We start from the raw sequence: 576,716 nt of genomic DNA on the forward strand, positions 1-576,716 counted from the left end.
GTAATACGCGCCGCGGTCTTTTGACCGCGGCGCGGTATTTCGGAGGGGGGAATTCTGGCGGGCGGCCTCCGCCGCCCGCCAACATTGGAATGACCCCCTATGTTTCTTTGGGAAACGGATATGCAGATCAAGTCGCAAGATTCTGCGCATTGAACTGTATATTGATCAGAGATGAATGGAACATGATAAATGAGACAGAACTTGAACAAAGTGAAGCCTTTGCTTTAAAAGTTGTAGATACAATTGAAGAATTGAAATTCCTACAAAATAATGTCAATAAGGATGAGAAACTCCCATGGAGCAAACTACAATGCATAAAGAAACCAGATGATTTGTGGGTTTCAAGTGAAGGGAGATTGGTTCTACCAGACAGTCTTTTAACGCAATTGGCTAGGTTGTATCATGGACAAGCCCACCTTGGAAGGGATGCCATGATTAGACTATTCAAAATTGATTGGTTCAATCCCAAATTCCGCCAAGTTGCTGAAGCAGTTTGCCATTGTTGCGTCATTTGCCAACAAATGAACGCAGGGAAGGGGACAGTAGTAAATTTGAGCCACATTGGAAGAGCAGGTGGGCCATTCAGCAGGATGCAAATGGATTTCATTGAGAAGCCTATGCATGCAGGCTTGAAGTATGTGTTGGTGATTGTGTGTATTTTTAGTCATTGGATCGAAGCATACCCTACACGCAGAAATGACAGTCTCACAGTTGCAAAACTACTCTTGAGAGAACTAATACCACGTTTCGGATTCCCGATCTCTTTAGAATCAGATAGGGGAAGTCACTTCAATAACGAAGTAATCAAATTATTGTGTGCAGCACTGAACATTGAACAAAAGTTGCATTGTAGCTACCGCCCTGAAGCATCAGGACTGGTGGAACAAATGAATGGCACATTGAAATCGAGAATTGCGAAAATATGTGCATCCACAAACTTGAAATGGCCTGACGCATTGCCTTTGGTGTTAATGTCAATGAGAAACACACCTGATAGAAAGACTGGACTATCACCGCATGAGATCCTCATGGGCAGAGCCATGAGACTTCCAGCAGTCCCTTCAAATGCACTTGTAAATATTACCGATGATATGGTATTGGACTACTGCAAAGGTCTGGATGATAAGGTCTGCTCTTTTTCTCACCAGGTGGAGGCAACCACCTTGCCACCGATCCAAGGTCCAGGACACGCCCTGAAAGCAGGTGACTGGGTCGTGATAAAGAAGCACGTGAGGAAATCGTGTCTGGAACCCCGTTGGAAAGGACCTTTCCAAGTGATTCTGACAACTACCACCGCTGTGAAGTGTGCGGGAGTTCCCAACTGGATTCACGCCAGTCACACGAAAAGGGTGACGTGCCCCACAGAAGAGGAAGTCGAAGGGCTGAAATTACCGGCAACTGACAGGAAAGTACCAAGCACTGAGAAAGGACAAAGAGAACCTGGAGGCGAACAAGCAGAAATAGAGGAAGGAGAAATACTTTCTGAGGAAGAAACAGTTGATCCATTTGAGGATAACCAAGGAGAAGCCTCAGGAAGTGACGAAGATCCTGAAGGTGACAAAGAGCCTGCGGCAGGTGAAGAAGCAGGAGAGCCTGATCAAAGGAGGGCTTTCCCAGAAGCAGACGATACAGGAAAAGAAAAAGAAAACCTGATTGACCTCCTAGGGGGAGAAGACAAGACAGGACAGAGTGAAATCGTTCAACTTCTTCCAGAACCGGTTGTAGGTCCATCAGGTGAAAACAGTGCAAAAAGGAGACAAAGCATATCGCCAGTGAAATCAAAGACTAAAGAAATATTAAAGGAAGGTGAAGGGCCAAAATTAAAGGAGAAAAGAAAAGAAGTGTCTGTCGTAATAACATCACCGAGTGAAGGAAAGGACACAGCCAAAGAACAAGACATCAGCGAGAGAGAATCAAAAGGTGATGCAAAATTAAAGAGGAAAAGAATACCGAGCAGAAGATATTCTGGTCCAGAGTGGGCATACACAGCCACTAACGATTGGTCAGACGAATTTCTATCTCTCAGTCTTGAAAACGAAGAAGCAGAACGACACTTTGGTACTTGAAAAGTGAAATTCTATGAACATTACCGAATAAGACATTGATAACATGATTGACTTTTGAACCGGATAAGACATTGGTAACTTGATTGACTTTGAAACCGATTTTGAGACAAAGCTGCTAAACCGATAAGAGACTAAGCTGCTAAAGAGAACCGTGTGAACATTGAACTCGTTCAGCTTTATATATATCTGCAAATTTGATTTGATAAAGTGTCTTCAACCTTCTGAATCTATATAGATCATGCCAGGCAGTACTACAAAGGGACACAAAATGAAATGTTGTAAATACATGTGTATAGGTCTAATAACTGCATGTGTACTAATAATTATAGCAATAGTTCTTGGAATGCATGGAAGGGATGAAAGAGACGCGATTGATGCCTCTATTTCTAAACCTACTACTGAATTAACTCCTTTGCAGAAACTCGAACACGACGAGAAATATTTACACGACAAGAAAGAGCTCTCCTCAAACGTCTTCTATCGCTTGCTGAATGAGTATGTTGAAACCATGGATGGGAAAGATTGTTATGTATGCACACAAATACCTACCTCAGTAAAAGAAGGAGTGACATATCATAGCATGCCTCTCACGTATGGAATTTCATGTAGTTTGTTACTAACCAGATTTGATGGCCAGGAGTCTATTCAATACTTCTATTCCAATCATGATGTCATGTTTTCATATGTCGCCATAATAGAGTACTTAAGTAAAGTAGCGAGAGATTATTATATAAAAATAGTTAGGGGTTTCTTTGAACCATTATCACCTTTTTCCACAGCTCAAGCTCATAGAGAAAACCTTACATGCTTGCTTGCACCTGCAGAGAAAAGCTTTTTAGATCACACTGAAGATAGAAGGAAAGTGATGAAGGAGAAATTAGAAAGGGAATTACACAAGAGGACATCTGTAGATAACTATGCTTTTGCCGCGATAAAGACACAAGGGAAATTAGCTTTAGATGCAATGCACGTAGGAAAGCTTTCCATATATAGACCTAAATCATATTATGACACAATCTTTGTGGGAACGAGTGAATGTAAACACGTGTTTTTGTTTCAGGCTAAATGGACGTTCATGCTGAATGGCCTAGATCCGGCTACTCCAGGAGTATACTATATTTGTGGACTCAATGCCTATTATCGCCTTCCAAAAGGATGGTATGGGAGATGTTATTTGGGAATAGTATTTCCAAAGATTTTTCAACTAGACGACTTAAAGAAATTTCCAAAGCTGTCTGAATTACATCGTATTCAGAGGAGGGAGACAGCTTCTGGTGTGGTAGGAGATATATTTGGAGCATTGATTCCTTCAGTAGGAGTCATATTGAATTCAATTAAAATACGAAAGTTGTCTACTATTGTGGATAACATGCTGACAAAATACTCAGGAGCCATGATCCTGATTGATGCTGAACTTGCTGCAGAAAGAGCTATGACTCTTCAAAATCGGCTTGCTTTAGACATTCTTTTAGCAAAGAATGGAGGTGTTTGCAAAATGCTTAGTGCACGTCACTGTTGTTCTTATATCCCAGACAACAGTGGCAAATTAGAAAATTGCTTACAAATTTAACTAACGAGAGTGCAGATTTGAAAGAATTGAAAGAACCAGGAGTATGGGAAAAGGTTGGAAAAGGATTTGCTTCCATGGGAAATTGGCTCAACAACATTTGGAACGGAATATTACTGAAAATAGTAAAAGGAATATTAATAATATTAATTTGCTTATTGGGTATTTGGGGAATATGGAAAGCTATTAAAATATTGAAAACAAGAAACAAAAGGAGAAGAGAAGAGAAAGAACAAAATAAAATGGTAGAAATATACAGAGAAAAATCAAAGGGAACAAAAAGGAAGAGGGAATTGACTAAAGTGCCAAATTACTAAAACAGAATTTTAATGGAATAAAATTGTGGTGGAAGATTTGATGTGATTACATAATTAGTCATCAGAGGAGGGATTGATGATGCAGAAAAAGAAGGACTAACATATATTCATATATCATGTAACCAAAATCGTATAAGGTAGTGTGATTTTAGCAAAGAAAAATAATGTACGTGGGAAATTGTGCCCACGGGGTAGTTCGCCATTATTATAAACGAGCTTAATTAATCATGAAGAATTGAAAATGTAGTAATCCGTCATAATTGCAAATGTATTCTATGATTTTCTGGTCGAAACTGTTTTATGCTTAGCTTAAATTTAGCAGAGGCTTTGGCCTAGTTGCCTGGTCTCAAATTTAACTGCGTGGTTTTCACTTATATTAACAAAGACATTATTTTACTTTAAGGCTGTATTTTTCCAGTAGAGATGACTAATACACTTATCTCAAGGTTTCGTGCTAGGCTAGTTTCATCCCTTTTGAAGCAAGGTCGGTTTCTGCAGGTGCGGACAATAAAAGCACTGATACCGAAATAATTGGCAAACTTTGTTACAACTTGTGTTCCAAGGCTCCAAGGACGCCTTATGCATAAATGAGTACTAAGAGAAAGACACTATTCATTGGTCAAAAGGAAGCCACCCTATGAACCCTCCAATGGAAGACCCTGAAGAATTTGAAATGTTTCTTACTTAAACCCACCGGACAAAGAGAAGTCAGCCATTTTCTTTGATGTCATTTTGAAGCCTGATTCAAGAAGCCATTTTGAACGACCCTCTGATGTCTTTTCTCTGTCTCACCCTAGAGACTTTAACTTTAATTTTGCCCCATCTTGCCCATGCAGTAACCTTTGCCCCATTCTCCTTGCTGCCGCAAGGAAACTTGCCCTTAACTTTGTCCCTCTGAAATCTGCCCCATGCTGATCGAACCGATACCTGAAGGACGAAGACTTTTCTTGAATGCTGATTGCATTTGGGAAATATGAAAGGATAATTGTATTATGCATTGTGTTTTCCTTCCTAGGTACCAACTGCTGATTTTGATAGGGCCCAAGCTAGGAGTTTTCTAAACTTGTGTTAACTAAATTCATTTTGCATGAAGCCCCACATGCCAATGCTAATTAGAGGTTAGTTGAGGTATTCACTTGATGCACCATGCTAAATTGAAATCTTGTTATGCTGACCGATGTATGCAATTAGTCAAATTCAGTTGCTTATATTAGTGATTTGTATTGCTATAACCGAGTGCATTATAATCCAGATTTTGCGTAGATTGCGTTTTTTCCGCCGCTATGGACAGATAGTAATGTTCGTATATGTATACCATTTGATTTTGAGACTCACTTATATCATGCTAGCTTTGTTAATATAGGGAAATAAATTAATTAACTTCAAATAAACTGGTGTGGTTATTCATGACTGAAAGGTCATGGTGCGTCAAAATACCGATTGTCATTGATTCCTAATGTGTTGTTTGATCTATTAATTAAATATTGGGTATTGATTATAATGGTTATTGATTATTAATTTGAGAGATCCGACTATATTTGGATGAGGAGAACCCAACTCGGCTAAAAGGTTCACCGACCTCCGGCGTGTCCAAGTATAAGTAATTTATAAAGACTGGACGCGCTATCAATACCTAATACATATTTGAAACATAGTACATGAAGTTAGCCAATGGTTAAAGTGGGCTGTCCCACGACCCCATAGTGAGTGTGATCACGGGTAGAACAAAAATGTGAATGAAAGAATGACATAATAAGATGTCTGAAAGCCCCTCGCGGAACTATATTATACATATAATTTTAGCAAAATCGAAGGGTTTTAGTAAACACCAGACCTAAAAAGAAAACAAAGAAACAACATTTCAAAAAACAAAACCTAACAGGAAACCTACATTCTCATCTTCACAGTTTGCGAGTCCAGTTCAAAAGCACTTACCTATTGCTTGATAAAAGGTCAAATAGTTTATGAACCACTTGCATCATTTTCTGTATGTGTTAACTCAAATGAAGAGAAGAGAAAGCTGCAGGGAGCGCCACTGCGTGGGCTGTACATACAGCAAGATGGAACACTTGTCTGCATTCCTAATCTAATGAAAGGCTTGATGTCAAAAACGCTGCTGCCTCCCCTCCGTCCTAAAATACAATAAACACGTCTTCATTTATATAGTTTTAAGTAATAGGACTTACGGCTAAAATTGTGCTAATTTAGTCTTTTCCAGGCCCGCCTCCCCTAATAGAGACAATTAACCATCATGCATAATGTTAAATATTATTGTGTAAATTCGTGTTTGTACATCAAGTTAGCATCGTTACATCGTCTGTGTCTGGAATATAACATTTATTAGACATTACTGCCATCTAACGCCCACATTTGGAAACTTCAGCTAACTGTGCTGGGATTATTCAAGACGACTGGTCCTCGTTCTATTTCTTGGACGATTATTTGACCTAGCATTTAGTGTGGAGCGAGGCTCTATTTTCACCGCTTTATACTTAATATTAACATACAAGGGGACAAATACCCCGAGAGAGTTTCCAATGTGTTTGAAAAGTGTTCAAACAATAAACGAAAATGTGTACAATTAGCGCTGCATACGACTCTAGCCTTGAAAATGAGATCGTGAAAAGGTCAGCATACTACTTATTAAACGAGCATTTGCAATGCAATGGGTCTCGTGTTTGCTCGCGTTACAGCTATTAGCTTTGTAAATTCCTAACGGGACTTTTCTTGCCACACAAACTGAAAACAAAACAGTTGACACAAGCGAGCCGATTCAAAGCGCTGCCTGGAGCGCGAAGAGAGAGACAAAATGGGAAAGAAGCTCGCCCGCTGTCAAAATTAGCACAAAAGTGCAATTTTCCATGTAACAGGGTGGATGGCCAAGGCGGTAACAAAACCACCCTAACTCGGGACACCCATAAAGCAGTTGCCAACAAAAACAAGGACCTTTGAAAGGTGAACGAGTGATCGTGAAGGAGGGGGGGGGGGGGGGGGGGGGTTTAAAAGCCCAGATACAGGCCAACACGTCGGACACCTCGGAAAAGCAGGGCTGTTGCTCTCCCATGCTCGACCTAAAAAGTGTATTAAAAATGTACTGTGTTCTTATTTGGTAGAAACGTCACAACGTGGCAGCAGTTAAGAACAGGTACTAATAAACCCTTTCAGACATACATGGAAACATACGTTCTTCTAAGCGTCTATCATGTACATACATTAAAGGAAACTGAAAAGCTGAGGCGAGTTATATAAAATATTTATTTGAAGAGGAAGGAGCTGAAGAAAGTGGTCCAACAACTTCTTTCTTTATATGTGTTTATAGTTTGCACTTTTAAATAGCGTGAATTTGGCCAAAGGATATTAGAGGCCTTTATACGATCACCGGGTTACACTGAATATCTTTCAGGCACGAAGAGGTTAAGTGATGTGCTCAGTGCGATAGGACGTGCGTCAAGGTTAGGACTCGAACCGGGTTACCTGGTTCCACGGTCGTCGACTCCGGCTGGCTGGGCCACTCGTCCTCCCAAACATTTAACCATTACTTTTTAAATCGCAGCTCTGCTATAGTTCCTGGAGAGGTAAGATTACAGAGTGAAGCCGTATTTATACTTTTTTAGCGCTGCATTTGCGTCTTTTTTGACGCAAAAGCGGCGCAAACTTACAAAATACAATTGTAGTTTGTAAGTTTGCGCCGCTTTTGCGTCAAAAAGCGGCGCAAATGCAGCGCTAAAAAAGTATAAATATGGGTTAATATTCCTATTCCAATCTAGGCCAATTCAGGAAACTTTCGGACACTACAGAGGTACAATTTACTATTCCCTCTCCAATCTAAACCATTTTATGCAAGATGCTACACATTTCTTATAAATAATCATTACTCCGTACTCGCACAAAATTTAAAATATGCAAGTCCAGTAAAATTAACTTTAAAAAACACACTAACCAAAACTACAAACCTAGATATTCATATTTAGACATTAAAATATTAAATAATTTCAAAACTATTAATAGTTAATGTATTTCTCAAGTTATTAACTGCCATTCCTAAACTTTGAAACATAAAATAAAAAATAAAATGATAATCCAAAATTGACAATCATAATATATGTATATTGGATTTAATTATATATATATATATATATATATATATATATATATATATATATATATATACACACCAAATTTTAAAATATAAATCTAAAACAAAAATTGACAATGGCATTATACTTTTAAACATCAATTCTTTAAAATATATTCATTATAAGATTGTTTTAAACTAAATATTTTATATAAACATTTTTAAAAATAATTCATTGTATTAAATATAATGGTATATATTTCCTATAATAAACTTTGTTAAGAATTAATTTGATTTCCAATAAAATATTTAAATACTTAAAACAATATTTTTACCTTCAATATTCCTGTCAACAAAATATTTGACATCCTGATATATTTGTGACACAATATTTCTTTATCACTATGGGCCTCATTACGATCTTGGCGGTCTTTAGGCAAGACCGCTGCAGTAGCGGCTGCAAAAAGACCGCCATGTTGGCGGTCATCTGACCGCCGTATTACGACCCACACCGTGAAGCCCGACAAAAAACAGCCACATTTACAAAACTGCCTGGACACTGGCAGATGGAAAAGCCGGGCCGACACAAATCCGCCCATCAGATTATGATCCACAAATCAGCACAGTGGTAGTTCTGTGGTGGAAAAACATTGGCGGTGCGAGCCACCGCAGCAGGAAACCACCACTGACAGAACACAAGTCCACATTGGACAGTTTGAATACTACACACATCAACACACCTACACATTGCACTATATAACCCCCCCACCCACACACAGCCCACAATCCTTTGCAACCAAAATGCCATATAGAGACACTGAGAGCTGGCACATACACAGAGAGAGCACCCTGACACTATAGGCACACACACGACATTCATCACACATCTAATAAACAAACACAACACACACATAACCACCACACACATTCCGCTACAACCGTCTATCGCTTACAGAACACCACTCACACCCCATCATTCAGCCAACACTGTACCCTTTCATAAACAATACCCACCGCACTGTAAACACAATCTCAAACATGTCCCAACAAAAGCACCCAAGATTCACCGACGATGAGTTGAGGGTAATGGTGGATGAAATTGTCAGGGTAGAGTCACAACTGTTTGGAGCACAGGTCCAGCTAACATCAATCGCCAGGAAAATTGAGTTATGACAAAGAATAGTCAACAGGGTAAACTCAGTGGGCAGCCATCCACGCACAAGGGAGGACATCAGGAAGAGATGGAACAACATATGGGGGAAAGGTTTGTTCCATGGCATCGAGACACTAAATAGCCATGCACAAAACTGGTGGTGGACCCCTCACCTCCTCCCCCACACTTTACATCTTGGGAGGAGAATGTCTTATAGATACTGCATCCTGAGGGCCTGACTGGAATACCTGGGGGACTGGAGTCTAGTAAGTACCCACAACATCAATGTAACACAATTGTCATGTCCTGCATGCTTCCTCACCATCCAAATACCCCATAATTCACTGATTTACCCACGGCACATACCTGCCAATCACCCAATGCCCCTCACCTGCATGCCACTACCCCACACAGCCCTTCTTCCCACACAGCCCTCGGCAAGGGCAGGGATACCACAGTCAAATCCCATCATTACAGCTCCCACAATGCACCAGACCATTAATGCTAAAACCTGCATCAGGTCATGTTTCATGCATGTGTGACTATTGTACAATCTACACCATCTAGAATGTACGACTAAGGACCAGTATATGGCAATAACAGCAATGCAATGGCACACAACAATGGCAATTACACAGCAACAGCCCAGTAACTATTTAAAATGGACACTGATTCATATCCTCAAGCCTGTAATGGACTGACCATGGGTTTGAAAGTAAGATGCCAGACTCCATGCACACAAACAAGATATAGAAACAGGAGTATGAGCCTTGCATACCCACATACTCTGCTCCCTTTGGAACATTGTGGGGCTATGTTCAGCCATTAAGTGACACTACTACCAAGTCTGACTACACACCAAGCACCAGAGTCTATTTGCCATGTCAAGTATCAGTTAGTTACCAAAATCCATCTGCTGTGCCATATGTACCAAACATTGATGACAGCACACAACATGGAGTATGGCACTCTTGACACAGACTCCTATGAACCACCAAGCTATGCTGTTCAGCAACTGTCATTGTCATTGCTGGGAATCATGCTAAGCCATTGTCTGCATCACAAAAAAAGAGTACCAAACATACTTTCTTAACTGTACTCTGTGTCACATTCCATCCTCAGGTAACCCTGCCATTGCCACCATGGAGAGGATACCAGACACTGCCAGCCCTCCTCAGGATGAAGGCCTCAGTGAGGGCAACATGCCTGGATCTCTTGACAGCGACAACCTACTTGACCCATCCGGAACATCTGGTCAGTCGATGATTCCCAGCCTCACCCTGGCCACATTAGTTCCCCCCACCACAGTTGCTCAGACATCACAGCCAAGCAAGCGTACCAAAACCTGTGTCACAAGGACTGTTCAAACTATTGTGTGCCACACAGTACAGGGCCCCGTATCTGACCTTGTCACCCCAGACAATGATGGCCCTGCTAACACTGGGAGTGGGCACACCGTGCCAAAGGCACAGGCATCTCGGGGCAGGGGGCATGGGAGGGATACTGTGGGACAGAGGATGAGACTCCACTGACCAGGATACCATCTTCGAAGACCTGGGAGCATACCAATCTTCCCAGGACAGGATGGGCCAGATCATCACCATGTTAGGGGAAAATCAGAGGCTGCAGAGGGAATACCACCAGGCGGCCTATGCAGCCGTGGCAAGCACACAATGCCACCATGGTCTCCATAGCAGAGGTGCTGAGGGACATTGACACCACCCTGCATGATATAGCTACCCACCACCAGGCCCCTTCCACTAGCAACATTAATATGCCCCTTCTACATCAGCAGCAGCTAGTGGAATGGAGGCCCTGCCAGGGGAGCCCCAAACCTCAGACACCCCTCCCTCTGTAGCAGAAGTACTGCCCCGCAAATGTGGACGGCCATCCAGACATCCTGTTGCAGCAGATGCCAAGACCAATCCCACTGCCAGGAAGTGTCATCCTTGTGTGCCTCTGTGACACCGTGTTGACTGTCCTGAATCCTAACTCAATTTTCCCATGGGACAAGGATACAGGACCTGTGTGACCAAATGTCAACTACTCTGATCAATCCATCTCCCACGACTTCACTCACCACCTATTTATTATGTTGTACAATTTGATTTGACTACTCACAAAACTGCTATGTACAATAAATCACTTATGAACACAGCTACTGTACATGTGTGTTTAATAGTACAACAACATATGTCCTTCAATACAAATGGGGTCTGTTTATGGTTTCCTGATTCCAACTGGCAATGTAATGGCAATCAGACAAGGCCCCCTCAGCAGGACACACATGACAACAGTAATGTCACTGGACAGATGTCACAGTATGATTTTGAAATCAACAGTAACCCCAGGGTATAGACCATTGGGGCGTCTGCAATGAGATGATATCCACTTCTGTGGGTGGAAGGAGATGGCAATAGGAGAATACATGACATTCAGCTCAAAACTGGTCAGTCCACGAGAGAAGTGAATGTTTTAATCAGTTGCTACAACACATGTTAGGGCAGAACCACTAATACTGTTTTACCAACATTCCTGCTGTCTGCTACAACAACCCATGCATGGGCACTGGACATCATGACACCATCACATTTCCCAGTGTTCAGGAGGTGTAATGGAAGCTTTTCACTTCTGATTGTTCACTGACAAGACATGAAAGGGTCCACCTCACATACCCGTCAGTCACTGGAAGTACTGATTGATGAGCTCAGTCCTAGAGTCAGCAGCTCCTTCGTCCTCTGGCTCTTCATCACTTCTTTTCATATCAACATTTGCAAGCAAAGCTACCTCTACCTCACCCTCATCAGCTAGCAATGGTAGCCAACGCCTCGGGGCTAGAATGTGAAGCATGCCACAGACAATGATGATTTGGCAAACCTTGTGGGGCGAGTAGAGGAGGACACCTCCAGATAGGTCCAGGTACCTGAATCTTGCCTTCAGGAAGCCGAAAGTATACCCTATTACACGCCTGGCCCTCCTGTGGGCCTCATTGAAACAGAGTTCCCCTGGTGTGGCTGGGTACCTCACAGGTGTCAACAGCCAAGGAAAATTTGGATAGCCAGAGTTACCTGTGAACACAATGGTAGAACAAAACCAACTGAGGTACTGCGATTGTGCAGATTGTGATTACAGGTCACATAACATTTAGAAACACCACCTGCACGTTGATTGAGTGGGAGTTCTTCCTGTTCCTATACACCTGTTTATTGACAGTGGGGGGCACCAGGTATTCATGGGTGCCATCAATGGCCCCTCCCACATGAGGAATCAGTCCCATCTGATAAAAGTCACTCTTCACATTGGCCATATCTGCTTTTCGGGGAAATCTGATGTAGCTGTCGAGGTGTTGCAAGAAAGCACACAGGACATCCCTCAAAACCTGAGTGAACATGGGCTGAGATATCCCTACTGTTAAGGCGATAGTATGCTGGAATGAGCCAGTGGCCAGGAAGTGTAGCACTGACCATACTTGTCGTATGGGTGGTATGGAATTAGGATTGCAATTGCCTGGCATCAGATCTGGCTCCAACTGTTTACATAGATCCATGATGGTCTGGCGTTTCAGACGGTAGGTCTGGATGACATGCCTGTCCTGCATGGGTGCCAGGTTACCAGTGGACGGTACACTGGTGGTTGTTTCATTTCCCTTATGGCAGGATATCTAATTTGAGAGGAGAAAATGTACAATAAGTCATGTAGTTGGCACACGACAGTAGCACATTGTATACTTGCAGACACCTACATATGTGTAGGGGATGTGGAGCAGTGTTGACATAAACATCACAAACCATAGGGCTGCACATCAGACACCGTCATTGCAGCACATTGGCTGGAATTTCAGTCGGATAGTAGATGTGATATATATGTATGCAAACGTGTGGTGACTGTGCAATCCTGTACTGATGACACATTTGTTACTAAATTAACATATTTCTATCGGACGCCTATGTACCTCAGAGTAGTTACACAGACCTATCCACATATATGCAGGCTCAACACAAAATATTTTCATGTTTGTCCCATTGTGTAGCGCTATCATGACCTCACTACATTGAGTGACATAGATTTCTGGTGGATCAGGTGTATGACGCACTTATTTAAGAGCATACATCGAGTACAGGTGCCCAAAATGGCAGGCATCTGACCTACTGTTCTGGACAGTTGGAAGTGCCTTAAGTCCACCGGCAAAAGTCATCACGGTGGTAGACGGTAAGTTGTTATAGGTTAACATTGCTGCCTATGGCAGACTTGGGCCAATGGCGGTGCCGGTGGTAATGGTCTTGTACGTGGTGGCCGTGACTGCCATTTTCTGCAGTCTTGTTCACTTGACTCCTGGCACTGTTGCTAGCAAGACCTCCACTACATGAGCTACTGTGTACTGCCTCTGGGAGCCATCATGCCACATCCTGCAGGTGATAGGGCTCCTGCGTTCACACAGGAAGATCTTGAAAAGCTGGTGGAGGAGGTCCTACCCCTGCATGAACAGCTATACGGGGCACCAGAGAAACAGGTGAGTCCAATACTTCAGCCATGTGTGATTGGTGTTGTGTGTGACAGTGAGTTGGCCATGTGAACTGTTGTTGGTGTAGAAGCATGTATGTGGCATACTGTGCAGGCGTGTGGGCAGGGAGGATGTGTATGTGTGCCTACTTGCTGTTATAGTTGTGTTGTGTCAACTACTGTTGGTATGGTGCATGCGTACATTACTTTCTCCTTTTATATGTGTCATTGTCATCCATTCAGGTGAACACCCATCAAAAGAAAGGGATCTGGTGTGCCATCGTCAAGCAAGTGCGGACCCTGGGGGTCCACAGCTGGCGGAGCACTCATTGTCGCAAGCGGTGGGAGGACCTGAGACTCTGGGCCTGGAAGACTGCGGAGGCCCAGTTGTCTTCCCAACAAAGGAGGGGGGTACCCATCGGACCCTGACCCCCCCCCCCCCCCCCCCCCCCCCAATGTCCCGCATTTTGGCAGTGGCCTACCCTGAGGTGGATGGGTGTTTGAGGGCAGCACAGCAGCCAATAGGGGGTAAGTACTGACTGTTACCTGGTACTTGTCTCTGGTTGAATGCTGTTTGCTGTCTCACTGTACTTTCAGTGACGATGTAGTAGCTGACAAATGTTTCTAGACTAGTTCTAATCAGTGGTACCACCTTGCCGGTGTATGAGATGTGGAGCAGCCATCATGGTTTGCTATGTGTTAGTTTTGGAATCCTGTATCATGACATCATTCTGCTTGCATGTGGAAATGCCCAATGTCAATAGCACATGTGTTACACTGCCTGCCCTTTCTATGCATGTGAGCTGGTGTTTCACCATATCCTTTTAGCCTATCCCGGCCATCCCACTGCATATGTTCGTGAGTGGCTCTTAAGTGTCTGACCACTCCCATCTGTGCTGATCACCTTTTGTAGCAACAGTTTTGTCACTTATTTGGTACAGGCTCCAAACCTTACCTTTTTACTGCTAAAGGTCTGGACTCCATGTGAAGCTGCCATCTTATGTACAACACATATATGGTTTGTCTAGGCCAGTACATATGTGTGTTTCTAGTAGTTACTCCACTGTCCGTTTATCTCCATTCAATGGGGTATGTGACTTTAGCAACTAAGGGATGCTTTGGGTATCTGTAATACATTTGCTTTTCCATGTGATTGACATGTGGGCATTTCATCTCTGAACCAAATGGGTGGGTAAAAGAGAATGTTAGTGGCCAGAGCTAGCCTTATCCAATTTGTGATGTCAATGGTGTGTGTGGAACTGGCCTACCAATTCCTTTGTAACCTTGGTAATATGCTACCTACATCATGTCTCAATGGCTAATTGGGGGCACACTTTGTGTAGTAGGACAATCTATATTACCCTTGGGCTAGCTGATGTGTCCAGTCAGGTGAGGAAAATGGACTGCATCACTTATGTGATCATGAAGTGGTGGTCTGGTTGTACCACTATGTAGAAAGCAGGCATGTGTTGTATTGGAAGATGCATTCAATGCACTGGCAGTTGTGTTGGGCCAAGTGTAAATCATGTGTACATTTCATTTTCATGTGACATTTCTGTAGTCTGGAGTTAGGTACATGTAATCACATGTCAGGTATGGTGTGAGTGATGTACGTGTACTCATGTTGCCAAGTCATGGAACTTTCACTGCATATCAGGTGGAATGGTAGGTGGTCTATGATGTCTATAGTGGCTGCTTGTTGTGTAGTTGTTGTGTGACACTACACTCTGTGATTGGCTATGAAGGTGTAATGGGTGATATGTAGGCCATTGTAGCTGTACATGTAATGATGAAGTGATGTGGTGTATCTGTGTTTGGTGTGTGCTGATTTTCCTTTGTGATTGTGTTAATGTCATGGCATGGCTGTTCTCCAGACATGTTTTCTACACTTGAGTTGTCACCTTAATGGGAGTTCCACTTGTTGTGTCTTGATCAGTTCAGGTACATCTGTTGGTATATATGTATTGGGGTCAGCCAGCAATGTGATATGTATGGCATGTGCTGTGCTGTGCATGTGGGATGTGAATTGGGTACTCTACACTTTCAAGGGACATTAGTATTTGAGATGGACTAGTCAGGGGTAGTTTCAGGACATGCATGATGTGTTGGGATTACTCACCTGCTCTTCCAATTGGTGATAGGAGCATGGAGAGATAGGATCTAGAATATGCACGATATAACTACTTATTCAAGGGCATGAGTAGCATGTACAAATGGGTTTACAGGTATACAGATGGATTAATCCATGTGTGCTGACTTACTCTAAATTTGAGGTCGGTGAGAGGGATGACCTGAAGGGATGGATAATATTAACATGATGTGACATGATGTAGGAAATGTGCAATGCCAACAGAGATAGCCTAGCCTGGAGATGTTTACCTACAACTGTGCATGTTTTCATGTGTGTATGTAATGAATATGATAACCCTTTCTCTTCCTCTCTGTCTCTCCCTCCCTCTCTCTCTATTTGTGTGCATCAGTATTGGCAGGCCATGGAGATGGGGCACATGCGAGGGGGGATGCTGCTGGCCATGGGACCTGGAGTGCTGCAACATGCAACAGTGAGGGACCCAGTGGCCAAAGGTTGAGGGGAGTGCCACAGGGGAGACCAGAACGTCATCATCATCAAAATCTTCCTTCAGTGGACACTCCCTGGTGGTGGCGGACTCACCAGGGACCACCCCAGCACCCTCTTTGTCCACCACCCCCTCACTACCTCCGCCCTCCCTGTAGCTCCCCACCTAGTTGTCCATGCCCACTCGCCCAGGAAGGTGGGCGTCTCCTTTGCCACAGGCACCTATGTCCCTGCCCCAAGTCAGCCCTGCTGCCCTCAGTGAGGAGGCTATTGACCTCCTGAGGCCGATCTCTTTGGGTCAGTCGACCATCGTGAGTGTCATCCAGGTACCGGCAGCTCAAGTCCAACAGAGCAATGTGTTCCTGGAGGGAATTCACGGTACACTGTCTGGCCTACAAAGATCCTTTCAGCTCTGGCCTCCACACTGATGGCAGCCAGTCACCCTTGGTCTTCCGTCCCGCTCCATCTTTCTCTACCCGATCCCACACCCCTCTTCCCCGTCCCAGCCAGAGCACACAGACAGACAAGCATGCATCCACCTCAACAGACAAGGTTACCGCAGTCAAACACAAGCACCCCAAGACCCACCACCGGCATGCATCCAGACAACATCCACCTGCAGACCCACAAACATCTACTACCTGCACAGACTCCCCCATCACCCCCACCTTCACAGACACTACACCTGATACACTAGCAGACACCACACCAACATACACATATCCAGCCGCAACCCCAATCCTACCCACAGTCAGCACAATAGCAGACCCGCAGGCATTCACCCCAGTCACCACATCCGCAGCCACCAGAACCACAGACACACCCACATACAGCACATCCACCATACCTGCAGTCACCACTACAACAGACTGTTACCCAACCAGCACGGCATCTCCCAGCCTCTCCACCCCCCTCCTCTCAAGACATATAAACGCCCACACTCTCCCACCAGCACAAACAAGCATTCCTCACACACACCTGCACCCAAAATAGCCACCAAAATACCTCCTACAAGCACACCCCTTCCCTCTACTTCCAAACCCTCTTGCCATGACCATCCCTGTGGGTCTCTACGAAATGTTTCCTCTTGGAGTTGAACCTTTTCCCTACTCCTCTCTGACCCGTTGTGACCCCCCAAATGATCAGTTTCCCTCCCCAAGTCCAACCATACCACTTCCAAGGTGTCCCTTCCTGTGCCAAGAAGTCGACCCCTTCTAAGTGTTTCTAGCCCTCCCCTAAGACACATCCAAAGCCCCCACCTCGAAGCCCAAGCCCAAAGACCCCCTCCCAAACCTAGGCCCAAACCCCACCACCGTCCCCCCCAATCCTTGAGGTGCCTGCCCCCTTCATGCCCCTACTTGAGGAGGTAATTTAGCAGTCAGGAGTCAAGTTGGGGCAGTCTGACATGCCAGCTGTGCATGTTGCATTTTGGACTGGCCGATGGCCTTTTATATTTGTAAATAATGCAATCTAAAATAATTGTAACTTTATTTATACATAAATCTGGGCCAGCCAGTTGTTGGTTCCAACGTTATCATCTTTGTCCTGCCTTTCGTTCCTCATGGTTGTTATGGTCTTGCCGGCTTCATATTATGTGTGAGTGTGTTATGTGTGTTTGGTGGTTGTGCTTCCTGTTGCGTCTGTGCTGCTTGTGTGGGTGTGTGCTTTGTATTTCTCCCGCAGTGATGGCTGGGTATGGTGTGTTGTGCATGTATGTGTGAGGGACATACAATTAGGTGGCTTTGTGTGGATTGATTGTGTTGGCTGTTGTGATTTGGAGTGTGGTGTGCCCTTGTGTGGTTGTACTGTGTATGTGCGTGTATGTGGTGATTAGTATGTCCGAAGGTGGGTGTCTCCATTTGTACTGTTGGTTTCTGCTAGGGTTTCTGTGGTGGTGCGACCGTGGCGGAAACCTTCGCAGTGTGAACCTTCATAATCTGTCAGGCAGAAACACGGTCTATGCCGGCCTGAAGGTGCTCCCCGATGTCCGTGGCGGTCTGACCGCACTGGCGGTGCCGGCGGTGGATTGAATGTATTCTGTTGGGAATACTGCCATGGTCATAATTTGGCAGTCTTCTCCGCCAGCCTGTTGGCGGTATGACTGCCACCGCCAACATGGCGGTCATGGAACCGCCAACATCGTAATGACCCCTATAACTTTTTTCCAATATAAAGCCACTGAGGAACAACGGGTGTTGGGGAAAGCGCCACAGCAGGTAGCTGGCATTTATTGACCTGAGCACTAAGCTGGTGGATGAAATAATTTGTTTGCTAAAGGTTTCAACACTTTTGAATATCAGGTGGAGTAGTTGGGAACTTGTTGGGGATTGTTTTGCTTCTGGTCTCTTGCACCACCAACCTTTCAGGGGAGAGGTGCTGAAATATAAATGTGGGCTCACAGGGGCAGAGCAATGGCATTGTGCAATTTGGCACTTGATTGGTGGACCAGAGGAAGGTTGGGCCTATGCTACCAATAAGGCGTCCGTTGGGGCCTCATTGAATGGCAAAAGAGGCACAGCAGATGGTGCTCTGGCTGGAAACCTTCTGTCAATATATAAGTCTGTACTCCCAAGATGAGGGACTGGAGTTCGAGAACTTTAGCCACCCTATGCATTCTCATGGTGTAGGAAGCATACTCCTCTGCGGCTGGTCCAGGGGGTGGGAGAAGGCCCATTTCAGGGGAGGTAGTGAGGTCAGATAAATCAGGCCTTCCTTCACTCCCCCTGATAACTGGTATGATGAATGGTCTAATGCAAGTCACCATACCAATTATCATCTTGGTAGGGCTCAGAGAACTCATCACTCAATATGTCATATTCATTGTCCGAGTCCGTGCCCAAATGTGAATGTCGTGTATGCAGAGGAAGTGGCATTTCAACTGCTGTTCGACACAAGGTTGGACCAGAGTTGTCTCAGAGTCAGACAGTACTACGGTAGCTCTTTATCCGGGTTAGATCGTATCTGTACCAGCGTCAAAGTCGTAGGTAGGGTTCATACTGGACTCAGAGGGTCGAAGTGGTGCAGAGAGTGAACCCACCAGCAGTTCTCCAGGTGGAGTGCCTCCTGGCTTCTTGGAGCCCTAAAGCAAGCCACTGTCGTAGGACTCTCACCATAGAGGTAAGTGCGGGTTTTGGGTGGCAGCACCATTGGGTGTAGGTAACTGAGTCAACCCTACACCATCTGGCAGCTGTTGGCCTAACCCTTTCGGCTAGCTAGCAGCACCTCACCCAAAACTAGAAAGTAAAGGTGATTTGTGGCAGCCTGACGCATGACACTCCGGGTCTTTGGGACATCGTGGTGGAACAGATCTAACTTGTTTCTCCCAGTTACATAGTCTCATGCATGCAAAGACAGACAAAGAAATGCAGGAGTTTTCAATATATTTTATTGATGTAACTGCATTCTATGTAAAAAAGCATGAGCTGCCATTATTAGGAAAATGAAACAGAATATGATTACTATTGTGACCATGAGCAGGAAAAAAATATAAAGTCTCTGCATCCTGTCGCACTAGTGAATCTAAAACCCTACCCACACTTCTAGCTTCTTAATGAGTGCATAGCAGTGATAGCTCTTTCTCTGCCCATACTTATGGGGGTATTACGACTTTGCAGTCCCACCGGGGGACCGCCAAAGCAGCGGGTAGGACACTGCTGTCATGCTAGTGGCGTCCTCCACCATCATATTAAAATGTTCTCGCCGGGCTGACTGGTGGTAACACTGTATTACGACGTTCCCGCCAGGCTGACCATTGGGAACAGTTCTACGGTATTGGTCTCAGCTCCCTTAAGGGAGCCAATACCAATACAGTTACACACAAGCACCCTCAGAATGTGCACTGTCTGCATGGTGTTCCCGTCAACCTTTCCATGGCTGGGTCCCCGCCATGGAAAGGCTGGTAAAAACAGGAGTCGTGATCAGCTGACCACGAGTCCAACTGCTGTCAACCCATTGGGACACTTGTTTCCGGCGGTGGCGGCGGTCTGATCGCCAGGGTCGTAATGTGGTGGTCGGACCACCTGGAGTGCGACGGTCGGACTGTCACCCCAAGGCTGGCGGTCTCAAAAATTCCAGACTCGTAATGAGTGTATTGGTCTCTGAAAAGAAGCCCCTGTCCCATTCCTGTGTAATAAGCAGGGGTGTGTTATGATCTGCTTCCAGTCCTCCCAGATGACTGGAGCAATGAGGCCTAATTCAGCAGAGCTGTGAGGACATGCTACAGCGCAAGATGACTGGAATGTCCCCTCTAACCTTATTTTGCCAGTGTGGTGTCTTTATAATACGTTTTCTAAGAACTGTCCTGATATGATAATGGGTCTTTTTGGGTTAGGATGAGTCTGTACTCTTGGACGGGCAATGCTCTGTAGGTTATTATGTACATTCTTGAGCAGATGCACCAGATGAAATGTTGTGTAAAGGGACTAATAACAAATGTCTGAGTGGATGAAAATAATAAAACATCCTCGCTAAAATGAAGCCATGCTAAAATAATAAAGTGGAATAGATTAAATAAAGTAGGTAAAAGAGAAAAGGGCACAGGGCTGAGGCTAAAATAAGTGTGCCCATGCAAACTGCTAAAATGAACCTGTTGGACCTGGCCCTTTTACAGGGTCATTCCCCAGACTTTTTGCTTTTGCCTCCTTATTTTTCTGACCTTTGTTGGCTGACGTTTGCTAAAGTGCATGTGCTCTCTCTAACAAATTTGGTATGATTGGATTATACCTAATTGGCATATTTAATTTACCTATAAGTCCCTTGTAAAGTGGTATCCCTATACCCAGGGCCTGTAAATTAAATGCTACTAGTGGGCCTGCAGCGCTGCTTGCGCCACCCACTGAAGTAGCCTGTCAAACCTATCTAAGGCCTGCTGGGGCAGAGTCTGTGTGCGCAGTTTTCTGCCACAGGGACCTGGCATCTAAATTTACTTGCCAGGCCCAGAACTCCCCTTTTACTACATGTAAGTCACCCCTAAGGTACGCCCTAGCTAGCCCTTTGGGCAGGGTGCCATGTATGTAGAAGGCAGGACATGTGCCATGTTACGTGGCCTGTCCTGGTAGTGACAAACAGCCTAACTTGGTGTGAGTGCTGCCCTCTCATAGGATTGCATTGGAAATGCCCTGCCTTAGGTGTAAGGGGTATTGTCTGATTTAGGAGGGGTAGCGTAGGAATGTTTGGTATGGTTGTGACAGTGGTAAGAAATGCCGCTTACTAGTGTAGGTGTATTTTTTATTACTATTACAGAAATGCTACTTCTAGAAAGTGCGCATTTATCTGTGCTTATGACTTTGGTGTTTTTCAGCTTGTCTCCAATCACCGTCTGGGCAGACTGACAGATGGGGCTTTGTTCATACTTCTCAGACAGCCTGAACACAGGGAGGGTGGAGGTGACACAGAGGTGCATCTACATATTGTAAAGCCTTCCTGGGCTGAGAGAAGGGAGAGGCGGGGCACACCTGCATTTGTAAAGACTGTGCCCTGGCCTCACACAATAGGATCGTTAACCCCCCACTGATGTTTGGAGCCTGTGCTGAAAGGAGAGAGAGGGCACTCCCAGAACCAGTTGTAACTGGCTGGAACCTCCTCTCCCTACCATTGAAAAACACCGTAAGAACTGACTATAAGTACAGGGGAATTTTCCCCACAATTTGAACATTTTTGGAACTTGAAACTACACAGAACGCTGATGAATGGACTCACCAGGAAACCACCTTGGACTGCTGCTGTTGTGCTGACCTGTGACCTGCCTGGTCACTAGGAGGAACTGCCACCATCTGCACCCCTTGTGCTGGCCTGTAGCTGGGCCCACCAGCCCTGTGCACCTTCTTGTTTTGGTTTGCTCCCAGGGGCATGGTGCTGTGGCCCCTCACCCCTGCAAACCATCTCTACAACTTTGCCCACAGCGTTTTTTCTAAAGTTGCTCTTTTTATTTCTAAAGAAAATTCACCGCCGCAGCCCAGGCTGCTGATTTAAGATAGCGCTGTGTGAAGCGCTTTATTTGGAGCCCCTAGCGCTCCCCTCGGCGCCTCTGCCTGTGAAAATCACTGCCGCAGCCTGGGCGCCACATTTGGGACTGAGGCGCGAGGATCGCGCTGCCTCCAGTGCCCCCGGGGCACTTCCTGAATCCAAAGAAAGGAGCTGGGCCGCTCCTATTGTGCCCCCCGGTGATGCACGCTTTACAGAGCACCCCCGGGGCACATGACAGCCCCAACTCTCAGAGCTGCCTCCCTCGAGGACGAGGGACGACAGCAGTGAGGCTCGCGCACCAGATCGGGTGCGGCCGCAGAAGGGAGCAGACCAGGAGCCTCAACGGAGGCCCCTGCTCCCTCTACCCCCTTTGGGCAGCCGCACCACGGACAAGGGCAGCTGCCCCCCTTTTCACGCAGGACACGGGGAGAAACGGGAGTTCCCTTCTTCCCGGTTACTGCCAGAGGGGCACGATCGCCCCCCCCCCCTTTGTGGATCTTTTTGGTGCTTTGGGCCCCCCCCCCCCCTGTCGGAGAGGGCCACTAGAGGCCAGGGGGGCCCCACAAAGAGCGCGGGTCCCCGGAGGGGCCCGTTCCTTTTCCCAGTAGGGAGGGGGCAGATCGCCCTCTCTCCCAGGAGACCGGCGAGGCCCCCGTTTTCCGCGCATAGGAGCGCCGGGGGCCCCCATACTCCTCCTTAGGCACTGGAAGTGCCTCTTCCACCAGGAACCAGGTACCCTTTAGGAAAACTAGGCTCTAGGAGACTAATACAGACTTACAACTGTTTACTATTTCCTACCTGTTTACTAGTTATGCATATATGTGCTAATGTCCTTTTTCTAGGCATGTCTAGCTGATATGTATCTATATGACTTATGGTATATTCTCTTATGTTCCTTTTATGGGTATTTAGGAATTGTTCATGACAAGTGCATATATCTTTGACTCTAATTCCTGACTACTGCTTATGTTGCAGAATCCTGAGTACTTACGTGTTCTAATGTGACAACTGCATATTCGTGCAGAGTATTAGTAACTTGTGTAACCCTCTGACAACTGCTAAGGTAGCAGGGTATTACTTACGTGTAATGTTGGTCTAATTATGTTTTATGCCATACAGATTATTTTTACATAGCTCAGTGTTGTGTTTACTTTGTGGTGTGTATTTTGCGTCACGTGTGTTGTGTGTTGTGCAAACGCTTTACACATTGCCTCCAGGTTAAGCCTGACTGCTCGTGCCAAGCTACCAAGGGGGGGAGCAGGGGTTATCTTGGACGTGTAACTCCCAAGCCCTGACTAGAGTGGGTAGGTTCTGCCTGGCTGAGGTGCATGCCCTAGCCAACCAGAAACCCAATTTCTAACATAACCCATGACCACAGGGAACAGAAAGGAACTGAAGATGCAGTGCATGGCTGTGCATAACTCTTCAGCCTGTTGTGTGGTTTGGAAGATGCCCAAAAAAACAGAGTTGTGCCAGAACAAGTTGCAGAATCGGCTTTGAAGTCAGCCAACTCCAGGAGTGAAATCGAGATCCATGGCGCCACCCCTCACTTGTTAAAGTGAATATCAGAGGAGGTCTATTTCTAACATTTCTTTTTAGACGTACTGGACAATTTGGATAATGAGAAAAATGGGCCTCACAAGCAACTCCTGCAGCAAGAAAAGGACAGGGACTGAACTTTTGATCTGGATAGATAGTTCTCAGCAAGGAGACGTCCTATGTTTGGCGATGTAAAGTTTTGCCTCACAGTCATAGAGGGCCTTTGCATTTAATGATGTGAAGTCGCTGCAGGCCTTGGAGTGATGAACTGACTCCAGACACACCTGATGGGTATCTGTCACAGACATCTGCTTGTGACATTCCTTACTGTGGTTAAAACCTCTTGGTGTAGGGGTGCCATCCATTGCACACTGTAGGACATTTGGAGAAATGTAAGTTGAGAGATGAGAGGCAGCTCCAGATCTGTGTCTGGTGGTGCAGAAAGGAAGGACTGAAGTGCAAGAGTGACACCTACATAGGCTTTGCTCTTCCAGCTTTGGATCTGCATCTGGTGGCACAGAAAGGAAGGACTGACATGCAGCACTGGCACCTATACAGGCTCCGCACTTCATTTCCGGAGGGAAACAGCATCGGCCTGGAGTCACACTGTGCCACCTACGATCGTGCAAAGGTAAAACTGAAAAGTTTCCGGATATGGATATCTGCAGCCATAAGTCTCTACCAGAAATAACAGTCAGCTGCACTTCAGTTAAGCATTCATCATCCACAACTGAAGATCACAGGCAGACTATTCCAATATATAAATGTTGTCCGTGAGGCACACCTAGTGTTGGGCCCACTGGAAGCAAAGATTCTACCAGAGGACACATGTGTCAGTTCCCTGGGGCACCAGCACTCTACATGAGTCCTGGAGACAAAGGTTCCTCTCGTCTGGAGCCAAGAACAAGCTGGAAACAACAAGATCATAGCCTCAATGTCCCAGTCTCACTAAGGAGGAGAAGTGCCTGTCAGACCCAATGCAGGCTCCACAGGGACCACCGGGCTCCACATGTGTTGGTTGAAGTTGTTTACCACTGGTGTTGATCTTATTATGGCTCAGTAAATTTGGCAAAGAACATAAATTTCATGCTTCACTTTCCAGGTACCAAGTTTAAGTACTTGAAGTCTTCTCAGGGGGTTGGTGTGTGAGGCAATAGGCTTAGAACTCACCAATAAATGAAGAGACCCAATATAGCACAGTCCAACGTAGTACTGGTCTTTTTAAAAAATAAAGTAATTTTAATATCACACAAGAAAGAAATGCTATAAAGTAGTCATCAAATTAAAATGTTTGCAGTCAAGAACCCAAAAACAGATATCATGTGGGTCAATGGCACATCTGTTTGCTACAAAGTAGTGTTGAACCCTGTGGTTTTAGGGAAAGACATACTTCCACTTTAAAAAAAATATATTTTGGAAAAATTCTAAAGACGGCCAAAAAAATGTGACAGCAGAACTCCGTTTCCGCATAGAAGAGTGTGGAAATAGGGGTACTGGTGTCAAAGAAGAGAAGTGACCCATAAACAAATCTTTGTTTAATTACTTCCAGCACAGTCCGCACAGAGTCTGAAATCATACAATTTACTGCATAAAACTTTCTGGATCTAGTCTTGCACCTTGGAGGATTCGAAAGGTGAGGAATCTGTGGGCAGACATAGGCCCTCATTCCAACCCTGGCGGTCTCTGACCACCAGGGCGGAGGGCAGCGGAAGCACCGCCAACAAGCTGGCGGTGCTTCCAGGGCTATTCTGACCGCGGCGGTAAAGCCGCGGTCAGAAAAGGGGAACCGGCGGTTTCCCCCCGGTTTTCCCATGGCCCAGGGAATCCTCCATGGCGGCGCTGCTTGCAGCGCCGTCATGGGGATTCCGACCCCCTTCCCGCCAGCCTTTTCTGGTGGTTTTCACCGCCAGAACCAGGATGGCGGGAACGGGTGTCGTGGGGCCCCTGGGGGCCCCTGCAATGCCCATGCCACTGGCATGGGCAGTGCAGGGGCCCCCTAACAGGGCCCCATGAAGATTTTCACTGTCTGCTTTGCAGACAGTGAAAATCGCGACGGGTGCCACTGCACCCGTCGCACCCCTGCAACTCCGCCGGCTCCATTCGGAGCCGGCTTCCTCGTTGCAGGGTCTTTCCCGCTGGGCCGGCGGGCGGCCTTTTGGCGGTCGCCAGCCGGCCCAGCGGGAAAGCCAGAATGGCATCCGCGGTCTCCTGACCGCGGAGCGGGCATTTGGCGGTGACCGCATGGCGGGCGGCGACCGCAGCCTGCCTCGGTCAGAATGACCGCCATAGTCTTCATCAACGAAAACACTTTGGGCCATATTCAGACCCGGGGTGTCCGACCACGGTGCAGGTTGCAATTAGCCAGGGCGGTGCTGCACACAGTGCCGACCTGCTTATTACAACCTGGTTCTCTGCCTGTGGCATGGGCAGTGCATTGCTCCCCGCTGCCCATCGCCCTCGTAATGTGCACTGTCTGCTGTGCAAACAGTGTGCATTACGAGGGTGCTCCCTGCGGGCCGCAGCATTGCTGTCAGCTTGATTACGAGCCGGCAATAATGGTGCCGCCGCTTTCCCGCTGGGCTGATGGCCGGAAACCTTGGTTTCTATCTGTCAGCCCAGCAGGAAAGTCATAATGGGTCCGGCAGGGAGGTCGCCACTACAGTGGAGGCCACCCTGTTGGGAGTTTGAGGGACGGGTTTTCCCGTTCATCAAACTCATAATCAGGGCCTTTATGTTCTGGGCTACAGTGAAGGAGTCCATACATGGGCAGCCCAGCCTGGAGAAGAACATGTATGTCACTTTGGGATGTAGTTTCCCCTCATGGCCCTCCAAGTGGCAATGGTGTCCATCCTCAAGTTGAGGAAACCTGTCAGATGTGCTGCTACCTGGAAAAACCCTCTATGCAGCGAATGTCTCATTCCACTGGCAAATCACCATCCAACCTGGGTCCACAATCTAATACCGCCATGCCTGTTGGTGCTATGAACTTTAGTGGTGACAAGACCTGAATGTCCCATGAGATGGAAGAAAACAATGGCATAGTTTACAAGCTGCGGCTCCTATACCTTTATGTTCAAACATTGCTCATAATCATACTAAAGGCCAAGTACCATCATGTCGGTTGGGGGGGGGTGGGGGGGACAAATGGGGGGATACAGTCCACCAAGATGACCTCCAGGACCACGATAGCCTGCGCTTAAAGAGATGTGAATGGAAGACCTACCTCCAGATTGTAGAGGTTCATCCAATAAAACAGGTCTGAGAGACTGACTGGAACATCTACACCAGAACTAAGAGGCTGTCTTGGTGTTGATGCAACTGCCATTGCAGGCACGACTGGAAAACCCTCATATGGCATCGGGCATGCAGAACCAACTGAAATCATAAGGCCATGCAGACATAAGACCTTTAGTACCAGGAATCTAGTTTCAGAAAAATAATTTCAGAATCAACTCCCAAATTTGAAGTAACCTGTGAGAAGGAAGAAAGCCCTTCATATGGGTTGCATCCAACATTGTACTGAGGAAAGTAAAACTCTCTTGGAGTCGTGTGGGACTTCTGGGCATTGATGGGAAAGCCCAAGCCATGAAAAGTCACTGTGCACCAGAATGATTCCATGACCTGTGCCGGCAACTATTCCTTCACCAATCAGTTGACCAAGTATGAAAATATATGGCTGCCCAATTGTCTTAGTGAAGCTACCACCATCACTACCACTCTTGTGAAAAAACGGTAGGCAGCATGACAGCAAACATCAGGTAACATCTGTGAGCAGGGAGAATTGGCAGATGGAAGAATGTGCCCTGAAGATTCAGTAAGGCCAGTCAATACCCCATACTCACCGATACGTCTTGGCTCAGGGACAGCATTTTGAACTTGTTCTGCAGAATGAACACATTCAGAAGGCAGAGATTCTGGACAGGTATCAGATCTCAGTCTTTGGGACCAACATTTAAGGGAATTGAATGAAGTGCTCAGTTTACCTAGAGGAGCCTCCTCTATGACATTTTTGTTAGGCAGGGGCAAGATCTCTGCCAAATAAATTGAGTTGTGTGCTGGAGAGCACATCCTGGAGGCAGTGAGCAGAATAAAAGGAAAACTTCAGATCAACTGTGTGACCCAGTGGTCCATTATGATTGTTTGCCAAGTGACTGAAAAAGAGGAGACTCTTTCCTTTCATCAGATGTTGGTTTTAAGGGGCTATTGGAATACCAGAGGGTTTCAGGCATGAGAGGTGAAAGAGGGAGAAGGGGACTGGATCTACTTCTGCTAGTGAAGGTGGCCAATAGATCTACCTCAACCACTAAAGAAGTATTACATTTGTTGAAGTGCCTTGACGGGTTGAAAAGGCTGCCTCTGTCGAGACTGCTAAGCTTTACAAAGCCTTAGAGTATTCTTTATTGATGTTTTAACTGCCTCACTCGTGAGTCCAGGTCAAGCAAGGTAGCCGGGTTCCTGCTGTTCTTAAAACCTTTCAGGGAGAAAGCCGTGCTAACCAATAAGTATCTCACCATCAAACAGATGTCCATGAGAGTGGTCTGAATATCCCTTGAGAAGCCAGGAGAATGCATCTACGTACAGCAGTGAATTGTGATGGCTCTACTAATTGACCTGGCAAAAATATTTGCAGAATCCAAGCCATACTTCAGGATCTGCTTTGAAGTGTTCAAGCAATCACTAACCGAACTATAAAATTGCTTCTTTATCTGTTCTAATAGGTTTATAACTGCCAGTCTAACCAATGCTCACAAGACATAGACATTGGTCTAGTAGGCTTGTGGAGTTTGCAATACAGAGAGTGAGACTGTTTGATACAAAAACATTCAAGCCCATGGCATTCAATCTCTTAGACCCCTCGTCCCGAGGCACTGAAGCAAAGTCCCTGGGGTTCAGCTTGGAAATCAAAGCCTGGAAAACAAACTATGGTAGTGTATGAGGACAAGAATTTGTGGTCACCCAGATCATGCCTATGGTGTCTTCCACTTTGTCTGTGAACTGCTAGGGCTGAGAACTGTTTTTCTCAGGCAGCCAAAATTAGTTCCAGAAATGCCTCGTCAAATGGGAACAAGGGCTCTGTAGCTGAAGAATCTGGTTGCAGGATTTTGCTTATAATGTTAGATTGTGGCTCCTCTGAGAAAACAATGCACTCCAGAGTTTTCTGCAGTCTTATACACCCATGTTGTAAAGGAGGATACTACTTCTGTTGTGATTGCAGCAGGGATTGTCCTCTTCTGAAGAGTTACTTATACACTGGCATTGTGTAGGTCAAGATGAAAGCCAGCAATATAGTAAGGTGGAAGCAGACTATCACTGTATAATCTTGATCAAGCACTTCCATGGCATTGGAGCTGAATAACTCCTTCATTTGGGAAAAAGTCTCTGCCCTTGAAAGGTGCTAATCATCAATGCAAGTTCTGATCTCTTTTGCTGCCTCAATTGTTTTAACTGACTTGAAAGTCAGAACTGATAGTGACTCTGAGTGTGGTGCTCTGAGTAGGCAGCATGGATGACCTTGATCTTTCTCTAGTCGCTGTGGCTGGAGCTTGGGTAAGCAATGGACTCCGAGCTGCTGGAGTTGCCAAGCCCAGAAGTATCAGTTCCACCCATAATGAATGGCTCAAAGGGCCACTTAGCCAAACATGGCCATATAGACAACTTTGACCTGTGTAGGCTTGGAAGATGGAGCAGGGAATTCTGCTTTGGACTTTTGCAGCTTTACATTTAGCTCAGAGGAAGTTCTTGAAGCCGGGGAACTGCATAGTGACTCCCAATGGTCCTAACAGTGGAATTGTTTCCTTGAGGAAAAAGGTCATTTCTTATTCCTATGGTGCTTTTTGTGGGGTTTTTCATTGGAAGTCCTCTTAGGAGATTGCTCCCTATCATCAGTCATACTTGCACAGGAAGCAGTACTTTGGGATCTAACTGTGGGCTGTGAGCAAATACAACAGCCTTTGGGTGCAGGGAACAGGTCTCACATACTGTGGTCAGTCACAAGACCTTAGATTCAGAATGCATATAGATCCAATAGAAATATCAATAGGTCACATACATAAACACTAGAATCCTTAAATATGTGAGGAGAAATGCAACCTATTTCCTGTTAAAACAGAGGACAATGCTCTGTGAAGAATCAAGAGGGTAAACTCTGGTCCGAGAACGTAAGTTGCTCAAAAATAGGAACTGATGTTAGTTGCAGGCTACCACTTACTATATGCCAGTGTAGTCATGCCCATTAGGCACAGTCATGTCTTAAGCCACGCAGCTCCAATCTTGGAGTGCTGGAAAGCTACTGCTGCACAAGAAGGGTTTTCAGATCAAGTCAATGCCTGGGAGGATATTCTTAAGGTGAGGAATCTGCAGGAAGTTTTATCCATCTGAAACAATACTACAGTAGACTACGGAACCGTAAATTGAAGGTAGGACAAACATTGTTCCTCACTAGGACTGATGAGATAATATCAATCACTATCCCCAAGTATCTGAACGGTAACTCATGATCCTCTGTAACTGAAAAAGCCTCCTCGCTAAAGTAGCCACTTATAGCTATAAAAATAGCCACTTATAGCTGTACCCCGATGTCTGGCAACCTGAAGTATGGCTAGAAGGGCAGAAGTAAAGCTGTTTTTCAAACTGGCCCTGAAAAGGTGGGGGGGGGTTAATCCCTATAAAGACAAAAAAAGTAGCCTTTTCCTAAAGAGGCCTATAAAGAAAAGGAAGGGAGGATGAAGAAGAGAGTTGCATTCTTTGAAGGCACCAAGCCTCATAGTGGCAGAAAATTTGTTCCTATGGGGCATGCTCACAGTAGTCTGTAGGTCCCAACATCGAGCACTGGTGTGCCTCAAGGTACATCTACATTCAGGACATTCATGTGAACACTCCCAGGAAGTTCCAAGGAATGCAATAGAGCATGCCTATTAATGGCAACATAGATCTTTCCACTGAATCTATAGTATTAGCTCCAGACCTAAGGCAGTATCAAGCAGCTCAAAGCCATGCAGAACTACCATCTTTCATATGATCTGGCAAAAGTGGATAGATTGTGCCAAAAGTCATATGGTGTTGCTGGAATGAAATGCCGGTCTCCCTGATGAAAATAACCACATAACCTTGGTAACACTCTTTTTGGTTTTAACACTTTTTTGGTGGATAATCTAACTTCAAATTCTTCAACTTTAGAATATCCTCAGGCACTGGATGTATCCAGAACTTTTTGCATCCATACTCTTGCAGGCCAATTGCTGGCAGAGTGTGGCTCCAAAGTGAGACCACCCCAGAAGTAACAGTGTCAACACCCCTGTGCACTGATGTTAATTTCCTAATCTTTCTCATTCTATGCCATCAGACATGCAGCACTTCTAAGAAATTAGAGGTGACGGTGTGCCAAAATGTGAATGGGAATCTTTTTTATGATGTTCAAGAGTTCACTCCACAGAACAGGGGGATTGGAGAGTAACAAGGAATCTGTGGTTACACAGAGTATCTACAGGAAAGAGTGTTATTCTTCTGACTGATACTTCTATCCATAATGTCTTCACATAGAAAAAATAACTCACAGCAGTACCTGCAGTTGTGTTTCATGAACAAGAGTACCAACACTCATGTGGCACCCTCCTTGCCAGTGGAGGAATAAACCAGGAGGCACTCAGACTATTGCTTCTTGACCTCGGTGCAGCTGATACTGATGTAGAGGACTATCCATTTTGACAGTGTAGGAGGCTTGCTCTTTATATAGTTTACAAATATTATGTGCACTGTGCAGAGAGTCGAAGAAACCCCACATTGGTATCCAATAGGTATTAAGTAGACTAACTAATGCTCTATTTTCCATGGTAGCCTGGTCGAGCAGTTAGGCTAATGTTGGAATTGTGCTAAGAATTTGTTGCACTCACAGTATCAACAAATGTGGATACACACTCAAAAGAATAACTTGAAACCAATTTACAAAAATACTTCAGATTTTTATAAAATTGTTAGGACCAAGATCATCAAAATCGGCTAAGAAGTTTGGGTGGTTCCCACTTCAAGCGGGAGCAGCGGCTGAATGTCTTCGAGCTGGTGCAGAACGGAGAAGGAGACCACTTGGAAACACACTGCCAAGGAGGACTTAAAGGTAAGTCCAGTGGGTGCCCTTGGACTGTAGAGGTCGCAAGAGATTAATGACCCCTACAGCACAGCTGGTTTTCCAATGCAGGGGTCAAGGGGGCTGGGCGCTGTGCAGATAGGTCACCGAAGGGTAGTAAGTCTTAGGGTCCTTGAAGCCAGGTGCAGGTCACTGTGAGGGTGGATTGGAGGTCAGCAGGGCCACTCTGGGGGGGGGGGGGGGGGGGGGGGGTTATTCTTAGGTGTCCTGAAGTCCCTAAACTGGAGCTTGCTTCTGGTCCTTGGATGGTCCTGAAGTGGACTTTTCTTATGGGTGTCCAACGTTGGTGGTCCAGTACCCTGGGCTGTGGCACCTCTCAGTCACTAGAGGTCACAGTACCACCAAACGTGGCACACTGGCAGAGTTTGTCCTCTGGGTCCATTGAGTGAAATTCGGTCCGGCTGCTTTAACCGGTTCTTTAGTCAGTGGCCAGTCAGTGAACTGTACTCCACTGGTTCTTGCCTTGTTGGTGCAGGGAGCGATGCCTTCACTCTGGAAGGAGGTTCTCTGCAATTTTTAGAAGGTTGTGGGTCCTCTGTTTTTTTTTTTTTGAGTCTATCCAATGTCCAGTCGACCCCCTCAGCGGCGTTGTGAAGATCTGGGTCCAGAATGCAGGATTTGGTGACTTTTTCTTCTTGCAGCGGGACTTCTGTTCTTGAGCCCTGGGTCTTCTTTGTTGCTGGTCTTCCTTTTTAAAACAAAATCTTTAATTTTTAGCTTTTATACCAACAAATACAGCAGAATTTACCATAGTAAACAGTACAGAGGCTGTAAGTCAAGTTATGCTAGCAATAATAGGTGCCATTGGTCCACGCATTAATGACAGTAAACATGATGTCCCAACTGTTGCAACACAGTAGTTGGGGCAATAGCATGTAAATAAATAGGAAGGTTCTTGATGTCGCTGGTCTTCTTGTGTCCATTGAATCTGATCATCAGATCTGGGGATGCCCACTAAATATTGCATTTAGTGGGCGTTAAGGGGAGCACCTGGTAGTGGCCCATGGGCCACTTACTGTAGAGTTGCTACAACCAGTATGTGACCACTTCCTTGCCCTGATAGGCTATTTTCCTGTCATCCAAGATAGAGGAAAATGAATTGGTGTGCTCACCTTGCCTACTACACATGGGGTGGTGGTGCAGGCTGGGGGTGGTCCCTCCTACTCTGGCTGAGTTTTCCCTCTGGTTTTCCCATGCAAAGTGGGGGAAAACCCATTAGGTGGCCATCTGCTGCTAGCAGCAGAGTCAGAGGTCAGATTTCAAAGGCAGTAAAGCCTTTGAAGCTGACTGCTGGGCCTTGATGCCTGCATGGGACAGGATGTCTAACATCTCCACATCGGAAAGGCTTTGTGTTATGGGGTGAGAGCCTCTGCTCTCAGAAACCAGAAGTCCAGATCTGTGGCAGACTGGTAAAAACCAGTCAGCAACCATGCTAGGGTTGGTAGATTTTGCTGGGGGGACGTTATAATAAATCCAACATCAGCATCACTGTGGGTTCATTATTCTGAGTTGTTTGATGCCAAACCAACCAGTATTCAAAGAGGCCATCATGTAGCTGGGGCACTTGTAATTATCAGTGTCCAGTATGTATTTGCTATGGCTTCCCTGTACACTTGCTATGTCTTAAAGGTTTGTAAAGACACAGTAGGGGCTTATTTGCTCATGCAAACACATGCATTATCGAGCACCCTGCCTTAGGGTGGTAAGGCCTGCCAGAAGGGTGACTTACCTACAGTGCATGTAGTGTTAGTGGACAGGGCACTCTTGGTGAGTGCCATGTCGAGTTTGCAACTTTTAAACACACCTGGTCATGCAGTTGCAAAAGCAGTCTGCATGAGGCTGGTGTGGGGCCTCTCAGAGTGGCACAATTGGTGCTACAGCTCAGGGGGTCCCTCTTTCGTAACCATGCCCTAAGTACTAGGGGTACTATTTACTAGGGACTTGCAAAGTTGGCTAAAGTGCCAAACATAGTACAGTTTTACTGTGTGTGTGTGTGTGTGTGTGTGTGTGTGTGTGTGTGTGTGTGTGTGTGTGTGTGTGTGTGTGTGTGTGTGTGTGTGTGTGTGTGTGTGTGTGTGTGTGTGTGTGTGTGTGTGTGTGTGTGTGTGTGTGTGTGTGTGTGTGTGTGTGTGTGTGTGTGTGTGTGTGTGTGTGTGTGTGTGTGTGTGTGTGTGTGTGTGTGTGTGTGTGTGTGTGTGTGTGTGTGTGTGTAAGTGAGGGGTGGGGGGGCTGCTACAACCAAATCCCAGCTTCCACAAACAGGATGGAATAGTTTCATACCTGTAATTCCAGTTCTCTCATAGGGGTATTTCCATGATAGTCATAAGCGTTAAATAGTTCCGCCTGCCTGCGGGGATCCCGGAGCACTTTTTCCAATATAACTTCATAAGTGTTCATGTTCGCCTTACTTCAGAAAGGCCTGCAAAGTCACTTAAGAAAGTCCATGTGCAGCCTAAAGGAAAGGCTACAGTTTCCAAAATTCTTTATCCAGTTAGCTTTAAAAAGGACAAAGTTAAGGCACATGAATTCAAATGCATGAATGATTTGAAAATGTTGCAGATTAAAATCCTTCACAAACCTTTTTTTAATGGAAAACAATGACGAAAGAGTACAGGGCAGTGTAGCTCATAGGCTGCCATTAAAATTGAAGAAAAAGGAGACTGTGACTTTAAGAACAGCCAGTCCTCCAGTATCCCATCATGCCTAGAGAGCGTCCGTTACCTCAGTTCTTTTTGTAGGGAGTCCTAGCTGAGAGTAATGATATACCTGAGATATTATTTTGTCTACTCCACCGGGGAGGCTAATGGCTATCATGGAAATACACCTATGAGAGAACTGGAGTTACAGGTAAGAAACTATTACTTCTCTCGTAGGGAATTTCCATGTATAGTTATAAGCGTTGAACAGAATAGCAAGAACAATAATGAAATACGCTATCAAGCAAAGAGGTTCCTGAGAGAAGCCTGTCCTACCGAAGCATCTGTCCTGGCATCAGAGTCAAGATAATAATGTTTAGTGAATGTGTGGACAGACAGGTCGCAGCTCTACAGATGTCTGCAACATGCCTCATCAAGGCAGTTGTGGCAGACTTGCCTCTGATAGAATGTGCTCTTGGTCTGCCAGCTAAGATTTTGATAGCTAGTTGGTAGCAAAATAGAATACAGGAGACAATCCATCTAGATATTGATTGTTTGGAGGTGGCCAGGCCAGTGCAAACCGGACCATAATTAACAAACAATTATGGAGATTTTTGAATAGATCTGGTTTTATCTAAGTAGAATTTTAAAACCCTCTTTACATCTAGAGTGGAGAGCCCTCTCTGCTGGAGTAGATGGGTTTTGAAAGAAAGTTGGCAAGGAAATCGACTGGTTGACATGAAAGTCAGAGATAACCTTGGGCAAGAATTTAGGATGTGGTCACATCACTACCTTGGAGAGTGGAATACAGTGTAAGGCTCGTGAGCACAGAGAGCCTGAATCTCGCTAACCCTGCGTGTTGAAGTAATTGCCACAAGGAAAGCAGTTTTCCAAGTTAGGTGTTGGAGAGATGCCTTGTGTATGGACTCAAATGGATTTTGCATGAGGCGCGAAAGGACCACATTAAGCTCCCATGGTGAAGAAGGGCGCCTAGCTGAAGGAAAGACCTTCTTTAACCCTTCTAGGAAATCTTTGATGACTGGTATCCTGAATAAAGAGGTTTGCGAAGGACCTTTTCTGTATGCAGTCAGCGCTGCCAGATAGACCCTAATTGAAGAGTGCTGCAGACCAGATTTAGCCAGGTGTAACAAGTATGGAAGAATTACATCTTCCTAGCAAGATGTAGGGTATATCATTTTGGAGGAACACCAGATGCAGAATCTCTTCCATTGGAAGGAATATGCTGTAAGGGGGGATGGCCATTTCGCCTCTTTTAGGATTTCCATACAATCCTGTGGAAAATGTAGGTGCCCATACTGTACTAACCCAGGACCCATGCTGCCAAACTCAAGGAGGAGAGATTGGGGTGCCTCATCTGCCCTCCGAATTTCGTTAGGAGGTCTGGCCTGCATGGCAGTCAGAGATGTGGTTGGAGCGACCGGTGAAGGAGGTCCGGGAACCACCACTGCCTCGGCCACTCTGGTGTAATGGGGATCATTCTGGCTGAAGTCATTGGCAGTTTGAGAAGGACTGCTGGGATCAGGGGAATTGGTGGAAAGGCATTGTTAGACTTGGCATGCTTGCCATGGTCTCCCCTAACTTTTTGCCTCTGTTTCCCAGGTTGTTGATGTGTGCTGGACTCTGTTCTTGCTGCTTTTGATACTCTAGGCACTTTACCACTGCTATCCAGTGCTTACGTGCAATTGCTCCTATGCAAAATGTATGTGCAATTGGCTTTCCAGGATTGCCATATCTGATTTACTAGTAAGTCCCTAATACAGTGTACTAGAGGTGCCCAGGGCCTGTAAATCAAATGCTACTAGTGGGTCTGTGTAGGAGGCTGGCCTGGCTTATAGTGGGTACCTGATGCCAGGTCCAGTTATCGCTTATTAGTAGATTAGTAGTGTTCCAACAGCTTAGGCTGTTAGAGGTAGCTATAGCAGAGCAGCTTAGGCAGAACTAGGAGACATGCAAAGCTCCTACTATACCACTTTTATCATATAGCACTATAGCATAGGAATCACAATACTCAGATTTATTAAAAATAAAGGTGCTTTATTTTAATGACAATGTGCCAAAAATATCTCAGAGGATATACTCCCTTAGGAGGTAAGTAAAATACACAAAACATACACAGAAACCAAAATCAGGTAAAGTAAATAGTTAGAAAAGTAGTGCAAACAATGTAGAATACAATAGGATGCAATAGGCCTAGGGGCAACACAAACCATATACTAAGAAAGTGGAATGCAAACCACTTTGGAATCCCAGGCCTAGTGTAGTGTGTAGAGGGTTGCTGGGAGTGTAAGAAACCGCTAAGGGTGTCCAAGATGCCCCACCCCAAGAACCTACTTCCCCAGAAACGCACTAAAGTCGTGATAGGAGATTCTGCAAAGACAACAACTGACTGCATAGTACTGAAGATGGATTCCTGGACCTGAGGACCTGCAAAGGAAGGGGACCAAACGCAAGAGTCACGAAAGTGTCCAGGGGGGCAGGAGCCCACTAAACCCCGGATGAAGGTGCAAAATGGCTGCCTCCGGGTGGAAGAAGCTGAAGATTCTGCAACAACGGAAGATGCCAGAAACTTTTCTTTTGCACAGAAGATGTTGCACGGCGTGCTGGAGGATGCAGAGTTGTTTCAACGCAGAAAGACCACAAACAAGCCTTGCTAGCTGCAAGGGTCGCGGTTGAAGAAAATGGGTGCTGCCCGGGCCCAGGAAGGACCAGGAGGTTGCCCCTTGGAGGAGGAGACAGAGGGGGCACTCAGCAGCACAGAGAGCCCACGCAGAAGCGGGCCGCACCTGCAGAAGTACTTGAACAGGGGTTCAAGAAAACTGAGCATGGCAGTTGTCTCAACACTACAAAGGAGGGTCCCACGAATCCGGTGGTCAACTCAGCGAGTTGAGCAATGCAGGACGGAGTGATGGGGACCTGGGCTGTGCTGCACAGAAGCCCTAGGAGCTGCAGTTCACGCAGTACACAGGATTACTGTTTGGCGTGGTGGCGTGGGGAGGCAAGGATTTACCTCCACCAAATTTGGACAGATGGACCACTGGACTGTCGGGGTCACTAGGATCCAGCTCCTGTGTTCCAGGGACCACGCTCGTCAAGATGAGAGGGGACCCAGAGGACCGTTGTAGCAGAAGTTTGGTGCCTGCGTTAGCAGGGGGAAGATTCCGTTGACCCACTGGAGATTTCTTCCTGGCTTCCAGTGCAGGGTGAAGGCAGACAGCCCCCAAAGCATGCACCACCAGGAAACAGTGGAGAAAGCCAGCAGGATTAGGTGCTACAATGCTGCTGGTAGTCTTCTTGCTACTTTGTTGCAGTTTTGCAGGTGTCCTGGAGCAGTCAGTGATCGATCCTTGGCAGAAGTCGAAGAGGGAGATGCAGAGGAACTCAGGTGAGCTCTTGCATTTGTTATCTGAAGAAAAGCCCACAGGAGAGACCCTAAATAGCCCTCAGAGGAGGATTGGCCACCTAATCAGGTAAGCACCTATCAGGAGGGGTCTCTGACATCACTTGCTGGCACTGGCCACTCAGAGGCCTCCATTGTGCCCTCACACCTCTGCATTCAAGAAGGCAGATGTCTGGGACACACTGGAGGAGCTCTGGGCACCACCCCTGGGGTGGTGATGGACAGGGGAGTGGTCACTCACCTTTCCTTTGTCCAGTTTCGCGCCAGAGCAGGCCTCGGGAATCCCTGAACTGGAGTAGACTGGCTTATGCAAGGAGGGCACCATCTGTGCCCTTCAAAGCATTTCCAGAGGCTGGGGAGACTACTCCACCCCAGTCCTTAACACCTATTTCCAAAGGGACAGGGTGTAACACCCTCTCTCAGAGGAAATTCTTTGTTCTGCCTTCCTCGGATTGGGCTGCCCAGACCCCAGGAGGGCAGAAGCCTGTCTGTGGGTTGGCAGCAGCGGTAGCCACAGTGAAAACCCCAGAGAGCTAGTTTGGCAGTACCTGGGGTCCATGCTGGAGCCCTGGGGATGCATGGGATTGTCCCCCCAATACCAGATTTGGCATGGGAGGACAATTCCATGATCTTAGACATATTACATGGCCATATTCAGAGTCACCATTGTGTAGCTACATATAGGTATTGACTTATATGTAGTGCACGCGTGTAATGGTGTCCCCGCACTCACAAAGTCCGGGGAAATTGCCCTGAACTATGTGAGGGCACCTTGGCTAGTTTCAGGGTGCCCTCACACTTAGTAACTTTGCACCTAACCTTCACTAGGTGAGGGTTAGACATATAGGTGACTTATAAGTTACTTAAGTGCAGTGTAAAATGGCTGTGAACGTGGATGTTATTTCACTCAGGCTGCAGTGGTAGTCTTGTGTAAGAATTTTCTGAGCTCCCTATGGGTGCCAAAAGAAATGCTGTAGCCCATAGGGATCTCCTGGAACCCCAATACCCTGGGTACCTAGGCACCATATACTAGGGAATTATAAGGGTGTTCCAGTGTGCCAATCAGAATTGGTAAAAATGGTTACTAGCCTGCAGTGACAATTGTAAAGGCAGAGAGAGCATAAGCACTGAGGTTCTGATTAGCAGAGCCTCAGTGACACAGTTAGGCACCACACAGGGAACACATTCAGGCCATAAACTATGAGCACTGGGGTCCGGGCTAGCAGGGTCCCAGTAAGACAGTAAAAACACCCTGACATATACTCACAAACAGGCCAAAAGTGGGGGTAACAAGGCTAGAAAGAGGCTTCCTTACTACAGTCTGCAGCACTGATTGTGCCACCCACATAAGAAGCCCTGTAAACATGGCTCAGACCTGCCACTGCAGTGTCTGTGTGTGCAGTTTTAAACTGCCAATTTAACTTGGAAATTGTACTCACTTGCCAGGCCGAAACCTTCCCTTTCTATACAAGTAAGGCACACCTAAGGTAGGCCCTAGGTACCCCTATGGGCAGGGGGCAGGGTGCAGTGTATGTTAAAGGTGGAACATGTACTGATGTGTTTTACGTGTTCTAACAGTGAAATACTGCCAAATTTAGTTTTCACCATTGCAATGCCTATCTCTCTCATAGGTTAATATGGGGGCTGCCTTTAAATATTATTAAAGCGCAGATTCCCTTAGGGAGCAGATGGAAATGTGGAGTTTAGGGTCTCTGAACTCACAGTTTAAAAATACATCTTTTAGTGACGTTGGTTTTTAGATTCCTTAAACCATTCTGTGACTCTGCCTGTTTGTGGATTCCCTGTCTGGGTCAATTTGACAGTTGGGCTGTTTGCACCGCTCTCTAGACAGTGACACAAAGGGAGCTGGGGTGTAGCCTGCATATCCAGATGAGCCACCTGTGCTGGGAGGGTGGGGAGGAGTAGTCACTTACACCTGAAAGGGCTGTGCCTGCCCTCACACAATACAGTTCCAACCCCCTTGTGTGTGTCTGGGGCCTGGCCTGGGCAAGGCAGGATATTAAAAACAACAGAGACTTCTCTTTTAAGTAGGCCTTCTTCAAAGGCAGAAAGGAGTATAAGAGGACCCAAACCCCCTGAAAATTAGATCACTTCTGGAATCAAGAGGAACCTCTGCCAAGGAGAAGAGCTAAAGGGAAGTGCCGCCTCTGCCTGTGACTGTGCTTTGTTGGGCTAGCCTGCAGGTGCTGCTTCTGCCTGTGAAAGGGGACACAGACTGGACTTTGTTGTGCATTCCTGCTTGATAAGAATCTCCAAGGGCTTGAACTGAGCTTGCCTCCTGTTGTTGAAGTCTCAGGACCGTCAAAGACTTCCCATGCCAGCACCTGGACTCTCTGCTGAGACTCCTGCCCTGCCAAGTGGTGCCCTATCCAGTTCCTGGGCCCTTGAAAGGTGAAGTTGGCAGACAAGAACTTAAAATCCATGCACACACCGCCGTATAGAGACATTTTGATGCACTTTCCGTGAAGAGGCTGATAAACGACATGCCGCTGCCTTCGTGGCTGTAATCAGTGCTCCACCTGCATCGCAGCTGGAATACCGACCCAACGCGCCTGGAGAAACGACTGGATTTTCAACGCAAGATCGCTGGGCGCGGAAAATCAATGCAAAGCCTGCCAGGACCTGAGGTGCCCGTCCGGATCGACGCAGCACTCTCTTGCAGGAGAGAAGGAACGATGCACACTGGCCCGACTGTAGGAGGAACAAAGCCCATTCTTGATTGCGAGTGGGAAATATACACATCGCTGTCCTTTTTCAACGCATGCTTGCCTGTGCGGCTTTATTTTGATGCTACACAGGTACTTTCGAGCACTAACAGCGTTCTCACGGTTTTTTAAGGATTAAGACTTAGGCCCTCGTTACAACCCTGGCGGTCAGTGTTAAATTGGCAGTAATACCGCCAACAGGCCGGCAGTAAAAAAAAATGGGATCACGACCACAGCAGAAACCGCCAAAACATACAGCCACTTTAACACTTCAACCGCCACAGCGGTAGCAACAAACACCACGGCGGTCACCGCCAAAAGACAGGTGCAAGACAATGTACCGCCCACCCTATCACAACCCGTCAATCTGCCAGCTTTTCCGGGGCAGTACCAACGACATCAAACCGGCTTCGTTCGCACTTAAAGTGAAGTACAAGGTGCCTGTATAAGCGCGACCTCGGTGTGCTGGAGTCAGTTCATTTTTGCAACTTTCCATGGTGGGAGTACTGAGCCATGAAGAATACTGCCAACTGGTGTGCATTTCTAGGCCCTTTTCAAGTGGAAACCCTCATCCTTTAATCAGGTCCCAGAGCAGGGAGAATGTGAGGGTTGGTATGCAATCTGCGGATGGGTAGAATCTCTACCAGGGAAGGTGTTACCGAAGGTAAGTGTTGGAAATTTCCCTTTTTGCAGGGTTATCCCTAAACATTTTGCCTCTGACCAGTGCTAAAGTACAAGTGCTCCCTGTGTAAATTGTATTGGTGATTGGTTTTTTCCATGAATGGCATAGCTGATTTACTAGTAAGTCCCTAGTACAGTGCACTGGGTGTACCCAGGGCTTGTAAATGAAATGCTACTAGGTGGCATGCAGCACTGATTGTGCCACCCACATGAGTAGCCCTGCAAACATGTCTCAGACCTGCCACTGCAGTGTGTGTGTGTGCATTTTTGAACTACCCTTTCGGCCTGGCAAAAGCACACACTTAATGAAGATCATTCACCGATGACTCACCTTTATGGAGAAACCCCGGGTAGATCGAGACCAGTGCAGGCAGGGACACGAAGAGCTCTGGGGGTAGCAGCCCACCTGGAGAATCTAATCACTAGTATGGGGTTAAGACAAGTCAATGGGAATACAAGATCAGACGCTTTGGCTGTGCCCACGTTCAAGAAAGGATCTTACTTAAGCCTTCTTGACTACATTTTTTTGGATCATAGGCTTTGGCCAGCTCTTATTGATATGATTGTGGTCCCAAGAGCTGATAGTGACCACCAAGCTCTTTGTGCAACGTTTTCAGCATCCCCTTTCAAAGACAGTAACTTGCCTTCATGATTAGAGGGTAGCAATACTAAGGCAACTAATATTAGGAGGAATCTAAGGTGGGCAGCGCTGGCAAATGATGTGAAGGTTCAGACAACAATTTATCATAGGGTCATAACCAGCCTGTCCCCCCTGGTGTCTACTCATCCTCCAGTGGTCAATTTTGTCCAACTGCACTGTAGGTTGATGGACCAATTGAGACCTCTTTTCTCAGTGGTCAGACGTAGAGGGGTGGTCACTCCTAAAGAACTAAGGTGGTTTTCTAAGACCTGTTGCTTGGCAAAATCCCAGCTTTTGAGAGTGTTGGACAAGGGGAACAAAGTGGAGATAAAGAGTGCTTGGGGCGTCTATAAAAAAAACCCTAAGAGATGCCAAACAGAGGTGGAAAAGCACACAATGGGATAGTTTAACTGCTGCCCTCCGAGATGGGGACACCAAGGTTTTTTGGAAACTATTGACAGATAGGAAAGATCCCCCTAATTCTGTGAGTGAACCATCAATCCAGCCTGAGAGATGGGTGAACCATTTTAAAGGGCTTTATAGCGAAAGGTAGTATAATGACAAGCCAATTCCAATAGCACCTACGGGTGTCGTTGGCAACCCATCATACAACTGATATGGCCTGACCTGGCTGGATTTACCCTGGAGGAAACTACCCAGGCTCTGAAGTCCCTAAACAAGGGAAAATCACCGGGCCTTGATGGTATACCGGGTATCTGTCAGGACCTGATATCTGGACACCATATTTAAATATTTTAAGTAACGCCATCCTAGAGCGGGAAGGTATCCCCCCCCCCCAACTTAGAGGGGAGCAACAATTGTGCCAATCTATAAAAAAAAAAAAAAGGGGGACAGAGACTACCCAGGAAGTTATAGACCAAGAAGTCAAATTGACATCAGCCAAAAGATTTTCAGTAAGCAAGTTCTGGCAAGGCTGCACTCATGGATCAATGGCTATCACATCCTAGCTGATTGGCAGGCTGGATTAAAAAAAGGGGTCAGTACAGTGGACCAAGTGTTTAGGTTCAAATCACTTTGTTGGAAGTATCTGACCCTAAAACAAGACCATCTCTATGTTTCCTTCATAGATTTGAGGGTGGCCTTTGACTTAGTTTCATGGGAGTTCCTTTTGAGAGTCCTAAATGACTATGGTATGGACAGTGTTCTCCTGGGGATATCTGCATGATGGTACTTATGCCAGAGTCAGGTGGACCCAGGGAGGCGATCTTACCATCCCAATCCCTATAGCAAGAGGGGTTTGACATGGGTGTGTCCTAGCCCCAACTTTGTTTAGTCTTTACATCAATGGTGCAGTGGACAAGTTGGCCCGGTGCAACCAAGACGCTCCTCAATTACAGGGATTATCTGTACCTGTCCTCAAGTTCGCTGACAACACCTTGCTCATATCAAGAACCCCGATGGGATTGCAAAATGAACTAGATTCTTTTGTGGTATTTTGTGTAGAAAGAGGGTTAGAGATTAACCCAGATAAGTCAAAATTCATGGCCCTAAACCCACACAAATCTTTTAGGTGGAAAATGGGGGTGTTTCCATCAAACAGGTAAGGCAATTTGATTACCTGGGTATAAGATGGACAGATAATCTTTCTTGGACGTCACAAATAGAAAAAAGCTCTGTTATGTTAAACCAGCGGTCAGTGGTTGTTGGCAGAAGGATAAAGAACTCATCGGGAGGGTCCCTTTCTCTGACACTTATGGTGTATAAGGCCACAGCAGTGGCCGTCACAGCTTACGATGCCTAGCTCTGGGGTCATTGTAATTTACAAAGGTTAACTCTGATTGAAAACAAGTTCTTACATTCCCTGTTACATCTTCCTACTAGCACACCACTCATTCCACTTAGATTTGACTTGGCCTTAAATCAAATACATTGAGTAATTGCATTGAAACCCCTCTTATACTGGGTGCGTCTGTTTTCCTCCGAGCACATGGGGCCATATAGGACAGTCATGCTAGAGTTATTATCCTTAGACAAAGTGGCATCTATTCAATGGCTCAATTTTGTCAAGGAATTGTGCTATTGGATTAAAATGGAGGATCTATGGCGATGCATGCAGAGTTCAAGAGGTATGGCATTCCATGTCAAATTGCTTAATTGAGAGATGGTATTATAACAAACCTGGCAAGCACAGTCATTGGGCAGTAGAACAGAGCGATTCTTCCAACATAAATGCCTGCAAAAGTTTGAAAATTAATGGACAATATACACCCAGCTCAGGCAAAAAATTGTTCATTAAATTTAGATTAGGAATCCTTTCACTGAACTCTGTTACCTCTAGATGGAAAAAAGGTAGCTGTGCGAATAGTTCCTGTTCCTACTGTCCAATGGAAGTTGAGTCTTTGGCCAATTTCCTCTTCTTCTGTCCAAGGTATTTAAAGCCTTGGAGGAAATGGATTATCCCCCAATGTCAGCTACTCGGGATCAGAAACTATAGGGAGTTACTTCGCATATTAGCAAGCGACACTAGTGAAAAGGTAGTATTTGCAGTTGCCAGGTATCTGCGATGTGCTTGCATTATGAGATCTAAAGAGCCCTCCCAACTTACATTACAACCTCTGTACTGTGGTTACTGGCTGAAATCCGGTTGCAACAGCAGCAAAGTTCTATCTATTTCATAAATAAGGTAGCCCTTGGATTTATAGTATGAGTAGGTTCTTCTTGGATGAATCCTGCCTGTGGTTGAATGGTCATTGTCGCCAAGAACTAAAAAAAAAATGTGAAATGGTTTGTTAGTAACCATTCCTAAGAAGCATTTCTGCCTCCTTCCCTTGGTGACTTTTATGATTGTAGTTTTTTAATTTGTGATTTTATGTGTTGTAAATATATTCTTAAACAGAACATGTATTTATTAGCTACGTTTGTATGGATGCTGCATTTATGGCTTCCAGCCGAAATAAAGCTTATTACTATTATTATTATTAAAAGCACCCACTTGCCAGGCCCAAACCTTCCCTTTTGCTATATGTAAGTCACCCCTAAAGTTGACCCAAAGCAGGGTGCAGTGTATTTAAAGAGTAGGATATGTACTGGTGTGTGTTACATGTCCCGATAGTGAAATACTATTAAACTCGGTTTTCAATATTGCAAGGCCTATCTCTTCCATGGGGTAACATGGGGATTTCCCTGAAATATCTTTTAAGTGTAATTTCCTATTGGGAGCAGATGAAGATTTGGAGTTAGGGGTCTCTGAACACACAATTTAAAAATAAATCTTTTGGTGAAGTTGGTTTTTGAATTGTAAGTTCGAAAATGACACTTTTAGAAAGTGGACATTTTCTTGACAAACCATTCTGTGCCCCTTGTCTGTCTACTGAACATACACCTGGGTCAGGATGACAGATGGGCTGTTTGTGCATTCACTCTAAACAGTCACACAAAGGGAGCCGAGGTGTGCCCTGCATACCCTGATGGCCCATCACCAGGCTGATGGGTCTTCCTGAGCTAGAGTGGTAGGAGGAGCTAACACTTGCACCTGAATAGGGCTGTGCCTATCCTCATACAAAGCAGTCTCCTACCACCTGGAGTGTGTTTGGGGCCAGTGCAAGGGAAAGGCAAGGTCTTGTGCACCAAAAATACTTCTCTTTGAAGTTTGACTACTTCAAAGACAGAAATGGGTACACATACTGGTCCTCTGAGACCACCTGAAAAGTTAGAATCCTTCTGGACTGAGGAAATTCCGTGAGGAAAAGCTGGATGCTGTAGGAGGGACTGGCACTCTGCCTGTTGCTTTGTTGTGCTGGCTGCTGTTTGCTGCTTCTGTCCTGGGAGTGAAAGGACTGAACTTGGCTTTCTACATCCTGCTTCCAAAGGTTTTGTAAGGGCTTAGTCTGAGCTTGCCTCCTGTTAAGAAGTCTCAGGTATATCAAAGACTTCACCTATCAGTGCCTGACCTCTTTGGCTGAGAGCCCTGACTTGCCAGGTGATGCCAAATCCAGTTCCTGGGCCCTTGGGAGTGAGTGAGTTCTGGGGAAACAAGGAAGAAACTTGTGCACTGACTTCTAGAACAACTTTGGAACAAGTGCCGCTCTCTGACCCCACTAAGTGCAATGACTGCGATCTACAATGCAGACCCAACGCACTGCAGCACCTCCAAAGTCCTGCCACAGTGCGAGTCCAGAGTGCCGTGCCACCAACGTCCATGGCACCCAACTTCTACTCCGACGCAGCACCTGTGGCCCGAGGGTGTGATCGCAACACTGCAATGTCGACACCTCGTGTCTTGACATGCTGGATTCATCCACACCACCTTGTCGTACGGAAACAACACCTTGCCGCCATGCTGCATCATCTCCTCTGCAACCGCAAGGAACAAATGCCTCACCTCCCCGGCCTAGCAGTAATGAACTAACGCCTCACCTCCTCAATGGCAGTATGAAACCAACCCCACACCAGCTTCCCAACGCCTCACCTTCCTGACTCTATGCAACAGCTTTGTTTCCTCAACAATTTCCAAGGTACTGTAACCGGGTTCTACACGACATAGGCCAACCACGCTGCCTCATGGGTGGCGATGGACTGTTGAAAAAGACTCTGTCAAGCTGCAGTGATAGCCCCTGTTGGAGCTATTGTGTTTCTAAGCGCCATACTACATTTAATCTTTGAAAGTTCATATCTTTACTTGTGAATGTTGGTTTTGTGTCATTTGGTCTTGTTTTACTCAGATACATATTGGCTGTTATTCTCAACTGGTGTGCGTTACTTTTGTGGTGTATTCACTGTGCTACTGTGTGTGTACAAATGCTTTACACATTGCCTAAGAGATAAGCTTAATTACTGGAGCCAAGCTACCAAGGGGTTATCTTAGCTGTGTGACTCCCTTACCCTGACTTTAGTGAGGGTCCCTGCTTGGACAGGGTGCAAACCACTGACAAATTAATACCCCATTTCTAATATAAGTAACTTGATCACCTGATAGAGGCTTCTAGCAGCAGATTCCTTACCCTAGAATAGATACCAAAGCAATGCCTCCCCGCAGGTGGGTCTGCAAACCCAATTTTGAGCACTCAGTCCTGCAGGACAAACAGGCAAAATGCCCGTCCTGATGGACCTGACTGTCCAGGCAGCAGTGCTAAGTAAACGTGTGCATGGAACCCCACATTGTAGCCTGACAGATATCCAGGACCCAAACTCCATGAGCTAAAACAGTGGCCACAACATTAGCCCTGGTAGAATCAGACACAAGCCCTCGGGTGGTTACTTCTTGACCGATGCGTACCAACTCTTAATGCAGAGCACTATACTTCAGGAGATGGTTAGTTTCAGCACAGCCTTCCCTTTCTTGGCCCAGATGTACCCTACGAACAGTTGATCAGTCACCCTGAATTCTTTGGTATGGTTAAGGTAGAAAGACAAAGGTGTTTTTGGGGTCTAAACAGTGGAGTCTCTCCTTTTCTTTATACAGTTCAAGCAGGGCAAGAAAAGGTAGGCAGGGTGATAGCCTGGACTCTGTAAAAAGGAGTAACTAGGAAGGAGACACGTGTCCGGAGAACCAGCTTGTCATGGTAGCAGGTAGCATACAAAGGATGCACGGAGAGTGAAACTCCAGTGTGCAGAACTGCTTCAGTTGTGCGTCTCGGTGGTGTTGGTGAACAGATCTAACCAAGGCTCTCCACACTCTCGAAAGAGTCATTAAACACCTCCAGATGGAGACTCCATTCGGGATCAGCTAGGCATTGACGGCTGCCAGATGTGAACCACCAGGGAGATGCCCTGGTGTTACAGCCATGTCCAGAGATGCAGTCTCCTGACAAAGGGTAGATAAACCTACCACGCCATGCAGCCTTTCATGCAAAGTGAAACAGCAGAAGCTCCGGCAAGTGAATGTGGAGCCCAGACTCTGCAGCAGACCAGAGTCTTCTGATCTCCACCTCTTCCAGATGGGCGACCCAGACGAGAAGTGATGCTTCTGTCACTACTTTCAGTTTTGGCTGGGAAAGAGAGAGGGGACTGCTGATGACCCAATAACAGTTCTTCAGCCACCACTAAGAAGCTGTTGCACTTTTCTCCAAGATCTAGATCTTGTCAGAGAGATTGCCCTGATGCTGTACAGATTCGAACTGCAAGTCCACTGCAGAGCCCAAGTATGCCAAAGTGCATGCATCACTAGCTGGAAGCTATGAGGCCCAACAGCCTCAGAGTCTGTCTCACCAAAACCCAGGACCGAGGTTGAAAAATTGGTATCACAGGCTTAATATCCTGGCCCATTTGGGAGGATAAGTCCAAAACTGCACTGTGTCCAGAACAAGTTCAAGAAAGAGAGTGCCTGAGAGGGAATCAGGGTAACTTCAGCACTCTGATAGTGAACTCCAGTGAATGCAGGTGGTTCGCTTAAGTCTGGAGTTGCAAGACAACTGCCTGGAGTGGACTACTTTTTACGACCGCGTCCATGTTGTTGAGGTAGGGGATGACTGGAACCCCAGAACTCCACTGGTGTGCTGTAACCTCCACCATCAACTTGGTGAACACCCTAGGGGTGCTGGTGAGGCTAAAGGGGAGCATGACTAACTGAAAGTGCTCCTAGTCCACAGTGAAGCGCAGGGAAAATCTGTGGGTGGGCAGGGTGGGGATATGAAAATATGTGTCCTGCAAGTCCAACGCCACCATCCAGTCTCCCGGAAGGGCCTTGGAGGCTGCGGCTGCCAGGGGAATGGTGGAATGGCCCAACCTCTGGCCACCTGACCCACATGGTCTGTGGGATCAGCGTTCTCAGCCACAACAAGACATGGAAGCTTGGTGGCTGTGAGGGTATTGGTGCAGATGGAAACACCTTCCGTGGCTACAAATCGGGCGAAAGGCGGCCTGGAGGTGACGAGGGGTCATGGAGAGATCCAAGGACCTGGCCGCAGCCCTGGAGTCCTTAAGGCACTCCAGTGTTGAGTGTGCCTTCTCTCCAAAAGACGGGAGTAAGGTGTGGTGCTGAAGGGCCACAGGGAAAGAAATTGCTCTCCCAACAAGCTGGGTGTATCCAGACCACAACAGATAGGGCACTTTACTGCATCCCTCCCGCCAGCAACCGTCTCAGAGAGTATGGTTCTGGGCTCTTCTGAGACCATAGGCATTACTTGCACAACAGAGTGCGTCTGGAGCTCGTCTCTGACTGACTGTGGAGAGTGTGCTTTAACAGGCAATTGTCAAGATAATGGAAACTGGTAACCTTTGGTAAGCAGACATCACTTTTGTTAACACCCGGTGGGCACTCGTGCAGAGGAGCACAGTAAACTGAAGATGCCGCTGGGCTACTCTGAACTGAAAGAAACATCTGTGGGACCACAGGATGGGTGTATGGAAATGCCTTTGTTTGGTCAATCGCAAATTTTGTGACTGATGATGCTGTTTTTTGACTGAGTGCACTGAGACCCGCTAACCAGACCACAGTGCCAGTGCCTTAAAGTATATGTTGAATTGGCGGTACCCCATAAGAAATGGCTAACTTACATGTAGGTCTCTAGTATAAGGCACCTAGGGATCCAGGGCATGCAAGTTAGAGGGCGACCTTAGTGATTGCAGCATTAGTTGTGTCACCCTCAAGGTTCCCCAAGTAAAACAAGTCTCACAGTCCGCCAATGGGGACTGGTAGAGCAGTCGAATACTGCTGTCCTGACTTTGCCACTGAAAGCAGTGGGACAGCCTCCCACTTTCCCTATGTGTCTGTGTAAGTTACCCCTCAGGCCATCCTACGGAGGCCTAAGACAGGGTGCACTGTGGGAGTTTGGCGCCTAAAAAAACACACAAATTGTAACACTAGGAATTGTATTTACATGATTACATGCCCTTGTGATTTACGCTATATTGGGATGACAACTAGAGCCGTAAAGACACGTATCAACGAACACAGAAGCAACATTAGATGCAATAGAATAACGACCAAGCTCAGTGCTCATTTTTTAGAATTTCCACACTCTCCGGATGACCTATGGTGGGTGATAATAGAAGCACCTGCCATGCGGTCTGATGTGCCTGGGACTTTGTTCAGGATCGAACAAAAATGGGTGTACAAATTGGGTACTCATTTACGGGGACTTAATGATGATATCCCCTGGCAGTCCCTTTCCTTACAATGATGAATGATTTATACAGATCATGTCCTTTTAAAGATGATTACTTCCTTCTTAAGTTCCAGTGACTTTGATGTTCACTATACATTACAGCCTTTCAATGGAGATTGTGTATTCCATGTGTTGGCTATTGTTATTCTTACTCCTATGCCCAGATGGTGTGAGTAGATTTCTCCTCCTTTATAACAATACATACATCAGGTTTCCCCTTCTGCCGGGTGCCCCCACTCAGGACTCCCCCTTTTTCCCTTTCCTTTCCCTGTTTGATGTTTCTACAGGGTTTTCTCTTGTTTTTCGTTTTGCTCTAATGATAGAGCCGTTCTGTTAGATGTCGCACAAAGCCGACTTGGACTTCGTACACCCGTGACGAGAGTCCGTTTTCTATTTCTAGTTTTATTGTTAAGACTGCAATTGGGTAGTCCTCTGTTTATTTCCACCACTCTGATACGCGCGTACCGGAAGACGTTGTTCTTCCGGGTACGCGTTTCCTTCACTTATTACTCTGACGGCACCCGATCGAGTTTGTGATTCGGGACACCGTTCCAGAGGGTAGGTCCGTAGTTATGGACCAGCGACATAACTGTAAGTACAATACGCGGAGGGGAGATTCCGGTTTATACACTATATATTTCTATTTTTCAGTATTTACCAACTTAATACCGTTAACTCTCAATTGAGGCACTATTAGACAGTGGCAGCAGTATGTTCCATTGTTTTAAAAAATACCTACTCACCTATGGGCTATGTATATACCACTTGATCTTTTTCTTCTTTTTAAAAAAATCTTGCTAAGTGAATTGAGAATATATATGATTTATAATTTACATTTTTATTTACTACATTCAGTGTCTATCTGAGTCCTAGGAACGTGTTTCCCAGGGGGCCCTTCTCAAATTTGGGGATGGTAAGCCCATTTACATTTATTCAGTTTGAACCCATCATTTGTTCATTTGTCTGAGCACCACTAACCACTTTCGGGGTTCTTTTGGTGTATTGTTTGTTTATATGTTTATATTCTAGGGTGACCTGATGTAACCAAGTGTACTTAAATGTAAGTTACTGGTTTTACTACCTTATTAGAGGTGGCTTTTCTTTTTTTATTATGTCAAGAGGTTATTTTTGGTCCTGATGAAGCGTCAATGGATCCGGATGGACCGATAGACGCGAAACATGTTGACCTGTTCTTAAAGGCCCTTAGAATTCTTGGAGCCCTTTGTATCATGTGAAAGCATTACGAGCATTATACTCGATATATGACTTTCAATTTTCGTTTTTAACCTTGGTCTTCATCTTCACTACACTGATTAAAATTATGATGTTGTTTGGGAGATGTATAACCAATTTTACTTAATTTTTCTCTGACCTCTTTTTTTGCACTGTTGCTTGAAAAAAGCACTTTTTCGATTATATCAACAAATTTTTATGAATATGGTCTAGAGCCCCCGCTTGGGGTGCCCACCAGGCATTGCAGCGCCAGCTTGGTGTGGAGCATTTCCCGATGATGATACTATTCATCCATTGTGATGCTTGAGGGCTCTTGCTCCTGAGACCAGTGGTCCCCTAGGATGATACTTATAATTTTTGGAACAGTGTACTTTGTATATTTTGACTAAGGGTGCAACATAAGACACCAGCAGCGTATGTAGCTTACTTGTTCTGATGGACAAGTTACTTATCTTCGGTAATGCCTTATCTGGTTGAGACATTCAAGTTGCAGATTACTTACCTGAGAATTTCCCCCCAGGTGTCAGCCTGAATCTAGACATTTTCCTTGAGCAGTACCCCTGCATGCTGTTAGGTGGCATCGATCAGCTCCAGGTCCTTCATTGGCACCAAATACGACATTGCAGCTGCTATATAAGTACCACCCTGGCATGCTGATGTCAGTTTCTTTTCACGACTTTCCACACCAGAAGTGCAGAGCCATGAACAACATGTACCACTGGTGCATCAAAACAAGGGTCCCGGAAGGGAAGTCCTTGTCCCTTGCAAAGCATTCTGCAGAAAGAGGAGCTCGTGGAGGTCAGTAAGAAATCTGCAACTAGAATTTGTCTGTACCAGATAAGGCATTGTTCATCTTATAGATACTTCTAGTTGCAGATTCCTTACCTTTGAATAGATACTCAAGAAATACCTTCCATGGAGGTGGGTCTGCAAACCAATATTACACCAGAATGTCCGTTCTTAGAGACCTAACAGTCCAGGCAGTAGTGTCTGGTAAACGTGTGCAAAGGTGCCCACGTTGCTGCCTGACAGATGTCCTGGACTGAAAATCCTTATGCTAACACGGTGTGTCCTTATAAGCTACCCACACCAAATTTGCATCCTTTTTTCCATTATCCTAGGGTCTCTAGAGGTACCCAGACTTCGTGGGTTCACCTGAAGGAGACCAAGACATTAGCCAAATACAACAAAAATTTTGTTTAAAAAAAAAAAAAAAAAAGAAAAAGACGGGTAAAAAGGGCTGCAGAAGGCTTGTGGTTTTTCCCCTGAAAATGGCATCAACAAAGGGTTTGCGGTGCTAAAATCACCCACTTCCCAGCTTTCAGGAACAGGCAGACTTGAATCAGAAAACCCAATTTTTCAACACAATTTTGGCATTTTACTGGGTCATACCCTATTTTTACTTTTTTTGTGTGCTTTTAGCCGCCTTCTAGTAAGTGACAGAAATGGGTGTGAAACCAATGCTGGATCCCAGAAAGCTAAACATTTCTGAAAAGTAGACAAAATTCTGATTCAGCAAGGGGTAATCCTGCAAGTGTTTCCTACAGAAAATAACAGCTGAATTAAAAAGAAAATATTGAAATTGAGGTAAAAAACAAAAACTAGCCGTTTTACTCTGTAACTTTTCCTTGCGATGTCATATTTTTGAAAGCAATATACTGTTACATCTGCTGGACTCTTCTGGTTGAGGGGATGTATAGGGCTTATAAGTTGATCAAGAACCCTAGGTACCCAGCACCAATAAATGAGCTGCACCTTGCAATGGATTTTCATTCTATACCAGGTATACAGCAATTCATTTGCTGAAATATATATAAAGTGAAAAATAGGTATCAAGAAAACCTTTGTATTTCCAAAATGGGCATAAAATAAGGTGATGAGAAGCAGTGGTTATTTGCACATCTCTGAATTCCGGTGTGCCCATACTAGCATGCGAATTACAGGGCATTTCTCAAATAGACATCTTTTTTACACAATATCTTACATTTGGAAGGAGAAAATGTTGAGAAAGACAAGGGGCAATAACACTTGTTTTGCTATTCTGTGTTCCCCCAAGTCTCCCAATAAAAATGGTACCTCACTTGTGTGGGTAGGCCTAGCGCCCACGAAAGGAAATGGCTCAAAACACAACCTGGACACATCACATTTTCCCAAAAACAGAGCTGTGGATTTTGGCCTCTAGCTCAGCGGGCACCTAGGGAAACCTAGCAAACCTGCGCATTTTTTTTTAAAACTAGCCACCTAGGGGAATCCAAAATGAGGTGACTGGTGGGGCGCTGACCAGGTTGTGTTACCCAGAATCCTTTGCACACCTCCAAATTTGGCCAAAAACACTTTTGCCTCACATTTCGGTGACTGAAAGTTCTGGAATCTGAGAGGAGCCACAAATTTTCCTCCAGCAAGCATTCCCCAAATTCTCCCGATAAAAATGGTACCTCACATGTGTGTTTAGGCCTAGTGCTCGCTAAAGGAAATGCCCCAAGACATGGATGGATTTTTTTTTTACATGGCAGCATCCCAAAGCCAAAAAAGTGCAGCCCTCACCATTCCAAGTGGGACAAATTTGAGAATTACCAAGCTCTCATGGGCCAAATGTAAAACCAAAACCCAAAATCATCAAACATCCTCTTGCTTGCCGTGGGATAAGATGTTTTAGTGTGCAGGGGCAGAGCTGAAAGACTGTTATCCCCTTCAGTGGGGTGGGGACATAACCAGGCCCATACTGGTTGTTAGCCACCACCCCACTGTTTTTTTGTTTTTTTATTCCGTGGCATCTAGTAGACTTTCTGCCCCCCCCCCCCGGGGTGTGGATCGGGGGTAATTGCCCCACCTGCCCACCGGTGGGCAGAACAACTTTTGCCCCATTTATTTGGGGTGGGGGTATGGCTATACCCCTACCCTATTGTTTTGAATAAAAAAAAATCTTCCCTGGTCTCTGGTGGGCTTTCTGCCCCCCTTGGGGCCTTCCAAAAATAGGCCGATCAGCTGCCAAGTGGGGCAGATATGGCCAACAGTAATGTGCCCCCATGAGGAGCGACCCTTGCCCAAGGGGATACCCCCCCAAACACACACCAGAAATGGCTTAAATACAATTTGCCCCCCCCCCCCCCCCCCAGAGGAGCGACCCTTGCCTAAGGGGTTGCTCCCCATACATAAAAACAAAGTTAATAAAAAAATATATATATATATATATATATATATATATATATATACATACATATCTCCCTGGTGTCTACAGGTTTCTGCCCCCCGGAGGCTGAAAAGAAAAAAAAATTGGCCCTCGTGTCTAGGGGTTTCTGCCCCCTGGGAGGGGTGTTTGGGGCAGAAATGGGCTAAAAATATTTTGCTCCCCTTATGCGCAAGTATAAAAAAATAATAAAATTCCCTGGTGTCTAGTGGGTTCGATCTGCCATCGGGGGGGGTGGGGGGGCTGTTGTGAGGCCAGAAATGGGATGCCTAAGGGGTCGCGTCCCAAATATTTAAAATAAATAAAAAATGTATCCCTGGTGTCTAGGGGTTTTCTGCCCACTCCCACCTCAAAAGAGGTATTGGCAGTAAGATGTACAGGAGGCCTGAGCTCCACTTAAGACGAAAAGTGTTGCCGAGCGAGTGCCGCCTTGGAAACTCCAACATGCAATACTGCTGACATTGCGCATTCTCTGCCGAGGCGAACAGATCCAACTAAGGCTCTCCCCACTGCTGAAAAAGACCTTGCACCACCTCCAGATGGAGATGCCATTCGTGATCGACCAAGCATTGTTGGCTAGGTTTGTCTGCACTGACGTTCAGAGAGCTGCCAGATGTTGAACCACCAGGGATATGCCCTGCTATTCCAGCCATGAACAGAGGCGCAGACCCTCTTGACAAAGGGTCCATCACCCCACCCTGCCTTGCTTGCTGCAGTACCACATGGCAGTGGTAATGTCCATGAACACCTGCAGTACCTTCCCTTTGAAAGAGGGATGAAATGCTTTAAATGCTAGTCTGAACACCTAGAGCTCCAACAGGTTGAGGTGGCATCCGGACTCCACAAGAGACCAGATGCCTCTAAACTACACCTGTCCCAGGTGGCCGTTGCATCCCAGGACTGACACGTTTGTCACTACTGTCATATCAGTTTGGGGAAGTAAAGAGGGATCTACTTCAGACTCAATCACAGTTCATTGACCAACACTGCAGATACCTCTGAGATTTGGACTTTGAGAGATTCCCCTGATGCTGCACCCAGTGGCGCATCAGATCCCACTGCAGAGCACGTAAATGCCATCTGGCATGTCACCTGCAGGAGGCCATGAGGCTCAGCAGTTTTCAGTTATTCTTACCTAAATTCAGAATACCGGCTGAAACATCATCATAGCTTGAGTATCCTGGACTTGCTGTCAGGGAGGCTAAGCCCAAAACTACAGTGTCCAGAACAGCTCCAATGAAAGGGAGAGTGGGAGAGAGAGTCAGGTGTGACTTCAGCACATTTAAAGTGAACCCCTGGCAATGCAGGAGGTCCGCTGTAATCTGGAGATGGGAGACATCTGCCTGGGGTGAGCCGGCATTTAACAGCCAGTTGCCAAGATAGGGGAAGACTGAAACCCCCGATCTGCACAGATGAGCTGTGATCACTACCATACCTTGGTGTACACTCAAAGGGCACTGGTAAGGCCAAAGCGGAGCAAAAGGTGAACTGAAAGTGCTTGCGGCCCACCGTGAACAGCAAGTAACGTCTGTGGGCAGGCAGGATGGGAATGTGGAAGTAAGCGTCCTGTAAGTCCAAGGCTACCATCTAGTCTCCTGTGTCTAGGGATGATAGAACCTGAGCCAGAGTGAGTATTTTCAACTTTTCCTTCTTGAGGAAGAGATCGAGGGTTCCAAGGTTTAGTACACAAGAAAGTAGTGGAAATAACCATGACATACTTCTGACACACCCTCTCTATGTTCACTATCCAAAAGAGACGTAACCGCATCAGGGAGAAGTGCCTAGTGATCCTCTGTCACCCGATCATAGTATGGTGGCATGAACGGAGGAGCAGTCTTAAAGAGGAGGGAGTCGCCCCTTTGGACTATCTGCAAAACCTGTCTGTTGTGATGGACTGCCAGTAGAGCAGGTGAGGGCAAATCCTTCACCTGACTAGTCCCTGGTGGGGAATCGTCGGACTAGGAACGTTTGGATGCAGCTGGGATGGGGGTGAGCACAGGGCAGTTGACTGCCTGGACTGATGACTCCCTGATCCACGAGGTCGATGAATCCCACATCCCCAGCTATGCAGAGATTGAGCTGGTCAGGAGCAGAAGCGATTGGGTGCACCATCTGCAGCCACGATAGAGGTGAAAAGCAGACAGAGAGGTGCGAGGGGCACAAGGACCTGGCCACAAAACAAGAATCCTTGAGGCAATTGAGTGCCAAGCCGGCTTTCTCTCTAGAGGGATGGGTGCCCTCAAAGGGCATGTACATAAGATTGGCTTGGACATCCCCCTAAAAAGCCAGACATCCTCAACCAGGCATGGAGCCCCAGGGCCACCGCTGATATAATCTCTCTGCCCAGTGAGTCGGTTGTGTCCAGTCCATATTGGATCGTGAACTTTGCTGCATCTCTCTTATCAGCAATTACTTTGGAACGTACAGCCCTGGTCTCCTCCAGGACCTGTGGCAGCACTTGTGCAACCATATTTCAGAGTGTGTAGGAATAACAGCCCAAAAGGCATGCGGTGTTCACAGACCGCAATGCAAGGATGGGGAAGGAAACATCTTCTTCCTAAGTGTGTCCAGTCTTTTGGATTACCTATCTGGGGTGCGGAAGGGAACGTGCCAAGGGGTGGAGGATGGATAACCAAGCTCCCAGGGGAGGGGTGTCGAGTCAGACAACTTGGTCACCCAGAGCAGGGAAATGGTGGAGGGCAATTGTCCTGTTCACAGGAGCACCTGTGCAGGGTTTGGACCAGGTACACAGTAGGACATCTATAAGGGCTTTGTTGAATAGGACGCACCTTCGTCAGATTAGTTCTGGCTGCCACTGAAGTCAACTCAAGGTCCAGGACCTCAGCTGCTCTTCGCACCACCATTGAATATGAAGCTCCCTCCTCCATAGCCAGAGTAGGTGGAGAAACCATGGCATTATCTGGAGAGGTATCCAGTTTTCTGGCTTCACCCAAGTTTGAAGGCCAAAGCGGCCAGCTTGGAATTTGAAGTGGCTCTATCTGATTCTGCTGGGCCTGAAGGTGCACCAGCGATGTCAGACTGCTTAAAAATGAGGCACATGGCCTCACAGAACTCATAATTGGGCAGTGGGTCAATCTGGCTCCTGGAAACTCAGAGAGGTACAGAGTTGGCCGAGAATGACAATGCTCCCTCCTCTTGTCGGTTGAGGAGAAGTCAAGGTAGGAAAGCTCTTTTTTTTATTTTTAACAAGGTCACCCTCACTTTTTGCCCGATACATGTTGCAATTACGACTGAAAGTGCACTTGGTTCATGCTAACCAGGACCCTGGTGCCAGATCTCTTTCCCTTAAACTGTACAATTGCTCCCCAATTGGCAATATCTTTGCCCCCCCCTGCAAGTCCCTAGTAAATGGTACACCTGGTACTCAAGGGCATGGGCACCAAAGAGGGTCCCCCAAGGGATGCAGCATGTATTGTGCCATCCTCAGGGACCCCTCACCTAGCACATGGACTGTGCGTCAGCTTAAAGTGAGAACACAACATAGCACACGGTCTGAGTGTCATGCCCCTAACACTGTGTGCAATATATATAAGTCACCTCTACAGCAGGCCTTCAGGTCCTAAGGCAGGGTGCATTATATTGCAAGTGAGGGTATACCTGCATAAGCAGACATGCCCCTGCTATGTCTGTTGATTCATAGACATAGTGAGGGAACAGGCAAGCCATTTTAAGTACATGTGCCGGACACTGATCATTATGAGTTCCCCAGCTACATGATGGCTTTACTGAGAGTAGGAATGTTTGGTATCAAACATCTCGTATTAATAAGCCCTCACTGATGCCAGTCACAGATTAATACATGCCCTTAGAGAACACCTCAGAGGTGCCTTCCTGAAATCCTACCAACTAACCATGTGCGGAGTGACCAGTTTTAGCCAGCCTGCCACCACCAGACAAGAGTATGATGACACCCTCCCTTCCTCAAGGGTGACAGCCTTAGCTCTCGGGCAGCCATAAACCCAAACCTGCCGCAGGAGAGGTGCCTACACACTCCACCCAACAGAATGACCTGCGACTCTACATTTTAAGGCTGGGGGCTTCAAAGAAACCCACTGAACTTGGTATGCAGGTCTAGCTTCCCTAAGAAGGGAGATACCAACCCCCCACCCACCATCCCAGGGTGCATTTGAAACCTGGACAGGTGGGAAATGACCCACCCCTAAGGTGCACTGCCTTAAGTGGACAGAACTTTCAAAAATCTTCCATCTTGTTGTTGGAAATTAAGCAACTCTGGGAGAAGGTTATTCCCTCTTCCCACAGGAAGGGTTAATATAGAGGGGTGTAGTGACCCCAGGGGTAAGTAGCCCATTGGCTACCACCACATACTCCATGAAAAAACCCTAAATGCAGTATTTAGGGGAGCCCCTTGGTGACAGGAAATCAGATTCTTACTGACCTATGAAGAACACTGAAAAGCCGCAAAAGAAAAAACACCTGACCTGGACCCAGCCCTGCCCGCCTGCTCCTGCTGAATGCGCCAAAGTTGTCTTGTCCTATAGCTGCTGTGTCCCAAGCCTGGAAGGACTGCCTGCCTGCTAAAAAGAGAGACCCAGGAACTCCTATGAAGCAGTGGAGCCTTTTCCCTGCATCTGCAGGCCTCCCAAGACAATCTTTGAGGACTAAGAACCACGAAAAACTTGACGCCCGGAAGCACCACTGCACAGGTGCTGCACAGCTAATGTTAACATGGACCAACAGTGCCAACATGGTTTTCCAGCCCTCCAGAGACTAAGTCTCCACTACGGACTTGACCACTGATGTACCTCCGACGATGCCTCCAGGCCTCCTCAACCACGACAGCCCCAAGGAGAACATCTGGCACCTCTAAACACTTCAAGCACCAGTCACCCCTGACCTATGGAGAAGCAGAATGAATATGTCCACACGACCACAGGCATCCCAAGAATGGAACACCTTTATTGGTTGGCCACTGGATCCCCAATCTACACCTGCAGAATCTTTTCAACCTGACCAACCCCCAAAGAGTAACACTGGGCAACAGATGCCGTACTATACCTCTACACCTGGTGTGACCTATTGGTGGGGTCCTGACTCCTGCCCAGTACTTACCCAAAGTCCAGGAGATTGGCCTCATAGGTCGCTGTACTGTACCCGATTTGCCATCTTTGATTTCCTGCATAGGATAGCACTGCAGCTTCCAGAAATTGCACTGTCGATTTTTCATACCTGTAAAGATTTTTTGTTGCAAACCGTTCTTACCTGAACAAACTGATTCTGGTGCTAAAACATAAAGATACTGGTTATTTTTAGGGTTGAGTCTGTGAGTGCACGGGCTAGTGCATACATCTTGCTTGCAAAACTTTGTGTACACTCTTTAACCTCTACGGTGCCTTGGACGAGGTGATCGCATCCACATCACCTCGTCCTGCACCCGGGAACTGAGGTGAGTGCTAGCGCTCCTCCCATGAGCCCCCCACCCACACCCCCCGGTCATGTATGGAAGGAGAAGCCCTTCCCCATCCACCCCGACCCCCCCCCCCTCGGCAATCTGATGACGTCATTTGCTTCCAGCGCGTCGAGAAGAAAGGAGGGAAACGGTGAGTCCTTTCTTTTTTGGGGGTGGGGGGAAAACTGACACGGGGGAAAGGGTTTTGCCTTTCCCCCGGTGCCTGTTTTCTGTGGATTCCTGCTCCAGGATCGCAGGTGGGGCCCGCGATCCTGGAGCAGGAATCCCCACTACACACCAGGGATTACCTTTTGTTGGTAGTTTTTGGGGGCGACCCCTTGGGCAAGGGTCGGTCCCATTGGGTGAGCACTTTTTTCCTTTTTCGCCCCCCGGGGGCCAGATCGGCTGATTTTTCGGGTCGAAAAACCACTAGACACCAGGGCTGTTTTTTTTTTTTTTCTGCATATTGTTTGGGAGCGACCCCTTGGGCAAGGGTCACTCCCATTGGGTGGCATTTCTTTCCTTTTTGCCCCCCCCCGGCCGATCTGCCTCGGGGGGAGGGGGGGGGTTGAAAAACCAGTAGACACCAGGGATGTTTTCTTATCTGCATAATGTTTGGGAGCGATTTTTCTTATTTCGCCCCACCCCGGGGGGGGGGGGGGGGGTTTGGGTTGGGGGGGGTGGTGGTGAAAACCACTAGACACCAGGGAAATGATTTTCTTTGTTGTAGGGCAGCGACCCCTTAGGCATATTTTTGTAGGCCCATCTGCCCCCAAGGAGGGCAGAAACCACCAATACGGCAGGGATTTTTATATTTGGTTTCCCTTTTTTTGTTTAGTGCTGGGGGTGCCCCCTTTGGCAAGGGTCGCCCGCTAAAGTGGGCACAGAGCTGTTGCCCATTTCTGCCCTCCTTGGGGGCAGATCGGCCAATTTATTTATGCCTATATGCCCCCAAGGGGGGCAGAATCCACTTAGGCACCAGGGACAATTTCTAAGTTCTTGGTGGTGGGGTGTTTGTCAACTGGCGAAGTATTTGTATTTGTGATTATAACAGTTTATTTCTTCTTTTTGTTCTAGTTCAAAGTTTTTGCTTCCTTTGCTGTGGATCCTTGGGGGTTTTGGCAGTAGTTGTCTTGTGGTTTGCATAGTTGCATGTTTTAGGTAAGTGAAAGCAATTTACTCCAAAGGAGTATTGTTGACATGCATGAATGACATGTTTGTAGGTGGTGTACTAAATGCAGTATTGTGTGTGAAATTGTCCTTACATTTGAGCACAATTTTATTTGTGTTGTCATATGTCTAATTAGCTTTTTTCTTTTTAGTGGATATCATTGGTGATTGCTGTGTCTGTGCTGAGTAGTTGCTGGTGAGTAGCTTTTTCAGGAGAGAGAGTGGTATCGTTTTTTAGTACAGAACTCTTTGTGATAAAGCTACACTTTGTTTATTACTTATTTTAGTGCTAGTTGTTGTTGACAATCCATTTGTTGTTAGTGAGGATCATGGCTAGCCGCAGAGTGACCGCTCAACAGGTTGTTGGCATGCTCTTTGAGTCGTCTTCAGACCATGATTACGAGATTGACTCTGCATCTGAGGCAGAGGAGGAAGTGAGAGATTCTGGCAGTGAGTTTTCTGTCCGAGAGTATTCTTCTGATGAGGAAGCTACTCTCAGTGCAGATGAAGGGCCTGTTGTAGAGGAGGACATTGATGTGCCAAGAGTGCAGCAGCCTGGGGCTGAAGGGTTTCCCATTAGAAGACCTGCCACCTGGATTGCCCCAAACATGGAGCAGCCAGAGTTACCTGCATTTACTGGTCTCCCAGGGTGCAGAGTCAATACGGAAAACTTTTTGCCTGTCCATTTCATTCACTTGTTTATGGCCGAAGTATTTTTGGAAGAGATTGTGGAGCAGACTAATTCGTATGCAGAGCAATATTTGTGGACATCGCTGCCAGACTTAAGCCTCAGTCTAGAGCTACTCAGTGGGTTCCCACATATCTGGAAGAGATGAAAAAGTTTTTAGGTTTGACTTTTTTGATGGGGTTAATCAGGAAGCCGTCACTGGCTTCTTATTGGTCTACTAGTCCCTTGATGGCAACGGGTATATTTCCTGCAACTATGACACGTAATCGGTATTTGTTTCTTCTTCGTATGCTGCATTTTGTAGACAATGCTTTAGCCTTGCCACGTGATCACCCTGGTTGTGACCGTCTGTTTAAGATTAGGCCTGTCCTTGATCATTTTGTAGATCGGTTTTCAGAGGTCTATGTTCCAGGCAAAGAGATAAGTGTGGACGAGTCTTTGGTCCTTTTCAAGAGGCATTTTGTTTTTAAGCAGTACATTCCTTCTAAGAGGGCAGGGTATGGGATTAAATTGTATATGCTGTCAGAAAGCAGTACAGGATATGTGTATAATTTCTGGGTTTAAACTGGTAGGGATTCCAGTATTGACCCTCCTGGTTGTTCGGCCACTTTTGGAGTTAGCGAAAAAATTGTGTGGGAACTTGGTAGACGACTGTTCAATAAAGGTCACCATTTGTAAATAGATAATTTCTACACTGGAATGCAATTGTTTAGAGTGGACACTGTTGCTTGTGGCACAATCTGTTCTAACCGGAATGGCTATCCAAGGGAGCTTGTCTGTAAAAAAAAAACTTGAGGGGACAGTACAGTGCCTTGCGGAATAATGAGCTGCTAGCTCTGAAATTTTCAGACAGGAGGGATGTGTACATGCTATCTACCATCCATGATGAGAGTACTTCCCCTGTGACTGTTTGGGGTCAGGTTGCAGAAGTGCACAAACGTGCGTGCATTTTGGAATACAATAGGCACATGGGTGGTGTTAATAGAGTAGATCAGAGGTTGTAACCTTACACTGCTCTTCGTAAGTCTTACGTGTGGTATAAAAAGTTGGCCCTACATTTATTTCATTTGGCAACTTTTAATGCTTTTATCGTGTTCAAGGATTGTTCACCTGAGTCAAGGATGACATTTGTTAAATTTCAGGAGTCAGTGATAGAGAGCCTTATTGTGGTGGAACGGGCAACAGTTCCTAGAGTATAAGTGGTGGAGGATGTGGCTAGATTGAAAGATCACCACTTTCCAGATCACATTCCTCCCACTCCCAAAAAAGACTTGCCCACAAAGAAATGTAGAGTATGTGCCCGGAGATCAATCCGGAGGGAGAGCCGGATGTACTGCCCCGAATGCCCTTCAAAGCCTGGGCTGTGTGTTCCTGTGTTTTAGAAGTTACCACACAAGGAAAAAGCTTTGGGAAATATCGTGAGTGTAAACTGCCTATTTTATATTTTCATATGTTCGGTTTCACGGTTGGCATTACTGTCATGTATTTAGTTATAGCTTTTGTGTTTGTAGTTTTGTACTTATTTTATAAGTAGTTAGTGGTTTCTTTGTTGTTTATAAACCAAAAAAAAGTGATGGCAGTGTGCGTGGGGTGGCGCTTGGCTGGCGGTATGGGTGGGTTGGCGCTTGGCTGGCGGTGTGCTTGGGGTGGCGCTTGGCTGGCGGTATGGGTGGGGTGGCGCTTGGCTGGCGGTATGGGTGGGGTGGCGCTTGGCTGGCAGTGTGCTTGGGGTGGGGTGGCGCTTGGCTAGCGGTGCCAGCCAAACGCCAGTCCACACACCCATCAGCTGGTGTGATTGCTGTATCAGGTATGTGGGTATATGAAAGTGATGGGCCCTTGACTGGCGCTGTCTGTCAATGCGAGTGTTGTAATGTGCTGGGCCCGTGGCTGGCGGCGTGAATGGTCTGGTGCATGTCATGTATGAAAGGTGGGTGAATGGACTGTAAAGCGGTTGGTGCCTTGCCATGGCTTTACAGCTCACCAGCTGCGAGTCATTGGTTCAGTTTTTTGGCCTTTCAGTTATTACCAGTGCATTTCACTTTTCTGAAATCTCTTGTTAATAAAATTTGATCTCCTGAACCATCACTCAACCTCGTGCCAATACTATTGACAAAACCTGCTCCGCTGTAATCAGGCGTCGCATCACACTTGAGACACGCTAGGTGTCTCAGGTGGGACCCCGATGATGAAGCATGCCACCAACTTGGTTAGTGGGTGAGGGGTCTTATTCAAATAACCTAAGTGCGTTTCTTTTCACAATTTTAGTGTTTGGCACATCAGACGTATATGGACACAAAATGATATATTACAAAACTACCTGTGTTTGGGGGGGGAGGGGGCACCTATGTTTTTGGTCCTGGGTGTGGCCTTCATCTAGGGAAACCTACCAAACCCAGACATTTTTTTAAACTAGACACCCCAAGGAGTCCAGGTAGGTGTGGCTTGCGTGGATCCCCCAACATTTTCTTACCCAGACTCCTCTGCAAACATCAAAATTTGCTTAAAAAAGCATATTTTCCTGACATTTGTTTGTACGATCACCACTCCAGCACAAAATTCCTACTCCCCAGCATTCCCCTCAGTCTCCCAAGTAAAATGACACCTCACTTGTGTGGGTCCCCAAAGCAGTCAGCCTAAAGATGTATAAAAGAAGAATATGTCCTTATCAACTCGTTGTGCTATCCCATCTATCGCTACAAGTTTTTGGCCTTATTCTGTTGCAGGCACCTGGCCCACCCACACAAGTGAGGTGTCATTTTTATCGGGAGACTTGGGGGAATGCTGGGTGGGAGGAAATTTGTGGCTCCTCTCAGATTCCAGAACTTTGTCACCGAACTGTGAGGAAAATGTGTTTTTTTTAGACAAATTTTGAGGTTTGGAAAGGATTCTGGGTAACAGAACCTGGTCAGAGCCCCACAAGTAACCCATCTTGGATTCCCCTAGGTCTCTAGTTTTAACAAATGCACAAGTTTGGTATGTTTCCCTAGGTGCCACCTGAGCTATAGGCCAAAATCTACAGGCAGGCACTTTGCAAAAAAACACCTCTGTTTTCTGTCTAAAAATGGAAATGTCCACGTGTTTTGGGGCATTTCCTGTCGCGGGCGCTAGGCCTTCCTCACACAAGAGAGGTATCATTTTTATCGGGAGACTTGGGGGGGAAACCTAGAATAGAAAAACAAGTGTTGTTGCCCCTTGTTTTTCTCTACATTTTTTTCTTCCAAATATAAGAGTGTGTAAAAAAAAGACGTCTATTTCAGAAATGTCGTGTAATTCACATGCTAGTATGGGCACCCCGGAATTCAGAGATGTGCAAATAACCACTGCACCTCAACACCTTATCTTGTGCCCAATTTTGGAAATACAAAGGTTTTCTTGATAGCTATTTTTCACTCTTTATATTTCAGCAAATAAATTGCTGTATACCCAGTATAGAAGGAAAACCCACTGCAGGGTGCAGCTCATTTATTGGCTCTGGGTACCTAGGGTTCTTGACGAACCTACAAGCCCTATATATTCCCGCAACCAGAAGATTCCAGCAGACGTAATGGTAAATTGGTTTCAAAAACCTGACATTGCAGGAAAAAGTTACAGAGTAAAACGTAGAGAAAAATTGCGTTTTTTTTCACCTCAATTTCAATATTATTTTCTTTCAGTTATTTTCTGTAGGAAACCCTTGTAGGATCTACACAAATTACCCCTTGCTGAATTCAGAATTTTGACTACTTTTCAGAAATGTTTAGGTTTCTAGGGTCCAGCATTGGTTTCACACCCATTTCTGTCACTGACTAGAAGGAGACTGAAAGCACACAAAAAAAAAAAAATCATAAAAATGGGGTATTGTCCAGTAAAATGGCAAAATAATGTGTTGAAAAATTGTGTTTTCTGATTCAAGTCTGCCTGTTCCTGAAAGCTGGTGATTTTAGCACCGCAAACCCTTTGTTGATGCCATTTTCAGGGGGAACAAAAAAAAACAAGCCTTCTTCTGCAGCCCCTTTTTCCAATTTGTTTTTGAAAAAATAAATACATTTTCACTGTATTTTGGCTAATTTCTTGGCCTCCTTCGGGGGAACCCACAAAGTCTGGGTACCTCTACAATCCCTAGCATGTTGGGAAAAAAAAAAAGGACGCAAATTCGGCTTGGCTAGCTTATGTGGATAAAAAGATATGAGGGCCTAAGCATGAACTGCCCCAAATAGCCAAAAAAAGGCCTGCCACAGGAGGGGGGAAAGGCCTGGCAGCGAAGGGTTAAAGCCTTGTTATTAATCCACTTCAGGCCCAGCCTCATTTCCATTCATCTCTGTGGCGCAAAGACCAAACACTGATTGGCTTAACTTCATTAATGCCCGTCTGCTGTGATCGAGGTACTATTTTGTTCTTTTTAAATTCTAGTAACCTGCAAACAGAAGTCTTGTGACTGGCAAAAATGCTCCCAGCAGGACAAACAAAATTGCAAAGTTTTTGTTTTTTTACAGCTAACTTTGTTTTATTTTACTTGTGGGCGCTCTTCTGAAAAGATAACCTTGCTTAAAGTACTGCAATTCAAGGATGTTTATTATGTGTAATTTATGAAATGAAGCTTTAATATATAATCGTGCAGTGCACTCCAATCCACCTCACTCCAAACAAACCACTCCTATCCTCCCAACCCATTCCAATCTTATCTGCCACACTCCAACTCACCTCCACTCTAATCCAAAACAATTTGCAGCACTCCAAAACAATCTGTCCCAATTCAATCCACAACAATCTACCCATTTCCAGTCCACCTCGCTTTAATCTGCCCCACTCAAACTGTCCCACTCCAATCCAAAACAATCCGCCCCACTTCAATCCCAAACAATCCACCCCACTCCAACCCAATCCACCCCACTCCAATCCAATCTGGTACAATCTGCCCCACTCCAATCCAAAACAATCTGCCCAACACCAGTCTGCCCACTTGTAGGAAAGCACCTGTTATTTGGTTTTTTTTTTTGCAAACCAGGACTCCAGTGCCAGATCTCTTTCCCTAAAACTGCACAATTGGCAAACTCTTTAGCTACCACCGTAAATCCCAAGGAAATGGTACCTAGGGTACTATGGAAGGTCTCTCAATGCTGCAGCACCAATTGTGCCACCCTCGGGGACCACTAAACAAACCCACACAGTGCTGCCATTGCAGATTTGTGTTGGTGCAGGCAAATTGAAAACACGATCTGTCACACACACCTGTGCACCAGGTCACTGATCACTGTGCCAGGTGCCATAAGACACGGTGCATTCAGGCACGTGAGGGCATACAGGGAGTGCAGAATTATTAGGCAAATGAGTATTTTGACCACATCATCCTCTTTATGCATGTTGTCTTACTCCAAGCTGTATAGGCTCGAAAGCCTACTACCAATTAAGCATATTAGGTGATGTGCATCTCTGTAATGAGAAGGGGTGTGGTCTAATGACATCAACACCCTATATCAGGTGTGCATAATTATTAGGCAACTTCCTTTCCTTTGGCAAAATGGGTCAAAAGAAGGACTTGACAGGCTCAGAAAAGTCAAAAATAGTGAGATATCTTGCAGAGGGATGCAGCACTCTTAAAATTGCAAAGCTTCTGAAGCGTGATCATCGAACAATCAAGCGTTTCATTCAAAATAGTCAACAGGGTCGCAAGAAGCGTGTGGAAAAACCAAGGCGCAAAATAACTGCCCATGAACTGAGAAAAGTCAAGCGTGCAGCTGCCACGATGCCACTTGCCACCAGTTTGGCCATATTTCAGAGCTGCAACATCACTGGAGTGCCCAAAAGCACAAGGTGTGCAATACTCAGAGACAAGGCCAAGGTAAGAAAGGCTGAAAGACGACCACCACTGAACAAGACACACAAGCTGAAACGTCAAGACTGGGCCAAGAAATATCTCAAGACTGATTTTTCTAAGGTTTTATGGACTGATGAAATGAGAGTGAGTCTTGATGGGCCAGATGGATGGGCCTGTGGCTGGATTGGTAAAGGGCAGAGAGCTCCAGTCTAACTCAGACGCCAGCAAGGTGGAGGTGGAGTACTGCTTTGGGCTGGTATCATCAAAGATGAGCTTGTGGGGCCTTTTCGGGTTGAGGATGGAGTCAAGCTCAACTCCCAGTCCTACTGCCAGTTCCTGGAAGACACCTTCTTCAAGCAGTGGTACAGGAAGAAGTCTGCACCCTTCAAGAAAAACATGGTTTTCATGCAGGACAATGCTCCATCACACGCGTCCAAGTACTCCACAGCGTGGCTGGCAAGAAAGGGTATAAAAGAAGGAAATCTAATGACATGGCCTCCTTGTTCACCTGATCTGAAACCCATTGAGAACCTGTGGTCCATCATCAAATGTGAGATTTACAAGGAGGGAAAACAGTACACCTCTCTGAACAGTGTCTGGGAGGCTGTGGTTGCTGCTGCACGCAATGTTGATGGTGAACAGATCAAAACACCGACAGAATCCATGGATGGCAGGCTTTTGAGTGTCCTTGCAAAGAAAGGTGGCTATATTGGTCACTGATTTGTTTTTGTTTTGTTTTAGAATGTCAGAAATGTATATTTGTGAATGTTGAGATGTTATATTGGTTTCACTGGTAATAATAAATAATTGAAATGGGTATATTTTTTTTTTTGTTAAGTTGCCTAATAATTATGCACAGTAATAGTCACCTGCACACACAGATATCCCCCTAACATAGCTAAAACTAAAAACAAACTAAAAACTACTTCCAAAAATATTCAGCTTTGATATGAATGAGTTTTTTGGGTTCATTGAGAACATGGTTGTTGTTCAATAATAATATTAATCCTCAAAAATACAACTTGCCTAATAATTCTGCACTCCCTGTATATGCATCAATTGAGACATAGTAAGTTCACATGGAACCCTGGGATGTTTGGTATCAAACATCTCAGAATACTAAATCTGCACTGACCCCAGAGATGGAATTATTAATAAATGCAGAGGGGGCACCTTAGAAGTGCCCCCTGAAAACCTACCACCTACCGGTGTGTTGACTGACTGGTCCTGACCAGTTCAGCCAGCGCAGATGTGCTTCTGGCCCACCCCACACCTGGTGAGAGCCAGCGCTCTCGAGGGCTTGAGATGAAAGCCTGCACTGGGTGGAGGATTGACCACCTCTCCCACGCAGGATACACATTCCAGGGAGGGAAGCTTCAAAGGCCTTGCTGCCTTTGTAATGTGACCCAAGTCTCTCTAACTCACAGAGATAACCAACACCCCTGTCCTGACTCCACTTTTGGCAGCAGCACAGGTGGGAAAATTAGCTACATTAGGAGAGCCCGCTTTATGCCAGTCCCACCCCTATGGTGCATGAGCTGCAGTGGACACTACTTTTGAAATTCCTCCATCTTGCTTGGAAGGAGTTAGGCCAAAATTGTTAGTTATGCCCACTTCCTATTGGAAGTGGTCATAAGAAGGATATAGTCACCCTAAAGGTGGTCAGCCCATTGGCTACCGCCTGGCACTCATGTGAAGCCCTCTCTCCCCCTAAATTATTAAGGTGGCACCCCTGAATCCTAGAACTCGGATTTCGACAACAGAAGAAGACCCGGACAAAGAAGAGTTGCACCCACAGATGAGGAAAAGATGAAGCAGCTTACCACACTGAGCTGCCTGCTGAATTCAAAGGCCCCTGCACAAGAAGCCAACTCAATAAAGACCTACCCCTGCATGAAGAAACTCCAAGAAAAAGACTCTACAGCTGCTGGAACCATAGAAACCTGACACCTGAAGGGACCACTACACCTGACGTCCACAGCCCAAGGTGAAGCCAACCAACGATGCCAACGTGATTCCACAGCTGTCCAGAGACAGAGTTCAGTGTGGTCCCACCCATCTCGAACTTACAAGACACTGCACACAGGCCCTCTCTCCCACAGCCTGGTACTGAGAGAAAATCTGACCATTCTAGCAACCAGAGTACCCGTCGCCCCCTGAACATATCTGAGGTGGGTACAATGGTGCCAACAACATCCCCTGGCTCCCCTGAGCTTGAGCCCTACTTGACTCCACCCCTGCTGGACTCCCCAACAATGCCTGTTGCCTCAACCCACGGGACCCCCTGACTGCGAGTGCTCCAGGATGAGAAAAATCCAACTCCTAACTACACCCCTGCATCCGTCACCCATGGGCACAAGAAAAGAGGACCAAAGGTGCACCTACAAACCCAAGCAGCCAAAGTCTACTACCTATGTTCAATCCACTGTGGGTCCACTCTGTGCCTCCGACCTGCTCTTCTTCATTGCTGGAAAGGCCCAGGTCCTTCAGGGACGCCTGCGGTTTCTGGCTGTGCACTGCTGCATAATGTTCCTCTCTGCTTTCAGCGCACCCTGATTGTTTTCAGGACACATGCAGCGCAGACCTCGCAGTCCTTGTGCCAGAAAGAAGAGGTTGCAAACTTCGTGCAAGTTGAGTTGTGCAAATTTATAGTGGCAGTTCAAGCAGAATTTAAAGGGGGTGTATTCCATGACCCCTGCCTTGCACCTTGCTTCATTCTCCTACCACGTGTGAATGCCAGCAGAGTCAACCGTCAGGGTGTCTGATCAAAGGATCCCTTCTCCAATACCATCTCTCATTCGGCGATTACTTCCAAAATACTTTTTTTTTTTTTTTTTTTCCAGGATTCATCGACACTGCCCCAAAATACTTTGGAGCTCCTCCACTGCTTCCATACCCCACAGCGGAAAAAAGAATCTGATGATGGCTACCATGTACATGATCTTCCGGAGCACTGTCTGATATCACACACAGGACGGACCAAGCACCAAATGGTGGTTGATGATGCACAAAGGGGGGGGGGGGGGGGGGGGGGTGGAATGACTCAACCACTAGATGGTGGAATAATGCACAGCATGTGAATCCAGAAAAGGATTCATGCTGCAAAACATCCTTGACACACCAGGAGTAGAAAACTAAAAAAAAAACCTTGACAAAAAGCTGAAAAAATAACAGTCAAAAAGTGACTGTGTGGTATCTCTCTTCGCACCTATATAGGATCGGCGATGTCAACAATGCTGATGAGGGACACAGAGCCAATTGCCCGCCATCCAACGGGGGTACTGCTCATGAAAATTCTCCTGATCAAGGTGATGCCTCTGGGAAATTCAAAGGTAAAGAATCTGCAACTAGAATTCTCTATCAGATAATCATCTTTTCTCGGATGCAACTTACTCCCCCCATCTTCATTAAATGTTCTGGGAGATGCTGTACCAGAATCTGCCATCACCTACCTATGGGCCCCATCGCTTCTCGATAGTAGGTCTGTGGAGTCGGCGATCCTCCAGTGTGTGTCAGCTCCCACTGAGACGCTTTACCCCACAGCTATAATTCTTTTTCTCTCCTTATCTGGTGGAGGAGCATCCCCAGTTGCTTTGTCAAAGGCCAGTTTATGGGCCATATGCACCACTTAGTAGTCCGGAGGGACGAGCTCCCTAATAAAGATGGGGGTCTGAGGAAGAAGGCTTGTATGTTTTTCTAACCTGGGAGTAGCAACCGGCATACTGACCAGTTCTTTCAAAATGCCTGGGGTGTGTTTGAGCATTGGAGGAAAATGCGTGGAGCGCAAAGACAGTCACTTTCACAGGATAAAGTCCTCCTCCTTGGACATGGTGTGCATGTCCACTTTATGATAAGAGTACAGCTTTTGAATGACCTTGTGGTGAAAGGAAAGGCTTTAAGTGGAACAGGCTACAGGCCTACACCCCAAGGGTTGTCTATGTTGTGATCCTACAACAGATTATCTGATGGGTGAGGATAAATGGGTATCTCATAGTCAGGATGGGTGCTAGTGGTTGGGCTGCCTAATACTGGGAAGAACCTGGTGCGGAGTATGACTGTGGCATCACTTACTATACAGGTGGTGACAGGGATGCATGGGTGAGGGTGGCTAATGATCGTATCCCTTACGTGGGTTGTGGTGGCACACCTGATGGAGCGTCTGGCATGGGCTCCTTGTCGAACATCAGCCTTCTCCTCTTAGGTATTGGTTCAGAGGCCTTAGGGTCCTTGGACTAGTTTTTTAACGCGTAGGTGAATGGCAATCCACACGACACCTGCTATTCTTCAAGGCTTCCACGCTCCGTGTAGTGTTGCTGCTCGGTGTCCTTCTCATTACTTTCTAGCTGTTTCTCCCATCCCTTCTGGCTGATTTAGGACCAGCCCCTGGTGGGCTTTGTTATTGTAAAAAAAAAAAAAAAAAAAATCTAAATGGTAACTCAGTCTGCATTGGGACTTTGTTTCTCGTTTTATACCAGCACTCTAACATTTGATTTCCTTTAGGAATTCTGGGCCCTACTCCTGCTGGGGAGTTTTTTGTGTTCTGCACATTTAATTTTTGCTTACTATTTTGTAGCGCTCTTGATTACGTACAGTAGCCGAAAGGAGAGATTAGCAGCAGATTCTGTCTAAGGATAAACATGTATATTAAATTCTTTTCATGAGACTTCAGCTTAATTCAGGGAGATCATGAAAGGTCTAATAATTGGGATTATTGTACTATGTGAAAGAGGCTGCTTTGTGATTGACTATTCCTTGCAGACTTAAACCTTTTGGAACAAGTCTAATCTCATCAGCCTGCCAAAAGAGGCACAACCCGATTAAGGTTTCAGGTATTGGAACGTATTCTGTACCACATAAGAAATTACCCTTATGAACATTAGCTTCTGACTTCGTTTTATTAACTGTAAATAGAAGATAAACTTTAGGACTGATTTTGAGCTGAGTGCTGACATAGTGGGGGTACCTCCATATAGTCTCGCAACCTGGTCAATGTAGATTTGCACAATAGACATCTATAGCTGTTGTGAGGAGAGCTTGTTGCTGATTACTATTCATCATAATATTATGCTGATGCACCCAGCAAAAACGTGTATTATCACTGCTTTCTTTTTCAGATCTCCTTCCCTGCTGAACATTCCCTAATTACCGTTCCCCACTTTTGGCTACTCTGTTCTTTTGCAACATCTATACAAAACCAGGGACAGAATTGCTGAAAGTGGGATTCAGGGAGGTTCCCGTTACTGAGGATCCAGCACCAGTCGTGACACCTTGATTGGTCCAACTGGAAAGTATTTACAACCTCAAATGCTACAAACATATTTCCATTGTAACTAAACTGAAAAAGTATGATAGGAGGTACTACAAGTCAGTTTATTAGAAGCTGTGCTTGTGCAAAACGCCTGAGACTGTAAGGCTTTTGTAAAACAAAACATTCTGAGCAGTAACCACTTTAGTTGACTATCTCAGCCACTTATTTCTCCATGGACCAAATTCAACTAAGTTATGCTTCAGATTTGCCAGCAGCAAATAAATCGTCTACGTATTTTATGTTAAGAAAAATGATCCGAAAAAGTTTTAAATCCTGGTTAGTCACAGAATACAGAGTTGTGAAATTATTTTATACATAGTTAAAAAAAAAATAAAAAAAAAAAATAGATCCAAACAGTTGACAGTTCTTACACTTCCCGATTCAATCACAGCAAACCCAACAGGATTTGGAATTGATTCAAGGTGAAATAACTTTTTGACATACTAAACCATTTGGCACTGTGAAAGGCTGATGTTAACAGCATGCAGGATTCCTCCTTTGCTTTGAGTCATTATTCTGTGCAAGTAAAGAATAACACCTTCAACTCTTGCTTTTAGCATTGTCCTACCTACACACTTTCACATTCCAAAATGTAGTTACATCAACAAAATGTAAATTAATCAGTGGTTAAACATATAAATAGGAGAAAATTGAAAAAATCTTTGCTCAGGGTTGAAAATGCATCTTCCATGAAACATTTCCCATAAGAACTACATTGCATAAAATAAGGAAATCAAACGGTGGGGCAAGTGCAATAGTACAACGAGTATAGAAACCTTAACACTGCTTAGTGACAGTTACTGGAAAACTATAGAAATATTTTTACAGGAAACAAAACCATACTTTAAGGTATGGAAAGAAAGCGCTTCGCATTACTGCCAGTCCTGCTACAGAAACACTATGTCTTCCATATAGACTACAGATACAATTTTGAATAAATGCTGTACCTCTTATTTTACAATGGAATATTAAAACTGGTAAAAGTAATGGAAAATAATGAAATGTACTGTACAAAAAAACATGTAACAAACCTTTCCCCAAAGCTCGTAATACAATTAAAACGTAAACATTCTGCACAAAAGATAGATATAAAAAAGCTTTATAAAATTCATAACATAATATCAAAATATATTTTATTCTGGACCTCTTTCAGATCGGATTCAAATTACAGTTGTCAGAGCAATACAATGCAAAGGGAAACTGTAAAAAGAAATGTGCCTAAAGGCCTAAAAATGGACACTGGAGGGTGGGATAAAATCACTGATGTGTAACCAAAATACATCAAAGTGTAATTAACATGGTCCAGGACAATACAGAACAGAACATCTAGATCAGTCTTTAGACAATTATGAAAAATGAACATTAAAAGTCCTTTCAACAAGTACAAAAACTGGCATGGGCTGATTTACAATTTACAGCATGTTATTAAACTAAAAAAACTGAAGAGGGATGCAGACATTTAATCCAGTGCTACGAATGCTCACAGAATTAGACCCAAAGGATTTACAACTTCAAAATCAAGACAACTTGAATGAATCGGTCAAGCGCAGTTGGTATAGCATTTGCTTTACAGGAGTCTCTAGTTGTATTTGTAAGTCAGGCCCATGACCACTTACTATATTGTGACTCATATTGATATTTGGGTAAAATTACCGACTTGCTCATTTATAATCTTAAATCAATGAAATGCTTGCAAATTACTTGCAGCCAGATCCAGCAGTCTTATCAGGATCATAACTTTGCTTTATTTAGTAAAAACCTTTTGAAATAAAACATTAACATTAATACTGAAGGCAAACGTTTAAACAAGTTACAGCTACACTGCATATTTGTTACCCAAAACAAACAAATTTGAATTTCCAATTTGGGAATTCAGTTTGATTTTAGCAAACTTATCAGTTTGATGTCGGACTATTCTGAATGAGCTGCAAGTTATTAAAACAAGAAAGTTCAGGCGAAAAGTGTTCTCAAATAAACACACTCTGAAAAGCCTGCACACACTTCTTCCTAATGTGTTAAAACACTATAAAAGACTCAATGTATGTTAAAGTTTAAGAAAAATCCTGAATTTTCAAATAGCTGTATTCCTAAATAAAGATCCTGCCTCAGAAGTGGTCAGTTGTTGCTTTGCACATGTAGACAATAACTGTTTCACTTTTCATTAACCAAAAAAGATAACACCAAATGGAATGGAACCGTTTTGATGCAACCTGCATGCAAGTTGACAATATACTGTTTTTAAAATACAAAGGTACAGTCAATTGCAAACTAGGAAGTCAAATTTAAACTTGTTGCAACTGAAAATAGATAGCTACAGGAAATTCTCAAACATATTCATTTGTGTCTATTCCTGGGAGCACTTTTAAAAAAATTATTATTGCACAGACTTTCTCTCTAGCACGAATAACATCCGACAAGGGCATGGTCCTCTAGCAATAAAAAAATTTAATCATTCAATTGCCAGAAAGTCTACAACTTTTCCATGCGTCTCGCAGGAAATTATTCTAAACATATGTAAATATATATATATATATATATGCTGTGTGTATATATAAAGATGAAAAATATCCAACAGAGAGCATAGATCCATAAAAAGATGGCTGCCTTTTGGATATATATATTTAAATTTAAAGATCCCTCTCACCCTACCCATGTTTCAACTGAAAACGACTGTTCAGGGGGTACTAGTATCCTTTGGAAATGAAATTTATTGAAACCGTTCGTAAATGCTAAATCACCTCATTATAACTCAGACTTGCTTCAAGTTGAAATAACATTGTGAAACATGCATAGGATTCAATGCCACAGAAGCTGTATCCAAGTTAAGCTGCACCATTTGACTTCATTTAAATTATGCATGGTTAGGAAAATAAATTAGACTTGTAAGTAATGGAATTAAAAGTCACAATTGTATGTGTAGTAGAAACAAATGCTGTAGCACTGATAACACCGATGAATTAAGTGATGTTTGGTACGTCTCAGGAATATGCTTAAAATAAGAAGCAACTGTTCGAGTTGCACTCCTTCTTCCAAGCCAAATGCTATTATTTACAAACAAACTACTGTCCATTTTGTAATCACATTAGCAGATGTGTCTTCTGTTCATACTTTAGGAGACACCTGCTGGGGCTAACAGAATAGAAAAAAATAAGAGTGCTCAATACAAAAAGGTAGCAGCTCAGCTATTTTAAGTTTATACAAATGTGGTCACAGAATACCAACATCTGCATAAAGGGAGTTTATTGGTGATAATCTGCATGTGAATTACACTGAACCAATGCTTTGAAAGCAAACTTGAAGCAAGCCCTTCCAGGTTCCAAAACTCCTGTAAAAATGTAAGGTGGTTAAAATGATGTCTACCTTACCAGGCAGTGATCTTCATAGCACATAGAAGCGGTTTTCAACCAAGAATTATGAGAAGAGGTACTTTTAACACTGGAATTTGGTTAAAGTATACAAATTATGGTTATGGATTGGTTATTTTTGGATTTTTCACCGGAATCTTTGTTCAGAACAATTTTAATCTCATATAAAAATGAAATGGCAAAAAACAAACAGTAATAACCTCTTATGTTGCTTCTTTCACAATAGTGCACAATTTTACCATAATTTTACTATGGTCTCAAAGCAATAAGACGACAAATTGCTCACCTCCTGCATGATCTTCATTTTGCACACGCCTACTCTTGGTTTGGCAAAATTATGTCTCAAATATGATGATACTGCATTTCAGCCACATCACCATAAAACCATAGCATCAAATATATTATGGATGTTTGCATTTGTTTTTTTAAACATGACATTAAACTGCACGTTTTATCGTATTCAGCTGCCCGTCCTTTGAAACTTGTGTCAGAAAATGTACCAATCGATCTTGCTTTGCCTTTTAAGAACGCATTAATTATTTAAAAAAATAAACTTTTTATGGTTAGGTAGAAAGGTATGAATAAGTAACGGATCCATTTCCTTTCTTCATGCATCCATAAACGTTCAGAAAAAGAGGCATGTTTAAAAACTAGGAATTAACAATTGCTGCAGGATTCTGTATATGCCCATTTTCTCTGTACAAGCAAGCTGCTCAACTACGGAGGAAATTAATGTACGCATCTCCTTTTCAACCAAGGATTTCAATCGCAGAAAGAAGGAAGGACATTTCTGAGTGTCTTCGAATCTTGGTATAAATATGGTTTGTGGTTTGCGCTTCTTTTCCAAGTCTCTTCTGTCTTCGCGTTCAAGAAACATCCACGTGTCATTAGGGCCACAGCAGAATCCAGAACTATGAAAACTGAACTCAAAAGCTGTTAAATAACGCAGTCTTCCTCTTCAGGTTGTAAAGTCTTATAATTATGGAGAAGTATATATTTATTTGAGTTTGGCTGCAGTGGACTGGCCATGGTTCAAGGGTGAATATAGCAGTACAGGGTCAGGGACAGTCATTTTGGCTATGTACACATTCATAGTCGGTCCATGGCTTCCAACTAGCTGCGCTATTTCCGAAGGTCTAATACACAAACCTGCAGGAAAAACAACAAAAATATTTTAGGTATAAAAAATGAATAAAAAAAGGACATTAATGTGTGGAGTTATTTTTAAAACTATAGCTTACAAGTAAACTAAAAGCAAAAAAAAGTCAATGATATGTCCAGGTCGCTGAGCAGCTTTCTAAAGGTATTTACAGTGTTTACATGTAGGGTGTCCATTTGCGCGCTGTAACACCTTTACTGTGCAGTAAGACCTGCTGTGTGGTTATACAGGTAGAAATTAATTTACTCTTAGCAAGGATCTTCAATTTGCTACAAAATAGTTATTGTCCATGGGCTCTTGAATATTGAAGCTGTAGCCCTCTAATTACAACTGCCCAGAAGCCACAGTGAATAAAGAAAATGTTAGTTATCCTGTAAGCATCTGTTTGCAATGTTTTGTGCTGTAGAGTCACATACTGTGCTGCAATCTAGTGTGGGGCTCAGACTTTTGCAAGTTGTTTTTCTTTAAAGAAAGGCTTCGAGTAACAGAATGCACCTTGACTCCACCCTCAGTAGGCAGGTGCACAGGCACAGACTCCATGTTAGATTGTTTTCTGCATAAGTGGTGACAGCAAGTATGTGTTTTGAATGAGAGCAGTTTTGTGCACGTGTTACGAAATGAAGTTAATTAATAAGGAAGGGGTCTGCAAGTAGAGGCACGAATTTCTACGGTGGAGGATCGGAGCATGTGAATCTATAGTACTAGAAGCTACAAACAGATCCTTAAAGGGTTAGCAATATTTTCAGTTTGCAGCTTGTGTTGCTGTAGAGACTGCGCAGACTGTAAACTAGTACTCCCCTATAGCAGTGAGGAGTGTGTGGCTGATGCAGATATCAGAAACCAAGTCTTTAGGGTGGTTTGCCTAACCACTGCCTGTTGGTAGGTTAAAATGTCCACACAATAATACTTTGTGAAAGTATGTGGGTTTGACCAAGTGGCTGCTGAGTTTCGATACACTTGATCCACCTGGAAACACTGGCCTTGGAAACAAGCTGGTCTTTATAGGATTTAGCAAAGGCTATGAACAACTGGTCAGCTTAGTGGGCTTGATAGTGCTGATGCAAAACATGGGGGGGCCTGTTTGACATCTAGGATGTGGGGTGCTCTCTCTGTCACACAGTCTGGTTGAAAGGTGGAAAGTGGAAACAATTGTTGGGCGGACCTCTGGGTTGGTTCTAAGAATGACTGTCGTTGTGGACCTGAATGAAAGGTTCTTGTAGCATGAGAACGTGTGACTCACTGATGCATCCGAAAGATGTTATGGCTATGCCGAAAGATACTTTCCAGGAGAGAAACTGGAGAAATAAAGATTGCAGCGGCATAAACAAACAAAAAAGCGGGATTGGGGGGGGGGCTAAAAAAAACATATTGAAATTTCACACAAGGGCACTGATGTCTTTGTGACAGAAGGAGGGGGCGATTCTTTTGGGGCCCTTCATGAAAGCCTGAACTCTGGGATGCAAAAGGGGGAGGAGTGTTCCGTGTTTTGCATGTAAGTGGCTATTGCTACTAAAGGAGACAGCAGTGCATGCAAGGTTTGACTTCCTGGACATTTGGCCTAACGAGGTCCAGGAGTTCGGAGATGCAGTATTGGACAAATCTATTCCACTTTGTTGTATAGCAGGCTCATGTGGTAGTCTGTAGTCCACAACAGAGAATGATTCAGATTAGTTGCCTCTTGAAGAATCCTCACTATTACAGTGCCACCCTCAAAATATCTGTTACATAACAGACTTGAAAATATACAATGCAGACTGGCTATTGTTTGTTTGGGGCCATCAACATTAAATCTTAGTAATCTCAACACCTGCTTAAATTATGCATTAGCTGAGGTTTTATCTGGCAGGTTTTTAACAGTGTTTTTTCTTCTCTGTCTCTTGTAGTTCGGTTTCTTGTTTTTAGAAGTAGGCTTGACTTGAGGCCTAACATTCAACTCCTGTGGGTCAGTTTTATATTACACAAGCATTGTCACATCTGCACAACGTGTTTCTTGCATAAATCATATACTCATGACCACATCCCACACTAAAGACACACCAGCACACCAGAGTGCTGTATATATGTAATAATCTCTGTATTGTTTTAAACCTTTAGGAAAACACAACAGTGAACTCCAACCGCAACTACTGTGTGTCACTAACGTTTTCACTACTTTCACATCACTTCAGCTCTAGTATTTGGCAGTGACACTATTTTTATAACGGTCCTGAAGAATGCCTAGAACTTCCTTGTAAGGTCACAAGCCAGGCAGAAACATGATGACCCCCTCTCCAATTGGGTTGAAGTTCACTCCACTCTCAGTTTTAACCTACTCCAGAACAAACCGTTTGTAGTTGTATCCTCTCCTACACTCACCATGCACTCTGCATACCTCACCATTAACTCTTATAGGCCCTCTCTCACTAAAAACACTCCAAAGAGCTCCTCCTTTACTCAAGGGAGTTGCAGTCTGCCCCAGAAACCACTGTTCCTGATGCGTGGAGGAACCTGATGATGAAGCATGTCACCTAAGGATGGATAAGGATTACCATCCTATATCATGGGATTTGCCAACAGTACAGCAAAATCCTTCCTTAGAGAGTGATCTCAGGTGATTTTCTTTGAGACCATCTGTACTTTTCTGGACTATAGAACAGTACGCTGTTCCATCTGCAAATCCTTGTTCACTTGTATGTCCACTGAATAGGGTGAGGTGAATGTACTGGATCATTTGCTAGAAAGGCTAGAGTGGCGCTCTTTTTCATTATGGAATATGCTCTAGGTCTTGTCTTTAGTAGCACACTGGATTTTTGGTGGCATATCTGCAGTGTGGGCTAACCATCTTGAGATGTCCCGTTTGTTAAAAGGGACTTGGTTTGAATTTCCTAAGGATATGTTGGACAGGATTCATTTCCTGGTTTCCCTCTGTCCTTTCAAGGCAGTCCCTTATTTCTCTGCGCACATCCCACGCGTGCAGAGCTTTTCCAGCTCGCATTATAGGTTGCTATATGAAATCAGGTAGCTTGTTTGATTTACGTGAAACTGCGGTATGACCGTTAGTTGGAAATGTAGACTGATTCACATGACTACTTGTGTATTATTTACTAGTATGTTTCCTGGTTAGTTAGCACTTGCAGTTCTTTCACGCTGTGTAGCGATGCAATACTCATTAGGAAGGTGGTCTTTAAGTTTAAGAACCCGAGTTCTACCTTACGGGGTGGCTAAGTGGGCTGTCATTAGATGTGCAGCACCAGGTTTAGGTTCCACATGGATGGTGGTGCCAATCTGGGTGGAGCTACTTTCTGCTACTTCGAGTAACCTTTTGATCTTGTTACATGTCCTCTTGTGGAGGCTACTAATATTGTGAATTTTTACTTAGGTGCAAGTTAAGCTTTTGTCTAGTAGCATGCTAGGTACCCAACAATGTATCGTGTGTTCAGTTGTGGAACAGTTCTCTCTCTACACCAACATTTCTTTCACTTATTCGTGTGGCATTTTCTTGTGCTTGTCCTTGGAGTTTCCTTAAGGATGTCCCTTGATTGTTCTGGGACATCTAGGTGTCCAGACTCCATGCCCTCAGGAGCCAGGCCGCTAGACTCAGGCTATTGGGCTCTGGGTGGTAGACTCTGCCTCCCTTCATGGAGAAAAGGTAGTTTTTTTTTGCGCCATTTCCACTTAGTCAGAGAATCACGTTTTACTTGACCAAAGTGAGGCAATTAAGATCAGTGTTATTTGTGACTGTGCACCTGTTTATTATAGAGGTATGAGGGAAACTGATGAAAAAGGTACACACATTTTCTTGACTAGTCTATCAACAGGGCATTTCCCACGGATCAGTGGTGTGGGTGCCTGGATTCGAAGTATTGGCTTGTGACATTTTCTGTTGTTGCCAACAAGTCTTTAAACTCTTTAAACACCCTTTGAAGTACTTGTTTAGTTCCCATTTGTGAGACACAGACAATTGCCTGCTCGGCCTGCCTAAATGCTATGAAGGTAATTCTTCCCTGATTGGCCCATCTTCAAATCTCATGAGCTTGATTTGATAGCGCATATGATATAGGCCCTCCAGGTCTGTTGAGGTAAAAACACTGTGGTGGTGGTATCTGTTTGGATTTAAAGCGTCACTCTGCACACCAGCACTTGGAGGGTCTTTAAGGCCAGGAAGACCGTCTTGAGTTCCAGGATATTTAGGTTCTGGAATGCTGGCTCTGCTTTCCGTAGTCCCCTGATGTTGAGCTGTTAAGTGTGCTTCCGAGCTGTTGTATAATGTGTCAGTAGTGGATCTGCTAGCCTGAAAAGTCTGATCTTAGTTACACTGTTCATGTTCCAGCATGCCATCTTTCCTTGTACCTTTTGTGTTACAACTAGTAGATCTTCCCAACTTCCAGTTATTTGGGAACACTGATTATGTATCCATACCTGAAGGACAAGTTTCTTATCCTTTAAGTTCTCCCCAGGTGTCCTACTGGATCTGGAAGATGTGTGAGCCATACCCCTGCACACCAGTAGGTGCGCAGAATGGCTAAGCGTTCATCATTTACATCATCGGCGCTGGAAATGGCACTGCAGTTCCTATATAGGCATCACCTTGGTGCACAGATGCCAGTTTCTTTTCAGGGCTTCCACGCCAGCAGCGTGGAGCCATGAAGATCACCGACCACTGGTGTGTCAAAAACCAAGGCCATGAAAGAAGTCCTTGCTCCTAGAAAAACATTGGCACGGGGGGGGGGGGGGGGGGGGGGGGGGAGGATGGATGGGTGGGTCAGTAAGAAAACTGCAGGAATCTGCAGCTAAATATAATCTCTACTAGATAAGACATTACCAAAGGTAAGTAACTTGTCCATCTGAGAGTTCTAGCTACAGATTCCTTACCTCTGAATAGATACCTGTGAAAGCATCAGCGGAAGGATAAACGTAGTCTTTAAACCATTAAAGGGTGTATACATTGGTGAAGGTTTATTTAGAAGTTCGTCAAGTGAAAGGTCCTACTCCAACCACGTCCTCATTCTTCCACGTCCACTCCCAGTCTCAACCGTCGCTCTCCCCCAACTCACGACCGTTCTAGATCTCCCCAACATTCTTCCCTTCTCCGTCATTCTCGCACTCGTGCTCATAGCACGCACAGAACGCGCTTCCACAACATGAGAATACCACAATACCCAAGCAATACCACCCCCGGAGGTGGAGCTGCAAACCAATACCAAACAAGAAAGTCCTGAGAGACCGAACGAGGAAATGGCCCATCCCTACAGACCTGACTGTCCAAGCAGCAGCATTTTGGTAAACGTGCAGAGATGCCTGTACTGCTGCCGGACATATATTAAGGACCAGAACTCTGTGTGCTAATGCAGTGGCTGCAGCTTTAGCTCTGGTAGAAGGAGTGTGCAAACCCTTGGAGGGCTGCTTTTTGGCCAGGGCGTAGATCTTAATGCAGAGTACAACCCACTTGGAGATGGTCTCCTGCACTACCTGACCTATCTTTGCACCCACATAACCTAAAAACAGTTGGTCATCCATCTGTAACTCTTCTACGATTAAGGTAGAATGCCAACTCTCTTTCAGTGGAGTCTCACCACTTCCTTAGAAGGATGTGGGGATGCCCATAAAGTAGGCCAGGTGATGGACTGGCCCACATGAAAAGGTGTGATTACTTTTCGCAGAAAAGAGGCCCTAGTGCGAAGCACCACTTTCTCAGGATAAACAGGTAGAGCAGCTCAGAAGATAAGGCCAGCAGCTCACTTACTCTGCAGGCAGATATAATTGCCACAAGGAATGCTGTTTTCAATGCGAGAACCCTGAGGGGACAGTTGCGGAGGGGCTCAAAAGAAGCACACATAGAAAAAAGGTTAGAACCAAATTCAGATGTTTTTGGGGAATAATAAATGGGGAAGGTGGGAACAGATGAGTAAGACCTTTGAGGAACGTATGAACAATGACAAACAAGGAGGATTGACCAGGGAAACTGAAAAAAAGCAGAAATAACAGACAAAGACCCCTTAAGAGTGCCCAAAGCAGAGTCTTGCTGGGCAAAGCATAGAATGAATAGAACATCCGTGAGAGGGGAAGAAAGTGGTGGGGGTGTCAACAGAATGGTTTGTGCATCATGCAACAAATTTCTTCCAACAGGCATATACTGTTGTGGTGGAAGGACGCCTGCCAGGCAAGATTGTGCTACAGACTTCAGGAGGAAGATCAAAAGCTGACATCTGCCGCTGCTCAATCTCCACGCAAGAAGTAGGAGAATAGACAGGTTTGGGTGCAGAACCCTCCCCCTGCTGCTGTGGCAGAAGATGTTCGCGAAGGGGCAGTCTGATCTGAGGTTCGACTGAAATGCTCAGCAGCTCGAGATACCAAATTCTCTGTGCCTCAGTGCAGAGCCACGAGGATTACTGGGGCCTGGACATTTCTGATCTGCGAGAACTCTGGGCAGGAGTGGTAATGGTGAAAAGGCACACATGAGGCCTGAATTCCACTAGACGAAAAACGTCCCTGAGTCACTACCACCTTGGAAATTCCCGCGTGCAAAACTGCTGACTGCATTTTCAACAGAGACAAACAGATCTAATCAAGGCTCTCCCACTGACAAGGCCTTGTGCCACATATGGATGGAGGCCCCATTTGAGATCCTCTAGGCATTTTCATCGGAGTTGTTCGCTGTGACGTTCAGAGAGCCCGCCAGATGTTGAACTACCAGGGATGTGCCTTGCTGTTCCAGCCATATCTAGGGGGGCAGAGCCTCAAGAGAAAGGGTCCACAAGCCCACCCTGCCCTTCTTGTTGCAGTACCACATGGCAGTGGTGTTGTCTGTGAACACCTGCACCATCCTTCCCTTGATAGAGGGAATAAGGGCTTTCAATGCCAGTCTGATTGCACAGAACTCAACATGGTGATGTTGAGTCCTGCTTTCGCCAGAGACCAAATTCCTCTGATGTCCATCCCTCCCAGATGGCCGCTTCATCCCAGGAGAGAGATCTGTCACTACTGTCAGACCTGGTTGGGAAGGGATAGGGACCTGCCTCTGGCTCAATCGCAGTTCATTAACCACTGCAGATCTTTCGCAGTTCCCTCCAAGATCTGGACGATGTCAGAAAGATTCCCCTGATGCGACCACTGGAACATCAGGTCCCACTGCAAAGCTTGCATATGCCATCTGGCATGTGTCTTCAGCAGGATGCAGGAGGCCTTGAGGCTCAGCAGCCTCAATCATTCTCACCGTAATCCAGGAAAGAGGCTGAAACATTGGTATCAGTCTGAATATCCTTGACTCGCGTTCAGAAGGATGAGCCCGAAGCTGCACTGTATCCAGAACAGCTCCAATGAAAGGGAGCATCTGGGAGGGAGTCAGGTGAGACTTCTGCATGTTTATAGTGAACTAGACCACTGGCCACCTCACCCAGGAGTTCAGTGAGTCTCGCACCCTCTGCCATGTAGAGAGAGGGCCCCATGTGCGGCACAGTGGCTGGATATATATAGCAAAAGAGGGTGTTGGGGAGGGGGGGCAAATCTGAGGGCAAGGGGCCGCCAAGTGGACCAAGGACCTGATCGCAGCACGAGGATCTTTGAAGTGCACAAGTGCCAAATCTGCCTTGTGTCTGAAGAGACTGGTACCATCAAAGGACATGTCCATCAGGGAAGCTTAGACATGCCCCGAAAAGCCGAACGTAGCACCTCAGGGCCACTGTTGTTCAAACCTCTCTGCCTAGAAAGCCAGTCGTATCAAGTCTGCAACAGATCATGAACTTTGCTGCGTCTCTCATTGGCAACAGCCTGAGAGAGTACAGCCTGGGCCTCCAAATGGACTTGTGGCAGCACTTGAGCAACAGAGTCCCACAGCATGTGGAATTAACGGCCCAAACAATATAAAGTGTTCACAGACCGAAATGCAAGACTGGCGGAAGAAAACTTCTTCTCAAATTAATTCAGCCTCTTGGATTCCCTATCCGGGGGCGTGGTAGGGAACGCTCAATAGGAAGTATTTAGCTTGGATCACCAAGCTCTCAGGTGTTGCATCAGGAAACTTAGGTCCCCAGCCGCAGGGCGATGTCAACAGGCAATCGTCCTATTCACAGGAGCCCATGTGCTGGCTTAGGACCAGGTACCCAGAAGGACATCAGTGAGGGCATCACTGAATGGGAGCAGGGTTTCTGAGCTGGAACCTCTTGTATCCCGCACCTCTGTCAAGAGATTAATCTTTACCGCCAGGCCACCAAGGGTAGCTGAAGGATCAGGACCTCAGCCGCAATCCTCACCACAATTGCATAACAAGCTCCATCCTCTGTAGCGATGGTAGGGGGAGAAAGCATTCCTGTATCTGGAGATGTGGCCAGTCCGCTGGCTTACCCAAGTACTCATACCAGTGCATTTCTCCTGGGTATGGCTGATATTCTTAAGGATTGTACTATGTATTCCAAAACCATGAGGGAGAGAGGGCCCCACTCAACCTATCACCCCAAGGGGACAGGGCACCATAACAGTGATTAGAGGAATTAACCCCTAGGGGGAACAAAAGACTATACACTACTCAATACACTACTCAAGCACTCATTCACTCCAATAATCAGTCTCAATAAAGGAATATAATAGAAAATTATTTAATAAATATTCCCATAAAAGTACAAAAATAAAAATGATTTAAAAAAAGACTAGTCAACCCAGCGGAGAGCCGCTACAATAAGATTAATTAAAAACAGAAAATCTGAGCGACAATACACAAGACATTCACCCAAGTCTATCATTTTATGCTGTCCCAAATTTAGAATATACTGGCTAATTGATCTGTGCACCCAATCTCTATTATATTTTGGGCCAGTTCCAGTAGGTCCAGCAATCCAACTTGTTGACCCATTGGAACTGACTGAAAATAAAATAGAGATTGAGTATGTTAGTAGCTTCTTCCAAAAAATCTTTGCTTTCACAATTGAACATGTACTTCTTCCTTACCAGATGTGAACTCCTATTTGTTTAGCTGTGGTGACAGTTTATACTAGCATATACAGCCATTTCTTTCAGTGTCAAACAGCAAGACTACAGGGTTTAACACAAGTCCATAACAGGGTGAAAGGCAGATCAGTTTCAGACACCACTTTGCAGCCTAATCGTTCTCCATGTTTTGTGATTTAAGAGTCCAGAAAGGCCACTGTGGAAACCAGATTTTTTTGGGAAAAATGGAGCAACAAAGGCTAGGTGACACTTTTTGGCCTAAAAGCAAATCTTACCTTTGTAAAGGGTTAGTCTGCAGGACAAAAATTGGTATTTCAAATTGACCATAATCTACTCAGCATGCGGTCTCCAGAATAGGGGCAGATTTCATAAAGTGACCTGTCTGAGGCACTACATGAAATACCTGCCTAGCTTCCTTTTGCCTCTATGGGTCTGTTTGCTCCCTCCCCTTGACAGTCTTGTCTTTCACTGCTGCCAGACTGCTCCATCGAAAAACTGCCCACCCGCAATGGGGATGCCTCTAAGCTGATCAAGAACTGCATGTCATGGTGTGAGTGAGGTGTGGCCTGCCAGGGAGGGTGAGGTGGGTTATTGCCGGATTGTTAGGGGTCTCAGGGTCTGGTCCAAGCAGGATGAGGGCTTCTATTAGGAACTAGTTTACAGGGAAGATATTGGTTCCTGCTTTCTTAATTTATCCATGGTAGGCAGAAGTGGATGTGTGGACTTTAAGAGGAGGCCAGTTTCTACTTAGCCGGGGAAAAAATACTGCCAAGCCCTTGGAACAATATACGGTAAAAGGGTACTACTAACAAAACTCCTGCACATCAATTTCTATGTTTAATTTCTAGTTTTGTGAGAGCATGAGCAGCTTACTCGATATTTAAGAACAATTCAAAAGCATTTAAACTATTAACTATGTTGTTCGACTTCCAAGATATTTTGATGATTAACAAACCATTATACTTACTGAACCATCTGATGCGCTGGCTCCAACTTTGTCCCCTGCTGCATTCCAACACACTTCAAAAATTCCTCCTGTTCCCCTATAACTGTGAACTAAAGCACCTGTCTGCAAATAAAATTTAAATCCAAAATAGTCAAAAGGAAAATATGTCTACCAAACAGAAAAAAAACATTGAAGTACAGAATATATTTTTTAAATGAAGAGATTTTAGCAATGAAAACAGTTGTTGTTACAGAGAACATGATACAAAGAAAAACAGAATTTAAGGTATGACAAAATAAATAACAAGACAAAAACTGATTTTTTTGTTGTTCTTGGTCGTATATTAACTTGAGTTTATGTAATTTCTATTCTTTTCAGATGATTACTTTGATATTTTACCACAGTGCAGGCGGTTTTCATTTTAAGGGGTGGACCTTAATTTATAGTATGTGTTCAAATTTACTTCCAGTGGTTGTTGCTCCAGTCCACAGGTTCATGTTACATTTTTCAGAGCTCTGCCAGTCTACACAGGATCTATGCATTTATTTCTGCTGCCTGGACAGTAAAGCTCAGATACAAAAAGCAATAACTAGCCTTTGTATCCAAGCTTTGTCAGCAAAACATATATTAAGTGGAGATTATACGAGTTAATACATGCGCAGAAGATGCCAAAAAGAACAGCAAGAGGAGCAAAAAAAATGTTGTATCATATTTGGCCCCTAAAGCGTGTTAACAATGGCTGTAGGATCGGAGGTTGGTTGACTGTGACTGGAAAGAGCCATTTTGTCTGTTTGTGTTGACCATGGTGGGTGACTGGTGTCATCAAGGGAGACTGATGGTAAGAATGTCTGTTCAGTCCAGCCAATCAAGGGAACAGAGGAGGGGGCAGCCCTCTGTGCAGACAGGATCATGTTTTTGATTTTCAAATTTTTGAGGAGATCAAAAAAGGGTTTTCAGTTTCTTGGCAGATGTGTTAGCATGACGGAAGAACCCAAAACAGATGACAAGTAGATGATCCTATGTGCTAATATTGTTACTCCACTTCAAAAAGCTTTTGTAGGCCAGCCTTTTGATAAGACGAAAAGTTAGCTGACTGCAGGTGTAAAGGGCAGATGAGAAACTCAAAGACGGCAAGGGCTCTTGTAGAATGCAAAGCCAGGACCATTGGTGTAACAATACAAGGCACTCAAATGCTTATGTGAGTGGGTGATGGGTGAGATGCTATAGCCTATGGAAATGCATACATTTATAAATTGGGAGAGCCAGGTTTATTAAATAAAGAAAGCATAAATGCTTTGTATGATTATGGTATTCTCTGCAACATAATGTACTAGGATGGATTATAACAGGGATACTAGATTTACTTTCTGTTCTGTTAGTGGTTTTGATTGGAAGCTAGTTGGATATGTAAAAGTATGTTAGAGCTGGGGATGTGACTATGAGCTGAGTTAGTGTTATGGTGAGCTTAGGGGGACCTAGCACATAATTGCTTAAGTGAGGTGATATTCTTCAATGACATATGCTCATCTGAGCACTAAACAGGACATCTACTTCTGTGCCCCTATTGTATGAATCAGAATTTTAAGCTAACACCACACATCCTGTGCAGAATGCATTTACAGTGGTGGACACTAAGGATGAATGATGGTTGGTTGAAAAGTATGCCCTTTGTCATGTTGTGTGAAATCCAGTGTATCTCCCCGTGCAATTTTGCTGTGTGCATTCTCCCACAGACTGACCACTGACGTAACACCTCTTCTTGGAGGAGTCTCATATGAAGTCAAGCAAAGGATAATAAGGGAATGCATCAAGCCATTATGCCCAGTAGTTTCATTACTGTTCTGTCAGACACGGTCTCCTCTGGTAAAGAACAATATCTGTATCAGTGAACCTAACTTTGACCCAAAGAAGATCCTTTTCTTCAGATATTTTGGGATGAGGATTTCGCTCTGTTTGCTGAAATCCCAATTTCTGCACTGCCTCAATTACTTGATGTATGCTGCACTGTTTCTGCAAGCTCGCCTTTACCAGCGAGCCAACTAGATGTGGGTACACAAGTAAGCCATCACTGCAAGACAATTTGAGAACACTGTTGCTGCTGACATCATTCTAAAATAGTAGAACTTTGACCTGATAATGAGTTGCCTCCCACAAACCTGAGGTATTTCTTATGGTTGCTGTTCTTTAGGATGTGGAAGGAGGTATCCTTGAGCCTTATGGTTGCCATGTAATTGTTCTTCCTCAATAACAAGATGACTGTCTTAAAGATGGCTGTCTTTATTTTGTGGGTCCTGGTGAGCTTGTTGAAGGATCCGGTATTAAAGTCACGTTGTTTGAGAGTGAGAAACTAAAGAGCACTTTCTGGTTCTGTTGCTCTCTAAGCACATCCTACTGCCTCCTTTTGCAAGGGGTCCTTTATTTCCTGTTGTAACAGTCTCATTCATTCTCCTTCACAGTCCCTCCACTTGTTGTCTGCAGCTATTTGATGTAGTTCTATACACTATCCACGAGTTATAATGCTCACCACCCACTTGTGGGATATGATCTACAGTCTGACCACTACAAGTGTGGTGGCTTCCCCCTAAAGAGTAATCTCTTTGCTGTTTCAGACTCTTTTGTGGCCTGGCTCTTTCCTCTCGCTCTACTTTGAGAGGGTTGTTTTCCTTGTATTGGTTATTGCTTCTGCAAACTTGCTCCTTGTGCACCCAACACGACACGGCATACCCACTGTGTGCCATGCCGCACTCACTGCATCTAAATATATGTCACCCCATACAGCAGGCATTGGAGCCCTAAGGCAGAGTGTATTATATCTGATGTGAGGGACATATCTGCATGAGCAGATGAGCCACTGTGAGGTCTAGTTTGATTACTGGATATTGCAAGCGAACAGGGAAGCTATCTAAAGGTATTTACTGGACACTCAACATTACAAGTACCCCAGCTACATAATGGCTTCACTGAACCCTATGGTGTTTGATATCAAACACCTCGTCTTAATAAAACCAGGCTGATACTAACCCTGGATTTAGTAAGACATTTATCTTAGAGGTGCCCCCATGAAACCTACTAGTCCCTTAATGTTTAGCTGACTGACAGTGACCAGCCTGCCACCACATACATGTTCCTGACCCCCTGGAGGTGAGAGACCAGAAAATGAGCGCAGAAGCAATGTCTGCTCTGGAGGAAGGTGTTATCACCTCCTCCCACAGGATAGCTAGTCAATCTGCATACCAAGTCTAGGGACTTCATAGAACCTGCTGCCTTTGGTATGCAACTCCAGCTTCCTCCAGACCTAAAAGTTGCCACCCCCTGCCCTGAGGCCCACTTGGCACTAGGACAGGTGGGAAAATTAGTTGTGCAGTAGCCATGTTTTACTTTGGGTTAGCCACACCCCTATGGTAGACTACCTGACGTGGACACTCAAAGGGTTCCTCCATCTTGATTTTGGTGGAACTAGGAGTTCTGGGACAGGGTTATTCCCACTCCACAGAGGGAGTGGTCATGTAAGGGGTGTAGTTACCTCAAGGGTGGGTAGTCCATTGGCTATTACTCTACACTCCCCTAAATTCCTCTAAATTGAGTATTTAGGTGGACCCCTGAACAGATTTGTCTGACCCAAGAAGAAGAGGTCAAAGAACAGACGAAGAAGCAAGAACTGTGGACAACTAGTGGGCTTTTGGTGTGAAACCCTGCCGGCTTCTGTGTCGACAATCGCAACATTGACCTGTCCTGCAGCTGTGGGAACTCCAAAAGCCTCGGCAGTTCTCCAGCACTTCACCATCCCGTCAGCATCTCCCCTGGAGTAAAGGAACCACTTTCCCTGCTTCCTGCAGGAACCAGCTGTAACGTCTAGCTCACGGTTCTGCTGAAGCAGCAGCCACCCAGGAGGAGGTTACCATGCTCCAAGGGGCCAGTCCAGTCTCCCAAACAAGTGAAGACACACCAGGACCAACCGGAGCCGTCCTGCACCAATAACCTGGAATACCAGAACCCTTGCAGCAGACAAGGCTTAATGAAGTCTGATTCGGATTCCAACATTGCATCTGAAGACTAGCCATTGAAGGACATAAGTATTGTGAAGGATATCATCCAGAGGAGTCCAGCTGTCTTGTTTGGACCCTCTTCTTGCCGGCCCACCAAAGAACAATGGGCACCTTGATGCATGGGCACCAACGACAAACACCTGCTGCACCCAAACTCCACGGCCAGAGTTCACAACATTCAAAGGTGTTCACTTGCACACAGGGCCCCCACCAACCAAGCCCCATAATTGGGAGCTCTCATACTTGTCCCCCCTTTGCAGTCTCTTTCTAGGAACCTTTACCGCATACAATTGTATTTGAGTAAAAGTGTTACTTGCTAAATCATTAAATACAACCGCAACAGTACTTACACCTGATTGGAGGGGGTGCATCTCCAGAGGACTGCGAGTTCGTTCTTTTCCTCACCACGCTGACCACTACCGAATCTGGGGGCAGCTGTTGCGTGATAAATACTAGGTCAGAAGGTGGTGGTTTATACTTCTTTTCAACCGTAGGGATTATGGCCTTTCCTTTAACAGGCTCCTGGAAAATCTGTTGAGCATGTTTGAGCATACCCGGGAGCATGGGTAGGCTTTGGTATGTTGTGTGTGTTGAGGATAACGTATTAAAAAGAAAGTCGTCCTCTAGTGGTTCAGTATGCATGCTCACATTGTGGAAAGCTGCAGCCCTAGACAAAACCTGTGTGTAGGAGGTGCTATCTTCTGGTGGAGAGGGTTTAGACGGATAGTACTCTGGGCTGTTGTCTGACACAGGGTCATCATAAAGATCCCACGGATCAGTGTCCTGATGTGACTGCATAGTGTGTGTGGGTGACTGTGCAGTAGGTGTAGCAGGTGGAGATACAGGTCTTTGAGGAGAATGAGGAGACTGTTCTGGAGAAAACTGGCATGGCAGAGATCGCTCTCTTGGTCCTTAAGCCTTTGGTTGATTAGTGTCCATACGTCCATGGAATGGCAGCTTCTTTTTAAATATGAGGGGAGGTGCTGTTAGGACCTTTCCAGTATCCTTGTGGATCTGTATCCTGGCTTGTCTTTCATCAAATTCCTCCATTTGTTGAAGTTCTTCCTCAAATCTATGGCTTTCTTTAAGCTGTTTAGAAAGTCCATGTTCCTCAGTATATGATGCTCTTTTAGGCTCCGAAGCAGTTTTTATTCAGTACCAAAATGCTCATGGTGATAGTAGGCCTCGGTTCCGAAAGAGTCTTTCGGGGTCTCGACTCGACGATTCTGTGTTGAATTTTTTCGGAGACTGTGTCTCGACTCGAGTCCGAAGACTTCGATGCGGGTGTGGCCTTTTTCGGTGTCGAAGGTGTTACTTGGTCACCGCTTGATTTTTTCCGGGTACAGCCATGGCCTTCCGGCAGTGGCGTCCCCGAGGCCTTTTGTTTGGTCTTGGTCTCGGTTTGGGTCGGGGCAGGCATACTCACACGCTGGCCTGCTGTTGGTGGTCGGTCGACCTCGAATTCGTCCGAATCAGATCCTTGAACGGAGATGGCAGTGTGGATCATCTCCTCTTCTTCCGCGTCGAGGTATTCGGTGCTCTTGGACGCCATTTTTAGCCTTCTCGCCCCTCGGTCCCTCAAGGTCTTCTTGGAACGGAAGGATCTGCAGGCCTCACAAGTATCCTCTCTGTGATCTGGTGACACAAACAGATTACAGACTCAATGTTGATCTGTGCAGGAATACTTTGCGTGGCACCGAGGGCAGAATGGTAACGGACTCCGGTCCATGAGGCTTCAACGCTTTTTGCGGTCGGGCCGACTGGGCCCAGGTTGGGCATGGGTGCCCCGAAGGGCAACCAAAGGTGTGTCTCTGCCGGTACCGAGGTTTCGATGCAAGATGGGGCGCGATCGTGAACAATACCGACGAATTTCGGTGATTTGTCTAAGTTTTCCGACTCGAACAACTGGAGTGAAGAGGAACACGTCTGAACCCAATGGCGGAAAGAAAACAATCTAAGATGGAGTCGATGCCCATGCGCAATGGAGCCGAAAAGGAGGAATCACTTGGTCCCGTGACTCGAAAAGACTTCTTTGGAGAAAAACAACTTGTAACACTCCGAGCCCAAAACTAGATGGCAGGATAATGCATAGCATGTTTATCTGCAGCTACACATGACCTCGAACATATATATCATAGTAACTGATTGCATGTGTGTAGATACACATGCTCTGCATACTCCTGCCATCTAGTTTTGGGTGTGGATGTGTGCAAGTTTTTTTTTCATCAAAGAAGTCTCTCGAGTCACCAGATAAAGTGATTCCTATCTGTGACAAGGAGCATAGGCATCGACTCCATTGTTAGATTTTCTTTCTACCATCTGGATTGGACAAGCTCTGTTTCGTGACCATTTTCTGGCTCCCGTCGATGACCTGTATACCAGTTGGTATTTTCCTTCGCATTCCACCATCATCCTTCGAAAACACAAGAACATCATCACCCGCCGATTCAACACTTTTCAGTCGCAGCCTTCGAGCCTTGTCCATTCTAGCCTTTTCTCATCAAAATCAGTGATACACTGCTAATGGAACGACTACATTTTGATGCTATCCCTGCTGGCACACGAAATACCTACACATCAACCTACATCAAGTTTGTAACCTGTGTATGTTTCCTGACCACAACGAAGAACACTGAGGCCTGTGATCTGTTTGATAGAAGAAAACATTTTGGGAGTGCCGGGTGCGTCGGAAAGAATGCAGCGAAAAGACCTTGAAGAGACACCCCAAATCCTTGGCCAACATGATGACGAACAGAGGAAGAACTGCACCCGGCCTCGGCTGCTGAGGAAGAGGCCCCTTCCATCCAGGACTCCGGCTCAGACTATCAAGTTTGGCCTACAGATGCAGGACCCTCCTTCGAGACAGTATGCAGTGAGTACCCATTTGTTGGAAGCTGGCTCTGTACATACTATACCAAAGTAAGGTATGGTGTGCACAGAGTCCAGTGGATTACCCAGAGGCTTTACAGAGGCTAACGTAGATAATGCTAATGCTCTCTTTTGGGGTAGTGTGGTCGAGCAGTTAGGCTTATCAGAGGGTAGTGAAAAGCATTTGTTGTACACACACACAGTCAAGAAATGAGGTACAAACTCAATGACTAACTCCAGGCCAACTGTTTTGTATACTTTGTTACTTTATTTCTAGAACCAAAAGGATCTTTGTTGATGGTAAGTACACTTGTAAGTTTCTATCAAGCTTATATATCAAATGTACTTTATTTAGGTTTTGCAGGTAAAACAGTTTTCAAGTAACACTTTTAAATTTCAAAAGTACACACAATGAAATTTCTCATGGGAAGCAAAGCAATGCTAGGGGAGGAAAAGTTTTTATGCAATTTACAGGTAAATACTCAGTTACGATCCCAGGCTTCGAGGGGTCAGGATGTCCACAGGTCAAAGTTCAAGTTGACCTCAAAAGCGCACCACCAGCAACACAGGGCCAGAAAGAAAGAGGTTGCAAGTAAGTACCCATGATTTCAGGGCACGGGGGAGGAAGGCTTAGATGTGCACCAGAGTACCAGGGAGCCACAGGTCAGCACCAAACACACACCTTCAGCTGCACAGGGGCAACCGGGTGCAGGATGCAAACACATCAGGGGTACAAAGCTTTTTCAATGGGGGAACCCAGGGGTTTACAAGTAAGCTACAGGCTGGTATCAGGGAGTCAGCTGCAGAAAACCAAAGGCTAGACAAGCAGGAGAGGAGCTTACTGGACAGTCGGTTGGATTCCCCAAGGTCAGGGGGCTGCGGATACAGGGGTACTTTTGGGTGTCTGGAATCAACGTGGGATCCCGTCGCGGTCAGGGGATCCTCTGGATTTAGGCTGCAGGCATCGTCATGTTGGCAAGGAGGGGTAAACCCAGGTTGGACTCAAGGTGGGAAGCGCCTGGTGACATTCTCTTTACCAATGGGACACCTGGACTCTGGCTGTGGGCTTCTGATGCAGAGTCGGCAGGACTCGCTGATCCAGGGAAGCTCTGGAGTCCTTCTGGAAGATTTCTTGCGGACAGGGCCACTGTCCTGATGAGTTCTTGGTCCTCTGGTGGGCAGGCAGTGCTCTGGGGGGTTGTAGAGGTCACTGATCCTGCAGTATGCATAGCCTTTTTGTAGCAGGAGTCTTGAAGCTGCAGAGGGGCCGGTAGGGCAGGGGCCAATTTGTCTGGAGTCTTCATTTCTAGGGTCAGCTCGTCAACCCTTTTTCTTCTTGAGGTCACCAGGAAACTAAACACGGGTGCCCCTAAATACTAGATCTAGGGGCGCTACAGGGGTCACAGGGCAGTAGCCAAAAGCTAATGTACCTGAGGGTGGCTACACCCTTCCTGTGCCCACTCCCTTTGGGAAGGGGGGCACATTCCTATCCTTATTGGCTACTATCCTACAAAGCAAGATGGAGGGCTCTGCAAGGAGGGGGTTACTTCAACTCCGGACACCCTAGAAGTGGTTCAAGCTGAAGTGGTCACTCCTCCTTGTTTTTCCTAATTTTCCGCCGGAGCTGCCGCCAAAAGTGGGGCTTAGGGGCATCTCCACTAATTTGAGTGCCCTGAGACAGTATAACAGGAGGCCTGAGTCTTTGAGGCTCACCGCCAAGTGTTGCGGTTCCTGCGGGGGAGGTGTGAAGCACCTCCACCTACAGCAAGCTTTGTTCTTGACTCCAGAGAGCACAACATCGCTCATCCCACGGGGTCAGAAACTTGTTGGGTAGTGGCAGGCTGGAACAGACTGGTCAGCCTTACACTAAAGGGTTGGGTAAATTAAAGGGGGCATCGCTAAGATCCCCTCTGTGTGCATTTTTCAATAAATCCAACAATGGCATTATCGTGGGTTTATTGATCTGAGAAGTCTAATATCAAACTTCCCACTCTTCAGTGAAGGAACCATGAAGCTGTGGAGTTCATAATGACTAACTCCCAGCCAATGAACTCAATATGGCCAATAGTACGTGGCTGTGTGCCACAGTTGTGCCAATGGTGAAAGAAATGATAGAGTTTAGGGAAAGAACACCGATGCTGGGGCCTGGTTAGCAGGATCCCAGCACACACTCAGTCAAGTTAGCAACAACATCAGGCAAAAAGTGGGGGGGACCATGCAAAAAGGGGCAATTTCCTTCACCCACGCCCCTGTCCAGCCCATTAGGAGACACTGTTTTAACCGAAACAACAACTCAAGTGCCACCAAGGCCAACAGACCATAGTAGGCCATGAACATCTGCTAAGGATGCCCTGCCCCAAGGCTCGGCACCGAAAAAGAAAGTGAAGCTGAAACCTCCTGCTGCGACACCGAGCCGACCAGCCTCATCGCCAAGCCAACCATCTGCCTCATTGGCTCAGAGAACCCCGGCCTCCCTTGCTTTGGATCTGACCACCTCAGCGCGACACCAATATCAAGTTCGGCAACCAAACCTTCCATTTCGGCATCAGATCTGGAACCCATCCTCGAAACCATTAAGGAGAGTCTTGATCAGAAACAGAAAAAAACTACACATACAGCTTCTTACTGTAGGAAAGTACCCTCTTTCTTGGCATGGTTACCCCCATTTCCTGCTTGTTGTCAGAGTGTTCGACTGTATCCACTGGGATCCCGCTAACCAGGACCCCAGTGGTTACGATCTCTCCTTTAAAACTTTTTAACTGTACCTTTTCCTCCCCCCCACATTTGACATACTGGTGCCCCCATGTAAGTCCCTAGTATATGGTACACAGGGCACTGCAGTACCAGGTGATCACCATGGGCTGCAGCATGTAATATGCCACCCATGGGGAGCCCGTGCAAAGTGTTCTGCAGGCCTGCCATTGCATCCTGCGTGAAAGGTTGCATGCACCTTTTTTCCACCATAGGTCGCTGCACCGGGTCACTAAGTCACCCCTATGACAGGCCCTCCTAGCCCAGAGAGCAGGGTACAAGTACCTGTGTGTGAGGACACCCCTGCACTAGTAGAGGGGCCCCCACGAACTCCAGTGTCATTTTCATCGACTTCATGAGTGTAGGGATGCCATTTTACGTGTGTACTGGAAATAGGTCACTACCTATGTTCCGCTATATAATGGTAACTCTGAACCTAGGCACGTTTGGTATCAAACATGTCAGAATCACACCCCAATACTGTTTCCAGTATTGGAAGTATGATTCAATGCACTCTAGAGGACCCCCACCATTGCTACCACCAGTCTTCTAGGGTTTTCCAGGCAGCCCAAGCTGCAGTCACCCCTAAGACATGTTTCTGCCCTCCTGATGCTTGATCTGATCAAGCTCAGGAAGGCAGAACAAAGGATTTCCTTTGGGAGAGGGAGGTAACACCCTCTCCCTTTGGAAATAGGTTTGACTGGCTTAGGAGGAGTAGACTCCCTAAGCCACTTGTATGCTGTGAAGGGCACATTTGGTGCCCTTTGTGCATAAACCAGTCCACACCGGTTCAGGGACCCCCAGTCCCTGCTCTGGTGTGAAACTGGACAATGGAAAGGGGAGTGATCACTACCCTGTCCATCACCACCCCAGGGGTTGTGCCCAGAGGTCCTCCAGAGGGTACTTGGTTTCTGCCATCTTGAATCCAAGGTTGGCAGGAACCTCTGGGAGCACTTGAGTGGCCATACAGGGGACATCAGAGCCTCCACCTGGTAGGTGGTCACCTGGCTAGGTGACCAATCCCCATTCCAGGGCTATTTAGGGTCTCTCTCTTGGGTGGGTCCTCAGATTCGGCTTGCAAGAAGCCTTTACTTCTAGCCACAGGAACTGCGACTGGACCCTCCAAGAACTGACAATCTGCATCCACAAAGAAGACTTTTCTTGCAACATTGCTTTCACAGCTCCTTCCAGATTCTGCAACATTTCCCCGCTTGATGGCGGCAAGTCTCCAGTCTGCACGAGAAGGAAGAAGGAATCTCCCTTGGAGTGAAGGAGTCACTCCCCTGCATTCGCAGACACCTACTGCAACGACTGGCTGCATGGATCTCATCTTTAGCTGCGTGGAACCTGCATCACAGGTAGTGGTCCGGAGTAGTCCTCTGTCCTCTCTGCAAGCTCTCCAACTTTGGTGGAGGTACGCCCTTACCTTTCCATGCATGACAGCACCCCCTGACACTGCGTCTCTTTTTCAGCTGCCAAGGCTTGCTAGCATCTCCTCCAAGTGAACATCAGGCTACATGCAGCTCCAGCCCTCAGCACTGCTTCCTGCGACGCACATCCCTCTGTGTGATGCTCCTGCGGTGTGGGACCCTTCTGTGTGCTGCGTGGGCTCCTTCTGCAACTTGTGTCCCCATCCTGTGGGATCTGCCTTTGCTCCCGTGTTTTTTTTTGTGTCGCTGAGGGTTCCCCTCTGAGTACCCCCCCCCCCCCTCCTGGGATGAGTCTACCTGGGCCTTGCTGGTCCCTGGAAGTACCACTTTCCGCCAACCGCAATATTTGCCTTTGCCAAGGCTTGTTTGTGGAATTCCTGCACCAACATCTGTCTGCAATATTCCTTCCAGTGTGGGACATCTTCTGCATCCCTCAGGAACTCTTCTCCAGCTCCAGGGCAGTAGTGCAGACCTTCTCTTCATCACCAATGACAAACTCCTGAAAGTACAGCTGGTTGGGTAGTAGCTCCTACTCCACTGTGACTCCACTGTGACTCTTGGACATGGTCCCCTCTCTCTACAGGGCTTCCTTTCCAGGAATCCACTCTGCTGGTTTCTTGCAGTCTTGCCTGGGTGTCTCCTTTTCTTCTCCTTCCTTTTGGGTGATTTGGGGAAATTCCATTGATTTACTCCTGCTTTTCTGGTTGCTGGGGGGTACTGTGTTATTTACCTCTGTGGTTTTCTTGTACTTCCAGCCCCCGTCTACACATTACACTTATCTGGGATGGGGGGGGCCTGTGTTTGCATTCCATTTTTTTAGTATATGGTTTGGGCTCCCCCAGGGGTCACTATTGTTTATCTGCATTTGCACTGTTTTCTAACCTTTTTTATGCCTATTGCTGTTTACTAGTGTATATAATTAGTGTATTACTTACCTCATACTGGAGGGTTGCCCTTCTAGTACCTTGTGGTATTGTGTGACCAAAAATAAATTACCTTTGCTTTTGGACAAGAAAATTAGTTACTTACCTGTAACTGTGGTCCTCCAGTATTGGTATCTTTCATAGATTCACAAGCTTGGATCATCCCCGTCGTCGAGGTGGGAGCCTCACTGTAACTTCAAATACATATAGCAATAAGTGTTACACACTAGGCCCTAATGGCCCAAATACGCACTTTTATAGTCTATCCATGTTCTTTTATAAAAAGGAACAAAACTTGAGCCACAGCCAATCAGGCGTCAACACCCTCCAGAATACTCCCAAAAGAGGGTGTTTCCCTCAGATTTTCTAGTACAAGTGTGAAGTAGAATGTTCATCTATAAGGGGCGCCTCTGAGGGGAGGAGGGTGGGTCGGATGTGAATCTATGAAAGATACCAATACTGGAGAACCACAGTTACAGGTAAGTAACTAATTTTCTTCTCCAGTATTGGATTAGAGTAGTGAGCAGTGATATTGTCTAACTAGGTACTAGCTGTATTATCATAACAATAATAATAATAACAATAATAGGAGTAGCCCTACTCCGAGTCACTATTCGATAGCAATATACCAATGTTCACAGGAAGATAACAATAGGCACAATAACCATAACCATCAGCATCACAATAAGTATCAATCTAGCTACAACAATAATAACCACAATAATCATTAAAAGTAGAAAAGTTAACCTTGACCCGATTAAGGAAACGTAATTCACATACCTTTTTCATGGAAGGTGGGAGGGCCAGAGAGGCTCTCCTTAACGGAATAAATGCCTCATCACTGCTTGCCCCACCGCTGCCTCCATGTTGATTCGTCTCTCAGACAGTAGTGCCTTGTGAAAGTATGTTGGCAGGACCATATGCTGCTCTCCAAAATGTGCTGCAAGGGCACTCCCGCGAAGAGTGCTGCCGACGTGGCTACCTCCCTTGTAGAGTGGGCTCTCATCTTGTTGTAGAGCGATTTACCGTCTTGAGCATGACAGAATTGGATTGCCAGGCCGATCCACCTGGCAATAGTCTATTTGGACACTGGGAAGCTCCTCCTCGCATCCCCAAAGGCCACAAATAACTGGTCTGATTTGCGGATGTTCCGTGTTTTTTGAAGGTGAAATTTCAAACATCTCTTAATATCCAACGAGTGCAACGCTTTTTCTGGTACCGTCTGCGGGTTAGAAAAAAGGTTTTCAAAATGACTGGTACATTCAAATGGAAACTTGAGGGCACTTTCGGGATATATTTAGGATTTGTCCTAAGAATTACGCCAGTGGTGGTGAATTGAAGAAAAGGCTCTTTGATGGTGAAGGCCTGTATGTCACTCTCTTAGCCGAAGTAAGAGCCAGCAAGAACGCCGTTTTCCATGAGGGGAATTTCAGTCCCGCCCTGTGGTTTGGCTCAAAAGGGGGTTTCATGAGTTGCCCCAACACCACATTTAGGGACTATAACGGTGGAGGTTTACGCACCGGTGGAAAAGCTCAAAACAGACCTCTAAGAAATTGTTTCACAATCCCGGTAGAATATAACGAGGCAGTGTTTTGAGATCGGTGTTTCCTTGAAATTGCTGCCATGTGCACTTGGATGGAGGAATACGAGAGACCAGAATTTGCCAAGTGCAACAAATACGGAAGTACTTGTTCCGGAAGTGAAGAGATAGGATGGATTTCTTCCACGGCACACCACACAAAAAAACGCTTCCATTTCAGCCTGTAAGTCTTATTGGTGGGTCCACCCTGGCCTTGGCTAGGATTGCCCTACATTCTGATGAGATGTCTAAAGTGGAGTATTCATTGAATTCAGGAGCCAGGCCGCCAAGTGTAGAGATGATTGATCCGGATGCCTGACCTGGCCCTGGTGCATTGTCAACAGGGTTGGCGTCCGTCTGATTAGCACATGTGGCTGTTCCGAGAACACGAGGATTTCCGTTAACCACACCTGCCTGGGCCACCTGGGTGCTATTAGTAGACGGCAACATCCTTCTGTCTTCATCTTGCTGATGACCCTCGTTATCAGTGGGATCAGAGGAAAAGCATAGGCATAGACCCCTGACCATCTAATCAAAAACGCATTCCCCCACGACCCTTTTCGGGGAAGCCAGCTTGCATAATGAGGGCATTTCTTGTTCTCGTATGTGGCAAACAGACTGAGATTTGGTCTGCCCCATATCCGTAAGAGTTGGTCGAGAACCTCGTCGTCTAGTTCCCATTCATGGTACGGGATAATCGTCCTGCTCAGGGTGTCCTCTAGAATGTTGGTCTGTCCTGGCACGTGCTCCGCCCTCGGAGAAATGTTGTTTGCTATGTCCCATTTCAGAGACCTTGTGCCACCCTGCTTGCTTAGATAAAACATGCTCGTAGTATTGTCCGTCCTGATCAAAACATCCAAGTTTTGCAGCCTTGGTAAAAAGGCCTTTAGAGCCAAATCTATTGCCTTGAGCTCCAGCTGGTTTATGTGGAGTTGTTTGTCCTTTCGAGTCCAGGACCCACTTATTTGCAGATCTTGAAGGTGGGCACCCCAACCCTCGAGGGATGCATCCGTTGTCATTATGTAGCGGGGTACCTGAGGAAGAAACGTGAGACTGCTGGGCATGTTGGCCGGTGTCGCCCACCAAGACATGGCGGCCCGCATTGCCGATGTGATGAGAATTTTGTCCTCGAAAGAGCCCTGTACCTGAAGCCACTGAGCATCCAATTGCTCCTGTAGGGGTCGCAGACGTAGTCTGCAATTTGGGATCAGGGGAATGCATGACGAGATCATTCCCAATAATGACTTGTAAGTTCGAACTTAAACCTTTTGTCGAGAGTTTGTTGGCCAAGCTGGACAGCTTTTGTTTTCTTTCATGAGACGGGTATGCCTTGCTTCGTAGTGTCTAGTACTGCTCTCAAGAAATTCAGTTTCTGTGTGGGGCGAATGTGTGACTTGTGGTAATTGATGGTAAGCCCGAAATCCTCGAACAACTGGAGGCAGGCAGTTGTGTGGCGTACCACCTGAGGTCTTGAGGATGCCTTGATGAGCCAGTCATCGAGATAGGGAAAAACCTGCATGCCCATCTGCCAACATCTTTGTAAAAATTCTGGGGGCTGATTTCAAACTGAAGGGAAGGACACAAAACTGCAGATGCATACCAGCTACCCTGAACCTGAGGAATTTGCAATGGTTTTGATGTAATGGGATGTGAAGATGCGCATCCTGGAGGTCTAGGGATGTCATGTGATCTCCTGGATTTAAGAGGCGCAAGATGCCCTGCAGTGTTACTATCCTGAACGACTGCTTCTTCAGGAACTTGTTTACTTATCTTAAGTCCTGAAGGTTTCTTTACCAGAAAGAAGCGTGAATAGAATCCCCTGTTCCTGTGAAGAGTTGGGACCAGTTCTATTGCCCCTTTGCGTAGCATCACATACACTTCCTTGAGGAGTTGTTTTAATCGAAGAGTCAGCGGGCCTGACGTAGGGATATTTGGTGATCTCTGAACAAACTCCAGAGTATGCCCCTTGGCCACTATATTCAGCACCACCTGTCAGATGTTATGCTTGACCATCGAAGGAAGTGAGAAGTGATGCGACCCCCAATTCTCAAGCCCCGGGTAGTGTTGGAAGCTGGTATGACCGTCCGGTCATTGTTTTCTGACGGTATATCTTCCACGGGCAGAAGATCTTCCCTTTGCGGGTGTCTATAAGCAGCAGTAGGTCGCAACCGATAATGCTGCTGTTGCTGACTGTATTGATGTCAGGGTCCTGCTGGAGAGGACTGGTACTGCGGTCTATACTGCTGGAAACCACCCTGAAAGGAGTAACTTCCTCTACCCCTCGCACCTTGAAAAGGGATTTCGATGTGTCCGTATCGGTCATGATGGCTTGCAGCATGTCATCCACATGCTTCCCAAAGAGGCTTTCCCCATCAAACGCCATGTCCAGAATTCTGCTCTGAACCTTGGGGCGGAAGGAAGTAGACCAGCCACCCCTGTCTACGCAAGACCGCTGCACCTGCCAGCTGCCGGAAACCTGTCAATGAAATGTCGGTTGCGCAATCGATGATCTCAGCTGCAATCCACTCACCCTCCTGTAACACCTTCTTTGCCTCCAACTTGGCATCCTCAGGCAAGAGGTCGCAATAAGCAGACATGTCTGCCCACATCTGGCGATCATACCTGCCCAAGATGGCTAACGAGTTAGCCGCTTTCACTGTGATCGCCGCCACTGAGGAAAATTTCTTCCCAATATTGTCCAAATGCCATCCATCCCTGTCTGGAGGCGATGTAATTGGTGCAGAAGGGTTCTTTGAGCGACATTGCGCCATCTGAAATATTACAGAATCAGGTTTCGGTGGGGACACTAAGCAGGCCGGAGTGTTATCAGGGGCTTTATACTTCTTTCCCAGCAGTGAAATCTGGGAAGGCACTGTTGCCAGATTTTTCATCTTCTTCAACCCCCCTGTCAAAGAAAATACACTATAGGAATAGCCCGAACCGATCTCCTTGAAGGCTCTTTAAAGTCAGATAAGAAACAATCAGTTTCCTGGGAGATAATGGGTAGGTCAAATCTTTTGGCCACCCTTTCCATCAAATTATGGAAGCTCCCTCTGTCCTCAGGGGGTGAATCAACTGGCCCTGCTGGTGGTGGTGACGGTGTAGGGATGAGGTATTCATCCCACTCGCTAGGAGCTGCCTCCATTATCTCACCTTCTTCCCTCTCATCATCAATAGAGATATGATCATCCTGGAGTTGGTGACCATATGCTTCTATGTGGCGTTCCCAGGTGACTGGTCACAGGGGTTTGCTGAGGCATCTGCGGGTTGTAGGGCCTGGATGGAGTCGCCGGCATCGATGGTGGAAACCTTCGATAATAATCTTTCAACATACCCGGGAGGTCTGACACTTCGGATCTAGGTATGGAAAAGGAAGCCTCATCTCCACTGCAGGGTATGATGGATCTTGTTGGAGTGCAGCCGAGGAATAGGTGGGCTGTTCCTGCCCTTCATCCTCCTCATCCAGGTCCTGGCATTTTACATGTAGTTGCAACAGACTACTGGCTGAACCAAACATTCCCCCCTCCTGAGAATAAATGTCGTCATCATCTGGGAGATGCTGAGGAAAGTACGGCAACACCTTGCTTGGGGCGGTATGCCTCGGAAGAATTGGCAAAGTTTTTTCCCCTTAGGGTGATAAAAGAAAGAGGGAGGAATCTTGCAGAGTCCTGTTGCACCATAAAATCTCCTGAAGCTGGTGCCGTCGTCGACGGTTGCGCCGACGAAACCTCTAATACCCTCGTCGACAGTTCTGCCGATGACGATGTCCTCATCGATGGAGTTTTCGCCTATGGTTGTTCCCCTGTCGACAGTCTCCTCGTTGACGGTTCTCTTGTTGACGGTGCAGTTGTCGCTGGTGTGCTCGTCGACGGTGGCACTCCCGTCGACTAAACACCTGACGAGGACGACGAAGAAGGCTTGCGCCGACAAAACCTCTAATATCCTCTTCAACAGTTCTGCTGATGACGATGTACTCGTTGGTGGATTTTTCGCCTACGGTTGTTCCCCTGACGACGGTTCTCTTGTCGAACGTGCCATCGTTGCTGGTATGCCTTTTTAGAGATCCTGGTGGTGATGGTCGTCGTTGATGAAAGCGGCGACGACGTAACGATCATAGGGGACACCGCTGTAGTAAACGTCAATATTACCGCCGTTGCAGTGACGGTCGACGGGCCTTTTTTGGCAGCATCTTAGGAGAATGTTACCGGGTCCTTTTGTGGCGACAGCACTTCTTGGAGGTGCCTTTTTTGCCCCCCACAGGTGTAGTAGGCTCTGAGCGAATCTTTTTTAAGAGTCTTAAGTGGATCTGATCCAGAGGTAGCACTCTCCTGGCACTTATGCTTCTCCACAGAGGAATATTTTGTCTTTTTAGCCACCTTTCTTGGAGGCACCGTAGGCAGTTTTCCCTTCTCTCCAGGTCTCTTTAAGGAGTGAGAAGTGTGAGATGAGGCTTCACACTCCTCTGAAGATGGATTTTCCATGGCTTTCTGCTTTTGTAGCCACAAAAAAAGCCTAGCCTCACTGTCTTTGAGGGTTTTGTGACTGAAGGTGCAACAGATCTTACAGTCTCTCACCTTGTGATCTGGATACAGGCAGTAGATGCATTTCTTGTGCGGATCATCAATATGCAGTCTTTTCTTCCCACAACTGCCACAATCACTGAAAATACCTTTCTTAGTCTATTGGGACATATTGTCCACTGCAAAGCTGGGTTGTCTGAGAGAAAATAATCCTTTCAGAAGAATAAACTGAGCAGAGCTCAGGGAGACTCACACGGCGTGCGGTAGAAAATCTGAGAGAAACAGCCTCTGTTAGGAGTATTCTAGAGGGTGTTGACGCCTGACTGGCTGTGGCTCAAGTTTGGTTCCTTTTGTTTTTAGAAAAGAACATGGATAGGCTATGAAAGGGCCTATTTGGGCCATTAGGGCCTAGTGTGTAACACTTACTGCTATATGTATTTGAAGTTACAGCAAGGCTCCAACCTCGACGACAGGGATGATTCAAGCATGTGAATCTATTAAAGATCCAATACTGGAGATCTGAGTGTTTTCTTTCATGTGTGTAAGTGATGTGTGACTACAGTGGTTTTGCATGAGCTTTGCAGGTCTCCTAGATAAGCCTTGGCTGCTCATCCACAGCTACCTCTAGAGAGCTTGGCTTCTAGACACTGCCTACACGTCACTAAGAGGGGATAACTGCACCTGGTATAAGGTGTAAGTACCTTAGGTACCCACCACACACCAGGCCAGCTTCCTAAACTTACTGGTCAGATTTTGGCTAAAGCAGTGCAGCCGATGCCCACTCCATCAAATCGCCAGATTTCCTTTGAGAAGGCTATTGACTTACCTTTGCCCTCTAAGAGAAAGGAGGACAATGCAACCAGTCCTCTACTGCATCCTCTTGACTCAGCCGATAGGTGCCAGGCGTATCAATACAAGCATACTGCTACGAAGGCATCCTTGGCTAAACATCTGGCTTTAAGCCAGAGGTACAGCAGCTGCTTCTGAATGTTCCTTTTGACCAGAAACACCTGTTTGGTCCCCAGGTGGACCAAACATACGAAAAGATGAAGGACACAGAGGTTGCTAAATCGATGGCAGCGCTTCAAATCCCCACTCGTCGTGGTTCCTTTCAGCATCCACATAAAACAGGGCACCACAACTACACCATCAGAAACCTCTACCTCGTCATATATGCAACAGCATCAGACCTCCCCTTCAAGGGGATATTAGAGGCACATCCAGAGGAAATAATTCCAAAGGTCGTGGAAAGGGTGCCTCCCCTTGCACCACTCCCTCCACCTCCAAACAGTGACTTTCCTCATTCCCATTTCACACCTGTTGGGGGACGATTACAACATTTTTCACACCTAGAAAATCATAAAAGATCACTCAGTGTTGGATTTTATCTAATATGGTTATTGTCTGGAGCTCATCAAAACACCTCCAAACATGCCATCTTGCAAACACAAACACTCCTTAGAGCATCAACCCTTGCTCACACACAAAGCACAGCCTCTCTTGCTTAAAGGAGCTATAGAACCTGTCCCTCTTCAACAGCAAGGCTCAGGAGTGTACTCCCTATACATTCTAATCCCCAAAAAAGACGAATCACTTCTGCCTTTTTTTTAGAACTCAGTCTGTTAAATTGTTAATACCCTATCAGAGCATTTCCATATGGTAACTCTACAGGATGTGACCGTATGTTACAATAGGGCAACTTTATGTCTACTCATCCAAACCCATTCAGCTCACTACAAATATCTCAGATTCATAATAGCAGGAACACATTACCAGTTCAAGCGCTCTCATTTGGAATCACAACTGCATCCCGTATGTTCACTAAATGTCTAATGGTAGTCTCAGCACATCTGCGCAGACAAATTATCCATTTCCTCACATATCTATATGACTGGGCCATCAAAGTCAGTAAGCTTCTGTTATATCTACAACACACTGAGTCCACTCTACACCTTCTCCATCAACTGGGGTTTATTATCGACATACAAAGGTCGCACCTTCATCCTTCACAGATTCAACCATATTCAGTGGCTGTTTTCAACAAACAACTGGGATTAGCCTACCCAAATGCAGCCAGGATTCAGAACATCACAGCACTGCTAAAATAGTTTCACCCCAATCAGCACAACAGTCAAAACCGTTCAACAACTCTTAGGCATGATGGCATCTTGTATTGCAATAGTACCCATGCAAGACTAGATATGCACCTGCTGCAGGAATGTCTGGCGAGCCAATGGTCTCCGTCTCACAGGGTCAACTACAAGTTATAGTGTTGGTAGACAGCCACTCATATCACTCTCTGCAGTGGTGGAACTCACAAAATCTGTCAAAGGGGCAGCAGTTTCTTGATCCTGTTCATTCTCACAGGGGACGGGTTATTCATGGGATGGGGTGCTCACCTACAGGATCCCACAGTTCAAGTTCTCTGGGACATCAAACTCCAGAGTCTCCACCATCAACTACCTTGAGCTTCAAACTGTTCACCTAGCATTGAAAGCCTTCATAACTCACCTCATGGGCAAGGTTGTCCTGGACCCAGGGGACAACATGAAAGCTTTGTTTTATCTGCAGGGGGGGGGGATCGTCACAACATTCACCTGCTAGCGGAACACCTCCCAGGTACAGACAAGAACTTAGTTGACCTTAGCAGCATGCGGCAACAAGTCCGTAATTGGGAACTCGTACCCTGATTGGCAATTGTGGCATGACTTCCTGCAAGGTTATCATTTTGAAATGTAGTGTTTTGATAAATCTGTTTATAAACCTCAGGTCTGGAATCAGCTGGAGTGATCCATCTACCTTTGGAAAATAAGTTGAGTAGTATCCGTTAATGATTGCAAATTTTGGAAGTAGTTCTAGTGCATTCTTTTCCAATAACTCTTCTACCTATTTGAGTAGTCTGGATGTCTCCTCTTTTGAAAGAACCTTTCTCTTGGGTCGCATGGATAGAAGAGTTTTGATGGGTTGATGCAATATCTGTATTGTGTTATGTTTAGAATCCATTTGTCTGATGTGATCTTCCTCCACTCCTGAAGAAAGTTTTGTATTCTTCCTCCTACTGGTGTTGTGGCGGGTAGGGGAAGTTTCTTTTTTTTTTTTTTTACACTAGCCCTGGCTGTGTTTGTGAGCCTTTTCGGACTGTTGGTAAGTCACGTATTTGAAGGTATTGAACCTCCCCCTTTTGTGGTAGTCCTCTTCTGCGTGTTCAGCTCCAAACAAACTGTGTTCCCTGTTGGTACTGCTAACTCTGCTGAGGATGGGTTGTTTGACTGCTTCCATGGTATATTTGGTAGAAAGTGTCTGATTGTAAGCTACTCCTTGCTGCGGGTCTTTGTAAAGTATTGTCCCCCTTTGCATACTCCACTCTGAACTGGAGTGCTCCCATTGACTTGGCAGTCTCATTATCCTTTTTCAGCTGATTTAAGAGTTTTGTCGACTGCACTCCCAAACAGCTGCTCGCCAGTAAATGGGGCATCAAGAAGTTCTACTTGTACTGCTGGTTTGGAACAGGAAATTCAGAAGCTAGGGGTGGCTGCGTAGTGTGATGGCTCATTTGCCTGCTGGCAGGCTATTTTCTTGCCCTCTTCCACCAGGTGTGATGCTTGTTTACGGTATTGTTCCGGTAGATGTTTCAACAAATCTGCAATCTCCTTTCAGTTTTGGTAGGCACAACAATTTAGGAGGATGTAAGAATTTGCAATGTGGGACAAATTTGCTATGCTTCACTCAAATTTTTGACCAATGAGGATCCTTCTCTTGCTCTCTCGGTCTGCAAGTGGACCAGAAGTTGATATGATGTTGGCTTTTTTGCTGGCAGTAGCTGTAATAATCGATTCAGCTGGCACAGAACATATTATGTAGGCTGGATCTTTTCAAGCAAACTTATATTTCTTCTCTGCCCTTGAAGTGACCGCTCGGCATGTGGCTGGTCCTTCAAAGGCCTCCCTTCCCTGGTCTAACACAGTAGTGAGCTTGGGCGGGGGGACACATTCTCCACAATTATCACACCTATCCCAGGTGATTTTGTGTTGTGCAATACGTCACAACATTCACCTGCTATGGTGAATACCTCCCAGGAACAGACAACAACTTTGCCGACCTTATCAGCAGGATGTGGCAACAAGTCCACAAGTGGGAACTCCACCCCGATTTGTTATTGTGGCATGATGTAGGAAGTTGGCTCTGTATGCACTATTTCAAAGTAAGGAATAGTATGCACAGAGTCCAAGGGTTGCCCTTAGAGGTAAGATAGTGGCAAAAAGAGATAATACTAATGCTCTATTTTGTGGTAGTGTGGTCGAGCCAGTGCAGGCTTTGTTACTGGCCTCAGAGTGACAAAGGCACTCTTCCCCATGGGGCCAGCAACATGTCTCGGTTGTGGCGGGCTGCTGGAACCAGTCAGCCTACACAGATAGTCGGTTAAGGTTTCAGGGGGCACCTCTAAGGTGCCCTCTGGGGTGTATTTTACAATAAAATGTACACTGGTATCAGTGTGCATTTATTGTGCTGAGAAGTTTGATACCAAACTTCCCAGTTTTCAGTGTAGCCATTATGGTGCTGTGGAGTTCGTGTAAAACAGACTCCCAGACCATATACTCTTATGGCTACCCTGCACTTACAATGTCTAAGGTTTTGCTTAGACACTGTAGGGGCACAGTGCTCATGCACTGGTGCCCTCACCTATGGTATAGTGCACCCTGCCTTAGGGCTGTAAGGCCTGCTAGAGGGGTGACTTATCTATACCTGCATAGGCAGTGAGAGGCTGGCATGGCACCCTGAGGGGAGTGCCATGTCGACTTACTCGTTTTGTTCTCACCAGCACACACAAGCTGGCAAGCAGTGTGTCTGTGCTGAGTGAGGGGTCTCCAGGGTGGCATAAGTTATGCTACAGCCCTTAGAGACCTTCCTTGGCATCAGGGCCCTTGGTACCAGGGGTACCATTTACAAGGGACTTATCTGGATGCCAGGGTGTGCCAATTGTGGATACAAAAGTACAGGTTAGGGAAAGAACACTGGTGCTGGGGCCCTGGTTAGCAGGCCTCAGCACACTTTCAATTCAAAACATAGCATCAGCAAAGGCAAAAAGTCAGGGGGTAACCATGCCAAGGAGGCATTTCCTTACACAACCCCCCCCCCCCCCCCCAAACGAAAGAGGATGAGACTAACCTTTCCCAAGAGAGTCTTCATTTTCTAAGTGGAAGAACCTGAAAAGGCCATCTGCATTGGCATGGGCAGTCCCAGGTCTGTGTTCCACTATAAAGTCCATTCCCTGAAGGGAGATGGACCACCTCAACAGTTTTGGATTTTCACCTTTCATTTGCATCAGCCATCTGAGAGGTCTGTGGTCGGTTTGAACTACAAAGTGAGTACCAAAGAGGTATGGTCTCAGCTTCTTCAGGAACCAAACCACAGCAAAGGCCTCCCTCTCAATGGCACTCCAACGCTGCTCCCTGGGGAGTAACCTCCTGCTAATGAAAGCAACAGGCTGGTCAAGGCCATCATCATTTGTTTGGGACAAAACTGCCCCTATCCCATGTTCAGAGGCATCTGTTTGCACAATGAATTGCTTGGAGTAATCTGGAGCTTTTAGAACTGGTGCTGTGCACATAGCTTGTTTCAGGGTGTCAAAGGCCTGTTGGCATTCTACAGTCCAGTTTACTTTCTTGGGCATTTTCTTGGAGGTGAGTTCTGTGAGGGCTGTCACAATGGATCCATATCCCTTCACAAACCTCCTATAGCACCCAGTCAAGCCAAGGAATGCCCTGACTTGAGTCTGGGTTTTTGGAGCTGCCCAGTCCAGAATAGTCTGGATCTTAGGCTGGAGTGGCTGAACTTGGCCTCCACCTACAAGGTGTCCCAAGTAAACCACAGTTCCCTGCCCTATCTGGCATTTGGATGCCTTGATAGAGGCCTGCTGATTGCAGAGCCTTCAAAACCTTCTTCAGGTGGACCAAGTGATCCTGCCAGTTGGAGCTAAAGACAGCAATATCATCAAGATAAGCTGCACTAAAGGACTCCAACCCAGCAAGGACTTGATTCACCAACCTTTGGAAGGTGGCAGGGGCATTCTTTAAACCAAAGGGCATAACAGTAAACTGATAATGCCCATCAGGTGTGGAGAATGCTGTTTTCTCTTTTGCTCCAGGTGCCATTTTTATTTGCCAGTACCCTGCTGTTAAGTCAAAGGTACTTAAGAATTTGGCAGCACCTAATTTGTCAATCAGCTCGTCAGCTCTAGGAATGGGATGGGCATCTGTCTTGGTGACAGAATTAAGACCTCTGTAGTCCACACAAAACCTCATCTCTCTCTTTCCATCTTTGGTGTGAGGTTTGGGGGACTAAGACCACTGGGCTAGCCCAGGGGCTGTCAGAGTGCTCAATTACTCCCAATTCCAGTATCTTGTGGACTTCCACCTTGATGCTTTCCTTAACTTGATCAGACTGTTTGAAGATTTTGTTTTTGACAGGCATGCTGTCTCCTGTGTCCACATCATGGGTACACAGCTGTGTCTGACCAGGGGTTAAGGAAGAGAGCTCAGCAAACTGTTGCAGGACCTTCCTACAATCAGATTGCTGTTGGCCAGAGAGGGTGTCTGAATAGATCACTCCATCCACTGAGCCATCTTTAGGGTCTGATGAGAGGAGATCAGGGAGAGGCTCACTCTCAGCTTCCTGGTCCTCATCTGTTACCATCAACAGATTCACATCAGCCCTATCATGGAAGAGTTTTAGGCGGTTTACATGGATCACCCTCTTGGGGCTCCTGCTTGTGCCTAGGTCCACCAGGTAGGTGACCGGACTCTTCTTTTCCAGGATTGGGTAAGGGCCACTCCATCTGTCCTGAAGTGCCCTGGGAGCCACAGGCTCCAAAACCCAGACTTTCTGCCCTGGTTGAAATTCAACCATTGCAGCCTTTTGGTCACACCAAAACTTCTGGAGCTGTTGGCTGGCCTCAAGGTTTTTACTTGCCTTTTCCATGTACTCTGCCATTCTTGAGCGAAGGCCAAGTACATAGTCCACTATGTCTTGTTTAGGCTCATGAAGAGGTCTCTCCCAGCCTTCTTTAACAAGAGCAAGTGGTCCCCTTACAGGGTGGCCAAACAGAAGTTCACAGGGTGAGAACCCTACTCCCTTCTGAGGCACCTCTCTGTAAGCGAAAAGCAGACATGGCAGGAGGACATCCCATCTCCTTTTGAGTTTTTCTGGGAGCCCCATGATCATGCCCTTTAATGTCTTGTTGAATCTCTCAACAAGGCCATTAGTTTGTGGATGATATGGTGTAGTGAATTTATAAGTCACTCCACACTCATTCCACATGTGTTTCAGGTATGCTGACATGAAGTTGGTACCTCGGTCAGACACCACCTCCTTAGGGAAGCCCACTCTGGTAAAGACACCAATGAGGGCCTTGGCTACTGCAGGGGCAGTAGTCGACCTAAGGGGAATAGCTTCAGGATACCTAGTAGCATGATCCACTACTACTAGGATGTACATATTTCCTGAGGCTGTGGGAGGTTCAAGTGGACCCACTATGTCCACACCCACTCTTTCAAAGGGGACCCCCACCACTGGAAGTGGAATGAGGGGGGCCTTTGGATGTCCACCTGTCTTACCACTGGCTTGACAGGTGGTACAGGAGATGCAAAACTCCTTAACCTTCTGGGACATGTTGGGCCAGTAGAAGTGGTTGACTAACCTCTCCCACGTCTTGGTTTGTCCCAAATGCCCAGCAAGGGGAATATCATGGGCTAAGGTCAGAATAAACTCTCTGAACGCCTGAGGCACTACCACTCTCCTAGTGGCACCAGGTTTGGGATCTCTTGCCTCAGTGTACAGGAGTCCATCTTCCCAATAGACCCTATGTGTTCCAGTTTTCTTGCCTTTGGACTCTTCAGCAGCTTGCTGCCTAAGGCCTTCAAGAGAGGGGCAGGTTTCTTGCCCCTTACACAACTCTTCCCTTGAGGGTCCCCCTGGGCCCAAGAGCTCAACCTGGTAAGGTTCCAGCTCCATAGGCTCAGTTCCCTCAGAGGGCAGAACTTCTTCCTGAGAAGAGAGGCTCTCTTTTTCTTGTTGTGTTGCAGCTGGTTTCCCAGCTGACTTTCCTTTTCTCTTGGTAGGCTGGGCCTTTCTTCCAGACTCCAGCTCTACTTTTTCACCCTGTGCCTTGCACTGTGCCCTTGTCTTGACACACACCAGTTCCGGGATACCCAGCATGGCTGCATGGGTTTTTAGTTCTACCTCAGCCCATGCTGAGGACTCCAGGTCATTTCCAAGCAAACAGTCTACTGGGATATTTGAGGAGACCACCACCTGTTTCAGGCCATTGACCCCTCCCCATTCTAAAGTTACCATTGGCATGGGATGTACTTTAGTTTGATTGTCAGCATTAGTGACTGGATAGGTTTGTCCAGTCAGGTATTGGCCAGGGGAAACCAGTTTCTCTGTCACCATAGTGACACTGGCACCTGTATCCCTCGGGCCCTCTACACTTGTCCCATTAATTAAGAGCTGCTGCCTGTATTTTTGCATGTTAGGGGGCCAGGCAGCCAGTGTGGCTAAATCCACCCCACCCTCAGAGACTAATGTAGCTTCAGTGTGACACCTGATTTGCTCTGGGCACACTGTTGATCCCACTTGGAGACTTGCCATTCCAGTGTTAGCTGGAGTGGAGTTTGAAGTGGTATTTTTCTTGGGACAGGCCTTGTCTCCAGTTTGGTGTCCAGACTGACTACAGCTACGACACCAGGCCTTTTTGGGATCAAAGTTTTTACCCTTGTACCCAGAATTGTTTTGTGAAGAGGCTCTGGGCCCACCCTCCTGTGCAGGTTTTTGGGGGCCTGTAGAAGACTCTTTACTATTTTTGTTTTTGGCTGTCTCACCACCCTTCCCCTGGGGAGGTTTTGTGACCCCTTTCTTTTGGTCACCCCCTGTGGAAGTTTTGGACACCCTAGTCTTGACCCAATGGTCCGCCTTCTTTCCCAATTCTTGGGGAGAAATTGGTCCTAGGTCTACCAGATGCTGATGCAGTTTGTCATTGAAACAATTACTTAATAGGTGTTCTTTCACAAATAAATTGTACAGCCCATCATAATTACTTACACCACTGCCTTGAATCCAACCATCTAGTGTTTTTACTGAGTAGTCTACAAAGTCAACCCAGGTCTGGCCCGAGGATTTTTGAGCCCCCCAGAATCTAATCCTATACTCCTCAGTGGAGAATCCAAAGCCCTCAATCAGGGTACCCTTCATGAGGTCATAAGATTCTGCATCTTTTCCAGAGAGTGTGAGGAGTCTATCCCTACACTTTTCTGTGAACATTTCCCAAAGGAGAGCACCCCAGTGAGATTTGTTCACTTTTCTGGTTACACAAGCCCTCTCAAAAGCTGTGAACCATTTGGTGATGTCATCACCATCTTCATATTTAGTTACAATCCCTTTAGGGATTTTCAACATGTCAGGAGAATCTCTGACCCTATTTATGTTGCTGCCACCATTGATGGATCCTAGGCCCATATCTTGTCTTTCCCTTTCTATGGCTAGGATCTGTCTTTCCAAAGCCAATCTTTTGGCCATCCTGGCTAACTGGATGTCCTCTTCACTGGGGTTATCCTCAGTGATTTCAGAGAGGTTGGTCCCTCCTGTGAGGGAGCCAGCATCTCTATTATGCTTGGAGTCAGGGCTTGAGAGGCCCTGTCCTCCCTAGATAGGACTGGTAGGGGGGAATCATCCTCCAATTCACTATCCTCATCCTCTGTGTTGCCATCCTCAGAGGGGTTGGCCTTTTCAAACTCTGCCAACAGCTCCTGGAGCTGTAGTTTGGAAGGTCTGGGGCCCATTACTATTTTCTTTAGTTTACAGAGTGACCTTAGCTCCCTCATCTTAAGATGGAGGTAAGGTGTGGTGTCGAGTTCCACCACATTCACATCTGTACTGGACATTATGCTTCTAAAAGTTGGAATACTTTTTAAGAATCTAAAACTAGTTCTAGAATCTAATTCAAACTTTTACCAAACTTTTAAACTCTAAAAGGAAATGCTAAACAGGGACTAACACAAGGCCCTAGCAGGACTTTTAAGAATTTAGAAAAATAGTTCAAATTGCAAAAATCAAGTTCTAATGACAATTTTTGGAATTTGTCGTGTGATCAGGTATTGGCTGAGTAGTCCAGCAAATGCAAAGTTTTGTACCCCACCGCTGATCCACCAATGTAGGAAGTTGGCTCTGTATGCACTATTTCAAAGTAAGGAATAGTATGCACAGAGTCCAAGAGTTCCCCTTAGAGGTAAGATAGTGGCAAAAAGAGATAATACTAATGCTCTATTTTGTGGTAGTGTGGTCGAGCAGTAGGCTTATCAGAGGGTAGTGTTAAGCATTTGTTGTACACACACAGGCAATAAATGAGGAACACACATTCAAAGACTTAACTCCAGGCCAATAGTTTTTATATAGAAAATGAAAATGTCACTTACCCAGTGTACATCTGTTCGTGGCATCAGTCGCAGTAGATTCGCATGTTTTGCAATAGCTCGCCATCTGGTGTTGGGCCGGAGTGTTACAAGTTGTTTTTCTTCGAAGAAGTCTTTCGAGTCACGGGACCGAGTGACTCCTCCTTTTGTCTCCATTGCGCATGGGCGTCGACTCCATCTTCGATTGGTTTTTCCCCGCAGAGGGTGAGGTAGGAGTTGAATTGTAGTAATAGTGCCCATGCAATGGAGTGACTAAGTATGCACCTATTTAAGGTTGAGATGATACATATATAAATAATTGAAGGTAACTTCCAAACTGCTACAGGTTCCCGGGGAGGTGGGTGGGCACATGCAAATCTACTGCGACTGATGCCACGAACAGATGTACACTGGGTAAGTGACATTTTCAGTTCGATGGCATCTGTCGCTGTAGATACGCATGTTTTGCATAGACTAGTAAGCAGTTATCTCCCCAAAAGCGGTGGATCAGCCTGTAGGAGTGGAAGTAGTCTGAAATAATGTTCTTAGTACGGCTTGACCTACTGTGGCTTGTTGTGCGGATAACACGTCTACACAGTAGTGCTTGGTGAATGTGTGAGGCGTAGACCATGTGGCTGCCTTACATATTTCTTGCATTGGGATGTTTCCTAGAAAGGCCATGGTAGCACCTTTCTTTCTGGTTGAGTGTGCCCTTGGTGTAATGGGCAGCTGTCGTTTAGCTTTAAGGTAGCAGATTTGGATGCATTTAACTATCCATCTGGCTATACCTTGTTTTGATATTGGGTTTCCTGCATGAGGTTTTTGAAATGCAATAAATAGTTGTTTAGTCTTTCTGATGTTTTTTGTTCTGTCAATGTAATACATCAATGCTCTTTTGACATCTAATGTATGTAGTGCCCTTTCAGCTACGGTATCTGGCTGTGGAAAGAACACTGGAAGTTCCACTGTTTGATTTAGATGGAACAGTGAAATAACCTTTGGCAAAAATTTAGGATTGGTCCTTAGGACGACCTTATTCTTGTGTAGTTGTATAAAAGGTTCCTGTATTGTAAACGCTTGAATCTCGCTTACTCTTCTTAGGGAAGTAATGGCGATGAGAAATGCCACCTTCCAGGTTAGGAACTGTATGTCGCAGGAGTGCATGGGTTCAAAAGGTGGACCCATAAGTCTAGTTAGGACAACATTTAGGTTCCATGAAGGAACAGGAGGTGTTCTTGGTGGTATAATTCTCCTAAGGCCCTCCATGAATGCTTTAATGACTGGTATCTTATATAGGGAAGTTGAATAGGTAGTCTGCAGGTATGCAGATATTGCTGCAAGGTGTATTTTAATGGAAGAGAAAGCCAGGTTAGATTTTTGTAAGTGAAGCAAGTAACCCACTACATGTTCTGGAGTTGTGTGTAATGGTTGTATTTGATTAATATGGCAGTAGCAAACAAACCTCTTCCATTTACTTGCATAGCAGTGCCTGGTGGATGGCCTTCTGGCTTGTTTTATGACTTCCATACATTCTTGGGTAAGTTGTAAGTGCCCGAATTCTAGGATTTCAGGAGCCAGATTGCTAGATTCAGCGATGCTGGATCTGGGTGTCTGATCTTTTGGTTGTGCTGTGTCAACAGATCTGGCCTGTTGGGCAATTTGATGCAGGGTACTACTGATAGGTCTAGCAGCGTTGTGTACCAGGGTTGCCTTGCCCAAGTTGGTGCTATCAATATGAGTTTGATTTGACTGAGTTTGTTTACCAGGTAAGGAAGGAGAGGGAGAGGAGGAAAAGCGTAAGCAAATATCCCTGACCAGTTCATCCATAGGGCATTGCCTTGGGACTGTTTGTGTGGGTATCTGGATGCGAAGTGTTGACATTTTGCGTTCTCCCTTGTCGCAAACAAGTCTATCTGAGGTGTTCCCCAGAGTTTGAAATAAGTGTTCAGGATTTGGGGGTGAATTTCCCATTCGTGGACCTGTTGGTGATCTCGATAGAGATTGTCTGCGAGTTGATTTTGGATCCCTGGTATAAATTGTGCTATTAGGCGAATTTGGTTGTGAATTGCCCAACGCCAAATCTTTTGTGCTAGCAGGCTTAACTGCGTGGAGTGCGTCCCCCCTTGCTTGTTTAGATAATACATTGTTGTCATGTTGTGTGTTTTGACGAGAATGTATTTGTGAACTATGATTGGTTGGAAAGCTTTTAGTGCTTGAAAAACTGCTAGAAGTTCTAGGTGATTTATATGCAGTTTTGTTTGATGTACGTTCCATTGTCCTTGTATGCTGTGTTGATCGAGGTGTGCTCCCCACCCTGTCATGGAAGCATCTGTTGTTATTACGTATTGTGGCACTGGGTCTTGGAAAGGCCGCCCTTTGTTTAAATTTATGTTGTTCCACCACAGAAGCGAGAGGTAAGTTTGGCGGTCTATTAACACCAGATCTAGAAGGTGACCCTGTGCTTGTGACCATTGTGATGCTAGGCACTGTTGTAAGGGCCTCATGTGCAGTCTTGCGTTTGGGACAATGGCTATGCATGAAGACATCATGCCTAGGAGTTGTAGTACCATCTTTGCGTGTATTCTTTGTGTTGGATACATGCGTTGTATGATGGTGTTGAAATTTCGAATTCTTTGTGGACTTGGAGTGACTACTCCTTTTGATGTGTCTATTATGGCTCCTAGGTATTGTTGTACCTTGCGCGGCAGAATTTTGGATTTTGTTAAATTGACGGTGAACCCTAGTTTGAAGAGGGTTTGTATGATATGATTTGTGTGATTTGAGCACTGTATTAACGAATGGGGCTTGATTAGCCAGTCGTCTAGATATGGGAACACATGTATTTGCTGCCTTCTTATGTGTGCAGCGACTACCGCTAGACACTTGGTAAAGACTCTTGGTGCGGTAGTTAATCCGAAAGGCAGTACCTTGAATTGGTAATGTATTCCCTTGAATACAAACCTTAGGTATTTCCTGTGCGATGGGTGTATTGGTATATGGAAATAAGCATCCTTGAGGTCTAAAGTTGCCATGTAGTCGTGTAGTTTTAGCAATGGCAATACTTCTTGTAGTGTGACCATGTGAAAGTGGTCTGATTTGATGAAAGTGTTCACTACTCTGAGGTCTAGGATTGGTCTCAGCGTTTTGTCCTTCTTTGGTATCAGAAAGTACAGTGAGTAAACTCCTGTGTTTATTTGTGTGTTTGGCACTAATTCGATTGCATTCTTTTGCAATAGTGCCTGCACTTCTATCTCCAGGAGATTGGAATGGTGTGTTGTCAAATTTTGTGCTTTTGGTGGTATGTTTGGAGGGAATTGTAGAAATTCTATGCAATAACCATGTTGGATAATTGCTAGAACCCAAGTGTCTGTAGTGATTTCCTCCCATGCTTTGTAATAATGACTCATTCTTCCCCCCACTGGTGATGTGTGGAGGGGGTGAGTGACATGTGAGTCACTGTTTAGTAGTAGGGGTTTTGGGGCTCTGAAATCTTCCTCTATTTCTAGGGAATTGCCCTCCTCTATATTGTCCCCGAAAACCTCCTCTATACTGTCCCTGGTAACTGGACGGTGTTGCTTGTGAGGTGCTGGCTTGTGTGCTCTGACCCGAAACCCCCCTCGAAAGGGTGTTTTACGGAATGTGCTGTAATTCCCTCTGCTCTGCGGGGAGTAGAGTGCGCCCATGGCTTTGGCAGTGTCCGTATCTGTTTTGAGTTTCTCAATCGCTGTGTCCACTTCTGGACCGAACAGTTCTTTTTCATTAAAAGGCATATTGAGAACTGCTTGTTGAATCTCTGGTTTAAATCCAGACGTTCGGAGCCATGCATGCCTTCTGATAGTTACAGATGTATTAATTGTCCGTGCAGCTGTATCTGCAGCGTCCATGGAGGAGCGGATCTGGTTGTTGGAAATGGTCTGTCCCTCCTCAACCACTTGTTTTGCCCTATTTTGTAAGTCCTTGGGCAGATGTTCAATGAGATGTTGCATCTCGTCCCAGTGGGCTCTGTCATAGCGCGCAAGTAGTGCCTGGGAGTTCGCGATGCGCCACTGGTTTGCAGCTTGTGCTGCGACTCTTTTACCAGCTGCATCGAACTTGCGGCTTTCTTTATCTGGGGGTGGTGCATCTCCAGATGTGTGAGAGTTGGCCCTTTTCCTAGCTGCTCCTACAACGACAGAGTCTGGTGGCAGCTGAGTAGTGATGAAAACCGGGTCTGTAGGAGGCGCCTTATACTTTTTTTCCACCCTTGGTGTGATTGCCCTACTTTTGACCGGCTCCATAAAGATTTCTTTCGCGTGCCGGAGCATACCAGGGAGCATAGGCAGGCTTTGGTATGAGCTGTGGGTGGAGGAGAGTGTGTTGAATAAAAAATCATCCTCGACCTGTTCTGAGTGGAGGCTTACGTTGTGAAATTGTGCTGCTCTAGCCACCACTTGAGAATACGCAGTGCTGTCTTCTGGTGGAGAAGGCTTCGTAGGGTATGCCTCCGGACTGTTATCTGACACTGGGGCGTCGTATAGGTCCCATGCGTCTTGATCTTGGTCACCCTGGCTTATGGTGGTGTGAGCTGGGGAGTGTGATGGAGTTCGTGCTGGTGAGACGTTAAGCACGGGCGGAGGAGAGGGTGGTGGGGTAACTCTTTTCACCACTTTTGGTTGTGGTGTCTGTTCAGTTTGGAACTCCAACCTTCTCTTTCTTCTAATGGGGGGAAGGGTGCTTATTTTTCCTGTCCCCTGCTGTATGAAGATACGCTTTTGCGTATGGTCCACATCAGTTGATTGTAGCTCTTCCTCAAACCTATGCTTTTGCATTTGGGAGGTTAGCGAGTGCTCTTCTGTATAAGAGCCTGAAGCTGGGTCGCTTGCAGTTTGTTTCGGCACCGAAACCTTGTCTGCGTGTTTTTTCGGCTCCGAGGTGACTTTTTTCTTTTTCGGGGCCGAAACCTCTCTGCGTCGATCTTCTTCGGTGCCGCTGTCTCGGCGTCGAGCCGTGTCCACACCGGCATCTCGGTGTCGAGGCTTGTCTCCAGCACTTTCTCGGTCCCGAGAAGGCTGCGTGCCAGTGTCTCGACCGGAGTCGGACGATCTCGGCACTGTTTGGGCCTTTTTCGGTGCCGACGGTCGGTCACCGAATTTATGGGTGGAGCCATGGCCTGATGGCAGTGGCGTCCCCTGGGCCTTGTAAATTTTCCTCTGTGTGGTTTTCGACGTCTTACTCACGGTTTGTGTATCGTCGAATCCTTCGGAGTCCGATTCTTGGATCGAGAAGGTACCTTCCTCTTCCTGCTCCTCGAACTCTCGGTGGGCTGTCGGCGCGGACGCCATCTGAAGTCTTCTGGCTCGACGGTCTCGGAGTGTCTTTCGGGACCGGAACGCACGACAGGCCTCACAGGTGTCTTCACTGTGCTCAGGTGACAGGCACAGGTTACAGACCAAGTGTTGGTCTGTATAGGGGTATTTATTGTGGCATTTGGGGCAGAAACGGAACGGGGTCCGTTCCATCGGCGTTCTTCAGCACGCGGTCGGGCCGACCAGGCCCCGACGGGGGATCGAAAAACTACCCCGAAGGGCACCGGAGCTCTTCGATCTTCGATGCGGTGTTGAATCTAAGTACGCCGATCCCGAACGCAACAATACCGACGAAAATCTTCCGAAATTAGCTAATTTTCCGTTCCGAAACTCGGAGCGACAGGAACACGTCCGAACCCGATGGCGGAAAAAAAACAATCGAAGATGGAGTCGACGCCCATGCGCAATGGAGACAAAAGGAGGAGTCACTCGGTCCCGTGACTCGAAAGACTTCTTCGAAGAAAAACAACTTGTAACACTCCGGCCCAACACCAGATGGCGAGCTATTGCAAAACATGCGTATCTACAGCGACAGATGCCATCGAACATATATTTTCTTAATTTATTTTTAGAACCACAACTTCAAGATTTGAAGTAATACATAAAATGCAAGGTACTCCACACAGGTAAGTTAGGAACTTTGAATTAGAGCAATAACATATACAGTTTTTGTTAAAATGGCAATAAGCTATTTTAAAAGTAGACAGTGCAAAAATCAACAGTTCCTGGGGGAGTTAAGTATTGGTTAGACTGTGAGGTAAGTAAGGCACTTACAAGTCTCAGTTCCTGGGCAAAGGCAGCCCACCGTTGGGGATTCAAGGCAACCCCAAAGTTACCACACCAGCAGCTCAGGGCTGGTCAGGTACAGAGGTCGAAGAAGTGGCCAAAACACATAGGCGCCTAAGGAGAACAGGGGTGCTCCGGTTCCAGTCTGCCAGCAGGTAAGTACCCGCATCCTCGGGGGGCAGACCAGGGGGGGTTTGTAGAGCACTGGGGGGTACACAAGTAGGCACACAAAACACCCTCAGCGGCACAGGGGCGGCCGGGTGCAGTGCGCAAAGCAGGCGTCGGATTTTGTACTGGATTCAATGGAGGGACCTGGGGTCACTAGAGCAGTGCAGACAGGGCACAGGGGGCTTCTCGGGCCAGCCACCGACTGGGCTAGGCAGAGGGTCGCCTGGGGGGAGGAGGGGTCACTCCTGCACTGAGGTTCAGTTATTTCTTGTCCTGGGGGCTGCAGGTGCAGTGCTTGTTACAGGTAGTCACGGTCAGGGGGAGCCTCTGGATTCTCTCCTGATGCTTCCCTGTAGGGGTCCAGGTGCGTCATTTCGGGCTACTCACGAGGTCGCAGTCGCCTAGGAGTTCTCCCTGTGGTGTTGGTTCCGGCGGGAAGAGTGAGGTCCTTAAAAGCTGCAAGAAAGTTGCAAAGTTGTTGCTGTTGTTGAGCAGAGCCGCTGCTGCTCACTGGAGTTTCTTGGTCCTTTGGTTCAGGGCAGTCCTCAGACTTCAGAGGTCGCTGGTCCCTGTCGGATGCGTCGCTGTTGCAGTTTTCTTCGAGTCAGGAGACAGGCCGGTAGGGCTGGGGCCAAAGCAGTTGTCGTCTCCGTTGTCTCTGCAGGGCTTTCAGGTCAGCAGTCGTCCTTGTTTCAGGTTGCAGGAATCTGATTTCCTGGGTTCTGGGGTGCCCCTAAATATTAAATTTAGGGGTGTGTTTAGGTCTGGGGGCAGTAGCCAATGGCTACTGTCCTGGAGGGTGGCTACACCCTCTTTGTGCCTCCTCCCTGAGGGGAGGGGGGCACATTCCTAATCCTATTGGGGGAATCCTCCCAAACTAAGATGGAGGATTTCTAAAGGCAGGGGTCACCTCAGCTCAGGGCACCTTAGGGGCTGTCCCGACTGGTAGGTGACTCCTCCTTGTTTTTCTAATTATATCCTCCAGCCTTGCCGCCAAAAGTGGGGGCAGTGGCTGGAGGGGCGGGCATCTCCACTAGCTGGGATGCCCTGTGGCGCTGTAACAAAAAGGGGTGAGCTTTTGAGGCTCACCGCCAGGTGTTACAGTTACTGCAGGGGGAGGTGAGAAGCACCTCCACCCAGTACAGGCTTTGCTAGCCACAGAGTGACAAAAGCACTCTCTCCCCATGTGGCCAGAAACTCGTCTGGTTGTGCCGGGCTGGCAGAAACTGGTCAGCCTAACACTAGGAGTTGGGCTGGTATTCAGGGGGCAACTCTAAGATGCCCTCTGGGTGCATTTTACAATAAATCCCACACTGGCATCAGTGTGCATTTAATGTGCTGAGCAGTTTGATACCAAACTTCCCAGATTTCAGTGTAGCCATTATGGAACTGTGGAGTCCGTGTTTGACAAACTCCCAGACCATATACTCTTATGGCTACCCTGCACTTACAATGTCTAAGGTTTTGCTTAGACACTGTAGGGGCATAGTGCTCATGCACATATACCCTCACCTGTGGTATAGTGCACCCTGCCTTAGGGCTTTGAGGCCTGCTAGAAGGGTGACTTACCTATGCCACAGGTAGTGTGAGGTTGGCATGGCACTCTGAGGGTAGTGCCATGTCGACTTAGTCATTTTCTCCCCACCAGCACACACAAGCTGTGAGGCAGTGTGCATGTGCTGAGTGAGGGGTCCCCAGGGTGGCATAATATATGCCTCAGCCCTTAGAGACCTTCCCTGGCATCAGGGCCCTTGGTACCAGGGGTACCATTTACAATGGACTTATCTGTTTGCCAGGGCTGTGCCAATTGTGGAAGCAAAAAAGTACAGTTTAGGGAAAGAACACTGGTGGTGGGGGCCTGGTTAGCAGGGTCCCAGCACACTTTGAATCATAACTTGGCATCAGCAAATGGCAAAATGTCAGAGGGTAATCATGCCAAGGAGGCATTTCCTTACATACAGGGAGTCAGGATGCCTGAAATCCATGGAAGATACAAACTCAACATTTCTCAAAGGAAGGAGGAAACTACTCCAGTGTCACACCGGCAAGGCTTGACTGAGGGTACATCTTGACTGGGCAAAAAGGGGATTGGAAGAATCACCAGGCAATAGTCCAATGGGCCTACTAGAACAAAGCGCCCATGGTCTTCATGATGTCGAATATGGTGACCACTACTCAGATACACAAGATGATTAAGATTATGATGATTAAGATGATTACCCTCTATGAGCCTGCCACCAATGGTTTTCCTACACAGCCGATTCACACAACTTACAAAGATTATAGTCTTAGGTTAATTAATTAATTCCAGGGGGAGGTACATTGTGACTGTTGTTAACCACATTGGCCTGATGATACATGATACACATGATATAAAGCTATGTAAGCTGAATACTAATGACTATGCCAGGTGAAGATGGCGCTTGTGCTATACATAAGGTTGTAAACTCAGGACCCCTCCTAGATAGGCCATCAGCTTGGTGGGCCCTCAGGAAGTCCCCAACCCATATCTTGCCTGCCCACCACCCTTTCACCTTAGACTGCACCCATTTCCAGCCTTAACTCTACTATACAGAGGCCACTTATACCAATGGCAGCTGTTCTGTGTCCAGTATTTTTTGTTACTTAAATACAAGCTGTCAGCCTTGGAGAGAGGTGAAAGCCACTCGGGTGATAGGCACAAGCCAGGCCACAGATCCAATCCCGGAGGGCACCCCCAAGACAGGACAGATTTGTTATTTACCTTCTCATATCAACAGGTGATTGTTCAGTGCCTTTCTCCCCTACAAACTACTTCAGATACAAATACCACCCCTCCTGATCGACTCTCTAGGAGGGCTCAAAGGTCTTGTGTGTTGGCATCTTTCATTACACACTGACACAGACTTGCCATACATTAGACTTTCACTCCATTTGTATATTGACCAACCCTTCAGGTGGCCACTTTCAACAGCTATACATCACTGTTCTACTGCACTCCTAGCAGACACAACCATCTTGACAAGATCTCACTATAGTCTATCTGAATAGTTTGAGTCATTTTATTAAGTGCAAAAAAGTTAATGAAGTACTACCTCCAATCCCTATATGCCACTTATTTAGGAGACCCATCTCTCTACAGTGGAAAGACAAACTGAGCAGGGACAGGGTGGGCAAGGAATATCACACAAGTAAAAGGAACAGAAAGGGGTGAATTTCACCTCTTAGCCGTACCGCAAAGGAGGTGTAGCAATACGCATGAGGAACAGTCTCTCTTTCCATATACATAGGATGTGGCACAACTTGGAGGGGCACTATATGCTCAATGGCACAATTCAAGACCAAACTACTAATAGGCTCGAAATATTGCCCATTGACAAATGAGAAACCTTTATGGATACAACTAGAATAATATTACAACATCTGTGAGAAAAGATACTCCTGAGAGGAGACTGGAACACAACACTAAACCTATACCAACACAAGTTCAATCACCCAGATGCACAATGTATCAAATGGGGGCTATTACAAGATCTGCAATCAAACTTCTCTCAGTGATTTCCGGAGATGAAACATCCCCCAGACAGGGAAGGAATGGTTTCTTACCTGTAACTCCAGTTCTCTTGTAGGGGTATTTCCATGATAGTCATAAGCACTGAATAGTTCTGCGCGCCTGCGGGGACCCCGGAGCACTGTTCTGTAATGTATTCTTAAGTGTAGATGTTAGCCTTTCTTGAAAAAAAGGCCTGTTAAACCACTTAAGAATATCAATGTGCAGCCTAGGTGAAAAGCTACACAGGCCAAATTGTTTATTCTTGAGGTTGGAAAGAAAGACAGCTGTAGTACAGATACACCTTTAAACATATATTTATTCTAGAAATATAATAAAAAATATATTCTCAAGCTTTATTTACACCTCCAAATGAGAATAAAACAATGCAGGGCAGTGTAGGCCATAGGCTGCCATTATACAGGATGTAAATAGAGCTGTGCCTTTAAGAAAGGAAAGTCTTCCTGTATCCCATCATGCACAGCAAAAGGCAGTTGCCTCAGTTATTTTCAGTTCCTTGCTCTGCTGTTACTTTGGAAAAAAAAAAAAGCACAGCAGTCCATGCCGGCAATCCGAGATTCAAAGGGCTCCCATCTTATGCATACCCTAAAATATTTAAGCACTTCTACCAGACAATGAAGACAGTTAAGTGCCATAGTTCCATCCACTAAGAGGATTCCTTTCTAGCCCCCCCCTTGACACTCCCTAAAATTACCGCTAAGCAAACCCAACTTCTGGAACATGACATATCGGAGGCAGAGATAGAACCAGCGACAGCCTCCTACATAATAATGCCCCGGGTACAGATCTGTTCTCGTCAGTGTACTACAGAACAAGTGACTCTTGGTTCCACCACTCTGTAAACTATTTTGGAAAACTGGAGGACCAGCACCCTTGAAGGAGACAAATATACCAAGACAACCCTTAATTTTAAGCCTTTTAATGATTTACTGGATTGCACCATCCTTGGTGCATTAGGGACCAAGCTGGGTTTGTTCCACACCCCTACTCTGAGTCTCTCTTGAGAACACTGGCACAAGCCAACTGGCAGGTACAAGAGACAGACGAAAAGGTGGTTCTCTCCCTTGGCGCTAAGTAAGCCTCTGATAAGGCGGAATGGTCCTACCTGTTCCCTCTGCTGGCAAAGCTTGTTCTCAGCAATAAACTCATTACTAGCTCACCTTCATTGCCAGTTATTGAGGTATGGGAAGATTGGTACGCCTGACGCCAAAGATGCCTGTCATCACTTTTGTGAGCACCGAGGGGTCCTGGTGAGACCAAAGGGAAGCACAGTGATCAGAAAATGCTCCTGTCCCACCACAAACTGAAGGTAGCACTGATTGGCTTCCAGGACGACGACAGAGGGCAGACATGTCTTGGGCCAGAGTGAGCATCTTGAATTTCTCCTTCTGCTGGAAGGCACTGAGATGGCACGAGCCTAAAATAGGACGAACGCCATACTTCTTGGACAACAAAAAGTAGAGGGGTCAACAACCACGTCGTACTTCTAGCACTCCTTCTATATCCCCCTTGGCCAAAAGGGCATGCACTTCCTGATGCAAAATTTAGGAATGATCCTCAGTCAGTTGTTGGGAGGGATGGTGTAAGGTGCAGCGGAGAAGGAAGGAAGGAAGGACGGACAAAGCAAACGATCTGCTGGACCCACCTGTCTGAAGTTATGGCTTGTCAACCTGGGAAGAATTGTTGGATTCTGCCTGATCTGGTGGCTGTACTATATTAAGGCACAATGAAGGAGTTTTGCTGTTGGCACTGAAGTGAGGTGGTGGGGTAGTCAGTGAACTGAGCGGCTCACTGACCTGAAACGCAGGAGAGTTGGACATCACGGCACGACCGCAAAATTGCTGGGTTTCTTACAGAGGGTGGATAGGCCGGCGGTATGGAAGTGCTCTGCCAAAGTCATAAAATAAGCAGTATGGTTGGTGCAGCTGGTGAGGTGGGCAGGTAAGCCCAGAGAGCATGCCATAGCCCTGCTCTCTCTGAATTGCTCTAAAGCAGAATTAGCCTTGTCCCTAACATGCAAACCCTGTGAAGGGGCATGTCTACAAGGGCGGAGTGGACACAACTGTAGAACCATGATGATCACTGACACACATGGTGGCGATTGGCAACACTGGTCCCAACGGCTCACTCAAAGGAATTGGTGGTGTACAAACCACAAGGAATGGTGAACTTGGGTATATCAGAACTATACTGAGTAGCCAAGGCAAGAAGAAATTGAGACCTTCAGGGACATCAGGGAATACTTGAGCCACTCAGTCCGAAAGCACGTGGGAATACTGGTTCATGGGAAATCTGGCATTTACTGAACAGAAAGCCAGGTTGGTGGAAGAGAGAGCTCGCAGTTGTAAAATACAGTAGTCTGGCAAAGTGTCGGTGTTAGATCTGCTTGTGGACACTTGCACCACTAAACTTACTGGGGAAGGGTGCTGAGACAGGGCTGCCCAAGGTAGGGCAACTGCACCTCGCTATTTTTTTATTTTATTTTTTGGGGGGGGGGGGGAATGGGGAAGTTTGGGGATGTTGCAGCAAAGTTTGGCCCAATCAGTCAATAAGTATCAGCTAGTGCCTCACTGAATGGCCAAAACCTTCCGCGGCCCTAGGTGCTACCATGACGTAGAAGGAAGATTTTTCAGTGGCAAGGGAATTCACAGGTGGTCTTGAAGCTGCTGACCTCCTGATAGCCGTCATATTCCCCTCATGACAGGGCTGAGCTAACATCACAACTGTCAGAGTTTATGCCAAAAAGGTATTATAAGCTGTGTTCTTTATCATGTGGAAATGGTAGATCAAGCAGGGAAAGTAGCATCTTAACAGTGTTCGAGGGCATCTTTGGTCAAAGTTGGACCTGTGCGGACATATAGTAGAACAGCTATCTACTCGCGCAGGGTTGATGGATTTAGCACTAGCATCGAAGCTCCAGGAATATTAGGCCAAATCTGTCCATCATGCATGCCGACAATAACCAATGTGTTGGCCTTTTACAGCCATGGCATTCAATCTCTTTCCAAATGTGTCGGTCTAGTAACACTTTTTCAGTGGTGCTTTGTGGTCCCTTAAGTAAGTTGTGTCTTAGGCCAAAGTATTGCCAGTTGTAATATACTTCATTTTAACCAAGGGAGAACTACTGGTACAGTGGTCAGAGTGCTCAAATGTGGACCTAAATGGCAGACTTTGATGGACTTTCTTGGTTGTTCTCTGAAATTATGTAAGATAGAGTGATTTTCTAGGGTTTCCAAACAGAGATCGTACATGATGAAGCCCTGTTCACCTACAGAGCGAAAACAGGACTTGTGAGCACATGGAAAATTAGACAGATGCTATACAGCCCTCCCCATCCATCAGGCAAGGACAGCTTAAGCCTTCATGTTCATCATCCTGGTACTCCTACTGGATATTTGCATCTCTGGGAACATCCTTGTTTCCAGTGAGAGACGATTTTGAAGTTGACCTGGAGAGTAAGCATCCTTGGGATCTGTAGCACCAAATAATTCACCATCGTCTCCCTCAGTTTCCAGAATTTGGGGAGGCAAGTGGAAATTCAGAGTCAGCAGTTGGAAGTTCAATGTCAGTACTGCCCTACTCCTGTACTAGTGACCAAAGTGTTGGTAGCCATGTGCTTTTTTGGACAACTGAAAATACACCTCAATTTGTGTTCCACCGAGTTACCCCTCACAACGTCTTCCCATCTAAATTTAGACAGAGAAGGCTTCACAGTAAATAATCACTCCTCCTATGATCAGTAAGAGGAACTGCATTCAAATATCTGGAATTCATTTTCACCATCACTTTGATCTGATCCAGATCCAGATCCATTCATAAGACTATTTAAACCATGTGCTTACAGCTATACATGAACTGAACGTGCACTATAATCCTTTTACTATTATTCTTGCAACCTTAGTTCGGTTTACTTCCTTAATATTGTTTTTCCCCCCTCATTCTTTACGATGTTAATGTTGCTCCCTAAATTGTATTACTTTTATAACAGCTCCATAGAAAGTTGGGAAAACAAACAGCAAGGTCATGGGTCTCCGTTTTTAAGTCACCTTAGAAGCGTTTGCTGCAGCTTCTGATCCTTAACGCAGTTTAATCACTGTGAAAAAAGGAGAAATGTAAACAATAAAACAGAAAAATTCAAACTTGTGTTAATATCAGTGACAATAGATGAGAACGTTGAAATCTGCCACCTGAACAAGGAAGGGATAAGGCAAATTGGGTGCATTGTTTATGTGTTTGGTGTACTCTATGCGGGAGGTAATCAAAGTGCAACCTTTTTTTCTATAAATAATACACCCCGGTGTAGTAATGGTGTATAAGACGTTTTTGAAGCCTCAGCCTATGGAAGAGATACTTCGATGGTAATTAATATTGAGGGAATATAATTCAGAAATAGGATTCAATTGGCTACTAAATAGATGTACTAGTAAGTGAGTTTTAACTTGCTCAAACGCTGGTAAGGATGCGTATCAATACTGCATAGAATAAGCTTTATAGTTCAACAAGGTATGAGGCAAAGGACTTTTGTTTCCAGATCTCGGAATTTGGTACTAGCCTAGACCTCTTCATTTCTCAAAAATTCACATAAAACACATATGAACAGACGCACATCTGCTGCAAAAGCAGTCCTTTCAGTACAAGGTTCTGATGGGACAATGTGCCCTTTAAAGAGTGCCCTTTAAAGAAAAAAACTCCTTTGTAAACGATTTTCTTTTGCATGTTCCCAGCAGACAGTGCTGCTGCTTGCAATGGGTCCCAACTCGCACAGACGGCCTCAATCTTTAAAATGTCCTTTCAAATTGATTTCAAGATTCACCAACCACTGGCCATCTTTGATTTGTTTTTTTTTTGTTTTTATAAAACCTACAAAATCACTCCAAGTTGGCCATAACTGTACTCGTGTGTGGATACATATCCCACCATCTTTGAATGGTTATTGAAAAACTTTATAACAAAATGAATTCCACGATTGATGCTCCTGCATGTCCATGCATGGGTGGCCATTGCTGAATGTTTTAGCCTGAAGCACAATAAAAATGCACTCCATGACTGTGTCATACATTGAGACACACACATACACACACACAGAGGCAGGTCCCTTGGAATGCTTTTGCCACACTTTATCATTCTTATATCATTCTTTACCATTCCAAAATACAATGTTCTGCTTTCAAACAAGTTGGACACTGTGGAAAAGTAAAGTCGTAAAAGATAACAAATAAAACAAACCCTGGCAAAGCAAATAGCTCTGCAGCCAACTCCAGAAGTATTGGTGTTACCAATGCTGCTTGTCTTTGAACACAAGTAAGTGATGCAAGTATTCATACAAAGGTTACCAGCTGTTGTGTTAAAGACCTTATTCTCTGTAATTAAACAGTTTACGGTTATTTTAAAACAGTTTATTACTTTTCAAATAAGTTGCTTTATCTAGTAAAGTGCATCATATGTGACGTTATGAAACAGTGTTATGCAAGCATCAAACAGCAGCATTTACTTATTCATAAACATCTGATCCATACCTGCGTATTCCAGATGTGAACACATTTGTCGAACGAACCACTGGCTAGGTACCTTCCATCAGGACTAAAGGCTACACTGTATACAGGTTCTTGATGTTTTGTTAATGTGTGGATACATATCCCTCTATCTACATCCCATAGCCTAACAGTGGAATCAAAGGATGCACTGCAAAACAGAATGGAATTTGTTATAGTAATCTTATTAACCATTTAAAAAAACAAAAACAAATGTCATCCTAAAAAAAAGGTAATTTATTGGGTGAAAAAAATGAACCAATTTACCTAGCTAGCATTAGATTGGCATTTGGATTGTTCGTCCCGGGCCCTGTAGGACTCCACTTGATTGTATAAATTTCTTTGTTGTGTGCTTGCAAATCATGTACGCAGTTATCTTGTTTCATACTCCAGATCTGTTTCAAAAATAAAATTTACATTTTAAAGCTGTATGATATTATTTCTGCACAGGTACGAGATACTCAAGCATTTTTACTAGGATTTTAAATATAGAACGTATAAAGATCATATAACAACCACAATTGTGGTTTGCCAAGTATACTTTGAGAGTTCAGACGTTTTCATTACACCACTACTTAGCAACCTTCATTTGATGATCCACTCAGAGAAGCAAAATAAAGAATTAGGTAGATGTTATATTTCAAAACTAAGAGCTCCTGTGTAGCATTATAACATAGTAGTATGGATAGACAGAACATATGTGCATCAAGTATAAAATAATTAAAATTATACCTACACTTTAGGTAAAGCCTTCTAAATGACACACAAAAAACACAAAGATTAAAAGGATCCCGATACACAAGACAACTAAAAAATTTAAAGAGAAGTTACTCTAATTGGTGACTCGCGTAATCAAAGTCCTCAATAGCCGCACTCCCTTCTACAGGCATCTGGAATGCCTAGTGAACTGTGATAGAAAACCACAGCAAAATTTTACTCAGCACATGAATTGCTACTCTGACGCATAGTTGGGGAGCAGACTGTCTATCCAACTAGCTCCTCCTTTGGATCCCTATAAGTTTGATGTTTTAGTACCTCTTAGATGATAAACTCACTAAACTTCAGGAGTTATCGCAGGTATGTTCTTTTAAGAGTGGTAAAAGGACATCACTATGAAAAACTTCCACTTCTTTGTCTAGTGTCCATTCGTCCAAACTAATAGAAATATACCATCCAAAATACAGGTAAGGAGGTTACAGCATAAATAGAACCCAGTGATCCACATGAATGATTTTAACATGGCCAGCTCAAAATGGGTAACAGGCCTCACCCTAACATTCACTTCTTAACGATATTAAGAGTTTATAAAGCAAATTAATATCTAGAGCTACAGAATAGTAAAGGGGCAGACTTAATCAGTACCAAAAGTGCACTGTTGCACAACAGAAGCACCTGTATACAGTTTAAAAACGTTCGATATAAAAGTAACAAGATAAAAACTCTAACAGCATGAGGCTTTTGAAAACAAACACCGACACCTAAAGAAGCCCAAAAAATGTTAACAGAAATTGCCAACAAAAATGTCCACATTTCTAGATTTATCAATAGCAGCTAGATAGGTCTTTTGAGGCACCAGAACTGTGTCATTCACGGTAGTGTGAGAAACAAATATCAAATCATCTTCCAAGTAAAGCAACATTACAAGCAGTAAAATGACAGTGCCAGAGCCATTTAACTTTTATACTGCCATCTGGTAATCTGTGTGTAATTTTAAGGTTCTCTCGAAACAGCTGCATAAACATTGAGCAGCTAAACTAAAAATTAGATGAGGGGGCCTATGCTGCAAAAAAACAAATGTTAGGGGAGGTAAGTCAGGATGGTTTACAATTTTCAAGATTAAATCAGCTGTGACAGAATGGAGTTCTCAGAAATATACTACCCGTAGGATGTTCCAAATGTCTGGATTGGAAATTAGAGACATAGGAAGTAAGGGAAAATGACAAGTCTCATTTTATCAGAGTTGTGAGCATCCACTTATGACCCAGCCCTCATTCAGGCCGAGAAGGAAAACCTTCAATAAATACTGTTGTTATCCATCCCAGGGACAATGACAGGTCTCCATTCAATCAGAGTTTTGAGCATCCAGTAGTGACCCTGCCCTCATTCCCGTCCATCCAGAAGGAAACAAACTTCAATATTTTTGTGGTCCGTCCCAAGGAAAATAGCCATGAAATATCCATAGCCAGGAAAATAGCCAGAGCCATGAAGAACACTGACTTTTGGTGTGTCAAATCTAAGGCCCTGCAAGAGGAGTCCCTGTCCCTAGAAATCAGTTCGCAGAGCAGGGAGGATGGGTGGGTAGGTCGGTAAGAAATTTGCGGCCAGACGGACTATCAGATAAGGCAATACTGAAGGTAAGTAACTTGACAATCTGCTAGAGACTTCTAGTTGCAGGATCCTTACCTTTGAGTAAATACAAAAGCAATACCGTCCCAGGAGGTAGGTCTGCAAACCAAGTCTAAACTAGGAAATCAAGCAGGACCCAACGGGCAATATGCCCTTCTCTACAGACCTGACTGTCCAGGCAGTAGTGTTTGGTAAACATGTGCAGAGATGCCCACTTTGCTGCTTGGCAGATATCCAGGACTGGAACTCTGCATACTAACACAGTGGTCACAGCTTTAGCTCAAGTAAAATGAGGGGGGGGGGAGTCTGTGGTGCTTTTTGGCCAGTGCATAGCAGATCTTAATGCACATGCACAGTATGACCTAACTAGAGATGGTCCACTTCTGCACTGTCCGACCTTCCTTTGACCCATATACTCTACAAAGAGTTGGTCATCCACCCAGAACTTATATGCTCAATGTAGAACTCCAATGCCCATTTTGGATCCCACTGAGGCATAATGAATGGAGATAGGGTGAAAAGATTTGTAAAACCATGTACAATAGGAGACTGAAACAAAGAAGGTTGAACAGGCAACTGCAAAACAGGAGAAAAATATCCCTTAAGAGTGCCCAAAGCAGAGTCCTGCTGGGCAAGGGGCAAAATGAACAAAAGGACCTCAGCGAGAGCGGTAGAAAGGGCGTCAATAGAACTGCTTGTGTACCATGCCACAAATTTCTTTCGACGACCAGCGTTGAAAATGTCACTTACCCAGTGTACATCTGTTCGTGGCATCGGTTGCAGTAGATTCGCATGTTCTGCAATAGCTCGCCATCTGGTGTTGGGCCGGAGTGTTACAAGTTGTTTTTCTTCGAAGAAGTCTTTCGAGTCACGGGACCGAGTGACTCCTCCTTTTGTCTCCATTGCGCATGGGCGTCGACTCCATCTTCGATTGTTTTTCCCCGCAGAGGGTGAGGTAGGAGTTGAATTGTAGTAATAGTGCCCATGCAATGGAGTGACTAAGTATGCACTTATTTAAGGTTGAGATGATACATATATAAATAATTGAAGGTAACTTCCAAACTGCTACAGGCTCCCGGGGAGGCGGGTGGGCACATGCGAATCTACTGCGACCGATGCCACGAACAGATGTACACTGGGTAAGTGACATTTTCAGTTCGATGGCATCTGTCGCTGTAGATACGCATGTTCTGCAATAGACTAGTAAGCAGTTATTTCCCCAAAAGCGGTGGATCAGCCTGTAGGAGTGGAAGTAGTCTGAAATAATGTCCTTAATACAGCTTGACCTACTGTGGCTTGTTGTGCGGATAACACGTCTACACAGTAGTGCTTGGTGAATGTGTGAGGCGTAGACCATGTGGCTGCCTTACATATTTCTTGCATTGGGATGTTTCCTAGAAAGGCCATGGTAGCACCTTTCTTTCTGGTTGAGTGTGCCCTTGGTGTAATGGGCAGCTGTCGTTTAGCTTTAAGGTAGCAGATTTGGATGCATTTAACTATCCATCTGGCTATACCTTGTTTTGAAATTGGGTTTCCTGCATGAGGTTTTTGAAATGCAATAAAGAGTTGTTTAGTCTTTCTGATGTTCTTTGTTCTGTCAATGTAATACATTAATGCTCTTTTGACATCTAATGTATGTAGTGCCCTTTCAGCTACGGTATCTGGCTGTGGAAAGAACACTGGAAGTTCCACTGTTTGATTTAGATGGAACGGTGAAATAACCTTTGGCAAAAATTTAGGATTGGTCCTTAGGACGACTTTATTTTTGTGTAGTTGTATAAAAGGTTCCTGTATAGTAAACGCCTGAATCTCGCTTACTCTTCTCAGGGAAGTAATGGCGATGAGAAATGCCACCTTCCAGGTTAGGAACTGTATGTCGCAGGAGTGCATGGGTTCAAAAGGTGGACCCATAAGTCTAGTTAGGACAACATTTAGGTTCCATGAAGGAACAGGTAGTGTTCTTGGTGGTATAATTCTCCTAAGGCCCTCCATGAATGCTTTAATGACTGGTATTTTATATAGGGAAGTTGAATAGGTAGTCTGCAGGTATGCAGATATGGCTGCAAGGTGAATCTTAATGGAAGAGAAAGCTAGGTTAGATTTTTGTAAGTGAAGCAAGTAACCCACTACATGTTCTGGAGTTGTGTGTAATGGTTGTATTTGATTAATATGGCAGTAGCAAACAAACCTCTTCCATTTACTTGCATAGCAGTGCCTGGTGGATGGCCTTCTTGCTTGTTTAATGACTTCCATACATTCTTGGGTAAGTTGTAAGTGCCCGAATTCTAGGATTTCAGGAGCCAGATTGCTAGATTCAGCGATGCTGGATCTGGGTGTCTGATCTTTTGGTTGTGCTGTGTCAACAGATCTGGCCTGTTGGGCAATTTGATGCAGGGTACCACTGATAGGTCTAGCAGCGTTGTGTACCAGGGTTGCCTTGCCCAAGTTGGTGCTATCAATATGAGTTTGAGTTTGCTTTGACTGAGTTTGTTTACCAGGTAAGGAAGGAGAGGGAGAGGAGGAAAAGCGTAAGCAAATATCCCTGACCAGTTCATCCATAGGGCATTGCCTTGGGATTGTTTGTGTGGGTATCTGGATGCGAAGTTTTGGCATTTTGCGTTCTCCCTTGTCGCAAACAAGTCTATCTGAGGTGTTCCCCAGAGTTTGAAATAAGTGTTCAGTATTTGGGGGTGAATTTCCCATTCGTGGACCTGTTGGTGATCTCGAGAGAGATTGTCTGCGAGTTGATTTTGTATCCCTGGTATAAACTGTGCAATTAGGCGAATTTGGTTGTGAATTGCCCAATGCCAAATTTTTTGTGCTAGCAGGCTTAACTGCGTGGAGTGCGTCCCTCCCTGCTTGTTTAGATAATACATTGTTGTCATGTTGTCTGTTTTGACGAGAATGTATTTGTGAACTATTATTGGTTGGAAAGCTTTTAGTGCTTGAAAAACTGCTAGAAGTTCTAGGTGATTGATATGCAGTTTTGTTTGATGTACGTTCCATTGTCCTTGTATGCTGTGTTGATTGAGGTGTGCTCCCCACCCTGTCATGGAAGCATCTGTCGTTATTACGTATTGTGGCACTGGGTCTTGGAAAGGCCGCCCCTTGTTTAAATTTATGTTGTTCCACCACAGAAGCGAGAGGTAAGTTTGGCGGTCTATTAACACCAGATCTAGAAGGTGACCCTGTGCTTGAGACCACTGTGATGCTAGGCATTGTTGTAAGGGCCTCATGTGCAGTCTTGCGTTTGGGACAATGGCTATGCATGATGACATCATGCCTAGGAGTTGTAATACCATCTTTGCCTGTATCTTTTGTGTTGGATACATGCGTTGTATGATGGTGTTGAAATTTTGAATTCTTTGTGGACTTGGAGTGACTACTCCTTTTGATGTGTCTATTATGGCTCCCAGGTATTGTTGTACCTTGCGTGGCAGAATTTTGGATTTTGTGAAATTGACGGTGAACCCTAGTTTGAAGAGGGTTTGTATGATATGATTTGTGTGATTTGAGCACTCTATTAACGAATGGGCCTTGATTAGCCAGTCGTCTAGATATGGGAACACATGTATTTGCTGCCTTCTTATGTGTGCTGCGACTACTGCTAGACATTTGGTAAAGACTCTTGGTGCGGTTGTTAATCCGAAAGGCAGTACCTTGAATTGGTAATGTATTCCTTTGAATACAAACCTTAGGTATTTCCTGTGCGATGGGTGTATTGGTATATGGAAATAAGCATCCTTGAGGTCTAAAGTTGCCATGTAGTCGTGCAGTTTTAGCAATGGCAATACTTCTTGTAGTGTGACCATGTGGAAGTGGTCTGATTTGATGAAAGTGTTCACTACTCTGAGGTCTAGGATTGGTCTCAGCGTTTTGTCCTTCTTTGGTATCAGAAAGTACAGTGAGTAAACTCCTGTGTTTATTTGTGTGTTTGGCACTAATTCGATTGCATTCTTTTGCAATAGTGCCTGCACTTCTATCTCCAGGAGATTGGAATGGTGTGTTGTTAAATTTTGTGCTTTTGGTGGTATGTTTGGAGGGAATTGTAGAAATTCTATGCAATAACCATGTTGGATAATTGCTAGAACCCAAGTGTCTGTAGTGATTTCCTCCCATGCTTTGTAATAATGACCTATTCTTCCCCCCACTGGTGTTGTGTGGAGGGGGTGAGTGACATGTGAGTCATTGTTTAGTAGTAGGGGTTTTGGGGCTTTGAAATCTCCCTCTATTTCTAGGGAATTGCCCTCCTCTATATTGTCCCCGAAAACCTCCTCTATACTGTCCCTGGTAAGTGGACGGTGTTGCTTGTGAGGTGCTGGCTTGTGTGCTTTGACCCCGAAACCCCCCTCGAAAGGGCGTTTTACGGAATGTGCTGTAATTCCCTCTGCTCTGCGGGGAGTAGAGTGCGCCCATGGCTTTGGCAGTGTCCGTATCTTTTTTGAGTTTCTCAATCGCTGTGTCCACTTCTGGACCGAACAGTTCTTTTTCATTAAAAGGCATATTGAGAACTGCTTGTTGAATCTCTGGTTTAAATCCAGAGGTTCGGAGCCATGCATGCCTTCTGATAGTTACAGATGTATTAATTGTCCGTGCAGCTGTATCTGCAGCGTCCATGGAGGAACGTATCTGGTTGTTGGAGATGGTCTGTCCCTCCTCAACCACTTGTTTTGCCCTATTTTGGAAGTCTTTGGGCAGATGTTCAATGAGATGTTGCATCTCGTCCCAGTGGGCTCTGTCATAGCGCGCAAGTAGTGCCTGGGAGTTCGCGATGCGCCACTGGTTTGCAGCTTGTGCTGCGACTCTCTTACCAGCTGCATCGAACTTGCGGCTTTCTTTATCTGGGGGTGGTGCATCTCCAGATGTGTGAGAGTTGGCCCTTTTCCTAGCTGCTCCTACAACAACAGAGTCTGGTGGCAGCTGTGTTGTGATGAAAACCGGGTCCGTAGGAGGCGGCTTATACTTTTTTTCCACCCTTGGTGTGATAGCCCTACTTTTGACCGGGTCCTTAAATATGTCTTTTGCGTGCCGGAGCATACCAGGGAGCATAGGCAGGCTTTGGTAGGAGCTGTGGGTGGAGGAGAGTGTGTTGAACAAGAAATCATCCTCGACCTGTTCTGAGTGGAGGCTTACGTTGTGAAATTGTGCTGCTCTAGCCACCACCTGAGAGTACGCGGTGCTGTCTTCTGGTGGAGATGGTTTTGTAGGGTATGCCTCCGGGCTGTTATCTGACACTGGGGCGTCGTATAGGTCCCATGCGTCCTGATCTTGGTCACCCTGGCTCATGGTGGTGTGAGCTGGGGAGTGTGATGGCGTTTGTGCTGGTGAAACGTTAATCACGGGCGGAGGAGAGGGTGGTGGTGTAACTCTTTTCACCACTTTTGGTTGTGGTGCTTGTTCCGTCTGGAACTCCAACCTTCTCTTTCTCCTAATGGGGGGAAGGGTGCTTATTTTTCCTGTCCCCTGCTGAATGAAGATACGCTTTTGCGTATGGTCCACATCAGTTGCTTGTAGCTCTTCCTCAAACCTATGCTTTTGCATTTGGGAGGTTAGCGAGTGCTCTTCTGTATAAGAGCCTGAAGCTGGGTCGCTTGCAGTTTGTTTCGGCATCGAAACTTTGTCTGCGTGTTTTTTCGGCTCCGAGGTGACTTTTCCTTTTCGGGGCCGAAACCTCTCGGCGTCGATCTGTTTCGGTGCCGCTGTCTCGGCGTCGAGCCGTGTCCACACCGGCATCTCGGTGTCGAGGCTTGTCTCCAGCACTTTCTCGGTCCCGAGAAGGCTGCATGCCGGTGTCTCGACCGGAGTCGGACGATCTCGGCACTGTTTGGGCCTTTTGCGGTGCCGACGGTCGGTCACCGAATTTATGGGTCGAGCCATGGCCTGGTGGCAGTGGCGTCCCCTGGGCCTTGTAAATGTTTCTTTGTGTGGTTTTCGACGTCTTACTCACGGTTTGTGTATCGTCGAATCCTTCGGAGTCTGAGTCTTGGATCGAGAAGGTACCTTCCTCTTCTTGTTCCTCGAACTCCCGTTGGGCTGTCGGTGCGGACGCCATTTGAAGTCTTCTGGCTCGACGTCTCGGAGTGTTTTTCGGGACCGGAACGCACGACAGGCCTCGCAGGTGTCTTCGCTGTGCTCAGGTGACAGGCACAGGTTGCAGACCAAGTGTTGGTCTGTGTAGGGGTATTTATTGTGGCATTTGGGGCAGAAACGGAACGGGGTCTGTTCCATCGGCGTTCTTCAGCACGCGGTCGGGCCGACCAGGCCCCGACGGAGGATCGAAAAACTACCCCGAAGGGCACCGGAGCTCTTCGATCTTCGATGCGGTGTTGAATCTAAGTACGCCGATCCCGAACGCAACAATACCGACGAAAATCTTCCGAAATTAACTATTTTTTCCGTTCCGAAACTCGGAGCGACAGGAACACGTCCGAACCCGATGGCGGAAAAAAAACAATCGAAGATGGAGTCGACGCCCATGCGCAATGGAGACAAAAGGAGGAGTCACTCGGTCCCGTGACTCGAAAGACTTCTTCGAAGAAAAACAACTTGTAACACTCCGGCCCAACACCAGATGGCGAGCTATTGCAGAACATGCGTATCTACAGCGACAGATGCCATCGAACATACTATTTTGGTGAAGGGAGGCCTGGCTGCCATTATTAGATTATAGATTGCGGGCGGGGGTTCGGGGTGGTGGTGTGTCAAAGCTGTCATCTTCCGCTGCTCAATTCTTCACGCAACAAGGTGGAGAATTGACAGGTTCGGTGCAGAACCATCCCCCTGCTGTGACAAAATAATAACCTCCCGAAGGAGCAGTCTGATCGGAGGATCGATGGACATTTTCAGCAGCTCGGGATGCCACACTGCATGACCAGACCGGAGCCACAAGGACTACTTGGGCCTGGTAATTTTTGATCTTCTTGAGAACTTTGGGCAAGAGTGGTATGGGTGGAAAGGCATACAAGAGAGGCCTGGATCCTACTCGTGACGAAAAGTCACACCACACAAAAAGTGATTGATGCCATGGAAACTCAACGCACAAAACTTCTGACATTGCACGTTCTCCGCGGATGCAAACTGATTTAACCAAGGCTCTCCCCATTGCTGAAAGGGATCTTGTTCCACCTCCGGATGGAGTCGTCCTTCGTGATGCACTAGGCATTTTCAGCTGAGTTTGCCTGCTCTCCCCATTCAGAGAGCCCAGCAGATGTTGAACTACCAAGATATGCCCTGTTGTACAATTCACGCATATAGGCATAGATCCTCTTCACAAAGGGTGCACGACAATCCGCCCCGTTTGCTGCAGTACCACATGAGGGTGGTGATGCCCATTAACACCTAAATCATCTTTCCCTTGATAGGGTGATGAAAGGCTTTCAGTGCCAGCCAGATTGTACAGAGCTCCGGCATGTTGATGTGGGTGTCTAGTTTCCCCCAAAAACCAAATGCCTCTGATGTCATGGCCATCCCATCTCAGGAGTGACTCATCTGTCACTAATGTCAGATCTGGTTAAGGAAGGGAAAGGGATCTTATTGTAGCCCAATCGTGGTTCGTTAACCATCACTGCAGATCTTTCACAGTTAACTTTGAGACCTGGTCCCTGCCGGAGAGATTCCCCTGATTGTCCACCCACTGGAAATTCAGGTCCCACTGCAGAGCCCGCATACACCTTCTGGCAATGTCACCAGCTGGATGAAGGAGGCCATGAGGCCAAGCATCCTTAGAGTCATTCTCACTGAAATCCAGGATAGAAGCTGAAACATTGGTATCATAACCTGAATATCCTGGACTCGCTGCTCAGGCGGATAAACCCAAAACTGCACTGTGTCCAGAACTGCTCTGATGAAAGGGAGAGTCTGAGAGGGAGTCAGGTGTGACTTTGGCACATTTATAGTGAACCCCAGTGAATGCAGGAGGTCCACCGTAGTCTGGAGGTGGAAGATGACAGCCTGGGGAGAAATCATCTTCAACAAGCAGTCGACGAGATAGAGGATGTCAAACACCTGATCTCCGCAGATGAGCTGCAACCACCACCATCACCTTGGTGAATACCCGAGGGGTGCTGGTAAGGCCCAAATGAAGCATGAACAAAGTACTTTTATCCTACTGGGAACCTCAAGTAACGTCTGTGGGTAGGCAGGACAGATGTATGAAAATAAGTGTCCTTCAAGTCTAATGGTACCATCCAGTTGGTACCATCCAGTTTCCTGGGTCGGGGGCAGACAGGCCAGAGCTAACGTGATCCTTAACCCGGGCAGGGGTGCGGGGGCTTGAAGAGGCATACTTGGGAAGCCTGTGTTTTGGCTGGGCCATCTTCGCTTTGGCACTGACCCCAGAAGCAGTGTCCTTTCTCTACCCCTCCTATGCCAGCCCACAAGCCATGCCAAGCGGAAGGGAACACGACATGGGAGGTAGAGGCTTGGACCATCACTCTATTGGGAGTGGGGTGTTGCATCAAAAAAATTGGGTCCCCAGGTTCAGGCCAATGGCAGTGCGCAAATGTCCTGTTCACAAGAACCCCGTACTGGACTTGGCTAGGTAGCCAATAGGACGTCAGTGGGGCAGGGATTCTGCAACAGAAGATCTTCCTGAAAAGGCAGCTTGATTGGAGGACAAATGCTCATGCCAAGGAGTTTTGGATATCACACACTTCTGGCCCATTCCAGTGCCCCTAGAACATGGGTACTCACAAACTTTAGTTTAGAGGCTTAGAGGGGGCGGGGCTTAGAGGGGGAACAATCCGTTTCATTGAACAATTCAATTTTTATATATTAATCATTGATCGGCATAGACCTATATCTTCCTTATCCTCTTGAGGTAGTGTATGCGGACACAACCTTGCCTCTTTTATTCATATTTGCCCGGTACCTGAATATCGCACTAATTGAGGCAACGGAACAGCATAGATTAGGCTTATTTTCAGAACAGAATTAATTAACTTAAAGGAATTTCAAACTTTAAAAACTGTCTTGAGTTAGTGCTTTGGATGCAACTTGTGAGAGGACTTCACCTCAACAATAGAATTATTCGGCATACTGGAAGGGAAGGCACTCCAACGCCATATCATAATGGCCGCCGTATGTAAACATAGAGGAGGGCCGCGGGAGCATGCGCAAGGAAGCCACTGTTGCGCGTGCTCCCGCGGCCCTCTTCTATGTTTACATACTACGGCCATTATGATATGGCGTTTGTTGTGCGTCTCGCGGGCCACCAAGCTAGGTCCATGGGGCCGCTGGCAGCCCGCGGGCCATACTTGGAGTACCGTTGCCCTAGAATGACTTGGGCCTTGTTGTTCCTAATCTTCTTCAGAACTCGGGCAGAAGAGGCAGTGGTGGCGACAGCACGCAGGAGCCACAAGCTTACATTAGACATCATAACTCAGGGACAGCTGCTTTGTTAACTCCAACATGCAAAAAGGCCGACACCTCAGGTTCTCAGCGGTGGTGAATACATTGAGGCAGGGTTCTTTCCATTGCTTGAAGAAGCCCTGCCCTACCTACAGGTACAACTGTCATTCGTTATTTGCTAGTCGCCTGCAGCTGAGTTTGTCCAGCCTAGCATTTAAAAATCCACCTAGATATTCCCTTGGTGGCCCAGCCACTTCCATTTGGTGTTGACTGTGAGCACCCCAGCTATCCTTTGATGGTGGGCAGAAAGGCTTGAACATCAAGTGAATCGCCCCCAACTCCAACCCAAATGATGTTGAGTCGACTCTCCGCCAGAGACTAAAGTCCTCTGATCTCCACCTCCCCCAGATGGCCTTCCCAAGCAACAGTGATACACCTGTGACCACTGTCAGACATGGGTAGGGTTTAGGGCAGGCTTGCAACTGACGAATTTCAGCTCAGCAGCCCTCACTGCAGTTCATTTACAGTCTCCTCCTAAACCTGGATATAATACAAAAGATTACCTTGATGTTGTGCCCTCTGGGATTTGAGGTTCCACTGCCATGCCTGCAAGGGCCAACTAGTTTATTTGGCTAACAGGATGTAAGAGGATAACATGCCCAGGAGCTTCCAAGTCATCCAAAGGAAGATCCAGGACAGAGATTGAAACATAAGGATAATAGCCTAAATGTCCCAGTCTCTCAGAGCGAGAGGGCACGGGGTTGGTAAGGTATGAAACAGTACTGTATCCAGAACAGCTCAGTTTAACTGGAGTACTAGGGGAATCAGATGCGACATCAGGACGTTGAGAGTAAACCCCAACAATGTTAAGATGTTCGCTATTTTATAGTTGTGATCTATGACTGTCTGAGGAAAACCCATCTTCAGCAGCCATTCAACAGGGTGGGGGAAAAGACTGTTACCCCTGACTCCCGAAGGTGTGCTGTGACTCCCACTATCACTTTCATGAACATTCAAGGGGCATTGGGGAGCTCCAAAGGGAGCACTGCAAACTGAAAGAACTCCTGAACCACCAATACCTCCTGTTGGCCTGTAGGACAGGGATATGAAAATGAGGAACTTTCATGAACAAAATTCAGTCTCTGGTGTACAGAGCAGACAGGACCTGGGCTAGCCTGAGCATCCTGAATTTGTCCGTCCACAGGAAGAAGAATCTAAAAGAGGACAAATACCTCTGTTCTCCTTCTGCACAAGAAAGTAGTAACACCCACTTCCTACTTACTCCCTCCCTTTATGGCCCCTGCAAAACAGACAAGTGATCCCACGCCAGCCTGATGACGGTTGAAAGTGTGGCAGGGAAGAGAAAAGTTGGAGGGCAAAGCCTCAGTGAACAATTTGGAGGACCCAGTTGTCTAAAATGATGGCCTTCTAGCCTTGGAGGAAATACTGGACACAACCTCTGACAGGATGGCTATGTGCCAGCAAGGACATACTAAATTGGTTTTGCGACAGTGGCTGGAGCGGCGCGGCGCAGCACTGCACATTGTCCCTGCTGTCATGAGAGTTGTCTTGGAGAATCACAGCCTTGACCACGAAAGACTTGATGGATTGGAGGAGGATGCTGGAGTTTGGGAAAAACATCTACCACAGCCACGGAGAGGGTGAAATAGTTGGTGGAATTGTCCTGTGGGATCCAGAAGGCCAAAAGAATGTACTGTGGCTGCTCTTCTTGAAGGGTTCCAACACTGAGTCTGCTTCCTAACCAAAGGGATGAGAGCCGTCAAACAGATGTCCATTAAGCACGCCTAGGCATCACAGGAGAAGCTTGGGGCCCTCAAACAGGCATGAAGCAGAAGAGGCACACTAGTGCCAGTTGCTCAATCTAAGCAGTCATGTTCAAACCAGAACAAATATAACTTTGCAGCATCACAACAGTCGTAAATAGACTGGGTGAAGTATGCTTGAAGGTCATCCAGAAAAGCTGGTAAAACTTGTGTCACTGTATACTGAAGAACATTTGAGTAGCAACCTGGAAGGCAGCTCGAAAGGCTTTTTGGGGAGAACGTTTGTACTCCAAATGTCTATATTGGTTTAGATTCCTAGTCAGGTGGAGTGAAGGGAAAAGCATTGATTTATTTTGTGTGTGGACACCAGGACCAACAGCTTCTCTGGTGTCAGGTATTGAGAAAGAAAACCAGTGACCCATGACCTGCCGATTACCAGACATACCTGAACGTGGCTTTGACCAAGTGCTTAAAAGGTATTTGTAAGGGCTTTATTAAATAGTAACAAAGGCTCATACAGGAGGCTGACCTAGCTGAAGTCCCTCAGTTAATACATTAGACTTCACTTTCATAGTAGGGATCTTGAAATCTGGAACTTCCATCACCATTTGCATAACCACTGCAAATGAGGTGCTTTCCTCTGCGGCAGGACCACTGGAGACTGGCACAGGGTTAAAACACAGCCAGTATCCAGGCCTCTAGCATATTTCGGTTCTTCATACCAATTTTCCTCATTATATTACAGCACAGAGTGCCTCCCCTCATCCTAGCTGTCATTGTCCGAGTAGGTGCCAAAAACATTGTGTAAAGTGTGGGCCTTAACATGTGGTAAGAGTAAGGTATAGGAATCTGAAGGATTGTCTACTTGCTGCACGGCAGTTAGACCCAGGCACAATCTTTGTGAACGTGGATTCTGCAGGGGTCGGATAGCACAATGGGATTTACATCATCTTCAGGCGTCAGTGCGAAGGCAACTGACACCTAAGTCAACATCAGAGTCTGTGTAGGACCTGATAATGGGTCAAGCGACGCAGCTGGCAGAAATCTGGCTTGAGGCCCCTATGGAACTTTGGGACCCGCAGCAAGGCAGGGGAAGACAGAAAAGTGCTATACATGTGCAGTATGCCACCTCTGAAGCCCTCCACTTGCTGCAACACTGCAGACAGACCTGGAAATTCAGGAAACCCTGGGACCAGACACTGAATCGGCTCTGATGACGATCAGGAGCAAACCGGGTGGAACGCTGATACCTTTGCGCCCTCTCTATAATCTGTAAGATGGGACTCATTCCCACTTCTTATGATTTTTCTTGTAATTACTCAATACTTCAGCCGAGATGACGATCTGCTGTGAGAACGAGACCTACCTTTCGATCTGGTCACAGCATTAAGTCTTTTTGTGTTTGGTGTTGTAAAGTATGGCATACCTGTTCATATGGGTGCAGTTGTCAGAGTCATGGTCCGATCTCAGGAACCACAAGCAGACTTTGTGTCTGTTAAAAACATATGTTTGCAACAGTTACTACATGGTTTACACCACGTCATCCTAGGGGGTGACATGCAGGTTAACTTCCACAATCTATGATCTTATCAAAGACTTTCAGAACACAGCTCTTCAAAATAACTGGCACCTTAATTGCAAGCTGCTCAAGGTGCAGAAATCTATATAGATTGCAGACATTAAAATCTTAAAGAATTGAACTGCTGGCGCTTCACTCAAAGTATTAGGGGCCCATGAGAAAAATAATTATCCTCACTAATGAAACCTAGCTCCCGTTTCGTACAAGACAGAGTCGGAACTTTGAATGGCTGATGCTACAAGTTGTAGCATGCCCTCATCTGGAGGGTGAGGGGACAGAACAAAGTGTGATGTTTAGAGGTGGGCAATGAACTGCAGAACAATGATATAGCAAGCCAAAAGATGGTTCTGGAGTAGTGTTTGTAATACAGCTCCCCAAAAGAGAGGCCAACAGAACTCTGCAGCAGGATTGAGGTGGCAGGTGCAAGGAGGTAGAGGGGGCAGGACAATAAAAAGAAATCTTCTCCAAAGGCTATCTAAACGTCGGACTCCAATACAAGAGGTCCACACCGTTCTTCAACTGTAGCTCAGCCTAACAGGAGGGAAAGAAGACTGACCACTGCACAACAGGAGGCAACAGAGGTGGCCAGCAGAAAGGAAGGATGTCACAAATGGGTAGAATGTTGTTCAAAAAGCGAGCAGAGAGCTGTCCAACAGCTGAAAGGTGACAACTACCAAACGGTGGGCAGAGAGCTGTCCAAGAGCAAAGAAGGAAAAGAGCTAACAAAAGGTGGAAAAGATGAAGGACATTCATGTACAGTTAGTGGTACAGAGTGCTACCCAATCTGGAGGTAAAGAGCTGGCCATAATAAGAGTGAAGCAGAGAAATCTTTAATAGCTTGGGGTCAGAGTTCCACAAGAGGACTGGGAAGCAGGAGTGCACCCCAACTGGGCTGTGTATGGAAAGCTATTGTTAGAATGTCTCAAAAACGTAAAAGGGGGGTGACCAAGAGTTGTACAGTAGCGCTGAGGAAGCCAGTGTGCGGGCCAGAGCTCCATAGTGGTCAAGCAAGACAGATGGCAACTAGCAAGCCTGGTGGCCAACAGCTGGCTTGATAAGTGGGGGACAGCCCAGGCCACCAGTGGGCAATGATGAGCTAGTCAAAGACCTAGGAAGAACAGCAAAAGGCTCTGGGCAACAATGGGTTGAAAATGAGCTGGCCAGGTATCTCATGATCAGAGTAATGAGACAAGGGCTGGTCAAAAAAAGCAGCGAACCGGACGAGCTAGCCAACAGCAGACAAGTAAAATATGCTGGCAATCATTAAAAAAAAAAGTGCAAATATTGTTACAAAAAAAGCATATACTGCAGTGGCTCACACTCCAATGCTTCCAGTATTACGCTAAATGTTTGAGTCCACAATTTTTTTAAAGTAGGTAATGATGCAGAACAATATGAACTGCATGGTCTTTTCTTGAAACCTACTCTTTTCAATTAGTAAGAGTAACCAAGATGTGGAGAGCTAATCTTCGACTTGGAATATTCCTGCATATCCTTGCAGTTAGATCTAGTTCTTCCCAATTTTCAAACCTCTGGCTGCCAGAGCAAGACAAAGGCTTGGAGATGTCAATTCCAAATGCTGACATCTAATAAATCCCCAGTTGTACCTCTCAAAAATAAGTTGTCTTTATTTGCTGCCAATCTATCACTACATGCAACTCTCAGGTAATATTATACATCAGTTATCAAGACTTCTGTCCCTAATTTATTTCAATCTCTCGATTCATTTCATACTAGTAATCTTTATCTGAACTTCCTTGCTGTTTTTTTGTATTATTAAACTCCAGAAAGAGTGTGTACAGAAATCCAGGTCGGCCTACTATAAGGTATAAAGAGGAATGCAACTTCACAATATTTCAACTGCACATTACCTGCTTCAGTGAGATGACAGGCCAGTGTATTAGAAGGACTTGGCCTAGCAGGTCTGGTAAGTAATTCTAAAAGAGAATCTGAATACTCATAGGTGTGCATAAGAGATGGACACTACAAAAGTATTTAAAAGATGCCTTCAAGCAGTGATTCTCTTTGGGGACAACAATGAAAAATATTAGAGGTACACCTTCATAAATTATTTACCCTGCATATTGCTATTAATAAGAAATAAAAGTCTCCGTAACCTGCAGCTGTGCTTAACACATTATTCTAAACTTTGCATGTTTGAGGAGTGCAGTGAAAGTCTGAATGTTCTGGTTACCATACAATTTAAGTGACAATAACTTGAAGCTTTTAAAAATAAACAATACTGGTGCTAAAGCATATCGCTTCCCAGCCTAATATCAATTTACTTTAGCTTGGGAAGTGTGCAAACGAGGGGATGTAATATTGGGAATTTCATGTGAAAAAGTAAACTAAGTCCAGTAAACTACATAATTTACTTAAACCGTACTTCTACTTCAACATTGCCCACGCCTTAGGACTGCAACATAATTTAGAGTATACAAATGAAACACTGGAGATGATTCATGTTGTTTGTTTTTCAGCAGGATCACTGAATGCCAGTCCGTCTGAAGGGAAGGCTAAGCGATTCACTGCTCTACAGACTCACAATGGTTCTCTCACTAGCAAGTACGTTTGCCAGACTCTTTAATTTCCAAGTCATATTTGATTAACTACTAAAAGTCCATACGTAGCATGTGGTCTCTACTGCCTTGCCTGTGTATTTCCATACAAGACTTTACGACTTATCCTGTAATTGCTATATTTTCTGTAGCAATACACAGATTCTCACTCAAATGAAAGTTTCTAAACCTTGAGATGCTTCTTCTGCTTTACCACACGTATATAGCATGTCTTTGTTGCACACCATTTCAAATATGTTTGGTCTCCTGTTTGATTAAGTCATTTTGGCCAAGAATTTGATATATGTGTTATGTCAAAATCATTAACTGGATAATTATTTCATTGTGCAGTATGTTTAAAAACTAGTCCTCCTATTTCTACAAAAAAGGTTTCTATAAGTTTGGATTTAATCACATTCTCCACATCCCAGCGATACATTTGCCCATTCCTCTTCCATTCAAAAATACATATATGGTCTTAGGGTTTATGACACAGTTTTGGACAGGTGCCTTCTCCCCTCTATCTGGATGTTTTTTTCCTGGAAATAATATATTGTACAGCTGATTCTACATAAACCTAAACATCATGATATGCATGGCAGGACCTATTTAAGCTTTGTTTTATGTACTATGTTGCCATTATAGGTCCTTGTGACCCATAAGAATCTGCAACTGCAAAAGCTGTTGCAAATACTATGTTATTTAGACACTTGTGTGCGACTGTTGCAGAAATGCTTATTAAGGCGAGATTTGTGTTAGCAAATGCTTGCCTCTAACCTAAGACTAAGAATGCTAGGGCACTTAACTTCCCTCTCCCTTCAACCATGCCAGCTCTGAACCACAACTATGCACCAAATCTCCGAATGGACAGCCCAGCACAGTAGCCTGCTAACCAAATTATATCATATGGAATATCATTAAAAGGACCTGCAGAGGTGTACAAAGCTACCAAAATAATGAAAACCACAAAACTGAGTCTCCTCACTTCATCAACTACACTGCTATGCACTGCGTCCCATAACATAACACCTTGTGGTCATCACACGACATGGAAGCCCTTTCCATACACCATCAAAACAAATACAACATCTTTCTAACAACACACACTACACAGAGTCTCTACCATACCTTTAAAGTCATATCATCAGAACAGGAAGCAAGAAGATTGCCCGTTGGATCCCATTTGATTGCATTTACTTCATTCTGAAGGGATTAATAAAAAAAAAATGTGGTCAATCTGGGTTTATTGTTTAAAATAACCTGATAATCAGAACAACAGTATTCTGTATAACTCCTGACAACTTACTATTTGTACAATAATAATCTTTATATTTAAGACTTATTTACTTAAAATCTTGAAAGTAATTTGTTAGAATGTAAAGGAATAAAAAGGAACTTACTGTGTGTCCCTGGAATGTTTTGATGGGCCTATCTTGCCCCAATTTACACACATGAATACACATGTCTGTACTACAGGATGCAAACGTATTGTTACTTTGCCAGTCCACATCTAATGCTGGTGCTAGAAAAAGAAAAATCAGTTTAGACAAACATTTAAATGTATCCGCTATTATATGGACAAAACCAAAGCACACAGAAACCAACTCTAAACGTTATACCGTTTCTATAATTTTTATCACATACACTTCTTTACAGAAGCCAATACAAGGGTTTTCCATGCCTTGTTATGTATATGAAATGGTGGATGTGAGAGATAAGAACATGAGATCGGTCATTAAGGAGGTGACAGCAGCAGCAGCTAGTTTATAAGCAGTACCCCGTTGGGAAATTGGTAACAATGGAAGAAGGGCTAAGAACTTTGCCCTTAGTGAGTAAAATGACTTGTACCATCTAATACATCCACAATAAAACAAATACAATAGTTTGTATTACACAATATAATTTTTTTTAAATGAAAGTTTAAAACATCGCATAGACTTAAACTACAGAAATGTGAAAAAGTCCACCTTCTTAAGATTCTATGCTTTTACCTACCAAGACGTATCGGGCCATTATTTAGCCCTCGCTATGTTCTAAACAGTAAATAAATCTAGTCCTATGTGTCAGGCACACTCAAATTTCACTTTGTCATATTTACTAAACAAACCACCAACATTTATTAACCTTGTGTGAGAAAGTATGTGCATCCTTCTACATCATTAAGGGAAACCAGTCAAAAACAGGTGTTGCTACACTGGTGCACAAGGTATCAGATGCTTTTACCAAAGGAAGCCTTGTGAATTGTGACCGAGGTGTAAGCTGCGCAATCAAACAACAAAGCAGTTCCAAAACAACAAAAGACATAGGACCCAAGCTTAGCTTATTTTCTTTGCATTGTTTATTTGTGGGTTTTCAATAGCAATGCAAATATGGTAAGTCATCAGAATCTATACATACACTCTCAATATTCAGCAGAGTTCAAAATTACTGAACTATTCAAAATGTATATCGTGTCAGCAGCTTCGTTTTAGGCAAAGAGCTTAGATGAAGTGACCAGTCCTTCAGTCAACTGCCTACAATCGTCCTCAGTATAAGTGCCCTTCACAGCTTCTCAGTTCAATGTATAACATGTGATAATATTGGTAAGACAGTTATAATGAATGAATGAATTGTCTTTGGCAGAGTATACAACCATGTCTCAAAAATCCGGGAAGAAGCAGTCTTCTAGTTCTGGGAAAGTAACACGGGGGGGCGGCGGGGTGAAACAGTGCGGTGGGTGGAGGGAGGGGGAGCTAGGTTACAGGGTAGCATGGAAGGGCGGGGAGGGCTTCTACTGTACAACAGCGTTCATCTGATAAGTTGCATCACTATAGGTCTTTTATGAGGTGCAGAAATAGACCTGAAGGTCTCCAAAGACTCCTGTAACTTGTATACGAGTCTCTCATGGGAGGCTGCCTTACGCGTTTCAGTGAGCCATTCACCATGTACAGGCACCTGTGCTGATCAACAGTATCACAAAATACAGATGTCGACAGCAGTCATGGCAGTTATTACTGTATGTCATGTATTATACATTAGTGGAGAAGAATCAGCTGTGTTATGAACGAGGGCCATTTCTTTTTATCATCTGAAGGGCCGATTCTAGTGTATCACCTAGGCTGGCACCGATTAAGGACCAAAATGACATGTCTGGATAATCAAAGAAAATATATGATGTCTCACAGCTTGGCAGGCCACATTGGCAGTAATTTTAATGGAGTAGCAGGTCTATTGTCAACCCTTTTTAGAGTTTCCAGTACCTGTCCTGACGTGATTTAAGAAGATATAACTTCAGTCTGGACTCCTGTACCCCTGAGTCTAAGATTCCCTATCACCTCCTCCCGTTCTTCCTAGTTGTAGTGTATTAATCTATGTCTGCCATTTTCTACGTAGGTGCAAATGAAGAGGTTTACAGTGCAAACGATTAATTAGAAAAATACAAAACCCAACTTTACTCCTTTACATAGTCCCCAAAGCATACAATATTGTTGAATGGGAGAGGCTGAGATTTCACAGTAGGGGTCTTAGTATTCTGTTCTGGGGTAAGTAGTATTCCTCTCTGTGTTTTAAAGGCCTTCAAATCCCCCGCCAACAATTGATCAACAGTATGAATACCTGCTTTCTGCCTTATTTCCCAGGGAATGGGTCGACCCCCTACACAAATGATAACATACTCTCAGAGAGGAGCTCTAATATGCTGCCCGTCTTTAATCTGTAGTGACTTGTGTGAGGGCATCCAGTACTTTACACTAGTTTGTACTATGGGCTTTAACACCAATAAGGCATACTTTCTATATTTGTAAAACAGTTGGAGGCTTGGGTGCTATGTATGAGGTTAGGTTCTATTAGGAGCCATAGGAAGGCATTGATTGGCCACAGCCACATGTAAACCAATTGTAAAATATGTAGTGCCGTGTAATAGTGACGACACAAGGGAGGCTGAATGAAAATGTCACTTACCCAGTGTACATCTGTTCGTGGCATCAGTCGCTGAGATTCACATGGTATGCATGAGCTCGCCATCTGGTGTTGGGTCGGAGTGTTACAAGTTGTTTTTCTTCGAAGAAGTGTTTTCGAGTCACGGGACCGAGTGACTCCACCTTCTGTGCTCATTGCGCATGGGCGTCGACTCCATCTTCGATTGTTTTCCCCGCAGAGGGTGAGGTAGGAGTTGTACTATAGTAATAGTGCCCGCGCAATGAAAAATGTAAGTATGTACCTATTAAAGGATTAAGTAATATATATACAAATGTACAAAATTGAAGGTAACTTCTGAACTGCTACAGGCTTCCGGGGAGGTGGGTGGGTCCATGTGAATCTCAGCGACTGATGCCACGAACAGATGTACACTGGGTAAGTGACATTTTCAGTTCGATGGCATCTGTTGCTGTAGATACACATGGTATGCATAGACTAGTAAGCAGTTAGTTCCCCATAAGCGGTGGTTTAGCCTGTAGGAGTAGAAGTTGTCTGAAATAGAGTTCTTAATACAGCTTGACCTACTGTAGCTTGTTGTGCGGATAGCACATCTATACAGTAGTGTTTGGTGAATGTGTGAGGCGTAGACCAAGTGGCTGCCTTACATATTTCTTGTATTGGGATGTTTCCTAAAAAGGCCATTGAAGCACCTTTTTTCCTTGTTGAATGTGCCCTGGGAGTAATGGGCAGTTGTCTTTTTGCTTTAAGGTAGCAGATTTGGATGCATTTAACTATCCATCTGGCTATACCTTGTTTTGATATTGGGTTACCTGCATGAGGTTTTTGGAATGCAATAAATAGCTGTTTAGTTTTTCTGATGTTCTTCGTTCTGTCAATGTAGTACATTAATGCTCTTTTGACATCTAATGTATGTAGTGCTCTTTCAGCCACAGAATCTGGCTGTGGGAAGAATACTGGTAATTCTACCGTTTGATTTAGATGGAATGGAGAAATAACTTTTGGTAAAAATTTTGGATTAGGTCGTAGGACGACCTTATTTTTATGTATTTGTATAAAAGGCTCTTGTGTTGTGAACGCTTGAATTTCACTTACTCTTCTTAGAGATGTAATGGCGATGAGAAAGGCAACTTTCCAGGTGAGGAATTGTATTCCGCAAGAGTGCATGGGTTCGAAGGGTGGGCCCATGAGTCTTGTTAGAACCACGTTTAGGTTCCATGAAGGAACAGGTGGTGTTCTTGGTGGTATAATTCTTTTAAGCCCTTCTATGAATGCTTTGATAACTGGTATCCTATACAAGGAAGTCGAATATGTAGTTTGCAGGTATGCAGATATTGCTGCAAGGTGTATTTTAATAGAAGAGAAGGCTAGCTTTGCTTTTTGTAAATGGAGCAAGTAATTTACTATATGTTTTGGAGTTGCCTCTAGTGGTTGTATCTGATTATGATGGCAGTACCAAACAAATCTTTTCCACTTACTTGCGTAGCAGTGTCTAGTGGATGGCCTTCTGGCCTGCTTTATGACTTCCATACACTCTTGGCTAAGTTGTAAGTGTCCGAATTCTAGGATTTCAGGAGCCAGATTGCTAGATTCAGCGATGCTGGGTCCGGGTGTCTGATCTGTTGGTTGTGTTGCGTTAACAGATCTGGTTTGTTGGGCAGTTTGATGTGTGGTACTACAGACAGATCTAGCAGTGTTGTGTACCAGGGTTGTCTTGCCCACGTTGGTGCTATTAAAATGAGTTTGAGTTTGTTTTGACTCAATTTGTTTACTAGGTAAGGAAGGAGAGGGAGAGGAGGAAAAGCGTAAGCAAATATTCCTGACCAGTTCATCCATAGGGCATTGCCTTGGGATTGCTTGTGTGGGTATCTGGACGCGAAGTTTTGGCATTTTGCGTTCTCTTTTGTTGCAAATAAGTCTATTTGTGGTGTTCCCCAGAGTGTGAAGTAGGTGTTCAGAATTTGTGGGTGGATTTCCCATTCGTGAACTTGCTGGTGATCTCGAGAGAGATTGTCTGCCAGCTGATTCTGGATCCCCGGAATAAACTGTGCTATTAGACCAATTTGATGGTGGATAGCCCACTTCCATATTTTTTGAGCTAACAAGCTTAACTGCGTTGAATGTGTTCCTCCTTGTTTGTTTAGATAATACATCGTTGTCATGTTGTCTGTTTTGACAAGGATGTATTTGTGGGTTATGATTGGTTGGAAAGCTTTTAGTGCTTGAAAAACTGCTAATAATTCTAGATGATTTATATGCAGTTTTGTTTGATGTATGTTCCATTGTCCTCTTATGTTGTGTTGATTGAGATGTGCTCCCCACCCTGTCATGGAAGCATCTGTTGTTATTACGTACTGTGGCACTGGGTCTTGGAAAGGCCGCCCTATGTTTAAATTTATACTGTTCCACCATAGAAGCGATAGGTAAGTTTGGCGGTCTAGCAACACCAGATCTAGAAGGTGACCCTGTGCTTGAGACCACTGTGAGGCTAGGCACTGTTGTAAGGGCCTCATGTGCAGTCTTGCGTTTGGGACAATGGCTATGCATGAGGACATCATGCCTAGGAGCTGTAGTATTGTTCTTGCTTGTATTGTTTGGTTTGGAGACATGTGTTGAATGACCCTGTTGAAATTGTGGATCCTTTGTGGAGTTGGCGTTGCTACTCCTTTTGTTGTGTCTATTATGGCTCCTAGATATTGCTGTACTTTGCTTGGCAGAATGTTTGATTTTGCAAAGTTGACGGTGAACCCTAAATTGTAGAGGGTTTGTATGACTTGATTTGTGTGGTTTGAGCATTGTGTGAGCGAACTGGTTTTGATTAGCCAGTCGTCTAGATACGGGAACACATGTATTTGCTGCCTTCTGATGTGTGCGGCGACTACTGCTAGGCACTTTGTGAATACTCTTGGAGCGGTTGTTAAACCAAAAGGCAATACTTTGAATTGGTAATGTATTCCTTTGAATACAAACCTTAGATATTTCCTGTGTGATTGATGGATTGGTATATGGAAATATGCGTCCTTGAGGTCTAGGGTTGTCATGTAGTCGTGTTTTCTGAGCAATGGTAACACTTCTTGTAGTGTGACCATGTGAAAGTGGTCTGATTTGATGAATGTGTTTACTACCCTGAGGTCTAGAATTGGTCTCAGTGTTTCGTCCTTTTTTGGTATCAAGAAGTACAGTGAATAAACTCCTGTGTTTATTTGTGTGCTTGGTACTAATTCTATTGCATTTTTTTGCAGTAGTGCTTGAACTTCTATCTCTAGAAGTTGTGAATGGTATTTTGATAAATTTTGTGATTTTGGTGGTATGTCTGGAGGGAATTGCATGAATTCTATGCAATAACCATGTTGGATAATTGCTAGGACCCATGTATCTGTAGTTATTTTGTCCCATGCTTCGTAATATTGATGTATCCTCCCCCCCACTGGTGTTGTGTGGGAGGGGTGAGTGACGTGTGAGTCACTGCTTGTTGGTAGTGTTTTTGGGGCTTTGAAATCTTCCTCTATTCCTAGGAAATTGCCCCCCTCTATACTGGCCCCGAAAACCTCCCCTGTACTGTCCCTGGTAGGTGGGCGGTGCGGACTGTGAGGTGCTAGCTTGTGTGGCCTGACCCCGAAACCCTCCTCTAAAAGGTGTTTTGCGGAAGGTGTTATAAGATCCTCTGCTCTGCGGGGAGTAGAGTGCGCCCATGGCCTTGGCAGTGTCAGTGTCCTTCTTGAGCTTTTCTATAGCTGTGTCGACCTCCGGACCGAACAGAAGTTTCTCGTTTACTGGCATGTTAAGCACTGCCTGCTGAATTTCTGGCTTGAATCCAGACGTTCTGAGCCATGCGTGCCTACGGATGGTAACCGACGTATTAATGGTTCTTGCGGCCGTGTCTGCTGCATCCATGGAGGAGCGTATTTGATTGTTGGAAATGTTTTGACCCTCCTCAACAACCTGTTTTGCTCTTTTTTGCAGATCTTTTGGGAGATGTTCAATGAGATGCTGCATCTCATCCCAGTGGGCTCTGTCGTATCGCGCTAGCAGCGCTTGTGAATTTGCGATGCGCCACTGGTTTGCTGCTTGGACAGCAACCCTCTTCCCGGCTGCATCGAACTTCCTACTTTCTTTATCTGGGGGAGGTGCATCCCCAGAAGTGTGTGAGTTTGCCCGTTTTCTGGCAGCCCCTACCACCACAGAGTCTGGTGGCAGCTGAGAGGTGATGAAGACAGGGTCCGTAGGAGGCGCCTTATACTTTTTGTCCACCCTAGGCGTCACTGCCCTACTTTTAACTGGCTCCTTGAAAATGTCTTTTGCATGGCGTAGCATGCCTGGGAGCATCGGCAGGCTTTGGTAGGAGCTGTGGGTTGAGGAGAGGGTGTTAAATAAAAAATCATCCTCTACTTGTTCCGAGTGTAGTTCCACATTATGGAATAGAGCTGCTCTAGCCACCACTTGTGAGTAGGCTGTGCTGTCTTCCGGTGGTGATGGCCTAGTTGGGTATGTGTCTGGGCTGTTATCAGACACTGGTGCGTCGTACAAGTCCCACGCATCCTGATCTTGGTCGTCGTGGCTCATGGCGGTGTGAGCTGGCGAATGTGACGGGGTGTAAGTTGGCGAAGCCGGAGTTACAGGTGGAGGCGAGGGAGGAGGTGTTACCTTTTGTGTTGTGTCTTGCTGAGGAGTAAACTGAAGCGTTCTCTTTCGTTTGACAGGTGGAAGGGTACTGATCTTCCCAGTCCCCTGCTGAATAAAGATACGCTTTTGCGTGTGATCCACGTCAGTGGATTGCAGTTCTTGTTCAAATCTATGTTTCTTCAGTTGAGAAGACATAGAATGCTCTTCGGTATAGGAGCCAGAAACAGGGTCTGATGTCGCTTTTTTCGGCTCCGAAAGCCCTGTCGATTGTTTTTTCGGCTCCGAGGTAACCTTCCTCTTTTTCTGTGCCGAAAATTCTTGGCCTCTATGGTCTTCGGCGCCACTGTCTCGGCGTCGATCGGTGTCGACACCGAACTCTCGGTGTCGATGCTTCTGTTTAGCACTCTCTCGGTCCCGAGGAGGCTGCGTGCCGGTGTCTCGACCGAAGTCGGACGATCTCGACACTGAATGGGCCTTTTTCGGTGCCGATTGTTGGTCACCGAGAATTTGGGTGGAGCCATGGCCGGTTGGCAGTGGCGTCCCCTGGGCCTTCTTTCCTTTTTTAAGGTTTGATCTCGACGTCTTACTCACAGTTCTTGTAGAGTGTAGCTCGTCGGAGTCTGAATCCTGGATGGAAAAGGATTCCTCCTGTTCTTCTTCTGTCTCGAACTGTCGACGCTCTTTCGGCGTGGACGCCATCTGCAGTCTTCTCGCTCGACGGTCGCGCAGAGTTTTTCGGGACCGGAACGCCCGACAGGCCTCGCAGGATTCTTCACTGTGCTCGGGTGACAGGCACAGATTACAGACCGAGTGCAGGTCCGTATAAGGATATTTGTTGTGGCATTCGGGGCAGAATCGAAACGGGGTCCGATCCATCGGCGTTGTCCTCCACGCGGTCGGGCCGACTAGGCCCCGACGGGGTGCCGAAATCTACCCCGAAGGGCACCGAAGCGCTTCGATGTTCAACGCGTCGTCGTATGTGTCTATCTCTAACCGGATCGCAACGATACCGTCGAAAATCTTCCGTCTTCAGCTATCTTTCCGTTCCGAAACTCGGAGCGACATGAACACGTCCGAACCCGATGGCGGAAAGAAAACAATCGAAGATGGAGTCGACGCCCATGCGCAATGAGCACAGAAGGTGGAGTCACTCGGTCCCGTGACTCGAAAACACTTCTTCGAAGAAAAACAACTTGTAACACTCCGACCCAACACCAGATGGCGAGCTCATGCATACCATGTGTATCTACAGCGACAGATGCCATCGAACACTCATTTCTTATGAATCACCAATCCAGAAATGCGCAGTCTCCGTTTGATTTTGCCCCATTTAAAGTTCTTAATGCCGTTATCACTCAGTCTAAGTAAGGGAGTTCTGACTTGTAAGAGGAGCATTCTCAGAACATTCATAAATCTAGGGCCCACTATCATTATTACAGCTTGTGTTCTCTCCTAAGGCGAGAGGTGCAACTGTGATCAATTAGCGTAATCAGAATGTGTTCCAAAGACAAACGGGTCTAGGTAGTAAGATCTTTCTCTTTTCAGACCTCTAACAATATAGAGTCCTAGGTGTTTAGGTCTATCTGGTTTCCATTTAAACTTTTACCCCTCAATGACAGCCTTCGTGTACCATATATGACATCATCATTAGTTCACTTTTATCCCAATTAACTCCATAGCCAGAGATTACAGAGAATTCAATGTTTGGCATGAGGGGCAGGTGGGAGTAGTTCAGGCCAGAGACTGTAAAGCAAGATCATGTCTGCATAATATAATACCTTGGAATGACCTGCTAGGGTGGCAATCCCAGTGATCTCAGCTGACTAACAAACAGTGGCCACTACAGGTTCCAACGCTAGCAGGAGCAGCAAGGGAGAAAGGGGTATCCCTGAAATAAGGAACGGACCAGGTGAAAACTCTCCACAGTTGACCTGTGCAGTGCAGGAGTTTTTACAGCATTTGATTTTGGCAATTAAGTCATCACACAGGGCTAGCCTCCTGAGGAGGACTAAATGTCTTTTTCCATCTGATGCAGTCAAGTGCCTTTTTGGCACCCAGGAATACGTCTAAGGATTCATCATAAGAGTCTTCAAAAAACCAAAGCAAATGTGCCAGGGTTCCTATGTGATTACATGTTGTCCAGCCTGGTACAAAATCCATTTGGGTACGATGGACCAATTATGTGATAACTTTTGTAAGCTGAGAAGCTAAGATCCCTCCCAGTATTTTGAAATCAACATTAAGGTGAAATATCAGGTGATAGTTACCACATTCTAATAAATCGTTCCCTGGTTTCAGGAGAACTGCAATCAATGCTCTGCTGGAAAGAGAAGCTAAGCTTCCAGATCGCTCTGCCTTCTTGAAGGCATTACGTGGTGGTACTATTAATTTATCCTTGGTCTATTTATGGAATTACACAGTGAACCCAGCTTCACAAGGGCTTTATTGTAAGAGATAATAGATTGTCTGTGCTATTCTCTTTTTAGACCTCTCTCCTTCCAGGAATGCTCTGCCACAAGCACTAAAACATGGTAGGCTTAGCTTTGCAAATACAGTGCTTTGTAGTAGGAAGAAAATGTTGCGAGATCCAGTTGTCCTCGGACCAAGTGGCCTTTGCCATCCTGTATTACATGAATGGCTACCGCTGAGACTCTGCCTAAGCTACACTGCCAGCAAAAGGCCTACCTTTTAATCCTGCTTGTAGTAGCACATTTTCAATTTATAGAGCATATATTCCACTTTAGTAGTGTACAGGTTAATGCGATCCATTTGTGCCCTCTCCATCAGTATTCGGTCTGTTGCCATCGTATTTGCAGTGTATTCTCTTGTTAAAGATTTACTATCATGTGCAATGCTGTTTACTGTTCCACCTGCTTTCTGTTATTGTGTATTTTCGCAACCTTGGCCCATAATGGTAGCTTCAGCTGCCACCTATAGGGCTTGCACTGAGGTCACCGACCCTTTGTTCTCCTTGAGGTATGTAGCCAACTGCAACTTTAGCTGGGCTTTTCCAAGGGGCATCTTGTAATGAGAAATTTTAAGGCGTCATGGTTTTCTAATGGGCCTGATAAGTTGCCAGTCTATACAGAGAAGAACTGGTGCACAGTACGTAACAGATCCCTCCAAAATGTCAGCCTAGTACTAGAGGTGTAGTCAGATGAGATTTAAAAAAGTTCAGCCTTGATTGGATACATGCACGGTTAAGAATTATGAATATTCCTTGTCTACTACTGAAACTATTGGTGTCAATGTTCGCTAAAGATGTTGCAACATGGCTCAAAGTAAATAAAAAGATGGCCACCACGGACTACGCCATATTGCTTTTTTTTGTTTAATTGAAGCCTTTTTAAACAGCAGCCCATGCTGCTGTGCAACATCTAAGATATTGACAAAGCCAATAGGTCTTTCAGGTAAACCTAATGTCTTTGCCTATGTTTGTTATGATTTTTATTCTCTAAAGTGATTTTTAGTTGCTGCCACTTCAAGGCTCAGCTTAGGTTACACAAACTACAGCCTGTCTGGAGCGTGCAAACAAATCGGCTAAGTAATAGTGAAGGAATGCGGTGGCAGACACCAATTTCTTCATGCAGAGTGAAGAGGCAGATGCAAAGGTACACAAGTTTATACCTTAAACACAAAGCTTATTGTTAGACCTGGGCAGCCTTATTGTGGTCTTCCCCCAAACTTTTTACCTTCCACCTCACATTTAGCCGATATCCTTTTGGTTGGGCTTGTGTCTCTGGGCACTTTACTATTATTGACCAGTGCTAAAGTGCATGTGCCTCTCCCCTAAACTTGGTAACATTGGTGTATACACAATTGGCAAATTTGATTTACTTGTAAGTCCCTAGTAAAGTTGTATACCATATATCTAGGGCCTGTAAATTAAATGCTACTAGTGGGCCTACAGCACTAATTGAGCCACCCACTTCAGTAGCGCTGTAAACGTCTCAGGCATGCCACTGCAGAGCGTGTGTGTGCAGTTTCATTGCAACTTCATCTTGGCGTTTGAAACCTCTTACCAGGCCTTAAACTCCCCTTTTATTATATAGAGGTCATCCATGAATTGGGTAGGCCCTAGGTAGCCCATAGGGCAGCGTGCTATGTAAGTAAAAGGCAGGACATGTACTCTTAATTTTTACATGTCCTGTTATGAAAGACTCCCAAAGTCGTTTTTCACTTCTGTGGGGCCTACACCTCTCATAGGCCAGCATTGGGTATTTCTTAGTACACTTTTAAGCTGTAATTCCTAGTCAGGAAGGAGTAGCAGAGTTATATTTCATATCTTTGGAATGGTAATGATAAATTCTCTAATGGTAAAGTCGGATTTAACATTACTATTTTAGAAAAGCCACTTTTAAAAAGTGACATTTCTCTGCTCTTACAGTTCTGTGTGCTACACTTTGTGCGTTCCCTTAGACTGCCACAAATACAAGAATGTTGGGTGCGTTGGAGCACTCATCTGCATTCTGATGGGCCCTCCTGGGAAGGAAGGGCGGAGGGGAGTTAGCACTTAAGACATGAATAGTGAAGGTCCCCACACAAAGGGCTAAATTACCTTCTACTGGCTGCCTGGAGGTAGGACTAGGACGAAAGGATCTCTGTGCACTTCAACCATCCTACTTTGAAGTCATTCCCACAACAACGGCACTTTTTGGTATAAGTACAGGGTTTCTGATCTCCTTAACGAAGACACTTTTGTACTTGTAACCAAGGTCTGCCAGAGGAACTGCTGTGCTACTTAAAGGACTCAACTGGACTGCTTCTCTGAAATACTGCTTTTCTGCTTCATTGCCCTGCTGTCTGCAGCTTCCTTGCTCTGTTGAAGGAGAACTGTCCTCTGCCTTCTTTCAAAGTGATCCCTAAGGGCTTGCCCCCTCTTCACATAGTTTCAGGGCCATCAAAGAGTTCACTACTCTACTGTTGCTGTGGGACTCTGCCATCCATCTGCCTGATCGCCAGCTTTGGCTGCTTTGTGTGAAGAAGCAAACTATCGCTTTTGTTCCACCAGGATCGAGCTTTCTGCAGAAGCTTCTTCTGTGTCAATGCATCAGCACAGTCCAACCTCAGGAGCGGATCACCGCTACCCCCAACATCGACAACTCCATAGTAAAAAGCCTGCTCTGGGGATTGCCGAACTTGCGCTCCCTTCGGGAAGCAGACTGCCAAGCCTACATTGAACTCTGTCCGCATGGCCAATCCCAGCTTCAGCTTCCCGCTGGAGCGATCCCATGACACGAGGCCAGCTGCTAAGGAAATGGGTAATGCAGAACATCAGAGACCCATGAGGTCTCTTCCGCTGAATGGTGCAACATCAAACACATCAATTTCTGACTTGTAGGAGCCCTGCCTTCTGCGCTCCCACGTTGAGAGAATTCACTTATCTTTCAATAACATTACAGAAAGGAAGCTAAGAGAAATAAATGCATCTCCGAGCATGTTTACTGAATGTCGTATCTTGAAAGTATACATTTTTTTTTTTGTTTTGGTCTTTATTTACTCAGATAAATATTCTCTACTTTTCAAAACATGCGTGGAGTCTCTTTGTGGTGCCTTTACTATGTTGCTGTACGAGTGTGTTTCACAAATACTTTACACATTGCCTCTTAAGTTAAGCCTGCCTGGTCTGTGCCAAACGACCAGATGTTGATCACAGGTTAATTTAAATTGTGTATATGACTCACCCTGACTCGAAAGGCGGTTCCTGCTTTGTCAGGGTGCATACTCTAACTCCTGAACTCAAATGTACATTGTCAAAAAGCTCTTCACACGATATGGACATGTTGCAGAGGCCAATGGCTGCTTCCACTCTGTAGCCTTGCAAGCTGCACACCAAAGTAAGAAGCTACATGGCCAAACCTTCCTCTGTGGAAAACTGAGTAAATGAAATGGCATTGTCCATGTTACTGATGCGCAAACTTGTTGTGATTGAAGTAAACATAGGTGCACATGGCTGCCAAAAACAATGTGGAATTGCTGAGCAATTTTGTAGCTGCAGCCATTGGCAAATTAGATTAAATGGATTTTTTTACACCACCACAGCCTCTTATAGAGCAGCAAAACGTTTCTTATTTGTTAAGCAGATGACTTAATTGTAAACCTCTGTGAGCTAGAGAGTGGTAGAAGGGAAGTGGATTAAAAAAAAATAGATAGGGAGGAAGGAGGGAGAGGATTAAAAACAGAACTGGAGTGCCAGGGCCAGATTAAAAATAACAGAAAATGGTAGTGGGTTTTAAAAAAACAACCAAAAGCTGGAGGAGGGGGAGAAAGGGGGGGAATTTCACAACAAGGGCAAGCGGAGGGGATGAAAATAAAGATCAGAGGAATTTAGAGATTAATTTACAAGCAACTGAGAGGGGAGGCAGGAGCTAAAAAGAAAAGAAAACGCAGGAGGAAGGAAGTGTAAAGGAGAGGGCCAAGGGGAAAAAAAAAAGTACATGCAAGAACCCTCAGTGAAAGGCCGCTGGGAGCAGTACTTGGTCCATGTTTTATGCAGGACAGAAGACTGGAAGCCCAGGAGGAAGACGAAGGAGAAGTGGAATATCTCTGACCATTTAGAAGCAAGGTAATGAGAGACGTGAGAGCTAGGCAATAGTAAGTCAAGGTAAGTAATGGGCGTGCTCTAAGTGCCTTTCATGGTTTTCTTTTATCTTTAGAAAAGGTTTCGTAAGCACAGTGCATGCGCTGTGCAGGTGAACCCTAAACAACCCTCACCACCCAATTTCTTGAGTTTTTCAGTCTCAGCTCTAAAGAGGTGTATCCTCTAGGAGGGAACTGACTATCTACTTAGAGGCAAATTAAGATAATACTTTCTTTTATTGCAATCAAATCAAATCATTAACATTTATAAAGCGCGCTACTCACCCGTGCGGGTCTCAAGGCGCTAGGGGAAAAAAGGGGGGGGGGGGGGTTACTGCTGCTCGAATAGCCAGGTCTTCAGTAGTCTCCGGAAAGTGGAGTGGTCCTGAGGCTGGTGGGGAGGGAGTTCCAGGTCTTGGCCGCCAGGAAGGAAAAAGATCTCCCACCCGCGGTGGAGCGGCGGATGCGAGGGACGGCAGCAAGTGCGAGACCAGCGGTACGGAGGAGGCGGGTGGGGACGTAGAAGCTGAGGCGTCGGTTGAGGTATTCCGGTCCCTTGTTGTGGAGGGCTTTGTGTGCGTGGGTGAGAAGTCGAAAGGTGATCCTTTTGCTGACTGGGAGCCAATGCAGGTGTCTCAGGTGAGCGGAGATGTGGCTGTTGCGGGGGACGTCGAGGATGAGGCGTGCCGATGCGTTTTGAATGCGTTGCAGGCGATTTTGGAGTTTGGCTGTGGTCCCGGCGTACAGGGTGTTGCGGTAGTCCAGGCGGCTCGTGACGAGGGCGTGGGTCACGGTTTTTCTAGTGTCGGCGGGGATCCAGCAGAAGATCTTGCGGAGCATGCGGATGGTGAGGAAGCACGCGGAGGACACGGCGTTGACTTGCTTGGTCATGGTGAGATGGGTTAAAACTTTTAAATTCAGGGAAATATTAAGAGGGCAGGTCGTCATACTTGAGTAAGTCGACGGTGGTACACCAATATACCGGGAAGTAGGCATCTGTGGTAGTATATTGGTGGAAGTGGCGTTTCTCTTCAGTAAAAGGTATACTACTGTGTGCAGCTACAAGACTAGTAAAGAAGAAATGGAAAGGGTGAGAAGGTGAAGAAAATTTTAAAGAAGAAGGGTCTCAGTAACGCCTACTCCGGGTAAGCAGTCATGGGATCGTCCGTAAAAGAGCAGCATGGATTCACAAGTGTAGGGTGTCTGGATTATAGTCTGTGCAATGATGAATAAACTAGTGTGTACTCAATCATGTAACCTCCAATGGAGGATCTTTCTTCTCTAGTCTTCCCCAGTTGCCCTCAGGATGTGTTTTAGCTCATGTGAACGAGACCTGCGGCAATGTGTGGCAGAGGATGGGAAGGAGAGGAGACTGATTTTGTAGGAACTGACCTTTTTTGGTATTATTTGTCCCCCAAGTTTTTAACTGAAGTGGTTTTTCCAGCTCGGAAGTGCACTGGGGCCTGTTGCCCAGGCCTCAGTGCACAGACATGCTCTTCAGGCAACAGTGCACTTACTTGGACCCTCAAAGTACTGTACAATTGGCTAATACCCATTAGGCGTATTTAACTTACCTATAAGTCCATAGTAAGTGGTACCAGAGTTAACCATGGTGATTAAGTTAAATGTCACTAGTGGACTGCAGTCGTTAATTGTACTACCACAACAGCGATAGAGTGAACACGTGACTCTAGGCCATCCAACTGCAGCCTAGGTGGGTGGTTTTAACACTGCCAACTCAACATCACAATAAACCCCTTTGCCTGGTCAGTTTCTTCCTTTTAAAAACAGTATGCCACCCTAGGGAAGACCTTGGCAAACGCAAGGCAGGGTGCTTAATATAAAATGAAGTGCATGCTCCTTTTGCGGTTACTTTGTCCTGAAAGTGAAAACACCAGATTGCTGTTTTCACTGTAGCCAGGCCAGTGGCCCACAGAGTAATAGAATTTCACTAGCCTCTGCATTAAATGGTAGCTTCCATTCGGGACCACAAGCAAAGTACTTCAAGGTATCAAATGAATTGCTACATTAAGTAACGTTTAATAGAAAGCTGACAGGAAAGTCACTGCTTTGATACCCAAATCTCTGGCAGCCTTTCCTGTCCATCTGCAGCATTGGTCATCTGAGACAACATGCTGTCCCCCTGATAGGAAAGATGAAGTGCGTGCAGGACCAGGGAACAAAAATTGCTGGGATAGAGGTGACCTCCTTCAGCAGGGTGACGACTGAGTGGAGAACACAAATGGCCCAGCTTCAAAGAGATACCACTTCAGTGAAGCAAATAGCAAGCACAGTTTCTCCTGGCTGCAACTTTGTGTAGGCAGGCAAGGTGGCATCACTTACGGAAAGACCAAAACTTATCGCAGAACCAGTTTTCCAGGAGCAGTGGTTCATTTAGCTGGGTGCCCAAGGCTCCTCACATGGGACGGCGGATTGCACCATTTTAGTTTATGGTAGAGTTGGGTAACCTGGCTTTGTTTGATGGCCAAACCCGCAAGAAGTGGATGTAAAGTGGTAGTATCGCCCCTTTGGCTAGCGGGTCTCCCTCTCCCACAAAGAAGAAAATGGTATAAAAGTGGCACCCTAAATCTTCCGATTGGACTGGACTGGGCAGGGAAGAAGACAAAAGGAGTACGGCCCTACTGCTCCTTGGACCCAGCATAAAAATACTTCACTGCTCCTGTTGCACAAGAAGGGCATGGAAAGAAGATTGTGCCTGCTACACCCACTCGTGGAACAGAGTTCCACTTGTACCAGATCAAAAGAAGTGACTCCAAAGCCTCTGTGACTAACCTTCAGTTGAGCTTCAGGGCCAGCAAAAACTAAAAGGAACCTGCAGCTGTCGAAAACACAGCTGCCAGAAATGCTTGCCTGCCACTGGATGATGAATCGCGTGACGGGAGACAGAGTTCGGAGCTTAATTGGACGCTATTCCCCTAAAGAAATGGATATTATTACCTGCAAGCAACTGCTGAACCTGCTGTAAACAGAAGACCAGTTGTACAATGTCAACTGGACCTGCACTGAACTTCACTATCTCCCTCCATTGTGGGATAGAGTCCTGAAGCTGGAGACTACCCATGAAGCCTGTGGACCCCAGGGTGGCTCCTGGAAACCCCCCTGCATCTTTTCAGCATCCTTTATCCCCAACATCAGGAGCACTCCTTGACTGGACCCTGTTAAAGGAGTACATTTCTGATTATGACAGGTAAACTGGCACCCTGGATGGACCAGAGTGTCCCCTGTGACTGGCCGCAACCTGTTGTCGCTTTGAATGGGCCTCAGAGTCGATGCGCATTGCCAGCAATATTCTTTAGCAGAGACAGATTTTATTAATTCAGCTTGGCTCTGTTCCACCGTTCAGAGATTTTGCCAAGAGGTGTTTGATGCTGTGGCTGTTTTTGTGTGCTCATTGGTGCCCCTCACACCCCACTAACTGCTCAACTGAGTTATGTGAAAGATGTTCAAAATGGGGAGAGAAAACTGGGAGGCATGCTCTTGTTGTTAACGAAGCGCAGACTTGCGCTGCGGACATCGTAGAGTACCTTGTAAAGCAGATTTCAAGATCAGATACAAATCTATTGGGACTGTATGCCTCCAGGATCATGTCCTCAAGATATCAGGGCTCCCTTGTGTCCTATCTGGGGGTGCATGCTGCTGACCCACTGGATCCAGCCCCGGACTCCGAAAGGGGTCTTTATGCTTGCAAGGTTGCGTTTACTGGAGTTGCCTATTTGCGTTGCCTATTTCCAGACATAGTACCGCTGATTTAACTGATGTTTAGAGGGCATATCTTCCCCCAACATTTTTCCATACCCATTTGTCTCCTTTTCTGCTCTTCCCTCCCTCTTTCAATCTCTGTAGCCCCTTCTCTAGGAACTTCCCTTCATTCCCCAATGGAACTTGCTACCCTGGATACCATCACGTAGGTCTCAGCTGTTCCATGTTAAGCAATGATTAGTGTTTTGCATTTTACAGAATGTACGCTTATTTAAGCTGAGAAAGGGCTTTTGCCCACCTTTCCTACCCTGGTACTATGTTGCTTGAAAAATGCATAAAACTTTAAAAAAATAATTTAAAAAATGACAATGTGGCTAGTCCAGGAGGATTTGAAGGCAAACTTCACGACCAAAGTTTATGTATCTTAGTACCTTGGAAAAATCATACTTCTTGTTTCCTTTGATAGATATTGGAGGTTTTAGTGTTTATTTAAAGCTAATAATAATACTGTCTTTATTAAATTGGAGTTGGATTGTTTCTTACCTGTGGCTCTGAAACTTCTAAATGCTTTACACTTGTTCCTTTGAGTAAGCCTGATTGCTGTAGGCCACAGCTTTCCAGGTATGAGCGAAGGTTTTTCATAATGGAACTTAACTGACCCTAATAGAAAGTGCGATATTACCTGGTGAGGTCCATCTCCACACCACACCACATATTCCACTTTCCTATGGGGTGGACCATCCTCTTCAATTCCAGTTAGAAAATAGAATTCTGAGCACCAATCAATATATAGAAAGAAGTAGGGCAATGGAACACACTGGTTAATTGTGACAGAAAAAAGGTAAGAGGAGCAAAATAAGGACATGGGAGAAAAGATCACATTGTTAACGTCTTGCTGGCCTGGCAGTACTCATCTGACTGTCCATATCAACATCCAGAAGCGAGTTGCAGGTGTTCTTGTTCGCCAACAATGACACAGGTTTTAGAGGGGACCTAGATTTGTCCCTGTGTGTACCTTGTGTAAGCTCAACTGCTCTGATCAGTTTCTCTCTCCATGTTTTGGAAAAGGTCTATCTTTTGGTGCCACACGACGTTGCGAGGATAGCTACATTTTTATGAGAGTTTATTGTCCTTTAAGGATGGGGGTGTGACATCCATATAGGGCTCTAGAAATAATGCCAGTTCATTGGGTTCCATATGGTCTCTGCATTTGCCATCTATGTCACCCATATTCTTGCAGAGTCAATATTTAATGTTCCATAACTTGATCATATTTGATAAGAATAGTACGTTCTTCGTTTAGGCATTAGTGTGTATTGAAAAATCTGCTTTAATATGGGTTTTGTGATGTTCCAGTTCATATGGTCCCTGTTAAGGTGCTAACAGCAATATCTGTCACATCTTTTCATGCTGAAGGAAGCAAGCTATATTCAGGCCTCTCTACAGCTGTTGCATGGCATCTTGCTCAGGACAGGGTATGCCCTTTGCAGTTCCAGGCAAGAATATCAGACCCATAAGGTGGGGGAAAAGGTCAAACAGGAACCCTTCTACATCTTCCTTTTACAAATCTTTGGAATCCCATATATTCTGGTATTACTCTGTGGTTCTCAATGTTTGAGGTCTGACATTTTGTCTAAGATACCAGATATCTGAACCCCAGGCGTCTGTTGATCAAGCTGATTTTCAATCACAGTTTACAGATCCTGATCTTCATCCCTTTGACTCTCCTAATGAGTCCATCTCTGTTCTTTATTTTGTTTGCAAGATCTGCCACTGTTATATTTATGGAGCAGAGTCTGGCCCCAACTGCAGTGATTTCTTTAAGGACGGCCTCAAAGGAGGCCTCCTGTGACAACTGGGTTCTTACTGCATTGGTTCCTCCCACGATTTCAATGAAGAATAACTGACGACAGGCCTTTAAAAAAGCAGCCGTTATTTTGGGTTTAAGTAATGGTCAGAGCCAGTACTCCCAGCAGATGTCAAAGTGGGGGAGATTAAATAACCTGAGAAATGCTCAAGAGCTGTTCTCGCTCCATAGAATAAATTCCTCTAAAACTACAGGATGGCATGCTTCCCCCCCTCAAACCAAGATAGACAAATCAAAGTTTCTGCCTTTGCTCTTAGAAATGTAATTCTGCAAATGTCCCCAAATAATGAGCTTAATTTCCTCTTTACCCTCTCCCCCAGACAGGCTACTCTGTCACAGTGCCTTGCAACACAGCAGTCCACCGGTAATCATTCCCTCAAAGGCCTCGCTTCCAGCAGCTTGCACCCACCAGGTGGTTAGAGCAGGAGTGTTGGGGTGGATGGGGTCACGTGGGAGAATTGGAGGGGGTTAATTATTAAGGAAAGGGTAAGTTTGTGGGGGTATAGCATGCTGGTTTGTTTTCCCTCGATAAAAATTGGGGTAAGAGGCATGCTATGCTGAAAAAGAAACAGAAGGGTTGGGGGAAGGAAGCAAGGTTAATAGGCACCAGTCAGTAGTCCTTATGAAGCCTTCACCCCCTTTCTGGATACAGTGGAGCTTTGTGGTCAAGGTGACGTGTTGAGGTAGTAAGCCACCCAGGACAGTTGAGCCCTCCTCAACGTGGATGCAGCAGAAACATGTCCATTACTGCAAAATGCTAGTGTTCCACATGCACTGGGACCCATGGGGAAGGAGACGAGAGGTCCAGGTGTAGTCCCTCTTACTAACCACTAAGGTCACTGGCTGACTCACTGTAGTGCGGCAACCACAGGTGCTGTGCCACCAAAAATGAGAAAGGAGGTGAGGAATGGACAGTACTCCCAATCAGACAGCGATCTTCTGCAAACTAGGAATTTTCCAGGGTTCAGGGATGCATCAGCATAATCTCCCCAACGGTAAAAATGGGCATGATGAACAAGGTACTTGCCTTTGGTAACACCTTATCTAGTGGAGACTATAGCTAGCTACAGATTCCTCAACTTAGAATTATCACCAGCATCAAACTGGATCCAGAAGATCTTTCATGAGCAGTACCCCGGCACACCAGTACACTCTTCTTGAAAGCTCTTGGGAGAAGTGGTATGGGCAGAAAGGTGTACAGGAGGCCTGAGCTCCACTCAAGCAGAACAGCATTTCCGTGCGAGAGCCACCTTGGAAACTGCAGCATGCAACACTGACATTTTGGGTTCTCGGCTGCAAACATATCTGAGGCTCTCGCCACTGCTGAAAGTTACCTTGCACCACCTCTGGAAGGAGACTCCATTCATGATTTGCTAGGCGTCTTTGACAGAGTTTGTCGGCCCTGGCGTACAAAGAACTTTCCAGGTGTTGAACCACCAGGGATATGCCATGATGTCCCAGCCATGTCCAGAGACACAGAGCCTCTTAACAAAGACTTCGCAACCCCATCCTACCCTGTTTGTTGCAGTACCACATGGCAGTGGTGTTGTCCGTGAACACCTGAACAAGCCTTAGCCTGATGGAGGGTAGAAAGGCTTTCAATGCCAGTCGGACCGTTTGATGTGGAGTCCTGATTCTGCCAAAGACCAGAGTCCTCAGATCTCCTGCTCTCCCAGATGGCTGCCCCATCTCTCAGGAGAGACTCATCTGTCACTGCTGTCAGATCTGGTTGGAGAAAGGAGAGGGATGTGCCTCTGACCCTGCTGTGGTTTGCTACCCACCACTCTCAGTTCCCTCCGAGATTTGGAACATGTCAGAAAGATTCCCTTGATGTTGCGCCCATTGAAATGTCAGGTACCACTGTAGAGTTTGCATATTCCAAAGTTCATTTATCACCATCAGGACACAGGAGGCTATGAGTTCCCACAAGCCTCAGAGTCTGTCCCACCGAAACCCAGAATAGAGGTTGAAACACTGGTATCATAGCTGAAATATCCTGGACTGTGGCTCAAGAGGATAAGCCCAAAACTGCACTGTGTCCAGAACAGCTCAGATGAAAGGGAGCATCTGAGGAAGTTACTTGTGACTTTGGCATGTTTTTAGTGAACCCCAGTGCATGCAGGTGGGAGACAACAGTCTGGGGCAAATCCATCTTCAACAGCCAGTCATCAAGCGAGGGGAAGACTGACATCCCTGATATTCACAGAAGAGCTGCTGTCGTAGGACACATCATGGGGACAAGGCTGCTGAATTCGGGCAGCAGCACCCCCAGGTGTGGGAGACTGAGTCAAACCCACAACACCTGGCAGCCTCTTTCAGCTAGTTAGCAGCACCACACCAAAACCCAAAGGTAAGGTTATTTGTGACAGCCTGCCGTATGACCCTTAGACTTCTCAGTAAGGTTGTGATGGAACAGATCTAACATACTTCTTTAAGTTACACAAGTCTCGAACATGCAGAAGCAGATAAAAAGTCCCAACATTCAGCCACACTTGTGAATCTAAAATCCCTACCTGCACTACTAAAAATCTACATGAGAGCAATAGCACTGTTGGCCCTAATCGTCCCCATACCGGTCCCTGGAAGGAAACAACACCCAATACCGAAGTAATAAGTAGGGGTGCCTGTTGGTCAGAGAGTCTTCCCGAGTGGATGAAGAGAAGACGCAGAGTTCAGCAGAGCGGCAACAACATGGTACAGAATGAGATGCTTGGCTGGAATGTCCCCTGTAAACTTAGTTTCTGGCAGCGTGTTTTACAATAAAATATGTTGTTCCGAGAACTCTCCTGACATGGCAATGCGTCTTTTCTGTGTAAGGTAGCCATGGTATTCTTTGGACAGGCAATACTTTGTAAATAATCATGTACAGGCTTGTACATTAATATATGTTTTGATAGTGCACCACTGAAAGTAAATCAATAAAGTCCAATTAGTCCATGTTGTGACATGATCATCTTTTTATTTTGTTTTCCTTGCAAATAAAAAACACATCAGTCAATGCGTTTCGTCCTTAACAAAGGACTTCTTCAGGGCTTAAGCATAAGTGGTATACGATGATATCTCTAATGCGGATTATGGGGTCGTCAATGCCCAAAAGAGGTGATGCAAGAGTGGCAAACTAAGTCTACGTTGCGAGGCAAAATAACCTCGTATTGGCGAGATTATGCCGGTTCTGTTGTGAAAAGATCTGAACATTGCTGGGCTTAGCACAAGATGAAATGTTGCGCAAAAGAACTAATAACAAATTCCGTACAGGAGGGAAGCTGATAAAAATAATAAAACATCTCCACTAAAACGAAACCTTGCTAAAATAATACATGGGAATAAATGAAATGCAACTAGGTAAAAGGGCACAGGCCCAGAGCTCAAATAAATATGCCCATGGAAAGTGCTAAAATAACCCCACGACACTGCAGCCAGCGCCATCATCTTGGTGAACACATGTTGTGGCCAAATGAAGCACGACGATGTGGACTGACCCGACCTCTGGCTGCCTGACCTACAAGGCTTGTGGACACTACACCCTTGTTTGCCTAGGGGTTGGGGAGCATGCATGGCACGGTGGAGCATTTGGAATCCCCTTCAATAGCCATAAAAGGGGCGAAAAGTGGATTGAGGAAGGTGTTGAGCAGAAGATAAGCCCAATGATAGGGCGAGACCAGACTGTCCTTAAACCTCCGAAGTGCCAAGTCAATTTTTTGTCCAAAGAGATGGAGGCCATCCAAGGGCATGTCCAATGAATACGCAACATCTCCTGACACGCAAGTGATTCATAGCCAGGCATGGCGCTGAAGAGCAACAATCAACAAAACTGCTCTGCCTTGCGAGTTGCTTGTGTGTAGTCCATATCGAAGTGTTAACTTTGCCTCATCTCTCCGGACTGCTACTACTTGGGAGCGCACAGCCTGGGCCTCCTCCTCCCCAGGACTGTAGGCAGCGCTTGCGCAACAACATCCCACTGTGCTTGGGAGTAGTGCCCTAAAAGGCACTCCGTAGTCATAGACTGCAAGGCTGTGCTGGCAGAAGAAAACATCTTCTTTCCAAGCGTGTCCAACCTCTTGGATTCCCTATTCAGAGGAATACTAGGGAACTCACCAGGGCTGACATGTGAAGTGGAAGCCTGGACCACCAAACTTTCAGGCGGGGCGGGGGGTGGGATACACAAAAGGACATCTGTGAGGGCCTCCTTAAATGGGAGGAGCCATCCAGATCGGGTGACTTCAGGCTGAAGCACCTCTGTCAAGACATTAACCCTGGCTGCCACTAAGGGGAGCTGAAGGTCTTGGACATCTGCAGCCCTCCGCACCAACATTGCAAAAGCCGCTTCCTTCTATGCAGCCATGGTAGGGGGAAAAAGCACGTTAGAATCTGGGGAAGTATCCATATCACGTTTGACCCAGTTCCTCACACCAGTCCATCACTTTCTCATAAGGCTGGACTTCTTCAGGGTCCAGTGACCCCCTCCCATTCCTCCTCAAGTTCTAGCCCATAGGAATAGAGCTCTTAATCTGTTCTGGGAGGCAAGGCTCCAGATGGTGCTGGATCTGTATCTGAGCTGGGAATCAAAATGAGAATGGTGCAGCCCAGCTGGGAGGTCTGGCATCAGAAATGGCGCTGGTGGTCAGGGTGTCACGACCAGTGTGGGCCTGGATCCAGAAGTGATCCTTTAGGGCCCACTGGTGCCAGGGCCATAGCTGCCAGCAAAGAACCAGCAGAGGCCCCTGCTGATACCATGGGCCCAAAGGCGAACCAAAGGGGTTGGCCTGCTCAAATATGGCACTGATGGGAACATAGAATTCTTTTGAAAGGGGGGGTGGGGGGGGCTGTCACTCTGGCTCACGAAAACTCTGGGAAGCAAAAGTCGACACAGGCACTGGTTAAATCGTGAAGCAAGGGCTATAATACTAACACTCCTGCTACTCGGCCAATGGACACGGAAAAGTCAAAGCACGCTTAGACTTATTTTTCTTCTTGTGTTTGCACTTACCCGAGTGCCCACAGGATTTTAAATGGGATGACTACCTAAGACTACGCAGTAGATCTCTAGGTCTTCCTCTCAACCAGGACCTCAACGGATGCAGAGTTGCATGACGGGCCGCCATCAGCTCGAGGGATGGCTCCCTCAAAGCCCTTGGGTCGTCGTGTGGCAGTAAGAGCAGGACTTTGGGTTGCAGTTGCCCTCAAGGCACCACAGGCACTGTGTGGGTTTGTTACTAAAGTCAGCCAGTGACAGGTGACAGGGCGAGAAGCCAGCCTTCCTACCACACCAGGAGGTAAACCTCAAAAAGGCTTAAATAAATGTCAAAAAACACTCAGTCAAAAATAGACTGAAGAGCTCGCTCTCCTTGGATCTGCGCAGGCTGGCAGGGAAAGAACTGATATCAGCGTGCCAGGGTGGTGCCTATTTAAGTGCTGTAGACATCACTTCCAGGGTTGACAACGCTAGCAGAGCAGATCAACGCCACCTGCTGGCAGGTATGGGTATTGCTCGAGCCAAACTCAACAGAGCTCGACTTGGAGGCGTCAATCTTGCTCAGTGGCCAGCCTACCACCCCAAATTAAAACTACATTGTGTTGTCTGAACAATGAGATAACCCAATATTTATGAATTAGGAGTAAATCCTGCAACAAAGAATGTTCTTTTATAATTAAAGTCCACCGCTTGGGAGAGAGGGTAGCAACAACTGAATTTTTGGTTAGTGAATGGGAAGTCTCAAGCCCCTGGGATACTTGAAACACACTAGAAGGTCTAGGGCATAGTCAAATACCTTAATTCAAGGGACCCTGCTCTTCTGCTGGGGTACCTATAGGACAGTTTTAGGGAGTTTGAAAAGTTAGCACTATTAATATACTTCAGAGCTCTCCTTATTACTCTGGTCTTCTAGTACAATGGTGGGCAGGGGGACAGGTACACAGGACTACACTGTCCTTCCAGAACCTCACTGCTGGCTAAGAAATCCAATATAAATAACTGAACATATCCGAATTCGCAGGTCGTCAGGACTGTCTTTTCAGGACAAAGATTCACAAGTTCATGGTTAGCTCTGGTCACCATATATCAAAGTCCACACGTTTCAGCTTCTCAGCACAAAAAACTTTGAAAAACCCTCCCAAAAGGCAATGATATCTAAATTGGGAAACTGGAGTATTTGACTTTGGATTATAAGCACAGAGGTTTAAGGCAAGGAGAGGTTTCCAGTTTTTAAGAATGCTACAGAAGATAATTTCAATACTGAGTTCCTGTTCAGAAATGGCACAAGCAAAATCATATATAGCATCTACATTTGACCACAGTAACACAGTTTATTAAAGCCTGTCCAAAAACTGAAATTACAAAGCTCCACAGGTTAGAAAATAGTGGTGAAAACATGCTGGAACCTGAAAGGCGAATGCCATTAACACATACTTGAAAAGGGTCCACTGCCTCTCAGCTAAACAAAGGCACAATTCAAGGCTCATACATGCCACACAAACCTATCCAGGCCAGGAAACCTGGATACTTGTGGCACAACACTTACCTAACCCAAACCTGCATTTCACCCAACCCTACCTGAATCAGCTGAAGAGATTCTACATGTATAAACATGTAGAAAACCATGCTGATGAACACGTTTGTAGTATCCATCAAGTCACAACAAAATTATAAATTATTCAAATATTAAATCTCAACTCCTTCAATTCAAACCTCCCTTATGCAAAAAACTATATATATCTTCAAAAAAGATTCACACACTTCAGCCATTCGACTAGCTAAATACGATATCTCAAGCACACTAAAGTCTGATGTACAACTTTTGCAAACTGTCCCTAAATACTCAGTTCACTATGGTGCCTACTAAGCGAAAGGGGCTGCAGTTTTCAACATTTTGTACCATCGAAGTTGGGTGGTCCCAGGACACAAGACTTTAGGAATTAGTTTACAAAATGCTGAAACAGTTTAATAAAAATGTAACAGGTTGTAGGCAACTGCGCTCTAACCCCAATGTTTAACAGGAGATAAAACATTTCCCTGGAAAGTGTCCGGTATCTCAGAACCAATCAGGTAATTGTCATTGTTCAGATTAAGTTTACTTCAGTGAAGAGAGTGAGTCTCACACTTAACATAAGGAACTTTGCAGACTATATAGATTTTACAGTCGACACAGGAATAGAATGCTGAGGAGGCCTGAACCTTTCTGAACTGGCAGTCATTACTGGGAGTTAGTTACAGACAATAAAAAAGGGTCTTCTAAAATGATAGTATTTTTAACACACCAGGCCACATAGCCAAAAGTTATGAAGTGATTAAGTGTAACAACCCCTGCACATAACTATTCATCAATGTCTGCAACAAAGGTAGAAAAGAAAGACAGGCTTACCAGAATGGAAAGGAAACTGCTGTTTGGCTTCTCCAGTGTGTGCGTCCCAAATGATTGTGGTCTTGAAAAAAACAACAAGATTTAAATGTATTTCATAAAATAGCTTTTTTGAGAAATCCATTCTAAAATTAGTGATGGAATACTTTATACAATTGCATAAAGGCCTTGACACTGATTTGTTTGCTTTTGTAAGGTACATGAAAATAATTTAACAGATCTATTTAGAGCAGTAAGCAGTGCAAAATCAAACCATATTAATCTGCAAATTAGCTGCTCACTAGTCAAAAACCAACTAATGCGGACTTGTTTTATGTACTTTTGCTAAATGGCAGATTTACTTAGATACAATTTAATAATTAGGTTATTGACTGGTTACACAACAGAAATGGCTGATAAATCGTAAACAAAATGCATTTATTGTTTTCATGTCAGAATGTTTGTAGAACAAAACTAGACATCTATCTACCCAACCACACCCCCTGGAATATGTTGATGGTAAGACCAATGTGACAGATGAATTTAGACATAAAGAACAATCCAATGTCTGCTTAAACAGCCAGGCTCTTCACCTTAACCATAATAAAATGGAGGAAAAAGTTAACCTTTCCCCAAGGACTATTATGAGATTCCCTTTTGGAGCTGATGAGGGGATAAAGAAAAATGTTCCAGAAAGATTCCAGACAAATGGCCCATTATTAATTAGGTAGACTTGGAGATAAAGTGCACAACATATGTACCTGTGCTCACAATAATCACCAATACCATAGTCCTAGAAGGCACAGTTCCTTAGTCAGTGTTTCCAATTTTTGACAGAGGAATTGAAGAATTATAATCCTGATAATGGGCAAATCTCCTGAACATCAGATTATCAATACATTACTCATCCTCTAACTCCCACCACATAGTTGTTCCAGTACAACTACAGGCAATGAGGTCCAGACTGTATAGGTTTGTATCTGGCCCATTGACCCATGGATGAGTCTTTAGTAAGGGGTGCAGGTCCACTCTTAGGGGAGTCCTGTGTGTGACTGCAAATAATCTGTCCAAGCACAATGGCAAAAAATGAACAGGTTGGCTGACAACAGGTGAAGAGCCTAAGAATTGTGGTACTCATCTTAAGGTGCTGAGGGTGCAGATAACTGCCAACTAGAGACCCCATTTTTTAACAGTAGGTCTCAGGTAAAATAGCAGTCCTCTGGGGAATAAGGCAGGCTTCAAGCTGCAGGGAGCCCTCTGGGGAACAAGGCGGGCATCAAGCAGCTGGGCAGCCCTCTGGGGAACAAGGCGGGCATCAAGCAGCAGGGCAGCCCTCTGGGGAACAAGGCCTTCCTTCCTCATGTAATATCCGCAGAAGTGTAATAGAGAGTGGCTCAGGAGGTCCAACATTTATACGTGGTGCCAGCATCTGAAGTGGGGGATTCCCAATACCACCCTGACATCTGGCTCTAAAAGGTCCTTCTCTTCCCCGGTCAAGGATCCGTGAAGTCTGAGGTGACAGATGACTGGTGTCAGGTTCCTTTGTGTGTACTGAAGGTAAACCCATTGAAATCTAAGAGGGTGGGGTACAGCTCCACCTAAAAGCATGCAGGCAGTGTGGTCCAGCCTGCCTACACCCAAGCCCCATGTGTCTCAAAGGCTGGCAGGAATACACTAACCAAAAGCAGAGCCATTCATCGTCATTTGAACCAGGATACTGGCAGAAGGCACAATGGTTAAGATGAGAAGTTGCCAACTTTCTAAGTGGAAATTTTCCAAAATGTGACTTTAAATCCAACTTTACAATTCAAGAATTACAATTCATTTGAGTCTAAAAATCATATCTCTCCCTACTCTCAAACGTTATCAGTTATTAAATGCAATAAGGTATACTTAAGTTAGTGTATAGCAGGGATAAGCCTTGCAATAGTGAAAAACAACTTTAGCAGTTTTTCACTACCGGGACATGTAAAACAAGCCCACACGTCCACCTTTTTAAATACAAGGATCCCAGCCATATGAGCCCTTTAGGGCCTACCTTAGAGGTGGTTATATGTATTAAAAAGGAAGGTTTAAGCCTGGAAAAAGGCTTATTTTGGAAGGTCGAAAATGCAGTTCAAAGGTGCCTTACAGGCTGCAGCGGCAGGCCTGAGACATCTGAAACGGCTACTTTAGTGGTTGACACAATGAGTGCTGCAGGCCTACTTGTAGCATTTAATTTACAGCCCCTAGGTACATGTAGTACCATTTACTAGGGACTTACAAGTAAATTAAATGTGGTAGGTAGTAGACAATTTAACCATCTTTCGGGGACAGAGCAGAAGGACTTGAACACTAGTCATTTGGTATATTCCACCTTGGGAACTATGTGGGTAACACAAGCATAGTTGTTGCATGTGAGGCTTGAGAACTGACAAGTTCAAGAGTGGCATGATGAAGACATTGAAAAAAATCAGTAGGATAACTGATTCTTGCGAATCTACTCCTCTGCTGTATGTTTGCAGGAGAACAGGATGATAGAGTTGCCTGAACTTTCTAAGGTAGGAGTTGATTAAGTTAAGGATATTTCCTTTGATACACTTGTTTAGTTTGCTCAGTAATGATACTGATTGATAAAAACAATGAGTGCTGCACCACTCACTTGATCCACGCTAGTTTTAGATTAGTCTTTAAACAGAGAGCAGAGCACACTGAGTGTCTCTTCCTAGTCAGAACCTTGTTGGTTGGTCAGATAGTAAGGGGTTTTCATCCATGTGTCTTGAGATCTGGAGAAGGAAAGCCTTTCTATCAATTTTCCATGGAAACAGGTCTGTAGTGCTGTGGTCTGTTGCGTCCAAGTTAGTCTCCTTAACCCCATAGCTGCTAAGGCTATTCTAGCCCAAATGCTGAGCCTTTTTAAAAAATATTTGGGGTACTTTGAGCTTATGCTTTCTTAACTTTTTCCCCCCACAAAAGGTGGTGACAAATTTGGCCCTTTCTTCTACCCCAAAATCCTGAGGACTCTAAAGGCATATAGGGTTTGTAGATTCCTCCAGAGGAAACTTAGAACATAGTCCAAAGACCACGTAGCTTGCAGAATCTAAGCTGCACTTCAGGATTTCCTTGGAAGGAACTAAACCACCAACTGCCAGATGTTAATTTATTTATTTTTTTAATGTGACTTTGGAATCTGATGACCGCCCGTTATGCCCATTTCCAAAGCACCTCATCTGGGTGTCATGTGTTTTTGGCAATGTTTTTTTTTTTGGGGGGGGGGGGGGGGGGGGGTGGATGGTGGCAAACAAAGTATTGCTTTCTCTGGAGGTGCAAAATATGGAGTGTATGGAGGGGTAGAGTCTGGAGGCAATGGAGGGCTCCAACACGATCTGGGTCAGAAGCAAGAGTTTGAAAACACGACTTCATGGATGAATGAGAGGGATTATTTTTGCTTTTTTTTTTTTTTTTTTTTTTTTTTAAAGAGAGAACAGCTTCTCCAAGGTGTGTCCCGGCAGTGAAGGCTCAGACAGTAAGGAAGATCAGACGACCAAGCTACTTTAAAGAGAAAAGGTGAGTTTTAAAGATTTACGGACGGATGGTTCACTGGATATTGAGAAGAGAAAAGGGGAGTTTATGCTGTTCAGCACCACCATAAAGATCTCAGACAGGAAAACCTCAGAAATTTACCAGCAAGGCAAATGCTGAGCGCAGGGGTGGCAGGAGAGGGGGGCAGATATTGTTTAGTTGTAATCAGATCCTGGGGACTCCTGCTGGTAGAAAGTCTGAGGTACGTTGGTGAGTACTTTCAAAAGAATAATCTTTTTGAAAGTTAACCAGTGTAGCTCAAGCAGATGGTGAGAAATATGCATGCTCCCGCGAGGTGTCTAAACATTAGCTGGCAGCCTCCTTTTGGTCCACTTGCAGAATGTTTTTGTCACTGTGTCTAGGACAGCAAAATGATGGCTGTTTGCACTGACCAATCTCAAGGTAATCAGTATGTGGACTACTATCTTCCTTGTCTTCAAGCGCAGGAGATGCAAGAATTTATGACAGGATCACAGGGAGGGAGGGAGGGACAGGTGGCGGGAGCAGAGGTGATTTGATGAGAAAATGTCAACGTCTCATCTATTTTTACCCCTAAATGCCTAGCTAATTGTGTGGGAACGGAGGGGGAAGGTAATCCCTCAGCCATGAGCTGTACAGCCATTCTTCTTTTAAATGACTCAACAGGAGAATCGGTTTTATCCGCATTGCATTACAAATGGTTCTCTCTCAGCCAATGCAGACTGGCAGAGAGGCTGGTTTTAAATGTCTCAACCGTAGAGGAGGGGGTTGGTTGTCAAGGGAAGCTGGGTATCCTCGACATTAAGACATTCTTGATCCCAAAAGGATTTATTACCTTGGCCAGGGTCGCCAAATAAATGTTAAATATTGTATGGCACAACATGGAGCCCCAAGGCATCCCAAGGCAAGTTTTCTTGCAGATAAACAAGGAGCCAGCCACACTTCATGTTCTCTGTCTTTCCTTAAAGAAGGATTTAAGTGATTCCCAGGCCAACCCACCAGATTCAAAATCCGAGAGGCACTGTGATAAAAATAGAGTGAGAATTTGTACCAAACTGTGTGGAAAAAATCAAGCAATGAGAGCAGCACTTTCGCCTTTACCCAGCGTGATTTATATGGTCTCTCCAAAAGGATTGTTTCCCTGCTGTGACCTTGGCAAAAGCCTGAGACAGTGTAACGCAAAAGGGCATATTCTTCCAGATGTAAGGTCAGCATTCTGTTGACTAATTTTTCCAAAGTTTTAGATGAGACCAGCAGGAGAGATATGGGCTGAAAATTATCCAGCATCTCTGGAATAGTTAAAGATTTATTTTTTTAAGCAAAGGTCTCTTTTCCAGCCAAGAGCAGTTAAAAAGCTGATGAAACCCTGGAGGAATGATTTTGCTAACAATGAATAACAGATGGAGGACATGCATCTCCAGGAGGCACCAATTAACAGAGTAAGAGTGCATGACAAATTTGCTCCAAGGAAAAAGGTCCAAATTCAGTCAGAATACAGGCAGGAAACTTGAGTGGCTGAGTCAGACTGCCAATGGCCAAAGAGGCTGCAACTGACAAAACGTGTCTCTGACAAAGGCACAGAGATGGTAGAGTGGATTTTTGAACCTTATCCTCCAAAAAACTGAAATCCTATTGCAAAGGTCGAGCGAGACAGCAGGACTGCAAACTTTAGTATTAAAAGAATTAGCAATTTAAAAACGTTATTTCTAATTGTTAGTTGAGTCAAATTGTGCTGCAAAAAAGAAACCGTACACTGGGCAGTTTTAACTGCCTTGTGGTGTATTTTTAGGATTCGTTTTTCTCGGTCTGTCCCCTGCCCACCAGAAACACTCAATTTTTTTTTACTGCCCCTTTTCAGTGCCAAATGTTCCAGAGAGAACCATCATGCAGAAGACCTTTTGTTTCGGTCGGAAAGACCGTGATGGGTGCCAAACCATCAGCAGCCCCTGATCCAAGACTCTACAGTATGTAAATCCGAGTCTGATGTCTATCAGGTGAGGCCGCTAGGGCTTCCAAAACCTCCAAGGGCTTGATTTTGTTGGCCGCTCAATATATAGACCTGTGCCTGCCACCAGCGACAAGGATGACACCACCAAAGCAAGATAAAAAAAGGATCAGACCAACTTAATTCCAACGATTATTAACATAAGAAGGCTATTGAGAGTAATATCTAAGGTATGCCCGGCTTTTTGTGTAGCCTTTGAGATCACGGGATTCATCTTAAAAGCCTTGCATGAATACATTAGTGACGGACCATCTCTGTACAGCCACATGAAGCTGAAATCCCCCATAACTGTAGAGTTCAAGAATCTCAGAGTCACCTCCGAGGCAACCGCCATCCAGGAGTACAGAAAATCTGATTTTTACCAGTATTACGGCATACTAATATAAAGAAAACATTTGATGAAAGGGTAATCGGGAATCCAAGGAACTCCGCCACTCAGACTTTCAGTCAGTGTGAAACATTAAAATAATTGTGGAATGTAACAAATTATGCTAGAAAGCTCTGAAACTGGTCATCCATACAGGCTTCTGTCGTAACCAGTCTAATCATTGTCTTTGCCAACACCACTGAAGCAGAGATTGTGCAAAACTAGTGTGTGCAGTTTGACATCGCTGGATTAGTCAGCTGTCCCAAACCAGAAAGCCTCAGAGCTTTAGGTTCCATCACCTAGGGCCTCGATGAAGAGACAATGTATTTGTGACTGAGTATGGTCAGTTCTTACTACTAGTGCTTCGGCTGCCATGAGTATGAAGTACAGGCACCAAATTAAAAAGAAGTTTGCTCACAGTCAAACATATCGGCATACATGCAATTGTTCATGTAACAGGGTCAATGGCCAAGACGGTAACAAAACTGCCCCAGGGAGGAACAAACGTAAAGCATTTACCAATGATAACAAAGGATTTTTGAAGGGCAAGCCTGTGACAGTGATGGGCTTGCGGTGGACTTGGTTAAAAGCCCACAGATAAAGGACATGATGTCAGAGCTCTTGCGTGCTCGACCTAAAAAGGGTGTGGCTGATTCATTTCAACATTATGTTTCAGAGTCTTAATCCGATCCTTCTCGTCACTGCTCCTCCTGAGAACAGACAAACCCAGCTAGAAAGGCTTCCCACCACAGACAGAAAAAGGGGGAGAGAGACCAAGCAGGATTAATTAGGGAAGGAGGGCGACTGACTTTAAAAGAGATAGCTGGGGCCGGTTGTGGTGCAAACTGATGTATGCTAAATGAAGTTCTTTTTCCACAGTCAGGACAGGTAAAAGATTTTGGGGTGATAGCAGCTTTATTTCATTACCGAAGAATTACAATAAGAAGAAAATATACTACTTCGGAGTCACGCTTAAAAGTCCAAACTGGACCCGATATGAATATGAAATAGTAAACTTTAAAAAGCACATGTAAATGGACGACATACGAATCAAGAGGACTATCTGAAAGAGCTCGCCCAGCCGAAAGAAGCCGAAGAGAGCAGAACTAAGAAACTAACGCAATATTTCCATTGTCTTTAACTCCACAACACAAAGTTGGGATTAGAGACCATAGGGTATTTCTGTTAAGTAACTAGCTTAATTTCTTCATGAAAGACTTGCCCAAGCTTTAAATAAGAAGAGGACTGTCTGGCTTCATGGTGCTTTAATGAAGGGTGAGGTAGGTGAGTAGAGGAGCTTCCAATATTTTGTCCTTCACTGGATCGTCGTTCTAGAGCTACAGAAATCTACCTCACCAGTGAATGCCACCAAAAAGATGCTACAAATCCTGAGTCTTTGTGCCGTTTGAGAGTGAAAACATGACATTTTGCTGTACAGTGTTTTACAGCGTTGAGTGGAGAACAGTGTGGATGTGGTGTGGAAAAGAACAGCCCCTTGACATTGTCTAATTACAGAAATTTGGCTACCTACGCAGTGCATCAATGTAGGTGTACAATATGCAGATAGTACAAGCAACACTTATTGGCTGACAGAGGTTAATGAAACAACCCTAAATGCTCCCTTTTGTGGTAGTGTGGGCGAGCAGTTTAGGCTTATCAAAGGGTAGTGCTAAGCATTGGTGAACACAATCAATAATTGAGAGAGACAATCAAGAAGAAACTCAAGACCAATTTTATATTATTTTTAGACTACAAAACTCTTCAGCGTACAATAAGTACTGTTCGAGATATTACTTTGCACAGTGAGATAAGTATTAAAAACAAATGAACAAGTATTAAAAAAATGCACTTTTAATCTTTAATACTTTTCAATGAAGAAACATGTACTGCATACAGGTCTTTGCAATTGTATTTCGGGCTTAGCCTTTAGGTTGTAGGGTGCCATGGAGGTCAAGATCACAAGAACCATCAGCAATTCAGTTTTACCTAACCTGGGGAAATGTACAACACAACCATGCATGCCTTAACGTGGTCGGAACCACAACCGTATCTTTTCCACACATGCCTTTACAGCGAATTTCACTGTAAAAGAATGCGTAGTAAAGACCTATGTGGAAATGGCATGCATGGTTGTGTCATACAATTCCCCTCTTGACCTAAAAAATAAACTACCGACCACCCTCACCCCAAACCCTAAAACACCCCCCCCCCCAAAAAAAAACCCTGGCCCTTGTTTACATAAAAAACTACCCTGACTACCCCACCCGCCCTGACCCCTAAACCCCCCCCCCACTAAAAACTACAGTACCCGGACACCCCAACCACAACCCTAAGAAATAAACTACCCAGCCCCCAACCCTAAGAAATAAACTACCCCAATACCCCCCCCACCTGAGCTCTAAAACCCCCTCCACCCCTAAAAAACATATTACCCCATCACCCCCACCCGCCCTAAGTTCTAAAAACCTTCCCCCCACCCTTAACCAAACTGCCCCCAACCCCCCCCCACCCACAGCCCTAAGAAATAAACTACCTGACCCCCTCCACCCCTAAAACATAAACTACCCCAACACCCCCCACCTGAGCCCTAAAACCTTCCCCCACCCCTAATAACGAAACTACACCAAAAGCCCAAAAAAGTAAGCTACCCGGACACCCCCCATCTAAAACCATAAATCCAACCCTGCCGCTAAAGACTACCCCTCTAAACCATGCCCCACTTACCTGACCACATCCTCTCCCGATCCTTCCTCCTCTTAGCCCTTCTCCCATCCTTTCTTAAACCTTCTCCTGCCCCTACAAAATAAACTACCGTGCCCCCCCTAAAAAACTACCCCGAAACCCCCACCCATCCTAAGCCCTAAATCCACCCCCACCCCTAAAAACTACCCCCACAAACCCTGCCCCAGCCTCGCTTAACTCGCATCATCTCCCGAGCCTTCCTCCTCTTCTCCCTCCCGCAAACCTTCCCCGCCCCAAAAAATAAACTACCCCATCCTGCCGCACAAAAAAAAAACTAGCCGCCCCTCACCCACCCTAAGCTCTAAAACAAAGAGCTACCCAACCCCCCAACCAACCTAAGCCCTAAATCCACCCCACCCCTAAAAACTACCCTCCAAACGGTGCCATCAGCACCACTGATCTCACAGAGTCCTCACCTGATCCACCAGAAAGTTCTCTGCCTTAAACATGCTTATGCGTGGTATAGGCACATGCGTTAAGGCAGAGAAAAAGGCTGTCGTTTAGGCAAGCAGTGTTCCGTTTGCGTGGGAAACATCCACGTTGTTTAGGACGTTTCCCGACCTGGGGTGTCCGGGTGCAAAGGTGCTGGATGTGTCAGATGCCTTGCGCACTGCACGGCTGGAGAAGAAGGGGGAAAACCTATAAACAACTCCAGAGTGAGGCGTTTGGGACAAATCGGGGAGCTTCCAAACAGGGGGCTCAGTTCAGAGGGTTTTGGTTGACTGGTCCTGTGCGTCAGCAGCCCGGGGTGTGGGAGGAAAGACAATAGGGCTACTCTCTTGGGCAGCCTCGTTGATTCAGTTGTCCCTGGGGACAGGTCGTCTTTTTGCAGTAGTGGTGACTGGTCCAGACACAAACAAGCCTTAGTGCTTGCAACTGCTCCGGTACTGCGGGTACTCGTGCAGGGCGACTCCTGGTAGACTTGGCATCTACAAACTTGGTGGGGAGCCGGGTCCGTCCTTCTGGAGCATTATGAACTCCTGTGTGACTGCTGCGTCGGTGGACCCAGAGGTCAGCAGATCAGTGGACCAGAGGTCAGCAGATCAGTGGACCAGAGGTCAGCAGATCAGTGGACCAGAGGTCAGCAGATCAGTGGACCAGAGGTCAGCAGATCAGTGGACCAGAGGTCAGCAGATCAGTGGACCAGAGGTCAGCAGATCAGTGGACCAGAGGTCAGCAGATCAGTGGACCAGAGGTCAGCAGATCAGTGGACCAGAGGTCAGCAGATCAGTGGACCAGAGGTCGCAGTCTGTGCCTGCAGGTTGCAGGGAACCGGCTCTCCCACTCCAAAGGAGATGCTGGGTGGTTTGAGAAGTGGTGGCATCTCCCTGAGGTTTTTGGGAGATGCACGGTTACAGAACGAGTCAGGTCTAGGCGATTGTCAGGACAGCAGCTGATAGGAAGGGTTTGCCATCATAAGTCCCTGCCGGTCTACAGTTCTCACACTGGTTGGCTCTTGTCGTCCTCCTTCAGTCTGATGAATCCAAGTTCCTGGTGTCAGGGGGGCACCTAAATACTGAATTTATGGGTGTTAAGGGGAGTGTAGGAAAGTAGCTAATGGCTACTTGCCCCTGGGTTGACTACTCCACTTATATGACCATTTCCTGTGGAGAGTTCAGCATAACCCTGTCACAGAATTCCTAAATCCACCAAAACAAAGATAGAAAAATACTTTCTTTGTGGAGCACATCAGGCTGCCCACCTTAGGGTTGTGACTAGTCTGGTAGTGCAACACAACTCCTTGCATAGCTCATTTCTCGACTGTATTGGTGCCAAAAGAGCCTCAAACAGGGGATGTGTCTCCCGGGTCTAGGAGAAGCTGGGATTGCATATCAAACGCAGTGGTACTTTGAAATACCTGGCCTTGGTATGCAGATTCACTAGTCATTCGTTACCAGCACAACACACTAGAGGACTAGTAGGTTTCCGGGCTCACCTCTAAGCTGCTCTCTGGGTGCACCTCATAAATCCAATGCTGACATCTGTGTGTGTTCATTAAGATGAGGTGTCTTATACCAAACACCATAGGTTTCAGTCAAGCTGTTATGTAGGTGGGAAACTCCAAATAACCAGTGGCCAGTACATACCTTAAGATGGCTTACCTGTTCATTTGTAACATCTAGAGATTGGACTAGACATCACAGGGTCACATCTGCTTATGCAGATATGCCCTCACATAAAATATAATGCATCCTGCCTTACGGTTCTAGGGACTGCTGTAGGGGTGACTTACATATGTTTGTTGCAATGAGATGGGGACACGGCACACGATATGTGTGCCATGCGTTTTCATTCATGGCTTGCACCATGACATGCAGTCTGAAATGGCAGTCTGTGTGCAATTTGCACTGGAGTCCCTTGAGATTGCACAATACACACTGCAGTCTTCGGGTCCCTCTTTAGTACCCAGGCCCTAAGTACCTTTTACTAGGAACTTACAGAGGTATTAAAGGGTGTGCCAACTGAACACAATTTATACCTTTTAGGTTGTTTTAGGGCAAAAGCACTGGCAAACCAGTGCACCTTCACTCAAGAAACCACAGTAACGGTAGAAAAAGGTGGGGTGATCATGTAAAAAGGGGCATTTTCCTACACTAAGCATGTCCTTTCAAAAGAAAGTTAATGGCACTACTGCGAAATACGATCTTGACCGAACATGCAACACCAACACATATGCACTAACATTCTGGAATGACTGCTATGAGGTGCAGTCTTCTCAGGGTCAATGAAAAGGGTATAACTGTCCTTCCCACGTTTAGCCCCAAAATTAATTTTCTTCAGCCATGAAACAGCATTTATTTCACCTAAAGATGATCTAATAACCTCTAGATTCACCAAACAGTTCACAAAAAGTCAGTCCAGCTGTGATTTAAGATGGAGAAACATTATCAGTGCCTGGTAAGCAGGAATTGTGAGAAAAGTGTAAAACGCATATAGCGGGGACAACATTGTCGGTGAATAATTCTATACCAAATCTAATAAGCAAAATAGTAAATGAATGAATACAAATCGTGTGATATCTTCTGGTATTCAATACAAGTCATGCAAAACTAAAAACAATCCATTTCTTGTGATTCCATTATATCATAAGATCATTTCATAATAATCTCACCTTGTCTACACCAGCACTGAGAATGAAGTTTCCTTTTTTATTCCATTTCAATGCAAATATAGGGCCTTTATGTTGTCCTAAAGTGCTAGCAAGGTTTCCTAAGATGTTGAAGGAACATGTTAAGAAATCAATAAGACTGAGATCACAGTGTTATCATTGCAAGCATTTGAAGGATTTATATAAAGTCTTTATTAAAGGATCATCAAATAAATGTAAGCAATCAGAGGGAAGCTACAATGCCAAGACGTACTAAACTTCGACCAAACAAAAAGACACAATTGAGCACACTGGAAGAACCTAAGCAAACAATATTGGAGAATGCCAAGTCGAAAAACAATGTTTCAAAACAATTAAAGCAAGATTCCCCAAAGACCATCTGAATCAACAAAATGTAAATAAACCCTCCCAGTGAGAACTCATTTTAAAATGGCTATAAGGTGAACTGGAACTGATTACAGCCTTCCTTCCATAAACCACCCATGATGTTGTATATAAGGTACTGGCTGTAATACTCTTTCCACATTGTATGACAGAATAATCACTCAGTATTCAGGTTAAGATGTTGCTCTTCTTTCACATGATTATTTCAAATATAAGCAGAAGGTTAGGAACAACTACTGTAGAAGGGGTGTCCATTTGTATGTATGTGTTTGTATTTGTAGAGCACAAACACAATGGAGCACTGAAAAGTGAGATAGCACTGAGGGGCACATGCAGTTCTTTACACTTAAGCAGGAAGAAATAGAAGCATGCCTAACCCTAAAGGAAGGGAAATATATGGAAATTTGTAGACAAACCCTAAAAGTCAAGAATTCAAAACAGGAATGCAAGTCTAATAAAGGCAAACCAATTAGCAAGCCTACATCTACATGATGGTAGTTTCATGACAGCAAAACACATTTGGTATATACTCACATGTGCAGAATTCCAAGAATTCTTTTATTAACATGAAGCACAGTCTCCTTCCAAAATATATGTATTATTTTAAATAAATAATAAGAACTAGACCCATCCGAAAAAGCAATTTACTGTTGAATCCCACTACCTTTCCTTAAAAAAAAAGGAAGAAACCAAAAACAGAAGAACAGCAGTTTTTTCAAAGAGATGAATTGGACAATGTTGCTTTAAGGAAGGCAGGGTGCTCTGGAACCTCATGATGCACAGCAGTGCCAGTTACCCATGATTTTGACAGCTGGGACAGAGAAAAGATCTCAATTACCATTTCAAATTCAGTGGGAATAAATGTGGATTGTTTAATCATTTAACAAAGACTATCCATTTGGCTACAGACAGCACAGACTTTCTAAACTTTGATGGTATTTTCAAAGCTGTGGCAAAGTTTGCTTGGTTTTCTTAGTCTCTTTCCTTCTGTTAAAATAATGTCAGACATAAGTGATCTCTGCTGGAGGGCGATGATTAGAAAAATACATGGACAAATAATGGGTTGGTTTAAATGAAAATCCAACACACAGGTGAGTTCTCAAGAGTTACATTATTATGGAATAATGTGAAGTTTATGAAACAGAACCTGCAATTTCACGAAGACTTCCAACAGATGTTATGCCACTAAAATCGACAACTGCAAAAAACAATGCAGATTGTCAGATTTATGAAATATATTAACTTGCAAGTAAACAAATGATTTGTCATGGGGCTATGTGACAACATGTTAATACAATGGTGAAAAAGACTGCAAAACATGTCATATAACCAATAACAGGTGAACCTTTATGAAAGAAAAGCATCAGTTACACACGGACAGTTGTTATAGGAGGTATTTAAGCGGCATGTCTTTGGATGAATCTTGACCAGAAACCATTTGCAAAACCTCTTCACTTGACATCATAAGAATAACTACTCCAGCGTTCTTTTGACGCTTTATAATTTATTTTTATCAGTCTTTATGACCATTCAAATGCAGTTTACTCATTTTATGAATGGAAGCACACAGAGACTCCTGTCCTGGTAGGGAGATCGGGATTCAATTTCTTTTGTGGCCATCAGAATAACTGCATCTTTGTTTTATTTGACTTTGAGGAAGAATTTAAACCGTCTCCCGTAATAAACAAGGCCTTTCTGATCCATTTTCCCAGTTGTGGATCACAGATGTACCCCAATGAAGAGCCAAGAAGCCCACCTAGACATCTGGGAGGTGTGGTAGAGGTCCGCCCTTGTGACATTGGCCAGCCCCCACCACGGGGGAAGTATTTTTGAATATTTTGGTGGGTTTATTTACCCTGGGGGGCAATCACACCCTCAGGAGAATTTAAATGAGTTAAAAAAAAAAACCAATAAATAAATAAAATAAAACTGTCTGGGGCTCGGCCCTTTTGGGCATGGGCCAACCCCCTTGTGGGACTGATTGTTTAAAAAATGTGTGGTTTCCCTGGGGGCCGATCACGTCCGCCAGGGGAATCACACATTTATAATAAAAAAAAAGTTATATAGAAGTGGGCCATTATATGCAGATATGGAAAATGTCACTTACCCAGTGTACATCTGTTCGTGGCATGAGTCGCTGCAGATTCACATGCTTTGCACATCCCGCCATCTAGTGTTGGGCTCGGAGTGTTACAAGTTGTTTTTCTTCGAAGAAGTCTTTTCGAGTCACAAGATCGAGGGACTCCTTCCATTTCGGCTCCATTGCGCATGGGAGTCGACTCCATCTTAGATTGTTTTCCCCGCAGAGGGTGAGGTAGGAGTTGTGTATTATAGTAATAGTGCCCATGCAATGGAGTGAATATGTATGTACATAATGTAGTTTAAAGTGATATATTTACAAATTTACAAATGTTCAAGATCAACTTTGAAACGGCTACAGGCTCCCGGGGAGGCGGGTGGGCGCATGTGAATCTGCAGCGACTCATGCCACAAACAGATGTACACTGGGTAAGTGACATTTTCCGTCCGATGGCATGTGTAGCTGCAGATACACATGCTTTGCATAGACTAGTAAGCAGTTATCTCCCCAAAAGCGGTGGTTCAGCCTGTAGGAGTTGAAGTTGTTTGAAACAATGTTCGTAGTACTGCTTGGCCTGCTGTGGCTTGTTGTGCCGTTAACACATCCACGCAGTAGTGTTTGGTAAATGTATGAGGCATAGACCATGTGGCTGCCTTACATATTTCAGTCATTGGAATATTTCCTAGAAAGGCCATGGTAGCACCTTTCTTTCTAGTTGAGTGTGCCTTTGGTGTAATAGGCAGTTCTCTTTTTGCTTTGAGATAACAAGTTTGGATGCACTTAACTATCCATCTAGCAATGCCTTGTTTTGAAATTGGATTTCCTGTATGAGGTTTTTGGAAAGCAATAAATAATTGTTTTGTTTTACGAATTTGTTTTGTTCTGTCAATGTAGTACATTAACGCTCTTTTGATGTCTAATGTATGTAGTGCTCTTTCAGCTACGGAATCTGGCTCTGGGAAGAGCACTGGTAGTTCTACTGTTTGATTCAAGTGGAACGGTGATATGACTTTTGGTAAGAATTTAGGATTTGTTCGTAAGACTACTTTATGTTTGTGTATCTGAATAAATGGTTCTTGTATGGTAAATGCTTGTATCTCACTTACTCTTCTTAGAGATGTGATAGCAATTAGAAATGCAACTTTCCATGTTAAGTATTGCATTTCACATGAGTGCATAGGTTCGAAAGGTGGACCCATGAGTCGAGTTAAGACAATGTTGAGGTTCCATGAAGGAACTGGTGGTGTTCTTGGTGGTATAATTCTCTTTAAGCCTTCCATAAACGCTTTTATGACTGGTATCCTAAATAATGAAGTTGAGTGCGTAATTTGCAGATAAGCTGAAATTGCGGTAAGATGTATTTTAATGGATGAAAAAGCTAGCTTTGACTTTTGCAAATGTAGTAAGTAGCTTACAATGTCTTTAGCAGATGCGTGTAATGGCTGGATTTGATTATTATGGCAATAATAAACAAATATTTTCCACTTATTTGCATAGCAATGTCTAGTGGTTGGTTTCCTAGCTTGTTTTATGACCTCCATACATTCCTGTGTAAGGTCTAAGTGTCCGAATTCTAAGATTTCAGGAGCCAAATTGCTAGATTCAGCGATGCTGGATTTGGGTGTCTGATCTGTTGTTTGTGCTTGAGTTAACAGATCTTGTTTGTTTGGTAGTTTGACATGAGGCACTACTGAGAGGTCTAGTAGTGTTGTGTACCAAGGTTGTCTTGTCCAAGTTGGTGCTATTAGTATGAGTTTGAGTTTCTTTTGACTCAATTTGTTTACCAGATATGGAAGGAGTGGAAGAGGGGGAAAAGCGTATGCAAATATCCCTGACCAACTCATCCATATCGCATTGCCCGGAGACTGATCCTGTAGGTATCTGGATGCGAAGTTTTGGCATTTTGCGTTTTCTTTTGTTGCAAATAGGTCTATTTGTGGTGTTCCCCATCTTTGGAAGTAAGTGTTTAATATTTGGGGGTGAATCTCCCATTCGTAGATCTGTTGGTGATCCAGAGAGAGATTGTCTGCTAACTGATTCTGAATCCCTGGAATAAACTGTGCAATTAGGCGAATGTGGTTGTGAATCGCCCAATGCCATATTCTCTGTGCCAGGAGACACAACAGTGTTGAGTGTGTTCCTCCCTGTTTGTTGAGATAATACATCGTTGTCATGTTGTCTGTTTTGACAAGGATGTGTTTGTGGCTTATTATGGGTTCAAATGCTTTCAACGCTAGAAATACTGCCAGTAGTTCTAAGTGATTTATGTGAAACTGTCTTTGCTGAGTGTCCCATTGTCCCTGGATGCTGTGTTGAATGAGGTGTGCTCCCCACACTATCATGGAGGCATCTGTAGTTATTACGTATTGAGGCACTGTGTCTTGGAAAGGCCGCCCTTGGTTTAAATTTATTTTGTTCCACCATAGAAGCGAGGTGTATGTTTGGCGGTCTATCAACACTAGATCTAGAAGTTGACCCTGTGCTTGTGACCATTGTGACGCTAGGCACTGTTGTAAGGGCCGCATGTGCAATCTTGCGTTTGGGACAATGGCTATGCATGAGGACATCATGCCTAGTAGTTTCATCACCATTTTGATCTGTATTTTTTGTTTTGGATACATGGCCTGTATTACATTGTGAAATGCTTGTACCCTTTGTGGACTTGGAGTGGCAATCACTTTTGTTGTGTTGATTGTCGCCCCTAAGTATTGCTGTGTTTGACACGGCTGAAGGTGTTACTTTGTGTAGTTGAGTGAGAAACCTAGTTTGTGGAGGGTTTCGATTACATACTTTGTGTGTTGTGAACACCGTTCTTGCGTGTTGGTTTTGATTAACCAATCGTCTAGGTACGGGAACACGTGTATTTGCTGTCTTCTGATATGCGCAGCTACTACTGACAGGCATTTTGTAAAAACTCTTGGCGCAGTTGTTATCCCGAATGGCAACACTTTGAATTGGTAATGTACCCCTTGGAATACAAACCTTAGGTACTTTCTGTGCGAAGGATGTATCGGTATATGGAAGTATGCATCCTTTAGGTCTAGTGTTGTCATGTAGTCTTGTTGTTTGAGCAATGGGATTACGTCCTGTAATGTCACCATGTGAAAGTGATCTGATTTGATGTAGGTATTTAACGTTCTGAGATCTAATATAGGTCTTAGAGTTTTGTCCTTTTCGGGTATGAGAAAGTACAGAGAGTAAACTCCTGTTCCTTTCTGATGAATTGGTACTAATTATATTGCTTCTTTTTGTAACAACGCTTGGACCTCCAGTTGTAGAAGATCCATGTGTTTTGACATATTGTGTGTTTTCGGTGGGACATTTGGAGGGAATTTGAGAAATTCTATGCAATAACCATGCTGGATAATTGCTAGGACCCAAGTATCTGTTGTTATTTCCTCCCATTGTTAGTAGAACTTGGTTAGCCTCCCCCCCACAGGTGTTGTGTTGGGGATTTGTGACGTCTAAGTCACTGCTTGTTTTGTGGAGTTTTGGGACTTTGGAACTTCCCTCTACTTTTTGGAATTGTCCCCCTCTATATTGTCCCCGAAAACTTCCCCGCCGACATTGGCTCTGATGAGTGGGCCTTGTTTATGAGGTTGTGGGTTCAGTGCTTTGTCCTCAAAACCCCACTAAACCGGTACCGAACAAGAATACCGTTGAATTTGATACTTTAGCTAATTTCCCGATTCGAAATACAGAGCGAGGAGGAACACGTCCGAACACGATGGCAGAAAGAAAACAATCTAAAATGGAGTCGACGCCCATGCGCAATGGAGCCGAAAGGGAGTAGTCACTCGGTCCTGGGACTCGAAAAGACTTCTTCGGAGAAAAACAACTTGTAACACTCCGAGCCCAACACTAGATGGCAGGAACAGTGCACAGCATGTGTATCTGCAGCTACACATGCCATCGAACACACATATATATATATATATATATATATATATATATATATATATATATATATATATATATATATATATATATATTTTTTTTTTTAATTAGCCTGTGGCGTAATGGCTCCTGCTTTGACTTAGGTATTTAAAAAGGTCTGGTGTATGTCGTAACATGCTTCTGAGCACTAGCAGGTACAGTGTAGAGCACAGGATGGTTGAAAGTGTCTCAAACAAAAAATCACTTCTAGTGGTTCTGTGTGGAGCTGAACCTTATGATAACTGGCCGCCCTACCTAAGATATTATGATATGCAGTGGCACTGTCTGGAGGGGAAGACTTTCGCCAGATAAAGATCCAGGTCTGCATGTGGGTCAGTGTTTTAGGTGTCTCACTAGTCGTCTTGAGAAGGATTAAAGAATTGGTCCCCATCAACCCCATGGTCCCCAAACTAATGATGGAACCGCGTGGGAAATACTGTGCATCTACAGGAGATGAGGGTGGTTGGGAGTGTGCCCTTGTTGCCACAGGTGGTGGTGAACATATGGGAGGTGAGCTGGTGGCCTAATCCACTCCCTTTTCTTGCTTTGGTGGGCAGGGGACCTCTAAAGCATCTACAAAAGCTAATTGTCTCTTGGCTGGCTTGTCAATTGTATAAGGAGTTGCAGCTAGGATATGCCAGTGTCAGTGCGCATAACCAGCTTTCCCGTCTCAAGACGAGATGTTCCTGTAACTGTTCAAGCACGGGTTCCACAGGTTTTGAGCTGGCCTTTTGTTTGGAGACGTGTAAGACTTCAGTTCCAAAGTAGCTTTCAACACTAAAGGTTTCAATGCAGTGTATCCCTGTTCCGATCTTATTGTTTTCGGTGCAGAGGCTGATCAAGATTGTCACCGGGGCTCTCGACTCAGTTGAGAGCACTGCTGAGAATGGGTTTTGAACTGCTGATCTGGCACTGGGGCCAGACATGTCTGATGCAGCTCTTCGGTGCAGATTATGGCATAAAATCGGTGGTAGCTGGTGCAAAAAACTTAGGTTGGTCCGAACTGGAAGGCTGACCATTTGGGATAGTTTGCGGAGGCTGTGGCCAGGGTTGAAGTTGCTCACTCCTGTGGAAGGTCCTGGATCTCAAGCTCAAATCCCGAACTATTGTCATGCGAGAAGGATCCCTCCTCTGCTGCTAGCACACTTGTGTTTGGGCCTCGTGGTGGTATTCTTCTGACCCAAAGATGTCAGGAGTGTCTTCACCGGTGCGCCTGGGCACTGAGGCATTGTGTTATCAATCAAGGAGGGTTTTCATCGACCGGATGGATTTGCAAGTTTCACAATAGGATTCCTGATGATCCAAAGAACTGCACAAGTTAGACACCAGAAGTTGGTCGTTGTGTGGAAACGATGTGGCAGGATGGGCAAAATCAAAAGCGTGGGCATCCTAACACAAGATGGACATGGCGTGGATGAGAAATGAAGATTTACCCCAAAGGGAGATGGCTCTCTGTGCCTCGGTCGGCTGGAAACACGTCAATCAGTGACCGATGTAGAGCTATAAATAACCGTGATCGAGGAAAATACAGACTGTAAGGTCTACATGCTCGGAAACGAGGATGCTGAACACAGCAGAGGAGCACACATCTTAACCAGACAGCTTATAAAAATTAGTCGAGGACCATGTGCATTACAAGCAAGATAAGGAATCACTATACCTCGTGACTCGAAAGCCTTATTCGAAGGGAAGATAGGAACTGAACCATCATAAGCATTCAGAATTCCTCATTTTTCAGGGAGTAGTTGAGGGGGCGCAGATCTAATACAAGACAAAGGCCTCTGTCCTGTAACACTAGGAAGTCACAGGATTTGCAACCATGACCTACTTCTGATGTCAGCTCCCTCTCAATGGGTCCACTTCTGATGCAGCAGGGAGCAATGATCCTCCATTAGCCAATCGGAGAACAATGGCCCAGCCAGGCATGGCTTCTGTGAACGGTGAGCATAATCCTACTGAACAAGCCAACTCTCATGTCCAAAGGGAAAGAGCTCAAGAGGCGGATCAGCCTTGCTGCTGAAGAGGTGAGTGCCGATGAAGGGTATGTCTATAAGGGATGCCTAGACGCCCCCCTAGAAGACAGCCGATCTCAACCAGGCATAGCGACTAAGCACTATCAATGAAGTAATGGATACACACAGCCAGTGTTGTATCCAGTCTGCATTGCATTGTCAACTTTACTGAATTCCTGTCATCAGCAGTAGCCTGAGTCAGGGAGGCTCGGGCCTCCTCCCAATTCATAGGCAGTACTTGTGCAGCAGAGTCCCCACTGTTTGGCTATACCAGCCCAGAGGCATGGGGTGTTCACTGTCCACAGTTGTAGGAAGTTGGTTCTGTATGTGCTATTTCAAAGTAAGGAATAGCATGCGCAGAGTCCAAGGGTTCCCCTTAGAGGTAAGATAGTGGCAAAAAGAGATAATACTAATGCTCTATTTTTGTGGTAGTGTGGTCGAGCAGTAGGCTTATCAAAGGAGTAGTGTTAAGCATTTGTTGTACATACACATAGACAATAAATGAGGTACACACACTCAGAGACAAATCCAGGCAATAGGTTTTGTTATAGAAAAATATCTTTTCTTAGTTTATTTTAAGAACCACAGGTTCAAATTTTACATGTAATAGCTCTTTTGAAAGGTATTGCAGGTAAGTACTCTAGGAACCTTGAATCATTACTTTAGCATGTATACTTTTTGCATAAAACATAATAAGCTGTTTTAAAAGTGGACACTTAGTGCAATTTTCACAGTTCCTGGGGGAGGTAAGTTATTGTTAGTTTTCACAGGTAAGTAAGTCACTTACAGGTTTGAGTTTTTGGTCCAAGGTAGCCCACCGTTGGGGGTTCAGAGCAACCCCAAAGTTATCACACCAGCAGCTTAGGGCCGGTCAGGTGCAAAGGTCAAAGAGGTGCCCAAAACACATAGGCTATAATGGAGAGAAGGGGGTGCCCCGGTTCCAGTCTGCCAGCAGGTAAGTACCCGCGTCTTCGGAGGGCAGACCAGGGGGGTTTTGTAGGGCACCGGGGGGGACACAAGTCCACACAGAAAGTACACCCTCAGCAGCGGGGGGCGGCCGGGTGCAGTGTGCAAACACGTGTCGGGTTTTCAATGGTTTTCAATGAGAGACCAAGGGATCTCTTCAGCGGTGCAGGCAGGCAAGGGGGGGGCTCCTCGGGGTAGCCACCACCTGGGCAAGGGAGAGGGCCTCCTGGGGGTCACTCCTGCACAGGAGTTCCGTTCCTTTAGGTGCTGGGGGCTGCGGGTGCAGGGTCTTTTCCAGCCGTCGGGAAATGGAGTTCAGGCAGTCGCGGTCAGGGGGAGCCTCGGGATTCCCTCTGCAGGCGTCGCTGTGGGAGCTCAGGGGGGACAACTTTGGTTACTCACGGTCTCGGAGTCGCCGGAGGGTCCTCCCTGAGGTGTTGGTTCTCCACCAGTCGAGTCGGGGTCGCCGGGTGCAGTGTTGCAAGTCTCGCGCTTCTTGCGGGGAGTTGCAGGGGTCTTTAAATCTGCTCCTTGTAACAAAGTTGCAGTTCTTTTGGAGCAGTGCCGCTGTCCTCGGGAGTTTGTCTTTTTCGAAGCAGGGCAGTCCTCAGAGGATTCAGAGGTCGCTGGTCCCTTGGAAAGCGTCACTGGAGCAGGTTTCTTTGGAAGGCAGGAGACAGGCCGGTAAGTCTGGGGCCAAGGCAGTTGGTGTCTTCTGTTCTTCCTCTGCAGGGGTTTGTCAGCTCGGCAGTCCTTCTTCTTGTAGTTGCAGGAATCTAAAATCTTAGGTTCAGGGAAGCCCTTAAATACTAAATTTAAGGGCGTGTTTAGGTCTGGGGGGTTAGTAGCCAATGGCTACTAGCCCTGAGGGTGGGTACACCCTCTTTGTGCCTCCTCCCAAGGGGAGGGGGTCACATCCCTAATCCTATTGGGGGAATCCTCCATCTGCAAGATGGAGGATTTCTAAAAGTTAGAGTCACCTCAGCTCAGGACACCTTAGGGGCTGTCCTGACTGGCCAGTGGTGACTCCTTGTTATTCTCATTATTTTCTCCGGCCTTGCCGCCAAAAGTAGGGGCCGGGGCCGGAGGGGGCGGGCAACTCCACTAGCTGGAGTGTCCTGCGGTGCTGTGACAAAGGGGTGAGCCTTTGAGGCTCACCGCCAGGTGTTACAGCTCCTGCCTGGGGGAGGTGTTAGCATCTCCACCCAGTGCAGGCTTTGTTACTGGCCTCAGAGTGACAAGGGCACTCTCCCCATGGGGCCAGCAACATGTCTCTAGTGTGGCAGGCTGCTGGAACCAGTCAGCCTACACAGATAGTCGGTTAAGTTTCAGGGGGCACCTCTAAGGTGCCCTCTGGGGTGTATTTTACAATAAAATGTACACTGGCATCAGTGTGCATTTATTGTGCTGAGAAGTTTGATACCAAACTTCCCAGTTTTCAGTGTAGCCATTATGGTGCTGTGGAGTTCGTGTAAAACAGACTCCCAGACCATATACTCTTATGGCTACCCTGCACTTACAATGTCTAAGGTTTTGCTTAGACACTGTAGGGGCACAGTGCTCATGCACTGGTACCCTCACCTATGGTATAGTGCACCCTGCCTTAGGGCTGTAAGGCCTGCTAGAGGGGTGTCTTACCTATACTGCATAGGCAGTGAGAGGCTGGCATGGCACCCTGAGGGGAGTGCCATGTCGACTTACTCATTTTGTTCTCACTAGCACACACAAGCTGGTAAGCAGTGTGTCTGTGCTGAGTGAGGGGTCTCCAGGGTGGCATAATACATGCTGCATCCCTTAGAGACCTTCCCTGGCATCAGGGCCCTTGGTACCAGAGGTACCAGTTACAAGGGACTTATCTGGATGCCAGGTGTGCCAATTGTGGAATCAAAAGTACAGGTTAGGGAAAGAACACTGGTGCTGGGGCCTGGTTAGCAGGCCTCAGCACACTTTCAATTCAAAACATAGCATCAGCAAAGGCAAAAAGTCAGGGGGTAACCATGCCAAGGAGGCATTTCCTTACAACAGTGCAAAGACTATGGAAGAAAAAAATCCCCTTAACAAAATATCCAACCTCCTGGGCTCATCTGATGGAATGGTAGGGAGCATGCAACAATGAACTTTGCATGTTGAGGCCTGCACCACATCTCAGGTGGGACGCGGGATGAGCAAAGATGGATAGCCCTTGGAGGGGGCAGTAGTGATATTCGATCGTCCGGTGCACAAAGGCTTGACCTGTGCCCCAAGCAGGACATCGGTGAGGGTTTCCTTGAAGGTGAGAAGGAGTTCTGTGCGAGGTGCACCAAGTTGAAGCACTGCAGTCAAGACACTGATCTTGACCTCCACTGAGAGCAGCATGAAGCAGTTTGATGTGAAAGCTGTTTGGCAGCTGCAGTATGAGTCCAACCCGAGTATAACCTGCTGTTAAGATCGATTTTGCAAATAGTGTACACTCAGTGAGAGCAGTTACTTACCATCTTTTAACTTTCATAATAAAGAAACCAGGTTTGCTTAGCACAGTGTCGCCATTGCTCAACAGTAGATAATGTTTGGTAATATTGGCATATAATTGAATAATTAAGTACATTTACAGTTTGGTTTTCCTTTTGGAATCATATTTCATTAATGGAAGAGTAAACCCATTACCCCTTGTCTGTCAGTGGTATGCCTAAAGAGGTCCACACTTGTTTCTAATGCACACTTTGTCACATTTTTAACAAAGATTTCTGAAGGCCAGGGACAATACAATTGAGGGCAGGGCACTTCGGATCCTGATGCAAAATAGAATTGACATAACTTAATTCCTTAATGCCTTTCTCCCGGCCCGCTCCTAAAGAGTAATCCCATCACAAAATGACAACAGGCTCTGAAGCCTCCTCAAACAGCAACTACAACAACCTGATTTGTGAAAATATGGCGAGGGGAAGGATAGACAACAGGTAGGTAATTACAAAGCACTTTTAGCGTGAAAGAAGCATTAAACAAGGAAAAGAAGCATTAAACAAGGAAAAGAAGCGCTATGGCAGGTGCAGCAGGCAGGGAGGGAAAGAAATAGTACTTCAATCAGGTTGGGAGCAGCGGACAGGCACTGATTAACTTGAATTAATCTGTGGTTGATCCATGCTCCACAAAAAGGATTGCAAATATCATCTGGCATGCAATAGCTAATTAAGAAGGCTGTAAGGAAGAGGCACACTGAAGCCATCAAAAATAAGCAATGGGCGGATTCCAAGCATTTTTTGTAAACTATAGTGTCTCACAAGCGAGAGGCTTGACCTTAAAAATATACAGGTGATGCAACATACAAAACATCAGAGTCATCTGTTTTAAATGGTACACCATGGTGCAAGAATAATCTGTATATTAGGAAAAAACTGAAAACAGGGAGATAACCCATAGGAAGTCAAATTCAACTGGCAGATCTCAAACAGGAAAGAAAGAAGTTGAAGAGCAAGAAGTGAAAATATTAAAAAGCAGTGGAGCAGAGCCCGGACTTAAAGGTCAGAGGAAGGTAGGTACTGGATGGCTGCAAGAGTGAATTGTTTTCACAGAAGTAAACAAAAAAAAAGGGGGTGAAGTGAAAATTATATCTAAGTTTCTCTGTGGCAAAAACAATGGCGCAGACACGGGGTGTTCAAAGAAGATCATCTAAGTAGGGTGCCAACAGGATATATTGTATCTAAGTTAGCTTGACAGAGGAAGATACAAAGAGAAAATATGAATTGAAATTTACAATTTGTAAAGTGTTTTACTCACCATCTTTTGTCCATATCCTGGCAAATCCATCATATGACCCGGTTGCGAGAAGTGTTCCTTCACTCTGTCAGTAAAAGATAAACACACTATTTACCGATTCAAAAATCAGTTGCGGACTGAAAAGAAAGTTTGGGCTAGTAAAATTGATTAAAATATTTTAACATTTCCATAAACTAATTTCATACACACACATTACAGAAGAGAACAAAGCAGGAGAAGTTAGATTATGCTTTAAAGTCTTGGTTTCACATGTACAAAATGAAGCTGTGCCAAAAGGAATGCCTGACCCCACTGTGCTGCACATAAGACACTGAGCTTAGTATAACATCGCCCTGCTCATACGCAATTGCCACGAAGCTCATTAACTGCACCGAATTCCTTAATAGCTGTAGGAAGTTGGCTCTGTATGCACTATTTCAATGTAAGGAATAGTATGCACAGAGTCCAAGGGTTCCCCTTAGAGGTAAGATAGTGGCAAAAAGAGATAATACTAATGCTCTATTTTGTGGTAGTGTGGTCGAGCAGTAGGCTTATCAAAGGAGTAGTGTTAAGCATTTGTTGTACATGGTGCCCAAAACGCATAGGCTTCAATGGAGAAGAGGGTGCCCCGGTTCCAGTCTGCCAGCAGGTAAGTACCCGTGTCTTCAGAGGGCAGACCAGGGGGGTTTTGTAGGGAACATTGAGGGGGGGGGGGTGACACAAGTTAGCACAGAAAGTACACCCTCAGCAGCACGGGGCGGCCGGGTGCAGTGTGCAAACACACATCGGGTTTTCAATTGGAATCAATGGGAGACCAAGAGGTCTCTTCAGCAATGCAGGCAGGCAAGGGGGGGGCGCCTCGGGGTAGCACCACCTGGGCAAGAGAGAGGGCCTCCTGGGGGTCACTCCTGCACTGGAGTTCCGATCTTTCAGGTCCTGGGGGCTACAGGTGCAGAGTCTTTTCCAGGCGTCGAGATCTGGGAGTCAGGCAGTCGCGGTCAGGGGGAGCCTCGGGATTCCAACTGCAGGCGTCGCTGTGGGAGCTCAGGGGGGGGCTACTCACGGTCTCGCAGTCGCCAGGGAGTCCTCCCTGAAGTGTTTGTTCTCCACAAGTCGAGCCGGGGGCGTCGGGTGCAGAGTTGCAAGTCTCACGCTTCTGGCGGGAAATGCAGTGGTCTTTAAGTTGCTTCTTTGGAAACAAAGTTGCAGTCTTGGGTGAACAGGGCCGCTGTTCTCAGGAGTTTCTTGGTCCTTTTAGAGCAGGTCAGTCCTCTGAGGATTCAGAGGTCGCTGGTCCTGGGGAAAGCGTCGCTGGAGCAGTTTCTTCAGAAGGGGGGAGACAGGCCGGTAGAGCTGGGGCCAAAGCAGTTGGTGTCTCCGTCTTCTCTGCAGGGTTTTTCAGCTCAGCAATCCTCTTCTTCTTAGGTTGCAGGAATCTGAGTTCCTAGGTTCAGGGGAGCCCCTAAATACAGAATTTAGGGGGGTGTTTAGGTCAGGGAGGGCAGTAGCCAATGGCTACTAGCCCTGAGGGTGGCTACACCCTCTTTGTGCCTCCTCCCAAGGGGAGGGGGTCACATTCCTATCCCTATTGGGGGAATCCTCCATCTGCAAGACGGAGGATTCCTAAAAGTCAGAGTCACTTCAGCTCAGGTTGCCTCAGGGGCTGTCCTGACTGGTCAGTGACTCCTCCATGTTTTTCTCATTATCTCCTCCGGCCTTGCCGCCAAAAGTGGGGCTGTGGCTGGAGGGGGCGGGCAACTCCACTAGCTGGAATGCCCTGTGGCGCTGTAACAAAGGGGGTGAGCCTTTGAGACTCACCGCCAGGTGTTACAGCTCCTGCAAGGGGGAGATGATAAGCATCTCCACCCAGTGCAGGCTTTGTTACTAGCCACAGAGTGACAAAGGCACTCTCCCCATGTGGCCAGCAACATGTCTCGAGTGTGGCAGGCTGCTAAAACCAGTCAGCCTACACAGGTAGTTGGTTAAGGTTTCAGGGGGCACCTCTAAGGTGCCCTCTGGGGTGTATTTTACAATAAAATGTACACTGGCATCAGTGTGCATTTATTGTGCTGAGAAGTTTGATACCAAACTTCCCAGTTTTCAGTGTAGCCATTATGGTGCTGTGGAGTTCGTGTTTGACAGACTCCCAGACCATATACTCTTATGGCTACCCTGCACTTACAATGTCTAAGGTTTGGCTTAGACACTGTAGGGGCACAGTGCTCATGCACTGGTGCCCTCGTCTATGGTATAGTGCACCCTGCCTTAGGGCTGTAAGGCCTGCTAGAGGGGTGACTTATCTATACTGCATAGGCAGTGTGAGGTTGGCATGGCACCCTGAGGGGAGTGCCATGTCGACTTACTCGTTTTGTCCTCACCAGCACACACAAGCTGGCAAGCAGTGTGTCTGTGCTGAGTGAGGGGTCCCCAGGGTGGCATAAGATATGCTGCAGCCCTTAGAGACCTTCCCTGGCATCAGGGCCCTTGGTACCAGGGGTACCAGTTACAAGGGACTTACCTGGATGCCAGGGTGTGCCAATTGTGTAAACAAAAGTACAGGTTAGGGAAAGAACACTGGTGCTGGGGCCTGGTTAGCAGGCCTCAGCACACTTTCAAATCAAAACATAGCATCAGCAAAGGCAAAATGTCAGGGGGTAACCATGCCAAGGAGGCATTTCCTTACAATAGCACACAACCAATTCCTTAATAGCACACACGGTTCTAATGTGTTTGTATAAGTGGCATTCAGCAGTGTAAACTGTAAATGTATCATTTTGTATCATTAGAGGGTTAAAATTTTAAACTGAAATGCACACAATGCTAGATAGTTTGACTCACATTCCAATCCAAAGACGTTACATCTTTGTTGCTTGGTACATCTTGCCCTCCTTCTCGAATACAGTGCCGAAGTACCAGTTGTGTAGAACCGCTGGTGCTGTTTTCACTAAGATTCCATATTCTTGCAGTTGAATCACCAGAACTATTAGTGAAAAAAGTGGGGATAACAAGTTAGAGTCAATGCTATTTTCAACCGAAAAAGATCACCATTTTGGTTTCTCTGGAAAAACACATAGGACAAGAGAAATTCGAAACAATCTTACTTAGTAAACTGCGTACAGACCACAGGAAATATAATCTTGGGGATGGCATAAATAAAACACCCCTATGTTAACCTCCTTTGTCATGCCACACTTATTACATCTCCTATTACATCAGATGTGGTGACCCTCATGTTTTCAGTACAGCAAAAATAGGTTTAATTTTCTGAACTCTTCTTAATTATGAATTTGAACTTGAATCAAATGTTTTCTGCTCTCCTAAAATACATCTGCAGATAAAGCACCTGCTAAAAATGTTGCCCTAGTTGGCGCTCTTTATGCGGGTGCAGCTGGTTCCAGTGGCTAAGTGAGCAAGGGACTGATGACTGGCCACAGTGGGTAATAAATGATAGTCCGTAATGCAGCCCAGAGTGATTACCAGTGTCCAAGATTAATTCAAACATTCCTTCTATTATCATGATTTTTGCAGTAGGCGTCTAAAGTGCAATGGAAAGTCCAGGAATGGGTTCAGTGATCACTGTTCCGTAGGGCTCAAGCTATACCTTGCTGATATCAAAATAGGTCTGATCCGGTATGGGATTGCTTGTGGTCCTATCTGGAGTGGACCTAGGCTGGACTGCTTCTTCTGAAGTAGGATCAAAACTGATTTTCATAAGGAAGGTCTTTGCCTAGAAATGGCACAGTGAGCGAAAAAAAGATGGTATGGAATGTGTACCAGAGCGATCACCAGTAGCTGAGATTAATTCAAGCATTCCTCCCATCAACCTGTTTTTTTTCTGTCCATGTGATCAGGTTATAGAACAAATTCTTTTCTACTTTTTTGAATATTAAAGTTTTATTATAAAGATTTTCTTAGTCCCAAGCCTCAACAGTGTAAACCTTTACTTTTATATTTTAAGTAGTCTAGTGAACTGGTATGTTCTGTGGTGGTTGTTTTGTTACTTCCTAATGTGCTACAAACACAGAAATACGCTCATAAATTACTGGATGCCTCATACCAATTTTTTGTCCTTTGTATTTGGAGTTAACTGTATATATTTTATGGTTTTATATATATCCATGGTTCTATGGTTTTAAATAACCAAATAAAGACTGTTTGGCTGACTGACTCCTGCAGGAAACCCATCTTAAAGAACAAGTTACTTACCTTCAGAAATGCCGTATCTGGTAAAGATTATCTACATACAGATTCCTCATCTTAGATTTATCCCCAGGCATCAGACTATCCCTGGAAGTGATGTGCACTGTTGCCTATATACACGCCACCCCAGCGTGCAGACATCAGTTTCTTTTCGCAGCAATCTATACCAGGACCTCGGATCCACTGACTACTCTGGCCATTGGTGTGGAAAACTAGTGTCCTGAAAGGGGAAAGCCATATTCCATAGAAATCCGCTCACAACGCGGGAAGAATGGATCCACCTTTAAGGATTCTGCAGTTAGATAGAATCTCTACTACATAAGCGTTACCAAAGGTAAAAATCTTGTTCATGTGATAGGGTCTGCAAAACCATTTCACACAAAAGAATCCACCAGGACCGAACAGGCAAAATGCCCTTCCCGATTGACCGGACTGTCCAGGCAGTAGTGCTTTGTGAACAAGCTAATGCTTTGGTCGCAGCCTTAGCTCTGGCGGAATGAGCACGCAAACCTTCTAGGGGTTGCTTTTTTTGGCAAATGCAGAGAAGACTTAAATGCAGAGCACAATCCATCGCGAGATGGTCTGTTTCTGCACGGTCCTTCCCTTCTTTGCTTTGATCATACAAAGAATTTGTCATCTATCCAGAAATCGTTGTGCGGTCAAGGTAAGCAACAAAGCTCTTTTGGGGTTCAATCAGTGGAGCCCCTCCTCTTACTTAGAGGTATGCAGCAGAGCGTAAAAGGTAGTCAGAGTGATGGACTGGCTAACATGAAAAGGAGTAACCGCCTTTGGAAGGAAGGACACTCTGGTGTGTAGGACCAGCTTGTCAAGGAAGATGTTGAGGTAGGGAAGGATTAGATAAAGCCTGGAACTCTCAGACCCTCCAGGCAGACCTTATGGCCGCTAGGAAGGCTGTCTTCATTGCATAGAGCCTGAGAGAACAGTTGTACTGTGGCTCGAAAGGAGCGACTTCAAAAGAGCTAGTACTAAATTGAGGTCCCACTGAGGTATGGTGATGGATGAAAGCAGGAACATGTATTGGAGGCCTATTCACAACGGGATGGTTGATTTGTTAACCATGGAAAGGCTGAGATAGCAGAAAGATCGCACCTTTTTGAAAGGTTTCTTCTGGCCAGGGCCACTGTTCACGGAAGTTCTTAGTTCTCTACTGGGCAGGCAGTCCTTTGAAGATTTGTAGAGGTTGCTGGTTGGTCCTGCAGGATGTTTTGCCTTTTTGTAAGAGGAACTGCAAATAGGCCAGTAGGGCTGGGGCCAAGTCAGTTGTTGTCTGGAGTCTTGACTGCTGGGATCAGCTCTGCCATCCTTTTATCAGGTCACCAGAATTCTGGTGAGCAAGGTTCAGGGGTGCCCCTAACTACTAGATTTAGGAGTGTCTACAGGGGGTTAGAGGGCATTAAGCCAATGGCTACTGTCCCGGAGGGTGGCCACACCCTTCCTGTGCCCACTGCCTTTGAGGAGTGGGACACATTCCTGTCCCTATTGGTCCCTCTCCCCCAAAACAAAATAAAGGATTCTGCAATGAGGGGGTCACTTCAGCTCTCGACACCTTAGGGGTAGAGCTAGCTGCAGTGGTCGCTCCTTGTTTTACCTAATATTCCTGCATGACCTGCCGCCAAAAGTGTGGCTTGGTCCAGGGGGGAGGTGGCGGACATCTCCACTAGGTGGAGTGGCCTGGGGCACTGTAACAAAAGGCCTGAGCCTTTAAGGCTCACCAAGTGTTGCAGTTCCTAAAGGGGGAGAGGTGTGAAGCACCTCCAACCAGAGCAGGCTTTATTCCTGACCCCAGAGAGCACAAAGGCTCTCACCCCATGAGGTCAGAACTTTGTTAGTAACCATGCCAAAAGGGACACTTACCTATAGTAAGCATGGCTGACATCAAGCAATACACCTCAGGCTCCGTGTTGAATTCGGGGCTGAGAATGGGGACAGCAGCACCAATTTTGGGACTAGCATTTGGGAAGGTCGAGGTGGTACAATCGTCAACGGTCCAGATCCATCCATGGATGCAAAGGGCCCGACTCGCGCTTCAAGTGCACCCGCCGGCGGGGAACCTGGGGACAGGGCGCCTTAATATGAGGTGCATGGCCTAAAAAAAAAAAAATTCTTAGAGCTGGCCTTCCAGAAGTTCAGGGAGTTGAGTAGACGGCCCAGGCGCAAGCTCAATCACAGAGACAGGCCTCGAGGTACAACGTTCCATGATCTCTTCCAATTACGAAGGCTCTGCGACCAACCCAGGGACCTTCCCGTAGACAGGGAGAGAGACTGTTGCTGTTGTATGCCGAGCAGCAGGGTGCTTGAGGGATCACTCCCTCAAGGCCTTAGGGTACATGTTGTGACAATCAAACACATCTTGGTGTCACAGTTGCGCTCAAGACACCAGAGGAAGACAAGGTGCTTGTTTGTTACCGACAGTTGCTGGTGACAGGCGTCCAAGGGTATGAATCCAGCCTTCATCAGACATCCCAGAGACACCGGGAAACAGTTTTAAAAAATAAATTCAACAAAATGTCAAGGAAGAGCAGTAAAAAATTACTTGAGGTAGCTCTCTCTGGATCGGCGCAAACTGGTGCAGAAATAAGAGAACCACTGTGGGGTGGTGCCTATAACAGCACCATGCATGTCACTTTTGGTGCAGGTAATGAATGCCACATGGAGCAAACAACGCCACCTACCAGCGCGCAGAGGTACTGCTCACAAAAAGGTTTCCGAATCCAGTCTGACGCCTGGAGATAATTCAAAGGTAAGGAATCTGCAGCTAGAAGTGTCTCTCAGATATAAATTATTTTAAGGGGCTTCTCAGAATAAAAGGATTCCAGGAGAGACTGTTCTGCAGAATCCTGCTCACTCTACAGTCATTATGAATGCTGGTATAGAAATTTTACATCATAAGATCGATGATTCCAGCAGACTGATTTTGCCAAAGTAAGATTCATTAAATTATACCTGCGTGTGTCTTTTTATTGAACAAATATTGCTGACAAGTCCCTCATGTTCTAACCAACATTCATCTATAACGGAAGGTGGTTTTAGATAATGACCTGAACTTTGACTAGAGTACTAATACCAAAAAGGTTTGCATGACAGACTGGTATGATGCACTGGAATATGGAGAGAGTGGACTTGGTACCGAAGCTTATACATTCCACAAAAAAAAAAAAAAAATACTGCCTAGATTATACACTTTTAAATAGAAAGCTCAAATTTCAGACCCTTTAGTTGCAGATCTAACACGGTGCACCATGTATACAAAATATTTAGAAAGCATTGCACGGGAAGCTAGTATTAGATTATGAAGTAGTACATGAAAATAGGAGAGGAGAAATACAAAAAAAAAAAAAAACACCCACTGAGCCTCATAGGGCAACTGTTTTCATTGGGGCTGCAAGGGATTCATAGAGGTTTTTTTTTTCTAATGGGAATTTTGATACAGATAGCTAAACTCTAATCTTACGATGAGAAACAAAAAAACTTGCAAAGCCGGATTCTTATGTACAACAAATAGATTAGAAAATGGTGTAATGAATCCAGGAGAATGGAAGCAACTTCTTCCTAGGAGCACGCCCAGAGAACATACAAGCGTAGGGTTCATTATAAATGTACCTTGCAGTCAGAAGTGAGTAAACTACAACATTAAAATACCCACTCTTTCAAAATCATAAGAATCAATTTTCATGCCAAAGTAGCCGTCAAAATATTCCTGAAATCAACACAGAAATATCTTATTAAACAAACAAAACAAACAAACAATCTTGGGGTGAGGACTTTGCAAGGCGTTCAACACAGAAGACATCGTCCTGTTGAACATCTGCTGCAACAATTAGTTAAAGAAACTGGCAAACATCTGATTCGGAGAACCCAATGGATGAATGGATAAAGTTATCAAGACAACTTTTTTGGGTGATGGTTGCTCCTCAGACAACTGATTGTGGGAAAAATCGAGAAAGCAACCAAAAAAACTATGGTTAAGAACACCAAACCCTTCAATCCTTTAAAAGAACCCTGCACATGATAGACCTCTTTATAAGTATCAACACGCCGGAGCCAGTTGATGGCTATGCACAAGCCTTTTTTATAGTGTCAATGCCACTTTGAGATATACTTTATTAGTGAGCCACTTTGTTTTGCTTGGTTCAAAAAAAAAAAAATCTTTTGGCCCAAACAACTGATATCTCTCTGGTCTGCATCATAATGTGTTCATTTCAGAACAAATGCTCCCGAGCTGGTCAATGGCCAGGCACTAGCCATTCAAGAAGCACTTTATTTGGCCAGATTTGGTGAGTTTTTTTTTTTTTTATCAACTATACGGCTCAATAATTCTGGTCACTTTTATCATCCCCAGTGAATGCATTTTTATAAGTATTACACTTTAGAGCCGGCTGCTTGCTATGTATTAGAACACTTTATTGTAAATGTTATGTAGTATGTTTTTATACATTAAAAGTGTATATTTTGAATTACCTGTCTAAGGTAGGCTGACTCAATAAAAATAAACAGATCTCTCCAATGCATACGCTACATGGATTTGTGGCCCCCCCCTCCCCCTCAACCTCAACCTTATGCCCTCCCACCTCCACCCCCCTTATCAAACCACTAGATTTCTCGCAGCAGTTTGGATCCAACTCTGGGTCAAAGCCATCTTAGCTCTTAGGGAAATAACTGCCTTGAATACAACTTCATTGGAGTTAGAGAAGAATATATTTTAAGACCCTTGACTCTACAGATATGGTGCGATTATGCTAAATGTTGTGAAGCTTCAGGGACAGAGATTTAATACATAACTGTCTGTGAGAAGAGAGGCAGGGTGGGGTGGGGATAGAGACTTCCCCTGCCAGGAGACTGCAGTGCTTTCTGCATAAAGGAGGTGAGAGTTGGTAGTTGGACCAGTTACAATAAAGACAGGTTAAGGAGAAGATTACAGGAGAGGTGGCAATGGAGGTCAGAAAGCATTTTTCAGGAAGCATTATGTGGATTCTCTAATGCAGCACAAAATCAAATACTTTTCACTAACCCAGAAGACCGAACAGTTTTTTGGTTTTAGGAAATTACAAGAAGACGGGCGAGACAAGGAGGTGGTGGATTCAGAGGAGAATAATGCCCTGGGGAAAAGGAATCAATAAAGGCAAACGTATCGTCAATCTAGCCTGAGGAAATGCCAGTCCTCTCAGTCTGTCCATCTTTATTATAGTTTTTAAAAAAGCCACTTGTTGCGCTATTTATTTGCCAAGGCTGCTCAAAATTGGTCCATTGTCACAATCAAGTAATGACATGACTGCTTTGTGTCAAATTGTCTTCAGACCCTTAAGGGCAGACAGGCCTATTTTTATTAGGCCGGGGGGGCAGAAACCACTAGACACCAGGGATTTTTTTTTTAGGTCAATTTCATGCAAGGAGATGGACCCCTTATGCAAGGGTCGCTCCCCTGGGCAGGGCAAATTTATTTTAGGCCACTTCTGCCCCCGTTGGGGGCAGACTGACCTATTTTTCTTAGGCCAATCTGTCCCCAACGGGGGCAGAAGCCACTAGACACCAGGGATTTCTTGTATTGTGCGACAATTTCACACAAGGGGAGCGACCCCTTAGGCAAGGGTCACTACCCTGGGGGGTGAATTTATTTTAGGCCATTTCTGCCCCCCTTGGAGACAGATCGGCCTATTTCTATTAGGCTCAGAAACCACTTAGGCACCAGGGATAGGTGTGTGTGTTTTCTTTGCAGGCGCAGCCCCTTGGACAAGAGTTGTTACCCATGGGGGCACATTATTGTTGCCCATTTCCTGCACCCCTTGGGGGCAGATTGGCCTATTTTTTTTTTTAAAGAAAGAGGGTGGGGTATGGCCATACTCCCCACCACAAATAAATGGGGACAAAGATGTGCTTCACCAATCCACTCCTTGGTTGGGGGCGGGGGGGGGGGTGCAGAAAGCCTACTAGATGCCAGGGAATTAATAAAAATAGTGGGGTGGGGGCTACTAACCAGTATGCGCATGGTAATGCATCCACCCCAACTGAAGGGGGTAACAGTCTTTCAGCTCTCCCCCGCACACTAAAACATCTTATTACATGGCCAGCAAGAGGACATTTGATCATTTTGGGTTTTCATTTTACATTTGTCTAACTCTCAAAATCGTCCCACTTGGAATGGTGAGGGATGCACTTTTTGGACTTTGGGGCGCTGCCCTGTAGAAACATCTATGAGACCTAGACAAATCTGAAAACTAAACATCTGAGTGAATCCAGGGTGGTATGCTTCACATGCACACTGCACCATTTTCTTACCCACAATGCCCTGCAAACCTCCAACTTTGCTTGAAATCACACATTTGTCCCACATTTTTGTGATGGAACCTTCCGGAATCTGCAGGAATCCACAAACTTCTTACCACCCAGCATTGTCGCATCTATACCAATAAGAATTCCACCCCACTTTTCAGCCTAAAAACCTTGTTTTTTTTTCTTTTTAAACTGCCGTTTTGGACCCATTTTGGTTCCCCCTTATTTTTTTACTTGTTTTTGGCTCTTCCCTGTCACAGGCACTGGCTTACCTACGTAAGTGAGGTATAATATGTTACCAGGAGACTGAGGGGAATGGTGTTGGGTGGTAGGAAATTTGTGCCGGTGCGATGATCAAACACAGAAATGTAGGAAAATGTTTCTTTTTTTTATTTTTAGTAAATTTGAGGTTTGCTGAGGAGCCTGGGAAGGAAAACACTGGGGGATCCCCGCAAGTCATACCTCCCTGGACCCCAGCAAGTGTCTAGTTTTCAGAAATGTTTGGTAGGTTTCCCCACATGGCTGCTGAGCCCAGGACCAAAACCGCAGGTGCACCACCCTCCTACCCCAGAACAAGTGTTATTGCCCCTTGTCTTTCTCTACATTTTTTTCTTTCCAAATGTAGGATAATGTGTAAAAAATACATTAATTTCGAAATGCCCAGTAATTCACATGCTAGTATGGAGACCTCGGAATTCAGAGATGTCCAAATGACCACTGCTTCTCAACACCTTATCTTGTGACCAGTCGGGAAATACAAAGGTTTTCTTGATACCTATATTTCACTCTCTATATTTCACCAAATGAATTGCCGGTATGCAATGAAAACCCATTGCAAGGTGCAGCTCCTTTTGGCTCTGGGTATCAAGGGTTCTTGGTGAACCTACAAGTCCTATACATCCCCCGCAACCGGAAGAGTCCAGCAGATGGAACAGTATATTGCTTTTGAAAATCTGACACCACAGGAAAACATTACAGAGTAAAACATGGAGAAAAATGGCTCAATTTCAATTTTTTTTTTATTCCAGCTGGTATTTTCTGTAGGAAAACCTTGTGTGATTTACACAAATGACCCCTTGCTGAATTCAGAATGTTGTCTAATTTTTTTAGAAATGTTTAGCTGACCGGGATCCAGCATTGGTTTCACACACATTTCTGTCACTAACTAGGAGGCTAAAAGCACACAAAATAGTCAAAATGGGGTATGTCCCAGTAAAATGCCAAAACTGTGTTGAAAAATGTTTTCTGATTCAAATCTGCCTGTTCCTTCTGGGAAGATGGTTATTTTAGCACTGCAAACCCTTTGTTGATGCCATTTTCAGGGGGAAAACCACAAGCCTTTCTTCCCCCCCCCATTTTCTTTTTTACAACAAAATTTTGGCTATTTTCTTGGTGTCCTCCAGGGAAACCCACAAACTCTGGTTACCACTAGAATCCCTAGGATGTTGGAAAAAAGGACGCAAATTTGGCGTGGGCAACTTATGTGGACAAAAATTATTAGGGCTGCTATGTTTACATCATAGGTTGATACAAATCGCACTTCATGCACTGGCAGCACAAATTGCAAATGGATAGATGAAGTTATTTTTTTACTGCCTGTTGAGGCACTTGTTCCATTGTAAACGAACATGACATTAGCACAAATGCTTTAGTCTTACCACATTAGCCTTTAGGGGATTATGACCAAGTTTGTTTTTATTCTACTCGCTACAGGTTTCATGATTTTAATGCCCATAAAAAATAAATCCACAATAAACTCCACGAGTCACAAAAGAGATTTCACAGAAAGATAGTTTTCATTAAAATGCAAAAGCTTTGTGCAGTCTGTTCTGAGCAACATTTTAGGATGACTTACCCTGATGCCAGGAGATCACTGACCGGATTCCAGGCACAAATGAATACTTCTGATTCATGGCCACGTAGCACCACTGCTTTGTTGGGAGGAATTTCAACATCCCCATCTACTTCCATCATATCTGTATGATTATCTGCATCATTAGAAACAGCACAATTACCAAAAACTCATCATATAGGCAGACATCAAAGCCGTATTGCACACATGATATAAATATGGCTGTGTATTTATTATATGGCACACAATCGCCCCTTGGGAGCTTCAGCACTTTGTCCAGCTTCAGCAACTTATTTGAAGCGAGTGTTACCTACAGCTTAAAGAGCAAACCTGCTTTAAGGGGTTAACAAAAGTTAGTGTTAAAGTTTGCGTTTCATGTAACTCAAAGCTATAGGCACCTCTCACATATGCTATCAGTTTTAGAGAAGATGTTACACATGTAAAAGTAAGGAAGGTAGTTTGAGAGCATGTAAACACTTATAGAGAAGAGCTTGTGGGCTATCCTATGCCTGTTGTAAGTACTGGAATGTATTTGTAACTCAAGGAAATCTATTACCATGCGATAATCACAGGGCAGAGGGGACAGCTCGGAGCAGGAAGCAAGTCAATAGACTGCCTTACTAAATTCCGTCCGACTCCTTAGCTCGAAATAAGGGAATAATCTAGAAAGAATGGAGGTACAGTGATCCACACGCCTTCTCTAAGCAGATTATTAAAGGTAGCATTCTTTAAAGCTATAGACGCTAAGGTGCCTGAGCAGAAGGCTTAACAACCCTCATGGTTTAAAATCCGTAAATCCATATAGGGATAAGAGTAACAATGCATTCTGGGTGGGTGTGTGCCCTGAAGCGGAGAGTGGCATTAAGTAACATTGTTTCCCCCGACTCTAAAGCAAAATATTTAAGGCGTACACTTAGGCTAGTGTGAGTAAAAGCATATCTGTGTGTGTCCAGAGCAAACGAAAAAGCAGGAAAGGTAGCAGAAAGTAGTGGAAGCTTGTAAAAGTTTAAAAATGGTATGGTATATTCCTTGGTGACTGCCAAAAGGAGGACAGAGGGTTTTTCTTCTCCCTGGAGAAAATGTTGTTTCATTCTACAACACAAACTTCCAATTAAACATTTAACAAGAAGTTCCAAAGCACTCTTGAAATACTTCAGTAATTTGTTGTCTTGCAGAGAAAGCATAACCCCCAGGTCATCCCCTACCTCCAAAAAACGTGTCCATACTTCAATATACCCTGCCTACAACCCAAAGACCATCAAGGAGGGCAAGGTAAAGCGTTCAACTAGTCAGCATAGTATGGTTCAATTAAACAAGATTTTTTTTTTTTTTTAATTGAACTCTATTAAAAAAGTATATTTCTCAGTCAACTCACCCTTTTTAGATTAGAGTTGTTTACTTTACAGTTGAACAAAAAATACAAATAAATCCTGCTGTGGTATTATTACTAAGGCAGGGATGCAGATTATACTTAAGATTGTCTGCATGAAAGAATGTTTGCGAGTCACTAAACAGATCAATCCAAATCTTTAGTAATTGATTTAAAAACAGTTGGTACTGACATCAGTGAAGGCAAAATATTTAGTGATGACCTCCTAGGAGGAATGTTGTAAAAGGGTGACGGTTGATATATGTTCAGATTCTCTGGGGAAAAAAAATTAAATAAATCAAAGGTTACAGGGACGTTATAGTTAGGTTCTGAATTTACTCGGACAAAACCATAGAAATTCAAAGAGTTCTTTCAAGTAACAATAACTCGCGCCCTTGCTATGCACAGTTTTCTTACCGATATTTTTATTGCAAATGTTGCAGTGATAATATCAAAGATGCCAAACAAGATCTCACCAATGATATATGTGGAGTAATTCGCTGTGCTCTGGGAAGGTGCAAGTTATACCTTAGGGTGAGATATGATTACTTGAAATAACTCTAAACTATAACCGCTGAACTTCTATGGTTTTGTGCGAGTAAATTCAGAACACGACTAGCATCCCTGCAACCTTTGATTTTTTTTTTTTCAGTGAATTTCTTTTTTTTTTTTTAACAAAGTATTTGTAATAATTGTAATTACTATACTTTATTCCAACCCCCACAGGCCGTGCACGGCATGGGGTGGTCGCAAAGCCTGGCCTGCAGTCAGGCCTTGCAGACAACCCATTATAACCACCCAACTCCGTGCCATGCACGTCCTTTGGCCGTGCATAGCACAGGTTGGCTACAGGGCCTGTGTCAGTGGGTGCATGAATGTTTGAGTGGGTCTGAAAATGGGTGTGTGAGAGAGTAGGTCTGAAATGGGTGTGTAATTGAGAGGGTGCATGAGTGAGTGCCTGTGTAAATGAATGAATTAGTGTATGAATGAGTCTTTTCTTTCTATTTTTTTTCATATTCACAAATTTGTGAATATTTGTGCATTTTCACGAATATCACGCATGGTGATACAAAATTATTTCAAACCCATAATCTGCCCCTAAAAACACACCTATTTTACACCCCTATGGTCAGGGTACCCTCAACCCTGACTCCTTATGCCACTTTCAATTAGGATTTTTACCCCAGGGAACTGTATCCTATGAAATAAAACGGCAGCTGCAACTTTTTAGTCAGGTTGCGGTCAGCAATATCCAATGCTTCTTTTCACACGTGTATCCTTGAAAATGTGTGAATTTTCATGAACATATCACGAAGGCGCCGCAGCCTGAGATTGGAAATTTACAGGGACACAAATTTAGTAAACTACTGAACGGATTTACACCAAATAAGCGAAAGCACAATCTGTGTACCGAAAGCTAACCTTCTGTCAAATTTGGTGTCATTGCATCCAGCAGTTAGGGCTGCAGTCATGTCGAAAGGTCCTATGGGAATTAACATGTGAAACAACTTTTTTGACAACCCCCCCTTTTCTCAGCCTCTGCTTGACGGATCACCCCGAAACTTTCCATGTTCAACAAGAATCACTAGGACACTTTTTTTTTATGGTAAATTTCGTGAGACAGTGCCAAACATATAGGCAAGTCAAAAAAACACTTCTTATATGGAAACATTGCCCTAACTATGACTACCCAGTGGCGACCGCCACTAGTTAATGGATTTAAACATAACACTGCATTTTTTTATATTGCACTCAACTAATTTTTGTAATGTATGTTTTAGCTGAAAACCCTTTATTTGTGCATGAATGATCTGATTACCCAGAGCAAGCGTATAAAATAAGTAATCAGTTAAGAAGTTTGGGAGACTGAAAATATGTATGTTACATGAGCTGCAGGGTAAAAAGAAAAATGAACCAGCAAACTAATAAGAAAAAGCAGAGTTGAAATACAGAGTATTGTACAGCTGCTGCATGTATACAGTGCAACATTTTTGGGTTGAGATGGTCAACGCAAAGCTGGTTTCACATTTTTTTTTCCTTCATGAGTTCGATCCACTTTGAACGTTGTCCTTTTCTCTTTCTCTCACTGCTCAGTGTGAAAAAGAATTTTCGATAAAGGTGGAATGGAATCGCTTGATAAATATAAAACACAGGTCTCAGGGTTAAACAGAGAAGCACGTACAATATATCTATGCCTCATATTTCCATATGTTATCACACTGTCATGAATAAGGCATACATGATTAAATTATATACATGAAAAGTGAATGCGCAGGCAGCCCAGTTCTAAAGGGCACACGAGAAGTGCCATTTCAGCGGTTCCACAAGCTGTTCCTGCTATATATGTCCCTCCATCACAAAATTCAAGGCCTGCGCTGCGTAAGAACAGATGGCTTTTTATTGTGCCTCAGTTCAAGACCATTCTGTTACAAATTTCACAAAAAGACATCTATTTAAATAATGTTTTGCTAGCAAAAAAAAATTCAGTACAAAGGCTATGGCACGTTTACTATGTAAGCAGACACTTTCAGTGGCCGCAGAGAGTGCATTTTTAAGTGTTATGGGATATACTCTTTTATTGATCATTTGTTATCACTGTGGAAAGAGAAGCAAGATGTGGAGAAACCTGCACATCTGTGGTAACTCATATGCTTCCGATGGGATAAATGCAATTGCTGTTCTGATTTTCGGCCAGCAGAGGCTGCTGATATCATGTGCTATTTAGAGAGCATTTGTTTCTGCAAAGATTAAGATTACATACAGATAAAGCAATTTCTTTTTCAGCAACCATGTGAGGAACCGCGGAGGCATAGTCAGTTGGGGGAAAGGTAGCACGAGCAACATGAAGAGCCTTCAAAAATGCCTGTCGCGTTACTTGATGGCATCCGATATCAACATATATCCATATACATTGCACATTGCCGTTAACCAGTGTGTAGATATTGTTAGGTCTGGGATTCCATTGTAAAGCATTTTTTCCAATCCTTCCTAACTTTAGTGTTTGACGCACCTGCGCTAAAAACTTTCAGGAAAATATATTTTCTTTCGAAACGGATGGGGCGTGGCAGGTTTGTACAAATGAGTCCGGAAGAGAGGACAATTGAAAAAAATTGACATTTCCCGTATTATCAGGATTTTTATGTTTGTTGTCCATCGTAGAACAAGCACTGAGGCAAAGTAATAGGTCTCACCTATACAAGAGCTAGTGGCTTTGCCAATGTGTTTTAGCCAAGTTGTTCACCAGCGCGGCTGCTGCTCAGCATGGCTAAAAGCTAGCGACAGAGGAGTGTGCTTGGAGCAGATAGTGTTGTGTACCGGAGTGGGGTCGTGTAGAGTGGCATACGTTGCAGCAGCAGAGAGTAGAGTGGACTGGTGTAGAGTCACTGGCGTAGAGTGCAGTGCAAGAGTGCAATGGCACTGAATTCAGAAAGTGAGCAATGCAGCATTGTAGAATGCAGTTGCTTAGATTAAAGTGGTGCAGGGTCAAAGGGCAGAGTGGTGCAGAGTAGAGTTGAGTGATGTAGAGGGAAGTGGCGTAGAGTGGAGTAGCATAGAGTGCATTGGCGTAGAGTAGCATAGAGATTGCAGAGTATAGTACTATAGAGTACAGTGACGAGTTCAGTAGCACAGAGTGCAGTGTTGCTGAGTAGAGTGTCTGTGCAGTGGTGTCGGGTAGAGTGCCGCAGAGAGCAGTGGCATATAGTGCAGTTGCGTAGAGCGCAGTGATTAAGAGTAGAGTGGCTTAGAGAAAATTAGATGGTAGAGTTTAGCGGCATAGAAAAGAACGGGGCAGGCAGAGTGAAGATGCGTAGAGTGGCAGAGTGTAAAAGCACAGCATAGAGTGCCGGGGAGTTGAGTGTTACAAAGTAAAGTGTACTGGCGTAGAGCACATTGGGGCAGAGTGCAGTGGTGTAGAGTGAAGTTGTGTAGAGTAGATTGGTTTGGCCTAGAATAGTGGTTGACAGTGCAGTAGAAAAGAGTGTATTGGCATAGAGTAGAGTGGTACAGAGTAGCATGAAGTGGCGTAGAGTGCAGTGGCGTGGAGCAGCGCAGAGTGCAGTCGCGTGGTTTAAAGTGGAGTGGTGCGGAGTAGTGCAAACTGGAGTGATTAGAGTAAAGTGCAGTGTAGAGCAAGTTGAGTATTCATGGTGTGGTAGCACACTGCCACTACATAACACATTTTCAATTGAAATGATCCACACCAAATGCAGTTTTACAAATAAAACGATACAGTGAACAGACAAATATGTGGAAATTACATTGCCTAGTTTAATGATTTATTTTGATCATATTAAATATTTATTTCTAACATTACAGAAAAAAAAAGTGCATCATTGTATGTTCATAATTATGATGTATTCTGAAATATTTACACAGTTGATTTGAATATTGTCATGTGCTAGGAAAAAACCTCTTTCCTACTCAGTAACCAGCAAAATTGTCACATAAATCCTCTCGCTTTTAAGTCAGGAAAAGAATAGTAAACAAGAGCGCTTGAAAGACAGCATCTGACATTTGACCTATCTTTGAATGCACAGCAAATATGACAAGATAAGAACAGGATTTAAAAGTCTGCTAACAGAGATTGTAGAAGAATACATAAAATACACTTTACGCAAAGGGAGGGAAAAAAACAACCTGGAGACACTAAAGCAAATATAGACTGCAAATGGAAAGCCAGAAAGAGTGAGTTACAAAGCCAACTGTAATTAAGAAGCAGAAAGCATTTCTAGGTTGACTGAAAGTCCCCCAAGATGTCTTTAGCAAACCTAACTGCCGCTCTGCCTAGTAGGGTTCGGCCTAAAATGAATGGATTTAACCAAAACTGGGCTTGAAAGCAGAGTGTGATAGAAAAAAAAGTGGTTTTGAGAAACTCCGTTCAGTAGTTTGGCCCCAATGCGCGGATTTGTCAGTCCCATTTAAAAATAAAGGCAATCCTTTGTATTAGGGAGTTTTTTCTCCTGTCTACTGCAGTTTCATAAACCCGCATTGCTGAATGGCTGACGTAGAAAACTTTCTGTTGCAGACACAATTACCCAACAGTACACTGAGCAACGTGATGGGACAAATACAAATAAATAAAAAAAAAAGAGCATAATGAGGACGCATGGTGGGCACACCTTGATCCCCAGGCCCATGTAGTGGAGCCACAGAGAGGATGAATTCATAAATTCTAGAACACCTTGGGCCACAAGGAGCTTTCTGGGGTCTCGTGATTTGCAAATATGACAACATAATTTGAAAATCAGAAAACAAATAAAGAATTTGGTTCACTACAGGCCAGCTTTGCGAGCTTGGTTATAACAGTTTTAAAAACACACTTCAAAATTAACTTAAAAAACCAGTTGAAGTGCAGTTCAAGGCATAAGCAGTCAACTTAAATGGAACATATTTACATAGTTTTACAGTTGGTCCCATCCTTCATAATATAAAAGAGACACGAAAGCCCTAAAAGCTTCTAATAAAATTGATAAGTGGTGTGCCAGAACATAACTGAGGTTTTAATAGTGACTAACTTCGTTACAAGAGCTGCTGGAAATGCCACCCCATTTAGGAGATTTTGTTTCCTTAACAAGATAGGTGTCTTTGCTCAGCTGTTTAATTTAAATTCTGTTCCTATGACTCAACACGGAGTCGACCCATCTGAGTGTAAATTAAATAGGTTATCCACTAAAAATCTGTAATTACCAGTTGTATGTCCATGGGTTTGTGCGATTTCTATATTGTGATGCTTGAGGGTAATAGCTACAGATGAACACTGTAGACAGCCAGTACATTTTCACATGCATATATAGTTGCGGTGCACATCATAGCAGCATTATTATTTAAATTAATTCCAATATTGCGTCTGATAAATGCCAGATGACTTTTTAGAAAGCACGTGGAGTGAAAGTTAACATTTTTAGTAAATGACATTAATATACATTTAACAATTAAGGGAGAGGAACTTTTGTAGCTATACACATATACAGTAAAAAACATATTTATGGTTTAATTTACATAAAGTATTGCTTTTCAAGACACAGAATGTCAGAAAAATATCTGTAAACAGGGTGCTGAATGCTCACAACATACAGTACTGATTGGATTTCTGCAATGTGAATGAATGAGAGTTGTTTTGACAGCGTTGGAGTGAGTGTGTGAAATGGAATTGTGGCCCATTCTCCAGGCGTTAATCTGCATTGTAGGGTAACAGGCATTAACTATAAATGCCTATATGGAGTAACTACTTATAGGCACATTTATTGATTTATTTGAAGGTGGAAGTCTTTGCACTGTAGTGTGAGGGGTTATTAGTAGTTATAATAATTATAAGTAATTAGGAGTTATAAGAGTGGTTAGTAGATATTGCTTCTTTACCCTTGCAAACAAATGGGTGGCAGAGAAGGTGTCCAACAAAACCTTCTCAAGTAACAAGGACGCTACATAAAGTAAACAAGCATTGGCAAAGCCATACAGTGGGGTGTTGGTCAGAAGCCTTTTGGCTCTGCAAATGATTCTTTTATTTCATCATAGCTTTTGCAAAGTGTATTGTTGCGAATCTGGCAGGCCCCCAAAATATATATTGAAAGAATACAAACATTTTTTTTGTCTCAGAAAATGCACACTACCTTTGCACCTGCTGTGTAGCCATTTTAGTCGTAGCTCCATGCACGTTATTTTAACCTACTAGGCCGCTGTGCACTTTAACCTAGATATATTTTATTCAGCTTCATTTTATTATTGTTACAATAACCATTTTTACAGTCTTGTTTTATTTTCCATTTATTTAACTGTTTTTGCATAGGCCAGCACTCTGTGCTCAAACAAGACAAGATTACTCTGTGCTTCTTCCAAGGCTACAGCACGCTACATTGCCGGTGAACGTGGTACAAGTTTAGTCTCCAACATTCGTAGAAAACACACATCCTTTCGTAGGAACATTTTCTCAGAACATCAGCTGTGTTATAAAAACACTTCCTTGTCCCTTACACGTTAGAGGGAGATTCCTGCCAGAGAACAACAACTGTATGCTGATTGCTGAATGCTGCGCTACAGATGCTAACGCAGAATGCAGGCCTTTGCTCAGGTATGGGGATGATGTCTTCCCAGGGGAACCTGAAAGGCCGAATTCGAGCTTAACATGCTGTGCTCTATCATAGCCTAGGTAGGAGTTAGTCTACTGATTATAGTGACAATATGATAACGTTGTTTTTATGCTTCACTCTTCTCGTCACAATTTTAATACTGTTATGTTGTGTCATCCTAGTTATTGCAGCTCACGCTTTGCCATCTAAGATGCAGTTGTTTTATTAAACTCATTATTGAAACATATACTGCTTCTGTTTGTCAATTATATGTGAGACTGAATTGTAAATGAGAGAAACGGATGAAACCTGAGTGACCACAACTTCCCTGAGAAGCCAAGTATGTCATGCGCTCTGCTGCCCAGTCATCCCTATCCTTGGGTAGAGATGAGGCACTGCTAGTTAGCCGGAGCAAAACCCGGATTGGAGCGACAGGTGTCACCCACAGTGGGTTAGACTTAGTCCCCCTACACTGTGGGCGATTCTGCCGCTCAAAATCCAGTAGTCTCATTAGAATAATGAGAGCCTACGCGACACACCCAATAGCATAAAGCAAACTAGTATGTGTGTGGGTGTGCGCATTGTGAAAGGGTAGAAGGCAGTCACTCAGTGAAGTTAACCAAAGGCTGAATTGACCGATTTTCATATGCTTTATAATTTAGTGGGTGAAAGGAAAATGTGCATGACAGAGCAAAATAAAAATGGATGAAGGCGGCAGGCTGAAAGCCCCTGTAGGAGTATTTATATAATTTTGTTAAATTAAAAGGTCTTGGCTAACAAGACTAGACAATCAAATCCGAAACAGAGGGTGAGAAACAAGTCAAACTTTTTAAAGCAATGTCACCATTAGGACTGTAGTTTTAAACATCCACAAGCTTGCAGTATACCAAACATCTCACATAGTAAATAGCATTTTTTTAAAACATTTAAAATATATTTTGCTCTTGCCAGCTCTCAATCAAGAATATAATTAAAAATTATATTTTTTTTAGCCACTACTGCTTGAGGCAGTATATTATCAGAATATTGTGATAATAAAATATGTATGGATTGCTCTCAATGGGCATAGCGGCATGGCTGAAGGCGGTGCCTATTAGGGGATGCCCACCCGTGGTGCTCTGAGTGCAGGTCCTGTGGCCAGAGGCAGGACCCCGAAGGCCACAAGCAGCAATTGCTGGTTGCCAGTGAATGATTGTGGAAGGGGGCTCTAGGATGTAATATATGATTTTATAAAATCACTGAAGAATCAAAAGGTTAAAGTAAAGTTATGGTTGGCTTTGTTATGAAATCTTAACATTTTAAAAAGCCCTTAAATTTTCACTAAAAACCACAGTTAAAGTACAGTTACAGAAAAGAATTAAAACAGAAAAAGAACACTGCAATTCAAGTTCTCATTTGGGACCATAAGTCATAACTCACAACAAAAGCCATGAAAACCATAACTTGCACACCAAATTCAATGCTGATCACTGCACAATGTTTATACCTATATAGAACACCTTAAAATAAACAGTGAATTAAATACCACACTCAAACCAATAATAACGAAATTCAGTCTTTTCTATCAAACTGGTTAGGACAGGGTGAAAAATTATAATATTTGTAATTATTTATACCATTTGTAAGTAACTGCTTTTGTCCCATTCAAATTGCCTATTTAGGTCTTATTTTCATTAAGCACTCCATGAGAGTGCATGTGTGTTCTTCCACTGTCCCTTGTGCTGTATCCCCTTTCCTCAAAAATATGCCCTCTCCCCTATTCATCTCCCCAAAACCAGCTCCGCCAGTTTCCCAGGCCCTCGCGGTTGTTAAAGAAAATGCTTTTATTTGAAGAAAGTTGCTTCCAGACCACTTTGTGTTGAAACATTGTTTTCGTTTAGATTTACATATCCAAGTACCGTTCACCATCTTGTATCAGTTTAAAAAAAAAAAAAAAAAAAAAGTCATTCCATCGCCATGTGCGATGACACAAACGTGCAAATAGAATAATGCAACCATCAGATGGGTCCACAATGGCGGTTATTCTTGCATTAGTTTTCTTCTCACGTTGGAATAATGAACTCTGACATACCAGCGTCCTTGCTTTCTTCGTCTGCCAGACTGAGACCTTATTTTCAATTTAGGAGCAACTAGTCTAGTGATGCTTTTTATGGTCTTTTGTTTCTCACAAAATGGTCCAATTTCCTCCTGCTGCCAAGAAAATTACATTTACACCTCTAGAGCAAAGTTACCTGAGCTTTCAGGCAATCATCAACTACAAATGGTCTTTACAACGTAAAGAAGGCCCACACGACTCACATGAAGTCCAATCCTTATTGCGTCCTCAGGAGATGGGGCAGACAGCCTACACAATTAATGCAATTAGACTTCACTATGAAAGACCCCTTAAATTTCTGATGCCCAGGAAGAAATTTTTATGTAGGAAAAACTATGTAATTGTAACTGCATCCTGATGCGTCAGACGTCTGTGGAATAGGTTTTAAGGGTGAGGAATCAAGAAATCAACACAACACACTCAAAGGTGATGCTAGTAGTCAGTGGCATTAGTTTTCAGGCTGTGGACTACCAGCACTATTTTGGATGTGTTGAGTATTTCCAAAGGAACAAAATCCCAAAGACAGTTATGAGTGTGTATATCCTTTTTCTTTACCTTTGTTAAGTTACACAGAAAACATAACAATGCCTGTCAAGTGTATGGCTTTGCCACAATCTAGTGAAAATGATGACTTTTTCAAAGATTTCTATTGTATGTAATTTCCTGTGTAACACTAAAAAAACAGTTTTACCTAAGATCTGCTTCTTTGCAGTTACTGTCCTTATGTACAATACCACCATGCCTAGAATAGCACCACTACAATCAGAAACCTGCAATTCTATTATGATATATAACATACAACCACATTGCACAAGCAAAAGTAACCTAAGAAAGCTCCTAAACTTTGCAGACGCAGTCTGTGGGTACACCGAACATATTCTCCACCAATGTGCAACTAACATACACCCAAATCAATTACCTCCACTGTGCTAATCTTACACCACACATATATAACTTATGTACCAAGGCTCTGGCGACCCCTCCCCCACTGCTCCTCCACAGAGCAGAATTTCATACACATGGTGTGGTCCTGTCCTCTTATCGAGATAGGGTGTTAAGATGTGTGGTCTAGTGTTGGGCTCAGAGTGTTACAATTTATTTTTCTTCGAAGAAGTCTTTTCGGAGTCATGGGATCGAGTGACTCCTCCTCTTGGTCATACTACGCATGGGCATTGACTCCATTGTTAGATTGTTTTCTTTCCGCTGTCGGGTTCCGACGTGTTTCCTCTCGCTCCGAGATTTTGAATCAGAAACTTTAGATAGCTTTCTTTGACCGTTTGTATTGATTCGATCGAATTTCCACCCAGAGTCGAAACAAAAGTACAGTCGAAAACCATATTTCGACCTTCTGGGCACATGCGCCCGACTTGGGCCTGTTCGGGCCCACCACGTCAAAGCCTGATGGATCGGACTCCATTTCGATTTTTTCCCCGAAGCCACGCAAAATTTCCATACACAGATCAACACCTCGTATGTAATCTGTGTCAGCAGGCAGCCCATTTCGCAGGCTTCTCACAACATGTTCAACATTGGCTTGGATAATCTCTGGCCGCTTTGGGAGAGGCAGCTCCCAGAAGAAACAACAAAAAGGGCATTGGTCAAAACAGTGACGAGACCTGCTCAGGAGGCTGAAGCACCGTGACAAGGCAGAACAACCAAAGCCTGCCTAAAGGTGAGAAACCGCAAACTACCCTGGGGCCCACTCTAAGAAGTAGGAAGAACCATGCCGCTGTAGAGGGAGGGACAGGGGTGTATGCAGCTGGGATAAGAGCCCCAGGCTATGTGGGGGTGGCCTGACCTCGCCACCTGTGGAGAAAGAACGACTCCCAGAAAAATAACCTGAGATCAGGGACAGCCAAGTGGCTGTAATCAGCCCAGAAAAAAGGTGAAAGGGAGAGGGCCACGGCTGTAACATAGCGGGCTCTACAGCGAAGCAGACCAGACTTCTTCATAACTTGGATTGGAGGCACTGGGGAGCAGTATACCCTGAGATCAACCAGATTTGTCCAGGGAATTAACACAGAGCACTGAGTGTCTGTGGCCTTGAGGACCTATAGCGGAAGGGGACCATAGGACCTCCACACCGGTGTCATGGTCAGTGAGAGCGCACAGAAAGTGGTACAAACCAATAATATTGATAAATATACCATGAGGATGTTGACGCAAGAGAGGTCGCAGAGTGAATTCTAACCAGGAGGTGCAGGGGAGGAACATACATGTGGGAGCGAACCATCATTGCGCTCAATCATGGCTGCAATCCAGGACCTACGAGGCTCTACTAAACCAATTGAACCCAAATCAGATGCTGTCACAAAGTTAATTTGCTCAGGGCGAACTTCGGAAAATCTCTAAGGCAGTAGCGAAAACAAGTATTGAAGGGTTACAATCCACCACAAAGTGCCTGGAGGACTAGGCGAGGGTGCTGACGAGCCAGGGATCAGCAATGGCCACACGACTGGAAGACCAGGAAGGAACAACATTAGAGTGGTAGGGGTGCTGGAAGGGATGGGATGGAGGAGCCCCAGCATGGATCTATTTCTGGAGGATCTGGTACTCAACAAACTCAAACCGAAGAGACAGCCCCATGTCTAATGTTGCCACCAGTGGTCGGAGCCGTCAGTCAGGGGCAAGAGATGGGACTTGGGCAAGGGATTCAGACATTACTGAACAGCTAGCATGGTACAATATTCCATATGTTGACAATAGGGTGTCAGCCATGCACAAATATGTATTAATCCTACCATACAGGTGGCAATGGCATACCCTAATCATTGAGATGTTACATCAGGCACGACAGGCGCTCTGCAAGTTGGGGAGGTGGGTAGTTTGACACTCACAATGCAAGATTGCAGGGAGGGTGGCACTAGTGGGGAATGTTTTACTAGTTTCCCATGCATTGCCATTATTCATACACAAGGTTTACTTACAAACTGTGGAGGCACTGGTCACAGACACAGGAGGTGAAGGCAGATGTAGGTGACAGCTGCGAAGTGGGTGTTGGGACTGCCGCATGAGAAACAGATTTCTCAGTCACTTATGACGCACACCAACACGCGAACCTGAACATATGGTCTTGGAACGTAAATGGCTTAGGAGGTAAGATTAAGTGTATTTGGTCTTGCAACACCTGAAACGTCATGCACCTGACACTGTATTGTTATAGAAGATACACCTCAAAGGGAGCTTCTATAGGGCATTGGACCATTTTGGGTATGCACTGAAAGCACATGCCAGTTATACCACAGATTCAAAAGGAGTTGGGGATCCTGGTCAAGAAATCGGTAGCCCTTACTCCCCACCAGGAGTGGTACGACCTGAATTGAAGTTATGTTGAGTTAATGGCCACATGGGAAGGCACCACGTTAAACCTTTGCTCACAGTATATGCCACAGCACTTGCACAAAAATACCTTTTCAGAGGTGGGATATCTGTTATTGAGGCTTCCCTGTGGGACTTTGATTGTGGGGGGAAACAGGAGCACAACCATGAACACAGACAGATCTGGGGGACAGGAAGCTAGTGGTGGTGAGGGGCCGCTTGCCAGTTTTGAGGCTGCACTTGGACTTGACGACATATGGAAAGCTCAACATCCAATTACTCTGCAGCTCATCAGAGCTTTTCCCCAATAGACTACATATTTACACTCCATACACAAGCGCACCGGTTTGGAGTAGCTATGCATCAGCAGAGAGGGATTTCTGACCACTCGCCAGCAGAGGTCATTTTAAGAAGACCTAGGTTCATGGAGCCTGCAGGAGAGAGAAATACAAGCCAAACTGAAGGGAGCAGATCTTTACTTCAAAGAGAATGTGGGATCAGTGGTTTCAGCATGTACCACCTGGGAGGCATACAAGGCCGTGATTCGGGGATAAGCCCATGCCCTAAGCCAAGGCCAAGCCAAGAAAAAAAGAGACAAAATTGACATGCGCGAATATAGAAAAAGATATTACGACATTATCAGAGATAGTTCAAACCAGGAACTCCCCAGAGGACAAGCAAAATTGCAACTCCGCCACCAGCCTAGAGACTATGCCATCACAACACAATGTAGGTGTATGAATTGGAAAAGAAAGCCAGCAGGCTACTGGCCTGGCTGGAAAAGAGATGCAGAGTGCTCTTGGGTGCTTCTGATAGACGATGAGACAGGTGTTCTACACACAACAGGGAAAGCAATAGTGGAGGCCTTTACCACATACAATGAGAGTCTCAACGAATCTTCAACGACACGAGGATTGTGTCAACTTCATGGCTGACATTCCACTACAAGGGCTCAACTCAGACAAATGGGAAATATTAGATGCACATCTGTCAGAAGAGGAGTTGACACGAGCTCGAAGAGAGCTCCAGTCAGATAAGGCTTCAGGTCTCAATGGCCTGCCGGTGGAGACGCACAAAAGCACAGCAAGCATAGTATCCTAGCCAATGTTGAACATGTTGTGAGAAGCCTGCAAAATGGGCTGCCTGCTGACAGATCAAAGAATGGCGACAATCGTGGTCCTCCATAAAACAGGTAAGCCCCCGACAGTCTGCAGCTCCTATAGACCTAACCCCTTACTAAATGTGGAGGCAAAAGTGCTAGCAAAATCCTGGCAAGTAGGTTCCGAAAGGTGATAACCTTACTCATTCATAAGGACCAATTAGGCTTCATGCCCAACCTCCGACATCTGTATGGGGTGCTCCACATGAGAGGAGGCCCCAGGTAGAGCAGACAGCAATGGTGGCCTTGGACACATAGATGGCGTTTGACTCTATAGAATGGCACTATATATTCACTACCCTAGAAAGGATGGGGGAGTTGGACCTTGGCTTCATGCTTTGGTCAGCCTGCTCTACGATTCCCCCAGGGCAAGGGTGAAGGGAAATGGGGGAGTCTCCTGAGAGTTTGACCTTTGGAGAGGGACCCGGCAGGAGTGCCCATTCCCCCCATGCTATTTACCTTAGCATTGGAGCCAATGGCGGCCTGGATTCGTATGGATCCATTGGTGAAAGGGATACGAGCTCCAAGGGGGATGGGAGGAGAAGATCTCCCTGCATGCAGATGATATACTACTCTATGTTACGCTAGTCTCCCATTCAAAAGCAATATTGAAGTTGTTATTTTGAGTACTTAAGGAATATTCATGAAACTCGATTAACTGGTCCAAATCACTGGTATATCCTCTCTCAGGGGTGCATCTGGGGTTACCCAGAGCTGTGAGGCTCCTTGGGTCACAGACGGTTTTAGATATCTGGGCATCTACAGAACACGTGATCCCCATGAGTTCCTAGGTAGAAATGCGACCACCCAAACCCGAGGGGACTTTTTAATTGACAAGGCCTCCCACTGACCATGATGGGTAAAGCAGCGCTCTAAGATGAGTGTCTTGATTTATATATGTAATGTAGAATACACCATACAGGATTCCGCCATAAATATTTAGCAACATTGAGAGGGAGGTTTGCTTACTCCTGTGGAACGCGGAGGCTCCCCGAATAGCCTTAGCCAAATTACAAAAAGGTGTCTACAATGGGGGCTTAGCGGTTTCAGATCTACAGAAATATTATTGGGCGTCACACCTCCAAATAATTAATGAAAGGTTTTTGCTGAGACCGGACCCAGCATACAGAGTGGATAGGGACGCAATGGTCAGAGGCGGCCATGAGGCCTTGACAGATAATATAAACAGGACAGGGGACCTCCCACTACATACTCGGACGGTAGGCAAGGCCTGGAAAGATGCAAACACCTCCATGGGCTGAAACTCACAGGCATGACCCTGATCTGGCATGGAGAGCTATTAACGGGGGTGGAAGGGCTGCAAGGATTTCACAGATGGGAACTGATAAAAATAGAGCACACCTGAGTGATGTTTGGAGGAGGAAACCTTTATAAGTTTTTATCATTTACAGCTGGAATACGACTTAGCCAAAACTTAACACTACCAATACATAGAATTGGGCCACGCACTCCGCGAAACATGAGAGGGTGAGGAGATACCTGAAGCTTCCCCTCTAGAAGACACGATCCGAACAGACCCCATACCAGAAAAAGGGATCTCATTGATATATATGAAACTGGTGAATAATTCACCCGATCTGCTGGGCCACCTTAGGGAGGAAGACATGGGCACCCCGGAGGACAAGGAATGGGACGAAGCACTCAGGACCCCTCGAGAGATAGCCATCAGGGCTCAGTTCGTATTAGTGCTACTTAAAATATTACACAGAACGTACTATACGCCGTCAACGTTACACAAAATAGGCAAATCACCCACACCTCTGTACCTGAGAGGCTGCACAGAAGAAGGCACATTCTTCCACACACTTTGCAGATGCGTGAAGATCCAAGAATACCGGTCTGGGATCGCTTGGGCATGCCCGGGTCTTGGCCATAGAGGTCCCAATGGATGCCAAATGGTTCCAGCTGGGGGTATCGGGGGAATCCACATGGTCTACACACAAAAAGATTCAGCTACCACTGGCTGCCAAAGTGGCAAAACACAACACAGCTAGGGAGTGGGGCCAAACACTTGCTCCCACTGCAACAGATTGGGAATCTGATCTAGACTGGTGCCAGAGGGCAGAACAAGTGATTTACGAGGGTAGGGGCTGTCCAAAAAAAAATGTGAAGATATGGGGAGAGTGGGAGAAATAGGGGTTAGGAATCAAGACAAATGTACATCACAGATCACATTTCAGTAAACCCTTCTTAGACTGCCTCACAATGTAGCAATGTAGTGCATTAAGTCTATAACTGACATGACAATGTCTACTTTCTATGTGAACCTTGTTCGCTTGTTTCAATAAAAAGAACTGATTAAAAAAAAACAAAAAAAAGCACAATACATCAACATTACTGTACAGTTGTTCTAATGGCATTGCAGGAGCCCAGATCCCTAAGGTTTGTGCTGTGGGTTGACTGTACTTAAAATTATTCAATCACTGAATAAACCTTCTTCTAAACAATCTGGAGCAATCAAAGGGCATGTCTAGCAAAGATATTTTAAAGTCTACACTGGTGCAAACAGCTTTGGTAAGACAGTCATGGGGTCCAAGCCAGCATGCAAGACATACTTTTCACCCTAATAGCCATAATTGCATGGAGAAAGAGTGTACCTGTCCAAAAGAGAAAAATAAATTAATGCTAGTAAGGCTAAACTAGAGTATTCAAAGGTTGTTGACTATCTAGAGCAGGGGTCTTCAAATGGGGGGGGGTTCCCCGGGGAGGGGGCCCTCAAGTGATCCCAGGGGGACAGGCTCTAACCAAACAGAAGGATTATGTAGATAATAGTGCTTTGTTTTCAGCAGAAACACGTTTAGTGAATTTTTAAAAAGGTAACAGAACTTTGCTACAATGTTTAAGTAAGTCTAGACATAGTTAAACATTGGCAACTTAATAGAACAATTATGAAAAATTCTGAGGAAGTGGCCCAATTTATTTTTTCCTGGAAAGGGGGGGGGGGGATGAGCAGCTTTAAAAAGTTTGAAAACTACTGATCTTGAGGGTTGATCGGAGAGGCATTAGGAGCAGCACTACTCATCAAAACCCTGTACCATCAGGATTTCAAACGTAGGATGCTTCGTTAAAAATTAAATAACAAAAATAAGTTCACTGGGAGGGCCAGTCTATGTCCCCTGGTCAGAAGTGGACAAACCAGAGAGCCCAGGCAAAATGTAGCCCGAGTGACCAAGAGAGTGTCTGCGAGAAGCTTGCTCAATGGCAGTAGTGGCTCTAACAAGGCTGGGCCAGCTTGAAGTTTGCCAACTAATAGACCTGCCTTCGTTTCAACAGTAGGCAACTAAGTCTAGCACTTATGCTGCCTTTCGTACTGCAACTGGGAAGGCAGCACTTGCTTTAGTAGGCGGCAAACCCTGTTTAGTCTCCGGAGATGCATGAAGCCTACTGGCATTCAGAATATTTATAAGTAGGTTGTCTACCTGTTCCTCCTCATGAATGTCCAGGAACATTTTATATATCTTGAACTGCATTTGAATCGGATCTGAGACCTCTAGCCTCCTATAGTACTGACGCAGAGACAGAATGGTAAAGTCTTGTTGCATAATGACTAGCTCTACACTTTTGTAATCTCATGGTGCAACATAGGCCTGGCTGCAACACGATTTTGGTTTGGTTTCGGAGACCAGTATTTAGTTGGGGTTGGTGGAGTTTGTGCCGGCAGAAAAAGAGAATGGCATGGACCCACTGAACTGGGAGGGAGGTCATAACCGGCATTAGGCTCACAAAGGAGCCCCAATGGTTCTGCTGGTACCAGAGGGACCACCAGCTACAGACTGCTGCTGCAGGCTACTGCAGGTCCACTGTGACTCAGTGAAGCCTGAAGGAGCGCCTGTGGGAGTGAGAAGCACCTGAAAGGGTCTGAGGGAGCCAGGACTAGTTGTGGGGCAATCTTTCAATTCATGCCCCTATACCTTAATGTCGGATTTCAAGTGCCAGAACAGGGATGAGGATCAAATAGCTTTTCTGCGTTTTCAATTTTGGCTTATTAAATAGCTCTGGTTGGGGATGGGACATTGTACACATGGCAACCCCCTTGAACAAGATTGCAAGTGACCCTCCTAACGCTGAGCAAGTCTTATGTTTTGAGGAGCTGGAGTTTCTCCCCTAGGATCACAAGGGCACATTTATCGAATGTCAGTAGTGATGGGAGCCCAAGCACCTGTAATGTGCCAGGAGGATCGATGACTGACACTGGTTTCCTGCTGTCTCTACAATGCCTGAATCCTGTTTTCTTCAGATGATACCTCGTCCGATAGCATAATGCAGAAGAAATTTGGAAGCTGTGGAAGACAGAATGGGATCAGAAGGAAAAGAACTAACGTCAGAAAGCAGGGGTGACGCTTATCTGCTGCCCCACTCTGTCACTTATGGGATGGTAGGGAGTCTCAGCAGAGTCACATGGAACCGCCTTTAGCTATATGGGTACACTGATGAACACATCTCTACCAGTCCGGTGCCTGGGGATGTTCTAAAGGTGAGGAAAATGTGATGAATCTGTGGTTAAAAGTATACATCAGAATTGTGTGAAGCTGGCTCTCTATATAGTGCACTAGAATGAAGTTCACTGTGCAGCGAATCAAGTGGATCCCCATTGGTATTGCGGAGGCAAAAGTAGATACGACTAATACTCTGTTTTGTGGTAGCATCGGCAAGCAGTTATCCAAGGGTAGTGTTAAGCGCTACCTGTACTCAGAGAGGCAATAAATGACACTCTGTGAATAAATCTGAGAGCAATTTAGAAAAAGAATTGTTTTTACATGTATTAAACCCAGGAACGTTTTAATCAAGTAAGCAGACTAAGCATAAATACTTTGCAGTTTCAAAAATAGTGCTATTTTCAGCGTTCTCTTAATGTTATCCTATGGAGTAAAAACAATTTTCAGAAAACACAGTTAACGGCGACTTACGAAGCCAATCTCGAGGAGTTTAGGTAAGTACTGGGCACTGATCAGAACCATACCAACAGGTCACACTGGAAGGCACTGAGGGGGCCGGGTGCAGTAAGGCATCAGGTGCTCAATGGTTTTCTATAAGACTTTGGTCCTCGTCAGGCTGCAGGGTCTGGCTAGGAAGCCAGTCGGGGGACAGCAAACAGGTAGGATAGTAGCCTTGAGGTGCTCGGGGACATGGGTGTACCTTTGGTCCTCTTCACCTGTGCCCAGGGGCAACAGATGTAGGGGTGTCTTTAGGCATCGCTTTTCACATAAGGGGGCAGGGGTGGACTAGAGTATTTAGGAGCAGGGGGACAATGTTGGCAGGGATGACCCACCTCATCTGGGATCAGGGGTCACCGGTGCAGTGGTTGCTGTAAGCTGTCGGATTTTCTCTCTCCACAAGCCTGTGGGAGGGGGCCTGTGTGCAGAGGCTTCAGGAGTCTTGGGGGAGTCCAAGATGGGTGAGACCACACTGGACTCGGTCTCTGGGGAGATGGGGATACATGTTGGCATTGGCACCATCGGTTGGGCTTCACCTCAGGTCGTGGACGTCGGGTGCACTGGTCACTTCTGGTGCTGGGGTTTTTTATTTTTATTTAATTTTTTTAAGGTTCCAGCAGCAGAAGAGCCTTTTCCTTGGAGTTTCTTGTTGCAGGGCAACTCCGTGGCCGACAGGAGACAAGTCTATTGAAAGTTGGGCGAGTTGGCTTCTTGAGCAGGATCTTTCAAGGTCACAGGAAGGCCGGAGGGACTGGTTCCAGGCCAGCTGCTGCTGCTTCTTTTTTCCTGCGGGTTCAACTCTTCTTTGTCCGTTTGTTTTTAGGTTGTCTAAAGCTACTTTCTAGGGACGTTACAGGGAGTGTCAGGCGGTTGCCAACTGGGCTGACCACCTTGAGGGCGATTACACCCTAATGACCACTTCGCTGGGTGTGGGATAACCTTAACCCTACTTGCCTAATTCCTTCCAAACCAGATGGAGACATTTAAAAAGTAGTGCCCACTCAGCTCATCCACCTTATGGGTGGGACTGGCATGAAGTAGGCACTCCTAATTTAACTAATGTTCCTGCTTGTGCTGCCGCCAAAGGTGGGGTCAGGACATATAGGGGTGGTTCAGAGAAGCCATCATGTAACTAAGGAACATGCAGTGGTCAGAGTCGAGCACATGCATTTAAAATGGCTCCCGTGGACACGTACTGCATCTGACAATCAACAAATAATGCCCATGCAGATATGTATTCACATATAATATAATGCAACCTGCCTTATAATGTAAGGCCTGCTAGAGGGGCGGCTTACAAATAATGCTTACAGTGTTTAGAAGACATAGCACACAGGCTGTGTGCCATGTTGTGTTTTCAATTTTGGAAGCACGTTGCCACTCAGCCTGTAATGGCAGTCTGCATAAGGTTGGTGCTGAGTTTCCCACCCCCCACCCACTGCAACTAGAACCCAGCTCCCTACAAGAAGATCGAAACAGAAATGTACCAGTCATTCATGCCCCATCAATTACTTCAGATTTAAAACTTACTTGCTAACGTGTGACCTCCGTTTTCCTCTCCATTTGCAGTATTCTCTCCAATTTTTGTGGATCCCTGTTGGTTATTTGCTGCTGCTGCTGCTGCAGCAGCAGCAGCTGCTTGTTGTTGTGCAAGTTTGTCTCTGTAGGCTTGCTGTCTTGTTTGCACTACATCAGGCATTACAGCATCTATCAATGATAGAGACTCTATTGGCCGGCCATCAAACAAGGTGCCATCCTGATTGAAGAAGAGAAAAAACAGCACTGAAAAGGAAGTACATTGAAATACAGCTTGTTAAAAAGTACAGTATATCGATTTAATCAAGAATGGTAAAAAGGTACCTAAAGAAGCAACACATTTCATGATTTTGGGGTGAATTTCAATGACAGAAGGTTATATTGAACTAAAATAAGTTCTCTCTTGACTAGAACTTTGTCTTCAGCCATGCAGCAACATCCCTCTCTAGGTGTTTTATGACTTGATCCGTAGACCAGGACAAGATTGGACAAAGAAAACAGTTGGTTTAGAATGTGTATACAGTATCATAACGCAAAGTATCACTTCTGTAGTACCTAGCTCTCTCATCTTTTTGGGGTTTTCATTTGGCGTCATGCATCTTCTTGCTAAATGTGGGATGGACATTTTTTGAGACTTCATAGAGCAGATCAGATGAGAACATTTAGGTAGGAGTGTCTTTGCATCTTGAGAAACAGTTGCAAGCTCAGTAAACTGACTGGACTACTGTAATACCTTCTAAGTAGATCTTCTTCAGTCTCTCTTGTCACAAGTGCACAGAATTCACAACTCTGCAGTCTCCCGGGCTTCAGCAAACATTCTTGTTTTTCTACTCATAGGCTTTAAACTGCCCCCCCCGCCCACACTGCCCTCCCCCGCCCCTCTAAAGGAATTAATATTTGTTCAAAGTACATTGCTTCTGTCATTGGTAATGGGAGAAAGGAGAGTTGTGTTTATCTAATGGAGATATGGGCAGGGTGGTAGGACAAGGGTTATAAGCGTGCTTCACAGAGCACTACAAATTATAACAGGGAAGGTGATTAATGATTCTCCTCAAAGATTTTGGAGGATCCCACAGCAGCTCCACTGCTTAGCTGATAGAATGGTTGTTCCAGTTAGGAGCATACAGGGCAGGATGATTCTGTCTTGGAAGGGATGGAAAGCACCCAGAACAGGAAGGGATGAAAATAGGGATGAGTGCATTTATTCATTTTTAATAAAAACAAAATCAGTCTAAAGAAGGCATGATCAAAGGCATAAGGTATACAAAAATAAAACCGAATAATAGGATTTAAAAGGCTTTCAATAAAAGAAATGTGAACGTCAAAGCAGTAGATACAGCATATGTGCATGTCAATTTCAGTTTTTACTTTGTTTTAACTTACTTGGTATTGCTCACTTGACTAAATCAACATAAATTACGCAACTTTAAAATATTTTTAAACTAATGGATGGGACTTGTTTTGGCCCTTATTTGGCACAATCAGTGGTCCGTCTGGGCTTTCATTAGCATGATTTGGATAGTTTAATATTTCGTTTACAGGACTGTAATACGGCAGATGTGTGACTACCAAAAGGGACGAAAGCTTCAGTTTGAAATTGGGGTATTGTAGGCTGGATGCATCAGAATTTGTCTATGTAAGAACAATCGTGAGCCCATTCCAACATGGCTGAATGTAAACAGTCTTATTCTGCTTGTTTCTGGGAGCTGGGAAGAGAGATTTTAGCAAAGGAAGCCTTTTGTTGATGCAGTTTTTAGAGAAAAAAAGCACCTCCTTGCACAGCACTTTTTCCATTTTTTTTTTTTGCAGTACTTCAAAGTTATCGTACATTTTTGTTAATCAAGAGGGAGAAACCAACAGGTCAAGGACACTTTTACAAACGCAAACATTTGAAAAAGGCTCAAATCTTATCTGCTTACCTACTGTGTAGAAAGCTATAAAGGCATAAAGGCATAAGAAGAAATTTCCCAAACACCAAAATAAAGCTTAGAACTGGGTGAGGAAGGGGGAAGTCACAGCACTTAAGGTGGTAGTAACTGTATAATATGTTATGATTAGGGCTCCAAGTTTGTGATATATATTTTTACCATTTCCACCTGTATTTATCCTTTATTTTGAGTTTAGTGAAAAACGGAAGCTAAAACTAGTGTATTTGTACATTATTTTAATCAATAAATGCACACTTACTTGAATGTCTGACAGGCTTCAATGAAACGAACACCCACAGATGATAAATCAATACATTTATATGAAAATATGTACATTTTAGTATCAAACTTCTGCATATGTACTGTCAAGTCTCACCAGAATTTGTTTTTTTAAAACTATTTTACCTGTCAATCCACACAGCTACTCGCCTGGCAGTTACAATAGATAGCATTTAGAATTACTAAAAAAACCGGCCCAATTTCCGTTTTTATTCATATTTAAAAACAAACAGACAGGAAAATAAATGTTTAAAAAACGGAGAGCCTTCATTATGATGTATTACCTAGGTTATTTATTATAACAGCACTGCATCTAGTTGCACTGTATTGAAAAAAACTCCGGATTAGTAAATCTATTATACTGTATTACACATATTTTTATAATGAAGAATACTATGCTAATAGTAAGATCTTATTACACTTATTCAAGGAATGCAGTCAAAATATCTACTTGTCTAGCTCCAGAATTATAATAAGGAAATATTGGCTCTATTTCTAACCTGAACTTTTTCAACATTAGTTGACCAAAGTTGTAAGCAACCATATATATTCAAGAGCTGTGTGAAATACTTGCATTCATAGCTATTTATATGGTACATTAAGATTATGGTGAAGGATTATGTTACTTACCCTGTAAGCATCTGTTCGTGGCATGTAGTGCTGTAGATTCACATGCTCTGCATACTTCTGCCATCTAGTGTTGGGTCCAGACGAATACAAGTTGCTTTTCTTCGAAGAAGTCATTAGAGTCACAAGGTAAAGTGACCCCTCCTTTTGGTGATACTGCACATGGTCATCGACTCCATTGTTAGATTGTTTTCCGGCAGTCGGGTGACAATGGAGTGTACGTATAGTGTTAGTAAGAGATGTCCATGCATGTGAAGAGTAATGAAAAAATACTGCAACATCCACTGGTGTCCAGGGAGGTGGGCGGGAGCACGTGAATCTACATGACTACATGCCACAAACAGATGCTTACAGGGTAAGTAACAATCTATTCAATGACGTGTGGCTGTAGATACACATGCTCTGCATAGACTGTAAAGCAGTGCCGTCCCAAAAGCAGTGGGTAACCCGTGGGTGCTGCAGTTGTCTGAAAAAGACTACGTCGCACAGCTTGTCCAAAATGTGCTTGTTGCCGTGCAAAGACATCCACACAATGTTTGTTAAATGTGTGCTGGTCTGACCATGTTGCTGCTTTGGAGATGTCACTAATTGATACGTTTCCCAAGAAAGCTATGGATGCACCTATTTTAGAAGTTGAGTGTGCTCTAGGACAGGGTTCTGCAAAGTCGGTCCTGAAGAGCCGGGTCCATGCCAGGTTTTTAGCATATCCACATTTAGAAAAGAGATGTTTCAGAAATCTACATTTTTCTAAATGTGGATATACTAAAAATCTGGCATGGACCTAGCTCTCCAGGACCGACTTTGAAGAAGCCTGCTCTAAGAGGTATGGATAAAGTTATTTTAGCTTTAATACATCATGTCTGAATACACTTGATTATCCATCTTGATATACCTGCTTTAGGTATAGCGTTATCTTTATGTGGAGGTGAAAAAAACAAACTGTTTAGTGTTACAAAAGTCTTTAGATTTATCAATATAGTAATTAATGCTCTTTTAACATCTAAGGTATGTAGAACTCTTTCAGTGACTGAATCAGGTTGAGGAAAGAAGAGTGGTAACTCAAAGATTTGATTTAAGTGAAAAGCAGAAACCACTTTTGGAAGATATTTTGGGTTAGTGTGAAATACTATCCTATTCTTATATACCTGGAAAAAGGTCACGTTCACTCAAATGTCTTAGTGAAGTGACTGCAGCCAAAAAAAAGATACTTCCCAAGAAAGAAACTGAATTGGACATTTATGTAAAGGTTCAAATCTATGTCCCACATGTCTGGTAAGTACAACATTTAGATTCCACGTTGGTGCTGGAGGCACTGTGGGTGTAATCAGTCTTTTAAGACCTTCTCTAAATGCTTTAATGACTGAAATTTTGAATTGTTAAATGTTGCATGTTTTCTAAATAAGCTGCTAATGCTGCCAAATGTAGCCATAGTGAAGAATATGCTAGACCACAAGCTTGCAAGTATAACAAACAGCAAACAATATAGTGAATAGATTAAACAGATCATTTTTTTTGGTTTAGATGATAAATAACAATCCTTTTCCATTTAGCAGCGAGCACGCTCTAGTTATGTGAATGCGTGCTTCCTTAACCCCTTGGGTGCCCGAGACTTAACGGTTAGGTCCTGGGCAGCACCGCACTTGTATGGGCCCTCGGGTGAAGCGCTAGCGTGTCATCGTCCCCCCCCCCCGATGGCCTGGCACTCCCCCTTCCATGGGCAGGGAGCGAAGGGCACTCGCTTCTCCCATTCCCGCCCTCCCCCCACTGTTAACATCTGGGCACCATTAATTTTTGATGAGGGGAGGCACGGGTTGCTCCCTTGGGGGCAAATTCTTTTTAGGCCATTTCAGCCCGCATTGGGGGCAGATAGGCATATTTGTACTAGGCCAATCTGCTCCCAAGGAGGGCAGAAACCACTAGACACAAGGGATTTTTTTTTTTTGCCAGTTTCACGCAAAGGGAGCAACCCCTTAGGTAAGGGTCGCTCCCCTCGGGGGGCAAATTTACTTTAGGCCATTTCTGTCCCCCTTGGGGGAAGACCGGCCTATTTCTATTAGGCCGATCTGCCACTTAGGCACCAAGTTTGGGGGGTCAGCCCCTTAGGCAAGGGTCGTTCCACTTGGAGGTACATTACTGTTGGCCATTTCTGGGGGGCAGAAAGCCCACCAGAGGCCAGGGAAGATTTTTTTTCTAAAAAAGAGGGTGGGGGTATGGCCCCAAATAAATGGGGACAAAGTTGTACTGCCCACCGGTGGGCAGATGGGGTAATTATCCTTGATCCCCTTCACGGGGGCAGAAAGCCTACTAGATGCCAGGGAATAAACAAAAAAAAATATTTTTAAAAAATAGTGGGGTGGTGGCTACCAACCAGAATGGACATGGTTATGCCCCTAACCAAACTAAAGGAGGTACCAGTCCTTCTACTCTCCCCCCTGCACACTAAAAGATCTTATCCCAACGGCAAGCAAGAGGACATTTGATTATTTTGGGTTTTGGTTTTACATTTGGGCCATGACAGCTTGTCTAACTCTCCAAATTGTCCCATTTGGAATGGTGAGGGCCGCACTTTTTTGGACTTTGGGACGCTGCCATGTTGAAAAATCTAAACCTAGACATCTGAAAACTAAACATCTGGGTGAGTCCAGGGTGGTGTAATTCACATGCACCCTGCACCATTTTCTTAGCCACAACGCCCTGCAAACCTCCAACTTTGCTTGAAGTCACATTTTTCCCACATTTTTGTGATGGAACCTTCCGGAATCTGCAGGAATCCACAAAATTCCTACAACCTTCCATTGTTGTATCTATTCAGATAAAAATTCTGCCCCACTTGTCAGCCTAAAAATTATTTTTTTCAAACTGCCCTTCTGGACCCGCTTTTGTTACCCCCTCGACATGTTTTTGGCTCTTCCCTGTCACAGGCACTCGGCCTACCTACACAAGTGAGATCACTTTTATTGGGAGACTGAGGGGAACGTAGGGTAGTAGGAAATTTGTACCAGTGTGGTGATCCCACACAGAAATGTGGGGAAAATGTGATTTATTTAGCTACATTTGAGGTTTGCTGAGGATTCTGGGTAAGAAAACACTGGGGGAAATCGACGCAAGTCACACCTCCTTGGACTCTCTCAGATGTCTAGTTTTCAGTGTCCACGTAGTGTTTTGGGGCATTTCCTGTCGAAGGCACTAGGCCTACCTACACAAGTGAGGTACCATTTTTTAATCAGGAGATGTGGGGGAATGCTGTGTAGAAGGATATTTGTGGTTCCCCTCAGATTCCAGAACTTTCTATTATTGAAATGTGAGGAAAAAGTGTTATTTGGGCCACATTTTGAGGTTTGCAAAGGATTCTGGGTAACATAACTTGTGAGAGCCCGACAAGTCACCCCATCTTGGATTCCCCTAGGTGTGTAGTTTTCAAAAACTTGGTTTCCCTGGGTGCCGACTGAGCTAGAGGCCAAAATCCACAGCTAGGCACTTTGCAAAAAACAGGTCTGTTTTCTTTGGGAAATGTGATGTCTCCATGTTGTGTTTTGGGGCATTTCCTGATGCGGGCACTAGTCCTACCCACACAATTGAGGTAACATTTTTATTGGGAGACTTGGGGGAGTGCTGGGTGGAAGGAAATTTGTGGCTCCTCTCAGATTCCAGAACTTTCTGTCACCGAAATGTGAGGAAAAGTGTTTTCTTGCCAAATTTAGAGGTTTGCACAGGATTCTGGGTAACAGAACCTGGCAAGAGCCCCACAAGTCACCCCGTTCTGAATTCCCCTAGGTGTCTAGTTTTAAAAAAATGCACAGGTTTGCTAGGTTTCCCTAAGTGCTGGCTGAGCTAAAGGCCAAAATCCACAGTTAAGCACTTTCCAAAAAAAGACGTCAGATTTCAATGTAAAAATGTAATGTGTCCATGTTCCTGTAGTGGGCATTAGGCCTACCCATGCAAGTGAGGTACAATTTTAATCGGGCCACTTAGGGGAACACAAAATAGAAGAACAAGTGTTATTGTCCCTGGACTTTCTCTAAATTTTTTCCTTCGAAATATGACAGTGTGTAAAAAAGACAACTATTTGAGAAATGCACTGTAATTCACATGCTAGTATGGGGACCCTGGAATTCAGAGATGTCCAAATAACCACTGCTTCTCAACACGTTATCTTGTCCCCAGTTTGTAAATACAAAGGTTTTCTTGATACCTATATTTCACCAAATGAATTGATGTATACCCGGTATACAATGAAAACCCACTGCAAGGTGTGCTCCTTTATTGGTTCTGGGTACGTAGAGTTCTTGATGAACCTACAAGCCCTATGTATTCCTGCAACCAGAAGAGTTCAGCAGACGTAACAGTATATTGCTTTTGAAAATCTGACATCGCAGAAAGAAGTGGAGAGACATGGCTGTTTTTTTTCTTTCTAACCTCAATTTCAATATTTGTTTATTTCACCTGTTATTTTCTGTAGGAATACCTTGAAGGATCTACACAAATGACCCCTTGCTGAATTCAGAATTGTGTCTACTTTTCGGAAATGTTCAGCTGTCTGGGATCCAGCATTTTCATTCACACACATTTCTGTCACTAACTGGAAGGAGGCTGAAAGCACAAAAAAAATAGTAAAAATGGGGTATTGTCCCAGTAAAATGCCAAAATTATGTCGAAAAATTTGGTTTTCTGAATCAAGTCTGCCTGTTCCTAAAAGCTGGGAAGATGGTGAATTTAGCACCACAAACCCTTTGTTTCTGCCATTTTCAGGGAAAAACCTCAAGCCTTGTTCTGCAGCCCTCCCCCCCCCCCCTTTATTTTTTAAACAACATTTTAGCTGTATTTTGGCTAATTTCTTGGTCTCCTCCAGGGGAGCCCACAACCTCTGGGTACCTCTAGAATCCTTAATTGTTAGCTGATGTGGACAAAAAGTTATGAGGGCCTAAGCACAAACTGCCCCAAATAGCCAATAAAGGCCTGGCACCTGAGGGGTTGGGGGAGGCCTTGCAGCAAAGGGATTAAAATGGTCATGCATTCAGGAGGTAAACGTAAATATCTAAACTCTAGGACCTCAGAAGCCAAATCGCAAGATCCTTGGGATTTGGGTGTCTGATTTCGCCATGGTTCGGACTGAAAAATTACAGATGTAGGGGTAGCTTCTGGTGTAAAACTACTGAGACTTTTAAGTAGTGTTGTGAACCATGGTTGACATACCCACGTGGGAGCCACTAGAACGAGGACGAGAGAGGATTGTTTGAGTTTCCTCACCACAAAGGGAAGGAGGGGGAGAGATGAAAGCATAAGCAAATATCACTGACCAACTGAACCACAGGGCATTGCCCTTGGAGAGAGGTTGAGGGAGCCTGGAGGCGAAGCTTGCGCATTTTGTGTTGCTTGCTGTTGCAAACAGTTCTATGTGTGGAAATCCCCACTGACAGACGTACTTTTGTAGTACTTGAGGGTGGAGTTCCCATTCGTGGACCTGTTGCCTTGTCCTGCTGATAGGTTGGTAAGATCGTTGTACATCCCTAGGAGGTGTTTTGCTAACAGATTAATCCGGTCTCGAATTGCCCTATGCCAGATTGTCTGCGCTAGTCGAGAGAGCTGTAAAGAGTGTCGTCGCCCCCGGGCTGTTGTTCTGTCTTGTCCGGACAAGAACAGTATTGCCCTAGAGGTGAATCAGGAAAGCTCTGAGTGACAGGTTAATTGCCTGAAGCTCTAAGTAATTTATATGTGAGGCTTGATGTTTGTTGTTCCACGTTTCTTGCATTGAGAGGTTGAGGAGATGGGCTCCCCAACCTGTAAGGGAATCGTCTGCTGTGAGAGTGAGCTGGGGAACACGGTCTAGAAACAGTTGCCCTTTTGTTAGACTTTGTGTGCTCCACCATTGCAGAGAAGAGTGGGTGCAGCTGTCTACCAATACTAGAATATTTAACTGACTCCTGCAGCGGGGGCACATGTGTAGTCGTGCAAATGGCAATATTGCAATATAAGATGCCATCATCCCTAGAATTCTTTGGACTGTTCAAACTGAAATACGTTTATTGGGGAGTATCTGACTTAAGAGTTGTTATATTCTGAATCCTGATTGAATTGGGGTAGGCTAACCCTAAATAGGTTTTTAGATAGGGCTGTATTTGAGATGGTTGAAGATTTAACTTTTGTATGTTGATGGTGAACCTTAACTGGTGTAGAAGACAGATAGTTTTCTGTGTGTGCTGCTGACATTGCTGAAGGGATCTGGATTTGATAAGCCAATTGTCCAGATATGGGAAGACATGAATGCTTTGTCTGCGGTGACCCTAATGGAGTGTAATGCATTAAATCCTCTGTCTCGGAGTGTGAATACTGTGGCAGTGGAGGAGATGGTGGTAAAGGTGGAGGTATTGGACTGGTGGCAACGTCCTTTTTTTATTTTATTCTGTGGCAGTGGTTGTACATCAATTGCCTCCTCAAATGAAGTCTGTGGCTTAGGATGAGAAGATTTTGCAACACTCCGACCAGTATGTGGCTGAATATGAATAGACTTTTTTGTTTCGAAACAAGCTTCTCTGGCATAGTCTGTAAAAGGTACAAATGGGTTTGATCCGAATGTGACACTTTCAATACCCAAGAATGTTTTGGCTTCGATATCGAAAAGCTTGATGCAGATATTGTCAGAACTGAAGATAGCCTATGTTGGGTTGGTGCTGAAACCAATTTTATGTGAGGAATCTTTGGGCTTGGCCTTCGGTGCTGAGCCGGAAGGCAGGGCATCCTTGGCAGTTATTCGGTGACTATCATGGCCTGCTGGCAGTGGTGGCCCAATAGCGTTGGTCTCTGTTGAAGGAGAATCCTTCTGTAGTGGATGGTGCATTGAACGCACTGCGTGCTGAGCCGATGGTACCTGCTGTGACTGCACACCATCTTCAGCCTCCGACTCAGATTCCGAAATTGATAAAAGCTTCCCCCCCCCCCCCCCCTTTCCGCCGCAGTAGCCTGCGGCTCATTGTCTTGCATACCAAAGACATCCAGTGTGACTTTGATGTCTTTTCTCTGCATTTCTTTTCGACGTGCCAGACAAACTCATAGCATCTTCAACTGAAACGATCGAAAGGCCTCATAGTCCTCTTCGTTGTGGTCCGGTGATAAGCAAAGATTACACACCAAGTGAAGGTCTGTGTGGGGGCACTTGGTGTGACACCTAGGGCAAAACGAAAAGGTGTCCATTCCGTCAGCAGAACATTACAATTAGATACAGAATTATAAAAAAAACTTTAATAAACTAAAAAAAAAATAAAAAAAAATAGAGTGGCCCGAAATCCGTGAGCGAACTACATCGATCCGACGAACTGTGTTTTGAGTCTCAAGTTGTCAGTAAACAAATGAAGCATGATCAAAAACAACACAATGAATATAAAAGTCAGAACTATCCCCGAGGCGATCTTCCCCCGGAGCACCAAAGGACACGTTCGAACCCAATGGCGGAAAAAAAACAATCGAACAATGGAAACGATGACCAGGTGCAGATTCACTGAAAGGAGGGGGGCACTTTACCTTGTGACTCTAATGACTCTTCAAAGAAAAACAACTTGTATATGTCCGGACCCAACACTAGATGGCAGAAGTATGCAGAACATGTGCATCTACAGCCACATATGCCATTTAATACACATTAACTCACCATATTTTGATATTAAAAGCCCCCACAACTGATGGTGCTGAATGATCTAGGAGGATGGGTATAGGCCCAAGTTCCTTCTCCGATATCTGATTTAGACAGATGAAAAACCAAAGAATACAAACTAACCCTATGTTCAGTAGTTTTGACTAATTTATATGTAAATTACACACTATTTCCATGCAATATTCAATTCAATATTTTATTTGAAAACACAAAAACAAAATAGGGGCCAAAGGCTGTCCTAACAGACAGCAGGCCTTTTACTGAAAGTTCATGCTAAAAGGAAAGAATGCACATAAATAATTCCTTCTGTTTGCACCAATGTATGTGTGCTGACTAGTCAAGGGGAGATATACCTGTTTATCCAACTGATTAGTATTTTTAAGTTGTGGGTACCTTGGAGACAACTGACTTACCTCATTAATACTGACTTCTGCTTCCACATACTGCAGTCCTTTTTGGATAATGGAAATCAAAGCAGCAGGTGGCACCAGGGCACCATTAATATTGGACTGGCTGATATGGCTCTCTATGCCAAAAGTGAATGCTGAATGAGAAAACCCTATGGAAAAGGGAAAAGCCATAAGAATTATGTTTGTAGAAGCGCAGTGGTAACTGTTAAAATCGGTCTTACGTGCAACAGTTCTGCATAGACTTATGTAATTCTACACTGGGTTAGATGATGTCTCTGGTAGTTTAGGTCTCATACGTTTAGTGGAAGAAGGATGAGAATGGCCTAAACTGCATTTTTATTCAACAATTATGTAAGAATAACCAGGAGAATACATTTTTTTATAGTACAGACGCTGCATGCTTCTGCAAAAAAGTACTTGCCATCCAAAGAGTTGTGAACATTTTCATTACTTATCAAGCTGCCTGAGATAAAAAACTTTCAGGGACACACATGACATTTTAATACGTGAAAGTGTCTTAGATAACTAGTTTTTTTTTTTTTTTTTTAATGGCGTTATTCTCTGGCAGCAGAACAGATGGAGGATGGCAGTCATTAACTTACACAGGTGTATAAGTCTGGTTTGTCAACTGACCTTTTAACCCACACCAATACTATTTGGCAGTCTGTAGCTTGCAGACTAATACATATCAAGTTCCATGCTAGTTACTAATAATATTTCACATTATACAACTTTTCTTTAAAGCCAAACCTATTGGCAATGCCAATGCTTGTCTTCAAGTGCAAAACAATGAATAGTGCGTAAACACAACACACAACTATTTGTTTTTTCTGCTATGTTAACCCCATAGGTGCGTGTGTCGGCCAATGGCTGACACACGCACACCCTCCCTGTTGTGGGCCACGATCAGTCCGCTTTGGCATTTGGAGTTTTCTTTTGTGGCAAATACATCGATGTCTGGAGTTCCCCATATTTGAAAGTATTTCTGAATTACTTGCGGGCGAATTCCCCATTAGTGGACTTGTTGCTGCGTCCTGGTTAAGATGTCTGCCAGCTGATCGTCCGTACCTAGGAGATACTCTGCCATTCTTTGAATGTGATTGTGAATTGCCCATCTCCAAATTGACTGGGCTAAAAGGGATAATTGGGATGAGTGCACCCTGCCCCCCCATTTTTGCAGATAATACATTGTTGTCATATAGTCTGTGCTTATTAACAGTCCCTGGTGTGCAATGTGTGTCAGAAAAGCTTTGAGTGCTAGGAATACTGCAAGGAATTCCAAGTAATTTATGTGGAAAGTCTGTTGGTTGGAGTCCCATTTCCCCTATATGGTGAGATTTTTGAGATGAGCTCCCCAACCTGTCTGTGATGCATCTGTTGTGATGGTGGTCTGAGGCACAGGATCCTGAAAGGGCCGCCCTTTTGATAGATTGGTGTGAATCCACCATTGCAGAGAGCGGTAGGTCTGGGTGATCCAACAACACTAGATCCTGAAGTTGACCCTGTAACTGAGACCACTTTGTGAGAAGCACTGCTGCAGTGGCCACATGTGCAGTCTTGCATTTGTAACTATGGCTACACATGAAGCCATCATTCCTAATAACTTCATCACTAACTTCACTGTATAAATGTGGTTGTGCTGTAGTTGAGATTCTAAGTCTTGAGGTGCCTGAATCTGGATGAGTGTTGAGAATTGCTCCCAAATATAGCTGTATTTGTAATGGTTGTAGGTGGGATTTGAGGTAATTGATCATGAATCCCAAACTTTGTAGGAGATCTTTTATATACTGTGTGGTGTGCACAGACGTGGCTTGTACTGGCCTTTATTAGCCAGTCATCTAGATATGGGAAGACATGTATGTGTTGTCTTCTGAGGAATGCTGCAACTACCGCTAAACATTTGGTAAACATCCTTGGTGCTGTTATTCCAAATAGTAGTACCTTGAATTGGTAGTGCTTTCCCGTGATGACAGATCTTAGATATTTATGATGTGCTTGATGTATGGGAATATGGCAATATGCATTCTTGAGATCTAATGCGGTCATGTAATATCCTTTTTGTATTAAGGGAATTATATCCTGTAGAATGACCATATGAATTTGTGAGAGAATTTATAGATTGAGAGGCCGGAGATCTAGAATTGGCCTCACTGTGCCATTTTGTTTGGTATTAGGAAGTAGAATTAGTATACGTCCGATCTCTGTGGGTATATGGGTACTAACTCTATGGCTCCTTTGAGTAGTAGTGATTGTACTTCCTCTTTCAGTAGATTTACATGGTCCTGAGTAAGTCTGTGTGAACGAGGGGGGAATGTTTGGTGGAACAGTAATGAGTTCCAGACAATAACCATGTTGGATAATTGATAGAATCCTTTGGTCGGTACTGATGTCTTGACATTGTGGATAGGAATTTAACAGTCTTCCTCCCACAGATGTGTGGGCTGTGGGGATGGTGAGTGTAGGAAGTTGGCTCTGTATGTGCTATTTCAAAGTAAGGAATAGCATGCACAGAGTCCAAGGGTTCCCCTTAGAGGTAAAATAGTGGTAAAAAGAGATAATACTAATGCTCTATTTTGTGGTAGTGTGGTCGAGCAGTAGGCTTATCCAAGGAGTAGTGTTAAGCATTTGTTGTACATACACATAGACAAAAAATGAGGTACACACACTCAGAGACAAATCCAGCCAATAGGTTTTGTTATAGAAAAATATATTTTCTTAGTTTATTTTAAGAACCACAGGTTCAAATTTAACATGTAATATCTTGTTTGAAAGGTATTGCAGGTAAGTACATTAGGAACTTTGAATCATTTCAATTGCAAGTATACTTTTCAAGTTATTGACAAATAGCTACTTTAAAAGTGGACACAGTGCAATTTTTACAGTTCCTGGGGGAGGTAAGTTTTTGTTAGTTTTACCAGGTAAGTAAGACACTTACAGGGTTCAGTTCTTGGTCCAAGGTAGCCCACCGTTGGGGGTTCAGAGCAACCCCAAAGTCACCACACCAGCAGCTCAGGGCCGGTCAGGTGCAGAGTTCAAAGTGGTGCCCAAAACGCATAGGCTAGAATGGAGAGAAGGGGGTGCCCCGGTTCCGGTCTGCTTGCAGGTAAGTACCCGCGTCTTCGGAGGGCAGACCAGAGGGGTTTTGTAGGGCACCGGGGGGGGACACAAGCCCACACAGAAATTTCACCCTCAGCAGCGCGGGGGCGGCCGGGTGCAGTGTAGAAACAAGCGTCGGGTTCGCAATGTTAGTCTATGAGAGATCAACGGATCTCTTCAGCGCTGCAGGCAGGCAAGGGGGGGCTTCCTCGGGGAAACCTCCACTTGGGCAAGGGAGAGGGACTCCTGGGGGTCACTTCTCCAGTGAAAGTCCGGTCCTTCAGGTCCTGGGGGCTGCGGGTGCAGGGTCTTTTCCAGGCGTCGGGACTTAGGTTTCAGAGAGTCGCGGTCAGGGGAAGCCTCGGGATTCCCTCTGCAGGCGGCGCTATGGGGGCTCAGGGGGGACAGGTTTTGGTACTCACAGTCGTAGAGTAGTCCGGGGGTCCTCCCTGAGGTGTTGGTTCTCCACCAGCCGAGTCGGGGTCGCCGGGTGCAGTGTTGCAAGTCTCACGCTTCTTGCGGGGAGTTGCAGGGTTCTTTAAAGCTGCTTCGGGAAACAAAGTTGCAGTCTTTTTGGAGCAGGTCCGCTGTCCTCGGGAGTTTCTTGTCTTTTTCGAAGCAGGGCAGTCCTTAGAGGATTCAGAGGTCGCTGGTCACTTGGAAGGCGTCGCTGGAGCAGAGTTCTTTGGAAGGCAGGAGACAGGCCGGTGAGTTTCTGGAGCCAAGGCAGTTGTCGTCTTCTGGTCTTCCTCTGCAGGGGTTTTCAGCTAGGCAGTCCTTCTTCTTGTAGTTTGCAGGAATCTAATTTTCTAGGGTTCAGGGTAGCCCTTAAATACTAAATTTAAGGGCGTGTTTAGGTCTGGGGGGTTAGTAGCCAATGGCTACTAGCCCTGAGGGTGGGTACACCCTCTTTGTGTCTCCTCCCAAGGGGAGGGGGTCACAATCCTAACCCTATTGGGGGAATCCTCCATCTGCAAGATGGAGGATTTCTAAAAGTTAGAGTCACCTCAGCTCAGGACACCTTAGGGGCTGTCCTGACTGGCCAGTGACTCCTCCTTGTTATTCTCATTATTTTCTCCGGCCTTGCCGCCAAAAGTGGGGGCCGGGCCGGAGGGGGCGGGCAACTCCACTAGCTGGAGTGTCCTGCGGTGCTGTGACAAAGGGGTGAGCCTTTGAGGCTCACCGCCAGGTGTTACAGCTCCTGCCTGGGGGAGGTGTTAGCATCTCCACCCAGTGCAGGCTTTGTTACTGGCCTCAGAGTGACAAAGGCACTCTCCCCATGGGGCCAGCAACATGTCTCTAGTGTGGCAGGCTGCTGGAACTAGTCAGCCTACACAGATAGTCGGTTAAGTTTCAGGGGGCACCTCTAAGGTGCCCTCTGGGGTGTATTTTGCAATAAAATGTACACTGGCATCAGTGTGCATTTATTGTGCTGAGAAGTTTGATACCAAACTTCCCAGTTTTCAGTGTAGCTATTATGGTGCTGTGGAGTTCGTGTTTGACAGACTCCCAGACCATATACTCTTATGGCTACCCTGCACTTACAATGTCTAAGGTTTTGTTTAGACACTGTAGGGGTACCATGCTCATGCACTGGTACCCTCACCTATGGTATAGTGCACCCTGCCTTAGGGCTGTAAGGCCTGCTAGAGGGGTGTCTTACCTATACTGCATAGGCAGTGAGAGGCTGGCATGGCACCCTGAGGGGAGTGCCATGTCGACTTACTCGTTTTGTCCTCACTAGCACACACAAGCTGGCAAGCAGTGTGTCTGTGCTGAGTGAGAGGTCTCCAGGGTGGCATAAGACATGCTGCAGCCCTTAGAGACCTTCCTTGGCATCAGGGCCCTTGGTACTAGAAGTACCAGTTACAAGGGACTTATCTGGATGCCAGGGTCTGCCAATTGTGGATACAAAAGTACAGGTTAGGGAAAGAACACTGGTGCTGGGGCCTGGTTAGCAGGCCTCAGCACACTTTCAATTGTAAACCTAGCATCAGCAAAGGCAAAAAGTCAGGGGGCAACCATGCCAAGGAGGCATTTCCTTACAGTGAGTGAGTCACTGTTTAGTTGCTGTAGAGGAACCTCTGGAAGTCGATGATTCGCCTCTTCCTCTATTGTTGGATGCTCTGAAGGAACCTCTAAATGAACCTCGTGTGTAAAATTGTGAGGTCTGTTTTTGCTGTGAAGTGGATGTTTCTGTGGCTACTAGCTTGAAGCCACCTCTAAATTGTGGCTTACAAAAGCTCCCTCTAGCAGGTGTAATGTATAATGCACCCATCGCATTAGCCGTCTCAGAATCTTTCTTTAGCTTTTCTATAATGTGTCCACTGCTGGACCAAACAAATGTTCCTTGTCAAAGGGCATGTATAAGACAGCTTGTTGTATCTCAGGTTTGGAGCCTGAACATCTTAACCAAGAATGTCTTCTGATGACTACAGTGGTGTTTTTTGCCTTCAGGTGCGGTGTCAGACATCTGTCGCGCATCTAAGCACTAATGGAAATTGCGAGGCTACCTTTTTTCCTGCCACGTTTAGCTTTTTGCTCTCCTTATCTGGAGGAGGAGCATCCCCTGTTGACTGGCTGTTAGCCCTCTTCCTTGCTACATTAACCACTACTGAATCAGACAGTAACTGAGTTCTTATGAAAACTAGGTCTGAGGGAGCCAGTTTTTTTATTCTGCTCTAGCAGTGATAATTCTGGCCTTCACAGGTTCCCTAAAAATAACGGATGAATGCATAGGCATCCCAGGTAGCACTGGGAGGCACTGAATCCTTGCGTGGATGTTAATGTATTAAAAAGGAAATCCTCCTCTATCAGGTCTGTGTGCATCTGCAAATTATGGTATGCAGCTGCTCTTGCTATGACCCGATTGTATGCTGTAGTGTCTTCTGGTGGAGAAGGTCTAGCAGGGTAAAAGGCTGGATCGTTTGAGGTATAGGATCAGGGTCAAGTAGATCCCATGGATCCGTATTCTCCTGAATATCACTAAGATCATGCCTGTGTGGTGATGCTGAGGATGTCTGCTGAGAATTGTGACAGTGCGAAAGGAAGAAGAGGAGAATTTGTTGGCGAAGGCGGTTTCTACTGTAAAGTCTTTTCTCTCGTGGTTCTTTGAGACCTTTTTTGGTGAAGGTCCAGCACCTAAGGTCTCCTGGAAGGTTAACTTCCTTTTAATAGTCACTGAAGAAGCAATTATTCTTCCTGTGCCCTTTTGAATTTGTAATTTGCGCCTTCTAGTTTCCATGGCCTCTAAAATTGGTTGGATGTCTGAGGTTTCTTGTGTGGACGTAGTAGGTTTACTACTTGTAACTTTCAGCTCTGAACGTTTAGTCACCAAGTGTTTTACTCAAACTAAAAGTGTTGGTTCTGAAATGGATAAAAGTTTTTTTACCTCCAAAATGGATGTCTCGGTACCGAGACAGCTGGAACAGTTTGTTTTGTTGGTGGCGAATGCACTTTGGTCTTTATTCTCAGTGCTGAACTCAAAGGTTGGTCATCGGGACTTGTTTTACAGATCAAATCATGGCCCTAAGGCAGTGGAGGACCGGTGCTGGAGACACTTTTGATGAGTTTGGGTAGTGTGATGGGGCAGGTGTACTCACGTAGTGCACCTGAGGTATGAGTGGATGACCGCATTGGAGACTTGTTAGGTATCTGAATCTCTCTGATGGAAAGCGCTGTACTCTGTTCTTCCTCTTCCTGCGCGTGTTCCTCACCAAACATATTTGGTGTATCTTCTGTGGACTTAGACTCCATTTCCAGTCGACAAGCTTTTCAGTCCCAGAGAATCTTCTTAGATCTAAATGATCTGCAGGCTTCGCAAGTCTCAACTCGGGAGATAAACAGAGATTACACACCAAAAGCTGGCTGGTGTATGGGAACTTGAAGTGACACAGAGGACAAAATCGAAACGGAGCTCGTTCCATCAGCCCTACGTTGAAGTAGGCCCTAAAAGAGCGAGGCCCATTGTAAGGGCAGAAAAATCGACCCAGACGGTTTAATCGAATCGACTACAGATAGACAATGTGATTGAGACAATACCAACAGTATTATAGAAAGGTAGAATAAGTTCAGAAGGCCTGAACCGAGATCCACCAGAGCGAGAGGAAATACATTCGAACCCGACGGCGGAAAGAAAAACAAAGGACTTGATGCCCATGCGTAGTATCACCGAAAGGAGGAGTCACTCAATCTTGTGACTCAAAAACCCTTTTTAACGAAAACCAACTTGTAACACTACGAGCCCAACACTAATGGCAGACTTATGCAAAGCATGTGTATCTACAGCTACACATGCCATTGAATATATACACACACACACAGAAAATGTCACATACCCAGTGTACATCTGTTCGTTGCATGTTGCGCTGCAGATTCACATGCTGTGCACTGTTCCTGCCATCTAGTGTTGGGCTCGGAGTGTTACAAGTTGTTTTTCTTTGAAGAAGTCTTTTCGAGTCACGGGACCGAGTGACTCCTCCCTTTCGGCTCCAGTGCGCATGGGCATCGACTCCATCTTAGATTGTTTTCCCGGCATAGGGTGAGGTAGGAGAGGTAGAATGAGGATACTAAAGATGTCCACTCAATGGAATAGATATGTATGTACATAATTTGTGGTAAAGGAATATTTATTTACATATATAGAATTTAAATGCAACTTAAACGGCTACAGGCTCCCGAGGAGGTGGGAGGGCGCATGTGAATCTGCAGCGCAACATGCCACGAACAGATGTACACTGGATAAGTGACATTTTCCATTCGATGACATGTGTAGCTGCAGATACATATGCTGTACATAGACTACAAAGCAGTAATCCTCCCGAAAGCAGTGGTCAGCCTGTAGGAGTTGAAGTTGTTTGAAATAATGTTCTTAATACAGCCTGTCCTACTGTGGCTTGTTGTGTTGCTAACACATCTACACAGTAATGTTTAGTAAAGGTATGAGGTGTAGACCAAGTGGCTGCTTTACAAATCTCTGTCATTGGTATATTACCTAAAAAGGCCATTGTTGCTCCTTTCTTTCTAGTGGAGTGGGCCCTTGGTGTAATGGGTAAGTCCCTTTTAGCTTTGAGGTAACAGATCTGAATGCATTTGACTATCCATCTGGCTATGCCCTGTTTGGATGGAGGGTTACTCAGCATGGGGTTTTTGGAGAGCAACAAACAATTGCTTAGTTTTAGGAAATGATTTTGTTCTGTCTATGTAATACATTAGCACTCTTTTAATGTATGCAGTGCTCTTTCTGCTACCGAGTCTGTTTGAGGGAAGAAGACTGGGAGCTCTACTGTTTGGTTTAGATGGAACAGTGAAATGACTTTTGGTAAAAATTTGGGATTTGTGCGGAGAACCACCTTATGTTTGTGTATTTGTATAAAGGGTTCTTCTATAGTAAATGCCTGTATTTCGCTAACTCTTCGTAGTGAAGTGATGGCTATTAGAAAAGCTACCTTCCAAGTTAAGAACTGGATTTGGCAAGAATGCATGGGTTCAAAAGGTGGGCCCATGAGTCGTGCAAGTAAAACATTAAGATTCCACGAGGGTACTGGTGGGGTTCTTGGAGGCATGATCTTTTTTTTCCCTTCCATAAAGGCTTTAATAACTGGGATTCTAAAAAGTGACTTTGTATGTTTAATCTGCAGGTAAGCAGAAATTGCGGTGAGATGAATTTTTAATGGAAGAAAAAGCTAGATTTGCTTTTGGTAGGTGTAGTAAGTAACTCACAATGTTTTGTATGGAGGCCTCTAACTGTGATTTGGTTTGCTTGGCAGTAGAAAACAAACCTTTTCCATTTATTAGCGTAACAATGCCTTGTTGTCGGTTTTCTTGCCTGTTTAATGACTTCCATACACTCATTTGAAAGGTTTAGAAAGCCAAATTCTAAGACTTCAGGAGCCAGATTGCTAGGTTGAGCGATGCTGGATTGGGGTGTCTGATCTGTTGCTTGTGTTGTGTTAACAAGATCTGGTCTGTTTGGGAGTTTGATGTGAGGCACTACTGAGAAGTCCAACAGTGTGGTGTACCACGGTTGGCGAGCCCACGTTGGTGCTAGGAGTATTAGTTTGAGTTTGTTTTGACTTAGTTTGTTGACTAGGAAAGGAATGAGTGGGAGAGGGGGAAAAGCGTAAGCAAATATCCCTGATCAACTGATCCATAGAGCATTGCCCTTGGACTGAGGGTGTGGGTACCTGGATGCGAAGTTTTGGCATTTTGCGTTTTGTTGCAAACAGATCTAGGTCTGGTGTCCCCCAGCGGTAGAAGTAATCATGTAGAATCTGGGTATGTATTTCCCACTCATGAGTTTGCTGGTGATCTCGACTGAGATTGTCTGCTAACTGATTGTGAATGCCTGGTATATATTGTGCTATCAGGCGAATGTTGTTGTGAATTGCCCAATGCCAAATTTTTTGTGCTAGGAGGCACAGTTGTGACGAGTGCCCCCCCCCGTTTGTTTAGATAGTTCATTGTTGTCATATTGTCTGTTTTGACAAGAATGTGTTTATGGACTAGAAGGGGTTGAAAAGCTTTTAGTGCTAGAAAGACTACTAGTAGTTCTAAGAGATTTATGTGAAGTTGTTTTTGTTGATTGTCCCATTGACCTTGTATTTTGTGATTGTTGAGGAGTGCTCCCCACCCAATCATGGAAGCGTCTGTTGTCAAAATGGCACGAGGCAGTGGGTCTTGAAATGGCCGCCCTTTGTTTAAATTTACAGGGTTCCACCATTGAAGCGAAGAGTGTGTTTGGCGGTCTATCAACACTAGATCTTGAAGTTGACCCTGTGCCTGCGTCCATTGTTTTGCTAGGCACTGTTGTAAGGGCCGCATGTGTAGCCGTGCGTTTGGGACATCAGCGATGCATGAGGACATCATGCCTAGTAGTTTCATTACAAACCTGACTGTGTACTGTTGGTTTGGTTGTATGCTTGACACTATTTTGAAAAGATTTAACTCTTTGTGGACTTGGAGTGGCAATTGCTTTTTGCGTGTTGAGTGTGGCTCCCAAGTATTGTTGTATTTGGGATGGTTGCAAGTGAGATTTTTGGTAATTTATAGAAAACCCTAGTTTGTGTAGAGTATCTATTACATACAGCGTGTGACTGACACCGGTGTTGAGTGTTGGCTTTTATTAGCCAATCGTCTAGATATGGGAAATACGTGCATGTGATGTCTCCTTCTATGAGCTGCTACTACAGCTAGGCATTTTGTGAATACTCTGGGTGCTGTTGTTATCCCGAAGGGCAATACTTTGAATTGGTAATGGCTGCCCTGTATTACAAATCTGAGGCATTTCCTGTGAGATGGATGAACGGGTATGTGGAAATACGCATGCTTTAGATCCAGTGTTGCCATGTATTCTCCTTGTTTTAGCAAGGGAACTACGTCTTGTAGTGTGACCATGTGGAAATGATCTGATGAAGAGGTTTGACGTCCTGAGATCTAGAATTGGTGTTAGTGTTTTGTCTTTTTTGGGAATAAGGAAATATAGGGAGTAAAACCCCTGTTCCTTTTTGATGGTGTGGCACTAGTTCTATGGCTTGTTTTGTTAATAGTGCTTGCACCTCTATTTGTAGTAGGTCTAGATGTTGTGCTGAGAGTTTGTGCGTCCTTGGGGGAACATCTGGAGGGAAGTGTGTGAACTTTATGCAGTAACCATGTTGGATAATTGATAGAACCCATGTGTCCGTGGTAAGGTCTGACCAGTTTTTGTGGTATTTTGTTAATCTTCCCCTACTAGTGATGTGTGTTGGGGAAGTGTGACATTGAAGTCACTGCTTGTTACTTGGGGTCTGCTTGGCAGGCTGAAATTTTCCCCTTGCTCTTGGGTACTGCCCCATGTATGAACCACGAAACCCCCCCTCTGGTACTGAGACTGGTAAGTGGGTTTTGTTTGGGAGGTGGATGGCTGAGGGTTGCCGTCTAAACCCTCCCCTGAACTGTGGCTTCCTAAATGGTCCCCTACACTGGGAAGAGTAGAGCGCGCCCATGGCCTTGGCCGTGTCTGTGTCCTTTTTCATTTTTTCTATCGCAGTGTCCACCTCCGGCCCAAATAGTTGCTGTTGGTTGAACGGCATATTTAATACCGCCTGCTGTATTTCCGGCTTAAAACCAGAACTGCGTAGCCATGCATGCCTCCTGATGTTAACTGCTGTATTGACAGTTCGTGCTGCTGTATCGGCAGAGTCCAGTGCAGAACGGATTTGGTTGTTGGAGATGGCCTGTTGAGCCCGTTTTTGATGCTCTTTTGGCAAATGCTGAATAATATCCTGCATTTCGTCCCAATGAGCTCTGTCGAAACAGGCGAGGAGGGCCTGTGAATTGGCGATACGACACTGGTTGGCCGCTTGCGACGCCATTCTTTTTCCTGCTGCGTCAAATTTACGGCTTTCTTTATCAGGGGGTGGCACATCCCCTGATGATTGAGAATTTGTCCGCTTTCTCGCGGCTCCCACTACAACAGAGTCCGGAGGGAGCTGCTGTGTAATAAACACAGGGTCTGACGGAGGAGGTTTATATTTTTTTTTCTACCCTCGGTGTAATGGCCCTTCCCTTGACTGGTTCCTGAAAAGTTCCTGAAAGACCTGTTGTGCATGCTTAAGCATGCCTGGTAACATTGGCAGGCTTTGATATGAAGCATGCGTGGATGCCAGTGTATTAAAAAGAAATTCATCCTCCACTGGTTCTGAGTGCATAGTGACATTATGGAATGTCGCTGCTCTAGCCAGTACTTGTGTGTAGGATGTGCTATCCTCTGGAGGAGAAGGCTTTGAAGGATAACACTCAGGACTGTTGTCTGAAACTGGTGGGTCGTATAGGTCCCAAAGGTCTGCATCGTCCTGCGTCTGCACAGTATGTGTGGGTGACTGTGCCGTTGGTGTGCCAACTGGTGACCTTGTCTGTTGTGGCGAGTGAGGTGGCGACATTTGTGGCGAGAAATGTGGGATTGGTGACCTTTCTCTAACCACCTTTGCTCTTGGCTGCTCAGTTTCAGTTTCTGCATGAAAAGCCAATTTTCTTTTAAACTTGAGCGGAGGGATGGTTTGAATTTTTCATGTTTCCCTTTGGATTTGTAACCTTGGTTGAGTTTGGTCAAGCTCTTCCAAATCCAGCTCCCGCTCAAACCTGTGCCTCTCTGTAAGTTGTTGGGAGAGCCCATGTTCTTCTGTGTAATAAGTCTTTTTCGGCTCCGAAGCCGGTTTTTTAGGTACCAAAACACCCTTGGATGCGGTCGGTCTCAGCTCCGAGAGGCTCTTTTGAGGCTTACTCGATTCGACCAATCAATGTCGACTCTTTTCGATGCCGGTTTCTTGACCAGAGTCGGAAGACTTCTGCACTATCTTGCCCTTTTTCGGTGCCGAAGATGTTATTTGGTCACCGCTTTTCTTGTGGGTCGAGCCATGGCCTTCCGGCAGTGGCGTCCCCAAGGCCTTCTGTTTTTTCACCTGACTTTGGGGCTGGGTTGGGGCAGGTGTACTCACTTTTTGTCCTGCCGTCGGTGGCCGGTCTCCGTCGGAGTCATCCGATTCTGAACCCTGGATCGAGATAGCCATCTCTTCCTCCTCGACGTCGAGATGTTGTGTCGACTTCGATGCCATTTGCAAACGCCTTGCTCGTTGAACTCTTAAGGTCTTCTTGGACCGAAAAGCCTTGCAGGCCTCACAGGTATCCTCTCTGTGTTCTGGCAACAAACTCAGATTACAGACCCGATGCTGGTCTGTATAAGGATACTTGGCGTGACACGTCGGACAGAAATGGAAGGGGGTCCGGTCCATGAGTCTTCGACAACGGGTGTGGTCGGGCCGACCAGGCCTCGGTTCAGTGTGGAAGCCCCTAAGGGCCGCCGAAGCGGTTGTCTCGTCGGTGCCGATGTATATATATTAAACCGGTCATGAATGCAACAATACCGACGGATTTCGATGTTTTTCTAAATTTTCCCGATTTGAATTACGGAGCGAAGAGGAACACGTCCGAACCCGATGGCGGAAAGAAAACAATCTAATATGAAGTCGATGCCCATGTGCAATGGAGCCAAAAGGGAGTCACCACTCGGTCTCGTGACTCGAAAAGACTTCTTCGAAGAAAAACAGCTTGTAACACTCTGAGCCCAACACTAGATGGCAGGAACAGTGCACAGCATGTGTATCTGCAGCTACACATGCCATCGAACATATATATATATATATATATGTATATATATACACACACACACACACACACACACACACACCACTTTTTTACATGTGTTTTCCAGGAGCTACGATTGGCCCCCAGGGTAACAACACAGATATATAAAAGAGATATATTTGTCTAGGGACAGATTTACTCCAAATAGATATGAGTTTCGTCTAGTGTTAGTTTTGACGCCATAAAGTAGCGCAGGCGGTATATATGGCTGCTGCAAATGATAAATATATATTTAGCTCAGTGGAATAGCAAAGCCTGGTATTACCTGCGTTTTAAAACAAATGATATGCATGTGTGAGGGGGGCTATGGAGAGACATGGGACACCTTTGCTGGGTGGTAGTGAGGGAATTAGAGGAGGTGGACATGGGAGGGGGAGAGCACCAAAAATAGTTGTTGCACTGGGTGCCACCAGCACTAAAGCCTGTGGTAAGGTGAAGTAAAAGTGCGTCTTTTTTGTTTTTTTCAATGTCTTGGGAGAATCTGCTGATTTAGAGAAGAAAGTAAGGTGACTTGACATTTACTGTTGCACACGTCACACCCACGAGCAATTTTGTGACCCTATCTGGCAAGTGCTTTAGAGGGAAAGTTTAGCCAGTGGCAGAGATGGCTGCTGCTGAAGCCGTAACTCAGGTTATGGCGGACAGCTCTGAGGCAGGATCAGAGACTGAGACAGCATCTGAGGGAGAGGACAATGGGGCAGAATCTGAGAGCGATTTTTTCAGTCAGCGGAGTTCCATCCGACAACACCTCTTCCACTGATGCTGAGGGAGACGAAGACCGTTGTGCTGTACCTTCGCAAATAGTCTGTGCAACAGCGGGTTACCCCAACCCGGAGAGCTGGTGCATGCAGTGGCAAGCATAGAGTAATCTCTTGGCAGCCCCCAAATTTAGTTCAGCCCTAAATTCCATCTTTTATGGGTGACGCTGGATATAAAGTCGTTACGGCCAAATTTGCCCAGTCGACTACGTCAATCTCTTTTTAGATGCCTACACCCTTCAGCAAATTGGGCAGCAAACAAATGTGCATGCAGAACAATTTTTAGGAGACCATGGAGGCATTCTAGGGAACGCCAGTGGACTCCCAGTTTTTGCTAGCAGAGTTGAAGATATTTTGGGGCATTATGCTCAAAATGGGGTTAGTGCAGAAACCCACCTTGCAGTCCTACTGGACGACTCGCACAGTGTGGGTAGCCCCCATCTTTGCACAGTACATAAGCAGGGATAATTTTTTACTATTGCAGAGCATGCTGCATTTCAATGACAAATCTGCTGTACTGCCCAGGGATCATCCAGACCATGACACGTTAAAAAAAATCAGCCTTTCGTGGAAACTGTGTCTGCCAGGTTTCCAGAGATCTAAACTCCTGGAAAGAATATAGCAGTCGATGAGTCCTTGATCCTGTACAAAGGGTGGTTACTGGTCAGACAGTACATTGCAAGCAAGAGAGCTTGCTATGTCATCAAACTGTCCATGCTGTGTGAGAGCTCTTCTGGCTATGTGTACAGCTTGAGAGTATAGACCAAGAAGGACTCCACTCTACATCCTGTAGCTTGCCCTCCTGTGTTAGGGGTCACGGGTAGGATTGTAAGGGAACTTGTCCAGACACTCCTTCACAAAAGGTTATAACCTATATGAAGACACTTTCTATACAGGAATAGAGCTGTTCAGTGAGCTCTACAAAGCTGGCACTGTGGCCTGTGGAACAGTGCGTTGTAATTGCAAAGGATTACTGCAGAAGAAGATCCAGAAAACCCAGAGAACTGTGTTGCATTTCAACGAACTGCTCGAGGTCAAGTTCTCGGATAGGTGTGCTGTATAGATGCTCAGTACAATTCATAATGAAAGCACTTCCCCATCACAGTTTGGGGTCAGAATGCCGAAGTCCTCAAGCCCAGCTCTAAACTCAATTACAATAAGTATATGGGCAGAGAGGACAAGAACAACCAGGTTCTTCAACCATACAATGCGTGCCGTAAAACTTGCACTTGGTAAAAGAAACTGTTTACCCACCTGATCCAGATGGCAACATACAATGCGCATGTTGTTTATCGTCATACAACCACAGGAATACTCATGAATTTACTTGACTTCCAGTTGCCTGCAACTGAAATCCTCACTGCTGTTATAGAAGCAGCAGCCTCCACCTCATTTGATCTGAAGGATGTGGCAAGGCTGCAGGAGCGACACTATGCTGAACGCATTCCTAAACACCCAAAAAGGATTGCCCATGTTGTCGCTGTAACATGTGCTTGAAGCATGGAAAGCGCCTGGAGAGTCGGTATTACTGTCCCCAGTGCCCATCTCAGCCAGGCCTCTGTGTCCTTACTTGCTTTACATTGTATCATACTGAAGCAAAGTTCTGGGAAATCGACTGAGGTGGAGCTGCCGTTGGGGAAACCTTTCAGTGACTGTGCATGGATACAGAATGCCCATGGGCCATTGCTTCATTAGGCAAGCAGCCACTGAATTTTACTTCATCTACTTCAGGAAGTCATCGACTTCCTTATGGCCTGCTCGACACCTATATCTACAGCCAGAAAGTGGTAATTGTTCTGTTAACATGCATTACTGTCCTCACACTGCACATACTAGTGGATAGAACATATGCCACACAGTACCCTGGGTAGCAAAAAGTTAAAGGCATGACTGAATTTTGAAGTGCTTGGTAGTGAACATATGTATGTTACATAAGGACCACAGTCATTGCCAACATGAACCAGAGTAAGTGTAATAAGCAAAACAAATGTCCTGTCGGACATATTCAACATTTCTACTTGCTCAAAAGTGTGCAAACTCAATTCGTAGCTTCATTTTCAAAGCTCAAGTGTTGGCCAATAAGTCCCACAGGATATTTGTTTGACTTTTTAAATTTAGAGACCTTAGTATGTATTCACCATCATGTCTGCCTTAGTTTCAACAGTAGATATGCTTGCTCAGTTCGAGGAATAGGCCTCCAAGGCATACGAGGACACTACCAACTTTCATCCACAAACTGGAAGGCGTTGGATTTTGCACAGAAAGTGTGCTGATAATGCATGAAAGACATGTTTTCTTGAGCTTCAAGTAGCTAATCGCGGAAGGCACTAGTATAGGTTCACTTGGCTATTATACAGGATTAGTTTGGACTCTGATGAGGACAGAGACATGAAGAGGTAAGGGAAGCTTAAGGTAAGTGTGCTTTCACAGGGATATTACACAGGAAGAAGGCTGATAGTAGAGGTAGTACAGATGCACATCATCTACACCTATGGATTCAAACCCATTGGTGCCACCCAGGCACTGAAGCACAATGACATGTATGGCTCAGTGTTTGATCTGCTTGCCATGTATTTGAACTCATGAAGTTAGATGTTCAATTTGCTGTATGAAGAATGCATTACAGTTATAGCACTGCACATAATGGTGGCTGGGACATATGCTACATTCTCTTGACTACCCTGTGTGCCAAACACTACCCATTTTCATAGTTTATGACCTTCTCATTTGGGAACTTTGTGAAAATTCCCCAGCATATTTGCTTTAGTTTCAAAGGTAGATATGCTCACTCAGTTCGAGGAATAGGCCTCCCAAAGCATACGAGGACACCCCCAACTTGCATCCACAAACTGGAAGTTGGATTTAGCACAGTGAGTGGGCTAAAGGTGCGTGAAAAACATGTCTTCCTGAGCCTCAGATGGCTATCATAGGAGTCATTAGTAAAGGTTACTTACGCATGCCTTCGGTAATGTTCAGGAAGGAGGCAGTTATCTGACAGGTGGTAAAACAGTCAAACTTATTACGTCCTGTGGCATATGATGTGATGAGCCCTTGTCTGGCAGCCATAAGTTGATGTGGGTGCAGTGATTGGTTGGACCGAGCCTGTGGCCGGCAGTATAAAAGTGTTTGTTCTGCATGAATGGACTATAAAGCAGCTGGTGCCCTGAAGTGGCTTTATGGCTCCCATTCAGAATGCTTGGTTTCAATATTCAGATACTTTGATAAGTATTCGTGCTTTGAAACCTTTATTTCTGGAGGTGCTAAAACAAACCAGTGTGAGGGGTGGATTAACTAACATACTAGCACCAGTAGAGTCCAAGGGTGCAGGACTTGTGTGGCTCTCACCAGTTTTTCTTCGTCCAGAATCCCCTTGAAATCACACACTTTGCTTTAAAAACACATATGCCTTGCATTTCAGTGAGGAGAAGACCTGGAATCTTGCAGGCAGCCACTTTTTTTTTTTTTAACCACCCAGTGTTCCCTTAAGTCTTTAGAGAAAAACGCTGCCCCACTTGTGTGGGTGGGCAAGTGACTGTGACAGGGAAGTGCCCAAAACAGATTGTGGAGACATCAAAATTACCTACCACAAAACGTCCTGGTTTTGTAAGAGCCTCACCGGTTTATTTGGCCCTGGGCTTGGAGTGACATACAGGGAAACTTAGCAAACCCAGACATTTCTGAAAACCAGATACCTGGGGCAGTCCACAGAAGTTTGGATTCCACAAATTTTTCTTACCCAGAATACCCTGCAAAGGTGAAACATTGATTAAAAACACTTTTTTACTTGCTTTTTCACCACAAACTACAGAAATGTGCAGGGACCCACAAAGTTCCCACCACCCAGTGTCTCCCCACTTGTCCTGCTAAAAACACAACCCCACTTGTGGGCCTCTGCCTAGTGCCTGCGTCAGGAATAAATCACTTCATGGTCAACAGTAGCCATCATGCAAGGACTACCACTGACCCTTGTGTGATTCATTCCTGTCATGGGCACTAGGCCCAGGCACAAGAGTAGTGTAGCGTTTTTATCAAGACAAGTTGGGGAATGCTAGGTGGTAAGATGTTTGTGAACCCATACATATTCCTGTAGTTTGCTTCAAGTAAATGCAAAAAAAACCTGTCTCAATTCAACGTTTCACATTTGCAGGGTATTCTGGATATGGGGAATGCACACAAGCCACACCTCCATGAAATCCCTTGGGTGTCCTTTTTTATTTTTTTATAGAAATGTCAGGGTTTGATAGGTTTCCCTAAACTGTTCCAGATCCCAGGACTAATTAGTACACTCACCTCAGTTATTATCGCCACAGTACGTTTTGGGCATTTCCTGTAATGGGCACTAGGCCTACCCACACAAGTGAGGTACCATTTTTATCAGGAGACTTGGGGAAATGCTGGGTGGAAGGAAGTTTGCGGCTCCCCTTAGATTCCAGAACTCTGCAGCACCGAAATGTGAGGAAAAAGTGTTTTTGTAGCCAAATTGAGGTTTCCAAAGGATTCTGGGTAGTGGAACCCAGTGAGAGCCCCCACAAGTCAACCCATCCTAGATTCCCCTAGATATCTAATTTTGAAAAATTTACAGGCTTGGTAGGTTTCCCTAGGTGCCGGCTGAGCAACAGCCGCAAATCCACAGCTAGACACCTTGCAAAAAATATGTGTTTTCAATGGAAAAATTTGATCTGTCCATTTTGGGGTGTTTCCTTTTGCAGGCACTAGGCCTATCCACAGAAGTGAGATACCATTTTCATTGGGAGACTTGCCGGAAACACAGTTTAGAAGAAAAATGTCACTGCCAAGTGTCTTTCTCTACATTTTTACCTTCCAAATGTAAGACAGTGTTTAAGACATGAAGTCTTTTTCAGAAATGCCCTGTAATTCACATGTTAGTATGGGGACCCCTGAATTCAGAGATGTGCAAATAACCACCGCTTCAAAACTCCTTATTTGTGGACCTCGCGTTCTTGATGAACCTACAAAACCTATATATTCCCGCAACGAGACGGGTCCAGATGACGTAACGGTATATTGCTTTTAAAAATCTACTGTAGTTGGCAAAAGTTACGGAAGAAAATGTAGAGACTGTCTCTAAAGAACGCTATACCACGGGTCTTCTCATCTTTCCCTCCAAAAAAATGAGGATGTTGTAGGTCTGTGATTTAGCAACCATCCCTTACATGTGGATCTTCAACATAACTTTCTATGGACACCACATGGCTCCTTGAATAAGGAGAGGACTCTGGGACCAACCGCCATTGTCTTTTGTTTATTGTGTGGTTGTTTAGATTTGAAGTGACGTTTGGAAGTGATACATCAACCAGAAGATTTAGAAAAGTTTATTTTTGACAATGTATATAAAAATGACGGCTGTAGTTTGAACAGTTGCTCCAGTTGGTGAGATGGGTTGAGATGCTGTGATTAAATAGCAATTAAATTGCATGCTCAATGATTGATTTTGCATCATTGTTGGAATTCTTATGTGTATCCATTCCCACAATTTGACCAACCTTTTTATGATACAATTACTAATGTTACAGCAAGGTTGCAAAAAACATGGATGTGACATTACGACTCAACAAGAAGGTGCCAAAAGTGATCTTGATAGCGGAAAATAAATGTAACGTAGCCAAATGTTGCCACATTTTAGTCATGTCAATCACTTTGATAACATTTCAGCTATTTTGTGTGTCAGAGTCTCGTCACAGGAAGAAGTACTTTTTTTTTATTTTATTTTTTATTTTATTTTTTTAAGAAGCTGTGCAGGGATTTGGAAAGATCTACTATAAATAATTGAAAAAAACTTAACATACTGCATCTGTTCAGAAGCAGGTCCACAGCAATAAAAAATAAAAAAAATACTCACTTTAATGGTAAAAATTGGTGTGCAAGCTTACAACGTTGAAACACTTCAAGGAAAAAAAAAAACACGTTCAGACTAAATGATTAAGAACCCTGCTCATACAAGGCTCTACAATGCAATAATGAACACCTTGTATTCAATCTCTGGCGTCCAACCATGTAAGTGGCACAGTCAACTAATGAGTAAAATCTCTGCACCAAAATGAATTCTGGTCAAGTACACTAGAGACTATTTCCAGGGTTGGGCCAAAATGACATTCTGTGAATGTTAATGTGGTACCAGTGTGCCCGAAGACAGTTTGCCAGTATATTAGTATCTGAGTCTCTATATATATATATATATATATATATATATATATATATATATATATATATATATATATATATATATATATATTAGATCACATTGCCCATATCTGCTTGTGCTGAATATAAAAGTTTACAGGTCGATGTCCGCGTGTAAAAACCTCCCCATGTGGATCTTTCAGAAGGAATGAACGTAGGTGTTAAATTGGTGGGTCATGTGAGAGGCATATGGAAGTAGAAGTTAACCCTCTAGATGATTTTTTTTAGGCGGGTGGTGGTAGTTGGGCATGTTCCTTTAAATTGACACTCAACACAAAACTTTATGGCCCGGTTGAGGGCTCCAGCTGAAATGCTTAGGCCATTTTTTCTTGCACCGCTGCACTTTTATGGAATTTAAAATGGACTTAACTAAAGATAGCTTTTTACATACCCAGTTGTGGAGCTTGCTCCTTCAGCCAGAAGTTTGGAAGTTTGAACTGGGGTGAGAAGCTGGCTTGGATACAAGGACCTGGAACCTGGATAAAGTGTAGTTGTCTGGCCACATACAGGGTGCACCCGAATGCGAGGTGAGAACTACTTCTGGCGTCCTGATTTCACTGTTTGTTCGAGGAACTCTACTCCGCACAGTATGAGTGGGAGAAAATAATTGAGGACTCAGTAACGCCACTAGAGACGTCTGACATGATATGGAGGAGACAGGGTGAGTTGGTAGTTTGTCACTATGAACAGATGGGAGGAAGCGTGGCAGGAGATTGATCTCCCGCTCTTTTTCTGCAAAAATCCAAACCGATGTGAGAGAGACGTGGCTACCTCATCAGCCAATAGACACTCCAAAGCATTTTCCAGCGATTTAAACAGCAGCTTCTTTTGCAACTCAAAGGAGATCTGATTCATTGGAACATTGATACATGAACATATAGTAGCTCCATTGTTGTTGTTTGTGTACTAAGAAGTGGATCGCTGTTCCAGGAGAGGAAAATCATAAGATATAGAGTGCATTTGCAGTACTTTTACAGATTAGCGCCTAGACCGTGAACACATGGCGGTAAAACAGATTGACAGACAGTGAATAAACTGTTAGAGGTTTGGAGACCAGGGTAATAAGACTTTAAGATCCCAGGAGTCATGAATTAATCTAAATAGTACCACCAGCAAGCTATTGAAAGAGCTAAAGCAAGCGTGCAAGATGGAATTAACAAGTGGAGGGAAAGCACCACTCTTAAGAAATATATAGAGTGTTTTCGGATTCACAGGGGGCTTAGAATCTTTGTACTCCCCACATTGAATGACAAGGACCAAGACCTGCTTAGGCAACGGCAAAGAGATACTGTTGAATGCGCCATGAAATTAATCATCACATTGATCTTGCACGCTGAACGTAGGCTAGCAACAACATCAGAGAATGTCACGGAACATGAAAAAGAACAAGAGAAGGTAAAATAACGGAGGAACTGACAAAGGCATGGAAAAAGACTTGGAAAAACAGGAAGCAAATCAAATGAAGAAATTAGAGAAATTTAACGGACAAACTTGATTATGCAACATTGTGTACACTTTCGCAAAGCGATTTAATTCACTCTATAGTAGACAAACTATGGATCACGTTATGGACAGAACAGAGCCACCGTCCAGTATTGACAGCTCAGAAGCTATCTCAGGTGAGAAGCCCCTCTACCTGCCTACCAGAATTGAATTTTTCAGGGGAGTTGTTCCACTACCAAATGACCCTGCTTGTTTCTGGGAGCAGGGACGAGCAATTTAAGCAAATTAAACCTTTTGTTGATGCAGATTTTTTTTTTTTTTTTTTAACCAAAAATCCCTTTCTTGCACAGCACTTTTCTTATTTATTTTTTTTTTTTTGCAGAACTTCTAAGTTATAGCACACTTTAGTTGGCCCAAAAGGAGAAGCCCACAAGTCAAAAACAGTTTTTGCAATCCCAAACATGAGGAAAAAAAAACTCACATTTGGACTGCTTACCTATTGTGTAGAAGGAGGAAGGGCAGGGGAAACCCCCAATATGGGCATCCAAGAGAACAAAGAGGCAGGAAGAGGAAAACAAAGCTGAGGAGGGGAAAAAAAGAATAGCATGAGTCCCACTGGAGGATGAGGTGGTCATTAACCTCATCAAAGCAACTGGAAGATAAAGGTCTAACGATCTACCTGGATATGGGGATGAATCCTGCAATAGCCAAGAATGATATTTTTAACTTTCACTGAAAATATCGATACTAACTAATAAGGATATGCCTCATCTCAGATCTTTACTCAGTCTTGAAAACTAATCAGGAGGATTTGGGAAGACAACAAATTACAGCAAGCTCTCCAACTTGGAGTGGTGTGTCTTGGTAGGCAGACAAAAGAATTACAAAGTTAATGTAAGCCCAAGTCTATGTTCTGTCCACAACCGCCAGCTGGCAATAAAACAGATTTCTGACATTGTTTTCTGAAAGAGCTCTCAGCAATGTATCGTCTGGAGACTCAAAAAGTAACCAACATAAAACCAGGACCAATGTGACTAAACAGGATTGGTGAGCCCTAAAAAACCTCCAGGAGGATGGTGACAATGATTCAAGCTTCCGATAAGAGAGGAAATATGGTTATCATGGACGGGAAGAAAGATATACAAGAAGCCAGAAGACAACTGGATAATGAAGAACATTATGGGAAATTGTCAAGGGATCCAACAAAAGAAATCATGTTAATCTTTCATCAGAAACTCAAGGACCAGCATGAATGTGGCTTACTGGATGGTGAAGAATATGATTACTTAAGGAAAACTCATCCAACAATGGCAACAATATATTTTTTCCCCAAAGTCAATAAGGGTAAGGTCAATCCCCATGGACGACCTATAATAAGCTCCTTTGACTCGCTCTTGGAGAACACCTCCAAGTTTGTGGATATTTTTCTTTTCCATTATGTCTCTGGCCTTTCATCATACCTGGGGGAGTCAATTGACTTCTTACAAAGAATCAATGGGAAACCGTGGAACTGGGACTATATAATGGTAATTTTAATTGTGGATATTGTGTCTTAGTACACCACCATATAACATGAAGATGGTTTGAATGAGAGTAGATCTTTTTTAAGATCTAGGTCTATTAGTTTACTGGAACATTCAGAAATGTTGCTGGAGATGATGGCTGTCTGCTTAAGAAATAATGTCTTATTTGATGGACAATATTATATACAGAGGCAAGGCACCTCAATGGGCACATCCTACGTCCCCCAACTTAGGCCAATCTAACAATGAGGTGGTGGGAGGAGGAGAGTTTGGGAGCAGGATAATGCTGAAGATCATTTGCTTTAATTTGGGCAAGGAAAAAAAAAAAAAAAAAAAAAGTGTTGAGGCCTTCATGAAATCTTTGCACAATAACCCACAGAAACTTCAATTCACGTATAAAAACACCTTGTCCTTGTGTATCTGTAAGTGAGGTTCCTGTACGGTTAGTGCTTGCAGTTCGCTGACTCTGCGTATCAATGTGATTGCTAGTATGAGAGTTGTCGTTAGGGAGAGTCACTTTAGGTCTGATTTGTGCATAGGTTCGAACGGTTCTGCCATCAATTGTGTTAACACTGTGTTCAGGTTCCACAACGGGCTTGGTGCTGATCTTGGTGGTGCCACTCTTTGATCCCTCTAGGAATCTCTTTACTACCGTAGAAGTTGAGGCTGGATCCTGATGTGCCCCTAGTGTATGCCAGTATTGCTGCCAGATATACCATTTTTGAAGCTTAGGTGAGGCCACCATCTAGCAGGTTTGTTCGGTATATTAGTACTGTATTCGGATGTGTCCTTGAGTCCACCTTAGTGTTGTCTGTGCACCAATGGATGAACCTTTTCAATTTAAGTGTGTAGCATTTCCCTGTGTTTGGTTTCCTTGCTCCCCTGAGGAGTTCCATCATCCTTGGAGGGAGTTGTAGGTGTCCAAATTCTAAATATTCAGGACCCAGGTTGCTAGGTTGAGTGCGGTTGGTTCTGAGTGATAAACTTCCTTGTGTAGTATTGTCAGTAAGTCCTTCACAGGTTTCAATGAGATCAGCAGTCCCCTGAACAGCTCAAGTAGATCTGAGTACCAGGCCTGTCTTGCCCACTGTGGGGCTATGAGGATACTTTTGCTCCTTAAGTCTCTGGCCTTCTCCAGCACCCTGTGAATTAGGGGAATTGGAGAAAAGGTGTATGAAAATTTCCCTGACCAATTTATTGACAGGACATTCCCCTTTGACTGGGGGTGTGGAAACCTGGAGACAATGTGATGGCGTTATGCGTTTGTTGCTGTGGTGAACAAGTCTATGCTTGGTGTGCCCCAAGTGTTGAAAATCCTGTGGATGGCCTCTTGCTTTAGTACCTCACTCATGTGAGCTGTTATCTTTTCTGCTTAGTTTTTAAGAGTTAATTGGTGCTGTATTGCCCAGTGTCACATGTCTTGGGCTAACTTTGACAGGGCGAATGATTTTGTTCCCCCTCGTTTGTTCAGGTAGAACATGGTGGTTGCACTGCCCATCTGTATCAGAACTGTTCTGCCTGTCAAGTGTGCTTGGAAGGCTTTTGGGACTAGGAAGACTGATTTCAGTTCTAAGTATCTGATGTGCTTCATTGCATCTGAGCCATTCCCTAGGCCTCATACCTTCAGAGGGCCGGTGTGAGCTCCCCAGTCCTTGTGTGATGCGTCCATAGTTCTGGTCAATTGGAGCTGGTGTCTTGAAAGCTCTCCCTATGCTCATGTTTGTTCCACCACTGTATCTCCCTTGCGCTTTTGTTGTGACAACCAATAAATCCTCCGGGCTCCCTGTGGCTTGTGACCATTTGCTGCAGATCCATTCCTGGATGGGTTGCATGTGTAATCTTGCATGAGGGATCAGTGGTATGCATGATGCCATCATGCCCATGAGCTTCATGACAATCCTCACTGTCAGAGACTAACACCTCTGGTACAGGCAAGTTTATTTCTCAATGGCTTTTACCCTCTTCTGGACTGGGAAAACCCTTGCCCTTCCGGAGTCAAGTGTGGCACCTAAGAACATCTTTACCTGTTCTGGCTGAGGTGATCACTTCTTCTGGTTTATTGTAAACCCCAGGAGCTGTAGCGCATGCATGACCATTTGTACGTTTCTCTTGCATTGCTCCTTGATTTTCCCTTTATTAGCCAGTCATCCAAGTACAGGAAAAATGGGTCCCTTACCTCCTTAAGTGCGCTGCTACTGCAGAGAACCTTGTCTGACATGTTCATGATATTTCTTGTGGCCTTTGTTCACAGGGATATGTAGGTACACATCCTTTTGATTTAGGGTACCCATGTAATCTCCCTCCTGCAATAGTAGGATTACTTCTTATAAGCTTGTCATCTTGAAGTTGTGCTCGTATTAATTTATTTATGAACCTGAGGTCTAGGATTGGCCTTAAGGATTTTGGGACTAGGAAATATGGTGAATAGTTCCCTGTACCCATCTCTTCTGCTGGCATGAGTTTTATGGCTCTTTTTAAGAGTAGTTCTTTCACCTCTGTTCTGAGTTACTTTAGTTCTTTCCCTTTGAAAGAACTCACCTTTGGAGGTCTTTGTGGGGTTTGCTGGTTTAATCCATGCATTATCTGTAGCAGATGATATTTAGGCTCCATTTGACTGTGGTGATGTTTCTCCATTCCCGGAGGAACCTCTTGATTCTGCCCCCTACTGGTGGTTATGTTTTGGGCGTCCTTGACCTGACAGACACTTGTTTGAAGATCCCCTGTGGGGTTGTCCTCTTGTCCTTCCTCGTCAGGGCTGTCTAGCTGGATGCGGCCATTGTTGGTAAGGTTGCGGTTCTGTGGCTTGAAAGGAAGACCCCTGTTGCTGGCTTTGTTGCAGCCATGTATTAAAAGGTGTTTGCCTGTGGCTCTTCTACTGAGGGTGCCCCTTTTATGTGTACCCCTGAACTATAGAGCGCCCCATTGCTCTTGCTGTTTTAATGTCCTTTTTTATTTGTTGCACGGTGTCAATCCACTGCCTGTCCGAATAGGGCGTCCCCTCTCCTGTGAAGGGCATGTTTATTATTGATGCCTGTTCCTTAGGCTTGAATCCCGAGATCCTGAGCCAGGCGCGTCTCCTTAGGGTGGTGCCTGTGCACATCTATCTGCTGGCCATATCCGCCGCATGTAGAGTTGCCTTTAGGCATGCATTTGCAATGCCCTTTCCTTCCTGAATGATCACCTTGGCTCTCTTTTTGTACTCCTCAGGAATGTGTTGCACGAGTTCTTAAATTTACTGCCATTGCTGGTGTCCATAGCAGTCCATGTTTTAATTGAAAAAGCATTTTTGACTTGCCTATATCTTTGAGACCGTTTGCCAAATCTTCAATTTTTTTTCCAAATAACAGTGCCCTGGTGATTCTTGCTGTGCATGGAAAGTTTCCAGGTGATCTGTCAATCAGAGGCAGGGAAAAAAAAAAAAGGGGGGGGGGGGGGGGGTCAAAAAGTTGTGTTTTTCATGTTAATTCCCATAGGACCTTTAGATACGAATATGCCCCGAATCGCTGGACGGAATTGCACCAAATTTGGGAAAACATATAGCTGTTGCAACGCAGACTGCGCTTTTGGTTATTTAGTGTAAACCAGTTCAGTAGCTTACGAGTAATTAAGGAAAAGCCAAATTTATGTATCTCTGGCTGCGAATAAATCACGACCATACATGAATTTTTATGAATGTGCACGCAAATAGAAGCGCTGTTATTAGCTGGCCTCAACCGGAGTGGAAAGTCACGGCTGTCATTTTATGTTATGGGAGAAGGTCCCCGGGGCTGAAAATAGAAATAAGTGGTATAAAGGGTCCGGGGGGAGGTACCTTGACCCCACGGGTGTAATATAGGGGCATTTTAGGGACTAATTATGGGGTTGAAAAGATTTTGCTTCACCAAGCACAATATTCACGAATATCCTCAGATATTCAAGATTATGCAAAAAAAAAAAAAAAAAATGCATATATATATATATATTAGGACTCATTCATACACTAATTCATTCACTCATACATGCACTCAGATTCATGTGCTCACTCACACACTCATGCACCCACTCACAGATCCACTGAGACACAGGCCCTGTGGCCAACCCCTGCTGCGTACGGCCAGAGGCCTTGCGCGGGGTTGGGTGGTTGTAAGGACTTTGCTGCAGGCCGTGGCCCCAGGCCAGGCCTTCTGGCAACCCCTGCATAACACAGGCATCTGGCCGGGCGCCACAGGGGTTCGATTAACGTATAGTAATTAAAATTACTTTTAAAAAAACATAGAAATTCACTGAATAAAAAAAAAGGTTACAGGGACGTACTCCATATATAACATTGATAACATATTCTATGGCATCTTTGATATTATAACTGCAAGATTTGCAATAAAATTATTGGTAAGAAGACTGTGCATGTGAAGGGCGCATACCTTAAGGGGCGGGATATAGTAACTTGAAATAACTAACTATAACTGCTGAATTTCTATGGTTTTCTACAAGTAAATTCAGAACTTAACTATAACGTCCTTGTATCCTTTTTTTTTTTTTTTTTGTGACTATGTATATTGTTTTCTTAAGTGTTTAACGTCTTTGTAGTTTTGTGCCAACAGCAGTGATGAGACCCGAGTACATAAGCAAATATGCACACAATCAATTAACAACTGAGAGACAGTGTAACATACTATCAAACTAGTGATTGAAACACATTAGTACTTCAAACATATTTTCTGACTACTCACCTGACTCCTGTAAGTATCGGTACACCAGAAAGTTGACCTCATCACTGCTTATACTCATCTTTATTTGCAATTAAACCATGAGGTCAAACCAAAGGATAGGTCCCTGAAAAAAGTATAAAAAGGAATAAAAAGGTAAACGTTTTTGCTTTTTAGCAGATATAAGAGAGGTAACCTTACCACTAACCAATAAAAGGACACTGGATACAATTGACAATGCCCTCAGAGGCACAGTTAACAAAATCGTCCCACTATGCACATTTTAAGCATATTATCTACAAGGTCAATTATAAACTTTTTTTTATTTTTTTTATCAAAACTGTGGCTGTTTTTCATACAGCATGGACAGTGACTAATGGAAAGTATATACCCAATACTATTCCATTTGCTTTAGAATTTGAGGATAGAGTATATTACAACCCCCAGCACTGGAGTAACTATTAATATATTGGTAACCTTCAATCTAGAGAGACTGAACAGGGATCAAATCTAAAAAAAAAATGGTGATACATATCTTAGCACATCAAATCTTTATTAATTTGAGGTTATACGAGCTCAGACAGGTTAGACTCTGGGTGATAGCATCATACTCCAACACCGAAAAGACGTTCTGTAAACTGTTTTATGATCAGAACCGGGTGGACCTGCAAACTTGTTAGGTCAGAGTGAGAAAGTTCCCAAAGTCTATGGAAGACTTTGAAAATCTTAAGTTGTGGGTTACTGGGATACAGACTGTTCTCTTGGAAATGTGCTGATCACATTGTTCATCGTACTTTATTCCACTCAACTTATATCTATGGTTTACATAGCTTTAATTATCATGAATGATTTGTAATCTCTGAATGACTAGTTTTTAGTAGGTATTTTCACCACGTTTTTGGAATATGTACTGATCTCGTACAAGCTTTTGCACTTTTGTAGGAATGTTGCTCCGTTTGGATGCCTCATCCCACACGTTAATATGATGTGGTCCACAGACGCTGACACACTCACACAAGAGGGAGGTAGAGGGATAATTAAAGTTTTGATGTGTGCTAGCCACCATACTTAGTAAAGAGTAACAAGTTACTTACCTTGGGCAACACTATCTGGTGGGGACTCTATATATCCTAAGATTCCTCACCTTTTCATTAAATATTCCACAGGCACCAGACTGAATCCGGAAACTTCCCAATAGTACCTTCACACTGACATTGTTCCACTCCAGAAATGACATGCATGTTCTTATACCTGCACTACTTCTGCCTGCTGACATCAGCTGCTTTCGAGACTGACTGCGAAAACTGACACAAAGCCCCAAAAGCAAACTGGTAACAGTGTGCAGATTCCTAAACTTGGGAACTTACTAAAGAGTAGGGTCTAATCACAGAACAGGTTGGATGGGAGGGGGTTGGTGAGGAAGCTGGTACTAGATAGTCTCTCTACCAGGTAAAGCGTTACCAACTTAACTTGTTCTTCTGACAGACATTTAGTCCCAATTCCTCACCTTTTGAACAGATAGCAAAGAAGTACCCATCTAGAGGTGGGTTAGTAATTGGAGTAAAACCAGAAAGTCCTGCAAGACTAAGCAGACAAAATGCCCCTCTCGTCAAATCTTACTGCTCAGACAATAATGCTTCAGGAATGTATGGAGACGCCCATGTAGCTTCCTGGCAGAAGTCTAGGGCAGGGACTCTGCACGCTAGCATGTGGCAACAGCTTTGCACTGATAGAATGAGTCTGCAGTCCTTCTGGATGTTGTTTCTTCACCAGTGTAAGCAGTTCATAATGCACAGCACTATCCATTGTGAGATGGTACGCTTCTGCGCACACTTCACTTTTTTTTGCTCTAGTGAACCCCACAAGAGCCAACGATCCATCTGGTATGTATAAGCTCAGAGCCCTCTTGGGATCCAAACGGTCACGTTTCTCCTCCTTTGAAGGGTGAAACAGAGTATAGAATGTCAGCAGGGTGATAGTTTGATTGACATGCAACAGCATCACAACCTTCGATAGAAAGAAGGTCCTAGTTCACAGAACTAGCTTGCCTGGGAAAAATTTGGTCTATGATGGATTAACCGAGCCTGAAGCTCACTCGCACGCCATGCTGAAATAATGGTGATAATTAAAAACAGTCTTGATGTTAAGGAGCCATATGGAACAGCTGTGCCTTAACAAGACCATGCCAGGCAAGAGATAAAACGAACAAGACGTCAGACAGTTTGACCTGTAAGGGATCAATCTGGTGTATGTTCAACCAAATCACAAACTTGACCCAATAACAGATGCATACAGTCTTTGCAGAGAGATGTCTGGCTACCAAGATGTAATCAACCACCTCCAGAAGAATGGCAAAGGTGTTCAGTTGTCACCGCTCAATCTCCATGCATGAAGGTCAAGAGTGAAAAGGTCCGTGGAAAACCCAGCCCTGCTTTTGCAACAGCAGATCCTCCCTGAAGGGCAGCCTGTTCTGAGGACAGATGCTTAAGCCCCTGGAGTTCTGGATAGCACAATATTCATGCCCAATCCAGAGCCTGTGGGATGGCTTGAGCCTGGTTGGTCCAAATCCTCTTGAGAACTTGGGGCAGGAATGGAATCAGTGAAAAGTCACAAAGTAGTCCCGAGTTCCATTCGAAGAAGAAAGTCTCAAAGTGAAACAACACTTTCGAAACTCCAACATGCAGAGGTGCTTTCTCAGTGGTGGCGAACAGACTGAGCCAAAGTTCTACCCATTCGTAGAAGAGACCATAAGCCAACGCTGGGTATAACTTCCATTCAAGATCCACTAGGTGCAGACAGACAAGTAGGTCTGCCCTAGCGTTCAATAAGCCTGTTAAATGGTTCACCACCAGAAAGATTCCTTGGCCATTTCTAGCAGCGTAAGGCCTCCTGGTACAGGGTCTGTAACCCCACCCAACTCTGTGTTGCTGTACCACATGGCAGTGGTGTTGTCTGTGAATAACTGTACAAGCCTCCGCTTAATTGACAGCAGGAAGGCTTTAAAGCACCAAGCAGATAGCCATCAGCTCCAGAAGGCTAATATGAACTCAGGACTCCACCGCAGACCAAAGTCAGGGATTGCTACCTCTTCCAGGAGGCTGCAACAGCCCAGAAGAAGTGACTCATCAGTCGCCACCGTCAGTTTTGGGTGGAGAAGGGAGAAGGGTCTGTTGTAGACCCAATCACAGTTCAGTAACCACCACTGCATATCATTTCCAGTCTCTTCTGAAATCTGGACCAAGTCGGAGAGGGTCCCTTGATGTTGGACGTACTGGGACATCAGTTCCCATGAAGAAGCCTATACAAACCACATGGTGTGCTCAACCAGCAGGGTGCAGGAGGCCATCAGTCCCAGCAAGCTCAGAGTTGAACTCACTGAAGTAAAGGGGACCACAGCGATCTGAAAATTCTCCACTCCCACCACAAACTGCAGGTAGCGCAAATGGGTGGGCAGGCAGGACAGGTATACTGAAATAGCCATCATGCAAGTCCAACGCATTAATCTAGATTCCAGAGTAGAGGGGGGACAAGACCTGGTCCAGGGCGTGCACTTCCTGTTGCATAATGGGGAGACAGTCCTAGGTCGGTTGCTGGGTGGATTGTGAAGCGGGGAAGACCGGAAGGGTAAGCAATGAGACAGCAAAGCCACACAAAAAAAACAAATAAACAATGGAATTGCTGTGGCTGGTCGAGAGAGCGAGCGGAAACCATTCTCTCTTTGGAACGGTTGAAGTAAAAATCAGCCTTGTCCTCGAAAAAGCAAGTCCCATCAAAGGGCATGTCCATTAAGGAGGACTGGACCCAGTTGACTGTAGCCACACGGTGGGGCGAATGGAAAAGCTGGTGCCTATGCCCCACCAGATAGTCGGCGGTGTCCAAGCCACATCAAATCGCAAACTTGACTGCATGACGAGTATCTTTAATCACCTGAGACAGTACAGGGCCAAAATTCTCTGGAACACAAGGGCGGATGTGTGCCACCGAATCCCAAAGAGTGCGAGTGTAACAGCCTAACAAACAGGACGTGTTAACAGAATGTAGTGCTAGACTGTTTTTTCCAAAGGTTTCCATATGCTTCGACTTTTAGCAGAAGGAGTAATAGGAACAGTGCTCAGTTAGGAATGGCTGGTGTTGGCTTGCACCATAAGACTTTCTGGTGAAGGGTGATGTGACAGGAGTAGACTGAAGCAAGGCTATAGGGACAATCTTTCTATGACTGGTGAACCAGAGCAAAGCTGTGCCGAAGTTCCCAAAAGGGTGTCCATCAGATCCTCATTAAAAGGAAAGAGGGGTTTAGAAGTCTGGCCCAGGTGCCGGACCTCAGTTACAACATTAGTTTTCACCTTCAGGGTGGAAATTTGGAGGTCAAGGTCTTCAGGAGCCATATGCACAACCATAGCATTGGAGGCAGATTCTTTTGTGGCTTGTCCAGGAGAAGTGAATAAAGCATTCCCGGGGAAGGTATCTAGCCTAATGGCCTTCTTCAAGTCAGCATACAAGTTATCACCCTGATGGAGCAGAGCAAACTCATCACCCGGCTCATAATCATTACTGAGTCAGTCCCAAAAAGGGAGTGTACATAATGTTGTCTGCCTTGTTGTAATGTGAGTGAGGAATGGGCACCTTGTCCGATTCGGGCACATTGTCGGTCAAAGTAGGACTGATGGCAGAGAAGACAATAAAGCCACTTCTTTGGGCAGCAAAGTCAGCATCTGAGTTAATGTACCAGGACTGAAGGTGGCTTAGAACAGGAGTTGGAGAACTGATGGCTTAGAGGGACCAGCTGATGCTGAGGGGTGTTGTGGGGTCCCTTTGTAGCTCCCTGCCTGGGCACAATTATGGCTTAGCTTAGGCTTGCAGCCCATGCCCTTTTACCCAGATAACGTGCTATGCATTTATTCATTTTTATATATTTTAGTTCAGCTCCTTTAAGTGGCATTTTTTTAATGTTCATAACCAGTGGCTATTCTGTGAGAGCGTGACTATCAGTGTACATACTTTGCATCACATTCTTTTTCCTTGGATTCACAAAAACAGAACACAAGACACACAGGATAATATTTTTTATTGCTGTCTAAAGACTACATAAACAGTCCAGCGCTTAGGTACATACTTGCGTCAGGCTTCTGTGCAAGAACATAAACATGTCCCCTATAAAAACATCTTGTAGGACAAAGGGCATTAGAGGGGGTTCCAGCCAGGATTTTTGCATCTATGCTATATGCCTGTTTGGGGCTGACAGCCTTTGTCTCTCTGTGGAGCCAGACCTGGAGAATGAAGTCCTGAGCCTGTACCAAGGTAACCGGGTGGGGTGTGCTTCCCATGGACACTGCATGAACAGATTTGGCTTGCATCACCATGCTCTCACTTAGGGGCTAGAGATTAGGCTTTTAGGTAGGAACTGTGTATTAATGTCATTACAATTTGTTGGGGTTGTCCATATTTAGATCTTTGATTCTCACAATCTCGATTTTGTTATTTCACGTTATCCTAATCATTGCAGCTCATTTGTTTTTATCACAGATTGTAGTCTTGTCAATAAATGTATTGCAAACCTTTCTGCACATCTTTCGTTACCTATGTGTTTCTAAGAGACGTGTATGTGTAGATAAAAGGTTAAGGCTTGTTTACCATGATTTCCCTGAGGGGTTTTCGGAGTTCCACGCTCTAGGCTGCCATAAAGCACCTTTACCGTTTGGGTGAGATGCTGCTAGAAAGTCGGGAGGGTTGGGCCGACTTCAGTCAACTGGTGTGGGAGTAACTATGTCGCCTACAAGCAGAGGTGTTGCCGCCCCAAATCCAAACATCTTGCTGTTATACAAGAGTTCTTATGACCAGGAGAACCAGCCGGAAGTACCCCAGGAGGAGGGCCTCTCGGTGCGTGGAATTCTTCAAACTGGTGCAGCATGGCTGAAGGCCCTGGAGACTCAAGCTGTGCTGGAACCAGCTGCAGCATCAGCTCTATAGTCAGGTGGTGCAGCCCAAGGGCTTGCTCAGGGGAGTGTTGCGAAAAAGTGAAACTCTGCTTCAATTTTTGCGTATCTTTTCCTTATGTGGGGGCCTCGAAGCATGGCAAAGAGCGGCTGTGTCAACTCGGGAAAAGGGTAGCAGAATCGGGATCGAGTCCTGGACAAGGAGCAGGATTTGGAGCAATCCCAACGCTAGGTTTTCTTATGCTTGGCGGCAAAGTTTTGCCTCGTATTCAGAGTTGGCTTTAGGGTTCATCAATGTACAGTCCACGCGGGTCTGAGTCATCGCTTGACTCCATACACACAGGAACCTGGTGGGGTGCTCTCACAGGCATCTATTTGTGTAAGTCCCCACAGGATTTTAAAGCCTGTTTTTTTTTTGGGGGGGGGGGGGAACACCCCATGCACAGTGAGGAAATTAGTGAGAAAAATCAAGGTTAAGTGTCTCTGTGAGATGAGAGGAAGCTCAGATTCACGCTTAGTGGCACTGAAAGAAAGAAACTGAAGTGAGTGCACGGGAGTGCTGCCAATATAGGCCTCACATATCATTTCTGGAGTGGCACAACAGTGGAGAGCCACAAGGTGCCACCTTCAGACTCGCATTAATGTTAGTGAAAAATTTCTGGGTCTAATTTTACGCCTGGGGAATAATCAAAAGGTGAGTATTCTGCAGCTAGAAGTCTAGATCAGAAAATTGAAATAATGCTTATACGTGCCTTCTCTGTTTATTATTCATTAACTTGTTTCAATAAAGAAACCTCGAAAAGGGAAGCAGACAGTTAACCAATATTCAAAGCTGCCCTCTACTGCCTTATGCCCCCAAGGTTGTTCTGATCTTTCTTTCTGTATGCTCCTATTCTCTTCTATGCCACCCCTAACTGCCACTAAGCTGCAGGATTCCATCTTTACACTATTCTTTCATACTGTGAACCTACTGGTTTGCCTTCCCCATCTCCTGGAACCCTTAATCAGTGCTTGCTTTTAAATGCTTCACACTAAATACCATGATAAATATGCAATTCCAGCATGCAGATACACACAGCATCAAGAGGATATGAATCATACCCTGCTCTGATGATTTAAAACAGTCACTGACGCAATGGTTTGACCATAAAGGAATAAATACACTTCCCTGGTCAGAAAAAAACTCATACAATTTATGATTGGAGATATAAGTGCTTCACCAGAATAATGGGCTGTTATTTGCCACACGATAGCTACAACACCAAGCAGGACGGCAAAATAGTGACAAGCCTATCTTTGATATAACAGAAACATGTGTCAACACTGTCCGAGAAGTTTTCTGTGTCTCTAGAATTGCCATATTCTTCAGCAGTATGATAGACACAATTCTTGGCAATACGATGGGTATTTCTTTGTCTAACAATGGGCTTCTTCCTTGTCACAGGAATGGGCCCTGTACCCCAGAATTGGGCATTTTCTGTGGTAAACACAGGTGCCGAGAGACCTTACTTTCATGACACTAACTTCTAATCCTAAAAGGCAATCTTGAAAGAACTCTGGCCCCGATTATGACCTTAGCGGATGGGATACGTGAAGGATACCCCGATGGAACTTGTAAAACAAGGAGCGGGATATCTGACACATTTATGATGAAGTATACCATCCACCACAATCATAATGAGGCCCTCTATGGCTTGAAAACTTATGGCATCTCAAGGTTAAAGTTGCATCTTGCGGTAATGATTCTGGCATAAACATTAAAACCTTAGTTTTCAACACAGTCAACAATCCAGCTTCAGTTGAGTTGTGTGAGATTTCAAATTTCCCCAGCTGAATCCTTCCAAGATCAATCATTGCAATTTGTAAACAGTGCAAAACTAAGCCTGCAGGTAAAAAAAACTCAATTCACAAAATGTTTGCCACAGAATTTCCCCCCCAGAATTGAGAAAATTAACCACCTAAATCTGTGGTTTTACCTGATTTGCCCCCCACACGTTTAGTTTTTGAAACCATATTTTTCTAAGCTTGCTTTTAAAAATAAATTGACAAAGTTTACAAAAGAAATCTTTAACATACATATGCTAAACACATGCCACCATCAAACAAGGCGAATCTATATCTAATAAGTCTTCAAATATGTTCAGTGTCAAAGTGCATTTTTTTGTGTCCAGTATTACATGTGAGTTTGTCTCAGGTTTCATTTCTCAATGTGTACAAAACATGGTTTTAAGATTTTTGAAACTCAAAGGAATAAAAGATTAAAAGCAATAAAATTAACTACTCACCAACATTGGCAGTGCATTGATGTTAAAGACCTGCAGTGTACTGATAATCGCAGGAAGTTTACACTAGAAGAAAAATAATAAAATAACTAATCATGTTGCTGTTATAATTATTCCGGAAAAGAAAACAATTGTGCCAGTAATGAAATTAAGTTCATAAAAGTCATACAAGAGTCATAAACATAACGATCTGCTACAATGTCAGAGTGCAATTCTCCTCCAGATCTACCACACTCGATGCTTTCAAGGTAAGGCACTTAGCTACCACTGTATACAAATATCGAGCTGGCCTGGTGTGTGGTGGGTACCTGAGGTAATTACCATCTTATACCAGGTCCAAGTATCCCCTATTAGTGTTGGCAGTGTCGAGCAGCCAAAGCTTATCTGGGAGAAATGCAAAGCTCACGCAATACATTAGTCACACAACACTTACAACCATAAAAGTAAACATTCAGTGTTACAAAAAAAAAAAAAAAAAGGTACTTTATTTTCATGACACAACTACCAAAAAGTACTAGAGAGGCAACCCTTCAACAGGAGGAAACACACTAGATATGTACACTAGTAATCAATAACAGATGTAAAAAGAGAAAACAGTGCCAAAGCGAATAGACAATAGTGACCCTAGGGGATCCCAAACCATATACTAAAAAAATGGAACACAAATGCAGGGCCCCCACCTAGGTAAGTGGAATGTGTAGAGGGGAGCTAGGGGTACTAGGAAACTGCCAACGGTTAAGTACCACAGTGCCCCCTAGCGACCAGGAGGAAAGGAGTAAGTTACTGGATTTTCCCCAAACCACCCAAACGGAAGGAAAAGAAGAAAATGCAACACCCATACAAGACTGCAAGAAACCAGCGGTGGATTCCTGAAGAGGAAGACCTGTGGAAGAAGCGGACCAAGTCCAGAAAGTCACAGAAGATTCCAAGGGGGAGCAGGGGCTACTACCCACCCAGCTGTGGCTGCAGGAGTTGGCAGACGGTAGGACAAAGACGGTCAGAAATGCCGCACTGTAGCAGGTGAAGAGTTCCTGGGGTATGCATTCGACGTCCCACTCCGGATGGATGATTGCAGTCGGTCAGTGGAGTGGAAAAGCCACCAAGAAGCCTTGGTAAAGTCAGAAGTCACAGTGAAGCACAAAGTGGACCTGCCAGGGACCAGCAAGGTCCTGGAGGACTCAATCCATGGGGGAGACCTAGGGTGACCCTCAGCAAGGCAGAGACTCCACAGAAGAAGAGGCAGGCCCCACAGAAGACCCACAGGACGAAGAACCAGGAGTCACAGAGGAGCCCACGCAGCACAATTGGAGAAGGGTCCCACGCCACAGGAGCACGCAGTGGGCTGTGCATCGCAGGAAAGAGGGATGAGGCTACACTCAGCCTGATGATCACTTGGAGGAGATGCTAACAAGTCTTGGTAGCTGCAAGACACACAGTGCACAGGGGTACTGTCCTGCGTGGGAAGGTAAAGGCTTCCCTCCACCAAAGTTGAACAGCTGGCAGAGAGGACCAAGAGGACTACTCCAGACCACCACCCGTGATGCAGGATCCATGCAGCACAGGATGAGAGGAGATCCACGCAGCCGGTCGTTGTTGCAGTTGGTGCCTGTTGATGCAGGGGAGTGACTCCTTCACTCCAAGAGAGATTTCTTCTTCCTTCTTGTGCAGACATAAGAATTGCCACCCTCAGAGGATGCACAGCCAGGGAAATGTTGCAGAAGCTAGAAGGAGCCGTGGAAACAATGTTGCAAGCAGATACTTAGTTGTGGATGCAGATTGTCCATTCTTGGAGGGTCCAGTTGCAGTTCCAGTGGCTAGAAGTCAAAGTAGAGGTTGCAGAGGAGGCCTGCTGGAATCTTGCAAGCCGAATCTGAGGACCCACCGAAGAGAGAGACCATAAATAGCCTTGAAAGGGGGGATTGGTCACCTAGCCAGGTGACCACCTATCAGGAGGGGGCTCGGACGTCACCTGCCTGACCTGGCCACTCAGATGCTCCCAGAGGTCCCTGTCAACCTTGGAATCAAGATGGCAGAACCCATTGCCCTCTGGAGGAGCTCTGGGCACCAACACTGGGTGGTGATGGACAGGGGAGTGGTCCTTCCCCTTTCCATTGTCCGGTTTCATGCCAGAGCAGGGACTGGAGGTCCCTGAACCAGTGTAGACTGGTTTATGCATTGGTGGGGGGGAGGGTGGCACCAAATGTGCCCTTTCAAAGCATACCAGTGGCTTGGGAAGGCTAACCCTTCCAAGCCATATATCACCTATTTCAAAAGGGAGAGGGTGTTACGCCCCCCTCCCCCACCACCAAAGGAAATCCTTTGTTCTGCCTTCCTGGGCTTGAGCTGTTCAAGCAGCAGGAGGGCAAAAACCTGTCTGAGGGGTAGCAGCAGCTTGGGCTATCCGGAAAACCCTAGAAGACTGGTAGGAGCAATGCTGTTGGTCCGCTAAGGATCCCCCAGAGTGCATGGAATCATACTACCAATACCGGCAACAGTATTGGGGTATGATTCCAACATGTTCGGAGTTACCATTATGCAGCTGGAAACAGATAGTGACCTATGTCCAGTGCACGCATAAAATGGTGTCCCCGCACTCACAAAGTCCAGAAAAATTGAACTGGAGTTTGTGGGGGGCACCTCTGCTAGTGCAGGGGTGCCCTCACAAACAGGTACGCGCATCCTACCCTCTGGGCTAGGAGGGCCTACCATAGGGTTGACTTACAGGGACCTGGTGCAGTGATCTATAGTGAAAAGGGTTCATGCACAGTTTCACGCAGGCTGCAATGGCAGGCCTGCAGATACACTTTTCATGGGCTCCCCATGGGTGGCATTATACATGCTGCAGCCCATGGGGATCCCCTGGTACCCCAATGCCCTGTGTACCGTATACTAGGGACTAACATAGGGGCACCAGTATGCCACATGTGGGGTGAAAATGGTACAAGTAACCAAGTTGGAAGGGAGAGAGCATAATCACTGGGGTCCTGGTTAGAAGGATCCCAGTGAACAAAGTCAAACACACTGCCAGACAGAAAATGGGGGTAACTGTGCCAAGCAAGAGCTTGCTTTCCTACAATACACAATTACAGGTGACTAAAACCATTGTACAAATCTTCTTGAACCATAATGTCAAATAATATCAAATGAGAATGTCTTCCTGACTCTCACACAGAATTACAAAATAATTCTTCATCCCTCACAGGTAGGATCATTCGTTTTCAATATAAGGACAAAATTCCAAAGTATCACAGCAATTAATGGCTTCTTCTTAGTTTCCTCCTTGAAGGCCTACCAAAGAGTCGTCAATTCTCTCCTTTAATTGCAAAATTAACAGTGCTATCATGCTTCAAAGATAATATAGAGTGGAGTTAGGCCAATGACAGGCAAAAAATATAGAGCATCCACATTTAACATATCACCTATGGCAGGGCTTTCTGACCCTTTCAATAATCAAATCATATATTATTAAAGTTTAAGGTGACCAGTAATAAATATAAAAAATATGCTTGCATAAAGGGACTACTGATGCAAAAGATGGTAATATACATTCCCACTGGCCTAACTAGTTTCTAAAACACAATGCACATAAAGGATTGGCGGAAGGGAGTAAAGAACCCAGTATCAAACTTAGCAACCAACTGTTATATTATTTAACAATTATGCACCAAGCAGTGTTAAATGGCAAAAGAAAATCTCTGAACTCCCAATGATGCAGTATATGAGGATGGCACACATACAAATTAACTGCAGATCTGTAAAAGCTCTACGTGGGAGGGCTCTGCACGCTGGATTGCTCTCATTTGCCCTTTTAGTGTTGAAAGGTTCCATGAAATGCTGAGCTGAATCAGGCTGGATTACGACAGAGCACACCAGTACCACTCTTAGTTTTGTTGGGGACCAAAATAAAGTTTCCTTGCCAATAGCATAAACTCTATTTCTGAGGATCCATTTAAATCCTCTTCTAAGCAACATCTTTTTGCAAAAATCAATATGCTGGTACATAAAACTAAAGAGACAAAAGAAATCCTGGAAAGTTGGTATTTTTATTATTCGAGCTCATTTTGTACACAGAAACAGACATATCAGCCGAACACTGGATGCAGTGTACAGAAAACAAGACATTAGAAACTACCTGCAAAGAAACAAGATGGCTTTAGCATTTCACCCTGCACCAGTAACATAAACCTCTTGAATTCAACCAGACTATCTGCAAGAGACACACATAAATTGCCAGGACACCTACATAAATGACAGCGGCACTGCTTTAAATACAAATTGTACACAGGAAGATATTGTTGGGGTGGCACATATACCCTATGGGTAAAAGGAAAAGTTGCATTTTGGAAGGTGGTGTCGGATTCTCTGGCCCGAGTCAGGATCCTTTCAGAGAGAACTCAGACATCTATCTCCAATGGTACATAAAATCATGTTCTTTGTGTGTCTAGTTTCAAATAAATGGATTGCCTAAATCAAACAATATTTTTGACCTGCCTGCTTAGACTGTAGAGATCGATCTAACCGGGAGCTGGAATCCGAGTAGCTCCAGCTCTGACAATAAGACTGCTACATTAACAGAACTGGCTACTTGGCTATTAATGTCCCATGTTGATAGAAGAATGTACTATTACATATGAATTGGCCACTTCAAAAATGTTTTGGAGATGCATCTAAATACTCTGTATGAGCTATGGCAGAAACTTATTTCTACCTCTCTGCCCGATTCTGCAGTTATTGCTTTAACTGACGAACTAAAGCTCAAAGACAGCAGCTAACCACTTCAGATCTATTTTATATTTTACACTGCATTGTAATCTAATACTTCATTTAGCAGACTGTTCATAATCGTTTCAAAGTCTTAGCAACCATAACCAACTAACCTTGGTCTTGCTTCATGTTAATGAGCATTGCAGCAAAATACAAGGTTCTGCATTACATTCAAGAAGTTCTTCTACGACATATTCAATACTTAACTACTCTTAGCTCCTGAATGCAGTTGTTTTGACCTTTGCGCAACCGACAGTTTACGAATCCATATACACAAATGGTATTGAGTCAACCCTCTTCATCTACTGGTGTGTTAAAGTGCCATTCACATTTTTCTTCCCACAGTACAACATACAGCATGGATCAATGAGTCAGCCACCTTCAGCCATTAGATGACTTGTGCTGTGAGTGAAAACATGCTGCCTGATCACATGTCCAGACGTGGGTCCCGGGCTCACTGTGGCACTGTAACCAAGCTATACCCAGCTGAAGAACCCATAACAAGGGCAAAACCAGTCCTGGGTTGCTTGTGTTCTGGTTGAGGGACGATCTGGCCTGGCAGTTCGGGCTAGACTACTATGAGGGACAGGATCAAGGCTGATTTGTAAATGGTTGGATCCAAACTGAGGTGGGATGGGTAGCAAAAAACAATGGGTTGGGATGCAGCCATAGAGATTGCCAGTGGCTGATATTAATTCAAGCATTCCATCCCATTACCTTGTTGTTTGTACATTTGTCACCCTAAGTGCGCCGGGTATGCCCAGACGTGAATCCAGGGCTCACTGTGACATTGGAACCAAGCTATATCTGGCTGAAGAGCCCAGATCAAGGATGAAACTGGTCCTGGGTTGTGTTCCGGTTCAGGGAGGACCTGATCTGGCAGTTCGACTGGAATGTTCCCATGATGGACAGGAACAAAACAGATTTACATATGACTGGGTCATATTGGATTTTGTCTCTTTCAGAGATCCTCAGCCAATCCCTGTGTTAAGAGACTTTGGAAGCAGGTCTCATGCGTGAGTGGCACCAATACCCCTATAATTCCCCCCGCAAAAGGAAGAAAAACAACTTTGAGGTCTCTATTTATTGTAATTGTTAGAGGGGTCTCTCAGCTGCCAGCTATGCTACTTGGGCAGAGATTACCTTATTGCTATATTCCTAAACCAGGGGTCTACAGCACCAAAAACAGAACTATGGGATGACTAGAACACATCATAAAAGTACTCAGCAAAAACGGCTTAGTGTGTAAACCTTTCCATGTACTACCATCTGAGAATGGAGATTGGTAGCACAGGATTAATCAACTAATTTTGATTCCTAGGTAAAGAAGTAAAGCAACCAGAGGAAGGAACTTACAATCTTCTATTTTTAACATGAGTGACATTAGGGATTCTTATAACCCTGAGGAATGCCCCTGACCAGTATCTGACACCCGGAGTGGGCAAAAACAAGACCCTTCCACCATTCATTTTGCTGACATTGTACCAAAACACAATTAGTGATCTGTTAATCCAATTGTAATCATACTTAAGACACCATGAAATACAGGATATTCTTGTGGTGTACCTTAAGGTATTTTTTTTTTTTTTTTTTTAATTAGGCACTGAATGTCTGCTTTATCCAGAAAAATATCTCGTCTTAGTAAGTGCCTCATAGTCTGAGGTCGATTCCCCTCCTAAAAATATAACCTTACCAGGGTGGGCTGAGGGGGCCAACTATGAAGCATGCCACCTAATGTCGGGGAGACCACTTCATCCAAATATACTTAAACCCAAAAGGTGCCTCGCACATAGGATTAATTGTTAGGTTTAGGGGGAAGTTACCTCCTACAAAGTAGATCCATACCACACCTGTTGTGTTTAGTAGTACATGCACCTGTGCTCTTCCCTCCGAGTCTCTCAATTGAACTCTTTTTCAACAACCACGTCACATTCAGAGTAACTGTTCTTTTTTCTACTTCTTTTCCCTGTAGACTTATCAGGCAGTTCTGTCCATTCTTCGCAAACTTTTGTCATATCTCCCCAACTGATAATTGTCTCTATTAATTCAAAGAGAGCACCTTACAATAGTTTGGAATTTTGATTCATTAATTTGTTTACAGACATCACTATTTTATATGACTCTCAAATTCTCTTTTGTCTCAAAGCCACTTTAGGATCTGTAGCCACTTCCTGTATTTTCTCAACTGTTTGAGGAGCAAGTCTCCTGCAGCCAAATATGACAGCTTGTCTTCAATATATTTGAGTTTGACTTTATTAATTCTTGTTTGCCATCATTTCCAAATCTTCTTGGAAATGGGAAATATTAATTTTCATCTCTTGTCTCACTGTGTGAGGAAGAACTAGGCTTCCTCTCCTCTGACCATCTGTTCTCCTGCCCCTATTTCCTTTGAATGTGCTCTCTCATGAGACTCATACAGTGGTGGTATCACTTCCAACAACAATCTGTCAATAAACTAATCCTCTCTCTCTCTCCCAGAGTCCCTAATTCTTTTACTTCCCTTTTTTTACCTCATTTACTCGCGTTTCATTTTCATTGTCTGTTTCTCCAGCAATTATGATCAAAGCTTCTATAGTATCTAACATTTCCAGGTTCCATACTTCCTTGCGTAAACACAAACTCACATCCATCCATTGATTAATAGCATTACCAATTTACCCTTTTAAAATGTTATGTGCTCTCTTTCTCCACGTTGTCCAACTCATTCAAGGCTGCTGCTTCATCTCTAATATGGCATGCCTCAAATTCTCAATTTGTTTCACTTCAAACATATCTTATACAGGAAACGAACTTTTTATTCTCAGCAGTAATTATACTCCATTCTTGAAGCCATACACATGCATGCTACCCCTGGTCCATAAGTGTCTCATAAATGTGAGTACCAATTGGGAGTGAAGAACCTCTTCCATTAGCATGACTTGCTGGCTTATTCAAATGTGCAATATTTGTAATTTCAGCTTAACTCACAACATACAATACTAATATTCACAAAATAATTTCAAAGCAAGACTTGAACCGCAAAATGTAAACCAAAACAAAAATACCTTTTCAGCTTCCCAGGATACAAGATGGAAAAAAAAAATCAAACTCACCACAAGAAGGATAGTATCTTAGACAGTACTACTATTCATACTAATATAGGTTCTCGGCCAATGGTAACCCATCTTTAGAACCGTGTGTCTACTCCCATGTACAATTACTTCAACAACTCTACCCAAACTAGTTTATACACAGCTAGACTATTATGGATTTCACATGACTTTAAGCTATGACCTTTATGTGACCATACTCCTTTTCAGCAGACAACTGAAATATTTATCTCAAGATCGTTGATTTCCATATACCCGCAAACCTTATTCATAAATCTAAACACCTTAGCACGTAAAATCATGTTTCTTCCTCAAAAGCAAAATTCAAACAACAGCAGTAATTTGTGCAAAACATTATGATACAATGCAGTCTGATGCAGGAGTAACGTGAATCAGAAAATGCTATTAATATAACACTGCTGCGATCTGCACAGTGCAGAATTAACTCACTACAGATAACACGTCACAAGACAATAAAATATGTAATCGCAATGCACATAACTTGACAAGCATAACTCACATCACAAACTTTATTTATACTTGCGTAATGCAAATCCAGACAGTCTCAAAAGGTCAAGTACATCAGCATAATCAACATGATTCAATTATTTTTGAGGCGCATTTCTCTAACAAATTTCGATCAACACGTAGCATCAATACAATGCTAAAGGGCCAATAAGCAAGTACCACAACTCCTAAAGGACAATGGCTCAAAACAAAGCAAATCAACAGTGGACAAAAATTAAGGTCAAGACCAAGAATGTTTATTAATAATTTAAAAGTAATTACAGAAAGCAAAATGTTAGTTTAAATCAGCATTAGTATATAACGGAGCAAGAGAAATGATTTATGTATAGAATCATCCAAATCTGATGTATGGAGTGCCCAGTATAAAAACAAGGAAAACTTTTCTGAAACATCTGAGAACAAACTCAGCAACAGGTTCAACATGAAGTCTGTCTCTGGGGAATAAGCACTCTATGGCAATCAAAAATTCTTTAAGTGTAAAATCAAACTACAGAGTATCAATGTATGCCTCCTGAGAAGAGAGAAAAAAAGTATGGCACACATTCCCTGAAAGAACTGTTTTTATAGGTTTGCAAAAAGTGAAAGTCACACTTACGATATGGTATAAAATGAAATAATAATGACAACAGTCAATAGATTTTCATAAACACAAGATACACTAACGGCAACACTACTAGAAACACCGTACGAATTCATAATTAATGCTAAAACTTAACCTTAAAAACAAAAGAATGATATTACTGCTTCTCACAAATTCCAGGCAAAGGACCCTTCAGAATCATTTGCAGGGATGTGAAAAGTCACTGGCCACTTACAAAAGTGAGTACAGTCAGACAAAACTTCCCGCAAGGCTGTGCGGAAATTACATTGTTTCAGTACAGCACCACAGACTAGGTCATGGATACTCAAAGTACGGCCCCTCTGACCTTTACATGCGGCCCATCTGGCAACAGGAGCACTGGCAGCTGTTTGCTCGATTCTGCACTAACAACAAAAATATTAAATACACACACATTTATTTCAAACTTAATTGGTGTTAAAGAAAGGAAGTAACTAGGGACTCCTGCACTTAACTTTAGAAACGTCTTCATTTTTAAAGACATCTTGCAGCACAAGTGTAAAATTAAGACAGTCTCTTCAAAATTAAAAAGTGTTTTTAGTTAACATGCAGAACCTTTTTGCCTTAGTACAATTTATTTTGAAACATTAATGATTTCCCTTATCCTGAGAACACAACCAATAGTAAATTGAAGAGGTCAGTCACTTGGGTATGTGCACTTTATGGGTGGCCCGGGTTCCTATCATACATTAACAACATTATAGTTTATTAAATCAAACATAGAAGCAGGTTTTGTGCAGCGCACACCATGAATCATGTATTTCGAGGTCATCTTAAATGTGATAATGCAGAAAAAGTAGTGAAGTGAGACTAATCAATTGCCTAGGATCACACAGTTTGGAAAAGTGGGTAAGCCGGAATTCATTCCATGTTTTCTGGTTTTCCATTGTTTATTTCAGCCACTAGATGTATATCATTTGCTTCTCCTACACCTACTTTGCCCCCAATTCCCCCAGCCACCCTACTTGACCGCCACAGCCTTGGCATCAATGCGGCCCCCAGGCGCGTCACAGACCAAACTTTTTGGCCCCTGGGAAAATGTTTGCAAGTACCCATGGACTAGATCCTATTTCTCCATTTTCCATCAAGGGAAAAGAACAGCAACAGGCCTCTTAAACGTAAATAATATAATGACATTTATTTTTCTCAATTTTGAAAAGTGCATGGCAGTACAGGCAGGCTTAGGCCCTGTTATTTCAACAAGACCTTGTTAACCTAACAAACATTTGCAAATTACATTCATTTTAATTAATAAATCTGCTCTAACATTGGCTCAGAGAATGCATAAAAATATTGGACATAAACCTATGTATGGTATTTAGTTGCATTAAGGCGATCACATTCTTTCAGCAACGAGGGATGGCAGTCATCACCAAAGCCATCAGCTTTTCCGACTCTCCAATGCAAAACTCTAGACTATAATCAGGAGCAACAAATGTTGAACTCAAGCGGGCAATACCTGTGGGAATGTGACATGCAACTAGGGATGGGCAGATTTCACGGTGTTTAATTCTGCAGAACAACACAGAATTACCTTAAAATTTCTGTCCGATTCTGCGACAGAGCTTAGTGGGTATTTGGCGACATCTTCTCAGAGCAAAATGTACCCTCTCTTCCAAAAATGAATGAGAAGATGGATTTTGTACTAAGAAAATCGTGCAGCAAAATACCTCTCTGCACCCTGGCATACCCTACAGTGATTAAAAATTGTAATCACTGCAAAGTACGCAGGGGTGCCAAGTGGTAGGCAGTGATTTCCAACGTTAGAAACCCTTGCATAATTTTTATTTCTGCCGGTGGAGCATCAGAATTTTAGTTTATCAGTAATTCAGCATTATAAGAGTACTGCGGAATTACCAAAATTTCACACAGGCGCACATGCAGCATGGATGAACAAGTTAACTATCTTCAGTAAAGCTCTTTCTGGTGGATACTCTAACTGTAGATTCTTCACCTCATGAATACCCTACAGAGCCAGCCTGACCATATTTGTTTTGGAGCATTCCTCCCGCACTCCAGCAGGTGCGGTCACGCAGCTCCACTTCGGCTTCGCCCTGCCCCAAAAGTTACTTTGGAGCCACATGTATGCGCCACTGCACATGTATCGACCTCCGTTCCTTTCGATTCACTCCATGTCCTCAAACGCAAAGCTCAATAACTGATCAGATGTGACAGTGCGCGGATCTCTAGATTGGGACCTTTTTACTTGTGGAAAAAGAAAATCCACAAAACGGTGAGGTGGGGTGGGCTGTGAGAAATCTGCGACTGGACTATTCACCAAAAATTATGAAGAGTAAGTAACTTGCTCTTCTATGGATACATTAAGCCACAGATTCTTCAACTTGTGAATAGATACCAAAGCAGTACAGCCCAAGGTGGTCAGTCTGTGGAAAGGATCAGACCAAACGGTCTTGCAGGACTGAATGGATGAAATGCCCATCCAGACAGATCTGACTGTCAAGGCAATAGTGCTTTGTGAACGTGTCCACTGAGAGCCACACAGCAGCCTTACATTCAGGACTGTTACTTTACATGCCAATGCAGTGGAGGTAATCTGGACTCCAGTGGAATGCACCTTCAGACCTTCTGGAGGCTGCTTCTTAGCCAATACTTAGCAAATCACAATGCAGAGAACTATCCATTCTGATACGGTCTACGTATTAACTGCACTGATTTGTTTGCGCCAGAGAACCTGAGGTGATCACCCACTCAAAGGTCCATGGTATGATTGATGTAAAAGCTCAAAACTTTTGGGGTCCACACACAGGAGGCGCTCGTCCTCTTTCAACAGATCCTGTGGAGCAAAGAATGTTGGAAGAACAATGGATTTTATGACATGAAAGGGAGACACAACTTTTGACAGAACACAGTTCTGGTTCGTAAAACCAGTTTTCATGGAAAAAGGTGGGGTAGGGTGGTTGGACCCAAAGAGCCCCAGGCTCACTCATGCAGCAAGCAAAGTTTTCGAAAGGAGAAAGGCTGTTTTAAGCATCCGGAGACGCAAACAACAGCTGTGCACTGGCTCATCTGGAGTACACATAAGGAAAGTGAGAACCAAGTTGGGTTTCTGCGGATTTCTCACAAAGGGAAACTTAAGTACTAAACCTTTAAGAAAACACATCACAACAGAGGGTCTGGTAAAGGCCGAAATGGCTGACAAATTACCAGTTTCGACAGCAAGTCCTTGCTGGGCATAAGATACCACAAAAAGTAAGACATCAAGTAGCTTTGCACAGATGAGTCAATAATGAAGGAACCGCACTAGGCCACAAGCCTATCCCGGCACCTGGTTATGCAGATTTTGTAAATGGATGGATGGCTGCCAGAAGTAACACCCACAACTTCAAGACGATTAAATAGTCAACTGTCAATGTCCAAACTGCACACATGAAAGAGTAGATTGAGCAGGCCCAGATGAAAGACGGTGCCCTGCTGCTGTGACAGAAAATTCTCTCAAAGCTGAAGCCTGATCTGTGGACAGGTGCCCATGCCCAGAGGTTCCAGGTCAACACTCTTTTGGCCCAATTTGGAGCAATTAGGATAACTTGGGCCTGATTGTTCCTGGTCGTCTTCAGAACGCTGGACCAGAGAGGCAAATACAGGAAGACATACAGGATCCCCAAGCTTCGTTCCAGCCAAAATGCATCTCTGAGAGAGAGCATTCTTGGGGACTTCATCGCAAAAGTGTTGACACAGAGTGCTAGCTGTGGTGAAGAGATTGAACCAAGTTTCTCTCCAAACATAGAAGACACCCTGTGCCACCTCAGGGTGTAACTGCCATTCATGATCAGTTAGGCAATGTCGGCTGAGTTTGTCAACTCTGGCATTCTAAGATCCTGCTATGATTCCAGGCAAGGAAATGTGTTGACAGCTCAACAAGTTCCAGGGGAGAAGCACCTCCTGGCACAGGACGCAGGACCCCGTCCAGTCATGTTTGCTGCAATGCCACAGGCGGTGATTGTGTCCATGAGGACCTGAACTAGCCTTCCTCTCATAGTGGGAATGAAGTGTTTCAATGCCAATGACTGGTCTGCAACTCCAACAAGTTGGAGTGGAGCTGGGTCTCCACAAGAGAACAGAGTCCTCTGATCTCCCACTTTCCCACCTCCCCAACTAAGCAGTGATGAGTAAGTCAACTCCGTCAGCTCTGGGTAGGGTAGGGAGAAGGACAAGTCATCATTCCAACTGCAATCAAGCATGTGATGGTGACTGTTAACTTTGTAATCAGCATTACTAGCAAACAGTAATCAGTCTGTTTTTCAGAATAAAATTAAAAGGTCAAACCCAGCTTGCCTTCACTTATTTTTCTTTTTGGGGCTCCTCATCACTGCCAAGCTGATGTCCTTATTGAATTAAGTATACACTTCGCTGTCTTGCGTGTCCTACTAGACCCTTCAGTCTACAAATGTTAACTGCAATACAAAGAACATAAAAACTTGCACTGGTTTCTAATGACAACAAATTTGTGTTTTGGAGTGCTCATACCCTTTTCAATGCTCCTCACAGCAAACTCCCTCTCCCCTCCTCCCTCCCCCCCTCTCCCCCCGATGTTAACCATTTTGGTACTGCCCAAAAATTCTCTACTGGAGCTTTGGTGGTGGTTATTCATTTTATCTAGCACCTACAGTGGTGGAAATTAAGATTAGGATTCTTTAGTTTTAAATATAAAGACACTATCTTTTCTTGATCATTCACTACTCAAGTTTCAGTGCAAGAGTCAAGTACAAACAACACATTTTGGATGTCATTTTATATGTAACGCTTGAATTGTTGCATTGGGGCTCGTCTCTGGAAATCCAAACCTTGACCAACCAAGCCAGCTTTAAATTAAGGGATGTATCAGATTTCTTAGGAAAGCATATCGGTCACACTACAAAAAGGCACTGGCGTAAGTTGCAGTGGCTCATTTTTCCATAACCCAGCTAACATTGCGGCAGGTTTGTTAAAAGTGTATTTGATTTTTGATCTTCGTTGGAGGTATGCAATTTCCCATTATTTCCAATTTCAAATAGCACACTTTAGTCTAAATCATGGGTACTCGCAAACATTTCCCCGGGTACGCAAAGTACTCTGTGGCATGCCTGAGGGCCACACCAATGCCAGTAGTGAGAGAGTCAGGTGACAAATGGTGAGCAGGGAAACACAAAGCAGATTCACGGTATGGACAACAAACAGAGAATTCATTTGACTTCTGTCTGCCATCAAAGCTCTATTCTCATGCACCAAGAATTAAAGTCACAGCATTAACTTCTAATGTAAACCGTGAGAGGTAAAGAGATATTTATCTGGAGGCTGGATTGAAAAATGTGAAACCAGAAAACCAGGTATCAGTCCTGGCTTCCCCACTTGACCAAATGGTATGATCCTGGGCCATTGGCTAATTTCACTTTGACTCCTTTTTAGCGCGAGCGCTCGGTCCTGTTGTAATCCATCTGTGGGCTTTTAACCACAGCTACCATCACTCATTAATTCATTCATTCATTCATTCATGAGCTTGCCGTTCAATAATATTATCATTGGTAAATGCTTTACGTTTGGGCCCCCCCTTGGTGAGGTTTTGTTACCTCTTTGGCCATCAACCATGTTACATGGATAATTGCAGGTTTGCCAATACATTTAACTGCGAAATAACTTCTTTTTCCTTTTGTGTCTCATTCATGCTCATGGCGGCCGTGGCGCTTTGAATCGGCTTGCTTAAGTTAACTGTTTTACTTTTCGGTTTCAATTTATCTGGCAAGAAAAATCCAGTAGGAATTTACAAGGCTATTAGCTCTAACTTAAGCAAACGCAAGACCCATTGCATTGCAAATGCTTGTCCTTCATTATCACATAAGAAACCCTTCAAATACATGAGTTCTGAGTGTTTGTTGGACAAAACCTTCTTGTGAGTTTTATTTAATGAACTAATGTTGTCCTAATTATATCACAACCAAGACTGCACACAAGATGCGCCTGACAAATGACTTGCCTCTTGGTCCAATAATGCCGTTGTTTTCCGAATTGGGGGGCATGAATGTTTCAAGATCATGTTTGAATACTATCACTGCTAATAAATGCCACTCAACATCTGCTCTACTAAGTTAAAATCCTCATGTGTGTTAATTAAATATATATATATTTTTTTTAAGTTTGCAAAGAGTTTATCTTGTTTCAACATGTTTAGTGCAAGATGTCTTTAAAACTAAAGATGTTACTAAAGAGAAGTTGTTTAGGGCACCTTCTTTTCTTATTACCATTACTTTAGTTAACATGCAAGCCATATTATTTCAAGGCTTTCTGATTCTTCCTGCTCTGTCAAGAGAACAGCAGCCCAGTGCTGCTGTTCACGAGGGGGAAGCAAATAAAGGTCAGGAGGGCCACATGCGACCCCGGGGCGTACTTTTATAAGTATCCATGGTATAATTAATAGTGGCAGGTATCCTATCATGCAGAGTGAATAAGTAGTTTTAAGGTGCAAGTGATGTATTTTTTCCCTCTGCACACGAACCATTGTAGGCATATGAGAAGGGGGAGCTAATTGACTTGAAGATGGCCGCACATTAGAGTAGCTCTATCGGCTGCACAGAGAATGTGCTAATATTTGCTGTGCGATGGCCCACTGCACATTAACGGGAACAATACTCACCTTCTCCCATGGTCAGGGAGCCCCATGTTGCCAGGTTAAGTTTAATTTAACGGCCCTGCTTAAGGATACAGTGGTCACTGCACAAGACCAACATGGAAGACCCGGGGAACAGTTCCACAGCAAGCAATGAAAGCTCTGAAAAAAATTAAACCAACCTCCTAGAATTCATAGGGTGGTGCTGGTGGGGCGGGAATTAGTGCATCAACTCTAAAGGAAAACAATTGCCGAACCTCTTGACTTGTGATGATTTTGTCTATAACATTCCTGCCGTTTACACTTACTAGCTAAGACCATAAATTATATTTGACACCTGTATGCCTCAAGTGCTCATTTCAGAGGTTTTGACAATAGGAGTAGGCCTGTAAGATCGCCTGCAGTACAAAATGCTTATTTTCTTATCCGGCTCTTGGCGGTTCTGCCGACCCTGCCGCTGCGTCCCCGCCCCCTGTGTCCCCATTGGACTTTCCCCTCCCGCCTCCCAGCTGCTCCTCCCTCCCACCACCCCTTCTTGATGGCGGCCGCTGCGCAGCTGACGTGCCGCTGGCGCGCCAGAGGCATGCCCGTCTGCACCTGGAATTGCCCAGCGCCCGTCCCCCTGGTCGACGCTTCTCCGACCCCCACCGAAGCTGCACTACTCCTCCACAGAACTCCATGCCCTCAACCCAGGCCAGCACTCCGCCTGCACCCAGGCCAACCCCAAACACACACATGGACCATTCACATGCCACTCATGCCATTTTTCCTGCACTCACACTAGCAACACCAACAAGCACCGGAATAACACCAAACCCCGCAACCACCTTAACTGCATCCTCCTTAACACCCGCTCCGTCCACAAGCACGCCATCAAGCTTGGGGACCTGCTCACAACATACTCTCCTGACATCGCCTTCCTCGCTGAAACATGGATGAACCCCTCATCAGAACCCAACATCGCCACAGCCATCCCAGAAGGTTACAAAATCACCCGTAGAGACCGCATAAACAAACCAGGAGGAGGTATCACCATAATACACAAAAACACCATCAAAATCTCCACCAACAATACCCTAGACACCGCAGAACACCTACACTTTCAAATACACATCAACGCAAACACCACCCTTAGAGGAACCCTCATTTACAGACCACCAGGACCCCCCCCCATTCTGCGACGCCATTGCAGATATCATCAGCTCCCACGCCCTCACCTCCACAGACTACATACTCCTTGGTGACCACAACTTTCACCTGGAAAGTACACACGACTGAAACTCCACAGCCCTGCTGGACAACCTCACGAACCTCGGCCTCAAGCTACTGGTCACCTCACCCACTCACTCAGCAGGACACACGCTTGACGCCATCTTCACCTCCAGCAGCCACATCACCTTCACTCACACCACCAAACTCCACTGGACTGACCACCACTGTGTCCACTTCTTCATGAAACCCCCCCACCCACCACCAACACACTACACCCTACTGCAAGTGGAACAAGATCTCCAAAGAACACCTGATCGCCAACCTCACACAAGCTCCACCTCCCATCACCAACGACCCCAACACCACTGCCCACAACCTCACACAATGGCTAACAACCTGCGCAGACTCCCTCGCCCCATTGAAAACGAACAACACTGGCACCGTCAAGACTGCCCCCTGGCTCACCACAGAACACCAGGCTTCCAAACGAGAATGGCGTAAAAATTGAGAAAGCCTGGCGCCAAGAACCTTCAATGAGCAACTTCTCCACCCTCAAAACAGCCATGCGCAAACACCACCAACTCATCCGGACCACCAAGCGGTCCTTCTACAAAGAACGCATAGACAACAACACACACAACAGCAAGGAACTCTTTGCCATCGTCAAAGAACTCACCAAACCTAAATCCAGCACCATGGACCCTCCACACTCCCAAAACCTCTGCAACTCCCTCTCCAACTACTTTCACCGCAAAATCGCAGACATACACAACAGCTTCACAGCATCAGCACCCACCATCACCACCACCGACACAACCAACACAACACCCTCCCGCACCAACCAACTACACACCCGGACCCCCACCAACGATGAAGAAATCGGCAAAACCATGAACTCCATCCACTCAGGCTCCCCAACAGACCCTTTTCCCCACCACATTTTCAACAAGGTCAGCCAAATCATCACTCCCCAGCTTCGCGCCATCAACAGTTCCTTCAACACCGCAACCTTCCCAGACGTCTGGAAGCACGCCCAAGTCAACGATCTTGTGAAAAAAACCAAAGCAGACCCGGAAGACCTCACAAACTACCATCCCATTTCTCTTCTCCCCTTCTCCGCAAAGGTCGCTGAGAAGACCGTTAACGCTCAACTGTCTCACTTCTTAGAGGAAAACATACTCAATGCCTCCCAGTCTCAATTCTGCAAGAACCACAGCACTGAGACCGCCCTCATCGCCTGCACAGACGACATCAAGACCAGAGCGGACAAGGGCGAGACCACCACTCTCATCCTCCTAGACCTCTCTGCAGCATTCAACACTGTATGCCACCAAAAACTCCGTGCACACCTTTTTGACGCCAGAATTCAACACAAGGCCCTGGACTGGCTCACCTCCTTCCTCGAATAAAGAACCCAGAGTTTGCTTCCCTCCTTTCTGGTCTCTAGCCACCAAAATCATCTGCGGGGTCCCCCAAGGATCCTCCCTCAGCCCCACCCTCTTCAACATCTACATGGCCCCTCTCGCCAACATCCTCCGCCCCCACGGAATCACCATCATCTCATACGCAGACGACACCCAGCTCACCATCTCCCTCACCCGGAACCTAGCCACCGTCAAAATGAACCTGCATGCTGGACTCCTCAACATTGCCAAATGGATGACAGCAAGCCACCTCAAACTAAACTCAAACAAAACAGAAATCATCATCATCGGCCCCAACAATACGGCATGGAACGACTCCTGGTGGCCCACCACTCTCGGACCACCCCTACACCCATGCAGGCAACCTTGGCATCGTTCTAGACACATCTCTCTCCATGACCCAGCAAATCAACGCCATATCATCCTCCTGTTTCAACACCCTTCGCATGCTACGCAAGACTTTCAAATGGATTCCTTTAGAAACAATAACAGTCATGCACGCCCTCATCAGCAGCAGACTGGACTACAGCAACGCACCCTACGCAGGGACCACAGCCAAGCTTCAAAGAAAACTCCAGCGAATTCAGAACGCCGCCGCACGTCTCAACCTCCCTCGCCACAAACACACATCCACCCACCTCAGATCCCTACATTGGCTGCCCATCAACAAAAGGATCATTTTCAAAGTCCTCGTCCACGCTCACAAAGCCCTCCACGGCACTGGACCGGCCTACCTCAACGAACGAGTAAACTTCCACATACCAACTCGACAACTCTGCTCCGCCAACCTCACCCTCGCTACAGTCCCCCACATCCAACGCACCACCTCCGGCAGCAGTTCCTTCTATCACCTCGCCACTAAGACCTGGAACTCCCTCCCCACCAACCTACGCAAGACCCAGGACCTGCTAACCTTCAGAAAGCACCTTAAAACATGGCTTTTAGAGCAGTAACTGCCCCCCCCCCAAAGCTACCCCCTCGCCACCACCCCACCCCCCACAGCACCTTGAGACCCTAACAGGTGAGTAGTGCGCTTAAGAAATTATTTGATTGATTGAAAATAAACAAGCATTGGCAAAGACAATAGGTCTGACATTGGTAAGCAGTTTTTTGGTTTTGACATGATTTTTGTAAAACATTATTGTTGTGGGAGCTACCGGGCCCTCACCATCATAAACACTGGGGAAAAAAAATGTTTTGGTATCAAAAAGCAGACATTGTCACAGTAGTTCCTGGCACTAAACAAAACTACTTTATGTGGCCACTATGCTCCTTGTGAAAGTGGAGAATGTTGTCACTCAGTGAAGTCAGCTGATGAATAGAGATAGAGAGATACATTTTTATTAACAACAAAAAGGTTTGAATAATCATTTAGGTGCCTAATTCTTAATGAATTTACAAGAATTTACAGACCTAGACTAGGAAATCATACTCGTAGAAAATATTTGTGAACTACATTTTATCATAACCAAACACTTGTGTATATTTGCTCATACAAAATTCTTTTGAGCGATTACAGGTTCACTTTCCCTCCTACCACGTTTTCCCACACCCTGGAAGAAGTTTTACTTCTGCCTGTATCAGGAATAAATTAACAACCTTTCTAAGTATGGGAGAAGATTAGAGAAGAGCTAGTTAAAACCCAGGAAACATGCACGTCAGTAGGTTTGTACAGATTCATAAGGGAATTCCAACCCTGGAACATTTGCTTACCCCTATCTCCAGCCCCAGTATGTAGATCTGCTGAAAGGTGCAAAATAAGGGAATTGCTAGTATTCAAACATACAGTAGTATGAGTCCTAGTATAATTATGGAGGCTATTATCAGAGCTCTTATACAGTGAGACTGCTGCCATAATTTGTCACTGCACTACATGGCACCAACGGGACAAGTGGATTTTTTTTTTTTAACAGGAAAAAAAAAAAATTGAAGCAACCTGTCCCATTGACAAGTAGATATTTTATAAAATTCCACACCCCGCCATATGCCACAGCCTCACCTTGCGTGAGCATGAGTTAGTAAATCAAGAAATTGTCCCATGCGCAGAAACAAAAAAAAAGTCTGCATACCTTCAGCTTAATTCATTTGAAGCTGAACAACTTCTATGATGAGACCGACCGAGGCAACAAACATTCAGACAAATATGTTACCGCCAGTGCATATGGTGAGTGGGAATGCCCGGGAAGCACTCTTGCTCACCTTCTGCGCTCTAGAAGGTTTGATGGGACTGCTACTTGCATTGCAGAACAATTCAGAAAATTTGATGAAGGCTTGAACCCCTCCCAAATAGACATGTCACCTATAGACAATAATGATTATTTGGGAGAATACACCATGGCCTGGCTAGAGAATAGGCCTAAGGAGAGACCGCTTCATCCACTGCCCTTAGCTGAAATTAAAGATGTCATTAATAGTATGTGCAGTAGCAATGCCCATGGCACTGATGGCCTTACTACCAACTTCAACAAGGAACATTATGGGATACTTGCTCCTTGTGTTGACATTATTTGAGACTGTAGGCGAAAATAGTTGCCTACACCATTTTTTGGTAGCGCCATTAGTAGTTACTATTCTCAAACTGGCTAAATCAGCCGAGTTATGTTCCATGTACCGACCACTTTGCCTATTAAATCGATACAAAATTACAGGCCAAGATCATTGCCAAATGCATCTCTGTACTTTCATGCCGAGGCTAATACGACCTGAATAGTCGTGCTTTATTCCATGTAAATCTACTGCTCACAACCTTAGAACTGTTTTAGTGTGAAATCAAAATTGAACCGTGACACCCATGGAACAGTGATTTTTTTTTTTTTATTATTTTGTAGGTGTTGAGAAGGCGTTTGAGTTGGCTGAATCGAAGTTTAAGAAACTAAAACAAAAAAACTCATAGCAGTCATTCGCAGAGAACTGCACTCATGGGGAAAAGAAATAGACACATAATGAAAAGTTTCCTTTCCTGCTAAGTTACACTCCACAAAAATAAAAAATAATAACCAGTTTCACAGTGTAACAAAGTAGTTACGCCTTAATTATCTAAACACCAAAAGTGTATTTTTATGTCAGCAGTCTGCATTTCTGGCGGACGTTTTTCAACTGCAGATACAGCAGCAGTTCCCAGTGTTAAGCATATTTATCTTAAAGAATGCACCATATATTCAGAAGTCACGATTATGGGGACAATTACACTACAAAATAACATTTGTATTACCTTGGACATCAGCGCGGCATGCATGCCCATCAACTAAACTTCTTAAATGAAAGTGTTATTTCATTCTCAGCTGCAGCATATAGGTCTTACTCAATTAAAACATTTAGTAGCCATGGGCAGTCTTCACAAAATGCGGGATTTTCTGGCATTTTATACGCGATTTTCTGAAATTTCAAAAACGCATGAGCTTTGACGTACATCAGACCCTCCAACAAACTCTTCTGCAAAATACGCAAAAACAAAACCGGCTGACTTTTCGGACGAACATTATCAAAATTCATTCGGCTTAAGAAAACCACTTGATTGAAAGTGTGATCTGTTCATACAAAGGAGTGCTACATGTTGCTCTTAATAATAAGTCCACATCACATTTTCCATCATTCCAAGTTCTTTAGATGGATTAATTTACTGTGGATTTGCGCCTAGAAGCCTAAATTCCACACGTGCCAAATTAGAGGTGAATGTTCTGCCAAGATTATAGAAAGTAGAATCTATATTTTCTAAAATCATGTAGATGTCCAGAGTTCAACTAACCACCAAATTTCTAGGAAACATTTCACTCAAACCACAATATTAACGTATTGATATAGATTTTGACTCAGTATATTCTAAGGGTTCTTAACTTTCTCTCTAAATTAAAACAAGGTTTGAAAGGACAGAATATTTTTCTCAATCGTGCAGATATGCCCTTAAATATATTGTTTGAAAAACCGTTATCCAAAACTGAGATTTCTGTATAAAAATGTGTGCTTGTGCTGCCCAGAACGAAACCCATCACAAAAACTACAAGAAAAATTAAGAAAAACAAAGATTATTGCAATCCTTCTCTGGGTTTAAACAGATTGCTTCAAATGCTATTTTCTTGAGAGATTTCCGGTGGTGAGCTTTCAACCTGGTCAGTAAAGAAGGGAAACAGTCATCAATGGAGGTTTAGTGGAAATAGATTCATCTAATTACCACCAAGAAGAGCAATGTTAACCCTGCATATGTATACCAAGACATCACAATTTATAGCATTCACACGGCTATAAGTGACTGAAGTTGTGAATGACCCACGCTTAAATAGAATCGGAGGGTGGGAAGAAAATCTATAAGCCTGCACCCAACAGGAAACATCTGGAAGCTACATCAAGTAGGTGGGTGTCACCGAGCTCACCGTAAAGAACCCTAGCAATAAAACACTCACAACTAGACACTACCTGCATACCCACCATTCAATACAGATCAAACATTCCAACAGCGCACACAAAACAACAACACACAAATGTGCACAGTTACTAAAGTTGCACTCAGGAGTTTAGAGCCATGCAGATGCAACTGGTTCTTTGACAGCCATGGAAGATTCTTTATTTAAAAATAAGCATCCAGCAAAACGGAGTCGGAGCAATGCACAACACAGCTCAGAGGCACCTGATAATGGGACCTTAGATCTCACAACACCACATTGTGCTTCATGAAACAATATATCTCTCCTAAGAGGATACACTAACCACCAACCTCAACTTTTTAGACCCTGTTACCTTACACACATACCTTAAGCGGCGCACTATATAAATTAATTCTTATGAGTGCATGTACCCAAATTGATAATGAGTCACACGTAACTGCCAAGCATGTAAGCACATACATAGAATATTAACAGAACCCACACTACTGACTATTCTACTCAAACAGAAAACATACTTCTCTCTGCGATGCAATCATCAAGACTTGAGTGTGAAATGCTCCTGAATCAGGAAACACAGAGAACATGCTAATGGCCATACAGCAAACCTCTGAAAACATAACATTAAGAACAGACTATGCATGTTCCAAGGACATGGACTCAGACTAAAGCGCAGAACACATTCTGGTATAAAGAAACAAATTAATGAACCATTTAAGTATTTTAACAACTTCGGAGATCACCACAGAAAGATACTGAAAGGTACGAAAACAGACTAAAGCAGCGAATGGGCTAAGAAAAGAACCTTACGTACATACGAAAAGAGTAAAAATCATTGAAGTTGTTTAGGAGCAGTGAAACCATTGTATTCTGAGCAATAGAGAGAGTAAGTTTGGTTCTTTTCGAAACTGGCTTCCACAGAATGGGGAATAGTACAGTATAATGAATGGCACCATATATTATACATACTTCTGATTTAATAGTTACAGGTCAGAGGTGAATGTTCATAGTGAAAAGGTACATAATGCCAACTACAGCCCACAGTGGAACAGGGATTCCAGAAACTATTCACAATTCAAACAAATGAGGATGTTGGATGATCAGCGAGGTCGGGAAATGGGACCCGGGTATATGAGGAGGCTCTAAAAGCAGGGTTTATTACCAAAAATCCCCCCAAAATGGTTGTGTAAGTGCACTATAAAAACTACTGAAGAAAATGATACCACAATAAAAAGAAAGGGAGAGCCCAGACCAAATGAAAAAAAGGCTTATAGGTTTTGTGCAAAGGGGGGCAATATTTTTGGAAAGGTAACAATTTAGAACAATGTGTAAATATCTGTGGGAAGACCAGAAGTAGAGACATACAGAGACCATAATTTTGGGAACCTCTTGAATGCCATGAACTGTCTGATAAGAGAAGTGTGCCTTGTTGTGGGAGCCATTACCCTTTTTGAGAACTATATATGTTTGTTCTGGAAACAAAAGTGTTGGTGCATTTTGGGTGCAATAATCCTAGACCACTAGGCCAGCAAAGTGAAAAGTGCAGGCCAAAACGTCGTAGAAACACAGTAAGTCTAAAAAAACAGGTCCCATGATCGGAGGAGGGGTTGCACTACTCAAGAACCACTGTACAAATTCTTAGGACTGAAATTACACTTACAGTACCAAATAGACTATCATGAAAATCCACTAAACAATCACCAGGAAAAACATCCTTACTTTAAAGGACGATATGATAGAGTTACAGAAACAAAAAAGTCTGCCCGATATGGCCACCTCTGGGTCCATAATACGCTTTCATTCAAATTCAAATATAGGAGGTACATGCATTTAGACAGGGAAGAAGCAATGTGGTGGAAATGGTAATATATGGACCATTTCAGAATTCATCAATTTAATAAATCCCCAGTGAGGGGAGGAGGGGCAATTCTCCCTCCCACAAAACCTGCCCTGTTCTTTTTAAGATGGCAACACATTTTGAATTAAAACTGTTGCAGTACCAAATGTATAGAATGGGTTCTCATCACTATGTAAATCCATTAACCTGTAAACTAAGTTCAGTATTCTTCCTGGGGCCCTGGCACACGCTAAGATGAAGAGAGGGATGGAGACAGGACAACAACTCCTTCATAAGATAGAATTACTAGATGCCTTTGGAAAGGCCAATGAGCAAATTCTACCAGTAGAAAGGCAGGCTGGATTATCGAGATCAAACATTAGAACAGTAGCTAGGTTTTGCATGCCATAGTGCTGCATTTGCAACAGGTGTTTAGACTAAATGTAATTTTAGGCTATTAAGGTTTATAGATGTAAGCAGACCGAAAGGCTCACAACAGGACAAAAACAGCACACATACCAAGCTCAAAATGTCTGGGGGTTGAATAAAAAAACAACAGCTCATGTTTTTCTAAACTACTGGCTTTGCGATAATTTGTGGTGATAAACATTCTTGAAAAGAAAACCGCTTTTAGCCGAAGTGGTGCAGCGCCGACAAAAAAAAGAATTCTGATGATACTAGCACCCATGTTAATCAGCAAGCACCCGCCAAGATTGCGTACACCCCTTTGATCAGTGTATAAAAAAATGTACTTTAAAACAAGTGTTTTTGCTAAAGCAGAACAGCCTGACAGCAAATGCTAGCTTTTTTTTTTTTATGCAACAGAGAGTAGGTGGGACAGGAGAATCAACACAGAGTTTATAAAAATCTAAAGAATGTCAAGGAGGAGGAAGAAATGGACACACAGGAAGGTAAGGAGGGAGCACAACGGAGCATGTGTAATGGAGAAGATTGGAATAAAAAGCAGAATACAAGAAAAAGACAGCAGGTGGGGGTGGGCATTTGGTGCTCGGCAAGGGGAGTGTGGGTATTTAATGGAGAGGAAACTACAGACGAAGAAGATCCTCAACACATGCACCATTGTGGAGTGCTTAAAGAAAACAAAAAGTAGTTTCCTAAATGCGAGAAGTCTAAAGACAGTCAGTCAACAGGGCGGTAAAAAGGGTGTGCAACACGGAATGTAGAAGCAAGGAAGTGATAATAAAACAAACCAAAGGAAGCAACCAATGGCCTTTAAGCAAACTAAGTTTTTGGGATAGTCCACAAGAAAGTTAAGGATGGTTATTAAAGTAAACCATCAAGGTGTGTGGATCTCGTCAGAATAGACATTTTACTACAGAAAAAATAGCTGTTAGATTTCATCAACTTAAAAAAAAAAAAATCCTGTATTCTATAGCCTACTACATCGATTCAAAGATTTGCAGTAAAATGTTTCCTCTTTCCACATTTTTTTCTTTCGTGGCCACTCGTGCCTATTTGCAAGGACTGTCAAAAGCGCAAGGCAGATTTTTTTCATGGAATACAATGTAGACCTCATCACTGCAGTAACTACTAGGTACTACATAGATCCGTGGTTCGGGGACCCCTCGGGGTCCGCGACTGCTTAAAAAATTAAATACTAACAGATTAGGCCCCCAGCTTTCAGTAATGACTCAGTGGGGGATCCCCGGATTTCAATAATGATTCAGTGGGGGTCCCCAGGTTCCAGTAATAATGAATTGGTGGTCCACATAAGTCAAAAGGTTGGGAACCACTTAAATAGATAATTACAAAGTTAACAGCCGGCTTAAAGACTCATTACTTGTTCATTTCGAAGCGTGCATACATGCAATCACTAAAGAATATTCTAATTCGGAGGCAAAACAGAAGCACTGACTGGTCTACTTATAAAGGTAAGTAAAAAACTGCTTTTCTATTAAAGATAAATAATTGCATTTGATATCGTCAAATTAAAATTAAATCACATTTCATTAAACAAAAATGAATGAGGGTGTATTTAAAACTGCTAAACACTGTAGAACAACCAACAGAATAAGCATAAACAGAATTTCCAAGGAAAATGAATAAGAACAAAAAAAAAAAAAGTACTTGCTTTGAAACTCAAAGCTGCTTGATAAAAAAGGGGGCTATCAAAACAAGGAACAGTCAGAAAGATATTCAGATCTCTTAACATAGGTCTCATAAATTGTGGAAGCATGGGAGGCGATTGGAGAATGAAAACAATATATAAAAGAATAATTTCAATGGCAACAAGAAACCCCAGCACTAGGCTTAGTATCACTAATACCTCTCCTGGGGCACTGAATTATAATTCTGAGTAATGCAATTCAAATGTTTATTAACATGAATATGAAATAAAACAATGTAAGCTCCTACTTACTTGTTTCCACTCAGTTAACCATCCCAGTTGGTGCCACGTTATTTTTAATCAATTAATCTCTATATGTAATGCACCTCATTAGTAACATGTTACCTGTTAGCAGTTCCAAAAAATCCGTCTTAGGTGTGAATAAGTCTTCTCCAAATATGCCTATTATGTTACGCTTAAGGGGTTTGCTGCAACTACCATGAAGTCACTACACTGCGGTTGGTACATGGCCATCATTACATCACAGATACATTTTGCCATGGTTTAATTGCAGCTCTTTACAACGTAGCAAGTTGTTTTTTAAGTGTCCTAAACTTTTAAACATACATGTGTGTAAATGTGAGTGGGGATGTGTGAATATTACCTAGTGCGGTAACCCATGAGTAGTTATAGTTAGTATTATGTTTCTATAGGTAATTGATTTTTTTGAATTGCTAATAATTGTCGCATTTGACAAATCTTCATGAAACTTTCCAGTGATACCACAAAAACGGTTGCACAGAATTATACCAAATTAGGCAGAAAGGTAAATCTTGATCAAGAAAGCTCTCTGGTGGAAATATGTTCAGCCGTTTTGGAAAAAATAAGGTTTATACATATTTCATGCTGTAATGGATCATCAACCTAAGGGACATGTTGTGACTGGCTGGCTGCAACCTAAAGGAAATTCCTAGCCCCCATACTAGGTCACAGGGATACTGTCCCAGAGTCCTACAAATTAAAATACAACAAGTTATTAGGTGGGCCTGTGCCCAATCCAACGCCAAGAGCGGTGGGATTTGAGCGCCTGCAGGGATTGGGCACAGACCCAGCCATAGGATAGGCTCTTAGCCTAACCAATGCCGCAAATGGCAATTAATATTTTACTTTATGTTTTTAAAAAAAAAACATAGAAATTCACTGAAAAACCAAAAGTTAGTCATTGGGGGGAAAAGAGGGAGAAAAAAAAAAACACTTAGCAGATTCCCCACTGCTGCTGCACCGCTCTTCAGCCTCCATTGCAGACAGGCTCCCAGCCTGTTCTGCGGCAACTCCAAACGATGCTCCCATGCTGCTGGCAGCATGAAAGCAGTGTTCGGATTGGCTCGAGCTCCCTGTCTTGGCGCTCCGAGGCAGACTAGAAGACTCTGCCTCCTTTCTCCATCCTGGCAACACAGTGCTGGGTTGGAGATAGCCCAGTCCCTGTGTGTGTTTGGTCGGCCCAATACAAATGTGCACTACGTCCCGGTCATGCCCCATGTTCCCACCCCTTTAACAATAAAACGACAACATAGTTTAATGTTTTATTGTTAAAAGGTTTGAAGCTGCTGCCATAGCGGAGGAGCCGCACCTGCATACAATGCATAACTGGTCTGTTTCGGCACAAATTAGACTAATGGCTGCATCAACAGGATGGTGAGAAGGCTTTCAGAATAAAAACTAACAGTCTAAGGATGTCACAAGTTATGCATCAAAGCACTAAATCATTAAGTGGTGTAGGGAAGATAACACTTCAAATATAATGTTCCTTCCTAGAGATGCTCCACTATTTAAACATACATTACTGAAATGTATCCATCCATTTTGGAAGACCTCAGTATTCACCTATCTCATATTTGAAATAAAGTAGAGAAAGATTTCAAATCTTGAAAACACCTATCTAAGAGCAGATTGACATTGGTTGCATTCCAAAACACATTATACGTGTATTCTCTGAATGGCAAGTACATTAAAAACTGTTTTAAAAATCTATGCACTGTTTTCCTCTATTGAGGCAGGCAAATGCAGATAAGCACAATGACCATAGCAACAGATGATCCAACTTCTCTTTGTAGATGTTGCCAGTATCTACATTATTACTAGATATGCATAGTGTCAATAGTAACAAATTTAACTAAAAAATATACTTTAAAACATGGTCAATCGGTTTATTTGCAGAAAATATTATGCATGACAGGTTAAATGGCAAAATCATAAATCACAATTTAAGTTTAACAGAACATAAAGCTACAGTCTGGCTACACCAAATCATGTACTTCTGCAAAGACACTTTAAAAGAAATGAGAGAAGAAATTAATTCAGTGTTTGTAATTGAATCCAACAGGTCCAAATAAAATTGTTTTATTTAAGAGAAGAGTAAATACTTTTCAATTCCATATTATGTGTCATACCATGATTCAAAACTAATTATTTCTACTTACTTAAAATGTGGTAAATTCTTATGCAGCTCCAAACTGGCTATCATGAGGCAGCCGATTTAGACACCAGACACTTAAGGATCTTCAGTGCGATAGAGCCAACAGATGGGTAACTCACAGAAATAAAAGATACCTAAATGTAACAAATAAGATTTTTGATTAGTAGAAGCAGGAAACAGAGCACCTGAAATAACAGATTACAGAGGAGTGTTTTTAGCACTTAGCCAAGACACTGCGGAGACACAGGAGATTACATCATGGGGTAGGAGAAAAAACACCTAAATTTACACAATTTAAATCCCTTGTTGGAAATCAAAAAATGAAATTGCCGACATCAGCATCACAGGAGGTACAACTATATAATTACATGTTACGTCACCAACAGAAATTGCAATCATCAGAACAATATATAGATTACAGATGCACTACAGCTCGTCTGTAGTTAGGTTTAAGCACCTCAGTTGATTCAGAATCCCAATAATGTTAGCTCCATTGGAGAAATCTGTACACAAACACTTTCCAAAAACCACCACTGCAAGCCAATCACATCTGGTGCAGACTTGGGTTGAATTTTATCTTTGACTCAGAGCAAGAACTGAGATACTATGCATCCTAAACTGTAAGAGAAAGGCTTGGCATAACTTGAAACCATAACGTTTCGTGGAAATGTGTTCAGTGGTTTCTAAGAAATTCAAAGTGTAATCGCCGCTAACCGGTTTGAAAGGGCAAACTCTAGCTTAATCTACAGCACCAGGTTGACACCCTTCATCTAGATCAAACCCTTTATATTCAACATGAACCATTAGAAAACTATGCTTTCTACAACTAATGATCGATAACCACACAATTAAAAGACAATACACGACTGACTGATGGAAACCAAGAACAGGGCCATACTATTGGTACACGGTTCTTCGTAAATGCGGATAGTTTTGAGAACTGATTTTAGTTTTGGCAATATGTGACCAAAATTGTAAGACAAATTTCTTTTACGAATTTATGTATGTACACAAATATGCACAAAAGCTGTAGCATCTATGAACTAAATGTATTCAAACCACAACTCAATGTACTGAAATTGTGAGGTCTCAAGTAATTAGTTCCAAAACCCAGTTCCTCGCTTGAAGTGGGTAAGAATGTTTACGGATTTGAAGGGGCAACACACAAAACATATGATGTTAGCTTACCATGCTAGATTAGTACTGCAGTTAACAAATTGGTATCACTTTCCACTAAGTCCATCCACATTTGTTCAGAAAATGGTGTATTCAGAACATCCGATCTATGTCAAGTTTTAAGCAACACACCATGTTCTTCTGAAACCTGAGTTAAGTGTAACTGACAGAGGCACCTGAAGACGTTTTTGATTACTCACACGCTGGAATGTAGTAGTCACCATCAGGACAGCAAAGTAAGTTATGATCAAGTTCAGGAAATTGGCATTCCTATAGCCGACGCCCAGGACATATTGTTTGAGGCCAAGGACAAGAAGATTTCATGTTTAATTTGTCCTTGGGACAATAGGCCAAAGCCCCTGCAGCACAAACCCTTGGCTGCCAGTTTACAGTACCACATTATGGAGCAGAAAAAACAATTCTTTGCAGTTGAGGTAATATTTGTGTCCATATGTTAATGCTGTTAAAGTTTGTATTTATGGTTCTATAATGCAAAGCCTTTATTATTGGGGAGAGCACTCTAAATGAATGTTGTAAGCTCAGACTGCACTACTGACAGTGGATCCAGTAAAAAAACAACAGGGGGGGGGGGGGGGGATGGTGTGTGTGTGTGTGTGTAATGCTCCCAGAAGGGTCTCTGCAGAAATGCAAATATGTGCAGAAGCTTGAATGTAAGATTAATGATTCTTTGTTTTAAAAAATAAAATGTTCACAAAAAAATTGCAACTAGGAAAAAATGTTTTGCTAAACTACTGTGAAATGTTATGTACCATTTCTTTAAAGCATCATTTAGTAAAATGTATTCATGTATGCCACTGTTTCCAAAAAATATTCATAATGGAAAATCAGTTTAACCAGTTTCAACAAGATTATGGGAAACATGAAAATAAACAAGCATTGGCAAACCCAATAGGTCCAATATTGGGTGTCAGTCTTTTGGTTTTGTGAATGTGTGTCTTTTTTTTTTTTTACAAGGCTTTCGTAAAACTTTATAAACTGCTGAACCCTCGCCATTATAAAACATTAACAAAATGCAAAATTATTATTTGGTCTCAAAAAGCACACAATAACACAGGAGTTCCTGGCACTGAACAATATTACTTTGTGTGACATATGCTCTTTGTGAATGAGCTCACTGATATCACTCACAATGAAGCCAGCCGATAGATTGATAGAGACAGATAGATATAATTGTAATAAATACAAAACGTTTAGGTTAACATCAGACATAATTAGGGGCCCAGTTCTTAAATAATGTCACAAAGATGCACCCATGGTATGTTCTTTGCATTAGTTCACATTAACATATTTCATGAACTCACAAGAATTTACAGAAGTAGACCAGAAATTGTACTCCTAGAAAGTATTTGTGAACTGTATTTTAGCATGAACAAAAATGCATGTGCTGATTGATTAACTCATGTGAGCATTAACAGGTTCACTTTCCCTCCAACCACCTTTTTTCCCCAACCACAGAATCTTCACCTCTGTCCTTTTCTGTTGTAAATTTCCAAACATGCAAGTTAATCGGTTTGCACAGACTAGAAAGGGTGTCTGTGACTTCTGCTTGGAAATATTGCTTGACGCTACCTTAAGCCCCAATTAGTAGATCTGAGGAAAAGTGGCAAAATGAGTCTATGTCTTTGCCATGGTGCCCGTTTAATATCTCTTTAAACTCCAGTCATCACTCCAAATGTGCTATGCTCTATAACATATTGTTCTACAGCATACACATTTTTTATAGAAAAGCCTGTTTTTGTAGTATTGGAAAAGTATTGCTAAACATGAAGCACTGCTGTCTAGAGACCACACAGAGCACGAGTAAAAAAACAAAAACAAAAAAACAAACCAGGCTTTTTAACCAACACTGCTAAACAAGGAGTGGCTTCTAGTTCTGATAATTTGATAACAAATATGAGCCTACAATCAGGGACACTGCAATTATGCGATTCTATGGCTGGGGTTTTTTTGCGCAATTTTGGATTTGCGCATTTACTACATAATCCGCCACCTGCTGCATAATTTTCAAATTTAAACAAAAAATTGTTTGACTCAGCCAGATCAACAATTACTAAAAATGTTACAACATCTGCTTGAACGCAGAGTAAGGCCCTTTGAAAATGCTAACTGTTCATCTTTTGGTGCTTATTTCTATATTTGTTTGTTAAGCTGGTACAAATGAGGTGAATGTTTGCCCAGACAGCATTATCGTGTGTAAAAATTACAAACTATGACGTAATACTATTAACAAATTTTACAAAGTGGCACATTATTATCCTTTTCTTGCAGCATAATATGGGTGTCCCCTGCTGCATAATTCCAGCAGCCTGGAAGTTAAGTCACAAAATCGATGTCATGCAAAAATACAGAATGTACTGAAGGTGTCATTTGACATGCGTAAGGGTTCTTCGTTGAAGCTGTTCCATGTCCGCCATAACCAAAAGATGAAAGCATAAATACGCAAAATATCTAATTAAAGTCCAACATATTATTACATGGCAGCCCTCCAGAAGCTAGATAAGTGTTTTGTGGAATAAATACAAATGTTAATAAAATGAAAAAAAAATAAGATTAGCCGAATATTCTGCATTCACTATTCACAAAAAAAAAAAAAAAAAAAACACTGCCAGAATCTGGCTTCCTCCTCAGGGCTTAATCAAGCCATATTTCGTATCTCACTTTAAGTTAAAGTTCGGAAATCTGGATTTTCTTCAAACATTTCCATAACGTCGCTGTTTTTCAAAGGGCAGAAGTTGAATGGTGTGGTACAATAGAAATAGTAGCTAACGTTGACTTTAAAATGATGGAAACTAGATGGATCGTGCGATTGGACTGCTGCACGAACAGGGCAATTTTACCTACAATAAAAGTGGGCGGAAACTGTAAACATTTCAGCGCTGAAACTGCCACACTGCGCTTTCAAAGGGAAGTCAGTAGAGTGAACAATTAACCTAAGTTAACAGTATTTAATGTGGAAGCAAGTGGCGTTTCATACAAGTTTATCCTGAGTGATAAGCGAAGGGGCGGCGATAAGAAACAAAACAAGACTGTGAAGGACAAAGGAAAAATTAGAGTGGAATTATACGAAGACCGGACATAAGAAAATGTAGAATTGTGTAAACTGGCTGTTATGACAATGAGGTACGCTTAAATTGAAGAAGACTGCTGTGCTTTGGGCGTTAGATGCTGCATGCTTCAGAGAGGTCGGCGAGGAACCACTGACTGGCAAAAATAAGTAGCTAAGCCTAAACTGCATGACGAGAGGCTGAGGTAAACGTTGTGAGAATCTCAAGAGGGTATTTAGGAACATTGTGAGCGAGTTTGGTAACCTTGCACGTGGTGCTTTTTAATAGTATTTAGTCAACTTCAGTACTTCAGCTGCAGCAACACATACTTGGCAGCTCGTCGCTGCGAAGACTGAGGCACAGAGCACATGTGCGGTTACTCCCTCGGCTCCACTTCCTCTGGCGCCGCTCTCAAGAGCGCATCACTGGTGGCGAAGCTGAAAGCTTCCTGGCCGCGGGGCCTTCTGTCACGGCTGGCCAAGCCCCCACTCACAGCTTCCGAACAACAGACACGGAACGGCCGCGGATCACACAGCACCAAGCACCGGTCGCGCTTCCGGGTGCGTGGCGTCGCTCCGTATGGTACGCAGGGGCACTTCCGGTCCAAAGCGTCCCCGCGCGAAATGTGAAACCAATCAAGACCTAAAGGGGTAGCCTGGCTGCCGACATAGAAAGGGGACGAGAAAGAAAAGCAGATGCTCGTTCAACAGAGTCATGAGGGTCAAGGTTGGCAGATTAGTATTTTTTCTACATCTATGACGGCACCACTCCAGGGCTTTGTCTGACCTCGGAGCTTGGATAAACGCCCTTAGACGGGGAGGCGCTCAGACAACGCCTATCTGTCTTCAGTCGGCTCCTGTGAAGCACAGTACGCGCTCTAGCTTCGCGGTCAGTGCGTGGTGCTGTTGCTGCGCTCGCGCTATCGAAGAATAATGCGTGTCGCTCTTATCCTCTCCGTGAACTTGGCGACGCAGGAGCCCAGGTCGAGGCTGTCAACAAGATTATGGGCCATCACTGAAACAATAACCCGCCCTCTCTGTAGTGTTCTGCCGCAAACATCGAGTCTACAAAAACAAGCCACCAGGAGATGAGCATACTCCAAGTGCTAAAACAAATGAGCTTTTGAAGCAAATGGCTCTATCACAGATTCAAGGGTTTTTAATCGGATGACCTATGATGACACGTCAAACCAGCTGGCGTGTAATGCACAGGAGAAATTTGTTAATCGCCACATCGAACACGATTCCAAAACTGAAAATATAAATAAGGAAAATCTTACAATAGCAACAATTAAGGAGAAATTAGTAAAGAAAACGTCATCTAGTGTGCAGTGCATGGGACTCTTACTTTTAAAAAATGCATGACAATTACCTTTTTCAAATCATGTTACACTTTTATGGAATATAGAACTCCTCTGTGAACGCATACCATTCACGATTGTTGTAAGAAACAGCAGTGTTTGTACGAGGTAGTGCAACATCGTTAACCAAAACAAATCATAGTTACGTTAAACAAATGGTAGTCTCCCGATGAAGGTGAGCCTTGGCCTGTCTGGCGCTAAGCCTATTTTTCAAATAGTAAACGAACCATTTAAAATTAGCACTACGCATTAGGTTGATGCGTTATTTGTAGAGGACAACAAACAAACCAAACCAGCAGGGAAGTGGACATTTTAAGGTGGAGGGTTCAAGGTCGTGCTCTGCTATTTAGTGGTTAGCTTTTGTCCCTTACTCCTAAAATGTTTAATTTGGTTAGTCAGCAAATCATGTCCTATAAATCAACGAAGGACGGAAAAGGGGCGCAACGGTCAGGAGTCTTGGATGATTTCATACTGTTTTTCGTTTTTCATGGTTCCACAGTTCGACCTTCCGAAGGCACCATTTATCACTCCCACAAACACTAACCTCGCAGCTACAACACCCTTGCAGCTTCATCTAGAAACTGCAGTACCTGCCTTCTCGTGCTCGAGGGCTGCTTTCTGCTTATTCCCCTTCTATTGCAGGATCTGGGGCTTCTTCGGATCACTGCTACCTTTCATCTAGGCTCCTTCAGACACCTGCGCCTCTCCATGCCCAGCTGCTGCACATCTCATACTCTTAAGGCGACACAGCTACTTGCTGTACTGCAGACATTACACGAAGAGCTACAACAGAGTTCGCACTGTATAATCCATTATTACAATTCCTAGGGACAAAGAGAAAGTAAACCCACTGCTATCATGTGGAGTGCAAATAACTTTTTTCTGGAACGTCGCCCAAGCACTAGGAGGATAGCAGAAATGCTCAATGCAGCATGCCTTTAAGACTTAAAGGGGCTACAAAAACAGGAGCAAGAAGTTGCAGTCTTGCACAGCATTAACAAACTTTCCCCTACTAAGGCTTTTCTTCTCCCACTTCCTAAGAAAAGTCCGGGATCTGAAAGATTCTTATGCTGGATGTAGTGACTGATGCCCTGTCTGGCCCTGCTGCTGTACTGACAGAGGAAAAAAGGATGGCATGGCGGGTAACTATACATTCTCAGCCTTCTTTTGGGTGGCATGAGAACTCTGGCCTCAAGCTGAATGTGTGAGTCTATAACAAAAAACTGCCATCTAATGCGGGAATCTTGTGTAAGAACTATGCCCTGAGCACAACTAAAATCACTGCTAGTAAAATGAGATGGCAGGTTTGGAACTGAAGCAAACCCATGCCTGACATAAGACAATTGCATAATGCCATCTTGGAAGTTTTAAACTGTCAACATGGAACAAATATATAAGGCGGGTAAAAAGGCAAGCTTGTGGGCGAGCAGGTGGAAGATGGGAATGGAGACACCTGCCAAATAAAGGGTGGTTCAGTGATATGATTTCTCCAATCGAGTGCTGCAGCAGGCGTCCTATGAAGGCACGCTGGTCTCAGAGAACAAACTGCAAGTGCAAACTCTGCTTTGCTCCCTTGTTCCTCATGCGCAGTAACAGTAGGGATGAGTGGCATGAGGGGGCTGCAATACAGTGCCCCTTGGGCCCGGAGATAAACATGCATCCCTGGAACCACTTACTAGCGTTCTTCTATGACAGCATGTCCCCTTTCACAGTGCTTGTACAAACAGGACACCCATGCACATATATAACCTTAATGCACTAATTAAACTGAAGTATGCCAGTGAAAAGGCAATACACCACACATTATGAATCACAGGGTGCAGGAGGCTGACCTATAGCCTTCTGTATATTGATGGTGTACGCTCTGTCACACAATTAAAGCAGTCTCTAGCTAGTTCAAAAGAACGGTCGATTTGAAGATCTTAGTTGAGGTATTTGTATTCATAATAATTAGAGTCCATTCTTGCGTCACATTAACAAACAAGCATTGACGAAACCAATAGGTTTCGCCTATGTGATATCTATTGGCTTTGTCAATGTCATGGGTGGACAGTAAGAGACAGAGGGGCATGGCAGAGGGTTCAGGAAAGAAAGATGCATGGGAGCAGGGCCAGGGAAGAAGGTGCAAGCGAGTGGAAGGCAGCAGGATATAGACAGGAGTAGAGAAGGAAGCAAGAGACAGGGATCACAAGCAAGAGACAGAAAGGCAGGGAATGGGATAGATGGTAGGTGCCAAGAGGTTGGCAGGGAACAAAAGAGCAGGCAAGGGAGCAAGGGGCAGAGGGGCAAGGTAGATTGCAAGAGACAGTGGTATGGAGCAGGAGAGGGAGGGACATGAATCAAGAGAGGGCAGTGTATGGAGTAAGCATGAGGTAGGGAGCAAGAGACTGGGGTACAAGGGAGGAGACCGGGATACAGAGATAAGAGAGAGTGTTTGGGTTAAGGAAGAGGTAGAGCTTGTGAGAGCACAGATTTTCTTGATAAAATGTTGAGCCTTTACGTGATTATATTTACAGATTAATGTGTGAATTAATTAGATAATATTATGTTTACAAAAACTGTGACTAACTGAATGGCCACCATCTTCGGTAAGGCCTATATTTTGTCTATGCTAACTTAAGTTGTTAGAATTATTCTGTCTTTACAAGAGAGTGTGTTTCTTAACTAAAACAAATGGTAGAAATAAGTGTGTATTTAGTGGCCTCTGCTGGACTGAAGTAGAAGCAGATGCAAGGTCATTATACAAAGCAAGCTGTATAAAATGTTTCTAGTGTGTTCCGTAGTTTTGACTGATTTCTTTGTTGAGGATATGTTTCTAACTTGTATCGTCTTTCCTCGAGGGTAAAGAAATGGTGAAGTGACAGATTTTGTAATCGTTCTTCCTGTGACTTAGTATTTCAGTGGAATGAAAACAGAGGATCCACAGATGAGGCAGAAGAAGAGGTAGTCTTGGATACAAATGTATTAATTTAGATTTCGTTAATGGAATAATAGCAAATAAAAGAGCTTGGAGTAAACTAATTGTATAATTTTGATATCAGTTAATTTTCTGATTGGATAAAGTATGAGGTAAGAAAGTTATGACCAATCATTTTCATATAACAAGTTTAATTTAATGTTTAGTAACCATTGTTTGTGGGTCATTTCTTCTTTGGGTTTTTCGTGTATCCTGAGACCTAGAGATTCTCTTGCTATATGAAGAACCTATACTTTAATGGTTTAGTGTCTCTTATAGTCCAAAGTCTAAACCATTACCCACCCAGTCCTTATTTTTGTTCCTATCCTGATGTTGGTGCCTGGTGTTGCTGTCCCACTGACAAAGTAGACGTTGTTGCTGATTACTCTAGTGATCTGGTAAAGTATTAGTCGTGACTTGTTATTTGTCTTTTTTTTTTTCAGGTACCAACTGCACTTGCTTATTTACTGCTGCTTTTTTGATATCACCATAGCTAGATGTTTTCTAAATTTGTGTTACCAAAACTTTCACATGAAGTCCAACATGTCAGTGCTAATTAGTGGTTAGTTAGGCAAACTTACACGCACGCTCATGCATTGTTTTTGATATTTCTTTGTCTTATCGTTATTCAGATGTATTCAATTTTTCTTGCTCAGATTCTATTGTTATAGTTTTGTGTTATAACCATTGAGATAATCTTTTTTTGGGGGCTGATTAAACTCCAATATATACGGTGTTCAAATCAACCTTTATTGTTTCTCTGTATGTATCATTTGTGTCTGAAAATATTTTTTGTGACCTTAGCATTGTTAATTTAAGGAAATAAATTAACGTCTCAGTAAACTGCTGTGGTTATTGAGGTTGAATTGATCATATGCTATATGTGAGGTTCATAACGTATTCTGAATGACATTTTCTTTAAAAAAAAAAAAATCGGTTTGGTTCATCGACCTAGTGTGTGAAATCCACTATTCAGTCCAAGGAGACAAAAAAATATAGCTAGGGTTTCTCCGCGTTAACAAGCTCAGGAGTCAGAGTAGAGAGCAAAAGATAGGGGTAGAGTGAAAAAGATAGCGGGGTAAAGACGGATGGATGGAGGATTGTTGAGCATTCAGTTTGTTGGGGGAACAGCAGAGACTCCGAGGCAAGGGCTGATGTCTGGAACGCAAGTGTGAGGTCTAGAGGACATGTCTGTTTAAGGAGCGAGCTTCCAGAAGGAAGCACAAGGGGGGGATCAGTGGATTTATGAAAACAATGCCATGCTGCCTGCTGCCCCGTCACCAGATCCTCCTACTCCTAAAAGCCATGCTGGGAGCGGTCTAGGGGTGGCTCTTTGGGGACGAGACCCGAAAACGGGGAAAGGCAAGGGTAACACCCATTTGTGGGGTGGGGTTAAGTTATGCGCCGCTCTGAACCTGCCCTCAAATGGCCCCTTTGCCATATCACCTGCAGCTATATGGCGATTGTGAATGCTTTCCTCCCCTGACTCACAAAATGACCAAAATCTTGCCCCGGACTGGATGACAGTGCCTGTGAACTCAAGGATTTATAATTCCCTAAGCACCAGATACGCTACGCTGCAAACCCTGGCAGATGCCTGGCTGTTATTGTTCTAGCAAAAGTGGACACCTAAACTTCATTGTGTTGACGATCCTCCAGAGTCCTTCCTGTAACATTTATTGATGGATCAACTTTACAACATTAATGTTGTTCTTCAGCAAACCGACATAATATGAACAGTGAAAAATAACCTTCACAAATATCTCCTTAAACTTTCCTTCCCCGCATTTAGTGACACTGCTGACTCAGACATGGGCGCCAATGTTGTAAGGTGTCGAATGGTAAGGTTAGCAGAAGGGACCCGCTCTTTGACCATGATGTCATGAGTGACCATGGGACTTGTGACCTAATGCTATCACAGGAGGTTATGGAATGTGTTATTGTGGAAGCCATTATTACTGTAAACAATTTGTGCAAGATTACGAAAATGAAAGCATGCCTTACTGCCTCTGTATCAATTAGGAAGCCACCAGTTCGTGCCAGACCGTTAGCTGTGGCCAGTCATGCAACTGTGATATTATTGCAGAGTTCATGGAACTGTATACGCCGGTGCAATCAGAATATAAAGAACAACCTCATGTGAGCAAAAGAAGCCTCATATCCAAAAGCACAACATCCAAACCCAGGTGTTGCTTTGAATGTGTAGGTATAGTGTCGAATGGCAGATGCCTCTTCAAATGGCCATTGTCAGATGTCCAATTAAAGCATGATATCTATGGTCCTATGGCTAAAAGTGTTCCACATTATCGTCCTGGTATTGTGGTTCAATGTAAGGAAACAATAAGTACCTGCCTAGTGAAGTAGCCAGTGGAAGGATACTGGCCATCAGCCAATAAGAGTGACTGGAAGCTGTACTTCGTCCAGACTACCCTCCATGGCAAAAGCAGAGCAGGAACTGAAAGCAGACAACGTGCTGGCCAATGAAAAGCAAGTAAAGGAGACTGTCGTTGGAATGGACAAATGGAAACTTCAAGTAAGTACGGGGTGGGTTCTAAACCTTTTTGAAAAAAGAAAAAAGAAAAATCACAAAAGATTTCTCAAACACAGCACACAACCATGTGCGGGCAGGCGAAACCTAAAAACGTGGGTTGTATTCCACAGCATTTTGTTTAGACACACCATAGGGACTTACTGGATAAATGAAATAAACAGCGGGAGCCCCAAAGGCGGCAGTATATGATGGCTGCCTAGCTACCAACTGTAAACGTAATTTAGCACAAAAAGTAAAAAAACAAATAAAGTAATCTTTAACAGATGTAAATAAGAAAGCCAGTATGGCTCGCTATAAACGCCTAAAAAGGACAGGAGGCATATGAGGTCCATTATTTTACAATTTAGTTTTCACTTGTGAGCACTGCTTTTAGGCTAAAACGAGTCTGAGTTTGCACTGGCAATCACCAAGGATAGGCTATAACGATAAAAAAGTAATGAAGAAAAGCTTTGCAAGGCATCTGTGGTGAACAGGATATGATGTCAACCAATAAACTCTACGCTGACTCTCTAGGCTCTGTAAAACAAGAAAACATTTTCCTTAAACAGTTTCTTGTAGAACGATGCCTTGAAGCACCTGCTGTAACCTGTGTCTCATGGCAAGCTAGACATATCAATCAGTTTCCTCTTGGTGGCAGGAACAATGCGATAAAACAGTTCAGTCTGACAAAGGGGAGATCGTATCTCCGTTCTCTATTAGCACACACAGCGTAAACTTTGATTATTAGTTAGCAAAGCACACTGGTAAGAGGTAGTCATTAAAAGCTGCGGATTTCTAAGATTCACTTCAACTCCATGAAAACAAAGGCTTGTCATCGGTGATGGGCATTTATTTTTACAAGTCTTAAGTAGATTTTTTTTTCGTTTATTAGTATTTTGTAGATGTTGGCTAACAACAAGTGTCCTCATTGTGTTTTACAGTAATGCACACAAAGAGGTAAATTTAGAAAAGAATACAACGTATAAAGCAACAGTGTGAGAAAGCAAAAGAGTTACGGGTTATTGACCTAGGAGAGTTACACTGGCTGTATTACTGGCTGCTTATTTCCGGAGTACAACTAGGCATAATTAAGTTATCAGTTGTCCCTGCTAAAAAGTGGCGAGACCCTGTTAAGTTTTTTTTATGTGATTTTTACCGTATTTGTTATTTTTACACAGTGCTCTCTCAGTGGAAAGACTGAAGCTAGTGGAACATGCCCAAGTGAACAAGGATAGATGGGAGTTTTTTTTTATTTATTTTTTACAAGGATTGGATACAATGTCTTTCCTGTTACAAATGTGGCTGGCTATGTCCTTCAAGTTAGAGCGAACTGAGCCTTGAGGTGTAGAGTTGCTGGTAAGAAAGATCACTGCAGATTAAAGCCGAACTGTGTTTAGGGTTTCCAGCATTGCTGCTGTGCTGGTTCTAGTGAACAGAGTCAATCCGAGAGCTGAACATTTGTGAGCTATCAAAGAAGCACTGGCAGTACCAATAAATATGGCTCATACCCGAGTGCCCTTCCCTCACTGGTGTGCTTGAGGACTCAGTAAGACATCATGGATGCACTCTGCCACTTATCCCATTCACACAAATGTTAATTCTTGGATTCATCCACTAACCAATCCAAAATAAAACCTACACAAACTCAACACAAATACATAAGATATGGAAGGTAAATCTAAAGAATAAAAGTAGAAAGAAAAAATCCCGATGACTAAACAAGGTAGTATATTCTTTTCAACAAAAATATATTAAAACATAGCAGAGAGCAAACGCCTTGGATTGGCATTGTACACTTTGTATAACTGCGTTAAAGTTCTAACATGGCTGCCACGTTTAGGAGCAATGCGTTGGCCATGTTGGATCAGTAAAACAATAAAACTCTATTTTCAATACCATTCCAAGTCGCTTGCTCAGCAGATATTGCGCTGGATAGTCAGAACTGAACTATTTGTAATGTTTCATAGTTGTACAGATCTTCGATGTTCACCTTAATGCTTAAAATGTAGCAATGTGAAGGACTGGACACAGAAAAAATATCAATGAAGCCGCACATCACAGAATAATACATGCAAAGTTGCCGAGTGCCTCCTTCAGAGGGTCCCAGTTAAGAGGAAGAAACACCAAAGGGTAAAACAGCTCCTTAGGCAATCTTATAACCAGTTCTTAACTTGTAGAAAAAAAGAGTGCTGGCGCCCAGGCCTCTGCTTAAAGCCCGCAGCCGGTGCAATTGAATGTTGGCAGGAAAAACACGAGAGCTGCATATCCCCAAATCCACATCGTGCCTCTTTAGTTGACCAGACACCCCCCTGCCTGTTTATCCAACATTTGCAGGTTCCTGCATTCTCCTGTTGACAGTTTTCATGCCTTTCTCCACGCAGGATGAAAAATCAAAAAACAAGCACAGGCACAGTAAATAAGTTTGGCACTGGCTGCAACTTTCATCTTTGTCAAGGCTTGTTTTGTTTTGTCATCATTTTGTAAATTGTTGCTGTTGGTGGAGCAGCCGGGCAGCGCCCATTTAAAATAAAAATGGTTAAAAGCAAAATAAAAATTAAAAAAATTATTGTTTTGGTTCTCAAAAAGCACTCACTGTAATGATAGTGCCCAGTACCAAAGGGAATTAAATGGTTACTTACCAGTAGGAGTAGTTTTACAGCTAGATCCAGCTGTTTTCTGGATTTACATGCTGTGCATTTTTCCACCATGTAGTGGTTGGGTCTGGAATTGTCTTTTTTTTTTTCTCCTGTGGGTGTCATCGACCACCATTTGGTGGCATGCCAGTCCCATGTGTGATGTAAGACGGCACCCCAGATGCTCTTGTGAGTAGCCGTCATCTTCGAATCCTGTTTTGTGAATTTATTGGTCTTTTCCTCCTTGGTAATTTGTCTCTATTCTTCCTGCCTGATTGCGCTGTCTCACTTCTCTGGGGAGGTGGGTGGATCCATGTTAATCCATAAAACTCTTCAGGCTTCAAAACTGCTCCTACTGGTAGGTAACCGTTTCATTGTGCAGCATGAATCCTCTTCTGGATTCAGATGCTGTGCATTAGATTGTGTAGCAGTATCCCTTCCCTTGAGTTGATTGGGATGAAATGAGGAAGAGTTTGCCAACAGGTCCTGTAGTACTTTTTGTCCCACTTGTGCTTTCTTGTTCATTTGCATGTCCACACACTAATGTTTTGCAAATGTGTGTGGAGATGCCATGTTGCTGCTGCGCAGACTGTGTCAATGGGTACATTTGATAGGAATGCTCATGTTAAGCCCTTCTTTCTTGTTGAACGTGCTTTGGGCGTGTGGGTAGAATTATTCCAGCCCCCTGAGCATCAGGTTTGTATTGTTTCTACAATCCATCCAGAGATTGTTCCCTTTGTTACTGACGACCATTTGGAGGCTTTTGCAAAGGATACAAACAACTGATTCCCCCTGTGAAACTCTTGTTTCTTGCTGATAGTATATTAAGGCTCTCCTTACATCCAAGGTGTGTAGGGTTCTTTCCATATGTGTTTGTGGTGCCTTGAAGAACATTGGTAGTTGTATGCTTTGATTGACATGAAAACTGCTACTACCTTAGGTAGGAAATGTGGGATAGTTCTGACAACTACCTTCTCCTTGTGTATTTGCAGACATGGCTCCTGTATTGTTAATGCCTACAGCCCATTCACTCTCTGCCGTGAAGTGATAGCAATTAGGAATGCAGTTTTTAGGGTGAGTGATTTGAGATCTGCTTTGTGATTCAGTTCAAAATTCTCGAAAGGATTATTTTGGGTTCATAGTAGTAGAATGAGGTTTGGGATGAGTCAGAGTGGAGGTACAGGATATACTGAGAGGTATAGGGTGAGAGAGTAGTGCACTGGAAAGAGTCAAAGGTTTTCTCTTCTACAGGAGTAAACTAATAAACATATTGATACATACCTACATATAAAGGGAAAACATGTATAAGGGATATAATATATTGAGATTTAAAGCTGTTTTTAATCAACGCAGACCTTCAAGTGCTGCTGTACTTTAAGATAATTTATTTGTGTATTTTTATAGCTATTTTTGTATTTCATTTTATGTTAATTTTATATTTCCCTCAATATTCCAATAGTGAAGCACTTGTAGATAAAAATAGTTATACTATTTAAATATTGTGATAACACAGAGACCCATAAGCATTTAATCACATAACGTTTGCGAAAACTTTACAGTGACCTATATACATGCTAAGCAAAAAACAACAGTTGTGTCCTTTGTTTGATTGTCTATGAGCCCCTCCCTCCTGCACCAGTAGCTTCTGTGCAAGTCCTACTCCGCGTGCCTCAGCAACGAGCCACTGAGACCACTTGTAACAACGCAGTGCTTTATCCATTTCACTTTTCCTTTGGAGACTGAGCAGTAGGAGACTGCTGGAGCTTCACAATGCATGTGCTCCACACTTAAAACATGATGTATTATTGATAAACATAGATTGTTTTCTTTCTCTTGTAGGTAAATTCAGAGTAAATTAATCTGAAATATGTGCCAGCAGCAGAAAAGTCAAATGGTAGGTGTGGGGGTTTGTGTGGCTTTATACTACACGCATGGGTTAAAAAAAATCAAGATATGGCCTAAAAGGCAGCTAAGTCACACTATCTTTGAGCTTACGTACGTCAACTGTACAAATGTCTTCTTCGGGCAAAGCCCAGTTGTCTAACATGCAGAGTTAAAACATGTTAGTCACGCTTACACTATGCCAAAGTAGGAACTTTAAATTTGTGTGAACTGACATGCTGATGCTAACATGTACAAGCCGCAATTTGTGAAGGTTGTATTTGAAAATAACGAGGAACACACCTAGATGAAATTTCATTATTGTAGGCTTTTACAAAAGTAACTTATTAGTGAACTGAAAGCTGTAGTATAAATGTCCCAAATATGATTTGGGTAAAGTGGAGCATTTCCTCTACATGAGCTATAGCTCATTTGACCACTTCAAGCACCTGGGGACCTTTTTGCAGGTGTGGTATGGGGGTCTTACTTTAACCCGGGAGCTTTAGCTTCTAGCAGACTGAACTGCAACTATCTGGAAAGGAAGGGCAAAAATGTACTGAGTCATTCATCTCTTAAAGAAAAGCAGGATTATTTTGCACCTCACTGTCACATTCCAAAGACCTAGCGTGAAGAGAGGGATTCCATAGTGTAGATCTCAGGTGGGCTCACCGCTTCCAGGGTTGGGAGGTGGGGTGAGTGAGTATCCAGAGGGTACAGTGTGAGGGAAGTAATACGACAGGCTCTAGAAGCATCAACACCCACTACTGTGGAGCCCTGTACCATGTAGCTCCCACCTCCAGGGAAATAAAATGACTACTTGGAATTTGGGGAAGGAGACAGAATATGAGCAAAGAATCTTTCCAAGCAAGAATATGGACCAGTCTGACTGTTCAGCCATGCTTGTCGACATCAAGGTGCCCTAAGATTTAACAAGCACTGACAAGGCAAATAGGTCTTGCATAGGTGAGAGCTATTGGTGACGTGTTTTAGCCATGTGGCTGATGTTCAGCATGGCTAAAAGAGAGTGCGGTAGATTGGGGGTGGGATAGATGGGAGTGTGGTAGATTTGGGGTGGGGGAACTGGAGGAGGGCTGGTGGGGTACATTGGGGCAGATTAGGGCAGGGTACATTGGGTTGGGTAGACTGGATTGATGGTAGAATGGGGCAGGCTGGGTGGGTAGATTGGGGTAGGGTACACTGGAATGGGAAGACTGGAGTGAGGGTGGATAGAGGTAGGTTGGGTGGGTAGATTGGAGTGGGGCAGAATGGAGTGGGGTAGACTGGAGTGGAGTAGAATTGAGTGGGTAGGCTGAGGTACATTGGAAAGGGGGTATGCTGGAGTAGTTGCAGTGGGGTAGGTGGGAGTAAAGTGAAGCAGATTGGGGTTGAGTATTTTGTTATAGAGTGTCATGGAGTAGATTGGAGTGGGGCAGAATGTGGTAGATTGGGGTGTGGTAGGTTGGGGTAAATTGTAGTGGGGTAGATTGGGGTAGAGTGGAGTGGGTTAGATAGGAGTACACTGGAGAGGAGTGCAATAGAGTGTTAGATTGGAGTGGGGTAGATTGTAGTGGGTAGGTTGGGCTAGAATGGAATGGGGTAGACTGGAGTTGGGTAGAATGAGTTAGGGTCGATGTGGTAGATTGGGGTGAGGTAGAATACAGTAGATTGAGGCATAGTAGGCTGGGGTAGTCTGAGGTTGGGTTGAATGGTAGATTGGCGTGGGGGTGGGATACGGTAGGCTGGTGTAGGGTAGATTGGAGTGTGGTAGATTGGGTGGGGTAGAATGGGTATGCTAGATTGGAATAGTAGATTGGGGTAGATGGAGGTGGGAGAGAATTGGTGTATTTTGGGATGAGATACATTGGGGTGGGTAGGCCTGTTGGTAGACTGGGGTGGGGTTGATTTGGTAGTGTATACTGGGCAAATTGGAGTGGGGTAGATAGGGGGTAGTCTGGATTGAGGTAGACCGGAGTGAGGAAGTTTGGAGAGTAGTGGATTTGGATGAACTGGAGTGGGGTAGGTTGGGGAAAATTGGAATGGGGTAGATAGGGTGCAGTGTAGAGTGGGGTAGATTTAGGTGAAGTTGATGGATAGACTGGAGTAGGGGAGACTGGAGACGGATAGACAGATTGGGGTTGGATAGACTGGAGTGTGGTAGACTAGGTGTGATAGATTGAGGTGGGATAGGTTGGGGTGGGCAGATTGGAGTAGGAAGGGTGGGTAGCTTGGGGTGGGGTAGATTAGATTGGTGTAGAGCCGACTAGGTTAGTTTGAGGTAGACTGGAGTGGAGTAGATTGGGGTACACTAGATTGGGGCAGATTGGAGTGGGATAGAAAGGGGTAGATTGGAGTGGGGGTAGGTAGGGCTGTGGTGGGCTGGAGTGGGGTAGACTGGAGTTGGGTGCATTGGAATGTGGTAGATTGGAGTGGGCTACATAGGAATATGGTAGATTGGGGTCGACTTGAGTGAGGTCTAACGGGGTCGGGTAGGTTGAGGCAGATTGGAGCGGGGTAGATTGGATTTAAGTGGAGTGGTGTATTTTGGTGTAGACTGAAGTGGTGTAGATTTTAGTGAGGTAGATTGGAGTGGGGTAGATTGGTGTACACTGGAGTGGGGTATATTGGCGGAGGAGTGATGGGGTAGACCGGAGTAGGGTAGATTGTGGTCTACTGGAGCATACTGAAGTGGGATGAAGCAGGGTTGAATGGGGTGGAGTGTGATGCAATGAAGAAGGGCAGCTATAGAGCATGGAAGAAAGGGGAGACGCAGTGCCATTAAATAGAGGAGCTATAATGCAGTGAAGAGGGAGGTGCAGCAGTGCAATGAGAAAGTGGGATCATTATTATGATGAAGTGCACATTCCTCACTGTTGTCAATAGCTGTGCAGGCCGTTTGTTTTGAAAAGTGGAAAATAGACTTTTCCATCCCAAGGAACTTTTATCCCAGTGGAGGTACACCACAAATTTCAAGTTTCAAATGCTTGGCAGCGATTTTAAATGTAGGTAGTTTGTTAATAAAACAAATTCATTTTGTGTAACTTTTTGTCTTCACGTTAAAAATTGTGTTGGTTCAGGCGAACAACTGCAATATTGACAAATTCTGTTTCACTACACATCAGCTTCATCTTATTAGGCCGTAACTCCAATGGGGAGAAAGCAGTTCCAGGGCTCAATTGCATGCCCAAAATGCCATGGGCTCTAACTGCCGATTTAAGCGGATTCCTTCTTTTAAATTGTCTTTAAGCCACATCAGCAATATGTTTGAAAGTTTTCAGTAGACAGTGCAGAGTGCATGAGCAGAGCAGAGGGCCTTAGTTTTCAAAATCACTCCAACTCTAAAATCTTTTCAAAGTACTTTCTATACTGTTCGGTACGGTTTTGCTGTAGTTCATGTTCTGCCTGCAAAAAAGTGCAGTTTCTTATCTCCCAAACGTGAAAGAGAAACAAACACAGCGACTGGGAAGGAGTGTGTGAGGGGTTGGGAGAAGCAATATGAAATACATATTTAAAGGAATTTGCTTGTTTGTTATTGTAAAAGAAATAGTAACGGACAAGCACTTGCATGGAGTGCGTAAACACAATTTAAAAAGTAGCTCCAGAAAATTTGAGAAGTGGATGGACACAAGTACTTGATGGCAAACTGCAACAAAGGATTCAAGAGGGATGTTACTGCTAAAAATGGTAAGCCTGTGGGCGGGCTGCAGCCCACTAACTATAAACATCATGTCTTGAAGAGACAGTACATTCACTGCCTAGCCAAGACCTAAAAATACTCCACACAAAGGAACGTGAGTGGACAGTACAATACCAGAAACTTGGATGACATAAATTTCACAACTAAGAAATGGGTGCTAGAACTAACTTTAAACAATCACATTTCTGTTGTTGCATTCAAGCTCTAATCTGTAAGGCTAGTTGCTTCATAAAAAGTGATTTGACTCAAACTCTCCATAAACCATGAGGTCTTCTTTCAATACTGAGAAAAAGCAAGAGTGAGTTTGACAAAACCTTGTTCAAAGTATTCAAAATCTACGAACAATCCCTTCTCCTGGTTTGTTTGAGGCTTGCTGCAGTTCCCAGCCTGATTAGTAAAGGCTTAAACATTGGGACTAAAGACATTAAGCCAGCAAGGACTAATTTCATGCCATTGTGAGACATCCTCAAAAGGAAAATGGAATCACAGAGAGTCATGGTCATGCAATGCAACTCAAATCAAAGTGAAAATATACGTCCAACACTTCTTGTTGCTGTTCCTTCTCTATGGGCACAATGTGCAACAGCATTAAAATATTATTCTTTTTTTTTTTTTTTTTTTTAAGGACACGCAGCAGGTTACATGTTTGCAATAATAAAGAGGAAAAAAAAGCACAAAAAAAAGAAGCATAAATACATCAATATTGTCGTACAGGTGAAGCAAACATTCTGAACAAGAGTCAATGATAATAGTTTCTACTCTTAGGAATCTCATAAATTTACTTATATAGTCGGCACATTCTCGGGGCCCAAGAGCCATACGGAGAGAGGTGCCCAAGCTCTAGTGAATCTTTTACAGGCCGCTGCTCCTTTTAGTTCATACAGGCTATTCTCCAGGTGATACATAGATAAGAGTTGTGAAAACCATTGATTGAACCGTGGGGGATCAACATCACGCCACAGAGATGCTATGCAGTTACGAAATACTGACATTGCTATGAACAGAAAGTATCTATCTCGACTATTGCAGACTGAATGATCAACTCCCAGTAAAACCATTTGAGGTGTCAGATAGATAGACTGTTTCAAGATTTTCTTCAATATATCGGATATCCCAGTAATCAAACTTCCCAGTTTTACACACTGAAAGAACATATGACAGAGATCTGCTTTCGGGCAACTGCATCGTGGACACATAATTCCCGCCGTTTTGCCCCAGCTCGCAATCTTAGCAGGTGTATAATATAAATTATACAATACCATAAAGTGTTGAGCTTGCGGGCCAGCAGACACTAAAACCGTCCGTGCGATTTCCATAGACTCACAAACCTCTGTCTCTTTAGCTCCAACCCGTGCTTCCCATTTTTTAACCACTGTCGCCAGGTCATCTTGTATAGAATTTAAAAGCAGTGGATACAGATTTTTAATACCGCAGCTAGTGGGGTGTCGTGAGACTTCCATTAGCTTAATCTTATCCGTGTGCCAACCTTGGGTCATACTAGTTAGTAAAAAGGCTCTAATCTGTAAAAATTTTAAAAAGTCTATTTTTTCCAGCGCAAATTCCGCACTCAGTTCCTCAAAAGATTTGAGGTGGCTGCCAGAGTGAAACAAGTCCCCGACTTTGTGAATACCCCGATTACTCCACCTCAAGCAATAGTGGTCTTTAAATATTGCTGGAAGCGTGGGGGTAATCCACAAGGGAGTGTAGTGGCAGATTCGTCCTATACCTATCTTGCGCTTAACCTGGGTCCATGCCTTAAATGCAGCATAAATTACCTTAAATTTAACCTTTTTATAGTAGCTGGGTTCCAGCATCCGCAGGAAGACTGCGTCTGCTTCTTTGCCCAGAATCAGGGTATATATCGAAGGGAGAGCATCTTGCCCGGGTCTATCCGTAACAAAGTATCTGTGCATACTGAAGCACTGCTGCCAAATAATAAAGTTTAAAATTGGGAAGTGCCCACCCCCCTTGCTCTCTTGGGAGAGTCATATAATGGAAAGCCCGGCGCGGCTTTGTATAGGACCAAATGAAGCTATTAACCAATCCCTCTATTAATTTAAACCAATCTTGCCCAATCTCTAGGGGGATTGTTCTAAAGAGGTAGAGTATTTTGGGTAGAAACACCATTTTTATCACATTACAGCGTCCCATGAGTGACCAGTGTAGATTGTTAATGCGAGCGAGATCTTTCCTAGTCTTTGTTAAAATTGGGCCCATGTTTATTTTCACCACTTCGTCAAGGTTTGCTGTAAGTTTAACACCTAAATATTGTACCTGTGTCAGCACCCGCTCGTCCTTAAAATCTACTGATTCATTCACCAATATTTGGCATTTACTCTTGTTCAGCAAATAACCAGATCTTTTCCCAAACTGCAGGGCTTCCTGCTCTATTTCCCATATAGCAGTCCTGGGGTCCGTGGTCACCACCGCAATATCGTCTGCATATGCTAAAATCTTAGTACACCCCCCTTTCAATGAGACTGGCATGAGCCGAACATTCCGGATCATTTTCCTGATCAAGGGATCAATATATAGCGCAAAAAGCAGTGGTGAACACGGGCACCCTTGTTGCGTGCCTCTCTGAATACAGGGAGTGCAGAATTATTAGGCAAGTTGTATTTTTGAGGATTAATTTTATTATTGAACAACAACCATGTTCTCAATGAACCCAAAAAACTCATTAATATCAAAGCTGAATATTTTTGGAAGTAGTTTTTAGTTTGTTTTTAGTTTTAGCTATGTTAGGGGGATATCTGTGTGTGCAGGTGACTATTACTGTGCATAATTATTAGGCAACTTAACAAAAAAAAATATATACCCATTTCAATTATTTATTATTACCAGTGAAACCAATATAACATCTCAACATTCACAAATATACATTTCTGACATTCAAAAACAAAACAAAAACAAATCAGTGACCAATATAGCCACCTTTCTTTGCAAGGACACTCAAAAGCCTGCCATCCATGGATTCTGTCAGTGTTTTGATCTGTTCACCATCAACATTGCGTGCAGCAGCAACCACAGCCTCCCAGACACTGTTCAGAGAGGTGTACTGTTTTCCCTCCTTGTAAATCTCACATTTGATGATGGACCACAGGTTCTCAATGGGGTTCAGATCAGGTGAACAAGGAGGCCATGTCATTAGATTTCCTTCTTTTATACCCTTTCTTGCCAGCCACGCTGTGGAGTACTTGGACGCGTGTGATGGAGCATTGTCCTGCATGAAAACCATGTTTTTCTTGAAGGATGCAGACTTCTTCCTGTACCACTGCTTGAAGAAGGTGTCTTCCAGGAACTGGCAGTAGGACTGGGAGTTGAGCTTGACTCCATCCTCAAACCGAAAAGGCCCCACAAGCTCATCTTTGATGATACCAGTACTCCACCTCCACCTTGCTGGCGTCTGAGTCGGACTGGAGCTCTCTGCCCTTTACCAATCCAGCCACGGGCCCATCCATCTGGCCCATCAAGACTCACTCTCATTTCATCAGTCCATAAAACCTTAGAAAAATCAGTCTTGAGATATTTCTTGGCCCAGTCTTGACGTTTCAGCTTGTGTGTCTTGTTCAGTGGTGGTCGTCTTTCAGCCTTTCTTACCTTGGCCATGTCTCTGAGTATTGCACACCTTGTGCTTTTGGGCACTCCAGTGATGTTGCAGCTCTGAAATATGGCCAAACTGGTGGCAAGTGGCATCGTGGCAGCTGCACGCTTAACTTTTCTCAGTTCATGGGCAGTTATTTTGCGCCTTGGTTTTTCCACACGCTTCTTGCGACCCTGTTGACTATTTTGAATGAAACGCTTGATTGTTCGATGATCACGCTTCAGAAGCTTTGCAATTTTAAGAGTGCTGCATCCCTCTGCAAGATATCTCACTATTTTGGACTTTTCTGAGCCTGTCAAGTCCTTCTTTTGACCCATTTTGCCAAAGGAAAGGAAGTTGCCTAATAATTATGCACACCTGATATAGGGTGTTGATGTCATTAGACCACACCCCTTCTCATTACAGAGATGCACATCACCTAATATGCTTAATTGGTAGTAGGCTTTCGAGCCTATACAGCTTGGAGTAAGACAACATGCATAAAGAGGATGATGTGGTCAAAATACTCATTTGCCTAATAATTCTGCACTCCCTGTATTGATTGAGGACGACTTTAGCCCGGCAACTTGTATCGTAGCCGTTGGGTTTTGGTAAAGCTGTTGAATTGCCTTGACAAACCCGGGACCGATGTTATTTTTACGCAGGACAGACCATAAAAAGGGCCAATGGACCCGATCGAAGGCTTTTTCCGCGTCTAACAAGATTACTGCCATGGGAAGCCTGGCTATTGCACTAACATCAAGTAACGTAATAACTCGTCTTATATGATCTGCCGTGCTTTTCCCCGGGATGAAGCCATGCTGCCATGGAGATACTAAGCCTGAGATTACCAAACTCAAGCGGCTAGCAAGTATTTTAGCGTAGATTTTGGCATCGCTGTTAATTAAAGAAATTGGGCGATATGAACCAGGCTGAGTGGGTTCCTTGTCCTTTTTAAAAAAAACTACTATCTTAGCCTCCCCCCAGGAGGCCGGTTGAGGAGCCCCTGCTTGTACTTCAATAAATAAGTTAAGTAGCTGTTTACATATCTCCACAAAAAAAACTTTATAGAATTCTAGTGGAATTAGATCCCCCCCTGCCGCCTTCCCACTTGCCAAGGCACGAGTTGCTACATCCAATTCCTCCAGTGTCATAGGTGCTTCTAAAGCTGCCTTATCTTCCTCTCTTAACTGACCTGATATCTCATTGCCCGCGGCATCGATCCCTTCCTCTTCTTGGGGCTGTTCTTCCTGGGTATATAATTTTTGATAGAATTGTCTAAAGACTTCCATAATCTCAGGACCGTTGTGTACCATCCGCCTTCTTCATTCACTAAGCTTTTAATACTCCCAAATACCTGCTTTTGTCTTATTCTTAAGGCCAGCTGTTGGCCCACTTTCCCGCTATACTCATAGCATTTCTGACGGTATACTAAAAAGTTTGCAGCAGCCTTATCCATGAAAATCTTGGCGGCTTCTGCCTTAATGATATTCACATCGCACAGAATGTCTGAAATATCTACTCCACTGCGGATCACTTCCCCTAGTCGCTGCTCAGCTTTAACCAGCTTTGTCTGAACTAATTTTAGCTGATCCGTGCGTATTTTCTCCTTTCTTAACCCATAGCTCAGGGTTTCTCCTCTGACAGCAGCTTTAAAAGTATCCCAAACTATCTGACAAGAAGCAAAACCCTGATTTATCTTAAAAAATTCAGGGATCCATTCCTTCATTTTATGGATATACACTGGATCAGCTAATAGTGTCCTATCAAATGTCCAAGATCTCGGCTGCGGGCCCTTTCTCCCTGTCTCCAAAGCCAAAACCAATGGGTTGTGGTCTGATATAATTCTAGGAAGTCTATTGACCCCTATTTGGTTTTGTAGAGAGGCTGTCACAAAAAAGTAGTCTAACCTGACTAATTTCTTATGCGGAGCAGAGAAAAAGGTGGACCCTGAATCCTGCGGGCAACACAACTGCCAGACGTCGATCAAGCCATGATTAATGGCCAATGACTGAAGTGCCCTAAAAACTTTGTTTTTTCTACCCAGATAGAGTGTTTGTTCCTGAATGGGTTCTTTACTATCTAAATGTATATTGAAATCTCCACACATTATGATAGGTGTTGCCCAATTCGTAAGTTCTAAATTAAGCCAATCCAGTATCTCTGGATCATCTGTGTTAGATCCATAAATAGAACATAGAGTGAACCTTAGTCCCTTAGCCGAGCATTCCAACAGAGCAAGCCTGCCAAGATTATCAGCAAATTGTTTATGTATAACCAGAGTACTGATCCGAGTTAATATCGCTACCCCTCTAGTGGTTGTGTGTTGTTGTGTAAAAACCGCTAGCTTCCACCCATAAAACTCCATTAGCTGCTTTTGTGTACCTGGAATATGTGTTTCCTGCATACAAATAATATCGACATTCCATGACTTGAAAACCTCTCCTACAAACTGCCGCTTCTTGTTATTATTGAGCCCACAAACATTCACTGTGGCGATACGTATTTCACTTTGCTGTCCCATTTTTATGGATGCTGATCCTTCTAGTTCCCCTGTATGCCTTGTTTGACTTTGCTGCTTTCACACCCTGACACCTTTTCCACTGATAAGAGCCATCCCCGCACCCCCTGCTGCGTGTCCCATTATCCTTTTTGTCCCTGTGACCCCCCCACCCTCCTCTAACCCACCCCCCAACCCTTACCCCTACAAATGGAATCGCCAGGCTTCTGAGCCTGTAAGATGGTAATTGCCAGTCCCGTTAGCCCACCCATACGTAAAACACCTTCACACACTTATGGCTTGCCAATCAATACACGCGGCCCCTCATCTTCACCCTCCCGATCAAAACCCTTAACCGATAGATGTCAAAAAAAAAAAAAAAACACCCCAATCAGTATCACATACATTTACATATAAACAACTATTCACGGCAGTCCCTCCCCCCCTTCTCCCGTACCCCCTGCACTTGACCAGTTTTCAACTGCTGTACATATTCCCCCGCCTTAATTTCTGAAAGAAAAAATCTTGTAGTTGTTTTGTAGACAACTTTTAGACGCGCAGGGCTTAGCAAGTAGGCTTCCGCCCCCAACTCTTGAAACTGAGCAATCATCTGCCTAAGTCGCCACCATCTTTCTACAGTGGCATGTGCGAAGTCTGGCCTACTAAAGAATAATACACCTTCCACCGTCACCTTTGAGTTGGGGCGGGCTTTTTCAAACACAGCCTGTCTCAGTAAAAAATTACCAAAATACACTATAATGGCCCGTGGGTAACTCTGGTCTCTATTAGTAGCAGTCAAAGCTTGTTTTTTCTTCATTAACGGAAAACGGTGTGCTCTCTGAATCTCCTTTTCCCAATCCCAACCATTCAAGTCTGGGAATGCTTGCTTAAAAAGTGAAGCTATATAAGCCCTAGTATCCTGCCCCTCGAGGTCCTCTGCTATACCCAAGATCCTCAAGTTATTCCGCCGCTGACGATTTTCAGCATCTTCCAGTTTCCATTGAATATCCGAGATCTGCTGCCCCTGTGTCGTCGTGTGTGCTGTTGCTGCTTTAACTTCGATTTCCAGCTCCTCCGTTCGAGTCTCCATGGTGGCAATGCGTACACCAATATCCTGGCAGGATTTGACCACTTTTTTAATAGATAGTTGTAGCTGTCTGCTAGCTGCTTTCATTTTCCTGCTCTCCCTCTGAGTCTGTTCATGATTCTGAACCATTGTCCTGTAGATAAGATCCAAAGAAGGAGGTTCTGCAAGGTCGCCCGTGGGGGGGGGGGGGGGCACCAGAGTACTACAGGCCGAATCCCTTTTCGAAAAGGCCTGTTGGGTGGCCGTATAATCCCACTGCATTTCACCATCCTCCTCTTGAGGCTTGATCGGGTCTCTCCTAAGCTTGGCCCCTGAGCTGCTCCTGGCTTCAGTTTGCTCAGCTGATTTTCTTCTGCATGTTAAGTAGTTCGATACCCAGATACTTGCAGCAGAGCTACTCTCGATATCTGAATCTATTAGAGGAATTTCTTCGTCCAAATCTGAGTCTTTAGACTGATCAGAGAGAGAAAAAAAACTCTCTGCTGTATCAAATGGCCCCTGATCGGTGTTTGTTGGTTTCGCCTCTTTTCCCCTCTGGGCAGGAGCTGGGGGGGTAGTCTCATATATCGTTGAGGACTTGGCCATATCATCAATTTGTTGCAAATTTAACTTGCAGCTTGATGGACTAGATTGTACTACACATTTCTCTGGAATGGATTCCTGAGACCTCTGATTTGACTCCTTAAGTTCCTGCTCGGATAGCTTCGCACACCCCATTGGGGGGAGGGCCACCCCCTCCCCGCTATTTCCTGGGCTTGTACTGGCGGTCTCCTGACAGGGTGGCTCCCTCCCCCCTGCATCGAACATAGGAGTGAATGCTTCAGGAGATGTAAATGCAACAGGTACATGCTCATCATTGACTCCTAACACGTTTGGTTGCGCATCACAAGCTGCCTTTTCCGTGGACCTTTGCTTAGGCCGCATCACGCTAGAAAACATTGTTGGAACAGAGTACCTTGCGTTTTTTTCCTTGTCGGTTGTTTTGTGCGGGCCCCCTTTCACTTGAAGATTGCTGTGCTCCTTTGATCCGGGGACCAGTAGCTTTTTATCCTTTCTGGTTCCTCCTGGGTCTTGTTTCTGCCGTGCCCGTAAGGAGCGAGGGGTCCTGTTTATCTTCGGCGCCATCCGAGCGTCCCACACGCCCCAAACACCAACTAATATTGCCAGGAAGCGGCGGGAATCGCGCTTAGCCGAGAGGGGTAAGAGCGCGGGTCTGGAGCGAGCGTCACGCTCGCATATTCTTGCGGGGCCCACCGGTGCCTGCCGTTGCGGCCCCGATCCTGGCAGGGACCACCAGAAAGCCGAAAAGCGCCCGCAGCGGTCCGTGCTGCCGGCGCACAGCGTCCGCGGCATCCGCGGCCGCAGGTGAGCGAGAGCCGCGTGTGGTCTGGGGATGGGCTAGAGCGGTAGTGGCGATCAGCCGGGAAATCCGGCCGCCATCTTGGATTTAGCATTAAAATATTTCTACTGTATTTCCATTCTGACAACTCTACAAAAATACCTATCTTGGTGTGGAAAAGGCCTCTGACAGAGTGCACTGGCCCTGCCTGATGACAACATTGATCTATTTTGGCTTTGGCCCCCGGTTTTTAGCGTGGATCCATAGCACTTCTAGCAAACCAGGGGCAACGGTGTGGGTTAATAGCCACTCCCCACAACCATTTCCCATACGCAGGGGCACCAGACAGGGTGCCATTTGCACAAAGAGTACCATTGAACCCAAACATAACGGGAGTGACCTTTGGAGCCTGGGTTTATACACTGATGACATCTTGGTGTCCTTAGATAACCCCAGGAGGACCCTTCCGGCTCTTCTGCAGGAGATCGAGGATTTCTGCAAGATCTCCAGCCTTTGCATACATTTTCAGAAATCCCAAGCCCATTACATTTCAGTCCCTCTTTCGGACCAGCAACACCTAGAAAGGCAGTTTCCAATAAGCTGGCAAAGTCAGAATATCCCTTACTTGGGGCTACAGCTCGCCCCGTCCATCTCGGACATGACCTTTATTCAGTACCGCTTAATGTTGCAGCGAGTAAGGAGTGACCTGGCCCAATGGCAATTATACCTGATCTTGTGGCTGGGCCAATCAATCACCAGCCCATGGAGGTCTGGGTATCCCTAACCTCATCCACTAATTTCAAGCCGCCCAACTCCACTTTTTAGTAGAGTGGCAAGAGAGGAGTCCGAGAAGAGGTGGTTGTTTATGGATCGGGCACTCGCAGGCACATCTCTGTGGAAGATTCCCTTTCTATCCCATCTACAGCGTCCCTGGGGCTTACATTCCTCATCAATCACACACTCAATTATGAGTACGTGGGATCGGGTGGCGACACCGAAAAACCTTACTACATTTTCCTCACCCTTGACCCAGATTGCCAGCAACCCGTCCTTCACGCCTGGCATGAACGCCTCGGCCTACAGTCGGTGGTTGCAACCAGATTGTCGCTCTGTGAGGATCTAGTAGTTTCTGACACACTGAAATCCGAACATGCACTCCCAGAGACGTGCTATGTACAAATCTGTCACTGGGTCATGCATCCAGAGGTCCGAGACTGGGCACGAAGACCCCACATAGATTTTGAAAAATAGCTCCTGAGTAAGGCCTCAGACAAACGATTAATCTCCGAATTGTATAAATTACTGCAACAGGCCCCCGATACACAGAAATCCCCAGAGCAACTACACTGGGAAGCTGAAATTGGTAGACCTCTTACACACAGGGAATGGGACAACACACTCCCACAGGGAATGTCACACCGCTGGAAACATGGCAAGCGTGGAAACTGACAAAAATTGTCACATACTGGTATCTTACATCTGCAAGTATCCACAAAGGGGACCCTACACGCAGCCCAAGGTATTGGAGGGGTTGTGGTTCCTTGGGTACCCTGACACATATTCTATGGGAGAGCCCGAAGCTTACACATTACTGGAAGGCAGTGCTGAAAGATACCGACTCACATCTGGATGCACAATTCCCTCGCTTCCCGGTATAGATAGATAGATAGAAAAAAATATATTTATAAAATTGGGCCTCTCCAAAGTTGTTACTTACCTCCTGAAATCTCATAGGGGGCGCATAATAGGTTTGACCTTAGGCACAGCCACCAAAAATATACTTACTCATTGGGGCACAGATACTCTTCCCACACACCTGGAATGAATACATCAACTGTGGCACATCCTAAGGATGGAGAAAATCCTCGGATACTAACGGGTCAAGCCGACTCTTTCCACAGGCTATCGGGCCCCTTTCCGACGCTCTTCTCTACAGAGTTTAGGGAACTGACATGCCCCAAATATCTCCAGCTCCTGAGGCTTCTCGGCCCACCAGCATCGATACAGTGAACAGGGTCTTGAGAGGGACTAAGCACTAGGTTTTTCTCTCATTGTCGCGGTTTTATTGCTGAATGTGCTCCCAGGGGGAGGGGAGCAGTTGTTTTGTTTACTCTTCATTATGTTCTATGCCTTCACTGTTATTACAACTATACAGTCATTACCATGCGGCCCCACTGAGTGTGGGTCATACAATGTGATTGCTGTATATTATTATACAACAAAAACAATTTGAACCTAAAAATAGCTAACTTTTTCCTATCCCATTGCAGAAATAACATCAGATTCCATCTATTGACTGTAAAGAGAAAGAAACTTTCATGACCACTTTCTAAAAGAGCACTGGAAACTGCAGTGGAAAAATCCAACTGAACAAGTTCTGCCAATGCCAGAGAAGACAGAAAAAAGTACTTTTAGAACATAAATCTTTTGTCGAGTAATTGACATTTGTCTGCACAAAGAAACTGCATTTACTGCCAACAAATGACAGAGACATCCCTTAAAACTATGCTGTCCACCATGGTCATTTGCTTCATGAATTATGCCATACTCTCTGCCTTGTCATTTGACAGGATCAACTGCTATATCAAGACCGATGGTCAGCAGTGGACAACATACAAAGAGAGGCTAAATCCATGTGCCAAATCATCTCCCCCTTGGTCAAACGTGAGGGGACCGGTATATACATTTGAGCATATTTTTACCTTTATGCTTTTCCAAAAAAGCTTTCTAAAATCTACTGCCGAAGTTACCCTGCTGGTTGTTCCATTCTTACTTTTTTTCATCATCTACACCTTTGAGAATGGTACTCAGTTTCTCACCTTCCTTCTCCCTTTTTAATGAGTAAAGGATGGATGTAATCACAGACAGGTTGTTTTTCATCAAATTCCCATTATTAACTCGTTCCTTTGGATTCACATAATTAAGTTTGGTAAGGAAACTAGCCCAGGCTTTCAACGTTGTCCTTGTCTATTTTCCATCAGTTAAATTTTCTGTTCCTTTTGTTCCTAAAAACTTAGGCTCTGGTCACATTTTCCTGCAATCTCAATTCATCTCCAATTTTCTCATTAAAAAATCATTTTCTGTGACTCAAGTTATTATTTTTTTTTTTTTTAAATATGTACATGACATTTTGTACCCTCATTTGCCTATGCACTTACAGTGGCGAAAGGTTTTAACTTGACAAGTCACTGGAGTAACACTTAACTACATCAGATTCATGAAAAATGGGCAGACCAAAGTCTTCAGGAAAACGCTATCAAGATTTCTGATTGGCGACCCTTCCGCCAAATACAATATAAGAGACTGGGCCACCAGGCAAACCAACATAACATCTTAATGCCCTCTCGCATTACTCATCTGCTTTTCCCCCCGCCCACGATCACTACCACAGGACCTTCAACATCAGGCCACAAAGACCATACCTTGTACACTCCATACCTAAAATAACCATGTTGGAATTCACACAACACTCCATGGATCTACAGACTCAGACATGCTCAACAAGATAAACGAGTTATGGCAGTTCTAAATTAAGAAAAACAATTTATAATACGGTACAGATACAATTATAGGACATGTAATGGATGCACAAATTGGTGTCATCCACACATCAAGTTCACATGGGACCATCCACATGAGGCCACCCAGTAAATGAATGCTGCTTAGGTAAACATGAGCCTAGCTTAGGAGAATAACATCATTTAATTCTACACAAAGAGTGTTAAAGGTAGTGCCAGCCTGTGCAGGGGAGATATTTAATCTGGTGCTCAAAATAGTTGAAAATGTAACGAGAATTTATGATGCGTTTACAACTCCTGGAAGTAATACCACACAGCATAGTGTGACTTAATCCAAGGTCGATGCCATGGATATTCAATGCATAGAAAGCAGTTCTGGATCTAAAGAAATATATATTTTCAAGGTTGTGAAAATACATCTAAAAGACACTTCAGGGAAGAGTATTTGAAAAGAGAAGCAGTAAGTCATCTTTGAAATAATGAAACATGCTTCAGTGTAGTACTTAATGGAAATATCAACCTTGGAAACAATGACAAATGTTTTTAAAAGCATGTGAAATCCAACAGAAGCACTGGAAAGTGTATTTGCAAAAGCAAAGTGGTGCAGGGCAGGCAGGCTGTGCAGATCTGGACATAACAAAAGAAAAAATAGCACAAACTGTCAAACAAGGAAATAGCACAGTCTGTCAAACCAATAGACTGTTAGTATTAGGAGGAAGAGCAATGGTGGACTTTAAAAAAATGACAGATCAAATAGAAATTAAAGTGGCGGTTTAGGAGATTCTGAAAGGGCACCTATCCCGAAAATGCTTTTAAAAACCTTTCACTAGGTACACGTACCACCGGATGAGTTAAGTCAATAAAACTGGAACTAGCCTAACGAAAAGTAGAGAAGTACAAAAATAAAAAGAGAAAGACAGACATTTGGTTACGATTCATAGAAAAGTCTGAAAACTCTAGATCAGATTTTTCTTTATCCCAGGTGTGAAGATTTCCATTTTTAAGTGATGCACGAAAATCACTGATTACGTATGAACATTACGCAAATGTTAGATTTCCATGCACACAATGCATTACCCTGGGGCTGTCTCTCTAATTTCCTTATTGCAGATGAGTTCTGATCTCTCTAGTCAGCTGTAACAAGAAAATGACATAACTGTAATAGGCTATTACATTCGAGCAGCTAAGATGTGACATCATAATGCCTTGCAACACAGTCAGCATCCAGAATGGACCGCAAGTCCGAGAGCATCATTATAGCTGACGTTTAAGAACTGATAATGAGAAGTGGCTTTTCGGGTTATGATCTATTTCTGAAAATGATCAGTGATCAGCAAAAGGAGAGATCTAGGGCAATATATTTATTTTTTCCACATAAATTATTAAAGGAAAGAATGAATTTCTCTGCGTGCTACAACTCTGAGATACTACCCTTTCTATAATCGGTTTTAAATTAAACTGATTTTAATATGTCTTGGCAACAATTCATTAACAACATTTTGGTGTGTTTAACTTTGCACTATAGATTCTACCTTTATTCTTCGTGTCTGTAACCATGCTCTCTCTTTCATATGAAAGAGCAAGACCCCAATGATTTTAGCATTTTTTGGGAAGGGAGATGGTGTGCCTATACATTACAAGGAATAACATACTATCTGTTGTATGTTAAATCGATATTTCAAGGCACCTCTGAGTTCCATGACCTCATAGAGAAACTTGGCCTACAGCCCTGTTTCTTTATATGGTCATGAAATCACAATGTCCTAATAATGTACAGCAGTGTGCACTTTATCCAATATCTAATCCTGAATATTTTCCTGTTATTGAAATCATAACTTTTCACGTATGGGATAGGTTGTTTGATATTACATTGTGCATTTAACAGACGTACTGCATATGCTTTTGTTTACTAAAAATGCTTCAGTAAAACAGTTAACAAAAAATGATCAGCCTACTGAAAAGCCCACCATTCTAAAAGATATTTCACATCTGTATAATCCGCATTCAAGTGAAAACGTCCATAGACACTGGTATTGTGAATCAAATGCTGCAATTTGTTCCAAGGTGGCACATTTGCTCCACATAGAAGTGTGGAAGTTTTGTGAATTTGGTTGATAAGGGATAAGCATAGCTTGATTTCACAAAAGCAAAACTGGAGGCGTTGGGGGAGAGGCCTCTGCTCATCCTTAGAGAGAGGAATACTGTTTACCTGAAGATATGTGGTTCTAGCCTTTCCACAATAGGACAATGTCACACAAAATAGATTCAATAGCGCGTTTTGACTGTGAAAAGGAAATAGATTGTAGGAGATTGGTAAGTTTGGTCTTCCAAAGCTGTTGGCACTGTTCCCAATGATCCGAGCTGTGTCAGGAAACTGCTGGGATAAGAGAGAAAAGGCAGTGGTCAATGGATCAGTACGAAGGCCTGTGCCCCCAGTGTTTGCTTTAGACTTCCTGCTGGCATTAGTTACACCAGTTCAAAGAGTACAGTAAGGGATGGCTACATAATTAAATGAGACTGGTAGAGGTGTCACAAATTTACTGGGATTTAATAACACCTACGCGACAAAAGAAAAGGCAGGAATGAACCAAGTAGTCAATTTTTTGTTAACAAACCCATCTCAGCTTGTGCTAATCCAACGTTTCCATGTCAAGCTAGTGGGGAGGACAAGGGAGCGTGCTTTGGAAGAGATCAAACTTACTGCGAGAATAGGACCCTGGTTTACAGCTCGAGTAATTCCTCAAGCTTTAGCCGGAGCATGTGGTGCAAGATGTGCACAAACACACAAGGACTTCAATAACTACAGGCAGACACCCAGGAACAAGTGAGAAACAAAAAATATTTAAATAGCCCAGAGCTATAAAACAGCAGAGTAGGAGGTGCGCATAGTTCATCCAAGGTATAAGTTTACAAGAAAAACGTTAAGCGTAAGTTCATCTTGTTTTCTATCACTCTTAAGGTAAATAATCTGGTAGGAAGGCAATAAGAAAGCATTTTCCCACTTTCAAATTCACACCATCTTTGTTTCCTGTGAGTCTGGGTCCTTTTTAGGTCCAGCATTCGAGACCTCTTGTATATACTTTAGTATAGACTTCTATACTTCTTTGTGGGGTCTCTGCTTTTTCACTGGTTTGTTTTAATGTGCTTAAAAAAATCCTTCCTTGCTAGTGGTCAATCCTTGCTCTTTGTCCCACCTTTTTCACAGTTGAACACTCCCCGTGGGCATGGCCCTAGTACATGTACCCTTCCACTTCTGCCTAAGTAGCATGTGCTTAGGGATTACTTTTTTCTTAGGCTAATAGCATTTGACCAGAGTGCTGGATGTTTCAGTGGCTCCAGTCTGTTTCTGTTAACTGGGCTCTAATCTATTACTTATTTTCATCTGCAGTCATGTGTGACTTTGTTTACTCCATTCCGTACTGTCCATCGCACATTTTCAGTTCTTGCATTGCAAATGCTTGTTCCTTTTGTCTGCCTCTGAGAGATCACAGCGGTGCTTTGAACGGGCAGCTTATGTCAACTGTTTTACTTTTTATTTTCAGTTTGTGTGGCATGAAAACACTGAGAGCTTTAACGCAAGCATACGCGAGACCCATTGCAGTTCAAATGCTTGTTTTAAGGTTGAAGCCTATCACACAACACATCTCTCTGGTTTGCTTACTGCTTAGGCACATTCTGAGAGCTGACTTAAGCCTGCCTTCTGCCCACTGGGTTACCATTTGCTTGTTTTCTATTTGCTGGCTTTAATTTCTGTATTAGGCTGTTCAGCATGTCTTGGCCCCTCTGTGGAGCAATGTCTATTAACTATATTTTTCAACAAGTGCTCACTTTCTGAAAACAGGCCCTTGCATTTTTTTCTGATCTTGTCACATATGTTGTGCATTTAAAGACAAGAAGTAAAATATTGGGCTCTGTCTTCAGAAGGAGCTTGGTGTTTACTTTTCTTTCTCTGACTTCAAAGTGAGAGGATTTATTTGACAATCTTGGGGGTGTGAAAGGAAAGGCTTTTTTCTAGCAAACAACAAAATGTAAATGTCTTTAAAGTTAACTGTACAAATATTTCAGAATATATCACAATCCGGACAGCACAAATGAAGCACCTTTTTGTAATTCTAAAGTGTGCTGGAAAAATATATTTGAATACAATCAAAACCAATCAATACATTTAGGTGATGCAATTTCCAAACATTATCGTTTGAGCTGTATAGTTTTATCAGTAAAACTGTCTATGGAAATGTAATGGTAATTTCTATAGAAAATGTGTTATCTGTAATGGTAGCGGACTACCACACTCTTCCCTTCCACTTTACGCCACCCCATCCTTCTCTGTGACACTGTACAACACTTCACTGTACTCAACCCTATGCCACTCGATTCTACGCCACTCTGCGCCATTCTGCAACACTCTACGACACTCTATTCTACACCACTTCACTTCAGGCCTCTCCATGCCACTCCACTATACGGCACTCTTTACCTCTATGACACTCCACAATACTTTCCACTAATCAACTCTACTGCACTATACAACACTTTAAGCCACTGCAGCTACTCCACTCAACTACAATATACAACACTCTATGCCACACCACCCTATGACACTGTGCCACTCTACACAACTTTACTCCACAATATACCTCTCCACTCCACAACAATTTACTATACACTACACTACTTCACTCTACGCCAAATCACTCTAAGACATCCCACTCTAAGCCCCGCCACTCTGCGTCACTCCAGTCTAGGACACTGTGCTCTATGCCATTACACAACACACTACTCCACAACACTCTAAGCCAATCTACGCCACTCCACTCTATACCACTTAAATCCACTCTACGATACTCCACTCTACGATACTCCACTCTACGACATTCCACTCTGATATGCTACACTCCTCTGCTCTATGACACTCTATTTGACTTGACACCTTCACTCTATGGACCTCTACTCCACAAAACATTATGCCATTCCACTGTATGCCACTCAACTCCACTCTGACATTTCACAATACCCCACTCCTCAACACTTTACTCCACTATACTCTACACCCCTCCACTCTATGCTACATTTAGCCATGCTGAACAGCGGCAGCGGTGGTGCACTGCTTGGCTAAAACACTTGGGTGTAAGGGAAAATCTTGTAGCCCATTCTTTCTTGGTGACTCGGTAGCTGAATGGATCTCCAAAGTTTGGGGGGAGGATGTGTATAATTGAAACGTAGGGCCCTGTCCCAGCCCCGGACGGCATATATTTAACCATGTTAACTGAGAACGCTGCTGTAAATGTATAAAACATACTGAACCCCAAGCTACTTTCTGGCAGTCACCGCCATTCTGTCTTTATATCCAAGCCTCATCAGCAACGTCCTGCAAAGGAAAAAAAGAGAGCAACTCCTCCAACCTGCTGGTATTTCTTGACACTGGCATCGAAAAGTTTATTGTATAATGTATGACTGCTCCGAAGCCTTTTAATGAGCTTGGCACCAATCAAATACACACCAAGGCCTCTCCAACAGTCATTACGTATAGAGCTGGGATAATCAAAAAACATTTTGTGCTGAATGTTGTTAAATGCCCAGCATTAGAAACAGCCGCAGTGCAGGCCCTTCATGAATATGAAGGGCACCAACAAAAACGCTGGACCCTGGGAGAGCAGTGAATGCCTTATGGGTAATCTGAAAACTTGTACCAAGCTGGCAAGGTACTGAAAGACACACAAGGATCGAAGAGGGCCCACCCCAATGTGAAATTTTCAGGTGAACGGTGACTATGTAGTTGAATTCCAATAGTGCCTAATTTGAGTTGGGGCCACCGCACTCAATTTTGAGGATCGGCACTCATTTTTCTGCATCAGACTCTGACACAGATCAAGAGGGAGAAAAACACACAAATCGGAAAGACGGAAGATGAGAAAGGAGACAACATAGCCACAAAGACAGAAAGCAGGAACCTGCAAGAGAGAGATTAAGGGGCTGGAGTGTCTGGTAGTGGATCCAATTGGCCTGAGGCGAATTGACCGCTACACAGCTTTGGTATACGGCCCGCCAACGTTTAACTGCGCTGGCCACATGTGTTGGAGCAGAGCTTCAGGTACCGGCGCTCATTATTTTACAGATTAAGCACTGAGTTATCTTTGGGTTAACTGCTAGTTTATGTCAGGTGAAAACCTGAAAATATGGTGAGGGACGGGCCCAGCTCTCCTATGCCTGCAGTCTACACACCACTAGAAAAGGCATAAGCTGTTTCTGTAGTTTAGAGTTGTAACTAATGTAAATATCACAAGACCACAAAGGTGGCATCTCTTGGATCTTCTTGAAAGCACGGTTTACACAATCTTTGAGCATCTCATTCCATTTGTGCTGTACTCTGCATTCACTTTACCTTCAAAACACTCTTCACACAACCGACAAAAGGGAAGGAAAATGTCTGGGCAGGGTTGAGGGGTAATGTAGTTGAAGTTTGTTGGCTGTTTCAAAAGTGCAACTGTTCAATATTTGTGCTTTTTAGGACCACAACTGACAGAGGCCCCAACTATTCATACCCAGGGCCACTGGAATTATGCTGCAACGGAGAACTAAATTATACGGCAAGAAAAGCCAAATTATGAGGCACAATGCGGCACACTTAATAGCAGCATTACTTCACTATTTCTTCTCCTTACACATGTTAACACTGTGGACACGGGTTTTACTTCATTAAAAACAGCAATCAGCAACTGAAAAGTGATCTGCCACTGCATGGCAAAGACCCTTCTCTGGCACACCAAAGGCGTGGAAGTGTTCTAGGTAAACATTAATGCATTTTAGCTAAAACCTAAATGTTTTAATTAAAATCTGGAAAAGAATGCCAAAAATGATTAATTATGTGGCAAGTGCAGCAAATTATTTTGTGGAAAGTAATGCAGCCGCAGAATCATATAATTCCAGGTGCCCTCATCATAAGTAGTCTTTAAACAGTGATTAATTCAATATGTTTTAGTTTTTTATACACTGTAAATAGAAGATGGTTATATAACATAATTCAATGGCTCCCACTTTATCAACATTGCAATGATGCAAGGACAGGTTAGATTCCTAGGATTTCAAGTGAATGACCTGGGAGTCAGAAGAGATATCATCAGCGAGTTTTTAACAGAGGTAAGTCCAAGAAGGCCAGATTCATACCAGGGTGTCAGGATAGCCACCAAGGTCTACTTTAGCGTGGAATGAATCTAAATGGGAAACAATGCACCTAATCAGTGGTTACCCATAGAGCCTCGGTGGAGCATCTTATCTACTGGTGCCACTCACAGAAACCGAGATTCTGACACAAGTGGTTGTTTAGAGCCCACTTGGGGGGGGGAGAGAGAGTCTCAGTCTGAGTGTCTCTCTCTTGCTGCATCCAAATCCCAACAGACCTCCTCCCACTAAAGAACAAATCTCTTAAAGGAGCCATCCATTATAGGGAAAAACTGTTCTCTTTATCCGGTTTTGCGTCTCTAACAATCATCAACAACCGGCAATACTCAGTGTTGCGTTGTTTGAGGACACCTGCTGGGGTTTCAAGATCCGTTGTAACATCTATCAGACGATGGCTCTTTCAATGGGCAACATTCCAGGGTTAGTCCACTTCAGTGTGTGTTCCTGAATACAGGGTCAGCAATTAAGCAGGTAACAGATTCAAGATCTAGTTTGGTCCCAAAAGTACGATTTGTTGGAACTCGCCAAAACAAGCAGAGCACATAGGCCCCGATTACGACCTTGGCGGAGGGGATTACTCCGTCCCAAATGTGACAGATATCCCTTCTGCCGTATTACAAGTTCCATAGGATATAATGGAACTTGTAATACAGCAGACGGGTTATCTGTCACATTTGGGACGGAATAATCCCCTCCGGCAAGGTCGTAATTAGGCCCATAATCACAATGTCATAATCCCCTCTTTAGTCCCTCCAAATTTCAATGTAGACCAAGAGTTACAAAACTAATATAGTGGGAGTTGGGGTAGCTCTTATCCATATGAATACACTAAATATGGCTATGCATCACTGTCCTGCCTCAGAGTTGAATCTTTACATATATATCCAGCTATGTCCCCAAAGGAAACCTCTGTCTGACTGATAAGGTATACGCTCTCTCGTCCTAACCAACAAATACTACAATACATCTTGGACCACATCACTTCAACTGGTTTTGAATTATCTTGCTGCACTATATTTGGTAACTCAAATACATGTGTGGGCGACAAACGGGACAATCTGGGCCAATAATGATACTAGCATTAACAAAGGTGTCCTTTAATTTGTCAAGGTATGAGTAAGTAGTAAGACTCTTACTACTTACTCATACCTTGACACATTAAAGGGCACACAATGGATGCTTTTTTATTCCAATATCACTTGGTCAATAATACATGTAGCGTAACACCATTCATCTTGTCTGATAATTATTCGGTCAACTTTGGAGTACAAATTAAGTTGGTCTCCAACTTAAAAATCAAAACCTCCTATCACCAGAGTCTCTACCTTCAACTTACTGATCTATTGTGTTTCCACCAATCAGGGAAATGACATCCCATGTAGATTAATGGATCTGTGGGAAAGCATTTAGTAATTATAAATCGTCCTTTCGAGATCTTCTAGACATATCACTCTCGCCTTGCTTTTAAATCCAGAATTCAGTCCCACAATGTTTTACAGTTTACCCTTAAGTTAGACCAAGGGTGCATGTTAACCAAAAGAAACGGCATGCATACGACCTACTAGAACTTACAAATCCATATAACTAACTACTAAGGTATTACAAAGATGTCAAAATGTCTGACAGTAAGACTACTGGGACTCTAATCAAACAAGGTACTTGCACAAATATATCTATACTTCAGCTTGTGTCAGATGCCTTCCAATCCTCCTAGTAATTTCAACCAGAAATACTAATATGACAAACTAAGTTTGATATTTAAGTACTTACTTAGTTAATACATTTTACATCATAAGGTAAGGTTTACCTGCAGTTCTTCGATGGATATCCCTAATAAATGTGGCGTGCCAATCTAAATCTATTTTTTTCTTGTCCCTCAACACATGGATACTCCGCCCTATCTTTCACAATTTCCTGATGAGATTCTGTTAAGCTCCAGACATGTAATTTGGTAAGACGAGCTTTATTAAATACCACCAACCCACAGCAGATGCAAACACTTCCAACCCTCACCAACTGTCAAGACTCTCCCCTACCCAGTGACCTCACCTGGAACCTGGATGACATGTAAGTTCCAGGCTATGCCCAACATTCCTAGATAACCACAACACATCCCCTTTACATACATTAAAAATATTTCACAGAAACAGAGAAGGAAGAACATTTAAAGAATAAACAGGATAAATAAATAATAACATAATATAACTGTGTGGTGACGACCAACAGTACCCGCAATGCACAAAGGCATATAATATCGTAAGTTACAGATTATCAAGGAACATAATCACTCAACCACAATGGTCTTGAGCGAAGTCTGGAAGGAGCCTTGATGCATGGTGTTGCCTTAGACCCGCTCAAGGAAAGATCTTCTCTTAAGTCAGGGCTTAAGTCAGGGGAATCTACCACCCGGTTTTTCCATTTCACTATTCTAGACATGCTCCACACGTCTCCATTATTAAGTACAACCACATTCTTCCTAACTCCCTTAATGCAGAAAGGACCTTTGAAGCTTGACTTGCCTTTGGTTCTAAACCCAGGATCCTTCAGCAACACCATGTCACCAACCTTCCATTTGACACTGGAAACACCATATTTGTAATCATACCGCAATTTGTACTTACATTGGTAACCCCTTCTACGATCAGAGGCTCTACTAAGTTTCTCTTGATCAAGATCCCCTAGATCAAACTTATTCCTAAACCAAGCAGGAGACATTTTGGTACATCCCGATCTACCTCTCATATATTCAAAAGGGGCGATACCAGTGATACTATTGGGAGTATTACAATATGCCCACCACTGGTCTCCCAGAAGATCCGCCAGGGGAGCTCTGGTTTCAATTGGTTCTTGGACACAGGATTTTACCATTCTGTTCATACGTTCAGCAAGACCATTGGCCTGAGGTAAATACAAGGCGGTTTTCAGGTGCACAACGGCTAAGGAATCCAAAAAGAACTTAATTTCCTGAGAAGTTAACTGTACACTGTTATCAGTGATTAAATGACTAGGTACACCCTCCCGAGTCAATTCTTCCTTTAAAAACTCAATCACAGTTCTAGTGTCCACAGAATTCACACATTTAGTTACCACCCACTTCGAGGTGTAATCCACTATGAGCATGACATAACGCTCATTTGCAGGTAGGAGATGGAAAGGACCCATAAAGTCAAGTCCTAATTTCACCCATGGTTTCTCTGGAACTGCAACTGGGGAAAGTGGAGATTTCACTACAACTTTGTTTTTATCATTGCGTGCACAGGTCAAACAATCCTTCACCACTGCTTCTACATCCCGATCTAAACCTGGCCACCAGTATACTGTTCTTAACCTTGATTTAGTCATATTCCTGCCTAAATGACCCTCATGAGCCAAATTGATAATTTTACTCCTCAGACTAGTAGGAGGTATGGATTTAGTACCACGGAATAATTCACCACCACTTAGAGACAGTTCATCTCTTACATTCCAGTACCCCTTTAAAGAATCGGAAACGTCCTTATATTCTGGCCAACCTTTCACTACAAGCTCTGCAAGATCATGTCTGTCAGAATCCTGAATAGAAGCAGTCTTCCAATCATCTTCACTTACGGCCAACTCCCTCACCCAGTTAACTTCTATCTCATTTTCAGACTCATCATCACCACCAACCGATGTTCGGGACAGGAAATCTGCCACGATATTCTTTGGCCCAGGCACATATTCAACAGTGAAATTATATTCCATTAATCCTTCAGCCCACCTTTTTATCCTGGGCGTCAATTCTTCCCCTTTCTTAGAAGAAAATATTTGAACAAGGGGCCTGTGGTCTGTTCTCACTATAAAAGGTAAACCCCACAAATAAAATCTGAAGTGCTTAACTGCCCACATGCACGCGAGTGCTTCTCTTTCTATAACGGAATACTGTTGTTCAGCTCCTTTGAGGGATCGGGACGCAAAGGCAATTACTTTCTCCTCCTGGTTAACCCTTTGGATCAATACCGCTCCCAGTCCCTTAATACTGGCATCCGTGTACAAGAAGGTTTTGGCATGTATATCGAAATGTCCTAAAGTGGGCATCTTCCCAATACAATCTTTCACAAACGTGAAGGCAGCTGTACACTCATCTGTCCAAACAAATTCACACCCTTTTTTTAGGAGAGATCTCAGGGGTTGGGTCACACTCGAAAAATTGGCAATAAACTTAGAATAATACTCTGCTAGACCTAGAAAGGATCTTACCCCATCTCTATCACCGGGTTGAGGTGCCCTGACAATGGAATCAACCAATTCTAACTTGGGCTTGATTCCCTCATTAGATATAGTATGGCCCAAGTAAATTACCGAAAAGACTCTAAACTTGCACTTCTCCCTCTTCACAGTCAGACCAGAACGGGCCAGCTTACTCAACACCTCTCTAAGAACTTTGTTGTGTTCTTCCACAGTACTGCCATGAACTAAGATATCATCTTGGAAAAATAAGACTCCAGAGACTTCCCCTAAAATCTTCTTCATGATTCGTTGGAAACATGCAGCCGCAGAGGCCAACCCAAAGGGCATCCTTAAAAATTGGTAAGCTCCCACTGGCGTCACAAATGATGTGAGATGTCGAGAATCAGGATGCAAAAGAATTTGGTGATAGGCTGAGGATAGCTCTAACACACTAAACACCTTCGAACCACCCAAACCCGACAATTCTTCAGAAATGTTGGGTAAGGGTTGGCGATCTACCCATATATGCCTGTTGAGGTCTCTAAGGTCCACACACATACGGATCTGCCTCCCCTCGTCTTTAGGTGCCAGAACAACGGGAGCCAACCACTCAGACGATTCTATCTCTTCAATTACACCAGCGCACAGAAGCTTATTCAACTCTGCTCTGAGTGGTTCTAACATCAACTTAGGGACTCTTCTCACCTTGTGCACAGAAGGAACAGCACCTTTCTTCAGGATAATTTTGTGTTCGAAATTAGTTAAACATCCTAATTTGTCACTAAATACTTGAGGGAACTCCTTAAGGATCTCAAGATTATCATTTCCGTCATTCACCACCATAACCTGACACTTAGAGTTGGGGTCTAACTTAATTCCCATGTCACGCTGATGACGCCAACCTAGCAGGTTATTTCCACGCTTCGCTACATAGACTTTCCCCACAGTGGTTTTGTTCTGAAATTGAATCTTCATGACCTTATACCCAATTACTTCAATCTTAGTGCCACCATAACTAACAGGATTGATATCCGGCTTAATTAAGGAATGAAAGTCCTCCCCAAATATCGCTCGCCAATTTTTGTCCCCCACCATGGTGTAAGGAGATCCTGAGTCTGCTAAAACTGTAATTATTCTGCCATCAAGCTTAATAGCACACTCAGGCATGACAACTGGCCCAGTATCGACAACTTCACCATTGTTCTCAATATGGTTGATATCAGGTTCAATATACAAAATCATCTTGCTAATATTATCAGTTACAGAATCTATGCCACATTTGTCACTATTGCAGACCCTAGCATAGTGGCCTTTTTTTCCACATTTTCTACATAGAGAGTTTTGTGCAAAACAATTTGAGCTGTTCGCTGTGTGTCCAGAGTTGCCATAGCGATAACAACGCTGATGTTTGGCTTTTCTCCTCTTCTCCAGAGTGGGTACAGGTGCTTTGCTGTCGTTGCTGACCTTCGAAACCTCTTCACGAATCTGAGGTGCCTGTACCATGCATAACTTGTCTTCTTCATGGTCATTCATCTCCTTGATCCAATTGCTGGTACTTTCCATTCCTTCCACAATTGCAATAGCTTCTTTCAAATCTGGGTTCTTCGTTAACAACTTTTCTTGAACCCTCTTATTGTTTGTACAGCGGACTAATTGATCACGAATGAGAGAATCCATGATATCACCAAAGTCACATGTACGTGCTAATGTGCGTAAAGCAGCTACAAAGTTTCCTACACTTTCTGATTTGCCTTGGAATCTTGCAAAAAATTTGTGTCTTTCCAAAACCACATTGAGCTTTGATTCAAAATGTGCAGCTAAAATTGCTACTGACATTTCATAAATATCCCTGGGTTCCCCTCCCGCCCCTCCTACTGGAAGAGTTTCAAGACCATCATAAATGTTCCTGCCCTCAATTCCCAAATTATGCAATAGAACAGCCTGTTTCCTAGCTGGAGAGAATTTCTCCCCCCCAATTGCTACAAGGTAGGAGTCAAAAAGGTTCTTCCAACGTTTCCAAGGAAGAATAGAGTCCCCTTTGTCTGATAAAAAGGGGGGCGGTTGAGACATCGTGGGAGTAGCCATAATGAGCACACCAAATAATTGGTAAAAAAAAATAATGAGTTTGGAATTTAAGCCTTTGAACAGGTGAAGGTACAGGCAATACAAGTAAATGGACACCAGTAGAGGTAAAGGTGCGCTTTCTAGAGCATTTAAATGTATTCACTGCAATCTGAAAAGCTTAAGATAAACGGCAACCCTGTACTCCAAAGTAGTAACGGCCACAAGGCAAAATGAAAACAAACGTCTTACAGTTTGAAGCACTTAGACTTCACATTGAACATTCCGTAATTGAACCATAACGGGTAAAGAACAAAAATACAGTGTGCAGTCTAGTGTTCAGCAGAAATGGACTTGAGCGAAACAAGCGAAACTTCACACCGAAATCCCGTAATTGACCATAACCGGCATGGAAACACCATGCAAACTGCGGTCTAGTGTTCTGTACTCACACGCGCGTCGTATTTCAAGAGCAAGGAGACGCGTTGCTATGGTTGCACGTGCAGCTCCTCGTGAACAGGAAGAATTGTTGAAAGACGCACTTTCGCGCACAGTGAAAACTCTCCGCGTACGGAAAGAAACCGTTGAAAGGCTCGCGCTGAGAGGTAACAGGGAGCCAAAAATAGGTGGAAAAAGGAAAAAAAATAAAATAAATACCAACGATGACTTTGGAGATAGCGCTGCGCTGGAGGTTCCGATTTCCAACACCTCACCGCATAAGGCTTCAACGCGTGAATCACCACCAGGAAGCCGCCATCCAATTACATCTGCTGCAAGTGTAAGAGGAGCAGGGTCAGTGCTGTCAGGAATTTTACTGTCTTCAGGATCAGGATCTCCAAGCCGGGCACCCTCGATCAGCCGATCTCGAACAGAGCAGAAAAGCAGATGCCAACAGGAAGAAGATGCGTGGGTTCCGAGTTGGTGGTGACTCCTCGTCGCCAGTGTTAAGCTCCAGACATGTAATTTGGTAAGACGAGCTTTATTAAATACCACCAACCCACAGCAGATGCAAACACTTCCAACCCTCACCAACTGTCAAGACTCTCCCCTACCCAGTGACCTCACCTGGAACCTGGATGACATGTAAATTCCAGGCTATGCCCAACATTCCTAGATAACCACAACAGATTCCTTAGCCCCTATTTTTTTTTATAGGTACTGTACCACGTGACCTCCCCTCACATGGCTGCCTTCATTTCAGTCAAGTGAGCAAGTCATCTGATTTTCCCGTCAGGTAATAATTGGTGTTATTCTCTCTGTGCTCCCCTCTCATCTATCTTTCAGCATGGCATCCACCATGATATAAAACCATGTCTTATGTTGCCTTCCTTTTGGAAGGGCCATCCATGAAAGTACTTCTGCTTTCCAGAGTTTAGCTGCCTTCCCAGTGGCCTCTGTCAGGCAAACTAAAAAACACAGGCACAAGCCCGATACACAATGCATATCTCAGGGTTTTTGTTTGAACAGTTTTTGCCATGGGAACTCAGTCGAATATTGTCCATGTAAACACTTCATATGCTGTTTGCAGAGCAATCAATGGGAAATTATGAAGCCACATTCCCAGTATTCCCCATTCCAGCCAGTGTAAAGCAAATTGAGATGTAAATTGTGCTCCCAATAAATATTAATCGCCGCGCAAGATATATGTAACAGGCGCACAATTTGTACCTGGAAGGTTGCACAATTTGTGGACATCTACAGATGGGCGACCTAGTCTACATTGATTACTAAAATACATTTGTTTCAGGTTGCAACAAGTGTTTGTTCATATTTTTAATATGTGATCGATACTTTCGGACAACAGATGTGCTATGTCAGCATACCAGCAACTTTACTTTTCAGTTTTCTTAACGGCCTTTATTTAGAATAATAATATATTATACATAAAATACTCCAGCAGCACATTTACTTTTTATGTATTTCATTCATTACACGCACATTGTAATTGCTGATATGCGTTCTACACAAACAATATGCTGAAGACTTGCTTGCAGATGTATGAAATGAAGGCAAGGGCTGAACATAAGACATCTGAGAATGTAGGACTAAACAAGGAGAACAATGAAAAAAAAAACATGCGGTGTAAAAAGAGAAGGTGTTCATATAGTATTAAAGAGAAAATAGTTGAGAACAATCGAATGCAATGTCTTGGATGAATCACGCATCTTCGGTTTCCTGGAGGTCAGAGGCAACCGGAGACCAGTCCAGGACAACCTATCCATTACACGAGCCAGAACCTACAATAAATCAGTCTGAAACACAAAGCACAGCCTCCAGCGTCCTGTCAGTCAGGGGGAAAAGTAGGTCGCCTAAAACTGTAATGCAAACTTGACCTAGTGATGTCACCCCTGCGTCATATTGTCAATTTCTACATGCTCCACGCCGCGTGCGACTTAACCCTAGCAATGCCTGTGTAAAAGAGACATCTTACATCGTTTTCTAGGGCTCCTGATAAGAACAATAAAGAGTTATGTCCACTAGACAGGTATGAGACAGCCAGGGCCAGGTAGGTCATTTATTCCGAGAGCGACAGAACGGATGGAATTAAAGCGAGACAGAGCGAGGGGAAGCGAGGGGAGGAGAGGGGAGGCTGGGTTGAAAAATTTTCTTTGGCTGCTTTTGGTTCCCTGTCCAGCCATCCAGAGAACCAGGTCATGTTCAAGAAGATCTTTTTGTTTCTCTTCGAACCCCAGGATGGAACGTTGAGAGATAGCCAATCACAATGGTCCTCTTGCAGGCCATAACTCAAACAAAAGCTTAAAAGTCATGGCACTTCCAGTGTCAGTAAGTAGCTGAGACTTTCTCCTGGTAAATCCATTTCTGTGTGTCCTTTTCAGAAATATTTTCCTAAGATGGCGTGTACTGTCTGAGATTTACATCCCAAGCTATAAGTAAGGCAGCTATAAGTAATGATCAAGAGTAGAGGGCATATATAAGAGAAAAAAATATTGTGTTCTCGCTAGAGGGGAGAGAGGGATGATGCTTTTTCTTTAGACGTCTTGGATTCTCCAACACTGACATGTTGGGAACCCCTAGATTTATCAGAAAGCCTAAAGATAGCTGCACCTTTTTTTCCCTCCAGGTAAGATTCTGTGGATAACTACACCACCTCAAATTCAGGAAATTTCTGAAGAACTTTGTTTTCAAATATATAGTTCTTACTCTGCTACTATGCAAGATACAGTTGCTGCAACTCTCCTCTCTACACCAAAGTCCACCCCTTCTGCTGCACACTCGAGTGGCCGATCCGAACAAGTTGTATAAATACACAAATATTTTACTGATAATACTCCTTCTCCAGATCAGGTCTGCTTCCTGAGCAGCTACTCAATGCTTCCTAAGTCCAGCAGGAAGCTATGGCCTTCACCTAAAGTCATATTTAGCCCTAAATAGAACAAGGTATGAGAACTTGATTCAGATCTTCACTAAGGTCGTAGGGGTTCCACAATAGAAGGCTTTTTCTCTTGCCAATGGAATGTTATTGTTCTGAATAGAGTGACTACTAGCCTTGGTTTGGAAACTTTGGAGCATGGGGATTTGTATACTAAAGTAGGGACTTTATTGCCATTTTATGTTGCGTTGAGAGAAAAAAAGAAGTGTTAGCCCATTTTGAATGTTGCAAGAAAACGGTTTCAAAGTCAGCTCACGAATATTCATTGTTGAGGCCAACTGAGAATGAAATATTGGAAGTCATAAGGCAATATTTTCAGTTTGTAGGGTAAAAACCCAAAAATTTGTAGACATACGAAAAAAATAGGAAAATCAGATTTGCACCAACAAATTTGCACATGCAAAGGCTCTTGATGGCCTCCTGAAAGTTTACCAGGTGGAAAAACACAACTGTAGTAAATTATTTGTGGGAGAAGAATTCAAGTGGTCAGGTTACAGAAGAGATGTACATGCAACATGGTTTGGATGACTAGACTCAGAACCCATAAAAAAAACTGTACAGTGATCAGAAATGAGTAATCAACCTAATACATGCACAGAGAAAACCCACATCAGTGCTGGGAAGTGAATCCTGTCAACTAAGCAATATAAAAGAAGATTCTTCTAGCATATTCATACATCCATTTAATATTTGTAGAGCATACATAGAGCAAAAAGGCTTCAAGTTGCTACGATAGGCGTGAGAGAAGCCTAACAAGAGCAACAGAGCCAACCAACAGTAACAAAACAGATGTAGTGAATGTCTAAAACCATGGTGGTTCATAATCTTTCTCAGTTCCAAAGTCAGACTGTCCAATAGTTTTGGTGCCAGATAATTAAAAAAAAAACACTCACCTGTCAAAACCCTTTCGATTTTGGGGACCTGCAGCACAGCAAATCGCCTAAGCCAAAAACACATGGCATATGTTGTCAGTGGACAATGCCACATAAAGTTGTCTTTTTTTTTTAATTATTTGTTTTTTTTTTACTCAAGATCATTTAGCACATCCATTTAATACTACTCTAAAAGACCAAATACGGCTGTCAACTAAAACAGTAAGTGTTGGGGAAAAGAGATAAACTAATGAATGGCAGCGAGGATGAGACATCTCTCCATTGTGGTGTGTGGACAATAACCCAGGAGAGTTTGCCTTCTGATCCCCCAGTTTATGATCATCTGCCCTAGTGTAGAATGAGTTATTATTTATATTGCTGACTCACAGAAAAATACATCCATAAAAGGATTCCACCATGAATCTTTAGTTGATTAGTGGGATAAGCATTACTCTTGCCTGCATTAGACAGCACTAGCTTGCCACATAAATGATTCATACTACCCCTTGGATCACATAAGATTAACTATGAATAGTGCTTAATGATTAAAAATTTGCAAGTTCACGAATTAAGAAACTTCATGCTATAAGGGGACTTTTCATTTCCACAAACAAATAAAAAATTATAAATAACACTTGTTCGACTTAGCATTAAAAGAAATTGTGCATGACAGGACAACCATTTTGTGTCATAGAGAGCATTATCGGCTCTTGCTGAAAGACTTTCCAGCCATGAAATGCCTCAGGCATGCTGGGGCTGGCAGTGCCCAACAAAGTGGTCAAGGAGTCTGATAAAGGCTGGGTGGGAATTTACAGTGGTGGAACTGTTGTTCCATTGCAGCAGGCTGGAAAGTTTGTAGCTGGGAGTGTAGTAGCATGGCCTTGTGTCTCGACCCTTATCTGTCTTTTATCCAGCACCATTATATGTTGCTGCCAGTCAAAGTACTCGCTACTGACAATGCAGAGTTCCCACTCACACTAGTACCTTACACTGAGGTGGCATGACCAAAGCTGATCTTTCAAAGATCTGAGGACTCAACAGATCCAAAAGGTGGATGTCAGAAAGCAGGTGCATGTGCTGAGAGGGTGATGAAGGTGTCAGGCTTTCAGAAAGAAGAAAATATGAAACAAGCATTTGCAATGCAACAGGTCTCGCGTTTTCTCATGTTAGAGCTGATAGCGTTGTAAACTCCTAACCCGACTTTTCACCTATCGGGAAAAGTGCATTTATGTACGTAACCCAAAAAAGTGCAATTAACTGTGTAATGCGCTCGACTTCTGCCAAGCGAAATCGCGCTAGGAAAATAGAGAAAAAGTAGTCCACGAGCCGGACAGAAAACAGTGAGCCTCGCATGTTTTCTGTACTTGGTCGATGTGCTCAAGGAGGGCTAGCCACCGGAAAAGGCATGACGTATGCATGCCTTCAACTAATGAAAGCAAGCAGATTTTAATAGGCAAGCCCACGAACCAATGAAAAACCCCGACGTGACGTCTACAGGGCTCCGAGCCCTTTTCTAATACCTAAAGCGTCTCGCTGCGATACGCATGCGTGAGCGCATGCGACGCAGGCTCGACCCTAAAAAGGATAAACCAAATCTTAGTAATCTCTGTACCACAGTATTTACCTAGTGGTATTCAGTCTACATTTGACGTTTACATTTTTCCTGTACCACTGTGGGCAACATTTCTATCAAGTCTAACACCTTAAACAGAATTATCTTAAAGAAAAAACTGACAACCATGAACAGTCTCTGCTTGGACACATCAGATTTTGTGGATTTATTTAATTTTAGTCAATAAAAGCTTCCATTTATTCCAGTTATGAAACGGCATGTACAGTTCTAACCCCCTGACAGGAAGGAGCACTACATATTAACCCTTATGATTTCGTTAATATTTCGCATGGTATTGTGAAGTAAACATTTAGACAGTAATGCTCCTACAGGGAGTGTATTTCATTTGTAAGTCTTGCTCAGCTCTAATTAAATAAAAAATTGCACCATACCCAAAAATTTAAGAAAACATTTCAAAAGGGTTTATGGTTATTATAAACAGTTCTTTTTAAGGAAGATGGGCAAATGCACATTTGCTAAACTCCAAGGACTGATTCACAAAAGGACCTAAATTTCCACCTATTACTCACAAATCAACCCCAGATTCACATCGAAAGCACATTCAGTCCCTGCTTTTCATGCATAACCTGGATACGCTTGTTGGTGTATTTTCAGCAGCATAACTGTAAATGGTGTATAATTACCCTTGCTACAACCCAAGCAACCTGTGCAATAGCACATTTCCCTTTCCTTCAAGGGGAAGTTCCAGTCCCATATCCACACTAGAAAGGGATTTACTCCTACCCTTCATACAACTAAAACGTCAACCACTTTCAGCGTGAAAAAGAGTCAGAGAATAATTTGTAAATACCCACTAACCCACTGGTAAATCATGCCCTAAACAACCTTTCCACGCCCCCAAATCCTTACTCACGTGTTAACACTGCACATTTATGGAATGATAGGTAGATAAGTGAATGTGTTTATGAGTGCAAGGTCACCTTTAGTTAATTCTTTGTAGTCATAAAATAACCATTTGCTCATGTTAATGACTTTGTCATTTGGACCCAATGTGTGGAAACTCATTCTAAGCATTTGCTTGCACAGTAAGAGTTCGTCAATAAATGGGCTTTTCTTTGACTTGATATAATTTAATGTTTAAGCGTGCCCTCATGTAAATGCAATGCTCACTTGTGTGCATTTACATCAGATCCTTGAGGTAGCCCAATACTGTCCCATCCAAAATCCTAGAATCTGAAGCTCCATCTCACCTTCCACCACACCCTCCTGTAAAAAACACCCTGAAAGCAGTAGCCAAATAAAGTGGCCATCCAGAAAACAAAATGGAGTACGTGGCCGCTGCATAGTTCAAGCACATCTCAATCTGGGAACGGCGCATTTTTTTCTCCAAAAATTCATGGGCAGCAACCTCCCTACATGTTTTGGGGACTTAAGCTGAAGGATTCAATCCACCCAGAAGAATTCATGCAATTCAACAATTTAGGCCTCAAGATCCCTAGTGTTCTTATAAAAAAAAATATCAAGAGGCTCCTGTTAGAGGTACTGGGAAAAGGAGGAAGATGTACATGAAAGACCATTTATGTTTTTCAGACCTCTTACTTGATATGTAGCAAAGGAGGAAAGAGCTACATCCATTAAGAAACCTGGGTTGATTTTCAAGTTCAAGATTGTAAGTGGTATCTTGTAAGATTATGTGTGTGGTTGGGGATTACGTTTTTCTGTTTTATGTCAGTGATGGCATCTTTCTTATTCTTGAACAATGTTGAGAGAAAAAAACAATTCAGAAGACTGAATATGAATTTTATGTCTTCATTAGAACCGTCGATAACCTATAGATGCCCGCTTAGAGATGCTGCATGCAAAGCAAAACCTTTTCACCCTATGTTGCCACTATCTTCCAAGAATAAGATACTGGTGTTCACGCAGAGTGTTACTCAAGAGATAGTGGATAAAGGTATACTTATGAGAAAAGAGGTTAGCGTATATAACTGTATTCACTTTTGTAGTAAAATGGCTTAAATACTCCCATAAATAGATGTCAAAGATAAATAATAAGAAAAATAAGTTAACAGACTTAGGAAATTTAATCACCCTGGATGCGTTCATACAATTTTTAAAGATCATCAAAGTTAGGAGGGACCCTACACTCTGGTAGAGGCTGCATCCAAACAATTCACTGCTCAAATTTCTACCGTGAACAATAAATGAGCACCCTCCCAATATATCTATATCCACTGGATAATGATACAACAGAAAGTACTCCACTAAAATGGCAGGATTTCTGTGTTTTCAAACATCTTGTAAGAAATGGAAGAAATAAGGATGCCTTCTGACAGCCTGGCTTAATGGATCAAGCAAAGAGGTGTAAGAAAAGCCAGAAAAACTTTAAAAAACAACTAAAAACACCATAAACCCAACTGCCAATTAATCAAAGGCTTACAATATCTGCCCAAACGTTGGTGCCTTAGTCTGAGCTAGCTATACCCAAAGTGAGTGCAACTTCGTCATTTCTATAGAAATTGAATACATTTGTGACAAATAAAAGTTCTTCAGATATCAATATTTCATTTCCTTGCTTAATAAGGCTCCACAAATCACCTCAGGTCTTTGGCAATCAGCACATCGTAAGGGAAACAGATGGGAATGTCTGGCAGACTTGATCTTGCTAGATTCCCCTGCCTTGCATGGCATGATCGAAATTTAGGTGCTAGCATGCGGATATTTTTTTTTCTAAAAACAGATCACAAACCTCACCTCAGTTAAAATGGACTACAACATGCCCTAGGGATCAGTAAAATCCCCTTTATTTGATACCTGCAGGCGACCCCAGGACATACCTATTACACATTTCAATCTTGCCTTTCAGATACACAGTTGTTGATTTTCAAGTAGTGCATTCAAGCAGTAAGAAGTTGGAAATCCTGTTTACATACAACTTTATAGCCGTTGTAATCAAACAATTGTACAAAGTCTTGTTTTACCCCGCTAATCCCATGGCCAGCTACCTAGGAGTTCAATTTGATCTGAAGTATGAATGCTTCCTCGGTTGTGACACCTGCAAACACCACCAGCGACTGATAAAAACTTCTATTCCTATGCAGCAACAATACAGTGTACCAGAACCAAGAAGCCACATCCTGTCTTTACTACAGTCTCGCACTCTACTTTGGTGTACCATGGGCCAGCCTTGTGCAAACAGCACTTGATTCAAAACACCACAACTGCCAGTCAAACTCCTGCAATCCGACTCTTCAAAGCCTTGAAATGAGCACTGAAGATCCTTGACCGGTGGCCCACTTTATTAAGGATCCACTTTAAATCCCTATACACACACTACATGAAGCTGTTATGATACCTGCCCTACCTGGCAAGAAGTTTAGGGAACAACAACACAAAGATCTCATGAGCTACGATTCAAGAGTCAAAGACAGCTGACAACTCTGGGAGTGTTTACTTGGGGCCTTTCACTAAGAAGGCAGACATCCAAGGTACTGGAAAACAGCAAACTATATTGGTTCAGCAAGTTATTTCCCACAGAACGATAAATGCTTCACCAGTTGTAGAATTTACACCCAAGCTACTCCGTTTGCCTTAAACGTATCTCCACATTGCCACAATTGGTGAATGCTCCAAATCAACACCAGTGGAATGAGCACTGTAAAAATACAACAGATATTATTACACATAAAGGCTAAAAATAATGGGGAAAAGTACACCTTGCCATACAGTGTAAGTCACAGAGTATCGGTGACCATACACCAACCATACTTCAAGCCGTAGGGTATCAGTGTCTAAATGAAGGAACAAGAGGCCTGATTACTACCTTGACGGTTGGAATACTCTGTCACAAACGTTACGGATATTACGTCCACCGTATTATAATTTCCAAAGGATACAATAAAATAGTAATACAGCGGACGTGATATCTGTCACATTTGTTACAGAGTAACCCCATCCGCCAAGATCGTTTTCAGACCCAAAGCAAAAAAATCAGGCTGTTTCTTAGCTCTGAAGACTCCAAGATGACCTTCAATATCTATTTCTTATGACACATGGTCAAGCTGCTTTTCCCGCTGCCGCCTTGGCTCCGGCCCCTGGCTTTCCAACACCCACTTTAACTCTTTGCTTCTCCTGAAGGAAAATATTTTCTAGTTACAGATTTATGAGGAGTACACAAGAAGTTTGCACTGCAAAACTAAGTATACCAACATGTAACTTGTAATATACTGCAAGCACACACTATAGCATTTTGATGTAAACCAATATTAAAGTTAGACTTGTAGGACAATACATTTGAGCTTCCATGTAGTAATGGCAGCAGTGAATTAGTACCACAAAGGCCTCCTAATCAAATCATTACTGTATTCTCTATAACAGGAAAAGGAAAGGGCTAGTTATACATTTAATCTTTAAATGGAAAGGAGCGTCCTGTATGGAGAACCGCTCTACACACTGTCTGTTGGCTCTGCAAAGTAAGGCCACAACAGTTAACTATTACTCTTTTGCAGTAATAATGTTTTCTTGCTAAAGTAATACTGTCTCAACCAGACTATACCTACAAAACGAGATACTTTTCTTATACTGAGAGGCTGCATACTTCCAAGTATAACAACAACAATGATAAACATAAAAATAAAATAATATGAATTGTAGTATGCTTTGCCATGGCTCCTCTGGTCCAAAAAAAAAACTATTATTACTTTATTTTTTTAATCTATTTTGAATAAAATGTTGCTTCCTCCTTTAAAGTTGTACTTCCAGTTACTGGTACCACAAGACACAAATACAGTAATGCATGTCCGATCTCTTTCATATGTGCCAAAGCTTCCAGCGAATTAACACACATGCATATTAATGACTGGGTGGAGGGATACAGCACAACCAAGCAGGAAACAGTAGAAAATAGGTCATCTCCACATGCCCCATGACTGCAAATTTGACATTATTATTGCGTCACAAATCTGAATCATTCTTTAGAAACATGCTCCAGATACAGTGCAAACACATAGAACTTGCCTTTATTAACCGCCCACTAGAAAAAAAACATAATTTCAAGAGAAGAATATACATGCAATGAAACTACCTTTCAAGAAATACAATTTCTGAAAGTCAAAATGCATAAAAGCAGGGTGTTTCATGTTGAAACTGCCTATTGTCCAGTGATTTTCCAACTCTGACTACAAAGATGTGCTGCATTTGTGTGCAATGATGACTGTATTTTTTTTCCACTTTGCTTTCTGAAACTATGACAACGATACACAAAAATACTTTAACCATAAACATTAAAAGACTGGAGTCAGAATAGTAAAATATCCCGTACTTTACTATTGGGGCATATTTTTTAATTTCAGCCACCTGATTTTCAGGGTAAGTGTAGAAATACTTCTGGGAGGCACAGACATAGTGGGGATCTTCACTGGGTAGAAAGGCAGCAGACTTGCGTAACACCAACACTAGAAACCTATGGTTCCTTACAGATGAGCGTAGACTCCCAATTTCCTGTTTATAGAAAGGAAACCACACATTTGCAACACAGACCCTGACCAAGCGTAATCCTCTGGCTCTGCCAGTCCATTCACTATGTTTCCATGCAACACACTGATATTCAGTAACACTGTGTGCCAATAGTCACTCAACAAGCACTGGCAAAGCCAACAGGTCTCACATTTGGTATCTATAGGCTCCCCAATGGTTTTAGCAATATGTAACTGTAAATACAATGCATATTTTACCTAAGGAAAGACTTCGAATTTTTAACATTTGTAAATTTTGCTTTAGTGCAATTTTTTGTATTGTAACTGGAATTGAATTTACTCAGGACCTGAACTAGATATTAGCGGAGGGATTACTTCGTCACAACGGGGACGGATATCCCGCCCACCAAAATTTAAATCCCATTGGATTTGCTGGGATTTAGATTTCAGCGGACGGGATAGCTGTCATCGTTGTGACATAGTAACCCCTCCGTCAATATCTAAAAGGGCCATAAACTTTTGTAAACTTGAGAGGTTTCAGCTGTAAAAAGCTGAGCTATTGGGTTTTCCAATGGTTGTATGTCTCATGTGAGCTGAGACACGTTTAGGTGTCCAGTTAAGTTTTGGTTTTGGGACGGTGTGTATAATGGGGCACAATTGAGAGCTCTGGATCGGAGAATGGATGCAGACAGTCAGTGGTGTCTAACAGACTGTACATTACATGCTCATCCAGCCCTGGCTTCCGTCCATTGCGCAGATAATGTAGGTCAAATATGTACCATTTGTAACTGTCAATTCTAATTATTTATAACAAAAACATTGTTGTTACTCTTTTATATCAACCTTTTAAAAGGTACTAACAAAGCCAATAGGTTTGGCTTGCTTTACGCATATGCTTGTTGTCTTATGTTGTCTGGATACAATAGCAGAAAACTGACAGACATCTAAATACAAGTCAAGCAGCCTGCTGTGTAACGCACATATTGTAGTTCACATGTTTTAAGGCACATCCTTAATAACTTCAGTCATTCCCCTTTTAATAGACCACAACCTTTTTCATCCCACTTAAATCAATGTTCTTCACAATAGGCTTTTGCCTTCAAACACTAATAAGCTGTCTCATAGCCGTGAACTAATAAGTGTGATGCAGTAAAAAAAATGGAGTCCTTGGAGTCAAATCTAAAACATGTTGAGCAGAAACAAGGAGAAATAGCTCTCCTCCCCTCCCCCTACACTTAAGTGAAAGAAAGCTGAGGGCGTGACCTCCTCAACTGCAACACCGTGGGTGGGTGTGTTTGTATATCCTGGCTCTTGACGCCACTTTGTTCCTTTAGAAGTGGAGCTGCAGTATTTGTTCCTCTGTGAAGTTGACCCAATTGTCGTGTAGGTCATTTGCTCCCTAATAACGCAAATCTAAATATTCTTCGCTTTTCTAGGAGTCAATCCCAAAGGGAGGGCCGTAGATGAGAAACATCCAGGTGGAGCGCGGGGACAGGAGGGTTGGGGAGAGCTGAGTCACAGAAGATGGGGTGGGTGGGTGAAGCAAAACGAGGGCAAGAGAAAGTAAGAGAGGTTTCAGGGAGGAAAGAAAAAAAATAGGGAAGGCGCAATGTTGAGCTGGTGCTAGAAAAGTACATGGGTGAGACCGATGGGAGAGCGCATGGAAGAAGCATATGGGCACGAGAGAATGTGCACCACAGAGCACGAAGGGGGAATGAGAAGCAAACTAAGGAGACAACTGGAAAGAAGTCACTCTTGTGGAGTACTAAAACAAAAAGGAAAAGGAGCAACTAAAACACAAGCTGTTGAAGGACACAAGTAATGCATCCATGCTCCAAGGGTGGGACAAACACAAGAAGAGGAAGGAAAACCCACATAAGCTGACAAATAAGATGCAAGGAAATGAGAGTGACAAGCCAACCAATAGTAGGCAGACTCTAAGCCCCCTATAAGTTAACAATAGGACTAACAAACAGACAGCACATGCACTATCTAGTAGGCATGACCCAAAGGGGGGAAGAAAGTGATGCATTTGCCAAGATGCAAATACTTTCAAGACTATAAGGACATTACAATAAATGTTGTGATGACAACCTCATCATTTAAGAATATATAACTCAGTATCAGACCATATTTACTCGACGGTTCCACTTGCGAGGCTTTATTTACAAAAAAAAAGGTTGATGGTTGAAGATTGGTTGAATAAAAGATCCATCTCACTCTTATAAAGAAACAATTCTTTGCTTTTTATTCAAGGAAATCTCCTGATGTTAGATGCTAGGGAACTGAAGGGACAATTTTGAAAATATTTGTAGAAAATCCTTTTGGATCATATCACAAAGTCAGACTGCAAGCACTAATTTAAGACAAGTTTCTGCCTCAATTGTGGCCTGACTGGTATCTTGTATAGTTGAAGTGTTAAAGCAGTGCCATTTTAACACCTCTGAAAGTGGTATGAAGGTGTGTGTTACACAAACTTTAATGGCATGTGCAACTTTTGGGCAGAGCTGTAGCAGCATTTGTTGACAATTTAAAGTAAACTACATGACATAACAGAACAACAGACAAAGCAACGTAACACAACCAAAACATAACGGCACAACAAAAAAAGTCAATATAGAACAGTACACAATAACCACAAAACAACTCAACAATGATAATTGCAATAATGCAGCACAAAACTACGGGAGCAAAAACAAAAAAAACAAACAAAAAAAAAGAAACTAAAACATCACCACCACATATAAAACGCCACACACAAATATGCATAAACATTTTTGGGCACCTTTACCACTTCCAGAAGCCTGCATTCATAATCTGGTAGTAACGGGTGTATGCACCAAGACCGTCTTAACTTACAATGAAAGCCATTAAGCAGGGCTAGTTACTAAATTTGTTTGATCCCGCCGTCTGTATATAAATTCCATACTACTGAAATTCTTACTGAGAGACTGCTCAGAAACATTCACTACCGCACCCAAAGTTAAAGGCCAAATAGATGGCAAGACCACTCTTCCGCCACAAAGGCGTGGAAACCGGTGTGCTGTATTTCCATGGAAAAGTCAGCGGAAGTGTGATACAATAACTACTTATGGCGTAATGTTTCCAAGTTACTTCATACAAACACAATATTTACTCTGTTATTTCAACCTGAACATGTGTACAGATTTTTCAACTAATGAGCCTGTAAATTTGGACATTTGTAGAGTGCAAACTATTCATTAGCGGCCTCTTGTACTTGTTAAATAGAAAAAAGCGGCAGAGCCGTAGAAAATACAACAGCTCACCGGAGGTATCGCACTACAGAAACTGCAGAAGCCCATAGAGACCAAAGCTGTGAAACAAAACTGTTCAGTAGAACATCACAACCCTTATTTTTGAAGGCAGAGGCCACACTGAGCAGAATGAGAGTGGAGAGAGATCTTTGGCTGGCCATGGTCAAGAGATGTTCTCAGAGGACTTCCAAAACAATCTATGTCCCACATGTCACTATTCCATGAGGTAGTTTTCAATGAAATGTTGTAAATCTATGAGCCCCATACTGACAAATCCTAAAAGGCAAAGGCCTATAGCAGTGGTTTCCACAATTCTCAGTCACCACACGGAGAATAATCTGTCACGAAAGCTTGAAAAACACCTTCTGCGGCTTGTAAAGGTGCTCCCTACCTACTGTTCTGACAGTTTGCAAGCGCACACCAAATCAGGTTTTCAGTATATAACCAATAAACATACCTGTAGCCTAACTTGGATGTAATAGATGGACGTCTGCCTGAACAATCATCAAGTGCCTACGCCATTGTTAGCGGCCTTTAAGACTTGCGAGAATGTAATGCTCTTAGTCAGGTTTTCAGAAAGTGTTATGTTGGTGGCACACGTTGTGATCCCCAATATCCGAGTGATGTTAAGCGGAATCACCCAAACTTTTACATGAAAACTACACAGTCACATTTGTCACTGTTAGTAAAGTCTTAAAAAAAATTCAAAAGCATGGATGAATACAAATAAGGATTTTATATGAACGAAAAACTAGTGTCAGCATTCAGAGACATAATAAGTTAGCGCACATGGGCCATTACCTCCATATACACGGTTCAGAGAATGGCAGGATATCCTGAATGTAGAATATTATTTCTAAAGCAGAGGTTTGGTACTTAGGGGGTCATAACGACCCTGGCGGACATCGTTAATTTGGGGAAAGGTAGTGCCAACAGGCCGGCGGTACCTTTCCCCTAATTATGACACTGGACGTCAAAGGGTATCATATTAAATGAAATTATTATATAATCAATGCTCTAATTAATACGGAAGAAAGTATTTTTGATAAGAATTTGTAATAAAAATTACAGACTTGGTTTAATGAGAAAGGAATTTTACCAGTCATGAAAATTAGGTTTTAGACAACATATTAACAACTTCTTTACCGGCCCACAAATAAACCAATTTGAAAAAGGTGGGGCATATAATACACCTGTTTTATTGATTGTGCCTCAGTGTTTGATATGGTTAACATAACTTTATTGTGGGAGAAGCTTGATAAGTATAGAACTGGCAGTTCATTACTTTATTTTTTCACTCAAACTGCCCACCTACTTATATGTGGGTTCAAGTATAAGTGACACCAAAAATTAATTTTTCAAAAACAGTCAAGACCTGCGGCCTACAACAAGGATGTATTATAGCTCTGCATGGTGTTTAGCATACACACAAAGGATCTATCCGAAAAGTTAGTTGACACCTGTGGGTTTCCACTAATATTGGGTTGATAACCAATTTGCTGTTTAATTTATGCAGAGGATGAGTATTGCCGCAGATTGTGTGAGAAGGTTGCGAGGAATTTTTTTCTTTTTAGAAGATAGCGGAGGTGCGACTCAGAGTGTAGAAGTAGAGAAGTCGTCGAACTTCATAGAAATAACGGAGGTGCGGCTCCGAGTGTGAGAGTAGGGAAGTCGTCGAACTTCATGTGCGTGTGGCGCTTTGTGCATAAAAAGGTCCACGTGGTTGTTGTTGTTGAGACGGGCCCTGCGAGGTCAAGAGACTCCGGAGTATGTTGATCCATGTTGTGGTCTGGGCGGTTTAGTAGGTTGATCGGGCGTGGTCAACGAGTCGGTACGTGTGTTAGGGAGTGAAAGAAACTTCGACTTCGGGCTTTGACAAGATTCTAAGTGCACTAGAACAGATCATTGACAAGTTGAGAGTAGGTCTGCGGGTCAGATTTGCTTGCGAACGTGGGGACCGAGAAAGACGGAATAGCGGCCGAGGCTAGTGAAAAGTCCCTAAGGTCCTGAAGCGATTGTGTTACCCTTCCTGTAGTAAACCGACAGATCTGTTTCAATTTTTGGTAGCTCGCAATACATGCAAGAAGTTGTTACGAGAGGAGGTGAGTGAAGGAAGACTAGCCGCGAGGCTTTGTCAGCCGCAGTGTTTGTGAGTGTGACGTCACTAGGAGACCCGCTGGGATAGGTTGGTTGCAGAGAAGGGTGGCGCACGGATTGGACGCAGTCCGTGGGACTCGATTGGAAGGGGAAAGGCAGGTGAAGAGTATTCCGGGAATTAAAGTCACCTATTGATTACAAACTTTGTGAAATAAAAGACGAGAAAATAAAATTCTTTAAAGCATTCAGGAGCGCGATGAAGGGGGAGTCTTACATTAAAGCGAGCGTAGGAGAAGAGACGCCGCCCGAGGGTACACCAGCTTATATTGTAATGGAAGAGAAGGGGGTAGCTCCGTGCCTTTGGTTAAAGCAATGGCACAAACTGACAGAGAAACATGGTTGCGTAGCGTTCCCGATACATGGGACATTCAATATAAGGATTCTAGAGAATTTGAGATTCACGATGTACGACATGAAGGTGCCTCCGAGGCCAGCACAGTTTGAGGCTCTAGCGATTTGGGAACTAATGGCCAGACAGCAACAGCAAAAGAAGTTCGAGACCAGAATGAGGAAGGTAGAAAAGACCCTAGCGGATGCTAGGTGGGATAATGCACAGAAGGTGTGGAGGTCAGATGTATTGCAGGGGATAAAATTGTTTCCCGCAATTACTGAGGAAGAAGAGGAGACAGGTAAGAAAGCTACCTGTAAGACAGACAGGAAGTGTTCCAGGGATAGAGAGGACGAGGAAAAGTTGAGAAGAGAAGAGGAGTTAGAGGATGAGGAGCTAATAATGCAATTGCTGAACGACCGTCCACCGCCTTATGCAGAGAATGGACAAGGTCCAAGTACCAGTTCTGCCCCTCCGGCACCGGTACAGAACAATGAAACCCAGAGTTCAGGAGCGTCATCGGGATCTAAGGACCCGAGTCTACTGTTCACCCCGCAGATACCGCAGGTTAGGAGAATATATCCAGATGTGCCCGTGTTGAAACCAGCAGAAAATTATCAGCCGCAGATGCCAGGGTACTACAGTAGTGACAACAGTGGAGGAACAATTCTAGAACCGACCATAAGGGGAGGACAGAATGGTTACAACCAAACAATGGGACAAGCTGAATCAACTCAGTTTATGCTGCCTCAGAAGCAGATGCAGGGAGGAAACGCACATGCTCAGATGACGGGGAGTCAGATGGGCATGCCGGCAATGATGACCCATGGTGTGGGCATGAATATGCCACAGAACATGGGAAATGGACAGAACCCAGACGCGATATCACTACCCATTACTGTAGGTCCACCGGTACCTCTGTATAGTCAGCCTAACTTGGGTCTGAGCGGTCAGGGATCAATGCTGCAGAATGGGACCGAAAGGAGGTGCATAGAAAACACTCCAGGGATAACTCCGATAGCGGCTCAACCCAATGGACCCGGATCCTTGATGGAGTTTAGTCCTATATGTGCTCAGTCAACACTGGTGAGGTCGAGCCCCCCACTGATAATACCCCTAACATCGAATACTGAAAAGTTGCCGCAACCATCGATGGCAGTCGATGTGAACGCCACGCTGATGGGGGTGAATGCGCAACAGTTGACACAATGGTTCAACAGTCTAAACTCCACACAAAATTCAGCCAGTGGGAAAGGAGAAGACTATATGAATAGGGTCAGGTTGAACATGGAAGCACAAGAATTGGTGGAAGGGACCATGGGTGTGAACAGGTTAGAGTCCTACACGGAAGAAGAGCTGAGGTATCTATGTCCCAGGATTACGAAGGAAGTGAACAAGGTACATAAGAGTCTGCAAGAAGCAGCTGACAGAAACAGGGTTGACACAGACAAGATGAAACACTTGAGCAGGAGCTACAGGTTAGATTTTGGGACCACAGATTTTGAACACATGAGGTCAGCAGGCATGAAGACACACCTTAGAGAATTGCTGCAGAGTGCACAAGTGTGGAGGTGCTTAGACAAATGGGAAAGCAGGTGGGTAAAGAGGAAGGAAAAGAGGAGGGACAGTGCTACAGAGCACAATGAGAAAAGACCGCAGAGTAGTGATACAGTAACAATGTTACCAATGAGGGAGACAGCAGGGGGAAAATTAGTACATGTACCATGGCACAGAAGTGACATTCAGTCTTTTACGGATGATTTTCCCAAACTGAGGGAGAAACCGATTGAATGGTATCAGCAGACTGACAGGTTTGTGAAGCTTGCAAAATGTCTCTGGGAAGACCTGAACACTCTCTTTGAGATTGTGGTTCCGGCAGATTTGTGGGAGGATTGCAAAAGAGCTGTAGGTTGGCTGACAAGTGAACCAGAGAGAGACAGGGAGACGGGCGCACCATCACCTATGGTGATGAGCTTGTACTATAAGGTGATTGAGCATTTGAAAACGAAGGTACCCGCGAAAAACGTGGATTGGCAGAAGATTGATCGAACTGCCCAAGAGACTAAAGAATCGATTCATAGTTACTATGAGAGGTTGTTGAAGGCGTTCAAGAATTACAGTGGCACGGAAACAATCGAGGCGAAGGACATGCTCCATTTTGTCTTCAGATTTGTGGAAGGGCTGAGGCCAGAGATAAGTCAGATGATAAAGTCGCATTTGATTTGTTGGCAATCGAAACCGATTGATGAGGTGTTGAATTATGCGAAATACTGTAGCGACGAAATCGAAGTGAAACAGAAAAAGTTGAAAGAGAAGGTGATGATGATGCAGCTTAAGGCAGCTCAAACAGGTTTGCAAGGTTTGCAGGGTTTGCAAGGGATGCAAGGGTTCCAACAGCAGGTACCGCAACCGCAGCTGCAGTTGCAGGGAAACATGGCGTTTCAGCCAGAGGCAGAGGCAGAGGAGGTTTTGTGAATAATGGTCCGGATTTGAACACTGTTGTGACGGGTGTGCAGGCAATGAAGAAGGTGATGCCGTGTCACGTGTGCGGAATCGTAGGCCATTGGAAACGCGAGTGCCCGATGGTGGTGCACGAAGGTGCAGGTGCAGGTGTTAGTCAGCAAAACAATGATGTCAATGCATTTCAGACAATGAGGGGACCGAAAATGAGAGGTCCAAGCCCAAATTTTCAGACTGTAAATCAGTTGCAGGGATTGCAACCTATGCAGCCGCAGCAGATGCAGATGCCTCGTATGCAGATGACGCAAATGCAGCCAATGCAACAGCAGTTACATATTCAGCAAATGCAAATACCCTTGGCACCAATGAGTCAGCAGCAAGTGATGGTTCCTCCACAGGTCTCGGGTCAGGTAATGAGTACAAATGGCACCGTACAACAGTTCCCATTACACAGTGAGAGTGGAATAAACAACGTATGGGAGAGTGAAAGTTCAGGAGAAGAAGGAGATTGTGTGCTTGCGGCATCCTTGGAAGTTGATCAAAGGGGTCCGTACGTAGAGGGAAGAGTAATGGGTCATCGTGTCTCGTTCTTGGTTGATACGGGAGCCACACGTTCAACTGTTAAGAGCAGTGAAGTACCAAATTTGCCACTCTCAGGGAGAACAGTTCAAGTGGTGGGAGTAGCAAACAGACATCAGACGAACCCAATTACCGATCCGGTACCAGTCAGCATCGGTAACTATCAAGGGGTACATCAGTTTGTGGTATGTGACTCAAGCCCAATAGCACTGTTAGGGAGAGACCTATTGTGCAAATTGGGTTGTTCGATCATGTGTTCGAACGAAGGAATAACAATACAGACGAGCAGTGATGGGGAAGAAGAGGACAGTGTAGAGGGGGATGAGATGGAAACGGTAGATGAAGAGTATCCTCTGATTTGTCTTTTCCCGATGATAACTGAAGAAGATATTCCAGCTGAATTACGGGAAACAGTCGGAAAGGAAGTGTGGGACATGACAGGGAAAGAGGTGGGATTGATGAAAGGAGTGGAACCAGTGAAAGTGGCTGTAAAGCCCAATGCAATCTTTCCCCAGACCCCACAATACCATATGCCACAAGATACCCTCATGAAAGTTGCTCAACTCATTCACGAATTTGTAAAACAGGGGGTACTGAAAGAAGTGTTAAGCAGTCCATGTAATTCACCAATAATGGGACTAATAAAGCCGAGTGGAAAGGTCCGACTCGTGCAGGACTTGAGGAAAATAAATGACATCATAGTCAAGTGCTGCCCAGTAGTACCGAATCCAGCTGTGATAATGTTTAAAATTCCTTGCGATGCCGAATGGTTCTCAGTCATCGATTTGTCACAAGCATTCTTTTCTGTGCCTCTTCATGAGGACAGCCAATTCCTCTTTTGTTTCAAATTCCTAGACAGAGTATACAGTTGGTGTCGAATTCCTCAAGGGTTTTCAGAGTCACCGTCAATCTTCAATCAGATTCTAAAGAAAGATTTGGAAGCATTAGAATTGCCGTTCGAGTCAACCCTAGTACAGTACATCGATGACTTACTGGTTGCATCAAAGACAGAAAGTGGCTGCACAGCCGATACCATTGCTCTGTTGAATCATTTGGGAAGGAATGGACATAAGGTGTCTCCTTCCAAATTACAGTTCTGTCAGAAGAAAGTGAAATACTTGGGTCACCAAATAGAGAAAGGGTCACGGAGAATAATGAAGGAAAGAATAACAAGTGTACTTCAAATGAGTCCACCAAAGACGAGGAGGGAAGTGAGGAAATTTTTGGGAATGGTGGGGTACTGTCGCCAGTGGATTCCCAACTTCTCGACTCTAGCAAAGCCTCTACTGAAATTGACCCAGAAGGATGCATTGGATCAAATTGAGCTGAAAGGAGATGAGATGGATGCTTTTGTTGAATTGAAAGAATGCATGTGCAGGGCTCCAGCTTTAGGTATGCCTGATTACACGAAGCCTTTCACATTGTTTTGTCATGAACGTGATGCATGTTCTTTGTCTGTCTTGACTCAAGCCCATGGTGGCGTAAACAGACCAGTAGCGTATTTTTCAGCTACTTTGGATCCGGTCGCAGCAGCACTCCCAGGGTGTTTGCGCGCCGTAGCAGCAGTTGGTATCAGCCTCACTCAGAGTGAAGGAATAGTGATGGGACACCCAGTAACAGTCATGGTCCCTCACTCAGTTGAGATACTTTTGACCCGCTCCCGAACGCAACACATGACTGGAGCAAGACTCACAAGGTATGAAACGATAATTCTGGGCTCACCGAATGTGCAGCTGAAAAGGTGCACTACGTTGAATCCAGCAACCTTGCTTCCTGGAGAAAATGCCGAAATTGAGAACGCTGAAGACGTCGAGCATGACTGCCTTCAGGTGACTGAATTTTGCACAAAACCTCGACCGGACATCAAGGATACTAAACTTGATGAAAATGACCAAATTCTTTTTGTTGATGGTTCATGTCTAAGAGACGGGATGGGGATTTTGAAAGCAGGATATGCTGTATGTACTGTAACAGGGGTCTTGGAAGCGGGATAGCTTCAAGGAGTCTATTCTGCACAAGTAGCAGAACTTGTAGCCCTTACAAGAGCATGTCAACTGTCTGCATTGATGAAAGTCACCATTTACACGGATAGTCAATATGGGTTTGGGATTGTGCATGACTTTGGACAATTATGGTCACAGAGAGGGTTCCTGACTTCTTCAGGATCCCCAGTGAAGAACGGGGAGAGGATAAGGGAATTGTTACACGCCATTCAAGTGCCAGCCGAAGTTGCAGTGGTAAAGTGTAGTGCTCATACGAAAGGACAGGACTATGTTTCTCTGGGAAATGCATATGCGGATCAAGTCGCAAGATTTTGTGCCTTGAACTGTATATTACTCAGGGATGATTGGAATACGATAAATGAGCCAGAACTCGAACCAGCTGAAGCATTTGCCTTGAAGGTTGTAGATACAATAGATGAACTAAAAGCATTACAAAATAATGTCAGGGAGGATGAAAGAGATTCCTGGATTAAATCACAATGTATAAAGAGACCAGACGAGTTATGGGTTTCACATGAGGGAAAATTTGTTTTGCCAAACAGTCTCTTATCACAGCTTGCGCGGTTCTATCATGGGCAGGCTCACCAAGGAGAGATGCCATGATAAGATTGTTCAAAACTGATTGGTTTAACCCCAGATTTCGTCAAGCTGCAGAAGCAGTTTGCCATCGATGTGTCACTTGCCAGCAGATGAACCCAGGAAAGGGAACGGTTGTGAACGCGAGTCACATTGGTAGGGCAAGCGGGCCTTTTAGTCGAATGCAGATGGACTTCATTGAGATGCCTGTGCATTGGGGTCTGAAATATGTGTTGGTGATTGTGTGCATTTTTAGTCACTGGATTGAGGCATACCCCACACCTAGAAATTACAGCCTTACAGTTGCGAAGCTATTGTTGAGGGAGTTGATACCACGTTTCGGATTCCCGATCTCTTTAGAATCAGATAGGGGAAGTCACTTCAATAACGAGGTGATAAAGTTACTTTGCGAAGCGCTGAACATTGAGCAAAAGCTGCACTGTAGCTATCGCCCTGAAGCCTCAGGACTGGTGGAGCAGATGAATGGTACGCTGAAATCGAGAATGGCGAAAATATGTGCATCGACAAATTTGAAATGGCCTGACGCATTGCCCTTAGTGCTAATGTCAATGAGAAACACTCCTGATAGAAAGACTGGATTGTCTCCGCATGAAATACTCATGGGCAGGGCTATGAGACTTCCTGCAGTTCCCGCAAACGCGCTTTTGAATATTACAGATGATATGGTGTTAGACTACTGCAAGGGACTGGCTGACGTGGTTCGCTCTTTCTCTCATCAGGTGGAAGCGACCACCTTGCCACCGATACAAGGTCCAGGACACGCACTGAAGGCAGGTGACTGGGTCGTGGTAAAGAAGCACGTGAGAAAGTTGTGTCTGGAACCCCGTTGGAAAGGCCCTTTCCAAGTGATCCTGACGACAACTACCGCTGTGAAGTGTGCGGGGGTTCCCAACTGGATTCACGCCAGTCACACAAAGAAGGTGTTGTGTCCCACAGATGAGGAAGTTGAAGCGCTGAAACTGCCAGTGCCTGACAAAACAGTGCTGAGTGCTGAGACAGAACAGAACCGAACTGAAAGCGAACAGGCAGAAACTGGAGAAAAAGAGATATTCTCTGAAGACGAGGACACCAACTCGCTTGGGGAAGACCAAGGAGAAAGTTCAGACAGCGACGCAGAAGCTGAAGGTGACAAACAACCTGAAGCAGCTGAGGGTAGCAAAAAGCCTGAAGCAGCTGAAGGTGACAAGGAGCCTGAAGCAGCTGAAAGTGATAAAGAGCCTGAAGAAAGTAACGGTGGCGAAGGGCTCGAAAAAGGTGAAAAGGCAGGAGAGCCTGATCAGAGGAGGGCTTTCCCAGAAGCAGACGATACAGAAAAAGAAAAAGAGAACGTGATTGATTCCCCAGAAGGAGGGAACGAGGCAGAACAGAACGAAAAGGTTCAAGCTTCCACAGAAAAGATTGCAGGTCCATCAAATGGACACGGTGCAAAGAGAAGACTAAGTATCTCACCAATAAAAGAAAGGGGTAAAGAAAGTTTGAACGAAGGAGGAAGACCAAAAGTGAAAGAGAAAAGAAAGGAAGTGACTGTCGTGGAACAATCGTCAAGTGAGGAAAAAGACTTGACAAAAGAGGAAAGTGCCAGCGAGGCAGAGTCGAAAAGAGAAGCAAAATTGAAAAGGAAAAGGATACCAAACAGGAGATATTCCGGTCCTGAATGGGCATATGCAGTCAATGACGATTGGACTGACGAGTTTGTATCTCTAAGCATCGAGAACGAAGAAGAAGAAGAAGAAGAAGAGATACCAATAGAAAAGAAAAGTTTCATAGACTCTGTCGATTGAAAGAGTAGTAAATGATATTGCTTGCTACAATCTAACGTGAAAGAAACAACCAGCTGAGACATTGCTAAACCGGATGAGACTTGCTAAACAGATAAAGACTGAGTTATTGCCGAATTGAGACAAATGCTGCTAACCGATAAGTGACTGGCCTTTTGAAGAAGACGGTGTGAACATTGCGCTCGTTCAGCTTTGTAACTGAATTGCTAAATAGTTTCATTTATAGGTGCTTCTAGCTCTCTGATTCTATACAGATCATGACTAGGTACGCTACGCAAAATAATAGAAAGAAATATTGTAAATATGTGTGTATAGGCTTGGTAATTACATGTGTACTAATAATAATGGCAATTGTGCTTGGAATGCATGGAAAGAGTGAGAATATTGAGGCTTCTACTTTTGCTCCTGTTACTGTCACTGAACTAACCGCATTGAAAAGATTAGAAATAGATGAGAGGCTCTTGCATGATAGGAAGGAGCTTTCGTATAACGTTTTCTATCGCTTGCTAACAGAGTATGTTGAGACTATGGATGCGAAAGATTGTTATGTGTGTACACAGATACCGACATCAGTAAAGGAAGGGGTAACTTATCACCACATGCCTCTTACATATGGGATTACATGTAGTATAGTAATGTCTAGGTTTTATGGTCAAACTAACATACAGTATTTTTACTCGAATTATGATGTTACCTTTGCTTATGTTCCTATAATAGCGCAACTAAGCCAGACTGCTAAAGATTGGGATGCTAAAATAATGAGGGAATTTTTTGAGCCAATGCAACCTTTTGAAACGGCTCATGCTCATAGGGAGAACCTTACTTGCTCAGTCTCTGCTGTAGAAATAAGCTTTTTAGATCGCACAGATGATAGAAGGGCACAAATGAAGGCGAAATTAGAAAAAGAGCTACATAAGAGGACTTCAGTAGATAACTATGATTTTGCTGCTATACAGACACAAGGGAAAATAGCTTTAGATGCTTGGCATGTAGGGAAATTTTGTATATATCGAGGTGAACCTTATTATGACAATATTTTTGTAGGGGCGAGTGAATGTAAACATACGTTTATTTTTAAGGCCAAATGGACATTCATGATGAACGGACTTGACCCTGTCATTCCAGGTGTATATTACATTTGTGGGTATAATGCCTATTATCGTCTTCCAAAGGGATGGTGGGGGAGATGTTATTTGGGTATAGTGTTCCCAAAGGTTTATCAACTGGATGACGTATCGATGATTCAAAAGACATCTGGATCCCATCGTATCCAGAAAAGAGAGACCGCAGCTGCTGTGGTAGGAGATATATTTGGAGCCATGATTCCTTCATTGGGAGTTGTGTTGAATTCCATCAAGATACGAAAGTTGTCTACTATAGTGGATAACATGTTGACAAAGTTTTCAGGTGCTATAATCCTGAAAGATGCTGAACTTGCAGCGGAAAGAGCTATGACTCTTCAAAATAGGCTTGCTTTAGACATTCTTTTAGCAAAGGATGGAGGCGTTTGCAAAATGCTTGGTGCACGACACTGTTGTACCTATATACCCGACAATAGTGTGAAAATTAAAACTATGCTTGCTAATCTAACAAAAGAGAGTGCAGATTTGAAGGAATTGAAAGAACCAGGAGTGTGGGAGAAGGTTGGAAAGGGACTTGCTTCAGTGGGACATTGGATTGGGGGAATTTGGAATGGAATATTATTGAAAATAATAGAAGGAATATTAATAGTAATAATTTGTGTGTTTGGAATTTGGGGAATAAAAAGGGGAATAATAATGATTATGGAAAGAATTAAAAGAAGAAAAGAAGAGAAAATTATGAAAAGAATGGCAGAAGAATACAAAGCGCAAACTAGGGGAACTAAAAGGAAAAGGGAACTGACAGAATTTTAATGGAATAAAATTTGTGGGCATGATTTGTGTGATGACAAGTAGTCATCAGAGGAGGGATTGATGAAGCAGAAAATGAAGGTTTTGATTTATTAACGCTTAAACGTAGTGCTGAAATAATCATGTGTGACTTTAACCGAACTAATAAAGATTGTACGGGGACAAAATGTGCCCTCAGAGTAGTTTGCCATCATTTATACGCGTGCTTTATATAATGTGGTGTATTAGAATTGCACTAATCCGACATAATCATAAACGTGTGCTACGATTTGTTTGTTTGAAATGCTTTAGCTTAGCATAACTTTAGCGGAGGCTTTGGCCTAGTTGCCTGGTCTCACGGTTTAGATGCTCGTATTTTTCCACTGTGCTAATAAACGTGTATTTTTGCTTGAAGCTGTACTTTTCCACAGAAACTGTTCACATGCTTATCTTAAGGTTTCGTGCCAGCCTGGCATATTTTCTCTTTACTTCAAGGTCGATTTGCAGGTGCGGACAATGGAGGCTCTGAAAGTGAGCTAATTGGTAGACAATGTTGCAACTTGCGTACCCATCTCCAAGGATAATGTATGCTTAAGTAAAAGCTTGAGAACTGTCGTTTTTGATTGGTCAATTTGAAGCTAACCTATGAACCCTCCAATGGAAGACCCTACTGGACTTGAACTGTTGTCTATAAAAACCAGGTGCACGAGAGGAAACGCTCTCTATCATTGGACATCCCGCCATTTTGACTTCGTAGCTATTATGGCCCACTTTGCTGCGACGCCATTTTGAGAGACTTTGATGCTTTCTCTAATCGAGAGAAAGAGACTTTAAATGATTCTTGCCCTAGAGACTTTAACTCTGATTTGATCCCTTTGCATGAAATAGTAGTTTACCTTGCCGCCGTGAGGCAATTGCCCCGTCCACCCCTGCCCCTTTGCCCCGTCCCATGCTGATCGAGAAACGGTACCCATGCTGACCGAAGAACGGTACCTGTGAGACGAAGACTTCCTTGATTGCTGATCGTAATTGGTAAATATGAAAGGAAATTGTAAAATTGCATTGTGTTTCTTTTAGGTAACCAACTGCTGATTTTGATAAGGTCCCTAGTTAGAAGTTTTTCTAAATTAATGTTGCTAAATTGTTTTTGCATGAAGTCCCACATGCAGATGCTAATTTGAGGTTAGACGAGGATTCCATATGTCGCACGATGCAATTTGAGATCTTGTTATGCTGACTAAATGTACGCAATTAGTTCATTACAGATTATCGTATTAGTGATTTGCATTGCTATTATCGAATGCCTTGTGATTCAAATGCTACATAGATTGCACTTGTTTCGCCGTTATGGACAGCTATTAATGTTCATTTACGTTTATCATTTGGTGTTGAGACACATCTATATTGTGCTAGCTTTGTTAATATAGGGAAATAAAATTCACTAACTTTGAATAAACTGGTGTGGTTATTCCTGACTGAAAGGTCAGGGTTCGCCGAAATGTATTCAGGATTAATTGTTAAGTGTTATGTCGAACAAGGTATTGCTTATGTTCGTTATTGATTATTGATTTAATGAAATTGATCGATTAAGAGTACAGAGAGTTCCCACTTAGTTAAAAGATTCATCGGCCTAAAGAGCGTCCGAACACAGGTAAATTATTACTACGGACCGCTCTATCAGTCTTCATTGTTCACTGTGATACTGGTCTACAGAAATTGCTGAGTACTCTGGATGCACTCACGACAATCTGTTGGTGAACTTTGGAAATACCAATGTGCTAATTTTAGGCTATAGGAACACAATTGGCCCCAGATGGTATAAGGAAGCTCCAGTAAAGCTCATAGCAAGTCCTATAATAACCTACAAGATTTACTGAATAATTCATATAGGGGCACCATATTTATCCTCCTTAAGAGCTACGATTTATAAACCTTTGCACTTTTTCAAGTTATACAAAATGTTCTATAGTGTTTGTGTCAAAACAGTATCAAAGGTGTGTTTAGCAAAGTTCAATCCCAAAATTCTTCATGCATGCATGGCAATGCCAGGACTACTGAATTTAAGTTTGAAAACCTGTTTTGCTTCACTCTTCCAAAGATTTTATCCGTACACTGGACAGTGTAACAATCATGTATCGTAATGTAGAATTGCGAGGCCTTCTATTTTTGCTGACAAAGCATTTCTTTGCTGATAAAGCATTTGTGGTCAGAATTGCCCAGGCCATCTCCATAAAATCAAATCTGTGTGAAATCTCCTGCCATTTGGAGGTAAATTACAAGGCACAGGACATATACTAAGATTATTCAAAACAGTCCCTGAATAAGGACACTCTTGAAGAGTCACACTTAAATCAGGTCAAAGAGTAGCTGAGAACTCAGACAGTTGAGTATTCATTCTTTCAATCCTTCACATTTTACAATCTATGAAGATGTTTAAATATCCTGGCTCTTCCTATGAATTGCACTGCTGAAACTGTATTCAAGTAGTACCTTAAAATACAACATATCAATTATTACGTTTCTGTTTTCTACTGCTACCCAGTAGTGAATTTACTGGAACCTGGAAAATTAACTGGGAAAAGATGGCTAACCGCAGATTATATAACTACAGAAATGAAAATCCTGCTAAATTACACTGTATTTGTCTCCATTTATAGCTAGAGAGGAGTTTCTAACACTGCAATATTACGGATGTGGTGAAACTCTGCTTTGATGGAAACACTGACACCATCTGCAGTAGCCTAGTCAAGTTTCATTGTTTTGCGAAGCTAATTTTACCACGAACTTTTGTTAATTATTTTGACCTTTCCTCATTTGGTTATTTTTGTGTCAATAAATTTTGTTTTTATTACTATTGGTCAACTATGTTTCAGTACTTCTTGTTTTTTTAATAAACAATTTTTTATTAGCTCAAACACTGGGGTTATTTTGGGATCACAGAGTTATAGGCCAGACACTTCTTCCAGGCAGAAGATGTTATCTTTGCATTTTTCAGCTACTTGTGATAATAGATTTCGGTGCAGGACCCTGGAATCATCTATAAGTCACAGTCTTGGAATGGTGGATGTAAATACGGTGGCCATTTTAGATACAGGCCCCCTTGATGTACTTTGGATTGAGGTGGCACAATGTACTTTTTAATACTGGAGAAGTGTGTAAATATGAACGGCATTACACGTTTTAATGTAGTATTACACTTAATTCATTCTACTGAACATTTTATTACTAAGCGCATAAGTACTAGTGCATTTACCACAGGGATGTGGAATTCCTATCGCCTGACGGGACATCTTGTTTGGGGTCAAGGGCAACAAGTTTCTATGTTTACTTTGTCCTTGGGACAAGTAGGCCCAACCCCCTGCAGCACAAACCCTTTGGCTGCCTGTTTACAAAGAGTGGAACTCTCTGCAGTTGAGGTAATGTGTTTCCAAAAGATAATGGTGTTCGAACTTGTATTTATGGTTCATTATTTGAAAGCCTTCATTATTAGGGTGAGTGCTGTAAATAAATGTTTTAAGGTCACACTTCACTACCGACATTGGTTCCAGTACAAAAAAAAAAAACGTGTATACACATGTTTGAAAAGTTTAGGCTATGAGGCTAAGTATAATGCTCCCAGAATGCTCTCTGATTAGATGCAAATGAAGTGTAATTTAGTAAAATGTGTTGATGCATGCTAGTATTTCCCAAAAATATTTCTAATGGAAAATCAGAGTAACCATTTTCAACACGATTATGAGAAGCATGAAAATAAACAAACACTGACAAAGCCAACTGATCCGACATATTTTTATAAGTCTTTTAGTTTCATCAATGCGTGTCTTGTTTTGACATGGCTTTTGTAACACTTTATTGTTGTGGGAGCTACCAGGCTCTCAACATTGTAACAGACACTGGCAAAACACCCCCAAAAAGTTTTTGAACTCTAAAAGCACACGTTGCCACCAGTGGCATAACAAAGGCTCCTCAGAAACCCTCCGGGGGCCCCTTCAGCACAGCACCTGCCCTGAGTGAGTCTGTAGAGGGGTCTCCTCCATGTTCTTTGCAAAGGGGCACCCTCCAGTTTCGTTACGTCACTGATTGCCACTGTAGTTCCTGACACTGAACAAAACTACTTTGTGTGGCAATATACTCCTTGTGGAAGAGCAGAATGCGATCACTCACAGTAAAGCCAGCCGAAAGAGGGAGAAATAGAAGTTTAATAAAAACAAAATGTCTTTGTTAACACCAGACCTAAGTAGGGACCAAGACCCACATGTAGGTAGCTTTTTGCATGTCGCAAACAGCGACTTTCGCTGTTTGCGACGTGCAAAAAGCACATTGCGATGCACAAACCCAGTTTTGCGATTCAGTAACCTGGTTCCCAATCGCAAAACGGGTTTGCGACTCGCAATTAGTAAGGGGTGTTCTCTTCCTAATTGCGACTCGCAGTGCAATGTAGGTTTGTTTTGTGACCGTGAACGCAGGCGCAAACCAATCGCAGTTTGCACCCATTTCAAATGGGTGCTAACACTTTCGCAAAAAGGAAGGGATCCCCATGGGACCCCTTCCCCATTGTGAATGTCACTGTAAAAAAAAATTCTGAGCAGGCAGTGGTCCTGTGGACCACTGCCTGCTCTGAAAAAATGAAACGCAAACGTTTCATTTTTCATTTTTGTTATGCATCTCGTTTTCCTTTAATGAAAACGGGCTGCGTTACAAAAAAAAAAAAAACTGCTTTATTGAAAAGCAGTCACAGACATGGTGGTCTGCTGTCTCCAGCAGGCCACCATCCCTGTGAGGGCTACCATTCGCGAGGGGGTCGCAAATTGCGACCCACCTCATGATTATTCATGAGGTGGGCATTTGCGAAGCCCTTGCGAATCACAGATGGTGTCAGGGACACCATCCTACATTCGGATTTGCGACTCACAATTTGCAGGTCGCAAATCTGAACCTACCTACATGTGGCCCCAAATTCTTAAAGAGAGTCACAAAAGTGCACCCATGGTATATGTCGTACCCCTATAAAATATTTGTGAACTGTATTTTAGCATGGGTAAATACGATGCTCAAAGGCATGCCAGCCCTGGAACTATTGCTTACTGCTTCCTCCAGCCCCGGTATGCAGATCTGCAGAAAGGTGGCAAAATAAGGAAATTGCTACAGTAGGGATTGAAACTGCAAGTATTCAAGCCCTACTATGGTAGTAGCCCTGGCATAATCAGAGAGGCTATTATCAGAGCACTTACATAATGAGTTTGCTGCCATAATTTGTCGCCACACTACACGGCGACAAAGGGACAAGTAGATGTTTTTACAGGACACGTAGATTTGAGAAGCAACCTGTCCCATGGACAAGTAGATATTTTAATAAATTCCACACCCCTGTACCAATTAATTAAGCACCTTTTTTTAGAAATTTAGAGTAACACTTGAGAATTTTAAACATTTGGTATACTGAAATCAACTTGTTTTTTTAATAGATTCTATTTTTCAACACCATGACTTACTATAGAAAAGTCATTTCACTAATTATATAAGTACAACGGAGTAGATACTAGGAATGACACGTACAGATGTACTATGAGACAGATAGCTTAGGAGAATTGTTAGCTGACTTATTACTAGGGTGGACATGTAGAGGAAAGATGGAAAAACAAGTAATTGGCATGGATGTGTCACTTAGGGCCTGATTAGTACTTTGTCTGTTGTACTGCCAGACCGCCGTGGCGGCTGTTAGAGAAAGTCCACTGCCCGGCTGTCCCATCCCCACCTTATTACTATGTTCCCAACAGGCCAGTGAGCTATGCTGCAGCGGAGTACCAATGAAGTATAGGGGCACTGCAGAAAAGAAAGGTAAGTACAGTGTGTGCACATTAGGAAATACATGTATATGTTGTGTAAGTGTAGTACAGTGTATGTAGAGATGTTTAATGTATGTGAAGCTTTATGTTTAAGTTCACGGAATGTTTGCATGCATCACAGTGTCTCCTACCTTCGATTTTGGGGACAAGGACGTGCAGATCGTCGTGGCCACATGGCAGCAGCACATGAGGGACCTGGACCCACACATGCTGCATTGGAACCCTGAAAAAAGGTGTCTCTTCACACCCCTTTTTCACCCTTTTCACCGACCTATGCATGTCGGTCCCACCACCTGGGAAAGCTCTTCTGAAAGGCAGTTCGTGATCCGGACAAGGATGACCGCGGGGGTACAGCTTCCTGTAGCCACTGCGTACTTGACTGCCATGGCGGCAGTAGCAGGAGTCTTGGCGCTGGAAGCAGTCCAGCACGGTCTTGGAGCTGCCTTTCCGACAGCATCGTAATCTGGTGGTCAGACAGCTAAGCTTGCAGCAGGCAGATCGCCGCCACCGCCACACCACTTATAATCAGGCCCTTAGTCTCTGTTATGGAGGACGTATATTACAGGACTATGTTCTCCAAGTATGTCCTGCTAACTAAATGTTTGCTATTACAGGACCATGTTCTCCAAGTATGTCCTGCTAACTAAATGTTTGATATTACAGGACTATGTTCTCCAAGTATGTCCTGCTAACTAAATGTTTGATAACAGATAACTAAGTAGAATATCAAATATCTGTCCACTTGTTTTTTTAATAGTTTTAAATTGTTCACTTCAGAACTATTAATGTTTGTTGGGTTAGTGTAAATAATTGTTGATTTTCGTTATTCATTTGTTTTCAATATTCTGTTTTGTGAATCTATAAAATTTGATGAAATTGACCATCTAGGGCTGTTAAGAAGTAGTGAGATAATGATGGAAAAACACATGTTGGTGATGCAATGTGTCATTCAATTAAAGCCCAGATGAGGCCTAGAATTCTTGACAACTTGACTGAAGGAACTACCAATAAAGATGAAGGTAGATCAGATAAATCGTCAGCTGTACCATAAATGATCTTACCAGTTAATTGAAAAGGTTGTGCAGTATTTGTTGTAATTTACTTCTAAAAACATCTGTCTAAAAGTGCTAATTGTAATTGCATTTCTTTGAAATAATTTTAAACCTCAAACTAAAAGAGGCACTTTTCAGGTGCTCGGACTGTCATAAAAAAAAATAAAAAAAACATTCTTCTACCTAAACTGGCTGAATATGTCCTTTTATGTTAAATACTTTCCAGGCTATTTTGGAATGTTCCATTTAGAATAATAAAAAACAACAGTTAGCTTTGCACAATAGAGCCAATACTCTTGTGAGCGAGTGAGATGATCTGTGCACTGCCATTCATGAATGGTGTGCACCCACTCGGCATCCACCAATATCAAGTCTTATTCCCGCGTCATAAAGTGTGTTCGGAATCCACGATTTTAAAAACCAAGCATATTTTAGGATGCGCACCCACTACTGTCTATGCCAGACAAACAACAACAAATCTCTTCATTCGACCATATTAAACCCAGTTTAAGCAATTGCTAATCTGTTTTCTTCCACATCTTTTCCCAAAATCCCATTAAGGTCTTTGAGAACAAAGTTACAAAAACCTGTACAGCTTCAGTCTTAAGTAGTGCACAGGAAAGTGGTTGCAGCTTCTTGGAAAGTGACTGTCTAATCACATCAAATATATCACAACTGATACACACAGGGCAGACATTTTCGAAAGCTGTGTTGAAGATAAGCAACTCCCTCTCAATGGACTGGAATTTCTCCCTGAAGCAGGGACCAGCCATGGGAAATTTCAATGTAATAATCAAAAATGGCTTCACAGAAGCTATATTCTAAGGTTTCATGGTTGCCAACTTGGAGATCATTTCAAAAACGTAAATCCATGTTTTCCAAATATATTATCTGTGATGAGTCACACGAATTTCAGAGGCAGATGAGTCAATATTCGGACTATTGCTGACATATATTACCCTTAAAGAAACTACGTTTAAATGAAAGCAAACTGTCTCTGTCTACAAGAAGCAAACACTGATGAGTTTGAGGACTCTAGCAGTCCAGAATCCCACAGAAGAGCGGACAATGGAATATGGTACCACCTGAAAACTGACAATGGAATATGGTACCACCTGAAAACGCCCCAAGTGGCCTGCCCTCAGTAAGATTCCTACGGACATCTTATGGTCATCACTAGTCACCTCATGTTCCCTTTGTCCACATTTCCTATAGCGACCACCTCAAATTTCTTCCCTCCCATCCCTTTGCTTTTCTGTTCACTTTAGGTGATTTCAAGCTGCTTATAGGCAGACTCATCTCACTATCCAAGCAAAGCATACAGCATCACTTAACATTGTACTGTCCTGTTTCCGATGTCCTTTATTTTCACCTTTTCCCAATAGGATTGCATGGCTGTCTCTGCGCATCTTCCTCTGAACTGAATAATGCTAGGATACCGTTTTAGGCTGATCATCCGCTCTATGAAACAAGTCCTCCTTAACTTCCTCTCTGCCTTGCCTCCTCCTTTTCCCTCTTCTGATGCCGGCAACACTTTTAAGCAGCCTTAGAGACCAAAAGCACAATAACAAAACACGTTGACACCAAAGTAAAATATATTCAGTGCAGGCTGCTAACCTACTTTTCAATCAACCAACCATAATTATACAGAATTTTTATATTACATGTTATGGTTTGTGATAATTCTTCCAGAAGCACATGGTGTTACCAATTGACTGAGTGTTGAACTTACGGCCAATTTAAACCATCTTCTGCAGAAACCACCACTGTATTATCACAACCCAGCTCAGCCTTATTTATATGTTTTCTATCCTCATGAGTGGCTCACAATACTAAATAAAAGCATGATATAAGAATGTTTTAGTAGATATAGAACTACCAAAACACCAGAGACAAATGCAGATTGTGTGATCAACTAGAATAAAAAACTGTAAGAGGAAATAAGACTGAAATTTGCAAAATAATTCAATATCAATAAATATAAAATAGGCTCAGCAAATAGAAATATTATTCACACACAGTTACTGATAAGGACAACAAATATTTAGAAATAAATTCAGTACTAGCAAAAGCCATAGTGCTGCTGGTATTCACGATATTGCTGAACCAACGTTTGATGGAGGAGCTAGCGGTCTCTCAAAGCAGGGGCGGGCATCGGTGCCAATGCAAGCTGAGGTGCTGCAATATCAAGCAAGGGCCGAATGACTTGGGAACAAATCATCCCTCTGTCCTCTACTCTGATACATGGCATGGTACGGTTTTTCCCACCAAGAAAAGAAATCATCAGTGGTCACAGCTGTTGTGCAACTGATCAAGGGAAGCTTAAGAACTACTGACAGATTGTGGCCCACAGAAGGGATACATAATCTGCAGATTTCTGAGGTGGTCTCCTTTTGCGAGACTGATGTGTTTGAGACAGGAAACAGGTCATTTGGACTCAAAAAGGTATCAAGTGCTGCTTAGTTGGAGAATTCTGTGGGAAAGATGCACACTTAAAATATGCAAAGTCTGGGTAAGTTTAGTACCAGTGTAACCTTCTGGAACAGGTGAAGACAAAACAAAGTTTGAAAACTCTGTGAATAGCTACCACATCTCTCATTCCATGTTTGTTAGAGAGACTGTTCAGATGAGAAACTTATCCTTCTCCAGTTTTTAAAGCAGAGGCCTGGAATCAAAATACTATTTTTTCCATCAAAGGGCATGTCAACCGTAGCATGTTGTGATTTCCAGTGTTCTACTCTGTTGCTTCTCTTAACACTTCTTATTTTGTTTAAAGAAAAATTTCTTGAATTCCACAGTCAGCACAATACTTTATGAGGCAAGGTATTTTTAGGGCTATTATTTAGTAGAAACATATCTCCAACGAGCAGTTTAGAGATTAGGAAAACCATTACCACTGTTGCTTGAGGACTTCAAACATGAGGTGAACAGTGTGGTTATCGAAACCTGAATTACTAAAAGAGGATATGATGTGATGGGGAGATGGGAAAATTTTACTGGGACAAATCCACCTTCTCCCAATAAAACTACACAATTCCCAAACTTTTTTTCTTAATGATATATGTTTTACGAAACGACGATGAGCTCTCTCCATTGTAGACACCACTACAGTCATTATGAAATAAAATTAATTTCTAGGTCTAGAGGTAGCAGAGACATATCGACTGATCCAAGATCTAACATGAGAACAAAATGTCAAGTCATGTACTTCACGGAAAATCACGGTGCTTCTCTGCTGGTCAAATGTGTAAACATTTGTATAATGTAAATGTCAACTATGTTGTATGCTTTCCGGAAGCCGCTTAGAAGGGCTGTGTTACGGAATCACAACAGCATTTACAAGGAATGCCATTACAAAACACTGGAACCACAACAGAGATTTTACAACAAAAGTCTTTACAACGCATTTTTTTTCAATGAGTATGCCTTTACCAAGAAAATATAAGCATTTTACAAGTAAGTCTAAACACGCCCCCGCCATGCAGTTTTTCAATCAAAAAATGTACTACAAATATTACATTGATGTTATCATTGATGTTATCAAAGATGTCATGAGTGCCATAATTTGGGGATGTAATTAGCAGTGCATAGCGAAGGTGCAAGTTATAGTTACCTTAGGACACAAGTTATAGTTATTTGAGATAACTATAACTAAAACTGGTAAATTCAAAACCTAAATATAATGTCCCCGTAACCTTTGTTTTTTTTTTTTTAAGTGAATTTCTATGTTTTTGTTTTATTCTATTTCCCAACTATAACGTCCCTGTAACGTTTTCTTTCCAGTGACTTTCTAGTTTTTTTTTTTTTGTTTTTTTTTCATAACGTAAAGTCATTTTCATTCCTATACGTTAATCCAACCACCGCAATGCCCTGTGGCCAACCCGCTATAACCACCCAACCTTGCGGGGTGCACGGAGTTTAGCCATGCATGGGTGGTTGGTCATAACCAGGCAGCTGGCCTGGTCCTGCTGCTAGACCCAGAGAGAGGCGAGGGAGGGAGGGAGAGAGGAAAGAGAGAGAGGCGAGGGGCGAGGGGAGAGAGAGAGAGAGGCGAGGGGAGAGAGAGAGAGAGGCGAGGGGAGAGAGAGAGAGAGGCGAGAGAGAGAGAGAGAGAGAGAGAGAGGCGAGAGAGAGGCGAGAGAGAGAGAGAGGCGAGAGAGAGAGAGAGTGAGTGAGTGAGTGAGTGAGTGAGTGTGTGTGTGTGTGTGTGTGTGTTTGTGTGTGTGTGTGTGTGTGTGTTTAGGACAAATTAAAAAGAAAAGTGTATTTGTCATTTAGAAACAAGTGAGATCACCTTTAAGAAAGAACCTTTAACTTTTGAAGTTTAAAATAAATTAAAGAAGGGAACAGACCATGGACACATCGGAAGTAGAACTTGAACTTTCAGTGTGATGGTTTGTGACCTTAACCATTACAACACAGAGGACTCCTTACCCGGCGTTTTCAGACATACCTATGACATTCAACCCATGTATGTGATAAGATAGAAACCTGAATGTTCCACCACCTGGAAGGTTTATGCGGCTCCTCAAGGGAGGACGCAACAGACCCACTATCTTTTTCAAACTTAGCCCTGGAGAGATAGCAGTCCCTTGGTCAATAATAAGCCCAGGAGGGGGGGCCCGTTCGTCCCCTTGATTTTTTTTTTAATATGCCCTAGGGACCTTGCTCACCCGGGGCTTTAAAAAAAGAAAGAAAAAAAATATATATATATATAAGCGCAGGAGACTGCACTTAAAAAAAAAAAAAAAAAAAAAATACCACAAATTTGCTGCTACGCAGCCAATTTCCAGCAAAATTGTGTTTTTTTAAAAGTGCTTTTTTGCCCAGGTGGGGTCAGTGTGTCCCTACCCTGGCCCCTTTTCATTTTTATTGCATTTTTGGGTGAGGCTTGGCTGAAGCAGAGTTCCAAGATGGCTGCCAACACTCCTGGTTGAACTGTTGGCAGCCTATCAGAGCTGTCCATTTCCCTGCACGAGCTTGTCATTATTTTCAAAGCCGTCAGGGAGGATCTGTAGCCCTAGATATGCAAATGTATTTTCCCTTTAAAATTTCCCAAACTACTGGACAGATTACGGCAAATAAGCAAAAGCGTGATCTGCATATCAAAAGCTAGTTTTCAGCCAAATTTGGAGTAATTCCGTACAGCGGTTCAGACTGTGGTCGTGTTCAAAGGTCCTATAAGATTTAACATGGGAAACACATGTTTTTTTACTGACCCTTTTTCTCGGCCCCCGCTTGCCAGATTACCCCACAACTTTCCTTGTGCAACAAGAATCACAGAGGCGTTATTTTGGTAGGTTTCGTGAAGCATCGTCACACGGTGCCAAAGATATAGGCAAGTCAAAAAATGCTTTTTCAATTAAAAAATAGTCCTAACTATAACTACCTAGTGGCAAGCACCACTAGTGTGCGTGTGTGTGTATATATACATATATTCACACATATATATATACATATATTCTCACACACACACATACATATATATATATATATATATATATATATATATATAAAAACACACACACACATACACACACACTTAATATTTACCTGCAAAATACTGTCCATACATGTACATTTTTTTACCACGAGTATACCTTTACCAATCATGCCCTTACAAAGAAATCCTTGTAAAAGCATCATCCGTGGTAAAGGCATACTAGTAATAAAACATTTCATTGTAAAAGCAGTTGTGGTAAAGACTGTTTTATTGTAAAGGCTTTTGTGGTTTTGCAGTTGTTCTTAAGGCTGTTTCCCGCTTTGAAGAAGCTCTTTGGCCACTTGCTCTTTGAGTGTGAAGATATAGAATTCTGGAATGGCAGAAGTAACATTAAAGGCTAACTGAAACGTTCACTGTCAACTGGAGAACATGTGGTTCTTGTATTTGGATTTATAAAGTGCTTTAAGCCAAAGGTGTCTAAGCACTAGCACCAGTTAGAACAATTTATTGTTGAGAGTAGAGCCAGGTTGAAACTTGCTTTTTGAACACGTTATAGGAATTCAGACTCACACTATAGATCAGCAGCATGTCCCACAACATGGCCGCTGCCACAGAAAAAGTGCTGCCACCCCATCTAACCTTTCGGAACCTAGGAATGTTCACTTTCCGCATAGTCGCTGACCTAAGCGGTCTTTTTGGCGTTTACCAGTTAAAACAGGTGCATTGGTCCCTGCTTATGGACAGCCTTATAAATCGAGCAGAGAGCTTTGAAAATCACCATATTCCTCACGGAAAGCCAGTGAAGCGAGCGCAATCCCTCCTTAATTGAAAGATGTTTAGGAACATCCACTACCATCCGTGCAGCTACATTTTGGATGACCTGTAGCTTAATAAAAGAGCACTTGTTGGAATTTAAATATACATCATTACAGTAGTTAAGGCATGATGAAATAATGGCTATAACCACTGAAAGTCTCAATTTATCAGGTAAGAGGGTAAAGATCTTTGAGATCTTGATAATAAAGAAGCAGGAGCTCACCGTCCTGTTGACCTGAGAGGCAAGGTGAGGGTTTTTATCACAAATCAACATTTTTGCAGCGACTACAGGGGTGGATAAAGTGCCACACATCTCAGGCCATCAGAGCTCAGACACAACGAGTTTTGCTCCCCAGGTGCTGATTTCAGTCATACAAGACTCGAACTTGTCCACCACCAGTGACAACTTGTCAGATAGAAAGACAATGATTTGGGTGTCATCTGCATAGTACAATACCTGGAAAGCAAAAGACTGCACCAATTTCACCAGTGGGGTCACATAAAGGTTAAACAAAGTGGGACTGATGAGAGGACCTCTGCGGGACCCCACAAGGGAGCTTGAATGGTTGGCCCTGTAGGCCCCGCAGCTGACTGAGACCTATTCTCCATAAAAGATGCCAGGAGATCCAGAGAGTGTCCCTCAGCCCAGCTTGTTGCAATCTTTGCACCAAACAGGATGGAATTCTTGTTCCGAAGGCCACAAACAAATCCAGCATTACTAGGAAAGCCACACCTCCACGATCCACCTCAGTAAATGGAATCTACCACTATGATTAATGCTGATTCAGTACTGTGGCCACACCAGACCCCATATATGAGATAGGTCCCAAAGGTTAATATCAGTTATGAACTGAGTTAATTCTTCATTGATGTACTTCTCAAAAATTTTAGATGGAGCTGGCAAGAGAAAGATAAGGCATGGGTTCTTGTGCATGGGTGTCAGGATAAAAGTGTTGTGAATACAGGTCTCTGATGGAGTATAAGAAAAGTGCCCATTTGGAAAAATTACTTCTAATTTTGCACTGGGAAACAATAAATGCAATTACAAGAAACACATTGTTAGTTAAAATAAGAAATGCCTTGTTAGTTGGTTGGGTATTGCCAAAGACACTACAAATATTTACCAGGAAAGAAAATCTAAAAGTAAAAAATAGGAAACTATTTTAGTAGAAGGGGGTGGGTTGAAATAGGATTAGTGCATATGGAGGGCAGAATTATTACTGTTCTGGTTTCACAGACAGAAATAAGGAAAGAGGTTGGAACACTGTTAATGGAATTTGAATTTCCAACTATGACAGTTTGTTAACCTTTAGCCTAGTCTCATGCAATCTCTTTATTAGCAGGCTGTGAGAATCCGTAGCAAAGGTTGCACATAGATTCAACAATTCAAAACCGCTCGCAATCTTAAAACTGAAGATTTAGAAGAACTCAGATTGTACAGTAAAATAGAAAAGGATGGTGTATGACAAGCCATATATATGGTACCCTTTTGTTAACAGAAAGGCAGTACTGGAAAAAGTGGTAACATCCTGCAATGAAGCTTCTCTTGTCAACTATAGTCCTGAGGTCATGATGAAACAATGTGAAATACAGATCACCTCATCTAGCAAGGTGCAATTACATTCAGCCATTTCAAGTAATTAATAAAATGTGACGTGAAGCTGTATAAAGTATAACAATAGGACTCCTATATCCTGCGTAGTTATTAGCGGGCTAGAGCATATGAATGCACAAAGAACAGTTCTAAGAAACTGGACATGCATTGGCAAACCCAACAAGATCTAACGTGGGGGATGGGTGCGGGAGATGTGTCTGTGTGTCTGTCTGTCACTGGTGAACCAGCCCAAATTGTATCTTCATATGCAGGTAGTGAACAGCAGCCAGCCAGTGGAAAATCTGGAAGGATTGAATCACAAAGAAATGCAACATCCAAGAAAGAAATGACAAATAAACGGTCAGACCCAAGAAGAAAAATATATTTCCACTACAACGTTTCTGCTTCCACACTCCTCAGGTAGTACAAGATAGTATGCTTAGTGACTGAACAGCTCACACACTTGGCTGGCTTTCCAAAAAGCATAAAGAATAAGGATTCATTTGGAATGAAGAATTAATGCAGGCCTAAGATCTCTTGAAATATGAAGTAAATCTAATGGTGTTCAGGCCATCTGTATACAAAGATTTTAAACGGGGCATACTGATTTTCTTCTCGGATATCTAGATGTCTAATAAAATTAAATAAATCTACTTATGGCGATTCGCTCATCAGTGAAGGTATTTGTTTGTAAACAGCATAAAAAGAGTAGAAGGTTTGTAAAAAAAAAAAAAAAAAAAAAAAAAGACTGCATAGCATCAACCAGCTAAAGCCCGTCCAGGCATAAGACATCGCTGTTGACTTAACTTGTGGGCCATTATCACCAGGTGAAACAAACTTCTTGAGCAAAGGCCACAATTTTTGTACTGCATCCAAGAACCATACTACTGCCAACATAATGATACCTAAATCTTTGAGTGAAGATGCAGACTTGCAGAATAATTCAACAATAATTCTGATGTTGATCTGCCAATCTACCTCCCAAATCTTTTAAGACGTTCTGACATTTCAAATCATGAACTCCCCAATGTGTTAGTAATTCTGTTCTTGGTACATACATCTTATCCTTTAACAAATTCATCATCTACTAACTTTATAAGACCCACCTTAATGCTGATTCTCATTACTCCTCTTTCTCTCGGTCTGTGATCTCATTCACTAACATCATCTTATTTATATCACCATATGTATACATACTTGCCAATTGTCGTGTGTTAATAAATAACATAATAGTAAAGCCCAGTAAGTGGTCCAGGTTTAAGGTGTATATCTCGGTGTCTATACCTTAAATCAGTTACTTTCTTAAAATAGTAATTCACCGAGATACTAAGCAATACAGAATTGTTTTAACAGAGCATTTTTGAGAATGAGAATGTGCTTGTTACCAATGGTGGGTCCCTATTATAACCATATGCCTGCACAGCAGTTTGTGCTAGAGTTCTCATGCAATGAATTTGCTTGGCTGGTTTGTAGCAAGCATCCATAATTTGATATCAATTCACCAATGACCGAGTCTAATTAGCGACCATTAGAATACAAACAGTAGTTCTGCAAAGCTGACCTCAACATGAAATCCTGTTTTATATGTAGGCTCTGTCAGGACGTCTGCTACATTTTAATTGGTCATCATTAACTTCTCCAAGGACCGATCTGTAAGAATTCCCTATGGAATTCCCTGAAGCGCAATGGCTAATTATGTTTTAAATATGTGACTCTGTTCTTGCACCTCAGCCTTCAATGCCACACTCAAACATGCGTTGATCAAAGCTTCTTTAACAAAACAAACACTGGCAAAACCAGTGTGTCTGCGGTTCAGGTGCTAAAGCATAGAAACACAGGTAAGCACAAACTCTGTGGTGGTAATGGTGAAGGAGATGTTGGCAATGATGGTCGTAGTGGGAACTATGGCAATAATCGTAGTTGTGATGGTGGTAGCTTATGTGATGGGGAAACACATTTACAAATGCCTACTGACGTAAAGAAGATACAAAAAAGGATTGACTTTCATATACATGCAAGTATGAGACGAATTTAATGTGTGATTATTGAGTGTACTTTTGAGATGTGAGATACTCTCTCATGCATTGCAATGCATCAGTAGGATGCAGCATGATACACCAGAAAGCCAACATTGAGGCAGTTTTACTATTTGGGACAGCGCCCAAGTTCACTCTGTGTATTTTAAAGAAGTGTCAAAGTAATATTATGCAGACCACTGCCCTTTTTTATTGTTAATAAATGCAAGAAAAAGACCATACGCAAGCACACACCTAGTAGAAGTACTCTGAAACCCAACATCAATAGTATGTTTGACATCTGCGGTTTGCATTTTGAATGTTGGCATTTACATTCCCATACTTATAGAGGGAACAAATCTAACTACAAATATCAGTATGGAAAAACGCTGTTGAGTAAAATGCCAGGACTAACTGAACCTGCCGCCCATCACATAAGCCACTTAACAGCTATGAAGGCCACAATGAAAAACAAGCATTTGCAACACATTGGGTCTCGCATTTGCTCAAGTTAAAGCTATTAGCGTTGTAAACTCCTAACCAGACTTTTCAAACTGAAAATGAAAAGTAAAAGTTTCAAATAATAAGCAAGCCGACGGTTGCCATGAGCGCAATGCAGACACACAAAAGGAAACAGAAGTTCGATTGCAGTGAAATGTATAGGCCAAAGTGCAATTGTCCATGTAACCTGCAACAGTGCAAAAATCCATGTTACATGGTCGATGTCATGCAAAGCGTTCGACTACTGCCCAGCGAGATCACACTGCCTATGAAATAAAGAGAAAAAGTATTCCAGAAATCATATGGAAAACATGGAGCCTCATATGTTTTCAGTAGTTAGCCGGTGTGCTCGAGGCTGGCTAAACACCGGAAAAGGCATGACGTATGCATGCTTTTCACTAATTGAATTGAATTTTAAAAGGCAAGCCTATGAACCAACAAAACTGATGGGCTTGACATGGTTAAAAGCCCACAGAGAGATTACACCAGGGACAGGGCGTTTTGCATGCTCATCCCTAAAAATCCACTTGAAGAGTTACAGCTACATCTATTCGTTTGAAAATGCACTGCCAATACTTAAAGTGGAAAACTGGTTCCCAGCAGAAACAATGGCCTCAACAGGTTGTTGGCTAAAAAGCACAGTGGGTCTGGACCTTACACTGACAGCAGCTGCCATTGTTAGTTATTAAACATTAAAGATTGACTACATCTATGTCTACTGTATAACATTAGGGTAATAATTAAAGGATGATAGACCCTCACCCACCAACAGTGCACTGCTTCATCATCGGGTCCTCCGTCTAGAACTGAGAGGCATTATTAGTGATTATGGACAGTCAAGTAATTTGAAAGTGGTGCTATAGTAAGGGAGTGAATGAAGATGGTGTGAAATTGTGAACTGCCGATCATTTGACAGAATGGCACCCTGTGCCTCTGCAGTTCTTCACTAGGCTCTGCCTCATCTGATCAGGAGCACTCTACAACGTGCATGTTCTTTAAACCCAGTTGCTTTCTTTCATACACGGGGGAAGGGGAGAAGCACACGGGTGGTAGAAAGCAACACAGAGTGCAGGGGAAGAGAAGTACATAGGTGCTACAGTTTGAAAACACATGCCCTCACAAGGAGTGCTAAACAAAACAAAATAGCAATTGAAAAGTCAGCCGATCAAGGCAAAGGTAAAGAGGCAATGCTCCATGGGAGTGACAACCACAAGATTGAAAACCTGAGACGCTAATAAGAAACAGGCAAATGAGAGTGTCAGAATAGTCAGCCAATAAAAAGCAAGGTGCAGGCTCCACGTCCCTGTATGTACTTGGTAAGCCATATATGTATCATAGGAGACAGCAGGTGCTGTCTACTTGGTTTGACCCAAAAAGGAAAACATGCAAGCTGAATCAAGCAGAGCAGAACACAACCCAGTTAACATTAAAGTATAAAATTACATAAAGGGTGCAGTGTGAACATTTACACTGGTCTTACACACATCATGGAAGCATTAAAACTACTTTAATAACAAAAGCATTGGGAGACTATGGATCAACAGATCACACCTTAAGAAAAAGTGATGACTTGAAAGAGGCCAACACCTTTTTCAGTCTGTAAAAAGTATGGTTAAACCAGAAGTGCTGTAGTAAATTACTGCTTTTCCCTAGAGGAGTAGGCATGTCACTTGGTAGATTTATGTACGTGCTGAGAGAGTTTTTATATAGGGACCCAGAGAGCCAAGCCCCTCACCAGAGCTCCTCCCAAAAGGAAGATGTGGTGTCAGAATACTGGCAAACCTACAAGTATACTGGCGTTGCCAATGTCAAGGTGTGCATATAATAATACCTAGATACCAGTTGTGCTTAAGGAAATCTATACAAAAAAGATGTTTGAGAATATTGTTTTTGATTCAAATACTGATTGAATACAGTTATTAGACATTACCAAGTGGAACATATAAATGTTTACTGACAGCACAGCAGCCCGAGCCATAATGTAGCATATGTTCAGTATCTATGTTACAAGTCACCAACATCAACACGTACAGCATCCATGCGCTTCTCTGGAACCTTAAACCATTTTGAAGGTAGATGAGAAGATGCATCCATAAATAGCTCCATAATGTTTTAGCTGTTCCGAATTTTCAGACAGCACAGGTAATAATGTTGCCATTGAACATACATGATCATATTTTCAGGCAGGAGTGTAATCACCTAGCACCGCTTTAAAGACCTAACCAGTTAGTGTTGGCTCTTCTCAGATTTACTTTCTTCACAAATAAAAGAATATCAAAAGATTCACTTGGACCTTCACAAGAATAGACGAAGATGATAAAGTTTTTGCTTTTCATCCCAGAAGAACTGCTTCGTAAGAATATTTGCATTCCACATTTAGATATCTGGTGTGGGTAAGAAGCACATGGAGGATTTTGTCCTACTTTCCTGACATGCACCTAGTAATGGGGTAAAGGATCATTAGGCCACTAGACCCTAAAAGGCAGCCAGCGCAGGCTACATGTGGCCAACAGGACATAGGTACTTCTAGTTTTGGTTGGCTTAAGAAACATGTTTTAGTCAACTTTCAAATCGTCTGTTATCCTAAGCAATGCACACATGCCATTTTTTTGCCTTGCTTAAACATGCCAGACATAACCTTTAAACAGAAAAAAAATGTTACTTCCTCTGTAAGAGTGCATACTATGTTCACCTGAAGAAGCATTCCTAACCACTCTGAAAGAGCACTAATAATGAGGTCCAACAAGATATCAAGCAACAGCTTAAGTACACATATGACTCTGGTTAGGTGGAGGGTCATAAGACCTGAACCACCAATGTGATGTATTCTGCAGAGACAACCTTAAGACAATTCACCCACACTTAGATTTGGCTGGTAGGTTATTCAAATCTTCCATCAGATGGGAAACAGCCACAGAGAAAAACCAACATACCACACAACAGACTCACTCTTTGGGCCAGACAGCCCAAGTGGCAATGATCTGTGGACTGACTTGCAACTGCAGAGACATACTAAATCTAGGAGACTAAGTTAACCGCATACACGTGCTGTGTAAAATAAATTGCACAACATTTAGGAGGCAACCAGTGGTACCCATACTGCCTTTATTGTTAATGTCAAAATACATATTTATATGTTAAACTAGTGTCTTTGACAGGGTCGCCATGCTGTTTAAATGCATTTGCAATATAGAGCAATCTGTGAATTTCTATTTTTTTTATTCTGGTGCAGGCTTTTTTTTCTAAACGTAAATCCCTTAATTAATCATCCACAACCATGCAGCATACATTATGTTCTGACAGGATATAAATAGAATTTTGCTAAAAGCAATCAGTTTAGGACAAGATGGATTACATCATGCATTTGGGATAAACACAGAGCAGAACTAATCCAGACACAAATCATTGTTGTATTTAGCCAAAGTGCCTCATGTGAATTCTTTTGGAAAATGTCTGATCACACCCAAATGGTATTCTTCAAAATGGCTACAACAGGAAAACATAGCTATGCATCATTCAGTTTATTATTTTCAGTTCATATTGTGCCTCAATTACACAACGAGGGATAAAGAAATAAATGTTTTTCCAAAACAAGATGCAGACTATTATTATTATTATTATGCTGGCATTACAATAGTCAGATGACTAAGTGCTAAGAAAAAACAACTGAAACCCTTAGGCACCAAGTATTATCAAGACAGTGGCAGAATTAATTCATATTGAACATGTTGTGCATGTGTACATGCCCATAAATAAGTAGGGACGTGCATACCAGAGTTGGCAATAGGTATCATTGAAAGAAACCATTTTCCACAGGAAATAAAATTAAACACCTTTAACTCTGGCATCGTATGCACGCACACACACACACACACACACACACACACACACACACAAACAACCCCCCCCATCCCCTCCCCCCCCCCCAACATACACAGAAACATCTACTGGTAAGAGGAATCCCCTCCCCCCCCCAACATACACAGAAACATCTACTGGTAAGAGGATCATCTTTACTCTTTTTCTTCATCTGGCCACAACCCAGGTGTGACTACTATGAAAATATAATATATGGTAATATCTGTTACTTCGTTATTTCTGGTAAATACTCTGTGGTCCACTGAGTCTGATGCTGTTAGCTCTGTGATCTCTTGTTGAACAAAGAAAAACAGTTCTGCTTCTCTTTCCCTCTCTTTATCCTCCGCTCTGCACCAAGAGAGGTTCACGGTACTAAATAGGGGTGGGGCAGCGCACAGATGGGAGGGGTGGAGTGGGGGTGAAGTATGGTCAAAATTAGTCAAATAAATAAATAAATAAAAATAAAAAACGTAACTATCGTCGCCGCCGTCACCACCGCGCAGCTCATCTCCTGCAGGGAGGCTGCAGGCACAGGCTCCCAGCCTGCCCTGCGGCCAATCCTGACGCTTCTGACTAGGAGCCTGTGCCTGCTTTCTCCAGCCTATCAACACAGTGCCGGACTGAAGAAAGCCTGCTGCGCATGTGTGTTTGGCCAGCCCAACATACATTCACAGTGAGGGGGACTGCTATGCACTCTCCCTCAGTAGTGCTCGTCACAGTTGTGGCCCCACTCCTTTTACCAAAAAATAATAATAAACATAGTTTATTATTATTTTTTGGTAAAAGGTTTGCAGCTGGTGCTGCTGGCGGGGGGGGGGGGGAGCGGGACGCTCCATACAGCATGACCTTCATAAAGCACTTCAAGCCCCTACTCAAACACCTTCCACCATCAACGTACACAAAAGAAAGCAATTCCTCAACATTCTTTGTAACCTTGCATCCCCTGGTCTATCACATATGTATACCGTTTACACACAACTCCAAAGCACAACCGCCCTATTTCATGCAGTCTCACCACCACCCACACAACCAGCCCCAAAACAAGCAAGGGCAAAGTCAGTAGGTCTCGCGCATGCAAAATTTATTGCCTTTGTTAATGTTTTGAAGACAAGCTTCACAGTAGCGCGAGCTGCTGTGCAATTTGGCTTAAAGTGAAAAATAAATATATTTTTTTTAAAAGCTATTATACAGCCATCATTGACCGTGTCATAACTCTTTTTTTTAACCAACAGTGCTATACAATATGTTAAAAAACAAACAAACAAAAAAATATCAGGGAGGGGAAGCAACAATGAGGGACAGCCAGAAAAGGGGATGCAGAGAAAACAAAGTGAGCGACGTGCGTTGGAGGATGGAGGGAGTACAAGGCGGGACCAGTTGACGTAGTAGAGGGGAAGAAGACACAGTACCTCAATCACAGCGTGAGCAGCGAACGGGCACTCATTAAGTTGAATAAACCTGTGCAAGGTTCATGTTTCAATGCTGGCCAATTAGGAGGCTGTAAGGATGGCAACACTGAAGCCAAAAAATGGTAAGCCAATGGCAATCCCTTTATTGTCAACATTAGTGTCTCAAACAGGAACGCATGTGGCACATGCGCTGTCGAAGGCTCAACCTAAAGTGTGTTCTAAGTCTTTTGAAAGGGGATAATGATAAACAAAATAACTAGTTCTCGGTGCTATAACAGTTAAAACCACCACCAATAGCACACCACTCACCGAAGGTCAATATTCATTCTTGTCAACAAAGAATATTAAGTATTAATTATTAGGCCAAATCCAATACACAAATAATGAATTAACATGATTGGAGCTGAAACAGGTTTAATAGAACCTATAGAAGTATATTTATTAACATGATTTAGTTATGCCACACTTTGGTGAAAAACCCCATTTTAGATTAAATGGATGCTGCTGGTATCTGTTTCCACTCCTGCATTTACTGCCTCCCATTATTGGTCCCCTGCACATCTTCTCTCCCCAAAGTGATGCAGAATGAAGACAAGTTGTTGTATTTTTCCTGTTGTGCTCTGAATGAACTTTCTGATGTTCCGAACTAACATTTTCCCAGGGTCCTTCTGCTTTGTTTATGTAGCTCAGTTTAGTTTTACACTTATGTGAATTGCTTTTGTTTAATGTTGCATATTTTGTGCTAAACATCTCCAGATGACGGTGACCTGGAAAACAGGATGCTTTCAATAAAAATATGATATTTCTAACTTATAATGTTGTTAACATGAATTATTTTGATTCGCCAAAGAAATTATGTTTGGAATTATGCCATGCTTAATCTGTGGTGTTAGCAAATTTTCAATGTACGAATTGTGTATAGGAATCCATTAACTTCGTAGGTAAGCCAGATTTTAAGAACACTTTCTCCTGCTACTATTAGAGATGCTGTCCAATTACTGGTGAATTTTTTTATACTCCTTGTAGGACAAACAATTATTTCTGATTGTGACTACTCTGCATCATTTCTGCATTTGAGCCTTCTTGGCATCATTTATTCTCTACTGCTTGATTTAGAGATTTCTGTACTAAAACCCTTTAACTTTTTTTTCCTGCTGTACAACTCAACTATTGAGTGCCTTAATGAACAAGTTACCGACCTTTGGTGATGCTTTTTCTGGTGGATATAGTATCTACCTGCAGATTCCTCACCTTTTGAATATTGCCAATGTGCCAGCATCCCACTGAAACTTTTCTTGACAGATCTCCCACATCAACAAGGACGTCACAATGCCCATGGCTGCGCATGGGGCTCTGAATGACGTCACTGGAGCCATAAAAAACCCTCATTTTGGTGCTGAAGTCAGTTTCCACTCATTTGTTCATGCCTTTGGGGCAAACGGGTGAAACCAACTTCACAAATGCAATAACATATTCCAAAGCTCACATCAAATACATATAGAAAATATACAAATGAAATGTAAAATACATACATAATATACAATTAAATTTCATTTTGGTAAAGGCAGAGAAGCAAAGAGGAGGCAGGTGGGTCAGTGAGGAATCGGCAGGTAGATACCGTATCCTCCAGAAAAAGTTGCTAAAGGTAAGTAACTTGTTCTTCTGATGGATACATCTATATGGGTATCCCTCACCTTCTGAATGGAATCCCAAAGCAGTCCTGCGCACGGAGGTCGGGCCGCTCTGTCTATACCAAAAATCTTGCAACATGGAAGGGGCAAAGTGACCGTCCCTCCTTTCTTCAGAGTCTAGACACTAGTGCTTAGCAAAAGTGCGACAGGATGCCCAAGTTCCCGTTTTACATACGTCAACTACAGAGACACCTCTAACTAAAGCAGAAGTAGAAGACTTAGCTCTAGTAGAATGTGTTTGAATACCTTCTGGAGGTTCCTTGTGAGCCACGGCATAGCAGATCTTGATGCAAAGGATGATTCATTGTGATAATGTCCTCTTATGCACTGCTTTTCCTTTCATCTTGCCCACATAGCCAACCAACAGCTGATCATCCAGCCCGATTTCACAAGTTCTGTCCACATTAAAGCTAGAAGTCCTTTTGGGATCCAATCAATGAAACCTTTCCTGCTCTTTAGATGGATGTGAAGAAAGTAGGAAGGGTGATAGACTGACCCAAGTGGAAGGGAGGAACCACCTTTGGCAGGAAAGCAGCCCTGGATCCTAACACCAACTTAGCAGCGTAGAAACTCATGAAGTAAGGCTTAACACTATTGGCCTACAATTCACTAACTCATCTAGTCAATGTTACAGCCACTAGGAAAATCATCTTAAATGTAAGTAGCCTTAAAGGACAACTATGTAAAGGTTCAAACAGAGAGCACATAAAGTTAAGTTAATACCAAATTAAGATCCCACTGAGGCATAATGAACTGAGTGGGAGGGTATTTGTTAGTATGCCCCTTAATGGACCTTAACACTATAGGGGGCTTAAAAGAAAAGGTTGATCAGGTAAACAAAGATATCCCGAAAGGTCAGACAAGCTCTTGACTGTCACCATTGCACAATCATGCTGTCCCAAGGAAAGTGCAAATTGTAAAATATCATGCAAACGTCTATAAAATATTTCCGACACCACTTTACAAACTTAGCCCATCTTCCGGCATAAGCTGATCGGGTGGAGAGTCTTCTGTCCAATAAAATAACATCCGCCACATCAGGGGTAAGAGAAAGAGAACTCAGGTTGCCCCATTCAATCTCCAGGCATGTAACTGCAGGCTCTGGAGGTGGGAGTGTAGAACCTGCCCTTACGACTGCAAGAGGTGGTCTTGCCATGATTAAAATCTCATGGTACTGATCCGTGGACCAGATTCATAGAACGTCTCTGCAGAGAAGATACAACCCTACTCCTCCCCGTTTGTTTATGTACAACACTGCAGTAGTATTGCCTGTTAAGACTTGCACCAACTGACAGCAAATGGAAAGGAAGTCCTTGAGAGGTAGACGTATCGCTCGCAATTCCAACAGACTGATATGAAACAAGCCTTCTTCTGGAGAGCAAAAGTCCTTTGAGCTCCAGATCCCCCAGATGACCTCCCCACCCTAGAGGGGAGGAATCCGTTTTCACTGTGGCCATCAGAGGGCAAAACAGCTTCCCTTGGGACAGATTGCCCGCCACACCCCCAACCATCGAAGATCTGCTCCAGTGTCTCTGGAGATCCTGAATGACTCTTTGAGATCCCCGTTCTGCTGAAACCACTGTCTGTGGAGGTGTCACTGGAGGGCCTTTGTGTGCTAGCGTGCATGGGTGACCAACAGAACACAGGAGGCTATCAGAGCTAACAGGTACAAGACCATCAAGACTGGAACCCTAGCTCCATCCTGAAACATCAGAATCATAGCCTGAATGTCTAGAATGCTCTGAGGAGGAGGGTAGGCTCGATTCACCATAGTGTTCAGTACTGTACCTATGAATGGGATGCACCGAGAGGGCTCTAGGTGGGACTTTGGCCTGTTGATAGAAAAACCCAGGTTGAACAACAACTGAGTTGTCAACTACAAGTGATGCAACACCAACTCTGCAGATTTGACTTTGACCTGCCAATCATCCAGGTAAGGCAACGCTCGTACACCCCACCATCTGATGTGCTGGGACCTCCTCCACCACCTTTGAGAAAACTTGAGATGAAGAAGTAAGACCAAATGAAAGGACCGGAACCTGGTAATGTTGAGACCCCCATCCCAAGAAACGGAGATACTTCCTGTGCGATTGCAGAATGGGATGTGAAAATACGCATCCTGCAAGTTAATCAAGACTATCCAGTCTTCCTTCTCCTGTGCAAGAAACACCTTTGCTAGGGTCAGCATTTTGAACTTCTCCTGTTTGAGGAACCAGTTCAAAATCCTGAGGTATCGGACGTAAACGACCATCCTTTTTGGGAATCAGGAAGTGCAGGAAATAGCATCCCTGACTATGTTCCTGCTACAAAACCAACTCTACTGCACCCTTTTGGAGTAGGGATAGCACCTCCTGTTAAAGAAGCAAAGCAGAAAAAAACATACTGGGGAGGAAAGGGTGGAGGAAATTCTTGGAAGGGTAGGGCGTACTCATTGTTTACAATATCCAAAAACCCATTGACCAATGTTATGGATTTCCATTGTGGTAGACACTTGAACAACTGTCCTCCCACCGGCAAAGCATGCTCCAAGACAGCAAAACTAGAGATGCTTTCCTGTGATGTTGGCTGGGGAGAAAGAGGAAGATGTGGAGGAGAAGAGGAATGGCTGATGTGCGGCTACTCAGTGTCTATCTCAGCCTCACCCTCCACAGCTCTTATAGAGAGGATTAGACAGCTGTTGTTGCTGGTATGCAGCCTTCCTGCCAAACCCATGGAGCCTACGAAACTGTCTCTAATCCCTGGGCTGCGATTGAAGGTCCAAAGATCTTGCTGTTGCTTTGCTATCCTTAAATCTAAGACAGAATCGGCTTTGGCACCAACCGGTCTTGGCCTTTCGAAAGGCAAATCCATCAAGGTATGTTGCACATCCAGTGAAAATCCAGACCCTCTTAGCCATGCATGCTTCCCTGTAGCAAATAAAGTCACTATCGCCCTTGCAACAGAATCAGCAGAATCCAGGCCCGACTGAATGGCCTGGTGAGAAGCAGCCTTGCTGTCATTTAGCAGTTCAAAAAAGCGACCCTAAGCATCATCAGGTGATTTTGGAATCACTGTTTAGCTGAGTCCATCAATGCATGAATGTATCGTCCCAACAAACAAGTTGCGCTCATTGACTTCAGACTCATGCTACCAGAAGAAAACTCCTTTTTTTCATACTGTTCCATCTTCTTTGACTCCCTATCTTCTGGGGAGTTAACCTGGAGGAACAGGAAGCTTGTACCACCAAACTCTCAGGTGAAGGATGAGTGGATAAAAACAGAGAATCTCCTGGAGCAGGCTTGTATCTCCTCACAATTGGTCTGGACACTGCAGAGGATGACATGGGTTTCTGTCAAATTCTAGAATTTGCTCAGACGTTGCCTCATTAAAAGGAAATAAAAGGCTCTGAAGTCAAAGAAGTAGAATGCAGAACCTCTGTAAGCAAATTAAACTTGAGCTCTGTTGATGGAAGCGGCAGTTCCAACATATCAGCTGCATTCCTTATCACTCAATGGTATGTTAAGAGCTCCAGTGGAGGAATATCTTTTGGAGAAAAAACATCCCATTCTGGGAAACTGTACAATCCACTTGCTACTTCTCAAACCTTCGACATCTGAATCCAGTGATGCTATTTCTCCCTCTTCCAGATCTCCTTCTTGAAAAGCATACTGTTCATCTTCAAGAAGCCTCTAGGCTTCCCTACAAGATCTATATCTGGACTTCAACAATGATCTGGGTGAAGCCAGTACAGGCGTTGGTGACGTCAGTAACTGCACTGGTAACTTCAGCACCTATGTAGAAGAGGTTAACGGAACGGAAGCGGAGTGATGTGAAGTCTGAGTGGATCCAGCTGACGTCAATGAGAGTGCAGCCGGCATTGGTGACTCCTGCTGAACTTCGAAAGGCGAAGGCGTCCCATTCCTCTGCGTCAGAGGAGGCCAGGATGCCTGGGTCACCAGCATAAATGGGCAAAACAGCACCTACTGATATTGTGCTGGGAACCTCCAAACGAATAAGAAAACGGACTTGTGAGGCCCACAGGCACACTACGTGGGGTCAACGCCTTGCTGAAAATGCTATACATAGTATTAAGAAAATTCGATGGGCCAGGCCCTAGAGCTGGAAAAGTTGGATACTCCTGCTCTTGTCGAGGAGATAGAGGTCGACTCCGGATCAGGTCATTCGTGCAAAGTCGGTAGCGGCATTGGACAGGAGGGCGATGCCACAAAGGAACTGGAGATGGGACTGGAGTCACCTCACCTTGATTTTCCTGAGACTTTGGGGCGAGGACACACTGACCTCTGAGACTCATCTCTCGAAGACAGATGGTGGGAACCATAGATACTTAAAAGGTTGCTTACTACTAAGCTGTAAAACATAAGCTGTTAAAAGAGCATGAGTTTTTTTTTTCCCAGTAGGTCGGCTTTAGAAAATCTTTGGCTTTATTGCATCTGTAAAACTGCACTACATTCGACAAACTGTCTAAATGTTTAGTAAGCGAGTCTTTCCTATACTACAATTTTACCCATTTACTTCTTTCCCAGCAATTACACCATTTCCTTCACACATCATCAAAAAGTGACTTTTAGGGGTACTTCTCCACACTTTAAGCACTCTTTAGACCATAAAGATTTGGGATTAGGTTTTGTGCTCTTATAAGCGTAGAAATTGTATTCATACAGGATTACAGACTGATCAACTATCTCAGTTAAAAGCATGGCTCGGTTATCCAGAACAGTTGTATTTCCCCGTGCATGCTGGTACTTGTAGTCCTGTTAATTTCACCCTGACACAAGATGGCAAAGAGGTCCTAAAAATGGAAAATGTTACAAACTTGTAAGTGGTAATATAATGTGCATTGCATGTCCCTGACTACTTCTCCAATAGATCCCTGCGAACAATTTTGATACAATCAAGCAGAAAGAACCTAGCACTATATATCACCAAGGTTTATTTTAAGTATTGATCTATTAGTGTCACTGAGACTACTATTATTACTAAAGCACCTATGTGTAGTCTCAAGACTGTGCATAGGCAATTTTGCAATGTTTGAGGGGCACCAAGGATCCTGGGACTTTTGTTTTTTACAGCACAAAGAGTGGAGAGCCCTGAGCACCAGCAGTCAGAGACCCTTGCAGGAGCGGAATACTACTGCCAGGAGGATGAGCTATGCAAGGGTGAAATCTCCAGGGCGTCCGAGTGTAGTGTAGGGACTGCGGTGGCCGCCATTCAACATAGTTGACTAGCATAGGAAGAACTTGAGAAGTACCCTGAACATGTAAGTAGGCAAAACAAAATTCAGAATGCAGACACAAATGATGTTTTTTCAGGTACCAGGCTGTACCTTCTTGCCTATCACTGTACCTAATATCTCTGGCTTCTTTGTGTCTATCTCCATAGTCAATCCGCCCCCTCCTCTGTAGCCACACCAGAGCATGGCAAGGAAATGCGTGAACTTATGGCAACATGGAAGCCGACATATTAATGTGTGCCTAACTGACTGGAATTTCAATGGATACCATATTGGGGTACAAAACAAATGACATTATTCTACCAACAACTATAAACTGAGGCGACTTGTGCTCGTTTCTACCATCAGAAACTTGAGATGACCTCTCGCATATTAATGTCTGCATCTATGTAGGTATCTGTGTTTGAATGAATGTGCATATGTATATGCCTGTATTGCTGATCGACCAGTAGAGGATATATGTGAATTTGTTGGATTTGTCAGACAGCCAAGGTCTGGATTTGAATGACAACTTCAAGTGTAACAATTTTACCTCCTTTTAAGTACTTTCTAAAACCTACTGTTTAATAGCTCATCTATTTTACAGGCATGGTAAAATGAATGAAGGGAAGGTCAAAGTATGATTTCTACTTTTGTAGGCACTGTCATAGTGAGGTGTTAGCCAATTATTTCAGACAGTTAGGCTGTAAAAAGAACTATTGGTTTCTCTTTTTTTTTTCCTCAAAATATTCTTGGGTCAAAACATTCTCAGAAACAATTGTTGACATTTGGCCATGCACAGTATACCACTATAGTCTTAGAGCCCGCCATAGCGGGCTATACTGGCCATTAAGGGGGCGCTCCAGTGTTAAAGGCCCAAGCCAAAGGCGGGGCCTTTAATAAGGAAGCAGGACTTTATTTGCTGGTATAGCCCAGCTATAAAGTATTAAAAGGATATTAGAACATTCCGCCACTAGAGGGGAGAATGTTCTAATAAATACACAAAGTCCTCACAGGGCCCGAGTGGATTAAAATCCTCTCGGGCTCCAGGGGGGCTTTGTTCACAGCTGTTGCTGTGAACAAAGAACATTGGAAAGTTGGTGCTTGGGCTTTTACCAGCCAGCAAAAACCCGGAGCACTCCATGGTCTCCAATAGAACTCACAACATTCCAATGTTCTAATAAGTAATGGAATTTTTCTTTGACAACTGTAACTCTTCAACAGTCTGTAAAGGACCTATATATTTTTACCACTTTTGGGGATAAATGAGCTGTAAATTATTGTACATGGATTAATCAAAATGCAAGTTTCCTTGGGATGACAACCTCCCTGACCCACCTTTGATGGGTTAAGGCTTGCTCACACTGTGCAATTGTACCTGTGTTTTACATCCTCCCTGTCTCAAATTCACAAGCCACCGCTTTAAACAAATCCACAGCTTTAAACAAATGTTTGTTGAAACAGAAATGGTAAAACTCAACACACAGCTGAAATTAGCTATAGGTACTGTTTACTGTGACGTTCATGCTACTTAAAATTCCCTTTAATTGTTTAGACCAGTGGTTTCCAACCTGTGGCCCGTGGACTCCTAGGGATCCGCGAAGCTTCCTCAGGGGGTCCATGACTGCTCAGAAAAGGAAATAATATTAACAGATTAAGTCCCAAGCTTTCAGTAAAGACTTAGGGCCAGATGTAGCAAAGGTTTAGCGAGTCGCAAATGGCGAAAATCGCTGTTTGCGAGTCGCTAAAGCCACTTAGCTATGTAGAAATGCATTTTGCGAGTCGGAACCGACTCGCAAAATGCATTTCCGACTCGCAAATAGGAAGGGGTGTTCCCTTCCTATGTGCGACTCGCAATGCGATGCAATTCCATTTGCGACCGTGAAAGCGGTCGCAAATGGACTCGCAGATAACATCCACTTCAAGTGGATGGTAACTCAGTCGCAAACAGGAAGGGGTCCCCATGGGACTCCTTCCCTCGTGTGTCTGGCATAAAAAATAATTTTTCAGAGCAGGCAGTGGTCCAATGGACCACTACCTGCCCTGAAAAATACCGAAACTAAAGGTTTCGTTTTTTTTTTCAAAGTGCAGCTCGTTTTCCTTTAAGGAAAACGGGTTGCACTTTGAAAAAAAAAAAACTGCTTTATTTAAAAGCAGTCACAGACATGGTGGTCTGCTGTTCCCAGCAGGCCACCATCCCCGTGAGTGCCCTGAATCGCTATGGGGTCGCATATTGCGACCCACCTCATTATTATTAATGATGTGGGTCTTTGCGACCCCAAAGCGACTCGCAGAAGGTGTCTGAGACACCTTTCTGCATTCCAAATTGCGAGTTGCAATTTGCGAGTCGCTGGGACTCGCAAATTGCAACTCGCAATTCGGAAACTTGCTACATCTGGCCCTTAGTGAGGGGTCCCTGCCTTCCAATAATGATTCAGTGGGGGTCACCCAGTTCCAGTAATGATAAAGTGGGGGTCCACAGAAGTCAAAAGGTTGGGAACCAGTGGTTTAGGCCAACACCGTGCTGCATCTGAACCCAAAAAGACAGGCAACGTATTCTGTGCTTTGCAGCAAAAGAAACTTCTCTCACTAACTAGCGGAGCACAGAGTGTTAACTTCACATCCAGTTTTGCCTATTTTGTCACTTAGCGGCTTCCACACTTAGATTGTCTGCAGACGTCAAAATGAAGGCAGTGACTGAAGTTTCAAAGCGCCAAAATCTTTATCAGAAAGTGAGGCCATGAAAAAGAACCAATGCTGCTGTTAAATTGCTTCCTTTTCAGCAGAGTCGCTGTCTGCATCAAAACAGTTTTAGGCCAGGTCGTGTACTTCTCCCAGGAGATGGGGGCGAATAAAAGAGGGTCACAGAAAAGGCCAGGCGTGCAGAAGCTCCTGGAACAGAATGGTCCCTTCTGCGTGGCTGCCAGAGGCGCACTGAGTAATGACAATACTTTAAAAAAATATTTCATTCAAGGTTATCATATGCAAAATACATGTAGTGAAAAAATCAAGGCGGTTGACATGCATTATCTGAGCAACGAATGGAAACAAAAGTTCTGATTTTAAGCACAAGCTTTTCATGACTGTTCTATGTGCTAATCAGATGCCGTGATGGTGTATATTGACCCACAGTGCGCAACGGATATAAAATAAATATATAACAACTTCTGGCGCTTCCAGTCCAGTTCACCTGCCCAACCTTAGTCCAAGGTCCCCATCTCTGCGGACAAAAGCTAAATATTCTGTTACTTGAACATACTGTCCAAAAAAAGGGTTTCTCCTACACCGGACGTCCTTATATATTTTATAACTTCTGACACTAATTGTGCCACCAAATCTTTTTTTTTTACCCTGGACCAACAGGTCATTTAAACAAATTCCTATATTCGTATATGTAAATTATGTTTCAGTTCCTGCTACATCCTATTTAGTTCAATTTATTGTGCCAACAGTGTTTGCACAAATCTATAGGCCTAGGTTTAGAAGTTTGCAAAATAATTTTCAAATGACTTGAGCACTAGGGTAGGAGGTCTTGGGTAGAGACTGTGATTGGTACTTGCTAGGCACTTCTGAAGTCATTCCCATCCACAAAGTCTGATCACAAAGCATGACCTTTGGCTATATCTGGTGCCCACCAGCACTGGGGATGGAAGATGTTAGAGAGTGGTGTGGCTAAAGGCCATGCAGTGCACTTAGCAGGCACTGCAGGTGAAATGAATGGGAGCAGGTTGTGACTAAAGGCCGTACGCCTTCTACCAAGGAAGGATTGGGCAAAGAAGGCTGGGCGCAGGGCATAGCCAAACACCGAAGCATATGTCCATGCGGCATTCAATCATGAAACCAAGGGAAAATTACATGGCCAAAGATCACAAACTATATCCACTGGGCACTGGGGAGGGGGCACGGCAGAAGACACTGCCAAGCCCATTTCCTAGTACCCACTGTGAAGAGAAGAGGGCCACCTCTAATGGGTATTGCTGGTGTGAAGTCTGGCAGTAGCGTGTAACCTTCAGTCACAGTTTGCAGTGGATTAAAGAACATGGCTGAAGACAACAAACAATGGTTGAAAGCCACATCCATTGGCCAGTGAGCACCTTGGCACAGAGGCTGCATATTTCAGCTGAAAGCCACACCATGGGTTTTGGGTCTACTAGACTGGGCACGCCACGATCTACACTCAGCATCCAGTAGATTCTTTGGACAATACCAAAGTTACTGATAAAAACGTTATAAACCCCTTTGGTGCTTAGGCTGGAATGGTTCTGTCCTGAGCACCAGTATGAGTGTGCACAGGACAGAAATGTTCCATCGTCGCACCCGCCCAAGGGGGAAATGCTGGTGCACTCTAGTGGGCAACTCAATTTCACCCCCACCCCCCCCCCCCCCCACAGGGGATGGGGATGGCAGCGAAGCACTTCCGCTCTCACCTCCAAGCCCCCCTACCCCCTAACTCCCACATCGGCGATCTGATGATACTGCTGCGCTCACTGCACGGTGATGTCATCAAATGCAGGCGGGGACGTGCTGGAAGCCATTTGCTTCCAGTACATCCAGAGAAAGGATGCATATCAGGTGAATCCTTCTCCTTGGTGGCAAGGGTTGCTCCATCTTTTGGTACACCCCAGGGGCAGATTTCTTTGCTTTTTAGGCCGATCAGGTCCCCTGGGAGGTTGAACTCTACTAGAAACCAGGGAAATGAAATTTGTGACGATTGAAGGGTGTGACCACTTGGGCAAGGGCCCCCTTGTGGGCGCTTTTAAAAAAAAATGATTACCGCTTCGCCCAGAGGGCCGATCAGTCCTATTTAGGCCGATCTGCCCTCTGGGGATGGGGGGCACTAGTCAATTCAAAGAAGCTTTATTGCGGCTACAAGAGCCAAAAAAGCGCGAGCAGTAATAAATACAAATAAATGCACATGATAAAATAAAATTGCAGGTAAATATGGTGATAAAAAGGGAATGAAATATAAATAAAAATTAAAATGGAATAAAAATGAGATAGAATAAAATGGAATGAAATTAGAAAAAATGAAATGAAGTGAAATGCACTCTGCAGGATGTTGGGACAGTCTTATTTGGGGTCTTTGTCCAGGAGAGTTTTCCCTCTAATAAGCCAACTAGCTCCGAGGAATTTGGCGATAGCGATCACTAGCGTTGGTCTGGTGTCTGATCTAAGGATTCGCAGAGCTAGCGCAGAGCAGCGTGCTCCCAGTAGTCTGCATGCCGGGGCCAGCCATTTCCTACGGGGGGCAGTATACGCGGGGCATGCAAAAAGGAGGTGAGGGAGATTCTCCACGGGGGCTTTGCAAGCAGGGCATCCGGTGGATTCGTTGTGTGACCAGCTGCTGGTGAAAAGTCTTAATGGGAGTGTTCCAATGCGGAGCTGGAAGTACAGTTTCCTTTCCCTTGGGGCCGTGATTAGGTCCCAAAAAGTTTCGTACTTGCATGACTCTTTTAGGTTGGCAAAGTCACAAGATAATGTAGTGTGGAGTGCAGCCCGAGTGTCTTCGTTGTTAGCCCTTTGCCAGTAAAGTTTCTTTAGTTCGCTTTTCGAGGGAAAGACTGACGTGGCTGGTGAGTTCCAGAGATCATCGAGCCCGATAGAGTGGAGTAAATCCTTGATGGATCGTAGCCAGGGGATTCTGTGCAGGTGGTCGGCTTTTAGGATGACCTGTAGAGCTTCGGTGAAGATGACAAGTTCCGGGGTGGTCCAGAGACGCCGCCAGTACAGCAGAGGTCGCAGGCGGGCTTTGTGACCAATGCGTTTGATGCCGAGGTCCTTGAAAAGAGGGAACAGTGGGGTGCTTAGCGGAAGGGACACAAGGTTTCTTAAGAAGTTGTTTTCAGCGGTGGTTAGGTCTTGGGTTTTGGTATAACCCCAAAGTTCAGCCCCGTAGAGCGCTGAGGAAACTGCCTGGGCTTCGTATAATTGTAATGCTGGGCGAATTGGTTTTGTGTGTGAGAGGAGGAAGTTTTTTAGTAGAGCCCCAGTTGTTTGTCTTAATTTAAGGGCTTGTTTTCCTATGTGTGGCTTCCAGGACATGTTGTCAGTGAGTGTTATGCCCAGGTAGCTGAAAATGCCCACCTTCTCGAGTGAGGAGCCCTCTAGAGTAAATTTCCCTTTGAAAGATCTGTGGGGATTAAGGGTCATTAGTTTGGTTTTCGTTGCGTTGATTTCGAGTCCCTGGGATGAACAGAAATGCTCGAAGCACGCAAGGAGTTTCCTTAGACCGCTAGGGGTCTTAGATATCAAGAGAGTGTCATCGGCAAAGAGTAAGACTGGGATTTTTTGTGTGCCAAGTGAAGGTGCGTCAGCCTGCAGTCTGAGGAGGGAGGGGACAATTTCGTTGATGTACAGGGAAAAGAGGGTCGGGGCAAGTACGCAACCTTGCCGCACACCCCTAGAGACGTGGATTCTATCGGTAAGTTGGCCCTTGTTGCCCCACCTGACTTGTGCGTAGTTGTCCTCGTGGAGTCGTATCAAAATGGCAAGGATGTGTTCCGGGATTCCCATCCGAGAGAGAGTGACCCACAGTTTGTTGCGAGGTACTAGGTCAAAAGCAGATTTGAGATCCACGAAAGCTACATAAAGGCTGCCTTTACCGATGAACACTGTTTTCCAATATAATAATAGGAATCTGAGGGCTTGATCAGTGGTGGAAATCTTCTTTCGGAAACCGGCTTGGAGGGGGCTAAGGATATCGTGGTCAATTATCCATTCTTCTATCTTCCCTAGGAGGCAGTGGCAGAAGACTTTTTGGACACAGTCAATTAGACTAATGGGTCTATAGTTACAGGGAAGAGATCTGTCGCCCTTTTTAAAGATTGGAATAACGATGGCCGCTTTCCAAGAGTCGGGAATTGGCGCCCCAGATGCTATTGCGTTAGCTAGAATGGTGAGATATCTTGACCAGGATGCTAGGTCTGTTGAGAATAGGTCTGCTGGGACGCAGTCTGAACCAGGGGCCCTGCCGCGTTTTAGAGTGCTTAGAGAGTAAGTTATATCACTTTGGGAGAACAACAGGGGTGCTGCGGTGGTTGGTGCTAACGAGTGAAATAGGAGGGGGCCCGTACAAACAGAGGTGGGGCTATCATGATCAGGGGAGTACAGACTACTAAAGTGGGCTATCCAGTCTCTTGGGGCAATATTGGTTGTGATGTCCAAACCACTGGTTTCGGGGCCTCGCGCTGCCAGGGACCAGAACAGACTATAATTTCTCTCGCGCACAGCGTCGCTGAGTGATGTCCACCATTTGCTATCTTGATCACGCTTGGCTATGCATATTGCAGATTTATAGGACTTCCTAGCTACGCGGATGGCGATGGGGTCCTTGGATTTAATGGCTTGAACTAGGCGCTTGTTTAGGGACCGGCACGTTTTGTTGAACCAGCGGTGCCTGGCTTTGGGTCGTTTGTCGTCGTGGGCTGGGGGTGCTGAGAAGTGGGTTGCGATATCCCTAAAGCAGGAGGTGTGGATTGAGCTAATTTCCTGGTGGGGTGTTGCAGAACCTGCCTCTAGGTCCCTTAGTGTGGATTTTAGGGTGTTGTTGGCAGCATTGATGAGTGCGGGCCGGGCCACAATATTGACCCATTTTAGGTGTCTTTTGTTGTTGGCCAGGTTAATACCCTCGGGTGCTACTGCTGCGGGGTTAGACGTGGCTGGGAGGTTACCTAGGGCTAATGTGTGGACAGAAAGAGGGTTGTGATCACTTTCGGTCCTTTCGATGATTGTCATATCGATGACTAGAGGCCATAATCTTATATCGAATAGGCAATAATCGATTCTGCTGGTGTGGTTCGTTTTGTTGTATGTGTGACTACCGTTGGTGTCTGAATTAGTTCTGCCATTTAGCGCCCTGAGTCCAAACTCCATGGTCAGTGATTTTACCTGAATCGCAACCGACGTCCACCTTTTGATGGGTGCAATGGACAGGGCGGGGATAGACCAGACTTGATCTTCCTCGCGGGTGGACCTGAGATCGTCCCAGTCAAGGGGTTCGAATGTGACGTTGAAGTCCCCAGCCACAATGGTTTTATGATGGCGGGGATAATTTTGTAAGAGGGCTACGAGGGCGCAGAGGGTTTTGGAGACTTGACCCCCCCTGACCCCTCGAGCGTAGATATTAAAGATGTTCACCACAGAGTCAGGCCCAAAGGATAGACGAAGGCCTAACAGGTCGGGAGAGGCGGTAGGTAGCTGTGATATATGGCAGCTAAGTGATGTTTTGATCCAGATGGTCAGACCCCCTGAGGGCCTGCCTCTCGTGCTGGCCACAGCGGGGATGTGGAAATTTGAGTAGCCTGTTCGGAAGAGTGGGTCGAGTGACCATGTTTCCTGTAGGAGACATATGTCATGTTCGTCAATAAATGAGGAGAAGGATGGAAGGGGAAGAATAGGTTTCAGACCTGCCACGTTCCATGAGACAAGTCGTACCCCAGATTGTGACTGAGTTGTCCTACCTAAATGCCCGGGGTTTTTGAGGTTGGCTGTCAGGGGTTGGTTTGGCAGATGTGGCTGGGGGAGCAGGGATGGGTTGATGCCAATGTTTGCCCGTGAGGTTTGTGGTGGTTGGTGATGTTCCTCTGTTGGAGCAGGCCTGGTCCTGATCAAGGAGATGCTTGCGGGCCTAGACAGCAGCTCTAGGTTTGGTGGGCAATGTGCCTGCAAGATGGGTGGAGCATCGTTGTCATGATTGCTCGGTGAGCCGGAAATGGTCGCGGTATCATGGGTAGGGGGGTGAATACATGGACAGACAGTGGTGGGGTAAAAGGAGGATCTGGGGGTGATGGATGTTGGAAGGTTGCAAGGTTTGCCTGCATAGATTTTAGGTGGGGCTGTGAGTCAATCATGTTTACCAAGAGGGGATAGGTTTTCTGCCGGGTGGTAACTCGGGCGTTCCTCGTGGAGCGTGGGTGACCTGGGCTGTTTAAACTGGATGCGTGAGTGTGCAGGTGGGCTTGTTCTTGCGTCTAGGGCCACCAGATTGTTCGCCATGGTCCTGTTCTTGAGTGTCAGTTTTAGGATATCAAAGTGAGTTCCCGGATCTGGCCGTCGTACTACGGTAATTAGGTCCTCACGTATTATGGATCGGCAGCCTCTAACATGGCGAATCCAGTGGATTGCCTTGTTTTTGATAGAGTCTACCCCTTCCTTGCGCGCCAATGTGGTTAACTTGGGAACGTTAACCATTAGAACTATATTACCTAAATGGGACTGGTCAGTGGCAGGTTGCGTAGAGTATTTTGAGGCAGTGTTGCTCATGGGTTTGAGGGTATTATGATAGATGTCAAGTGAATTTCCTATGCCTAAATTGTGGAAGAGGGGAGACTGGTGGGAGTTCATGGTCTTTTCTTTGGTAGGGTGAGGGCCAGCGTGGCTAGAAGCAGAGGAGTTGGGCGAGTTTGTTGTGATGCCTGATAGGATTGGATTTTGGGCAAGGTTACTGGTGGTCGTGTTATTTGCGTGGGTTAGCTGTTTTACTATTGCAAGTAATGAGTTAACCATATGCTTGAGTTCTGTGACTTCCTTCCTTAGAGCTTGTATGTATTCGATATGCTGTGGGGTTACATGAGGAGAGTGCGTGTTGGTTGCTGCTGGCCCATCTGCCAGGGTGTCTGGGTTGATGTCGTCGCGTGATTCAGGGAGGTTGGTTAGGGGATTGAAGCGGTTACTGAGCTGGATGGAATCGTTGATGGCAAGTGGTAGGTCTTCTGCTAGGGAGGGGGCCGCATGGGTGATAACGTTCCTACTTTCACCCGCCCCTGTAGTGTCAGTAACTTGTTGCCCACGTTTCATGAAAATCTCAGCGACTTTCATGGAACCTTCCTTCCTGCTAGTTGAAGTGGGCCCCTCCCCAGTTGCAATAGAAATGTTTCCCTGGGGGCTAGTTAGTATTCCGTTGCATTCGCCCAGGAGAGAGTCGATTCTATCCATAACGCAATTGCTAGCAGCATGCTTATGCCTTTTTCGCTTGGCTTTTAGTACTGCCCCGGCCCCTGCCTCTATTGCTTTCCTTTTGCCCATCTGGTTTTAGTGTAGGTGCAGGGTTAAATGATAAGGTGTCAGATTAAATGGAGCAGCTGACTGGGGAGACAGAGTAGGAACTAGCAAAAGGGACTGAGTACAATATGGCCTTCTTGGGAGATAGATGTTAGGGGGGTGGCCCAGCCCAGCCTCTGTCAGCCGCTGACGGGCGCAGGACGGGCCCGCCCTTGGCCCGGGCTTGGCCCGCGCGGCGGGAGCGCGAACAAGTTTTAAAGGGCTCCTGCCCCGCCTCCAGAGATCACACAGCGCTTCCCGCGACGGCGGGAGCGCGAACAAGTTTTAAAGGGCTCCTGCCCCGCCTCCAGAGATCACACAGTGCTTCCCGCGACGGCGGGAGCGCGAACAAGTTTTAAAGGGCTCCTGCCCCGCCTCCAGAGATCACACAGCGCTTCCCGCGACGGCGGGAGCGCGAACAAGTTTTAAAGGGCTCCTGCCCCGCCTCCAGAGATCACACAGCGCTTCCCGCGACGGCGGGAGCGCGAACAAGTTTTAAAGGGCTCCTGCCCCGCCTCCAGAGATCACACAGCGCTTCCCTAGTCACTAGTCACCAGGGATTGTATTTTTGTGTGTAGGTGAGTGGCCTCTCTGGCAAGTGTCCCGCCCCTTTATTGGGAAATGTTTTGTCTGCTTTCTGCCCCTCACCCCCAGGGGGTATTTTAGCCATATATTAGGCCAGAAAGCAACTAGACACCAGGGATTTTTACAGTTATCTGTTGGGGAACGGCACCTTGGGCAAGAGTCACTCCCCTTATTGGGATAGTGTTTTGACTGTTTTCTGCCCCACCCTAGGAGGGCAGATCCTCCACATTGTTAGGCCCATCTGCCCGCAAAGGGGGAAGCCATTAGTCACCAAGGATTTTATTTATTTATACGTTGGGGAGCAGCCCCTTTGGCAAGGGTCGCTACCCTTTTTTGAGACATATACTTTGGGAGTTTCTGGTCCCCTAGGGGCACATTGGCATTTTCTTAGGCCCATCTGCGCCCATTGGGAAAACCACTAGACAACAGGGAAAGTTTCTGTGTGTGTTTCAACTGGAGTTCGGCTGCCAGTCTGCGTGTACATTGGGTCTGTGGGCTAGCGTTTGGCTCGAGGTGTGCATGGACTAGCAACTGGCTGGTGGTGTGCATGGACTGGCGCTTGGCTGGCTGTGTGCATGGACTGGCACTTGGCTGGCGTTGTGCATGGACTGGCACTTGGCTGGCGTTGTGCATGGACTGGCGCTTGGCTGGCCATTGTATGGGCTGGTGCTTGGCTGGTGGTGTGCGTGAAGTAGCGCTTAGCGTACAGTGTGCGTGGACTGGCGCTTGGCTGGTGGCGAGCGTGGACTGACATTCGGCTGACAATGTGAGTGGCTGGCATTTGAATGCTGATGAGCAAATTTCACAGTGTTTTATAACGTTAACTGTTTTATTTATTTCCATCATCTCCCTCCCTTTTTCCTAATGCAAAACTTTTGTTTTCCTTTTATGCGACTCCTGTTTGCAGTTTAGGCACTGTCTGATCTGCAGTTCCAGGTGCTTGGGAAGAACATGTTTGTTGTACTGTTTACTCAGAATATTATTGCCCTACATGAATGGGTCCTTTGTAAATCCAGTAATATTAATAGCAGAATATTTAGATTCTGTTTTATTGTGTGTCAAATTCTCCTTCAATTGTGTGCACAATGTTTATTGTGCTGTCCTGTGTGTAATTTTCTTTAGTTTTTCCGTTCTAGTGGGATATTATTGGTGCTTGCTGCATCTGTGCACAGTAGGTGCTGGTGTGTCTAGCTGTCTCTGGCAAGTGAGCAGTATCATTTTGATGTTGAGCCAGCGACAAGACTCGAACCATGTACCCCAGCTTCAAAGTCAGCAACTCTAGCCCTTACGCCACAGCCTCTCCCCTAGGGTTCTTTGTGTGGTGAGTGCTGGGGCAGTTTGTGAATAACTCATTTTTATTATATAGTGCTTGGTAATACAGGTTCTACCATTTCACAGTGCTGCAAGGCTGGTGGCATTCTTAACAAAATTGCTATAATTCATCTGCATCGACCTTGCAGAGATGAAGTGAAAAAGCTATGTGAGAATATGTAATCTGTGCCATTCTCGTTCTTTCAAGACTGCCGCAGTAGGTGTATTAACCAACTGACTTGAGTAGAGTTTAACAATAGGCGACAGCACATGCTCTTGATACCCTCCTGAGGGTCACCACCCAATCACATTAGGTTGGTTCTAGGCAAAAAGTGTTGTCTCTAAAATGGTGGAAAAGGAGACTCAAGCACTTCACAGCCTCAAGCTTTATAGCAAAAAACATCTATTCTTTGGAAGTAAATTGGGTCTCTTCAAATAGAGTTCAGTTAGTGCAGACTCGATACAAAGGTATTAAAGAGCTTTACACACGCACGTTACTCTACATGAGAACATATTCATTTCTGGTAGCAAGGAGAGATAAAGTGATTTGCCCAGAATCACAGTACGTTGAGCTGGCATAAATCATTTAACACACATAAATACAGTCTTGGCAAAGATTTCTCCTTATTAGTACTAGTTTAGCGCATGACTGCAAGAGTCAACAACTAAAAGTGACCAGATGACCTCTGCAAAGGACCTGCCTCTCTGCAGAATATGCCAGTCAGAAGTGCATCATTCCAGTGGCCCTTCCTCTTAATAACCTGCACCAAGAGTAGACACTGTATGCTTAATGTGGGCTACATAAATAAACATTATAATATTATTATTATTATTATTGCTATTGCATCAGTTGTGTGATGGAGTTATGAAGAGGAATGCATCTTTACGACTGCACTATGTATACATGATGCAGTCTAGGTTTCCAACACAGGAGTTAATATTTTATCTATAGTAATATATGATTCCTATTTTTGACTTGTGAGACACTGAGAATTTGTGGCTGGCAAAACATCTATTCATGCTTCACAGACTTGAACCCATCCGCTCTCAGCATCACCACAATATTGATCTGTTTCAGAGCAGCAATTCACGTCATCTTCATTACACCAAAATATTCCGGTCATGAGACCAGACTATTTCTGGACTTTCTCTTTTACTTTAAGAGAGATCAGTGTTGAGTCACTGCCTGAGAGAGACATGACTATCTTAGCTTATTCTCATTGTTTGTTCTACGACTACACACTAGAAGTACACTAATGCAGTACGCTTTGTATTTGTTGCATTTTGTGGTGTACAACTTCTCCTTCAGAACATATACGATTTAACCAAGCACTGTGGTGTAAGGAAGGTGCCTTATGGAGTAAACTAGTGGTTAGGTGAAGTTATTGCCTATTTACCTTAAAAACCCTATATGGGGACTGCACCATTGGCACAATTCTGTTTTGCTCGAGGAGCTGAAAATTTCACCGCTCCCTGGCCCAGCTGTTCCAACAGAAAGTCCTTCAAATAGCTGGGCCAAATTATTTCTCCTATGGTTTGTCCCAGCCTGTGATGGCACAGACAAGCTAAAAACGATGGTGCGGAATGTGCCTCACCATGTCTTAGAATATTGTATTCGGTATTACAGTTCACACAGAGCTGCTTGCCAGCCTAGAAAAGGTCTGTGTGACTTCTCATTTACGGTTCTACTACAAAACCAAACTGTCAAAACCGGAAAGGGGACCAAGCAGCAGTGTGATATAATGCAAGACACCACCACTGCATTACCAAGTGAACAACAGTGATGTGGACAGTGACCACCCTTGGCAAGATCAATGTCCACATCCTGGTCTGCAGATTTATTTAGAATGTAAAACTTTTCCAAGCACATAATTGGGCACCATGAGATTTACTTGTCAAATGATTTCCCAGAAAGCAGGAAGTTCGGCTTATGTGCCACATTGTGCTCATTGTCTGATTCACAGTCACTTGCATGTATAGGTTCATCTTACTTGTGTAAATGGCTTGATTTACAAAAGTGGAATATTAATTTTAACTTATAACTCAATTTACACACACAAAATATAACACCTATATTATGTAACATTAGGTTGGAGTAAAGCTGCTCTCATGGGCGTGGAGTGTGCATTCCACGGTGGGGATGCCATAGAGAGTTTGTGCACACTGACATCTATGAATTGGTAACTACTCACAAACATTCTCAGCCTGGAAAAGTTTAGAGCTTACTGGTACAAATAGTAGTAAATCATTTCTCAGTAACAGAATGAGGGGAAACATCCCTAAAATTAATGCAATTGTAGGAGATATGGCTTCTCCACTGGGAAAATAATTTTCCCAGTGGAAAATGGGGGGGGGGGAGTTGGAAAAGGTAAATGTCTCAGTATTTTTTTTTCTTAAATTAAATTGTTTTCTATGAGCAGGTATGTATGTGTGCTGCTTACGATTGTGAGTAGTTCTGAAACGTTGTGATTGTTGCAGGCTTCCAGGATTACTACTGGAATGCTTCGAAAATGACAAAATCCAAAATCAAAACCTCCCCTTAATGCAGGAGTAAACTTAAGACTGTAGGTTTTCTTAGTGAATGTGACCCCTTGAGTCTAGAAATAAAAACACAAACACACAAGCATAGAACATAACTAGAGGAGCATGACTCCAGGCCAGGTGGCTACCCAATGCCCCCTCCTCCCTGTGAATATTTATGTTGTTGTTTCACTTCTGTAATTCTAACTTGCCATTTAAAATGAAGCCGGTGATTTGTGTTCAGCCAGTCTTTGTTTGCTTCTGTACACAGAAGCTTGGCCTAATTTGCTAGTTGCAAGTCTTTGCATTCTGAAACAGTCATCTGCGGCTCGGGCAGCAAAGCCATGGCTGTTTCATAGCTCAGTAACTTTTCACTTTGTATGGGGCTTAAGTACTTTCTTTTCAAATATTTTGAACACTGGATTTTTCTACTTGCTGGTAATGCTTGCTTTGGTCCTCTGTCGGCATTATACTCACTCAGAGAGGAGAGACGTCAGTGACCTCACACGCTGATAGAGTGAGTGGCCTATTTACTGAACACGAAGTGACCCAGGAAGCAGTGCACTGGACGGCAACTTTTTTTTTATTTCATTTTTATGTTGCAGTTCTTGTGCTATATACATATTCTAGGTATACGTTGAGGTTATTATAACACTTTATTGCATGTCATGTTCATTGAAGGACTGGAAAGGCAGGATCCATGCCGGGTTTGCAGGGTAGCCACTCTGCAAATAAGATCCAAATAAATTATTTTTATATAAATGATTTTATGTGGGTATCAAGAAACCGGACATGGTTCTGACCTATCTTGGATTCCCAAGCAAAGAATACATTTGAATCATTTCACAGCCTGAAAAAATGGCAATGAACTAGCCGTGTAGAAGCCTCACTGGGCACCAATGGTCTAGGGGGAAAAAAAAAAAAAACACTGTTGTCCAAACCCAGGCTTCCCGCTCTACTCTGAGTGGTCCAGATGGCAAGGCCAAGACTTCAAATTTTGAGTAGCCACCCCACCAGAGATAATTCTCACTTCAAAACCATCAGCCAGTGCACAAATATATGCACCAAAAAGGCAATGTAAAGGCCCATGAGATTCAGGTACACATATTTGTTCTACAGAGTCCAGTCCTGAGCCGAGGGCTGTCATGAGACTATTAACTCAAGGCAGTGCTTTAAGTGAACACAGAGCACCAGCCCTTCTATATTTCCATTTAAAACACTGACCCAAGGTCACAGATGTTGCACCTCTGGAACCTATCCTGTCGGCCCATCTACCTCTGAAGCTCTATTTCAGAATACCTGCACATACTTGGAGCCTCCTGTTCAGTTTAGCTGCCTCTTCTGTTATTCTTTTTGTATACAGTCAATGTTTTTGAAAGTTAGGCTGCTATTGCCACTGTAGAGGAATAATTCCTTTAAAAAGGTTTAACACACAGAAACATATGGCTGTCCTCCTATTCTTTGCTCCTAACTCTTTTGACCCCCTTTGTGGCTTGTTTGGTGCTTTAAAGGTTTAGGCAAACACATTAGAAAGGGTTGCGTCTCTAGGGTATCACAGCCAGTCTGTAAGAATGAGGCAAAATCACTCCCAAGAGGGCGGCCTTGTTGTGTCCTTGCCTGAAGCGACAGGCCTGGGTGGGTTGCTGTGGCACCTGGCATAAATCCACTACAGTCCGAATCAAAAGACATAGGTAAAAGATATTGTCATTTATGCCATTAGCTCCGACCCTCACAAATGTGAGACCTACCGCATTGCAAATGCTTGTTACTGGGAGTCTTGGAGGGGAGACAGGATAGTAAACAAGTGTTATTACCAATTGTCTTTCTCAGCATTTCCATCTTCCAAATGTAAGACAGTGTGTAAGAAAGAAGTCATTGTGAGAAATGCCCTCTAATTAACATGCCGATATCGGTGCCCACAAATCAAAGATTTGCAAATAAGCACTGCTTTTAAACTCCATATCTTGTGCTTCTTTCAGAAAAACATAGGTTTCTTTGATACCTATTTTTAACTCTTTATAAAATAAAATACCTTGTACACAATGCAAAACCACTGCAAGGTGCAGCTCAGTTATGGATCTGGGTACCTCGCATTCTTGGTGAACCTAAAAGCCCTATGTATCCCCGCAACCAGAAGGGGCCAGTCCTTTCCAGGATCCACCATTGGTTTAACGCCCATTTCTACCACTAAGTGGAAGGCGGTTGAAAGCACAAAAAATAGAAAAAATGGGCTATGTCCCAGTAAAATGCCAATATTGGATCAAAAAATTGGTTTTCCGATTCAACCCCCGATCCTGAAAGCTAGGAAGATAGTGAATTTTGCAACTCAAACCCTTTGTTGATGCCATCTGCAGGGGAAAAACAGGCACTTTCTTCTGCAGCACTCTTTCCCCCCATCATTCCCCCCAAAAAACAAAATTTAGCTGTATTTTTGCTAATTTCTCCGTACCCACCAGGCAAATCCACAAACCCTGGGTACCTTTAGAATTCCCAGGATGTTGGGGAAAAAAAAAGGACACATATTTGGTGTGGGTACCTTATGTGGACAAAAAGCTTTGGAGCGTAAGCGCAAACTACTCCAAATAGCCAAAACAAAAAGACTTAGCAGCAAAGGGGTTAACGTGAAGTTTTGGTTATTCACACATAAGAAAAAACAATGTTTTGATTTAAAAAAAGGCCTTATTGTATTGATCCTAAATCCCACTGAAATTCACTAGTTGTGATGAGCTCTGCAACCACAGGATCTAGTGTACTGCTCATGACATCACACTACAACAGGTGACACTTCAAACTACTTCCTTAATGACATTATTGATAACACGACACCACTGCTGGTATTATCAACGGCAACAATGAAGCTGTAAATTGTTACTCTTTTACTTTTCTTGGGGGTCTTGCCAATCGCAGTCCAGTTTTTTACTTCAATAAAGCCAGGACTTAACTGTGATTCACGCGATCATCTAGGACACTACGGACTTCTTTATCTAAACTAGGTTCATCTTGTTGTCTTTCAACATATTTCAGAATTGTGTTTTTTGGGGGGGAATGGGGGTAGTTTGCCTTCTTGTTTTCCTACTGGACATTATGCTGACAACGTCACAGTTTAAACGAAAGTGCACAATTACATTTTATCAATATTAAGAAACGCAAGTTCCTATAATACATAGCACACTGGGAGGGCGATTCATACCACACTTCTTAAAAGTAATTAAAAGAAAATTCTAAGACACTGGGCCCTTGCGATTACCAATGAATTGCTGAACATATTCAATGTCGTCAACATTCTGCAACCACACATGGAGGGTCCCACCTCTCAACAAGAGTTGCCCAGGGTCTGATTCACATTAGGCTAAATAAGCACATCAGAAATTGCTACAGTAGGGGTACTTGTAAGGTTGGAGCAGATTGCCTAAATTTCAGGCATACTCCAGAAAATCTACAAAAGTACTAAGTTACTGATGAATGTTAGAACCACCCGACTGCAAGCTGCCAACTTAAAATAAAACTAATTGTTCCTTGAGTAAACTGATAATATGTCTGGACACGCATATTAGAATACTGCTACACTATATTGTCATGATACCTACTTACGGACAGGTCTCCCTGTATGGCTAAACATGCCCAGTGTTGTAGATTTCTTAAATTAATATGTTGTGAAAATAGAGATTTAAAAACATCTCTGTTGCCAGTCTCTTTGTTCAATTATTTCTTTATATCTAGACGCCATAAGGTTTGAAATGGTTTTGTATTGCCCATCCCCATCATCACTAGGCAGTGTTTAGCCAAGATCAGGCCAAGGGCCAGGAATTTATGTTGGGACTGGTAGGCATCCTCTTTGTTTCTTCCCGCCCCAGTAGTCAGAGTGGGGCCATCTCATCAATCAGCTTAGTATCCAACCCCAATATCCCAAAACTTGTTTACCGTCTTGCATGTCCCCCACATTGCCAGAAATCTGCTCCTTTGGCCAATCAAAAGAGGGACTGGAGAGGTACAAGTGGGAATTATCTTGTAGACCACAAAGAAGGTGCTGATACTGCACAAGTCCAGCTTAGCACTGCAAGAATGTTTATGAAATGGACTTTCTAGCCACTAATATCACAGTACCAAAGACAGAATCATCCTCCACTCAGTTATGTAGGTACATATTGGATACTGTGAAAGAAAACCAGTGATAGGCCTAGACGCAATCTACCTAGAAATAAAACTTTAGTTATGCTCTGTTTTGTTGCCCAGAACATCTTTCTAGCCCAGTCTTCCTGCCCACCTGCTGAAGGGCTCCTGGACTACAATTTGTAAATTTTCTAGTAGACATCCAGTTCAGCTTCCTTCAAAGCCGAAGGGTTTGAGAAACCAGTTATTTACTTCTAGTCTGGATTCTGAACCCCTAAGCATTTGGATCTTGGTTTTAAGCTACTGTAATAAAAGTTAGTTTCACTGCGGATCTTCACACAAAAAATATATATATATATATATATATATATATATATATATATATATATATATATATATATATATATATATATTTTTTTTTTATTTTTTTATTTCTGGCAACTTTGTTTCTTCGATTTTCTGCGTTCCCACGTTATCTATAGTGGAGAACATGTGTGCAAGATTAGATCTTCTCCCGCGATAAATGCTGCATTTATATTTTGCTCGAGTCATATTTTCGGTGTTTCCCACAGATTTTGCGGGATGCTTATCCTACGGTAAAAGGCAGTGAACTGCTGCATTATCACACAAGGGCTCTGCTTCTAACACTTCAAAGTCTGTTTGCTGCTTTCCCTTTTAGCAAAACACATTAAGTTTTTTTTCTTTGAGTTCTAAAATTAGCATAGTCAATTTGCAGATGGATTCGATTTTCGCAAAGCTACTGAAAGCCCTTATGCGTCTGTGATCGTGTGATTACATCCGCAGGAGCGTCCAGCAGTGTTTGCATCAACTTTTTCTTTTAAAGCTAATTACCAGTGAGACACACCTCACATTCTATTCTAGAACTTGTATTTCCCTTGACATTTCTATTCTGCAGGCCACGCCTAGAGTCAGCTTGAAATGTCTCACCATACTCATTTGAAAAAGAAAAATCTTAAATAAAGATTTACATGCATATATAGAAGAGGTCTTGAGTTGGACCTCTTCATCCACTGGTCTGGCCAGTTGTCAATCACATTTTGCTTCTGCACACCAGGGCATACAGAGTGGGCAATGGGTCAGCCCACTTCAGTGATTGGCTATCCTGCACCGCAAGTGGCTGCACTTTTCCTGATCACATGTGCACAACCACCTAAGAAGTGCCCTTCAGCTCCACGGCTGGTGGGCAAATACTTTACCATTGCCTTTTTCGCCTTTATCATTATGTAATTTTATAGTAACCCTTCAGTATTCACACAATGTATTTGGATAACAGTAATTCAAGGCAAATACTTCATTTTCCGTGTTCCAATAAGAGTTTCATTTTCCTTTGAAGGGCACTTCAACTAAACTGGATTTCTATACCTGCTATAAATATACCCACCTACTAGAAAGGTGCATTTATTATTCTAATAAAATTACACAAGATGATGATTAAGATTATTTTAATATACAATTTTTCATTGCAGGCATACGCCTGCCATGTCTTAGCTACAGCACGTTTTTATTTCTTCTTTTTTATTTTAGTGGCATAGGCTTGCAACAGGATATAGCAAATAACCATCACACCAGCATACTAAGGCTAGACTTATTGGCACAGCCACTGCTTGTTGCTTTTTTTTTACATACAATTTCAGGTCACTGCTGCAACAGATCTGAGCAGCTGCTACAGATCATCTGTTTCTCACAGAACCCCCGCACATTGGTATCAAAAGCAGACTAGGACATAAAAAAAAAAAAGAAAAAGAAAATCAAGAATTAATGGTTAGATTCTGTCATATTATATGAGAAAACAAACTTATCACTGTGTCTTTTAACCCCTTCTATGTATCAGACGGCTGGGAGCTATCGAACGCTACAATGCTCATGTGCGTTGGACAGCTCCCAGCCGTCCTCCATGATCCAGCACGATATCCCTCTGGTGCAGGCACCAGAGGGATTTCATTTTGATATTTTTAGGCTTGGTTGCTGGGGAAGAGCTTCCCCAGCAACCAAGAAAAAAAATATCCCCACCCGGAAATGACAATCAGCGCACTGTGCGTGGCAACATCATTACAGGGAAAATGAAAGTAAAATGAGGGAATGGGCCCTCAGAGCACCAATTTCAACAGGGGAGGTACCTTTGGAAAGGAAAGAATCGCCCCTTTCCAAAGGTACCTTTCCCTAGTGGATCCCTGCTTGAGGGATTGCCTCAGGAGGAGGTTCACCAAGAAGGGATCCACTCCACTAGGCCACCAGAGTGGGGAGACTCCCTTTGGGCAAGGGCTTTTGCTCTCCCTTATTTTTAAAAAAAGAATGCAGTCTTTCTGCCTCCAGAGTGGCCAATAGTCCCTAATAGCCCACTACCCACAAGGACTATTTTTTTTTTTTTTAATTTAGGAAAGGCTGGAGGCTGCTCAAAGTGGGCAAAACAATGCCCCCACTCATCCCAAATATAGGCACAGTCTTTCTGTCCCCCTGGGGGGCAGCTGAGGATTATTACCCCAATCTGTCCCCCCAGGGAGAGAAAGGCCACTGGAGGCCAGGATTTATTTATAAAATGATTTTTATTATGTTTGTTTATACAATGTACTTTTTATGATGTGTTTTGCTCAAATCGAAATAAAGTGATTATTGATTGATAAAATAACACCGTTCAGGCTTCATCAAGCATTCCCCCAGTTGCCAGCATGGTTGTCACATAAATCCTCTCACCTTGACGTCAGAGAAAGTGTAGTAAACACCAAGCTCCCTGGAAGACAGACACCGACATCTGACCTCTGTCTTTGAATACACAGCAAATGTGATAACATAAGAATAAGATTAGAGACCTGTTTACAGAAGTCCAATACTGGTGGAAGAAAACAGTAAATTGGGTTAGGGCATGGGAAGGGACGAACTCAAGCGGAACAGTCTAAAACAAACAAAGCCAGCATACAGAAAACAAGCAAATGTGAGTTACAAATCACAAAGGCAATGGTCAGCAATGGGCAGAATGCATTCCCAGAGAAGCTTTCTGAATGTCCCCAAGGTGTCATTAGCAAACCAGACAGCTGTGCTGTCTTTTAGGCTCCGACTTGTAAACTACAGAGACACTGAGGTCCCTATTGTGTTCACGGTTTGGGACTCCTTGCAACAGTCAATAAGAGGAAGCGGCTTGAGTGAACTGGAAGTGTGGCATGACACTTGGCACCCAAGGATTGGTGCAGAAGGGTTTTACAAGGAAACATTTAGACCTTGGTCAGTAAATATTTGGACATGGGGTGCTTTCTTTTTTCAATTCCCCAACCTGCAGCTTTATACGGTTACAAACTGACCATAGTACAAGGCAGCAAGGCCTCGTCCTGCGTTGTATGTTTGGCAGCCCCCACATACAGCTGATTAGATTAAGTTGTTTGAGGGGATAATGGCACCTGAGAACTGGTTTCTCGCCATACTTTTTGGCGCAGAGTCTAAGGAGCAACACAAAAAGACTCTCAATTTGCGAAGCGCATTCTGTGCATCACCAATGACTTTGGGTTGTTAGGCTGTGAGGTCAGAATATTGAGGTGGGCATTTATTTTTTCTATTTTTTTTTTATTTTTCAAATTGTACTATTTTGTAGCAAACAACAATACAGGCCAGAAGATCTCACAGAATTGTAATTAAGATAAATGCTGAGGCTTCAATGTTCGCAATTGATAGTATACAATTATTACCCCAACCACAATCTGTGTTAAGACAACAAACTCTCAAAAATGTCCTCAAGGAAAAGGCTACTACACAAGTAACTTCTACGTAAATACATACATACCTCACATGAAACATTCATGCCTTAACCCTGGCCAGTAAATGGCACAGGTCACCTTAAAACTATAATTTGAGTGATCAAAGCGTGCCTCTGGGACTTAAATTCCTACCATCATTTTGTTCTGAAGCCTACTCGATATTATATGGTAGGTAAGAGTTACTTTTCATCATTTTATTCAATCACATGCTTCACCTATGATTCATTCATAAAAGTCTTTTTTTTTACTTTCTCCTACAGAACTACAGAATCATTCTCTAGAATTATATTAAAATAATGATTTTTCTTTACACAAAACACCCTCTGCGTCTTCGGTCCATTCTTTGAATTTAATTTCTAGAACACTAGTGGAACATTCAAACAAGGTAACAACATATCTAAAGGTAATAAGAGATTTCAGTAAAATACAAAAAGATACACCTACGCAAAAAACATGAACACATTATTACAATCTTTTGGTCATCTACGAAAAAAGATGATATCATGTTGAATCAGAATATGCTAAAAACTGATTCGCTTACTAATTCGCCAATTATGAATTCCACCAAAACTAACGAGCCAGAACAATTATCTAACTATCTGGTGAATGTAGCCAATGGGTTTGTTTTATTTCCCCAAGCAAGCCGCAAAGATACACAAATCTAAATATAATAAAAACTGTTCCAATTTTCAAAAACTCAGATTTTAAACAAAGATGCTAATTCCAGTCCAGAGGTATCCCAAATAGAAGAATGCTCAAAGATCTCCTAAGGCCTAAATTGTACACAAACCAGAACTCCTTTACTTCAATATAAGCCTAGAAAATTTCCAAGAAAGAACATACTAAAACTGACCAGACTAGATATACACACAAGGCAAGCAGTAGAGGAAAGTATGAAAACCCAAAAATATAAAAGACAGTTTAAGTCAAGTAATGGCTGAAACAATTCTTTGTAACTTAGTCAAAACATTTGAACAAATTCTATCTGCAGCACAAATTTTGCAAACTGTAATACAGCACTATATAATCTATTCAAACTGTAGTCAGGTACACACTGATCCTTACATTACAAACGGTACAGAAAAAAGTAGAAATTAGTGCTCCGAGAAGATTTTCCACTGCAATAAACGGAAGTCTGCTACTTGTCCAAAACGGGATAAAAGGTCTACATATCTACCTGCTCCACATATACATATATATGTACATATATTATATATACACACACACACACACACACACACACTCTCTCTATCTATCTATCTCCCTATCTCTTTTGGCTTTAAATCCTGATGTACAAGCTTTTAGTTCTAATTCACTTGTGAAAATTGCAGTACAATCAAGATTTGGACTCAATCAAATTCAGGAAGTGAAAAATTGGATTTCACTCCTTTGTATCATTCTGAAATCAGTGCTTAATTTGTAAATAAAAAGGTTCCGGTGCGCAAAGCCCTCCTCTTAAACACGGCTGCTGCAATTAAATGTGTGAACACGGACTACTGAGGTGGCGTAATTCTGAAGCCATCTCGGGCCTCTTCAATCCACATAAAGTCACTCCCTGCCCCTTTAGCTCACTTTTGCAGCTTTCTACTTTCATCTTTTGAGACGCTTTTTTGTTTTTCCCTTCCTCCGACTTTCCCCAATTGTGTCTTTTGATCGTGGCAAATGCTCGAGGCAGAAGAATAAGCCCCGGCCCTAAAAAATAAGTGCCAGTGCTCAGCACCGGAAACAACAAGCACAAATTAAGCACTGTTCTGAATGTTCTCAAATCATGGAAATATACCCTTATCTGCCGCATCCTTTTCATAATACGTCATTGAGGGCGATAAATAAACTGGTGCATTTTAGAAAGGATAAGATATATTGGTGCATTTTAGAAAGGATACTAGCTTAGGAAGAGAAATTACTCTGATGTTAAGAATGTCATCAAACCACAAGGCTAGTATATTAGCGCACACTTACAACATAGAAGCAATGGGAATTTCGGGTAAGCCAGCTGCTGTTCCCAAATATCTAATACTCTTTCGCTCTAGAACTGTCTTAAACAATATGACAGAGGATAAATGTGTGTCAAATTGAAGCCTGCACTGTGTTTGACTGTCCAGATAAATTCTTATAAACTGAAAACATTAATTTCCTTTTAAGATTTGCTTCCGATAACATCAGGAGGAAAACGCGATATCCTCTCCTGCAATAGTATCTTAGGCCAACTTGAAGATTAATCCAGATGCCAGGGGGATAATTAAGTCCCTGGTGTGAAATAATTTGTGAACTTTCTAAAACCAAAAACAGCAACAGGAGGCCTTTAATTCCTTGCCAGTGAAAACTTTAAGATTGTGAACAAGCACATTGCAGGACTGGACAAGTAAATCCCACAGGCTTTCACATTTTCACTTTTCAACATATATGATCCATACCTCATTCATAATTATTAATAATTATATACAGGGAGTGCAGAATTATTAGGCAAATTAGTATTTTGACCACATCATCCTCTTTATGCATGTTGTCTTACTCCAAGCTGTATAGGCTCGAAAGCCTACTACCAATTAAGCATATTAGGTGATGTGCATCTCTGTAATGAGAAGGGGTGTGGTCTAATGACATCAACACCCTATATCAGGTGTGCATAATTATTAGGCAACTTCCTTTCCTTTGGCAAAATGGGTCAAAAGAAGGACTTGACAGGCTCAGAAAAGTCAAAAATAGTGAGATATCTTGCAGAGGGATGCAGCACTCTTAAAATTGCAAAGCTTCTGAAGCGTGATCATCGAACAATCAAGCATTTCATTCAAAATAGTCAACAGGGTCGCAAGAAGCGTGTGGAAAAACCAAGGCGCAAATTAACTGCCCATGAACTGAGAAAAGTCAAGCGTGCAGCTGCCACGATGCCACTTGCTACCAGTTTGGCCATATTTCAGAGCTGCAACATCACTGGAGTGCCCAAAAGCACAAGGTGTGCAATACTCAGAGACATGGCCAAGGTAAGAAAGGCTGAAAGACGACCACCACTGAACAAGACACACAAGCTGAAACGTCAAGACTGGGCCAAGAAATATCTCAAGACTGATTTTCCTAAGGTTTTATGGACTGATGAAATGAGAGTGAGTCTTGATGGGCCAGATGGATGGGCCCGTGGCTGGATTGGTAAAGGGCAGAGAGCTCCAGTCCGACTCAGACGCCAGCAAGGTGGAGGTGGAGTACTGGTTTGGGCTGGTATCATCAAAGATGAGCTTGTGGGGCCTTTTCGGGTTGAGGATGGAGTCAAGCTCAACTCCCAGTCCTACTGCCAGTTCCTGGAAGACACCTTCTTCAAGCAGTGGTACAGGAAGAAGTCTGCATCCTTCAAGAAAAACATGATTTTCATGCAGGACAATGCTCCATCACACACGTCCAAGTACTCCACAGCGTGGCTGGCAAGAAAGGGTATAAAAGAAGGAAATCTAATGACATGGCCTCCTTGTTCACCTGATCTGAACCCCATTGAGAACCTGTGGTCCATCATCAAATGTGAGATTTACAAGGAGGGAAAACAGTACACCTCTCTGAACAGTGTCTGGGAGGCTGTGGTTGCTGTTGCACGCAATGTTGATGGTGAACAGATCAAAACACTGACAGAATCCATGGATGGCAGGCTTTTGAGTGTCCTTGCAAAGAAAGGTGGCTATATTGGTCACTGATTTGTTTTTGTTTTGTTTTTGAATGTCAGAAATGTATATTTGTGAATGTTGAGATGTTATATTGGTTTCACTGGTAATAATAAATAATTGAAATGGGTATATATTTTTTTTTGTTAAGTTGCCTAATAATTATGCACAGTAATAGTCACCTGCACACACAGATATCCCCCTAACATAGCTAAAACTAAAAACAAACTAAAAACTACTTCCAAAAATTTCAGCTTTGATATTAATGAGTTTTTTGGGTTCATTGAGAACATGGTTGTTGTTCAATAATAAAATTAATCCTCAAAAATACAACTTGCCTAATAATTCTGCACTCCCTGTATACTATGAAAAATATACAAAGGAACACTTAATGAGTTGCCCGAGTGGAGGTGATCTAACTTAGTTTTCTATAACTCCTGCTAATAACCACACCAGACATGTTGGCTGTAGACTCAAGAGAACATCTATTTACAGGTAGCGTAAATAATATATTCTCATTTATCTGCTCCAATCGGGATACAAAACAGACAATGTCGATACATTTTTAGAAATGAAATTCGATCTCTGGTCTATAAATTTCCTTAACATGCTTCATTTATTTTAGAGGACTCCAAATTTCTTTGCGGTAGAGCATCTGGGTATTATTCAAAATTATATGTAAGGAGAGCCCTTTCGTCAAGGAAAACAGCTGCAAGTAAAGTGATATGTACAGAACTGTCCCATAAAGGTGACTGCACTAATTAAAGAGATCCTCTGGTTATACCGCCCCAACATAAGCACTTTTCTCACGGCCATAGCACAGGTTTGGACTACGTTTTCATACATGCTATACATATCATCTGTTTAAAAGTTAGACCAGAGAGTGAACACCATCCCTTAAAGTGAGTGAGATATTAAAATGTATCCTAATGAAACAGAAAAACGAAATGGGGTGATTGAATCAGCAGAGGAGTGTATTAATTTAAAATTAAACTCTGCTCTAGATAAAAGCAGAGGCGTAATTTGGCAACAATATTTTTTTCAACAGCTCTTTTCCAACATAATCAATAAATATGAAAAATGTTTTCAGCACATGAGGCAGCTTTAAGATGAGTACTTTAAAGATGATATTTGGATGGAAACTGAAACATCTGACATTTTATCGTTTGAAATATGAAATCAGGCCATTCACCACGTACATTAGGCCCCAAATAGTTTACCTATCTTAGGGCAAGGCAAGATTTGGAGTACCTGGAAAATTAGAATGCATTGGTGTCTAGAGAAAGACAGGGGGTCAACAATGCATTGCAAATGAAGCATCAGCAAAGCCAATATATGTGGCTTTACCGCTGCCACATCCATAAAAGTAATTCCAAGCAAAGGGCATGGATCTGTAGCTCATCAAAATCAGATGTCCCAGAAGCACAACGTGGACACCAATGAAAACTATGCTAAAATTACTGCCACATTTTCGGCCATACAGGCCTGGACTGGGAAACGCTCACTAACACTCCCCCCACCCACCTCCCAGGGCCTGAAATCATAAACAGATCCAGAGAGGGCACGAGAAAGGAAGATTCCTGCTCCACATGGTTAGCTTAAACAGTTTGGAACTAACAACACTTTAACAGAATGCCCCCTGCCAAAAGGAAGCGGGTGGAAATGGCTCTGCATGAAGCTGAATTTCTCTGCTGGAAGTTGGGCCAAAAGGAGCAGTGTGTCCTTGCTTGTGATGGAGGGTGGCCTTGAAGGGCGTTCTTGTTTGTTTTGAATGGTTCAGGGTTATCTTCATTTGCGGATAGGCTTAGACTGTTAGTGTGGATTGGTTGGGAGGAGGCCAATGGGCTCCCTTTCAGTGCAAGGGTACTCCAGCGTTAGAAGTCATCGGAGCAATGGCCCACAGAGAGGGGAAGGAGTCAGGTTCCAAGGACATGTGCTTTTTTATTTTTTTATTTTTATTTTTACAAAGAGATCTTGCTTCCTTGGAAAGAACAAGGGGACTTAGCAGTGGAGACAGCTTCTGGCCAAAGCGCCACAGGCCAGGGGAAGGGTGTGACGGGGAGGTTCTTTTTTTCTATTAAAAGGTAGAGGAAATAGGCTGCTTTGCTAAAGCTATATTACTGCAACAGGTGCAGCGGCACCTGGGCCCAGGTGTTTAGGAATCCCAGCACACCTCAATCAGGGATGTCTTTATTGCTGTGGCTAAGTGATGGTCCAGGGAAGAGAGGGTAGCAAAATATGTTTTTTTCCAAACAAAGGTGCTGAGCCTGCTTTCTGCCTCAGGGCGATTGTGGTGGGGGCGTGGGGTAACCGGGGGGTGACTTAAAGGGAGAATGTGGAAATACAAAATAGGCAGCGAGACAGACAGCTGTGCACCATCCTAATTATCAATAATGCACCAGGTTCAGTGGCTCCTGCAGCCCTGGTGTGTGTGGGGCTAAGTGCATCTAATTATGACTAATTTCGTACCCAAAATGTTAGTAAGGCTGCGCTTGTTTTGGTTAATGAATTAGACTGATGCCCCAGGGAAGGGTCCTAGTCATCATTAGTGCACCAGGTGCAGTGGCACCAGGCTCAAGAGCACGAGGGGACCCATTTCACCCCAGTTCTACTTTCTGGCTATCCAAATGAAGTAAGGGGGGCAATTTTCTTTACCTGCATTGGAACAGGACATTCTTGCTGAAGAGAGAGGGCCAGATGCTGCAGGTCTTCCTTCTAAGGTGCTATGGCCGTGCGGACGGGGAGTAGAGAAACAGAGCAGACAGCCTGCTTCTCAGGGCCATTGAAGTATTTAGTGCACCAGTTGTAGTTGCAATAGGGCCCAGTAGTACAAAAAGCCAACTATGGGCCAAGGAGCTTTTTGGCCAGTTTCTATTTTCGTTGGAGTCATCTGCACTGGTAGAACTTTCCAATCTAGTGTGGATTACACGCTAATTAAAAGATGTGCCTTATATTTCATATGGCCTCCCCCTCCTGTACCTTTCACCATCAGCCATGCTCCACCCACCAAGACTCCTTTTAATTAAGTTTTGGTGGGGAGTGTGACTTGTAAACACAATACTCAGGGGGCACAGAACACAAAAAAAATAGTTTGAAGACCTCTATTCAACACACATCATTCTAGTGCATAGTCACCAACTGTAGATTAAAACGAAAAAGCTCACTAGTCTGAGAGGTAATTCTCTGAATATTCTTAAAGAAATTCTCAAACTGATCATCCACCTTCCAACAGTAACAACTTTAACTTCGTGTCTGATTTCCATGAAAACAAGCAGTCTTGTAACAGTGGCCAATATGTCCAGCAAGTCAGAAACCTGACTTACAGTTGAACACAATACAATACAAACACTTTTAATATGATGGTGCAACCATGTGTCTGACCGGGTGATGCTCCCATCTTCGTCCACCTTCGCTGAACCACCAAGCCTCCAGCAAAAGGGCAGAATTCTTACCCAAGACGGTCATGTGATACGGTTTCATTAGGGAGTAGAGCCATATTCCCCTGTAAAATGGCAGTCAAATCTAGGAATACCGCCTACTCCTTTGATGGACCAAACACTGGTCCTGGAACTGTATCTTTTAACGTCAATATATTTTCAGGACCGACACTGAAAATGCCCCATATTTCCTGTGAGTTCTCTTCACGCACATAGGTGACATTTTTGAAAGTTTCTGTGTAAAACTGCCTTGTTATGGAAAACGCCTGAAATGGCAGGAAGTAGATCGCCATAACAAGGGCAGCCAGTCCAGCATAATTTCCTGAGACATCCCAACTGTCGCAGGGCGTTTCCCCAGGTGGAGGCGCTGATGTTCCGGCCATCGGGAAGGCTACCTCCTGCCCTCTCTACACTGGGAGGCGGAGTAAAGAGGGAAACAGCCTGACAACCACCATGTTACTGCTCTCTTTGAAATGAGGCCCTAACTTTCATTAAACATCAACTACCAGCGTAAAAAAATCATTTCAACAAACATCCGTCGGCCTCAGCTATAATCTTAAGTGATTCAGAGGGATTTTCAGACCTTTATACATACAAAAAATCTATTGTTATTCAGGCCTGAAAAATAGACAAACATAAAAAGGCCTTATCACGGGAAAAGACTGACTTGTTGCTCAGCAACAAAACAAAAAAATGTATAGGTTGCAAATAGTAGAACTACCCTTGATAGAGTAGACCTCTGTCTCAGTAAAGGTGAGCTCTGCAAAAGAGGGATTCCACAGCATTTTGACAAAGCAACTTTGCAAACCATTTCCCAAAATCAGCAACTACGAATAAAATAATTAAATACAGACATTCCTGACTGGGACCCAGTCTCCTCCAAATGAAATGCAAAGAAACCTTGAAGACGATCAACCTTGGGTGAAGAACTCAAAGTCTGCGTTGCATGCTCTAGAAACAGCCCCAAACATCCCTCTTTCACCAATCTTGAGCCAGCCTTGGGGTGCCATGTGGTATCCTACAAATCAAATAATCATATTTTTTTTTTATTGGATGCACATTGTTGTATTGAACGGCCAAGGGAAGCATACAGAGTCAAATATTGGTACTGTGCCACTGCATACAACCATCATCAGAGGTTACAATGTGCAAGATACCATGGTAATATATACAATCAGCCAGAGTGAAACACATAGGTCCTGTCTACCAGTTTGATCATTACACGAGAAGCATTAATTATACTGTAGGAAGTTGGCTCTGTATGCACTATTTCAAAGTAAGGAATAGTATGCACAGAGTCCAAGGGTTCCCCTTAGAGGTAAGATAGTGGCAAAAAGAGATAATACTAATGCTCTATTTTGTGGTAGTGTGGTCGAGCAGTAGGCTTATCAAAGGAGTAGTGTTAAGCATTTGTTGTACATACACACAGGCAATAAATGAGGAACACACACTCCGAGACAAATCCAGCCAATAGGTTTTGTTATAGAAAAATATCTTTTCTTAGTTTATTTTAAGAACCACAGGTTCAAATTCTACATGTAATATCTCATTTGAAAGGTATTGCAGGTAAGTACTTCAGGAACTTTAAATCATTACATTAGCATGTATACTTTTTACATAAAACACAATAAGCTGTTTTAAAAGTGGACACAGTGCAATTTTCACAGTTCCTGGGGGAGGTAAGTTTTTGTTAGTTTTCACAGGTAAGTGAGTCACTTACGGGTTTCAGTTTTTGGTCCAAGGTAGCCCACCGTTGGGGGTTCAGAGCAACCCCAAAGTTGCCACACCAGCAGCTAAGGGCCGGTCAGGTGCAGAGGTCAAAGAGGTGCCCAAAACGCATAGGCTTCAATGGAGAGAGGGGGGTGCCCCGGTTCCGGTCTGCCAGCAGGTAAGTACCCGCGTCTTCGGAGGGCAGACCAGGGGGGTTTTGTAGGGCACCGGGGGGGACACAAGTCCACACAAAAAGTACACCCTCAGCGGCACTGGGGCGGCCGGGTGCAGTGTAGAAACAAGCGTCGGGTTTTCAATGGTTTCTTATGAGAGATCAAGGGATCTCTTCAGCGTCGCAGGCAGGCAAGGGGGGGGGGGGCTCCTCGGGGTAGCCACCACCTGGGCAAGGGAGAGGGCCTCCTGGGGGTCACTCCTGCACAGGAGTTCCGTTTCTTTAGGTGCTGCGGGTGCAGGGTCCTTTCCAGCTGTCGGGAAATGGAGTTCAGGCAGTCGCGGTCAGGGGGAGCCTCAGGATTCCCTCTGCAGGCGTCGCTGGGGGGGCTCAGGGGGGACAACTTTGGTTACTCACGGACTCGGAGTCGCCGGAGGGTCCTCCCTGAGGTGTTGGTTCTCCACCAGTCGAGTCGGGGTCGCCGGGTGCAGTGTTGCAAGTCTCACGCTTCTTGCGGGGAGTTGCAGGGGTCTTTAACTCTGCTCCTTCGAAACAAAGTTGCAGTCTTTTTGGAGCAGTGCCGCTGTCCTCGGGAGTTTCTTGGTCTCTTGGAAGCAGGGCAGTCCTCTGAGGATTCAGAGGTCGCTGGTCCTGGAGAAAGCGTCGCTGGAGCAGGGTTCTTTAGAAGGCAGGAGACAGGCCGGTAGGACTGGGGCCAAAGCAGTTGGTGTCTTCTTTCTTCTTCTGCAGGGGTTTTCAGCTCAGCAGTCTGCTTCTTCGGTAAGTTGCAGGAATCTAAATTCTTAGGTTCAGGGGAGCCCTTAAATACTAAATTTAAGGGCGTGTTTAGGTCTGGGGGGTTAGTAGCCAATGGCTACTAACCCTGAGGGTGGGTACACCCTCTGTGTGCCTCCCCCCAAGGGGAGGGGGTCACATTCCCATCCCTATTGGGGGAATCCTCCTTCTACAAGATGGAGGATTTCTAAAAGTCAGAGTCACCTCAGCTCAGGACACCTTAGGGGCTGTCCTGACTGGCCAGTGACTCCTCCTTGTTTTTCTCATTATCTCTCCTGGCCTTGCCGCCAAAAGTGGGGGCTGTGTCCAGGGGGCGGGCATCTCCACTAGCTGGAGTGCCCTGGGGCATTGTAACATGAAGCTTGAGCCTTTGAAGCTCACTGCTAGGTGTTACAGTTCCTGCAGGGGGGAGGTGTGAAGCACCTCCACCCAGAGCAGGCTTTGTTTCTGCCTTCAGAGAGCACAAAGGCTCTCACCGCATGAGGTCAGACACTCGTCCCTCAGCAGCAGGCTGGCACAGACCAGTCAGTCCTGCACTGAACAATTGGGTAAAATATAGGGGGTATCTCTAAGATGCCCTCTGTGTGCATTTTTTAATAAATCCAACACTGGCATCAGTGTGGGTTTATTATTCTGAGAAGTTTGATACTAATCTTCCCAGTATTCAGTGTAGCCATTATGGAGCTGTGGAGTTCGTTTTTGACAGACTCCCAGCCCATATACTCTTATGGCTACCCTGCACTTACAATGTCTAAGGTTTTGCTTAGACACTGTAGGGGCATAGTGCTCATGCACATATGCCCTCACCTGTGGTATAGTGCACCCTGCCTTAGGGCTGTAAGGCCTACTAGAGGGGTGACTTACCTATGCCACAGGCAGTGGGAGGTTGGCATGGCACCCTGAGGGGAGTGCCATGTCGACTTAGTCATTTTCTCCCCATCAGCACACACAAGCTGGCAAGCAGTGTGTCTGTGCTGAGTGAGGGGTCCCTAGGGTGGCATAAGACATGCTGCAGCCCTTAGAGACCTTCCCTGGCATCAGGGCCCTTGGTACTAGGGGTACCAGTTACAAGGGACTTACCTAGGTGCCAGGGTTGTGCCAATTGTGGAAACAATGGTACATTTTAGGTGAAAGAACACTGGTGCTGGGGCCTGGTTAGCAGGGTCCCAGCACACTTCTCAGTCAAGTCAGCATCAGTATCAGGCAAAAAGTGGGGGGTAACTGCAACAGGGAGCCATTTCTTTACATATACCCTAAGCTATATGAAGCTATATGAAGATCATTTAAGGTGGCAAGGTGGTGCAGTCCAGAAACCATTCATGCGTGATTTGCCCAGGATGTTAGAAGCGTATATGCCTGCCAAGTCCTCACACATCGCCATACCTATTAACCATCCTCTAAGGCGGGGAGCTGGCCCTCTGCCCCAAAGTCATATCAATTCTGCGTTTCTCCAGGAAGACGGCCTTAGCCACCGACTCACGGACCTCTTTTGGAGTGTTCTTCACAAACCCTGAAGAAAGTCATGTCAAGTGAAATAAGGACACAGCCCCTCACGTCACGTGTACTGCTTGGAACATTTGTTTCCATAACCATGCCACTTTGAGGCAGTGCCATGCCAGGTGTTTCAAACAGCATCCACACTTTGTACAATCTGTTTTACGAAACTGAGATAAATCCACTGAGTGGTGATGTATCCTGCTAAGGGTTTAGAAGTGTATCAATCACAGTTACATTTAAATACAGTTACGCGATATTTTTTTAATCTGCTGGCAGCAGTAGGCCCATTTAAAGTCCACCATCTCCATACTTAGTTCGTGTGCCCATGAAAGCAAATAATCATAGGCTAAGTGAACAACACAACAGCAGGCACAACACAGACCACGCGACTCTTCACCCAAGGATGGGTAATCACTCACAAGAACAAATATGCATCTTAAATATCAAAAAGCAACAGCAGGTGTGCCACTGCTGCAAACCTAGGCACCCAGCCAAGTTCTGCTTGGAATAAGACACTAACGCTAGAAAATAAGATTCTAAAACGAATATTTAAATGTTTTAAGGGGATGACTGGAATCGAAACAAATGGCCGTCACAGAAGACAAACTTAAAGCACTACACCGATAAGAGCAATCTCTCCCCATGGGCTTCGGAAGATCACTGCTGTCAACTTCATAAATGGCTGGTCTGCCTACAGCATTCACATCTTATACTCCTAAAAATGTCCACATTCAGTAACAAATAAGGGAATCGGTCATTAATTAGAAGAAACACAGATCTTTAGAAGCACAGAGGTCAAAAGGGAAAATAGTGCGCTAGATGAAAATACAGCAAAGCTTTCTGCTTCGCTGTTCTGAATGTATTTGATGCTGAGGCAGCAGGGTGGTCCAGGACCTCTTGCGTGAGATGCGCTTGTCATCTTACCGGACAGGTTCTCGCTGGACTGGATGCAAGACGCGCAATTTGAAAAGAAGAGACGAGCACTGACAGTGGCTCCTTTGTGCTCGTGCCCTTGTTGCCATGGTTGTCCTGGTCCTTTGCCAGAGTAAGCGAGAGGCATTTTGTCGTCTGCGGCGGATCTTAAAACACTGACACGTGCACTGGGATAGCAGACCAGGCCTGCGGAGCCCAATCAGACTACATGGCACACTGCACCTTTTAACGGCCTCCAGGCGCTTTCCTTGACAGCAACACCATAAAGAAAATCTGTTAAGATGCTGGAAAGCGTTACATATGACAAGTTTTACATCAAATACTTGACGGACTCGCTCTTTTAACTTTACCTTACACCTTAATTATTTACTAATTACTTGTGCTGTCTACGCCCCGTTTATTGTAGTAAAGGTTAAACTAGCCTGGGCTTCAGGACCCTTTGTTTCCCGTCCAGTCACTCTGTGTTTTTACAAGTCGGGTGCTGTGTTTAGAGCTCCTCGGCTGGCCGTGTTCACTCCCGGCTTTCAGGGTGTGTCTGCCCTGGCTGGCGCCATCTTTGTTCCCATCTGCTTCACGACAACCTAAAATACCTCGGATTAACCGGGCCCCAGTTCACCTCTCTCAAAACAACGTGCCGGAGCAGAAACTGAACACCTAGAACTGAAGCACTCTTGAGATCGGGCCGAGTTTTCAGTCGAAACAGGGAGAAAAAAAATAATAATAAAAAAACATTAAATAATGGCAATCAACTGCTTTAATGGATATCTGCTCACGATTCCTAACAACGTTGCTATGTTGAATCAGTTTGGCCTTCACCAACATTAGCTGTGCCCACTGAATCCAAGATGGAGGAACTCCTAATCTCAAACAAATATCTACCTCGCACTTCAAATTTTTTAGTTCTTGTTTATTTTATGAATGAATCGCGGGCTGAAGGACTAGTATTATTTAGCGAGTTTGTCTTTACATTTTATTAATGATTGCAAGTAAGACCAGTCACATCCCTCAAAGACAAAAAGCAAGGGGTGAACAAGCAAACTGTCACCAGACCGTGTGCAATAGGCCTGGTATATACAACACCGCACAGTGCGCATCAACCCATATCTCCACTCACAAATACCAAACCCCTTATTTTACAGAAGAGGGATGATATCTTCAGTGTAACTACGTATAACACACCTCCCTCAATGAAAAGGCACTGTACACATACCAAAGGCATGCATAGTGTTATTTTCATCCCAGTAGGTGTAATTGAGTTGCTGATATGAGGGTCCACGTCTGCGTACCCTGTGTGAGCGTTTCGCTGGGGGCAGTGGAGCGCGTCTGGAAGAGGGGACAGCGGTGGCTTCTTATGTCTTGAGTGAGCTTGAAATAAACTCTCCTTGTATTTCACGCTTCGGGTTCATGTCGTCTGTGGACCACAATGTCATTTTTGGCAACGAGCCACATCACACAGGTTGACAATGTCTGGCGTAGTGTGGGATAATCTGACTTTTTACCTTCTTCAAATTACCGAACTGGACTAACACACCCTGGCCTACATCAATGAACGACCAGCACGGAGCCACAAGCAAACACCGAACACATGCTTACAGAAAACATATCTGAAACGAGCAGCGGGGAAGCCGCCCGATCTGACTTTAGTGTGTTAAAGCATGCAAACAAAGGGATGACTATATGTACCCAGGCTGTGTCACTATGTAGCCTAACGCAAGGCGACAAAAGCTTGGGAAAACAGGATACATACAAAAGACACATTAAGAGCATGGAGCCTAGATGCACAGGCATGATGAATAAATAAAATATGCGTAGGCCACGTTGGGAGTCTGACCTGGATCTCTTGAAGTCAGTGACTGGAAGACAGCCCTAATGTCCCCCAAAGAGACTGCCATCTCCGCCCGATACAGACTTCTGCAATCCCACCAGCATCACAAATACGCCAGGAAACAGATTCCTTCACACAGTATGGGGATGAAGAGTTTTTAGAGGCTTTTGGGAAGGAGTGGTTCAAGTCATGTCAGTGGTAGCAGGCCGTCTGACCTCAACAGGAACTCCTCAATGTATTAGATTATCTGGACCCTACTGGTAAACAATGACGTTTAAAGACCTCGGTTTGACTCAAGGTTATAAAGGCATTGTTCAAAATTGGAAAGCAACAGAAGTAAGATTCTGGCTGAATGGAAAGCAAGGTTCTACCAATGTAGAATCCCCCCAAAAAAACAATCAACGAGGCTTGAGGATATACAAAAAAGCAAGACAAAATATGGTCCGCATGGATGGAATACATGGTATAACTAACTGAGAAACCCATATGTACTGACAGATTATGATTAAGAGATTAGAGGTAATTATGCATACCTTAAACATTGAGGCTTCTTAAACCTACTACGTACATGTGTGCATGCTCAACCAGATTTCGCTGAGCGGTTACAATCGGGTTCTGTTGTCACGGACTGCTAATTAAAATACCAATAAAATGAACAATGCGTATTTCTGCATGTCGCTTTTCTCGTGGCGCAAAGCTTATGTACAGACGTGGGTCCTGTGCACACTGCGCCAGAGGACGCAGGCAGCACCTCCAAGCAGAGGCCCAGTAAGGCAGCGTGTGTTCCATTCGTAAGGATATTGCGCAGCAGTTCGAGTACACGGCTCCCGCTGAACACTGGTTGGTCTGTGTCTGTAGTTGTCGCGCCGCGCGGTGCGGCGCGAGCCGAGAGCTCGACTTCTGCCGGGCGTTCGGCTCGGGCCACGCACCGCGTTATTAAGACGCGGCGCGCCCCCAGCCTCTCCTGCGCGTTTCGAGGCCCCAGATTTGCTTGGGGCCTCGTTCTTCCTTCTGCCTTTCACTGTCCCAGGGGTCTCTGAACCCTCTTACCTGTTTTTCTTCGTTTCTTTGTCCTTCTTCTTTTTTGCAGTCTGTTGTGTGCCTTTCTTTATGTTTTTTCCTCCTTCCCAGATTCCTGTGCTTTCCCAGCATTCCTTGTTCCCTATTCTCTATGGTTCCTCTACTATTCTGTTCTATGTATTGTTTCCCTATCTAAGATGGTGTCCTTTTACTTCCTGTGGGTCACTTCCTGTTTTTTGGTATATAAGGGCTGTGTTTTTCCTCTTTCTTTGCGCTGCAACACTTTCTGCTCAGTTAGTGTCTTCGCTCCTGATTTCCTTGCCTTTTGGTTTTGGATTCAGCATCCTGTGTTTTCTGATTTTTGCTCCTTTTGGATTCCTGTTTGTTTGTTCTTGTTTTTCTCCAGGAGTCTTCCTGTTTGGAGGTTTTTTCCCCTTTTTAAGGGTTTTTTTCCCTCTGGCGCTACTTTCTGAAGGGCACGGTCTGTTCTTGGTGTCTCCATTGCCTACAGCACCGTGGCTACCAGAAAGAGTCGCCCCTTTTTGGGCCAAAGCCGAACATTGAAGATTCACGCCACCAGATCAGCAAATTCCAGGCGCAAGCAGCACGTGAGTCGTGACAGATTGCAGCGCCCAACCATTCCGACGTCCTCAAACACCATGGATAATACAGTGGCGGCAGAGACCACTTGGGTGGAACGTACTCTGGTAACATTATTTCGTAGAGGACTCAAAGAAGAAATAAAGGATGAACTAGTGCATTCTACCAGAGCGGAAGATCTTCGTGGCCTGATGGATCAAGCACTGTCCATCGAATATCGTCTTCAGGAACGGAGATCGGAGAAGAAAAGGAGTAGAGGGTATGCCCAGCCAAGTAGCTCACGTGCTTACCTGCAGCGTTCCGAGGAACCTCGCACTCCTGCTAGAGACATCGAAGGGGAACCCATGCAGGTGGATACTACCCGAGGTCCGCTCTCTGCTAGTGAACGAGAAGACAGACGCAAGAGAGGGTTGTGCCTGTATTGTGGTTCTGCTGGTCACATGCTCCGTACCTGTCCAGTACGTCCGTCCAGGCCTTCGGGAAACGCCACCTCCCGTCCTCTGTAGGAAGGGAGGGGACGGGATCTACAGCTATACCTTCCATCAGCTCCTTTAATGACAATACAACTGCCTTGTTCATCTTTCCGGTCCTGTTACAACTTCCTGACGGTCGTCAAGAAAAGACTATGGCATTACTAGATTGTGGTGCTAGTGGTATATACATGGACAAGACGTGGGCTGCTGCTAACCTAGTTCCTACTCAAGCAAAAGAAGTACCCGAACAGGTACACACTGTGGATGGATCTTTGATATCCTCTGGTCCTGTAGACACCACTACCCTGATGTTAAGTCTACAGGTGGGAAACCATCAAGAACACATCTCCTTCGATCTTATTACGTCCCCTAACCATACCATCATTCTTGGAATTCCGTGGCTCATCAGACATAACCCATATATAAATTGGGTTACCCGGACAGTCTCTTTGTCTTCGCAATTTTGTCATGAGAACTGTTTTACTTCCGACAAGTATTGGTCTCCGAAAAGATCCTTAGCTACTGAAGGTGCCACTGGTATGTCCATTAATACAGTCCAAGGGATCCCAGACCACTATTTGGAGTTTCAGGATGTTTTCCAAAAACCGTCAAAACCTGTGCTACCTCCACATCGAGAATATGATTGTGCAATTCCATTGGAACCCGGCACAATTGTTCCGTTTGGGAGGATGTACTCCCTCACGGAACCCGAAAAGGAAGTTCTAAAGGAGTATCTGGACGAAAATATACAGAGTGGTCTTATTGTTCCATCGTCGTCTCCGGCTGGGGCCCCTCTCTTTTTTGTGCCCAAGAAGACTAAGGATCTTCGTCCGTGCCTGGATTTTCGAGGTCTGAATAAAATTACCATTAAAGATCGTTATCCTTTGCCTCTCATCAGGGACATACTGGAAGCAATCAGAGGGGCCCAACGTTTTACTAAATTGGATTTACGAGGAGCCTACCACCTTTTACGCATAAGAGAAGGCGACGAATGGAAGACAGCATTCAGGACCCCATTTGGCCATTTTGAATATAGGGTTATGCCGTTTGGTCTTACTAACGCCCCCGCAATCTTCCAGAGATTTATGGACTCAGTGTTTTCAGACCTACTGAATCAGACAGTCGTGATCTACCTAGACGACATTCTTATTTATTCTAGAAATCCTGAACTCCATACTTCCCATGTTAAACAAGTTCTTCAAAGACTTCGTGATCATCAACTATTTTGCAAACCAGAGAAATGTGAGTTCGACATGACGGAAGTCAAATATCTGGGCTATCATTTAAGTCCCACCGGCATAGCTATGGATCAAGAAAAGGTACAAGCTATCCTAGAGTGGCCTTCTCCTTCTACCATAAAAGAAACACAATGTTTCCTAGGTTTAGCAAACTTCTATCGACAATTCATTCTAGACTTTGCCAGTCAGACTAGCCACATAACTCACACCTTAAAGAAGGACAATTTAAAGAAGGGGTTTGTCTGGACTGAGGCTGCTGAAGCAGCCTTTCAAAGCTTAAAGAGAGCCTTCACCCAAGCCCCCATCTTAAGACATCCAGATACCACCAAGCAATTTATAGTAGTAACTGATGCTTCTGAGAGAGCCATCGGAGCTGTCTTACTCCAACGACAAGAGGATGATGGCCTTGAACATCCTGTTTTCTATTTGTCTCATATCCTTTCCACAGCTGAACAACATTATTCCGTACTTGAAAGGGAATTATTGGCTCTGAAAACAGCCTGCCTTGAGTGGAGACAGTTTCTGATGGGTTCCAAGGAACCATTTGAGGTGAGGACAGACCACCGTAATTTACAATGTTTAAGAAATTTTGTATGCCAGAATAGTCGTCAGGCCCGCTGGGCCTTTTTCTTCAGTCAGTACGATTTTTATATTACATATGTTCCAGGATCTCAAAACATTCTGGCTGATGCTCTGTCTCGCCGATATCCAGAGTGTTCTCCTTCCTCATCCCAGTATCTTCTAGAACCCAGTAAGATCATTGGAGTGGCTCAGTCTTTCCTGGAAGAAGTACAACAAGAATACGCCAACCTATCGGACCATGACATAGAAGAACTAAGACCATTATTGTACAAGAAACAAGGATATTTTTATTACCAAGACCTGATATTCCTCCCTACAAACAAGGTGCAAAAGAGAGCATTACAAATGTGCCATGATTCCCCTGTAGCTGGTCACAGAGGCATCAAAGCCACACAAGAACTACTTTCACGATTTTTCTGGTGGCCTACCTGGAAACTGGATGTGGAAAAATACGTTCAGGCCTGTCCCATATGTGCCCAAGTCAAAATACCTCACACCAGACCGGCAGGATTACTACAGCCTTTGCCTGTTCCATCGGCCCCATGGCATACTATCTCTACTGATTTTATGTGTTCGCTCCCACCATCAGCAGGAAACCGGGTTATCATGGTCACAGTGGATTCTTTCACAAAAATGGCTCATTTCACTGGCCTAAAAAAGCTGCCTACTTCTCAAGAACTAAGTCAAATATTCATAGATCATGTCTTCCGTCTCCATGGACTTCCACATACCATAATATCTGATAGAGGACCTCAGTACATCTCCCGATTTTGGAAGCATTTTTGTAAAACCCTGAATATAAATAGAGCCTTGTCTTCAGGGTTCCATCCTCAGACCAACGGACAGACTGAGCGTCTGAACCAAGGACTAGAGCAATATCTTCGATGCTTTTGCAATTCTACCCAAAGTAACTGGAGCACTTACCTCTCTTTAGCTGAGTTTTCGTACAATAACTCAGTCCATAGTGCCTCCAAGGTCACTCCCTTTTTCTGTTCCTATGGTTTTCATCCTACCTCTTTCCCTACTTCTCCACAATCCAACTCTCCTCTACCTGCTATTAACTATTTCTCCAAACGCCTTCTCCAACTCCATAAACTAATTCGATCTAATTTGTTACATACCAAGAGGTATATGAAGAAGGCTGCAGACAAGAGACGTACAACCAATCCAAATTATCATCTGCAAGATAAAGTCTGGCTCTCCTCCAAATTCTTGCCCTCACGTCTCTCTCAAAACAAGTTCACACCTCGTTACTATGGGCCTTTCCGTATTCTACAGTTGGTCAATCCTGTCACTGTCCGTCTTCACTTACCCCATACATGGAAGATCCATCCAGTTTTTCATGTTTCTCAGCTTAAACCTTATGTGCCTGATCCTTACTCACGTCAGTTTCCTTGTCCACCTCCTGTCCTTGTGGATGATGCTCCTGAATATGAAGTGCAGGAAATTTGTGATTCTCGTCTCTTTCATAAACGACTTCAGTATCTGATTCATTGGAAGGGTTATCCTCTCAGTGAATGTTCATGGGAAGATGCCTCTTCCGTTCACGCTCCTCTCCTGATTCAACGCTTTCACCGTTTATTCCCTCTTAAACCTGGGCCTTCGGGAGGGGGACCTACTGTCGCGCCGCGCGGTGCGGCGCGAGCCGAGAGCTCGACTTCTGCCGGGCGTTCGGCTCGGGCCGCGCACCGCGTTATTAAGACGCGGCGCGCCCCCAGCCTCTCCTGCGCGTTTCGAGGCCCCAGATTTGCTTGGGGCCTCGTTCTTCCTTCTGCCTTTCACTGTCCCAGGGGTCTCTGAACCCTCTTACCTGTTTTTCTTCGTTTCTTTGTCCTTCTTCTTTTTTGCAGTCTGTTGTGTGCCTTTCTTTATGTTTTTTCCTCCTTCCCAGATTCCTGTGCTTTCCCAGCATTCCTTGTTCCCTATTCTCTATGGTTCCTCTACTATTCTGTTCTATGTATTGTTTCCCTATCTAAGATGGTGTCCTTTTACTTCCTGTGGGTCACTTCCTGTTTTTTGGTATATAAGGGCTGTGTTTTTCCTCTTTCTTTGCGCTGCAACACTTTCTGCTCAGTTAGTGTCTTCGCTCCTGATTTCCTTGCCTTTTGGTTTTGGATTCAGCATCCTGTGTTTTCTGATTTTTGCTCCTTTTGGATTCCTGTTTGTTTGTTCTTGTTTTTCTCCAGGAGTCTTCCTGTTTGGAGGTTTTTTCCCCTTTTTAAGGGGTTTTTTCCCTCTGGCGCTACTTTCTGAAGGGCACGGTCTGTTCTTGGTGTCTCCATTGCCTACAGCACCGTGGCTACCAGAAAGAGTCGCCCCTTTTTGGGCCAAAGCCGAACATTGAAGATTCACGCCACCAGATCAGCAAATTCCAGGCGCAAGCAGCACGTGAGTCGTGACAGTAGTGGGAGAGTGGGGAAAAAAACGATGAACTGTAATTTGGCCCAGAGTAAATATCAGCAGCTGAGAGTAATTCAAGAGTTCCACTCATGGGACTTTTTTTTTTATCTCAGTGTGTATGACTTTGGTGGCGGATATTCTGCCTACCTTGCTGGCACCAGCAGTTACACTGCAGCAGCTGTGGCGACTTGAGATTCTTATTGTGCACACGGACGTTAAAACAGCAATCACCCCTGCTATCATGACCCTTTTGTGGATATTGTGGTCCCTGTTGTGGTGGCACAAGTTCCCTCTGTGGTCCCTAGTGTTACAGCAGTGGTCGCTGATGTGGTCCGGCTATTGTGACTTTTGGCTAAACCTCTGTGGTCTTTGCTGGAATTACTGCTGTACTTATCAATGTTGTGCAGTTCATGGCGGTGGAAGCAGTCATCTCTGCATCTATGGGGCTCTTGTGGCAGCTATTGTTGCAACTGTTGTGGTGGGTGCTGTGGCAGCTGTTGCGGAGGAAGTTCTGGTAGAGGCCAAAAAGGCTGCTGTGTTGGCTGCTGTGGCAGCTGTTGTTCCTGCTGTGGGTATTGGAGAGGCCACTTTATGTTGTCCTTGCATTACTCACAGCCTTTGCTGCTGTTGACCCTGCAATTGTGGCAGCTGTTGCGTCAGCTTTGTTTTCTCATGGCTTGACAGCCATGGTCACTGCTGTGGTTCCTTCTGTGATTACAGCTATGGCAACCGCACAAGATCCTGCTGTTGTGTGGCAGCTGTTGTTGGTGCTGTTGAGGAAAAAAGAGCTGACTCATAGCCCTTGCTTATATATATATATTTTCTATTCATCACATGATCTGTGGCAAGCAGCTAAGGCTGTTTAGAGCTAGACCTAAAAATAGTGTCTCTCTCCTGAGGCAACCCCTAAAACTGCTAGCCAATCAAATGGTTGCCTCCATCAAAGAGGCAAATCAACTTTCAAAAGGCCCTCATTGTAAACTCATATTTGTCATAAGCTCTGGCGACAAGAGGTTTCCAGTTAGATCTAACAATAGAAAAATCACAGTTTACGACTAGATTTGTTAAACTGTGCCATCTCGATCTATTTCCACCATTGCCAACTCACCGGTGGTTTTCAACTGCAAAGAAATGGTTACAGGATTACTTACTCTTACAAATGCTGCCCAGGCTCAACTCCTTCCTACTTTTCAAAACCATCTTCTCCCTCCCCTCTCTTAATCTGTTTTGCCCTTGAATGTTCAATGAAGTAAGGGCCGTCGGAGGATTGGCCTTTCCACCGCCCGCCCTATTTAGAGTGGCCAGTTTTTAACTTTCCCTTGTCACCACGAAAACCGTGGTGATAAGGGGCAATAAAAACATTTACATGACCCCCACAGCCTGGGAGGACCCCCACCGCTGTGTCGTGGTCATTAGTTTTTGTTTTCTATACAAACTCCTGCTTTGGGACTTTGTTTTGGAAAAAATGAAACAAGTTAAAAGTTGTATTTACTGTACCACCATGATGGCAGCTCCTGTCAATGTTTAGAGTTGTCCACGGGGTTGGTAGACAACTCCAAATTTTGCGGGCTGAGGACCTTCAATATGGCAGAAGTAAAGTAGTCTGCTATACTGACTGATTTATTTCCACTTGAGAAACTCTAAATCAGCCCCTTAATCATCTTTACATAGATTAAAAAAAATTATTCCATGGCATGCAACATAATAATACCTCATATAATGTTCATTTTTAATATATAAAACAGACTAATTTACCACAGTTTTTTGACCGACTAATGGTGAACTGGCTCCATTGGACACCTGTACAACAAAACAATCTGCTAAAGGACCAAAAATATCTTACTCAGTAACTTGTTCAATGGACATGGTAAAAAAACAAAATTTATATATATCTGCCCCCCTTAACAATAGGCGATGAATGGCAAATAGCGAATTTGAAGTAATACAACATTAAATAAACAAAGCATAGTTCTTAATATAACAATACTACTTGAAATTTATGAATCACAATAAGCAAATAACACAAGGGTCAAAAGCAAGTCACACTTTCTAGCTATCAGAAAAAGTTCACCATTTATATGGTTTTTTGAGTCCCAATAGTGATCTGTAACAGGTCGGGGACCACCCAACCATATAGTCCTCCTTGTTTTTACTATTTTCTTGAGGAGAAGGTTTGAGAGTCCTTTAGTTTTGGAGATTATGGTGGGCAATAATTATTAATGTATAGGGGAGTGGATGTATTTAAAAAAAATATCATGTCCATTGAACAAGATACTGAGTGAGAACTGTTCTCCTTCAGGAGAATGTTTTGTTATACCCAGACTCCTGAGAGTTTACTGGTTTGCCCTACTGTGTTGTGCTTGGTTCTATTAGACACCTGGCATTAACCTTGTACCTGGTTTATCTTCCTTCAATAACAGTGGTATCCAAGTAACAGCAGTAAGGTTGTACAATACATTCAAATTAACTCAGGTAACAGACCTCTCTGGAGACCCACCAGCAAACAGGAAAAAAGAATGCATTAAAAAAAGAAAAACAAAAAGTTTTCTTTCCATTTTTTTTTTTAAGAGTCGGCAGTGGTCTATGTGACCACTGCCTGCTCTTGAAAAATGTTTGCACCCTCAATCACAAATGGGAAGGGGTCCCTTGGGGGCCCGTACCGTTTGCAAATGGCTTACCAACACTCGAAGTTAGTGGTAACTGAATGTTTTGCGACTGCATTTCCAGATCACAAAACATTCCTACAAACCAGTGCAACTCGCTATCAGGAAGGGACACCCTTGGCACGAAACTCCTATTTTGCGAGTTGGTAATAGGTTACCAACTCACAAAATAGGGTTGGTACATGCCAAAAAGAATTTTACCAATCCCATTCAGCCTACACAAACATCAAGTATATTAGTCTTGCTTGTTATACAAGGCACTTCCCCACTCTTTAATATCGATTGGCGTGTAAACCCAAGAGATAGTGCACTTTTTCTAATTATTCCAAAAAATAAATGTTTCATGTCTCACCTCCCTCCAAGTGGAGCCTACCCTGTGTGCTAATTTGGAAATGGCAAATCTAGAATGTTCAGCAACAAACTCTAAAGTTAAATAAAGACCCATTATAACTTGAAATATATGTGTTCAACACTTAAAAGGCTTGGAACATAGCCATGATTCTGGCAAATATATCAACTACGCCAACAGACACTGAGAAAGCAATTCTAGATAGCCCATTTTGGGCAATGAAAACCTGAACAGGATAGGCAATAAAATAAATTAAAGATCCAAGGCTTAATTAGTAACAGAGTAAGTGCCAGGACCCAAAGTTTTGATCAGACTGCGGCTGGAGCTATTGCATGTCAGGGGTGCCTACAACCACAGCTGCATAATTTGATTCCACCTCATGCCTCTTTAATCCACCGCAAGATGCTAAATGCTTCTTTATTTCATTCTAGCGTCCTTTTTCGCTTTTTCCGTCCTATCCTCCTCCTTTCTGCCTTGTATATTTTCTCACTTGCTTTGGGTCAGTCTGATGTTAAGAAATACGTGCCCTTACTCAAACATCACTGTCCCTGGGCCCCACCTGCAACCACCAGTTAAACTAAGTATCGTTTGCAGTTACAACTGATAGCTTGACATAGTTATTCACCTACTTGCCAGGTAATAATATACAGATCACAGAAACCTCACGTGTGGCACTGAAGTGTTATAATGTGACTGAGTCTGGAGGGGCATGAAAATACATGGATGGGGTGCTTTAATAAAGATTTTCTACTACATTTAGTTGTCCTGGATTCTTCTGGAGCAATATCACACTGGTCCTTAACCTGTGGTCCGAGGACCCCTGGGGGTCCGCAAAGCCTACTGAGGGGTTTCAAAACTGCTTAGAAAATTAAATAATAAACAGCTTCATAAAGTGTATATAAATGAAAGGCACAATTTAAAACTGAACATTTTAAAACCTTCTGTAAATTTGAAGAGATTTGAAACTGGAGGCTAAAAGTTGGTACCCCCAGATTGATGCATGGGAGCAGTGCAAGTGCATCAAACAGATTACAGTACGGACAATGAGTGGCCTCAACTGGATTAAGAAACCCTTCAACCTTCGAATTAGCATTACAAAATTGTTTTTTTTTATGTTTGTCTGTGAACCAAGTAAAATATTTGTTTGATGAATGCTTGTTTCTGTATTTTTTGTATATTGGTTTGCGGTGCAAATCATCAAAAATGCTTCCGTCGGGGCCCCAGGCTTCCAGTAATGATTCAAGGGAGGTCCCCGTTCTAGATTCACTAATTTATTACTTTAGTGCCAGCTGCATGGCAGTAGTGTATCACACACACAAAGGCATTCTGCAATGATAAAGCCTTTTTCCGTTACCACTGGCAACAGTCCTGGTTCACTGAGGTGATCACTGCTGGTAATTTTGCGTATGGTGGCCACTAAGGTAATCCTATCTGATGTGGTCACAATTACAACACTAATAAAATTAGTAGCTCGGGATGATTTTCACTGAAAATAAATAGCCAGTCTTTCAGAAAAGCTTGGAGACCCCTGCAGTAGGGCATATACCCATGGGAACCCCAAGTTAACCTTGCTGGAAGATTTGGATAGTGAAGCATATTTCAGGTCATAAATGTGGCACAGCATGGCTGGGTGTAGAATCACTTTTCAACTGATGAAAACAGATTCAGCAATCGCTATCTAGATGTTATGTAAAAATATTTACATATGGCGGACACATTTTGTATACAAATTCCCTCCCCCTTGAAATCTGAAAGACTAAAAAAAATATCACTGGTGATATCACATTTAGCAACAATATTTACGTATTTGCTAAGTGTTCTGAGGCTGCCAGCGCTTTCATATTAACATTATAACAAAAAGTTAAAATGTAACTATTTATGTTGATTCCATTTGGCATGCTTTTTTCCATTTAGGCTTCCTAGTAACAGTTGTTTCTCATGTTACTGTGATGAGGGAGTGATACAGGTTTGATATGGATGGTAGGAGAGTATTTCAGTCCCATCCCATAAGTTTGTTGTCTTGTGCCATTGTTACTGACATTCCAATTTAAATACAATGTATTTTCAAAGTAACAAGGATGCGAATAATAAGTTTGTTTTCTGAAAATACCAATTGGAGCTCTTCCATGCCAAATTTTTCAAGTTACTAACAGAAAGTCTGCCAGTATCGAGCAAGCACTCGAAAGTAGCCACTGCTAAGCATCCAAGACAATTCTTCATGTTTCCTTTGTCAAAAGATTCCGACCATGGTAAAGGTTCTTCCGTGAAATTCTGAAAGATCTAATGTACAATGAAAGAGCCCTCAAAGTGTACATGTTGACCCAGGTATCCAGAGAAAAGAGCAATTCAAGCAAAACATTCAATACATTTCCTAGAGCTCAATAACTACTTCAGGATTGGCACCACACAATTATTCATATTCCATTGTTATTATGGGAAGCATTGACTTTACTGAATGAGCAATACTGAATTAAAAATAATGACTGGAAAATATGGTCCTATTAAACAAGCAACTAAAAGCAAATGTCTACAGTCAATGAATTTCCATCAACCCCTTGACCAGCGCTACCGAAATCCATCCCGTTTAGACAAAAAATATATATTTTAACGCGATTAATGTAGATTGGGGGGGAGAACTGTTGACATAATATTCAGGTTCATCAAATTATCAACCCCATTTTGTTCCTGCACATATGTATGTCTATGTCGCCCACAAACAGAAGTGTTATTTGCAGACCAGCTAAAAGAAGTAAACACAATGTAAAACAAAGGAGTCATTAAATAAAATAAAAAAATGAGAATAAATATTGCCAAGGCTAATAGGGCTCGGCTCTGAAAGACAGACCTATTGACTTTGCCGATGCTTTTTTATTAACTGCATGCAATTGCATGTATCATGACCCAGGACATTTGGGGCCGAGGACCAAGTACATTTTTAATTTTGCGTTCCACTTTTACACACCAAGCACCCTACTTTGTGGGCAACAAAGTGTAATTAGGGGTGACTTACTGCTAGGCTTGAATCTCTATTTTCCAGGCAAACTCTGAATGGTATATAATAGGTGTTGCAGTCAACAGGTGGCATCTAATTTCCAGGCCCTAGTTACATTTTCTATACCATATACAGTATTAAGGTCTTACAGCCAAGGTACAAAACTGTAAGCCAATGTAACCATGTTAAAAGGGGGAACACAGGCACTTTACTACTGTTTAGCAGTGGAGACAATTCTTAGTCCAGCAAAAATAGGTTCCAGAGAAACACAAAAAAATCTGTAGTGACCACGCAGCAAAGGTGTATTTAGAAGAACCCCCATGTCCCGGAGCTCATCCGTTGCTTTTGACAACCCTCCAAATCGTTTTTAAATAAAAATATATATTTATTTTTCAAGCCTTGCCCACAATTCTTTGTTTCTTCCTTGGCATTCTGTACCCAGCTCGGCAGTCGCTATTTTTTATTTTATTTTTTTGTAACCCAATCTGACCCAGCTCTTCTAACGGCTCTTCCCCTTGCTCTTTGCTTAGAGCTTTTGGAGGGCCTAGCAGCTGCAATTTGTTTGTGGGACTCTCCTTTCTTTAATCACACTTTCTTTTCAATACATTTTATTACATTTGTTTTTTTATTTACAGCTCCAAGATGGCAATCCAACATCTTGACATGGTAAATAAATAAATAAATGACTAGCTTGTGAAGACAAATTCAATTCACAGGTGGATGCAATCAACCTGGACCTAAGAAACAGCATGGTGCTCACACTTGATGACGCATACATGACTACACAACATTGCACCTTTTTCCTGATGCTTTGATGCTATTTAACGTTGGCAAGCAAGCATCTTTTCTTTATGCTGATGTGGAACATCAGCAAAAAGCATTGGCAAAAGCTATTTTACATTACAGTCTGTGCCAATGTTTGGTCTAGAAATGCATTCCTGGCAATAATTTGGTGGTATGGGTATAACGGAGCTAGCTAGTTTCCTTTGCAAATTATTTTTGGAAATGTCCCAGAGACAGTTTTAGCTTTCTCTACAACCTCTGGAACATGTGCAAAATTAAAACTGGCATGTTCCTCCAGTGACTAGGTCCCAAAAGCTATTTTCACTGGCGGGGCTGTAGTTAAATCTTGGAATTTGAAAAAATGCTGACTCTAAACTTGAATCTGACTTTTGACACAAAACAGCTAAAATAGTCTTTCATAGACTATATTTTATAATTTTTTGTAAAATCCAATTCATTTGTGTGTGATAATACACAGTGGTGGTCACCACAATGCAGTTCTAGTTAGATCAGAATGTCCAAAGGAAGAGTTTTTGTTTTGCTTATAACTTTGGCACCATTTGACAAACCTGCATGAAACTTCTTAAGAAATAAAAAAATAAAAAAATAAAAAAAAATTTAAAAAAAAGGTTCATCCTTCTCGGCTCCTTCAAACGTTCAAGGTGAACCCGTCAACTGGGGGTCCCAAATCACTGATTTTGTGTCACAACAGGAGGCTAGCATTATGCATAAGCCTTTTATTTACCACTTCTGGGCAGCACCTTTAAGGTCACAATAACATTAGAACCACAACAGTACATATAACTCCATGACAACAGTTTGCTTCCTCTTGTTTGCTGCTTCCGAGCACATAAGTATACTTTATGTATAATCTAATTTAATGTAAATTATTTAATGGTAGAATAGACGTGTTGTGTTGATAGTGGTTAAACTTTAGCTTTTATGAGGGATTTGGTGTTTTTAAACCCAATTTTTGAGTAAACGCCTTAAATTTAGGGAGTATTTAATTATATGTTTACATTTCATAGGTTCTTCAAGGAAAACAAAGTAGAGTAGTTTTTTGTTGTGTTTCTCAAAACCATGTTTATGTTTGTTACCTTGAATGTCGGTTGATATTTGGTCTCCGAGAGCAGCCTTGCACTCAGCTGTTTGCCTTTAAATAAGTGCATCTGCACGCTCGGTTTCAGGGCTGGATAGGAACGCTCACCAGGTGCTCTGGATGCCAGCACATCCTCACGAGCAGTGACGGCGTTCCCTCGCAATCTAGAAGCAAGTCTTCATCGAACTCTTACTCGCGCTTGAGGTTTCACAAGCACATTCAAACGCGGTCCCACTTGCGAGACGCATGCAAGGAATATTGGAATTGAGCATATGAGCCTATTTCTATTTGAAAAAGAACTCCTATTATAAAGTATGACATTTCACGTTGACTAAAAGAAAACAGTACCAATCCGTTCCTAGGCAACGATCGCCTTCAAGAGGAGAACATCGTTGGGAATAGCGATTGAGTACTAAAAGGGCAATCGAGAATAATTACGTTATTTAAGGGAAAATATAAATAGTATTATAAATGCATTAAAAAAAAAAAAAAAAGAAAGGAAAAGACTGAAGGCGATTTCAATATTAATGTTTTTAAATAATTAGGAATTATCAGATAAATAATATATATTGATAAAAAAAGATGTCTGAGGAAAGTAACCTCTCTGGAAAAGAAATTCAAGAGGAGGTGATAAGGAGATTAAGTTCTGAGGATAGTGGGGAGATTGTTCAATTGACAATTAAAATTGTATTGAAAGAGAATAAGCAAAAATTTAGATCGGTGAAGGAAGATGAATACTGGTCCCTCTCTGATGACGAGGAAACAGAGAAAAGAGGACCAGGAGGCAAATGTTTTAAAAAGAGAAAACATATGCAAAATGAGGAGCAGTAAACATGACTGGATTGAAAAGGATTATTCAAATGAAATGGATGAATACATATTTGATTTGAGTTATGATGATTAAATGGATGAATTTGCAGTACTTGATTCCTCAAAAAAGGAAAAGGAAAAGAAAAAAAAGGTTAAGGATCCCTTAGGTCATGCTCTATTTTAACCATCTGATGTTAAACATCCGTGTAATGCGGAATGGTGGCCTATGTGTCATGTTGCGGAATATATTAAACAAAAAATAAGGAAACCTCTGGAGAGGGGTGAAAGAAATATAATGAGAGTAGAGTGCTCACACTCCGTTATTGGAGACAAGGACTCCATGACACCTAATCTGGATCCAGATTTGATTACTTATTTGTTTAAACTAGGCTGTGATCCAAGAAAGGATTTAGAAAGATCGCTGAAGAAGTGTGAGGGTAAACTGCTGGATGTATTGGGGCCTTCAGCAAGAATGTTCTATATGGTTGAATAATCTTATGTTAAAGGAACAGATCTAGGTATGAATTTACTAAGAGGTTGGAGCCAAAGAGCAATTTGTTTTTTGGGAACTAGAAACACAGGTCACGTAGCAGAGAGACGAAGGGCAATCCTGTTGCGGAGAAGTCCAAAGTTGGGAGAATTGGAGAAAAAGAAAACATCTGAGGAGACAAAGGGACTTCTTTTTGGAGAAGGAATGATAAAAGACTTGGGCAATTATGTCCATACTTTCACTGCCTTATATAAGGCTCATTCATCAATGAGGAAGGTTTGTGGTGATGTAAATGTATATGGCAGGGCCGGAAGAAGTTGACAGTCTTTTGGCTGCACATTTTACAGAGGCCCAAGTTGTCAGTGTCAAGGATCTTATTAAGGAAGCTTTACCTCTAATAATTTCTACCCACAAAAAGGAAGAGAAGGTAGAAGCAGATCAGGTAAAGGAAGATCGTATAGTACAAGCACAGGAAAAAGGTGCAACTGTGCGAGCTGGAGAAGAAGAAAGTGTTTGTGAGGACGTTATTTGTAGTGGAAAAAAGGACAAAGGTTTGAGACCAGTGATCAATTTAAGAATTTTAAAGAAAAAATGTGGTGTACAGGCATTTCAAAATGGAGGGAATGCAGCTTCTGAGAGATATTCTTCAAGGGCAGGACTGGTTGACGAAAACAGATGTGAAGGATGCTTATTTCACGATTCCTATAGCAAAACGAAGTCAGGAATTTTTACAGTTCAGATGGGAAGGACAACTATTCCGATTCACTTGCCTACCCCTTCGGTCGGTCTTCGGCACCTCTGTGTTTTACAAAGGTAATGAGACCTGTAGCAGGTTGGGAATTACAGGCCACCCAAACGAGTCAAACAGTTAGCTTTAGCAGAAGGATTATGGCATGGGGATATGAAAAAGGTTTCAGAGGATGTGGTGAAAGAGTTGGAATGATGGCTGAAGAATCTGCAGGCAAGGAATGGGATAGCAATATTTGGTACAACACCAGATTTTGTTCTAGAAACAGATGCAAGTACATTAGGTTGGGGTTTCAGTAATGGAAAACCAACAGACATGAGGGCAATGGAGCATGAGAGAGAGAGAGAGAGAGAGATGGTTTGGAGTTAAAAGCTGGTGAGTTGGCAGTTTCAGTATTCAACTGAAAGTGTGTTCAATCCTTTTGAGAATGGACAATATTTCAGCTGTCACTTACATAAACAAGTTGGGAGGCACCAGCAGAGTTGTCAGAGATAGCAAAGGGATTTTGGGAGTTTTGTATGGAATAAAATATGCAGGTAATGGCACAATATTTGCCAGGGAAAGTGAATATGAGAGCAGATTGGAATTCCAGTTATATGTAGGATTCCAGCGATCGGAAGATCATGCCTCAAGTTTTCCAAGAGATAGACAAGATTTTAGGTCCACTAGAGATAGATCTTTTTGCTTCTCGCTTGACAAACAAGTTTGAGAATTATGTGAGTTGGCTCCAGACACATTCAGTCTGGATTGGAAGAATTTCCTAGGTTTTGCCTTTCCTCCATTCTGTAGGATTCAGAAAGTAATAATGAAGGTTTAGTCGTCAGAAATGTCAGTTTGTGGTGGTAGCTCCGTTTTGGACCACTCAAGCATGGTATCCATCAGTGATGGAGCTGGTAATAGAGGATCCATTATTGATAGAGGCATGCAAGAGACTCTTGAAAAACAAACAATTGAGAACATCTTTTAGTGGAGTCAGGGGGTGCTCAAACTTCTAGTCTGGAAGATTTCAGGAGAAACCAGCATTTCAGAGACCTATCCGGAGAAGCTTTGGAGTAGTTATATGAATCATGGCCCCCTAGAACAAGGAAAAGATATAAAAGAGTGCATGGAAAGGGATTTGGATTCCGTGCAGGAGCATGAAATTTATGATGGCTAATTTTTTTGCAGACTTATTAAAAAAAGGTTTAGGTTATAGAAAAATAAATTGTTATAGATCAACGACTGCTGCAGGACATTGTTTAGTAGATGGCTGATCTATAGGGAAAAATACATTGATATGCAGAGTTCTGAAAGGAATGAGATTAAAAAGACCGCCAGCATCTAAATATAGTACATTTTGGGATGTTAGATTGATTTCTGACTTGTTTAAAAGTTGGCCATTGAATACGTTTTTTGACTAATAAGCAGCTGACTTGCCAAGTTTCAACTTTATTGTGCACGATTTCTTTTAAAAGTGTTTCTGATGCGAAAGCTCTAGAAATGTCAAGTTGATTTTATCAACCACAAGGAATTATGTTTGAGATAAAAAAAAAGAGAACAAAAACAGAAAGTATGTTTACCCAAGATTTGATGTACATCCGAGTTTATGCGTGGTGAGGTGATTAAAGGAATATGAAACAAGAATGTGCGAGTTCAGATCGGTAGGAACAAATCAACTTTTAATTTCATACGTTAAGTCATATAAAGTGGATCTACTGTTATGATGGCTAGATGGGTTAAAAGTGTGTTGTATAAGGCTGGAATAAATTTAGAATTGTTTAAAGCTCATTCCATAAGAGGAGCTATGGCTTCCAAAGTTTATTTAAAAGGAGGAAGATTAAAGGAAATTTAAGTAAAGCAGCTGATGGGATGTTTAGGAAATTTTATTTCAAATCGATAGAGCATGTGGCTGTTTTAGCAGTTTAAGCTTTAAACATGCAGAATGCTAGTCTCCTGTCTTGACATAAAATGGCGATTCCCAGAGGTTTTACAGAATAGAGAATCGTGATTTTATTAAAGACAAAGAGGCTAGCATTATCCCTCCACTCCCACCCCTGGGAGATTATTAAGTTATACAATTTACGGTTTGTGAAAAACGGAATTGAACTCTTTTGTGTCTAATTCTTTTCTTTGAGTTTAAGAGGGAAGATTTAACTGGTCTCAAAAATATTTATATTGATGCTTGTCTCTTTTTAGACATATGAAAAGATAGGAAGGTTTTCTTATGGCCAAGGAATTTTGGAAGAAGGTGAAGAAGGAGGAGGAAGAATGAAGCATAACCAAAGAGGAAAAAGTCTGTTGTCATGGAGTTATACGTACTGTTGTGGTTCTAATGTTATTGTGACTTTTTTTGGATCTATAATTCTTTATTAGGTGCTGCATAGAACTGGTAAATAAAAGGCTTATGCATAATGGTAGCCTCCTTGTCTTTAATAGAAATCATGATTCTCTATGGTGTAAGACCTCTGAGAATCGTCATTTCCCATGATAATTCCCACAGAAAATCGAGCTCTCCAAAACAGAAAAAATGTTTGATTGCAATTACACCACATTTGGCATAAAGTTGGAAATTTACCTCGAAAGGGTGCTTTTTAGATCGCGCGCGCAAGCGCTCTGACGTGTTGTAATTTATCTGTGGCTTTTTTACAACGCCCACCACATGCCCATCCCTATTAATTGTTCATGGGCTTGCCTTTCAAAAATCCTTTGTTATGAGTATGGGGGTCGGCTGACCCGACCGCTAATCTCGCAGGGATGAGACTGCCGTCACCCGATGGCCTTACCCCCAGTCGTATTACGATGTTCGCAACGGGCTGACCGGTGGGAACATCGTATTACGACAGTGCTACAGTATTAGTCTCCTAAGTGCTCTAAGTGCTAATACCTTAGAACAGAGGTCTCCAAACTTTTTAATGCTGCGCCCCCCCAGGTTGAAAAATAAAAATCATTGGGCCCCCCTCAGAATTTTTCACAATTATTTTGATAAACATGGCAATGTTTAAATATGTCTAAACCTATTTAAACATTGTAGTTAAGTACTGTTACCTTTTTAAAACTGAAATAACATGATTCTGCTTAACAGGCTTTTGTTTTATCTGTATAATATTTATTTTGGCCAGAGTCTGGGGCCCCCCCTGGGATCACTTCAGGCCCCCCTAGGGGGGCCCACCCCCCAGTTTGAAGACCTCTGCCTTAGAACAACAGCACCCTCGGAATGCGCACGGTCTGTAAAGTAGACAGTGCGCATTCCGAGGGTGCTGGCAGGGGGCCCCTGCACTGCCCAAGACATGGTTGTGGGTACTGCAGGGGCCGGCCTGTGGCCTCCAGCACTTCTTCCCACCCAGCGTTTTCATGACAGTTAATCCGCCATGAAAAGGCTGACGGAACTCAGAGCCACCATGGCTGACCATAAGTACGACCGTCGTCAGCCCATCGGTCCGACCTCCTAGACCGTAATGTGGCGGTCGGGCCACCTGGAGTGCAGTGGTTTTATCACCAAAGCAATGTCCGGTTTATATCAAAAAAATCTATTGCACTTTATCAAAACTATTTAGTATTGCATGAGCTCTGATACCCACTGGTGGATAATCTATTGTCAAAAGAAGCTTTGGGCTTTCTTGGCAACAGGCTTTGCTGTTAAGCCACAACTTACTTTGAAACATACCTCTGCAATCCACATCAGGTGTGCTCAGCCTTTACCTTGTTTAACATTAAGCACTACTGCACCCCAAACTTTAGGGGTTTGTTTTCATACATACATAACCAGTGCCATGGCATTTTTTAAAAGTATTTTTACAAAGAGTAGTTTGTTTATTATTTTTTGCGAACTTATGCATGCAGTTTATAGACCACAGCATTTTTACTTTTTATTATTTTACACTTTTAAGTCCCACTACATATATGTTTGCAAGAAAACAAATCATAGGCTTGCCAAGGCCATTTCTGTTTGCTGGGCCAAACCTCTTACATTCATGGAGGCAATGTATTGGTCCATACAAACTAAATGTCCTCTGTAGTCCAGCCAAGTTGCACTGGCACATGTCTAGGGCATTCCAGTAAAAAAATCGACAGACCTTGCAGGGAATCAAAGGTTTATGAAATATCCCGAAACACTATTACAATCAAGAAGACCTCAAGGGAATCGCAATGGTGTTGCAGGCACAGTATGCTCAGGGCAATCAAATGAGGTCCATAAATGTAGCACAACATATTTCCGGCTTTCTCGGACTGGCCAAGCAAGATAAGCTAGTGCTTACCACTCGAGTTATGTGATGAGGTCAATGGATTATGTGCCCCTTGTTCACCACATAAGTGGGAGATGCATTTATGGTGCTGAAGTGGGAGGCCATTTATGGTGCTGACTCCTGGAGGCCTGTCACAATGTGACCACATCCTGCTCACCCATAAGCAAGAGAACCCTCTATTGACAAACCATTCCAACTACTATTAGAACATTGGAATGCTGGAAGCTCCATTGAAAACAATGGAGTGCTGCGGGCTTTTACTGGCCGGTAAAAGCCCACAGCGCCAACATTCCAATGTTCGCTTTGTTCACAGCAACAGCTGTGAACAAAGCCTCACGGAGCCCGAGGGGATTCTAATCCCCTCGGGCCTTCGGCTCGGGCATTTAACGCGGGGAGCGGGCCTTTAATAGCCGGTAGAACCCGCTACGGCGGGTTCTAAGGCTATATTAGAACATTGGAACGTTGGCAGCTCCATTGAAAAACAATGGAGTGCTCCGGGCTTTTACTGCCCGGTAAATGCCCGCAGCGCCAACATTCCAATCTTCTTTGATCAAAGAAGATTGGAAAGCCTCACGGAGCCTGTGGGGATTTTAATCCCCTCCGGTTCCGTGAAGCCTTTGTTTTATTTAGGAGAACATTCTACCCTCTAATGGCAGAATGTTCTAATAGCCTTAGAACCCGCCGTAGCGGGCTCTACTGGCTATTAAAGGCCTGCTCCCGCATTAAAGGCCCGAGCTGAAGGCGAGGGCCTTTAACAAGGGAGAGGGCCTTTAATAGCCGGTAGAGCCCACTACGGCGGGTTCTATGGCGATCTCATATCTCCTCTCACTGGTTGGTACATTGTCTGAAACCTCTCCTCATCCTTTAAAGGCTGACAATAATCATTTAACACTCAGAAGGCTGGATAGCCTTCAGCTATTTGAAAAGCTCCTTTTAACGGTACAATGAAACAAATAATGTTAGGTTCCTTCCTCTGTGTCATCAGTTAAGTAAGGAGAAATCATTCCTAACCATTTATTGTCACAATTCTTACTACTAAAATTGATTCTTATGTCCAAATGAACACACCCAACCTGACCATTTGCCCACTGGACACTTCGATCTGAACTCACAACTGGAAATTCCAGTCTACCAGTACCAATGAAATTCACAAACTTCACTGAAAATAGACTTGTCAAGGTGTCATGTTGTAGACGGTCTGTCTTTTTTTTTTTTAATCACAGACCCTGGCCATAGTGCTTTCTGTACATTTTGTTATTTATGTTTCGTAATTTCCTTGTATATGTTCAAATGCATTGATGAGCAGACTGTTAAGGTCTATAATTTGCACTCCTGTGGTGAGTGGACTGGTACTAAAGAGGGCTAGGGGCACCCTATCCACTGTAGCAAATAAAACACAGGTTTCTGGATTGTTTTTATTGCTTGAAGGTGGCAAAGGACTATGTCTAGCTGAGTGTCACCGGCACCTCCATCTCATCCCCACTCTAGGCTCCAACATCAGAATCCTGTAGGGAGCAGTGTATTTCAACTAGTTCCTTCTTGTGCCTTTTTGTGATGAACCCTTCTTCTGTGCCTGGGAGGTTACAACCATGCAGTTACGTGTAGTGGAGGCATGCTGTGCATTTTTCTGCCTTCCCTTCCCACTAAGTTTTAAAAGAGACAGGAAACGTGCTGATCAGGCACTTACAACACATTCTCTTCAAGATTTTAAACAGTTCTACTCTACAGGCCATATGTCAGACATTGTTTCAAGATTGCAATGGTCTAAGCTTTGATTAGCAGGAGAACAAATACCTTTATTTCAGACTTCAAACTAATTGCTTGGCTGACAGTGCAGATGTCTGCAAGACCTATTGTTACCAATCCTTTAAATGAAGTTCTTCCCTTTCACCTCATTCTATTGGTTTATTGGAGTATCATTCCACCACCTATGAAGTGCTGGTATTGCAATACCTGAGGGATTATCTTACATCTCAAAATCAAACCACATTTTTTCACATTTAATTCTTTATCTCACAGATACATTGCATACAGATATCAAAGCATTTTTAACATTTTAGTCAGGACTCAAAATACAAGCCGTATCTATTTGATTTGCCAATGTTTCTTTATGGTTATACGGGCAGAAGCTTTGGTGTTTCGCTAAGTAGGATAAAATCTTTTTGCCTCCTGCTTCCCCCTGCCCTCATCCAGTGGAAATGTTCAGGTCTATCTCAGAGGTCACTATGGCTTGTGGTTTGCCAGTTGTACTTTGGATTTTAGTGGACTGAGAGGTGTTTGGGCTGGAGGAGGACCAGTGTCAAATGATAAAATTATGCAGTCAGTCATAGATAATGAAGGGATCGCTACAGAGATACAAGGGCTACATATTTGACTTTTGGTGTGTTACTCATCCTTTCAAATTTCCGGGGCCATGAGTAAGAGGACCAATTTTATTTGGGCAACAATAAATTATTAAAATATTAAGGTGTAAAAGCTTTTGATAGATTTCCACAAGGCTCAGATAAGTCCGAGCTATGCAAATCAACTAAGGCAGAACTTTACTTTCTCACAAGCACAACTTTCACTTTGGCAAATTAGAATTAGGGCACTTAAGTAATGGAACTGATGGGAAGGCGTGTGAGGTACATCAAACAGCATGTTCTTCGTGGACTATGACAACAGTAGTTGATCAGAGGAAACTGACAAATTGATGGCACTAATCTGTGTAGTAACTCAGATCAGAGACTGATTTTCTGGGATGAGAAGTTATACCCAGAGTTTAGCAGCATTGTTTGCTGGGTGTGTAGATATTCTGACAACAGGGCTGGGAGTGTCCTTCGTGCTTGAGACTTTGAAGAAGCTTTCTGGGATTAATATAAGGGTTTTTTAAGGTGTTCCGTGTACTCAAGCTAATAATGAATCTAAGCAAGGGTTTCATCAAGCTAATGGTCCTACTGCAGCATTGTAAATGCTAGAGGTAATTGTTTTTGAGAGGTCTTAGGTGGCTTCTTTTAATTTCACCAACATGACCAGACGATCAAGAGTTAAAAGAATTGTATGTATTGGCCACAAGTTGAGGTATGACTTTCAAAATCCCATAGATGCTCCTCTAGCTACGTAATATGAGACTAGGCAATAGACATAGAATATAAACATGGTTTGATTTTGTCTCAATGTGGTCTGTATGGTCACCAACTGATACGTCTGCTGTAATGTATTCACTCTTGTTGACTAAATTACCTAACTACTCATCTAGTTTCCAGTGTGCATTGGTAATCCCTTAGGAAAGTGTAGATGGTCATAGAGTCCACCAAAGAGGCAGCGTGCGGTGATATTGACCATTAATGCCCAAGTCCCACTCATCTGAACTTTCCTCCTGTAAAAGGGCTGGTAACATATTTAATGCAATGCTAGGTGTAGTGAGAATACACTTGTCTAAATGTAAATAACGCATTAATCTTCATAAGCCCCAAAAAATGGATGGAACACTGTGCACATGTTTCACATAGCTCAGATAAACTATATGTTTAAATATCGCCATGCTCACAATAGAAACCATCTCCAATTACAAGTTGCCTGCATAACATCCAACATTATAAGTTCAAGATTGAAGAGCTATATTCGATGCCTCAAAACTGATGTTGCTTTGCCAGGGAAAACATAGTGGCCTTTCTCTCTCTACTGCCCTCCACGGCCTGGATGTGAAAAATTGAGGATAATGGTGGTGGCAACCCTGCCAAAACTAGCATCACTAGCATAGGGGCTAAGGCAGGTGGCAGGCACTGGTGCCTGCAGCAGGACCAGAATGGAGAGACATGGCACTGAGGTTCTGCATGTCACTGTGTGAATGTAAGTGTGGTAGACCATAATTATCTTCCCAAGGGGTGGCCAGACAGTGCGAGGTAGTGGGGGACTCAATAAGTGATACCTGGAGGAGTAGAAACAGATTTACATTTAACACCTCCATGAAGCACACCCTGAACGTGAGCCTAGTGGGGGGGGCCTTAACTGCAGTGAGGGAGACCTCAACCTTTTCCACTGGGTGTATAGTTATAGCCTGCAATTCGTTGTGGCAGATAAAGCAAAGTAAAATGAGGAGTTCTTTACACACTATGCAGCACCTAGTAGAAAGAACCAGAGGGGGCCACAGCCAGTTCCATGAAGGAAACAGAATCTACACCTTAGGAAAATGCCCTAAAGCGATAAATCAATGCACCCCATGCAGATCTGGAGAGGAAACCAGCAAAGACTGAGGCTTTGGTTTAATCGGTTTAGAAATTACTAGAGGGTCTCACTGACAGAGTGAACACATTAGAGCATTACTTCAACTTTACAGTGATTGAACTAGATTAATTTAAAACCGTCAAAACGGACAGTCTGTTGATTGGTGGATAACTGAAGGAGGGGCATGAGCCACATAATCTTGGGGATGCCTGCATTGATTTAGGTAGAAACTCTTGCTGATGGGAACCCATGCCTGCAGAAATTGTGGGTCTCCAGAGAGACATGTATCTGTACTTTGTGAGACTCGTTTAACAACTATCTCGGAGATCCAGAGAAGACAATAACGAAGTGGTTAATACAGATGGAGGGATTCTACTGGTGACCCTAACCTCTGCAGAATAAATAGAGAAGATCCTTTGAATGTAGTGTGCAAAAATATATTTAAATAGGAGGAACTTGCATAATGACACCTTATGTAGAAGCACTAGTTGCTGGCTGGTAAGAGTGAGATAACTGCTCGAAGCCTTGTTTCATCTATCGGCTTCCCTGTAAAATATGAAGTTTACTTAATTGAAAACACTTGGTTTTCACCCAGGTGGTTATAACTTTTTGCATATTGTCTCTCTGATTTCTTCTTCTGTCCCCTATGTGGAACCAACGGATCATGGTGATTTCAAAACAGACTACTTTCTGCTAAGAGTTTTTAAAGTATACAGTGTGGTTAGATGGTGGTGATTTCATAATTGGTGGATTATGGAACAAGGACTGTACTGTGTGCACCATATTGAGGTCGTCGTATAATAAACCTATTTAAATACAAAAATTAAGGCAGCTCTACATACAGTCGCCTTCAGGATTATCTGCTTTTATCCTCCTTCAACCAATCGCAATAGCCGGACATTTCAGACAGTAAAAATGGTATCCCAATAAAAATTGCAACTACATTGAAAAACTGAATAACCACAAAAGAACTATGTAACAAATGTAATATAACCATGTTGTCACCACTCCAACATCGTTTAATAATGTGAATACCACAGATTAAGATATGTTGTACTGAAACGAACCCCAACTATGACAAAATGTAAAGCTTTAACAATATTTAATAAAACAGATTTATAAAAAATAAAAATAAAATACAGTCGCCCTCAGGTATGTTGTTTGTACCACACATGCTCCCAGTGGGTGTTAACATGTCTATGACCCGGGGCTACCGGACTGGGAAAAAATGGTCAAAAGACATTATGCAATTGCAATATCACAAGCCAAATGAAGTCTAAAACAAAGGACTACTGAATGTTGAGACTGATATTTCAACTTGACCTTCACGAAAGTCCTAACTCACCCTCTTTTGTAACACCTCTGTTGATTTGTTCTGTCTTAGATGAATGTGGAAGTAAATCTGCAGGTCTATCCTTGCACCCTGAAATTTGTGGAGATGGAGAACCTTGCTGCTAAAGCCAAGTTGTTATTAATCCTGTTGGTCTTGCACATTTGTTGCATTTCTCGGACTTGATCATTTTTTGTGCTGCTGCGCAGGTCATCTTTTTCAACTTTTTCCTCAATATCAGTGTTTCTTTTTCATTGTTTGAAGAGCATCCGAGTTTGAGACCTAGCGTGGAGTCCAGATTTTTACTCTGTTGGTCTCAATGGTCCCAGGTATTGGTAAGATGCATAGCGGCCAGGTAAAGAATGAAACAATATACTAAAATAGGAATTAATTCTTGGCATTGCAGTATGAGGCTTACTGACAAACTGGATTTACATTGCTCTCATGTACTTCGGGTACAACCCATTTTATAACATTTCTCTCAGGTTTTTCAGGTATATTCCCATTTTATATGCATCAAATCATGTACAGTCACCCATGCAATCATTGCTGCTTGCTTAGTTCTTACCTTGATTCACCACTGATTAATTCTGCTTCCTCTGTTTTTGTTCAGAAAATGTCTTTCCTCACAAAATATGGAATACACATTTTCCTGCATGGCTTAGTGAGCGGGTGAGTGCCCCAGAAAACGTCTCTCAATCTTCTCTTCTTTCGTATTGCTGTGTTGGGTATTCCTGCCCCCATAGTTAGCCAGTCACATTTGTGTTTGCCACTTTTTACAGTGATTGGACTTGTAGAATAATCTATGAGTGTTCTACTTTGGTTTGCTTTTCTCCCTATGGTCAGATAGTCTACAACTTTGAAGTCTCCTGCAAGAATCACAATTCCCAGCACTATGGATAACGGCTTGCTTCTTAGGGCACGTTTCATAGTCCTGGATATTCCTGATGTCCATGAGATATTTTCCTTTATTATTGCAGCCTTGGGAAAAAGTGTCACCTAGAACTGGGACTTTGTTAACTAACCGCTCTACATTTCCTTGTGATTTGATTTCTCTGAAACCTACATTTGGCTATGATCCTTCAAGTGTGATCGGGCTCTCTGCTGAATGACTACCTGGAGGTATGGGTCCAACTCTTCACAGCTTACTTTAACTTCGCTTCCCTCTCATGGTCTTTAAGATTTCTTCTCAACCACTGGGTCATTTATGCTACAGAGAGTTGAATGCGAGTTTGAACTGTTTATTAGTGTGTGTGTAATGCTGCATCCAACACAATGTTTTAGTGTGACAAATGAGCATAAACCAAGGAGTACTGCTCATAGATTTGGCACAACTTCATAGGTTCTATATCACATACTTGTGACACGGTAACCACACAACATAATTAAAATAGAAGACTGTATGAGGAATATTCTTCTACATTGCTTAGTGTAGTATGCTTTTTTTGGGGGGGTGTTCTACCACCTCTGGATTTGGCCTTAATTTTTACATAATTATATTGCAGGAAAAAGTAGGAAGCAGATGACAGCAACAATGAAGACTAAAATGTCTTGAGTTCTGCATATTGCTTATTGGTATTCTTTTTAAGGTAACTTAATGTAAGAGTCAGTTCTGGTAGTTTAAGAATACAGATAATTGGAATAAAACAATGCACACACCACACACACAATACCCCCCACCTAAAAGTATTGCATCTTAGATCAGGATGTTCAACAAAATTAAATTAAAACCAACATGTGTTTTGCCATGTATAGCCATCAGAACCCAGGACTTTTTCAAGGCTGTCAAAGCCAGCAATAATTTCTGGATATACGTGTTTTTGAGATAATCCTATAGCAGTCACAAGTGTCAGCAGCCCTAGCTCAGTCTATGTAGCTGTGAACAGATGAAGTAGCAGCGTTTCAATTATTTACCCATGACTCATGATTTTGAAACTTCTACCACAACAAGACAAGACCAAGTCGATGTCTCTCCACTTCCAAAAGCTCCAGACAGCTTGAGCTGGCAGCCCACACCACCTGCAACAAAGCCTGGTTAGCTGACACCTGGTAGATGGCGTAGTTCATCTAGGTTGAGGTTATCTGTCCCCTGGCTGGCTGTTACCCGCAAGAGTTTAACTCCCAATTTATATTAGAGAACATGCACAGAACTGAACATGTACAGCACTAGCCACACCAAAGTTATGTCCATTGGTCAGGGGACTGAGGAAACGTTCTAGTTTTCCACCCTTTGTCTGACTCATCTACCCAGCTATCCACCCCAAACCCTCTTCGTCTCGCAGCAGGTAAATTAACTCCACCTAGTGACCCTCCCGTAGATCACCTATGCACACAGAAGCTCATTGTCCAGATGCACAACCCTTAACAGTTGCTCCAGATATCAAAAGACCATTTTCTGACATCTCATCACTGAACAAAATATAGACCCTTTTTTCTTCTGGAAACTTGAATCAAGCCTAATTTCAAGCCATTAATGCCACACCATATTCTTATTAAGGGCTGCACAAAAGAGGCACAATGTCCTCCAGCGGTGGAAGCACTGATATAATTTAACACCCATAGCTTTCGTCCCTAGTCTTGCATTCACACCGTCTTATGCTACTGGCCAGCTGGAAACTCAGGACTTTGCTTCATCCCCTCCAAAATTCGCTTTTTTCCTGGGCCACTACTACAAACAGCATTAGAGCAGAGTTCTCAAACAACTGGTTGCATTCAAATGGAGGAAACCCATGCACACAAAATAATGCTTCAAACCACTACCCATCCTCTCAGTAAGAGAAGCTCCCTTAACATGTTAATCCACAGATATCATCATAAAACACCAGGGATATTCGGTTGATGTGTCTTGGACTGACCACACCTTCCTCATACAGTATTTAATATCAAGGCACACAATGCTGCTCCCAAACAAAAACACTGTTCATATCACACCACCTTCAGGCTTACCACTAAAAAAATGTTTGCCAATTTTTACCTTCACGGTGAACATCTGCTCAAAAGCTTCCCTACACCTGAAATGCAGCCAAATCTAAAACACCACAACTGAACACTTAACCAAACTGTTAACACTGTTGTCCCCCACTGTGCCTCTCAAAACAGATATTAATTCACATCCAGGTGCTCATCTGCCAATGCAGAACACAAATAATGGTTTCAAAATCAAAACAGCCTGGCACAGCTCCAAATTCAGCATCAACCACAACATGCTCAACTACTATTTCGTTCTGTTGGAGGGAGCCATTATAAAGTCATGCACATGATACTTGCACCCAACAGCAGTGCCTTAAGAGCCCTGATGAAGTCCTGTTAGGACGAAACATGTTGGATAGGCTGAGAATTCACTGGCCAAGATTAAAACTGGATAGTATGTATATCAGCTCTTGTGAATCAATGTACTGAATGGAGCATGAGTACACATTTGGACTCTCCACTCAATATTTGAGTAACTGACTCAATATTTTAATAATTCTTAACTCATTTGAGTAATTGTGATTGTGCGCTCCTGTGAATCATTGGGCTGAATGTTTGAGTAATTATGATTTTGACCTTAATGGCGTCTATCTGATTCTTTGAGTGCTCCCCTTGTTATTGGGTTTATCGCTGAGTCAGAGAGAGGGTTCTTGGGTGGTAGGACCTCAAGGATAGAAGCATTGTAATTGTAAATTTTGATATAACGCTCACTGGCGTATTACTATAGTTCTATTACTGCTCCTTTTGCTGTTCCCGACAAACAAATATTGCAAGGCACTACTTCAAGTCAAAGCAGGATTTCTAACCACCAGACTCCAAGATGCCATAAAACAACCATGCACACTTCTCCATCTTAAACAGAGCTTCTCTAAAGCCACGTGTGCCAAGCCTTCCATACAGTTCACACAAATGCTCTCCACAGACCTGAACCTTTTCAACTCCTAAACCCTGAAAAGCCAGAGAGACATTGACTCTAAACAGCAGATCATTTCAAATGTCACTATTCCACCCCAGCACAGACTTTCTTTGTGATCATGATATATTACAACCAAATTAAAACTTATCAAATATTTAAGACCTTCTCAAGACTTATATTGCACAATCCTTGCACACATCTCAAAAGGCTGTGCAAACACCTTGCAGTATGTGGCCAATATAACCAACTCTTGCTTTAGGGACTGCTCCATACTCCTTCAAACGCTCCATCCTAAAACTTTCCTGAACAAAACCTGCTTACATCCCACAATTCTAGGAAATGATAGGAGGGCTGTTTTTTCTGATCCAACAGCTAAACAAGTGGTTTTGGTGAAACTTTGAAAATACCTGAATTACAAAAAAAAATTTAAGCTCTACCTATTAGGAATCCGAGTCAAACATGAAACTGAAACCATATGTTCACTGTGTGGCAAAACATCCTGGCAAATGATAACTATGCCACCATCTTCACCCCTTGTCATCATAAGATACCTTTGCTAATATTCTCCACGACATCCGCCCAAGTAGAATACAGAAAGTTCCTGGAGCCACTCAACAGGCTATTAATTAAGAGATGAGTCAGAAGCCACTAACACCACTCAAGAACAGATGGGAAACCATCCTGAACTGCGAGATAAACAGAGATTGGAACAGGATATTAGCATACTCACACAAATTGTCACGCAACACAAGACTCAAATATACGCAATTCAATATCTTACATACAATGTATATTACACCACACAGGTCGAATGTGATCTAAGGTAGAGAACCGAAGGTATGCCCCCGATGCTGCCACCTGGACGTGGATTTTGGCCACATGCTGTGGTTATTGGAAAGCAGTGCTGCTCCGTCTAAACAAGACGCTGGGCCGCACTCTCCCCTGCAACCTGGAGATATGTTTGCTGGGTGGATTCTCCCGACCTCAAAATTGGCTCCAGGTTCCTGGATTTGGCCTTTTCCTTGATTAAGGGTAGAACTGCATTGCACGGTAAGATAAGGGTGGGGGCTGTCAATAGAAAATTAGGTTAGGGATGTAATGCAGTTGTCTAAGGCGGAGGAGAGTGTCCTGCGATGGGAGGATGCACGAGGGCTCAGAAGACTGATGGCGGAACTATGGACCAAGGTACTGGAGAGTTAGGAACACACCCAGGTGGTGACATGGGCCCAGATCAAAGCGAGTCTGATGAAGATGAAGTAGACACAACTGCACCCTGTCACGACATGAAAGATCATTTGATGCACTGACCGCTTCCACACCCCAACATTTAGAGCACGACAAGTCCATACAAAATCACTAGGCTTAATGCGCTGGAGCTAACTGTGATACTAGCAGATCTATATCCCCCCCCCCACACACTGATGTCATGCCTTAAGATATCTCCTGCAGAACCCCCTCGAGATTAGTTAGCGTTCAATTTTTCTTACTTATTTTGTTGCCGTTTTTCCTTACTACCTTCTCCTCTACTGAGACGTTAACATTTGTGTGAGAGTTAACCTGAACCCACTGTTGTATTAACTGACCTTATTGGCCACACCTGACTAAGACATGCTGATTGGGTTATAACCAAGTAATGTGCATAACCAAATAGATGCCTAATGTCAATGCTTACGTTGATATTTCGAAGAGAATGTAAAGTTATTTGTTATGAGCTGTGATGTATAGGAATTACCAGAATACGATAAAACTAATAAACAGATTTTTTTTTAAAAACCAAACATTATTGATTAGTTCCCAGCTAGAAGGCAACAGGTTAAAATACTGGGAATCTTATCCTGGATGCCTATAGTACTCACTTTGGGAATCTCCTAGGACTTCTCCAACAGTCTCTATGCACACATAACAGATATATTGTCGACATAAGGATTAAAACATCACTGCACAATGAATACATGACTTAAGTCATCAGACTACTAGTCGAATCTAGATTTAAATGCAATATCTTGTGCTTACCACTCAAATGAGTATACCATTTCACCAATATTTGAGTAACAACATCCCCTCCTACACCCCATCCTCTGAGATCTGCCAATCTTCCCCTTCTCAATGCCTTCCATCAAACACGTCAGCCACTGAAACCAACACCTCACTGCCCAAGCTCCAAGGTTCTCAAACCAGCTTCCTAGGTGGATCAGAACCCATCATCTCCTTTCAAATTTCACAAGGACACTGAAAAGCTTGCCTTTCACTCTAGTGAATTTAACCTGACACCCCTAAGTCTCTACCTGATCCTGAATATAAATCCAACTCCATTGATCGGCCAACCAAGATCTTGGACTATGCTTTTAAATTCTTGAACTGCCCCTCCAGCAAACTGCATCACTTTTCCATGCTCTCCCTTAGTTCCTTAAACATTGTCCACTTAGCTTCAAATACGTTTCAACCTATATTGCGTGCTACACAAGTCCCTCATAATAAATACACTGAAGCGCCTTTCATTGTTTACCGGTATTGTCCTGTTCTCTCGTCACAACAGTAAATGTCTTTCTTCTTGTGTTTTTAACCAAGATTGCAGTTAACTTCAGACAAGAACTTGCAAATGAGAGATCAAAAGTTTGGTCTTCAAGGCAGGCGGAGGGCTGAAAAGGTATACTTATATTTAAGAGGACACTGCTCTTGGCTATTTCCTATACATTTGGTAAATTTTCTAAGTGTAACATGACGTAAGCAAAAGACTTTTCCCGCAAGATGAATGTTGACACAAAAAAGAACCATTGTACTTTTTAAACTTAAACAGTAATATTCAAAATAGAAAATCTATAAATGCAGTGCAAAGCTGAATTATCGGCCACAGACATAAATGAAATCAGTTATGCAGAGAACCTAGGAATATTTTCAAATACAGACAAAATTTTCTAAAGTGAGACAAAGTGGTTGCCAACTCACTGGTCGTGGGAAGTTTAAGAAACTCTTTCTCCATCCCTAATTAACCCATATTCACTCACTCCCAACTCCTCCTGAGGGTTACAAATGATAGCCAGCACAGGCAACACCGGGACAGAGAGCAGATACTGATGCACTCATTGGGGATAGAGAAGCTATAATTGTAGGATAGCGTCCATGAGCTGCAAGGAGTCTGGCAAACCTAGTCAGGTCTGAGCTCCTTGTCAGATGTCCACAGTTCTGGGAGGTTGTATGTCGAGAGAAGAGAGGATATCTCAATTGGGGAGTTGGATCCCTCAATGCCAACAAGGCAGACCGGTCTATTTTTGCTAAAACTAGAGACAGAAGCTGGTTAACAACAGTGATACTAACCAAGGGCAGGTGGACGTCTGAAATAGCTATTGATCAACTTTAACTAGATCCTAGTTTGGCCTATAGAACATTTCTACAAAATGCCCAAGGCCAAAAAGCTTGTGTTAGCGCTTAAAGAAAGCTGATCAAAAATCTTCAACAGTATGCCTTTGGGATGGGCCATTTTGTAGCAAATGGTTAAAACCTTAGAAACTCAGAATTTCAAAATCATTTGACCTCTGATTAGGCTAGATTTCATACAACACGATATTGATCTGCCTTCATTCCTGTCCAACCCTTCGGACATCTTGCATACAAATGTAAGGAACCTAGGCCTTCACCAGGAGGTTCCTGAATCTTCTCCTAAAAATTATGTGGGTTAGGGCAGTGGTTCCCAACCTTTTCACTTCTGTGGACCCCCTCTTTATCATTACTGGAGTCCAGGGACCCCCAATGAATGTTTATTGGAATTCGGGGACCACTGAGTCATTACTGAAAACTGGGGACCTAACCTGTTAATATTATTTAATTTTCTAAGCAGTCACGGACCCCCTGAGGCAGCTTCGCGGACCCCAGGTTGGGAACCACTGGGTTAGGGCATAGTATATAACAAATGCAGAGTACCAGTAAGTATTCAGAACATTACCACGAACTTTGGTTTTTTTTTGTGCAAAAAATGTTTGCGTATTTATACGTCTTCATGGAGGGAGCAGCATTTTGCTGGCATTAACCTGTCACAATATTTTCGTAGTGTAGTGTTGAGTTGCCATGTTACGTCACTGCAATAACAGAATTTTAGGTTACAACAAATGTCATGGGTTCTGGGGCACTATAACCAAGGCAGACGCGTTCACCAGGAAGACGTGGGTTTGTTTATCCTCTTTTGCGAATAACATAGCTGACGTATATGCCGGAGTGGTGGCTATAAATCATTACAACAGTGGGTCATAGAAGGTTTCTGCCCAAAATGAACCATCTAGTTATAGAGGTAATCCAATATTTGAAGTATTAGTGTGGACGATATGGCGTACGACAAGCGGGCTCTTTCCTTGCCCTTGGAAGACCGTCTAGTCCCTATTACAATGTTTATCTAGAGATTTCTACAGATATCTTCATCTAACGTGGCATATATCAACAAATCAGCACTTTGTTCAACATATATGTTCCTCCTTGTGGCGCTTGTATCCACTTTTGAACACAAGTTTGGGAACAGTCCTGATGAAGGTGGCCTCCTATGAGAGGATCCCCGAAACGCACATAGGCGCTTGGTTCCTATTATGTTTTTGGAGTACTATATAAGAACATTGTGCTATTAGATTTTACAGCTCTTTGTATATGTGTGTATATATATTGATAATATATTACACTATTATACTATATACATATATATATAAAAAATAATATTTGAATGTACTTGTGTATATTGTTGTATATATTATTGCTGAGTGAATGTGGTATGGTTGATTTAAGGTATTGTCTGTTTTATAATGTATTTGATATTATGTAATAAAATATTGACACAATTATTCTATGTTTCTATGAAATGAAATTTGTTAAAGTGAAGGCTATGATTTTGATGTAGCCCTGGATTGGACATATAGGGGGTTATTACAACTTTGGAGGAGGTGTTAATCCGTCCCAAAAGTGACAGTAAAGTGACGGATATACCACCAGCCGTATTACGAGTTACATAGGATATAATGGACTCGTAATACGGCTGGTGGTATATCCGTCACTTTACCGTCACTTTTGGGACGGATTAACACCTCCTCCAAAGTTGTAATAACCCCCATAGCCACTAAACATTTGTTGACATACATTATAAGATGGATATTGTTATATTGTGATCCTTTGGAGTGTATCTATATATAAAGTGTAATAATTCTAGAGTATCTCTTTACTCTTTTTGCAGCTTTAGCACTATAACCAAGAACCTGAACTGGTTATGACCTATAAGGGAGTGATCACAAGAGTTACCAGACCACCACTGTGGTGGCCAACCCATGGATTACAAAAATTATGGTTTACAATGTGCAGATATTTTACAAAACGAGTAAGCAGCAAGTGACAGTGGCGCAACTGATTAAGGGAATGTTTATGTTGATGCATCAACAGAGCACAATTCGACTGGCACACAATCTGGTTAAACATGCCCGGACCTGAGACAACTTGTGAAAGGTGACTCAAGGCGGAAATCAGGTACCTTGGGTGTCCCTGCTGTACATTCCAATCTGCTGCAACTTTAAATATGAGAATCCGCTTTTAGAACATCACTGTGTGTCACGATTACTGGCTTGGCCACTGTTGACCTAGAAGGCAACATTTCCTAGTGTAAACAGCTCTGCCTATTAACCACATGACACCGTGACGTTTCAAGGCAAGACAACACAAAACATGCAATTATGCCCGTCGTTTGTTCGGCTCACACCCTCTCACAGTAAATAAATAAACTGTACACACAAAAACACTAACACGGTCACATATCATAATACGATTACGTAAAATTGCAATTACACCCGACATGTTATGTACAGTCAAAAATATAAACACACACATAGCAATATATACTTAATTTGCGCATATACAAATAGGCCCCTTGCCTGAGAACATTTACACCCCCGAAGTGGAGGAAACGATGCAAGCAGTGGAATCCCAGAAAGAAAACATCTCAGTGGAAACTAAGTAAGAACATTTTCCTCCCCTCCCCCACTCCAATACGAGTTCAAGCAGAAACACATTTCCAACCCTTTCAGGCCTCTTAAAAACACAATATCCACGGCTTCAACTCCCCCTGCAACACCCCGACCGCCATCACTTGTGGCTTTCGCCGCCCAACACATTATTCTGCGCTAAACAGCCATGTGCTTTGCTACAAACCTTTTTTTTTCTTCTAAAAATAGGCGGAGGGTGCCTGTCTTGTGATGGCTGCCCGCTTCCATTTGCTGCAAAGCCTCGTTTTATAGCCTCCCCTCCCCCAGCAAAAAATAAAAGGCCCCACAGCCGCGGACACACTGGAGGAAATCACTTATTTTAAAAATTATTCCGAAGGATGGCCGCCTTCCAGGGGCACTAAACACATTCAGGGCGCCCTGGTGGAAAATCTGTGTATCGCTGCCCATCCCCCATCCCAACTACAGTAGAGCTCCTCGCACAGCCCTGGCCAGCTTCTGGGCACAATATTCTCACCAAGACCACGCATATCCGTGGCAGGACGCTTTACGAGCCACCCCTGACATTTTTTAGTGTAAACAACACGTCACTTACCTTGGAAACGTTGCTTTCTGGGGCTCCCCTCCTCCTCTGCAGGCAGAATGTCCCCCCCTTTGTTAATGTCAGAACATTGTCATGTTCAGCTGCGGCCCGGGCGGGAGGGGGGCCACTGGCGATTTAGGTCCAAGGGGGGAAAAAAGTGATATTTTGTGATTCGATTGAAGAGGAATTGAGGCAGAATGTAAAGCTGTTACTAAGAGAAAGAGCCAAGCGTTTCAGAGCAGCCAGAGGCTCGCAGACACTGAGCGCTGGGAGGGTGACCAGCCAGGCAGAAATGGGGTAGGCCAGCAGAAGAGGCTGCAAAGCACAACAAACCAGCAGGGCTGGAGCACCACGGCAGTCCCATTTTCAAAAGATGAGAACAAAACACCACTGTAGATTTATCTGCCTTCCATAACACCAGCCAGGGGAGAGAAGACGAGCCCTGTGCTTAAAGCAACAGACCCGTGGCAGCGATTACAGCAGCAAATCAAAAACACTCACTGAAAAAAAAAACAAGAAGGGAGGCTTTAGATGGGGAAGATAAATTGTGTGTTTCCGTTTACTTAGGCGAAATATGTTCCAAGCAACAGATTAGCACATTATTCTCCCATTATATTATCATAAATTTGCTGATACATGTATAATATAGCTTAAATATCTTCCTTTCACTATTAAATAACAAACATATCTCGAATTAAAGCTGAATATGAGAAGACATCTTTCGCTTTACTTACCTAAGCCTTGATTCTGAGTAGGTCAGTATTGGAATATACCAGGTGCGATAAACTCCTTACTCTTTGTTACATTTCAACAGGTCAAATCTACCAGGAGTTATTAGTGGAAAATAATACAATATTTTCAGTGACTTAGCATTTTAGTACAGTTAAGCACCAAAACCTGCATATTATTCCCCTAAATCTCCGAATAGGTGCTATTTATCACACCTGATAAATTACAAAGCCCAGGGAATCGGATTGTATTGGGTGGGATAAATTGCACCTCCCTTTCCACCCACTCATAATTGGAGCCATAATTGTATTTATATAGCGCTTACTACCCCTGACGAGGCGTCGAAGCGCTTTTCGGCAAGTAGCACACTACTCCAGAACCCAAGAGGAATTCGTGGTGGATTAGTATAGGGATATCTGAGTACAGTTTTAGTATTATTATGAGTTGATTTTGAGCAGAGGATGTGTGGGTTTGTTAGTTTGTTAGTTGGATTGACTAGAGTAATGGAGGGATAGAGGAGGGAAGAATACAGGAGTGTTAATTGGGAGTTTATAGTAATAGGATGAGGTTTGGGATGAGTAGAGGAGAGACGGAGGAGGGAAGATTCTCTGGAAAGCGTTAGGCAGATCATAGTAGCAGGGGGTTTGGATGAGTCAAAGGTGAGATAAATGAGGGAGAATTTAGTAGGGTCGTTTGGGAGATCATGGTAGTAAACTGAGGTTTGGGTGAGCTAGATGTGGAAGATCAGGGAAAAGCCTAGGCAGGGTTATTTTGGAGATAAAAGTAGTAGAATGGGTTTGGGATGAGTCAGAGTGGGGATGGAGGATAGATTGATAGAGACATGACATATAGTGATGGGTAGACAAAGTAAAGCTTACAGGAGAGTACATTTATATTATTTGTATTTATTTATAATTTGATTTATATATACTTTTTTTAACCATTATTTTTATTTTCTTGAATTTATTTAGCCATTATTACTATTTTCTTTTTTTTACTTTACTTATTTATAATTTGAATTTTATTGATAGATTTAATTTTTTCTTCTTCTAGTACAGTAGGGCTAGAGTAATAAATAAATAGTTATGTAAATACATAGTAAGCTAATATTTGTTCAAGGAATATAATATAATAATGGGTATAATATGAGAAGAAAAGTAGTATTATATTAACACAGACTTTCAAGATTTGTAATATTTGAAGTTAATTAATAAGTGTAGTTTTCTAACATTTCTTTCTTTCCTCAATTTATGAATACTGAAATGCTTATGATAATAAAACATTTGATCAGTGTGATTTAAAACGAGAACAGGGATTTTTAAGTATCTAATATAACAACTTATCTAGGAACTATGCAATGACCATTGAACATGTTAAGCACAGAATAACATACACATATATATGAATACACACACACACACACACACATACATAAGCACACGCATACACACTCACACACACACATATATATATATATATATATATATACACACATTCATATACATATATATATTTATTTGTGAGTAAATATACATTTGTTAAACAGGTGTAAATTTTATGTGTGTAATTTATTGTTATGAAATAGTAGCAATACATATTTCCTAAAGAATTATACATATCTAGAATATAAACATAATTAGATTAAAATATTTTTTTAACACAGGCATATGCAGTCCATTGCTGTTTCAATATGGTGGTTATGAAGGAAAAAGCCAACTCTTGAGTAGTCTTCTGAAGACAAGATAGTTATCGCTGGATCTTATATTTGGGGGTAATGAATTCCATAGTTTGGCTGCTTGAACGGAGAAGGATGTACCACCTATAGTTTTTTTCTTGTATGGTGGTGTTCTAAGGCGTGTGCCAATCTTGAGCGGAGGTTTCTTTGTTGAATATATTTGGTTATTTTGTTTCTGATAAAAAGCGGTCCTGTTCCGTGTATAGCTTTGTGGGTGATACAAAGCAGCTTGAAGGAGGATTTTCTGGCAGCGGGTAACCAGTGTGGTGCTCTCAAGGCAGGGGAGATGTGGGCTTGCGGCTTTACATGTAATAGTAGCCTGGCAGCGGAGTTCTGAATACATTGTAGTTTTTTCATAATAGATAGAGATGATCCACGGTAGAGGCCATTGGCCTAATTCAGTTTGGATAGTACAAGACAGAGTTCAAAACATGTCCTTGATCATCAGAAAAACACATTGCAAGACTTGCCTGATGTGGCATGTGACAAAAAGCTGGAAAACTGTCTTGGTGTAAGTTCCGCTACACAACTGCTGGAAAGAGACTTGTTCATGATGTATTCTGTCTCTTTACACATCCGTTCCCACAGATCCCTTCTCATCTGAAGGCCCTGATTAGGAGTAGGGCAGAGCGGAACTCCCATCTGGAATTTCTCTCTGCACTATTTGTGGTCCAGTGTTTCAGCCCCCATGATTTTCCAAGGCACGGTGAAGCATGTAATGCTTTTTATACTCCTGCCTGCCAGATGAGTCTTCTCTTAAATTTCCCACCTACTCCCTCCTAGCCCTGCACAGCAGTCCTTGCCAACATATACCACCAGTTAAGAGCTGTTGGTAAATGTCTGTGGTATACCACATGGAACTAGGAATTACATGATTCCATGAGTAATACTCTCTAGGTAAAAAGTGTTATACAGAGCTAATTTATATTCTGAGGGGTTTAATTTGTAGCTGTAAGAATTCCATTTGGGAAATATGGTCTGTATTGGTAATTCCAGCCTCACAGAGTCTCCTCATTGAATTCTGTAATACGTGTAATAGTGGCCTATGCATGGCAGAAATTCTCTTGAAAGGGTATTATCTCGTAATCAAGTTACAGACTACTCTCTAAATCTAATATAAAACGTTCCGGAAATTACCCAATGGGCTAGTTGTAGCATACACCTTCTGCTGATTTCTGAGAATGTCTTCATAACCATTTGTTGCGGAGGGGGGTTTTGCAGTGACCACATATGGAAATAATTATATATGTCAATTTCACCAAACTGAGATATAACTGTGGCTGAGTTAACCACCGGCCCCATTAAAAGGGCCTGTAGACGTTGGTGAGTGGTTCTTTAACCAAATGTTTCAGGAACATGGGGGAGTTTAATAGCATCTTCAGGAAAGACAGCGTTCTGCAAATCTATAATTTCTGTAATTATAAGATAGAATACTCAGTTCCAATATTTATACCTGACATCAGTGTCACACTGATGCATTTTTCCTCATTGAGGCAAGATGCAAGCAAGACTTAAATTCTCCAGAAGTGGTCAGTTACTTTTGGGAGGGGAAAGATGCAAAGGTGCTCCTCTGCCGCTATGGTGCAAATTGTGTTATCTTATAGTGTTAGAACTACAAACCTTTGTATGCAAAAGAAAACTTTACTGAGCTAGTCTCCTGAAGACGTCTGTGTACAGAATGCATATCAAACCTAAACAGACGATTGCAGTGAGACTTGGCCCAGTATTTGCATTCTACTTACATTAACCATCTTGGCTATTTGTATCCTATCTAGGGTTGCCGACTGACTGGTTTTCTAGGCAACACTGGTATTTTAATGTCCCCGGAGGTACAAAAATAAGGAAAATCACCTAAAGCCTAAAACCACAAATATAAATAGAAATTATTTCTAAATGTGTCCCATAGCCGTGCTAACGATTCCTGATGAAAATTTAAAGTAAACAAACGCAAAAAAGTCATGTTACCAATTAATACTTACAATTTGTTTGAAGTGCTGTTTGTATCATGTCTAGGCCTTTGAAGACTCTTAAAACAACAACACATGGCTCAAACCCTATTGAGATGCAAACAAGGTTGAAGTTAGGCATTTGTATATGGTTGACTTTTCCACGTCAAGGTAGGTAAAACAAAATTCATGGTAGTGATGATGTTTGCATTGCGGGTGATTTTACTGAAGTTCATGGGAAGCATGTGGCATGCATGGATGGATGGTGAAAAAAAGACAACAAGGCATATACCCTGTGTTCTTTCAGTCATCTGCTTCCTCTCTTAGTTCATCTCCCCTCACCGGTCCTTGTTTCAATCACGGTCGCTTACATGTTCCACCTCCAGTTTTTCTATCACCAATTGTGTTGCCAGATTGTGAAGTCTGTTTGAAGCACAATGATGGCCAACAGTAAGCCCTGCATTCAGCAATGCACTGCTTAATTTGTGCCAGCAGCGCCTTCAGGAAATGTGAAGGCCTGGTGAGTTGTGCTTGATGAAGGAGAATAGGTTGGGGTTGTGTGTGTGTATAGTCTCTGTGTAGTGTGAGAGAGGGAGAATATATGATTTGAGAGATGTTTGTTGGTTGAGCAGGAGGAGGATTTTGCCTTAATTGTGTAACAGAGTGTTGATAGCATGTTGTTGTTGTTTGTGTGTAACAAGAAAATGATTGCTGTGTTTGTTAGCAGTATGATTGATGGTTGAACTAAGGCTTCAGAGGGGTGGCAAGTGCAGTGCTAAGAGTAAAGAGAGAGTAGTGAGAGGTGTTTCTGTTGAATGGGTGGGAGTTTGTGAGATTGTACGTGTTTGGGTTTTATTTGCAAGTAAGTAAAGCGTGTATTTGGTTGTGTTGTACTGAGTAGTAGACTGTGTAGGAGCTTGTGAGTGAAGAGATATATGAGCATGTGGGAGTGTGTTGTACTACCGGATAGAGTTTGATGAGTGAGTGACGAGTGGATTGCCAATGTATGTTTGTAGAGAGTGGTGTGTGTACGTTGTGATAGTGTGCATGGCTGTGTTTGGGCTCTTTCTTGGAGAGTGGATTTAGATTGTGTAAAGGGCAGCACAAACAGACAGAAACAGTCAACACCGTTAACCTGTCATCCTTTAGCCCTAACCCTTGAAAACAGTCACGGCCCTAGCCCTACTAACCAATCAGATCCCAAACCCCAAACCTAGGACCAATAAAAACCCTAGCCCTAGGAACCAATCTGCCAATCTGAACCCTAGCACTACCAACCAATCAGAAGCCAGACCCTAAGCCCTGGGACCAATAAAAACCCTGGTGCTAGGAACCAATCAGTTCTATCAATTAGTCAGAGGCCAAACCCTAAGTCCTAGGTCCAATACAAGGCCGAGCCCTGGGAACCAATCCGAACAAGGATGCAACAACCAAGTAAAACCTTATTTTAGGAGTATGTGACCTTAAACATAAAGTGCTGTGCAAGGTGTGAGGGGAGGTGGAAGGCCACTCAGGTAGCTGTGGCCCAATCAATAAAGCATAAACTGGTGTGCAGAATGACAGGGAATGCTCTTCAGCTCACAATCACTTTGGACGCAGACAGGCCCAATACACACTTTGCAGAATCTGTTAAACCCTTCAGGTAAGGCCCAAATGTAAAGGCACTAAATAATGCTTTTTGCACACTTTAAAAAAACTTATTTTACCAGCCAAAAACGAGTGCTACATACACTTCCAAACATAACTTAAGCACTATCTAAACACTCATGTTAGACTTAGGAGTGTATTTTATGCCTTTTAGGATTCTATTATGGTGAGTGGCTTCTAGTAGCCCTAGGACAGGTTCAGGGAAAACAAGGAAAGAAATGTAAACAGTCACTCTTTGGAAAAACAGCAGTATTAGAGTTAAAATTGCACAGCAGAAAGTGTCTGCTCTTACCACACTTCATTTGGCCTTGCTCTCTGGGCTGTTCAGGCCTCACAGAAGCTGGGGCTACAAAATGGAGTTGGCTACCTTGGGGTTATTTCCATACAATTAAGGGCCTTTGCAATGCGACTATGGCCCAATCTTTAAAGCACCCAAATTAATAAAATGTTTCTGAGACTTCTAGTTCATTCAAGGTCTGACATACGAATGTCCAATGTGCTGATGTATCTAGCTGAGATGACTAAAATCAGTATTTATTTTTAAGCCAATATGTGTTATGATTTTCTCCTTAGGACATTATTCCCATTCATACTTCAGTTCCTGTTCATAAAAAGGGTTGGTACTAATTGTGTAAGAAACTATGGGCCAGATTTAGTAATGGTTCTGGAATTTGAATTGCTTTATCAAAGGATCTATGATGCTAAAACCCTTTTCTTGTGCACTGAACGCATTTTGTGATTCGGAAAAGTGTTTCTGAATCGCTCAGATATCTGCAAATGGATACCGATTCGGTATTTGGAGGGAGCGTGTTGTAGATGTCCCTTCTACCCTTCTAAATACTGAACCTGTACGCTATCTATCAATGATATTTTACAAACACCTCAAATGAGGTCGTAATCCATTCACAAAAGTGTCCCTTCCCCTTTAGAGAAGGCAGTGGCCTATGGAAAGACTGGTAAACAAACAACAACAAAAATAAACATTTGTTTTTAAGTGTAGTCCTGTTGTCTCTAAGGCAAATGGGCTGCATTAAAAAAAGTTTACTTTTTAAAAAAGGAATCACAGGATGGTTGCAAATTGTATCCTTTTTTATGCGACCAATGTTTAGTACATCCGGCCCTAAATTTGGATGTAAGTGCAATATTCCAGGAAGTTTTGCTTTTCCAAATAGCAATTTATGATTTTATTTTAATTTGTTGCAGGTGATCTAAAATAACTCCTCTTCCGGACACTCTACAGGTAATGCTTAATTTGTAATAAAATAAGAGATGAGGTCCAACTTTTTTGCAGTGGCCTGGCACCTGGGTTGCCGTATACCAATGCAGCCTAGATTTGTCCGATCTAATGACTCTTTCTTCCAGACCGTGCACTTCCATTTAATCACTGTTTTAGGTTCACTTTCATCATTGATTTCCCCTTTTGTCACTGTTTTATTGTTTGCTACGCCCCGTTTTTCCCGTTTTCTGCCTTTTTCTCTCCTGGTCTTGGTCAAAGACGAAAATCAAAAAATAAGTCCTCATCACCAAAAATGAATATTAGGACCCACTATTTGCAACATACAGAACAAATAAGGCACTGCCTCTGGTATGGTATGGTAGGATAAAAACAGTAAATATCTCGATACCGATAGAAGCCTTGAAATTTCCTGTTTGCATGCATGTGAACGGTGCAATACACGTGTAGCTGAAAAATGCATACAGAAATTTCTTTAATAGGCACCATACCCCCAATAAATGTGAATAATAAATAGAGAATATGAGCAAATTGATATTGCTATATTCTGTCCAGACACTACCATGCAGGTATGATCCCAGCATGAAATGTATTCTCTACCACTGGTTTTCTATTGTATTAGTTTATTATTTCAAGCCACTTAAAAAACTTCAGAATCATACTCAGATAGTCCTGCTTGAAATACATTAATCCCACAGGTACCAGATGGACATGTTCTGGTATAGAGGTCAACAAACCAATTTCATCTCCTCAGATTGCAACAAGACTTCCCACTAGAGTCAGCATTATTGGGGGAATGGGGATTCTTTTGTCAGTTCCAGGAGGTTGTTGGGTCACTCGAGGATCACTAGAGCTGTACAATTGTTGCACAACAGAAGTGGAAGGAGGGGTGAAGAAGTGGACTCTCTCGAAGATTAGGAATGCATTTCTCAGGGAGCTCGAGTCCTTGTCCATCTTTTGATGTGCCGTGTAGCCTGACTCAGAAAATTTGTTTCCATTAAAATTCATGCAGCTGGAGGGATGGAGAGCTCGACTGAATAGAAGAGCTCTCCTGTCAGCATTTTTAACCTTTGCAGGGTTTTGGAGCAGGAAATAATGAGGCTCCACGAATCTACATTTGGTACTGGTCATTGTTGCAGGAATATCATCAGCATGATTCTGCCTTACCAACAAGATAGTGTATGGATCTGGGGAAACTATGGGTTGTTAACTTGATTATATTTCCGGATAACTGTACATCGGTGCCATCGACGTCAATTCACCAAAATGCCAGGGGTAGCAGAAGTGACATCACACACCATTTAATCTTTACTTAGCAACATACAAATATGCTTTCACATACACGCTGTCACTCACATAAATACACTCTTACCGGCAAGCATGCATACAACACACATTTAAAAGCATTTTTAGGGTCATATTCCAGCTAATTGTATTCCATTCTTTATTACACTAATAGTGAATAATATTATTCACTATTTGTGTCATAAAAAATTGACAGAAAGCCAGTAAAGTGGAACGCCAACCAACATCCATTAGTAGGACCTGAATTCCATGCACTGGTCTTTCCACCTCTGAAGCCAGGGGTCGCAAAGACAGTGCCAGAGGTCGAAAAGGGCAAGCCAAAGGTTGCAGCTGCGACTCCTGGTGACCCTGAAATGACGTCCATACTCGGTGCCCATCAAGCACGACTTGGAAACACTTCCAACATGGGATCAACGCAAAGAAAACATCCTTCCTGTCACACACCCTGCACAGTCTAGCATGTTACCCATGTAGGTAGGCGCTTCAGTGCCCCAAATAGGGGTAGTAATCACTTAAGAAATGCTGTAATACAATACAAAAGCCAGAACCCGAGCAGGGTGGAGACGTAATATGAATAATAGCGCAGCCATGGGAGTCTGAAGCAATGCACGGCTTTGTTGGTAGTGGATGAGGGAACAGTGTGGCATGGCTTACTGCACAATCTGCTCAGAGGCCTTCACTTTGATGCTAACCAAGGGCCCAGGACTGCAGGAGGCACTTCTTGGGGATCGGGAACTCAATCTAGCAGAAGCCTGCAGGGCTCCAGGAGGTCTAGTTGCAGGTCCAGTTGCAGCAAGACAGCAGGGAAGCCTCTGGAGCTTGTTGTTCCCCTGAGACTAAGAACAGCTCTGCCAGCTGCCCTTGCAGGTCTAGGAGAATACAAATGGTGTCACTAGTTGGCAGTAGTTTGAACCCTGTCCAATTAGGGACCCTTACTCTAGTCAGGGTAAAGGAGTCACACAGCTAAAATACCCCCTGCTCACCCCCTTGATAGCTCGGCAGGAGCAGTCAGGTTTATCTCAGAGGCAAGGTGTGAAGTATTTGTACATACTCAGTAACACAGTGAAACCACCGCAAAAGTACTCCACAACAGTTTAGAAAAATAGCCAATATTTATCTTAGTAAAACAAGACCAAACTGACACTAATCCAACATAGACAATTAAGGATATAAATTTTCAAAGATTAAGGCCCTCATTCTGAACATGGCAGGATGGCCGGCCGCCACCGACCATGATGATGGTCGACGGGAGACCGCCAGTGGCAGCGGCAGGCATCCCGCCATATTCTGATACATGGAGCCTCACCGCCATTGATGGTGGTGAAGGCCGCCAGGCGCCATGCTGGCAGTCGATGGCGGGGCTGGATGCTGCTCCACCCTCACCGCCACGTCAGTCCAGAAACCGCCACGCTTATAATGATGCAGTCATAGGCCGGCGGTGCAGCATCTAAGGAGCCCGTTCCCTTCCGGAGCAGCGCCACGGAACAGATAAGTGCTGACCAAGAGGGAAGGGGAGGGTTGTGTTGAGTGAGTGAGTGAGTGCATGTGGGTGTGCATGTGTGTTTGTGAAGGGGGGATGTGTGTCTGCCTGTATGAATGTGTGTGTGCATGTAGGAAAATGGGTGCATTTGGATGTGGGGGGTTGGGGAGGACCTGTATGGAGGTGGGGGATGGAGTTTGTGGAGGCCTACAGGGTGATTGGAGGGTGGAGGGATCGGTGGGGCGGTTTTCAGGGTTTGGGGGTGGTTCTAGGAGCTTGGGGGTGTGGGGGGAGGTGGCAAGGATGGGGCCTGGCGTGTCACATACAGATGACAGGAATGAGAATTCCTGTCACCCGTATGCTTTCCGCCAAGGATTACCTGGCGGGGTATCCCGCCAGGAAATCCCTGGTGGAAATGGGATAATTATCCCACCGCCAGTCTGGCCTCCACCGCCGGGTCGAAAATACCTACCGGCGATCGAATCTGGCCTGGCGGTGGGTAGTAGTGACCTGGCTGCTTTTCAGCCACTTCACTACTGTGTTCATCATATGGCGGTATGAACCGCCATGCCGTTTGCGGTAATGACTGTCACCGCCAGCGGGCGGTCATTACCACCATGTTTGTAATGAGGGCCTAAATCTTAGTATAGTGATTAGGACCACAATAGCTCACACTGAGGCTATCACGGCATTTTGATGGTGTTGTTCCCAACAGTTTGACACCACTCACGAGTGAGTGCGGGCCAATCACGGAGACGCATGGACCCCTAGGTACGGTGCCTTGGAAAAAGATGAGGAAACAAAGTCGGGAGGTGGGGCATCGCTGGAGCCTGTGCGGCTTCAGTTCCTTAGTGCTACTGGGGACGTGAGGTGTTGGTTTATTACTGTTAGGCAGGGGAGGTGAGGCGTTTGTTCCTTATAGTTGCAGGGGAGGAGATGCGGCATTGGTGGCAAGGCGTCAGTTCCTTACGTCCCGGCGGGGTTGATGAATCCAACAGATCAAGATGTGAGGTGTTGACTTTGCGGTGGTGCGAGCACAACACAGAGCCACAAGTGCTGCGGCTTAGTTGGGTGTCCCCGACATAGAGGACACAGCACTTCGGACTCACGATGTGGTAGGACTTCAAAGGCGCTGCAGCAGTGTTGGGCCCGTGTTGCAGGTCGCAGTCGTTGCACTCAGCAGGGACCATGCTCAAGTGCAGGCAACAGCGCAGAGTCGGAGAGCAGCGCCAGTTCCAAGTTGCTCTGAAGTCAATGTGCTTAGTTTCTTCTTGGTTGCACCAGAGCTCACTTCCAATGGCCCAGGAACTGGATTTGGACCACTAGGCTAGTCAGGACTCTCAGCAAGAGAGCCCCGGCACTGGCAGGTGAAGTCTTTGATGTCCCTAATACTTCTTAACAGGAGGCATGCTTAGTTCAAGCCCTTGGGGAAGCTTAAAAGCAGGCTATAGAAAGCCAAGTCTAGTCGTGTCAATCCCAGGACAAAAGCAGCAAGCAGCAGGCCAGCACTACAAAGTAACAAGAAAGTGGCAGTCCCTCCTACAGCATCCAGCTCTTCTTCATGGCAGACGTTCCTCACTCCAAAAGAATTCTAACTACTTGGGGTCAGAGGTCCAGTACTTATACCCATTTCTGTCTTTGAAGTAGACAAACTTTAAAGAGAGGTCTTTGTGATGCACAAGACCCTGCCTTTCCTGCACTGGCCACAGACACACTCCTGGGGGGTTGAAGACTACTTTGTGTAAGGCCAGGCACAGTCTTAATCAGTCTTAATCAGGTGCAAGTGTTAGCTCCTCCCACCCTCTAGCTCAGGAAGACCCATCACCCGGGTGATGGACCATCAGACTATGCAAGGCACACCTCAGCTACCTTTGTGTGAGTGTCTAGTGTGAATATACAAACAGCCCAACTGTCGTCCTGAGTGCAATGCTATGTGTATTTGACCACCGACTCCATCTTGACCACTGTCTCTATTTTGGGCTTAGCTTCAGGTGCTGTCACAGCGGCGTTGCAGGATATTTCCACACCAAGCTTGTTTTCCCCACAGAATGTGTTTGCGGGTTTCTCACCAGCACAGGGTTACACCATCCTGGAACACAACATGGGGGATGTGGCAGGTAGACATGATGAGAGAGTCTCAGCCTGGGAATGTTTTTATCAAGGAAAGTACAGCTCTATATTAATATATATTCACTGCTTATATTAACTGTTGATGTATTTCACATTTCATTTTCTGCCTATCATTGTTTAACTGCTGTGAGTATTTTGGCATATACGCGTGTTTCACTGCATTCAAGTTAAATGCTTATGTTTATATTTTCGTGTGATAAAATAAATTAATTATTCAGACTGAGAGTGCTACATTATTTGGCATTCCTCTTAGTTTGAAGTAGAGCAATACAACTTGAATTTTCAAAGGTGAAAATGTTTGGCAAAAAATCAAGGCAGTTTCCCAGGTGCCAAATAACATACCAGGTTGGGTAAAAAGCACCTTACAATGGACTTGCGAATGAACTGGTGTGTGTTGCAAAGTTAAGTGAAAATTGGGGTGTGTTATAGGTACTGAACCAACTCGGGTACTAAATTGTTAGCAAAAAGTGCCCGTAGATAAGAGGCAGGAATCATTTTTTCTTTGGCAGACAGGGCTGGATCCTACTATCTGGTTATCAAAAAATGCATAAGAAATGTGTTCAGTTAGAACAAGAAAATCAGCAATTGGAGAGGCAGCTAGTTGAAACCAAGAATAACTCGACCATGCTGTCATGTCAGAATAAATTACTGCAAGATAAAGTTGATACTTACCTGTTTGTGGCAGAGAAGGCAGTAGTGCGCGTTGCTCAATATAAATAAAAAAAGTGCAAGGGAAGAGTTAATAAAAAGAAAGTTAATTTTAATCATTGCATGGTTAGACTGGAACCCGGATATTTGGGATGCTAATATTTGGGATTCCACTATTTTTACTGACTCTGGGGAAGAGCCTTGTCAAAATAGTGGTGGCCAGAACGAGGCAGATGAACAGAAAATGACTCATGCGCAACCCATACACAGACGAAAGTTACAACATGGACTGCAATACGTTGGGGGCAGCAAGTACTCTCTAGAGGATTATACACAACAGGACATAAATGATATCATAGACAGATTTAGACAGAGATCTGCGGAAACATTACTTAAATGGATGGTGCGATTATTTGACACAGGAGCATCTCGAGTAATGCTAGATGTAGGAGACGCTGCAAAGTTTTGCATACTTAGCACTGATCCCACAGTACAGGAGCCGTTTAGGGGCTATCAGTGTAACCAAAAGATCACCCTACTGCAGCTAGCAGTCAAAAGTATTCTACAGAGTCAGACTGGCCACACAGTGATAGCCCTGGTATACATGAAGAGATGCAATGCAGAGAATTAAGGAAGAAGGAATGAAAACTGACACTTTTCTGGGTGATGCTTACCATCTGTTGGACGGACAGCTCTCTATGTCAGTGCAAAACAAAATAATTTGCTTCGCTCCTCCAGCTTGCAAACATGTGATAATGACCCTATTAATCAATCAGACAGGCAATCGCATAAAGTATGTGCTGGAGGCAGTTCGTGAGTTAGGAGAGCTTGGAGACTGGATGAAGCCTGACACAGCCTTGAGTTCTGACGGCCGCACAGATAATAACAGAGTATCTAGTAGAGATATGTTTATAGCATTGCTGAAGGATGGTGTCAATAAAGAACAGATAAATGGGTTAGATACCAGGAGTCTGTGGGAGATGTATTGCAAGCGAGGGTTGGGCAGAATGGAGGGGGACAGAAAGGTGAATAAAAAAGGACAGGAAGCGAGTGAATCAGGGCAAGACACAGATGCAGGAGGAAGGAAAAGAAAGGGAGAAAGATGTTTCTCTGAGGGGGAAGGAGGAGGAGGATTTGAATTCTGACTGGTTGGCTGAGGAAAACAGAAAAGGAGAGCAATCTTCTTGCAGATATGAGAGCATGTATTCAGACTTGACTTGGGCAAAAGTCAACAGGTTTAAATCAGATTAGGACATAGGCCAAACTCCAGTACAGGGATGGGCTTGCAAAGATAATAGACCCTGTGTTGATTTTGAAAGCCACTGGAAGATTAAAAATGTTCAGAAGGTTAGGGCCTTGGTAGACTCCGGAGTGGAGGCCTCTTTAATTTATGGAAATCCAAAAAAGTTTACTGGTCAGCACTACACCATCACAGGATTCAGTGAAAAGCAAACCCCGCAGTGCAGATTAATGCTCAAATGATAATAGGGAGAGTGCCAAAAAGAGAAAACACTGTTTTGATTGTGCTCGCCTAGAGTACATACTGGGAATTTATGTTTTAAAGGGAATTGACATTTGAAACGGAAATGGCCATCGAGATTCCGATAGTGTAGTGAGTGATGAGTTCACCTAAAACCCTAAGAATACGCACAGGAAGCAAATGTCATTAAGTGGAAATGGTACATACAGGACAGTGCTCGAGTGGGACCAGCAGGAACCGCTGCCCTACATGAACAGGTGGCATAGGCTCCTGTGCAGGATGATGAGATGGTTCAGGAGGTGGCAGAGGTAAAAGAGTCACCCATAATGTGGGGTGAGCCGTTTGAATCCTTATCCCCCGAGGATAGGAATCGTGTATGAGGCACGTGTGGGGAGCTCTGCTCCTCTGGCGGAGCTAACAGAGTTTTTGACACTCCTCGCTCCACTTGGAGCACAAAGCTTTTAAAAAAACGTCACTAGCCCCGCCTGCAGAGCAAAGCTCACCCAGTGCACGCTGCAGCCCAGTTATGGGCTACACAGCTCGAGTGCAGACAGTCTGCGCTTGCGCTGTGTAGCCCATAACCGGGCTGCAGTGCGCACCGGAGCCTAGGAGCAGGGGGCAGAGGGAGGCAGAGAGCCAGGCCACTGCGGAGGAGGTCTAGGAGGAGAGGTGGACCCCCTGGAAGACCCTGGTAGGTCCACATCTCTTCTTTTCTTTTTACTTGTTTGTGCACACTGGTTCACAAACAAGGACTGAAACAGCAGCTTTCGCTGCCTACAGCCCTGGCCTGGATTCATGCCAGGGCTGTAGGCAGTGAAAGCTCAGGCCTCTTATGCACTTGCCTGTCCTGTGTGCAGTGCACATGGGACAGGCCGGTGCACAAGAGGCATGAAACAGCAGCTTTCACTGCCCACAGCCTTCTCCTGAATGCGCTCGATCTCTGAAGCTCTAAAAGCAGGGTTGGGCCTGGTTAGCCAGGCCCGACCCTGTTTTGCGCTTCCGAGATCGGGCGCATTCAGGACTCTGCAGGTCACAAAACTCCGCCTCTGTGGAATTCCATGGAGTTTTTAATCAACTCTGCGGAATTATGTAGAGTGAAACTGTGTGAACTCTGCCCAGGCCTAGCATGTATGGTTCACCAATGGTTCAGCCAAGTATGTGGGGGCTAAGAGACATTGGAAGACAGTGTCATATAATTCTGTAACCAAGAAGCTGCTTTCCACTACTGGAGAATGGAAGAGTAGTCAATATGCAGAAGTGTACACTGTATATCAAACATTAAAACATGAACTTCCTGGGACATGTCACATTTATACTGATACCTGGTCCACCGCCAATGGGTAAGCCACCTGGCTTCCCACATGGCATGCAGATAAGTGGCAAATACATTCCAAAGAGGTGTGGGGCAAAGAATTGTGCCAGGAAGTTTGGGAAATGCTAGAGGAAAGTACCATTACTGTAAGTCAAGTAGATGCCCATTGTCCCACCGATTCACTAGAACGTTGGTTCAATTAGTTTGTAGATGACAAAGCCAAATTCTCAGAGGCAGACGTGGCAATGCAGGATTCTGACTTGGTTGGGATGGATGAATGGGCGCACCAAAACTGTGGACACCTGGGAGAGGAGTCCACTAGCAGGTGGGCAGAGATTAGAGGGATGCACATTCCACTAGATATGATCAAAACCGCCATAATGCAGCGTTCTATTTGTCAAAACACGCATAGCAGAGATCTGTCCCGCAAACTGTCAGAGGCCAGTTGTGGAGAGGGAAGTTGCCTGGGCAGATATGTCAAATTAATTAAATTGGGCCACTGCCAAGGTGTCAATACGCTGCACGGTGGTGGATACCTATTCTGGATTTCTGATTGCATTTGCATGTATACGTACTACTCAATTTAACACCATCAAAACGCTTGTCTTGTTAATGATGTATTACAGACTCCCACTGCAAGTCCAGAGTTACAACGGGTCACATTTTAAAGGTAAACTGGTGCTAGACTATTGTTCACAACACATTATTGAGTGGATTTATCATATTCCATATTACCCACAAGCTGCAGGATTGATGGAGAGAATGAACACCTTATTAAAAGCCCAGTTATGAAAACTAGTGGAGGGTACCCTGAGAAATTGGAGAGATCATTTGAATGACGTCTTGCTGATACTTAATAATAGACCCTTGACAAATGCAGAAACAACATTAATGCGAATGTTCGCCCCAGCATTACAGATACAACCCCATTTCGCAACAAATTCTATCATGTATTGAGAGACAAAAACAGGAGCCTTAGCTTTTTACTGAGCCACACCTGAATCTGCAGGACTTGATTTGCATGCTTTGGAGATGTACAGATTGAAACCAAGAGATATGGTTCTTCTTGAAACAGGTGTTGGAATACAAGTTCCCCCAGAGCATTTTGGATTGATTGCTCCCCCCTCTGGGTTGGCACTCAAGGGTATTCAGGTCATGGGGTGAGCGATCAATGCCGACTACCAAGGATAAATCAAAGTAATTTTATTGAACAGTGGAGACATTGATTTGATAATACAGCCTGGAGACAGAATTGCTCAGCTTGTCATCATTCCAGTGTATGGGGGAATAGTTAAAAAGTACGTGGGGAGGGAGGGTTTGTCTCAACTGACAAAACTCCTGGTGCTAAGGTGTGGGTAGAATGATAGTATGTACCAGCTGACAAATGTTGTTTGAGAGAATGATCATACTTGTCTCTTTTACAGATCATACTACGAGGTGTCTGTGTGCTAGCTGTTCTGAGTGGTCTTCTTTTGGGCGTGTGCGAGTGAGGTTGGGAGGGACCAAAAGCCCACAGCCCTGAAGTTTTGGCCGACAATGCTGTTCAACATTTCCGCTGCACCAACGTCATAATGTTTGGAATTATCTGGCACAAACTGTGCTTAACCAATCAGATTTCTGCATGACGAATATGAAAAGCACCATTGACGTAATTTCTACTTGTTTAGTTGCCATACCGAATCTTGCCAGCATTTTGCTGTAAATCTTTAATGCCACCTACAAGGATGGAGCCATGAAAGAAAGTGACGTGTTGGCACACTTTACCCTTTACAAATACTGCCGGTTTTGCCAAGAGACAATGGATGAAAAATGGGATAATCTAACACACGTGATTACTTACAATATTACCTCTGGTGATGTCTTCTACAACTTAACTTGCAACACTTACAAAATCGGAAAGTGTGCTCAAATGCACCTTGAAGCAACATCGGAGTCTCCTCAAGCGATCCTGTGGGAACGACTACTATGTCAGCAAAGAAACGATAAAATGTGGAGAATTATGAATAACAGCATGTCTTGTAAAGACATAGTGACTGCCGCTAGTCACATCAAGCACGTCAAATTGATAGGGTGGTTGTTTTTTTGAATAAATACCACCTATACGTACATTCTGCCAATATAACTGGAGGACCTTGTTTTTACGTGGTTAGGACTTATGATGTTTCAATTTCACTCCGTATTACATACTCAACACACAAGGGAAGCAGTTCTATTAAGTGAAGACTGTGACTCTGGAAATTCAGTTATTATCTAAATTAGCATATGGGAGCTTAAGTCTTTCTATAGTAGGAGTTCCATGATTAGCTGTTTATAATACTCAAGTTATTAACAAAATAGCATGTTTGATGGTCAAGAACATTAACCACACATTTTTGCCTCTAGCAGAGTTATTACTAGATATACGAGGCACTAGAAAAGCTGCAATGCGAAACCGGGCAGCCATTGACTATTTTCTTTTGAAGCATGATCATGGCTGCACAGAATTTGATGGCATGGGTTGCTTTAACCTTTCAGATAACTGTAAATCCATTTCATCCCACATTGAAGCCTTGCATGAATTGGTGAAGGGAGTGAAGCAAGATGTAGACAAATGGTGATGGGATTGGTTATTTAGCTGGCTTCCTGATTTAGGTCAACTTAGGGCCTTTTTAGGTAGAATACTTGTATTAATTTGTATTTTTAATAATGCTATGTTGCTGTATACAATGCACACCTAAACTAGTTACTATGTTTAGACCAAAAAGGTTACTTTTAGACCAGTATGCAATGAGAGGCATTGGTCAAAGGGTGAAGTGTAATGCAATGTGTATTTGACCACTGACTCCATCTTGACCACTGACTTCATTTTGTGCTTAGCTTCAGGTGCCATCACAGCGGCGACGCAGGGTTTTTCCACACCAAGCCTGTTTTTCACACAGAACGTGTTTGCGCTTTTCTCACCAGCACAGAGTAACACTGTGCTGGAACACAACATGGGGGATGAGGAAGAGTCTCAGCCTGGGAATGTTTTCATCAAGGAAAAGTACAGTTCTGTCTCTGGAATGAGCATTGGGGCATGGCCCATTCCTCTGCGTGTTTTCGGATCAGACCAAGTACAGCCAGTGCTTGAATTTTATAAGTGAAGAGAGGAGGGATTACTAGAATCTTCCTCTTGAGCTGGTTTAAGGTATAGAAGGTGGGGAAACTTGGCCCTAAGAAAGGAGCTCGTCTGAAAGTGGACGCACTGTTCAGGGAAAAATCCCATTATGGGGACGGCCTCCTGCCTCAGCCGTCCAGGATTCTTGGCCTTGATGCTGGCAAGGATGAAGGATTCAACCCCTATGGTGATGCATTTTCAATTCTTAATTATTTTGCTTGAATATATATATATATATATATATATATATATATATATATATATATATATATATATGTATATATATATATTCACTTCCTATATTAATTGTTGATGTATTGCACATTTTCTGCCTATCATTGTTTAACTGCTGTGAGTATTTTGGCATATACACTGGTTCACTGCATTAATGTTAAACAATTCATTACTTAGACTAAGAGTGTTGCATTCTTTGCCATTTTTTCCTCCTAGTTTAAAGTAGAGCAATACACTGATCCAGACATATATTCCACAGTCAGGAAGTGGCACATGATAGTTAAGCAAGAAAATGCCCACTTTCTAAAAGTTGTATTTTTAAATTGTGAATTCAGAGACCCAAACCTCCACATCTGTATCTGCTCACAAGGTGGAATTACGCTTAAAAAGTATTTCAAGGAAATCCTCATGCTTCCTTATGGAAGAGATAAGCCCTGCAATAATGAAAAAACGAATTTAGCAATATTTCACTATCAGGTACATGTAAAACACACAAGTAAATGTCCTACCTTTTAATTGCACTGCACACTGCTACTGGGGCTGCCTTGGGTCTACTTTAGGGGTGCCTTACATGTAATAAAAGGGAGGGTTTGGGCTTGGCAAGTGGGTGCACTTTCCCGGTCAAAATGGCAGTTTGAAACTGCACAAATAGACACTGCAGTGGCACGTATGGGACATGTTTACAGGGCTACTCATGTTGGTGGCATAATCAGTGCTACAGGCCCACTGGTAGCCTTTGATTTACAGGCCCTGGGCACACATAGTGCTCTCTACTGGGGACTTACTATTAAAACAAATATGCCAATCATGGAGAAACCAATCACTAATACATTTTAGACAGAAAGCATATGCACCTAAGCACTAGTTAGCAGTGGTATACAGTAGTGCCCAGGATCCTAAAGCCAACAAAAACAGGTCAGAAAAAATAGGAGGAAGAGGACAAAAAGTTTGGGGATAATCCTGCAAAAAGGGGCAGGTTCAACACAGGATTATACTGAGGAGTGAGTGTTAGGGTCCTATTTGTGCACCTGGTGCCAGCCTTAAAGTGGAAGAAACTTCTGGAGTTTCCACCCCTCAGATAGTAATAGAATTCCCTTCCTCACTGACCTGAACTCAGGATGTCTGGGGTGATAAAAGGCTAGTGTGAAATCTTTTATGTCTGTGCCGAGGCAGCTCATTTGAAATGTAAGATGGACTGTGCACATCTCCACCTCTTCCATCCTGTCAGGATGGCCCATCCTGCCAACAGCTAGCCTCCCATTGTGTCTGGAAGGAATACACCAGGCCAACTACAACAAGTCACATGAGGCAGGATACCAGTTGCAGGTACCAAATGGTTAAGACAAGAAAATGCCAACTTTTCAAAATTGGCATTTTCACAATTTTCACTTAAAATCCTACTTTACTATTGAATGTGATTTTAAATTACAATTCTTCAGACACCAAACATGACATTTCAACCTGTTTCTCCACAAAAGTTATCACTTATTAAATGCAACACGATAACCCAATGTTATCCTACAGGAGAGGAGGGCCTCACATTAGTGAAAAATGAATTTGTGGGCTTTTTACTACTAGGACATAAAAACTTAAAGGTAAATGTCCAACTTTTTAAATACAATGTTCCCTGCCCCATGGCCTTTTAACGCCTAGTCTAGGAGGGGACTCGTATGTATTACAAAGGGAATTTTAGGCTTGGCAAAAGGTTTATATTTGTCAAATGGAATCAGCAGTTTAAAACTGAACATAGACTGCAATTGCAGGACTCAGACATGGTCTTAAAGGGCTACTTAAGTGGGAGGTACAATAAGTGCAGAAAGCCCGCTAGTGGCATTTAAATTACTGGCCCTGGGTATGTGGCATATCACTTTACTTGGGACTTCTAAGCAAATTAAATATGACAGTGAAGTGTAAGCCACGTTAACAATGTTTTTGAAAATGAGCACAAGCACTTTAGCACTGATTAGCAGTCCTAAGGCCAACAAAAAAGAATTCAGCAAAACAGGTGAGCAGAAGGCAAAATGTTTGGCTGACAGTTCTAACATGTCTCTCCCAGCTGAAAGTGGGGATAACTACCCAACCTCTTGAGAGTTCTCATCACTAACCTGGGCAGACCATCAGCATTGGAGGGGTCTAACCCAGGGTGGTGTTCCACACTAAAGTTCATTCCCTGTAGGGAGATGGACCCCCTCAACAGTTTGGGATTCTCACCCCTCATTTGCATGAGCCATTTGGTAGTCCAAAGGTCTGTCTGAGCTCAGAACAGAGCCCCAAATAGGTACGGTCTCAGCTTCTTCAGTGCCCAGACCAGAGCAAAAGCTTCTCTTTCAATAGCACTCCACCTCTGCTCCCTGGGCTGGTCTAGGCTCTCCTCATTCACCCATGATATTACAGCCACTGTGCCATGCTCCAAAGCTTCTGTCTGATCTACAAATTCCTGGATAAGTCAGGGGACTTGAGCACAGGTGCTGTACACATGGCCTCCTGAAGGGTGTCAAAGATTTCTGGCAGGCCTCTGTCTAGATCACCTTTTTGGAAGTCATCTCAGTCAAAGGGACACAATGGTGCTATACCCCTTGACAAACCTCCTATAATAGCGATTGAGGCCCAGTAAGGCCTTCACTTCAGTCTGAGTTTTGAAGTGTTACCAGGCCAGGATAATCTACAATTGAATAAGTATATACATTAAAAAAAGAATCAGTGCTAGTGGAAATAATAAGCACAAATAATTTTCTAAAGCATATAGTAATACATTTTAGTTATTTTGGACTAATGTAGTTAGTCTTCTATCACAATATCAGTAGCAGCCAGTAAGTAAAAACGAGATGACGGTGGGAGTGGGGAGGTGTGCACACACACACACACACACATGCACACTCACTTACACCTATGCATTCACATGAAGATGTGCACACACACATATTCACAACAATCACTCAAAAAAACATATACATTCATACATTCACGCATGCACCAAACAGTCAATACAAAACAACACTGACCTGCTGCAGCTCTTGGTAAGAAAAGTCTTGGTAATGTCAGGAGGGTTGGGACTGCTGCTTTCCCTCATTGGCGACCTTAGGTCAGCCAATGAGAGGAGGCAGCAGTCCCTACTTTGTCACAGAGTAGGATGGGGTCAGAGAGACCGCTGAGCCTGCCCACTCTGTGCCGTGGTGTCAGCATTAGACTCTCAGCACTGGGCACTTCAGGGCTACAACCTGAAGCACCCAGATACAAAGTTATCACTGATGCTCTCTCTTGTCATGGGGGGGGGGGCTTGAGGGCCTTTGCTGAGCTGAGGAGGTCACAGCCACAGGAGCTGTGACCTCGTCAGCCCAGCAAAGTTCAGCTCAGGCAGCCAGAAGCTTATGAATTTAGCACATGCCTTGCTCCTGGCTGCCTCACCTGAAAATAAAGAGTGTCTGTCAGACTCTCTTTACGTCCCAAAGGTGAAGGGGCATGGCCCCTCCTCTCTTAAGGACTAGCCGCTGTTGCACATTATGCCACGGGTATTGCCTTGACAAGTTAGAGTCAAAGCAGCCAAATACTAAGCACATACTTTACCTACCAGATATAGTTTAATGTCCAATTACAATCTAAAATGTCAACTAACAGCCAAAAAAACTTGCTCAGATTTCCAAAGACCCATTTCCTCCCCCTAAATCCCAAGAACAAGTATAACTTCAAGTGTGCCACAGAGACGCAGATCACGAACAGCATGTGCTACGGCAGTGTGAGTTGGTTAATTTATGCCAGGGTACAACAGTGGGCCCCATTGCCACTTTTTAGGGTACCAGGGTTCTTTCGGGCCCTCCTGCTGGCATATCTTAACAGCTGTGGCCGTTAGCATGGTCAGCCCAACACATTTTAATCTATAAAAGCAACATATTTTTTAATGGTGCACCCAATTTTAAGGTACTCAATTTACCAACCAAAGTAAAGGTCAAAGGTTGAGTCGACCTTCCTGGTGTTCATTCAAGTGTTGAGGAGATCACCACTTGTTCAAGTGTCAAGCTTCCAGTTTACTCTGCCAACCTGCCATCTTTATGCAAGGAATTTAGTTCTCTTTGTGGAACAGTATACCTTTGCAGGAGTAGCTGTTTGATATTTGAGTGTGTTTGTATACATCTGGTCTTTAAAGGGGGAAGGTGCAGCACATATGCAGCTAATATGAAAGTCGGGGGCAGCACAAAAGGCTATGCGCATGTGTGATGTGACATCATACTACCCTGTGTAATGAGCTCCTGCTGTGTGTCCTAAGTATAGGCTTGCAACCTGCACCTATTGTTCCTTGCAGTGTGGCTATCCTGAGAATAATTAAAGCATTCAATACATCACTTTTTTGTATACTGCAGTGCGACATCCTAAGTGAGACAGATCTGCCCAGATGTGCATCCTCCGCACACTGTGCAACTGGAACCAAGCTATACCAATAGGTGAGTCATAGTAAGAGTGAAACTGGTGTTGGTTTTCTTGTGTTCTGGTTCACGGAGGACCTGGCCTGGCAGTACAGGCTGGACCGGTCCTACTGGAGCAGGTCAAAACCGATTTGCATATTGCTGAGTCCAAACTGAGGTGGCATGGTGTGCAAAATAAGAGTGGACTGGGATGTGGCCTGAGTAATTACCAGCAACTGAGATTAATTCAACCATTCGATCCATCACTTTTTTGTATACTTCTTTTTAAAATGATCCCTAAGCTTGACCAGGTCCTGCTAGCACTTCAGCTATTGCTTCTCTCTTAACAGATCCTGCCTATTGGCTTACCTAAGCAAAGAGACTGCATGCAGAGCCTGTCTGATTCCAAGTGAGGGACATGCAACTGTAGCTCATCAAAATCAAATGTCACAGAAGCACAGCGTGGTCCCCCATAAATTACTATGCTAAACTTTCTGCCACATTTTCGACTAAACAGACATGGACTGAGGATTGCTCACTAACATTATCAGTGGCTAAGATTAATTCAAGCATTCCATCCATCACTTTTTTGTATTCTTCAATAGGTGAATACTGCTTCAAAATGTCAATTTCACATTGGCAGAATTTGGCCATATTTGTATTTCTCCATAAACTTTAAGTGTTGCAGTATTTTCCTGAATTAGCCACCTTTTGAGATGTTGCTTTGAACCACCCATCTGGGCCAATTAATACTCTGCTCGCCAACAGGTGGATCAGAGCCATCAAAGACAGGCTTAAACAGACAGAAATAGTCTGCTCTTCGGTGTGGAAAAGGATGGGGAGATATCTGCATAGGTGAATTAACCCACAATTGCTGACATGCCTGAGCATGCCCCTTTTCACAGAAACGGAGGGAACGGAGCCACACCTCTGGTACCTTCTGGTGAGGGTTCTCCTGGAATGTCTGTGTACTGGGCCTGTGTAGGGTATCTGTGGAATGCAAACTTCCTGACTCCTGCTCTAACATGCAAGCGCCCTGAAAGTGGCCAGGTGGCCATGTGGCCTGGGGAATATAGGCAGTGTGTAAACTTCCAATGAGGGCCAATGGGTGCTGCTGAAGGAAGAAAACCAGCCAAGTACATTACCAGAAGCCTTGACAGAAACACAGGCCGTGGGCTTAGCACAGATCCCTGCTGCTAGAAAGAGAATTCTAGGGGCCTGTGCCACAAAGAAGCCTTAAAAACCAGGATCAGAAGCTATAGGGGTAGGAAGACATTTCCTCAGATGTACCTCATTGCAGGAAGAATGGTTAGAGATCAGCTCCAGGAAACAGGACAGAAGTCTCGAAAGAAACACTGGGAGGAGAAGATCATGACTGCGTCCAGCGGTTTATGAGTTTGCCCCCAAGAAGAGCAAGAGCTCTGGTGGACCAAGCCATAAATGGAGTGCTTTCTGTATACCCCCTGGTACCCCGTGGATTGTCTTCCAAGGACAGAAATGCATGGCACTTTCCCTTTTTAATTACTTTAAATCCACGGAGAGGGCCAATGCTCTGGGGGTGTGGTGGAGAAGCCGGATTAAGCACAGCTATGCTCCACTAATAGGGGATCCTGGGGACGGCCAAGGTCTGGAAGCATTGATGTGTGCGTTGTCTGCTCATGGTGCCTTTTCGTGATGTGAGTGGGGCACACACAGACCTTTGTTTCCCACCAGCACTGACCGCAGGTGGGAGAACAATGAGACCAGCCAACTTCCACGCCAGCCTCATGAAGTTCTCTGGATGAGGGATGGGTAAAACTGGCTTGCCTGGGTGGGCCTGGGTTCCAGTGAAGCTTTTCCCAGAAAAGAACTGGGGTGCCCTACCTGCGGGGGGTAGGGATACTGTCAGATCCTACTTATAATTAACTGAGTTGATGGTTAAGGTGCTTATGAGCCCTTCTCAAGCAACAGTCACAATCCTTGTCAGGGTGAACAACAAACAGTCACTAAATTAACCAATGCTTAACTCTCTGGTAACCTTTTACAAATGCAGTCAGGTTTAACTTACAGACAATATATAAGTATTTATGCAGCACAGAGACAGTAAAAAAGCAAAAACACATCACAAGAAAACCCCCACACCAGATTAGAAAAATAGAGTAAAATTTAATAAATCATTTGACACCTAAATGCCAAAAATCCAATCAGTGGAACTAGAGATATGTAATTTCAAAGATTTAAAGTGAGTATAGAGTCCAAAAGCACAAACCACCATTCATGGTTATCTGGTTGTGCAAGACTGGGTGAAAGTCACAAGTTGAGCCAGATTCCGATGTACAGCGGACCGGATACAGGGACCAGTATACTCCCACTGGAAAAGTTACCTTCTGAAAATCCTGTGCAAACAGTCCAGATCGTGGGGGAGGAGGATGTGAGGGGCAGGAAGACTACAGTGGAAGGTCATTATTTGTAGTGTGAAGAGCAGCCCGGGCATTGTGGAAGAGTCGGGTTAAGCCGAGGTTCACGCTTGCTGACATCACGAGCAGCAAGATCCTCTCTCCAGCAGAGCACAGCAGGGCTCAAGGAGTTCCAGTTGCAGATCCAGCTGCGGGCCCAGGCAGCAGGTTAGCTGGGCAGATGCAAGGAGGCCTCTTGAGCTTGTTATGTCCCTGTAGCTCAGAGAAAGAGGTCAGTGACCTAACTCTTAGAGTCACTTCAGCCTGGGATGAAGGGGGCAGGTCAATTCTTATTTGTCAGGAAAGCTGGGCAGCAGGGTCTCCTCTATTATTCACAGGTCCACGAGTGTACTTAAGAGTTTCATATTTACACATGATGCCCACTTTCAAGTGGTAGACGTTTCTGGAGTCTCCCCCTACAGGGGTGCCTGGAACTTCCTGTCTTCCTACCCTGGTCCTAGTCTGTCTGCAAGCACAACAGCCTTTGTGCAGTCTTTTGTGTGTGAGCTGAGCCAGTGCCTTTTTTTAACTGCACGTGCCCATCCTGCCACTGATGGCCATCCTGTCAACACCCATACCATCTGTTGTGATGCTGTCTGGGAATAATACACAAAAGCCAGAAGCAAATTATACTTAGTCAGGTGACCCAGGAAACTGGCTGCAGGAACCAAATAGTTAGAATAAGAAAATGCCAAGTTTCTAAAAAGTGGCATTTTCAGAATTGTGACTTAAATCCGACTTTACCTTTTAAGAGGGTTTTAAATTACAATTCCACAGACACCAAATATAACTTACGTACCTGCTCCCAATCAAAAGTTATCACTTATTAAATATAATAAGGTAACTCACTGTTGTCGTAAGGGAGAGGTCGGCCTTGCAATAGTGAACAAAATTCATTTGGGGGGGTTTTCATTACCAGTACACGTAAAACTTAAAAGTACATGTCCAACTTTTTCAATACAATGCACCCTGTCCTAAGGGCTGTTTAGGGCCTTCTCCATGGGTGACGTATACATTAAAAAGAAGATTTATGCCTGGCAAAAGGTTTATTTTGCCTGGATGAAACTGCACAAGCAGGCTGCAATGTCAGGCCTGAGACATGTTTAATAAGTCTACGTCAGTGGGTGGCACAGTTACTGCTGCAAGTCCACTAGTAGCATTTAATATTTAGGCTCTGCGTACCTATTGTACTACTTTACTAGGGACTTGCAGGTAAATTAGAAAAATGGGAGGGGTGAAGGAAAAAGGTTTGAGGGGTGACTTTGAAGAAGGGGCCAAGTCCAACTCTACTCTTCTGAAGTCCAAGGATTCTGCAGGGACGATGCTGGTCCACCCACTCCCTACCAGACTGTGCCTCGTACTGAAGTAAGCATGGTGGTGGTTGGCATGATACAGAGAGAGCGAGAGAGATGAGAAAGTTTCCTTCAGCCTTATCTTCTTCTCTCTCATGATTGAGTTTCGGCTACTAGGTGTATCCTCAGCTATGCTTATCAAGTTTTTCTCATTGATCTCTTGCTGAGATTTGGAGGGTGTCTAATTGGAAAGGAACACAATCAAACAACTAGTTATCTCAAATTTGCACTGTTATACAATCCACAGTTTTCCCCAGTAAGTGTTTACATCACATACAAAATTCACCAAGAGTTCTTTAGTGCAGTACTCAGTATTGATTGACACATAACAAATCAAAGTCTAAAGCACAGAAGACTCACTCAAAAAATTAAGACCGCTCACATTCCTGTCAGTCTTTTTCAACAATATTGTGAAAGTCTTGCAAAAAGTGTTATGCCAATAAAGTAAAAACATGAGCATCTATATATGCCTGAGTTCTCATTAGATTTCCTGTCCCCTCTAATGTTGCAAACAAATGCACACTCCCATATATTGCCACAGTAACATGAACACAACTATGAAAGCTGTTAATAAGCATGTTGCCTCCTGTGGAAACACATGAGGCAACATTAATGGAAGCGGGTCAGAGGGCGATGCACCTGACGCAACACGTATAGGAGAGGATTCAACCGAAAAATGTGGCCTGACAGACACACGCTGAAAAAATCCTAAAGCGTGCCGATGGGAGCTTGTTTTTATAATTTAAAAAAGGAAAACATAGTGGGACTGTGGCCTCATCAAAAGGAGCACTGTGGCTGACTGAAAGACAGCCCCAGAAGCTGAAATAGTGTCACATATGCCACAGTGGTTACCTAAAATTTGGGACGTTTCCTTAGTGTGAACTCCTTGTTTTCAGCTTCTATGTACCTTGTTGAGTGCCTGCTGGGAGCACACTGGAGACAGTTCTATTTCAGGACAGAAGGCTTTGGATTATTCTTCCTAGTCCTTCCTCTTTCTTTGCAATAAAAGAACATGACAACCTGCTCTCCACGAACTGGATTCTCCAAAGTCCCAACGAAGAACAATGAACTGCAGCCACCGTCTTAAACTGGCGCGACCATCTTGTCTTTATGCGTAACTCCGGATTATTCATGCACCTTTATTGAATGATCCTACAAACTAAAGAAAATGCGCCAATAAACTGGTAATGATTATGAAAAAAAAACACGGGTGGGTACAAAATAAAGTACATGAGAAATATATCATGCATATAAATCGAACTATACCATATAGATCTTAGCTGCACAATTTCTTGGAAACATCATCTGGAATAGAAACAGTAATAAGGGTGGGATAATCCTTGCCTCCGTGTCCTTAATAGAATTGAAAATTCTTGACACAAAAGCTAGAACTTTTTTTATTCTATGCCAGGACAGGAGACTTCGGATTATGCTAGTTTAAAGCTGTTCCACCACTGCAGATGCCACATCAACAATAGGTTTATGATAAAGAACCTTAAATGTAGTGTCAGAAGACCAATCTGCAGCAGCCATAATATCCTCTAAATGAGAACAAGCCCCAAAGGTCTTGGATGCCATAGCGCTGCGCACTGAATGTGCTCCAAATGTGGTGGTATCTATACCAGCCTCCCCAATAATCATTTGACCCCTCTGGCAAAAGTGGCTGATGATACTGTAGTAAATAGACATTGTAAAGAAATTAGTAATTGCCCTCCAGCATCTCTGCAAATTCCTGAGTGCAATCCTCGTAAGCCTTTAAACATTTTACAACACATAACTTCTGGTTATGGGGAAAAGCTGGATAAGAAATACACTTAGTAGCAGCCTTTGTACGTCTGGAAATAGTGAAAAAAAAACAAAGGAGTAAATACTCTACCCGCTAAAACAAGAGCGCTTACATCAGACACACGCCAACATGAGATGAGACACAAAGGTACAGTGAGTTTGACTGACAATTGCTTACAGGAGAGACATCGTCATCTCATGGCCAGGTTCTCAGAAAACGCAGAACAATATCTACTTCCTATAATGTTGTATACTTAGGTTGGGGGGGTTTGACCATTCAAATGCAAAAGCTTACAAATCGGAGGGTGTTCACCACTGGCTTACCCTCTAGATGATGGTGCCCTGCAGAAATAGCAAATCTAAAATTATTAATGGTCCTATACGCTAAACCCTGGCTTGCCAAATCCGAAAGGAAATTGACAATCATTCTATTTCGGGGTCCCCATAGGATCAACACTCTGTTCACTGCTCCAACCCACCAATCATCTCCAGGAGGCTTCATATCGCTTATGGGTGGAAGGTGCCCACGATTGGGATAAGAACATAGCATCTCTCGAAACTCCTGGCACTTGCCAACGCCTCCGGAAAGTCTCTATGCCATGAGTGACAAGTGCCCCTGTAATCAGAGGATGAGAAAGATCCCACGGATCCAGGAACAAGGAAGGAACAAGGAAGGGAAGGATAGAAGGAGAACCGGAGGAGCAATTGATAGTGACACTGCTACTGGAAACCACAACTGAGCTTACCAGAGAGGGGTCACTAAAATGATCTCCGCCAATTGAGTAATCATTGAATCATGGAGAACGGAGGGAAGGCATAAAAGAGACCCAAGGTCCAATCCTGGAGAAAAGCATCTGACCCTAAGGCTAGGTGTTCCGGTCTCCAACTGACAAACCTTGAAAGCTGAGCATTGAGCCATGACGCTAAAAGGTCCATCTAGCACTCGCCCCACCATCTCAACAGATTGTGAAAAACTGACTGGTGGGGTTTCCAGTCGTTGCCATCCCTCAAAAATCATGAGTTCCAGTCTGCTACCCCATTGGAACATCTTGGAATGTTATCCGCTGTCACCGATATCTGGTGCTGGAAGCAAAAGTGCCAAAACTCTTTGGCAATCGCCACCAGGACATGAGATCTGTTCCCGTCTAAGCGATTTATGTATCTCACCGCTGATATGTTGTCCATGCGTAACAGTTTGCAACAATTCCCTTGTGGGGAGAGAGAGCGAGAATCGCTGAAGCTCCCACTAGAAGCTCCAAACAATCGATATGGAGATTCAACTCTTCTGGAGACCATCGCCTCCACCCCACCCCACTGTTCCACACCGAGCCCCCCCAGCCTCATTGACTGGCATCCGTCTCTATTATTACTTCTGGAGCAGATGCAAAAATGGCTTTGCTGTTCCACGCATCCATGTGGTCTAACCACCAAAGTATCTCTGTCCTGGCCTTGTCTGTCAATAGAATCTGCTCTGTGTAAGACTACCCCTTGCAAAGATGTTGGATTGTCAGGGGATGAAGGGCCCGGTAGTGCAGGGAGCCCAGAAATATCACCTGGATGGAAGCCCCACCATGTGAACAAGCATGCTCAATGATATAGTTGGAAAGGCAAAGGCTCTCTGCAACTCTCTCTTGATCGAAGCTCGTTTCACTAGTGGCAACTTCAACTGCACTCTGATGGAATCTACCTGGAAACCTAAGAATTCTATACATTGAGAGGAATTCATAATTGACTTGCCAGAGTACATCAGGAAACCCAGATCTTGCAGAATCTGAATGGTCCAAGACAGATTCAAGAGAACCAACTCTTTGGTTTGGGCCATGATCAGGATGTCGTAGAGATAGATAATGAGGCTAACACCTCGTTCCTGAAGAAATTGTACCACTGGTCTTAGCAGTTTGTTGAAACGCCAGGGTGCAGAGGACAGTCCGAAGGGAAGAACAGTGAACTTGTACCATTGGCTTCGCCAACAGAATTGAAGAAACCTACGATGCGTAACGAAAATTGGCATCGTTAAATAAGCGTCTTTGAGATCCAACCAGACAAGCTAATCTCTTTGGTGTAACAGATCTCTTAACAGTTGAATACCTTCCATTTTGAATTTGCAGTACACTATCCATGACTTTAACGTCTTTAGGTTTAGGACTAAACGGTAACCCCGCCTTTTTTTTTTGCACCAAAAAAATTGTGCTGACAAACCCTGTCGGTGGGGAACTATCTTGACTATTGCCTGCTTGCGAAGAAGCGCAACAATTTCGTTGTCCATGAAACTTCTCTCTGATTAGGAAATGAAGTGGAAGAGGAACAACTTTTTCTAAAGGGAGAGGATTAAAACTCCAGTTTCTAATCCTGAACTGTTTGTAAGATCCAAGTATCCTGAGAAGTAAGTTTCCAAGCATTTAGATGCCATTTCAGCCCTCACCCTCCAAATAACCTCCGAAAAGGGGAATATTCTCACCTGATGCTGTGACGTCTCTGGAGCTGAAGCTGCCTTGACCACTGCCTCTGTAGGTGCAGCCATGACCTCTCCTGGTCCGGGAGGTGCAGAATCCTGAAATAGCCTGGTAGGTGCCACGACCCCTCCAGGGATACCCTGATGAGGCCTGATAGAAACCTCAGCTTGACGCTCTGCAGTGATGGAGTCCAGCCCTGGTAAAAAGGCCTCTGCTGAGCATTCTCTTCATAGAGGTCTGAGCCTTGTCAAGAGTAAAGAAAGTGGAGGCATGAGTGCCTAGGTGTTTCACAAATTTTTCTCCAAATAGAAGACCATTGGCTAGTGTTCCAGGCAACGAAGGCACCATATTGGCCAGTTTAGGGTCAATTTGCATTAAGAAGGACTTTCACCGGTCCTTTGACATGGCACAGTAGGCACTCCCAAGAAGACATAATGCCCTCTGTGTCTATTCCAAAACGGCGTACTTGAGTCTTTTGTCAGCACTGCCTGCTCATGGATCTTGGTGATGGGCCCTGAGATGTCAAAAAGTTTGTCCTGGCAACCTCTCCAGGCTTGATCCATGCCCTTCTTAGGGTCCTTCGCAAATTTTTTGAGGAACGTGGCCATGCTCGGGTCCAGTTCTGGGGTATTAGTCACCTTGCCTAGTAGAGAGGGACGAAGCCATTCTGAGCCTAAAGTATTACACACATGCTTATCAAAGCTTTTAAGATGCCTCTCTTGCAAATAATGTGTCACTTCCATAGATGGCACCCACTCTGTAGACCTTGGGTATATTATATTTCGAGGGACAAAGAATAAATTCTTCTGAACCACAGTCTCTGCCATGGTGTGACAGGTCTTGCATTTTCGCTTGGCATGCTGCTTGGGTTCATCTAACACCTGGTCTGAGTCAGAAGTGTCTGAGACAGAGGATTGAGACGCCTCAGTGCGTGGTACCAAAGGGGCCGGAAAGAGCCCAGCAGAGTCTAAAAAGGTCCCAGACCCGTACTCATTATCTTTGAGGACTGGGGTAGCCATCTTTCTAAATATTTATGCTGAGGAAATAGGCCCCAGTGAAACTCTTGGGGCAAGGCCCAGATCAAAAGACTGGCTCTCTCTAACCAATGGCTTGGAGGGGGGTCGCCCCATCAACTCTCTTTGTCCAAAATTCACCTGAGGTTCAGTGAAAGGCTTTAGTGTCTTTATCAGAGCCTGTGTAACAAAGTTGTGCACAAGGTGACCCAGGACCTGTACTAGCCTCTCCTCCATCCGATGCTCATAGGGCACTTTGGCCTCTTCGTGATAATATTCATCCTCTTCTGCGTAATACGCCATGCTAGAATAGAAAGAGGATTATGGAGGAGTTCAATAAGGGGGGAAAAATAGCCCCAGCAGTTCAACAGAGGAAGAACCCCTTATTAAAAGAGAGACAAGCCTCTCAGAAAAGACAAACGTCAGTGATTGAGGGAGCACCTGCCAAAATTTTCCTTTATTGTTTTTGCGCCCCTTCAGGAGTTCTGGGGATATCACACATGTGTGAAACTGAAGCGCTGTGCTCAAGCCGATCTCCGAAGTGAAATGGTGGCGGAGGTCATCTCGTGCACATGCATGTTCATCAGAATAGAGAGAGGACTAGTCCCCCCGTTTGCCAGCGCTCGCCTAGCTTCCCCAGGAGGCCAGCAACAAACACAGTAATCAAAAAACAGAGCGCACAGTATGGGTTTTCCGGAGATCAGTGGACGCTGTGTCACGTCAGCGATTGACGAGGCCAAACCTGGAGGAGTTGGAAAGAAAGGATCTGCTGACGTGCAGGCACGACAGATGTGTGAATAAGGGGGGTGAAAACTCCCCAGCGAACTGACGCTCAATCCCTGCTCCATGGCCATCTGCTGAAATAAAAGCGCAAATGCTATCGGCAATAATAATAAGTGTATATAGTCATTTAAGGGAGTACTTATCTCTGGCTGCAAGCAGCAAAGAACGAGGAGGGTCTAAGGAGATGGAGACATTTATATGGAGAGCAGGCCTGGAATTGGACATGATATGGACTACAAGGAATGTTGGGAGATGTAGTTTTTGTATGTTGATTGGCTGCTGTCATTTTATCAGTAAAGAAAGAGAAAGCATAATCCTCGCCTCCGTGTCCTTAATACAGTTGGAAATTCTTGATGCAAACATTTTTTTACTCTACCGCAACTCCTGCAGCAACCCTGTGTGTTCCTAAGGTGTTATTCAGCAGTGCGACTTGGCATCAAGCGCAAGGGCCGTGGGCCACGGCTGAACCGACCACGTGAGAGACGCTGAGCCCATCACTCCTAGACTGCCACGGCCGAGGACCGATCGAGGTTAGTTAGGCTTGTACTTGCTCTAGCAATGAGAGGTGTATTTGCTTGTCCTATTTGTGTAATACAGCAGCGAATTTGGACTTACTTCGACTTCCTGAGGGAAGGAGAGGGGAAGGATTGATTTGAACAATATAATGGTAACAAACTGAGATTACATGAAGTGTCTCACCTATGCTATAGTGACGAGAGGCCTAGGACTCATTGAAAATATTTGCTCGCTTGATGGCTGGTTTCCTACATACTATAAACTGGTTAAGGATATTTGCCAGTTTCTGGACTGTGTAGGCAAATACAGCTGGCTCCCCCACACACCATACAGTACATTCCAAGCCTGCATACACACTCACTGGCAATTGGTAACTGGACCTCATTCTCTGTGGTCGCCTGAGTCATTGAGTATATAGTGGAAAGTGTGAAAATGAAAATAGCTCTCTATACTCTTTTCTTGTGCAATACATTAGGAAATCCACCTAACACACCAAGACTCCTGCGACTCATTACCTTGATACTGTGGTTCACGGTTGGCTTTCTTAGCGACGGGTGTAGACACATCGGGCCACTGCCTATACCGCACCCCGTCAACTACTAAACTATACTGCCAATTACATTTGTCTGTAGTGATTTCAGGTGCTTGTGAATTCAACAATTAAGGTGGCACACAAAGCAAGACACTGACCATGGATGAACCCCCTCCCTTCCCCAGTTATGTATGATACTCTCAAGGCTGGGCTTTCAATCATTAGTTCCTCTTTTGGAAAAATGGGATCCATAATGGCTGTCATGACGGGGGAAGTTGAATTTGGTATCCTTTCGTTCTCGTCTAGACATTAATGAAAATAGGCATATGTGGTGGGCTTGACAACCAATCATATCCCGGGGAGGACACCAGACATTTGGGCTTTGAAATGCAACATCGCATAATTGGAAGGCCACTACTGTCTGGAGAAGTTAGTTTTTATGGCATTCCTGAGAGATTTGAGGATGAAAGCATATTAGTGTTCTTAAGAGACCTCTTACTTCGTTTACTGGAAATCCATTTCACAAAGCTATTGGAGTTTCAGAGGGCACTCAGAATGTGTATGAGATGTGTATTCAAATTGAACATCTCCTGGCCAGTCATTGTTTTCTGTGTCTTCAGCATCCATGAAAGTTGCTCCAAACAGCATGGAAGAAGAACATCCCATTCATCATGCATGATCATCCCATATATGTGACTACAGACTAATATTTTGAGGCACTTCTTTGCGCTCTGTCTGTCGCGTACACAATAAAAAATGGCCTGCTAGATCTTGTAACGATGACCATCACTATCAATAGAAAACAACATAATATGCTGAGCCCAAAGACCAGGAAACGATCTTGCTGTCATTTGAATCAAACTGTAGGCAAGTGACACCCAGTCCTCCCATCACTGAGTCACACTGTCCTTTGCAGTTACCAAGGATAGACGGAAACCACCGAAGGGAGCTGGAGATGTGTTGTAAGGTAATGGGGCAGTTGGACAAAGAAAGGCTGCACTAAACTGTCTACACTACATCTTGGGCATGCTCCTGCTATAGATACATCCTTCTATAAGGTCTCAGATTGAGGGGACATCACGTCTTTCATATTGAATAGTGCACACCAGACTGAATAAAATACATTCCATTCGCACGCCACGGTCGGAGGTCTACGGATGCTGGATATGCAATCTTACTTCTTAGATTATGCCTTATCACAGCTGGTGTACCTACTACCATGCACAGACAGACTCATCACAGGTGGGTTTGGAATGTACCTCTTTGAATGGCACACACAGCCAGGCTTCTCTGTATTTCCAAAAAGTATCCCCACACAACTTGGCCACCTCTTAATAAAAGCCACTCTTACTATATGGACATTTGCCCACAAAAGAACTGGGGTTGTCCTGCTGATTCATGCGTCAGCACCTCCCTGTGACAATGCAAGCATCAGCCCTGGGGCATTGGGGTTCAATGAAAATGATGGGAACTGAAAGGGATAACTTATATGGACCACCTCATAGCATGTATTACTCTCAAACTCTTTGACTCCTTGCATATGGAATTCTCACTGACTGATGCGTTCTGCTGGTAACATCATCAACAGATGCTCTGCGTACGTGGAAGGTTCAGGAGGCAAAGAGTAACCTGCGGCCAAGATGTGTGTAGTGCACCATTGAAGGATGCAAACGGTACCCACTGTTGACAAGTGTCTCACGGAACTGACACAAATCACAAACTTTGAATAGATATACAAATTTAGGGCTTGATTTTAGAATTCTTAGGTTTCCAGGTAGATTCCATCAGGGTGCAGTTGAAGTTACCACTAGTGAAACGAGCTTCGATCAAGAGCGAGTTGCGGAGAGCCTTTGCCTCTCTGACTATATCATTGAGGACCCTTGCTCGCCTGGTGGGGCTTCCATCCAGGCAATATTTCTGAGCTCCCTGCTCTACGGGGCCCTTCAAAACCTGAAAATCCTACATCTTTGCCAGGGGCTGTCTTACTCAGCGCAGATTCTATTGACAGACGAGGCCAGGACAGAGGTACTTTGGTGGTTAGACCACATGGATGCGTGGAAACGCAGAGCCATTTTTGCATCCTCTCCAGAAGTAATAATAGAGTCAGATGCCAGTCAATGGGGCTGGTGGGCTCGGTGCGGAACAGTGGGGACGGGGGTGCCAGTGGTCTCTAGAAGAGCTGAATCTTTGGAGCTTCTAGCGAGAGTTTTTACGATTCGCTGTCTCCTCACAAGGTCAGTTGTTGCATGCTGTTACATATGGAAAACATATCAGCGGTGAGATTCATAAATCGCCCAGGTGGGAACAGATCTCGTGTCCTGGTGGAGATTGCCGAAGAGTTTTGGCACTTTTGCCACCAGCACCAAATATTGATGACAGTGGAGTACATTCCAGGACGTTCCAATGTGGTAGCAGACTGGAACTCATGCTTTTTGAGAGATGGCAGCGACTGGAAACTCCACCAGTCAGTTTTTCACAATCTGGTGAGACAGAAGGGCGAGTGCTCGATAGACCTTTTTGCGTCACAGCTCAATGCTCGGCTTCTAAGGTTTTTCAGCTGGAGAATGGTTCCCCTAGCCTTAGGGTCAGATGCTTTTCTCCAGGATTGGACTATGGGTCTCCTTTATGCCTTCCCTCCGTCCTCCATAATTCAGAGAGTACCTTCTCATGTGAAGAGACAATTGGCAAAGATCATTTTAGTGACCCCTCTCTGGAAAGCTCAGTCGAGGTTTCCAGTAGTGATGTCACTATCAATTGCTCCTCCGGTTCTCCTTCCAACCTTCCCATCATTGCTCCTGAATCCGTGGGATCTTCCTCATCCTCTGATTACAGGGGCACTTGTCACTTATGGCATAGAGACTTTCCGTGGACGTTGGCAAGTGCCAGGAGTTGCAAGAGACGCTATGTTCTTATCTCAGTCTTGGGTACCTTCCACCCATAAGCGATATGAAGCCGCCTGGAGACGATGGGTGGGTTGGTGCAGTGAACAGAGTGTTGATTCTATGGGGGCCCATATTAGTATGACTGTCAATTTCCTTTCAGATTTGTTGTTGGAAAATGGGTTATTGGTAGGGCAGGTAGGTACCTACACCTAGCAACAAGCCACTAACCTCCACATAGGTACAGTTAGGTCTCAGTAAATTAATCCCAGCTCAACCCTTGGTAGCTTGGCAACGAGCGTCAAGGCTTAACTTAGGAGACAAAGTGTAAAGCATTCAAATATCACAAAACAGTAATTAAATAAAACACAGGAAACAGTTTAAAAATCCAAAACCAATTTATAAAAATAGCTTATATTTTTATCTTTAATATGACACAAAAACAATTAAAATCGGTTCAGGGGAACCGGAGATATAGAATTTTTAAAGTATTATTATTTTCTAGCGCTTAGAAACAAAAAGCGCCAATCGGGTCATCTGGTTGCACCAGGACCGGGGCAAAGTCAAACTTTCAGGCCGACCGCGATGGAGCCCTGCTTGGCTACAAGTCGCGGGAGGCCTCGGTTAAAAAGTTACCTTCTGACTTAGTCTCTTTTTTGATGTTTTTCTTCCCCGGGACGAACCTGCCAGTTGAATCCGACCTCCTGGAGCCCTTGTCCGGATACGCGAAGTCAGTTTCCTCGGTGGTGATTTTTACCTTCGGACTTAGTCATTTTCTCGAGATGAAAATCCTTCGACCGGGGTAAACCTGGATCTTGATCCGACGTCCGTGGAGCCCTTCTCGGATACGATGGCTGGGAGGTCCCGGTCAACTTTTTACCTTCGGACTTAGTCTCTTTTTTGGATGTTTTTCTTTACCGGGACGAACCACGAAGTCAGGCCGGGTCGCGGTTGAGGCAAGCCGGCTAGAATTTCCGCGTCGGGTCGGTCACTTTATGGAGCTTTTTTTCAAAAATTCTCCAATCTTTTCCAAACTTCTGGTGCTTCACCCAGATGTTCTTTTAAGGTTCTTTTGGGGTCCACAGCTCACCCCAAGGGTCCAGAAGTTCTGTGATGGTCCTTGGGAAGTGCGGACTTCAACTCCCAGAATGCACCTGGCGCAAACTCCTTTTTGGCCACTGGACAGTGGTCAGCTGGTCACTTTTTCAGGAGTTGGTGCAGGGGACTCTGGATAGCAATTTTTCACCTGTAGCAAACAGGGAGTCCCTCCTTGAACCAGTTGAAGCCAGGCAAAGTCCTTCTTGTGGTGAAGCCCAAGTGTGCAGCTGGTGCAGTCTTTCTGAGTGCAGGGTCCAGGTGCAGGCCAGGGGCCCAGCAGGGCAGTCCTTCTTCTTCTTTAGTTCCTTTCTTGTTGAATTCTGGAGGGGATCTGAGGTGTGGGTGCAGGTCTGCCAGTTTTATCCTTGCTCCTGGGTGAAAAGCAGGGGGGCCCTGGTTCTCCAATCAGGGACAGGGTCGTCCCCCTGTGATGACCACTTCCTGGGAAGTGTGGCAAAAATCCATCCCAGAAGGCAACAGTCTCTAAAAATCCAACATGGATGAATCTGATTTTTGGAGGTTACATCTGGCTGAGCCCACCCACTGGTGTGGCTAAAAATCATAAACACACCCCTCTCCTGCCCTCTCCTAATCTAATCAAGGGGGCACCTAATTGTCTGGGGTTGCAGGATGTGGGGGTGTTGCTGGGTGCTCCAAATGTCCTTCTCTGCCTTTGAAGACCAGTTTGGCAGCCCTCCCCCTTCCTGCCTCACCATCTGCTGAGAGGAGATTCTCTCCCCCAAGCACATTCCTTTGTGTAAAGCCAGGCCACTTCACACCTAATCAAGGCAGCCTGGCAGAAGCTGCTGCAGGCTGGCCAATCAGAGCACAGCAGCAAAAACAATGCAGAGCTGAAATTGGCAACTTTTTAGGTAAAGGCTAAACTTTTTACCTGAACAAGTTATATTAAATCCAACAACTGGAAGTTGTGGGATTTATTACAACAATTAATTTGATACCAAATTCTTGGTATGTAACATTTAAGGAGACTTTAAAATTTAAAATAAAGTCTGCCCATTCTAGCCTATGAAGGCCATTTACTTCAATGAGGGAAAAACGAATTTGGCTGTTTTTACCTCACCAGGGCTTATAAATCTATTTTTATAAAGTCCCTGCTTATAGTTACATGGCACCCAGCCCTAGGGGCACATAGGGCACACCTTAGGGGTGACTTATATGTAAAAATAAGGTAGTTTAAGACTTTGGAAGTACTTTTAATTCCAAAGTCGAATTTGCATATAACTTTAATTTAAAAGCAGCCAGCAAGGCAGGCCTGCGTTTAAAATGACACTGGGCACCTCAGCAGTGCACCTAGGTGTGCACCACCTATGCTGTGGTCCCTAAACCTACATGCTCTACCATATACTAGGGACTTATAGGTAGGTTAACTTAGCCAATTATAATTAGCCTAATTTGCATATCCATTTTACACAGAGCACAGGCCCTGGGACTGGTTAGCAGTACCCAGGGCACCATCAGAGTCAAGAAAACACCAGCAAAAAGTGGAAAATGGGGGCAAAAAGTTATGGGGCCTCTGCAATCAGCCCTGTTTTCTCACATTTGTCAAGCCAGGGTTTAGGGTATAGCACCATTAATAACTTTAGATCTGCTATTTCTGCATGACACCCTTATCCAGAGGTTAAGCCAGTGGGTGAATACCCTCAGATTTGTAAGCTTTTGCAGGGCATTCGAATGGTCAAACTCCCTCAACCTAAGTGTACAATGTTATGGGACATAGATATTGTTCTGCGTTTTCTGAGAACCTGGCCATGTGATGAAAATCTCTCTTGTAAGCAATTGTCCACCAAACTCACTGTACTTTTGTGTCTCATCTCATATCGGCGTGTGTCTGATGTACGCGCTCTTGTTTCAGCAGGTAGTGTATTTACTCCTTCGGGGTTTTCTTTTTCACTATTCTCGAGGTACAAAGACTGCTATTAAGTGTATTTCTTATCCACCTTTTCCCTATAACCAGAAGTTATGTATTGTAAAATGTTTAGAGGCTTACGAGGATTGCACTCAGGAGGTTCCCAGAGTTGCTCGAGGGCAATTACTTATTTCATTACAAAGTCCATTTACCCCGGTATCATCAGCCACTTTGGCCAGAGGGGTCAAATGGTTATTGGGAAGGCTGGTATAGATACCACCACATTTGGAGCACATTCAGTGCGCAGCGCTCTGGTATCCAAGTCCTTTTTGGCTGGTTCTCGTTTAGAGGATATTATGGCTGCTGCAGATTGGCCTTCTGACACCACGTTTAAGGTTCTTTATCATAAACCTATTGTTGATGTGGTATCTGCAGTGCTGGAACAGCTTTCAACTAGCATAATCGAAGCCTCCGGTCCTGACATAGAATGAAAACATATCTAGCTTTTGCGTCAAGAATTTTCAGTTCTATTAAGGACATGGAGGCAAGGATTATCCCACCCTTATTACTGTTTCTATTCCAGATGATGTTTCCAAGCAATTGTGTAGCTAAGATCTGTATAGTACAGTTCGATTTATATGCATGGTATATTTCTCATGTACTTTATTTTGTACCCATTTTTTTTATTTTTATAATCATTACCAGTTTATTAGTGTGTTTTCTTTCGTTTGTAGGATCAGACAATAAAGGTGCATGAATAATCCAGAGTTACGCTTAAAGACAAGATGGTCACTCTAGTTTAAGATGGTGGCTGCAGTTCGTTGTTCTTCGTTGGGACTTTGGAGAATCCAATTCATGGAGAGCAGGTTGTCATGGTTCTTTTATTGCAAAGAAAGAGGAAGGACTAAGGAGGCAGAGACATTTATATCGAGAGCAGGCCTGGTTTTGGGCATGATATAGAGCACAAGGAATGTTGGGAAATGTAGTTTTTTGTATAGTTTAATGTTGATTGGCGACTGTCATTTTCTCAGTAAAGAAAGAGAAAGCATAATCCTCGCCTTCGTGTCCTTAACAGAATTGAAAATTCTTAATGCACATTTTATTTTATTTTACTGTACCTCCTGCAACAACCCTGTGTGTTCCCGAGGTGTTATTCAGCAGTGCGACTTGGCACCAAGCGCAAGTGCCATGGGGCACGGCTGGACCGCCACATGAGAGACGGCACACCCATCACTCCTAGACTGCCACACCTGAGGACCGCTCGAGGTTAGTCAGGCCTATACTTGCGCTGGCGATGAAATATGTATTTGCTTGTTCCATTTGTGTGATACAGCAGCAAAATTGGATTTGCTTCGACTTCCTGAGGGAAGGAGAGGGGAAGGATTGATTTGAACAATATTAGATAACAAACTGAGATTACATGAAGTGTCTCACCTGTGCTATAGTGACGAGAGGCCTAGGACTCATTGAAAATATTGGGGGCGTCTATGCTCGCACGATGGCTGTTTTCTTACATAATATAAACTGGCTCAGGATATTTGCTAGTTTCTGGACTGTGTAGGCAAACAGAGCAGGCTCCCTCACAATCCATGCTGTACATTCGAGGCCTTGATATACATTCACTGGCAATTGGTAACTGGACCTCATTCTCTGTGATCGCCTGAGTCAGGTGAGTATACACTGGAAAGTGTGAAGCTGAACATAGTTCTCTACATTCTTTTCTTGCACGATACATTAGGAACTCCAACTGACACACCAAGCCTCCTGCGACTCATTACCTTGATACTGTGGTTCACGGCTGGCTTTTTTAGCGACAGGTGTAGACACATCGGGCCACCGCCTGTACCGCACCCACGCCAACTACTAAACTAAACTGCCAATTACATTTCTCTGAAGTGATTTCAGGTGCTTGTGAATCCAACAATTAGGTGGCACACAAAGAAAGACACTGACCATGGTGAACCCCCCCACCCCCAAGTAAGTATGATACTCTCAAGACTGAGCTTTCAATCATTAGTCCCTCCTTTGGGAAAATGAAATCCATAATGGCTGCTATGATGGAGGAAGTGAAATCGATGTGGTTGAATTTGGTATCCTTTCATTCTCGTCTAGACATTACTGAAAATAGGCATGTGTAGTGGGATTGACAACCAATAATATCCCGGGGAGGACATCAGACATTTGGGCTTTGAAAAGCAACATCGCATAATTGGAAGGCCACAACTGTCTGGAGAAGGTTAGTTTTTAATGGCATTCCTGAGAGATGTGAGGGTGAAAGCATGTTAGGGTTCTTAAGAGACCTCTACGTCGTTTACTGGAAATCCATTTCACGAAGCTATTGAGTTTCAGAGGGCACACAATGTGTCTGAGATGTATATATAATTTGAACATATCCTGGCCAGTCATTCATTGCTTCCTGTGTCATCACCATGCCTGAAAGTTGCTCCAAACAGCCAGGAAGAAGAACTGCCCATTCATCATGGATGGTCATCCCATATTTGTAACTACAGACTAATATTCTGTGGTACTTCTTTGCAGTCTGTCTGTGGCATACATAATAAAAATGGCCTTGTAGACCTTGTAACGATGACCATCACTATCAATAAAAAAACATGATATACTGAGCCCAAAGGCCAGGAAAAGTTCTTGCAGTCATTTGAATCAAACTGTGGGCAAGTGACACCCAGACCTCCCAGCACCGATGGAGACTGTCCTTTGTAGTTACCAAGGATAGTCGGAACCCATCTATGGGAGCTGGAGATGTGTTGTAAGGTGATGGGGGCAGTTGGGCAAAGAAATGCTGCACTAAACTATCTACACTACATCTTTGGCATGCTCCCGCTATAGATACATCCTTCTATAAGGTCTCAAATTGAGTAGGCATCAAGTCCTTCACATGGAATAGTGCACACCAGACTGAATAAAATACATTGCATTCACACACCACTGTCGGAGGTCTATGGATGCTGGATTCGCAATCTTACTACTTAGATTATGTGTTATCACAGCTGGTGCACCTACTACCATGCACAGACAGCCTCGTTACAGGTGTGTGTGTTTTTAATGCGCCTCCCTGAATGGCACACACAGCCAGGCTTCTCTGTATTTCCAAAAAGTTCCCCCACACCACTTGGCCACCTCTTAAGAAAAGCGACTCTTACTATATGGAAGTTTGCCCACAAAAGAATATGGTTGTCCTACTGATTCATGCCTCAGCACCTACCTGGTACAATGCAGGCATCAGCCCTTGGGCATTGGGGTTCAATTAAAATGATGGGAACTGAAAGGGATAACGTATGTGGACCACCTCATAGCATGTATTACTCTCAAACTCTTTGACGTCTTGCGCATGGAATTCTCACTGACTGATGCATTCTGCTGGTAACATCATCAACAGATGCTCTGCATACACAGGAGGTTCAGGAGGCAAACAGTAACCTGAGGCCAAGATGTGTGTAGTGGGCCATTGGAGGTTGCAAACGGTACCCACTGTTGACAAGTGTCTCATGGAACTGACACAGATCACATACTTTGAACAGATATACAAATGTAGGGCTTGATTTAGAGTTTGTTTGATGTGATACTTCATCACAAAAGTGAAGGATATCCCCCCTCTGTATTACAAGTGCATCATACCCTTTGCTACTTTTATTAATGAGGATGGGATATTCATCTTGTTTGTGATGAAGTATCTCATCCACCAAATTCTAAATCAGGCCCTTAATGCTCAATTAAATGTCATTCACCGTATCTGTGGACATACCCTGAATGACATAGAGACATCCATTGCACTATAATGGCCTTAATACTACTGGCAATGTCATCAGGTATGGTCCCCTATATTGATGTGATGATCTTTCCTCCCCAAGTGCTTACTTTATGTTAGCATCCATCACATGGGCACCCTACCCATATCTCCAAAGCGGTGAGACGTTGAGACATTTGAACTGCGGACCCTTTTGTGACAAGTACTTCCCTACTTGTTGTGACCATTACTTCCTTACAGGCAACCTCTTAGGGTTTGATGACTGTTGCAACGAGACAGATAAACTCCTTATTGACAAGAAGGATGACCCCCAATGGAAAGCTGATATATTCTTTATATTGTAACCACAAAGAGTTTGCTGATACTGCCCTTTTCTGCTACCCCACACACCACAACTCAACCACATCTGCCCTTGCACATCGGCCACCCCCTAGCATTGTTAGCTACTGACTGCTTGGAGAGGTTGTTATTCTTACTGACGTTCTCTCTGCTTGCAGTTTTCTGCTTCCATTACTGTCTTTTGGACTCATAGCTGGTATGTAGTGTTTTTGCTAGAATCTGTGGTATCCTATGCTGCATAGTTTCTAGAGAAATAAAATAATCTAGTGGCCCCTTGATCCACTTTCCTTATGGTGATACCCTTAAAGATTCTTGCATGGAATTTGAGAACATGAAAATCTGAATGAAGAATTATTGCAAAAAGTATTTAAGACCTGCTGAAGCTCTTCTAACCTGTCCTCCTGTTATACTTGCCCTGCAAACAAGCCCCCAGGCAGCCATACAGGCGTCGGAGCTGGCCTCCCTTGAGTTGAACCTCGGAGTTTGCCTCTCCACACTAGACCGCAGAAAGTCTGCTGACAATGCGATCTAAGTGACTGCAGTACTCATTTGTATTGCTTTCTTCTTCATTTGACCATGCTATGTGCAGTGGCCCTGCAGCTAGTTGGCTAGACAGCAAGCTGGAGCCTCAGATCCTCATGGTTTGCGGTGTGTCCTGTGTCTGACTGAGCTTCCCCACCTGAGTCCATCTCAACAACCAAATCGGTATATCTCTCTGGTTCCTGTAAATGCACACCCCAGGTCTAAAGCTCTTGTCCCTTTCCTTTGGATGTGCCAGGTATACTGTAAGTGACATTTCTGTTACTTTCAGTATTACTTATGCTGTTAAGATGTTGGTAAATCATAATGGCTGCAAACTTTAAGAGCTAACAAATCCTACCCATTTTGGGAGAAGGTTCTGATCCCCCTCTTTTGCGATGTCTTCTGTTGTTATCACTTGGGCGCTGTGAACAGTAGGTATTTGCAGAACCGCTGTGACAGTATTTTCAGTTCCAAACTGCATTGCGCTGGTTCTGTATTTCTCCTATTCTAAGTGTGCAAACATGTGGAGTTTTGCAAACGTCATCTAGCATGGTTAGACAAGGATCCCGGTTTCCTTTGCAGACTGCTGTTACCATATGCTTCACCCAATTACCAGTTTCTACATGCGAATACCATGTTTTTTTTTTAGATCATCAGTTTTATTACATGATTTCCATGTTGCAATCTAAAATTATGTATTCTTTCAATGTCTTTGTATTTTCTAATGACTGTTTATTACTGTAACCTTATCCTTGAAATATCATTAAAAGTGTTTTGTAGCACACAATTTATGTCTTATGTAGCACATTGCAACTGTGCTATATGTGTTGTACTGCAGATAGATTCACTCCCACAACCCTACCTTGAGCTAAGCCTTTGCTGCTTGCCCACATCTACCCAGAGCGACAAAAAGGCTTAAGTGACACTCGCTTTCTGTTCCAGGCTGAATCACAACAGTATTATAAGTACGGGAAGGAGTACACAATGAGCATTCTTTTACTTACATGAATTTATGAATCAAGTATGAAATGCCCAACTCCCAATGAGTAGCAGTGCGAAGAGGGCATAGTCCTTTTTATTTGTTTGCAATAACTGTGTTTGAATTTTCCCTGAATATTCCAATGTTAGATATTATGGTGCAGGAGCGTCTCGGGGGTTGTGGAAGGGGCGGGGTGGCGGGCAGGGGATGGGTGGGAGGGGTAATAAACCTTAAAATAAATTAAATTTAAAAAAACCACCACTTACCTTTTCCACGCCGTCCCGCGCCTTGCTCCTCTTCCCTGTTGGCTGGCTCCACGCAGGTTGCCAGCCTGCCCTACGGCCAATCCTGACGCTGCTGCGAGCAGTGTCAGGATTGTCTGGGAGTGCCCACCCGGGCGCTCCCAGGCAGACTGGGAGCCTGTGCAGGCTCTCTGCAGCCTGGCAACTGTGTTGTTGGGCTGCAGAGAGCACACTAAGCATGTATGTTTGGGCGGCCCAAGACGGCCCACCAGACATACATGCGCTCTGAGGGGGAGTGCTGAGCACTCCCCCTCAGTGCACGTCACCGTCTGTGGCCCCGCCACAAACTGTGCTGACAAAGTTTATTATCTTTTTCTTTTAAAGGATTTGCAGCTTCCACTGCTGGCAGGGGTGGGGGGCAACGCTCCTCTGCCCTTAAGGAGGAGCTGCCCTGTTATGGTGCCAATTCGCAGTGGTATGTAAGAGTATTAAAAGACTCCTAAAGAAAGAATACTGTACTACTTTAGTCAGGGCCACTAGAAACGTGTGGCAGGGGAGGCCCTAATTATGCAACAGGGGTGATTAAATCATGGAGGAAGAAAAAGCTAATTATGTGACGTCATACCACATATTGTGATAGTAGCACTTCATGATTTTAAATTTGTCTGGATAAAGGTTTCACCTCATTGGCACCAGTTTAATATACAAATACAGTGATAAGCAATTAGTAGCAGTCCAGTCAACCTTTGCACAGGGCCTTCCACTGGTTCACGTGGATTTTAGTAACTTTTTTCCCGTTTGAGCTAGAAACGAGATTTTTTAAAATCTTCAGATTCTCCAGCAGGTGACTGATTATGTGGCAAATGTGGGAAATCCACAATAATGCAGAAAACTCACCAGCTGCAGAATCACATAATTCCAGTGGCCCCTGCCTTTATCTTCTATTGCAGTAGTTGCAAAGGACCCGCAAACCTATTCTTTTAGGAGGGTTCCTCCGTATTGGTATCCCGGAAATGTACCCTGACAGCCATTTAGAAGAAATCTATGCGCAGCAGCGTAAATTCTTGTTCTAGGTATTACACAGCATAAACTTTTTTTAAGTTTTATGCAGGTCTTTCAGCAAGGGTCTGATTGGCATCCCTATAGCCCTGTATCAAATAAACATGCCATCTCCTCGCTGACTCTTTGCCTTGTGCATTGATCGGTGGATTTGACAGTCTGCTGACACGTACTCAATATACCACCACTTACAGAAATAATTGTTCTGTTCCTTCCCTATTAAAACTCATTTAAATTCAGTGAGTGGAATTAAAGTCTGAGCTGCCAGGGCCGCTGGTACCTCCCAACTATTCGGATGCTGCATTCAGTGAGATCTAAGATAAAACTGGAATGACCCCCTCTGTTAGGACACGTTTCCATGGCAGAGGACTGCGCTGGAAGCACATTTAATGTCACTTCTTGTCATTCTGAATACCTAATTCCTCACTGGTTTATGTTAATTGAGCGGGTTAATCTGATTTTAAATGCTTTTGGCATGGTTCCTCTCTGGGTAGGCACATTTCTAGTTCAGCAGTGCTGGTTCCTAATTTGAAAGATAATTGGATTTAAAATTACTACGTTCGGTTTGTTTGTTTGGGCATGCTTTTTTTATTCTGGGCATCTCATCCGGCTGTTCCCACTGCGCCCCGCGCTCTGAACTATGACTAACTACTGACTGCCTGTTCCTTGTAACTGACCTGTTTTGGGTGTGTTTTTCTGGAATGTATTTATTTATTTATCACAGGATCTTACAAAGCTCAACGTGTCTAAAGAGATTACTTCAGAGCGCTTACAAACGGAACGAAGGTAAAGACAAATATCTAGAAAGGGGAGACTGGGTCCAGTCTGGAGGTGGATCAATTAAATGAAAGTTTGAGTAGATTAATCTAGGTCACCTTTTTGCTCTACACTTTAAATCTTTTGGTTGTCGCAGGTCAGAGGCACATTTTATCACCTGGTATTATTTTATAGGGCATGCCAAACATGCCTTCTACCATCATTTTTTTAAGAATCTAAAAATCAAGCTTTCAGTTGAGCTTTCTGGGGTGGGACCAGCCGACTTAGGCTCTTTTATATCTTTGTGGATCTGAAAGTTCTCTATGCCGAGTTAGCAGATTGCGCAATTTTGGTGGAGAAATAAGCTGACTGAGAAGCTTTTATTTCCGCCTGGAAATTAGCCATTCTGAAGATATTTGCCCATCCTTTAACAGTCTGGATTGTTCAAAGTGGGGCAGCAGAGACAGTGATGACTTCCACTCTAAAAAGGGGCAACTTTCAAAGCATGCTTGTTCCCCAAACCTTCCTCACCCCTTCCAAACAATTTCTTACTTCCACGTCAATAGAGTCATAGTTTCAGCAGGACCCACACATGCTGGTGCGTGTAACTCCTGCTCATACTATCAGGCCATGACCTCACAATCCACAGAAGCATGGAGAGGCATCAGTCCAACCTCGGTTGAGCAACACATTGAGTTAAAACTTGGCCACTCTCTTCCCCCTGGCAATTACAGTCAATAAAAGACAGCAGAAGCAAGGGAATATTCGAATGCTCAGCACAGGGCCTTTAAAGCGGGTTACAGCCCACTGCCGCTCCATTGTTTCAACGAGAGTTGAGCATCGTATTATTTAATGACCCAGATACACTGTTTTATACGCCTGTAAAACAGCACAGCATGTTCACCCTGACAAGTCTGTGCCCAGCATCCATTCCGACTCATTGAATAATAATGAAGTGTGTTAAGTGTGCTATTAGGCATTCTGGATATAAGGTACACTTTTACATTTCATTTTGCATTTAATTGGAGAACATGTGCCTGAACAATGAACTGGTGGGATTTTAAAATGAGAAACAGAAACTCTAACCGCAGAGAGACCCTGCATGTAATGGACAATGCAGATCACAGCGTGTGTGCTTTGTTAGCTGTGAGCCTTGTGGTTCGGCTGAGTAGAGTTCCCAGAGGGTGAATGGCTTTGCCAATACATCCATCATGACAATGGATCAGACCTGGCTCTCTTGGCTAACGACAAGAGAGCCAGGTCTGATCCATTGTCATGATGTTAGCCAAGTCGACGGGCCAGATTTGGAAACATCAGAGAAGCTGAGCTGCCACGAGCCCTGCTATAGGCCATTCATCCTGTGCAGCTTTCAGACACATTACTCTCACGTTCTCTGGTACTTCTCTCTGCCCTCTCTGTCAAAACCAATAAGATGAATCCTTGGAACCTGTGGCAACAATCTGTAGGTAACCAGCAAGCCAAGGATTCGAGTCTCGATTAAGGCTAATGAAGTGAATACTATATTTGATTCCAATATGCAAGTGGCTAAGACAACCCAGAGTTTTTCAGGTTTTTCCATGAAAGAGTACTTAATAAGGTATGATGCCCTAAACATCAAGTGATTGTGCATCGTGTATGGCAAAGGTGTGAGTGCTGGGCTTTCCGCACAGTGCGAGGTGAGTTGGCCAGTTAAAAGAGAATTTAGGCACGATTTAGTGATTCATAGTAGTGTAAGGTCCATCCCGATGGATTCACCAAATCTGCCACTGGTGGTATTACCACTGGCAGAATTATTCCGCCATATTGTTGAAGAGCGGTGGTAATTCTGATGCAGTAATTCTGGCGGTAGTAAGCCAGCTGACGGTAAACCTTCCTCATCTTCTGGAAATTGGCAGATTTTGCATTACGTCCAATCGGATCTTTACTATTCTGCGTGACATACACCTTTTTTATTTGTAATATATAGATATATTTTTTTAGTGCTAGTGATGCAACAACACATAATTGTGGGGCATCAAACACCAACATATACATTGAGAACATTGATGGCCATAAACAGTAATGTTATTTTAGGTCTGTAATAGTCGACACACATACCGCCTCCAAAACACTGCAGTCATATTTTTTTTAAAGTTTCTCCGCACACGATTTCCTGAGTAGCCTGGGGTTCAGAGTATCACTCTATCAGTTCCCAGAGTGCAAACATAACCCTCACTAATATCACTAATTCTTACCTGCTTATATTTATCAGTATGTCCCCAGCCAGCAAACCTCCCAATGCCCTCTCTCTGGTTTTCCCTTCTTGCTCATGGAAGTGCCATGTTGGGAGGATCGGAAGCTCCTGTACCAATGCCCCCACCGCCTTCCCCCAATCAGCTAGGTCCCTCTTTAAATTTCTCATCCCTCCTTGTGTTTTTATTAGATTTTCTTTGTTCTTGGATCATTCTATAATATCCCTCACCCAACTGCCCAGTCATGGAGCTTGTGTCCTTACGGAGTGCAGACCTAAGCGTCTCTTCTCAAGGATCATTCATAGTATAGGAAACTTGCCCTTCTTCCCTGGGATAATACCAACAAGGATTGCTGTACAGTCTGTGCTGTCAGTCTCCATCTAATCAGTCACAACTGTGCTGTCGACCAACCAAAAATGTTTGTGTGCAACCGTAACTCCATGTTATACGTAAAAAGACCGATTTTACCACTTTGCACGTTGGGCATGTAGAGGCAGTGGCATAACATAGGCCCCCGCAGCTCCAGTGGTGCGGGGGGCCACCGAGCTCAATGGGGAGGCCCTCAACACAGCACCTGGCCTGAATGAGTCCAAGTGGGGCCTCCATGTTCTGTGCTTGGAGGCTCCCTCCAGTTTCGTTAAGCCTCTGTGCGAGGATCTCTTAGGGCAGATTTTGGTGACTGTCACTGGTGCCAAGTAAGTTCTTTGCAAATAGTTGAACTGTATTAATTCAAATCTGGCATTACTTGGTACTTTTTTCATCCGCTCACAAGCCCCGCTCATACCTTAGCCGTAGGCGGTTCTGAGCAGTCAGCTGTAAATTCTTTCTTCTTCGCTGTCTGTACTCTGCCTCCCTAATAGAGATTAGCCTCTCCTTCCCCCTTTCTACCAAAGTTAACATTGTTACTGTAGGAAATGTGGTTGCTGGTTGAAGAGGTGAAACCCTAATGAAGCAGCAACCACAATGATTGATACAGTGAAACACAAGCTACCCCCACATTAACCTGTGGTTATTCTCTGGTAGCTTGGCACAAAAGCAGTTAAGCTTAACTTATAGTCTATTTGTAACGTATGTATGCAGCACAGTGAAAATGTTAATTAATTATTTGAGATGAAAAGAACAAAAATCCAATCAGTAGAACCAAAGATGTGCAATTTGAAAGGTTTATGGAAAAACATTGCTTAGAAGCACAAAGCGCCAACTATGGTTATCTTGTCGCACCAGACCAGGACAAAGTCACAAGTTTCGGTCAACCGAGATGTAGCACGGGCCAGATACAAGGACCAGGTTAGGCCTCCTGAACAAAGTTCCTTGAATCCTATGGAGCATTGCGAGATTCTACTATGAGGATGCATCACACAGCTCTTGATGCAAGGTCTTGCATCAAGGATGTGTATTGCAGCGACGGTTCAGCAGAGCTAAAGTTCTGCGAAGCAAGGTCCTTCATTGTGGAAGAGTCTCACGGCGATGGTTCCGAGGAGCTCTGGTGCTGGAATGGGAGGCCATGCATCGAGAATGTGTCACCCAGCAGCAGTTCTGAGGAGCTGTAAGGTCCTGCATTGGGGATGTGTCGTGCAGCAGCGGTTCCGATGTGGGACTGTGAGGCAATGTTTCATGCTGTGTCAGTTCTCCTTGGGCCAAAGCTGAGCTGGCGAAGCACCTTGAGGCCCAGTTCCCAGGGTCCAGGACTGGGGTGACATCACGTAGGGTGTAGGGTTTACAGCAGGCAGAGTCCTTTTGCTAGGTTCATGATAATTGGAGCCTTTTCGGTCCCTGATGCTCTGACCAGGAGGCCAGCCAATAGCCCTTGGAGCCACTGTGGTGGTACTGGGATCAAGATGCAGGTCTATTCCTTTTTGCTCAGGCAGCAGAGTAGCAGCCTTCTTGTAGCAGAGCAGCACAGCAGTCCTGAGTCTTCCAGAGGTGTACTGAAGAGTTGCGCCTGAGGGGCCAAAATTTATGACAAAAAGATGATTTTCCTTTCAAAACCCTCACCCACCAGGGTTACACCTTGGTAGCATGCTTTATCATTGGGTTCCTCCCATTCCGTTGAGGAACGGTGCGTGCTACGACCTACGTAAGAAGTGGGAGCACTTTTTCAGAATATTTAGTCAATATGACTCAGGTGAAGGAAAAGATAGAAGTGAGGGGGTCTTAAAGTGGTTAAAAATACTTGCCTCCTAGAGGTTTAGATACTTTAATAGATGCCCTAGTTGGGGTATGATTAAAAAGGGGAGTACGTGGAAGTAGGGTATGTTTTGTAACTGCCTTCCTGGTCTACATGTTTCAAAGCCTACCCCTAGGCTTATCATCAGGACCAAGGATGACCACATGCGGAGAACTTCATGATCAGTGGTGAAAATCTCTCAGTAGTCAAGGTCTGCCCCCCCAACCCTCAGGTCTCTCCTCACCACTCAGTGTTCCCTTTGCATTCGAGTCTCGCCTATGTACCTCTTGTGTGGCCAGCTGCTGCCCACATATCTCCAGTTCCTCTAACATGTCACTCCACAATTCTATGACCCTTTTCTGCAATCCCATCCAAATGGACCAATTTTAGCCTCCTCTTTTCAGCTGTCCCCCATTACCAGAGGACCGCTCTCCATTTTTCCAGGGCGATACCTCGTTGAGACAGCACCAGACCCAAGAGGGCAAACCTATATTGCATTTTAGTCCCTTTTTTGGGTGTGGGGAGTGAACCCACCAGGCTGTGCTTGACCTTAGGCTCAATCTGTATCTCTGTGATTTCTCTCCGGTCATCTATTACGGCTGGCCATTAACCATGTAGCCTGGGGAAGTCCCAGGTCATGTGAATGAGCAACATGGTGCTCCTGGGCTCGCATGCCTAGTACATTTTAATAGCCGTTGGGAAGTATGATAAGCACAGTGCAAGTTGTTGAACTGAATGAGTTTAAACCAGACTTTGCTGGCCAACCTCTTGCACCTGTGCAAATGTCCGTTTCCATTCCATGTTTGTGAGCCGGCCACCATTTCAGTGCTTCCTATATGTGAGATATCATGCCTCTAGCAGTTCCTGGGTCCAATACCAGCTGCAACGTGTGTAACTGCCTTGGCCCGAACAAGGCAGGCCACAGCACCCTAACTGTGCAGGAGATTTTGGTATATTGCAAATATTGACAGGGGGTAGCTGGTAGCATACCTGGGCTTCGTCCATTGTGAGGAATGCCTCCTTTTGATACAGGTCTCCTGTGGTCTCACAGCTGCCATCATACCATCGTGTCAGGTCCATTACCTCCTGTACCTGCCTAAAACCCAGCAGCCATTGCAGAGGCAATATTGTGCATATGTGGCCCTGCAAATTCCATCTGTGACTCCCGGCTCCCATATCTTGGCCACATGTCGGACTATAAACGGGGCCTCCTCTGGTACTCCCTGCCCCTTCATCAAGTACCTGGGCAGGACTGTCACCCCTCCCAACCCACCAGAAGAGCCTTATCAGCAGTCATTCCCTCTGTTCATCACTGAGCTGAGTGCTGTACGGTTCCAGTGAAATGATACAACTACAGATCTGGGACGCCCAAGCCTCTGAAATCCGGGTCAAGCTTTATCACCTCCAACTTGGCCCTGCTCCGTCAACCCACCCATGTTAAGGAGATTAAATGTCTGTACGTTTAGTGAATGTGGCCTGCGTAATGAGGCACATTAAGTTCTGTAGAACACAGAGGCGACAGGGGAGCAGAATCATTCTGGTCAGCACCGCTCGTTCCATAATAGAGACTGGGAGGCAATTCCAGAACTAGATGGAGTTCTCCAGGGGACTGACCATAGTGCCTATATTTAAGTCATAGTAAGCTGCGCCTGAGTGGGCCACCTGCATTCCCAGATACCAAAATGGCTGCATTCCCTAAGCGCAATGAGCTCCATCGCAAGCACAAAAAGGAGTGGGGACAGTGGGCAGCCCTGCCAAGTCCCCTTTGCTACGGGAATACTTGTCCATGCAAACCCACAACACCGGTTGGGTGTATATGAGATGAACTCAAGCAAGGAACCCGGGTCCCAGGCCCATCCTTTCTAAGATGAACAACTAGTACTCCCGCTCCACCATGTTGAAAGCTTTTTCAGTGTTGAGGGGACCCACTACTGTTTGCATCATGGCACCCGTCATCAACTGTAGAACGTGGGAGAGTCGCCCCAGGTTCATATGGGTCCCACTGCCTGGCATGAAAGCACATTGATCCGTGTGAACAAGATGGGTCACAACGCGTTTCAGTCTTGAAGCAAGGACCTTAGCTAGTGTTTTGTTGTCTACAAACAACCTGGAGAAGGGCCTTTATGAGCCTAGATCCTCTGGGTCTCTACCTGGTTTTAGGAGCATTACAATGCGGGCCTCCTACATAGATCGTGGCAGTGAACCCTCGTACGCCTGATAATACTCGACTGACATTTTGTCTGGATCAGGGGCCTTACACCATGCCATGTCTATGATCGCCTTTTTGAGTTCCTCCAGCTGGAGGTCCTCTTCGGACCTCTTTCTCTGTGCCTCCGTAAGGCATGGGAGGTAAAGGTCTGCCAGATATTCCCAGATCACAGACAAGAATGCTCCCCTCTTCCAGGTGGTCCCTCTGCAACTCATTTATGCCATCTTGTGTCATCACTCTCAAGCTGTCCGGTCGCCGCAGGGATAGGATAGGAGGGTGGGCGCCCCTGCCACAGCAGCCACATCTACCCGACCTATACCCTCTGGATGGAGCAGCTGCTGGTTTTCGCATCAAGGCAGGCAGTCCAGTCTATCTTGGTTCTCACCCATGTTGGGGCACAAGTGTTGAAGGACTGCCAGGCATCCCCCAGCCTCCCTTAGTTTTTTTCTGGTCATCAGCATGTGCCACTAATTGCAATCCCCTCAAGTTACCACCTTCAGTGTGTCCCACTCTAAACCTCTAGCTCTGGTGGATAACCAGTTTGTGTAAAAATCCTCACTGTCATTTCTCTGAACTCCCCTCTAAACAGTGGGTCTTTTCAGTGTCTCAAGGTGCAGGCGCTACAAGGTGACCTGCAGTTGCCTCCCCCCACCTCCCACTCCAGCAACGATCCGAAAGAAACCTGCCCATGGTATAAATGCATGGCATATATCAGATATGAGGTTTGTTCTGGCCCGCAGGGCATCCATCACCAATTAGGTCACCATCTAAGACACAATTAAAGTCCCTGGCCCACAATAACGATACTCCTATGTGGGAAATTAATTCCTTCTCGAGTGCGGGAAAGAAATCGCCATCATCTGTGTTTGGGGCATAGGCATTCAAAAGGCACACCTCAGCGCCATTCAAGAGCCCATGGACCAGTAGGTACCAACCATTGAAGGCTGCCTGGAATCCCCAAACCTGGAGTGGGACATGTGGAGAAACTCAGATGATGGCCTGTTGGGCATTTGTAGAGTAGGTGGCAGAGTACAGTTGGCCACTCATTTTTTGTGTGTAGTTTATGTACCTCATCTTCCAACAGATGCGTCTCCTGGAGCATAGCCACCTGTACTCCATGTCTGTGGAGGTATGTCTGTACCCTTTGTCATTTTATGTAGGTGTTCAGCCCCCGGACATTCCATGTCAGGGATTTATAGGTAGTACCTATCATATGCTGTATCGCCCCATTCCAGCCGCACCCCCTGTCAGATGTTGGCACTGCGTCATTGCTTAGTAAAACTACAGAAGTGACCCCACCTTCTCCTGGGTAGACATAAAACATCAACCTGAGCATTGTACTTTGCCACCCTGTCCCACCCCACAATTAACGGAATCAGTTTATGTGAGCACTTTAACTGTAGCAAAATGTAATACACTAATATACCAATCACTCTCCCCAAAAACTGTTATCCTTGCTCACATATGACAGTCGCGCCTCTTGCATTCCCTATTCACAACCTTGAAAGTATCTTGCACGGGGTGGGGATCACATGTTAGCTTCCCTGTCCCATGGTTCTCAGGTGATATTCCCCCCTACTAAGTGCAGTCTCACCCTCACACTCACCATTCACTAGAGCTTTCCGAAGAAAGTGTTACCAAATGCACCAACTACACCTATCTCACCACCGTCTTCTACAGCGCCTCATTCATGCAAATCCATCACTCGCTTTCAGCTGAATAAGGGGTCTGACTATGAGTGGCTCACCCCACAATTTGCATCTGTCGCTTGCCCATCTTTAATGTCACTTTACCATCTGCTCAGGATAGCCCTCTTCAGTTTGAATTGTTTGTGGCTCCAGGGACATGGTCCGGCCCTGTCACATTGCATTTTCCATCTGTCAGAGGCCCTAGTGGGTAGGGAAGGGCCTCAGGGGCCATCGAGGGGTCCAGTCACATCTAAGGGGGCAATGCCACTGTCATCTAAGCCTGAAGCAGTCACCTCCTCCACTAGTGCTCTTACATCCTCTCTCTCTCATTTTTGTTGCTTGGGATCCATGGTGTGTGTCCTGGTCTCCTCCTGTCTTTGCCCCGGATCCTCCAGGGCCAGAGTGCCATCCTGCCGGACCACCACTTGCTGAGAGGAGTGGGACACTTTGCTTCCTCTCTGCCTGTTTGCTTACAACTCCCGGCGGCCACAGGCATCCAAAACAGGGTGACCAGCAGACCGCGGCGCAAGGATTCAACTACCCCAGTGTATCTCAAGCCAGTGGCCTCCAAAATAGCAAAGAAGGGCGCACGATCTGCATGAAACACCTTTAGCGTAGCAGGGAGACACATCATGTACCGGAGTCCCATGGCTCTGAGTTTCTGCTTCACACCCTCATAGGAGGCCTGAAGTTGCTGCACCTGATGAGGGTAATCAGAGAGTATCCGTTTTCAAACTTGAGGTCACTCTTCTGCCACACCACCAGGAGGATAGAGTCTCGCTCTCTGTAGTTCTGGATTTATGCGATGAGGGAACTTGGTGGACCCCTCAGCGGTGGTTTCGGAGTGAGCGCATGATGCGCTCTCTCGACCAAGAACAGAAGTGACAGCTCTGCAGATGGGCATGCCTCCCTGAGTCACTGTTCAAAAAATAATTCCTGCGTCTGGCCCTCTGCAACCTCCGGGAAACCTACAAAGCGGAAGTTGCACCTCTTAGATAGGCCCTCCACCTCTTTGGCCCTGCATTCCAGGATTTCCATTTTAGCTATTAAGGTGATGAGAGCTGTCCTAAGGGAGGTCACCCCATCCTGCAATGTGTTAATGTGTTGCTCCGTGGCTAGGGAACTCTCCACCACAATGCAAAGGTCCGCTCTCAATGGTCCAACATCAAGGGAGACAGCATCAATCTTGGCCTGCACAACCACACTAGATGCCTCGATCGCAGCGAGTATCTGTGCTCTGGAGGGCTCACTGTGTGTGTCTGGGTTTGCTGGTGGAGCCTAACAGAGGGTAGGGGGGATCATTCCTCCCATGTGTCCTTGGGGCCATGTATTAGTCTATTTTGTTTTGCTGAGCTGTCCGGTGGGGGTCTATTCTTCCCCATGGCAAAGGTTGGCAGGTGGGGTGCCTTGAGGGGCCACCAGGCAGCCTCCACAACAAAGTGAATCAAGCACACTTGTCCTCCGATTGCATGGAGGTTGCACCCAGCTTACGGTGGCTTCACCACCTCCCCCAGGCAGCCGTGACTCGGTGGGGTAGAAGTAATATAGGGCTGGCGCACCTCAGAAGGGCCCGGTCACACTCCGAGGCACGATTTGAACTGGTCCATGCTGTCACTGCTGTTCACATGGTCTCGGAGGCAGCAGTGCACCCAGGAATGCTGTTGTCCACCTATGGAGGCTGCCTCAGCCACCACTACTGGAGCGACTGTCACAGTGTGGCTCCCTGGGTCAAAGAGTGGAGGCAGCAGGGTCACTGATCCCCCAGGCCAGTGCCTGCCAGTCCCACGCTAACTCTTCCGGTTTCACAGGCGTTGTGATTCTTCTTCTCCACACTTAATCACTGCTCAACTGGTGACAGAGGCCAGCCAGGCCTAAATCCGGAGTCCAGTGGCAGGGCTCCCAGGTGTGTGCCCCGTCCCTTGGTCACAGCGAGACTCCGATGTTAGTGCCCAGCAGGCAGGAGGTGCAGGCTCTAGTCTATCCCATAGCAGGGGGAGCCAACACCCCACAGCCTTCAACGTGTCCTGTTCTCAAGAGTGACGGCACACACCAGTCCCCCCTACCATAAGAGTTGTCAGTGGGTATTAGGCCCAGTTTACAGGAGGATAATGCGACCTGGGGACTCCGAAGGTCAGCCGCCGTGCAAAGCCTCACCAGCACACCAAGTGGCTTGGCTACTCTTCTTCCCCCACAAAAATGGGCAGTCCGTGGGGCAGGCTCACCTTCACCGCAATGTCCAGGCCCATATGTATCCTGGTCCCCAGGGTATCCCTCACCTCCTCTGGGGCTCTCCGGTGGTCAACAGGCTCCAGGTGATCTTGGTCTGTGTGGGCCATATCTAGACATTCAGCGCTTAGCTGGACCTTAAGTGCAGGCTCCAATGCGACCTAGGCCGCTCGGCGCCTTCCCTCTGCCAGGCCAGGGATGCAGCATTCAGCCTCAGCAACTCCACTCCTAGACGCAGGGCCCCATAAGTCAGAGGCCCAGCTCCGCACCATTGAAAGACGGTCTACCGCTTTAGGGAGGCTCCAAACTCCAGTATGCCTTGTGGTCTGTCCCTGTGCCGCCCTCTCGGTGTAGGCCAATTACCTGCTGCACCTTGCAGCACATGATCAGCGATGGCCGAAGGTGCAGGCCCCCACGATTCAGGCCAGTGAGCGGCCCCGGGCCTCTCTTCAGTTCTGGCTGCATTGCTATCTGCAGGCGCTGCCCCTCTGGGGGCTCCTGATCAATTCCATGGCAGATGCGGGTGTTGTTAGCGGGCATAGAGAAACTTTGATTCAGGATGCGGAAGGATAATTGCGCTGCCTTGGTGGACCTCATGAAACAGCAGCCCACACGGCCGCCATCTTTGCCAGTCTAAATTTCACCCATCTGAGGGAAGGTCTGTTTTGCCTCAGGCCAGATGGTGTGCATCAGTAAAGAAGTGTATTTGGTGTGAATGTGTGAGCAGATAATCTATGTGTGAGAGACTCCCGTGAGCACTGGAATTCGAGGTAAATTGTTGATCATGTGGATATTGCGTGCGCTACAGGTCCGTCAGTCCCATGGCTCGGAGGAAGTCCGACAGTGGCTGTTGGACCAATTGTGTTAGTCTGTGGGGTAATGGTCATGCTCTTCATCTACACCTAAGTTGAAGTCACCCCCAATTATTAATTTGCCCTCCGGGAATTTCAGAAAGAGTGCACAGAGAGCCACCAATGTGGGCTCATGTAAGCGTGGTGGGATGTATACAGCGGAGAGAATTATTGTGTGTCCCTCCCAGCTGCCTGTGAGTGCTATAAGTTGATCATGTCAGATCTGGAGGATTGTGAGGGGCAGCAATTTCCTAACTAGGATCCCGACCCCACTTGAGTCAGTGGTATATCCTGCTTGGCCACTAATTTGTAGACCCAGCGATCCAGTGCTTTATAGTTGTTACCCTTTAGGTGCGTCTCCTGCAAGAGAACCACAATACTCCCCTTGATTCTACTTTGGAGGCCATTTACATTCCAAGATAAGAGTGTGAATTTTCATGCCTCTGGTTCAGTGGTCTTCTAGAATGTGGGCTAGACCCATTAGTCCGGCATGGGCCCTCTCAGTGGCCACCCGGAGGCCCCCAGGAGGAGGGTGTTTAATGTCTATCGCTTTGTGTGGTGTATGTGGTCCTAAAACAACTACAATGTGACCCATTAACAGAGGCCAATTCCATACCCCAATGTTACCCCCCAACTCTCCTCCTCCTTGCCTCCCTGCATAGCAGGCTTAGACCTGTCTGCCCCCCCCACCTTGCAGAGTGCGTGTCACCCATAAACCCCTACAAAATACAGTGGAGGACTGTGGTCGCCCCTCTCAATGAACCCATGTTTCCCCCATTGTTAGACCTTACAGGTTACCAAGAGTCATCTGTTCTGGTGCTCCTTCTTCGAGGCCTTTTCCGTGACCCTCTGCCTCCCTGGCGGGTCCCCATTGGCACTTTGTCACCCCAAAGTCTTTGGCGCCTGGAAAGCGTGGTGACAAGTGAGCAACTCACCCCACCCCCATCAAACCAATCGAGTTGTCGTGAATTAGATTCACTGTTGGGGAGGGTTGATGTTGCAATGATGACACCTTGGTTCGTCCCCTGTCCTCTGATCCTCCCCGATCTGCTTGGTCGCCATTAGCTTCTTGTTGGTTTGTTTGTTGCTTGGGCCGGGCATCTCTGTTTTTTTTTTACTCCTCTCCAGCCATTCCCACGTAGCCTCCGGTGTTACAAAGAAAGAGGTTTTGCCTTCTGCCATAACTCTGAGCCAAGCCAGGAACATCCTGGAATATTTTGATTCTTTATCAAAAAGGGCCCGGTTCACTTTGTTGAAACTGCAACGAAGACTATGAACTTCCAGGATGAGTTCCGGGAAGAGACGGATTTCCACATTTTCATCCTTGATCGGTGTGGCCCGGCAGGCCCTTGAAGGATTGCATCATGGTCTCTGAATTTAAATATGTGGGCTATTAGTGTTCGTGGGGGCGCGCCTAGTTTTGGGGGGGGGCACAGGATTCTATGTGCCCGTTCCACTGTGAAAAACTTGGACATTCCTTTTGGGTGTAGCACATTGAGGATGACATCCTCCACAAATAGGTTTACAGTCTCTCCCTGTGCTCTTTCAGGCACTCCAACTAGGCGGATTTTACAGCACCTGGAGCGCCCCTCCATATCTTCAAGCTTGGCGTTTAGAGAGTCCAATGTCCACTGTAACTCTGCCACTTGTTTCTTTCAGATGGTCATGTCAGTTGTCAGCGCTGCAATAAAATCTTCCACCTTCTGTACTCGCGAGCTCATGGATCGCAGATCTGCTCTCACCAGTGTCAGTTGAGTGGTGATGGTATCAATCTTTTATTCCAGGGACCCTGTACACCTTGAATAGCTGCCATAATGTCTGCGAGTGTGGGGGCATCTCCCTCTCGAGGGGTCTCATCATTAGCTATCCCAGCGTCCCCGGTATTGGTTTTCTTTGTGCCATCTCGGAGTAGGGCATATCTATCCAGTTTGCTGTGTTACCCTGGCACCCTGTCCCCCAGTCATTTTGATGTTTCTAGCGTTTCGCTTGTAGGGTTCCCCAGGTTACTCACTGCCGCCTGCCAGGAGTGGATACTAAAAACCCCCTCACCCTTGTGGCCTGCTGAGTTTCCCTTAGATCAACTTCGTCTCATCGCTGGCACCCTTGAAAAGTGTTTTGGCAGGGCAGTTCCCGGGAGGAATGTGTAATGAGATGCCGGCTGCTCCCTTCTGTTGGTTCTACTGCACTTAAATGCCCCTCATCTATTGGACTATTTGGGTTCTTCTCGCCATTCTCCGGGTAAACCTGAGGCCTTAATGTTCTTGGCACCCTCGAGTTTAATATGACGCCCTGGCCCCCGGCTAGAGTTTCTATATCCGCTCAGACCTCCAGTCGGGTTGCGACTCTTGCCCCTCCACCTGATCATTGAGTCTCAGCCCTGCTGTTTGTACTTCAGGGGACTGCGTGGACTATGAATTGATATCGATGCAGTGGTCATTGTCATGTTCCTTTGAGAACAGCTGGGAGGTTTCCAGGGGCTGGTGTTGATTGCCTGTCCCTCCCTTGGTGGATTTGTGTTTCACTTCCGTGCTAATGCAGGAGGTCTGATGGGGGTTACTGCTGCTTCCTGGGGTCCGGTCTTGTGTCGCACTCGCCAGCAGTCAGGTCTGAGGGCCCGCTTCATGGGCCACCTGCTGGTCGCTACCACAATGCCATCAGGGCATTTGTTAGGTTCACCTGGGTCTTCGCGTCTGTTTCTGTGTCTTCAACAGACCTCGCTGCTCCGGCAGCACTGCGTGTCTCCAGTCACTCGCGGCACGCTTAGTTAGTGGCACCAGGGCTTCCCCGCATGGGGGCACCACAGATTTGTTACTGTCCCATCCGTGGCTCTCAGTGGTGGTCTAGTCCGATAACTTGCTCTGTGTGCCTACCGCTGGCCCCCGCTGCAAGGCTGTCCAGACTTCTGTTAAGTTCTCCTGGGCCTTTGTGGCTTTTGCTGTGCCCTCTGCAGGGCTCCCCTTGTTATTCTGATACCGCAGCTTGTTGCCAGCCATTTGCTGCTCCTCTAGCCAGTTGTACCAGGCATACCTCATCACAGGGGCACCACAATTCTTCCATTGCAGCGTCTGTGGTCCAGGCCGTTCACGATATCAGGTGCCACCTCACCCTCGTCTTAGGTGCGCAAGGCTGTTGCTCTTCCTGTTTCTGTAGGCCTAGCTCCAGCGCAGGCTCCCCAGCAATCCTGGTGCTGCTTTCATGCTGAAAGCAGTGTCAGGATTAGTCTGAACAGCTTGGACTGCCGCTCAGACACAACCATGGGGTCTGTGCAATTTCTCCAGCCCGACTGTTCAACACAGCCGGGCTAGAGAAACCTAAGTGCACATTTGTGTTTGGCTGGTCTAAGACGACCGGCCAAACACAAAAGTGTACTTAGTTGCACTCTCTCCTCCTGACCTCTCCCACCTCCCATTGCCCAGCCCCTCCCTTCACATGCTGGCTGAGCCAGCAGCACAAAAATAAAATGATAGTGAACTATTGTTTTATTTTTCTGCTGCTGGCTTAGCCGGGGGTGGCGATGCTTCTTCGCAATTGAAAAGAAGCCACCCCTGCCTAGCTCTATGTTTATAGTTTATGGTCGACTTTGGCCATCTAAGCTACCACTCCTGGTCCCCTCACTGTCCCCTCTTTTGAAGCACTGCTGCTGGGGAACCTGAGGGCGGTTTCCGAGTCGGATTGTCAGGGATTAAACTGTGGGTCACAGAGCCGCTTTAGCAAGTGCCCATTTTTTATGGCAATCAGCCACGTCCGCCCCCCAAGCACCAGCAAACAAAATACCTGGACTTTCTGGTATGCACCTACTATTGGGATTCATCCATATTATTGGCATTACATGATTATCACACTGTATTGTTGAGGTCATATGTCATCATGATTTCTTTGCATAATGTGTTACCTGTCACTTGCTGTGCCATTATCTTATATAAATGGAAACCTTTATTTAACAGATTCAAACAAACCAAAAAAAGAGAGGTGTTTAAAAGGCTACTTATGTGGGTGGCACAATAAATGCTGCAGTCCTTCTAGTAACATTACAGTTACAGGTGTTGAGGACATATAGGGCCACTTTACTATGGATGTACAAGCAAATTAAATGTGCAAGTTGGGTGTAAGCCAATTTTATATGTACAAACAATTAAGCACTGGTTAAGAGTGGTAAAGTGTGTGAAGTCCTAAAAGCCAACAAAGACAAGTTCTCCAAACAGGTGGGTGAAGGGAATGTCTTCCAAATTTTTCTCACAGTTTGCACTATGCGCACATGCTGTAAATTTGGAGCTGTGTTAATTCCACCAATTATTGTCCTTCAACAAAAGTAACAAATCTACCAGTTGAATAGGGATTACTCATTGTCCCAGCCTCTCTTTCTCCGTCTCCCTATGGACATATCCTGTGAAATCTTCTTAAATAGTTCTACCCACCACAATGGCCCATAATCCAAAAAAGGTGGTCTCTTATTATGACTAAACTACTCTTTCTCTTATCTGACTGACCCAGGATAACATATGAGCATGTGTCTGATATACCCACTCCCATCAAAAGATCTGGGTGTGGATCCTATGCACCTCTTCCATACATGCATTATATCAGACACTTGTTGTACTTATAGTCATAATGTCATCATGAAGTTGCATGGTGAACTGGGATGCCATGTAATATAGCTCAATCTCTGACAAGCCTATAGGTGGGGCACCCTCTACTGAGTCCAGGCAATCCTTAGTGATAGTGTTAGTGGTTCCAAATAACCACAGATCTCATAGGGTAGCTGTGGAGAGATGCTAGGGCTTATCGTACAGGTTGTAAAGCAATTGCAAATACCACAATAGTCAGTCAGAGATGTTCCCACAAGAAAGAGCCACATCAGTGTTAGAAAAATAATGTATTATTTATTAAAACACAGGCACTAAGCTAACATTGGTATATCTCCTAACCATAGATATAGACATTCAAAATTATACTTAGAAACACGTAAGTTAAAGCATAAAATAACATGGGCATCTATTGGCGGGCCAAACCATATACTAAAAAAATCGAATGAGAAAGTCACAACTAACCAAGACTGACACCCAAGGATCTTCAGGACTGGGGAAGTACAAAAATACCAAAAGTAAGTAACTAGGTTTCCCAAGGCGTCAATGTGCAGAGATGTTACCCTGGGTCAGTCTCCATAGGATAACATGGGGAAGTTGCGGATAGAGATTTCGTGTTTCAGGACCCTTCCCAGAGGACCCGGAGGAAACCCTTTGGGGCAAGGGAGGTTCAAGGGTGCCCCCACCCATGGACACCCAGAGAAGTGGAGTATCTACATCAGGGAGCCCAGGTGCATAGGGTGAATTTCTTTCGGAACTTCCTGTTGAAGTCAATGGGGACCTCCGTTGTCCAGCTGCTACAGTGACCCATGGACCAGGCCGGTGGAACCCAAGCATGGATTCTAGGTGAGAAGCACCTTTTGAGAGAGGGGACAGAGTACAAGTCACCCAGAGTCTCCCAGGGGCTGCAAGGGGCAATGCCCACTCTTCTTGTGGATACTTCTTTGTAGGACTGAGACTTTGAAGATGCAGCTGTTGAGTCCAGGCGATGCTGACGGATCTGAGAAGTCATCCATGACATGTCTCATGCCTGTTGTCGAAATGCAGGATGGTCAGTGGCCAGCAGGACCACCAACAAGCCCTGGCAAAGGCAAGAGTTGAGGTGCCAGAACAGTTGCAGTAGTGCAGAACAAGCAAGGTGCAAGGGACCCAACCTTTACAGGTAAGTCAGAGCCAGCCCTCAGCAAGGAGAGCCTGCAGGAATCGATGAAAACCTCAGTGGGACCCTCTGGCAGCATGCACAGGGAGTCGCAAGGAGGCCTTAGTAGCACAATGAAGATACCCACTGTCCTTTGTGTAGTTTCACGCCAGAGCGGGAGCCAGGGGCTCCTGCACTGGAGTAAACAAGTTTATGCATGGAGGGCACCAAATGTGCCCTTCAAAGCAGTTTGGTGGTGCTCAGGAACATCCTCACCCTAACCCAGGGACCCTATTTCTAAAGGAGATGTGGTAAACCCTCTCCTCTACAGGAAATCCTTTGTTCTGCCTTCCCCTCCCAGAGTTAGGCTCAGCAGCAGGAGGGTAGAACAGTGTCTGGGGTCGGCGGCAGCACTGGCTTGCACGCAGACCCTGCAAGGATGTACATGCAGACATGGGGGGATCCTCTAAGGAATCCCCACAGTACATGGTATCATGCAACTAACACTGGAATCGGTTCCAACACTGGCCTAGGGTCAGTGAAGCCATTATGTAGTTGGACATCTTGTGATGACCAGTGTCCACCGCATGCCTTAAAATGAATTCCATGCACTTACAAGACCCAGAAAATTGGGTCTGGTGTTTGTAGGGATACCTCTGCTCATGCAGGAGTACCCTCACACTTAGAACCATGCACCCTGGCATTGGGGTGCTGGGCTACATTAGGGGTGACATACAGGGTCAGAGTGCAGTGACCGGGATATAAGGTAAACCTTATATCTGGGGTGAAAGGTGCATGCACCATTTCACACAGGCTGCAATGGCAGGCCTGTAGACACAGTTTGCATGGGCTCCCGTAGGTGGCATAATACATGCTGCAGCCCATGGGTGACCTCTGGAGTGCCAATGCCCTGGGTACCTAAGTACCATATACTAGAGACTTACAGGAGTACACCAGTATGCCAGTTGTGAGGTGTACAAAGTATTCACCAATCAAATTTAGGGGAGAGAACACTGCCACTGGGGTCCTGGTTAGCGGAATCCCAGTTTACTACAGTCAAAACACACTGACACTAGGCAAAAAGTGGGGGCAATCATGTTAAAAAGGTCCTACTTTGCTACACTTGATCTGAAAGATCCTACTTTGCTATACCTGACCAATCAGATTGAGAATTGATCTGCCTCCTTGAACATCCGCTGTGACATGGGAGACATCGAGCCTTGCAGGAAACATATATAGGGCCAGATGTACGAAGCATTTTTCAAGTCGCAAACAGTGAATCATCATCAAAATCAGGTAAATATTTTTTAAGTTTTGATTTTTCGAAATTTGGCAAAAATTGTCTTTTTCTGAGTTATTCCTCACCATAGGAATCAACGGGAGAAAACTTTAAAAATGCATATAAATTCAGGCAATGCGTTAACCAATGTCTCCTTTTGCTTTTAGTTCGCGGTTGTCAAGAAGTCTTGTGGGCCAGCCGTAAGAGTACAGGCGGTCCCCAGTTTTGGCGGTAAGAGCTTTGGAAATGTCCTTGGAGCGGCGAAACCGCAGCCCTCATCCTCCTGGACCTCTCGGCCGCGTTCGACACTGTCTGCCACCACACCCTACGGTCACGCCTAAGCAATGCTGGAATCCGCAACAGAGCCCTGGACTAGGTCACCTCCTTTCTCACCGGCAGAACCCAGAGAGTCTGCCTCCCCCCCATTCTGCTCTGAGGCCACCGAAATCATCTGCGGCGTACCCCGGGATTCGTCCCTCAGGTCGACCCTCTTCAACATCTACATGGCCCCGCTCACTAACATCGCCCGATCCCACAACCTCATCTCATACGCCAACACCCAGCTGATCCTCTCCCTCACCAAGGACTCCTCCAAGTACTACCTCCATGAAGGAATGAAGGCCATCGCCGAATGGATGAAGAGCAGCTGCCTCAAACTCAATTTCGAGAAGACGGAAGTCCTCGTCTTCGGCTCCACCCCCTCCGCATGGGATGATCCCTGGTGGCCTGCCACTCTCGCAACCACTCCGACTCCCACCGACCATGCACGCAACCTTGGATTCATCTTGGACCCCTTACTATCCATGACCCAGCAAGACAATGCCATCTCTTCCTCCTGCTTCAACACCCTCCGCATACTCCGAAAGATCCTCAAATGGATACCAACTGAAACCAGAACAGTCACCCAAGTCCTCTAAGCAGCAAGCTGGACTATGGCAATGCCCTCTACGCAGGAACCACAGCCAAACTCCAGAAGAGGCTGCAACGCATCCAGAACGCCGCCGCACAACTCATCCAGGACATCCCCCGCCATTGCCACATCACAGACCACCTGAAAAACCTGCGCTGGCTCCCAGTCGACAAGAGAACCACCTTCAAACTCCTCACCCACGCACACAATGCACTGCACAACACGGGACCAGAATACCTCAACAGACGACTCTCCTTCTACACCCCAACCTGGCATCTCCACTGCGCCAACCTCACTCTTGCAACCGTCCCACGCGTTCTCAGAACTACAACCGCCGGTAGAGCATTCTTGCACCTCGCTGCCAAAATGTGGAACACTCTTCCCACCCACCCACACCAGACCAAAAACCTCCTTACCTTCAGGAAACTGCTCAAGACCTGGCTGTTTGAGCAGTGGCAGCACCTCCCCTTCATCCACCTCCCCTACTCAGTGCCTTGAGACCCTCACGGGTGAGTAGTGCGCTTTACAAATTCCTGATTGATTGATTGGAGCTGGTGCAGAACCACTGCGGGGGACCACTTGGAAAAGCAATGCACAGGTGGACTTCCGGGTGAGTTTGGAGGGGTCCCCTTGGAGTGTAGCAGTCACAAGGGGTGGGGAAACCTTAGAGCACAGCTAGTTCTCCTTTGCTGGGCACAGGGAGGTCGAGTGCAGAGCAGGTAGATGAGCCAAGACCTGTGCGCAAAGGGTCCCTTGGAAGCAGGAGGGAGGTCATTTTGAAGGTTGCTTGCAGGTCATCAGGGCCTCTCAAGTGGGTGGGTCTGGTGGTTTCTAAAGTCCCTCGAATGCGGATTGCTACTAGTGCTTTTGGAGTCCGGTGTGGTCTTTTCTTCTTGGTGTCCGACGTTGAGTGACCAGTACCCCAGGCTATTGCACAGTCCAGCCACTGGAGGGCGCAGTGCCACCAAACTTGGCACACTTGCAGGGTTTATTCTCCAGGTCTGTCAGGTGAAATTTGTTCTGGCTGTGGCATCCATTTCCTTGGTCAGCAGCCGGTCAGTGAACTCGACTTCATTGGTCTTTGGATCTTTGTTGCAAAAGAGTGATTTCTTCACTCTGGTGGGAGATCTTCAGTGATTTTCAGAAGAGTGGAGGTCCTCTGGGAATTTTTAGAGTCTGTCTGATGCCCAAGCAACCCCTTAGCGGCAATTGCCGAGTCCTGGGTGCAGAAGGCAGAGTTTGGCACCATTTACTTTGTGCAGCAGGAATTCAGTTATCGAACATTGGGTCCTCTTTGTTATTGGTCTTCTTGTGTCCTTGGAATCTGATCTGCAGGTCTAGGGGTGCCCACTAAATACTGCATTTAGTGGCATTTATGGGAGCACCTAGCAGTGACCAATGGGTCATCTACCTTAGGCTGGCTACACCCACTGTGTGACCACTTCCTGTGAGCAGAGGTCACTTCCCTATCCCTGATATTGCTATTTTCCTACCATGATGGAGGAAAACGAAATGGAGGGGTCACCTCACATGCAACACCTTAGGGGTGGTGCAAGCTGGGGTGGCCACTCCTCCTGTCCTTTGAGTATTTTCCCACTGTTGCTCCCACCAAATGTGGGGTTTGAAAAGGGGGCAGAGAGCGGCTGCTAGCAGCAGGGCTGGGGGTCGAGTTTCAAGTGCAGTAAAACCTTTGAAGCTCATAGGCAGGGCTGTGCACATCCCTGGTGGATATGTGTAACACCTCTGCCCAGGATGGGCTTTGTTCTCTGGACTCAGAGAGCAAGGGCTCTCTCCTCAGTTCCTGGTGGTGGCAGGCTGGTTGTGACTGTCCAGCAACCATGCCAAGGTAGTCAGATTCTGCAGGGGGCACCTCTAAGGTGGCCCCTGTGTACATTTTGCAATAAATCCAATACTGGTACCATTTTGGATTTATCATTCTGAGTTGCTTGATACCGAACAACCCAGGGTGCAGAGTAGCCATCATGTAGGTGTGAAACTCGTACTGACCAGTTTCCACTACATGCATGTAAATGGCTGCTCTGTTCACTATGCCCCAGGTTTAGCAGGGACCCAGCAGGGGCTTATTGCTCATGCATCTATACCCACACACTCAGTATAGTGCACCCTGCCTTAGGGCTGGAAGGCCTGTCAGAGGGGTGACTTACCTATAATGCATGCAGTGTGTAGTGGACAGGGCACACGGGCTGTGTGCCATGTTTGTTCGGCACTTTATGATTGCACTCTGACACTCAGTCTGCAATGGCAGTTCAGGGTACAATTGGATGCATGGTCCCTGAGGGTGACACAATCTGTGCTGCTGCCCTCAGAAGCTTACCCTTAGTACCCCATGCCCTGAGTACCTAAGTACCATTGACTAGGGACTTGTAGTGGCAGCTAAAGGTGTTGCCTAATATGACAATAGGTTTATCCTTTTCAGGGGAAGAACACTGGTACTGGGGACCTGGCTAACAGGGGCCAGTTTCCCACACGTATTTTATTTGATCTGTTGTATAACCTACCCCAGTATCAAGGCACGAGTGGAGTTAGAATATAAAAATACATACTCCATTAGGGTTATGTCCAGTCCTTCTTTGTATCTAGGTATGAAGGTACGATTATAAATCCTAAATATAAATTCATAAATTATAAATTAGGATTTATAAAATGAGTTAGATTGTCACCTGTCTAAGATCCCACCATATCTGGGGAAAAATCGACATGTTTTTATAATTATTAGCATTTCTTTTAAAAAGTAAAAGACACAAGGAGAAAGCTTACAATATACACATAGTTTAGTTCAATTCACTTCAGGCTACTACAGTAGATTGGCGGTTTGAAAGTCATATGTGAGCAATTATGGGTTTATGGAAAATGACAAATTTAGTATTTTAAATAGGAATACAGGAAACCTTCACTAATGTACAAACCCAGACAAAATAGAGCCAAAATTAAAACCTATAAAATAGCTAACTAATTTGTCATTCATAGTTTTAATTGTACACTTCACTGCTCCGCTTCTGCTAGAGCAGCTCTGGTTTCTCATTATGCTAATGCGCTTGATTAGAACCTCCAGGGTGACTGTATCTTAAAGATACACACCACTCTAAATCCCCTTTGCATTCTTATGGACTTAACATGTTATGTGAATGTTAGTTAACATTTGTAAAGCACACTGTCACCAATGATCCGCAGACTCTGCTCCAAATGTGAGTGATGTCATTCAGACAAAATTCCTCATGTGTCATTTAAAGCTAACTGAAATAGCTGAGTCTTTAACTAGCGTTGAAATATTCTTAAGGATGTTTCAGTAATGATTCTCACCTGAAACTTTTTGCAGGAGCGAGACAAGGATGACGAAAGATCCCAACTTCCAAATCCGCAGAGAAGGCCCAACTAAGTCAAAGCCAATCCCACCAGACAGGGAAGAGGGGAAGGGAAGAGAATCAAAAGGTTTCTAGGCTGTCCTGGCTGCAGAGGATGCTTCTCAATTATACTCGTCTATGAGTCTCTTCCTAAGATCAAAGTAGATAATGTATTAAGCAAAACACACAACCTATTTTCCTAATCTCTTTCTAAGGCCCTTATAATGATCTCGGCGGTAGAAACTGCAGAGATCAGCGCTGGAGGTCAATAGAAGACCGTCAGCGCGACTACCCCCTGCCGGCCGTATAATGTATTCCCTGCTGGGCCGGTGGGCGGTAACAGTGTTTCCGCCCACCAGCCCAGTGGGGAAAAGGGACGTAACATTGACAGTGGCCCCAAATGGAGCCGCCGCCAATGTTGGTGTGCGGCGGGTGCAGCAGGACCCGTCGCGCAGATCACTGCCCGTAAATCGGGCAGTGACCTGCACGATGGGCACTGCACGGAGGCCCCTGCAATGCCCATGCCAAGTGCCTGGGCAGTGCATGGGGCCCCCAAAGGGCCCCCGAGCACCCCTTCCACTAGCCTTTCCCTGGTGGGGGAAACCACCAGGGAAAGGCTGGTGGAAAAAGGGATCATTATCCGAGGGCCAGCGCTGCTTGCAGCGCTGCCCTGTTGGAAAATGATTCCCTCCGCCGTCAGGCTGTCTGTCGGCGGCAGCCTGGCGGTGGAGGAGGGCCCCCATAGGTGGCCTCACTGTCTCCATATTATGGTGGTTCAGCCCACCGTGCTGGTGGCGGCTTTGCCCCCGCCGCTGGCATGGCGGTCTGAACTGCAGGGGATCGTAATGACCCCCTAAGTGTCTTCCTATATACAGTTTTGGTAAGTACCTTTTCATTCCTCTCTCCTGTCTGAGGCCATGTGTGGTGCTTATAGTGATATGGTTATCTAACTTTAAGAAAAAACAGGAGATATGGAGTCTCACAAATTAAAACAATAATTGCTACTGTGAATGATTATTCTACTGTAGCTTATCTTCATAAGGCCTTTAGAGCTCCAGAATCACGAGGATAGAACAGGTTTGCAGAGGAGAATTGAAAAACCAACAAAAAGAAGTAAAAGCAACAAATAACAGATAACATGCATGCATTACATCATGCACAGTGGGACAAAATATTGGCTCATAGGTCAGTAGGCAGTTCACAAGGTACGCAGTTTCACTCCACAGAATTCCACAGAGTTAACAAAAAACTCTGCCCTATTCTGTGGAGTTCCAGGAGCGGGTGGAGTTATCGGTCATCTCCAGCATGACATCTAGAGAAGAGGCTCATTTAGGATAATAATCAGAATATGTACTACTTCTGTACGAATATTTAAGTGGGAATAAAGAGTATAAAGTCTCTGGTGTCAGCGTGACATGCAATGGCAGAGAATTATGAGCAACTGCAAGGAAATCTTTTTTCACTTTCTCTGTTCTTCACTACATGTCACAGAAAAATACGAGGGATGCAGGTATTTCTTCCTCCATTCTCCCCAAATGAGGAGTGGAATTTAATTCATACTGCTTCATCGCCCAGGCGGGTCCTGGAAGGGGCCACTTGTGCCAAGAGCAGAACATCTGCTTGTAACTAAGCCCTTTGCTCTACTTATTCTCCATGCAGTCTAGATCCTTCAGACATCCATGGGGAGCTGCACAACAGATTTAGTAAAATAATGCGTGGTTACGTGGCCCTGGTGACCAATGTGTACCCATACATAGGATGGCACAGACTGCCCAGCTTTCAGGACAGACTTAGCACCAGAATCAATGAAACCCCAGTCTCAGGGCCTCCTAATCTATGCCCCAGCTTGCTCGGTGCCCTGCCCTGTTCAGGTTCAAGCACTTTGAAACCGCTCTCTACATCATTTGGTCTGTCCGCAAGTGAAAAAGTATGGTGGAAGGGGGAGCAGGCGGAGTTTTCCACATGTATTGGAACAGCGGTGCAATGGACAGGTCTGCTGAAGAGAAAAAAAATGGCCTCAAGCTTTACATTTGGACATCATAATTTATCAACATTCAGGTGTATTCATTCCATGGCATTCATGCAATATATAATACAATCTTGTACAAAACAGGCCAATTTTGGGACGTTGACCACAAGAGATATTTAAGGTATTTATTTTTTAACAACTTGAAGAGCAGCCTTATATCACCTCTTTATTTACTAATAATTCCACTGCATGCAGTGATGCACTTCGGCCCTAGTCACCGCATCATGGGTGTCTCCCAATTTACCATCATGGTATTCTCGTACCTGGAATTACCATTCCTTCCGGCCAAACCACCTTCATCACAATGGCTCCACTCAATGGGCTCACCTTAATTAATGCACAAATACAGTCAACCTACTTTATGTGTGTCGTCTCTTGTGCTCTTCTTGAGCGTCCTTCTTTCACCAAATACTGTGATCCTCATCAAATAGTGGCATAGCGGGACACTCCAGCTGTATATGTATTTCATCCATTCTGATCTGTCCCTTGCATGGAGAACGGGTGTGGGGCAGCTAGGCCACAGGAAATACTTGAGGAATACTTGAGATGACGAGTCTGGGGGGAGAAGCAATTCCAAAGCTTTTGTAGTCCAGTGGTCATTGCGCCCTGGTGGTGGGACGTGGGATCAGGTCATGAGAGGTGAAAACAGGACAATTTTAGTTCACGCCATTCAAGATAAAAGTCCCAGCAGAACTGGGTGACCACCCCCTTCAACTCACTGAGAGGGGTGCAGCGGGTGGAGAGGCCATCACAGGAGGTGCTGTACCACGTTAAAAATGGAACGCATAGCACTTGGCAAGTCTTTCAAATTTCAACAACTCGCCCTCTCGCACAAATTGTAAAAATAATCCCAATCTAGGGGCTACACAGCAATCCTCCCTTCCCCTATTGTTTACTTGTTTCTAATTGCACATTTTTATACGCTTCTCTTCTGGCACTCTACAGTTGGGCTTTTCTTCCTCTCCAGAATTCACCACGCCCCCCCTTACTTCCGGGACTTCCGGGACATCTCTCCGTTTACTGCAGCAGAATCTGAGATACAGTATAAAGATAATTCTCCAATAGGTGGGCGTGGGTGCCAGTAAACTCTGCCATGCGGTGGTCAGTGGAGCAGTTTTTGCTGAACTCCACACTCCAAGCAGAGAGCGGAGTGGCAAAGCTCTGCCAACTCTGCCGGTGGAGCAGAGTTCGCCGCCCACCCCTAAACTGCACCTGGCTTCCTCCAGTGCCCCGGGGTACAGACCTCCCTCTGTTCATCTGTCCCCCAAAACCCTATTGACCATTAACGGCTTCATCAGACTGTACCATAAGTAAGACCCTGTGGAGTTCCACTGATGGTTGACCTTTATTGGACCTTTCAGCTGGGTTCAACACTCTTGACCTCGCCATCCTGCTCCAATGCCTAGACTGCTGTTTCTCAACCTTGTGACTTTTGTGGACCCCCACACAATCCCTACTGGAAGCCAGGGACCCCTGCTTAAGTAAACTCTATGATTAAAACCTCAAAACAGAACACAAAAATACAGAGAGTGGAACACATCAAACAAATGTAAAAAGTCCATATTTTATGTAATTTACAGACAAAAAGTATGGAAAAACCGACATTTTAATTTTAATAAGAAGCTTGGGTCTTTTCAAAATGTAGCTTTATTTCAAAATTAATTCTAAAAATGCTAGATTCTAGCATACTGCTTGGCCTTATTTTCACCTAACGCATCTATCTTGTCTTTTTGTCAGCACATATCACTGCTTATTCTGTTGAGCTCATCGTTCGTCTACTAGATTTTGTTTAGCTGTACTTTCGCTGCTACTATAACTCAAGGTAAGGATATCAACCTAATGTTTAGCTCCATTTAAAATTCCTTCATTTGCAGAGCATTTTGCAACATTCAATTTTGGTTTTTATTGCATAAGTGCTTTATTAATCGGCAAATACTATTTAATTTTCTAATCGGCTGCGGGCTCATTGAGTCTGCATTGCAGACCCTGTGGTTCTGCGAACCACAGATTATGACTCACTGGTCTATACGCTGCACCAGTTACAGTTCGGCATTGTCTTGAATGCAATCATTCCCTACTGAGTGCTCTCAGCTAGACATTTTTTTATTTGTTTATGTGGATTACGAGTTACCAGCTGATAGAAGTTCTACCCATGGATAGTGCAAATATTTATCTAATGCCATTAAGAGTTAGCCCCATATTTATACTTTTTTTGCGCCACATTTGCGTCATTTTTTGACGCAAAAGCGGCGCAAACTTACAAATTATAATTGAATTTTGTAAATTTGCGCTACTTCTCCGTCAGCCAATGACGCAAGTGCGGCGCTAAAACCGTATAAATATGGGCCTTAGTGCTTCTCAGATTGGGACACACATATTGCAGCTAATGATGTATGACTCAAGAGACAGAGAATGAAAAGGAACAGGTCCGTTAGGACTACCAGCTGTCAAGCACATGCTGCTTTTAATAAAAGAGATTTACCCATAGAAACAATTACCAAGAAACCTCAACATTATATTTTTCTAACTGTGTCCTGATGACCTTCATGTATGAGAGTTCCCACTCTGTCTCACAGGGATCAGATATGTGAAGGTGGGTGCCCCTTACCAGGAAGCCATCATTGCTGACCACAAGTTTACAGAAGAGAATAGCTAGGCTTGAGAAAAATAAAGATGCCGTATCTGTCCCCTCTCTGTTTTTTTGTTGCCACTACCATTGTAGTAAAAAGTCATTTTCTATTTTCTCTCTCACACCACAGATATGGATTTTGGCACAACGTGCATCATGATGAAATTGACATGCAGCTCTGCCATCTAATCACCTGCCATTTCTCGTTTTCTTCCCTTTAGGAATATTATCCAAGACATGCAACTTACACATTGAGGTCCATCCCCTATGGCTTTTTCTAATCCTGACGGTGGGTAGGGTGCAAATCCATTCAAAATGGGGTTGAAGTGCTTGCGGGCTATCATGACTTAAGGAGGATGCAATAAATACATATGAAAATCTCTGCTCCCTCATAATATATGGGATAAAGTATCCCCTGCCATACATTATAAGGATATTGCAAGCCACCGAGAAGCTCCATAACCACGTAGAGGAAGGCTGAGTTCCTTTATAAGGTTATGGAACAATGAGATAGCGTGCAATATCCTTATCATATATGGCAGGGGGTTCTTTATTCCTTATAATGTATGGGTACACCATCATCTTTACCACAAACCGCTTACATTCTTGCTGTATAGCTTTTTCATATGAAAGAGAGAGTTGTTTGCAAACTTGAAAAATAAAAATTGAATCTCTGTTGCATAATGAAACACATTCAAAAAGCAAGGTGCTATATATTTGTTGCAAAAGATATTAGAGTCAGTTAAATGTCATTTTTTTTAAGGCGCATTATTTCAGAATGTGTAGAAACATGCAGAAAGATTTTAACTTTTCCATAATTACCTCAGGATTGCAAAAAATAAAGATGTTGCCATAAATATCTCCTTTCTGCTTGTCACTACACAGAAGAACAGAGAAGAAAGAAAAGCAGGGTTTGTTCCTGCTTTAATCATGCTCATGACCTGACCTGCCTGTCTCCTCTGCTGCTGGCTCATTCAGCAGGCATTGTGACATCAGAACTCAACTGTAATAAGTTATAATAGTTGAGTTCTGATGTAAATTCTTTATGATTGACGACTGAGTGTGTCACAAGTCGACGATTATAAAGAAATTAGAGACAGGGTTTATAGTGGGATTGCAGAATCCCACGTATTATATGGCAATTGCTTTTCTTCATATCTAGAAAAGTTCCGTAGGTGCGAATGATGTAGACAACAAGATGTGCAGTGGAACAGTACAACCATTAGATTGACAGGTATTGTCAAACTGTTGATGAGGTAACTCTGATGGATCAGCATATTGATTGTGTTATTTACAGATCTGGTGTAATGTAATTTGGGCCTGTTGTCAAAAAGGGTTCATACTGATTTTTCTGGTTCACAGCTAGAGGTAGAAGCATTATGGTGGTGTAAGGAACATCAAACAAAAACCACCAACATCTCCACCAAAAATAACCTGGCAATACCACAAGGTCTGGATTTAAAGGAATGTTGTATGCAATGTGATGCATTAGAAGTAGGCAGAATGGGAATGTATTTGTCAGACCTGCCAATTAAAATAAAAATGTCACTGTGTGAGGGGGTGGGCCTTGTGTTGAGAAGTATACAAGATACTTTTGCCCCAGTCCTGCCCGAACCCCCTTCTCCTATTGTGTGTCACACCGTGGCGCTGAATGAGTTAGCATGTCTGGTATGTATTTGTGTGGAAGCAAAGAACTGTAGAATAATATAGGTGTTGATTAAACGGTCAGGTAACAGTTGCACTGTGAAGCCATACCACAACATCCATGTAGGTTAATGACTGCCCTCCTTCCAAAGAAAAACACCATAAATCATCTAGTTGTCTAAGAAACCTGAATAGATTTACAATGCCATGTGTGTCCCTGAAAGTTCAAGCTTAGGCAGCTGGATAAATAAGAAAAATGATCACAGCTGTGAGGCGGGCAAGTACTTTTTTTGTGAAACACACAACTTCTGCCCCATCAAAACATGTACTCTCGGCTCCCAAAGTGTGGCAGAGCCAAAGCCCCCTCTCCTAATGATTCTTCTCACATAATTGTCTGGCTACAGGTGCGCCGTCAAGCCAGACCATAAACACATCTCATCTCCAGACAAGCTGCCTGCCCTGCAGCTACAGAAAATTGCAAACCACTGTGGCAGGGCGTTTCCTGTCTATCAAAAGTAACACTACTGTGTCACTTCAGTGGTCCTGCAGGAGTACAAATAGTGACATGTTGCACAAACCAGCACTAACAGCATTTCACCCACAGGGCTCTAAATCAGCACTCACTGCCATATATGTGGTGGAGGAGGTTCTGCATGGTCAGTAGTTGCCTTGTCCCATCAGCTTATTGACTTATGCATGGTCTGTGCACTTCCATTATGCCCTGCCCTTTGGGTTGTTTTTGGGCACAGCCAGCAGAAGGAATATCTATTGTGTTTATATGCTGCTGCTGGTCAGCTGGTGTCATCGCCTCCGCTGGCTGACATGCACAGGGAAGTTTCATTGAAGAGGACTCTTGTTTTTCCAAACTGTCTGGCCTTTGTTGCTGACTAGCATGGTTCTCCTGTTGGTTATTTTTATCACATTTAATCATGTACCCAGACCTTGGTCACTTTATACGCCTGCGCCAATGACTTTTTGTCTGTAAAAGATTTGGGATAGCTCTAGATTGGAGTAAATCTTCTGCATGCAGCGAAACACCCCGCAGTAGCACAGCCCACGTTTCCCGGTCAGGTTCCAGTTGCTCGCACTGTTAACTTCTATATTGATTTTGCTCAAAGACTGCAGTGTGCTTTAAATAGCAGTGTTACTGTATGCTTATAAATACAGGACTGTGCTGACTGCAGCCAGTGACATGGATTCCAAGCCCAGAGCTATTCCTGGGACATTCCTGCTGACCGGCTGAACAAACAATAAAGTCTAGAGAGTCCGCACTCTTTCTTTTCAGATTCTAGGGGCCTGATGCACAAAGGTAACATCCGTGTAGTAAAGTTACGAGTGCAGAGTCTCCGCACTAGGGGCGGAGTCTCCGCACAGCGCACTCTCTGCAGTGCACAGTGCGTAGGTTCTGCCCAGGAGTGGAGACTCCGCCCAGAGAGCGGAGACTCCACCCAAAGTGCGGGGACTCTGCACTCATAACTTTACTACACGTTAGTTACCTTCGTGAATCCGGCCCTTTGTTCGCTATGTTTTTTAATTTTGTAGTAAATATATATTGTGGACCTAGCCTTAAAGGTATTGGAGATAGAGGAGGTGGACGAACATTGTTTGTCGTCAAATCCATAATGTCATTTATCAAAACATTTACATTATAAAGCATCATTAACTTCTTTTGGCACAAGTGCAGTTTAGATATATTTCTGGGCAATACGACAACTGATTTAGCAACTACAATGCACAGTTTTTATTTGTGCAAATCTAGCAATCCCAGAAGCCATGTTCTGCATTTTTAATAGTTTTTTACTTAGGGAGGTGAACCAAATTGTATATTATTTATTTATGAACTTAAGTTATATTTTTACAGCTTTACATCAACTCAGTCTTTAACTAGTGTAGATGCAGACCAATTACTCCTGGGAGCACTAACTCTGGTAGATATTCCAGTTCCACAGTTATAAAAGGTATACACTGGCTCTAGTTGAAGAGACATGGATTTTGTATTTTTTACATTACAAAAATTCCAGTTGGCTTCAGGTAGATTGTTTCTTTGAGTCTAATGTTTTATTTATTCGGTCAATTTCTCATTATTGTTTTCTGTCCAGATATTCATTCTTTATCAAAAAAGCTACGTGCTGCTGCTTAAACTTGTGCAAATCAGGTGAGTCTCTCAAAATGAGGGAAAATGAGAACCATCTGTTTGTAATACCTTCCAAATTCTAGACATTGCTTTGCGAGATGAATTTATTGCACAAGATCTGGCCTAGAGACAGATTTTGCTATAATTACCAGCCCTTTTTTTTCTCTAAAAAGAATACATTATGTTCATGGTAAAAATACATATAGGAATGGGCTGCGCGTTAGCCATCCTTATCTATTGGTTTTTAGGAGTGCCAATCATATATTGGTTCAGCCCACAATAAAGCATACATACAATGGCTGGATAGGTCAGCCCCCTTCTTCACTGTCTAACTAATTCTGGATCAGCCCACAGCACAGTCCTACAGTAACTGGAGTGCTAGTCATTTTGCTTCTTTATTTTGGGTCCTTACTTAGATGTCTGCATCACAGTCAGAGAGAGGCAAAGGAGTCCCCACTCTTCGAGGCAGCTAACCCCCTACATACAACAAAGTGCACCTTGGTGGAGCTAAGTAGCCATCTCATCGTACACACTGGCAGAATGGCGCTCCCAGGCCTTTCATTTGGTGCATCTGAAGCACCCACTGCCTGTGCCAGCCCCGCCCCTTCCTGAAAGGAGAAGACCTGTGGGTTCACTTCATCCGCATTGGCAACCACAACTCTTGCAAAGTGTCTTAGCATGGTTCCTGGGCTGCACATCTTAGTGACTCCCTGTAATAAACTGTTCACAAAAAAAGTCAATTGAAGCTCTTGCTGGCCAGGAGCAGTTTACTGTGTGTGAATTTACAGATTGCCCACTTTAGAGTGCGGGCTCCTTTGCACTTAAAGTGCACACCTTTCAAGTGGTAGCACTCCATCCTATATGTGTTTTATAGGAGAGTGCGGTGTTTCATAGGAATGACATATCATGAAGAAGGGGATGGGGGTTGGGGTCGGAGTAGATGTTGAGCAAGAAAAAGTCAAATGCAGGGGAAAGTTATTTTTTGTGCTAGGAAATGGTTCATGTGGGTGTGGAGTATGCTTAAAATTATTATGTCAGTTCAAGTATAAAATATATACCATTTCTCACAGATTGTAGGTAAGATCATATTTAGAAAACGAGTAACACCATCCTTACCATGTCAGATATAGACAAAGTTTCCGAAATAGAACATTTCTTAAAATATGGTCAGCTTTTATGGACCACCTGCCAGTTAGCATTTCCAATGAGCTCCCACAGTGTATTGTCGCCCCCCACTCCTTAGCATACCATCACTGCTGACATCTTCTCACATCTCAGTAGTCTGATGCCTTTCTGGCATCCTCACTCCCCTGCATCCATTTGTCTCCTGCTGGTGTACCTCGCCCCAAAACGACAAAGGCACCATGTGTCATCCTGGGACCCCTGCAGTGTGGTCCAGTAACACATTTCCCCTAGGCAGCAGTTCCATTACCCCCTGGCATCCTGGACGTTGTCCCCCTGCAGGACTATTTTGCTATCAGCATCTGAGACCAACTCTCATGCACCCCTTCATCCGCAACTCTATGCCCCGTCTGCATCCTCTTCCCCCACCACCATCCTGGGCCCGTGGCATCAGGACCACAACAGCATGTATCTCAGAGTGAGGTAGACATACCAAAGATCTACTCCAAATGAGGGAGGGTAGAGTGAACTGTTGAAGAAGTACAGGCCCTTCCCATCCTGCTCCCTTTGAAGCAGATCTCCAACATATCCTGCAGAGCCGCGTGAAACCGGTCAAGGAAGTAGCTTTTATGAAAGGTGTTTGCAGAGGATGGTAGGGTAGTGGCAGATGGGGCGAGGAAAATAGAGGGTGATGTCAGTGGAGAGTGAAGGTGATGGCAGCGGGTGTGGTAAAAGAAGGTTATGACAGGTCGGGATGAGGGTTGGTGGCAGAAGGTGGTGATGGCAGAGAAGGGTGGGTAGTGGCAGTTGGGGTGATGAAAAATTATGGTGGGGTAGTGGAAGAGGGGTGATAATTGGCGCGTGGGGAGGCTGGCAGAGGAGATGGATGACTGGAAGGTGATAACGAGGTGAGTTTGATGGCAAAGTAGGGTGATGGTTGGAGTGTGATGAGTGAGGAGGGTGATGGCGTGTCCCCTGTAGCAGAATGTATATTCACTCAAATACCAGGTTGTATTAGTTTATAAAGGTAGTCATTTTACTCTTAAATACTAACTCATGGTTGCCTGAAATTACACTGTTGTCCCTTAAATATGACATTGAAAGTTTCAGAAAATTTACTCATTTTGTCCTGATACACCAGATTACCTTTTTCATAAAGTTCTCATGTTCATTACTCCCCTGTGCGTGTAGACCTTCATACTCCGGAATAGCCTCACATTCTTGTAAATGAATCCTTATATGCCTAGCTCTCTAGAACCAGTTACTCACTGCACACCAGTAAGCTACACTACCAGATTGCACTCTGCCTGTCATTTCCTCAAACTGCCTACCTGCACTAACATCCCACTGCCTATTAGTAACATCAGTCCAGCCCACACCAGCCTCTAACTCTGTTGATAAGCATCTCAGTTTCCCACTGCCTCTCACTGCCCACCAACACTTCACAGCCCATTAGCATTTCACAGTCTCTACGTGATCCACACGAGTCTCATCTTGTTCTCCTGCATCTCACTGACCACCACACCCGCCACCTTCTGAGATTGCCATCAGAAGCAGCATGTTACACTGTTCCTCGGTGCCATCATCTAACACTGCCCCAACCTCTTCTCACATTATCCACAATCACCAGAACCTCACACAGACCGCCATCATGTTTTCGCACCGCCAAGCAGCACTTATTCTCATAAGATCCGTACACAGAAGCTTCAAGTGCCCCTGTGTTAACACCTTCATACAGTCCTAGCGTTTGTCCAATTCATTTATCATTATGTCACTTGAAGTTTCTCTTTTGCTATTAGAGGTGCTGGTCTAAACATAGCGTAGCAAAACCTATGACCGACTGAAAGTGTCACACATAACTACCTGTTTATGGCCACAAATTAGTCAAATGCAAAGATGGTCATCTCTACCAATCATGATTTCGGAAAAAGGGTTTGAGATTCCAGGACCTATAGTTTTACTTCTCCCATTATGAATATAGACTGAAGTCGAGCATGCGGAGAGAGATTGGCTACATAAGAAAAGTTTGAAAAAAAGGACTGGCTGAGAAAGTATTTCATGGCATTGGGCAAGTTGGCAGCTATGGAAACGATTTAATTTTTCTGCATGGCGCACACTGCACATTGAGTCACTTCTAAACACAACCAATGGAAGAAATTGTGTCACAGGAAGCTAAAGCAATTTCTCAATATTATTGAGTTAAATGGACCAATACTGTCAGGTACTGACCGCCATTTTTTCATTTTTAATGTAACAGTACTTGCATTTGTTAACAGAAGCACAACATTTATTGGGGCTGATTAGTAGTCAGTGGGAACAGTATCCCTGGGTATGTATATGTTTAAGTATGGCATTTCTGTAGTGCAAACCTGGGAAAAACATGTAGCACTGTATGGTCAAGGACAACAATAAAGTCAATGAATAACAGGAGAGGAAGCTGGGATGTGATAAGTTAATGCATTGTGATGTCGTTTTTAAAAAATAAAAGCTGAGTCTTCCTTTCTTTTGTAAACTGGAGCATTATTAGTTCCAGTGAATTTGGGGGATGTTGTTCCAGAGCTTGGGTGGATAGATGGAAAAGGCCTGCTGTCTTGTTTTTTCTTTTTTCACACTTCTAGATCTGCAGTCTGTTGCCAAGAATTTTATTCACTGTCAAAATGCATTTATTTATAATGCGCACAAGCTTATGTTTAAATAAGACATATGCTAAATGCAAAATTTGTAGTAGGTAATCATACTTAAATGTTGTAGACCTGCAAATGAATAAAAGTGCTGATTAAATTAGCCTAACTGTAGTTAATTGCAAACCTTGTTTTTCTTTTCATCATAAATGTTGTAGTTTTCCAGGAGCATTCACTTAGCAAGTGAATATGTGTTTGTTATGTATTAGACAACTTATAGTGAGTTCTCATGAGAGAGGAGGAGATGACCGGAAGAAGGATTCATGCGAAGAACTGTTTGGACCACAAATCAACAAAGATGTAACTTTTTAAGGTTCAATGTCTGAAAACCTACTGGGCTCCTCTGAGAAAATGGTGTGTTCGGAGACAACATTAGAGAATAGAAGAAAAAAAATCAGTACACTCAGCAATCCCCCAGGAAGTCCCCTGAGTCTGCTCAATGGAAGACCCAACAGGCATCTCCATCCAGTACTGTAGACATTGTGCCATGGGCCCTGGTGCAAGGATGTAAATATTACCCCCTCCCCAGGTAGGGTGACCAGATTTTGAGGAGCGAAAACCTGGGACAGGTCAGACATAAAAGAAGGACTGAAGACTTTACTCTCACTTTTATATCTGGCCTGTCCCGTTTTTTTTATGCGTAGCTTTGTGAATGTGCGCCTATACATATGTGTGTGAATATATATATAACACACACATATGCACATACGCACACATTTACAAGACTACATATATAAAATGAGCTATGGCTTGACCTCCCACCATGCACCCCCAACCCGCCCCCACCCACCAATCTCTGCTCCCCACTCGTCTCTCTGCTGGGAGCAGACAGGGGACTGTGTTGCCTGACAGTAGCAGATACATTACTTTAATTATTTCATTCTTTGCTCATGCTTCCCTACATTATCTGACCTTTGTCCCAAAAGCCGGGACATTTGTTCAAAATTAAGAGAAGGGTCGGGACACCGGGACACTCCTCTAAAAACCAGGACTGTCCGGGGAAATCCGGGATGTCTGGTCACCCTATCCCCGGGTGCTGTTTGTACTGTGAAATACAGCAGCGATCGAGGGTCAGTGGACCTCTAAGGCCTCTGGGCCAGGGTGTCACTGCACCCGTTGCACCATTGAAACCTACACTCTGGATTCAGTTACTATCCAGGCCCTCCAGGGATGCCCGCGCTCAGGGGGTACTGAGTGGACTGGTACCCCCTCTCCACCAAACAGGCTATCCCACTGAAGCCTGTCTTCCCCTAGCGGCGAGATCTTTTTAATGACCATTAATGCTCGATTCCTGATCAAACTGTTAAAATGCAAGTCCGGGTAAAGCAACAGTCGTCTCAACCTCCTTTACAGAGTTTTCTTAAACTGCAAAGAGAATCCTCTCCCTGAGCTTGGTGCTGCCAAAGAACACAGATGTCTGGAAGACCAGTCGGCTTGTTTCATCTCATGACTCTTTTATTCCCCCCATCCTGCACTTCCTGTCTGTTTAACACACATTTACAGGGTATTTGTCATCTCTTCTTTCTCCCTTTGTCACTGTTTTCTGTGTTTCTATTGCTACAATCTCCATTTTCTGCTTTCTTTCTCTGGGGTAAAGTGTTAAAATGAAAAATATCACCTGGTCTCCAAAAATGAGTGCTTTTGCCCCCTCTGCCAGCTGCACAGATTAGGTAATGTACTCGTGCTCTGTGAGCTGCTGCAAGGTCGGGGAGAGTGCAGCAGCTCACTTATATTACACAGCTCATATAGATGCATCTTGCATCATAATTACCTATCTGGTTTGTGGTGCTTACATAAAAAGCACTTTACTCCAGGTGAACAATGGACTACTCAAACCAAGAAAAAACTGAAAAGGCCTTTGGCATACGAATAACCTAGGCAAATCAATTCTATATGAAACACCGACCAAACATCCAGTTAAGTACGAAATGACCACAGATAGAGAAACCTCGAAAGTGCCACTGTAAAGGCAATAAAGCACTATTCAAATGCTTATATCAGAACAGATAACTATACTTTCCTGTTTTTGCTGTCCAAGCAATGCCTTCTATAGAGACAATTAGGCCTTGTGGCAGTCTGGTCCATAGCACCTTTTGACTTGCTATTTTCAACCCATGACTGCTCATACATGCTGTGCTCAGCTAAGGCAGCCCCCATTGGTAGGCTGTGTCAGGCAAGGGGTGCTGCTCCAAGACGATCTGGCGATGGCCACCGCTTGATAAACTTGGTCGCCTCCTGCGCTCTGACTTTCAGCCCTATCAGAAACTTGGATAGGGCTTGGCGTAGGTCTTACTCCCCATGATCCAGCTTCTGCTGCGTTATCCAGCTGTGGATAGGTTAGTGCACTGTTTAATGAGTGTCGCTCGTCAGGCCTACGTAGCACACATGCTGCACTGCAGAGACTGTCAGCCATAGACTGTCCATGTGGAAGTGGTTCTTCACTGAAATATGCCTCTGACATGTGTAATCCACACATCAATCTGCAGACTGACCTGTAATATTTCTGTGGCTTGCAGATGAATGATAGTATAGCAAGCAGGAGGGCGCCTGTCATTGTCCGCTGACATGAACACTGTCACAATGCATGAGAACAAGATGTAACAACAACAAGGCGATGAATGGAATGCTTGAATTAATCTCAGTAACCGGCAATCGCTCAAGACCAAACTTCAGTCCATTGTTTTTACGCCCATGCCACTGTAGATACAGGCCTACTTAGGTCTCATCAACTAGGTGCAGCTTGAATCTAAAGCTTGGTAGTTTGGCTGGACTCTTCCTATTGGAGCAGGGTCAAGACTGATTTGCATATGGCTGAGTCCAAACTGAGCTGGCAAAGCGTGCGAAATAACAGGGGTCTGGGATACGGTCCAGAGCAATTACCAGTGGCTGAGCATTGCAAGTTTCCATCACTTTTTTGTGTACTTCAGTGCCAAGTCCTATGTGGAATGGAAATGCACAGATGTGAGTCCTGTACATACTGTGTGACTGGAACCAAGCTGTACCCGGCTGAGGAGCCCGTAACTAGGGCAAAACCGGTCCTGGGTTGTTTGTGTTCCGGTTCATGGAGGACCTGGCCTGGCAGTTTGGGTTGCACTGTTCCCATGATGTAGAGTCACAACTGATTTTCATATGGCTGGGTCCAAACTGAGGTGGCATGGTGATCAAAATAACGATGGATTGTGATGCAGCTAAAGTAATTACCAGTAGCTAAGATTAATTCAAGCATTCCATCCGTCACTTTTATATACTTCAGTGAAAGCCAGAAGTAACAGTCTATGTGTTCTCTTGCAGTGCCTTCTGCTGGGCAGCATCCTGTAAGTATTGCTTGGGCGTTGCCAATATGAACCTATGGACCAGACACCACTGGACAGAATATGGAGAGAGGGGAAGAATGCATTACTTACATTATACCATCTTAACCCAGGCAAGTGGAATCAGATGAAGATTGAGGAGAAAAGCAGCTTGTTTATCCACCTGATGTCTTGCTTGTCAAATACAGAAACCCAGAACCTTTGCCAGGGGATCAATTCTCAGAGAAGTGTAGCATTAAGCAAATTATGTTAGGCCTATTACACAGAGTTTTGGGAGTGGGGAAGGGTTTCACAAAGTAGAAAGGATAACTTGTAAAGTTATGATGCTCGGTCATCCACTTGCACCAACAATGCAGTAGAACTGATGTGAGATAATAAAAGGGGGGGTCTTAATCTGAACTAAAATGACTGTACAGTGTCACTACAAGAGTATAGTATGTTGATTTTTAATATATTAAACAATTCATGGTCTACAGATAAGTCAGATGTGTTTACTTGTTTTTACTTATGTGAGAAGTGGCATGTGTACTGCCTTGCCCAGCCCTGGAATATACATATGAATTATCCCACAGCTGGATGTGTTGCTTAATGTACAGTTTCAGGGCTTGACAAGTGTTGTGGTAGATGTTTGACATATAATGTGTCCTGAGTGATAGATTGTCCATGATGATGTGCAGTCACCATATGTCCTTTGCACAATGCAACCTGTGAAGGAGCAGCAGCAAAAGCAGTATCTGTTTTATGTCTGTATTGCTGCTTAACCAATACCCAGTATCCTTTGACAAAATCTGTCTCCTGGGCGTGTCAATGCTGATCTGCATATGTTTTCATTATTCTTTTTGGAGCTGCATCAGTTTCTCAAATCTTTTCAGTATTCACTGATCGATCAGGGGACCATTAAGGTAGTTTTGTTCTGATGGGTCTCCCAAATAGCAAGGTGGCCTGGCTCTCACCAGTTGGGGAATGAAGAGTTGGTAGATAGGCCCAAAGGGTCTGACAGATGACTTGGTTCAAGTCGATTCCCTCCATAGTTGCTCGTTGAATGCCCCTCTTGAAGGTACCAATGAATCGTTCAATTACGTCATCGGTTTGGGGCCAGAAAGGCGTGCTCTTTTGGTATTTGACATTGACTCAGATAAGAAATTCTTTGAACTCTTTGCTTTTAAAGGGCTAGGTGATTATCAGGTTTTAGGATTTTGAAGATACCCCACATTGCAAAGATGTCATTAAGCCATTCTATGACTTTGTCATGGGTTGTCGAGGATAGGTCTTCCACCAAAGGAAAACGTGAATATTTGTCTATGACTACCATGAGATGATATGCATTTCCTGAAGGCCCACAAATGTCAACTGCAACTCACTCTCAAGCATAGGCAGGAAAATCAGACATTGTTACTGGGCGTTACGTCACATTGAGGGACAGACAATTGCAAATGTGGCATGTCTTCAGCTCTTTCTTGACTCTCTTGTCTAGCGGAGGGATCTAAAATCGGTCTCTTAGTGCTCTTTTAGTGGCTACAACACCACAGTGGCCTTCATATGCCAACTCGATTACCCGCTGTTTGAGTCTTCCAGGTATGACATTTCTCGAAGCTCTTGAACTTTTGGAATTCAACATCATCAGCAAGGGGTCGGGTCATTCCTCTCCATGATTGCGTGTAATCAGTTCTTTAATTATGCTCATGTCTTTGCCAGAATTACTGGCAGAAAAGATTAGTTTCACAGACAGAGCCACTGGTGTGCTGGTGTTCACAATAAAGATGAGATATGCTTCAGCTGTCTTGGAGTTGAACTGCGACGATGCAGCGGCAAACGTGAAAAGTAATCTGATGGGTTTTGATCCTTCCCCAGGTTTGTGCACAATCACATAGTCATATTCTTGTAGTCTTAACCCCCACCTCTCGATGTGAGGGGGCATCTTAGGCTTCGGGTTTCCAAAAATTTTAAGCAACACCTGATGGTCCATGATGACAGTGACTTATTTTCCGTAGAGGAACACATGAAAATATTTGCAGGCCCACAGCCACTCTCCTTCCCTGTCTGAGAGTAAACATGTTCTGGTCAGAGAGGCTTCAACTGGCATAGGCCACAATGTGTCTCAGAGCATTTAGATGGCCATTGTGTTGAGCAAGGACTGCCCCTTGGTCTACCAGGCTAGCATCAATCGTTATTTCAGGATGTAACTTGGGGCCAAAGTAGGCCATTTCTGTAATAATCTCAATTGCATGTTTAAATTCTTTGAAACTGTGGTCGCATTCTGGAGGCCACTGAAGTGGTACATTTCAGTTTCGCAAGTCTCTCAATGGGGCCCTCACTGTAGCAGAACTGCGGATGTATCTTGAGCAATAACTGTTGAAGCCTAAAAAGGATTGCAGCATGGTTACATCTTAGGGGTGTGGTCAAGTGGATGATAGTGTTTGCGCCTTGTCTGGATCTGGAGTTATTCCCCCATCGGAGAATAGGTGCCCAAAAAATCTGGGTTTAGCCTTGTGAAACTCAGAGTTTGCGGCATTCAGAGTGAGACCCACATCAGCAAATAGCTGCCACACTTGGGTAAGGGCTTTGTTGTGTTCTTTTTGGTCAAAAACAGTATATTATTACTGTAATTGAATGCATGCGTACCAGGCAGGATCACTAGGCCGACAACATCTATAAATATTTGAGCAGCCGAAGATACTAAAAAAACTCAGGCGGTCATTCCAACCGCAGCGGGCGGCGGTAGCCGCCCGCCTGGCGGGAACCGCCGAATGACCGCACCGCGGTCAAAAGACCGCGGCGGCCATTCTGGCTTTCCCGCTGGGCCGGCGGTAGACCGCCAAAAGGGCACCCGCCGGCCCAGCGGGAAAGACCCAGCAACGATGAAGCCGGCTCCGAATGGAGCCGGCGGAGTTGCTGGGGTGTGACGGGTACAGTGGCACCCGTCGCGATTTTCAGTGTCTGCAAAGCAGACACTGAAAATCATTATGGGGCCCTGTTAGGGGGCCCCTGCACTGCCCATGCCAGTGGCATGGGCAGTGCAGGGGCCCCCAGGGTCCCCACGACATCCGTTCCCGCCATCCTGTTCCTGGCGGTAAATACCGCCAGGAACGGGATGGCGGGAAGGGGGTTGGAATCCCCATGGCGGCGCTGCAAGCAGCGCCGCCATGGAGGATTCCCTGGGCCAGGGGAAGACCGGCGGGAAACCGCCGGTTCCCCTTTTCTGACCGCGGCTTTACCGCTGCGGTCAGAATGGCCCAGGAAGCACCGCCAGCCTGTTGGCGGTGCTTCCGCGGTCCCCGGCCCTGGCGGTCATGGACCGCCAGGGTCGGAATGACCCCCTCAATCTCTTATATCTGAACAAACCAACATGAGTTGAAAAGGAAGTAATGTACTTGCAGTTCTCCAACTCCAGTTGAGGGAACTTATTATGGTTGAGGTGGAAAAACACTTTGGCTCAGTTTAATTCCATGATCATGTCTGCTTTGTGTGGGACAAGATGGCTCTCCCTCTCAATGGTTTGGTATGCCTGGTGCATGTCAATGCAAATGTGCACTGCCCCTCTACAGGCCTTTTTTGGTACTGCTACTATGGTTGAAACCCATGGTGACAATTATGTCATGTTTTAACAGGGTTTCCAACTCTTTTTCTACAGCATCTTGTGGATGGAAAAAAACTCTGAGGTGTCGGTGAGCAACAGGGGGAATGTCTTAATTGATGTGAAGCTATATTTTTATTTTCTTGAGCTTTCCCAGGCCATGGAACAACGATGGGAATAGGCTTGTAATCACAGATGGAACACAGGTTGTAGTTGAGGGATACCAATCCCGTGTCAGCAGCAATGGCAAAACTGAGTAAACAGTCAATCAACGAAGTCCCTTGTAGAACATGACTGGTGGCTCGTACAGATGTATTTTTGTGTTACATTGTCACTAAGAAAGACCCTTGACTTTGTAATGGCTCAGAAGCAGCCAATGTATACACCTTTGTGCCTTATGGAGTGAGGTGAGGTACAGGTGATAGGCTGTTAAACGTTTCTACTGGCATGATGTTAATCAACGCACCATTGTCTATGATGAACGTTTTTGGATGATAGTTCACTTTTAACATGATTTTGGGCCAGTATCCAAATGACGTTTGTCTCTCTGGTGAACTTTCTTTGAATTTTGATCCTCTTTACCTGTAGCGAACCCCACATGTGCACACCATAATTTGGTGGATAGCATTAGTGTACATTTATCTTCTTTGCTGGTACTTTATAGTGATGTTGAAGAACCTTTGTACGATGAGCTGGATGAGAATTTATTTTGCCTAGTTTGTACTTGTCGTAGTTGATGTTGCTTTTCAGTTTAAGGGACATGGGGCAAATGCTTCTGGAATGTTCCTGTTGCCTTTTTCTCTTGCCATTGTGACGCACTTAAGTTGTCTTTGGCACAGCACACACTTATGAAGTGGTTCTCTCTTCCACAGCCTTTTCAAACCTGTCCTATAGCCGGACATTTACCTTCATGGGGAAATAAAAATCCACATCGGAAGCATATTTTTGTTTTCTTTGAACATGTCGGTCTATGTGTGTCTTGTTTATGCTTGTGCTTGCCTTTTCACAGTCACTGTCCATTCACGGTGTGCAGTTCCTGCTTCCATGTCAGCAGCTTGTTGATCGTCTCATTCTTCTGCTCCCGCAGCCATCAGCATTTTCTCTAGACTGTTTGTTTTTCTTAGCATTCACCTTCCAAAAGAATCTGAAAGGCAGCCATCACTGATTCTGAGATGCATGACTTCTTCATCGGTGAAGTCGCAGAATTTGCAATGTTTGATGAGTGCACCAAGTCTTTCAACAAACGTATTCATTGTTTCACCAACCTATTATTGTGCTTGGTTGAAGACATACCTTTCATAGTCAACATTCGGCACTGGATTGAACTTGGCCTCTAATGCTTCTTTTACCTTTTGGTACAATTTTGCATCAGTCTGTGAGATTTTCTTTAGCACTTCTTTCACTCTGTCACCTGCAAGGTTTTCCTAATATTTGATGATCATCTTGTCATCTTCTTCCTCTAGTGCAGCTATGAAGTCATCAAATGTTTCAATCCTCGAAGCACCCCTGGCACCAATGTTTTGCTTTTTAGAAGCATTGAAAGGCAGTGGTGGCTTCAGGAGCATGGCTGCATTGTATTTTGTGCACCCTTCTCCCGCTATTGAGAGCATGTGCTGTTCAGACAGTGTTCACACCTCGAGATGGCACAGAGAAATCCTGAAAACAGAGATTACTGCTTGAGTATGCACCGCCAAGTGCTTAAATCGTCCTAAACGGTGAGTACGTTCTGTCCCTCATACCTTGCTGAAGTGATCGTTATTTCATGCTTTGTCTGAATAATCAATCTGTATTTGATGAATGGTGCAGAGTCTTTGTCGACCACCTATGCTGTAGTTTTTGCGGGTGTTTTCTATCTCTTCCACGGTTGTGTACAGCTAGAGCAGAGCTTTGACTCCACAGTGCTTGATGCCTGATACACCTGACTTGATGCAGAGGTTGACAGCAGACTCAAGGAGGCTGCCATGCTCGTGCCTGCTCGTGATGGAAGCCGCAAGATGGAAGGAAACTAGGAAACTGAGTGGAGCGGAAGCTTAGCAAGGAAATCTGCCACCCCAAAAACATGGACTTTGTTAACCTCAAACCCCAATCCACAACTCCCAAGAGGGGTATGTGAGAGAGGCCTCTTTTTGCATAGTTAGCCCTCCACTTTCTGCCTGGAAAATGATGTTGTTTCGAACTGTAAGTGCCCTGGGGCCTAAACAGGTTCCCAGGGCCAGATCTCTTTCAGCAAAACTGTACTATGTCTGACACTTCAGACACCCTTGTCAGTCCCTAATAAATGGTACCATGGG

At 44.1% G+C, this 576,716-nt stretch overlaps 1 protein-coding gene across 4 annotated transcripts; it reads right to left on the minus strand.

The window, feature by feature from the left end:
* Positions 1–73,987: 73,987 nt before the first annotated feature.
* TBL1XR1 (TBL1X/Y related 1) lies at positions 73,988–485,330 on the minus strand. 4 transcript variants are annotated; one of them, XM_069213060.1, is made up of 17 exons: positions 484,881–485,330; positions 311,552–311,681; positions 282,560–282,622; positions 274,366–274,468; positions 246,460–246,605; positions 235,562–235,787; positions 214,072–214,204; positions 204,567–204,708; positions 201,750–201,813; positions 188,622–188,719; positions 176,880–176,940; positions 150,218–150,339; positions 149,946–150,020; positions 131,470–131,597; positions 131,188–131,353; positions 87,282–87,383; positions 73,988–77,385 (listed from the first exon to the last, which is right to left on the minus strand). In XM_069213060.1, the coding sequence occupies exons 4-17, from the start codon at positions 274,421–274,423 to the stop codon at positions 77,359–77,361; spliced, it is 1,548 nt and encodes a 515-aa protein (XP_069069161.1). In that variant the 5' UTR covers positions 274,424–274,468; positions 282,560–282,622; positions 311,552–311,681; positions 484,881–485,330; the 3' UTR covers positions 73,988–77,358. The 4 variants fall into 4 exon arrangements, with proteins under 4 accessions (XP_069069161.1, XP_069069164.1, XP_069069163.1 ...); XM_069213063.1 differs by having other exon boundaries at positions 246,460–246,590; positions 484,881–485,302; XM_069213062.1 differs by lacking the exon at positions 484,881–485,330 and adding an exon at positions 484,494–484,657.
* Positions 485,331–576,716: the final 91,386 nt, after the last annotated feature.

Source organism: Pleurodeles waltl, chromosome 11 (genome assembly GCF_031143425.1).
Source record: "Pleurodeles waltl isolate 20211129_DDA chromosome 11, aPleWal1.hap1.20221129, whole genome shotgun sequence".
Lineage (NCBI taxonomy): Eukaryota > Metazoa > Chordata > Amphibia > Caudata > Salamandridae > Pleurodeles > Pleurodeles waltl.

What these genes read in the sequence shown, in the direction of transcription:
- TBL1XR1 (XM_069213060.1), bottom strand. Translation starts at nt 274,423, where the DNA reads ATGAGTATAAGCAGTGATGAGGTCAACTTTCTGGTGTACCGATACTTA. An exon ending in CAGAAGTCAGTATTAATGAG is followed by an intron (nt 235,788 to 246,459) that starts GTAAGTCAGTTG and finishes TTCTTCAATCAG; the next exon opens with GATGGCACCTTGTTTGATGG. An exon ending in TTCACATCTGGAATACGCAG is followed by an intron (nt 87,384 to 131,187) that starts GTATGGATCAGA and finishes TTTTATTTGCAG; the next exon opens with ACAGGTGCTTTAGTTCACAG.